Source organism: Agelaius tricolor, unplaced genomic scaffold (genome assembly GCF_023055355.1).
Source record: "Agelaius tricolor isolate 1412-34295 unplaced genomic scaffold, bAgeTri1.0.p SCAF_10, whole genome shotgun sequence".
In the NCBI taxonomy this organism is placed as follows: domain Eukaryota; kingdom Metazoa; phylum Chordata; class Aves; order Passeriformes; family Icteridae; genus Agelaius; species Agelaius tricolor.
In genome coordinates this window covers 18,615,001-19,099,547 of record NW_027269270.1, presented here as the reverse complement: position 1 = coordinate 19,099,547, position 484,547 = coordinate 18,615,001, and the positions used below count along the sequence as shown (strand labels likewise).

Sequence of the window (484,547 nt, the reverse complement as noted above, 5' to 3'; positions counted from 1 at the left end):
AATTCTTGTCACAACAATAAATTACAAGTTAAACAAGATGAGATTTCTGAACAAGATCCATGTTGGTCATGTAAGACATGCAGGACAAAAAGGCTGAGAAGGCTAAAATATATTCTTTATGTGTATATTTGTTTATACAATGTTTGTATATACATTTTTTGCATATACATTGTTCATGTATAATGTTTGTTATGCTAAAATACACTGTCTAATAAGGGCAGAACTCAGCTCAAAACCAGTGGTTTTCCTAACAAGATAAAACCGCAGTTACTCAAAATTTCCATAACAGAAAAGAATTGTGACAAACAAATTTTTCCCCTTGTAACTCGTGCTTCATATTCATATTTCCAAACTGCTACTTATTTCCTAGCATTCCATAATTAATGCTGTTTGTATTTTCAATAGCATGGTTTAGAGAAATACATTTTTTCCTACCAACATTGGTTATTTCTGACAACCAGAACATCACAAAATTGCAAATGGAGGTTTTTGATCAGGCTAGTTTTCCATTCCAAATATGCAGCTTCTTCTAATGAATGCATACTTAGAGAATGCTTCAAAGGAAATGATTCAATCTCACATGATCTAAAAGGCTTTACAAAATGACTTTATGCTGCATACCATGTATTTGTCTACTTCAGGAATCAAATTATTTAGGCATGAGTTTAAATAAGATTCACAATGGCTGCAGATTAGAAGAAAAAAATTACCTGTCAGAGAATGACATTTACAAGCTTTGAAGAACTGCTGTTAATTCCTGAACTCCCTTCTCTGGACTGTTTAGACCAGCACCAGTGAAGAAGCAAACAGCAATTCTTTCAATAGCCAAACTCTTCCTAACTTCTGCAACATAAGGAACCCATAATGTAAGAGAAATAAAAGTGTAAGAAGGGTAGAAAGAGGGTAAGTCACTTGGTGTAATGGACAAATTACGGAACAGAAAACACACTCAGTTTGGCCAGCAGCTATCCAACCAGTCATGCAACTACTCGAAGGTTACTGAAGTATTTGCTCTTCACGCATGAGGAAATGCAGATTTACAGATGTAGGTTGTGCATGACACCAGACCAAAAGGAGACACAGCAATGAACATACAACTGAGGTGGATCCAGTTCTTAAGCAGCCATACACACAGCTAGACAAATCCCCAATGACTTTCTTCTTTCTATGTTTGTGAACTAATAAAAACTGCAAGTAGTAAATACAATCAGGATTTATCACACTCCCTGGAGGACGTTGGGTCCCTAAAGGCAATAAAAGCAGAGCTAAGCAGAAGATAAAATACAGCAATTTAGCTTGTTTTTTATCAAATTCACACTCCCTGGATGGGCAATATAGGTGTGTTTTACAACCCCATTCAGAGAAAATAACTTGACTGGAAATTCATTACCCTACACACCAGCAGGATTGATTTGAGGTTCATAATGCATTATGCTGAAGTGAGATTGTGCAAACACTCTTTAGGCTCTAGTGACAATGTGGCAGAGTCACGTTAGGAACTGGGAGTGTAACAACAGCACCCAGGTGAACTACAAGAAGCCCAGGTATGTTTGTCACAAGGTCTGTAGCACGTGTGCAGAAGTTCATCTGCATCTACTTTCATTGCTTCAGTAAAGGGAAGTGTAAAAAGCTCAGATTTCAGAAAATCTACTCAGCATGGAAATTTATTTGATTGAAGACGCAGCAGAAATCTATGAAATGATGTAGTATTTTTACCAGTGTTTTACACTTATTTAAAAGTAGTGAATAAACTAATTGAGATACTTGAAAATGCTATGTACAGAGTATTATATTGCATTTATTTACCTGTAACAACTCATTAATAAAGAAATCCAGACATGACTCAGAGGATGAATGATATCTGGATGATTTCCCACGAGGCTATTCTAATAATTAATTCAGTTACTGTTGTAACAACAAATAAACCTTCCTTCCACTCTTCAATATCTTACTTGCAAAATGGGGGGAGAAATCTGTCCATGAGATAAATATGGAGAAACTTGCTATTTTTACAGTCAGAATACTACCATCCTTTTAAATTTCTAGGATGAAGCTATGGTATTATTACTGTCTAAATACTTCCAGTGGAAGAGAATTAACAGTCTCACAGTTGGTAATTGTTAGTTATAGCAATTTATTGAAAAAAATACACACCTCATTATGTAGCCAGGCTAACAATCCCATGAAACTGACACACAGAGAGTCACTTTGGCAATGTGCTTCTTGGACAGTAAAATAATCAATTTCAGGTTAAGGGCTTGATTTCTGGAAATGTCTTCTAAGGGAAACCTAATTTTAGTCTGTCAAATTGTATGAGCTTTCAGCTATATTTATGAAGGGAGGAATTCAGTCATGAAAACACTGACGTAGCAACAGTGATTCAGAAATAATGGGTGACATCTTCTTTACGTGGCTCCTCTTTTGAGATCCTTTATCTTCAAAATGGTAATAGCATGAAGAAAATAATGACCATGGTAAATCTTAAGACCAGACAACAGGTCATCTAACACACTTTTGACAGTGTTGTCATCCTGTAGTGAAAAGAGACAGGAGTTTGTTCCATAAATACACATGACTACAATGCATTTGCCATCTTTGTCCAGAAGTACAAATCTGAGAGCAGATAGCAGCTGTGTGACTTTGTCCTTCTCCCTTCTTGTTTCGCTTTTTGTCTTCAAGACAGTTTCCTTATATCCGGGAGCTTTCACAGTGCTTATGATGCAGCATGCTCTATAGGACACAGGAGCTTCTGATCAACAGAGAGAAGTTGAAAAGGGCTTTTATTTTCATTCCAAATCCTTAATCTTCATCACTTGAAGGACAATGAGCTGCATAATCAAAACTAGGAAACCTGATGGGCAGGTCTCCCCATTTCTTAAAAATATTGTTTGTTGTTTTCTTGTCTGCAAACACAACCACAAAATTTCTGATCTTTAGACAAGGCAGGTCAAGACCTCGGTGAACCATCATATTTCCCCAAGCCTGCAAGTAGAAGGAAATTGCATTTCAGATAAAAAAAGGCAAGATCATTAGACAGAAACAAATACAGACAAGAGTATGAAAGTAAGATGTTCCTCACTTGTCCACAGTCTTTGCATATAATTTCCCCATTTGTCTGGTAATCAGCATGCTTATCTTGCAGTGTTTTATTTTCTCTTGTATGATAAAGACTTCTGAAAAACAGACAGCAAACATCAGAATCCACTGGTTATTCCATGCTACATACAGACATATATGAACAGTGACTAAGACTGCTGAAATCAGGTATGAAACCCAAAAAGTCATAGACTCTGACTGTTTGAGAAAATGCAAGGTCATGCTTCATACTCCTAAGTAATGATGAAATACACATGTACTCCCTGTCCCTCTTCATTGCCTATCAGGAGCTGCATCCTTCCTCACACATCTTGAAGTGGGAGCTGCAGGCTCTTGTTCTAATAACAGACAAATCTAGCTTATTTTTTCAGGTGCCATGAAACTGTCAATGAAATAATACCTGAAAATAAAAGGATTTCTTTTTATTCCCTGTAGTTCAATCTTAACCCTTAACAGAATCATTTGGCTCTGACTACCCAGACCTGCAGAGTATGTGTACATTCTTGAATCATTTATTTAGGGAGTACTTGATCCTGAAGGTTACTATTAGTCTGTGCAGAATGGAATATATACCATACTACATAGTAAGTGACCTAGTTAATAGTACCATAGAAGCTGCATCTTTTTTTTGAAGTCTTAAACTCAATTCACCTTGAAATCAGGAATAAGAACAAACATTTTGTTCAAGCTCCTTAACTGTAAACTCCATAGAGCCTAGGACCCAACAATATTGGAATAATCTATTTTTTTTCTCACAGGGCCTAGAGGGTTACAGGCCCTGTTACAGCCTCGATGAAAGGAAAATCTGTTTCTGCCTGAGAGATAAAGTAGTTCATAAACACTTACTGGAAATCTTTTTTCACACTGACATGATGCATGTCTTCAATAACTTGTATGTCTTCTCCAGAACATATCGGCTTGGAGCAATTTTTGCATAAGAATTTTATTAGTGAAGGATTTTTCTTGTATGTCTTGTGCTGATCTCTCACCACCTTCATTTGTTTTTCCACTATACTTTGCAACTGGAAACTCTGAATCTAGAAACAAATCAGTAAGAGCACTGTAACATTCTGCTGGAATGACAGTTATAGTTTTCTTTCTCAGTTATTTTACTGAGTTCACTGTCAACATGACTTCTAGTCAATTTTCCCTTGCTCATGTGCTTTCCCCTTACCAATAGAAAACCAGACTTTTCTAAAGGACAAGAAAACAGATTATAAACCAAATATGGGCAAAAGAATTCAAAGCCATATGTAGTAACAAGTATTATTTCAAGTTTTCCCCCTCTAAGTAGATTTCAAATAGAAAGTATTCCACGGAATATAAATCAGTATTCTTTAAAGGGAAAGTGAAGAGTTGTAGTGAATACCTTATTTAAATACTCTTCCTGTGGCATCTTCTGGACACGCTGAATGGCCTTATACATCATTTTCTCACGAAAAATATTAACATTTTCACGTTCAACAGCCCCTGAGCCACTTGAAGCCACAAGAGCATAGGTGCTTTCATCAGCTCGAGCTCTACCACGAGCCTACAATTTGCAAGGAACACAAAAATAAACACCACAATACTCCCTATTACATCACACAACAATTTTTTTCTTGCACTATTCCACTTGCACTATCCCCAAAATGCAGTTTTTTCCATTTAACTCAGACAGATAAAGAATCAGTGAATAATGCATACTATTTCTGCAGTATCATCCATACCTGTGAGAACTGCTCAGGTGATTTAGGATTAGTCTGTTTTGCAATGCCAAAACTACATTTTGTTCCCAAAATATAAGCATGCATTTAAATATTAAATGTATAAATATTTGTGTTCACAAGTTAAAGGAAAGCATGTATCAAACTGGTATTCTGATATGTAATAATCTCTCTTTATCTGATGATGGTGTGGTGTCCATACACTGGTGGTACAAATGCCTCTTGTATCAACTGGTCTGATGACCATATTCTTGTATCTCTTCTATTAAAAGAGCTTAACATTTGTGTAGAACTTTGAACTGATGCTACACCATTACAGAGAGAGGCAAATTTTATATTGCATATGGACTGAGAATGGAAATTGGAAATGAACCTTGTTGCAAGAACATTTTCTTTTTTAGCATTCAAGTATTTAAAAATTATTTCCAAACGCCAGGTATATGATTCACCATTTGCCCACTGCAAAAAGAAAAGCATTATTAAACTAAGGTATGTATGCAGAAAACTCCTACCTGCACCATAGCAATTTCATTGGTGACGAGGCCATAGCGAATAACGATGTTACACTCTTTGATGTCCAGGCCTTCCTCAGCTACAGTAGTAGCAATTAGTAAATTTACATTTCCACATCGAAATTTATCAATAATTTCCCTTTGCTCATTCTGCAAATTAAAATCATCAAATTAACTTTCAGTACTAGTTTCTGCTACCAGTTTATTCTAATTAGCGAGTTTCAGGAAGTAAAGTCCCATCATTTCTGAGCTGAGTGCCAAACATCAAGTGGCCTCAACAACCACATTTAAGCATCCTGCAAAAGAAGGAGTTTCTATTGAACATAACATGAGTTCAGCACCGTATTTTGAGGGAGGAGGGAGCAGAAGCCAATCCTTTTATGGTAACTGGGCTTGGAACTTCATAGTCTATGTCATAGGTACTAGGAGATTCTATAATATAGTTGTTCTATTGTTTTCAAAATTTTAAAGTACTTACCCATAAGACAAGATTTTTATCACTTCAGTAATTTCTGATTAAAATACACACTTCCAGCTCTAGTTCTAAAGCACTAAATTCTCCATAATAAATGGAGACCATAACTCTGGTGATCACAGTAGCACCAAAAAGAACAACAATGATACACTTAAAAAGAAAATATCTAAATCACAGACTTCTGAATCAACTGGATGTTTGTCACCAGCTTGAGCAGAGGAACAGAAACTTGCTATTTGCTATATTCAGTTTCAAAATGCAGAAGATATTGGTTTTGTTTGTGTAATGTGCCACAGAAATTAAATTCCAAGTTTGATAGAACTCAAACAACTTTTGGAGAGAATTTTCTGAGAGAATTTTTCCTTGAAACTCAGGGCAGCAGAAGAAAATGGACTCTGCCCAGTTGCAAAACACACCATTTTTGCTTAAATGCTGATAAGGGGAGTAAGGACCAGGACAGAAGAGCTTTGATTTGAAAATGTTTTTAGTGCAAGTTTAGATCACCAGAGAGATGTGGTGTATGGAATCAATGTAATGTTACACAGATGGACACAACTGAGTGATCAATTGTGATATTTCCGGTATCAATTTTGGCAAGTTCTCTTTCAATGGTTATACATCAGTGTGAAGCATGCATATAAATTGGTGTAATTTGATTTAAGCAATGATAATACAAAACGACAGGAATAATCACCTTTGTAATCTTATTTGTCAATTCAGCAGCTAAAATATAACGTGAATTACTGTTGTCCTGATAAGCATAAACTCTTTTAATTGCATTTTTACTCTTTCCATTTTGTTTACTTTTGCTTCCCATGCCTGGCTATAACTTGGGTTCTTTTTGACTATACACTACTCCAGGCAACAGATGCTGGCTACTCCTATTGCCATAGAATCCAAAGCCAAAAAAGCTTGTTACTTGTGGAAATAAAATTATTCCAGAATTATTATTCACTTTTAATCAACATTATTATTCATTTATCTTTATGAAGATAAGTTGCTGGCAGGTATGAAACCAGAACTCTGGGCTCTGAACTTCAGTTCACTGGCCTAGTACTAAGACAAGCTGTTTTCCAAAATCATGTACAAGAGGTAATGTTGACATGCATCGTTCTATACCTGAGTCATGGGCTTCATTTCACTCTTATGTCCAGAGCCGATAAGATGATGGGCCTTAATTCCCACTTCTTCAAATTTTGGGTTGTCCTTAATCCACTGGTAAAGAGCAAAGGCACTTAGACGAGTCTTCGTGAAAATGATTCCTCTAGGTTCTTCAGTCTTCGTGAACTCCTCCATTAAAGTATTTCTCAACTTCGTTAGCTTCTCATTTTCATTTTCTGGATTTCTAGTCAACTCTTTCAGCTGTTTCTTTTTTGCTTTAAAAAGAACAGATGTAAATTAAGAAAATGTAGCTATGTAAAACAACAGCTTGAACCAAAATAAACCCCAAAACCCACAAAGCAAAGAGCAACTTTCTATATAATTCTCCCAGCATGGCTAATTCACATTCAGTTTGAAGAGATGGGGCATACCAATTACTTCTGAAGTGAGTTTATAGTCACTAAATACATACTAATCAACCAAAATAAATTACCATTATCATACACTTTGCCTATATTTCATGGTAAGAATAAGCCAAAGGAAAAAACCTGCCTATACACACAAAGTTGGTACAAAGTCAAATGCACTGTAATAAAGAGTTAAATCACAGCTTATAATATTTACAAAACTATTTTAAACCATAGAAAAAGGTCTTACAAGGAGAAACAGATTAATATGTACAGCCTTGGAGCTGGTAATGGTTTTATAAATTTAGACATAAATTGTCCATGGGACATGGATTAAAGTAGGAATCCCCACTAGAAACATGCAGTAAAGCAGACACCAGCATGGGCATGTTACTGATATTGCAACTCCAAGACATTTCAATGCACTCAGTGAACTGTCAAATGAATGATTCTCTTCACCTGGCTCTATTGACCAGAAGGAAGGAGGATTCCTCTGTGTTTTATATTTTTAAAAAACTTATCATATTTAAAAACCTATGTCAGTATCAGATGATTATGCAAACACAAGAAGACTTCAAGGTAGGGACTTGGTGTGTTAGAACACTGATGTCATGACCCTGTGCAGACTATTGCAGTGTACCTAATCCAAGGCAATCATACTCAATGTACCACAAACTGTTACTCTGCCTAGATAGACTTTATGACTAGTCTTATTCATATTTTTGAATTCAATCAAACATAGAAACACATACAAAAAGTAGATAAATGTAACAAACTCACACAGTTTTCCACCTTAGTTAAACCTACACTAAGTGCCCCAGGGCACTTATCACCCAAAGATGAATTCTGCTCTTAAACCTGAGAAATTTTAGACACTCTTCTATTAATTCTAGCACTTTCAGTGGTAAAATCCTAAAAAAATGTAATTTATTTTTCATTGACAGGTTCTTTGGACTTCATTTACCTGCAGAAATAAAAGCGACCAGAAATTACACTTATGAAACTGAGTTTCATTTTAAGTTGGTTTAAATTTTTGGTTCTCAGCAATAGCTCACTGAAAATCTAAACAAGGAAGGATAGACATGTATGAAAAGTCATTAAAACAATGCTGACATTATCTAACTTACAGTTTTCATTCTTTTTTTTTTTTTATTTCTCACCGATAGTGAGAAAAATTTGTAGTTCATTGGATACATGAAGCTGGGTCACATTCTGCAGTATAATCTATTTTTCTTTGTACCACCCAAGAGCCATGGGTGATGGAAGCAAACTTCTCTAGCTCTTTCTGCTTGCAAAGGCAGTAAAGGAAAAAATATGAGTAAAAAAGATTAATGAATAAAGCCTAGTTCCAAGGTGACTGATCTGAAAAAAAAACTTTGGTCTTTGCAGTTTGATCTTTTGTTTAATTCTCTAACTAAATGTTCTTTGCCTGAAACTAACTTAAAGTTAGCACTTTCCTTTCTTAGTACATAGACAAACGAACTTTGGCAGAAAGGGCTGGTTAAGAACTCAGTATTTCATTACTTTTGTATTCCATTTGCTCAACCTTTTACGCCCCCAGAGTGTCTACTGAAATACATATTTTATGTATCTGCTAAGAGTGTCCTCAGGGACACTTCACTGGATAAAAGCAGAAAACAGCTTTTACTTACTGGCAGCAAAAACAAAGGTGGCTTTATGTGGGAGGTGAAGAACCATTGTTACATATTATGACAGGATCTCACTATGGTGTTTAATGCATTCAAAAGTGTATGAACACAGGATATCAAGACACTGTGATAATAAACAACACAGCAGTTTCCAGGATGCAATAACTAATGGGCCCATGCAAACCATTTAGCACACAATTATGGATTTCAAATATTAAATATCACAATGTATTTCAAACTCACCATGGAATAAACCTATTAGAAATTCATCTGTTTCATCCTGTTTTGATACTGCTGGTTCATCATCATCATCATCATCATCACTCCTTACTGTCTTCTTACTTTTCTCCTCTTTATAAAAGTTATTTAGGTGATTGTAGGCATCCACCATTCGGATGGTGTCATTTATCTGCAGAGCATCATTGTATTTCTTCAAGTGCTCTGCACAGACACGTTCCCTGCGTTTTTCTTCTTTCGCAGCTAGAATTGAACAAAAATACAAAAAAAGTCTTAATATAGAACGACAGAAAGAAATCCAGAGCTGAGGTATATTTGCAATGCAGTTACCTCTTCTCTCTTCTCTGATCACCCACTGCTCATATGTCTGAGTTCCAAACTCAGACTTTGGATGCAGCTGGCAATAGCTCTGTATTTCTGTCATGATCTCAGTGATTCTCTCTTTAAATGGATCCTAGAAATACATTGATCAGGCAAAGTAAGTAAGCACATTCTGGCAAAAAAAACCACTGGCTAGTACCACACTGAGTAATTTTTTATAACTTAAACCTTAAATTAAAGAAGTAAGGCTGATAAGTGTGTTTAGTGATATGGAAATATACAGTTCAGAATATCACAAAAATTATACTGAGAAACAGCACTTTTTAAAAAAAACCTGAATATAATATCATCACTTCAATACAAATATTTCAGGTTTAGAAGGTCTTTTGACCAGATAACTCAAAATATAACTGACGTAAGTAAAAATTTAGTCCTATTTGACTTTACTGTTACTTTTTGAAACAGAGGAAAGCAACAACATTCAAATTAGCACTCTGGAGCATCTAAAGTCCATAGAAAAAGAGCATTAGGCAAAAGTTTTTGATACTGTACAAGACATTTTTAAAGGAGAATATAACTTTAATGCTGATTTTTTGTAAAAAACATACCCTTTTTTTGTCATCTGCAATCACAGTCTTCTTAGACGGCTCCTTCACCTGATTCTTTAGCTGGGAGGCATGCTCTTCAACAGTCATAATTCTACATGCATCAAGATTGGCACAGATCTGGGAGAAGACAAAATGCTGTTTCTTTAATATTGAATGAGATATTTCACATGAAAACTGAATTAATGCAACAGAGCTTCTTATTTAGATATTGAGGTTTATATAACTTGACTTTCTTTCCACAAAAATTGGATAAAGGCAGTATCAGCACAAGAAAGTCCAAGTCTTTGAAAAACATTTGAGATAAACTGCACAAGTTACTTTTTAGGCCAGAAGTGATTCTTGCATACAGGAAAAAAATTGTAGATCAGGATGCAAACCAAGTATTTTGAGAAGGAAAATACAGCATTGGTACTTTGGAAGAATAGATTTTGGAGCACAAAATAAATAAATATAATGGTGAAATAGAAAAAAATAGAAGATAAATATTAGGGATTAATTATAATAGTAAGAGCTGTTATGAGATTACAAAATAATTTGAGATAATCTTTCCTGGAATTAGAAGACATAGAGACAATTTCTGTGCTAAGTACACAACTGAACTGGACTTTTTTGCTTTTGACCTCTTCCAAGGAGAAAATATGTACATGTCATTAAGTAATAAGGGAAACTATAACACTATTCTGAGCAGAGAAAACAGTAAAGGAAGACTGACAGGTGAACTTTTTAATGTCGTCAGTGGTAGTTTTATATTTCAGCTTGTATATTCAGATTAATCTTCAGGTACAAAGCCCAGAATCCTATCACTAGGAATTCAGAGCTGATGAAAAGGAATTTTCTTTTTCTGCTAGCAAGTTTTTGTGTCAAAATTCTGTCTACTTCAATACAGCATAAAACATTCTTGCAGGCCTCACTAATTCAATATCACATTCTGTTCTGGTACAATTTACCAGTCAGAAGTTTTCACTGCCATACTGGGCTAAATTCTACTTTTCTATTACTAATGCAAAACCATTTAATTTCAAGTAAAATATAGTTTAAGTATAGAATTTAACAGACTATCTTTAGTCAGGTGTTCATGCAACCTCAATGAGTAACTCCAACTGAAAAAAACAGAACACATTTGTATGCTACCTGTATCTCACAAGTGGTTTCTGCTTTGTTTAAGTGAATGAAAAACAAACATTGTTTTTCATTTTTTTGGACACACAAAAATGCTCATCTTAGTCACTCTAGAAACACAGATACAAAAATACATTGTGTCTCTAGTATTTGGGAATACACAGTAAATTATAAGCCATCAATGGAATAATAAGACTTTCAGTAACCATAAAACCATACTACATTGGGGATTCCTTGCCTCTGATCTTGGGAATTTTTTTCAAACGAGGCAATTATTTAACTTCCCTTTTCAGTAACCTTACTCCTCCTGTAAAGTAACCTTTATTTGTGTATGGATTTCCATTATTTTTAATGGTTATAAGCTGGACTTCCATGTACACAAGAAAAAAAAAAATCAGATTGTCTATTTGGAGCCTAAAACTGACTTTAGAAGTTTTACTTGAAGAAGACAATATCCCTTTGATGGTTTGTAAGTGTTAGGGCTATTTACTTTCAGAATATGCTCTTCAGCTTTTGAGTAGGATGTTGCACCTCCTACACCAGGTGAGGCTGTAAGTCCCAGAATCTGAGGCTGTGGGATCAGTGGTTTGTTTTCTTTTGCCAGCTTCCTGTTCTTCATCTTTTCTTTTAAGTAACGTCTCATTATGTTATTGTAGACACCTTCCTTTTGAGTATGATGACACTCATCGATGATGATGAGGGAAAAATCTGGAAAAAAAAGACTCCTAAAGTGAATAATTATATTTCATATGCACAATTTGCATGACTACATCTTGTAACAGGTAAGGATGGTGTTGAAAAGAACCCATCAGTTTGTCTGAGAACTAATGTACTAGGAAATTGAAGTACTGGAGAAAAGCGTGGATGGATGCTGAATATATTTAATGGACTTTGAAACCTTTGCTACAGCCCTGATGTGTTTTACATTCCATGTAATGGAAAAAAAGACTTTATATTTTTGCAAAAACAATCTGATTATTGAATTTAAGAGAAATATTTTTCATATCTTACCAGTGGTAAGAACATATCATAGTTGAACTCAATACTACCTTTTATGTCCATAACTGTGTCTGACAAACTACATATTGTTTGCTTTTGAGAAAACACATAATATGTTAGAAGCCTTTCAGACATTCTTGAAAGGCTTGTTGTGGTCAAAATATGCTTCCATTTTGTAGCAACACAGAGATTTCCTCCCTATTAGTGTCCAGTTAAAAGATTTATATTACTTTATGGATGTGTTATTGGAAAGAACAAACAGATTAGTGGGAGCACTACCACTCATCTCTCTCTTGTAGCGGAGGAAACTGATGGAAATTCAGACAGGTATAATGTGCTTTTTGGTCACAGTATATTTACATGCAAACAATATACTGTACAATGAAGAAAAATAAAATTATTTTTTGTTTCAAATTTCTCAAAAGATATAGAAAACATATCTTTAATCTTTCTGCACATGCAGCCAGTGACATATATTTCAAGGTTCTGAGCTGAAAGAATCACAAATATTTTTCTGTTTTTCTAGCAGCAAAACTGGTTTATAGGAGCTCCCAGTCCTTCTGTAGCTGGCCAGTAACTCTCTAATTTTACATTGTTTCCAAAAATTTGAATTCAGTTTGTGGACATGACTGTAAAGAAGATCACTGAAATGATCAGGGTTAAACTCTTCTACATATTTTTTTTTAATGTGGACAATTTCCATGGTCTTGTTTACACATTGATATGTAAACATATTGATGTGCTCAAATTGTTGCACCACTAGAAGTCAGTTTACAACAACTGGCAGCAGGAGCTGGAAATTAACAGAGAGCTAAATCAGTCTCAGCTGGTATTGAAGAACCTAAAGAAGGATGGAGACTAAACAAAGGAAGTTATATTGGAAAGGCTACACCAAACACTTCTGCTAGCAAAGTAAGCCAACGCTCCATGTCACTGGGGAAAGCTGATTGCCTTCACAGTGGTTCAGGAAGCCAGTATGCACTGGAGTGACGTAGTTTCAAATCTAAATTCTTATTTATTTCCAAGATTTCTACACACTGCAAGATTTCAGAGGCAGTGCTGGCAGTTACTCAGTTCTTCTGCCATGAACTTACTGCCTCTGATTTTGACCATCATCTCCATCATGCATATTCTATAACTACTTGTGTAGAAACTAACCTACCAGAAAGGATGTGTTTCCTCTACTAAGGAAGTGATACATAGCTTTTAGAAAGTCCATACAGTGATTTCAGCCCTTGGTAAAGAGAGTAAACATTTGATAAAATGCAATTAAGAGAGTCCCCGTCATTTCACAGAGGCTGGAATTCCATATTACATGCAATGCAGACCTCTGTGGAAACTGATGAAAAAAGTATGCACAGAAATCTGGAAAAAAACTTTAAACTAATTAGGATGATTTATAAAGGCTGTGAGTTACCCAAGTCACAGCCACAGAAATGGAGCTGGCTGTGCTCATGCTTGCTTGGCTTTGGTCCAGCTGAACCTACGAGCACAGGTGTAATAGAACGGAAAAAAACCCCTGAGGTGCAGGGCAGCCTGAGTTCTGGAAAAAATGTAGCTCCTTATGAAGGAAACTTCACAAAGTGTGAAACCCATTCAACCCACTTCATTACACAATCTGGTTGGGACTCAGCCCAATTCTAAACAGGCCAGCAGTTCCAATAGAAATGTTCAGATGCCTCCATACAGCATTCCAAAATGATTCAGATGTAGGAAAGTTTATTAACTTAAGACGCAGTGGAGAGGAAATAAGTATAAGAAAATTGCTGGTACTTTGCCTAGGTTAATAACAAGGCATTCTGAAGGAGGGAATGCAATTCTGAGGTACCCAAGTGGCTCTGCAGGAGTTAGTTTGGATCAAGCAGTACCCAAGTCAGCACCAGGCACTGACAGACACAGACCAACCCCTCAGGTTTCTCTGCTGTCTCTGTGACATCCAGACCAATACTTTTATCTCAGGGCCATTATTTTGAATATCAAAGTTCTCCCCTACATCCTTCACCATCTGAAAAGGAGTTGATTGCAGGCAAATAGAAGGAGAAGATAACATCTCACAGAGGAAGGTCACTGTAGCCCAAGCCTGGGAGCTGATCTCATGGGCTGCTCTAATTGTACCTCCCTGACAGATAATATAATTTCCTTTCTGATCTTCCAGACCACCTGCCACTTCAGCATTCTGGGAAAACAATCTTGCCGTCTTTATCTTTTGCTTTCTTCAACTTCCTTCATGTGTTGTAGGAAGATTTTATATCTGCTGAGCTCAGAGAGACACAGTTATAAGCCATCATATCACTGTATTTTAGCAAAATCACCAGAGTTTAAAGAATATAACTTTTACGACAGATTGGCTTTTATCTTTTGTTCCATTGTACTTCTCAAACTACCAAGTGCATTTGAGTTTTGACAGTTTTTTTTCTCATCCTGTATATGGCTTCTATCTGATATGATTTAATGCTCTGCTGAGCTTGGAAAGTGGAACCAGTACAACTGCATGTGCACAAAGTTAAGAATAAGAATAAATAAGAATTTATTTAGATAAAATAGGAAGCATGACAAGTATTTAGTACAAATAAACTAGAGTCTAATTTTGGCCTGCATGCTTGTTAATTGAGATATGATTTTACTACAGCTTGTATTTATAAAAAGAGTAAATTGAAAAAACCCTACTGAATGTGGCACATTTTTACTCTGCAATTTTCCAGAATAGAGATATACTTTTATACCCTCTGTAAAATTTCAGAATAAAATACTTGCCTGATAAGTGGACACTTTCTTCATCTTCCTTGGACGCATTTAACAGTGAATTCTCAAGGATCTGTGCTGTACTGATGATGACATCATTTCTTCTGACAACTTCAGGAAATGAGATTTTCAGCTGAGAATCACCACTTAAGCCAATAACCTGATACCAACGCTTCAGGAATGGACCAAACTCTCTTTTTAAATGCTGTTCTACCAATGGAACCTGAGCAAAAGTTTTCAAAGAGTTTAAAACAGAATTAAAAATACATGCCCATTTGCCACAAATGTTGTTAGATGAACAAAAGAAAATTAGGCAGCAAAAATCCCCAAACCAATTTCCCCCTGCAACTTCTCCTGTGAAACCTTTTTGTCCCAAGAACTTTGGCTTAACTGAGCCTTTGAAGGAATGAACAAACCATCCATGCTCCGGCTATTTAACTGAGCTTATAAAGTGCTTTCACATTTATCTTATAAGAGAATATGGATATTGTTTATAATTTCAGTAAAATTCTTTAATGTATTTCTATATTTTAATATTACAATAGAAGATTAATTTATATGTGCTAAATTTAACTGAAAAAATTAAAACAACTATCAGAAAATCTGACAATACATTACTTTACTACTGTAAGACTCATCAGGTGCCTTCATTAATAAATTGAAACTCAGAATGTGAAAAATACTTTTATTTTTCAAAATTCATTACAAAATGAAATTGTACTTTTCCCAATAATGTGGTTATTACAGCACATCTAAATTTGCACTTACACTGGGGGACACTAACGTAATTTGTGCTTGCACAAGGCTGATGGTGCAATGGAGATGATAGTCCAGATCTGTATGTCTTTAAAACACAATATACCTGGAGAAGCTGAGAATTGTCTTTATATTCAACGTTGTCTTTATATTTACAATGTTTGTATTAACAATGCATGATGTTTGAAAAATATTGTTCTTTAAAAAATGGACCAACTTACCTTATTAACAAGTACTATGACTTTTCCAGGCTCTGATGCTCTTTTCTTCTTATCCAAGTGATCTTTGGTAATGTAAACAGCCACTCTGGTTTTACCACTGCCTGTAGGGAGACATATGATAATATTCTCCCCATTCAATGCTGGCTTTGCAACTTCCATCTGGTAATCTCTCAGGGTCAGATCTGGCTCAGGTGAGGCTCTCTTCTCCACTTCATCTTCATCTAAGGGTACAATGAAATATAAGTTTCAAACAGGAGGCACAGAACATGTATTAGAAGAGTGAAAAAATGTCAAAGGGAAAAATATTAATTCACTCAGAAGCATCTTATGAATAGAAACAGCACACTAGCATAGACAATGTTGCTCTGAGGACCTGTGCCACTCTGGATCAGAACTGCTTCCACCCAGTCAGCGCTCAGGGCAAGTGGAATAAGCCACAGTACAGTTTCACCCATCTATGTTGTAATGACTGCTATTAGGTATAAATTCAAATGATACAGTTCAGTAGCACTGGGACCAACAAAGGTTGTGTTTGGAGCTGTGGTATTTATAACCTAGCCAAGCTTCTGTGATGTTCTCCTTTATAAATACTGAAATTTATTTGGTTACAAGGGAGTTACCTTTATAAATACTTCCCAGAGAATGAAAAATGGAGCCATAGAAAGAAAAATAGATATGGAACACTTAAAAATGATCAAGGGAGTTATAAAGTATAGAGACCAAATAGATAAGAAAATTCAATTGCCCATACAAGATGGAGCTAACTGTAGAATGTGTCACACCCACTCATGGTAGATTGTGTTGCTTCTTAGCCTGACACATACATAATGCAATTGGAGATTCATTAAAAAGCCATATACATCTGCCACCTAAGGCCAAAGCCTTCCATCTCTTATTGGAAATGCAATGGCAGAGTTTAGATCTATGGCTTGTAGAAGAAACAAAGAATGTTCTAAATGTAAAAGTGAAAAAAAAATACTGCTGAATTATTTTGAGCAGTAAGAAAAGCATATCAAATCTCTTGAATTTACATATATTTAGGGAGTCAGAACTTATATATATGTATCTTAATATCAGAAGGATTTATTTAAATTGACCTTTCATGGGTTTTTTTTTTTGCTACAAATAAGTTTAGATCACTCTTCAAGTATTAACTGCCCTCAGTGAAGAAAATGCAAATTCATTCTACTAGATTAAAACTAAGGGAGAAAAACCCTAGTTTTGTTTCCTGATGATATCATTCAATGCAGAATCATGAGGATTTTATTATCACTGATACATTACACACAAAGTAAGTATATTTTCTAGTATTCCTGATTCCATTAAATAAAATTAAGCTAACAAAAAGTAATGAAGCTTGATAAAACACTGTTGATGGAAACATCTGAATGCCATTCTAAAGTGTTTTTTGCTTGTTTTGCCTTTTAGTGTGAGTGCAGTGCTACCTGGACACAGGGACATCTGCACCAGAGAGTAGGTGCTGTTACTTATCTGACTCTACTACTCTCTTTTGAGGAAGAACATTTGTTTGCTTTCTGGTTGGGTAAATTCAATAGCTCAATCATATTGAAACTAGCACTTTATCACCCATCTGTTTGGTTAAATTTCAGTTCCTTAAAATCCTCAATTAACAGTCCAGGCCTGAAAAATATTTAACTTAGCTCTCTCCTAGCTTCTTCAGCCCTTGTTTAGATAAAGGCTAATACAGGAATCTTTTCACAGATTAAAAAATTAAATACTTAAAGATTTTTCATCAAGCACAGTGTAGCATTAGGGAAGTTGTCTGCCCTCATACAAAGCTCATGTGAATTGCTGCTCTGGGCTAAAAGAAACATGGTAATTATTCTATTGTCCTAACTACACAATTTTATAAAACGTGAAATGAACCTTGCACATAAAAATGCAGCTGAATCCACATGATTCTTTGCATTAAAATCCAAATAATGTCAGTGTGTAATGAAACCATCCGAACATCTTTGTTAATACAACAGCCTTACTGTAACATTTCAAATTACAAAATCCATTAATAATGCATCTACATCTTCTTAGAAATTTTTTCTCATTATTGCTCTGAGTTTACTAGACATGATTAAAAAGCATGGATGTTTTAGAAAACTTTTAAACTACTTGTTTTTAAAAACCACATGAATATAGAACATATAGCAAGTAAACACTGAAAAAATCTGTTCTCCATTCTTCACAAAACTGCAGTGTTTGGGTTTTTTTTCTGGATTACTTGACACAGCAAATGCCCAATTTGCTTATTAAGAGGTACTTCAGGAATCTTAAAGGATGAGGCCATACATACGTGCTGCCAAATGTCATGAGCCTGGCTCAGCCTGAGTGACTGATACAGTGTGTCTGTCTGTCCACAGGACAGAGAAGTTCCCATGCCCAGACATTTCATGTGACAGAGTGAGCCAAGAAATACAATGTGACTGATGAATTTTCTCAGTTGCTAAAGAAGTTCAAAGTGAATTCTTTGGAGTTAGCAACACACAGGCCAAAATCTTAGCTGCAGTGTAGCAATTTAGATATGAGCTATCCTGAACTTTCTGTATGCTTACAAAATATGTGGATTTTAATACTTTAAAGCTTCAAAGTATTTAAAAAGTGTTTATAACAAACACTTTGCAGGTATAGGAAATATAACATTTACAGTGACCTTACTGATGTAATACTAGGTTTATTAGGCCCAGCTGGCTTGAAAGGCATTCAGAATTTTTTCTAGCCCTTGTACAAGACATAGTCCCAGCACAAATGTTATAAAGGCTAGATTCCAAAAAGTAGTTCTTGAATTCTGTATAAGTAAACAGGCTGATCACCATGGTGGACACCTCCCAGTTTGCTTTGCCTGAGGTTTGGAAAAAAAAAAAGGAAAAAAAGTACTGGGATGTCTTTTACAACAGCAATGTATAGTTTCACTCAGACTTCATACATAGCAAGATAATACTTTCTGCTAAGTGTCATTTAAACACAGTCCAATATCTAGTTTAAAACTGTATTTAGAACATGCACATGTGTTTAAATGTGAGGTTCACAAAGATCCTCAGATAGCAACCCCCACTGCTCAGGTTGCTTTTACAAATTGGGCTACTAAAGTACTTGGGCCCAAAGTGGACCTTCATTATTGTTCTGCAGGTACCCAAGAGATGCTTCTGCTCACCTTCACTGCCTCCAAAACATTCCTATTCCCACTCACCCTATGTAGGGGCCAGGCACAATCTAGCTCCTCTCTGAGAGCAAAAGAAACACGTCTGTGTGGCAGCATCACGAATATCTGTCCAGGTGACTGCACTGGGTGACTTCTAGTCCCTTCAGCCTATGTGATTTCATCATTCTGCCTCACTGACCAGTTCATACAATGATGATGTCTAGAGCCCTGCTCAGATGATCTCAGTAAATTGACTGTGCTGGGGCTAGGACTTAGGTCCAGACCATTACCAGATGGTCTGGACCTAAAATGCCCAAAATGGCATCTGTTTTCCAACAAAGTAAATTAATTTGAACAAACTGGCATCTAAATATGGTGAACTAGAGTTTAGAGTGAAAGGAAGCCCTTCACTGAGTTTCATTTTAGCCCACTCACAGAATACTTCCCCCGGAGCTTACTTTGCAATTAGTAAATAATAACAGAAGGGAAACGTACCTGAATCACTGGTTGTGCAGCTCTGTTCCAGGCTTCCATTCAAGTTACTGACACTTTCATCTCCTATGGAGACATCTGACTCTAAATGAAAAACACAAAGAAATGTATCATAATATATTTGCTGTACAAATATTAATGGCAAATGCATATTGTTTGCTCTCCCCCTAAGTTGTTAAAGTAGGTTAGATGAATGTCAGGCGGGGAGGGCTGAGATCTAAACCTTCTCTATTTTTGGTAGAGATTAAAAAAATGAACAATATAATTCATTTTCTTGTGGAAGAAAATATGGAGTGGAAGATTAATATCCAAATAATGGCAGAGGTAAGGCACTATTGGTCATGATTTATTGCCTAAAACCAGGGGTTCCAGACATCATCACCTGCATAATCCCCTTTAGTCCTATTTTACTGTATCTTTCCAGAAAGGTGAAAAGCCAAAAAAAAAAAAAAAAAAAAAGTTGCTGGCAAACTGAACTTTCTCTTTTACTCGCTGCAAGCCATGAGAGCTACACCTGTAGCAGAACAAAAACAAAACCAGAACTGTGATTTTTTTTTTTTTTTAAGTTTCTTGGTATTACATGAAAAGAGCGAAGCGTAGTTTCCGACTAATTGCAAGCAGCGATGGGGCCATGGAATGGCGCGGAGCAGCAGCGGCGGCTCCGCTCGGCGATGCCCGCGCTCCGCTCGCCCTCTGCCGGGCCGGGCACGCCTCACACGCGCCCGTCCGGGCCGCCAGCCCCACGCCGAAAGCCGCACTTCCCCGAAATTCCAGCAAACCCAGCTCCTCCCTGAGCTTCTAGCAAACCCAGCTCGTCCCTGAGCTTCTAGCAAACCCAGCTCCTCCCCGAACTTCTAGCAAACCCAGCTCTTCCCTGAGCTTCTAGCAAACCCAGCTCTTCCCCGAACTTCTAGCAAACCCAGCTCTTCCCTGAACTTCTAGCAAACCCAGCTCTTCCCTGAACTTCTAGCACACCCAGCTCTTCCCTAAACTTCTAGAAAACCCAGCTCTTCCCTAAACTTCTAGCAAACCCAGAAACCTGCCGCGAACAGCATCACCCTGAGCTGTCAGCCTGCCGACAGCACTCTGCAGCTGAGCCCACAGCGTGCAGACGGAGTCAGTCACAATAATAGTCTTGACCAATGTTTTGCTTAATTAGCTAGTGAGCTTGTGTTTCCATCAAGGTCTTTCCAGTGAACATCCTATTATAATATAGGATATCCTGTATCCTAATATACATATTTTTTGCAACTTACTGTCCCCCAAAAATTATTCATAAGGCAAAATAGATTCTGTGAATGAGAATTTAGCACTGAATGGAAGCTAGGGTGTCCTAGAAAGGAATGCCTGAAATATACATTATAAAGTGTTGGTGAGTGAGGTAGTGAGTGAAGTGTTGGTGAACCTAGTCTGCATTCAGTAAAGTTATGAAGCTATCTTAGCTACCACTAGGAATCAGGTATTAGTATGTTTTCTAACAAATGAATGCAATCAACAGAAAGGCACAAAAAAGAAGAAAACCTCACCAGTTACAAGCCATGTTCAAAGACCTATGACAAACTAATTAGTAGCATTAGTAGGAACTCCCAGCTATGAAGATGACACTGCTATCTCTTCCTTTTGCTATCCAGGAATCCACATAAAATAGGAAAGTGAGGACAAAATTAAAATTCTGTGTATCTATTCCATATGATCTCCCATCTAAACTGACCTTCTGAAAGTCATGAGAATATGAATCCATAAAGTGTTTTGCACACAATTATCTTAATTACAGTGTACAGCATACATTATACAACAATCTCTCAAACAGAAAACATCAGTGATGATGTGAAATGCAAAATACTCATCTTCCAAAGAAAGGTGAATAGAACAACGTTCTCCTTTTTCAACTGCAACTTACTTGAATTATGTTAAAAGAAAATAAATTTTAAAAAAGCCAAAGCAGTAAGCATTTTCAAAACAATGAAAATAAAAGAGTTATTATCCTAACAGCTGTTTTTACCACTTCTGCTAATCTTCCCTTAGAGTCCTGCTTGCACATTGTAATGTGGAATTTCACAGGAAGATTTTCACTTTACACTGAGTACTAAATAAGTAGAGAGACAATGGAATGGAATGCAACGACAAGCAAGCCTTGAAAAAGAGAGCTGCTATTATTTAAATTGGTGTTTATATAGGTAACTGCAGCAACTTAATCCGTGTTAACCTATAGAATTTACTTGCTTTTGTGTAATTTTGTGTGTGAAGTTTCTCATCTGTGTTTTTGCATGCTCAATTTTTCTCTAGTTATCTCTTAGGCTAAATGATCTATTTCTACTTGTTTTTATGGCCTTACTGCTCTCATACCTTCTGACTGTCTCTGTTTTGTCTACCTAACTAAAAAGGGTCAGAGGATGCTCCAGATACAATGCAAATGGCAGTAATTTCAAATTACCTGAAAAGCTTCTTTCTTCTTGAAATATGTCCTTTTCAAGACATAAAGGAATTGTGGGAGTGTACTGCAAAACTGACAACACTTGATAGCATCAAATTACAAACTAGGTGGGTTCCCAGCTCACTTGGAAGTAGAATCTGGGTTCCATTTATATTTTAATCTTCCTGGTCTAAAATTACTGTCTTATGAAATCATTAGAAAGGATGGAAATAGGAAATGAAAAAAGACCAGAGTGCTGTTAAGTCTGAGTGTACAAGTGCACTGATATCAAAGGTTACTGCACTCGAGGATGGCTGAATGTGAGGCAGTTCCTCTGCAGAAATCTCCAAGCAGCACTGCCTCCTGGCAGCCCTTGTTACCCTGCATCTACACTGCTGCTTTGGTTCATCTCGGAACTGCGTATTTTCAGTGAATCCATCCATTGTCTGCACTTACACTACTTTGGTTCATAGCAGAGCTGGTGTAGATCAGAAGAAATGAACTGTCAGCTGAAACCAAATGAGATTTGTTCTAATTACTTGCAGGCACACAGTCTACATGAGACTGAAGTCAATCTGAACCAAACTGATGAAATACATATACTCTGTATCCCCTTAGCCATTTCACTGCACAGATCTGCTCAAGTGCCCAAACTGCTAATACCCACTCTAATAATTTCAGTTCTGTGCTGAGACCATAGTTTTTTATCCACAATTAGCTTGTGGCACACTAGTTAATAACTGATAGGTCTCATTTTCTCTAATTCACAACCCAACAAGAGGCAAGTAAAAGATCAAGGCTAACAGCAATGAAAACCTACTCTTAGTAGGCCCAATAAGAGCCTTAGCTTTATCCAGAAAAAATAATCCAGTCTCATCTACTTTGAATTATCATTAAATATTTGGCACCTCTTCTTTATACTGACAAATTATGTTCTAACCCAGGAAAACCAAGTTGATAATTTTGCTCTACTTGCTACAAAGCAGTGAGATATCCTGTTAATATGCAAAAGGAGAAATAAGCTACTACTGTTGCACATTGAAAGGCTGCAGTTTTTCAGAGATATTTAAAAAAAATTATCCATGTTTGATAAAAAGAGAGCAGCCTTAGCTGTCTTAGTCCTTTGGCTGAGAAAGCCCACTGGTATAATTTCAGGCAGGATTCACCTTAGCTGTAACTATTGTTTGAGCTCCATGAGAGCCTGCAACACACATGGTTCCTCAATCATGCAGCGCATGTTTGAATCACTGGTTCGCAGCTGTGTTTGGGCATTGTTGCTGTAATTGCTGTCACTCATAATCAACTCCCAAGGCATGTTTTTAAGAGTGGTCTAAATGAACAAAGGCCACAGCCATTCCTAAACGTTTTTACTAAAAATGTATTTCTGAGTGTGTATGTGACATGAGAAAGGTTGTCTGATATTCTGTAAGTTAAAAAACCTTAAAATGAACAGAAGAAATTACTTGCTGGACAACACTGAAGGAGTTCTCAAAACAAAAATGCTTTTCAATATAGCATTTCCAGCCTTCTAGAAAGAAGTACTTTACAGCTGCAGTTTTTGTGGCATAAAAACACTCTTATCTTAAACTTAGTCGACACTGTATGGAGTTGATAATGTTAACCTAATGTTGTCATTGGGTAGTATAAGCCTATTATGGACAGGTGTGAAATAAAATATAACCTAATAATATTAATATTTTTATCAAAAGTATTAAATATATTTCAAAGCTACTCATTTATTCACACAGGTACCAGATCAAAATACCAGTCAGTGGACAAACCTGTCATCACAGAATTCTTTTCTATGGATGTTTCCAACAGACTGCTCTCACTGCTGAAACTATCATCCACATTTTCTTCCTGTTTCGAATTCTCCTGTATGACGTATCCTGGTTGGCTTGTAACTTCTGTTTCTTCATTCGTAGTCTGCTCCATCCCACTTTGTTTATTCTCTGTTCCCAGAAAATATAGAGAAATTCTAAGGCAGTTCTACAAAACATTTCATTTCTTTTAGTGTGGAGCCTAGAAAACACAGAACTAACCTGTATTTATCAGGCACATAACAGTATAACATATGGTCTTGGTCTTGACTCAAATGTTATAGTCTGGAATTTTGACCTTTATATAAATATTTACTAAGAATTTACTAATTTACAATTAGAAACTAAACTTAAAGAGGTTAATAGATTTATTTTTATGAAGTTCTCAATTTCTGTGCGTAGGTGTTTGCTAATAACAACATATCTTACTGTGAGAAATCACAGGGGGTCAAGCTGCAATGACAAAATGTAGCAGCAGTGTTCTTCATCCACAATGCCCAATGAAGCTGTTTCCTCTCTACGACCTTATGTCAGGGCATGCTCCTGCAACCATACACTTTACATATCTACCCACATACAGGACTGTGTACATGGAAAATTAACTTATCCTCTGGTAAGAGCAACACCATTCATGCTTTATACATCAGCCTGTACAGTTTGTTTTGGGGCCTACATCACCCAAGATTACAAAGAAATTGTGGAATAAATGTATTCATTCAGTAGTCCATCAAACAACTGGATTAAACTTCAGTTTTACCCTATATAGTCTGCACTATACTAAAAATTCAGAAATGCAAAATGTGAAAAGAATTGAAAAAAAAAGAAAATAATATTAATAATTTATATATTTGTTACTTTGTTTACCTTACTGACGGCGAAAGTAGTGAAAACAATAATTTAAACCTCACGCAGTTGCAATACAGAATGAAAATCAGGATCACAACAGCTGCTGAGCTATTCCCAGCACGCGAGTTCCACTCAAAATGATCTTCTGAGGCTCTGACTTGGTTGGTCTTGTCCTGCAGACTGCAACACTCAACCATCTTTGAACTGCATCCTCAATCTCACAGCTGCCTGTGTGTGTCTGGGAGAACACTGTCTGATTCCTGCCCAAAGCTGGAAGAGACAATTACATGCCCCTCTTACCTCAATCTTAATGCTCTGACCCATGTGCAGCAACTAAAAGCACAGAGACAGCTCTGGTGAGCTTCTCACGGGAGCAGGCTGAAGCTGCTAAATGGGAATCTGTTAAACTAATTTAGTCACTAAAATTTTATAAAACATATGGGGACCAAAAATAAGGGATAAATTATTTGGGGGCTGCTTCCTTGTTCATATTTAAGAATACAGGGGAGCACTGGGATAACTTTACAGTATTATAAACATTACACAGGAATGAAAAGGAGTAGCCACATTACTAGTTTATTGCATTAATTTTAGTAAATTTTATAATGTTTTGAGACTTTTGAATGTCTTAAAGTATGCAAAGTACCTTAAAATGCCAAAAATATTTGTAAACTGTTCTGTAAAGGAAACACTTTTATTGAAGAAGAAATTGAGGTATAGTCTGTTTTGTTTGTTCAAATTAATTTTCAGAGTAGGTTTTATGAATGATTATAAAAATCACACTGAAAACCAATGGGTTTTAAAAGTAAGGTTCAGTTTAATTGTAACTAAATCCATACTGTTGTAATTCTCATATTGCTAAATAAGGATTTTCAATATTTAAATGCTACATAACTTGATTTTGAAATCCCTGGAAAATCAAAAGCATTAATCCCAGTGTCTCAATAAAATAATATGGTGGGAATCCTGCATTGCTTCTTAAGTAACAGTACAAAAAAAAAGAAAAAAAGAAGAAAAAAAAAAAAAGAAGAGATATTAAAAATCCACACATCTGTACCAGTGAAATAAGATGATTACCTCCTGTATTTCCACTTAAATCATCTGCAAGGTCTTCATGTTGGGTTTCACGGAGAGCAATCAAAAAAGAAGAGAACCAGTCTTTCTTTTGGACTATTCTGCTCAGTAGCTCCCTTGCACCATCCCTGTTCCCATGATTGTCAGTAACAGTCTGGATCTGGCAAAAAAAAAATCAGAAACAACCCTCACACAGACTTTGGAAATGGTCTGAGGATGTTCATAAGAATATTACAGGTGTAAAAAGCATTCCCCTGTCATAATTAAAGCATACTGAATAATAAAGATATAAAGTAGACCTGCCTCTCATCAGAAGAGAATTATTGCAATTTTGTCCAACCTCAGGTTCATCCCATCTGGTTTTGGGTAGGATATATGAAACCTACGAGATCTGGAATTTAATTGGAGAGACTGGTAGTACTAGACAATGGTTACAAAAGTAACCACTATATAATAGTTATTAGTATTGTGGACTAACAACTAGTGTTTAGACTGGTTTAGGGAATAGGCAACCTTGATTAAGGAGAAATGGTGTCACACAGTTTATCAAAGCTCAGACTTAACCTGAAACATGACCTCATACATAAAATAGAACATTTTCCTGCTTAAACTCTGGCTTCATCATCTCAACTCCCACTTAAAAATACAATAGCTGAGCCTCTAGAAAGCGGCTACTGCCCTCAAAGAAGCTATGGAACTGTGTCCCAAGGCTGTCACAAGCAGAATTTGACATGTGATTGCATGAGGAACAAAACCACGACCCCAAGAGCAAAGCAGCTTGAGACAGGTGATCAGTCTCAAGGGCCATTTTCTCAAGGCTCAAGAATGACCCATTCTGATATGCAAGGAAATAGGCAGGCATAGCAGTGGGAACACCTGACTGAGATACATGACTAAAAGAAGTGTGTGGAAAGTGGGAGACATTAGGAAAGCCTGAACTCCACTGGGGTTTAAACTGGCAGGATTGTGAAGGGTATTAAATGGTTTGATGGAAATACCAGCAGCAAAAAGGTGACCCAGGGGAACATGAGAACCTATTACCAGGGAATGGAGCCAGTAGCTTCCTAAAAAGCCTCTGCATCTGCCTGCTGTGTTACAATGCTTGGCTCCCTGCTAATAAGGGTGCATCTGATCATTGCTGCCACCTGATGGTCACAAGACAAAATTATGTATCTTACAGCCATTTAACTGAGATGGAGCATGAAACGTCCTCAAAAGTGAATGCTATGGCAATTATTATTTTAATTTGTTCTAACACTGTTTCAGGATATCAGGATATCTTTTTTTTTTTTTTTTTTTTTTTTTTTTTTTTTTTTTTAGTTTCCAGTAGGTTTCACATTCCAGGCAAGTCATTCTTAGCCAAGTGGAATAAGCACTGGACAATATTCTCATCAAAGGTTAACACTTCATAGTTCTTGTCCAACTGGTATTTCTGCTCACGTCATTGTCTAGTGTGATAGTCCTTAGTGAACCTATAGCAAAAAAGGGGACAGAAAATCTTGCTTTATTTTAACTCAGTATTATTTAGGACTTTACAGACCATCACTACTTCCTGGTATGATTCAAGGGCCAAAAGACAATGATCTTCTGAGCCTAAGGTCGGTGGCAAAATGATAAGTAAAGTAAAGTCTGACATATTTCTTCACTTAGACACTCTCTTGGTCCAACCCTCTGTTCCTGGCATTTCTCTTTGCCAGGCTCTTGGCTGGCATGCCACCTGCTGGCCCATTGTCAAAAGTCTTCACTGGCTTACCTGGACCCATTATCTATTTCCCCCCAAGTCTGGGAACTCCCCTTTTATTTTTGCATTTACTATGCCGTTTGTAGTTGTGGCTCCCTACCTGCCCCACAGCCGCTGGGGCTGGCCAGTGGCTGCGGCACTGCCTGCGCCCGGACTCACCCGATCCACGTCCTCGTCCTGGAAGATTCCCATCTGCAGGCACTTCTCGGCCACCTGCCCGGCGCGCATCCTGTCCACCAGCGTGCCGTGCAGCAGCTGCACCAGGTGCACGCAGAGGTCATGCTCGGCCTCCTCTGCCGGCGAGGGCAGCTGGCTGAGGCTGGGGTTGGCGTAGCAGGCGGCCAGGCTGCAGCCGCCGTGCTCCAGCGCTTGCAGGAACTCGCGGATCCAGCCGCAGCCGCGGGGCCCCCGCTCCACGGCCCGCAGCAGCTCCTCGGCGCCCGCCGCCGCGCCCCGCTGCAGGGCGGCCGCACGCACCCTGTCCCGGTCCTCCGCGCTCAGCGAGGGCAGCCGGTCCAGCACGGGCTGCACCTGGATGAACTGCTTCAGCCGCGGCCTGAAGCAGGAGATCATGTAGAGGAACTGCTCGTCCCGGGTGCCCTCTGCCATGGCGGCGCCCGGCCCCCGGGGCTCCCGCAGGCCGCTGCTGAGGCTGCGCCTGGGTCCCGCGAGCAGCGCGGCCTCCGCCCCTCAGCGAACCCTCCGCGAACCCTCCGCGAACCCTCCGCTGGCCCGGCTCAGCCCGGTCCGGCTCGGCCCGCCCGGCACCGGCGCCGCTTTCGGTTTCGCGTGGGAGGGCGGTGCGTGAGGGCTCGGCTCGCCGGGACGGGGCTGGCGGGGCAGGGCAGCTCCACGCCGGGCGCTGCTCAGTGCCACTCCCCGTGTTGAAAACGAAACTTTTGCCAGTAACGAAACCTTTGACAGTAACCGTGGGTCGAAAAACACAGTCATAAACCGAAACATGTCTTTCGCTTTCCAGCTCGCTAGAGCTCACTTCCCGGGCTGCTCACATTCTGAGTTTTGGGCGCTGGCTGCTGCCCTGGCACGCAGGGGCAGCAATAGGAGGTGCTTGGTTGGTATTTGAGGCGTTGGAGGGTCTCTCCCTGAGATGAGGTTTCACCCATATCGTACATGTCACTGGGCTTCATTCAGAAGCAGTCTTGGTTTCCATCGTGGGGGTTTGGGGAACCTCAGTTTGATTCTGAGGTAAAGCAAAATGATAAACAGAGAGTGTCTGGAGTACTGTGTTCAGTTTTGCTCCGGGGCAGTTGAAGAGACTGAAAAATTGTAGAGGCCAGGGGCCAACAGGATTGGAGAGCCTGTCACACATTTGAAAGAACTACATTTACAAAGCCTGGAGAAAATAAGGGTCAGCGGAGATGCAACCGCAGCGATATTTGGGTGTTTTATTTATTGGTAAAATTGTCTTGTTAAGGTCTAGGACTTAGGCATGTTTCCATGATCTCAGACCCAGGGGGAGGTTAACAAAGCCTGGGAATAAGGATGTATCACTGATAGCAGAACCAAAGAACACAATTTATGAGCCTCAAGGACATTTGGCAGAACTCCCAAGGTAAGGAGAAAAATAATGAAGACGTTTCAGCAATTGTGCTGAGATTGGCTCTGACTGCGTAGAAGGTAATTCTGGCATGAAGAGGTGCTGACCACTGATTCATAGACCACCGATCCAGGAAACCACTGACTCCGAAGAAGAGAAAGACTGGGCGTGTGGACTAATCAGCATAAGAAGTGAGGGAATAGTTTAATCAATAGAAAAAAGAGTACTAATTAATGTGAAAAACTTTGTAACTTGTAGCCAATGAGTGTTAATGCATTTGTCTGATAAAATGTAAAAAAATGTTGACAGTCATGGTGCTGACTTTGTGAATTTGCCACCAAGCACCTCCTTCTGTGCAAGGCAGAACTGTAAATAAATAAAATACCTTGATTCTCTGTGTAGATCAGTCTCTTGCAAAGTGGGTGAAAGCACCTGTCTTGGGACACCAACAGTTCTTCAGCTCCTAAAAGTTGGATGATTCTTCACTGGAGTACATAGGACAAAGGGGAATTGGAATATGTTTCTCTAGAGGAAATTTTCTCTAGGTGTCAAAAGAACATATTATGCTCTCTAGAAACAATTAGACATTGCAATATATTGCTCAGAGAAGTAGCAGAAATTTCCTCAATAGAAGTATTCAACACTTCGCTTGACAGTGTCCTTGATTAAATGTCTTGCTTTTAAAGGAAAGCCAGCTATCTCCAGAGGTCGTTTCCCAGCCTAAAGTATTCTGAAGTTCAAATTGTACCCTCAGCTGCTTGTCACATTGAGATGTGCTGCAGTAGTCTGCTCTCAGAGGAGCTTCCTTTAGCTGGAGGCTTCTTTTGTAGAAGAACTTAATTTGCTTTTACTTTCATTTCATCATTCTTATGCCTATCTCTAGTTTCACTGTTACTTCATCACTACTTTTTCATTTCTACTTTATGCAACTTTCCCTTGAAAGATTTCCTTCCCCCTAGTACTTTTTCTTCCGTCTCCAGCACCTAAGCTGGAAGGCTCAGTTTTGGGAGCCCACTGTGTGCAGATGGGTTGTTTGTGTATTTGCTTTGTTGTGTACACTGTGGTGGTAAATCAGGCTGTATATTAATTCCAAAACAATCCTTTACTGGCTCTAAGAGTTTGCAGACATTAAAAGGACATTTGAGACTTCCAGAGATAAAGAATATTACTTGTTTATTCCAGCTAGTGTGAGGTTGCACAGATGATGGCTGATCTCCTGCTCTGACCACGAATAATGGAAATACCCTGACTATCGCTCTCCTGGACATTTACACCGAATTCTGAGACCTTTGTCCCTTTTAGATGCAATTGAAATTGGTGTCAGGGTTCATAGCAGTCGCTCAGGCAGTGTAGGGGAGGAGCACTCGGCTTTCCCCTCGGCTATTAGGAAGGCTGCGCAGTGCCACCGCCTGGCCCCGCTACAGACCCGACGCTGCCCTTCCGTGCTCGGCCGGAGCGCAGCGGGGAAGCCGGGACGTGGCCCAGCCGCCACGGCTGCAGCACCGCACCGCGCCTCACCGCGCATCAGCGCACAGCACCGCACCGCACCGCACTGCATATCAGCACGCAGCATTGCACCGCGCATCAGCACGCAGCATTGCACCGCGCATCAGCGCACTGCACGGCACGGCACCGCACTGCACATCAGCTCATAGCACTGCACTGCACCGCACTGCACTGGACAGTACCGCACCGCACAGCACATCAGCTCACAGCACTGCACCGCACAGCACCACACCGAACCGCACTGCACCGCACCGCACAGCACCACACCGCACAGCACCGCACAGCACCACACCGCACAGCACCGCACCGCACAGCACAGCACAGCACATCAGCACACAGCACCACACCGCACAGCACCGCACAGCACCGCACCGCACAGCACAGCACCGCACCGTACAGCACCGCACATCAGCACACAGCACCACACCGCACAGCACCGCACAGCACCGCACATCAGCACACAGCACCACACCGCACAGCACAGCACAGCACAGCACCGCACATCAGCTCACAGCACAGCACAGCACAGCACCGCACAGCACAGCACCGCACATCAGCACACAGCACAGCACCACACAGCACCGCACAGCACAGCACCGCACATCAGCTCACAGCACAGCACCACACAGCACCGCACAGCACAGCACCGCACATCAGCACACAGCACAGCACAGCACAGCACTGCACAGCACCGCACATCAGCACACAGCACTGCACAGCACAGCACCACACAGCACCGCACAGCACAGCACCGCACATCAGCACACAGCTCTGCACCGCACCACACAGCACAGCTCTGCACAGCACGTCACTGCACTGCGCCGTGCAGTGTACATTCTTACACGCTGCTCACAGTGTGTGAATATTTATAAAGATTAGTTAATGGAGAGGATGGAAGATTAAGGGTGCTGATCTGCAGGTGTGGTATTAAGTACACCAGTCATGGGAGAAATCATTCCTTCTGCTGCACTGGTATTGCAGTCTCCTGAGATTCTATTTGTGTTCAGCATTTTAGAGCTCAGCAGCTCCAATAAGAGGACTTACAATTTATCAGTGGGCAAGACTCCAGTTGCTTCCCCTCAGCAGGCAGCCAGAGGCTATGCCAAGCAGTGCATTTCAGCTTTTTGTATGTTACTTATGATGCTGGTGAATGAGACAGGAACTTTGATGAGTGCTCACCAGAGAGATGAAATTGCTAGGGCACAATTTACAGCAGGAAAATGGAAGAGAGGTCCATCTGTGGAGAGCCAGCAGCAAGGTGGGAGATAAGAAAATGCGTTTGCAAAGTGAACAGCAATGGAACATGGAAGAAAAGAGACCTGCAGCTGGGTGTGTGCTTCCAGGAAACAGCAGTCAGGCCAAGACACATGACTACTGTGTATTGCAGTAAATCTGTGCCTGTAGATGAATGTGCACATCCAAATAGTTCAGGTTGCTTCACAGCTTAACTATGAAAAGCATCACAACCTCTCCTTTGCTTTTAATGTTGAACTACACCTGTAGCTGGTAGGAGCCAATTAGCTTCATCAAGAGCTGTGCTGATCTGTACAGTCTCACCTCTCACATTTGAAGTGATTGTCCACAAGTAGCTTTTGTACTTCAACTACTTTAGCTATTCCTGAACTTTCAGGAGACTTCTCTATATTTACAGCTTATAATTTATATTTATTTTTAGCCACAGGTTTTTAATATACATAGCCAAATGTTCCTAAGCTCAAGCAAACCCAAAACTTGCTCCTAAAGTTCTGAAAGGTTCTTTTGATCTGTTACAGCTGTGTTGGGTATACAACCCTTAACATTATTATTCTTAGTTTGCTTTGGATAACACAGACCCATTTCTATCAACTGAAAACCAGACTGGACTTACAGGGAGGCCCACCCCTTCAAAAAACCCTCCCAAAAACCCCCAGCAAAATCACCTGCAAATAAAAGGGGCAATTTTTGCTGTTTAGAAAATTAATAGATTTCCATACTCACTGGTTTTTACCTGTTTCTGGAAGAAAAAATGTTGAAGCAGTGGGTCTTCATTGAACCTCAACAAGAAAAGAAGTTACCTGAGAAGTCAGATCTTTCGGTGGCAAGGAAGGGGTAGCTAGAGTGTTGCAACTACACTTTCATCTTTTCTGGATTCCTTGACAGGGAGCTTAGAATCTCCATAACTTTAGGAAGTCTCCCTTATTTGCACCTATTTGAGTGATTTTTTTCCTTTGGTACAAGGACAAAGAAAGAAACAAAGTCTCTTTGAGCCAAAAAATGGAATAAGTGTAGCTTTTCCTTCACTTTGACTGACTGCAGTAGTTGTCACTCTTCCTTTTCTGTCCCCAATGCTCCTTCCTCAGGCCACCTGTTTTGCTCAATCTCTTTGCAATAATGAGAAATACCAGGTGATAAAATTGGACATTTTTTTCATTTATTTTATTTTTATTTTATACCGACTTTTTAGAAAGTAGCATAACAAATGCCTTTTTAGAAAATGTGCTAACCTGTTTCTTGTAAACACATGAGTGTTAGTTACCAGGCTGAGATAGAGCAGAAGTCCTTAACACTTGCTATTTAAAAAAACCCAAACAACAAAACCTCCCAGAAGGTATTTGTTGTCCAACAATCCTGTTTCCACTGAAGTATATGCAGGCAGAGTTTCTGACTGATCCCTAGTGGGAGGAAAGATGTGTGCTAATGTCTTAACAAACAATTCCATGGATGAGGGTATGGCCATTAAGGTCTTTGAAATGGGTCTCAATGTCTTTACTAACCTCAAGCAGCAAGTTTGTTGCACAGCCCAGACAGCTTTGCTCCTGAAACAGGCAAGGGTCTACACGAGCCTGAATGTCAGGGTAAAATGACAGGTTCAAGGGGGGATGTGTGGTAGGCGGTTCGGAAAGGCTGTACCTTCCTAGTACCTCAGCTATGGGGTAAGGAAGAGGGCATCGTGCGGCCGGGAGTTCAGGATCAAAGGAGGCTGCGCACTACGAAACAGAGAGAAAACCCCACGGGTGTGTGCCCCAGGGGACCCTCCCTCCTTTTATTCTAATCAAGTTGTAGGAGTCCTGTGTCTCCTTTTTGGACATAAATCTCTGGCATTTGTGGATTAATTTTCCTGATACTAGGATCTGATCCTGCAAGGCACGGAGCAGTTCAGCCCTCCTGTCATCGCGGTAGAAGAACAGTCAGCCTGTTGTACCATTTGGACCTTTCAACAATCAAGAGTAGTATGAGGCAGTAGAAAATTTGATCTTGTATGGGAAGGGTTGGTTTATCTTTTGAGTGACAAAGATATTGACTTAATTTATTTTGGTATCCTTAAAAGCAAAGGTAAAGCAGAGTCATGCTCAGTAGCTTAACACTCACACTAATTTTAAATGAGGAAAGATTTACCCACCTTGGGTTTATCTACGGGCTGTGTATGATTGAAGTGTCACGTTTGATTCTAACCCCAACATACAAGGAATGTATCTATGTGAGGGACAGTCACTATTGTATCTCTCTGTAGCACTGATTTTGGACAGAGGGTTTAGCTTGGTTTTAGGTAAAATTTATGTGCTCCCCCTCTAACTGGATTACATGCTTTTCTGTAAACAGTACTCATGCTAGAGGAATTTCACATTAAAACTATAAGATTAGAAAATCATATGGATATTTAAAAATATTTGAAAGCAGTAAGAAAAACATAATTTCTCTCTAAAAGAAACACAACATTTGAAGCAGAATAATATTTTAATAAAATTAAATCTAAGTATTCACAAAGCATTATGCACATACAGTACATACTGTATTTAAAGCCTACAGACCTTAGATCATTTTATTCTAATGTAGTCAGCTTTGGACACAAGCTAAGCTTACTCATTTTGTAATAAGAAAGTTTACAATTGTTTCTGAAAGTGATTTTACATATATACATATATATATATATATAGCTCTATATCTATACTCCTACATGTAAGTGTAGGTATATACACGCACTTGTGTGTATGTGTGTATATAAATATATATACACATACACATACATACACACCTATGTACAGCTATAAAATACACACATGCACACGTCCACAGCACCTGTGGGGGGGTGTGTGTGTGTGAGCATTGTAGAGGGGCCAGTCAGTACAAAGAGGTAACTGCAAACAGCCACCCTAATAATTATATAACAAAAATGTGTAAAATATTTTTAAATTAAAACATTGTTAATAATTTGTATTGAACAAAAGGAACGCAGTCTTCTGCATTACATAGAAATTAGGTTTATTGCATTTGATTATGTTTGTGTGACAGATGAAGAGCACCTGTCTGCTCATCACAGCTGAATTCTATGATGCAATTAAAAAAATAACAGTACAAAAATCAAAACCCAAAATGTGATGGAAACAAATGATTCAATTTAATGCAGTTTGTGGATGTGACCTATGGTGATACTTTCCACCATATGGCAGTTTTTCTCTCTGTTAAAATACTACCCTACTTTAACTAGTTTGAAAGGAGGCTGTGTTCTCTGTCCTGATTGTTTCAAGCCCAGAAGATTTGGTTACCCTATTCTTTCTTTAGATTCAGACCCATTGCGATGTAGTAGAAAAAGCTCACTACAAGAAAGATAAATCAAGTTCCAAAAGTGAGCTAGAGGAGCATTTTTCTTGAATTTTAGCTTGGTCAGGTAGGAGTTTTTCTACGTGAATTATTGTTATTGGTCTCCTATTTGCTCTGAACACATATCCACAATAAAATACTATTTCCATGACAGCAGTAAATGGTAATCTCCATGCAACGTAAACTGTAATTTCAGAACATGCATGTTATTTAAAAAAAATAAAAATATAAGGTGCCTTGAGAATGCTGGCAGTTTTACATTTGGAACATACAGTTAGTGTGTGTGTATATATATATTTACATCAGAACTGCTCAACTTTACCTTACAAGCTTCAGATTTAGGAAAATATACAGTACTTTTGCATATAATGGTATATTCCTTGTAGCCCCTGAGTCAAGTATAGAGGATTTAAATACAAAAAAAAAAAAAAAAAAAAAAGGAGAAACAGCCATTAAAAGCACTTACATTTTTATGTGAAATAATAGTATAAAAGTACTATTTCCCAGGAAGACCAGGATCAGAAACATGCCTATGAAGACTCAAGATTCCTACAGTGCTTAGTGAAGATTCTGGCAAGGAAGGGTGCCTAATTGGAGGGAGACAAGTTTTACAAGGCTGTGGGGGTGGCTCTACAGACTGGTCACGTTCTTGGTCTAAAAAAGAAGCCAGGTTGTCTTCTGAGGCTGTGTTCAGATGCACTCCACTTGAGGATTCTTTGGATTTCAGTTTTGATTTTTCAACATCTGAAATTTCAGGACACTGTAAGGGAAGAGAAAAAACAAGATGGTAATAATTACATTGGTCTCTTCCAGGCCCTTGTTCTGTTCAAAATTAGCAGATTCAGATGGTTGATGGAAAATAATTTTTGAAAATTAAACAGTGTAGAAATATTTTTTTACATGGTACTGCATTTGATTTAATGTAATTGAATGCAATTCTGCTGATTAATTGTAGAAGTCTGGATATCTTTTCCTCCCCTCAGACTTGCTAATATGACATCAAGATACACATATTAGCAGCCCTTTCTGAAGGACTGATTACTCTTGAGACCCAGTCTAAGAGTATGGATATCAACATTCTGGAATAGGAAGTTCTGTTTTAGAGCGTAACTCCAGAATTGCATAATTCTGGACATTCTAACCACTTGGATTCCTTTTCTGCTAACTTTTATAAAAAAAATGACAATGAAGTAAATCTATCTGATTATAAGATCATTGTATGAATCTCTACAACCCTCATAGAAAATGTGGCCTCTGAAACTGTGGTGTTTAAGCCCACTGTGAAGGTACTAGGTCAAAATAATAATTTCATATTCCTTAAACTAGTGAACCAGCACCGGATTGGTGCATTTCTTCCTCATAAGATAAGAAGACTAGGAAACCTCTTTTGATCTTATGGACATGTACTTACCTGAGATGAAGGACTGAAACTTCTGTCTGTTTTAATTGATGCTGCAGGCTGAAGCTTTTGTATGACCCGGACTGCTGGCTCTTGATACTCTGCACTTGCAGTCACCATGCTATAGGCAGGTGGAATGAGTGTTGACTGCCTTTGCAGAAGCTGCAGGATGGTTTGGATATCAGCAGTCATTTGGGATTCAAGCCTAGAGAGGGAACATGAAATCAGTTAGCTCATGGCCAGAAACAGGTGTATTTTATGCACTGCTTACAGAGGTCCTCAAGAGGGCCCTGCAGTTTCCCAGTAAAACCATTGCTTGTTGCGGCTTGAACATGTCTTAAAAAGGAGAGAACAGTAGAGGGAGTACGGAGCCCTTCCAAAGCTTCTGGCTCTCCCTTTCCCTTGCAGAACATAACTGCGAGCTTTTCTCTGGTTTTTGCTACACTAAGAATGAGTTCATCACTCTGCCTTAGATTTGCAACAAGAAGCAACACAGGGGACTGGGTATCTGGTTGAAAATAACTGGAATAAATGTATTCTCTTCATTGTGACTAAATTGATTTGTTCTGGCTGGGCATGGGACATTATTTTGATGCATCTGACAAGGCATTCTGACATGCTGATACAATGCACTGAACTAAGCAGAAAGCGCATTTGTGTTTTTCCACAGTTAGAAAAAGAAAGATGCTTCCAAAACCATTAAAAATCCAACTGCCCAATTCTCATTAGTGTGAAAATTTATTCAAACTTATGCAGTCCTCAGAATTAATGTCAGCATTTCTAATGTTCAAATTTTGTACATTTAAAAATGTTTTTCACCTTTTTATAAATTTGTATATGACTTCTGAAACACTTGAGCTGATTATTTTGTTCATACTTACAACTCCATAGCACTGAAATGATTTTTAAATGGTCTTGCCAAAACCTGTGACAAACTCAGGAAAAGGTAATGCCTTTTGTACCTTCCCAGCTGCTGGAAGGCTACAGCACATGCTGACAGATGGTAATGCAGATAATACAGCCTTCTGTACAGCAACTGAGCTTCTGACAGAGTAAACAAATCTTTGTCAGCAGCCTTTAATGTTGTGAATGTTACTACTTGGGCTCCCTACAGTAGCAGAATTGATCCCGTGCTGTCAGATTTTTGCTTTTACCATGTGCTCACTGATGTTATTTTTTTATCCTGTTGTAGTTGTCCATTGCCTGTATAATTTATTTATAAAAGTATCTGTGAAATTAATCCAAAAGGTATGACTGAAGTGTATTTGGGATGCTGTTTCTTCCTTCATCAGAAAAAGATGATTTTGTGGCATCAGCTCCCAGAAAAAAAACAGCCCAAACCCAGACTTCTGACTGTTAGAGTCAGATGTGCCCTACTTGCCCTCTTGGTCAGCACCCTTGGGTTCTTTGCTTCTTGCCAATGTGCTGTTCTCACACAAGCACAGTGCTGATGCCACAGAGTGAAATGCTGCAGGAACATGCCACCATCCAGAGAACTTCCATCTGCTATACCTGGGTCTTAACCCCTCAGTGAATAAAAGGTCACATTGGAGGATATCCATTCAAGATTATTTTTGGCTTTGAATTAACTCTAAAATTGCTCCCCTCTTACTTTGTTAGTACTTGAATGTTTCCTTGTACTTCAAAGGAAAGAGTGTCTCTGGTAGTGTTTATTTATCATCATTGCATATAAAGGTTCACTTTCCATTCTCCAAAATTTAAAACAAATCCATGCTACCCAAACAAATAGGAGAACTGGCCTAAATGCTAGGCCCATAGTGTCCATGAAATTCCAATTGCTTAAAGAGAAGAAACAGAGAGAATTCTAGGGACATATACCTTGTACATAGAGGGCTGGAAAGCCCTCTGTGTCAATTTAATAATTGAGTGTTATGCCAAGCCTCTAACTTGGCATGGAAAAATTCAGGGAGAAGTGACCATGCTTTTTAAGCTAGCAAGTCAGAAGTGACAAAGGCAGGAAAGGATATTGTCTGTTATATTAGTAGAAAACCCAGCAAGGCCCCAAATACCAAAAGCATGAAAAGCTTTTAAATCATGAGAATAGTTTAAAGTGATATAATAAAATACATAAAAATTTAATTCTTAGTTTATCAGCAACAATTATATTTTCTGACAGAATACTGACAACTTGCATGATAAAACGATGGTAACTTTGAGGTATAACTTCAGTTTTGAGAGCTTAAGGTTTCAGGAAATGAAATGTTACCAAAAGACTATGTATTGTTGATGGGGATCCTGCAAGCATGTAGTTATGTGACATTTGCAGCTACTTAGATTACTTGATTTTAACTAGAAATTACAGCAGTTTAGGGTTAAGTGTTAAAAATGTTAAAAATTGTGTTAAAAGTGTTAAAAATTTTTAATGCATTATGCCATATTCAGGAATGTAAAATACTGTTGTTTGATTGGCTTTTGGTGGATGAAGGAATCAATATGCAGTTAACTTGGCTTTAAACCGATTGCTAAAATATACAGCGCAGAATGCCACTGAATAGCTACTAAAGTATGATTAGGACTGAGTGTGTTTCATAGTATTTGTCATGGAAAAATATTAAAAGTAATGAAAATATAGAGTGAAAATAATGAAAAAATCAATGGTCCTGAGGCTAGGTCAATTTAAGTGAAGTTACATGGTAAATTACAGTGCAGGATGGATCAAAATTTTGTAACCATATTTTTAAGATGCTGTAAGCTATGCTGCTTAGCTGCCAGTAAAGCAAGATATATTAAGCATAATATATATTAATACTAATTTCTATTAATAATATAATAATATCTAATAATATCTATTAATATATAATAATATAATATATATATTAAGCATAATATATATATTAGGCACCATATATTAAGCAAAAATGATATTGGATAATATATTGGAAAGTATAATTTTTCTGTTGTAACAGGTATAAGTATTGTGCTTTTGCATATTCCCATGTCTTACTTATTATAGAGTGCAAAAAGAGTTAACGCATCAAAAAGGGAATTCATCTGCAATACATTTTAAAAAGCAGGCAGCTGGTGTACTTTGAGTCTCCAGGAAAGAAAAAGTACTTCACATCTTGAAGATACTGAAAATTGCTGTTTTGTGTCCCTGCCCGTGGCAGGCGGTCGGAACTAGGTGATCTTTAATGTCCTTTCTAACCCAAATTGTTAGATGGTTCTGTGATCTAGGAACAGCACTCTTGATGAGGTGAGATTTAAATTTAACAATTCGAGGCCTCTCAGTACAACTTCTTGGTTAAAAAGATGGTCTAAAACAGTCAGCTGAGGAAAAGGGCTCTATTGCAAAGCCATTCAGAGTAGCTAATGTGCATATCTAGAGGCAAAAGACATGAATATTCTGGCAACGTTTAAAAACTGTGTATTCAGATTTCCCAGAATTGGTTTTTCCAAGATTCTGGAAAGCCTAACTTAGGTGATATACAGCCTCCGCAGAATACATACACACAAAAAAAGTGATATTCCCATTACGCATATTTTTGTATTTTTGAGCTTCTGAAGATCTGAATGCTTTTGGAAACTTCCTGCACAAACTCATTCCTTCTGTAGCATCTTCAATATCAGTTGTATTATGTACTCTTTCACACATAGGCTCTTTTCTCTTTGTTTTTACCTGTTAAGTTGTTCTTGAAGTAAATCTAATCGATTCTCCACTTCCCCGTATATAAAATCACTTTCAGTTTCACAGATTCCCCATGTAACATGGGATAATGCTGGTTGAACTGGGGAGTCCTGGTACTCCTGGATGTTCTCCTGCTCCCAGTTTCTTTTGTTGATGTCTGATAAAAAAAAACCAAAAAGAACATATAAAAGTATAGTTTTATATAAATAGATTTAGAGAGGTTGACACTTCTCAAGCATCCTACTTACTGAGTTTCTCAAAACATTGAAAGTTAAATTGGTACATTAGCCAGAGAGACTGAACATCTCTCTTTGTTCCTTAACACTCCTTAAGGAAAGATAAAAGTGGTCACATACATGCTAACATTTTGAAGCTGCAAATAAACAAGCAGCTTTTTCTAGTCAGCAGCATCAGAGTTCTGCCACTGAATGGCTTCTCTTTAGTTTTGTTTCAAGTATTTTACAAATGGATCCCAAATTTTCTCAGTGTATTTTTTAGCAATTTTTTTATTCAGTGAAAATAGAAATTCTTGTTCTAACCTAAAGACTTTAAATGATGTACTTGAATGTCTTTGATAGTGTGCTTCAGAGGCCTAAGATGCCTTCTCTTGCCCTTGAATATGCTATTGAAGTGTATTCACTGCTTAGCTCTTTGGTGTGAAAGAAGGATTCGCTGCATTAAAATTGCACCACTGGGCATGTGGTACAGTGCCTTGGAATGTCCCCTCTAGAGAAAGATGCCAGGCCTCAGGGAGATGCCTTTCTTACCCATAACTGCAACACTTCTTAGGTTGGTGAAGTGTAATATGTTTTCTCTGAGACAAGGGCCATTTAATGCAGCTCATGCTGCTAGCAAAAGGGTACTGCTTATTATTCTCATAAAGGAAACTGATTTTTATTGATGTTGCTTTTAGCATCACTACTCTCCCACCCAATCTGTTCACCCCTGTGTAAAGCACATCTCTGAAGCTCCTACGGTACTGTGGGGTGAAAGGTGCCTGTTCATTTTGTTTAAGGATTTCAGACTCCTAAAAGAATAAAATATTCAGCATTTCTGGGTCAGCCAGAGATCACTTTGATATTAAATGAAGCTTCATAGTAAAGTATCTAAAAATACTCCTTATATGAGTAATTTATATTTGTTTCTTTACATCCAGCCCCTTGTAAAAAAAAAGATGATGCTTATTCCAGGTCTTACCTTGTACCTGCTGCACCCAAATTTCATCCCTCTTGGTTCTCTGTGACCAAGCACTACACATGACTACCAAACAGAGCTCAGGGACACTCTTTCCTTTTGCCTGGATTTCTGGTTTGGCCTATTTCTCTTTCCTCTCTCAGTTTACTTAATTTATGCATCTGTGGATTTATTAATTAGTTACATTCTTGGCTTTATGCCATTTCTCCTGTTCACCAAGTTGTTGAAAGGTTACACCTCAATTATCATGGGAATATACTTGTTGCACTTATTGTATAGAATGAAGATCTTGCTGGGACCTTTGCAGAGCCTACAGGTGACGTAGTTGAGCAGTCCTTTTTCTACAGCAAACCCTGCTCCCCATAGCCTTTGTTTACTCTGAGTTAATCAGTCAATCAAACAGTAAAAACTGGTCAGAATCACTCATTCTTCTTTGATGTGATAAAAAAAAGTCTGTTTAAATTTTAACATCTGCTCAATACTATTCCCATTAGAGTTGTATTTGTAATTATTTAACTACAGGAAGTTATACAATAAATTAAACTTCTTGTTGCACCCAGGCTGCTGCTTCAGCATACAGCTGGGCAAAATCCTTGACTGCTTGTAAGACATCTGCAGTTGGATTTGAATCCCACATCAGTCCCTGAATGATTTGCTCAGAGCTTCTCCTTACACTTCACTTGGCACTGCACGCTGTTAACTCAGCATAGGTTACATTCATTTCACACTTGTGAAATTTTTCTAAGTAACCATAGCAGCTAGAGCCATGTTTCAAAGAGAAGAGAAAAAACCCCACACTGTGGGTAACATGTAAGAGCTTTGTCCAAATGCTAATAGCTAATCCTTTTCAAACGTGTCATTGAGCAGTGTTTCTCTAAGTAAAGAAAAAAAAAGTTCCCACTCAGATTTAGTATTTCAAGTAGATTTAGCCAGGAAGGGGAGCTCTCACTACATGATTCCAAGTGTAGGAGATTTTCTTCTCTCTCTGTATTTTTTTTTTGTTTGTTTGTTTGTTTTTATCAGCAAAAGGTCGTTATTGTATTATCTGATCTTTGGTTAGCAGGTGGTAGAAGGTTTCCTGGAGCTGTAGAGTGTTTGGATTTCATCTGACGACCAGTAACTGATTTTATGCACTGGGCAGAAGCAAGAGGAAAGAGATTTCATCTTGGCTACACAGAAATCTGTTCTGCTTCTCAGGAACTTAAGCCAATGGAAATAAAGAGATAAAGGGTGTCACAGAAGCATTTGGCAATTTGGTTTTAGGAGGCACATGTGGTACAATTTGCAGTGTCCAAGGAGAAGCTGGAAATCTCTCATCAAACTGAATGAAGCATACTATGAAAAATTGAGGGGTAAAGTTTCAAACTATGAGTTTAGGTGCAATGGGTTTTGTAGATCCAGCAGACTTATAAGCAGTGAATTTCAAAAGCATTTCACTGCTTTTAAATGTCCTGTAAAAACATCGATGTTGTAAAAAAAAGACGTTGGTTATTTTAAACAGTAAGTCATTCATTAAAATCACAGATTTTCAATTTCGTGGATTATCCTGGGGAAATCACAGCTGTTTTTTTCCCAGAATATGTATTTGGAGACTATTGTAATAGATGCTTAATTTGCAACAAAGCAAATGATTTGGCACTGAAACAACAAAATAAGTTCACACACCATAAGCAAGTTAATACTCTATAAAATATGGTGTAACTCATGTAAGTGTCTTTTCAGGTATTCCATATTTTTTAATAACCCCAAAAAACCCCATCAGCAGCTACAACTGTATAACCTACTCTGGTCTTCCAGGGCTTGAAGAATCTTAGACTGGAAACTAAGTCAATAAATGTATCACTAGGTTCACCAGAAGAATTGAAGAATCAGTCTTTTAGCCCAAATAATGACCAAGTGAAAATAGCATTTTTCTTTTACATAGAGCTAACAGCTACAGAAAAATTCTCAGATCTACACAAAAGAACCATATGTTCAAAAGTTAAAAGTTGCATTCTAAGATTATGAGTGAGACTTTTATACTGCTTCTGCCAAATTATACAATGCATTTTTAATTTTCTTTCCATTCATTGAAGTAATGACCAAGGCTTAAAACAAAACAAAAAATAATTAAATGCGTATCAGTCACAGTGGTAATGAATTAGACTAGCTTTATACAAGTGCATTTGTATCCAAGATTTATAAGACACTACAATATATGAGGATACATAAAAGCAGAGTGTTTTTTCACAAGTTTATTATGTTTGTAACTACTCTCATGGTAAGTTATAATCAATCTCTAATTCTAATAACAGAAGTAAAAATTCAGTTTAAAACATATATCAGGAAAAGCTAATCTTATTGACCTTGAAGGTTTTATAAATGTTGCAAGAAAGCTCATTACCTTGCATAACATTACTAGAAGGGCTAAATTACAAAGTGGGAAAAAGTGTGGTCTTAATCAAAATTTGTAACCTTTAGATATGCTAAATTTAGCTCAAATAAAATGTGCAATAGGTTGCCTTGGAAAATGTTGCCATAGCTGCAAGGACACATTTCTGGCTATTGGTAGGGGGAAGGAAAGGTTTCCAATTGGAGTATGTATGCAACAAGTTTATGTGGTGTGGATTTATAGGGCCTTAACTTGAAGAGATCACACTTCACATATTCATACCTTTAAGATGTTAAAATCATTGTTTGGTCTAATTAATCATTAGGCTTATTTCAAATGATAGCCTAGAAGCCTAAAGTTTATTAAATGATGGTTAAATGGTTAAAGTGTCTCAATGGAAACTGCTGAGGAAAACAGCATCAAACAATAACTATGTGATTCTTCCCTTCAGACTGAAAGAATTACAAATGAACTTGCAGCAATATTTAAATTGTATATTAATACAGGGTTTTCCATTAATTTCCTTTCACTTCACTGAGAAAATTAATATTTTAGTATATTAGATATAATTTTAATGATGTGATTTAAGTCTATGTAAAAGTATCTGAGATTGTTAAATAGTTCCTGATCATTTGTCATCTACAAAAGCTCAAGTCTTTATTCTTGTGTGTTACTTTTGGAAGTCATGATTTTCTTCTGTGTGGTGTAATGGCACTCCTTTAACCAACAGGTGCAGCAAGACAGGATAGCCTTCTTTCAAGCTATTATGATTTTTTTTCACTTAATTTTTGTTGTGCCTTGCCAATGCAGTGAATAAAATTAGTTATCTGAAAACATATTTTTGGTGCATGTGCAACTATCATTATGTTTAGCTAGTCTGACTCTCACTATCTATAATTTTATACCGTCATCAACCCTGGCACATCAAATGTCCTTTGGGAGATACTGTATTGCTTTGAGTGCAGCTATCATCAGTGGGCACACAGTGGAGTCCAACACTAGTGGACAATTTTGTAGTTTGTTTAAATTATTTATGTAGTTCAGTTACAAGATGACTTGTAGCAAAACCTATAATGACTTTTTGGAGGTTGTACAAGCCAGTCCAACAGAACTGGAATCCAGTTCCCACTGAATTAAACTATATTAATCCTCTCGAGAAATAATAATTTTTGATCTAAGATATTTTTTCTTAAGATTTTTGGAGTAAATATTATGTAAAGAATCAAGAGAACCATTCAGAAAGTTATTTTTGTTAATCAGACTAAAAAGATGTCTGCTCAAACTTTACTAAATAGAAACAGCTGGATTACCTTTGCAAGAACTGCTTCTTTTGTCAATAAGAATTTCTTCTGTGACATGATCCATTTCTTCAAAGTCCATCTCTGTGGTTTTCTCTGTTACAGATGGGTAATCAGCTATCCCAGAGAACAGGGGCTTTTGCTCATCTTCAATGGAGGACACAAAAGATGATGACCCGCTTTTTTTCTCCTCAAAATGTTTCTTAATAGATTGATAGTATCTGGTACTGTCTCCTGAGGGTTCAGGATCGCTCTGATCATTCTCTTTGAAATAATCTGTGAAAGAGAAATAATTGTATCCAAAAATAAGCAATTATTGAGAGTTTATTCTAGTTTATTATGATCTGAGGATGGACATGATTCTTATATCAAGTAGGAAGTTCACTGTCTAGTAGAAAAAAAACACTTTAAAGCCTTTTTTAGATTCTTCTGTCAGAGGAGTTTTATATTTCTTTTGAAGTCCTGGAAGACATTTGTATGTATGTATTCCTAGTCCATAAACCATAACTCCTCTTGCAAAACTTGTTTGTATCAAAACAACAAAGGCTTTATCCAACACAACTTTCCTGTGTACTCTTTTTTTTTTATAGTGAGGATGAAATTCGAGGAAGCCTTATATTCCAAAGTTTATAAAATATGAAATATTTCATCCTGTCTTCTAATTACTCTGATTATTGGGCATTTATTACAGTCTTGACAGGCTAACAGTAATGTATGTTAGACTTGGTATCAGAAATACTCATTTAAGTTATTCTCACATGAGAGAATATTTGTTGATTATTCTTTTCCCATAAGAGGCATTAATCAATTACCTCTAATTAATGCTAGAGGTATTAATCAAACACTCATCCCCAAAATATGCTCTCAGAGAGCATATTTCTCCAACTTTATTACAGGGCTGATATGATAGGGAAAATAAAAGGAGGGAGTTCCTAGTCTGACTTATGGGATCACTTCAAATAAACTTTGCAAAGTAGCCCAAATTCCTTACTCTTTAGAGCTGGAATTCTCTGAACATCCAATCTTTTGAATAACAAAAGTAAACAACATTCTGTGATATATATGGTAGCAGTATACCAGTCAAGTTGAGAATGAATCTTTCATTAATCATATTCAAGGTCTGTAGTGAGCAGAAGCAGGAGCAGATTTAGTCCTCTTAAGAAATGGCAAGTAAGCCTAGATTTAAAGCAGATATCTTTAAAAACATATCGTAAAAAAGAAATAGGAGTTAAACCCTAGAATAATTATTTATTAATATAAAGAAGTCTTGATCTCTTTTCAGCATAAACTTGAAGCTAATTTCCAATTCAATATTTGGTTTTACCTATTTTTAACTGAAATGTCAAGATAATTTCAGTTCTGCTATTTATTTAAAACACATTTTAGCAGGGTAGTCTCAACATCATATAAATACTGTAACTAGTTTGCATTAAGTTCCTGGGGAGACAGCATGATTTCCCATCTGCTTTGTGCTAATTACTAATCAACATAGTTCTAGAATATCTGCAGTCTTTATAGCCTACTGCAGTGGCTAATCCAACATTCTGTATATTCCCTAGGTTTCTTCTCTGTTTTCTGGTCACTATAAGGAAATGAAACTGTGGCTTCATCTAATTGTCTTTGTCTGCACATAAAAAGAATGCAGTATCTGTAAAAGAGCACCCTTCAAGTGTCCAGAAATCTGTGAGCAGTGAGGACAGGTAATGGTAAAGAAAATAAACCCAATAACAAAGCAAAATAAACCCAATAGCAAAGCAGGCCTTCTGTACCTGTACCCTCTAGAGTCTCCAAGGGCAATTAACACAACCCTGAGCAGAGGTGACATTACTGGGCTTTTGTTAAGCAGGACTACTGGCTCTAAGTGATATTGGTGATGCTCAGTTGCTGCAAAATTGTCAAAACAACTTCAAATGGACTGGCAGTGTAAAAGCTCTTGGGGGATGCTCAGACTCAAGTGCCATGTTCTCAGCAATTCCATCTCCAAAACAGTACAAAAGCAAAAGAAAGCTTCACAAGAAAATTTTATTGTAGATGTGTCCCATGGCATTTCTTGAGGGAGTATATTGAAAACATAGTCACGCTACAGTAAATTGCCTTAATTACTTAATGTTTGACTGACTTCAACCTGTGAAAAAGACCTTCTAATGAAAGCTTGAAATTACCAATTTTTAGGGTAATTTTATATGTTCATAGGATTTTGTGCTCTAACGACAACTGTAATGAGCACTCTGTGGAATACAAATCAAGCAGTGGACTAATTTTAAGAAGGGGTCATTGAGACTCTAGTGAAAAAAATCGTTTAGCAGCTGAAATATAGCAGACTGTCTTCTCTCTTATATTCATAAAATACTAAAATATTTAGAAACATGAAGCCAGATTCTGCTAATAATTACTCTGCTGTAAAACTAGGAAAATTCAGTTGATATCCCTCCATCTATATCAGAACAACAGAACACATTATTTTCCAATGCTGTCCAAGTATTATGAACTCACTGGCATGAGAAGGAAGGCAGAGATCTGTTGAATGTAGGCTCTTGCCTATTGAAATCAGATTTGTCCATCAGCTGATCTATTTCAAATGAACATCTTTGGCTTTACTGCCATTGCTTTATCTTAGAGGCATCTGGCTATACTCAGAGTCAAAAGTTGTTTTCTCTTTTAAAGGCTCCTATTTAATTCTAAAAATTATTCTCTCTGGAGGATAATCTTGTGACACTTTGCACCTAGGGTATGAATTAAAATAGAAACAGCTCTATTTTATTGACTCTTCAGGACCTGATAATGGTGCAAGTTCTGTACCTCTGCCCAACACCTTAGCAGTGCCTCTGTAGCTCAGTGGAAAGTAAGTTACAAATAATAGATAGGTAGGGCTTTTTTTCAGAATGTGAATTTCTCCAATTTCTCCTTCCTTTTTTTAATGAAATTTAGTCATTGGTTTCGAATAGATTTTCCAGAAAAGAAGACTTATCTAACTGTGTATGTATGGATATGTTCACTTTCTGCCACACAGAAAAGTGTTTTAAAAGCTTTATTTATCCCTTTCTGTTCTTCTTCCGCATATAATCATTAAACCCCATCTTCCTCTCCTCCCCCCGTACCAGTTCTAGTGTTTTCTCTTTCCTTTTCCAGTAAGAAAAATTGCACTTTCTGATTCTGAAAGAGCTAGAAACTGTTTTACTGAAGATGATTATTTTAGTAACTTCCTGCTTTACCAAAGTATATAAACATTATTTACACTCTGTGGGACTGTTTTGGCATGCTATGTGTTTTGGGTGCTTGACAAGTTTACAGATGGTGTCCTCTGACCTTTGCTGTCTGGAAATTCCAAAATCTTCAAAGTAATTATCAGAAGGTTTTGTGTCCTGCTTTTTGCACATGCACGGGCAAAGGAAGGGAAGAAGTAGGGTTGTCACAAGTCTGGGTCAGAGAGCTATGACAGTGACTCACAGACATACTGGCATTAAAATCCTACTTCTACTTCATGGGATGGTTACCAGACATCAGACAGGTTTCTTTTGTGTGGTATGGTTTGCATATGGAAATTTTGCGTTACTCAGGTAGGGCCAGTCTGCATGATCTAGAGGTATTTTCTCTTAATATATCAGTCTGCTGCAAACAGTATTGGTGAAAGTGTCAACAATACATTACCTGTGGAGCAGAATTGTTTAATACTTCTGTAATTTCATTAACTGGAATTTGTCATCATTAATCAAGCCAGCTATGTAGCCTAGTGTTTCAGAAGGTAGTAAATTTTTACTCCCATTTCAGCTAACCAATAATTTGCCAGAAGTTCCACCAGGCCCTTGAATTTGTGTTTCTAGATGTCCTGCTTCAGCACTATAAATTACATATTTGTTGACCTCTCAGTCCTCAAAATCTGAACAATGCCAAAGACTTACAGTGGCTTCTGAAACCTGAACAGTGAAAGTTCTTGGATTCTTTAGCACATGCTTGTTTTCTCCTTCTTCCTCACTTCTACTCATTATGGTTCTCTTCAAATATTCCACCTATCTTTAGGACCCCCTACTTAGAAATGTACTGTCAGATATGTGTGTGGTATTTGACTAACACCAAGGAAAAATGTTGTCTGTCTAGAAATTATGCAGGAAGATCCCTAATCCTAAGAAGAGTAGGTTGCTGGAAGTATTTTGGGAAAGCTTAAACATTTTGTCTTTCAGTAGTAAAAAGGTTTATATGTTTTTTTGTGATTATTTAATGATGAAAAATTTGTTTAATTCCAATTTCATTCTTAATTTGGGAGATTCTAAGTCTACTATGGGTCTATATAATAGATTAAGCTAGATACAAATATAGACGTAAACTAGTGAGATTCCATTGTTATAGAATTTCTGGCAATTTTGCTGAAAGTTTCCAGTAGATTCAATAGTGATGGTGGAGGAAATGAACTGTACTGCAGAGAGTTTGAATTACTGTTCTGCATCAGCACTGCTTGGGAGTGTTTGGTAAGTTAATCTGTCCTTTGCCGTGTTTTGTCTCTGACCCATGAAAGTTTAGATTATTTTGGAAATAGGGAACAGCAGAGGGTACTGAAACCTCCCCATCATGATGGACTGAAGTCCTTATTGACTTTTCCATAAGGATCCATGTCCCTATTTTTACAAGGGCTTAGAAAAGAGCTAGGTTTTGAATAACTGAATTTGAGACACATTTAAAAACCCAAGAATTTCAAAGGTCAAGGGAATATGAAGTCCTTAATTTATTCTTTTGTGCCATTTTCAGTACAATGAGATGTTAGGGATGGATGACAGCCCTCCATCTCCATTTTCTTTGTTTTGTCTGTTTTTGTGTCAATGGTAATCAGATAATGATGGGAAGACAATTATTAGTTTGTATTTCAGGAAATAATGCTATGGGGAAAAAAAATCGGAAACAAAGAATTATAGCAGTGCACCTCTCAGAATGGATTCAGGGCATAGATCAAAACAATTCTTTTATCAAATTTAGAATTCTCTTATCTTTTACAAGGGATTCAGTTTTCACCATAGTACTATTATTACTATTTTCTTCAAAGGATAGCTATGGATATGTGTGACTGCACACAACATTTTGCAGATTTGGCCTTTGGAAACAGCCTCTTTGGGAGTAACTGGAAACAAGACTCTTATGTGGAAGCTCCCTGAGGTGGCACCTAGCCAATGCAATAGCAGCAGAAACACTAATAGGAGCAGATGAATACTGCACTGTGGGGGCTCTCTGATGACTAGGTACTTTTTTGCTAGGGGTTTCATGATTAAGTAAAATTTTGGGGACATGAAGTCTTGTTTCCAGCCTGCCAACACATTAGTTGTTTCCTGAGTGTTTAATGACCTTACACTACAGGGGGAATATTAGAAACTCTTTGCTAATTAAGCCAAAGCCAACTTCATCAGCAAAATACTAACAGTTTAACACAGTTAAGTAAGAGCTTCAATTTTTCTCTACATTCTTACCTGACTTTCCTTCTGGGAACATGGCACAGTGCTTGTCTGAGCATCTATTAATAAAATAAGCATTTAGATAAGTAAGCTGAGGGAGGGGACAAGAACGGGAAAGAACAGGGCAGGGGGTGTTTCCCCATTCTCTTAGTACACCATAGTTTCAGGCAGGAGAATCAGTTCCTGAAACGTTTTCTTGTCTTCTCTATCTAAATCAAGAGCCATGGCCTCTAGATACTTTGTGTAATAAAGCTGTGTTAATATGGCTTGGCCTCTTAGCCTGAAAAACACCTACAAGCAGTGAACACTTAAGGTAGTAACATTAATCAAGATTCAGTTAGAAGTTTTTTAGAATTCTGGCTTTTGTGCTTACTTTGAGAATTGATGAGTAGACACTTTTTGAAAAGTCTGATCAGGAAACATAACTCTTCAAATTAAGCAATATATGAGTCTACTACTTAATAATATTTTAAGAATGAAACAAAATGTATTTTATATCCCACTTGATTGTTACAGTCTGTGTCGACACGGACAAGTGCAAGCCCCAGGGTAACAAGAATCTGGGAGAACTTTGCTTAGTGACAACTTAAAATCATATCCATGGAGCTAAAATTTTCTTGTTATAAGTTTCCTGGGCCAACTAGAACAGTCACTAGAACAGTCCCAAGAAGGTTAAGATTTTAGAGCCAAGATTAACAAAAAGTTAAAAAAGTTGCTAGCAAAAATGATAATGCTTGACCTTCAGCACAGTCTTTTCAAAGCCCCAAGTTTTCAGGCTTTCTGTGAGTCTCCTTACACTGTGCATTTTCATATATGGTGCAACCCGTATATTGGATTTTATATTGATGTAAACAACTTTAGAAATGCCCTATTTAGCATGGGATAATAGAACTGCACTCAGAACTAGCAGAGCTAAAGAAAGTTCTTGTCTGAATGTACTTCCCTTGAAATTAGCTAACTCACACAGAACTGCTAGAAGTAAATGAGAAATGAGCAAGAAAAAATTGTATTCTGCACTGCTAAAAATGACAACTGAGTATAGATGGCACAGCTCGTTGTCACAAAGTTTTCAGCAGGAGGCTAACTTGCCAACCCAGCTGAGAGCTTTGTTTGGAACTGCCAGGCTGGAATGCTGCTAATTTTAAGCAGTCTCAGAGACTTCCTTGGCTGACTGTCAAGGATCTATGGCAACTGGCTAAGTCTGCATCTGCACCTGTGCAAGAAGTACCATCCATTATTCTAAAAGACATGCAGTGAATTTCTTTAGGGTGGGAGCAAGTGCAAGTTGCTACATAGTGCGTACGTCCATTTTTGCAGGGGACCTCTTCTGAGACTGCAACCGATTCTAGAAGCCGGAGAACAAACTGGTCTCTCAAATAGTCTCATAGCCTCTAAAAACACACTATGACAGAGCCCTTATAAGCCTTCCTAGTTAAGATCACAGGATAGAAATGGTGGAATTATGTATATGTGGAGTGAGGTCTTGTGTGAAACTGGAGAACCAGGGGTACTAACTGCAGATGCATAAAAGAGAACTGTGTTGATTTTGTTTAACCCCTGATAAAACTTGTGCAGGAAGAGTTACCATGGAAACAAGGTCCAAATCAGGCTAGCATGAACTAAAGGCTGAGATAACACAATCCCATTTTTAGCACTCCAAAACAGAGAAAACATCATGCTCACACTAAAGCTGGAAAAAATGCAATTTCAAGCTGCATAATATGCTAGTAGGTTAACAGCTGAAAGTAAAGAATGCCAGCAAGAAGAGCATTTACTAAGCATGCCTCTAATAACTGCAAAATAAAATATCAAAATATAACAGTAAGAACTCTGGGAGTCCCTATCCTGTTCAAACTATAGTTCTGAAATCAAAATACGATTTTCATACAACAAGCATTTTTTTACCTTTTGGCACACTGTGGCCAGAAATACATTTTCCAACTGTTTGTTCAGAAACTGTGTCTTTTCTCCTCCAGTTCTGAAAAACTCTGCAGGATCATCTCCAAATATTTATCATTATAGACTGACTATGCTGGATCAAAATAAGATACCACTCCCTCCTACATATAAAGGGTTGAAATCAATAGAACATTACTTTAAAAACCAGCAGTACCCCTAGTAGAACCTACTTTACAACCTCAAAGAGGATGTGGGAAGGGACACAGAAAAGTAACACTGAAGATCTATGACTATGAGGTGTCTGCTGTGGCCATGGGAACACGAAGAGAATCTGAAAAGAGACCAGAGAGGGGCAGTAAGCCACTGGACCAAAAGTGTACTCAGTACTTGGCAAAGGACTCCTACTAGTTTTATCTTCTCCTCAGATGGACTTCTAATGTACCTCACTTCTGCCTAACCCAGTTATTACCAAGTGCTGTACAATCATTGCCAGGGCTAAGGAGCCTGCCAGTCTTGCCTCTTCTTCCCCAACAGTGGAAGTATTTTTTTCAAAGAGAAAACTGTGGGAAATTATATTCTTTCAAAAGTAATGCAAATAAATGTTTCAAAGAGGATGTTCACTGTAATTGACTGGGCAAGAACCATAAAGCCTAGGGATCTTGGAACCTCACTGACACCGGAGTAGCCTATTTGTAATTCTACTGCAGGCACAACAGGAAAGATCACTTCCATCTTGTCTAGGTAGCAGCATATGTTTTCTCATAAGAAATGTGAAGGTTAGTCAGGCAAAGTATCTCTGTCAACAGATTCTTTGTGAAGAGCAGATTGAATATTTCATGGGGACATTTTCCTGACAGATTTGTTGTCGGTCTTGGCTTCCTGCCCTAAAGATGCTTCTTTGATCGAACAGGGATGTCATTGTTCTGAATAGCCACACTCTGGATTAGAGTCTCTTCATTGAGCATTATACCTGCTATGGATATTTAAACTGTTCCCATTTATTATCAGCTACTCTGCTACTCCATAAATTGGTTATGCTGCATTTAGGACTGAGGTTTAACTGTGGAGTGTGAAAGACAGGCATAACAGAAACAGTAATTTGTCAGACAAACCATTCAACCATAAAAGTGCAATGGTATTCAAGGAATTGTGTTTTTCCTACATAAAAAATGAAAATCCATGAGTATCAGTTTAGCTGTTTTCATGACTGTTGCTGTCTACAGTTTCCAGTATTGAGCAGTACTTAATAGTGGTAAAAACGTTTAATGTTTCACTGAATTTTCCTTCATTAGGTCCCAAAAGCTGCTAATGTAAATGTAAGCACATAAAGTATTACATAAACTTTTGCCAGGACAACCTTTTACACATTCCCATATGGATCCAAATCAGACTATGGTGAATCTACAGTGTCCTGAAATATTTTAAATTTTTCATTTTTAAAATATTTCTATTCCAGGGAGAAACACTACCTAGCACCAAGTACAACAAAGCACTTTGCTGAGGAGATAAAATAATCCACAGACTAGGTTGTCCACACAGTTTAAAACATGGTGTCTCAGAAAATAGATATTAAGACATAATTTACATATATATATATATATATATATATATATGCATGCCTCAAAGGCAATAAGGTAGCTTAATGTTGGAACAGCTCTTCATAGACAGATGTGAAGTCATAAAAGTGTAAAACATATATATTATAGTTATACATAAGCATATAGGAGTTAATGCACAGAGAAGTTTTGCTGCCCAGCTGGATTCTCAAGGGCTGCTCCAGTAACAGCCAACATGGGCTCTAATGTACCCAGCTTTACCAAGTGAGATACCAATGAATAATGAGGCAGTGCTGTCTCATGTAAGAAATGAAGTTAATTACCTTTCTCTATTTCACTTTGGAAGGACAATTTCCGTCTCCGTATTTTGCAGTTATCTCCATCCGTATCATTGGTAGTTTGTGATCTTATTACGAGGTCAGACTTGATGAATGAAATATGAAACAAAATGACAGATTAGTCCCATCTAAGGAGGGCAGATTTGCAATAGGTGATTGACTGTTAATCATGTTCAAGCTTTAAAAAAGGCAATATTAAAGTCAGCCTGCATCAGCCTCTCCATCACCAGCTAATGAATGGAATTGTCCCAGGCTAACATGAAAAAAGTTTATGCAAATTGAGCAAAACCAACACTTTTATCACCTAATGGTGAAATAAAATTATACTGATAATAAGTTTACATGGAAATACATGTGTTCATGTGTTCTCAATTTCTCTGAACTTGCACAGACCTGGCTTATGTAACCTTAGACAAATTAATGAAAAAAATTAAATAACCTCTAACAGAGAATGCATACTATTTCAAGAAGTAAAGTGGTAATTGATTGCAATTATATTTATATTTAACTGATGGTAATGATTATAAAGGTTACAGTTTGCAATGATTATAAAGGTTATATTTTACAATAAATATAAGCCTGACAAGCATCAGGCACTTTACCTCATTATTTTATCCTTCTAGACCCTCCCTTCCTCTTTATCAGATTTAGATCATTCAGATACTTATTTCTGTACCAGAACACAATGTTGTTTTTTTCTATCCATCTTAAGATGATTGCAGTGCTTTTTTTTTTCAGTAGGTAAAAGATGCATTTAACTCTTGTTTTTTTACTTTAAGAAATTTACAAATTAGCAAATATAACACCAGTTTTGCTATTTGTGTACATACCCATGGCATTGGCTTCAACCTACTTCCATTCCCTGTGCTAGTGAGGTTTCCCATACCACTCAAGTAAGCAGATTTGCATGTGGGAGAAGGGCAGAGGGGAGCTGGGAAGCATTTACATCTTTCTCTATCCCTTCACTTTAAACCTGGTAAGTAATGTGCTTCTGTGGTGGCCCACTGGTGGAATAGCTGCAGGAAGAAAAAGGTACTTTCATACAAACAAGAGAGCAGGGGCAGAACTTGAGGCAGAAGCCCCTCTTATTCTGATAACAAATTAGATCTGACTGGTGTTTTGAAAATCAGAATGTGCTCAATGCTTCTTTTGGGGGGATGATTATCTGGATTGCAATAGAAAGTGGAAAGTAAGTGGAATTGTTAGAGAAAAACTGTGATGTTGCAAGCTCAGAAGCATGGTTGAGCTTCTCCTGCCTTTCTTGTCTCTGATCTAAAGAAAAAATGATAAAACATTGATGACAATGTAATTGCAAGAAATAATTTCTCAGACTTAAATCATTAATGTGAAATTATCCTCAAGAAATTTTTCAAATATATGGACATTCTGTTTTAACTTAAATTTATCACTAGACCATACATTCATTTTGTTGTGTTTTACATGGAATTAATAATTATGACCTTTTCAATGCACAAAAGGCATGACCGAAAAAAATAATAGAATTGGTCTTTTATTTTTGGAATGATATTTTATTAAAAAATGGTCATAATAGAAAGACATTCCTTGTTAGAAATTGTATTTATTATAATTTTTTTAAAACAAGGATCCACACTTGATCAGCAAAGATGTCCCTATGATTTGCAGCCCACAACTTAAGTGTTCTTTTTCTCATTTTTTCTTAGAAGGCCTTTGAGGCCAAATTATGTTAGTTCCTTCACACTGAACCTCTGTTTTTCTTTAAGGTAGTCAAAAAAATGGCATTATCTCAGAAATAATGAAATATAAACCAGTCATTCTGTGGGCAGTCTAGTCCCTGCCTGGTGGCCAGAGCTGGAGTTCCTGCAATCTTCTAGGGAAGCCTTTAGCCTCAGCAGCACAAACTGGGCAAGAGAATTTCCCCACTCCCCCTTTGGCCAAACACCCACTTACTTCCTTTCCCAAGTAGAGTAACCCTCAGTCTGAAATTGGGAAACATTGGTAATATTTTGACTTTTCCTGAAGATGTAATTTGTGCAAAAGGGGACACTTAGGACAGTCACTGTGGGAAAAAGAGACCAAGAAATGCCTGCAAATCTGAAGACTGAGTGAAAGTTGAAAAGTCTCTTGTAAGTTTTTAGTCCCCTAGGAAGTAGAGTGCATGCCAAGATAAGGGAATTAACAGTTCATATTTGAAAGGCAATTAAATATTTTCTATTGCTAGACACAGAAGGAATGTGGATAATCTGATTTATTCTTATTTTATGGATGTACAATTACATTTAGTGTCAAAAGTACCCCTTGTGGTGACCTAGGCTATAGTCATCTAATAAAACCCTATTTTCCATGGCTTTAACAAAATCCCCCTGGGTGAAGCCTTAATACTATTTAAATATAGAACCAAATCCTGTTAGATTAACATCATCTGAATAATTTCATTGACTTCTGCTGAGTTTAACTGACTTCAGTTGAAGCAATCAGGAGAGTATATTTTTTTAATATAGGATTTTAGCTTTTCATTTTGTTAGTTTTTCAAATGCTATGTTCAAGTATTGTTACTGTGGGACAGATTTGGCCCAATATTAAGAAAGAAAAATCACTTATTATATGTACCTTTGCAGTTTCATCTCTCAGATTAAAAGTTAGCTCCAGATTGGTGAGGAAGAGATCAGAAAATTCAGGGTACATATCCAAAACTTCAAGTAGATCTTCTCTCTGGATCTTATGTAAGTCACAGTAAGTTAAAGCTCTCACATCTGCATTTGACTTTCCTGGTTTTGCATAAAGATGTACCATCTCTCCAAAAATATCATTTTTCCCTGCAGAAAGAAAATTAAACAGAGATTATTATTTTAAACATGAATAAGACATTACATTGAATGATGTATTTCTTTATGACAGAGGAATACTTGGTTTTACATGAAGTGATACAGTCAGATTCCTATTGTACATATATTTAAAAAAAGCAGTATTATTAAGTATTAAAAGTGAAATTATTAAGATCAATGATAATTTATGAGCATATAACTGGACTAAGTGAGTGTTTCATCACAACTTTTCTTCAGTTTCACCAAAACAATATGATTTGAGCAGGTTCCTTTTTCCTTTCTTCTAAAAGCATTATTTGGTAATTTCAATCATATTACAATGGCAAAGATGTAATTTCTATTGCCAGTCCAGTACAGAACTTGTCTGGTCTGTAATATCATTTTGTTAAGAATTACATGAAGGAACTGACTGTACTTGAAATATATTTTAGTAGAAAATTACTTAATTTTTATATTTTTTGAGGGAATGCAAAGCTTCTAAGATGCAGGAGTTCTTTTGAACAAGCTCTTTAAACACGTCTGCCTCTGTTTTGATACCATTATGATTCTTCCAATCAGTGTTGATGCATTTGCAATAGGGGTTTGTTAAGATTTTCATCTCTATTTAATTGCTCATTTTTGCCAAATTGCACCTAAACTTCATCCATGCAAAGCAGTTTCAGCCATAAAAAAAGTGAAAATATGCTACACACTAAGGGTTTCAGGGTTACCTGCAAAATGGGGTTGGGGAGGCACTAAGAAAACACTTGTGGAAAAGAAGGGTGATCATGGCAAGGGAGAAACAGAGACTGGTAAAAAAGAATACAGTGGTGATTTTTTGGTCTCTGTTAAACAGTTGTGCCTTTCACATTGGGTTACTAAGAGCAGTTCTGGTTTTTCTATTTTCTAAAAAGGAAGTTTAAAACTGCAGCTAAAAAACCCAAAAGGTAATTTAAGTGCTGATTTATAGCGAGGATCTTGAACATGGGAAGATTAAGAGAAAACCTGATTATATTGCATCTATTCTTTAGAGAGAAAAAATTACTTGGTATTCAATGCCTCTAGAATATAAGAAGGAAAGCATAGGAAGAACCAATGGAAAGGAATTGAAGCAAGGTAATTTTATACTGGAAATAAAGCACACATTTTAAACAATAAAGATGATTAAATATGGAAATAAACTGCCATCAAAAGTGATCCTATTTTCATCTCTTCATATCTTCAGCGCAAAACCTATTGTTTTTATTTCCTAAAACACAGTTCATTAGATGTAATGGATAGTCAAAAATATGAAATGTAACAGGAATCAGTGACGAAACAAGGGTTTGCCAATATGCTCCTTCTGCCCTAAATGTTTATGAATTCAGAGGTCCCTATTCAAGGCATATAAAACCTTCTCTGCAATATTCTTCTTATTAATAAGAATATAAATAAGAATATTGTGGGCAGATATTGATGGGAAGAGATATAGTGGCATGGCCTTGCAAATAGCTGGTTTTCTGCTAAGGTGTGAGAGCACAGGGATCTCATGTGCATGATATGAAAAACTTGTCCAGTCTGCATCTTTGGCCCAGGAAAAAATTGATATCCATATAATTGAATCCATACAATTGCCAGTTTGTCTTGACTGGAAGTGCAATAGAAAAAAATACAGAAATGTACATGTTTTTGGTGTGAGAGATGAATTCTTTGATGAACCACACTGCTCATTATCAGGGCAAGACTATTACAGTTAAGTAAAAACCTCACAATGTCATACTTGCATGCTCCCTACTTTCTTTATGCCTAAAGCTGGCCCAGCTGATGAGCTGCAACAGCAGGAGATGATTAATTATCTTGATAACACTATCTAAACCTAGGGAAGGATTGCTTTACGCACACCTTGTGCCTGCTCACATATCCACCCTGCAAAGTATAAACAGAATAATCAGTCAAAGTATAGCAACATACTGCCCCCAGCCCACATGTTGCTTCAGCTGCTTTGCTGAGTGTAAGTTCCTACAGTGGCCAATTAACAGAAAGACAACATATGAAGGATATTACAGCTGGTATATTCTTCTGTACATCAAAATCCTTATCATCTACTCAACTATTCTTTGCATTCTTATTATCTAATATAAAATTGGGAAAATCTGTGGTCATGTTATGCAAGGTTTTAGTTATTTTACTTTCCATACTGCTATAGCTAACCAGCTCTAGGTGAGCTCCCAGCTGGACTGAGCCAACTTTTTTGGGAAAGAAAACAAGTAACTCATCATGCTATACAAAAAAGGATGTGTTAGTAAGACATATAGGGGAAACACTGGTGTCATTACTTCTAGATAAAATTAATCTGTTATTCTCTTCTTTTCCTTTATGCCTAGTGGGCAGAAACAGATATTTCTGAAACTCTCTAGAAGACATTTTGAATGCCCAGAGTAGATTGCTCCAGTAAGCAAAGAGAGGAGTCTATGTGTCTCAATACCTTCCTCACTGTTTAAGAACAGAGTGGCCTTGACTTTTGATCTTGCAGCATAATCAGAACTGGAATAATTATATATCTGCTTGCCTTAACTTGCAGCTTGTCTTTTACCTAGGGATTACTGTGACTAAAGATAAATCTTTAGAAATCCAAAGGTCTGGGCTCTGGTGCGTGTGAATTATTGCAGTAATGTAGATTTTTCTTCTTAAATTATTTCTTTGCTTGATTAAAAAAAAATAGTTAGTAAATATTTACAAATTTCCTGTCCCAGGAGCAACAATAAATATTTCTTTTGAAAATCTGACTCTTTTAATATGCCTTGTAATAATGTACTTACCAAGAATGGCTACAACAATGTCACTCTTAAGGATTTCAATGGAGCCTCTTGACACAAAATAAAGAGCAGTGAGAACATCTCCACAGTGTACTAAAGTGTCTCCAGGAGGTGCATGTGTTGTCTTAAATTTCATAGCCAAAGCTCGAAGACAGCCTTTACTGGCCCCCCGGAAAGCTTTGCAATTCTGAAGCAAATTTTGGTTGAGGTGCAGACAAATGTCAGCTTGTAAGCATTCTGGAAATCCCTTCAGGACCTGGAAAGACAAGCATAAGGATTTCATGCGAATGCTATGGATGTTCTTGATATAATTTTTGTTTTCTTCCTGGACAAAAAGAAAGAAGTGACCTACAAGCAGACATAAAAGGTGTAGGAGTATTAAAATTCAACAAATTCATAGTGTAATCTATATTGCAAAGCTTTTACAATGTGAGTACTCCTATAAATACTAACCTATTTAGTGGTTACAACATATGCTATTAATTGATTGCAAGAAATGGTCTCAGGGTACATGAATCACTATACTGCAGGAAAATAACAAATAAGACAGTGAAAGGGAAAGTCTTGACCGAATTTCCTTTTCCATTATATATTTCCATATATCTATTTCCCTTTTATCAATTGTCAAGGTACTACAGTTATTATATGAGAGGTTTTTGCTGAAACAACCATGACATTTGTAAAATGAGAACTATCTGAAGAAGATCAGATATTTTTCAGAATGAGGGCATTTTATTAGGATTTTCATGTTAAATATAACCCTCTTGCAAGTGTAGGACTTTGATTTTTATCAGAAAGAAAGCAACATGATCTATTGAAACAGCAATGTTTGCAGATTTACATAGACAGATGATTCGCTCAGCAAACAACAGGGCTACTTGCTGTGGTCCTTGTTCATCTTTTACTCAGAACAATGGGAGTTTGCCTGAAGTAGAATCATGGGATTCCTCTTGGGTACCATGGCAACATGTTAATTTTGTTTAGAAGGAAAGGAGTTGTTTACAAAATAGTCATTATCTGTGATCTTTTCTAAGTTCTCTAGGATAATACACCTTTGATTGTTTTAGAATCTATAAACGTTTCTGCTACTGACTTCATGGGAGTACTGCGAGTGATTCTGCACATGCTGACACAGTATGACACACCACCTTTCTTTGTTATATCCTGTTACCTGCTGTCAGTGATGTGGTTGGGTCATTGGCTTTCCCTAGGGACAGCTACTGCTGCATATTACTAAAGGCAAAATACGTACTGATGCTACAAGTCTTATGAATATGTGAACAGGATGTGTCTCTTTGTTATTAGATCAGTCTATTATTTCGTCCTTGTTTATCCTCTGCACTGCTTTTAAATAAATTTGTAAACATTTCTGCAGAGAAAAGATATATCCAAAATCCATTCACTTGTTGCTATATTAATTTCTACTTCAGCACAAAATATCCTGTGTAATCACTCTCATTGCAGAAATTATTCATAACTCATATCCCTTGCTGGTGAAAATGTCTTATGTCTGCACCAGCTGAGCTATGTAGTAAAAATGAGATATTAGAACCTTTAACAGTATTGAAATGTTTTTATGATTGTTAATGGGAATCAATGCTGTGAAATAACAAACAATGTTTTAACACACATATATAGAACAAGTTTTTGAGCCTTATGGCATTACCATATGAAATCTATACATCATCAGAAAAAGCCAGCATTCAATAACAGTAAGCAAAATAAAATATCATAAATGAAAAGCTTCTGTGGCATCACTCTGTTTTCAGTATCTATCACATCACTAGAAATAGCTTAGTACTCAATTATGCTTTTTAGTATAATGTAATTATATTGAAATAAAAAAGCTATAGGTTGTAGGAATTTATTTGCTCAATGATACTGAAAAACTGAGAAACAAATATGTACACCAGTGAAACAGGAGAAAAAGAATTGTGTTTATTTTGAAATTGTTCTCCAGTCATGTGAGTGCAAAAGACCTATTTTGAATTAATTTGTTTGTTATGTATGTATCTGAATACAATTTAGAAGAGCTCCATTTTTTATAGGATATGAAATAGGAAATGCATTTTGAATTCAGAAGTACTTACAAGAAAAGTGTATTTGAATTGTTAGGAACTCATGAGCAGTTAGATTACATTTAGAATAAATAGTTTTAATTTTTCACATCAGCTGTTTATCTGATTTTCAAGGGATTGTATTTTACCATTAAGCAAAACCAATGCAGACAATGTGTGTTGGTTTATATTTCTGAAGATACTTTGGATATTCCCTTATGGAAACAATTATTTTTATAATTAATTTATATTTGTCATGAAACTGTTCTAAAATCATTGCACATCAGTTGATAGTTATTTAAATGTCAATGACATCTGAAAGATACCAGCCTCTTTTCAAGCATCTGTGACTAAAAAGTCCCTGCTCCATGGAGCTTACACTCTAAAGTACTTTTATACATCAGAGACAAAAAACATCTACTCTTTAATATCACAGTTTTAAAATGCCTAAAAGGAAGACTAAATAACATTGGTTTCCAATGGAGATTATTCCATTAATACAAGCTTAGAAATTCAAGAAAGTAGCTGATTGGAAGATAAATTTGTTAAAACAATGGTAAAACCTACATTACCAAAAAGAGCTTATCATATTGCACACATTGTGCGTGGTGAGGTGTTTAATCTAAGTCCAATAGGTGACATAATACAGAATTTGATGTTTCCAGATGAAGTTTTATGCTGTGCGGTACAGACATTGTGCCAACCCAAACTCTCAAATATTTGTTACATTCACTCTCATATTCTGATTTCATTACTGAAATTCTATTGAAAATTATGTTATACTGTGAGAATCAACATCAACATCAAATTTGTACACACTCTGCCTATTCTAAATATTAGAAAACCATCCATGCAGTCTTCAAAATAAAAAATTGAAAATTATAAAATTAGAACTGCTGTTTAATAATATTATTATTAATGAAAACCCAAAATGAATAAATCATTTAAATACAGATTTGAGTTTCAATTGTTCCATTCTTTCCTAACATATTTCTATTGTTATACACAATATCTCCTCAGTTGTGATTCCACGGGGCTCTGGTGAGAAAAATCTTGGATTCTCATGGTTAGAATAATGTTTGGAATCAGATGTCATGCATAATTCCAGAAATACACACAGATATTTTTAAAAAGACATGTAATAAGACATAAAATTGGCTGTAGCCCTCCCCCTTGACAAAGAAAAAGTAAAGGAAATCAGTTAAGATGCTGTGACCACAGGCTTCAGTTGTCTGTCATTGATAGTTATCAAGTCCAAGTTCAGTTATCTCTTCCTGTTTGGAATGAAACTTACTCCACATCACATAATGCTAATTTATCTACGTGGCATGCTTACAGAGGAGGATAACGCCATCCAGAGAGATGTAAAACATTTTACACAGAATAAGTGATTGTTTGTGAGGATAGCAGGGACATGATTCATACTGCTTTGAAGAACATGATCTTTTTATGAGGAGAGGGAGTCCAGCTTCATTAATTTATTTTCTCAGGATGACAGCAAGATATCACACATTTATCAGGCACATTTGTGACAACAGATTTGGACATATCTTTGTGCCTTAATCTCAGGCAACAAGCAAATGTTTGGGGCAAAGATAACCTTGGGGTTTTTTGGATAAATTATAAAATTCATGACAATTTTTAGATTTTTAATTCTCAGTTCTTCAACAGGTATATATGACTCATAGAAAATATTTAGAAAGTATTTAACCTGAAGCAAACCAGGATATTAGCTAAATAGTTTTCATTAAACATGGAAATACCACATTCCATACCAACAAAACCACAGAATGATTGAGGATAGAAATGATCTTGTTGGAAAGATCATCTGGTCCATCCTCCCTGCTCAAGGAGGTCTACTTAGAGCTGGTAGCCAGGGTGATGCCAAGATGGCTTTCAAATACCTCCAAGGACAGAGATGCCACCACCTCTCTGGGCAACTTCTACCCGTGCTTAGTTATCCTCACAGTAAAAATGTCTTTCCTGGTGTTTGGTCAAATACTCCTGTTTCAGTGTGTGATCATTACCTCTGGTCCTGTCACTGGGCACCACTGAAATTAAACCTTTTTCCACATTTTTTACACCCTCCCCTCAGGTATTTGCTCACATTGATGTGATCCTCTGTGAACCTTCATTTCTCCTATCCGGCTGAGCAGTCACGGTTCTCTCAGCCTTTCCTAGTATGAGAGATTCTCCAGTGCTTGTTGCCTTACAATCAAAGATACTGTTTAATTCTGCATATAATCTTCTGTCACACATTTTCTCTGCTGAAATATAGGTGGGATCATTAAATACCAAACAGCAGCTGAAGAGAGCACAAGAGTGCTCTTGTGTGCTGTGTTTGGGATATGTTGAAACAAGTGACTAAGGCTTTCTTGTCCTAGAACCAGTTAGACTTGTTTATGAGTGGCAGGTGCCCAGCATATAGAGGGAAAGATAAAGGCATACTCCCAAGTTCCTCTGAGAATTTAAGATGGCATAAACGGAAGAGTATTCTGGTCCTTCTCCACTTTGTCTGATTATTCCTGCCTTGTCATGATCTCTCCTTGTGAAATGGTTTGAGAAACTGATCCATACAAAAAATTAACACAGCAAAAAATTTGAGCAGCTGAAGGTACAAAGAGGCAAGAGTAAATTCACTTTGTGTCATGACCACACATACTTAATATCTATTTGGTTCTCACCTTCATAAGAGAGATCTCAGGCTATGTTGACATTGGCATCACTAAATGCTGAATAAAGTTCTCAAAATATTTGAATAATAAAAGCTGAACTTTATATTAAAACCTTTTATTTTTATTAACCTTTTGTCTTTGTTCAGAAAGAATTAGTAAAATTAATTAATATTAATTCATATATTTGGTGAAATAACCTATGTATTTAATTTTTATCTTTTTGCCAGCCACCTAATTTTAAGGCTAACCTGATACTCTTTAGCTGCACAAATTGCACTGCTTAGATTTTGAATTAGGATTTCTGTCCTCCAGCAGCTGTTTCCTCTGATGGAGAATAGTGTGGGATTTAGTTCCATTGCAAACATTTGACACTTGTAATTGAATAACATCATCCAGGCTAAACATTTCTGCAATTCAGCAATTTTATTTCTAGAAAGAATTTAGAATTTACTATTTAATATTCCTCTGATAATTAATTACAGAAATTAATTATTTCTGTAAGTAGAAGTTTGAAACATTTCTAAGCATTTTCAGCATTTAGAAAAGAAAGAACAGGGTCACATCTGGCAATAATACTGCTCCAGAAGCTCTTGGGCTCCACATAGAAGAAAGAATATTTCTGAAAAATCCTCTTTGTAGAGGATGATTTTTTAAAATGTTCAGTATGTTTCCTTTCAACAGCTGAGACAGAGAAGCAGTATGTGATAATGAGCTAATTCACCTTTCAATGAGATTGAAGCCTCACAACCTTATCAAGAATAGGATCTTTTGTTTTCAGTCATCACCACAACACACATGTGGGACATCTTTATGCTGGAATTAGTGAAGCTGCAGTGGACCATTCTTCTACAGTCCTATTACAGTTTCTGAGTACATCTGAAAAGTGATCTCTGTGATATGATACATTGCTGAACAAGGCAGATGAAAAATTATTTCAGTTTGTTCAACTGTTGACTCCCCTACTAGAGAAAAGTTTTAAGTCTGTAGAAGTTGAAGATTGATCAGATCTGGATATTTCAAAAAATATGATAGTTGAAGAATTAATTGCTCTTCTTTTGATATTTTAGACCACAAAATATAATGCACTGAGAAACTGATAAAGGATCATTTAGAAATAGATGGACATCATTGAAAATATTTTTTTAATGAGGTCTTATTTTCTACAACTCAATTTGATGGAGGCGATCACATTTTTAAAATTGCCTCTTTTAGAAAATGAAAGAACAGGTTTATGGCTAATCATAAGGTACTTTGTGGCTGGTTTATATCTTGTGATTTCTGTTCTAACTTATAGGCAAGTAGCAGTGCCAAGTTCCAACATGATTACATATTCCCTTGGTTTAAGAATTTACTGCTAGATTTTGTTCCAAACACATCTAATTTGCACTAGTCTTTTGATGGTACAAAGAATTTCTCCTTGCTGTTTTTGAAATTCTAATTTACTTCTCTAATCCTCTGCTTTCAAATACATTAGTGGCACTGGTTCTATTGCTAAAACTGGTTTTGTTGTAAGAAGCGATCACAGTGGGAGGAAAAGCAAGAATGAAAAAATGTAGTGATGTAAGCCAGGTGTCAATAGCCAATTTCTTACAAAAGAAGCCTGTTCAAGGCAATGGTGAATCTGGCCTTTATTTGCTACTACAGAATTACTCGTTCAAGATAGGTGTGTGTTCTACTGTACTTGTACGATCACAGTGGCCAAGATCACAACAGTAAAATGAACCAATTGCTTGGATGCTTGCAGGAGAAATCATAAACTTAGTCATAAAAATTCTGGTTTGTGCTCCCCTTTCATGCTATTGGACAAAACCCAAACCAAAAAGACATCTGTCCCACACCCAAAATTTTAATTAATGTTTACACTGGGCTAAACACTTTTCAGCTTGTCCCACTTAGTTACTTCTTTGAACTCTTTTCAAATGTAAAATAAACCAATAAAGCTATTCAGATGCACAGAAGATCCATGGAAAGAAAGGATGGGACAGGATTGTAAAAAATACATGCATAACTTAAAAAAATATCTCAAACACTAAATAACTAATCTTTTTAGGGTAAGCATCATAGGCATGCCATTATCAGTGCTGGACTGATAACATAGGAATGAAAGAGGAAAAAGAAGGCAAAAAGAATTTAGAAAAACTAGACCAGGACAGTTAAAATTATTACAAGAATTGGATTCTTTGGGACTGGTGACATCTTTCATGAAACAATGTGCAATGTAAACTTTTTTTTTGTAATTTGACTTTGCCAGTGTATATCACAGGGACATGATTCAAATTATGCTTATTCTATAGACTCAAGATTTTTTATCCAGATTAAAACAAATCCCAAATCCTGTTTATCCAGTCCATGCATAATTATGTGAAACTGTTTTTAACCAAAATACATTATGTAATGAAATATAATCAAAAATATGTAAAAATGGAGCAGAAGGGAGCAAATGAACAAATAAACAAGGTCTCAGCATATTTAACTAGCAGGTCTTTAAAGCTAATTTTAAGTTTAACCATTTCAAGTAAGCATACAGTTCTGGTTGCAATCTAGGGTGTAGAGTTTTGTTTAAAAAATCAAGTTTAGTCTTAGTGCACAATTACTCCTGAGATTAAAAGGGTTTCTGTTTAATCTCTTTTTTTGTATTTTGCTTTCCACTTTACCTGGATTCTTAAATATATTACTGAGGATAATTTAAAACATCTTTTGAAATATATTCTCCATTATATATATATATATATATATATATATATATATATATATATATATATATATGAGTATGTGTGTGTATTTGTTGCATGTACATATATATATATATACAATGTAAATTATTATAATTATTATGCACTTCATATTTCAAAGGAGATTTCAAAGGAGATTTTTAATTTTTTTCAGCTTTCAGTCATGAAATGAAGAAAAAAATATTAGATGAAATTCTGCCTTCAGAATTCACAAAAACCTCCAAGTAAACATGGGCAGGAGTCAAACACAATTGTTTGAGGACAATATTAGTCCTTTATTCTGTAAATGCAAATATTTCATGCAAAATTAAGTAAAAAACCACATGCAAGTCCAACTCATATGCACATGGCTAATAGCCAAGAAAACTTCATAGGTGCGTGTGTTAACATGCAGATATGGTGTAAACCAAGAGCATTCACACAAAGGAAAATGCAGAATGATCAGCAGCATGACAACTTTGTCAGTGACATTCCTACAGAGCAACTATCTGATGCAAACCAATATGCACATGACCTTTTTTGGGCAAAGAAGCATGACTTGAGTTGTGGGGTAAAACAGTGATTAATAAACATGGTTAGATTAACATTTTTTAATGTCTAATTTTTAGTAACCATTTTGCCCCACATCTGATTCTGCTTGGATTATTTTCCTTTGCTATCTACCCCTTCATCATGCAAAAAGTTACAATTAAAATTAGAAAGCACTGAACAAGCTCTAAACCCAACAGATAACATGGATATTCTTCACACTTTATACTGGAATTAAATTTGATATAAATACCTCCTGCTCTTACCAGTGGGTGGTGTTATTCCATGTATTTAGGTGTGAAGCAGACAGGAAAGAGATAAATCTTTCATAAGTACAATGTAAATCACACAATTCTTATATTATCCTTGTACTAAGTGTAATACATTCAAACTCTTAAAGGAAATAAGGCGATTGACATAAAACTTGAGGGATCAAACTGTGAACAGAATAAGGAATAAAATACAATGAAACAAGATACTAAACTTGAGAGTTTTTCCACACTTTATTAAAAACAAATCCTCCATACTGCCTCACAATCATATTGCAGAATATGGGCTATTTAATCCATTTAATTGTTGTTTCACATTCATGACAAATCCAAGACTAATTTCTGTACACCAGTTTCCAAATTATGCAACTTTTCATGTGACAATATCCAGTTATAGTTACTATTTCATGTGAACCAGGTGGCTTTAGTACATCCATTAGTGGCAATGAATTACTTAAAGCATATATGATTTTGTAATATCTTCAGAAATAATTCAGTGAGCTGCTTTAGGCTTAGGTTGAACACAACTGCAGCTTAAGGGCCTGATCCTGCAAAGTGCTGAGTACCCTACAATTCCATTGCCATCAGAAGGAATTAGGGATATTCAGTGCCACACAGGATGAAGCTACCGATGCTACCTTCCACTGCAGTAATCCCCAGCAGAGGTTTATACAATTGTCCTTGTCCTGCCCTGGACATATTATTCCTTTGGAGGGGACACATGGAAGTGGCAGGTGAAGACAAATATATTAATTTTCTATTGTATTTTCAAGATTTGCTTTACTTAATGGTAACCATAAAGTCAAATTGTCAGTGATTCTCCTTTATAAAAGATTTTAATCGAGACCATTTTTTCTGTTTGCTGCATAAAAATGTTGTACTCTGACAGTCATTCAGAGATGTAGTTATAGATATCACATGAAAGCTGTTTGAATGTATGTCAAAATTTTGGAAGTTGATTTCTAGTTAAATTGTTACAAAAGTGTATACATTTTCTTGTTCTTGACAGCTTTCTGGAGAGTTCTGCAGTTTCTAATCTGCAGCTCTGAATACCTCTGGAAAGCATCCCTACAGAGACACAGATTCACAGGTCCTTAAGATGTACAATGCCCTCAGTGTCTTCAAACTGATGTTGACTTTTCAGAAAAAATGTTTCTATCTCCAGAAAATAAGAGATTGATACAGATGCTTACTTTTGCTCACTAACAGATTGTTATTCCTTTTTAGCTAGCCATGTATTTATAGAAGGAGAGATTGAAGGGGCTTTTTTTATCAAAACCAGAAAAAATGAGTGTTATTCCTTGTCAGAAATGAGTTTCTGTGGATGGCTAAATGGTTAGTAGTACTGTGTTGATTTTCTGTGCAGAATTACATGGTTGTGAATACAAGCAAATTATTCAGACTATCGTGTGATTCAAATGTGTCTCTTTGAAAAGAGCAGCAAAACCTGCCTGTTCCTCTCTTCAACCTGTTCCCAATATACCTGTTCTAGATTACATGGAAAGATTTGGAAAAAGAATTGATCTCCACAGGTTTGATAGAACAGTAGCTCTGTAGACATCAACAGAACACAGGTTCTCTTGTTTGATACTGGAAGTGGAAAATCAGGGCGAAGAACAAACAAAATTCTGGAACACCTATATCTGAAAGAAGAAACCTATATATTTTTTCCCTGTTTAAGTTTACAGAAGTAGCCTACAGTTCGCAAGCTTTCCTATACACAATGAGAATTCAGATTACTGATATACCTGGCAATAACCTAGGCAGTGAAATGTTTGTATGCTAAACATGTAGTGGCTTGATTGTAAACAACTGAGATATATATGCACCTTCTTAAACTTGTATTTTTACAGCTTATAAATACTAAAGACTTAAAGTCTCTTTCTAATTTCTCATGCATTTATGTATTGCTCACCCAACATCTCTGCCTGAAAAACAGAAGAACATACCATGTTCATGTCAATGCCATTGGTGTATGTCCACGCATGCTGGAAGTATTCCTCCAGTCGCTGCCGCAGAGGGTTTGGGATCTGATGAAAGCGGATGAACTCCTTCACTCGCAGCATCTGCATGTGGTACCGTGCAGTTCCCGAGTAGAGTCTTTGGATTATTGCGGATACGTTTCCAAAAATGCTAGCGTACATTAATGCTGGATTAAAGAGAAACAAAACTTGCTTAAATCATATCATTACTTAAGGGCATTGCAGATGAGTACAGCTAAGCAAAAGTTAAGAACAAAGGGAAGAGTTAAAAAGGTATGCATACATTTACGGGTTCAGTTTTAAATAGAAAAATAAAATATAATTATGATTATATAAATATTATGGGATAGAATTTCCTAAATCCACTCCAAACTCACCTTCTTACCTTATACAGGATTTGCTTACAGGCACTGATATACAACACAGATATTCTGACAGTTTGGATAACAGATTTTGAGTCGTCAAGCAACTTGATTACTTCCTGACACTGAATGAGTCACAACATATTTTTGCATACAACATTCCTTTCCCTAGGAATTTGCCCTTCCGGCTGCATGCTTATAATCTTATTAGTTTAGAATGTTAAGCCATTTGTTCAAACACAAAGAGAAAAAAAAGATTAAAATCCATGATAAAATTACTTACAGCCAATCAACATGACACAGATGGAAAAGATTTTCTCTGAGTTGGTGTTTGGAGACACATTTCCAAATCCTACACTTGTCAGACTGCTGAAGGTAAAATAAAGTGCTGTAACATATTTGTCCTTGATAGATGGTCCAGAGCTTGCATCACTCTTATTGTAATGCTTTCCTAGTTGTTCTCCTAAAGAATCCAACCAACCAATCTTGTGAGCCAAGTAAGGTCTTTCTACATTTCCAATGGCATACCAAATGCAAGCAAGCCAGTGTGCAATTAGTGCAAAAATGCACATGAGGAGCATCAGAACTGCAGCACCATATTCGGAGTATCTGTCCAGTTTCCGTGCTACCCTCACCAAACGCAGCAGTCTAGCTGTCTTCAGAAGGCCTATTAATGTAGTTGTCTGTAAAAATAAGATAGGAATTAATTTTCTCTGTTACCAAATGTATTTTCATGAATAGTAAGCATAAATAAACCACCACAAATTCCATTTTTTTGGGGAATCAACACAAAGAGTAGAAGAACCCATTTCAATGTAAATTTAATTTCATTATCTTTAAGCTATCAATTTCATTATAAAACCAGGGAAAAAAATAAAAAATGTACATTTAAAATCAAGATATATTGAAGTTGTCATTATGTGCTAAATACCCTCTCATGTTGAATATTTTACTTGATCTGGACTCTTGGGTTGACCATAATGGATTTAACGATCCGATATATCAATGATTTTTTTAACATGATAAAGTGTGTAAATTATTGGAACTACTCATAATTATATGACTACATAGGTAATAAGTCCACATGGGTAATAAGTACTCCTGAAGAAAGCTGTGTGACTGTATTTGATCCTGACTTAGAAGCTCCTTGCAATGGACACACATACTCTAGAAAAGTGAAGTATTAGGGCAGAAGTGTCTCAAAGAGTATATCTACAAGATTCCTCCTGTTTGTAATGATAAAAGCATTCATACAGGTGAAAGAGGATAAAGCACTGTGAACAGAACATCATGGAAAAGTTCCTTCAGATTAATATTTTTGCATCTTGTAGGTGTAGTGGCAAAAGCCAGTAATAAAAGTACTACACCATTATAAAAGTAAATTGGAGAATTTTAAAGAAGGAATTTATTTCAAGATTTTTAGTGCAGATGTGTGCTATTATCCATTGCAACCTCTTTGAGGCTTTGATCTTTTCATAGCAAAAAAAATAGGTGATTAGTATAAGTTTTCATATTTAAATTAGTAAATATGCTAATTCCTTGTAGAAGGAATAGACAGCATTGTTAAGAGGAACAGCTGGATTAAAAAAACCCCTCAGCTACCTTTTTTCCTTGCATTAAGTCTGAACATATATTAAAGTATTCAGTAAATGCCAAGACTGCATACATTTTAATGTTTTGTTTGTTTGTTTGTTTGGTTTGGGTTTTTGCTTTAGCATACATGTATATTACATGACACTTAACAGGAAAAGCTTTCCAAGCCTCACAAACCACTCTGACAGTAGTATGCATAACAATAAAGCTTTTTTTGCAACAAGTACAAGACTAGTTTTTATGTTTTATTAAATCCTTGTATTTACCATGTTTCTGAGTAAAACCCCAAAGCTCTTGGAAAAAAACAAGAGTCTTTCTTGGCTGCATTTCTCAGTGGACAACTCAATGAATTGTTCATATTTTCTGAGTAAATGAGCAAGAGGATAATGTATGGTAACATTCCTGAATTCAGTTTAATACCCCAAATAACAACTTTACATAAAGAAGATTAGTCACTCGAATAGTCTGAAAGACCACACCCTTCAAAATGTTATGCCTAGGCTGAGATTCAGAAACATGTAAATACTGTGATTAGGTTATTTTTTCTTTGTAGGTAGATCAGGTTTATATATTTATGATCCCTTAAGAAAAGCTAAGATTTGTTTTTAGTGGGGTGTTTGAAACATTCCCTACAGATGTAGTCATATCTCTACGTCATGCAAGAGACCACATATTCTTACAGTGCCTCTTAAATAGATGAGATGCTAGATTGTTAATCTACAATATGTCATCACTGTTCCACCACATTCTTAAGATAAAACTTGCTAATAATATTCATACTCAGTGTCAATCCTATACTTAGATACATCAGTTTGAGCTCTGGAGTATGTGGAAGGTATATAACATAAGAAAACTTCATCTCTTCAAGGGTAAAATCAGCATGAATGAGACTAGATATGCTTCAAGCATCAAAAAACTCATCCTCAGTTTTAATTTTCTTTAACACAGTGAAGAGGCTTTAACACTAAAACAGAGCTGGCAGCAGAAGTGAAAAGCATAGTCCACAAGTTTTGATGTGCCTTACATGCTGTCCACTTCTCAGCATAGATGTAGCCTTCACATAGTAACAGTACATCTCCCATGTGTCACTTGGCCAGGGACAGAAGTTCTTGGTTTCAGAACTGCATCTCATGGAACGTAATTTTGTTGGTGTGCTGGAACACTTTGATCAGCACAATGCCCGAGGAGGCAGGGTGCCTACTCTGTCAATTACCTTACTCCATCTGGTGTCAGCCATTAATACCTGCAAATAGCAACCTGATAGACGCTGCTCTCTTTTCTGGATTGCTTGCTTCTCTGTTTCCATCATACCTATCTGCTGGACTACAAGTTCAAGAGTGGTTGGATAATCACATCAGATTTTTTTTCTTTTCTCTTCTTTCCTCTCCATCTACTCATTATTTTTATCTTCCCAAATACCAGGGAAGCCACCTAACTTTCACAACACACACACACAAAAGAGAGAATTATTTACTACCAATCATCATCATTTTGAGTCTCATTAAGCAGAAAAAAAAATTAAAATTACATTATTTCCCTATTTTAGAAATTGGAAAGTTAACAGTCTAACTCTGTTGCTTTCTTATGGTTGAAAAAGTATGGCTCAAATAGAAGCATTTGGATAGTGCTGTATGTGGTATTTGGATTATTATCTCCTGCCCTTTCAAGACTCCACTTGATATCAAGGTGTTTTAAAGCTGCATGAGCACACGTGGTGCTCTCTTTAGAGCTCATGTTTTCTAATAAAAAGGCTATTCAATACAATTTTTCACTGGGGATCTTCTTTGAAGAATCTCTAGATAACAAAAAAGAGCTATTTTACAAAAAAAGATAGCTGTTATGACTTAAAAAATTCTATTAAATGAAAAATGCTCCATTCTGTCAATTTTATATTTGCCTCTTCTTGCTAAACTATGAAAAAGGGATCATTGGTGAAATATTATAGTTAGCAGTGTAGGAAGAAAAACTGCAGTAAGTAGCAGCTTAGAAAAGTGATTGACATATTCAATACCATGAATGAGAGAGAGAAGCTATGATGTCTCGGTGAATGGAACATAATCTATATAACATCATTACTGCTTAGATAAACAAAGCCATTTTTTCCAGCTAGAGAAACTGGTCAATTACTAGATTTTGAGGGAATAAAGATTCAATTTACTTATATCTGAAATAGTGAAAAAGTCATTACATGGTCCAATAATTTCTGTTTCAACTTCCACATTTTTATATTTGTCTACTCATCTGCAAGAATGCTCTTCTTTGTTACTCTAATCTGCAATGTTATTTTATGTTGAAATTATTCCTTTAGCAGGACTTTAGCACCTGGCACTTTGCTCTTAAGAACTTCTGTAACAGGAGAGGTGGGGAAGAATGATGTTCAGGGGCACTCCTTCAATGAACTTTGGAATTGATCCCTGTTGTAATCCTTTATGTTCCACACTTCTAATCATTGAAAATAATTTTTTGGCAATGACAAGTGATCAATGATCAGAAAGGAATGTAGACCGTGCTTGGAGGGCAACACTGTAGTCTGAGTTAGAAGTAATGCCATTATAAAAATGTTGGTCTTTCATGTATCTGTGCTTTCAAAACCACAGAAAAAGTTATCAGCAGAAAGTTGGACACCCGCCACAGATAATGAATGCAAAAGGTGATCAAATTTTCTCTTAAATCTCTGAGCTTTTTAATCACCTACTGAATAAAAAAGTAAAAAAGTTCTCTTCTGGTAAGAAAACTATTAATATGTTCCCTCTGTCCTCTATATTACTCTCTGTCTTCTTATAGCTTTCCTTGGTAACATTTATTTTTAGTCCATGGTTTTATCTCATGTTTCACTAGACTCCTCATTTACGTTTTGCTTAGTTTGCTGCTTTAAAAAAAGAAATTCTGTATTCTGTGTATCACAGAAAAGGCAAACCCAATTCTCTACTTTTCAGAGAAAATATTATGATTTTATCCCTTCTTAAATTAAATAAAATTTTTTGGATGAACTGGGTCAGGAATCCAGAATATAGCATATATTTTATATACCTTTAGGCCAGTTTTGGATGCATATATTGAGCAGTTTTTTACTCTGTTGTGTAGATAGATCATGCTTGTCAAGGTAATCTTTTTTTTGCTTCTTTTGATAGTCCATATTCTTGATAAAATTGACAACAGCCAAATCTCTTTGATAACTAGTATAGTTTATGCTACAATTAACCTGTTTTCTGCTAAGTAAACATCTGACCTAAACATTTTGAGCAGAGAAAAATTATTTTAATGATGCAATGCCAACACAGCACTTATATGCATCATAGAAAGTTTTTGAAAAGTGATAAATTAAAGCAGCAGTTCTTATATAAAACCATTTGACCAAGTCCTTCATACACAATATATTTATTATTTCTAAAGACAGTGTCAAATATAGTATATCTGAAAAATACTAGCTGAATCATTCAACGTCTTCTCAATGAAAGCTAACATTGTGCCTTATTCTACAAAGGAAGATGTAATTTTTGTTTAACTTTAAAAGATGGGATGGAAATACTAAGCAGCTATTAAATAACAAGCAAAAATACTTTAGGATACACAGAATACTATCATGAAGTAATAAATTAAGATTTAAGATTTCTTATTCATTTAAGCTTACCTCTTCAGAGCCAGAGCCAAAAATCAGCAGGTCAAAAGGTATTGCAGCAACCATGTCAATTAGGAACCAGCCTTTGAAGTAGTGAATTGCTATTTTTGCTGGATCACTTACCACTTCTTCATTCTGGTTTACATATGTTGTTCTGAAGTTTATTAGAATGTCAATGATAAACATAATATCCACAATTAAGTCTACAACATTCAGTGGGCTGCAGGAATATCCACACTCTCTCCTCTTGCGATCCTCACTGTCGTTCAGAAGGAAGGCAGCAGAGTAAGGGGTGAATATGGCAGTGTATATGACCAGCAACAAAATGAGCCAGTCCCAGACAGCTTTGAAAGGACTGTAGTGCAATATAGTAAACTTGTTGATGCGAGGTGTCTGGAGTTTATATTCTGGTAGAACATCAGCCCCTAAGGATAGAACCTAGAATAAGAAATATCCACATCAATAATCAGACAGTGTATCTACTTCCAGTAAACATAGCAAATACAGGACAAAAAGTACTTCATTATAGTTTTGAGAATTAAGCTTCAATTATTTAGTGTTTTGGCAAACTAGATTTCTGTGAAATCCATGGTGTCTGCCAGGTCCAATATATTCATTGACAATTTTGCACAGTCGGTTGATTCTTGTCCCCTGTAGCAAACATTAAGAAGCATATCTTATATCCATAAAATCTGCATTATTAAGCATGTCATGAAATTCATTTATCCACCATATTATAACCTTGCCAGCCTTCTCAGGGACAGACTTTTCTTGCAGTGATGTAGTGTTTTTCTCCCAAAGCAAACCAATTATCATTGGCTTTAATTCCCTACAAAAGAGTTTACACTCATTAGAAAGTGTACACAACCAAAAATTAAAAAAAGTTAGTGTCCTTGACATCTATCTACACCTTGAGTTTTGTGGTGTTAGAAACCTCCATGCAAATTACAAATTACAAATTACAATGAGGCTATAGTTCTAGTTCAGCTAAAGGTGTGACAAAGGATACCACAGGAGTATTGCCTTTTCCTCCACTTCTACTTTTGTCAATGCCTAAAGCTTATTATTCTTTTAAAAGTATGGATTTGTTATCTGCTGGTGTTATCTAAGTTGGATTTCAATTTTATTTGGAAGGATTATTTGTAAGCACTGTTTAATTTGCTGGCTCTGGAAGCTGAAATGTTTGCTTTGTTGCAAAGAGCAAGCATTGTGTGAACACCAGATAAAACAAATTTCCTTTGGCTGCTCTTTCAGTCTGAGGAACAAAGGAACAAAACCTTTAAGGATCAAAAGGTAAATTATATTTTGTCTCTATTCAGTGTTTGGGATTGTCAGCAATGATGCTAATTATTGCCTTCTGTGCTGCAAATGATCTCCAAATCCTATGAGACTCAGAACACCATTTCATTTTACACAGGCCAGTGAACAAACATCAGATGGTGACAACCTTCAGTTATTACTCAGTTGGGCAATATTCATGTTCATGAAATCTTATACCCTTTTTCCACCAGTTACTTCTGCTTATTCCTTATTCTCCTGCTATTTAAAAACAATTCTATTAAAAAAATAGGTTACTTCAAAAGCTATTAAAATGAATAATTCGGCTCAAATGAAATGGTGATTGGAAGGGGATATACCTTTTCAGTGATATTGCCTGCTTTTATTTGCTTTCTTTTTACATTTAGTATTCTGGGACTTGAGAATTCAGCTTGTTCAAGACTGAGGGAATCCATGCTCCTCAAACACAATCTTAGAAATTCTAAGGGTCAGCACAGTCTTTTCTGTTTAAAATTCCAACAGAAATAGTTGTATAAATCTTAGATCCTATCCTTAGTAATATAAGTGACACTAATCTTACCCAGTCAAATTCTACTCTGCAAATATTGTGTGAACATGAGGGTTAATAACCACTCTTCTTTGAACTTGAAGAAAGAAGTGATTAAGTCATCCAAAAGAATATGTGCTAGCTCCAAGCAGCCACCAAGCACTGGGCTGAGCACTCTGCTGAGGTAGAGGCGGTTCATCAATTTTTTGTATTGTAATTAAGACTTGCACTTAACTAATGGTGCTGGCTACTTTTTTTTATGCATTAAACACATTAGCTGACAGCAAGCTGAAGCATTGCTTAGTCTCTTAAGCAGTCTTAATATTTTTAGTCCCCCACCTGATGAGTTGACAAGGTTTTCTTAGTATTTGAGAACAATGAGTATATGTGCCAAGTAAACTGCTATTTATAAAATTTATATTACTGTTCCGCTGGATTTTCAGACAATGAAGAAAATGGATTAAGCAACAAGGACAATAAAGATTACTTCACATGTTTCTTTCTGTTGCTTGAAAATTCCAGACACTCTGCTTCATTTCAGAGCAATGCAGAATATAAATTGGACTAATTCCTCTGAAATCTGACTCAAAACCTAATTTTAGTTACATTTATTCCTAAATTGGTTTAAACTGAGTTAGGCAAAACTAGAGTTTAAAAATCCAAACAATTGGACAAAGTGAGGGAAGAGCAGTACTCCCTCATTTCACTGAGTATTCAAGGCCAGGCTGGATGGGGCCTGAACAACCTGGAGTAGTGGAAGGTAGCCCTGGCCCTGGCAGGGAGATTGGAAGGAGATAATCTTTAGGGTCTCTTCCAACCCACACCATTCTATCACTCTATGATTCTACTATTCAAACTTTAGTTTCAAGACAGTCTGAGAGACCCATACTGCTATCACATGTATATTCATAAATTTTGTTCTGAGGCATTCTCATTCTAAATTTATTAAAGAATGCAAATGCACACAGTAAAAACCAAAGACCTAGAAACAAAGAAGCATAATAGCATATGAATAAATCATAGCAGAAATAATAAATTATTAATGCCACCATGAATTGTTAAATAAATATTTCTGCCAAACCATTGCATGCATTAACAGTATGGTTTCCTGGTTATTCTACCAGTTGGTGAGAGCAAGTCTAGGACAGGGCTGCACCCAGGCTCTCTAAGTGACTATAGAGCTAAGTAAAGCACATGAACATGGAAAAGAACCAGGAACCATTCCCAATGCATTCAAGAAGCACTGCACTCATCCCTTGAACATACTGCAATTGCATTGACCAAATGCAAAATGCAAGTTATTCAGAAAATATTGGACCTTTTTCACCTCTGTTAAGAAGTCACAATATTTTTTGTGCTGTTTATTTCCAAACAAACAGAAGATAGGTGACTAATGTACACTCACAGAAAGAATATGTAACGTTCACAATCTAGGTAACACCTTTCATCTCAGACAGAAGTACTGCACATCCAGAAAATTTGAACAAAGAACAATGTTTTCAGGTGACAAAATATCAAAAAAGGTATAAGGGCTTGAGTGAAACTGAACAGATTTTAGGTAGATGGACACAGATATCTGTGTGAAAAGTAGATGTGGAAGTTTGATGGTTGCAATCATTAATAAATTAGATGGTACTTTGCTATATCTCATGACCAAGTGTGCCTCATATGAAGTGTATGTATATTTAAATGGTGTAGTTATATTCAGTACTAAATACTGTTTTGTCACTGCTGCTTTTGCAAAAGATTAATTAAAGTAAATCTTGTACTGACAAGGTTAGCTACTGCATAGCACCTTTAATGTTAAGAGAATTTCATAAACATTTAATAAAGTTCAAACTATAAATATAGTCCCAAATTACTTTGGGAACTTTAAAATAAACATTTATCTCATCCGTAAAACATCTTGTGTAAAACTATGGAAGATGGTACCCGTTCAAATACAATGTTGCAATATTTATTTCTAGGAAATACTTTATGACATGAAAAAATATTATTTTGCCAATGTGTTGCTGCACTCACTTAGCAGTAGTCCAAAGCTAGGCACACAGCCCTGAGAACCGAGTGGATGATCACTCCTGCATCCTTAAGCCAGGAAGGATGTAGCAAATCTAGAAACACTTCAGCTCCTCATCTGCTGAGAGACTCGAATATCTACTATGATTTAAGGAACTCATTGAATAAAGGATATTCAACATCAAAATATGAAATTACATGAAAATGTAAAGAAGAAACTGAACCATGATAATTGTATTGTAAACATTGTCGTAGCTAGTGGAAAAAAAAGGAAAGAATTTGGAACATCTGTCTCTTTAGATCTAATCCAAATACACAATACAATGTCTTCCTTTTTAAAGGTAGTTTTGAACTAATTTTCAGATCTTTATCAACAAGGCTAATAACAGTATTGAACAGGAAAAACTTGGAAAGGAAAAGAAATGAGAAACATGAATCAGACTTGTCAGCAAAGGCCATATTGTTGTAATTGACGGTTTTTTTCCTGACCTTAAATCAGAATGATAGAGGACTCAAAATGAGGCAGTATTGCTTCAGCTTTAAAATGATTTTAACAGATTTTATGGAAATTTCTTCTCTTGAAGTAACCTCTCCTGTCTCTCTTTTCTCCTGTGTATTAGTTCTATTGAAGCTGCCAAGCTATAACTAGCAAGTACATCTCTTTACTTTTCCTCTCTATTCATACCATTACCATGAGACATCTACAGACTGGACCTCCTAAGGAGATTTCTGAATCTAAAACCAACTAAAAATAAATATTACACGAGTATTTATGAACAAATGGAATTTAAATTAACATTGTCTTTCTGACAGTAGGCATTACCTAATTCCCCAAAAGACTTTAATGGATTTTCATATTTCAGTCATCTTGATGATTGTCTTCCTTATGCAGACATGAACAATTAAGAAGATTACACCAGTACTAAAAGAAAGCTGAAGTGCTCTTGATTTGGTGCAAACACAGCATTACATAAGGCTTTCACATAGCAGCTTTACAAGGTATTTTTACATGTAAAAGATATTTTTGCATGTCTTTCAAAGGACAGCTAAAAAGAACATCTCCTGAAATACTAATGGTAGGGAATGTTAATGATACTTGCCTTCTTGTCTTACTCTCTGTGTCTTTACTAAAGGTTTTTAAATCATGTAATGTGTCTGTTTGTATATAATGCTGAATGCTAAAACACTCTGTGAGACAGTTTGTAGTAAAGTAATGAAGTCTTATACAGAAGGTTTTTCTTTTTCTTTTTCCCCTACATCCTCATATTCACCAAATGTTATTTTAGGTAGGTATTGAAACAGAACTGCTAGTAGTGGTGGAACCTGAAAATTCAAAGATTATCTGAGTGTAATTTATTTTAATGTATTTTGTTCTAGATATCAATCTGTCTCACAGAAGCTTGTTTGAGAGAAATGGGACTTCCTCAGAGTGCTAAGTGCCTTGCTGAGGCCGTGAAGGGCTGAACTTTCATGAAGTTATCAAATAATTATATATCTTATTCAGCTAAACATATTTACATACACAGCAAACCAAAATCTTCAAATGGTTAAAGAAACATGCATGTCTCATGGTCAAAACAGTAGAACAGCCTTTTTCTCCTGTTTGTTAAGTAAAATTTTTTGGGTTTCAGGGAAATAATACTTATTGACTTACAAGACCCTTTCACCAAAATTGAATACATGTATATCTCTAACCCATAATTTATTTTTATTAAGCTAGATATTAAAAGAGAGGAGGCATTTTTATAGTTAATTTTCCATGAAAATTTTAAGAAATGGTATGTAATCTTAAACCTCAAGAGCCTCTTCCTGCCAGTCAGTATGTAATTACTTCAACATTGGTGGGTAATGCATTGTCAGAGCAACACTTAGAAGCACATAGATTTAAGTAGAGCACTTTACTGCTCTTTAAAACTGAAATTAGGGATATATAGATTATAAAGAAGATATTTACAAAGAAGATATTGACTTCTTTTAGCAAAAGCTAATGACAGACTATATATTAAAAGTTGTGTAACCCTCTTATTTAAAATTCACTATGAGATAATATTTCAGAAGACAGCAAATGCTATCCTTCAGCATTCTAGTGAGTTTGTGAGTTATTCATTGCTCTTCTGGCAACACTAAGCTGCTGACAAGCATTTATATGTCTGAAAACAAAATATCAAGGGTCAAATTTCTTATAAGGACTTAAATTATTGTGTGGCTTTTAGTAATCAAGAATATATTTTCTATCATCTGTTCATAGTCTGACAAGAAAAGAAGCAGATTTTGAGATTTTGTGCTTGTTGATGTTATCTCATCCTTCTTACAATATTTATGAAAAAAGCATTTTTCATTATTATACATTTTGACTGGTTTGCTGGCTGTCAAATACTTTGATTGGATAAAGAAAAGAATAAAAGCTATAAGAATTTCTGAAGTGCATGGAGAGATAATGAAGTAGCTGCATTCATTGTTTGGTTCTATGATTACAGTACTTACTGACATAACTGTCAGGAGTACAGGAGAAAGGAAGAAAAGATCCTTATGCATATCTTCATATTTAAGTTTCAGTTTCATGGTAAATATTTTTCCCATACTATGCAAAAAAAAGCTAACTTTAGTGTCTAGAAAATCTGCATTTTGCAATTAGACTCCATAGTGTTTAAAAATATATGAACTGCAATAGAAACTCTTCTGGTAGGGAGAAAAGCTTACTTTAAAAATTACCATCTTCCCTGTGGCTCTCCTTGTTTGTGCCTAATGAGCACATCCCAGCCTTGTTCACTTAAAGGAGATATTTAGTCTTAGCACTCTGCCCAGGTTGCCCAAGTACTGCTCTCAACAGCACTTTTAGGAAAGTTAAGTGCATTACCCAAACTTCTATACAATTTGGCCATCAATATTTTAACCAAAAAGCCATCTACCAAGGGTAGATGGAACAGATTGCATACATAGATACTGACAATCTAATGATACAAATTACATTTCATTAGTAAAACCAACCCATAAAAGCATGATCCAGATTTTTAGGGCCACCCATTCAATTAATGCTGGTTAGGCATAGAAAAAGGGTGGGTTTGTGACCATGGGGAAGTGAGCAGACAAACTTGCCCTTTGCTCAGCCAGTAGCTGCATCTTACATTTTTGCATTGTAAAACTTTTATTGTTTTACAATGCAAAAACTTATTTTAGTTTTGGAGAATTGTGGCAAGACATGGTATGATCTTCATGATGATTCTTCACTAAATACTCTGATATTCCAACAGAATCAATAACAAAATAAAAATAGCACAGAATCAGCGAGAAAAAAGTAAGTCCTTGGGAACCTCTACCTTGCCTGTGCTATGCTAAATGAAGCTCATGTTTTGCAGAGAACAAGAGGTTTTATTTATGGATTTAACCAGTGTCCTGATTCTGGCTATGAGAGAGTTAATTTTTGTTCTTAGTAGCTGACACACTGCTCTGTTTTGGATCTGGTATGGGAATAATGTTGAAAACACACTGATGCCTTGGTTGCTAAGTGATGTTTACCCTAAGTCACGGACTTTTCAGTTTCCCAGGCTCTCTCAGTGAGCAGGTGCACAAAAAGCTGGGAGGAAGCATGGGCAGGACAGCCGACCTGATCAGGCCAAATGCATAGTCCATAGCATAGAATGTCATGGCCAGACTAAAAACTGAGGGGGATCACCAGGAAGACAGACCTCTTACGGCTTGGGAATGGGTTTGGCATCAGTCAGCAGGCTGGGAGCAATTGTGCTGTATAAATTGCTTTTCTTGGGTCTTCTTCCCCTGTGTCTCTGTCTCTCCTTTTTTGTCTTCCTCCCTCCTTTTGTTTACACATTAGTACTAGTATCACTCCTGATTTTCCCCTCCATCCCACTGAGGGTGCAAGCAGGGCCTGAGCAGCTGCTGTACAGTACTTTGTCGCCAGCTGGGGTTAAACTGTAACAACCAGGGAGATACAAGAATCTTTTTGGTGCTACTGCAGGCCCTGAAAGCTCAGTCTAGTGGAAAAAAAGCCTAGAAGAGAAGCCTGTAAGCCTTAATGCTCATTGTTTTCTAGATATATTGACTAATTTATCACACAGTGCAAACTGCAGTTTCCTTTCCTCACTGGGTATTGTGGGTGTAAAGAAGTGAGAAAACAGACAACACAATATATCTGCAAATAACTATCCTGGATAAAACTTATTTTTCAAGCTTTTTTTGAAAATCTGTAAGGAGGCTAGAGTCTGCATCCTATCCTAACAAAATTTGTCAAAAATAAATTAGCTGGCCTCTAACAAGTTCTGCAGAATGGCCATGAGCCACAGGCTCTGATTTTTTTCTCAATTCCAAACCCAGCAACTAACATCATCAGAGACTAAGATATAGCAAAATGTGTTATTCTCCTTTGGTTATAGTCTTCCATTTGTAATTCATCTACAAACCCAGTGAAACTAAATTTCCTTGAACAGAACAAATTTGTACAAATATGAGCCCATATCATTCAGAAGTTATTTTGCTTTAAAAGAGAGGTTTCTTCATAATTGATAGAATTCATTTAGAAAGTAGAACATTTTCAAAGATGGATACTTAGAATAGAAAAAAAAAATGCAAAGCTGGGAAATGAAGAACTGTTCTTCCCATGTAATAAATGTTTCTCATTTATTAGTAGTAGTATACTCCACACTCTGTCTGAAGCTGAGCATACCATTTCATGCCAATTTCCAAGATATTGAGTAGTTACTGGAATTTCCATATTTAAAAAGATGCTACCTTAATGTAAAACTGGCAATTCTTTGAGTAAAAAAAGGAATTTTTATGCTTGTAAATAAACCTAAAGTATCTTAAGGACAATTTCACCATGTGCTGCAGTGCAAGATTTGTTCAATTGTCAAAGAAAACTAGACTTACCTAAGGTAAATAAAATATCAAAAAGAAACTTTGGGTTTTCTACATATCAATATCAGGTAAATGTTCATATAATTTCAGTACTTTATTTCAGATAGATTTTTATTTTATAGTATATTTTTACACTTTCAATGGTGTTGGAGATCGAATGTTATAATTTATGACTTAAACATCGTCATTAAGGACTTTTGCCTATTATAGTAAAACTATATTAGAAAAGCTGAAGAGAAGACCACCACACCCAGAACAGGCCTTCTGACTGAGGCCCAGAACTACTCCTTGAGGAAGACAGTGACTTGGGCCTGGGCTGGAAGAACACATTCACAGCTGGATCATCCTTAGCACTTTCAGGGTGGAGACCACGGCCTCAGGGCTATAAGCTGCCAGGCTGGAGCAGACCCTCCAACCGAAGGGTGGGGGGAAAGAGGTGTTGGGTGTGTGGTGAAAAAGCTTCTGGTCAGAGGTGGTGAACACCCATCCTCCACTGTGCAGAGCTCAGATGTGGGGCCGCTTCACCCTGGGAAATCTGCATCCACATGAAGGACAGCAGAAGGATGTCATGTCCCATCAAAGGCCTCCCCCAAAGGGGTCCCCAGACCCTGCACCAGAGCACTGCAACAAGATACAACATACCCGAAGTGTTGCAAGGGACAGTGTCAAACTGGCCCCCTTAGGGGAGGCACCTTGGGCGTTCCCACCTGGCCCAAACATACATCAATCCACTGCATTCTGTACTTTTTGGTGCAGTGCTGCGGGGCACGGAGAGGGGAGACTCTCTCACCGCCAAGAAGACCAGATGGAGGGGGACAACGAGACATGGTTGGGACCCCAGGAAGGGTGATGTGTTTCCACCCTGTCACTCTCTCCCTGTCCACCCACTCCCCCTGCACAACTCTTTATCTCTTTCTTTCTCTCTTCTCTCCCTCTCTCTCCCCCTTTGCCTCTTTTACTATTAAATGAAATATTCCGTTTTTTGGTGCCAACATCTAACCTCATCTGGTTTTAATCAGGTTATTTGGGTACCTCTCTGGGTCTGATCTGTGTTATTCACAGACGCTTCATTTCCCCGACTCTTCTGTGTTTAAACTGGTTCATAACAGATTGCTTGAACTAGCCACTTTTAATAAATACTTCCTAGAGATTTTTGTTGTGCTATGCTTATTGATTTTATGTTCAGTAACACCAACACCATCCATAAATATAATTTAAGGAGTGTTTCTCCTTTTTACTCCCTTCCTTTTCTTTTTTTTTTGGAAAAGCATTAACTCTGAACTATTCTGGGTTTGCCCTTCTCTATTGATCATGTTACCAGTTACAAGCTGAAAGCATTATCCAAGTTCTAACACATGACAGGGAATAGATGAGAAAAATGACCTTCTCATTCGGCTTATTAATTTTGAGGGCATTCAGAATTCATCAAACAACACACTATGCTGACTGGGGTTAATGGTCTTTGCTTTTTCTTACTATTTCTACTACTTTGAAAAAAATGCTAAACCTTATCAGGCCCTAAATAGAAAACATTTTTCTCAGTTGCCACTACATCAAAAACAACTAATCCACATGCTTTTTTCCTCCCCTCTGCCCAAGACAAAAGAATAATAACCTCATTGCTATTTCTTGTTACTATGCTTAAGGACCTCATTTATAATTAGTGTTAGAACATAACTGCTTTATAATAATCATCATACTACCTGGAAATTGAAGGAACTTTCTTTTTAAATTTAGTTTATTCATCAATTTCTTTCATTAGTGATGTGTGGGAGAGTAAAAATTTCCTTGAAAAAACTAATCAATCATTAGATTACCCACAAAAATTTTAGTTTGTATACTAGCTAGTATTACATGAAAAGAGAAAAGAATTTAAATTGTTAGCTGACCACACTTGCCTTTTTTTTTCCTGAGGAAAATCACTTTTAAGATGTGCGACTATATCATTTCAGGTAAATGCTAAACATTGCCTGTCCAGGTTATGGCATTTTGTGACTAGATCCAATATTGGTCCTACAGTATGTACATGTGAGTTGCCTGGCACTAGAGCAGAGTTCAGAATCCAGACCATTTGAGGGTAAGGGCATTGAGAGAGGGAGGGAGTCCTGAGTCTGAGTCCGTGGTGCCCAGGGTTATTTTTGTGCCTTTTTTAACAGATGGTCATTTATGTAAGATAAGTAACAGTCAAATTACTCTGGAAATACAATCCAGGATTGCCTCTTTCTAAGAGGTTGTCCTGAATGTTAGTTACACCAGCGGTGTTCTTGAAAAATAGCAGCTTTTTGTGACCCACGAGATCACTCTTCCTTTCCTCTTTCCCCATGTCAGCGGCTATTGCTGTCTATCTCTGGGAAATTATACACTGATGCTCTCCTAAAGATAGAAACTCTCCTGGGTTAACATAGTGACTACTGGACCCTGATCTAACTTTGCACTTGTGCTGTTTTGCATAGGAGGCTGGGTTAGATGGCCTCTAGAGGTCTCTTCCACACTACATTTTTGTACAGTTCTAAGGTTACGTGAAAGAGGGACCATGACTTTCACAGCTGTTTTAAGACAACTCTAACTGCATATGTGAAAGCTATTATTCCAGACTGCGCATGACAAATGTATCAGAGGATCTCACAGCTCTTTGGGTTTTAGTGGGGCTTGTCTTTCTGTTCATGGTGAGACCGTTCTGGTGAGCATCAAAACTGTTGGTTTCAGCAGAGTAACCTACCAAGTTTAGAAACTTCCAAGGTCAATCCACCATGAAGTGGGAGTTTGGGTATTTATAGCTCTAGACCAGAGAAATGAGACTTGCCTAAATGCTGCCAGCACCTTGGTTTCTATAAGCTTTGCTTGCTTTGTAGAGTATTAGTTCTTACACTCAACTTCTTATTATCAGAACAAATTACAACGCCATCTGAAAGTCTATTTTCTCCCAGTCCTTAGCATTAGAAGAGGAATGTTGCTTTGGCAAATGAACTAATATTAACAAAGGTCATATGCTTTTTTCCATGTTAGCATCATGGCAGTAAACACAGAGATCAAGCATTGATTACTCAAAACTGTAATTCATAGAAGATAGTGGATACTTTTCCCAACTCAGCAAAATCAGGTAATAGAAGAGCAGATCTTGGGGGAAGGACATGGACTAATTAAGGATGCATCCAGGTTACATACTGCAAAGCAGCTGGGCTTTCCGACTGCTCCATTTCTACCATATGTTGTGAAATCTTCTCAAAACACTGCAGCAGTTCAGCCGCCTGAACCTATTCAGCTGTCACAAAAAGAAGAGGCTCTACTGTAAGGAAGGAATATTTTATCTTTCATAATTGTTGTGAATCTTATTTTTATTACTTGGTGCAACAGCAAGTAATTATAATGAAGATACTATGCTCTCGTCTGAAACTGATCAAAACAGTGGGCTTTAATTTCTGCTTCCACACACTTGGAATAGCTGTTTGCTCTGGTGAAAAAGACACAACTTTCCAGTTGTGGTGACACCTTGGCACAGGTTTAAATGGCCACAGTGGGACTGAGGTATTTTTACTGGTTTTAACCATGGCCTTTTTGCTTTTCTTGGTTTCACAGTGTGTCACACTTTCTAAATTACAATGAAATTACTCACATTTATACTATTTCTATAATTACATCTATAGTAATTACAAAGCTTAATTATGTAATGACAATAAAAGATGAAAATTTATTGCATGAGGGTGCTAACTATTATTGTAAAGAAATGGAATACTCCTGTATAAGATGTGTCAATTCACAAATAACAGGAAAAAGAAGCATCTCATTTCAGAGTAAATTTAAACTTTCCATATATTAGGAAATGTTGGCCCTGCCTACCCCCTAATTTCATTATTATATGTATCTCTTGCTGTGTAATTGGAAGGCATCAAAATTGTTTCCCCTTTATTCAGAATTTTCTGCCTTATGCAGAATGCAAAATGAACAGCCTTGAAACATTGTGTGTATGTGAGTTATTGCAGGATGTAAACAGCACAGTGTGTCAGCTGAATCAGACTGCTGAAAATGTATAGATCAATAATTTGGTTTATTTTTAGGTTTTATATTGCCCCCCTCTGTCCTAGATGCTGGTAGTCTTCTTTTATCCTGAAAACCTGAAGGTCAGTTTGAAGTCATGATCATATAATAGTTCTTTTTATATCAACAGCTTTATTGGCCTTGGGAGGATATTGTTACTTATTTCTTAATCTTTTGGGGAACGAAATAAAGTCTGGCCAGATTACAAAAACATGCAGTGAAACTACAAGGTCTATCACTTCATACATGGTCCCCAGCCTCCCCCCCACCCCCCTCACCAGCAGCTCTATTTTCAGAAGATTTGTGGGTGTTCAGCATGTCTGCAAATCAGATCACAATATTCTGTGTAGCCTGTCAAGGTATATATTTATCATTTCATAAGCCATATGACCAGTTTGGATATATATATGTTTTCTAGAGGTGGGTGGATAATGAAACTGTTCTGAAATCTATTATTACAAGAAGTTAAAATATTACAGAGTTTTACTTTCCTGTAAGTCATTTATTGAGATAAATAATGAACAACAGATATATATTGGGCCTTTCAACCACATTCTGTATTCCTTCAGACTGATTAATTGCAAGGAGATAAATGTTCTCTGGACACTAGTGACAAAAGCAACAAAACAGTTTTTCTTAAACAACACAATAAAGAGACCAGTAATTTACAGTTTATTAACTGGGACAATATTTTGTAGACAGTATTAAGATATGGGAATTCAGGAATTCTCTCTTTTCTTTAAAAATAAAGCACAGACACTGACTATTCTAGTCTTCATGAGTCTGTTTACAATGGAGTTCACAACTTTGCAGCTGTACATCAGTGGAAACTGGATGTCTAAAAAGCTTTAAAATAAATCAGTATTTAAGCAAAAGATAAAATCAGTTCCTGTTGTGTCTTTGTACCTTGAAATTTTAAGGCCAGAAGTCCCCTTTATGAATTCATAAAAAATGTTAAGGGACAGATGTCAGACTTTTGCCCTACTGCTTTCTTTAATAAAAGTCTACTTTTGTGCCTCTAGGAAGACTTGTCTCTTTCTAACCATCAGTGTCAGGACCCCAACTGAACCTGTCAGTACAAAAGAGTGCAGAAATTGCACTGTCCTCCTGAACAGACTGTAAAAAAGAAATAATGGAAAAAAGTAAGTTGAGATTCTTCTAGAAGAGAGTGACATTAACACCTCCAGAAATTATAAGGAAAAACATTTTAAAAAACAATTTTTTCTTAAGTGGAATGGAAATGTAAATATAATTTAGTCACAAATATCTGCACTAGGATATAACAATGCCAATTTATCAATCAGGGTTATCTGGCAGCTACACCTGGACTAATTCTCTGACTAAAAGTCAGTTATGCAGAAAGTGTTCAGAGGATGTTATGCTTCTTGGCATTACACAAGGAGTTATGATCAGTGAAGCCCCAGGTGAAAATCCAGGCAAAGCAATCAGGAATCTACTTATTCAGGACCATCACATGTGCAGCACTTCACTGCAAGCTATATCTTAAGGCAATTTTCATCTCCACATAATGTCCTGAACCCCCCTGTTAAGCAGAAAAACAGTATTGGAAGGTTTCTTGCCGTAGAATGCATAACCTAGGTTTTTCTCTCAAGGTATAAACTACTGTCCCAGTGCATCTCCTCTTTCTTCTAAAATAATTTTCTAAACTTTATTCTACTTTCTATTTCTAACTTATTCCACTAAAATCTTTCTACTAAAGTATCTTACTCCTCTTTAAATGTTTTCTCAAAGCGCAACACTTCTTCTAAACACATTGGCCAACGATTCTTTTATTTACTTTATTCATTGTTCTTCCTCTTCCCTCTGAAGGTGACTATGTGCCATCCTTACCTTTTCACTCTCTTAAAGACCCAAATTACATCTCCAGCTTGTGGATATTAAAGAAGTTATACAGCTGTTGTCTTTGGAAAGAACTTGTTGCATCCTGTGATGCTGATACTTGATTTATTACTGTTGAGAGAGAATGAGAGAGAATCCAGGCTGCCTGATCCAACACAAAAGCTCACTGATATATTTTGTGTTGCACCATGAGGAGCTACAGTAGTAGAATTGTCAGATTTTAACACCAGGATTGCATTTCTCAGCAAAACTGAGGAAAGGGAGAAAGATAGAAAATAAGGACTACAAAGGGAGAGATGGATGGATGTATATTTGAATGGTACAATATGTGACCTTTCATGTCATCAAGTCCTGCAATCCCAGAAAATACAGTATCTTCTGTACCCCTTCACTACATCCTCAGGGTCTTTCTAGCAACACTTAGAATTGCTGCCCTAACTTTCATTAGAAGACTGTTTCAGAATGTCACAACTCTGATTAAGGGTGACCTTTAAACTTACCATGGCTGTTTTATACTCATTTGCTCTTTTACTGATATTGCCCCATAGATTAAATAGGTCATATTGCCCTCTGTGTATTTTGATGCTGTTTGACAGATTTCCTTAGACTGTGCCAGCATGAGCATATTGTTACTACCTCATTTAACATTTCCACCATATTATATTCTCAACACTCTGCTCAAATCTTCCAAGCCCACTTTTGCACTGTTCTGCAGATAGATTCCTGATGGATCTATGGCCCAAGAACAGATTTACAAATAAATTTATATTCAGACATGAAGCAGAAGCTTCAAAGAGCTGACTCTAACAAAATACATTAAAATCACTGGGAATAGAAACATAAACAGGACTAAAACTAGCCACTTAAATCTTCTAAATGTCTATTTCTAATCTAATTAATGAATCTCTAGTTAACTAGATCCTTGACCATGGTAATACTATAGACCTACATTTATTTATACCTCCTAAGAGCTTCTACCTGTACCTAATTCTAGCATTTAGGATGCAGCAGCAACTAAAAATATTGATAAGTGAATGTAATAACAGAAAAAGCAGCAGCTGCAGGGAACTATTTCCAATTATAATGAATGATATGGCATCAAAGTTTGGTATGCAAATTGTGCTCTGCACAGTGGTTGAGATTGTGCTAGAAAAGGACATAAACCAATGTCAAATTAAATTGGAAGGCTTTTTTGAAGTGTAAAGATTTTATAGAGCATTTCAAATTTAATTTTGAATTTGGTAGGTATCAATTTTCATTGAAAGATTAGCTGATCCATGCCATTTCCATTGGATTTTTTATAAAATCTAAATTATTTGGAGAATAAACATAGATTTAGAAAAAAAAACTTCTGCCCTCCCTTCCGCCCTCAGCAGCATCAGTAGTATGTAGAAGCTCAGCACCCTGGCACTAATTAGCCAGTCAGAATTCAAAAACCAAAAACCACAAAACCCAAAAAACAAAGAAAAAACACCCCTAAAAAAACCCACCTTATTTCATGCTTATATAACTTATAAAAATTAGTCTTTTTTATGTAACTTGACTTTTTCCTGTATTATCTATGAAAAGATTTCTATATATAACTACTAATGAATAATTTAAAACATATCAAAATGGATCCAGAAGAGATTATATCTTTCAAAACTGACCACAGAAGAAAGGGCAATGGTTGCAGATTCAAGCTAGCTATTAAAGACAAAATATATGAAAGATAAAAATCCAATTACTTTTTAGGCACTAACTGATCTCAAAATAGAAATGATAGAACTTTTATCTCTATTTCTTTAGGAGGGTGTACAATACATCCCTTTTTATATCTGTCAAAGGGAGTAGGAACGTGGACCCTGTCTGGCAAAGCACCAATGTAGAGAAGCTGCAGTCTGGTCAGCACTTGGGGACATGATTTAGTCGTGGACTTGTCCGTGCTGGGTTAATGGTTGGACATGCTGGTCTAAAATTCTATTATTCTATGAGTCTAAGCCCAAATATACTCTTGGCAAGATCTTCCTTATGGAATATCTAGCTGCATTCTACTGCAAAACGCTTTTTACCTCTTTCAGTCTGTCTAGGCATTTAAGGGCCAACCCTCTGCTTACTAACCTTATAAATGTTATTTGGGATACTGTCATCTCTTGGTATTTTTTTCAGTATGTTCCACATTCCTAGCCTGTTCCAGTCACTCTCCATATAAGATTGTAACACAAATGAAATAATATTGAAATTAGCTGAAAAGTTCTTTTGACTTCAGAGGGCACTGCATCTGTTTTGAGTGAAGAAACAGCTATTTAAAATTATTTTAAGGTTTGTTTCAATTATATGCCTTGTTCACAAGATATATTGTACATCCAGTCCAAAGGTATGTGCTTTTCATTTTGACAGCCTTATGGAAGCACAGATATGGAAAAAGATACCCATAAGAAAGAGCATTATGAAAAGCCAAAGAACTTGAACAGAAATTATGAGATATAATTATGATACAGTGGCACAATCATCTACCATTTGTTACCATGTTGTACCCTACACTAATCAGCAATTCATAATGCTGAGAAAAAATTATGAAGAATGAAACTAACATTTATGAATCACAGGAATCACTGAAATAAATGGTCTTATTTGGGACACGTGGTGCATACTAGATTTCTTTTCCATTAAAAAATAGGGAGCAGAAGAGTTTTGTTTGTTAGCAGTATCATCTGATGTTGTAGACTACCTCATAAACAACTGAATGGAAGATAAATTACATAATGTTTTAAAGCCTTCAAATTATTCTGGAGATAGCCAAGCCACTCATTAAAAGAGTAAGAATCTATTGAATACACTGGAAAAAAAAAAAAGAAAATGAGCTAAAATAACATGTATTACCTTACCTGTGTAACTTTCTCTGTTACATTGTGCGTTCGGTCTTTCACCTTAGGTGCAATAATTGCTTTCTCTGAAGAAGGAGGAGATGAAGATTTTTTTTCACTTTTGATATCTGAAAAGTTCAGTGTGAGCTGAGGAATTTTGTTGATTGTACTGTATTTATTGAGATTCGAATCTGATGTGGATCCCAACAGACTTGACTTGATATGATTAAAAGGCCCTGAAAAATCAGAACACATATTTAGTATCTGGGAAATTAAGGGAAATAAATTATCATTAATATTTAGGTGGAATATGTTAAAAGGGTGATTAAAAACTATTTTTCTGTATACTAGTTGTTAATAATAAAAATTATTTACATTTTAAAAATAACTCTTTTGTTAATTAGATTGAAATCTAATATTGGCTATGAATATGACATTTGCTTTACATATAACCCTCAATATTTTTTAGAAAGTTGATGGATTCCAAATTGCATAATGCATCTATCCTTACTTGTTTTCATTTTACTGGAAATTCTGGTGAGCTCTTATTATAGTTCTGGCTGAATATAAAGACTATATGCTCATTTGTTTATGAGAGCGGAAATAGGGCACATGATTATGTAAGAGTGCCTGGAATTAGCAAAGGCTCTATTATCACATCTCTACCTTGTTCATGCTCACATGATAGTTCAAAGAAACTGGAAAATTGAGTAGACTCTCAAAATATGTTTCTTCAATTGTCATTACTAACAAAATATTGGAAACTATAGGGATGCTGTATATACCTATATAACCTATATAACTATAGGTAGAATATCAACAGATTATATATAACCTTCTTATACTATTTTAGTGTATCATTAAAATATATATAGAAATTACATACTTCATGAGGTACATATTCTTTATAATTATTCTTTTCATTACAGACAGAGTTGTTTGAACAAGAAAGAAATATAAATGATCAGAATACCTGTTTTGTACTGTCATCATAAGGTCATTGGGAAGACAAAAGTATTCATTGCAAGGAAAAGTTGCTTTTCCTTGCAATGAATAATATTGGAAAAAGTACTAAAAAGATGTTTAGACAGTGAGAACTAAATCCTCTTAGGTATTAAAGAAAAAAAAATCCAGGTCTTGCAGTTGGTAGTAATGTACATAAAGTGTGAGATTGAAGGGTATTTATTAGATCTGCATGAGAACCTTATTTAAGGTTGCCTTAATTCTATTAAAGGCAACAGTGTGATGCTTTTCTCTTTTTCTTCTTTTTGAGGTTTTCTTTTGTCTTCCTGAGAGGAAAACAAGAATGTGTATGTTGATTCAGGGACAGTCAATAGATTGGATTAGGCCTATGGGGTAAATTGCAAAGTCAACAGTGGAAGAGTTGATTTTATTCGCAATGTGAGAATGAATGAAATTCAAAGCAACCAGCTGCTTGGGGATGGCTGTGGGGAAAGGCTTTATGCTGTGTTGAATTTTTCTTTTTTTTCAAAATTCTTTAAGTGAGGGCTGATTTTCCATCACACCTGGCTTCAAATGCTTGTTGAAGAAGAAGACATTTCATTTTCTTTTGAAGCTTATAAGGATCTATACATGTTTTCTTTCTCCTAAACTCATAATAATTGCATGCTAATCTGGAACACAGATAGAAAATCTCTATTAATCCATTTCAAATTTTGCCACTGTGCAGAAAGGAATTTAGAATGACAAGGGAGGACATGATGCTCTAGACTAAAATTTTGGGTACAAAAAAGAGTTTGTGCCTGACTTCTCTAACCAATAAACTGCAAAGCAGTCCTTCTTTTTCTCCTAGTATAGTTTTTGTGGAACAGATTCACAGGAAAAGGGAAGAAAGCATCACCTTTCACCTGCAAGGAATGGTAAAAAAGCTGCTACTGAGGGCACCACCAAGGGATTGTGGTACTATATTTAAATGCCTTTTTGCCCAGGTGGGACCTGAATCTATCACATCATCTATATGAGTCTACTAAAAATTAGTGCTCAAAGTATATCAGGGCACACAATCTCCTCACTAATCAGTGAAGTGACTAATCTGGCTGGTGTGTGCTAATGGACATGTGGTCAGACTGCAGTTTTCCAGCCCTGTTTTGCTTCCCTGTTAGTTTGAGCAATAGTTTCTGAGTATTGAATCAGTTTAGATGTAAGCAGGATTTCAAGTTAAAACCTTGAATCAGTTTGTCAGATTAAGAAGATTCTTTATACCTTAGGAATTCAAAGGTAAGAGGAAACTAAAATAGCTTAGGCAAATCTGTGATTAGATAGTAGGTAAGATTTTGTTTTATTAGTAACTTTGTAGATACTTAAATTGCATTGAAATTTTGGTTTCTGGGATTTACATCTTTTGTTGCTTCCATTCCAAAGGGGATTACTCTCTCTTTTGCTACCTAATACTCATGCCCTAGAGCATGATATTAGGCTTAAGCTCATTGCACAAGAGAATAGAACCTTGTTTCTTTTCCCCCACCTTCTTTTGCTTTAGAAAGTGGTGAAAGGTATAATGCACCTCATTGGCAATGGTAATTGATTGAAAGACAGTATTAGCTTAAGTACAGCCCAGGCTGGCAGAAATTGAGCTGGTACTTGACAGCCAGTGGACCATTGCTATACTGTCATAGCAGGGCACAGGAAAAGGGGGCCATAACAAATCACAATCACAATTGATACTAATTGGCACCCTGATTGACAGTTTCAACAGACAGGTGGAGAACTGAATAAGCAGGGAGAATGAGTTGCTTCTGCCTAGCCTAAAAAGGAGAATCAGCTTAAGTTTGAGCTCCCCATTTTGATGGTAGGATTGCACTGTCCTTGCTTACACAATGTGGATCCCAACAGACTTGCACAATGCATTGAGAAATAATTTCACTCTCCTGAGCTGCCAATTAATCATCTTTCACCAACAGTAAATACATTTATAAAAATTATTGCACAGCACAGAAACTGCATTTTTTTCCCCTAAGATTTTGCCAACATACACATGAAGCAAATGCAATGATTTTGTAGTCCACAAATTATTTTACAGAACCTATGTCATGCACTGCATGCAGTTTGGAGAGATTTTACCAGGTACACACACTTTTTGCATCATGCATGAAGTCACAAACCAGTTTTCCCACAAATACAAATACAGCAATTAAACTGAACACTTTAGTAAGTGATTTTCAGAAATTGAGGAAGTAATTCACAGATTATGTTCAAATTGCTTCTAAAACATATAGCTCAATGCTGGTGAAAAGAAACAGTTTTTAAATTGCACTAAATATTATTTAAACATGAAATTGGCAATGAAGTTCATGCATGCACATTTTGATGCTACAGGAAGCTTGAAACCATACCCCCTGCCATCCAGGAACGTGAAACTAGTTTTAAAGAGACAAAAGAGGAATAAGTGAAGATACTTCCACAAGGGTCCTGATTATCAGTTATTTAATTTTGAGAGAGTTAACCGAAAACTAAGGACCATGTAACTATGGATCATTTGCTAATGTCCTCATACAATCACACATCCTTTTACAGGTAAAGCTCCTGGTAGCTTCAACAGAAGTTTTGACTGCTTAAGGACAACAGCACTGAGTTAAGTAACTAAGATATGTTCTACCTCCCTCCCTTTCTTTTTTTAAATTAGCAGATAATGAAATTGAAAGGCTGTTTAAGTATGCATTCACTTTTTCCAGTGATTTGTAGTTAGTGTTTTGAGACAGGAGTTACATGAGTAACTATGTGTTTAACAAATATAATTTATGTAATAGACCTAGCGCTAGAGAGGTCACATGAGAGTGTTGCATTTGAACATTTCATACAGCAGGCAAAGTAACATGCCAAAAAGTGTGCCTGATTGAAACACTGGAAGGTACAGTCTAGATGTATACTTTACCTTTGACACTGCGACCATTGTCTGGTTTTCAGCATAATAAAAGTGGAGAAAAAGACAAAAAAAGACAACTAAAATCTACATCAGAAAAAGCAGAAAATACGGCTTCAATGTGTGCATGGTTTGAATTGAAATATTGTTGCACCTCCTTGACTGTATTATGAAGCCTTTCAGTGAACGTGAAATCACTCCAACGATTGAGATAATGTGTAAAAGTGTCTGGAGTAGATCATCAGGCAGTAGGACTGGCTTTATCTAACTTGCCTTAATAGAAACATGATAAAATTCTTTCTCCACAAGTCTGGCAGTGGGCTGCAGGAAAAAATTATTTCTTGGCAAAAGTGCCAAGAAGAAATAATTAGTCCCACATAATTGATAGAAGCTGAGGCAGAAGTAGCTGCATGGCATGGGGGGCTGGACAGGAGGCCCAGCACAGACCCCCAGGCCCCCCCCATGCCTGCCTATACTCATGTGAGGAAACGCTTTTACCATGGCAGCAGCCTAAGCCATGCCCTTCTGAGCAAGTGCTGGAGAAAGACGCACCTTAAACCTTTCTTCAGCTCTTAGGTGCCTTTCCACAAGGCTAAGCTTTCTGTCCTGACAGGCTCACCTGGCCCTGAATCCTCTCATGAGATGAAACCTTTTCAGGGAAAACATTATTATTGCTGCTGTTATCACTATTTTAAAGAAGCCACACAGGTGCAGAGGTAGATGCCACGCTGGTTCATGTGATAATAATGTGATCCACAAGGCACCATCCCCTTGTGCTGTGCCCTGCGGCTCTGAGGGTGTGAGGCGGGTCTGGCAGGGAGTGGAGCCTTCCTCCCGGTGCGGGTACCCGCTGTGCCCAGGTTACCAGCTCTCAGATGTGCTTTGGGCTCACACAGACATTCACCTCCTCTGCCTGGGCTGACAGGCCACCTCTGAGGCTGAGGCTGTGCCACAGCAGCCTGTGGAGAGTGGTCAGCCTTGCTCTGGACAGAGGCCGTGGCCTGCACGGGGGCATCGGACATGGCGCTAGGCCTTGCCAGACCTGCGCCCTCACTGGCTTCTCCTCAGCTTCCCGAGCACGGCACATCAGGGGAAGGGGGTTTAGTTCCTCCCAGCCCAGTGCCTTCCTGGGCCAGGCATCTGTAGCAGTACTGGAGAATAGGCTAAGCTGGGCTCTAAAGCCTGCTGCATTTTCAGAAGGCTGCAGTGATCTTGCTGAGTCCACTTTCTGAAGACAATAACATTTCTGAACTTGTACCTGACTGCAGAATCTGGGTTGCTGGTGTTTCAGATGAGGCTGGCTTGGCTGCATTTTGGATGGTGAGTGTAGGACACAGTTCCTGCCCTGTTGCTTTTGCTGTCATATAGGCAAATTGATAATGGAATTTGATCCAGTACACTCAAATGAATTTAAAATGCTAAGCTGTCATTTTTACTGTAATATCTTTTGGCATATAATGGGCACAGTGAAGATAATTTTAAAGTGATAGACAACAAGGCTGCATAAATTAATTTAACACATGAAATAATTTATATTCTCAATTGCATTATCTTAAAATTTGACTGCAAGTAAATTGCCCTAGTTAGTATTAAGCTAAGTAATGTTATTCTCTTCTTTCAGAATTCTGCTTTACTGATTCAATTAATATTTTTTGAACTGGAAAGGGTAGGAAAAATTTGAATCCTGACTTGCATTTTCAGATAAAGTAGTAGTTTTTGAATGATTTAGGAAAACTCAAAATAAAAATGGAATGGGAAAATATGTTAACCGTATGTTTCCTTTGGTAAGAATTGAGCCCTTTGGGACTGTAGTTTACTTTTACTTGTTGTATTTAGGGTTTTGCATTCTCCCTGCTCAGAAACTGCAAGCTTGGAGCAGATGATTTAAGCTGAATCTTGGTTGCCTAACTTGCATGAATAATTTTATAGCAATAAGAGGGTTTTATGGCTCACCGTTGAGTTAGGCAATTAGGACTTGCTGGATAAATTTAAACATCTTTTCAGCATAAGGTGTCCAATTCTAACATGATTGTAAGCAGATGGCATCAAGGATGGTTACAAATCCTAATGCCTTTCTGAGAGCCATCCTCTCTTCTGCTGAATTTTTCAAGAATGACTATATATGACATAAATTAGGGCCTGGTTCTCTACTATTTTGTAGTTTATGCACAGTGAAAACAGAGTGAGAGTGTTTGTCGATTTACACTCTAAATGATCACATTGCAGGAGAGGCCTTATTAGTTCAATTGGATTATTGACTCCTCATAGTAGAAATCATTTTCATTAGTACTTAACATTTGAAAAAAGTTTTTCCATAAAATGGAGATAGAAATTTTTGCTCCTTCATTTTCCAAGTATTAAAATTATGTGGTAATTTATGCATTAGCTTTCAACCACTGTAATCAAAGATATTTAATATTCAAACTGATTTTTACACATTTTCATAGATGTATAACTGGATGAAGAATGGCCATTTGGGAACTACTACAATGAAAAATTAATATAATAGCACAAGGAGAAAATCACACTTAAATGAAGTTTACACTGAGCATTTCACAATTTCACTAAGTATTTCACTATTCATTACACAAAGCATGGAGTTGCTGAAGATGTTTTCTTCAGCGTGAGAGAAAAAGCATGTCTCAGTGTTGGATCAGTGAATGTAAAATCTGCACATTACAGATTTAAGAGAAATAAACTTATCAGTCTCTGAAGTAGGATTTCATACAATCAAAGACAATCTAATATCTGTAAGTATAGGAGAGAACAGTACATGCAATTATAATTTGATCACCTGATTTTTTTCCCCCCAAACCCCAATATTAGCTTTAGGAATGCTGGCCCCAATATTTGCTATATCCCTATAGAGAAGATCAACACCATGATACCATTAGTCTCCTTGAAAATGGAAAACAATCTTTAGTGTACATAAGCCTGGCATATTTGGGCCCTTAATATTTTCAATGCACCATTGAGTCATTATATTTAGCTTTGTTTACAAAGTGATGATTATTACTATGAAATATTGAAAATAATCCTTTTTTAGTACATCAGAGAATAGTGATTGACTTTCTACCATACCTTCACTTGCGTGACGGTCCCTAAAAATGTTCTTGGGATGGACATTAAAGCCTTCTATGTCATGTACTGAAGAGGCTCTCCGTATACTACAAATACTTTCCTTTGATCTGGAATGGGTTAGTGGATTGCTTGTCTGTATCATGTCAGGGTAAAGTCTGTCCCACTGCTGCTTAGGTGATGAGTGGTCAAGAGGTCCAGATATATTAACCAAAGGTGAACATTTACTGTGTTGAATCAGTGCTTTTGTATCATCCACTTCTGAGGGACTACAGCTTTCTTTCGTAGGTGATTTAAAGTGCTTCATTGCCACTGAGTCGTCGCTGTGCTTGGATGAATCGATTATGACTGCATCGGGGTCTTCCTGGGGTAAGGACTGCTTTCTGTAGGTCAGAAGTCTCAATCCTGGTAGCCGGAACCCAAAAAGTCTGCCTATATGTAAATACACAGAAACAGAAGAAAATGTTACCCATTAGCGTCTGATCATTAAAATCAACTTTTTGTCACTTACAATGAATGATAGTAGCTATTCCTAATAAATTAAAATGATTAGTAATGAAATGTGGAAATATACAAATACAATATAACTCCAAGTTTGTTAGAGTTGGGATGTTAAAAGATTTCATAATTAAGTTAGACATAAGTTTTTGAGCTTAGAATGGGAATAGCAGCATTAATTCTACAGCCTATTTTAAAAGCTATGAGGTTCAGACGATCCTTTCTAAATTAAAAATCTATGTATCTATAACAGACTGCCAGAATATATCTAACACTTTGCTTGGTAGTTGTTATCCTGAAATAGATATTTGTGGATTCTAATACTAGTGGAACTTCGTGTGCTTATAAATGTACTGCTGATATATGCATTTATTTGCTACAGGTTAAACAGGAAGATACCAAGGCTAATTTCTTAGGATAGAGAAATAAGCTGTATATCAGTTTTGCTACAATCCTCTCCAATAATTACATCTGATGATTAGGTGAAACAGTTTTAACAAGTTTAAAATGAAAAGTAAAGGAGCAAAGCAAAGAGAAAAGAGTGACACAGCTTTCAAGCATCAGTTGCACCAATACAATGCAATTATTGCTTACATTTGCATGCGATGGGCTGAGTTAGGTTTGATGTATTGAATGGCAGGGGAGACTATTCTGAGTGTGTGGAAAATTAACACTTTGTGTAATGGTAAGAAATGTCAGTAGCTGAGAGGAAGAGTATAACATGGTGCATAGAAAGAAACTATAGTGGAAGAATTGCAGAATTTACAGAATACCCTTCTAAAAAACCAAACCTAAATAACAAATATTGTTAGGTTTGGTGTAATACAACTCACAGATGGAGGTATGGGGACTTCAGATGTACAGAAAGCATATTAAACAGTTTAGAAAAAACAATGCTAAAGAAAGTTTAACAAAATAAAATAATTAAAAATTTGAAGTGATCAGGTATGATTGTATAAACAGTTTGACTTATTTAATAACTTTTGTATCTCATTGCTTTGCTACATAAATGTTTTCAACAGTGAATCAATAGTGAAATGATTTCTTGGAGAAAATTTCTAAGTATATTCTTATTCTCTCTTTCTGGGATAAGAAGTTCAGTTTGGGATAAGATTTTTTTTCAGTCAGTTTAAATTGCCAGAATTTGTAGCTACCTAACATTTATTAATATTTACCACTGTAATCTATCATTTGATACTGACATGTTTTGAAATAGTCTTTCTTTTATGCCTATGGCAGACAGTAATTGGAGAAAAATAGATGACCCAGCTTAATCATTTAATGTTTTAAAATGGATGTCCTATATATTTAGTATTGAATATGGAATTGTATTTTGAATTCTAAATGAATGAAGGTGAGAGTACCCTGCTCAGGAAAACCTATCTAAGACCTGAAGCTGCTGTACTAGATGACACCAAAGGTCCATCTAGCACACTGTTGGACCTTGATACTTTCCAGTGGTGGATACATGAAGAAAAAAATTTAGAGTCACTACATTGTGTTATTTCTCTCAATAAATTTACTCAGTTTCTAGCTATCTGAATTTCAGAAAATTCCTGAGCTAGAGGTTGTTTGCTCAAACCACAAACTGAATGTTTGGTGTACCTTTCTTCTATGAATTTGTCTCAGTGTTTTTAAAAAATGGTTTTAGTTTGATCTGCAAAGCATTCTATACAATAAAACTCCATAATTTTAGCATATGTTTGTGAAAAATACTTCCCCTTACTTGCTATACATTTGATGCCTTTGGGTGTCATCCTGGTTTTTTAAGATTTTCTAAGCCTTCTGATGTTGTCATTTATGAACAACATGAACTTTCTCACACACTTTCTGTAAATGACATTGTTTCGCATTCCTTTATGGAGGAGGAGAAAGTTGATAGACTGTTGGTTGGACCAGTGTCACTGGAGAGGTGGCACTGTCACCCTCCAATCCGCTGTCACTTTTGGAAAACTATAAATGTTGAAGTCATAAAATAAACTGCCCTTTTTTCATCACCTTGAGAACAGCGGTGTGAGCTTGTGTTCTTTCATGTCCTATAGTGACATTTGGGAGGGTTCTAGTTCCTGTAGAAACCAGCTAATAATTATTCCCTTTTTATAGTCTCAATATAGTCTTAATATATTTACAGCTTTTCATGCATCTGCTGAATTGCTCTCTGTATACCTGTTCTGCAGGCTGAAGAACACCTGTGTAACTGTATTGTGTACCTCTGAACATACTTCTCACTCTTCTCAGTTACTTTTTATTTCTGATGTAATCCTTTTTGACAATGGATTACACTACTGAGCTACTCCCAGACTTAGGATCAATGCAGTGAAAGAATGGCTTTTTGTTTTGACCTTAGTTCACTTCCTTACAATTACCAATATTTAATTGCATTTTTGAATTATTTTTCTAACTGTGCTAATTTAAGATATTTTTGCAACAGAAGAGAATTTTTTTTGAAGTTTGGTAATAGATAATTTAGTCTCTAATATTGTGTCTGCAAAAAAATTGCTTTTGTTATTTTATCACTAGGCCACTCAGCATCCTTGGATAAGTCTTTGAATCTCATGTAATAGTCTGAATAATTTTTTTACCTTCTCACCTCATTGTTAGAACCCTTTTTATCAAAGTAATTGAAAATGTACTCTAAAATAAAAAACCTGTGAGTCTATTGATAATATCCAAGTGTTTAGAAATCTGGTGATTTATTTCCACCTTTTTCCCTACTTTAAAATATAAATCCATGTAATGATAGTACTTTTTTGTCCTTGACAATTTTTGAAAAAGTTTGTTGAATTCCAAATATTTAGCATTGAATTTATCACTCCAAGCATATACACACAACAGTAAAATAGACAGAAATCTCTGTTACATAAACCAGAGTCATGCATCTTTAAAACAGCAGTTAAAAGTGCCAATTTTCAGTCTACACAGTGATATTCACCAGCGTGAATCTTGGGAGTGTGTAGATGTCTTCTAACTTACTAAGCAAGCTTGAACACTACAACTGCTCACATTTAAAATTAGTGAAGAATGTTAAAAAAATATATTTTTTTAATCCACATAGAATTGAGCTGTAAAGGTGCTTATAAATAAATTTTGAAAGCTTATTGCATCCAAAGTGAAAAAAAATACTATAATTCTCTTTTTTATCAATTACGCTGAAATTCTTAAAAACACCATTCATAAGGATTTCTGGCATTAGACACTATTCAGGGCTTTTTGTTGGCACTCTATTTTAGTCATATTCATGGTGCTGCAGATGGTCTTTTCTGCCTCACCACGTTAATATGACCACGTTATACTGCATTACTGATTTAGCTGTCTAACTGCAGTTCAGCTGGAAAGAATACTCAGTGAGAGTTTTGCTTCTTGTTAAGAATTTTGGGCATAAAATAGAAAACTTAGATGAGCAGCTTTTTGCTTTTCTTCTATATACTGTAATAAATAGTCTCAAACCCTATTTCCTGCTTTTTAATTTGAGTATTCCTAAGAGAAGGAGTATTGCTATTATTCAGTGAGCAGGTAATGAGCTACATGGTGTGTTGAACATTCATCTCTCTCCTGTAGCTAAAGATATCAGAGGGCCCATTCAGAATTTGTGTAGTTTACTGATCTGAGCTGAGCAAGGAAGTGTAATAACACAATTTGTCACGAAGCAAAATTCATTCAGGCCTCAGGCCTGCTGTCTCAGTATAAAATAAAAGTGCCAGTGGAAGCTTTCCTGGCCTCCTGCCTATGGGGTGAAATCTTTTGTTTTGTAATCGACAGCCCCTGCTTGTCTAAGCATGATGTCAGAGCAGATGAATCTTGGGTTACAATTCTCAAACACGTTTCAGATGCAACTGGCTATTTACTATGAATTCAGAGATAATATTACATTAAAATCCTTATGTTTATTAAAGACTAGATTGCCAAATTCTTCTTAATGCTGAGTCAGAGATTTGTATGATTGTGTCTTCCTAAGATCAATTGAGGAAAGCAGTTGAGTCTGAATCACAATTCCAGGTGTACATTCCACCTCCTCCTTTATACCTCACTTTACTGAATAAGTTATTTGCAAATGAGTTAATCTGCTGGTTGCACTTATTCTCTGTGCCATCTCAGCTGTTAAAGTTTCTGAATAGTAGAACTCAGTCCAAAAATATCACTGTAGATGATATAGGACTCTTCTAAACTCTTTGCAGATAGAATTGTGTCCAAAGTCTCAAATGCAAATCAACTTTTTTTGTGTTTGGGAATCCTTTTTTAATTCTGTCTCATATTTTGGGAGATCAAAAGAGAAGACTTAGCGTTCATGGAAAGAAAATGTTTAGGTTAATAGTTTTAGGGAAAAAATGCAGGGAAAAATCCTATCTTGATAAGAAAAGTTAATATCCTTGTTTTTCCATATGTATTGCAATAAGAAGTGCTAACATTAATAGAAAATTGTTATTCTTAGACACTGAATACAACCATATGGAATTTTGTGTCAGAAAAAAAAGGAAAAATGAAAATTAATTCCCAAAAGACCTTATCAACAGCTACAATCATGATTGCAAATTTTCTGCCCCATCAATACAAGACGATTCCAGCAAAAATATCTGAACAAGGATTTCTTTCGTAACCCAATACACTTGCATGGCTAGCTATTCTTGTGTCTGTTCTGTGAAACTATTTCATAAAAAGAAAGGGAAATTATATTTGGCCCGATCGTTGCCTTGATATAGTGAATGTATTCCCCAAATTTCTAGTGATGAAAATGTATATTTACTTACAAGACACAGTGTTTAAGTCAGAGAAATGCCTGCAACTGAGAGAGTTTTACCTTCTCTGTAATTTCTTTAGTGGTCTCTGGGTAGTGGTAGATGCTGTGTTATGTCCCAAGGTTTGTTTAGCCCATGTCAATGGGATTCCTGCAATACTATCCCAAGCACTGAAGAAGGGTAATCCTAAGAGATGGCTGCTGAAAAATTGTGATGGCTCCTCAAAGAATTGCTCAGCTTTTGTAGTATTGTTATTTTCATGCTGATGCAAAGCAGTTATCCAAACCCCAGAATGTGAAAGCAAAAGGAAAAATATTGACTGGTCTAGCTGGCAGCTAGATTTAGTGTATTTGTCTCAACATTCTCTAGATTTAGACTTTCCAAAATCAAATCAAAGGAGCTCAAATATACAAAGAGTTTGCAGAAGGTTGTCTATGTGAGGTGTAGAAACTGTCAGAACTGTTTTCTGATGTGATATGCCACTTCTCCTGAGCTGAGAGATGAACAAAATTGAGCTGCTCATGTTTCTGTACAACCTGTTGTCTGTGCTAGAGTGTTGAAGAAAATCAGGTCTTGGATAGTTTTACAATATTGAATGACTGGTCTGGCTATAATATGAAACATATGTTGCTTTTTCAATATCTAAGATTAAAGAATAGAACATACATATCCGCAATGATCAACCTATCATAAACAGATTTCCTTCACAGGGGCAGGTAAGATAGGTCAATTATTACAGATTGTCCTCCAGAGCATGGGCTAATTCCATAATACTTTTATTCTGAAACCTTCCCCAAAGAAAAAGCAAAATTACTTTCACAATAGTAGCACAAGTCAGACCTTCGCTGAAATATTTTCTCATAAATGAATGTCACAGAATTCCAGGATTTAGGTTATCAGAAATATTTCACAGATAGTTATTGAATTGCTGCTCAAAGGCTTGGAAATACCATCTAGCAACTCATGTGATAATGCCTTATTTTCTGTCTGGGCACAGCAGGCCTTGGGACAAAGAATTAAGAAAGAGACAAATATGGGTTTTTTTCAGTTCTTTTGCCCAAAACGTATTGAAGCATACTTAAGTGGATAATTTTCTTGCTCTGCTCATTAAATAATTTATTTTCAGAAGGAAAAAACAAGGCATATGCTATTATTAACATTAGAAGCTAGAACTCATAATTCTCAGACACTGAATACCCTTATATTTTTTATCCTCTGGTGTGGTCTCCTTTAACTTTGCCACTTCTTTTAGTTTTCTGTAAAATTTAAGGTTGCATGTGTCTTCCACCAGTATAAGAAACCAGCAATCTTTATGTTCTCTTGTAAGTGAGAAAGATTTTACTTTGATATCTGCACATAGGAATCTGTCAGAATATGAAAGGAAGGGAATGAAGCCTCTGACTGCTTGTGAGGCTGCCCTGTGTGTGGTTGATGAGTGAATGTAGTCAGAACAATGTAAACAGGGTGTCCCTCAAAAGTCATAATCTTGATATCCTTGAATGTTAATACCAATTGGTACATTTACATGTTTTTCTTCCACTTGTCGATAGAAATGTCATTTGACTTTATCTTATTCATTAACTTACAGGAATTGAAGTGCTTTTGTAAAAAAGCTGTATGAAAAAATAATTTTTTGTCCACTCAGAAAGAGATTTTATTTCTTGCATTTTTATTTCTTAAATATGATTAGAAGTATGAAAGAAAAAAAGAAGTAAATGACTGCAATGAAAAAAAAGAGCAAGCATCACAGAAAATATTATATCTAAATTATTTATTACCTAGCACAATATTTAGCTGTCTTGGTATGACTATGGTGGTTTTTTTGGCAGCAGGGAAAAAGAATTTATTCTGTCTATTAAACCAGGCTCTCAAGAAGTTCTCAGCCCTTCATCACCTTGGCTGCCAGGCTTCATAGGATAAAAAATATTGCTTTTCTCTGAGACAGGAAGCCTGAAGATGTTTTCTATGTTTTAACACTGAATTCATAAACCACTATCCATTTCTGCAATGTGTTTTGTCTCATATATTGATTGAAGTTTTTTATGCTCTGCATACTGCAACTTTCAGTAATAATAGGATGAGAAGTATCATTAAATTTGGTTTTTATATGTCATATAATTATACTAAATTTAATAGTTTACCTTTTATATCTATATTTTTGCAGAAATAAATACTCAGACAGTGAGAGCAAGAGCCATATTATGACTTGCACTCTTCTAGAAATATATAAAGTGTAATGAGATCTTGAAATAATATAGCCAGAACAAAGCAATAAAAGGACTTTTGTAGACAGAATTTCAGAAGATAGATTTACCTGAAGAAGAGCCACTTGAAAGGTTGTTACCATCTGAAATACAATTAAACTAAATTTACAAAAAGCTTTTGCTTGAAACAGATTCATAAAAAAACCAGACTATTAAGAAAAGAAGGCAGAATATCAAATTTCCACATATTTTAGAAGCAAATTCAGGTAGCTTAAATTCAAAGACAATATATGTAATATGCAAAATAATTGTTCTGAAAGTCCATTGGCTTTTTATTTAGAAAATTTAAGAAGTATTCAATTAAGAAATATTTAATAATTACTAAATCAATATATGTTTCCAATTACCAAGTTTTGAAGTTGGCTAAGGTTCCAGACAGAAAACTAAAGTAGGTGTACTAATATGCTATTTCTCATGAAATGGAACTTCTAATTAATGGTAAATTTTTTGCTTGACAATGACAATTTTATTTGGATGAAATTTACTGAAAGTTGAAGAATTCATATTTTTCATCAGAAGAATAGACTTTATTCACTGACTCTTGTTCAGAATATGAGCTTAGTTTAATTTTCCTGATAGGCCTCACTTATTTCAGCTCTTCATGGCAAGAACTCTTCAGACTATGGGTCCTTGCCAGTTCCTCTCAGGTTTTGAAGTGCCCAACTTGCCTGGATGCTTAAAACAATCAAGTAATAATGACAGGATTCTATGCTTGAGAAGTAAGACATGGTGGAGGTAAACTCCCTTATTTTTATCTACAGATCTACTTTGTTTGCTTATTCTAAAGCAAGGCTTTTCAGGTTGAAGGCTATAAATAAAAAAACATATTTCTTGTAAACATCTATCTAAAATCTTCTCAAATCCTTTGGAAATTTTCCTGCTTTCTAGTACAGTCATTTTTGTCTAAGCTTGAGATACGTTGATAGTTCTGATTTTTTCCTCTTCAAGGTCAAAAACTATAATTCAATTTGGCAAGCGCACAGATGTGTTAAGTTCTCTGTGCTAATTCTTATTATGAATAATAGAGACGTGTCTCTTTCTTCCATCAGAGAATGAAGTAAAACTCACTACCTTTATACTTTCCTGAGGGTATGTATTATAATGTGGGATGACTTCAGAAAATCATTATCTTGGCCTTTAAATTACCTCACAGAACCCCCCTGTTTTCAATGTCCTGAAAGGAACAGCTGGATAGGAGACCTGTTAAAAATTAATAAAAATATATCATTGGAAGACCTGTGTGGTATGCATAAGTTGCCTCCACTGAAAGCTACTGAAAGCTGTGTCACTCTCTCATTTTCAATCTCTTTAAGCAGAGATTATTTTTTTTTACTGAATGTTTGTACAAGACATGGCAAAATAGCTCTGTGATTGTAGCTGGGTGAGGCTGTATTTTAAACAGCTAATTACAGTACATGGAATCCAGGGAGGCTTCCTTTCTGAGCTGAGCCCCAATAGCAGCCATCATGAGGAAACAGAGGTAGAGCTACCCCTCTCATAATTCTCTGCAAAAGAAGACTAAGAAAAATCATTTATCTCAGTGGCTGTTCTATTAATTTAGGCAGTTAGGCATTTGTGGAGCATTGAAGGTGGTAATAGCAGAGGTTCTTCTGTCTTTTACTGGTGATTGGCGTTTGGCCATATTCCTTTGCTAGGAGTTCAACACTGTTTCAGTTTGCCTAATATTTACTGTAACTTACCTTGGAGACAAATACACATAATTGGCACTGGGGTTTTCAGAATCATGTTGCTGGTTGGCTAAATAGAAACCTTTGTCCTCCTGAACACAATTTTTCTTGACTAGCCCTCACTGAATATGAATTTGTTTCCAGTGGTGCAGCTAAAATAAGATCCTGGACAAATTTCTCATTACATTTTGGGCAAAGTCAGAGGCTTACTCTTACTTATACATGCCATATTCTACAAGGCAAAATTGCATGCATCAAGCAGTATGCAGTATTTCATGACAACATGGCAGTCCTAATATTTCTAGGACTAAAAATATATGCTTGCCTTTCACTAAACTGCAGTATTTACTTATATAGCAAAGTGCTCTGCACAGAGGAAAGTAAATACTGTGTTTTTAAGCTAGCTCTTTTACTAGTAGGAAAATTTAAATTGCAATTGTTTTTGTTTACATCAGTGTATAGAGTGTTCTCTACTTCTCAGATGTAATTCCATGGCTAGGGCCAGGAAAAAGGAAAACTTGCAGAAGAGTAAGCACCTTGAAGAAGTTGTTTCAAAGGTTTTCTGATTATAGTTTCGGCTGTTTTAAGAATATTATTAGCCTCTTCATTTTATTTGAACCTTATCCAAAAAAGGTTATTTTCCATTTATTGGATGCATAACAGATCCTCTCATTTCCTTCACAGAAAGAAATCCAAGGAATTATTCTGGAGTGTCTTTATTAGGCTTACAGATTTTGAAATGATAAAATGATAAGACAATCCTGAAACATCTCTCTTTGGCAGAATGCAATTACATGTTTAATCAAATAACTTTTAGGACTTTCTCCCATGAGGTAATTAACATGGTGTTTGGGAACCAATATTTAGCTTATAAATTAGTACTTCTAGCTAGTCAAATTGTTTTGAAATTAAAAGAATAAAACTTGTGATAAAGTTACCTCATCTGACTAGCTGTTTTATCCTACTGATTAATAGAAGTTGTGATCTAGACAGGACTGGATTAAATGTTAGAAAAAGCATTATAGGTCAGTAAAAAGGTAGAATGCTCTAGGTGGAGCAGAAAATGAAGACAACCCAGAATTAATTTCTGAAAGGTTTTTCTCATTGCAATCCCACAAATGGTCTCTTTTGAGTAGAAAATTATAGCAACATTCTTCATATTGAATTCAGGATCCTCAAACTATGGATTTCTTCAGTTTGAGCTGGCTGTTGATTTTCTGAGTTCAGTGTATGTCATGGTTGATTTTGATATCTTGTAGTCATTAGTTTTACAGACAAGAAGTGTTTTACAGACAAGAAGTATTTCACAGCTTTGAGGAATAGAATCAGGTGCTGTGAGCAAATAGTAATTTATGCCACTACTTCCGTAAATTGCTGTAAAAACTCCTCATAAAATAATGGAGTGGATGGACATGCCACAGCGGAATGTTTGAGAGATTTGGGAATAAAATTAGACACTAAGGGTCCCTTTCCTCAATCATTCATATAAAAGACATATTTACACCCAGAAGTTATAGCTTAACAGTTTATAATAAGGATTTTAATGAAGTTTGTACCACACACTGAATGGGAATTCATATGTTATTTTGGTTAACAACTGTTACTTGCTGATAAATTTAAATTACAATTTGCTAGTGTTCAAAGAAAATTTTTGCAAAGGTGGTTTAAAATCACATCTCTTCTTAATTTAGTTCATTGTAGAAAATCTACTCAAAGCTCTGTGCTCATTTTTACAGTGAATCTAACAGAAAGGAGTTCTCTTTTACCATGAGTATCTTGCTAAATATACATTATTTATTCATTATTTCAGTTGGAGTTCAAAATTTTGTACAGCTTTGCAAACAGCTAGATTCATGAAAATTTATGAACTACATTTTTGGGAATAATTTTTTATCATTATAGTGACAATCAAGAAACTGTTAGTGTCTTAGAAGGTGTAAGAGAGAAAAGTCCATAAGAACAGTTAGAGATGAGTAAAATCCATTTTTAGGGCTTATGTAGCTCAAAAATATCACTCTTAACACTTCAATGCACTACACAAATATTGCTTCATTTACATAGCAGGTATTTATGTCTTCAAGTGTTCCACATGAAGTGGAGTAAAGTTATGAAATGCTTTTATCTTTTGGTATAGATGTTAATTTCGGAATTCTAAAATGTTTACATAATCTAAGAAAAAGCAACACAAAAGCCAAGCAAACTTATTAGAAAATAATTGAAGTAATAATAAGTAGAATTCTCAAATATGGAAATGAGACAAAGCTTAGAAAGATTGAATGATGAATGGGCATCTCTAGCAGAAATCAGTTTCTCCAAGTTTCTCTTTAATTGCACGTTGTACAAATATATTCTTACTGGACAAGAGGATGTAATCCAGTTGTGGGGTAAGTAAGAACAGAGGAAATTTCTGCATGACTCTGAATGCAAAGATGGAACAGGGGTAGTACTAAATTAAGTTTGATTAGAAGTTTAAAAGAAAAGATGTGGCAAAAGTTTTGGGCTATACCCTTTTTTCCTCAAAAAAGAGAAGAATTATACATGAACAAAGGCTTCCTTAGTTTTGCTAGGGAGCTGGCATACACTGGCAAATAGAATTGCTGCAAACTACAAAAACAACAAAACAGAAAAGAGTGAAAAATCAGTTGGCTGTGATTTTTTTTGTGATTTTTTTACAGAGGAAGTGCATGCTAGGATCTTCTGAAATTTCACTATTTGGGTATGCAAAAACTGTTCCAGCTGCCAGTGAGAACTGGTGATAAATTCTTGCCAGCAAATATAAGAGGAAGGAAAGGACCAACTGAAAGAACTTTTACACTGCTATTGTGAAGCCACTATCTTCACTTTTCACATTCCTGCCTATTCAGACATTTGCTGCATACAAGATAGGAACTCTCGAGCACCAGATGAGAAAGGATTCTATTTATACTCAAATGTGCTCATCAAACTCCTGCAATATACGTTTTCTTTTTAATCTATTATTATCATCATCTGCCAAGCCCAGTGCTGAATCAGAACCTAACTGTGTTAGCCATCATCCTGGCACATAACAAAAGACACGTTCCTTGTACTAGAGAGCTTACAAACACTGTTGGAAATATCCGTCAGTATTCAGCTGATAAATTTTTAAATTTTTGCCTATCCAGAGCTAAATGCTGTCATTGAACTAAACCTAAAAAATGCTACTTGTCTTCCATAGGTCTTAATTTTTTCAGAGGGTTCTCAGACCTTTAACAGATTAAAATCCCTCTTTCCTTCACAGCATGAAATGCTTTCTTATTACATTGCATTAGATTTTACAGAATCACAGAATGTTCTGAAATGGAAGTATCACTCTTAAGTGAATGACCCATACAGGGATCAACAACCATCCACAACCTCAATGTTATTAGCACTCTGTTGCAATCAACCGAGCTCACCTCAGTGGCAATTTCTGTCATGAGGAACTCTATGGTAAGTGGTAGTGTTCAAAACTGTTGGCTGCAGCTTGTAGAATAGATGCTTTTAGAAGAAAGGAAAGGCTTTTCAAAGTTACACTTGATAAATTTGATCAACTCTTGATAAATCCATTAGAGGAAGGATGAGAATATGAAAAGTTATCTTATTTTCTAGGGACTGGAAAATAGCTGCAATCTATTTGCTTCCTAATAACTTTTACTTCTCTCCTGCAACCTGACTCAGTCTTTTCTTTTTTCTTTTTTTTTTTTTTTTCTCCCGTCTCTTGTTGAAAAGGCATTCTAATTTGAGAAATCTCAATCTAAGGAGCTCTGGAAAGAAATCTCATGATATGTGTGCTTCTGGGTAGTAGATGTTAATGTAATCTGAAATCTTTTGTCTTTTGTCATTAGCTGTTGCTTTTCCTGGTTGTCAGAGATGCATTGCACTTGTTATGTGTCTGGTTCCCTCTCTATTTTTATTCTCTAAATTGGTTGCTGCATTCAAAGGGATTTTGTTGCTTTTCCCCCCCCACCCCGAAGCAGTACCTATTACCGTCCATTTTGTGTGTAATCCAGTGAAAAGAGATCATCTGGTTTACCTGTTCTAAATAGAGTATGATGATGAAAAACTATCTCCTGGAGAATCTGCTGTGTACCTTTCTTATGCTGGGAACATGACTTTAAAAATATGTTTTCACGGGTAAACAATCCACCTTTTTTGACTTTTTTTTTTCTGGCTTATTGGTCTCTCTCTGCCTTTTCTGTATTTCAAGACTTTTTTCTGTTTTAGTTTAAAACCGCTATTGAACTGTACACAATATCTTGCAGTTATTTCTGGATGTTTTGCATAGCTTGGCCTCTTTCTTGCCAAGAGGAATTTTTGGCTATGTAGCATATTTTGTATCCCCATCCATCCCATCCGGCCCACATAACAGTCTGCTCTGAAACCATAAGCAACTCAGGAGAAGACGAAGCAGCCATGTGCCTGCTCTAGTTTCTGCCAGTTTCTGGCATCTGGCTGTACCCACTAGCAGTAAAATGGTTCAAGCCACCTTTCCTTGCCTCCTTCTGCACCTTGATCTCTCTCTGAGAGAGATCAGTTATGTACTGAGCTTGGAGGTCCGCTTATTCATTTTTCAAGAACTCTCAGCAAGGAAATCCCCTGTGTACATCAGGTGTAAATACCACAAAACAAGAGAAGGATGTTTTGACGAAGTGAGGGTATTTTTTGCAGATTTCCTCTTTAGTGGCTTTTCACATTAAAATGTGTCAAGTGATAACACTTGAAAGGGTACAGTGATGTGTCACAGATATGAGAACAAAATGTTCTTTTTCAAGACATGAAGCTCTGTTTTTTCTACCCAATTGGTATTTTACCTTCTATTTTGTCCATAAAACCACAGTAAGCATGGCCAAGCCGAACAATTTTATCTATGTTATAAAATTGCCTTTTAAATGAAGGAAGGAAGATGTTTCAATCTCAAAAAACCATGGTATACTAAAACAAAACCAGAATATGGGTAGGGTTTCCCTGATGTACTTATAATAATTTTTTTCTGATGTAATTTTTAAATTTTTCTGATACTCCTAATAGGATTTTAACAGTATCATTTGCAGAAAAAAAGTGTTATTTTGGTATCCCAAAAAAATCCCAACAAAAGATGCTCTATTGGTTATTAAAAACCCTCCACCCAATGCAAAACAGAACAAACAAAGGAAGCATAAAAGCACAAGGTTTTAAATATGTACTGTAAAGAATATTTACAAGGACTTTTTAAAAAATCTAATATTTGGGGAACAGTAATTATTTGTAGACTGCAAGGTTCCAGTAATGGAAATTTCCTTTGCTACATTCTTATGTACCCTGTCATTGTAGGTTTCTATGGATGCTTCAGACACTATGTAGTGTTTGCATCAAGAAAGTTCTCTCCTTGCTTCTCACAGTGAGAATTGTACCAGTCTTTATTTCTTAAATAGAGAATTCTGAAGTGTTGATTTAACAATAAGAATACTTATGTTCCTTTATTGTACTAGTGTTAAAGATTATCTCACTGTGAAAAGGTATTTTCCAAGTGTTAATGCTCACTGTTAGAGCATGCTGTGCTTGACTAAGAGCTTGTACATGCTCTGTGTACAGATGTGTTCTCAGAACTCTTGTAGTAAGAGTAGATTACGTGAGTGGCGACGTAAAGCAGAAGGATTGTGTGCTGTTGCTGAACACAGTGAAGGTCAGCAAAAGAGCACACGTTCTGCAGATAGTGGGACAGAAAGATACGCAGTGCACTTGTATAAGAAGTGGACATTTGTGTTGAGTTGTCTGATTTTGACAATACTTATGCTCCAGAGTGGAATGAAAACAAAAGCATTTCCTGTGTATCCACCCATCTACCCTCCATCTTCCAAGTCAATCTAAATACTTCAATTTGATAAAATCAGGATATTTAATTATGTTTTAACTGATTGTTATATTTTCTAGTCTAATTTAATCACATTTCACCAACTATTAATCAAATTTTTTTAGAATAAAATATAATTATCCAATTTCAAATAAACTAAAATGAAATATCTGGGTTATATCACAATGCTTTTTTAAGGTTTCCATTTGTAATTGATTTTTGTCAAGGGTAATGCATTTATGTGAAAGATTCTAGTTTTTATGAAGTTATACGTCCTAGTACTATTCACAAGATCTAGGCTGTTAGTACTACCAAAGGTCTGATAGATTATTTTACTATTATCTTGCAGTAGGTTTGCTACATTTAGCTTCTTATGATTTCGGATTATTGAGTCAGTCAGTGGGATTGCATCCTTTGCTAACCTATTGCCCATGTTGATTATTTTGCCAGATAAAAGTAGAGGTAAGCAAAAAAATTTCATTGTGTAACTTACGATTTACAAGTTTAGATGGTAATATTGGCTTGGACTTCTCAGGAGATGTCACATTCTCTTCATCTGTTACATACTCAAAATTAATAATAAACATCATTGCTACTCCCTCTTGATTTTTCACTGGAATTATGTGGGTGTTGCAAATGAAGGTAGATCCTGCAGATGGATTAAAAAAAAAGAAAGAAATATATAAATGGAAGGAAACATAATTTTTTTCACTTCAGTAAGTCTAGTTACACCAACAGACAGCGAAGAGTATTTATTTGAATTCAATAATTGAGCATCAAACATATTATTCTTTGATTTAAACAGTAATGTTTTCATAGAAAGAAATGCCACTGTTCATAATTTCTTGGAGCCTTACCTTTACCAAAAAGCGTCTCCTTTGAAATGCCAATTTTACTTTTTGGTTTCTTTTGTTCACTGGAAGTGCCTATATAGATGGACTTGTAATATGGAGATATTTAACACCAAAAGTAGAAAACTGAACACTGTTCCAACCACAGTCCTTGAGAAGAAAGCAGATCCTGATTCTTCTAAATGTTGAACATTCTTCAAGCTTTTGGTTCTATTACACAGGATGAGTCATGCATTAAGTATTTATGGATGTAAATATACCAGTATTCTTATTTTAGCTCTCAGTCTTTTGGGGATGTTGGGGAAATGTTTAGATTTGTGTTAAAATTTTTTTTTGTTAGTTGATTTATACTTCATCACAATAATCTTCTAAACTGTGCTAATAATTTTCAATAATTTTCAGAAGGGTTTGAATTAAGTGTTATATACAATTTGAAGTAGGAATTCAAAAATACCTTAGCTTTCACATGTGTGAAGCATACTCTGCCTATACTAAAAGTAATAGAGAGTGTAAACTTTCATTACCTCTGGTGTCCAGAATGTTCTTGTTTAAAAACCTAATTACAGATTTAAGGAGTTCTTTGTGTTAATTCTTCCACTATGGCTTTAGAAGTTTCAGTTGACAAGGTCATTAGTTTTGATTTAATTCTTTCTCTTAATGTTACAGAACATAGTGGTTCCAAAAATAATGTGATTGCTGTAAGCAATACAATAATGTGCTAAAAATTTCATGCAGACACAACTGTGAGACGGGGTCTTTCTATGATAACTAGGGACTGGTTTAATGTACATCATCTGCAATTTAGGCACTCAAATGTAGTAATCACTGAAACTTAACAGCCTGTGCAGTTTGACAAAAACAGATCTTGATCTAGATTGTACACAAGTATTTTTTTTTTGTTTGTTTCCATTGAGGAGAGAGATAGTACAATTTGTATCATTACAACCAAGACCAGATTCTGGCCTCTAATATTTAATGCAGTACTTGCTATAATGTGGCATATATGGCAATTCGAGTTATGTATAAAATTGACATGCTGGCCTTTCAAGTTTTGCAGCTGTAACTTCCATCCATTTAATAAAACAGTTAAGCTGTGGCACTTGCCACAGTTTCCATGGTTACAAGCTCAATGTCTTTAGTAAACAGAAAATAAGCAATTTAAGACTGTTCCATTAGAGCTAAAAATAGAAATGCTGCAGGCCAACCATTGCAACATAGACTGGTTAAACAGAGGGGCTAGAGAGAATTCAGAATAATCTTTGTGGTTTTAGCTAACAAATAAAATACATACTGAGTTCAAAAAGTCAAAATTATATTTATTGATTTGCTTGGAAGGAAATGATATGTATGAAAATTTATAGGCTGAGCAGGTATCCCCCAATATCTGGAGGTGGGGCTTGGCTGAGGCATGCATGGCTTTGAATAACACTGCAGTGGATCAAAGGTTTGTCAGTATTTGCAAAGGATGATGATGAGGACACTTTAAAAACTTTCCTGCTTTTGAAGGCAAGGGTGTTTCAGCTTTTGAAATGCTTCCCACAGTGCTAACTAATGACACTATTTCCCATTTGTGTAGAACATTCCTCCCTAAAGAATTTACAAACCTCATTTGTACTGTATCTAGGGATTTGCATCTCTGGGGAGATGCAGGAGTTGTTTAACAGTCCACAGCTTAAGAACATGGCAAAAAGAGCAGATGATTGAAAGTTTAAGCTGTATGTAGATATATTTCAGGAACAAAAAATAGGAAAGTTTCATGTGTGGTTTTAATTAAGCATGGTTCCTTTGAAGACCAAATACACCAGACTAGTCAAGTCCACTGTAGTTCATTAGTCTAAATTTTTCCAAGAAACCCAGGCTATTTAAGAGGAAAGGAACATTTACGTTTTTTGTAATACTGAAAGTGGAATGTGGAAGTTAACCAAAATATAATGACAGTCGCAGTCACTGTTCCTGACATTGCTAGTGTTTTTCTTTAGTACAGACACTGCTATCTGCTATACACTTCTCAGTATCTAATTCTATTGAAGGGACAATAAGGAAATACAAAATTCAAAATAGCAAGGAATATTCTAATATGATTTAAAAAGAAGAGATGGGTACAAAGAAATAACATTGACAAACTCAAAAGATAAGCTTTGAGTTGTTAGAGTTGATAGCAATAAAGAAATAATAAGAAGAAGCTTGTTTACAAACAATCTTATTCAGTATTTGCACTCTGGCATCCCACTGCTCTTCATTGCACTCAGCATGTTTTTCCTGTTTGGTCTCTATGCTGAATATTTCAAAAGTAAGACATGCTTCCACTGAGCAATAAAAATGGTAATGTAGTTTTTGGAATTTGCATTTCTTATCTAACAGCACCGGGCAAGTGGATGATTTAATGAGAACAACTAGGAAAATAATACCTTCATAATTAATAAATTCAATAGCCAGCAATACATCTGAATTTTCTCATGATTACTCCTGAGGAGTAATCATGAAATATACCTGTTTTGCACTCTTGTTATCATCATTGGAGATGATAGAGGACAAGTTAGACATTTTCTTATCAGCTTGAATTCCATGGTTATAGGGACTTGTTTACTTTTATTTAAGACATTGTAAAGCCCACTGTTTCACCTAGTTAAATTAGTGGAAAAATAATCATATGGGAAGAACAGATTTCACTCCCCTATTTGCTGGGTGGATATGATTCCATTGTTATGTATTCAATAGTATGATTTCACAAGACCACACAGCCTTGTGTGAAACAAGTAACTGCTAAAATACATACACAAGTGACAATAAATATTTCAGAAATAACGATATAGGGTATAGTAGGGTTATACAAGGATCTATTGCACCATTTGAGCAATTCTGATGAAAGAAAACCTATATATCTATCTGTCTGCATAGTGTTTAAAGATGACTTGCTTCAAAAGATCAGTACAAGGCAGGTACATCAAGTAAATTAATCTGGTTCATAAATGTTTTTTACATTTTCAGTGATCATGTATGAAAGAATTTTGGGCAGATTTTTATCAGACTGCATCTTCTAGATATAACTGCATTCATTTATTAGAACTGTGGTAATTCCACTTACGAACAATTTGGAGAAGACAATGCAGCTAATACAACAGTGAAGACACTCCAAATTCTCATATGAAAAGCTCTGACAAGTAAACTTTGAAAAATGACAAACCCAAACAACTAATTTGATTCAGCCTTCCTGGGAACAAAATCTTCACAGGGCATTTTATATGCCAAGCTCAAAGGATCTCTGAAAAATGAGGCATTTAGGTAATTGTCCTAATTCTGCAGAATTGCCATGGTTCACACAACAAGAACCTTTCAAAATTCATCACGGTTCTACAGGATGGTTCTGGAATCCTCTTGCCCTGAATGGGTTTTACAGGTGCTATCTGCGTTTCACCATATAAAAATTTAGACTCCTGCACTCAGTACAAATTTGAGGACAGCCTCCAGAAGGCGGAGACTGGTTTCAATATATTTTGGAACCAATCTTGGCTCCGTGTGCCGAAGAATTTATGACTTCTCAGATATTTTTTGTTACTAGAACTGCTGTAGACAAGTGACTAGGGCTATAGAAAGAAAAATATTGAACATGTCCTCTGAATGCATGTAGAAATTTCTGGGCAGAGGGATCTCATACCCAAGTTTCCTGCGATTGTGATAATTTTTTACTTCTACAACCTACAGGTGTAGTAGTGTAGGTATCTCTACAATCCATAGCCACTTCTGCTCATTTAAAACTGAAGATAACAAAGAATAAATCAAAACATAACAAAGAAAGAGCCAACAGCAGCCTGCCTACTAGAACGAGACCAAACACAGTCAAAAAATAGAGGCAGAGATACTCTGCATTTCCAGATCTCGACCGTCCTGTTTGCTGTTTGCCAGACAGCTCTGAATGAAACATGTCTGCAGACCATAATTTTATGGTAATACAGGGACAAGAGAAAGATACTGGATATTCTTTGCACTTTTATAAAATAATCACTATTTTTATTTTGGAAATAAATACCCTCCAGTTCCCTCAATAGGATTCTCACTTTGTCATCAAAAGAAATGTTCAAAATGCCTTCTCTCAGAGGTATAAACTTAAAACTACCAATTATGGTAGAAATGCAATTAAATATATTTCATATTCGATTGTGTACTCAGCTTTGTCTTAATTCTATCACCATTTTACTGAAATGGGGCACAGGTTTTTGTTTTTTTTTTTTTTTTTTAGTAACAGGAACTAAAACAAAATAGTTCCTGTTTTGTTAGTAATGCAGCAAAATGTTGTTTTCATAGATTCTTTTTTGACTAGTTACTGTGAAATTATTAGAGTGTGATAGCTATTATAATACATAAAAACTTAATATTACTCCGTTAAGTAATAGTTGACTTCTGTAAATGCAAAGAATGCTATGCATTCCAAACCATAACCAATCTTATTTTGCTATTCTATGTCCATGTTTGGACATGGAATAGCCTTCTTTGACCTTTCATCATAGCATGGCTTTTGGGTTTTGCCCAATATTAATAAGAACTACGCTGGGGAAAGAAAAGAGAGATAATCTGAGGGTGAATTAATGTGGAAGATCAGAAAACCTTCTCTATCTCTACCTGTTCATAATGTAATCTTCATCTTTGGGATGAGGAGCCAAAGCATGGCTTTCTACTGACACCTAAACTTCACAAATTCAGTATCCTCTTCCTTCCTAATGGCCAAAACCCCCCATCACTTTCTACTTCTTTCAGCATGGAAATGGTCTTGGAAAGGTGTAATACTTTTCTAGGCAGGACATAAAGGGAATTTAATGAAATTAAATTAATGTGCTAGTCTTGGAAAAGGAGATACTGTCCTGCTTTGTGCAGACATTCAGGAAGGCTGAGATGGGGAGCTTTATCCGCCATGCTCAGCATACAAGTAGTAACAAGCTCCTTAGGGACCATATGAAATGCAGTTGATGAAAGTCTTGTTCTCTAGCCTAAACTGCTGTTTATAATCCATTTTGTCACTAAATGCTGGCAGATAAAGGACATAGACAAGCTTTTAATATGGAGTGAGGAAGAGTCACAGGAACTGTGAGGTAGAGGAATTACTTGGAAGGCAAGGTGGGAGGGGGGATACAATATCTTGTGAAATAAAGCTGATGCTTGCACAGAGCTGCTAAGATTTTCACATTCCTGAAATGCCCTAAGAATTGGGAGAATATTCATATTTTATACAGCTTTGTGTGAGATGTAATTCTGGCTTTATTTCCTGCTGTTCCATAGCTACTTTCAGCCAAACTTTAAAAAAATTAATAGAAGCCAAAACCTTTGTTTTTCCAATGCGTTGTCAAGGTTCTAGTAAAATTTCAAAAACTTGTTTTAGAAAATAAATACTGTGAATGGTGCAGAAGAATGCACCTGAAATTGACTGGTTGTAATTTACTAATGAGACCAGTATAGCAAAGCATTTTGTATTCATGAAAGATTGCAGACAAAGAAAAAGAAATGGAAAGAAAAACAGTGCCCAGGGAATATTTGCTCTGCTTTGTGTGGTTTTTGTGACTTATCTGTGAAGAAAGTCCTTTCTTTTATGCTTAAAATTCAGAAGCCTATTTACCCCCACTTTGAAGTCCACTCTAAGCAAACACTGTGTTAGGTGATGTTTAGTTGGCATTTAAGGACAATTGCACTGGGGATGTCTATTGAATATTCAGGCAAAGCCAGTTTGTCAAATAATGAGGCATGATGTGTGTTGTGATGTGGGGACTCAACATGACCAATCAAGGACTGAAAATCCAATTCTTTCTGTTTCTATTCAAGCATAAGCCAGGAACAATGCAGTATGTCATAAGGAATATTGTTTTAAACAATGCAAAGTTTTATGTTCTTTCTAAAATTATGCTAAGAAGTCTATTCCTGTAAAGCTGTGTTGGAAAGAGTCATGCAAAATTTCACATGGTTTTATGCTAAAGGGCTCCTTTAACAGCAAATACCTTTGCAAATCTATTTTTCTGTTAACTAAAACTAAGATTTATTAACAGATTTTCACAGCTTAGTCTTCTTGTTTATACAATACAAATGAGTGGAAGAAGGACTGAATCTGCCCTGAGAATATTTCCCAGCACTTTGTGATGTACAACTATGTCTCTGGAGACAGATACCACATAATTACTTGTTCAATTCAGTAACAAACCCACGAGAAAGATATTGGACAAATGCTTTTGTCTGTTTGTACCTGCAGCTTTTTGAATCTTTGCAATTGGTGTAATTTATTTAGACCTTTGGAGACATCTGATTTGTAAATACCCTATTTAAATTTTGTCACAACTGTGGCTTATAGGAATGAATTACCTTTCCTGCCCAGCATTTGTTATGTAGCTGCACACACAAGGAATAGGAGAAAACTTGATACTAAGACTAAAGATGATTATATTGGTAGGCACAAAAAACATCTATTCTGGGAATCCCAGTTTGCATTGCAATTGCTGCCTGCTGCTGCCCTTCAATTGGTAGTACTGGTGTAATGCTGGTGTAATGGTGTTACTGGTATATATATATATATATATACTGGTAATTGGTGGTACTGTGGTACTGGTATAATTTTACTTTCTTCTAAAGGTGTTAAGACTGAGACATGAAAAGGATTTTAATCAAACCAGCATTAAAAATGAATGAAGAAATTAAGGATAACTCAAAGAAACTCTTGATCCCATTTTCACAATTGAATTAGTAGATAGCAGCCCCATAATATTAAACTGTGTCTCATAAATTTCCATACAGAACTTTGGGCAATGGGTTATACAATTCTCTTTATCTTTCACCTGTATCTTCTGAGCTGTATGTCACCATTTTCCAATTCCATCTGACTGAAAATGAGCCACTGTGAGTGGCAAGGATGGGAAATTCACATCTTCCTATATCTGTGTGATTGTCTATTCTGAAAGACTCAGTGCAGAGAACAATTAAAAATAGATGTTAGATTGAAATGTATTATATCCCTTTTCAATTGACTACATATGTTTAAGGGGGATGGGTAGAGACAAGAAGAATGTATTTGGCTGACATTTATTAGGGACCTTACAGTGATTAAATGAGACCTACTTCCTCTGACATTTCACTCCACCCTCCTTAGCAAATATTCATTCTGTCACTGAAATTGTTGCTGATAATAAGATTTGATTTATAGGACCATTTAGATTTTGTAAGGTATTAACTTACACTGTTTAAAGGTGAGGGAAGAATTGTTAAAGTAACAAACTAAGAAAAAAATTGACCTCTGGAAACTGTGGACATGTTCATTACTGGACTGGCAAATATGAATATCTTATTTGCTTTCCTTTTAATTCCATTTGTAATATAATTGAATTGACAGATAAATACTGTTCAAATCCTCATTCCAGCATTTCTTAGGCTACTGGGTTGCTAAAATTGTTGCTAACATCCTAATTATAATATCTACACCTACACTAATAAGCTATGGTGATTAATTGAAATGTTGCAAACATTTTGTATGGGAGGAAAATTTCCTGCTTTGTTGTTTAAGCTTATATATAAACATGTATAGAAGATACAGAGCAGTTAACTATTTGGCAAGGAAAGAAAAAATGAAATTAGGTGAAAAATACACAAGCAGTGACATGTGCATAAAGAAAAGACCAACAAAAAAAGCATAGAGTGAAAAATGTTGAAAACTGTACATGGAAGGTAAAGATTTGTTGAGATTCCAGGCTGCCTGTAGAATAATTCTATTGAAACCACAGCTGGGCCAGAAATTGGAAGATAGGCTTTCTTCTTTCTGACTCTGCTCACCTTAAAAACTACATTTGAGTTTTGTCAGAGGGGTTTTGTCAGGAACCTAGAATGAAGTCAGGAGGCCTGGTTCTGACAGTCAGTCTTGAACACTCAAGCTGATCTTTCTCAGAGGTGCACTCTTTGTACATACATAATGGAGGGAAAGCTGGATCTGAAATAGTTTTCTGGATGAGTTCTCATTACTAGAGGTTTGGAAAGAGGGTATGCAAAAACATGAGCGTTACTTGGAATTTTCCAGCCCCTAAACCTAATCTAAAATCTCTTACATGTTGTCTTTTTCTTCCAAAAGTATGTAGCAAACAGTGTTACTTCTGAAAAGCAATGTCTCTGAGTTGTTAATGGGGATATTTCTGTCTCTGCATATGCAGTTGAACATTTTGGGCCCAGATCCCCGCACCTGTGTAAGGTTTCTGAGTGCATTGTACACTGTATTACCTGATACTAAGAAGTCAGACATGGAAGGTCAAGGCAGATTGCACAAAGGGGTACATCTATAAAAAGAACTTAATTATTAAGCCTGTAAACCCCTTTCAAATCAATTGTCAAATAACTGAGGAAGATTTTTCATTCTTTTGTGTTGTATATGTTGCAGACTGTGTAAAAGAAGCAAATCCAAGGCTTCGTGTCTTATTTGCTTAGTATAAATGCTTCTTTTGCAGACAATTTAATGAATTTCACAATTGAAGATTTTAACAGGGAAACATTGCAAACAGTGCTATTTTAGAAAGAAAGAAACTGAAATATTTCACTGAGAAATTTTCAAAATTAATATTTATTATTTTTAAGGGACAATATTAAAAAGTGATTTTTTTTCTACATCACACATGATTCCTGTGAGATAAAATTTTTTGAAATGTGTGTTTTACTGAAAATATATTAAGAAGTAATTTTCAGGATTAACAGTGAATAGTAAATCCCATTTTCTCAACTGTGTGATGCACTTGAACTGAGGTCTTTTTAAAAGAAGAGTTTTTTTTAGATACCACGGTGTGGATATACTTGACTAGTGTTTTCTGTCTATTAACAAAAGATAACTCAGAATGTAATATCTTAAAACATAAATCATCCCTATGTGGGACAGGAATAAAAAATTACCAAAGTCCAATGTCATTGGACTTTGGTCAGTACCAATTGAGAAGGGTCAGTGATGAAATATCAGATTCATCTCTAAAATTGAAAAGGTGCTTGAAAAAAACATAATAACTTGGCTCAAATAATAATAATGCAGCACTATGTTTTTAGTGGTACCAATAGGCATTTGTATTAGTTTAAGCAATTTTCAATAATTTTTCAGACTTTGTCAAGACAATTTTATTTAGAGAAGGAGGAATTACATTATTCAGCAGAATTTTGTGCAATTAGAATAGGTTTGAAAACAACTGGATTTCATTATGAAAATGCTTTGATTTTTTTTATTTACATTTTCAGTAAGCTTATTTAAATCATTGCACCAAACAAATACCAGAGGTATAGTTCAAGTTGAAAAACATTGGTAGGACACATTTTCTCTCACAGTTTTCAACAGAAAAATAAAGAATTGCAGAATCCCAATGCCTGTTTAAATACATTTTGTGAAAATTTCAAATTTAAATATACCTTAAACATAAATCTTTGCAAAAACAATGAGGTGAGAAATAATGGCTCTAATATCTTATTTTTAGTTAGTTGGCCAAGAGTTAGCAAATATTTAATTACATGTGCTAAAATTAAAGATGTCTTTTTTTTTTACTTTTCCCTCTCAATTTTTCTCTATTTCCACCTCTCTAGTTCTTTTTTTTCCTCCTAGATATTCTTTTCTAAACCCTCATTAAAAGCTATGCACCTCTGGGCATTCAACTGAGAAATGTCTTATTATGTTCATGAGAAAAGGGATCTCAGGTTTGTTGAATATTGCCCATCTTGCAGAAAATGTGCAGACTAAGAGTTTTTTTGTTAAAGTAACCTCATTTATTTTCCCAAATTAAACTACATAAACTATTTTAAGAACTAACTGGAAAATTTTGAAAAGCAGAATGGAACAGAAAAAAAAACCAAAAAAAAACCAACACCAAACCACAAAATGAAACCCACAAAATCCCTCCCAGAACTCCATTTTTGTAATATGTTTCATTTATTCAAGGTATTGGTCCAGAATACAAAATGAAGTAAAAGAGTGATCCAGATTCTGTCCTCACTGACACTCTGCCATTTCAGGGAGAGTATGGGGTTTTTTTGTGATACAGTTATTAAAATATATCAAAAAGAAGAAATCATTAAATGGCCATACAGTATGAAGGATGATACAGAAAAACAGATCAACAGCAGGTCCCCTGAGGCAAAAGGGAAATGCTGTCATTTCTGCAAATTTTCACAAGTGCAATGTACATTCAGTTCCATTGGCCAGGTGGAAGGAGTACCTAAATATAGGCGCTTTTCTTATTGAAATCATACCCCTGGAAAATCATACTCATGGAAACATATCTTTCCTGATATTTTCTAAGTGAATTGATCATGAGTAGCTTGAAATACACAACCCCAAGCTTGTAGAAAAAAAAAATTATGTCATTGTATACAGGGCTAGATTAAAAGTCATTGTGTGCCTTACAGTGCTTTACTGTAATCCAGAAAAATGTATCTAAAGGGGAAAAATGGCCAGACACAAAATGAGGGATTCTTCTTGCATGCAGTAGCTATTATAAGGTCATGATAACAGGGACAATGTAGAAACCCTCTTCAGTGGGAAAGTCAACCCGGAAATCTGGTGGAAGTAGTCAAGCTACTTGAATCATAAAACAAATGGACGTAACCTCCCAGGACAACAAAAGTAGTGGTATTTGGGAGTTCTTTTCAACACAAAATCATGGGATTTTGAATGCATATTAATAAATGTGGTGGGAGGTCTATGTACAGAAGGTTTGTGAAACACACTAGCAAAATATTAAACTTCTTGTAAAAAGAAAAAGAACTTGTTTCCTGGTGCAAAATTTCCAAGCCAAACATAATGTATTTTTAATTCAAGTTCTCATTAGAACTGATAAATATTAATAACTTACTGGACTAAAAATTCACGGCTGCCCTAGGGGTGGTTTTCATGACCTGATTGCAATCAGTTTTGACAAACAAAGAACAATCCCAAGCAGTAAAATAGTGGTCCTTCTAAACGGGTAATTTTCTATGGTCGAGAAAAATAGAAGCAGAAATAATTGGGAGAAGTCAGACAAATACATGAATGAAAAACTGCAATTCTTAATGAGAATGTTAAATAACTAAAGAGTACCAGTTCAAAAGTGCTGAAGATCTTAGCAAGTCCATCTGCACTGAGTGCAAAAGTAAGGGTAACAAATAGGGATTAAAAGCTATATAGTGAATGGAGAATAGAGGAAGTAAAGACACATCTCTGGAAACTGAGAGGTATGGAATGTCTCAAGTGGACAGAGGAATGTGACAACTAAGGAGACTAATGAAAGTAAGTGAATACTCTCATTAGTGAATACAAGAAGCAAAATAATAGCTCCAGTAATGGGAAGAAATTCTTTACTGTGAGTATACTGATGTTCCGTAACATGTTGCCCAGAGAAGCCATGGATGCCCCATCCCTGGGGTGTTCAAGGCCAGGCTGGATGGGGCTCTGGGTAACCTGTTCCAGTGGAAGGTGCCCCTGCCCATGTCAGGGGGATTAGAAGGAGAAGCTCTCTAAGGTCCTTTCCAACCCAAGCCTTTCTATGGATCTATGATTGTGCCAACATCCATAAAAGGGATACTGTGGCAATGAAATGACTGCATGGTAGTGAAACTGACATCAGTTGTAAGCAAAATAAGGAAGGCAACCTGTGATGTTAGATTAATTTAAGAAAGAATACCTGACAAGAATGTAATTAATGTCACCCTTTGTGGTAATGCAGACATTCTTAATGGACAAGAAATCTCTTTTTATATTTATATTCTTTGTATAAAAACTCCAACCAAGTAGTCATTACAGACATATGCATTTGTAAGGTAGTCTACTGATTTTTATGCAATGTTCTAATAAAGTAATAGAACTATAATTGCAAAAAAGCTCATTACATGGTTTACAAATTGTCTGAGAGCTTCTGAAAAGTCATTAATGGAGAATGACAATTCAGTGCCAGTTTCTAGTGGAAGTCCACAGAAATTACCACATAGCATTAATTTGCTTTGCAAAGATCTGAAGAAAATATAAAATCCTTCTATGAAATGCATGGATGCTTCATAAACCAGTTATACAGTGGCTAATGATGTGCTAATGAGTCAAAATAGAAGCATTTAAATTATTCTGTAAGTGGGACATAAAATGCAAAAAATGCAATATTAAATGGTAGATTTAGTCAGACAGTTAAAGAACCAGGGCATGTAGGCTGAAATGTAAAAAGATAGCTATAGCCTGGAATGTTCTATCTCACAAAAGAAATAATAGGACAATATGTAAGAATGGTGAACAGAGCCTGAATAAAGAAATAGAATAAGAAGTCAACCTTTCCCTATATATATGGCACTTAGGGGACTAAAACTGGATTGTTGCATACATTTTCTGGCTTCTGAATTCTAAAAGTCCATTGAAAAAATAGAAGGGGGCATAAAAATGACCAGAGGAATAGCATTCTTCAGAATGGTGCCACTGACATCTTTGAGATGTCAATCTTTGTTGTTTAGTGAAAAGTGGTTTGAGAAGTGACTTGCATTACAATCAGTGGCTTCATGGAAGGAGCGCTGAATACTAAAGAGATGTTGAGTCTAGCAGAAAGAACCTGAACGTCTAGAAGTTAAAGCAGATAGTTCAAGCTGTATCCTCTGGATACAGAGGGTCAGAGGAAGCAGTGGTTATCTCTCTCTTTTTGTTTTTAAATCAAGACTGGAAGAAACAGAAAAGTCCTTTTATTCAACAAAACCACCTATGTAACATTCATCTTCATAAAATTCTAATGTTTCTTCTCAACATCTCATTTCAATCAAGGAGGAATTTAATGCTTCCTGTCTCAATTTTGCTCTGAATATACAGTGCTCCACAAACGAAAATGCTGCTTCTGTCCGTCCTGTACTTGGAATTAAAATTTCATATGCTCTCATTATTCAATTGGTAAAATTTCAAAAGCTATTCATGATTTTTTCAGATTACAGTGTTCTGATCTAAGTAAGATGTGGAAACCCAGTGGAAGCAAGGCCAAGTGACATGGGAAGAATACAGAGAATACACTTGGCACTGTAGGGAGACATTTTGTGTGGGCAAACCTCAACTGGAGGTTTGACCAATCCTGATAGATCCCTTCCTACGCAGCATTCTATGATTCAATGATTCCATGGGATCCCATTTGAGCATGTTTTGGCACATCCATTTGTAATTGTAGTGTAGCAGTGGATTAAATTCACAAAGCATGATTCCTAATCTCTTCCTCTCTCCTGCTGATGGACATAGCAGCAGAGGGCTGTGGATGCACATGCCTGTATTTCACTCAGATACATCAGCAGTGCTAAGTCAGTACTCTCCAGGGCAATGTGTGTGGAGGTGCTGTGCCTGTTTTTCTCATTTTCTCCTCATCAGCAAAGGGCAGCAGCTCCCAACACTGACCCTCCCAATAATGGTTGCTGGAGAATGTGTTTCAGTGGGCTGCATTCATTGCTCAAATAGCAGTTTCCTGTATCCTTTAGGAAAAAGGCACAGGACAGATGGTGATGCAGGGTGAAAGCACTGCCAATGCAAAATCATTATCATTAAATGATAATGATTATCATCTTCCCACAAATAATACATATTTATCTGTGAAAATGAAATCTCCCTTGTGAAATGTTAGAATTCTCCTTTGCAATAATTCTTTTAGAATAAAAGCTCCTTTTATCTACTAGCAACTCCACCTGATTAACTATGAGCGTAACTGTTCCTGGACATGGCAGTGGAATTTATTCTTTATTTTTGAAAGTAAATCCAGCTTAACATCCCCTAACCTTCACAGAAAGCTCATGTTCTTAGGTTGGAATCGTGCCCTTAGTATCCATACTTGATGGCTTCACATGATGTCCTGACTACCCATATGTATGTCCATCTGTTAGGCTGGCATGGTGCCCTCCCACAAGTTGCTGGACTTTGGCCCTAGGACACGGCTGAGGACTCAATGCTTACTTAAATACTTATGTGACTTCCTGTCTGTGTGGGCGTGTGCGTGTGTGCGCTGTAACCCTCCTGCTTCTAATGGACAGGATGGAAGGTATTTGCCTAATTTGCTTCAGGCAAAACACTCTAAATGTAACCCAGAAGAACTTTAGATAGGGATGTTTTTGATAGAAAAATGGTAAGCAATTCCATGGAGTGAGTTGGATTTTCCAAGCTGGGTATGTAAATCTAAACAGTTTACTAGCAAAGCATTACTTTTTCTTAGGAAGAAATGGAAATCCTACAGAGGGGAAAAAAAAAGTCAGTGGTAAATAGTCAATTTGAGAGAGACCATTAACAGAAACAAGAATGAAGTTTTCATGTGCTAAACACTAAATGGAGGTGGGTTTAGAAAGGTATCCTTCCTGAAAGAGACAGAATTTTGAAAGTTTTCACATAGTGTTTCATCCTGCTTATCATGATTTTACTTTGCTAGCTTTGTTTTACAAGCTGAAAAATTGTGCTTTTCTTATCAACTGCTTCTGGGAGGCATCTAGTTCGTAGCACACATCCAGGCTCAATCCACATAAGGAAAATGTGCAATTCCAAAGTCCTGTCTCTGCAAACCCTAGAGCTATTGACTCAGGCTCTCCTCCAGGAGGTGTTCTGCCTGCTGTATTTCCTTTCTATCACACATGCATGCCTCCTCAGAGATCCTATTAGGCTGCAGATCCCTTAGCATCTCTTGTCAAATTTACTACACAGCACACACAGTTTTGACTTCTGATTTACCACTGAGGCAATAGAGGAAAGGAAAAATATAGATGCTGTAGAGGATTTTCTGGGGCAAAATCATTTAAAACCCAAATGAATATTTTTGCAAAGGAATACATTTTTTTCCTGAGATATATTTTCTAATGTTTCCTGGAAGATGAAACTTTGGTTACTGCTGACAGAAAGACTGTGCTCTGCCTCACAAACTCTCGTGGGAGGCTATGGCACATTCACCCCACACACAAACCTTTCTGTAGGAAAATGAATGAATAAGACTCTGAGTTTAAGGTCTTTTGTTTGTCATCTTGACTTTCAGTTTCCTGTAACAGCCCATCAGCTTTGCCTGGACATCTGTTTCAAATGCCTTACAGTAACTTGCTTAAGACATAACTTGCTTCAGGTACAGTGCAAAGTGGAATTCATAATACTAAATGATGCAGTGTTCACAGCCACAGCCCACTCTTGTCAAACTGCATGTTCCATGTGCTGGTTCTTAAGACAACTTTTAGTTTGTTTAGGTATCCGTGTGAGGAATGAATTCTGCTTATAATTTTGTTCTTTTTTTAATGGGCTAAATTGTAATGAAATCCTGGCTAATGATCAGGAATAAAAAAAGTTGATGCTAAGTCATCATGTATCCAGTCTTGAAAATAGCCTTTTAGCAGAAACCTGTCAAATATAAGTCAAAGCATATTTATCTCATAATATAATTTAAACCTTGTTGATTTGAAAGTTTAATAACTCTAGATATTGGTTATTTTTCAGCTTTTTGAAATGACGACCCTTAGCAACTGAGCAATGGTTACTAGTATTTTCCAAGCATCTCCACTTTAGATTTGTTGCTTCTATTGAACATCATAAAAAGTAGAGATGTGTGACTTACATGGGACTACTTAACTCATGTAAATTGGTGCCTGGCAATTTTAAGGACTTCAGTGTTTTACCTATAGAGTGCCCTTGAACTTACACATATTGAAATTTATGCACAGCACACATACTATACACAAAGCACTGTAAGTTCAAGATTATCTGATGCCTTTTATTGTGTAACTGTCCTGTTTTCAGCTGCATTGTTCAGCTCGAATTTTTTGATTGATTTTTTTTCTTCCAAAGATCCACTTTTGTGGGAGTGTTGTAGAATCAGTAAGTTATTAATCATAATAAGACAAGAGGGCATTTATGATGAGGAACTGGAAACAAAACTTAACTTCAGGTATTCTGAATTATCTTCTACAGGTTATGGATGTATCTCAGGGAAACTGGTCCTAATAGGCAATAATTAAATACCCTCTATGAATTATTGAATAATTTATACATGATATGCAAGACTGAGCAGTTAAAAAGAAAAGAACAGTAAAATAATAATAAGAAACATGAGTGCAGAAAATAACAGTCAAAACTTCACATTAGAGCTTCATCATAACATTCAAGTTTGGTAGATGAACTCCAGATTTATTTTCTTAAATGACTGAGATTATTTTTTTAAGATTTAATGAGTTGCACAGACTTTATGTCCTGATTGAGTCACCTTTACCACAAGAAATTAAAATGTGTAAATTACATTCTCTCCATGTAATTTCTGACAATTTTTAAATGGTCTATTTATTTAAAGGTAATAATTTTTTAATATACACAATATGCATTTTTCTGTGGGGTGAAACCATTACAGTCTATTGTAAGCTCATCCTTTTCAAATTGCAGTAGATAAATCTGTGGTAATCTCCTTTGCAAGTATGCCATAGAACATGTTATAAATACCACAAGAAGGGCAAAATTTACTGTGCAGTAAAGGTCATAGTGATAAAACCAATAAAGGGTATAATGAAGCCCATTGGCTGTGATTCAGCTGGACACTTAAGCAGATGACAATTTTTTAGCTTGTGAGAAGTCCCATTGATTTAAGTGTCCTGCTGAATATGTCAACAATTTGGACTTTGTGCAGTACTTTGTTTATCTTTATATTATTTAAATATTACAATTAAAATCTTAGCTTTGTGCAAATATCTGAAATGACAGTGGCAGAACTGAAGTATTTACTAAGCCCCTTGTGAATATGAGAAATTAATGAAGATTTAAAAAAAATATTTAGGAAATAAATCCATCCATATAAACATGTAATTGGAAGTCAAATTTGTATTCCTGTCCTGGCTTTTTTCTACTGTTGAAAAACTTGTAGTTAGGAGTTTGCTCCTCATATTTAATTTTTACTTTCATCAGGCGTTGACTTCAGGAAAGGCAGAGACAGGTGGGTGAAGCCCTCCCCGTTTTCAGCGCAGCCCCAGAGCCTGGTGAGGCTCAGTCTCTGAGGCAGGATCGTGGCCGTGCCCTCCCTGAATGCCGCTGTGCCATGTTGATCAGCAGAGTATCTGCGCTTCGGCACACAGCTCTCTGCGCTTACTCCAGTCTCTCTGCTTCTCTTTACAGCTCATTCCGTATGTCCCTATAAATCTGGATATGAGGAAACTGTAGTGACCCCTTAACTCAGAAGAAAGTCATGCTTTGTGCCCCAGGGCAAAGTGATATCAAATCAAGTCTACTGGTGTCCATGCAGCAGAAAATTTAATTCAGTTCAAGGTTTTTTGAAATCAATTTCAGTATCCGAATGATGAGCTTGATTTTCTTTTTGTTATAACAGATCTTGAATGAATTGCTCTTGGTCTATCAAATGTGAGACAGGATTTCATACCCATGCTGTGCATTTTCAAAACCAATGTCACAATTGCTTTGTGTCTCTCTCATGATTCTAAACTAGGCTAAAGACTGGCTGAAAGTTATTACAGAAATATTTTCATTTGAGAGAAATGAAATTTCATTCATCTTCATTTTTGATTAATGTAGAAATTTCATTACATTATCTAAGGAGAACTTCTTACTTTTTCTTGGAAATAGAACCAAATAAATGTAACAAATAATTTTTTTGGGGGGTAGACTCTTTTAAATGGGAATTCCTAAACTGCTACAGGGCCAGGTGTAAATTGTAATTTATTTATCCCTTCCTTGTATTTGCTGGATTCTTTGGTTGTGCTTCATCTTTCAGAATACCTTATAATGTAGTAATTCAGTGAATTGGCAAAGTACTGTACAAATGTTTCAAAAAACCCTAAACCATCCAAACTTACTATGGGTGAGGAAACTAAATAATTCTCTATGCATTGTTTTGATACAGATCTAAATAAATGTTTCCATTTCTTCTGAATGGGAAAGTATAAATTTGGACTGTCTTTATTAAACATTAAAATTTTTCCATTAATTTTCTCCTCTCCAAGAAATTTTACATTAGCTTCTTTTAGACAGGCTATATATATATAGTATACATGTATTTTGTATATACAGTATAAATGTATTTGTGTGTGATTGGGCTTCCTTCAGTTTTATTGTGTTTTTATACCTGAGACTAACAGCAAAATACTGATTTTAGTAGATTGTACCTGTGCTGTACAGTTATAAATAATGTCGAAATTTGCATCCCTCAATTAGGGTAAAAGTTCTGGTTGGGGTGAAAACTCAGGCTGTTTTCTTTTGTTGAGCAACTCTGATGTCAGAAGGCTCAAGTGCAGGATGACTCTAGAATAAGTATATAAACTCTTTTGAAGAAACATTATTTCACATCAGAAAATGCAAGTCTATGTACTTTTGGAGTAGCACATCATTACTCTTCCCATGTTCAAGTTTATTTGTGGTCTGGCTAATCTAGTGCTGCTACTGCAATGGACTTCTAAAATTCCCTTTCAACCCTGTGCTGCCATTCGACACCCAAGAAGAGCAGAGAGAATAATTTCACTAAATCATAACTAGTAAGGGAACCAAAGATGTGGATGAAAGTAGAAATCAATCTTACATGAGAAAAAAGATTAGGAACACAGCATGTTCTGCAAGCCAGCAGTTCTCAGGCTCAAAGGGAAGTCTAGCAAGCATTACAGATTGAGTTGTCTGGAAAAGTCAATGGAAAAGAAAAGAAAATCCTCTTTCCTCCTTGCCAAAGCTTATTGCCTAAACCGAGGTAAGCATTAATCAAAATTAAAGTGTGTCTGCAAAGTAAAAAGTCAGTTCAGATCCAACTCAAAATATATTCTGCTAATCCATCCATTACTCATGTTAGCACGCTAGCATGCCCAACTCAATTTTTATGCTTTGCTGGAATTTGCTATTACAGATTGATATTAATTTAACAAAAACACTTTGTAGGTTATTATTTTACCTTGTTTAAATTCCCATTAAATAAATATTTGAGGGGTGGTGCAACAGACCATAGAAACACTTTCATGGTAATTCCTCCCCAAAGAATCTAAAAATGATATTATTTGCCCATGAGGTTTCCTTTAAGTGGTAGTAAAATGCATGCAACAAAAACCCTATTTAGGCATTTGCTGGCATTCCCTTGTTGCTAAATTGTACTTTAAATAATAATTGTCATGGCAAGGTTTTAATCAGCAGTATTTTAGACTATGTTATATACATTTTAGTCTTAAAAATTTCTGTCATTGGATGACACCAGTGATAGTACAGAAAGTTTAGTTCATGAGTTTTGTTGCAATGTAAAATATGTGCCTTGTTTTAAGTTCTTACCACCACAAATGATATCTGAAGTGATATTCTGTGTCAAGTTTTGACAAAGACTGAAGTTCTGCTCCTTTCAGTGGTACTACAGATGTGGAATTACAATTGAATTTTGCCTGTAATGCTCTCCTGAAACAGGAGACTTTAAGCAGCAGAACTATGCAACTCCTTGAGTAGCATAAGCCCACAAACAGATACTGGCATGCAAGAAAGCTTCATTCTTTTCACCTTCTATCTGACTTTTTGATAATATGAAAATTCATATTCATTTGTTAATATAAAAATTCATAAAAGACATAAATATGTATTGTAATGACAGTGGTATATAACATTTAAAGTCAAAGTACATCAGAAGACCAAAAACAGTAAATGCTGCCTGAAGTGTAGACTAAGTTACTCTAATGAGGGAGGTGATGTGGATGGGTAGAGTGGATCTTTATTTCCATTTGTCGTCTGTATGAACTAAGCTTTTGGAATATGTTTGCAGTTGAAAAAATCTTTAAGTTGGTATAAAAGTTGGCAGAAGCTAAAGACTAGCACTAGAAACCTATACATTAGAAAATGAGAAGCTGGATTACTTGAACAGTCTAAATTAACATATGTAGTCTAAAGTAACATATGTGCATATATTGTTGGTGGAAATTTTGAAAATCTATTAAAATTTAAATAAAGGGAATATTTATAAATACCTTATAAAATATAATAGAGATAGCTTTATCTAATGGTTTGCTACACCAGAAATGCAAAGACTACTACTAGTCACTTGAGGACTAATTTTTTTACTAGACTGATCTTCAGACCTGTTCCTACAGAAATATCATGTGGGTTATATCTTGATGCAATACCTAGAAGGCAGGGAAATGAAGGTAGGAATACAATACTTTGCTAAGGGGTCTTTGTATTCTTTCTATTTCACTAATCCTATCCTTTTGCCTGACACAAAATTAATAAGTTTTTTTTTTTTTCTGTTTTGTTGTTGCCTGTATTTCCCATCCACATGAAGAGTAAACATCACTGTTTTATCAGCTGTAAATAAAGTGTTACTTTACAGCTCGAGTCCAGTCCAGTGTATGGGCTCTGTTCCAGTTTGCAGCTAGGATGCCCTGGACTAGTATCATCCAATGCGTATTTCTTTTCACATGGCAGAGGCAGAATTCTTCCCTGTTTCTTAGAATGCTGTGGGTGGGAAGTCAAAATGTGCCCTTCAAATGGCTTAGGCCTAATTTTATAAGCTGACATGGTATTTAATGCAGAGAAGGACAAATTTATATTTTTATAGTAAACATTCAATTATATCTAAGTCCTTCTAGTCCTGAACTCTTCATACTTTTGTGCCTGCATTGGAGCACAATATTGAACATCTGCAATTGTCATGCACTAAGGTACAAAATGTGAATAACTGTCTACATTGTTTTTCTGACTCACACAGGGTTGTTTTAAGTTGTCCAGCACTATTTAATACATCATTATTTATAATTTTCCCTTTACAACTTCATCTGCCAGAAATATTCAGCTTTATTCACGCCCTCAGGAAACACAAGGAGAATCTTCTATACAGTCAAGATATATTGAAATTTTGCCTCTACCACAGACAGAATATTCCCTAAGGGGCAGCATAACATCTGTGCTTTCTGCCAATGTGAGAAAACTGGTCATGCCACTGAAAAGCAACGGTGGTGGCACATGCGAGGTACCTTGTCCACCAACCTTTTTCTTTCCACTGAAATAAAGAAATGAAAATTATCTTGCAAATCATCTTTCACTAATAACGTTTCTCATCTGTTTGATGAGATGGAGTAAGAAATAATTTCCTTGATAATTTTCTAGGTGCCGGACTAAGTCCTGAAAAAAGAATCTTAAAATAAAAGCATATATTGGTTCTTCTCCTAGAAAAGTTGGGGCCATGTTAGGAAATAAAATATTCATATTAATAACAACACTTACACTCTCATAACCAATATATGCTGGTATGAAATATAAGGTACTAGCTAAAACTTTAAAATTACTTCCCTGTTACCTTTATAGATAGTTTTAAAAGTTAAAAATCAGTTCCTCAGAGTAAAGGACTCAGAGTACAGCGCCTAAAACTCAGATGTGCTTTTGAAGTGGTATTTTCACAAATGATGCAGATAGCTAAGAGTCTGCCTGAATATCTCATTACAATTAAATGACAGTTCAGTGAATGGAAGTTAACTGGTAAATTCACCCATCTGCTCTTGTACCCTTCTGTTGTCTCAGATTCCTAAATTTATTGTGGATTATTTTTTCTTTATCTGCTATAGAGCGTGGTCCTCTTCTAACAGGTTGATCTTGAACAGTCATTATCCTGCCCCCAAGAACTTCTGCTATGATGCAATATCATATTTACTAACTTCCACATATGAACAGCAGATGGTTGGAGCTGAATACACATAAACATGTGTGACTGTATGTTTCCAGCCTTTAGCTCTGTTTAACCCTTCAGCAGCTCTTCGCCTTTGCCATTTAACAGTCTTGTTTTGAAATGGGAAGGAATTCAGACTGTGAAAACACTAATATTTTCCTGCTTACACTAGTGGCTGAGGGGTTTTTCTTTATTATTGTGCTACCTAAGAATACTTTTTCGAACTGTTCAGTAGGTATGAAAGTGTGTTTTAATTCCAGCTGCTTACATTGTGACTGTGTTTAACATCACACAGATGGGAAAGCACGGTTTGGTAAAAGCAACAACACATAGCTTGCAAGACAGTGTTTCCAGACACTACTATCAACAATAATTTCATTAAATTTTAGGATTCTGCCCCACTTTACTTTGTTATTGTTTTCTCTTTTGGTTTTATGCAATAACAGAAAAGCCTACTGCTCTGGTTGTTGATAAACTAGCATTTTTTTTAATGCAGAGTCATTTTACATAGAAATATAGAAGTGCTCTACATTCTTCTTATCAAAAATACTTATGTTGGATGGTTTTGACATAGGTTCATGTCTCAGGCGATTATTTAAAATGTCAGAATCACACAGTCATGACTTATATGAGTATGAGCTATGCTGAGTGCTTAGCAACAGAAATCTGTGTATATATCCAAAAGACACTGGCATGGCCAAAAGAAGTTGCCTGGTAGACTTGTGGTGCTTCAGTGGCTGGGGTGCCAACAGCAGCATTCCCATGGAATATGGGACGTGGTGCAGGCTCACGACATCTCTGTAACTACAGTGTAAACTGGAATGTGCAGTTTGACTCCTCTTTTTGAACTCTACATGTCTAACCCACAGCAGAACTTGGCTTGAAAACATTTCGAAAATTTATTTGCTATTACTGCTGACTTTCTAGGCAGATACTTAACTTGACTGAAATTTTTTCCTGTATTTTGGGATGAGACACAGCTGTATAGTATCATGTTCTACCTCCGTACCAATGCTTTAGCTTCCACAGGTCAAGAAGGAGACCATGTTACTTTTGACCCATGACTGGTAGTGCCCTGACTGACTGCCTCAATTAGAGCCTAAATTTAAATAGCTACTGATGAAGTAAGAATAAAATAAAAGTGTAGTTTTTTGTGAAAAAATTTCCACTGTTAGTTGTTCTGTCTACACCTGCAACACCTCAGACTTGCAGTGACTCTGGAAGAGTTGCATTGCACTAAGACTTTGTATGGCATATGTAGCAATTTTGCATATGTTCATATTGGAATTGCCTCCCAATGTATGTTTTCCTGCAACTATATCTTTGCAATACCTTGTTTTGAGAAAGTAATAAGCACTTGCTAAATATTTGTTTGTAATATTGTTAAAATATACAAGAAGCTTTTACCAAAGCAATTGCCTTTAGTCCCTAATGCACAGATCATGGATGAAGTCTAGCTAAACAGCTATGTTTTTTTCAGCAGAAAAGATTTTTAATCATCATTAGGTGCTTGCATCTGGTAGCTGCTGCTTCAAAATAACACTTTGCACTTTTATGGACTATATCTGACTCAGTTTACATAGTTTATTTCTTTAAATGCCTGTAAAGAAAGACAACAACACTACAAGATTTTAAAAATCCATTCTAGCAGTGTTAGTACATTAAAAGGCATTTATAATCCTTTTAGGCTATCCATGTATCTACTCAGAAACCTTTGGATCTGCATGATGGAAAAAAATCTCATTTTGCATCTACCTGTCACTGTCACACCTTCACACCTAACCTGACACCTAAATACAACTCCAAAAGGATATTGAAGGAGGAATTAAATTTCAAAAATAGAAATTAGATGTCTGAACTTCAATTATTTTGCTAAAGAAGCTGAAAAAATTAGACACCAAACCACTATATATTTATAAATTTTCCTGCTGATTAGTATACTCAGTAAAAACACATGCTCAATCATGCTGACAAATTAAATGCCAGACTTCTTTTAATATATACTAGTGTTATTGAGCTATTGTAATATGGTATAATTAATCAAAAGATTACTTAATTCTATATACAGACTATTGGTTATAACATCTTCAAATAAAAATAAACATATTTTCAAAAGAAAGCAATTAGAGAGGTGCTTGGGGGAAGGAGGGTTACAAAATTCAGCACAACGCTGAACAAAAGAATTAAATTCTTGCCACGAGAAAATTAATGTAAATGGACTTTTTTTATTTCAGTGTTGTACAAAAACATGGTAAGAGCAATTATTTTCTCATCAAATGAAGGATAACAAAAAATAACTACACAATTAAAATATATTAATTTTTATCTCAAAATAAACACAGCAGATATTGTGCAAGAAAGAATAAAATCATTGAAAGTAGTTGTAATGTTGTTGTGATTCTAATATGAAGTTATGTAATAGTCTATCTGGAATGGAAATGAATGATTTTTCTTCCCAAACCTAAAAATAAGCCAAATCACATAGTTGGGAGAAAGATATTTCTTTAACATTTTTTCTAACTGTTTAACCTTTGCTCTAGTGCTGGAGCATCTCCATCAATGAGAGGCTACAGAAGAGCAGTAGTCTGCATCTTATCACTGTGATTTATCTCAGTGCTCAGAACTACTCTATATAGCAAATTGAGAAACCCCATGGCTACAATTGCAACACCAGCTAAAGCTGACAAGTTGCTAGGTTGGTGGGAATTTTCAGAGAAAAAATTATGATTGAGGGAGCCACTGATGAAGCTGATGCTGCAGGACTAAGAGGGAGAGAGGTGTCTGTAAGACAGATGTGCAGACATACACAAAAGGAGATTGTAAGCATTTTTTTTTAATCAAGATTTTGTTCCCTAGTTAACATTTTTATTTCATGCTGTTGCCTCCACATCTTAGCCTAGATGTGCATTTTTTTTCAATCCAGTGTAATTTGCGCTTTCTTTAACATATGTTTTCATCTCAGTTTTGAACTACAAGACATCAGGGCCACTCAGATATTCTGTTTGTCTCTACTACATTTGAAAGTGGAGGAAGGATTCTAAATACAGATGAATGAAACCAGTACCCAGCATCAGCTAGTACAAATTGCAGTCATTCAAGAGGAGGCAGATTGGAGACAGTGAAAGAAGGATGACAGAAGCTTCAGGTGGCTTGTATCCACAAGCTATTATTCTTTTATACTGACAGAGCATAGGAATATACCCAGTGGTCAAATTTACTCACAAATGTATACAATCATTATACATGAGTATGTGTTTAGAAATTACTGGTATGTAATCATTGCTCATCTTTAGAAGTATCTTCTTTATTATGGATTTTCCATAAATATTTTTTGGCATATGTTTACAGTGTTAGCAATTTCAAAGATTAGTCACTATCTACGTGAATAGAAGTTTTGGGCAGTGCAGCTAAAGGCTAAATTTTGCATAAGTTTTATATCAGTGTAAGCCAGTGTTTCTGCAAACAGAAGCAGTCCTGGCCAGTCTTGGGCTGCTCATTTTCACTTCATTCAGCTCCTTTCTTTATGCAAATACAGATGATTGTGTGACTGTGAAACCATAGTGAACTAAAATTAAACTGGGCTTTGGCTGGCTAGTATTTACTCAGATCTCCTCCCTATTCCAGACCACTAGAGAGATGTGCATCCCACTGAGTAAGTGGGAAACCTGGGGTCAAGAATAAGCACTTGAAGCAGACTGAGTACAAGGCTCTTTGTCTCAGTATGGCTGACAAACTGTTTATGGTTAAAGATACATTTTCAGAAACAGCTAGTCCTAATTACCTTATTAAATAGATTATGCAGAGTCAATTTCTTTTTCAGCACTGAGCATTTCTTTGGCAATATCAGAAACTCCAGCTTAAGTTTTGCCCCAGCTGTGTATCTGTTGCTCCTATAATGTGATTACCTTTTGTTTGTGAAGGCAGTGTGGATTATTCCTTAAATGATAATATTAACATGAGTTAGAACTCAACTGCTTTCTAGGCATATGTAAAACTTTCATTTTGTAACACAGTTGTTGACATCAGTCATATTCCACTAACAGCAGAAAAGCGTAAATTTTGAATTAGTCTTTGATTGCTTTCATTGATACCCACAGGGTTTATGCAGGTCTGGTTGTAAAACAATGCTGCCTACTGTAATACAACACAATTTTCAAACAGAACACTTACTTTAGACTTAAAAGCAGCTCACACTGTGACACTATTTCAAGATGATTGACTGTAATAGTTACAGATTAGTTGAAATGCATTACAGGATATGCATTATATATCAAGACATCATAAGTTATGAGAAACTACTGTCAAGGAAGCAATTATGATAGTTCATCTTGCAATGCTAATTACAAAATGTCTGGAAAATATGTTATCTACATTTATGAAGCTTCCTGCATTGATCAATGAAGCAGATATGACAGTGTAAAGAGGAGTACTATGATTGCTAAAACCTCAGTCAAGTAGGTATCTAAATGGCACCGGAGAACTATTCACAAATGCATACTGGTGCAATACTATTCTATGGAATAAGTGATGTTTGGAAATGATTTTGTAACCTTGGAACAACTTCTAGTTCCATAAAGTAGTTTTGTTCAAGTTGTCCAGTATGTGTAATATCCTCCAACATAACTAAAGATGGTGATATGCATATCTAGCAGCTAACTAGGAAACAAGCTGTATAATAGACAATGAGATCCTAAAATGTGTTTCACTTACAGAGCACTCCTGACACTTACTATGAAATGCTAAATACCATTCTGGACATTCTAGTTCAGGAAAATGAAACAGAAATCAGTATAGATGCAGAAAAAGGTAGGCAAGAGAATGAGAGGCTTATCTTGCTAAGAAAAGGTGTTATGTAGCCTTAGCCTGCATTAGTCCTATATGGAAGCACAATGGTCATGAGATAAGAAATATTTGAGCCAAAGTCATCATCAACAGCAAAAGGAATGGTTATTAACAGCTCAAATACACACGTCATCTGAAAATTAAATAAATGTACTTCGTGATAGCAACAATCAAATTCTGAAACAGCCTTTCAAACAGTTGATTCAAAACCCCTAATTTTGTTTAAACTGAAATTATGAAAGTTTAGTCAACACCTTATTTAATGTGATTCTCTGCAACAGAAGCAGGTTGGACTTCATAGAATCATAGAATCACAGAATAAGGAAGGGAGTTGGAAGGGGGCCATTAGGATCATGGAGTTCAACTCCTGGCCCTGCGCAGGATGCACCAAGACTCACACCATGTGCCCAAGAGCATTGTCCAAAGGCTTCTTGAACTCTGTCAGGCTTGGTGCTGTGACCACTTCCCTGGGAAGACTATTCCAGTGCCCAGCCACCCTCTGGGTGAGAAATCTTTTCCTGATACCCAACCTAAACCTCCCCTGACTCAGCTTCCTCCATTCCTTGAGTCCTGCCACTGGTGGTATCAAAGTTCTTTCAGCCTTAACATTCCTGTTGCAACTGAAATGCCTTTAAAATCCACTTTTGAGTTAGCTTTCCCATCCCTTCAAACACTTTTTATAAAGTAACAGGATTGCTTTTATCCTTTGCAATAGTATTAATGCCAAGTCAATGGTTATTTCCTTCTAACTCCTCATCACTGTCTCAATGATAGTTAATATAGCTGCATTACATTATATCTGTCATTACTCTTCAGACTGGAGTATTCTTTCCTGCTGCAACAATTTGACTAAAAATGAAAATAATTGTAGTAAGTTCTTTCCATGTCTACCATCTTTGGGAATATGATGGAAAGTCTGCTGTTATTTAGAAGCTTCAGGTTATACATTATTAGAAGAGCAGCCTCTCTAAGTCCATAAATTCCCTTTATATAAATAAAGGCATAAGAGTAGTTAAAACAGTGGAACCATTTAGAAGAGAATAAAGAGGTGCGAGTTGGTCCTGTCTCCACCTGTGGAACTGTAAGATAATATATTATGAGGGTCCTGATTAGTGGGATCACAGAATGATTATATATTGATTAGAAATTTTGAAATATGTAAAATTATTTAATGGTTTTAGATCTATTTTTCCTCGGAATAGATAATATTGAATTTCTAGTCACATCTTCACAAATTTGAAATGCCTTTTTTAGTTAAAAAATGGTTCCTTAGTCACATAATCATACCTATGGAATATGGAATAATTGTATAAAATAATCTTTGAAAAAGTGGATAATTGAGTACTTGAGAACTTCTGCAGTCAAAATTATTAACAAATCATTCACAAATAGTACTGTCAAATTTTTAAAAAAATCATGTTTCTGTAGAATTTTGCATTATGCATTAAGAATATTTGCTAGCAGAAGTTGCTAGTGGGCAAGAGATAGAGTCATCAACCATTAGCTGTGTCCTCTACTGAAAACTTGTCAAGAACTTTAAAATACTTATGTGTCATTTGAGTAATTCTGCCATATCCTAAATTTCCAGTAATGTTAAGTGAAGTCAGGAAGGTCATTCTGCAGAGAAATAGACTCATGCACCTGTATGCGTGTTATCTTGATGCTAGTTTGAATGTCTCTGATTGACACTTTCAGGTAAGCATTTGAACACAACTATTTTCCAGTATATACACATTTTGTTCTCTAATGTTAGGATACTAAAAAAAGATTTATTGATTTGAAGGAAAAATCACAGGTTCACAAGACATAAATGAGTATCATGATTGAAAATCTATTCTGTCACTTGGGGTTGGTTATATTTTTAGCTTTGGGAGGAAAGCCAGAAGGTAGTTCAAAGCCTGACCTTTACTCCTCAATAATCAGACCTATATATAGTGTTTTACTTGACATGCCTTCATAAAAGAGCTTCAGGTCCTTGGTCTCCCTATTCTGCTCATTAAACAAAAAGGTTGCAGCTATGGGAAAGGTTACTTTGCTATCAAGTAGATGTGGTAAATGTCTTTCTAAAAGGAATAGACTGCTCATCTCAGATTCCATACACTTCTTGGATTTAAGAAGAGGGCATTTTCACATAAGCACCTATTTTGCTGCTTCTCTCCAAATGATATTTGCCATTTGGGTGTATAATTTTTTGCATATTCTCTACAGCAAATGAATATCACTCTCCTTCAGCTATGCAGCATTGTTCTAATTGAGAAAGGCAAGAAGTATTAATCATCAAAAAGGCTCCAAACATATTTGCTTAGATTTTTGCTTAGATATTTGCTTAATAAGCAGCAACATATACTTGCCTCTAGGGCTGACTTGACCTATGTGCAAAGCTTGCTTGCTGTATATGTGTCATATTTCCATAACTGTTGAAAACTTTAGAAGGAAGAGAAATAAAGATCTATGGGAAGACTTGAATACAAATTATCACTTTCCTATCAGTAGCTTCATCACATGGTTATCATTTTGTGACAATCTTTAAAACTTTTAACTGTGAATCAGTACAGAATATATTTGCTTTAAAATTATTGCAAAATTTTCTAGGTAAAATCACCTATCTTAAATTGTAGCTCTTTCATTTAGCATTTTGACTGTAATTTGATAGAAAATAAGTTGAAGATAGTCCTGAGCCAGGTTCTGGATTCAGAGTTATAAATTTAGAAAAAATAAATTATAAGATTATTTAATTTATTACTAGGAGTAAAGTCTTGATGTCTTTCAAAGGCTCAAAACCAGATTAAAAATCTGAATTTTTTTGTGATTGGATATTTTATAAGAATAAAACCATTTTTGCAATACACAGAGTGGCTCACATATATTTATATGTGAAAAATATAAGGAAACAGAAAATGAAAATACAGGCTTGACTACTAAAAAGATTTGCTCTGTCTTCTGAAAATGCTTCTCTTGTCAAAGCAAAATATCTTTCATTGAAAAGATGTTACTTGAATGTAAGATAGGCAGACACTACACTTTCCTGACCCTGTACATAAAAGAATTTTGCATTTCCATTAAAAATATATGACTCGTGGGACTCAGCTGACAAGCATGGCCATCTTCAAAGCCTGAGGATTTGCCTCTATGGCCAACCTGGTTTGTGTGTTCTTTGGCAGCTCCTTCCTTTGTTAATAATTTACAGTAGTTCTCAAATAGTTTCAGTCAGCCTCAGTACAGAGTTCCAATTATACCTTAAGGAGAATCATGTAACAATTATGGCCAGATTCTAGCACAGTTTGAAATGAAAATGCTTAAGGGTGATTAAATATTTTCATGATCTAACCACATGCAGATTTTCTTGGAATGAAATTTCTGTCTAATCATCTTGAAAGTTCCATGGCAAATTAATATTAATATATATGAAAGCACTATTTAAACAATTGAATTAACATAAAGCATGCTTTGTGGTAGGATCCAGACCCCAGCTTCTCCAAGAGACAGTGATATCTTAATCAAAAATGTCCATTTCCTGAAGATCAGTAGAGATAAGTCATACTACTCTTCTAATTGATAATAAGAATAATCAGTTACACACTTCCCTAAAGAATCTTATTTTTAAAATGAGATTTGCATGTAAGTTTTCCCAAGATTCCTGAAGGATACATCAAGGACTAAACTGGATACTTTGTTTTAGTTACAGAATCTCCAGCGATGCTGTAGACAAGCTTGAGCAAATAATTCTGCCCAAATTTTTCATGATTCTGACTAACTTTATGCAAAATCAATACAAATTGTGAAGGAAATATTTATCCCAGAAAGGTTGAGTAAATTGTGTTCATTAAGAAATCAGGTGTTTAAGTTTTTTGGATATACAACTATCTGTTGTATTCCCATTTATATCTTGAAAAGACATTAATAGAGAACCAGTTATGCTTTATATGTATTTGACCAATAAGGTAAAAAATAGAGTACACAGGATAGAAAACACAAAATTATGGTTTCATTTGGGTAAGGAGAAATTTTGATGCTTCTATCAGACTTCTCTTTGCAATACTGCTAGGCTTTTTTTTTAAAAAAAATCATCTTGGTTTCTGATGTCATTCTCTTATTTTTGGCTAAAGTGGCAGAATTAAAAAAGACCCAGAACTAAATTCCTTCTGGTAGTCTTTGAAAAATTGATGTGTGTGTAAGAAACAAATATCTGGTGGTTTAGTATAGTAAAATATAATGAAATGTGAGTAAAATTAAATGAAAAGTAGAACGAAATGAAATTTTGAATTAAGGTTTTCTTCAATTAAAATTTTCATTCTAACAGTTATTAGGAAGTATCTGAGTAAAAGAAAGTCTTGTGTCTATTATCTGTGAAATCTGGTTCCGGTGAAGTGACTGATCCAAAATGAACTACAAGTCAGAAATTCAGAATTACTACAGAAATTCAAACAACATCCCAGCTCAAAAGATACATTCAGAACTAAATTTCTTCTTTAAACTTCAAAACAGCATTTATCATCTGTATTCTGTGGAAAACCAGCTGAGTGTTCAAAGTCAAATGTGCAATCAGTAATATTTGCTCTTGGAATAGTATTCATGTGTTTTATTTTGAATTCATGTAGGCTGAGTACTCACTTGGCTTTTATGATACTCAAAAATTCCTTGTACAAGAGGAAAGCTATAGCTTCCCTGCTAATCTGATTCATTTCCTTTCCTCAAAAATTCATTTTGTGGCTGAGGACTGCCCCCAAGAACTCATGATGTAATACTACCCCAGGATGGATACAAGAGAAATGCAGAAATAGAGAGCATGATGAAAATATTCTGAAATAGTGATGAAACAGCAGTCCACAGCTCAGTCTCTCCCGGTTTATGCATATCAAGAGTCATAGTCTTCAGGAATATAATAGTTTATAAGAATAATCATAATGAAGCAAAGCAAGGAGACCCCTTTGGTTCTGGAGACTGACACGAAAATATCAGAGGTACAATTTCTCCTGCAGGGTCCCTTTAGGAATGTAACATCAGTATGTTTTTGGCTGAAGATTATTTTGATGTCTCTTTATGAATACATTCCTACTCTGATCATCAGTCTTCATATGCAAGTCCGTCTTGAGTTAAATTTTCTTTTTCTACTTTTTCCATTGAAAAAAAGAATTATATTCTCAAATGCTCTAATCCCCTATAGACTTTTAATTTTTTTTGCAAATATATAAAACATAAGCCTTTCTCCTGCTATGTGATGTATCGATATTCTTGGTTCACTGTTTGTATGTAGTAAGCAGTCTAAATTCTTCATCTTAGAAAGACCTTTGCAATTGGATGCACTTTTTTAGTCCCAGAAAAAAAAAGCAAAAAAACTATGTGTCTTCCAGCTGCATTTTATCTAGATGGTAAAAAAAGACACCATTACACAGTAGTGACCTCTCTGACCACAAAAGAGAATAAAAAGGATTAGTCAAAAATGACAAATGCACATTCTAAAAATGGTTATAGGATACTATCCATAATTGTGCCTCAAGACTAAATGTAAAAGACAAGGCATTCAGACACTGGTACTATATCTTGTCACCTTAAAAAGACAACACTATGAGCAGGGCAACATTAAATTACAAAGATGATGCCCTCAGTTTCCAAGTTAACTCGTCAAACTAAAACTTCAATTCACTTTAGTCTTCTTAAACGGGGAAATTTGTGACTGAAGAAAAACAGAAGATACTTTTAAATCCCAGTGCTCTGATTTTATTTTTGAAGATATTTTTATAATTGCTATTTACATTATATTTGATTGTGACAGTTGCAGAGAATCAGCTCAATACTAATATCTATTTAGATATGTATGCAGCATTTTAGCACATTAAACACAGCTCATGTTTTTTAACTTTTCTTGTCATAGTTCAATACCTCTTTGACATGCATTAAAGACATCACCACAGATTTCAAAATGTTTTGACAAATCTTGTCTCTATATGCACTTTATGGTAACTTGAATGCAAAGCCATTTTGGCACTGTGTTCCAATTGAATATAGTGTAAATTCTTCAAAATTTTATTTCAGAAAAAAACCCTACTCCACCAAGGGCAATTGCAGTAACAAATACCAGAATTAGTTCATTTCTGTTCAGCTCTACTGCCCCAAATCTGGCAACCTGTTTTGTCCTTCAGAAAGACAAACCCCTTATGCCATTTTATTAAATGCGTGATAAATTAGATTATATTAAAAAAAAACTGCTCAAAATTAATGCTCAAAATGGATTTATCATATTTTTCGTATTAATAGTCAGCACTGGATGTATTTTTCAATCATAGCTCATTTGAGTTAGCTTAACATGATGGAATATGATTAATCAATATTCAGGCTGACAAATCTGGTGTTTTCTGTGTTTTCATCTAGGATGATCTTTAGCTTTTGTGTAGTTCTCTGCAATATTTTTTCTTTTTTGCAATATGTTCTTGGATGAATAATGACATTTAAATTTTCTCTGGCCTCTGCATCAGTACTTGCTGAAGTAATTGGGAGTAGTTTACTCTCTTGGCTATTACTTTATACTTCTCTGGATTTAGGAAGACAGTCACATAATTTACAGTCCAGAGGGTCAACCATTCTTTTCCATGCTACTCAACTGTATAGATCTCTGTTCTTCAAACCTTGGAATTGACATTGGATAAGAAAAAGTTTTCAAATTTTTTTTCATAGAGAAATTAGTTTCAAAGGGCTTATATAAAAATAAAAATTTTTCTAATTATTAAATCCCATTAATGATTTGTAAATGAGGGATCCATTCAACTGGGGCCATATCAGACAGTTTGTCAGAGTTCAACTAAAGGTGGGTTTGTGCTGAAAGTTAGGCAAAAGCAACTGATACTGATATGTGAGGGCATGTGCTGGCTTTGGATACTAAGAGACCTTCTGTCATTAGTTCTGTTTTACCTAAATCATAAGGATAATCCATAGCACCTATCCTGTCTGGAGCTGGAGATGATTAAATACAAATGTCAGAATAGATTAATCCATAGGCATAAAAGAAATTCAATGTGATAATATTCTGCAATAGGCACATATAACTTACCAGGCCCCTGTCGACCCTGTACCACTGGCACCAGCGCTTTATATGTGAAGGGTGGATATACCATATTCAAAGACAACAAAAGAAGTCTCCATTTTCTTTAACCAATGTGCAAATTAGAGCAAGAAGATAAAATATTTCATGTATTATATGTATATACACTAAAATTGATAACTACACATTAATAACTATTTTGAATGAAGTAAAGATAGCTTTATGCAATTAAGATATTTAAGATGAACACATTTAAGACAGATTTGGAAGGGCCTCTTGCATCATCATTGGTACTTTCTGGCTCTGCAGGAAGTCATGTGCTATGATTCTTTTTATTGCTTATGTTCACCTTTGCAAATGGGGTTCCAGACCTATTTAATAAAGTGGGTTGAAGTTTTATTTCTGCAACAAAAAAGTAGACTAATGATAATATTCTCTATGCCTACTCCCTCTTAAATTAGGAAAAAAAAGAATAAAAAGAGCATAAAATAATTAGCCCAATTAACTGTATTCTTGGCCAAAGTCTTCTATATGCAATTCCTTTGTGTCCATTATTTGAAAGATTTTGATTGCAATGTTGATTTCAGGAATGTGCTGTGTATTCAGGTATTTCATCACAGTGGAAGTTTGGATGATCATGAGAAATTCAGGCAAATCATTTAATTAGATAACATTTCAGAGCTTGCACTGCTTCAGAGCCAAGTCTGAGATGCTAAACAATTTTATTGACAGGAATATCATTGTGAATTAAAAGTGATGATCATTAATTAGAAATAAATCTGTAATTAATTGTTTTTATATTCCCTTGATACGCATTTAAAATTTGAATAAAATGTTTTCTTAAGATTACTGGGTTTTTTGAAAATTCAGCTTCAGGTCACCTTTCACCCACACATTAAATCATCAAATCCTCTAGATCAAGATGAGCTTATGTAAGTGTATCAACACTGGTTTATCAGTGTTAGTTGCCTGAATCACTGAGGTTACTGGTCTGCTAAAATTCTTGGCTAAAACCCAAGATATTTAATTTCAAGCTTAACAAGTTGTATTTTAACAAAGGCTTAGTTCAGCCTTGCAGTCCATGTGCAGCTGGAATATTGATAATGAGAAAGGAGTAACTTTAGGACACATTTTCTTTAGGCATAGGGACTGCAGTCATAGTTCATGGACCAGTGAATCACAGGGCTGGGACCTGTTGCATACTTAGAACAGAATGAGTTACATCTTCTAAAAGATTTTGTGCACAAAAGTCTTTTCTCTTTTTCTTTTTTTTTCCTCCAGCTACAGTAGTTGTTCTAATACATGGAATTTCCTTTCTTTGCAAACCATTATTTGCTTGTATCTTTAGGTGAAGTTTCTGTGACAGAAATTGTATTAGCTGTTCATGAAAAGTTTTTGCCCAACCTTTTTGCAAAAAATTCCTAGCACTTTACTTTCTGCTCTATTCATTCAGGGAGTCAACTGAACCAACATAAATTTCTTGCATGTAGAAAATAGTTTTGAAAATTCTCAACTAGACTAAATGGGAAAAGTTTTTGCACTAATTGCTTGAATTTCCCTCAGGGGAAATTCCACTGATTGAAGGGGCTTTGTAAGCCATCCCTAAGGTTAACTTGACTTCCTGTAAGTAGTGGTGCAGCTCCCTGAAATATTCTTTTACTCCAGCCATATGTTCAGGATTAGTAACTGAAAGGTTGCTGTCATGGGAACCACAAGAAGACTTTTTGTTGTCCAGAGTTATCCTAAATAAAATGGATAAAGTCTGAAATGTAGTTCTCATTAGAAGTCAGGAAGACCCTTGCTCCAGTGGGGAAATACCTGAAAGAAAAGATGTGCTGCAGTGTAAAACTCTCTCCAGTTATGTTGAAATGTTGAAGAAAAGAGTTTTTGCTAAGGATCTAGAGCTCACAAAAAACTCCTTATTAAAGTTGAACAATGAGAGATTGTGTTTGTATAGCAGAAGCTTCAGAGCTGATGAATATGGAGACAGGGCAAGTGGCCTGCAGAGCCAGTTGAATGCTCTGCTTTCAATGCAGGCTTCTGATTTGTTTGTCAAAGTTACAGCACTTTAGCTGGTGGAAATTGCTTTTTGCTTTTGGCTAAATAAACTGACCCAAACAGATGGAGCATGAGAAAAGCAAACCAATGTCATTGTCTAATTTATATTTGCTTATGGAATTCTTATGTACAGTCAGTCATGTCTCCACACAGGGAGTCTCTTTGCTGTTAATTCATAGGCAAAAGATCCATGGAGGCCAGTCAGCACTGGCTGAGTAACTTATGAATACCAGGGAAGGTAAGGTACAAATATTTCGTAGGAGTGGAGGGAGTAGCAGGGCTCAGAGAAGTTCTGAGTAGACAATTTATTTTTTGTGTTTGTTTCTTCTGGCTTCCAGTTTGGTTTGCTGAAAAGGACTTGGTATAGACAAATGTATGCATAAACTATAAAAGGATTGTTGAATGGGAAAATAATTTAAAAATATAAGTATTTAAAACACTTAAATGCTAGGTCTTGATCAACATCTGAAAATGAAGCCATCAAATTAAATAACCTGCCTTTTTTTCTCTAACTTTTTTTTAACCCATGTGGAATGTTTATTCAAAACCAATTCAAAAAATTATTGAACTTCTTACATTTATTTCTGTCTCAAAAGTTTACCTTTTTTTAAACACTTCCTCTTTATTCTTCTGCTATCTAGATTTTGGAATTTGAAGAGAAACCTCTTTCTCAGTTTGTCATCTCAGTTGATATCACAGCAGATCTAGGAAAAAGAATCAATTCCCTTTTTTTTAGTGCATGAACTTCTGATTTTACTTTTATTTCATTTTATTTTTTGGAAGATGCATGTTTAACTGTTTATTATTGACAGGTAAATTATGTCTAAATTAATAGATGATGAACTGCTTGTTTAACCTATTGAATAATTCTTATTTCTCACGAGTGAACAATGTTGTATAGTATTACATTTTCCCTTCCTGCTTAAATGAAAGTAATCAGCTTTAGAGAATAATGAATTCCAAACAGCAAATAAAGATTAATGAACAATGAATAATATTGTGTTCTTATCTGAAACCAAATATCAGTACTGGCTTATATTAGTGCAATTATTTGTAGAAAACATAAATTTTCCAAATGTTAGTTGAGAATAAAGCAACTTTGCTTATTATTAGGAAATAAAACCTACTCTTAAGACTCCCTGTATATTGGAAGGGAACTTCTGCTTAATCACTCCCTTTGAAGAATGATTATGATCATCCTTAAAGGATTATAATAAATAAATAAATAAACACAGCAGTGTTTCAGGTGCTTAGCTACTCAGCCAGATATTTGTACTTCTGTACAAATAGCAATTTTTTCTGAACTACATAGCATGAGAAATATATTCCCTCCGCCATACTATTTAAACAGATAAAGAGAATAAACTGACAAATTACTTTAAAAATAACTTCCAAATTGGAAAAACTGTCAATTTTGATTTTATTCTGTCATACTTCACCTTCTGTGAAGTATGACAAAATTCCAAGACTGGAATTTTGCACTTTATATTTAAACATTAAAAACCCCTATTTATATAATTCCATATAAAACATATTATTTTGAAATTTCAGAGAACTTGGTAAGGGAATTAATAAAAATATTTCTCATAGAGTTATTTTCAGAGAGGAATTTTGAGATTTCCACAATGTTTTCTGATTTCTTCTCCATATCTTGAATTTTAGGGGCTAAACTAACAAAACACTTTGAGTGCAAACCTATACTAAGAGTGCCATTGCTAACAAATCAGATGTTAAAACAGTGTTTATAAAGAGCTACCCATATTTTTTCTAGTACAGTTCTCTGTAAGAAGTGCTAGGAAACTATGGTTTTGGTGGTGAAATTAGTGTTTATTTACATAATCCGAGACCAGGAAATTATCCTTGCTCAAGATATAAACAGAGGATTAGGATTAGGGATGTATGATTGATCTGAGTGCTATATAGTAAAAATTATTGCATATAATTTAAACTATTAGTAGTTTTTTATCTATGTAAATTTTTTATAATTTTTGGCTAAATATAAAAAAATGTGGTTTTGGAAATTTGATTTAAATGATGTTATAGTATATAGTATATATAAGATTGTATATCCATTGTTACACCTTCTATAAGAATCATATAAAAAAGTAGATTGTTTTTAATCTTCATGCTGTTTTAACTAGCATTCTTAGCTGAAATTTCTGCCCTGGATAACATCAAATCTCTGTAGATTCTATTGCCATTTTTAGACTTTCATTTAACCTCAATCACTTAGTTTGGCAACTGTTAACTCCAATTCCTACCAGTCCATTCAAGCATCTGAATGTGATTCACACTTTCTTGGATATTAAGATACATCTATATCGAGCTGATATTTTATTTTTAGCATCACCTTTCCTGATCTAGTGAAATGCAACCAAATAGCTCCTGAATAGGTTCCTGGCTCTGCCTTTTTCTTTGTCATGATATCATCAGTGGGAGCTGTGAGTTAAGCCTAGGTTTGTTCTGCTTGTTTTTATGTGAGAAAAATGTATCTAATTTCTTTTCCTTCATTTTGGGGAGGGAATTGTTTCCTATTCATCCTCTCTGGCCTTTTAGCTGCTACTAAATATTGACAAACATATTCTGCTTGCCTATACATTTGGCCAAAAGGCTGTCTGGTTTTATCAGCTTATGAAAATTTGGTTAATTCCTGTTGTATTGCAGGTTCTGCCTTGTTTCTGAGGCTGCAGATCCTGTCCTGTGCCTAAATATTTCGGAAGTGTAGACTTCTGTGACTTTACCAACAAATTGAAAGTATTTGCAATGGTTTCCTTATACTCAGTAACACTCAGAGCTTGGCTGTCATGCTACGAGACAAAATCCAGCTACACAGAGGCAGTCAATGCCAAGTGGAGAGCCCTGGCTGGCAAAATCCACAATGAGTGTGCCTTACAGACTGTTCAGAAACTTAATCCCATTTCCATAAAAGCATGTCACAGCGTTCACCACTCTCTGTATGTATTCTTGACAGATAGCTGGCTTGTCAGCTGATTTGGTTATGATTTGAAAAGAGAAATAAATATAGTCCTGAAAATGGATATGCACCAACCAGAGGTATGTAACTACTACTTCTGTGTTCTTCACTGTTTAATTCCTCACTCCTGTTATACTGCACAGAGAATCTCAGAGCATCTGCAGACATACAGATAGTTTCACATGTGGGATCTGGAAGTCCTGGAACCACTCAGTCATGCTTATTTCCAAGGAAACAGATTATTTTTCTAGTATTTTCAAATGTTCAAAGCATCAGTGTCTTGATGAGTAAATCATTATAATGCCATTATTATCAGTGGAGGTAATCTGTCTTATACAGGCAGAACTCCTGATTAAATAAAGATTTCCAATTAGTAGTGACAATAAGGGATAGAACTTGTCTGTGCCTGAAGTCCTCTTATCTCGTACTTAGTGAAGATTCAGTGACTCCAAAATGTGTTTGCCTAGTGTGAAAATAAAATGTTTATGCTGCGCATTCTGAACTTCATTTGCCATTGACTAGAGAATAATTCTAAAATATTCACTGAAAATAAGTTTGTTAACACTTCTATTTATGCTTAAGTTTCCTGTATTTTAGTTCCCTTCTGGTTTTCTTCTTCTGTTTTGCTGAGAGCATTGCCTGAATTAAATGATCCATTGAAGTGTGGAAAATTTCACCTGGCTCATACTCTCAGCTTGTAGGATATCTGTTGCATCTGCTGCTGGGTGTCTGTCACTTGCAAATCCACTTGTATATTGAAGGCTGCTGTCTCCTCTGTCAATCAAACACTCTGTTTGCTCAATCTTCAGTTATTTTTCCTGATCTTCATGATACTATGCTTTGATGAGCCTTGCATTCCACCTTCATAATGTCTAGCTCACCTATGTTTGCTTTGTGTGCATCTTTGCCTTTCAGTATCATATCTAAATTATAGATCTTTCAAAGAGTAATAAAGTGTATCAGAGCTGTTGCATATATGACAAAAGTTTGTAATAATCTTGATATCCAGGATACTCCAAGGTTGAAGAGAAGTAGACAAAAATTTCTATAGGGCAAAGTTTCTCTTCACTTTAGAGAAAAAGCATAATACCCTTAGCGGAGTGCTCACTTTTTCATGTCCTCTCCCACTTTTACTCTGTGCAATCAGTGGTAATAGATTTCATAATTTTATTCCTTGTAGATCAGAATAATTGTTCTTATCACATTTTATTTGAAATTATTCAAAATTGGTATGTACAAGGAAAAAATGAGATATTTCTGTCTTCAGTCTGTAACATTTTTTAATAATTAGGCTTTTAAAGGAAGCCTTTAGGTTCCTTAAAGGCTTTTAAAGGAAGACAATCAGATCAACAACTATTTTTTTTAATATATAGAGATTATTAAATTCTTTTTGTTTTGACTGTAGTTCTATTTCTTTAATGCATTACTAAGTTTTTTACTTTTCTTTTGTGTTCATAATACTCAAATTTTCATTTTGCCCACTTTGCTTCTGAGCTCAAGGTGCTTGCTATCAATCCAAAATATTGCAGTGTATGCAAGGTGTATTTTTTGCATGGAATGCTCCTCTAGGGTTCCTAATTACAGTTTAAGAATTTTTTATATTCCCCAGAGCCTTCTGAACTTAGGAGCTCTTAAAAGTGCTTCCAAAGCATTATTTAAATAGACTGAATGATTAGATATTAATAAAAGTATAATTTTAGGAGTTTGTACATGCACATGTACAAGTTGCTGACATACAAAAGTATGCCAACAAGACATACAAAAGTTACAGTAATGAGCTGAGGTATTTGACAGTATAAATATTAGAGTAGACTATTGATTACTGAGTGTAATAGGTGAAGAAATATTTTAATAGCAACCTTGGGCAGTCGGCCATGGAAGAGCTTTGCTGTCATGGAAAATTAAACTAAGCCCTGAAACCTCTATGACTAAGGAGATGTATAAAGCTTGGATTGAACACCTGCTGGAAGAGAATAAAATATTCACCATAAATTAGGTATTTGTAGTCACAGATGCATGTTTTAAGCCTCATAAAATTACTTATTGTATGACAAAGCTGATACAAATTTATTGTTAGACAGTCTTTTGCAGGTATTTGATGTGACTGCTTTGTAAGACCTGGTTCTGGAGACACCTGGAGAAGTTTAGTTCTACTGAAACCAAAGAGGAAATTTGAGGCCTGAAATTAGATGAAAAATACTTTATAAGAAAACAATAGATTTGTTTTTCTACTTTGTACATTTTAGCTAAACTATTTATAATAAGATCGGACAGTCATGAAATGCTGAGATAAGAAATATTTGATCAAAAGAAAAACTAGTGGTAATAATTTTTTTATTATTATTTTAGCAAAATATTGTCTTTTGTGCAATTTTCATCTCTTTTAATTGTGGAAAGAATGGAAGTCTTAGAATTTTAAACATAGTCAAATAGGAAATTTAAGACCAGTGTTTCTTGTAAAATATGTTTCAGTAGGCAGCCATTAAGTTTCAGGTAGTATCATTGTCTCCAAATATTTTTGCTCTTTACAGTCAGAAGCATATATTTTTCATCTTTCTCATGGCATATATATAATACGTGCACTTTTATTCACTGGAAGTTATATACATATTAAAGCTATATGAAAATATAGCACTTAATACCTACACAGTGCTTGTTGGTGTCTTAAGTCACAGCAGCTACAGACTTTGCAACTGATACAAAAAGACTAAAGTATGGGTACTATGGAGAAATTGCTTTGCCATTGTAAGTTAGGAGTTTCTCAATATATCCGCTTTCCAGCCCACAAAACTTCCATGTGTAAATAATAGGGGCTAAAAGGACTTGAAATCTGGACTGGAAAAAGGACTGGGTTCAGTGTTTGTCTGGAGAGTCCTCTGTTAGCTCCAACCCGTAAAGTATTTACAAAGAAATAGGTAAATAAACTTTGAAACATTCAGGTTCATCTCTATAATGTGGCTTCTCTTGCAGCTTTGTGCTTCTGTGGGGGTGCAGAGCCTCTAAAGATACAGCCCTAAGAGTTCACTGGTTCCCTTGAGATTTGAAGAGCTTTATCATAGGAGAAGTGGGTTGGCTGTTTGTATCCAAGTAGGGAATTCAAGGGAGCTGCCAAGTCAGCTATTAGCCAACAAATGAATGACAGTATATATGAAGTAGAGTTCATGTTTCTGGATGATGGAAATTTCATTAGAGTCTATTTCCACTATCAATTATTAAATAAATTCACTGGAGTCTTTTCCTTTCTTGTCTTACTGAAGACAAATATACTCTGAGGAAGTGTATGCTAACCCTGGTTATGCATGAGCAGATTTGGAAATAAGAGGTATTATATCCCTTTTGTGCCAAGGGGATTTCCTGGAGTACCTCACTAAAATTCTGTGTCAGATGCTTATGCTTTTCAGGAATGAACTGATGTCAAAGAAATAAAAAACTGTATTAAACACATAAAAAAGAGTTGCAAAATGGATAGCAGGGAGTAGCAAATTCTTAAACCCTCAGGCAGACATCTGGAAAAATTGAAACTGAGTAAAGAGTGTAAAATGGTTGGTTTTAAAAATATATCAGCCTCTGGTAGTGGGTGTTCTAGCAATTTATCTGCCTAATTGAAAGGAAAATAAACATAAACACACAAACATAAAACTTTCAGATATTTTCTGTGTAATATGCAGAACCTACATCCTTTACTTTCTGTTTTTCTTTACCTGGGTCCATACACAAAGTCTGAGCCTTGTTCTGACTAAAAATCTATTCTCAACTGAAGCATATAAACTTACACATTTTTAGCTGGGATAACTCACTACTTTCAAAGACAGCTCACATTGTTTCAAGTTATTTTCTCATCAAAGATGGTCATTCTGTTTCTTAATTTTCAGGTTTTGGTTCTTTTTGTGGGTTTTTGTTGTAGTAAACTTGTTTGAATATAGAGAGAGATAACTGTATAACTGATATAACTATAAAGAAAAACAGCTATGAAAGAAAGAAGGGTTGCTTTAGTTACATTACTTACAGTGAGAACCTAATCTCAAGGCTGTGATTTGCACATGAACCATGCTCTTCTTTACAACACCATAAAGCTAAAAACATAGAAAGTTTTCTCATAAATAGTCTACAAAACAGCTTTGATTTCCCCATATTATTTGAGTTCCAGAATAATAAGAGAACTTTCAGACAGTACTCTAGGAAGAGTATTCTCTTGGGAAGCATCAGTGTGGGTCTTTAGAAGGCAATAGAACCATTCAGTTTTAGACCAACCTAATTTGTAATTACTGAGTAATAGTGTTGAGTAGGATTAAAATCAACTAGGCTGGATAGCTGCAGACTATCCTCCACAGGATATAGTTCAAAGCAATCCATTTCAATCCTTTAGTAAGCCAATACATTGCACAGAGTTTAAATAGGAATACAGTATAATTTCACTATGAGAATAAATCCATACAAGGATTCCAAACATTTACTGCTGAAAAGATTATTGTATTCTACAGGGAAATGGAATATGCATTAACCTTTACTAAAAAAAACCCCTGAAAAATATAAAGTATGTACCAGGCCCATTGTCTATACAATAAATCCCTAGGAATTGCAAGAAAACAAGAGAAGTTGAGAGGGTTCTCATAATTTCTGTTTTCTTAATGTGTTAATATCTTAATACACTATACAAGCACATAAACTTTTACCCACTTGGAATTTTGAAAACTGAAACTGAAGCCTTTGGGGCCTAGACACACTCTGGAAGACCAGCAAGCCAAGTACTGTCGGTGGCTACCAAGTACTTTGTGTGGCTAACAAACTAATCTTCAAAAAAACCCAGCCAATGCCACATCTGCCAGACACGGCTGTCAGTCCACTAGAGCAGTCTGAATCTAGAGTACTATCAATGCTTTTTTTCACTGCAGCCTGTGCCAGCTCATTTTCTAATTTGTTGTACTAAAAAATCCTCTCAAAGTCCCTTGCTGCTAGTGATACTGGCCACTTTGTAGATCTGGGTCAATAAGATGCCAAATTGCTATATGGAAGCCAGAGGAGGAAAAAAAAATTGATGTAGTCCCAAAAGACAGAAAGGCTGTTGCCAAAGGTCACTAATACTACTGAGACTGTTGCTATTTGGGAATAGAGTTTTAACAGGCAATCTAGAAAAAAAGCCATAGATGGGAAAAGAAATGTCCAGTTTGCTGCTCCTTCTCTGACAAACTGATCATATGCTTATGTCAATAGATAAATTTCCTTGGTGACCTATCTTTCCTCTCCCTCTCTCCTTAAAAATATGATTGACTGAAACTAGTAGAAACCAGTGGAACCAGCTACATCAACTAGAACTAGGCATAGATTGATTTGGGATGAGGAACTGAACTGTGCAGGTACACAGTTTGTGGTAATTGGGAGTGGGGCTGCAGCCAAGCCTCATCCCTAATGGGCTACAGCTGTGAAAAGCAGGTGACCAGTATGGAAGGTAATGAGCCAGGGAGTGCCAAGATGCACTGAACCAATCACAAAAAGGTAGAGAGGACACACAGGTGCAGTGCATGAACATGGGGGGTATAAAAAGGTTGGGCTAAAGCACAAGGTGCCTGAAACCTTCTGATGTGGTAGGGTGTTACTCTGTTTGGGTTGAAACTTTCTGAAATTGTTTGATGATACTCTGTAAGGAGGCTGTCTGAACTGAAACCTATGCTGTGAAAATTCTGCTTGTACGTTTGCTCTTGTCCTGCAGGATTCTACTTTGTTTGGACTTTGTGGGCTAAGGGGTTAAAAGTTCATATAAAAGAGTGGGAAATCCTGTAACTGTAAACCTTTTGAGTTATCTGTGCAGTTGCTAAAAAATGTGAGTGGTGACAGATGGAGAGCTACATTTGCAGAACCTCACTAGTCACATTGAGGATCTTTTCAGCTGGAAGTAACAGGGATGGGACTTCCATTTTAGGATTGCCCTCTATTGTAGCATTAATCAAATACTTCAGTTAGAACTGTCTCAGCTTTTCTCCATAGCAGCTAGTGCAGTGCTGTGTTTTGGATTTGTGCTGGAAACTGTGTTAACAGTGCAGGGATTTTTTTGTTATTACTGAGCAGGGTTTACAGAGCATCCAGGCCTTTTCTGTGCCTCAGGTGACCCTACCACTGAGGAGGCTGGGGGTGCCCAAGGAACTGGCAGGAGACATATCTGCTACAACTGATCCCAACTGATCATAGGGGTGTTTGAGACCACGTGGCAGCAGGCTCAGCAATAAAGGGGGCAGTTTTTCCAGGGGGCAACTGCTCAGGGACAGGCTGGGCAGCAGTTGGATGGTGGTGAGAAATTTTCATTTGCATGCCTTGCCTTTCCTGAGTTTTATTGCTCTTTCTTTGTTACTTTCCTTCTCATTTCCATTTATTATTGTGTTTACTATTATTTTATGTCAGATATTTATCTATTCATATCTTAACCCAATAGTTTTCTCCCTTTTACCCTTCAAGTTCTCTTCCCCCTATCCTGCTGCTGAGGAGAGAGAGTGAGCAGCTGTATGGTGCAAAGTTGTCAGCTGGGGTTAAACCATGACACTTTGTCTTTTTGAAGAACTCCAGTGTAATCTTTAGATAGCTTTCAATTTTATTATGAAATGAGGGGGGAACATGTTGAAGTTTTCTGATATGAGTGCTATAATGAATTGATAAAATGATCTTTAAGTTGTGATTAATAAATGTGGCAGAGATCTCTGGTCTTATATCTTTAACTGCAAAAATCAAATCCCTATTTGCCCAGCAGGTAAAGGCTTATATTTAGTAATACAATCCCACCCACCATTGATAAATTTACATCCACTATTCAATTTTCTCAATAACACTACTCATTGTAAGATTATTTTGGGGTGCTAGAAGGTTGTCTTTATCTCACATCTCTTCTATTGGCTGGAAAATGGTGAGCATCAGACATTTCATGACCATAGTCACATCTGAAGTCAATGGGAAAATTTTAGCTGATTTGGCTGGATGTGAATTATCCTGCTTCTTCTCCCATTTCATCACTGTATGTTATGCATTGTTAGTATGTTGATGTGACTTAGCAAAGCAAGGTAGTCATTCATCAAATGTGTTCTGTTCTGGATTTAGCCTCCATCCATGCTTCTCTGAGTCTGTCTTAGAAGAAATGTGTTGGTACTTTTCTGTACTTTTACTGAAGGAAAGTGAGGAGAATTGTGTTCTCAAGCCACTCTAGGAGAAAGATACTATCTCTGTTGAGTAAACAGAGTACTCATGTTAAAGAAAACATAGTAACTGCTCAAGGAACATGACTTATAATTGAGCTAGCCTGTATACTCTTTGTGGAAATTAGCATTTTTGCTTAAAAAATGGTTATTTTCAGCCTCTTGGTTAACCTTAACTGCTTATGGAAAAGCTGAATTCTGAGCTTAATAGCCTAAGTTACCTATTCAAGAAAAAAAGGTGATACAAACCAAAATAATGTTAAGTGTACTTTTAACGCAATTGACTTCAGTTTCAAAAGAAGGTGACTGCAGGAATGGTCTGCTCTGTTACATCAAACAATGTATGCACCAAGGGAAAACAGGAGTGTCTACTTAGCAGCTTCCTGAAGTACTTGGTGTTTGCAGTAATAAAGAAATATACTCAGTTTCTACTTTCATTTTTACTTCCCCGAGCACTTATGGATTAGAAAATTGTGATTGACTTATTTTCTCTTTGTAAAATGAGAAGTTTTCAAAAGAACTAGAAAATTAGACTGTAAGATTTCTGTCTCCTTTTAACAGCATGCCAGATGAAAAGTCTGGCAAAATTCTGTTTTGACAGGGACGATTGCTGATTATTTGGAAATGACGTATTGTTTCTAAATGATTCATTAAGCTGGAATTTAACTCTCATTTATTCTGCAATTCTTTATCCCCATGTCTCTGAATGCATATCACAATTTTAGTTGCTGATAACTTAAAGGCAGATTTGACTATCAAAAGTGATTCCTTTACAGGAGAACAATGAAAGATCAGTTGCTGCACTTCCAGCGTTAAGTGGCAAATTATTGGCACAGCTTGGAAAATCTTGAAGGCTATTAAAAGATCAATTTCCAGAATATAAATTTGAAGAAAATGAACATTATGATCCATATCTGTCATAGAACCCACTGAACAAAGGAAGACATGTAGAAACAGGAATATTTTCTGTGTTAAAGAAAATCAAAACAGATGCTAGGGACCAGAAAATAATGTCAAATCAATGCTCAAGCAAATAAAGTGAAATAAGCCCAAGAAATTTTCTGTTCTGCAGTTAAACAGAAAATTGTCAATGAAACAACTGACAATTTTCCTATAGTTATGCAAACATATGCAGGAGGAAAAGACCAGAGAAATGGAAAGATCTGAAAAAAATGAGAGTACTTCAGCTGCTAAAGCCAAGCTAAATTAAAAAAAAATCCTCAGTCATCCCAATACTTTCCTGTGTTATTCAAGATTTAGAATTCCTGATTCTCTATATTCTTAATGATATTTAATAACCACTGGATAGTGGTTTGTATATGCATACAAAAAAACTGATTTGAGAAGAAAAGAATGAGCCTTCACACCCAAACATCTGATTTTTACTGGGGAATGCTTTATAATTTATCACTTAACATTTATAAACAACTAATTCTTATAAGCACATGCAATTATGAGCACCTCAGCAAAGGATTTTCCTGAGATAAGTACTTATTACTGTGGGAATCCATGAGCCCCTGAGTTTCTAAAGTTGGACATTAAAAAAATGGAAGATCCCAAGCTGCTAGCTCGTTTAGAAAACATCCTAAACTGGCAAGTGTTTGGCCTTGAGTTTGTAAATATATGAAGAGGGTTCTCCTTTCAACACTTCCTACATAAGCCCATAGAGGTTTACTATTTTATGTAATTTTCCTGGTAAACCCCTCATTGAATGGTAAATTTTCATAAAAAAATACTGATTACCTATGAATGCTACTTCTTTCCCAAAGGGAAGATGGAAGCTTTTAGGCTTCCATACTATGTGCAATTTTTCTGAGGTAAACAAAACCAGTTTATAATGAAGTTTAGCAAACAATGCTTGAATTGCACTGTCTGCTCTATTTTTTTGTTTGTATGCATCCAAAAATCTCATGTCTGTTGGGTGTAATGTGACTAAATGTCATACATAAAAAGAAAAAGACACAGAATTTGTAATTAAATCAGAAGTTTACTTCTTGCTTTACAGTAAGGTTTTTAGAAAGAAATTGAAAACAGGTCCAGAACTATTTTTGTATGCAGCCTAATGCTACTTTTCAGTCACATGTATTTTTGAAGTTTCCCAATGAAATGCAATATATCAATATTTCCCTCTTTAATATCTAGCTTTTCTAATTCTAGTGCAGACTGTTTTTTTGCAAAACTACCAAAGTCCAGTTATACGGAATTTACCTCATAATTTAAAGAAGGAAATTAATTAGATAACTCTGTGCTGATAAGATTGAAAATTACAGTTACTTTTTTGTCTTTTGTTTTATTTTTAAAGAAGACCACTCTATTCATGCCAGGAAGTCAGCTATAGCTTTTGATTTAGTTTAAATTACATTTTATTTTGATGGGAATTGTCAATTTATTGTTTTGCATGATGTCTCAATTTTTCTATATCCTATTAAATTATTCAGACAGGAGTTATTGCCTCATATAGCAGACATGAGCATGTCTTCTTTAAACCACTGATTAGACAGAATAGGCAGTAAATGTTTTCCATGCATGGTGAGAACAATTAAGCTCTCTCTTTATGACCAGAAAGTACATTTTAAATTGAAAGTCAGCATCACTGACCAGAGACAGTCATATTTCACTGACATGACTTGTTTTGTTGTTTTTTTTTTTTTTTTGATATGGGGTTGTCTTGCTGAATATATGGTGACAACAACTAAAATCTTGGGCAAATGAAAATTTATTTTTTCAACCCAGAAGATAGTATTTAAGGTTAGGAAGTATTTAATAAGGTTAGCAACATAGATGTTTTTAAAAAAAACCCCGAAAAGGTAGGTTTGCAGACAGCAAACCAAATAGCTTTTAAGAATCCTTTTAGGATTTTATGGATAAATCCTGACTCTTTGTAAAAATTTTGAGAAAAAGGGGAAGCCAATCACAACAAATATTGAAGATTCAAAAAGAAAAAAGATTGCCTTAATGATAAAACATAAATTGTTTTGAATCTAAGAAAGTATTTTGGGGTTATTTCATGTGGTAAAGTTAAAACAATGTGAAATTTGAAATGAAATGCTGTTGCTGACTGGAGGAACCAAACATTTGGCTTCAAAGATGAACTGAGACTTTCAGATTTGGAGGAACATGGAAGAATCTTCCTCTCCTTTCTCAAATGAAGAATTTCTGCAAATTGATTTGTGAATCCTTCATAGCTGAACTCAAAATATACTACTGAAAAAGTATTTTTTGTGAAAAATTAGCTACCTTCATGAAGCATCTTTTAAGGCTGAAAAGGATCACATCAGGCTATTTATTTCCTGATTTATTAAACTGAAGGCTCAATATCTCAGAAACCAAGGCCTTAATAGAAAATGGAGGACTGAGTAGACATGTCTGGTTTTTTTTCTTATGTTCTTTCTCTAATTTTGGTGGAAAAAAGGAAAATACTGCTTTTAGGCTTACATGCTCTTTTCTGCCTTGGGTGAAATGAGACAAAGGTTTCTATAACCATATTAAAATAGGCCTTATAAAAAAATGTAAGTTCAATGGTAAGGGTAGAGTTTCAAATCAAACACAATAATCATCAAATTGTCATCACTTCAGGACATATCATACCCTTCATCTGCATCCTTTGTAATTGAATAGAGCTGCCCACATACTCTGAGGGCAGAATACAGCTGTGAAATACTGAAAAACTTGCATATTATTCTCTGGAGATTTATAGGCAATTCAAGAATTGATTGTCCCTTAGTGCAACTAATGGTTATATTATTAGAAATTTTTTTTTAAAAAGTTCCTCTGCTCATTTGTGTCAATCCTTCTTTGGATCTAACACCAAACAGGACACCATTACTGAATTTGTTTACTCTGGGAGGTACCTACTTGCTCCCTGTTTTCACCAGCTACACTAATGCACATTGAATATGTTAAGCAGATGATCTGCAATATCTTGAAGCTGATATTCTCCTGTCCCTTTACTGCTAGACAGAAAAAAAGGCTACCTGAGGAAACCAAGTGAATAGAGCTGCCTGGAGAAGAGTGGCATCAACATAATCCACTGTAAGAAGTAAGGAAGACATAGCCAGCAGTTATATGTAAGGACAGTATGCTTTCCAGAGGCTGGGCAAAACTTTCTTCAAATAGTAATTATGGACACTGAAACTAGGTAAGTGAACAAGAGCTCTTACTCTCCATATCAATTTTACTTAAAGGAATGAAATCAAGAGGGATAGTGGCACTATATATGGGAATAATTATGGTTAGGCAGGTTGAAAGAAACACTTCTGGTTCACCCACCCTTCTTTCACTGTAGATGTACCAGTTGAAACTGCAGAGTTCATCTGTAATTTGGGTGGCCTTAAAGATTAGCTGTGTTTAGCATCCAAGCTGTACCTTGACACTGTGAACAAAGAAACCAAAAACTCTCCTTTTTAAACCATCAGGAGTAATATCAGTGTGAGGTCCTACCTGCACAGTACAAATACTAGGCCATGACTACTGTCTAAAATGCTTTGAAGCTTTCTAGTTAAGAATTAACGTTTAAAGAATATAAGTTTTATGATGTATGGTGACATCAGCAGCTTGACTATTAGGAGTTAAGGAGAACTGCAGTGCGGTGATGCAGTATTTCACTTGCAGATCTTCTTGACATTTATCTTGATCCAAAGAGAAGGATATCCCACTTCCATCAACATTAAAAGATTTGCAGTTCATAATTTTTTTTCTGATGATAGAATTTACAAATAAATAATGTTTTTGTGATATAAGCAACTGTTTTTCTAGATTAATTTTGGATCAGATTATTTTCAAGGTTGTCTGGAAATAAAACATTTAAATGAACATCATTCTTAGCAGTAATTAGTGCTGTGGTTTATTTCTGTGGCAGGTTGACCTCTCTGGCTAAGATTTCTTTTGGTATTGATTAGGATTGTTTACACAGTGGCAAGTCCAGGACAGGAAATAGTTTTAACCTAGAGGAGAATTGATATTAAGGCAGGATGACACTCACTGTCAAGAAGATTTTATTCTGAATTACATCCTTATAGTTAATTGATGTATACTCATGAGATAATAGAGGCACTTTAGTAAGAAGAAATAAGAATGGTAAAGTCTTCATTAACACTAAAAGGCATATATAGCTTTAGCTAAGGTTTTAATTTATCAAATTTTTGCAGTTGATTCTTCAGCAGCAGAAATAACAATGTTAGCGTTCCAGACAAAGTTATGTAGGTTATGCTCATCTGATTCATTGCTATGTTCTTATTTAATCAGATTGTTTTAAACTAGGTTGTCAATAAATGCAAATTTGCTAGAGTGGGGGGAAAAAAGGCTTTAATTTTGAGTGTTTGTCTTTAGTTTTGAGTGTTTTGCCCCACCACTTTATCGATTTATGTTCAATTTCTACTTTGTGAAGCTCAGTTTCCCTGCTGGAAAGTCTTGAGTTGTGAGATACAGACAAAGCTGGAGTCCAGAAACTGATTTGCCTTATGATAGGCAAATCCATCAAAAACAAAATAAAAACAAACAAAAACAACAAAAAGAAAACACCCAAAAAAACAAAGGAAAAGCCTTTAAAACCATCCTAGCAGCAAAAAAGCAAGGTTGTTGCCAAAAGAAATTTGAGAAGGGATGGGAGGTGGCTTTGTATTTTTCTACTTTGATACACTTTTCTCAGAGAATTTCTCTTTTTGCTTCCTTTTAAATCAGTGCTGTTTTCCTCCTACAGGAGTCAAGTTAAAAATTGGGGAACTGAGCTGTTTAGATAGGTAACTTAAATTTTTTTTTTTTTTGGAGCTAGATCAACCAATAGAAAAATCTTTTATCAGACAATCTTGGTTACAACTACTTTCACATGCTGTAGGTGGTACGTGATATCTGTGGTCTCTTGTTTACATTTTGAATCAGAATTTCTTCTTAAATTGATGCAATATTTTTTCTCTTCACTTTGAAGATAATAATATCCTAAGTTCCCCATACAACTGCTTTTTTTCCTAGCAAATTTATTTTCACAGTTTGGGTGAGCTAAATTGAAAAAAAACATTGCTTGATTGTCAAGTGGATTGCTGATCTTCTCTTTTGTCATTTTCCAAGTGGAGCCTTAGAAATAACCAAGCTTCTTACTAGTAACATTGTACCACCACATATATATAAATGCTTGCCATATAAAAGAACATTAATACATTTCTCTCACAGAAACTTTGGCAGCATTAAAGATATACTTCAGTTTGGGATTATTGCTACATATCAAACCATGAAGACAACTTTACTCTTCAAATAATACAAGAATAAGATGTGTTTGCATTTTTGTCTTCTTGATCCCAGGAAAGTGACACATAACTGATGGCGTGGAAGTCTCCAGCAGAACTTAGCCTTTCTCTTAGCAATATAATTGAGATAAAAGACACATTATTTACATTGGAGAGGGAACAGATTGCCCCTTTTTCTCACTTTCTACTACAAATTGACTTAGTGCTCGAAGATGAATGTAGTTCTTATTATTTCTCATGGTTTGAGTAATTTAGCATTTCACTTTGCTGGAAAACAGCAGTCTTGAGAAATAAAGAATCTGACATAGTAATGGCAGCAAATGAACGAAAGAGGAAACTGCTGTGTCTGCTCTTTTCCTCTTTTCTTTACTTGTTAATCTGTTTTCTAAACTGAGAAAAGGTTACAAAGTGTATGGCTGTTCTTTTACCTATGCACTGCCATTGTGTATATTGCAGGGTTGGGGAACTATAAGCACAATTCTGATGCATGGTTTTGTAACAAATCTTTAAAGAGCTTAAAAGTATTTTCTCTAAGTCTATGTCAATAGCATTATACAGCATAAAGAAAAAAGAAGAAAAAAGGAGGAGTCATATTGTGACTCAGTGCATCAATTTAGTTTCAAATACAGCACAGTCAACACTTTGTATCTGAAACTAAGTTGACGCACTGGACAAAGGAATTGAAGTATGATTTTCATTCTGACTGAGAATTCTCTTTGCATCATAGGCAAAATGCAATCATATCTTATTTTTGTTGAATTAATTATGTTTAGGTATATGGACCCTATACCTTGCTTCTGAATTTGTTGCTCAAGCTGACTGTAGAAACAAATATAGAGCTGGAGGGAAAAGTAAACTGCATATGTGATTTGAGGACAACAGATGGTCCAGAATGGGGAAGTCAGTACAAAGATTTTTTTAGATCTTTAAACTATTGATATGTTAACACATACCACACAGGATAACACCAGGAAGCTTGAGAGAATTCACTGGAATAGAGGTCTGCAATCCTGGCATTATGTGGAGTCCTGGATTCATTCCAGAAGTAGCTCTATTAAATTCATTTCCTATGACCAAGGTTATCAATTAAAAATGAAACAGATCAACTAATTATATTTGATGTCCTCTCTCCAGCAATGCTACATTATAAAGAATGTTTATGTAATCTATGAAATTTCATGTGTTAAATTTATACTATATTCATATTATTTATAGATTTATTGTTCATGTCAAGAAAAGCTGGAGTTTTTTAATTATGGAGATGTTTCTTTGTCTTTTATATCATGTTATGAAGTTAGGAGACAGTTAACTATGGTCATTGGAAAGAAAATATCAGCAAAAAAACCAAAATAAAGCTCATTACATTGTCTGAAACAAGCCTAAAAGAAATCCTAAAACAGACATGGAGTCATGGAAATGTAAGAAAAAATTATACATTTGTTATGAAAAGGCCACATATTCTGTATAGACACTATTACCAAAATACTGGAATTAGAGGCTGTGAGTCAGGTGAGGCCAATGTGTTTTCCTGCAAGGAAATCTTGCCATAAACACACATTCACACTCAATCAAATCTACATCAACTTGACTTTCAAATGGACCTGTTGTGTGTTCCTGCAGTGGTGCAATGTATTTGAAACCAGAGAAACACAATGTAGAGCCTTCCCAGCAGATGGTAAACTTACTGTGTAATTTCACTTGCATCACTGAGAAAATGATCCAAGTGATGATTTCTTCTAATCTGTTTGCCATAATGGTCAATTCTAAGTCCTTTCTAGAAAAGCCTGAAATTCCATTGTCATCACAGCAGAAAGGATGACAGAGTCTGTACCAGCTCATTTAAATACCCTTCAATTGAAATATTCTAGTTTTTAGAGTCCACTGAGCTTTTGGCTGATCATCATATGCCACAACTCACATACAGCATAAATAGGCCCACCCTTTGCTCTGACAGGCTTTCCTGGTTTGATACGTACAGTTTGTCATGTATAAAACAGGGAGGCATGGACATCCTTTTTAACTTTGTCAGAGGGAAATACAATGTCTAGTTTTTCTGTTTCATTAAAGTGCTCAAATGTTGACTTTTGCAAAATAATCTTCTAGATCTATACGCTCATAAAAAAAAATAGAAGCACTTTTAATATTGCAGTAAATGCCCAAAACCTTTATCAAACCTTTATCAAACGCTCATGCATCTAAAATCCTCTGTTAGATGCTTCATTAAAAAATTTAAATTAAGACAGTGGCTTGCTAAATGCTTTGGAGATGTTCTGATAACATGGAAATAATTGCTAATAACATGACACTTTGCCATTGGCAAATCTATCAGACAGCTGTAGGGAAAACAGTTTGCTTTACTCTGCTAAAGTACTTGCATAAAATATCTGATCAGCCTGCCAAGCAAGCAAAGCATTTCAGAGGTGTTAAGCAGTAGGAAAATACATGCCCAAATAGACATTTAAAGGAGCTGCAAATAAGAGTAACAGAAAATGAATCTCCTTGACTATAACTTTGGGAGAGGAGATTTTCAAATATTCTTCCTAGGCTCTGTTACACAAGTCCCCAAAGGATTGCTGTAGGCTAGCCAATGAAAATAGGCTCAAATCCTGTCAAGCATCCTTAAGAAATCAGAGAAAGTAAAAAAAAAAGTGTTTAATTATGCATTATAACTATATTTAAAATGACCATTTTTTCTCTTTAAGTCTAGACACAGTGTAGATTTCTTTTGTTATCTGGTGGGGCTGAACTACAGTTTCTTAAAATTTTACCTGCTTCCAGCCGACACATGCTTATTTTATTTTTTGGAAAGTTTTTACAGGGTGTAATTGTTCTTCAGTTCTAAGAGAGGATTAATGTTGTCATCCTCTTTAATTTTCCAAGTTACTACTATTCTGGATCAATAGACTAATTTCAGCATTTCTATGTAATTAGCCACCTTTTCTATTATAATGTTCTGGTGGAAGGACACATTACTTTGAACATTTTATACCTCTAAACTACCATTTTTTTAGATATAATTTTCCACATATGCTTTCATTTTTCTTTTTCTGATTCAATCAGTAATAATTAGGTCTTAATTTATCAATAAAACTGTTCAACTCACTTTTATTGCCAGATTAATTGATCAGCTTTCAAAAATATTCAGCTCCCAGACAGAGTGAGCCTTTTTGAAAACCTGAACGAGATTTATGTGCCCAAGTAGGAAGATTTGAAACTGACTCTAAAGTTTGAGCAGTTAATTGCTTAATTCTTTTTTTTGTGATGAAATATATTAAAATACAGCATGACCAAACAGATCAAAGGGTCATTGAATCTTAGAGAGCCAAGGTACATTGAATTATCTCTCTAGTATTATTCAACACACAGAAGCTGTGAATATGGCCTCCTGTTGCTGAACCTTCAGCAATCTCAGTATAATATCCTCTTTGCTTATTCTCACAAAACACTTGGTGTAATTTAGGTCATTGCAGTGGCCATCTAAGCTACGTAGGCCAATTTAAGAACCATATGTGTACTTCTGTGTTAGATACATACTTCTGGCTTTTTTCATGATTGTCCCTATGCAAATGTTTTATAAGCACCATTCACTGGGGTCTGTGTAGCACATTTAGATCCTCACACAGGGAATGAGGGCTAAAAATAGCATTTCATGCTCTCAGCCCTAGCCTCCTGGTTCAAGTCAGCATTTGGAGAACAGAACAAGATTTATCAAAACATAGATGGAACTTCCATACCTGCATACCAGAATTCATTAGGCAGCCTCAGTGGTTTTGAGCTCTAATTATCAGCTGCACAGCAGCTAACCTTTATTTTATTAAGGAGTAAATATTTCCAAGTTGTAAATATCCTCAGCCAAAATATTTTTCTTACCCAGAAACTGTCCATCTTTTACTGCTATTTTGGGCTTTGGAGAGCTCACAAATGGAATTGAATGTGATCTATTATGAAACATGCTGTTAAAAATAAAACGTTAGAAATAGCACGTTTCTCTCTAGCAGGGAATGATTGATTATTGCAGAATATAAAACCCAGGATGGTAGCAAAATACAGTAAAGAACCATGTTAGAGTTGCTGCATATAAAGCCAGAATATTTTGCTTAAAACAGCGTATAATTTTCAAGGCAAGGAGATAGCTGCCTAGAAAATATTTTAAGATGTAAGGAAAGAAATGATGATATTTCTTATGATACATTGGATTCACTTGTCTTTTCTCAGATATATTTACAGCCATCAGTTTTTAAATGAATTATGCTGAAGAATATCTGTTGCTTATCATCTGCTGTTGTGAAACTGTCATCTTTGAAGTGTCTAATGGCAAAATGTTCAGAAAATGATTTTTAAAAAGATGATTTCTTACCCTGATATTATACTAAACCTATCTGTTTTCCTTTCCTGAACACAAAAGAAGAGAAATAGTACCAAAAATGAGGCAGCATGTTTTATTTTGGCTGGTTTAGGTAATACCTACCTTTGAATTTATGGGGGTAATTTTACTCTTGATTTCAACTTGCTTGCTCTAACTCTATTCTTGGCATCATAACCACATTCTCAGGGCAAAAAATCAAAACTGGAACACACACCTTGTCAATCCTAGTACCACTGAAAGCTGAGTTAGGGTACCCTGCCGTGCTGTTCTTGCAGTGGCATTACAAAGAACTAGAGAAATGTAAACAAGATTCATCATAGAACTGGAAAACACATCACCAGACTTGAAAGCATGTTACAATTTCTGCCATAAGGCCATCCTGTCTTGTCTGTGGAACTCTGTTGCCTGGCTAAACACGCTGTTGTTGAATATACCTCTCATAAATATCTGTGGGGTACTGGAAGAACAACATGAAAACTGCAGAAACTACAAACCCTGAGTTTCAGAGCATCTGTTTTTTTTCTATTATGTGGAAGTGCATGAAGTGAGAGTTTAGTTTTACCACTATTATAGGTGACCATAATCTATTGATCTCAGTTAAGTTTTTGCTCCAATGTCACAGGTGAATCTGACCTTGCATTCAGTGTGTGACTTTGCATAGCCAAACAAATAATCATGAAATGCATCTAGACAGCCATGCTGAGTTTTTGTTAGACAGTTTTCAGAACTTGGTTTGTTTTTTTTTTTTTTTTTTTGAATGGAAGTTGTTTTATTTGTATAGTTTTTTTACTCAAATTTTGAAAGCTGCCTAACAAAGAAAGTGATGCTTATGGGGAAATATTCACCTATACTATGGGATTAACATGATATCTGATTCTGTGAAGGGAAATTCTTCACATTCCTGCATTTACAAACATATTTTGAAGGTGACATTTCTTTCCAGTCTCTCACAGGCTTTGTATTATATTGTACCTCTCTTTGAAGCTGAAAAGCAGGCATACAAACCTAGACAGTCTCAATCTTTTAGTTCAGGGGCTTTATCAAGGAATTAGAGTTCAAAATACTGAAGATTCTGCTATTGCTCTTTCTGAACTCAAATCTGCACCATGTTGGGAGCCTATAATTTCATGACTGATTTCTGTGAGCAAGCATATAAAATTAAAGGGAAGAGGAAATGAGAACTCTATGAGTTTGATGCTCTCAAGAAATGTAGATGGTCTTCACTAATATATTTATCCTTCATGGTAATTATTAATGAGTGTAATTTTAAGGGCAATGTTTTCACCCATCACTTTCTCCTAGTGTGTTTTCTACCATATGTGTATCTTCTGAATACTTTTTCCAAATTTGATTACTTTTCATTGCAAACTCTTAATGGTTTGTAATTAGCCAAATTGTTTATCTATTGATTTCCACTGATTTCCAATTTGCAGATTTTGTGGACATTTGGCCACAATAACAGTAGAAAGAGTTTTTCTTTTCTTAATTTCAAAAGTGTTCCCAGACTGGGAAAATTATTTCCCACCTGGTTCTAATAATAGCATGTTTGAGTGGGTTGTGCTTTCAAACCTACTGCGTCTGAGTGCTTTGCCAACAGTAAAATCAGGGTAACCTACCTTAAGTTCCCAAAATGCCTGGCTCTTGTATAAGTGCACCAGAAAACTATGTGAATAAGAATAAATTCCCAGCTGGTAAACCCCCTTGGCCAGAGAGGACTGAAGTTTCCTTTGTCCCTTGGGTTGAGTTGGGTGCTTTCTAAAATGATAAAGCAAGCAGACCCCTAGCCTAGCTCCTCTCTGAAGCTTCTGGAATTGCCTTCACACAGTGGCAAGAAGGCACAGAATCACTTCACTGGTGAATTGAAGATGTTGCTGAGCATCTTCAGTCAGGGCTGTATGGTTGAGAAACAATGGAGCTCTTATACTGCAGTAGCTGTTCTGGGTTTTGTGGCTGTAGTTGGGGGTACTGAGAGATTAAAAAGAGCATGTATGAAATAGATTTTACGCTTGTACCTCCATCAGTCCAGTCAGATTCAGCATCACTTTCTGCTTCAGAGAGTTAGGAGGTATTTACTTGTAGCAGAATTAAGAAATTAAAAAATTGGTTAGCGAATGTAAAACATTAAACACAAACTCTGGCTCTTTTAAATGTTGGTGTGTCTTTGTGTATCTGAGTGACAGAGTAAGCAAATCTTTCCAGCTTCTCTTTTTAAGCTAGAGAAATCTGTTTCCTGGTTGTATCTGAAATATTTAAGCATAAAAAAAGATAACTGTTGCTTTCAATTTTTTCCTAACATTTGAAAGTCTGCTTCTTTTTTAATTCTGTCAAAGACTTTGGGGAAGAAAATAAAATTAAACTTCTGCTCATCTAAGCAGGTTTCATTTTTTATGGGTTGTATAAATTCAAACAAATCTGTTCCTCTCTTTCAGGATGATGGGTTTCCTTGTCAAAATGCTCAAAGATCTGTTGCTCTCTTTAAGCTGAGAAAACTGCTTAAGAGATTTAGAACTTTGTGTGATCATCTATTAGTACATTTTTTTTTCTAAGATACATGAAGCCTATCATTTGTGTACTGAGGCATTATAACTACTTTCACTGAACAAAGCCACTGAAAGAAAATCTCATCAAAATATTTGCATCTCTGATAATCACTCATGTACATTCAGAGTTTGAACAAAGTTTAATTTTTGGCATACAAATCACTCAGTGAATTTCTGTAAATAATAATCCAGTGCAGTAGCTTTAATATAAAATTTGCTTTTAAATGCCATGAAGTTATTTTTAATAGGATTTGGGATTTCTGTTTACTCAGCAGAAACCCCATCTATTTCATAAATATATTAAAACCATCTATAAAAATACTCAACTTACTAGCTAGTGCACATGGTAATATTATTTTGAGGCTCAAAATTCCTCTCTTTGTAAAGAATACAGTGTTCAAAATTACACTTTGAATTATCTAAAAAGCTTGTACTGGAAGAAAAACCTTGAAGATAGTTGGCAAATAAAACCATATATACCCATACGAAAACCAAGTGAAACGCTGGTTATCAAACTCACACACTTCATGTGACAGCACTTTCTTTTTCCAATATTTGTTTCTAATTTCTATTTTTAAATATGCTGACTTTCTTTACATGTGTAAGAAACTGCAATACGCCAGGGAAACCTAGATCAGATGAATAAAACCTGTTCTTTCAGAATATGCTTGGTCAGGCTTGTCTCACTTAGCTAAGCTGATCATTCAAGAATGAATGTCAAGAATCTTTTTCAAGTCAAGCATCTTTGACTTCCAGGCAGTAAGCTGGATGTGTCTCTCTTCCATTTTTTACTGAGACATAATCAAAGATGGGCTCCAGGAGGGGTGCAGACCACAGTGTACCACCAGCAAGTTCCTTCTTACTGCCTGCCATGTCTCTTAACTGGAACAGTTTTCTCGTTATGAGAAACACTGATATCAAATGAAGAGTACAATCAAGAAGAAGGATTTAGGGAGCAACATTTCAAGGTCAGTCATGCTGAAATCTTTGGGAGTTTTGACACTGCTATACTCTAGAAGTATATAGGAGACTGGATTTCCTTCTTAGTATTGCACTAGTTAGTTGTTAAAATTTTTAGAAACACTCTAATGAATGGGTCTTCAGTCTTAATTAGAAGCTTTATCTATTATTGAGCGAGTCATTATGGCAAAAGCCCATGTCAGAAGAACTTCAAATATTTGTAGGCTCAGATAAGCACTTAAGGCCCCCCTGTGACACTAAATCTTCAGTACCCTAGATTAATAGCCTACTATGAGAAATAAACCTCATTCTTTTAATTTTAAAGTGAACTTACATACTCTCCCCCTTCCTCCTCCCCACCCCTGATGAGTCCCTGTCTGCTAATTACTGAGTAGGAATTTAGCATAGTTTGGAGTTCAGTGTCATTTTTCTAATTAATTCAATTTGGTTTTGGAAGCTGATAATTTCTGATTTGTTCCTCCACTGACATGACAGTGACTTGCTTCAAACCATGAAAGCCCCGAGATTTCCCCTGTAATTATTTAAGACACATTGCTGGGAACCATACCCTATGAAATTAAAATCACTTATGCTACCCTTATAAGCAGTGCTAAGATCCTGTTAGGTTTAAGCTTCGTGTTGGTAAGGATTAATGCTGGAAATTGAATCACCCTCCATTGAAATGGACTTTGTGTCTAGTAATCGTATTTTTCAAGGTCTCAAGTCCAATAAATTGGCTTCAGATTTTCAGAAGGTTCATTGCTCATCCCGTATTCTACCAAATTCCAGCTGTCTCTAGTAGGAGAAAAAGTATTTTTAAAAACTTGCCTTATTTGTATGTGGGCCTATTCACTAAACCAGCAGACATTATGTACGTATTTTTGTTTGTCCCTGTTTTCATATGTTATTCAGAAAAGTACAGTCTAAGGGTATGTAAGAGCTTATCCAGTCAAAGTCCCTGATGAGGGCAGAATCACATGTATCAAATGATTCCTGACAATTGTTTGTATACTTGTTTTTGAGATGCACCAGTGATGAAGGATTTACAGTCTCACAAGGCGTTTCTTTCACAGAGTAATCTATCATTAACTGTGTTGCTAGAGGTTTGGGTATTTTTTTCTGGTTGGTGGGTTTTTGTTGGTTTTTTGGTTTGTTTTTTTTTTTTTTTTTAATGTGTAACTTAATTCTTCCTTGCTACTATTGTATCTTCTACTATTACATAGTAGACTACTTCTGTATTTCTCTTTGTAACAGCCTTTTATGTATCTGAAGAGTGTGATAATAGATTTTGAGTCAGGGAGAAGAATCAGCCCTCTTTCTCATGGAGGGTGTCAGGCTGTTATAATTTAATGGTTTAATTTCTGTGTTTGTTTTTCCTGCTGATTTCATTTTTACATTCACTGAAGTTTCACCACTGAAACATTGATAACGTGTGCAGAGTTTTGAGGTTTAAATAGCTCTGAATCTTGAGATTGTATTGTGGTGTTTCCTAGGAATTTTCTGTTTCCGGTGACAGTTATGAACATTTGCTATGGGGTCAATAGATCATCACCATAGATGTGTGATCTATTCTGCAATTTTGAAATAAAAATCCAAGTTGTATTAAAATGCTTTCAAATGATGATTTTTTAATTTTTTTTTTTTCCCCAGCAGTCATACAAATGACAAGCTGTGGAAAGACAGACTGATACATCTATTTATGGGTCTGTGGTCCTGAGTACAGACAATTGTCATTGGTAAGAAATCTTTAGACCAAAAGAAGATATTGAAGTTTGTCTTAGAATCTGTCAAAACACCAAATAGTGGTTTTGGACAGGGATTGCTGGAATAATGAATTATTTGCGTATCATTTGCCCAGGACTAGCTAAAAGAGATCACTTTGTTCTCTGTTTGACTAGAATTGATGACAGTGTATTTCCACTTATTGTGGCTTATAGAGAAAAGATATTTTAAACTATGGTATCTTATTCTTCAGGCCACTGTGTTGATTTTTGACTTGTAGAAGTGAAAATAAAAAAATTAACACTGTTGTAATCAGTTAAAATACCCTGGTGTAGACACTGCAAATAATAATCAGTTCTGATTTCTTATTTATCCTCTTAATTTGTTCCTAATCTATGCCTCTACTTTCCAAAACATTTCTTTAATTGCATTTTTATCTACTTCAGAATGCATGTTATCTGCTTGGATATAAGTATTATTTCTTTTAATCTCTATTAGAAAATGGAATGACTAATGGGAAAATTTCAACAGCTACATAGGGAGAAAAAACAATTTCCGTGTTCTAGTAAAGTTCACCTTTCAATTTTTGAAGAAATTATCTTTGTTTTTCTCTAGCACAGCATTTATTTAAAATTAAAATTTCTATATTTAAAATACTTAGAAGAGATAAAAATAATATTTTCATTGACACTTGAGTAAAGTAGGTGTTTCTAATCCAACAAGTGGAGCCATAAATTAGATAACAGTATTTTAGGTAAAGTCTTGGTGACGAGTCAAACACTTGCCAAAGCAACAGATGACAATTACATGTCTCAAGAGGTCTTCATCCATCACCTATGGATCATGCTTAGCCTTCTTATCAAGTCTGGAGTCATACTGGAGCTAGGTGGAACAAATAGAGCCTCGTGAGAGCTCCCTGAAGCTCACACTGCCTTTTCAATTCTGGTACAAATAGAATTACCCAGTGACACATGCCTTGGAAGAGAACTCATGTGCTTTGCTGAGCCACGGAATTGTTGAGGTTGGAAGGAAACTCATGAGGGCATTTAATCCAAGTCCTCTGCTCCAGCTGGGTCAGCTAAAGCAGGTTTCCAGTGACTGTGTCCAGGTACATTTTCAGTATCTCCAAGGATCTGAGTGTCTTGGGTAACTTTACCACCTCTCTAAGACACACCCAAGCCTTCTCTCTTGCAGGCTAAGCAGTCAACTTTCTCAGCCCATCCTTGTACGTTAGTTACTGCAGTCCCTTAATTAGCTCTGAGCCATTGCTGGACTGGCTCCAGTAAGCTGCTATCTTCCTTTTACTGGGGAGCCCAGAACTTAGAGACAGCACTCCATATTTGTCCCACCAACACTGAGTGGAGGGAAAGGATCACCCACCTTGACCTGTCAGCAAATGTTTTTCCTAATGCAGTTGGGCTTTTTTGCTGTGAGGATGCATTACTGACTCATGTTCAGCTTGTTCTTCCCCAGGGTCCTTCTCCACAGGGCCATTTTCAAGCTGGTCAGACCCCAGTATGTACTGGTGCCTGGGATTAGTCATCCCAAAGTTCTTCATGGTGTGCTCATTGTTTTGAGTACAAGGGCATGAATAGATCACATATTCCTGGTAGAGCTGGACAGATGTTTTTACCAAAACTTTTCTAACATTTACAGCATATTGACAAAGACAAAATATCTTTCAATACAACCTTCCCACAGATCAGATAAAACATTATCCAAGCGTTAGGGCTTGTTTGTTGACTTTGGCACATGTTCAAACTTTTAAAAAAACTAGATGAAAGGGAAGGAGGGTTACTCTTTTGCCACTCTGTTCTCCCCTTGTAAATTTCTTTAGTTTCTCCCACACTCTGAGTCCAGGTTTCTGCTGAGTAAAGACCAGTGTTGACTTACTGCACAGCTTCCTTTAGAAATGGAAAATAAGAGGTTTTGTGATGACAATGGTATCTACCACTTGTAAGACAGTCGTGTCTGGAAAAAATCAAATCCTACTTGCTAGTCTGCAAAATATTCCTTAGAGATACCATCAGTATCTTGAAATGTGTCAATCCAGCTTTTCTTGGCTGAGACTGCTGAGGACTTTGACAGCTGCCAAATAAGTACAGCTCAGCCAGAAAAAAGAGGGAAAGGCAAGAGCCAAGGTCTGGGCCCTAACAAGAAGTCTGTACCTACACACTGGTTGCAGGGCTGATCTCTTTGGCATTGCATGAAACAACGTGAGTAGAGAGAGATTAAGGGTTTAATGGTAGGACTGATAGCATTGCAGCTACAGACTGGATTCAGTCTGCTGTGAAAGAAAAAAAATACACAGAGGCAGAGTAATTATTGACTTAGTTTCTTATATTTGAGAACAGGAAGAACATACTGAACAATCCCAAACCTGTGATGCCCTATTTGTTAGCTGGCGATAGGTAGACAGGTTGGGTATGTGATTCACTTCACGCCCTGGAATAGATACTGTTCAAATGCAAAATAGGTTTTTTGTCCTTTTTTTTTGTTCCTCAACCTTTAAGATGTGTTCAGTTTCTCAGATCTTATATAATAAGTTTGGGATTTGCTTATTATTTCTCTTTTTCTAATTAACCCTGCAAATCTCCAGTGTATCTAATAGCCCACTGACTCTTTAGGATCTGACTCCTCAAGGGAAATTTTGTAGGATGCTTTTAAGAATTCATATTAGCTGTTGCTGTTGCCAAAGTCCATTTTTACTGACTTAGGATCTTTGCTTTATCCTACAACTGAGAATTTTCCCTTCTTTTTACAAGTACGTTGACAAAGGAAACACAGACAACATGTCCCATGAACCTCATCTGACTGAGTCTTGTTCAAGTTATGGAGTGTAGCTCCATGAGTTTAACTTTTCTAGTGTTCTTGGCAGCACAAAAGTAGATAGTACAGGAACATAGGCAAATGTCTTCTACATGTTATGGTGAGAGTGATTCAGGTGCAGGTGATTTAACATTCAGGCAGACTCAGAAAGAACACTGCAGAGACCATAGAAAGATGAAGCAATTAGAGCTGCTTCAGCCTTTTGTTCTCTTTGGTGCAACCTTATAATTGAATAGCACATATTACCAGAAATGAATCCAAGCTGAAGAAAATAACCTGAGAGAATGAATGGAAGAGATAAATACTCCCAAGAAACTCTAAATGTAGGAGATCACATTTGAACTCTAGATATGGGAAACCAATGTAAAGAGATTCAGACAGTGCTGTCATTCTTTATTTGCAGACTGAGTGTACCAGAAAAACTGAAGGTAGTCTAAGCTTGAAATAGAGTTTAATGAGTTTCATGTTTTTCAGTTAGACTTGGCAAGGAAGATGACTGTAAACTTATATTGTTATAAAAACACAGTCTGCATGAAATGATAATACACAAGAGACACCTAGCTCATTATCCTAATTTCCTGGGCATACAAAGTGAAAATGAGTTTATACAAACACTCTAGTGAAAAATCTAAGGACGTCTGGTAAGATTTCAGTCTGGGGCTGGGACAGGAGTGAGAAACTGGCAGATAACTGGAAGATTCTGACTTGAAGCTTTATAATAAAACAACAATTTCGAATTTTCAGTTTGAAATAAAATGTTATTAATTTTTAAAAGATTCTGAAAATAGCAATAGCTACTGATGTCTTCAGAATCTGAAAGACATTGACAGAATAAATTTATGCACAAATAGGAAAATAGCAAATATAGTAACTAGTAAAAAAAATTGTTGAAGTATGGAAATTAGGGTACAAATTAAATTGTAGTAAGGGTAAACATATATCCAGCTGTGATTTTATTAGGGATATGCACTAATTTGCTCATTCAGCAAGGTAAATAAGTGTGGGCAGAGAACCACACTAAAACAGTGACCCTGTTCCTAATTACAGAAGTGCCTCATTCAGTGATAATGTGTGCATCTTTGAATATTATATTGACTGAACAGGAATACCAAAGATGCTTACTAGAGAAAAAGGTGACAGAATCTTCAGGTATTTGTGGAAAATAATTAAATAAGTATGTTATAAAAAATAGTATTTTCTGCTGCTTCAAAACAGAAGTTTTGAATCCTAAAGGGTGGTACATATTTGAAATGCTTCTCTTTCCATAAAGTCTATTCTAAAAGTAAAACAAACATTTTGATAGTGACTTGACTGAAAAAAGCAGTAATGTTACCAGTTTAAATAGAATGCTGTGTTCCTCCTATGTTTTCTATTTTCAAAGCAACAATTAGAGAAAGCTCCCAACCTTCATTTCTCAAACTTTATACTGGTATTACCTTAAAAAAACCAAATGCACAAAATGGTCCTTAATGTCAAGTTACAGCTTAGGCTATAAACCCGTATTTAGGTACAGTATCATTAAGATATTTCTGTCTTATACTGCTCCTGTACTTTTAATCTTTCTTGATGTAAGATGCATCGTTTCATCAATAACTGGTCATGTAACAGCTTAGCCAGAAGAAAGATCTAGTTGAATTGAAACAGTAGCTTGACAAATAGAATTCTTATTGTAAAATTATGTAGATTAGAGCTCTCTCTTACCATGAACTATCATGGTCAGATGATAGCAGGGCACACTAGCCCTGCTTACAATAATATTAAGAATGTGCATGATGATGAATAACTTGAAGTTTTTTACTGTACTTCATTCTTCTCTGTAAAAGTAATATTTTATAGCATTAAAAATCTATGCTATCTATATTGCTCTGTTTTCCTCCTGGCAGGTTCTTTAGGTAGTGATGAGAAGGGCCAGTATTTTATTGCATAAGTCATATTGACAGCAGAAAGTAGTTTTCTCTCTGGCTCTAAGTTATTATAGAAAATTAGGCAGATTATCTTGTGGTTAAATTTCTGCAATCAGTGATGGGAGCTTCTTATCACTGCAGTGGGTTCCTTTCATGAGATTGGATCAATTGCTGAAATCAAACCTCCCACAGTGTCTTGAACAGTGTCCAGAGTAAAACCAGGCTTCTTATAAAACTCTTAGCTCATTTTATCACCTGACAAGAGCTAGATGTTCAGAGCTGTTCAAAAGCCAGAGACATAGATTTTTATGAAGGAACATAAAAAATGCTTGGGATGAAATGCAGTGCTAGTCCTTTTAATATATGAGGTCTTTAACTATGTGCATATTCACCCTTTAGTCTTATTTCCTCACCTTTCATATGGGCACAATATTGAATATGTCTGCATGGAGGATGAAAGGAGTGAAGATGAAGTGATTTGACTTTAATGTAATTCTTAAGTGTTATGCTGGTAAAAAACTATTAAAATCCCATGTGGAGAATAAATTGAAAAACAAAGAAAATAGACATTTTTTCCAAATATCTCCTTATTCTTTATTTTACAGAAAATTTTTATTGTCAATTGCCCTTTACTGTTTGCCTTTTCTGGGAGACTGCAACAGGAAGAGTTTTTGACTGCATTTTGCCCCCACATTCTCAGATTTTGTACTATGCCAATACCAGGGATGAATTTTACATAGTTTGCTCTTGATTGCATTATATACAGCAATATTGCTATTTTAGTCTTCTCAAGCTTCAGGAATATAAATTAGGTGTGTATCTTTCTTGTCCTAATTGCAAACTCCTGGGATCCCTTTGTGTATGAGATATTGTAATCTAAGACTAGTTTCAGAAAGCAAAATGTTAACCAAGGTATGAAACTCACTGTGGATACTGGGAACCTTTTCTTGTTTCCTTGTAAAATCTTCAAATGAGGTGAATATGAGTATGCTTTCTTTCTGATTTATATGAAAGCCTAAACTCTCCCTAATTAAGAGAATGTAGAATTGCAGGGAAATTTTTTAAAATAAATCTTTCCTGACAATTAGAGCTAAGCATACACTGTAAAGAGACAAGCAGAATTGTCCAGAGAACAGCTATTAACCAAATGTTTGTAGGTTTTATTTTTAAATAGGAAACTGTGGGTTTTTTACTTAATTAGAAAACATTAAGGCAGCCGGCTATTTTTAATCATTTGCTTATTGATAACTGAGTTTGCAGATATATCTTTCCTAAATTTGCTTTCAGTGCTTCCCCTCTATACCTGCTGGTGATAAATAATGTTGCCTTATGTGGTCTATTGCAAGGCCATTTATATCATTCTCTGAATTGGTGGATATTTTTAGTCATGTTTAAAATACTAAGAGCTGTTGGCTACTGCCAAGATAAGTAAGCAGAGAATACTGTCACTGTGGGGTTTGCTTTGTCTGTTGCTGCTTAGGAAACAGTCACAAATCATGCACTGATTGACAGGGCCTCACTGCTGCTCTTGACAACTATCAGGAAGGTTGTCATGTAGTTTAAATTACTTGCGTAAGAATGGGAAACAAAAAAAAAAGGAGATTCATTATTCACAGTACTTTCACAGTAATCATAACCCCTGGGCTTTTTAGAAAAACTGATATATAAGCTATGAAATCTTTTCTGTGCTTATCCAAACATATCCAGAGTATACCAATCTACAGAGCAATGAACAGGTAACTACTCTAGAAAAAGTACTACTGTTCTTAGGAAAGGGGATCAATAATGGAAGTAATAAGAGCATGATCATAGGCACTGGACCAAATAATTGAAAGATTATCCTGCCCAATTTTGTGCTTACCCCAATTTCCAAATTAAAATCATATCTAGCCTAGAGCATTTGAAGCTATTGTTTACTCAAGAGTTATGCCTGTATAGAATATTTCCCTTTGTCTTATAGGGGAGACACTCTTTAGTGTTCAAAAATAAAACCTAACACTCAGCAGCTTCCTTGGCCATGAGATCTATCCAATCCCACAACTGGCAGCACAAGCTTGCCAGAGGCATGTGCTGCTCATTTTTGGAAGGATATAACAGCATAGCCCATAATGTCTCCAGTGATTCCCCATGGAGCCCAGTTCAGTCTGACAATTTCTGTACAAGAAGAAAGTTTTCCTAGTCTCCATGGAAGAAAATAATCTGAAAGGGATGGCGTGCAGGTGATTCCCTTGATTTGAAGGCTGTTAGTACAGATTTTGTAATAGGAAACAGATGTATACCAGCAAATAGAACATAAAGAAATAGACCTGGAGCTTAAATTTCAAGCTCATAAAGTGCCTAGAAAGGGTAAGATTTTTTTTCTTGCTGTAGTTCATAAAATGACATTAGAAAGGTGAGCTGCAAACTGACAATTCTCTGTAATGCACAGAATTGTTGTATTGGAATGATATACTGTGAATGAAACAAAACCCAGCAGAGTTGCGCCAATTTTACTTTGGTAGACCAGTAGACCCAAGATAGACCTTAGAAAGAAATAAAAAAGTAATTTAATCAAAATTTTGGCATACTAGCATTTCACTACTCTTGACATACTGATAAAAGCTTCTCTTATGAGTATTTTAAAGCAGATATGTTCTGACAAGCCTTTATTCCACACTGAGAATCTATGGAAACCATCTGAAAGCAGTTGGCTTCCAGATCATCCTATATACATAAAATGTCTGGAAGCCAACTAGCCGATTTCAAATCAGTTAACTAGTTAATTCTCATTAAGAAGCATGATTATATTCTGCAAAGTTAGATCTGAAAGCAAATGCCTTCTGATCTTAATAGCAAAAAATGCGGTTCCAGTACCAAAATAGAACTAAAGACATGGAAAACAGAATATTATAAAGTGTCTCTTCCAGTGTCCCAGAAACCACCTTTTTTTCCCATATTTCTTAAAATATCTGAACATCAAACCCTTCAATGCTCTATGTATTTGTAAATTAATTTTCACTTCTATTTTGGTCTATACACTGACAGGAAAATGCAAAGCAGTTCTGTCAAGAAGCAAAGTCTTTTTAGCTCATTTTCTTATTGAAATCACTAGTATCATTGTCTCACCATCTCTCACACACCTCATCATTCCCAATATCCCATTTTATGAGACCCTTAATCCCACCTCAAATACTTAATAGGCATTGGCAGTTGCAGTGAGTTTAAGGTTACTAAGTTAGGTTACATAATAAATTTAGTATCTAAACAAAGCATTCTTACATTAGAGAACTAGTAATATTTATAGGCACTGAATTTATAGGCTTTATGTCTTTCTTTTTGGCAGCTTCTCTTTAGTTGTTACCTCTCATCTTCATTATTCTAGAGGCAGTGAAAATCAACAGATTATGAGATCAGTAGGTTAATGTATGATTAAACTATTTGGGTGTCATAGGAAATGACAGTGTTTTAGGCCAACAGAAGATACTGCATTTTAATAGGTGTATTTCATTTTTTCTTCTACTTCATGCACCTTACTCTACCAATGTACTTATTTAAAAGCACTTTTATTATTTTCATAATTACACCATATATGTCAGGGAGCAACCCTTGAAATAGAAGTAGTGCAATGATTACAAAGTCTGCTTTGCAGAGAGCTTGAAGAATTTCTCATTCTCTTAACACTTTCTCTGACCATGTATGGTAGTCATTTGTATGCTTTTAAAAGATCTTTCTTATTTCTGAAGAAAAACTTGCTGGATTCAAATCAAAAGAAAATTATTTCAATGGATCAGTGACTTTTTTGCCAGTCAGACTAAGGCAATTAAAAGTTTGGTTCAAAATGGATTACTAAAATGCCTTTGAATCCTTTGGAAAACAGGTGCTTTTGTTTGAAGCTATATTTGAGTTGCATGTGAGATGCTTATAATTATTATATATTATCCTATGAACATGAATGTTGTTTTGGTTAGATAGAGTGTTTTTACTTAGATTTCACATAAGTGCATAGGTATGACAAGAAAAGAGAAGACATTGGAATAAATTCATTAACATGAATTTCCAATAGCTCACTGCTTTTCTTGTTGCTGTAATCACAGGAGTCCACAAGCTTATCTCACACACAAGAGTCTCTGGTGCTCCAGTGGATGATCCAGTAGCATGACTTGAAATGGCAGCAGAAACAATGCCAGCACTGTGAAGAACTAGATAATGTGTACATGCTTAGTCACTGAGTGAAAAGTGATTATATTTAGAAGAAAAACTTGGAAGGGCTACAAACCCTCCACAGCCTCTCATTGTTTGGTCATACGTGATCAGAGAGTGACAAAGCCACAGAATCACAGAACAATTAAGGCTGGAAGGGAGCACATGAGATCATCTAGTCCCACTCCTCTGTTTGAGCAGGGTCACTAAGAGCAGGTTACTCAGGACACTGCCCAGTTCTCCAAAGCAGAAGAAAACTCCACAGCCTCCCTGGGTTGCTGTGTTTGATGACCTTTACTCCATCTGTCAGGTACACATTCATGTGTATACACATTAATAAACATTAACATATGTTTTATGAAAATGAAATAATTGTCATGCTATAATGGCCTAATTAAAAAAAAAGTTGTATCGTGCACTGTGTGCAAACTGACAAGTTGAGATCACTAGGGGATCACTAATTTTTACTGCTTTACTACATCATTCCTTCTCTACTTCTTTCCTGCCTCTCATTTTTAGGGAGCCAATAGTGTTTCTAAATAGCAACTTCAGTAGTAAGATGAATAAATCTCCACTTAAAACAAGAGAATACAAGGAACCAAAAGACTTATAAGTCTTGACAAGTGCACCTGGGTCTCTGCCAGTAATTTGATTATTGGGATGACATAGAAAAGACTTAGGCTTTTCTTTAAAATACCACAAAAGGCTCCTATTTGACTTTTGAGCAGGCAGAAGTTTTAGTGAGACCTTCCTGGAGACAACAACGTGTAAGGGAGTGAGCTTTGTTGCTCTTGCACAGTGTCAGCAAGTTTGGGAAATATTCAAGATGAAAGTGAAAGTCATATAGGCAAGAGGTTAAAATTTATTGAGTACATAGAAATTTCTTTGGATGTGTATCACTGGAAGATCCATTGGCAAGTGCTTTCAGGGAGAGGCCCCCACAGATAATGGGAGATTTCAAGGGAAAAAGGATTTAAGAAGAGGGGGGAAGTCTGTATTAAATATTTTGGCTCGATAGTCACTATAATATTTATTTGTTTCTCAGTTTTGTGGGCAGAAAACTCTGAATGCTGCACAATGCTTACTCATAGGGCAACATTATGTCTACTGCATTTAAATTTCTAGAGCTACTTATTGTTAACCATACTTTACTGCAGTTGTTCATTTTATTGTTTAGAAATCAATTGAAATATGAATTTAATTTCTGTGTTGTGTCTGTAGCCCACTAATGAAGTCTTAGAGCGGCAGTTTTTCATATGCTTTTGTAAATCTCCAGGAAATGTCTTTCTTAATGCTCTTGGCTCATACTTGTCTCTTTCAATCAAGATTGAAAGATTAAATGTTAAAAAAAGGGAAAGCTCAAACCATAAATACTGTGAGTGCCTTAGTTCCCTGACTCATCAATTGATTTTCATATGGAAAGTCTGAGATGTGAAGTGTGATGCTATTACATATTTGTCCCTGAAGAATTAAGCAGCTTACAGAAACGCCTTCATCAAGGTGACCTCCCATTCTGAGCTAACAGAAGCAAAAGCACTTGCTTAATGTCACTAAACTCTCATTCTTTTCTGTCTTCTCCATAATGATGACGAACACTATGTAATAAGAACGTATTTTAGGTTCAGTGTGTGAACTATGCTTGTGTTGCAATATTTAAAGAGAATTCTGATTATTGTGATGGTGGCAATTCAAGGAAAATGAGCTCAAATTAGTCATACAAGTAGAAATAAAGAATAATGCAAGTTGTCTTAGCACTGTGATAATAACACTTTATGAATTCTCCATAATCAAACAATGCTTCATTACCTGACCCTGTGAACACCTTGCTGCATGACGGTCTCCTACATAACAAACATAATCAAACATCTGTATGCCCTGAATTAACCAGACCTGCAGCTGGTCAGCCATCTGCAGTGGCTGTCCTCATGTCTCCCTGTTCACTTATTTGTTTTTCTGTTAAACTCTGTTTGTGGTGGATTTTTCATGTCTACCTCTAAGTCAATATTCTGTTTAATCTTTTTTTGGTGGTGATATGTATGGGCTTTCTATCAAAGTGGTAGAAATCCCTAATGGTGCTGGGGATTGATGATTGGACTTCATGATTTTGAAGGTCTCTTGAACCTGGACAATTCTATGATTCTATAACTGAAATCCTGAAATGAGGATGGGAAGGATGATGAACTTAAAGCCTTATCTTCAAGGTGAATTTTGTGATTCAAAAATACTATATGCAGCCTATGTTTTGTGCAAGTATTGTGACCAGATTTATAGACAGATTTCTAATTGGGAAGTTAATGGAATACTGATGAATATTTGGACACTGTTATATCACAAATATCTTTAACATTACACTAGTTAGTATAAATCTAATTTCCATTTACCCTACCACATTTGTGACAGTTACAGAATATTACAGGTCATGTTTCAATGCTTTCAGTTCTTGAAAGGAAGTGAACAAACATTTTAATTACCTGTAGCCTTCATCACTGGCAATGGAATAAAATCAGATAGGACTTCCAGAGGGCCATGCTTTGCAAGTCATCAAAATCAATTCCAACACCCATGAACTGAGAGTTAGCACTGCTTTTCATTTTACAGTTGGCTTCCATTCTAGTATATAAAGCATCATCTCAAGACAGTAACTGCCTGGGGTTTCTGTTCTCTTTTTTGTGGACAAGAAACTTTGGAGTCAAAGAAAATTATCTTCTAACCTTTAGAACAGGTTAGAAGAAAAATCCCATAGAGAACAGTGGTAGCATTACAGTTACAAACAGCTGCTTTCTCTAATATTTACATGGGGGGGAAGTTTCTTCTTGTGCCCATTTTCTCATACTTTGTAGTTAAGCTCTTCCTAGGTCACCAGTGCTCTCTTATGAGTCACTTATTCTGAATTTCACATATTCATTATATTTTTTCTTTTGGAAGTTCTTCCTTCTACACCTAACATGCATTTGAATTTTAAGAATTTTCACTCTTTTCCAACTCCCACTATGGTTTTATTATTTACACATTATGTTGTAAGTACTGTGAACATAAGTCTTAAGACTTTCTTTTGAATCAACTCTGATTTATTTTAGATGTGTTCAATATAACTTCAGCACATCTAAGATTTATTCTTAGTCTCAATGACTTTTGTTGGCTCTTTACATAAATTTTTCTGCATTTCCTAATTCTGCAGTTCCCTTAGGCAAATGTATGAATTTTGCATTTTTTCAGATTTCCTAATATACCAATACTGACCTGCATTTTTATCTTCATTTCTTGACAGATCTACATTTTACATTTGGGGGCAGGGAGAAAAATGGTTTAGACCACCTTGCCAATCTAAAATCCTACATGTAGGACACATGAATGTTAATCTAAATAACTCGATATAAACCTGAGACTAGTGGATGCTAATATTATGTTGGCAATATAGATTTTTCAAACTATCATTCATAGACTAGCAAAGAGAAGCTGATAAAGCAGCCCTAGCTAACCCAGCATCAAAATCAAGTTCCCAGCCAAGTGACAATTCTTAGCCCTGTGTTTCTGAGCCTGTATGGAAGGACTAAGGGTTAAATATGTACTGTCTGGATTGTTGTGCAATTTCCTCAGTAAGTAAATACCTAAGGACTCAACTAGAAATATCATCTGCCCATTTCTCCTCTGCATGCCAAGAACTGGCAAAAGTGGTGGTGGAGGCAGTGAATGACAGCTTAGGTCTCCTACATGCTTTCCCCCATTCTGATCACAGCTCAGTAGTCCAAGCTGGGGCTGATCAGCTTATTCATCTCATGCATGTTTGAAGGAATATACTGTAATGTACCAGACTGAGATCCTGGGACTCAGTTTATTGGAATCTTATATTCCCATTTATAGAAAATTTAAAGCATTCTGCCTCCTTTCTTGAGAACAGGAACTTGATGTTTTTCTTAGTTCAAACCTGTGTTTGATTTCTTTTACTATGAGAATTTTGATTGCATAATTCTGTACTGGCAGAAGATCTTGTGTAACTGTACCTACAGGGCTCAAAAGAGTTTTGCTGTGTTAACTTTTGTTTATTTGTGACACTGGCTATAACTACTTTGTGGGAAACAGTCTTTGTTAGGAGAAAGGGTATCTGCACTTCAGGATATAAAGCTACAGTTGTAGGTATCTTCTACTGTGTAGCAGGATTGTCTGGTATGGTACCTGGAGTAGAAGAGGCCTGCTGCACAAGCAAGTGTATCAAAAGCTTGAATACCTCTGTAAGTAGAGTGAGTACATAAAAAATGAGTTCACTTGAGTAAATCCACAGTGACTTGCTGACTAAGAGCTGCAGACTGAGATAATTCATTTATCACTAGCTCTATTGCTGATATGTCAGCATATATATGGTGATAAGAACCCAAAGGACTTGTAGGCTCTATGTAATTCATGTAGGCAAAATTTGACTTCTACCAATACTACTACTAATGGCTGTAACTTCTTTTGTTTTCCCTGTTTTGAGCAACATTATAGTTTGATTATATGTTTTCAAATGCTGACACATTTAAGAGTTATGTGGAAATTTGAAAAAAATAAATTCTAGTAAGCTTTCTTTTCTTACAAATGCGGATTGTAAAGCCTGTCTTTTTTACATTTTGTGATTTAGTATCAGGAACCAATGGTTCAGACTGACCTTCTGCAACTTTTAATAAAGCCATTGAAAAGCCTTGTAAGTAAGGAAGCTGTTGAAAAGCCAAGTGATTTATTACAAAAACAGTAGGACCCAGTAAGCTGGAAAGGTCAGTCTGACAAAAATCTAGACTCAGAAATGCTGCTACAATATAAGAAGGCATTATCAGGAGGAAAGCAAAAACCAAATGAGAGTATTCCTGGGAAAAAACATAGATCTGTTAGCTAAGGAAGCAATGTATTTGTCCTGCAATGTTCTCATTTTGAAAAGCTCCCTGTGGAGGCACTTTTCTATAGAGTAGGAACTTGAACGCAGTTGATGCTTCTGAAAGAAAATATGGGGGAAGGCTTGAAACAAGGGAAACCCACTGCAGAAAAAACTAATAACAGTATTTAAGATATTCAGTATCATAGAATACCATATTTAAGATTTTCTTCTAGGCTAGGCATGGTAGAAATTAGGAACCTTCTATAACCAGGTATAAGGGGTGCATTTTTGCTGATGAAGAAAGAGGGAACTGGGAGAGTGGGAAACTTGTAAATTACCCTTGTTAGATCCTTAAATGATCAATAATGGTCCTGGTCAGATGACTATCAAATATTTCACTGAACATATTGATATTTCTGATGATTTTTTTGTGTGTTTATTTTACTCATGTCAATCGTCCTGGAATTCATCCTGGATGAATTGGTGGGATAACGCAAGCCAAGAAGAAAAGGAGTGTCAGAGTATGTTGTAGTTTTATGGCAATTGTAGATAGGGCAAGAAGTTAGGTGGTATGAATGGCTACTGCATCTGTTTCCATTTTAGTAACTTTACATGCAGAATATTTGAGAATTTCCAGATAAAACTTTTCTTTGTGAATGAGTTTTCTGGTTTTAAATGTAATATACTTTACTTAAGATAAACTCTTTCTTTTGCATTTCAGTCAAAGTTTACCACAAATAACTTTCAGTTTGGTTAAACAATGCCATACATCTCCTGATCTTTACAGGAGTTAAAAAGTGAAGATGGGACTTGGAAGTCATCATCCTTAAGTTTTTTACAATAAACAATGGACTGTAATTTGACAAATGTGTGCAGAATCAAGGTGATTCTCTTAAGAGGAATCTATCCTGTCTTGCCAAACTGAAGTGTATCACATGACAGACCATGTTCCAGAAGACATTATATATTACTGCAAGAATGAGCAAAATATTCCTTTTTATGATGGAAAAGATGATTGTCAAAAATAGATGAAAAAAACTGCATTTATGTCACTAGTATTTGCACTCAAAGCCCCCAGTGGAAACTTCAGCCTTCTGTAATATCGTCATCGATAGATTTGCCTTAATTTCTTTTCTGTGTTTTTTTTTTTTTTTTTTTTTTGTATTCTCTGCTTGATTTTAAAATTTTGTTATTTCATATTGCTATATGGACCGTAATTTAAAAATATATGTTGAATACGGGGGGAAATGACTTCATTCTTTAAGCACACAAGGATTCTAGAATATATTGTTTCACTAGAACAGAATCTTTGCCTTATTATCATGTAAGGAAAAGTACTATGTGCTCAGCTGCTTAGAGTATGTGCTTAGATTTGAGATCTGAACAAGTTACCCTATTACTTAAGAAAATGCACCAGAAAGTCTGGGGTAATTGTGTAAATCAGGAAAATATATGAGGAACTAGGCTGTACATCTTCCTTGGTTATTTAAACACAAAGGCTTGTCCTTGCATTTGCACTAATGCTAATGATCCAGTCAAATATTTGAGTCAAACACACCAAATCTTGCTGAAACAAACTATGCTTTGTGGATTGTCCTCTAACTACATCTGACCTTTCAGGGTGGCTGTGTACTCAATTAGGTGAGCATCTGAACAGCATTCCATTGTTTTAGGCTGTTTTACAGATAGTTACTTTTCACACATTCATGTTATTATTCAGTTTTAACTTAAAAAAATGCTCCAAGTGGATAAATAGTATCATGGGTTTTAACCACAAAATGCTGTGCTTTTATTGAATGAAAATATTCATGCAGGCCTTTACAGTGCTGAAGTTAGTTAAGTATGAGTTTGAACATGTCCTGTAAACTTGTACATGCAATTGCAGTACATTATTTAGCTAGCAGCAGTTTTCAGTGCCTACTGTGTCTCACTAACAATATTTTGCTCCTTCCGAGATCAGTGGGAACTGTGCTAAGGATATAATGAACTGTTGTGGCTCATTCTGTGAAAATGTGAAAATGAAAATATTCACTTTGTTTCAATATATGGATAGAATTTTCATTTTAAAAATAAGCTAAGTCTGTGTTGATAGTTGGAGAAACTATGTGATATTCTAGATTTTCACTTTTGTTTCTCTGAGGAAAATAATGATCCTCCACCAATGACTGATGGAGATCTGGTACTAGACCTGTTCAGGGACAGACAGTCTTTCTATGTTAAAAAGATTAAGTGATGCATGAGTGCTATGTACCTAAGAGTATCAAATCACCTCTTTAATTTTGTCATATCATTTTAAGGGAATGGGGAGGTTCATAATCCTCATTGATCTTTTGTCCTTGTTCAGAGACAAGCTACAAATTCTTAATACAGAGAGTAATATTTTTTTTTTCTTGGTTGCAGTCCACTGGATAATTATGTCACATTAACCAGCAGAATAATCCAGACTGTTAGACAAGCACAGCTTTTTCATCACCAGCTACTAAAAGCTATTTGAACTAATGACTGATCTTTAAGCCAACCTTCCTGCTGCCCCATGACACTCTCATAATCCCACTTGAATCTCATTTCTGGTCCATTCCCAAAAGTAGCTAAAATTACACTGCCACAGATGTCTTCTAAGATTTTGGAGTTTTTATTTTTTTCTCTTTTTTTTTGTTATTATTTGTTTTGTTGGGAGTTTTGTTATTATTCCATTCAGGATGTCATGTACCTTGATCTAAATACCTTGGCTTTCTTTTACAAATCCAGTTCTCTAACAGAGCCCTGTTAAAATGGATTAAGGATGCCTTTATAGCTCTGTAATAACTAAACACTGTGCAGTGAAAGTACTATTTTGGCATATATTACTACAATAATTAAATATATTATTCCTGAAAATGTATTCCTTAAGCTGAGAAATATATTATCCATGAAAGTGTTTTACTTAAACCAAACCCATGCATTCTTTTTGTGTTCCAATTAACATAGTTGCATCTTGCTCTGCTGCCTTTTACAGACACTGTATTTTTAGATCTGTTTTCAATGGAATAAACATACCATAAAAATAATGTGCAGGCATAGAGCTGAATTCTTGCTGTGTTTGATGGGAAAATGTAGTCATGAAGTCTGTTTTGTATTTAAAACATTATTTCACACATTACTAAAACTTAAAATTTTAAAAAATTGTATCAGTTTGCACTGAATATCATGAAGTACCCAACTGTGGAGACAGCTTTTTTGTTTAGCAAAAGTTTTAAAGACTCCACTTCTCCGATAATCAGCCTCATGATAAGGAATCCCAAACTACTATTTGCTGGCAAATAGCAATTACTTTCTTCTTTGCATTGGATCATCTCTTCTGAATTTGCAAAGGACTGAAATTATACAGCAAAAAGGATGATGACAACTCTTCATACTTGAAGCAAAGAGAAATCAGAGGAACTCTGAGTTTACTTTTTTCACCCCACTCTGACTGTGTTGCCTGGAGCATGCTATAAATTCTCTATCTAAATAGACAGGCAATGTTGCAAAAAATTATATGCTTTGGTATTCATGAATGCCTGGAATTCTCTATTGAATTTCACCTTCAACAAAGATTTCATAAAATAAGAACAGCTTTCTTGTTTCCCATGCATAAGTTCTCCCTTATGGGATTTTAAAGTTTATGCAGACTGTTTGTTTATGGGAACATTTCATTAATTTTTATTTTTCCTGGTATGTGTTTCTATTTTTAACATCCAGTATATTTTATCATTTATCTTTTTCACTAAAATCTGCTTTTCTCAAATCTCATGCTCTGGGATGTTCTTTTCCCATCACTTTATTCCAACAGTGGATCAATCTAGAAGTGTTCATTGACATCTGATAGACCACAATATAAGTTTTAGGCAATCTGAAATTCCCATTACATGAGAAATCTAGAACAATTCAAAGCAAACAACCAGTGTGTATGCAGCAGCACCTGTATCAGCAAGGTCTCGACCTGACAACTTTTAACATTTTTTTTAAACCCTGACCTCATTTGGCTAATTTTTGAATGACTGACTTACCCCCTGGAGCACACACAAACACACATATATATATATATATATTCTTTTTATAATAATTATTTTTTTTTCTTTCTGGTTATAAAACTAGAAGGTAAGCCTAACTATTTTTCAAAATAGCTTTGAAGCTTCGCTTAGTACACTTCTGTCCTTAGATGTGACTTATTGTCTGTCTGCCAGCAAAGATTAAAACACAAAAATGTTTAGCTCCCCTGTATTGTACAGGGTATGAAATAAAGAAGCTTATCATGAGACAAAAATTACAACTTAATCCCCAGCCAAAAATCACTGTGTCTGATACTTATTCAATGTATGCCTCGGAGTACTCCGAGAGTGGTGAGTTTTGTGGAATTTGTACTGGTATTTTTTCTCTTTCCTCTAGTTGGTCTGAGTGACATTTGCAAAAAAAAGTGGGTCTGTTCCTGTACCTGTAAAACTTAACAAGAGTTTTGTCACCCTCACTAAAGTGAGTAGATGCAAGCAAAGGTGTAGGAGAAAAAAAAAAAGTGAAATCCATTATTATACTTGTCTGGAATGCTAGAATATTCATTTTAACCTTATTTCCTATGAGTAATGGGAAGAGTATACTTAGAATTTAGGTCTTCTTGCTGGAACACTACCTTTATGTTTTTTTCATACTGGCTCCTTATTCCCAAAAAAGTATTATACGCATACCTAGCTAGTAAATATTCATGGCAATCTTTGAGTTGTTCAAACTTAAAGAACCAGATTTTGATTGTGATAGCTAGATTGGTATTTGAACTATCATCAGAAACTCAGAAGGCTGGGAGTAGTATGCTTCAGTTGCTTTCTTGATGAATTTTTCTAAATTTTAATTTAGAAAATAAAAATTGTTTATTTACCTATGCATTTCTAATTACCTACTTGTTCACTTACTAAAGCACCTGCAATACTTTTTAAAACCTGAAGTTTTTTTAATATTCATAGCCCAGGTGTTAGGTCTTAGAGCTAGGGAAAGCTGGTTGAAGGTTACTACTTGCAGGTATAAATTCGAAATCCAACTGGCTGGATGGCTCAGTCATGACATTTTACCTCTGGGTTTGTATTTTTTTCATTTAGTCACCAAAAGATATTTGTGGCAATACTACAAAAATAGCTAGCCCTTAGGAATTCCCATATTAGTTTCAAATGCATCATATTTATGAAATAATTCAGCAGGTCCTCATTCATCAGCATTCCCTACTGGTTATTCATTACTTGCCTTTTTTCAAAGTTGATGTCATGTGGCTAATGGGAGAAATTACTTGCATGAAGACTGAATAACCAATAAAGAAAGAAAATTAACTAAAATACACAAATAGTTAATAAATCTTTACATAAACTAGTATGCTTATAGAAGAATACTTTAAATATGTCTGATTCTTTAGCTGTCATTGGGAGAATCGTCATTTGATTAATAACACATTATTGCCTCAGAGAGGCAAGTATATACATATATCACATGGGAACTCAAAAGTGAATATGTGTTTAAATACAGAGGAAAATTACCAAATCCTACAAAATTTGAAACTCAGCTAAGATGTCATTTGTACATAAATTTATATTGTCATTCAAGAGCTGAAAAATGGGGAAAAAGATCTCATTGTGGTAGATGTTTTTCACATGAAGCTTTTTAACCTGCAACAGAATATTAGAATTTGCACAATCTCAAGGTCATTGAAAATGATAAAAAATTTCAAATTAATTACAGAGGAAAATTTTGGTTGTATGCATTATGACTTGTTATCTAGTCAGATGAGAAGTTAACATGCCTTATCATTAATAATATATGAATAATCTATTTAATTTAGTTCATTAATGGTTTGAAAAGTCCACTTCAATTTGCAGATGACAGCAGGCTGGTAAGGGCTGCAGAATGTGGATGAGCTGAAGATAGTTGAGATGAGACAGGTTAAAGATAATTAGAGGTAGAGAAGCATGACTTCTGAAGATATAGCTGAGTTTGTTAATCTAGAGCAATAAAAGGAAACCAAATTGCTAACATATGTGACATTCGATGGAACAAAGGAAATGAATAAACCCATCCTTATGTCCAAAAAGACAAGATCTGCAGCTTGAAAGATTCAGCTTAGCTGTGGTAGGAAAAACTTTTGAAGATGAGGATAATTATATAATGGAAGAACTGCACAGGGGAACACATGTAATCACTATTTTTCATTTGAATCACATTCTGCTGTATTTGTTCACCGAAAAGGCAAATGGAGATGATAATGAAAATAAAACATAAATGTAGAAAACTAACATCTATTTGGAATCAAAATATTGGACTACAGAAATGATTCAAAGAAAAGTAAATAAGATCGTTCTGAGAAAAGTCAGCCACCTCCTTGGAAGAGCAGCCTGAGGGTGCTCTAACTTCTCAGGATTGTCTATACTCTGTACATACAAAACTGAACCCTAGAATGAAGGCTATTGACTGGAAGGCAGTTCAGAAAGCATCTGCTGGAATCAGTAAGACTTAAATTGAAATCAGTGATACTTGTGGATTGAGAAACGGAGCAAACAGAAACCTGCCAATGGCCAAGGAATGCAATCTTTGAAGGAAATTCTTAGGATGCTTTGACTATGCTTGGGTAATAATAGACAGAATATCATTCCTACACATGTTTGAGTGTCAGCATAAAGAGATTTTCTGAGAGTTTGTTGGCTGCTACTTGACTTGTATACTATAAGGATTTTTGTATTATATAAAATATTCTGTGTTAATTTCTAAATTCTCTGCTATTACATTGAGAGTTTGAGTTGTGTATATTTAGGGGTTTCTTGCTAGGCTCAGTCAAGCGTTAGGATTCCCTTGAGACAGCATTTTAAAAGATTATACTCTTTTTCAATACAATGGAAAAAAAAAAGATCAGTCATGTAAAAGAAATTATTTGAGATCAAAACTTGTGTAGATCATGACTCATAAAAAGGAATAAACCTGATTTTCCTTTTACTTTTAAGTTTTTCTCAAAGTAACAATAACTGCAATATGACCTGAGTACTCAGATAATAAACACAATTGAAACCAAGAAAAAGACAGTAAAGAAGTGCATTATTATCCAGCAAAACTACTAGCAATTTAACAAGAGGATAGGCCTTATTTCTCTTCCCATGTCTTAAAAGAAAACTAAAATCCTAAACTAGTGAGTTCACTGAGTGTAAGTAAAAGATGGACTAATTCTTAAGCTGTGTAGGATCTGCACAATTGGAGAGGAACAGTTTCAGACAAAATAATAAAGTCAGTCTCTGCAATATGGATTGATACATATTTCTGCCATGGATAGCAAAGACCCCTACAGAATATATAAGCTAAGAATCTGGTTCTTTTAGTGCCAGAATGGTTGTCTTCTGCTCCTTTGGAAAAAAAGAAGAGTACGAGCATGCTATATTGGACTGAAAACAGCATCAGATATTGAAGGATATGGTACCTAATTATCTGCTAAAAATGGAGTGTGTTGATGTGAACCTATAATGAAACAAAGACCCCTTTCCATAGAGACAGTATAAAATAGTATAAAGTATTTAAGGACTTTTCACTGGCAATCTAGCAACCACCTTAATTTTGTTTTTACAAAGGCAAAGTAATGTTAGTATTTGAACTGACCAGAAATATTTTGTTTAGTTAGAGGCAGCTTTATTTTTTATGATAGATCCTACAAATTAATAACTTGAGCTGTTGATAGAGTTGTGGTGGAGGACAAAAATGCAATAGTATAAACCTCTAAGAAGAGGGTATCCACCACCTCGAATAAGGATGAGCTTATAATGCTCTTTATAGGAGTTATTCTATAGATAACTAGAGTTTGGCTTTGAGATTTAAATTAGTGTCCTGTAGAGTATGAGTATGTCTTCTCCCTGCTCTTCTGTGATTTTGTTCCAATACTGTCGTGTCATCTTTCAGGAACATGTTGAGGAATGGTGGCCATTTGGCTAAAGTCTACTCTTTCATATTCATGTGCAGGCTCACAGAACTGAAGGGTCGTGTGAGAAATGTATCTTGATGAAACTGGAAAGAATAATTTATTCTCTTTAATACAGCCATATATTTTTCCCATGGAGTAATGGTGCTTCACACTTTTTCTATATATAAACTGTATGTTAAATGCACTGTCCAGCTTTAAATTATGGAATATAGCTCCCTCATCTGTCCAACTCAGTGCATAAAAATATGCCAAATATTCAAAAGGCAAATAAGTTCATGCTCAGTAGTGTATCTTCCCTTTTTTAACCAATGGTTTTGCCTGCTTTTGGACCTATTTTCAATGTACACAGGTAGAATAATTTAATTTCTATGTTTCTTATTGGATATTCTCAATTTTTCTGCAAGATATTCATAATGATAAGGTTAAAGGTGAGCATCACAGAAATCAGACTGACGTGAAAGTTTCTACAATGTGTTTCACGGTTTAAAAAACAAAGAAATTTGGCACACATAGTGCTTAACTTGTCCTGTTTCCTATATGTTCTCTGGTTACACCTTATTTACTTTATTTTTTTATTTACTTCTGAGTACTACCAGCTGAACTAATGAGCTTGGCAGCCTTGACTCTCTGTAGAGGAATTTCAGTGGAAATAACTGAAGTACAAACTTACATGTCAGTGTCATTATAGCTTAGTCCTTGTCCTTCAGTATTTATCCACAGTACCCATTTCATCATTTGGTATGTAATTGAAAAGGGTCAATAATTGTCCTAAAAGGTATCTCCTGTGAAGATATTCTCATCTGTGAATTGCTGACTTGGATATACACTATCAAAATAATTTCATGGGCCAATAAAAGTCATTTTGCTGTCATCTATGTTGCTACTGTAGTATTTATGACTTTTTATTAGAAATAAAAATGACTTTAATATGACTCTTTTGTTGGAATGTAAATACTGAGAATGTCTTTTTCTAGCCGTTATTCTTTCTATTTCATACATTGTAAAATAGAGCACATATATTTTCTATATTATATATGTTCTTTTTTTATCTTCCTGTCAAATTTAACACAATTGTCTCAGTTTTTGTCAGTGCTGCTTCTGGACAAATAGTCCTGTGAAAAATTTTAACTATATGCCACTCAACAAAACTAAACCATCAGGTAGCATCATGCTAAAGCATGTAAAATTAATTTACTTACACAGCACTGACATCTAAAGAGAGGAAATTAATCTCGTGTTTTATGATGCACTATAGCAATACCACAAGTGACTTCCATTCTGAAAAGCCAGAAAGATGTTTTGGTAGAGAAGCTGAGACTTTCTTAAATAATGAATAGAGGACCCATGATCCAAACTGTTTACATTGTTCATGTATTAGAACTATGTATTCTAAAGATGTCCTCATGTCGAGTTGAAGTAGTACAGGAGAGGTAATGAGATGTATTGATATGCCAAATAATGACTTTTGGATGACCCAGTGTTCTCAAAACTGTTTACTCAGTTATCATCAGTTCTGTGATCTTTGAGTGCTGACAGTCCTTGCCGTCCTTGCCACTGTAAAGACTCTTGCAATATAACTATGACTTAAATGTTAAGTGTCAGTTTGGCCCTTTGTACTTCACCTGTGGGCAAATCAAAAACAGAAACACCAGATTTTTGTCTTTGTTTAGATTACTAAAAAAATAAAGCATCGGCTGCCTATACAGCTAGGGTGTGACAAATGATAACAGAATAATAAAAACAATCTCCTTATCCTTTATCTCATCAATGAAAAAAAGGCCATTCAAAGGTCCAGGAAAGGGGATAGGAAGTTTAGAGCAGGTTCTCTGACCTAAATATGAGCTACATGGTTCTACATAGTTTACAGTGATCAATCTAGTATGTTGATTTGTGTTAATGTTTAACAGTTTTTCTCCATTGTGTAAACATGAGACTCACTCTGAGCTGGTAGTGGCTGTGTGGGTCTTTCTGTCTCAGGTATTCTGGATTCAGTGAACCCTACATGTTATTTTCACTTCTCCTGTCGCTGAAGTGATACCTGTGTGGCTGCAGCTCTGCAAAATCTTGCTGATGTTATCCATGGGGTTTGTTTTGGGGCAAACACTTCTTTTCACCTTGTTTTTTCTTCATTCTTCCCTTACCCCAAAATAGTCTCAACAAGATCACAGAAGATCTTGGAATTTGGATATTTACATGCTGTGACCATTGACCATCTGAGTGCTCTTGATCACAAATACAGGAAAACTGGATTTTGTTGGTTGTTTGGTTAGTTGGTTAGTAGTGTGGCTTTTTTTTTTTGTTTGTTTGTTTGTTGTTGGGTTGTTTTGTTTTGCTTTTAGCTAGCCATTACCAATAAGTGTGTCCAGAATATCTGAAAAATGACTGATTGATGAAATTCAGAAATTTACAATTTATATTAAAGTCTAACAAGGAATTTACCTTCTTTTCAGGCTTTGGAGTCTAATGGGTCATTTCTGTCTCCAAGAGTGAAGGGTCCAAGAGCCTTTCATGCAGTATGAGATATAACATTAGATTATCTGAGCATATTAGTGACATGTTAGCATTTTGCATTTAATTCATGTGTACCTTAAATTCCAACAGCAGAGTCCCCACTGCCCTGCAGGCCATGCTAGCTGAATGAATGTAATTGATTATTCTAGTTATATTGAAAAAAAGTATAGTTGCATGACATTTAACATAGGTGGAATGTTGGTGTGTGCCGTTGAATAATAAGTCTAAATATAGTTTGCTGAACCAGCATTTGGAGTAGCTTTTAAAAGCTGTCATTGACCAGCAAAAATAAAATGTCAATTACTACATTCTTAATGCTTTCATAATGTGGCACAGGGGTGTAAAGAGGCATGCATATTTTATCCTTTTATTCTCTCATTCTGTTCTTTTAAATTCTAGTTATGTGATAAATGTTCACGCTCTAGTTTGCATAAAACAAAGCTTGGTTTCAATCTTTTAGCCAATTGCAACATCTGCCCTACAAGGTTTTTCCATTTTGTATACAGGCTTCCCTGAAGATATAAATATGGTCTTCCTAATAAACACATTTCAAATGTCTCCAGAGAGAGAAGCTTTCATAGAGGGATTAGGATGTGGTATTACGAGACTCACTAAAAATGTTTGATTTACCTTAGCATGAGAGATGGAGCTCACCATGACTTTGATATAAACCTAGCACCAAAAAGGAGTATAAATAAGAGCAGAATGTGGTTCCTTGTCTTTTCATAGTAATAGTGCCTTAAGACTAGAAATGCAAGAGATTCTCCTCAATGTAATGAAGCATACTTGTGAGCAATGCTTCCATGGACCCAGGGAGTGGGTGCACAGACAAGCCATTCTGTCTCTTGGTATAACAAGGGGACATCCCATCTTTTCAGCTGAACTGATCCTTTATGACACTTACTGTGGAAGTAAAATATGTGAAAGTAAACTGTAAAAAGTACTAGGTCTCTTGATTTTTAAAAATAAATGTATCCTTGGTAGTGCAGACTGCTATAGTGTGTCAGGGCAAGTGTTAGGAAGCTCTTTAGAAACTCAGTTAACCCATCTAAGAATCCTTACTACCTTTAGTTTAGAATGATAGAAATGCCTTAGTGTTTTGGATCTGTTTCACACTTGACTTCAAGTGAATACTTGGCCACAGTCAAACTTCCTGACCCAGCCAAAGCACTGTAAGAGCATCTGCGACCTGTTTGGTTTGCCAGTTACAGGGTGTGAATGGGAGGGTAACTCTAGTCTCCTGTACACCGTAAGTTTTGCTGTAGGAAGCTGTTGTGTATTTTGTAAGTTTGGACAAGAAGGTATTAGAATAATAAATAAGAATAAATGACATATTAGTCTTTTGGTGGGAAAGTACAGTCTTGGGGCCATAAGACACCTAAATTTGGTAAAGTTTACAGCAAGGCTTAAGATTTTTACTTTATGATTATGTTACTTTTCTGTATGCACTTTACACTTCTTTATTCATACTCTGTGCGTTTGAAATATGTCATATTTTTAGAGAACTTGCTGATATAGATTCTAAAGTTAGAAATGTATCTCACCGAAAAGCAAGAGATGCCACCGCTGATGTCATGCTCAAAAGAGGTGACTGGTGGTTGTGTATTCACAGATCCCAAAGCTGAGGCCACACATTGAATCTGGGAAGTGTTTTTGAGGTGTGTCGCCCAGGAGGCTTCAGAACGTTAGTGTTCTCTAAAATTACATTTCCATAATTTAGAACAGATTCAGATCTGTTCTAAATTCAAGGCAGTGACAGAGAATGTAATATTCTGTAGTTAATAGGATCATTAAAATAATGGTCTCTCTCTATTTTATTTTTTTCTATATAGGTACATACGTTACTTATGTATCAGCCATAGTTTGGTGCAAAGTCAATGTTTATCACTATTTCTAGGTGAAACTACTGTTTGATAGTATTTGACCTGAATGCAAATGCTATATCTAATTCCACTTTGCCATTGAATCCTATTCTAACTGAAATTTGGAAGAGTTTTTCAGCCAACAAAGATTTCTCTGAAAAGCAACTATTGGAAAGCCTGAGAATGAAATTAATTTCATCAGGTCCTTGCAGTTCTATACATTAATAATGTGGTCACTTAATTCAGAAGAAGAGTAATAATGGAAAATTAGTGCATTCACTTCTAGTTCATTGGTTTACATCTGGTCAGGATGGTAATACACTTTTTCTGTATAATTTGGTGATTATTTGATAATCTATGTTAAAGATTTCTTTGGTCCTGAATATCTGTTTCATTCAGGTCTTCAAATGCACTGAATGGATTTGAACTCAGTGTCATTTTCCATAAGCACTGTAAAATTTTTTTAAAGGAAATAGGTCAATGACCCCTTAGATTAAATGTACTGATGCATACTAATACTAATCTAAAAATAATAATGAATCTTCTATGGTGTCTCATTTTTTTGGGGGGGCAGAAAGGCTGTGTGTTATATATCTTGATTTTAAGAACAAACTCTTCAATGTAAGGCATTAGTAGAGCTGAATGCTTTCTAGTGATGCAGAGAGACAGGCTAGGATATTGTTTGTTTCACAATTGAGAACATTTTGGTTACAGGGGCTCAAATTGCTGAAACTGATCCTGATGGTAAGGATACTCAATTATCTAAATTTTATCTTACTGTTTGTTGAGAAGAAATGTCAAAGGGTTGATGGAAATTCTTGATGAGAAATTCATGTTAAGAATTTAACTGTGGAAGCATTTGCTGTTGAACGGAGTGCTATTTAAATAAATTGGAACTAATTACATTTGAGGATGTATTTTATAAGTCCCAGCAAAGGCTGGTACTTAAAAGTCCATCTACTGTTGCCTTTCATTAGAGATTAGGCATCTAATTTCTAGCTCAAGATATCAGAGACAATGAATGTCTAAAAAAATAATGACTGAATATATGAGAACTTTTTGAAAAATGTTGGTGTCACTAGAGAAGGTCTCACCAGGCAATTGAAAATAGCCATCTTTATTTTGGGCCTTTCTGATAAGCAGAGCCAGCTATCAGAACCAGTCCAAATAAGCATAATGAAAATTAGTACATTTTCCAGAGTATCAGTTTTCCTGTATTCCAAGTTTTAATGTGGTATTAGCATTCTTCCTACCAATAGCTGTCTCATGACAGGCTGTACAAACTTTCAAATATCAGTGAAAGTGTTGCTACTTTTTTTTATTTTCTTTTTTTTTTTAGTCAGTGCAGTGTTTCTATCTTGATATGTTGTGAAAAAAATGGATCCGTAAAAGCTGTAATTCCTCCCATTATAATGAACTAACATAGGGTGACCATGGATTCTGAACATTTTTATATGAGTTTGTCGCTGATAGGAGCCATCAACTGAAAGAAGACCATAAATTAAAATTCTTCTTGTCAGAGACATGAAAAGATTATCTGTTCACAATGAACTAAAAGTATAATGTGATATTTCCATGCAGCTGTGAGTATCCAATTCAGCACATGAAATCTCTCTTGATCATCTTCCTTATAGCATCATGTTCCAAGCTCATCAAAATGAGGGACATTTTAGCATGATTCACACAAACATACATTTTATGTTTGAAATACCTAATCCTAATTATAATAGCAATCTAAGTAATGCCATTGTAATAAGTCTAGTGATTTTTTTTAAAATTTGGTGAGTTATTTAGGTCCTATATATTTGTCAAAGAGAAAACAAAAAAAAGTATGTTTCTTTATTCTGGATTCTTGTTTCTTGCAGAAGCTGACACAAATGTTAGGTATTGTGGATCTAGGAATGCTGTCTTGATAACTGAGGAATGAAACAAGCTTGGTGACAGAACCTAATTTATAGATGCTGAATTTTAGAAAGAAAGCATTAAAATTCACATCATGCTGTTGTATATAGTCCATCTCTTTTTTCAAAGGCTATGTATTTTTTAAAATTCAGTTTCACCAAATGGATTACCATTTACCTTACCAATGTACCCGCACAATATATGTATTTAAGCACGTCCTATTGGAAGGTATTGCAGAGCTGGGCCCGTGACGAGCCCGCAGAGCCGTGCGCATTTATCATCTGCCAGAGCTGAAGCGCGTCCGGCGCCGTTCACCTTAGCGGGCTGGATCAGCGCAGATCGCGGAGCGTGTTGTCCAAAAGGGGATGAAGCGTGCGAGGAGCCCCGCGGGCGGCGCGGGGGAGGATGCTGGGCCGTGCCGCGCCGGGGAGCTCGCTCCGGGCTGCCGGGTTGCTACAGCAACCGGGGCTTTGTTTGTACATAGCGGGAGCAGCTGCCTCCCCCCGCCCGGCTCGGCTGCGGCACGGCCGGCCCGGCCGCTCCCTCGGCCCGGGGCTGCTGCGGCCGCCGATCTCTGCATGGGAGATCTGACCGTAGGGACATGAAAGGTGCTTGGAGACATCAAGTCCTACCGAAAGAAAAAGGCTGCCATCTGAAAAACAGTAGCGCTCTCTCTGGTGTTGTGCTATCTGTGTATTTGTCTTTTGTATCATTAATTTGTTTGGGTCTTTGTGAACCAGAAGGTTTGGGTTAGGAGCTCTCTGAATTCAAGGCAGAAGAATGTAACTAGAACTTGTGCTTGAGGACCAGTAGCATTACAGGTTAACAGCAGAATATAATAGGAAATTTCTTTGTTCTATAAACATCTTTGAAGACAGTGTCCTTAATTCAGTCCTTTTTTGCCTTACCATCCACATAATTTAAGAACAGATAAATAGGAAGCAAAATCCACTAATATTTGTTCAAGAAAGATGAATATTCATCACATTTATATTAGTGTAGGCCTTGGAGAGCTGTTCTTCGAAGCAGATTTGCAGATGGCCATCACAAAGCTGAGTGCCCTTTCATAGCATGCAAACCTGCATCAGCGGCCAGAACATTCTCTTCAGAAAATGTGACTAGATAAACATAGATTAGAAGGAGCAAATTAGTTCTCAGACAACACTGTCTTTTTCATGTAACAATTGTTGTATGTCAAAGCCAGTAGGGTTAGCTCAGCAGTCCTCAGAGGGCTGATAGTAATTGAATAACCAGATTGAAAATTTGTTGACTATTTGCATGCACAACATTTGCATGTACAAAAATTGCATAACATTTGCATGTACAGCATTTGCACAACTTTAACAAGAGTTTCCCTAGAGACATAACCTCCATGTGACCTTCAGATATTTTTACCTTTTCTTCACTGTATGAAGCACCAAAAAAAGGAGAAATTTTGTTGATGTTTTTCAGGTTTAAGAGCTGGAGACAGCAATAGGAAATTATGAGGAAATGACACCAAGAGAAATACAGATTATGAATGTTTCTGTAAATAAAAGGCTTTCAAAACAATAGTAATTCAGCAGTAAACAAAAAGCCTAACTGATAATTCCTGGGATTCTGATAATTTTCAAAAAAAACCTAAACCAGGTTAAAATTACATTGAATGTTCCTGATTATGATTTCATTACAATTATGTATGGAGAGGATAGTGTACTTTTCTACCGAAGTGATACTGTTCCAGATATAAAAATGCTTGAGATCTTACAAATATGAAGGTAACAGCACAGCAAAAGATGATAATTTAGCTGACGTTTCACTTGAAAATCCCAACTTTTATGAGTAACACATTGACTCAGATGCCTAGTCTACTCACAGATGAGATCATTTGAGCCTTAAATTCTAGCCAGCTGAGACTAGTTGAGAATGATGCTTAAAATGTATTGAGGATCTCATAGTGAACTCTGTCTCAAGGGGAGGAATTGAGACTGTGAAAGTTAAAACTAGTAAGCTACCACTCAGATGTATTTGGCTTCTGTCCCGCTCTCAGTTCTTTGATGGTGCTTGCTGCCTTTGAGATAACTGGTTTCCCTGAATCTGACCAATCTCTGCTTTTGTTTTGGTTTTTTTTGCATAGAAGATGCTGGACTTCAATAGTGCAAGATTTATATCTATTTACCCTCACAAGAAGTAAAATATTATATATTTTTAAACGGAAGTGTTGAAAATGGTCTGATTATACTCAGTTCACTTGCTTCATCAACCTGCTCTTACCATATTTGTGATATACCTCCTACAGTGATTTCCTGATATCTAAAGGTGACATTGTCCCAAATTTTTGTTTCTGTTGAAAGCCCTTAAAGTATAAGAACTGTATAGCTGGGGTTTTGTGTCAATAGTGGTGCTTTATCTATGAGAATAGAAACCCATGTCAACTAATCTGAGCAGAAAGTGGATAGAACCAACAGGCTTGTAATTTTACTTGTACAAGAATTTGCTCCTAAGAGACAGTATTTTCCTATAAACATTTAGAGTGAAATATTAATGATATTTTTAGTAATATAACAGCCATGCCTAAAGAAAGCAATAGTGAACAGTCATTCAGGAGAAGATTGGTTTGAGGAATGAAGGCTGTCTTTTCCTGCAGATATTCTATGGGGTTTAAATAGTTTCCCCGTATTTCTTATTTTATTTTAATTATTACTATACTTGGCTTCGTGTTTTAGAAATTTACATTTAAAATTTTCTGACTGTGCCCTGGATGTTGAAAACCAGTTAGGGAAAAAAAAAAGAGCATTTCATTTAAAACCAGAGAAAATACATTCTTCATTAGAAGTTCAGCCTCAGGACAAAAATTACAGTGAGGTTTCAGATTAATATTACCTCATTATTTTTTAGCAAAGGTATCATAGAACAACTCCATCTATGATCTGCGATATTCTAAATTATTAAAACCCAACAACAAGTACTATAGTAAATGAACAAAGTTCACATCATCATCCATTATTCTTTAGTTTTAATCACACAGGTGAAACTCATTACCCTGTGAAGAGAAACACAAAGCTCGCTTCAGTAGTGTACAGCTGAAATGGAACCTAATCTGTACATTAGTGGTGGTTTCTCTGGGCCATCATCCTACATCAAACTGAACTTGAAATAATTTGTTAGTTCATGGTATTCTGTAATTCCTGAGGGAGTGGGGGGACAGATTATTTTAGTTCCAGTGAGAATAACTAAATTCTTGCATTAGAAGCTGTAGTTGGGGCGTGCTTTAGACTGGAGGAGAAGCCCCTTTAATAAAATATGGATTCTGGTGTTCAGCCTTGTTTTTAAACCCCATTCCCTGTATTAATTATTAATTAGCCATACTGAAGTGGATGCAGTTATATTTAGATCACAGCTGCCAGTAACTAAATTTCAAGTGGTCTTCTGGTTTCATATTTTTATAGGATAAAATGCTGCACTCAGAGGGGTAAAAAAAAGTAAAAAAAACCCACCGCACATAAAATTAATTATCATACTGAAATATTAAAGCAGAAAACAGGTACAGCAATTGTCTGAATCCCTCTTCACTTCTGAGAGAGAAATGATAGGAAAACAGGAAGATCTCCACCCTTTAATGGGGAAAGGGGAAATAAAGAAGAAAAAAAACCCAAACCACTGCTCTTAAAAGGAGAAAAGAATCGTCATCATGAGTAAGAATAGCAAAGGGATTCCCTCCCTGCTCAGAGAGGGGACAGAAGGGAAAGGGAATTCCCTCTCTCCATTGGGAAAGAACAGAAGGGAAGGGAATTCCCTTTGTTGCATTTATGCTTTGAGCTCTAATTAATCTTGAATGTTTTGTACTCCTGCTAACATCAAAGCAGTTCTGTATATGAGGCAAAACTTGCTTTCTTTGAGCTGAAGAAAGTCAGTCTTGAAATTCTCATGGAACGTATGGATTTATGTCATTGCTGTCATGTGGCCAGATGCAGTCCCTAACTTTTAAATACAATCTAAAAGGGATCTTGGTTGCTTTAGCCTCAGGCTTGGAGAGATTTTGGTTACAGCTTAAGATTTGTTTTTCTATGATTTAATTGTCGCTTCAGTTAAAGGGCAAGCAGCAGAGGTGCCAGTAGAGCAGCAAAAAGCGCCAGGAGCAACATATGGGACTGAAATTCCTTATAAAGTAAGGATCCCATGAACATAGTTGCCTGCAGGGGGAAGGTTGCATAAACAAATATTTAACAAGGAAAAACAGTGAAGTCTTTGCAGTAATCATACAAATACCCAAAAATAGATAATGAAGACATATAAAGCCCACAATTTCCCTGGCGTGTACCAGCCCATGCGCACATGCTTGAAATAGTGTTGATAATGCCTCTGTTGTAAAGAAGTTTCAAGCTTTGTAATTCCAGTTTAGGGTGAGGAGGGGGCCGTGCTGGCTGCTGTGACCTACTAGAAATCCACTTGGCATCTCCACTTCTAAGCAAGGTTAGCTCTCACTAATTTTCTGAATGGTTTGATGACTGGAAAAAGTAGGAACTGATCAGATGCCATTGTGATCATGTCGCAAGGGAAAGGTTACAATGTTCAAAGACTGTTTTATACATATTTCATTGGTTAAAAGGTTGAATTTCTTATCCTGAAGGAACATCAGGACTTGGTTATTTCTCTTGCCTTTATCTCCTTACTGTATGTGCAAAGGTAATGCTAATTAATGCCTGGATGGAAAAATCAGATAGTATATCACCAGAGAGAAAACAAAACTTGCATTGGTAATTTCTCAAATTTCTGCCCAATTTTGATTTAAGTATGTGCATACCACAATCACCAGTTGATTTGGGACTTGTTACAGTGAGCTGGGGACACAAGCAATTTCAGATGTACATAATTTGCTGTACAGTTCCCAGAAGATAAGGGTGTTATCTCCACCCAGAGTGGACAACATCTTAAATAACACTTATCATAGGCAGAAGAGCTTGTTTTACACAGCTGGCTGCATCTAGGCTGTGGTTCTAGCAATCCTTATAAAAGGACAGTAGGAGGTGAAGACTAAGTGTTTGCTTGGAAAAAACAAGTTTCAAGTATAGGTAGATGTGAACAGTATAAGTATTTTGACCTATTTTAATTTGTTTCACCTGTGTTTGAAGAAATGTGGGGAAACCACCTGCCCACATTGCCTTTCCTCAAAGTGAAGACTTGAGATAAATATATCACCCAAGTATATCACCCTTCTATAATTTATCAAAATGCTTTTTTTTCCCTCCTGCTTCTGCCTGCAGAGCAACCTCTGTCTGAAAAGCTCTTCCCAGGGTAAATAAGGAAATGCATGAAAAAAATCTGGGGGAGTTACCAAGTCTGATCTTATCTTTGTGTCGCTATGTTTTAAGGCGCTGAAGTTGTAGAGAAGGAAGCACTTGAAAATTAAATTGTAACATTGTTTTTGTCCCCTTGACATATAACAAACATAGTTGTGTTTGGGGTTTTTTACATGACAATTTACAGGGTGTTTATACCCAATCCTAGTTGTTGAGTGTGACAAGATCACTGAAAGGACTCTTTTTTTGTAATTTATCAATCATAAACTCAAATATATGAGAAAGAGCTTTCAAGAGTTTCATTAAACATTTACAAGTGCCGCAGCATTTGCCTGCATTAAATTTATTTTTACTCAAGGAAGTATATTTCACCGCTGTATTTGTAAAATAAACTAGTGGCCCGTTGAAAAGATCATATCTTACATATTTTAAACAGTACTCCTCCTACTCTCCTAACTTCCACTTGGCTCAAAACAAACGTAAAAAATTGAGCTAAAACAGGGAAATGGCTGACAGTGTTACAGCAGGTTCAGGGAAAAATAGATGAGTGAGGAAAAGAGAAAATAACCTCTGTGACCAAAAATAACATCCAATAATGCTGAAGCTGGGGATAAGTAAGTATTTCAAAATTTTCTAAATGTCACCAAAGTGACCCTTACTAGGTAGTTTAACTGTTACTATGATCAGTCAAGAATTTAAATTTAGCAATTAAGGCAAGATAATATTGAGACCATGGGATGAATACCTATAATTCTGCTAGGGAAAAAGAAACAGTAATACTGGAGCAACAAACATATAGAGGAAATTTTAGGAAGAGCAACACAGTTTCAAAGTGCAATGTGTTCACCTTCAACAGGAAGGCAATGACAGGCAGAGGGATAGCTCTTCTGCCACTTCATTTATGGAAAGTCACTTGCTGTGAAGTAGTTGGGATCTGAAAGGTGAAGTTTGCTACATGTAGATACCAAAAAGCTGTTTGCAAAGAAACAGTATGGCACAACAGCCTGGAACCAATCTTCTCACGCCCACCCCAAAATGCTATTTACAAGCAATTCACCCACTGCAATATGGTTATTTGAATGCAACAGAGGACATGGGAAATGTGTATTTTGCTAGAGAAAAGTGACATTGCCAGGTCCCATTAAAAATCTGTTAATGGTACAGAAGGCAGGTCAGAGCAGCCCTCTGAATTTGAGTGAAAATAGTCCAAACTCTGAGAACAATCCAGCTGGCTGGCCCTACATTGTTCCAAGAAGTTGTAGTAACCATTGGTGCTGGCACAGCTCAAATCATTCATTAACACTTGTGGTATCTCAGTTGACTGTGTCATAGACCAAGTTCTTGGGAAGCTGGACTGTGACACAAGACAGCTGTTACTCAGGATAAAGGCGGTACATGGGCTGAATTCATCAGTGTTAAACTATTATGGGAAAAGGCAAACTGTCTCATGGAATGATACACAGATGAGAGGGGAAAACACTGCAGACACAGTTTACGGTTCCCCAAAATCATCAGCTGTTACTGAGAAAATGCATTTGGTTAACTTACTCTGCACAAACTTTTGGAAATAAAGTTATATTTTGCATTCCTGAGTTTCACTGTGTTTATACAGCCACAAATTGTGGCTTCCCACCCAGGGTCTCTGTCTTGAGCTGATTATTATTGATGCTGGTGTTGAAAAAGAAAATTATCATGCCTGTTCATTAAAATGTTCTCAGTGGCACTAGCAAAGACCACAGGCTGTTATGCCAGTTGTTAAATGTAGAATTATTCACCCATTTTCCAATAATTTATTAGAGCTCCAAAATAAAGAGAAGAGAGAGGAAAAAAGAGAGAGTAAATTTTTGAAAGCACACAGATTTAAGGAATAATCCTGACTTCATATTGCTAGAAAGAGAAGTTTTATGCGTGCAAAGCTACTGCTAGATAATCAGGGAATATCATTAATACTTGGTTAAGACAGTTAATACCATTAATATTTTGGTAAGGGAGAAGACTTTTTGAGAGTAAGAATACTTTGGCTATATTTTTCCATCTGGTTAAGGCTAGTCAGGCAATATTAAAAAGTCAGGGTAATATAAAAAATTAACTGAGATTCTTGGATGGCAGGTATCAAGCAGTTTAATACATGTTCTACAGTTAATAGTATTTATGCTTCTGGATGCTTTTAACAAGTTTGTCCTGAGGCCCTTTCCACATGAGTTCAAATGTGCTAAAAGGTGTCAGACTTTTCCTTACAATTTTGTCTGTGCAACTCCACCATCACATAGAGGACCGAGGAGCTGAGCAATGTACTGCTGTTATCCCATCCTACAATTTTTGCATTGTTCTTTGATTTTAAGAGCCAACCTCCCAAAATATCAGGAAAATAGAAAAATGCTTTATTTCTAATTTCTTCTCAGCTAATCCTTGTGCTTGGCTATGCCCAACCATATCCTGAAGCAAAAGCTGAGAAAAGCATTCCTGTGCTACAGAAACCATGTTCCTTGACACAGACATAAATGATTTGTAAGAATAATTTAGATACCTCTTAAATACCCAGGCACAGAAATACTGGCAACATTGCCATATTATGAAACCTAACTGTATTTAGGTAGTAATCTGCTTTTCATATGATTTTTTATGTGGCACAGAAACAGTAATCCTCTGGCTGTAACAGAGTATTTGGTGTCTGTTGTGCTTGATGTTGCATAATGTGAAAGGGAAAACATAAAAGATAAGAATATGGCCAAGATTAAGGTGTGTGTGAGAATAATGTTTCAGATCCTAGACCTCAAAAAGAATGAAAATGAACTGGTGTAGTTAAGCTGGCAAATGAGAAAAAACATCCTTAAAAGTAAGCCTTATTTATAATTTGACTGAACGAAATACTGCTTGAGAGTTAGAGGAATATTTTTTTTAAATAAATTATTTAAAGAATATTCTCCTCATTCTCTGACTCAAATGTTTTCAGTCCTTTCCAAATGGATTAATGAAGACTGCCAGGGAGAAATAGAAATTGCCATTAAAATTTAACAGCGAAGGTTCACCCCCATTATTTAGTCCACTTCAAGTGGTTTCATAGTAAACAATAAAAAAATTATAATAATTAATGTAATTTTAGACAGATTTGATAGAAAGTTTGATAGAAAGTTTGATACTGCAGTGCATAGATTTTAGCCAAAGTTAAATTTCATAGCTATGGAAATGTCTTTCTAATGTACCTTGGGATTAAAAAAAAAAAAAATTAGGACCACTGAAACTAAAAAAGTAAAAAACATTATCCAAAAGCAAGTTATAGTTTAAAAAATATAAATAGAATCCACATATATTAACGTGATTTTTAGTCAAAGACTTAAAAAGACCCTGTTTATTATATTCCCCTCATGTTAGTGCTGTTTCTGATGATGGTAGCACAGATGAGAAGTTATGTGGCAATATCCTTATGACATGACAGAGAACCCTCAGAACATGCCTATCGTGATACATCAATAATTCAGTAACATCAAATTTCTAACTTGCCACTTTTCCAGACATGATGTTTTATTTCAAATCGGTCTGCTTATTTGTTTTGGTTTTTGTTTTTGATGTTGGGTTTTGTTGGTTTGCTGTTTTTCATTTGGTTGGGGTTTTTTCCATTCCAGATACCTGACATTTTGACTAAATTTTAGAAAAGTCAATGTCATAAGTAACATCTGGATGGGGATTATCTGGCACTCCAGTCAGCAAGGAGACGCAAAGAAGTGACTAAGCAAATAGCTGCTCTTTTAATCTTGTGTGCGCCCTGCTGCTTGCGGCTGAGTGGCTGCACCCCATTTCCCCGTGTCATTATAATTCACCATCAGCCGTCCTTAACTTATCCTGCGCTGCACACCAGTAATGGCAGCTGATAGCAGCTCTGTCTGGGACTCCAGTTGTGTTCAATTGCTTTGCTGCATTTGTTTTACTAATGGATTTCTTTCCTGCTAAATTTGTCTGTGGCTTTAAATGTGGAAGTTCCAGAGAAACTGTGTATTGAAAAGGCTTTTATTGTGGTTTTGCTTGCTGGTCAGTAATCTGTGCATTCCCTGAAACAGATCCTCACCAGTGCCTTCCTCTCTGGCTGTTTTTTCAGATAGACTCAATTTCATATCTGAGTTTCCTCATTGTATTTATTTTACTTTTGATACTTAAAATTATCTAAAGTTAAACAGAGCACAAATTAGGAGAACAGAATCACATTTGAAGTCATAACATTGTAGAAAAGTGTACTTTACTTGCACATTCCTATTAAAGCCAAGGACACTACACAAACAGAAGACAGTTCAGAACAGGCTTTGATCCATAAGTACTGCTATTGTGCAAGGGGATTTATAACTTTTTTAGCTGCTTGGTGTAAGGACACACGACACTTGCTTCAGTGGGAGATATCTGGTTCATTAAACTTAACAATTAGCCTCAAGAAAATCTATACATTGGATTAGTTAAATCATCTTTTGCAGATACAGAAGTGCTCATTAATTAGTAGCAGGAATAATTTGAGCTTTACTGAAATATCAATCAGGATTAAATGTGTTATATAATTTATTCATTAGGCAACACAATTATGCTGCAGTTTAAAAAAAAAAAGAAAAATTCTCTGGCTGAGCAACATAAAGGAAAATCTACAGCTATGCTTTATACAACAGCAAAATAAATTATTACAAATGATACAACTAGGAACTTGTGCCATTAAAAGGGAAGGTGCATTAGGGCTTTCTTGCTACAATTTTGTTGAATTGAAACTGTCTTGAATATTTGAGTATCTCCATCAACATTTTTATTTTCTTTCATATTTGCAGAGGCTAAAAGATTACTAAGGCAATTTATTTTCTTTGTCCCACAAATCCCCAACTGCAAAGTAAAGCAGAATTGTTTTAAGAAACAGAATATGGGGTAAATATTTCAACAGTGCACTGTACTGGAAACTTATACAAGGATACAAGTAATGACTGCTCTAGTTCAGGATCATCCACAACATCAGGAAAGTAAAGCAGCATAAGACAGTCAAGTACATTTTGATTTTAACTAATAAACAAAAGCAAATAGGCTAATTTCCAAAGCAAAGCAACTCTTTCATTTTTCTAATCCTAAAGTTACAAGCAAGGAAGAAATGCATCAGTCTTGGTTCTGATAAACCCTCTCCTGGCCTGTCTTTTTGACTTTTAAATACCACTCCAAGTTAGCTTAATATGTTCTTGCATGCAGTTTTTAACCCCAGTTCTAATTTCAGTTAAACTAATGCACACATCTGGGACAATTTTATTGAAGTGGAGTTGGTGCAAACATACATTCAAATCAGAGAATTGCTGACTGAAAAAGGACAAAATACATTTGGGTATCTTTAGTTTTGGGGTTAGATTTCAGAATAATATTTTAAAATCCTTTATACTATTTGCAATAAAGAGATCAGAACTTTACAGGCTTTGATTGGAGCTGCTAGAAAGTGCTTTTGAGCTCTTGCCTAACAGCTTGAAAGGCATTAAGTTTTAGTCTCAGTTTATCCTGTCACAGTAAAAGGCCTAAGTGACTTCAATCCATGCTGTATGAGACTAATCCTTTCATCGGGTCTCAGCCGCATGTTTCCGCACCTAACAAAGTCTAGTATGAAACAGTTTTTCTAGGAAATTGAAAGAAGAAATGTGAATAGATTTCTTCAAAACAAGTAATTTCAATCACAGTTGTAGTTAATTAGTAAGGAACCAAACTTCTCTATCAATGTGGGTTTTGCTGTCTGTTATTCCTCTGATCTTCCTGACTGCCTGCTGGCATAACATCCTGAACACTTTGCATTTACAATCCTCATATCCAAAGACCGACTTAAGAAGTATTGATATGGATTAGCAAGAAAACAAAGACATTTAAGCCAGGAATTGAACTACGTGTTTTTGAGCATGTGTACAAATGCGTTATACCCACAGACCTTTGAAGTACAGCTTTAGTCTTATATCAGGGCTATATCAGAGACCGCTTGACACTCAGAGATGCCAGAAACCTGGTATCCAGCTGTAAACTGTAACTCTTTACACCTCCCCTTTTGGCCAGCACTTTCTGCATGATACAAGGTCCTTATAGAGAATCTAGCCAGTTGTGTTGTCGTAAGGGATCCTGTCAATTATAACAGCACTATAAATGGTTTTATAATTTTATTTTTACCAAATACATTGGAGGAGAAGGCTACTGCATTGATCTTTGTTGCACACAGGCCTTCAAAAGCAGGAATATTATCGAGCTGATAAGGCATTTTGGGGCTAGCAAGATTCCTTTTGACAACTTTCCCACCTTGTAGTACTGAATTTTTTTTTCTCATTGACTTTATCTTTCTTTATCACTCACTATCTCTTTTCCCCAGCTCAACTCTGGTCTTTTGTTTGACTTGGAGCAGTTTTTTTTTCCTCTCCAGTTTTCAGTTCACCAAATAAAAGGACCACCAAATTGTGGTTCACATCAATCTCACATTTGTTCATACTATGAGTAGTTCACACTGGTTCATTCCCAACCTGAGTGATTAAAACTTATCTGGAATGCTGAGGTGCTATGGTGTTTCTCTCTAATAATGCTGTATTTGTCAGTGAGCTTTTGTCTGTGGCTTCTGCTTCTGGGGCAGCTTTCAAAAAAGGATGATGATGAGAGTTGCCAGTGGTAGCTTTTGATAGAAACTGCACTAATTTTGGCTGCTCCCTGTATATTCAAACACTATGGTGAAATAAACCATTATGGTATCTGTAGCCTTAGTCAAAATTTCATTCCTCAGTTGTCTTCTCTTACTTTAATTTGGATGCTGGGATGCAGAGCTAAATTGTACCTCTGGATTAAAGTAGCTGTTAGCAGTCATAATGATCTCTGTAGAATTCAAACCAGTCACCTTTACTACAAATAGAGAGCCGCAGTTTAGCCACATGCTACAAGTGAAGTCCTAAGATAACATACTGTGCCATCCACATGAATATTTAGCTCTTGAAGGAGGGCTGCTATATTTTAAAAGAAGCATTAAATTAAATATTAGTAATGCAGTTTCAGTAAGATGATTAAATTAATAGGTCTAGTCCTATTTCTGCAATAGGCTGGAAGAAATTGCTCAAGTGATGTAACAACACTGTGCACTGTAATTTAGTATCTATTTATCTTGCTGTAGCAATACAACAAATATTCTTAAGAGAAATAAAAGTACTTAATGCAGTATATGTTAGTCTTTAAACTCTTTCTGCAATATTTAGGGCCTTGTTTATTTTTATATTTTATGATTATTTCTATAAAATGTCAATTATTTGTATCACACTCCTACTATTTGTGCAACAACAGTAAGTATTTTGCTGCGTAATTCAAAGTAAGGTGAATGCCTTTATGGTTGAGATCACAGTAGGTTTTTAAACTCACCAGAAAACCGTGAGTTCAAGCCCCACATCAAGACTTGGACAGAAACCCAGAAGTGATACTGCAATGCAGTATTAGAGATAATACTGCATTTGATGTTCAGTCTTTAGGATGAAATGATAAGTTTGTGTTTGCTTCATTAACCTTGAGTAGTGGTTTTGTGGAAATGGTTCAGAATGATGCTTTTAAAAAAGAACATATAATAACCCTATTTCCTGGTCAGCTGTCATTTCTCCTCCTACTCAGTATTCAAAAATTCTCCTACAAGCTGTTAGTGAGCACACAGTAGTTGTTCTTTTACACATCCGATAGGTATGTCCCTATTTTGGGAAGTACTCAGAGATGAGGATAAATGTATCAGGTCACATTCTTGTTTTTCACTTCCAACACTCTCTTTGGGCTGTAGAGGTTTTAAGAAAAAAATGTGCACTGAAGTGACTGTTCAAAGAGTTCTGGTGATCTAGGGCATGGCAGTAAAAGTCCTGCCATCTTTGAAATTGGTAAAACATGTAGCACTGTGTTGATAAATAGGAAAGCTTGTAATACCATCCACCAACTCTTGCATAAGGGTACAAAGGATAAAGATTCTTGAATTTTCCATCTACTCATTTTACATGAGTAGAAGACTGGAAAATCAATTAACATACATATGGGTACCTAGTTAGATTTTGCCCTCGTTCCTAAAGTATCTGGATGCTTTATACAGATCTTGTTCTTAAGCTGCTGTCTGCTCAACTTCCACCACCTGCTTGTTTGCCTAAGTATGGCATGAAATGCTTCTATTCAATTAAATAATTTAAGGCATAATGGATAGATAATTTCTAAGGAAATTTATATCTGGAACAGTTTGTCTTATAGTAGTTAGTGAAAAACATATTTTCTGAAATTTTCTGAAATTTAGTATTAGGAAGGACATGTACAAATATTGGCTGTTATATGTTTTCCAAAAAATGACTGTTCTTGTAAATTCTAATGAGAAACTTCTCCATAGGAATATGTGCTCAATCTTTGGTTTCTGTATATAACCTTGAAACAAGTACTACTGCTGATCGTGACTTAATTGTTGGTCTTGACCTGTTTTGTGCTCATTCATACAGCTCTGCAATGACCAATTGATGTTTTCAGTATTTATTAAAAGGTCAGAGATTTGTCCTGAGATGATGTTTTGCTCGTAGACCAATGTGTTTTGTGCCTGGGAGCATAGAGTTCAGGGGCAACATTTCCAGTTCAAAATTATTATAAGTTTTAGACTTGAGACTTTTTAAGAATGTTTTGTTAAAGAAACTCTATGCCCATGTTTTTTTGATTATAGGATGTTTGGGATTAGTGTTTGAGCTATTTATACTCCTCTTTGCACATTTCATAAAACCTCATTAATTGTTGATATTAATGACACTTATACAACAGGACTAGTCACATTTTTTCATTAATAGTTAATGAAATTAAAGTGATATTTTAATTATATATACGTCTGTCTTTCTCCCTTGTTTGTTTGATTGTTTTTTTCCTGCCCAGAAGATCAAAGTTTAAGTAAAAGCTTTCATCCTAAATTTTTAAAATTTTAATCATATTAAATTCTTGTTTTGGCAGTTTGAAGCCAAGTGTTTGGGCTTAGTAGATATTGCAACCTTCTCTGTGTGGTGCAATTATACTCACTTAAGCTCTCAAGCTTTCACAGAGAAATTTAGCATTTACAAAAATGACTGAGTTGAATCATGACCTGAGAAGTTATTAGGGTGGAGCTTGAAAAAAAATATTTCTGTTGTGTTTATTCCTCAGTTTGGCCAAGAACCAAATTATTTCATGCACTCTTGTACAGTAATTTATGCATAAGTTTTCTTATTGTGATTATGTATTTCTTAGAGAACCTAAATTTGATTTCTTTCTTTTTGGAGTGGTCTGTAATAAACATCTTCTCCAGAGGATCCCCACTCCTGAAGTCTGACCAGGGTTCCAATTCAATGGGTACATCAAGCTTTCTGTTTGACTTTTTCACTTTAATACAGAGCCAAACCAATTTCATGTGTAATATTGACTATATCTTTGGTAAACAGTGTTAGGCATCCAATTATATAATTATGAGTGATTACAACCACCACAGTAAATATATCTGAAGCTATTTACTATACTTCACATAAACTGCATTAAAGTTAAAAATCAACATTGCTACCAAAACCAATGAATATTCAGTGCTAGATTTTGCTAGCTGCTCTGAAGAAAAAAGTTGTGGAAAAGCAGTGAGTTTGTAATTTGCCCCTTCTGTGTTTCACCATACTCTGATATTTATTCTAGAGGTAAAAAAAGTGCAAATAAGCATAAGTAGAAGCAATGAAAAAGATATCTATAGTACTTTTATATTATTATTCTATATTTATATATATATATTTATATTATTATTCTATATTATTTTTGAAGATATTACTGGATGCAGTATATTATTGCTAAATTTTACAATTACAGAAGATAGATCCTCTATGATATAATAAGAAAAGCATCAGTGAGCTATTCAACAAATCAGAGTTATCACATTCCTAAATTTGTAGCTCACACTATATTTTTCTTATATTGGGACAGAATGCAAGCCATTCTTTTCATACCAAATAAATAATCAAAATCCTCACAAAGAGCTAAATCATTAAAATTTTCTTGAAAATCTGAAGGAAAGGTGAAAATATCTAATAATTTGAAAAAAATTACAGGGCTAAAATTGTGGGCACTCTTGTAAAGAAAGACAATGTGATTCTTGGTACTGGCAAAGATTACCACAGAACTGAGGAAACAGCTACTTGCTAGGTGTGCTCATCCCATTCATGTCCAGTGTGTGACTATGCCAGATGCTTTACTTGAGCTGATAATTTGAATAGAAGAAAAAATGTAATTCTAGGTATTCTTGAGAATTCACATTTCCCTTCTTCTCCCCACTGAAAGGTATAGTAATGTTAAAGGTGAAATGAACTTTATGCATGGAAATAACTGGAGAATTCTTTGTCAGGTTTTTGCATGCTTTTCTCTCCCTTGCTTAAACTTCTCAATAACTCTAGGACTGTAGCCCTGAGAGCCTAAAATTTATCAAAATAGTTTTGATTTGACCACCACTGATTGAAGGCTGATACACTTGGCAAAACTAAAACAGATTTTAACTTGATTCAATCCTAGCAAAATTTTCCTTTCTACACTGCTGTTACATAATAACATTATCAATTTGCTGAAAGTATTGGTAGCACAGAACAAACAGACTTAAAAACCTTTCATTTTGTTTTTGATTTTTTTTTTTGCTTGTTTGTTTTTTTCTTTAGTAATTTTCTTTTCTTCTGCAATATATAGATGATATGTCCATGGCAGGTAATAATGAACTTTCTTTACAATTCTTCAATCTGTTTTGGAAAGTTTCCTTTACAGATAATATCTCAGAGGTAAAATGTTAACTTTGATTCCTGATCTCATTCCAGCACCACAGTTCTGGTGTTTTATTCCCATAAAATGTAAAAAAAAATCAAACTCCAACAAAGATATGCGTGAAGGTCTCTATATCCCCTAAAATACCAAAAGGAAACCTGAATTTACCATTGCAGACTTTGGAAAAAGCATTTTGAGGTGATGCAAGGTACCTACTTAGCCAGAGGTTCTGCTTACCCTTTTTGTTGTACTTCAGAAAGGCTGGTTAGGTAGACTTAATGGAACTGTCAATCCTGTACTCAAAAAAGGTTTCTATTTAGCACTTACACTTTAAAATAAGACCCCATTTTTTCCCAGAAAATAGATCCTGGCTGAATGGTCCAACTCACTACCCTGATCTCTAAAATTTGTTATGATTATCCTGGGTACCAGGATAAGAAAATGTAACTTCAAAGAACAAATATGCCATAATTCTAAAGATTAGGGCTGAAGTTAGTAGGAAAATACTTCAGTTTTAAAATACCCGTCTGTCATTTTGCTCTCATAATTGCTTGCAAACTGTACATTATAATATATTGTGTATCTAAAAACAATGACTTGCTGATCATTAAAATGGTGATGTGTTCAACTGAATCACAAAAATGCATGTATTTGTAAAGCCTTTATCAAATACGTAACTATTGAGTAATTTCAAGCATTTCAAATCCATATAAAAACATAAAAGCTTTTCAGTTATTCAAAAACCTTAGAAATGAAACTTAATTTCTTTGGGACATTTGGTTTACAACTCTTTTGCTTTAGATAAAGACCATAAAAAAAAAGGGATGTAAACACAATTTTGAAAGTTATGTTAATCAAGGGAAAGTTGTTTTGTAATAACTGTGTGTAAAGATAACTGTGTTTCTCTGCAACGCACAGTATCAGAAACAAGGCTAGAAAAGCCATCTTTTTGGCTCTTGTTCACATTCTGACTTTACTCAAGCCTTGTAGGGCCAACTATCTTTAACTGTTCTTGACAAAAACAAGTCCACATTTGCAATCAGCTTGTCACGGGCAATCTCACGGGGAATACTTGGTCCAGTCCAAGAATGAGAAATGATTTGTACAATCTCATTCCTTTAAATTAAAAATAAGACACATGTCCAGTACTATGCACACTAAATTAATCCTATGTAGAAATAAAGCACATAGAAGCTGCTATCCTTAGCACTGTACTATATCTGTTGCTTGCAGAAATGGGTACATTTGAAACCTCAGTGTGTGAATCTCTCACTGACTACCTTTGATGTAGGAATGGCTTTGCATCTGAACTGAAATGAAAATACAATTAAATAAAAAGTTACAAATTGAAAAATCCTTGCATAATACTATATTTAATGCAAATGTGTTCTCTTCTGCATCACCAAATTAACTGATGTAGGAGCAACCAGCATTTGTAATGTAATGCCAGGAACTGCTGCAGTACACCCTCAAGATACTTTTACCTGTCACACGGGCAGAGAGCAATTCCTTTCAGGCAGTCAATAAAGCAGGTTTTATCTACAAACTTTCCAACATCACATTAGGATGATTAAAAATAAAATCCAGCATGAAACAGAGAGATCTGTAAGTGTTAAACATGCATGCAATATGGAGAGAAATTATTTTAATAATACCATTAAAATATTGTCAGTGCTGCTTTAGTCAGTGGAATTATATTCGATTAAGCATATCAACACCTTCAAGCAGCAGTTGAACTCATCACTAATAATATTCATTAAATATGCTTTGTCATATTGTGCTTTAACAGTCCTTGTCTACAGGTAAAGAACAGACAGAAAACATGAAATGAGTTGGAAATTGGAATAGGCTGTCAGGCCCCCCCAGCTGGGGTGTCTTAAATCAGCAGGATTATGCCTCAGCTTTCTTTTTTAATATCCTCACATGGAATCACACCCCTAAATGATGGGTATTTGAAGAGGTACTGCTTAAACCCATGGGTCTGATATCACTGCAGTGGCACACAAGGTGCAGAATCCCTGATGCTCTGCTGCTGAGGTCTGTGTTAGGGGCCAGCTCCAGCAGGATGCTGAAGCCATCAATGCCAGCAGGCAGATGTTGGGAGGTAGCACACTTCCATACTGATTGTGGTGTTCCACAGGATAGGGGAAAGGGAGTTGATATTGTCCTAAAGGAAAAAGCTGGTATTAACCCTTGAAGAAAAGAGACTTCTATCTCTCCTAGTCACTAACCTGGAAAAAAGCATATAGGACAAATCTATAATTTTTAGAGGAAATATGAAATTAAAAATGGCAGAAGAGAAATGGAGAGGAAAATGCTGTCTTTTGCATGACCTGGCTAAGGAAATGTTAGCAATAAACTTTTTCTTTTGAGATGAGACAGATTTTCAGTAATGTTACCTTGCTACTGAAAGTCACTGAAAGAATTTGACAGTGTAAAAAAATATTTCTCTCTTAGAAGATCTGATTTTTTCATATCTTTAGTGACGAGAATGAAGTGCTCAATAATTTGTACCAGGGATGCTCTGGTTAGTTGCCAGTGCAGTTATATTTATCTTCTAGTGTAAGACAATTGATTAGCTGTTCTAAAACTAAGTAGTCCATTGCAACTTTCTTTAGCATTAAGTTGGTTTGGATGACTGTAATCCACAGCAAAATAAGCATTAGGGTTTTTTTCTTCTAAACTCAAACACTTTTGTATGAAAAATATACCAAAAAAAACAGGCAGCTGCCTAACAGCCAGGTGAATTGACCATTATTACAGGAAAACACTGATTTCTTCGTACTAAAATATGTACCAACAGAGAATTTATACCATGTACCACATCAGTAATGATATTTGGAAAAGGTATTCCATCAAAAAACATCTAGGTTGCAATTTCAGCCTTCTTGTATGTGTAATATAAAATGTTTTCCTAATGAATAAGTGTATCTAAATTATGTAAAATACAAGGTCTAAAACTTGACATCATACTGAAACACTGAAGAAAGAGTAAGAATAATACATAAAAGTAGCATAGGTGCCACTTAGTATAATCAAAAATATGTAAAATACCCCCAATATCGGTTACTGAATAGAGAGGAAAAATAAAACAAGTATGGTATCTATCTCATTAGCTCTTCAAACATTGCAGAGGGTATTGCTCAAATGCTTTCTCAAGCATCATATCAGTCCATTCAAATACTCCGAAAAATGAATAAATGTATTCAAATAGCAGTTGGTTCCACAGAGAACCAACCAAGCTCATGACTGAGCTTCAGTGGGAAAAAAAAAAACAAACAAAAAACCAAACAAAAAACAGCAAAACAACCCCAACAAAAATGGTATTTAAAAGAGGTGGGAGCAAGGACAGGCTACAAGAGAGAAATACCAAAACACTGCCCAGGCATGCTGGGATGGTTTTGGAAAAGGAAAAGCTGAGCTAGATTTGAAATTCTTGGGATATCAAGGGCAACAAGAAGAGTTTGTGTTGCTAGTATGTTAGCAGCAAAAGAATGAACAAGTATACAACTCAATTTGTATACTTGTACACAAATAGTGTACAAGCTGTATAGTCAAGTATACAACTTGAGTCTGCTAATGAGTGGGGAGAGTGATTTAGTGACAGTGGATGCAGATAAAGTTGAGGTACTTTAAACATTCACTGCCTCAGTCTGGGAAAGGTTTGAATCTCGAGGTTGTGAAAAAGGACTCAGATGGTGATCTGTTGAGAAATTTGAGTCCAGCTGTGTGCAGGATAAAACACACTGGGTTGTATCATCAGAAGCTTTGCCAGTAGATTGAGGAAGTGATACTTCCCCTTTACTCCGTGCTCAGTTGATCACACCTGGAATAGTGAATCCAACTTTGGAACCCTAATACAAGAGAAATTCTGATAAACTTGAATGAGGTTAGCAGAGGCCACCAAGATGGATGTGGATTTGGTGCACATGTCCTTTGTGGAGTGGTTGAGGAAATTGGCCTTGGCTGTGAGCCTAGAGTAGAGAGAGCTCCAAGTGACTTAATAAAAGTCTTTCAATAGGTGTGAGGGAATTACCAGGAGATGGAGGCAGGTCTTCAATTGAGGTGCGTGGCAAAAGAATGATAGACAATGCTTTAAATTGGTGTAAAGAAAAACCAGTTTCAATATGATGGTACTGGAAGAGGTTGCCCAGAGAGGCTCCATCCTGGAATCCAATTGGACAAATCCTAAGCAACCTACTCTGAATTCTGTGTTGCTCTTGCTTTTGGCAGAAGACTGGACGGGCTGACCTCCCAATTTTTCTCCTGACCTAAATGCTTCTGGATTCTATGAAAACACAATGGTTATAAAAGAGCAATCTAAGAAAAGGGTTCTTTGCTATACCAGAATGGTGAAACGCTATATACTAGAGTATGTGCCATGCTAACAGAATGCTTTCTGAAAGCAAATAAAGCCCCATTTGTTGCATAATACATGTAGCACCAGTTAAACACAAATAATACTCAGTTAAGTTTTGCTTTTTTTTTGAAGTATTGATGCACAGGCCCTTTGTGACTGATTAGTGGTAGCACCTGAATAAGTGCTACAAATATCACAACAAAGTTCAATGTGAGACTGGCAAATGATTATTTTTTTCTGTTTGAAAAAAGCATGAGTTTAGCAGCCACTGAAATTTCTCAATCATGCCTCCTGTATTTTTACTTGCCATTTATTTGGCAGTTCTATTTTCTATATCAAATTTGGAAAGGATGAGGGCTGAAGACACAGGAGTTGATTCTAACTTTGTGCTCTTTTAACATTATGTCAAGAGAAGGAAACAGTTTGGAGACTTTTGCCATTCAGTTTGGACACTTTTGCCCCAGCTATCTCTAACCCATTCTGGCACTTCAGGGTCATTTGTGATCTCTGTAAGACAATAATGCATTTCTGTGGAAATTATTGTTTATTGTGACAGGAGAGAGACATGTACACAACTGCATTACCTAGGGTGTCGTCTTGGACTTGACCTGTGGTCTGAGATGCTCATATTACAATAATCCCTATTAAGTACAATTCCTATTAAAGGTATTTTGACAGAGAATAGAAAATATCATTTTCTATTCTCACTCTGTTATCCCTTTTTTAGACTTGATCATGTTGGGGACTTTTTGTGGCATTTATATAGATATGTACACTGGGAAATGTTACAATGCAACTTTGGTGTACTGCATTCGAAAAGAGCAGAGGATAGTGCAAAAATGCAGTAGAGAAGGATGTTTTGGAACTGTGAGCTTTTTCAGAATAATACATCTTTTGAGGTAAAAGACTCACTGCATTAGCCAATCAGTTCATTAGGAGCCCCTCTAATTTGCTGTTCAGTTCAAACTTCCTGTGATTTAATATATTTAATAAGAAAAGTGCTTTATTAGCAAAAGTGTTGTGAACTATAGAATATCAGTTTGCATTCTATGATGGGGTAGGAAGTAATTTTGGCATCTCCTCAAAGTGGTTCTTAAACCTTCTGAGAAGAAGAAATGCACTTTTATAATATACACATATAATTGGAAATTAACTCCTTAATTTGATTTTACACATAGAACTTCAGGTCAGTAATTTCTCTTACAGTAACTCAACCTCAGCATGCTCTTTATAGTTATAATAACTTAGTTAAATCTGATCTTTTAGTGCCTGTGGGATCTATGGGGTAACAGCCTCCCCCTCCCCCCCCAGCATTATCTACTTTCCAGGTAATAATCGAGATTAAATGTGTAGACTTGTTTCTCCATCATTTCAAAAAGAAAATATCTTTCTTCAGATATTCCTCAGAAAGTGGAAATAAAGTCCTTTATAATTTATTTTTATTTCCCAAAAAATTATCCCAAGGTGAAAAGGGATTCAGAATAAAATTTTATTTAAAAGGGAAACAATTTGATTAATTACCATGAAGCAGGGACAAATGCTCTTGCACATTTAAATGTTAAAGAGATTATGTTTGAAATTCAAGCAGCCACACACAATGTATTTGTCAGGCTAATAATTATGTTTTGCATATGTTGAGTTCTGCAGAGACAATGATGCTACTGGTAATTCTGCTACTGCAGGATCTGCTTTTTTTACAAATGAGGTCAAAAGACAATCAAAAATGAGTGTAAATAGGCGTGGTAGCCTTGCCTACCCATCAGCTAGGAAGAAGAGTGGTCTGTGAACCATGCATTCCTTCCTCTTTTCTGCTTTTAAATAACCGTGAGCACAGGAGGGGGAAGCCACCCACACCCAGCTCCTGATCTACAAACATCACACAAATCAGACACTAATTCTGCTTGTGGCTGCAGCAGAAGTGAGTAGTTTTTAATTGACTTTTTAGGCATTTGGGAGTAGGTCCTTACATCCAATTTCTAATCCTGACATGAGAAGAGATTTGCAAGTTGCAGGATAAGGAGGAACAAGGTTTTATTACAATTTTGTGGTCATCCACAACAGTACTCAAACTCTGCTTTATCGCAAAAACTACAAAACTTTTCTTTAAAACCCTGTGGGTAAAACACTAAATATGCTTCTGTGCATTAGGTGCTCACATTTTTGTTGCAATAAACAATCAGTGTAGCTTATAGAAAGGCTAAGGATGTTCTGCAAAGGATGCTCTGAACTGCGACCCAGCATGGACTGGTTCAGGATTGACATTATACATGAGCTTTCACACCAGTTACTGAGTTGCTCCGTTAATCCACAGAGAAGGCTCACATGTTGATTTATAGATACCTGGTTTTGTACTCCAAGGCTGTTGCCACTCTATCACGTAATATGGTTATGTTGTCCATGACCCTAGAAATAGTCCTTCTGGGAAGAGTTGTTCTTTCAGTTGAATAGATTTTGGTGTTAAATTGATTCCTGGTATATTTTATCAAGCAAAAATAACACTGGGCACTTAAAATGGAAAAATGGAACATATTTTTCTTTCTTTTATTGTCATTATTTAAAATGGCATGGACTTTAGGTTCTTTCTTTCTTTCTTTACACTTCTAAAGCAAGTAGACAGAATTGCAACATTATTTTAACTTAACTGCCATGACAATAGGATTTATGGACTACTGAGTTTCATGTCCTTTTGAAAGTATAAAAAGAAATGCCATAAACACGCAAAATACTAATGAGATTATCTGGCAATTTTTTCCAGAGAGGAAGGAGTAAAGCAGATTGACATATATGAGTTTTGAAAGGAGGAAATTTGCAAGCTATTTTCAGAGATCCACTTGCATTGATTTGAATGAAAATCAGCAAAGAATGCTCTAAGAAATAATCTCAAAAGGGTACAGACTCCAAAGTCTGACAACAGCTGGGAGTAAGTGCTTTAGCACATGGATGTTAGTGATGAAACACATTTACATGATGATTAACAGCTTTTCAAGTAGCCTAGGTATAAGACAAAGACAAAACCCCCTAATATGTCCTTGTTCTGAAGTTGTCTCTGCCTGTCTATCCTGTGGATAAAAAAGTAGGAAAGTTTTGTCTGTGATTTGCACATTTCTTTCATAATTTGCTGTCTCTTTATGCAGCAATAGAGATTCAGCTAATACTAGTTAGCAAAGTTATACTGTATGAGCAGTGCTCCAATGCCTAAAGATCAGGATTTCTTAGTCTTACAAAAATTAAACTTTGCAATTTAATTCTATGAAAGCTATTGACGTGCAAGCTAATTCCTGTGTCAGTAGGCATTGATATCTTGCTCTCAGGCCTTTATGAGTTGCCAAATAGTCCCATGCATTTGCTCAGAAAAGGCCAAGACAAGCTGTCAAGGATCAGTATTCAGATGTTGTGACAAATCCTAATTTCCAAGTATTTAAAGTAAATTCTTGTTGTATTTCTCTGAGCTGGCTGTTGAGGCAAGACCTTCTGGTTTCCACTACAGTCTCATTTGGCAAATCAGAGGTTTAAATGAGGTAATGTGTTATTATGGAGGAACAAGGACAGGAAAGCAAGAAATTTCACCATGTAGTCAAGTACTAAATGCAGCTGTGATTTCTGTCCTAAGCTTTCTTCTGGTCATTTCCACTCGCTATCTGTAATGAAATAGTTAATAATGCAGATACTTAAATACCATCTGTAGATTTTGAATATATGATGGCTCTTTGTTAATAAATAAGCTAGAATATATACTTTGTGTGGATAACACTTCAATGCTATAATTGAAGGCAGTATCAAAACTAGGTATAATAAGATCTATAATTGGAATCCAGTTAATGAAACAAAGAAAACATAAGACCTTCCCTTTACACTGTTTACTCTGACATTTTCTCAGATTGAATTTTGGTATTCTTTGTGGTGATCTTTCCTGATGAGATTTCACTGTGATTTCAGTATTAAAGAATTAACAAAATGAGAAATGCAAAGGCTATACTGAGAAAATTGGTGAGGAAGCTTAAAATTGTATATCTGTGGAAATTCTGGAGGTCAAAAAGCATTTTGTGACTAGTTATGGCTATAATTCTGCTTTCAAAATGAAATTTTAGTTTAATTTCCAAGAAATTATTCAAACATGCATGTTATTGCCTTTTAAAAAAACCCAGTATACTAGAATAAAAAGTTCAAGCTGTACAAAATCATAAGGCAAATAGTTCCCACCTCAGAGATGTGAACTTTCAGAGTTGCAGACAATGTGAAACGAGCAAGTAACTATAGAGCCACAATACCCTGCTGTCATTGTCATTTATCTGCTCTGCCTGGACTGAGGTTCACAGCTACAGTTCTGATTGCTTTTGAGATATGCAGTTTCCAGAGTCAATTAGCAATTTCCATAGTCAGCTTTGTCTTCCAACTCTGAATCCTATAGTGCCTGATTAAGCTTTTTCCATACTTAGCTTGGAAGAGCATGGACTGCCTAGTACACAGACTGAGTCATACACTAAGTCAAGCATGTAGGAAACACTTTAAAGCTGGACTTGAAAGCACTAACATAAAATCTAACCCACACCACTGTCCTCTTCCCATTGCTTGGAACAAGAGGGAACAGCACTCATGTCAACACACTGGTGTTACTCGAAGTGCCATGTTTTGAAGTTTGTTTCATATCAAATATGCAAAAGGGTGCTATTAGAAAAGCAGTGGCTCTTCCCCTGTGTCTATTGCAAGGTATGATGTCTGATTTGCTCTCAGCATCTCTTTTTGATATATGGGCCAAGTCGGTGGAGAAGGGAAAGAACTAATCAATAACACGAATTAGGAGTACGCAATGACTCTCTTATCATAATGTAACATTAGAAAGGATGCACGATAAAGATGGAAAGAGGACACAATAAATCATGTGAAATGACACCAAAAATAGACTGACAGCATCTGTTCTTTTTGTCTCATAACCCAAAACCAAAATAGCTTTCACTACAACTAATGAGCATATTCAAAGCAGATAAAAAATGTTGTCAGCAATGTCTAATTAAAAAATGAAGCTCTTTTGAGGATGTGTATCACATCGTAACCTTACAGTACCAGTTCACTCTACAATGTGTCACCTTTCTTACTGCTACGGCATACTTTTTAAAAGTCAGCAATCATTTTTTCTTTTTAGCTTAGAATAGAGAAATTTGGGCCCCTTGATTGGTGCAAATTGGCCCTGTGACATTCTGAATCCTGACATAAAATTATCCTATGGAAGTCCAGTGTAAGAAGAGTTCTGTCTTAACACTGTACTGAAATGAAAGACTCCTGAACCAGTAGCCTGCAGGTTTTTTATTTGTGCCATAGAGGAACTCAAAACTGTCAGAATGGATTTTTCTAAATTAAGACTTTTTTTCCTGTTAAAGATGCAGTACCTAAAATATTGGCAATTTTATACTTAATTACTTATTAAAATTATATATATATATTCATACCTTTCTGACCCTAAACACTGAAAAAGAGAATAATTTAGAAGTCAATTTAATTGTTGTTCTATTTATTCAGATCTTATCTCTTCCTATAAAAGTTCCCTCCTTATTTAAAATCAATTCATCTTTACCTGGAAAGAAAAAGAATATATTGGAAAGTCAAGCAGTTGAAAAATAAGGTTGAAATTGACCTTATAAGCTTTCTTAGGCTTTCTAAGAGGTGCTTTATCATAATCATTAGATATTCTACATGAAATGTGAATCAGAAGAGACCTACAGTTCTGAGCAGACATAGGAGAAGTATCTGAATGGGGATGGGTAAATGAGATATTTGGACAATGGATATTTTGGATCACTGAGGTATTCTCACTGCTGGTGGTTCTCCTTGCTGTAAAATCAGCAATACTGAATGGGGCAAGGGATGTTTTTTTCTTGACAAGTATTAAAGCTTAAGGTAGAAAGACAGCACTACAGACACAAGAATGGATATGCTCATTTGTTTCCAAAAGTCCGACACTTTCAGTAACAGTTTGGATTTCATCCAAGCGGTATTTTAAGAATGCCTGGAAAAAAAAGCCCGGATTAAGAAAGGGGTTTTGGCAGGTTTTTTTGGGGGGAAACACTTCCTTTATCAAAATGCAGTCAGATAGTATTTCTTCTGTCAAGGAGTCCTACACCAGCAGGGTAGCAGAGAGATTGGATTCATTGGCCTATCTTAACAGCTCTGGATAAGGCACTGAAACTATGGTCAAGACTATAGTTACTTACCCTCATGCTAAAACAAATCTAAGGGGACTTGACACACATGTAAGCAGCTTTCTTTTCAGTTGTGTTTTTTATTGATTGGTAGGTTCACACAAATAGGTAGTAAAACACCTATGCTGGCTGAAGTCTAGATGATGAGTTTCTAAATGAAGTCCTTATCTTTCTTCTTAAGAACTCTTAATACCATTTTCACTTTATTTCATTACCATGTTTGCACAACTTTTATTCTCCTATCCTCAAAAAAAGAGCAGAAAAGGCCTTAAGATATTAGTTTGTAAATGTGCTTTGAAAATGCAAGTATGTTTAATTTGTAGTCAGTTGTGGCAAATTGTTTTTTTGAAACTGGTAAATAGCAAGTAGTTTATGAGGTTTGTACACAGTCTGCAAATTGCTTGATCTTATCTTTGCTCAAACCTATACTCTACCTTAGTTCTTCTCAACACTAGAATATATGATGGCTAAGCTTAAATTTAAACTGAGCTTAAATCATCCTACCTTCCTTTAATAGATATCATCTGCAAGCTTAGACAAATCTCATTATTACCTACAAAGCATACAGTAAAAAGTAAAAATCTATTCTGTGTGGTACAGTATTTTCTGATTATTATATATATCCATTCTCAATCCCAAAATAATTATACTTTTTATCTCAAAAGTTTTACAGCTTTACCACCTCAAGCAATATTTTACATCTGTCAAGAATGATTTATGCAATAATGACTTAAACTGCAAAATGGAGTCCTCAAAGGAAGAGCTGTCAAATATTTTCACCATAAATAACTTTATTAAAATAAGAACTGATATCCTGTATAAACAATATCTTGCCTTCAAGTATAATTCAGATCATATAGCTATAAGATTAGTGAAAAAAAATTTTGAGATAGTAAGGAATTTATGATATTGCTGCTTTGATATCAAAGTATAATTTTTAAATTAAGCAGATGCTAGTGCCTAATGGGCAACCTTGGAAAAAAAAATCTGTTTCAAAATAATACTTCTTGTGACTTGTATTTATCTACTGCTCTTTTTAAAAAGGGATATTTACATTAATAAAGAAACTTTATGTGTCTTTAATCCCAGGAGTACATCCAGCGACAACTGTGGAGCTACTTGTGCTATTAGAATCTGTAAATTTGGACCTTTAGTTTTGGCACTGTCTGTTCCCATTAATGATTTTTCTCAGTAATAACTCTTTCGGTAGCTATGTAATTGCCTATTGTGGCACTACTTGAAGAGGACAGAGGACTAGAACTTTGCTTAGATTGTGTTAATACCTTTCTAAAAGGAAAAAGAGAGAGGAGAAATTCAAACCAAAAGCAAGCTACACTCTGATAGAAGTACTCTGAGAAAAGCTAGTAAGGATTTTAGCTGCAAATGTCAAAAACTGCTGTGAAGGCAGCACTGGTGTGGCTGGGACAGGGTCTGCTGGGTGCCCAGATCATGCTGGGCACCCAAGTCTGGGCCACCCAAACAATTACACAAAGCCATCACAAGCATTTGATGCTTCTCTGCACCCTCCCCACACTGCACAGTGAAAAGGGAAACAGGGTCCATCCAGGTTACTCATTTATAAAACCATCATGCATAAAATTTTTTTCTCCTTTGACCACTCTATCTTTTGTCTGTCATGTTTAAGGCAGTGTAGATTCAAGTAATTGCCATTTTTTTAATATGAACTTACAATATTTTTCCCATCCTTCTGTCCCATCTTCTTTGAGTGAGTAATTTGGCCAAAAATTAAAGCAGTGAACAAACAGCAGCTTTCAGTCTTGCATCATCACGATGTTTAAAACTCGAGATCCTGCACTTTCATCTAGAAAAGTGGACTATAGACCAGTAGAGAAAATCAGAATCCTAATTCATGTGTGTGTGTGTGCAATACCATTTTTCTATAGCAAGAATTTTCTTTTAAGCTAAGCTTCAAAGCTGTGACATTTTAAAATTATATGAGGTGGTATTTAGAATCAAAAAGAAAAAGCATTATTTATAGAGTGATTCCCTTTCTGATATCTGCATTGCTGGAATTCTGATGACAGATTAGCTTTAAAAGTGATCCCATTGACATTTGCTTTACTTCAAAATATTAGAATAATTTTTAATATAATCAGTGGCTTATGGAGAGTAAATGATAGTGTGATGTGGAATAAGGTTTTATTTGCAATTCACTGGGCTTTTAGTCAGGAGTGTAATATGTAATATGGTCTTCAGAACCTCTGGTCAGTGGAAGCTCCAGCAATTCACAGCTACTTGAGGTGCCTTCCTCCTCCATATGTTTAGTATTACGTTAAATATTATACAGTGGCTTGCCATGAAATAATACATCAAATTAAACTTTTAAGCAGTGGATAGTTCATTGGAGGAACTCACATGTAGAAAGTTACATTTCTGACCTCTGAAAATTGAAAATTGAAAATTGAAAATTGCTGAAATGGACCTCAAGTCTCCTACTCAGAGCACAAGTGCAAAATAAGCCACTAACCAGGCACTAAACACTCACATTTTTAGAAAACTCTTGAAATTTACTTTGTTTCACAACCTGGAGGAAGTCCTTGTTAGGTATCACTATTCTGTATATTGTTACAATATACAGACTATGTTATATATAGGTGTATGTGTATATGCTATATATTGAAAAATCAAATTTGAAAATTTGAAAAAGGTGAAGATGAAAAGTGAGGTGTTATCTTTTTGAGTTATTTAGAAGAACTATAGGATATGTTTACTAACATTCATTACATTCATCATACAGGTAATTTCAATTTCATGACACCACATAGACTTAAGGCTTTCTATCACATTTTGAAAAGAAATTGAACATTATGTGGATCAAAACCAAAAAAACCTCTTTATATACAGACAATCAAGCTGACAGATAGCCATGCATTTGGGTGTCAGACCTATCTTGTATTTTGAAAATTTTTGCCTGATTCACCTGCTTAAATTTAGCAGATCATAGTCCACATGCTTAAATTTAGACAAGTAAAATATAGAGGCAATTAAAGTAACTATTCATAGAAGTGATATTACTGAAAACCCTTATGCATAAGATTGTTTACAATGAATAATCTCTAACTCTGCGTTCAAAACTATTTATGAAAGATATGGCAACTTTTATGGACTGTATTTCTTTGGTATGTCTCAAACAGATTATGGTGTGTTGCATGATTTCAGAATTCAGCATTTTGGAAAAGGATCTATTCTATCTATCATCTATCTATCTATCTATCTATCTATCTATCTATCTATCTATCTATCTTCCTCTGGTAATTGACAGATAAGCAGTACTTTTAAAGGCCTTTTCCTCCCTCCTAATGTTTTGGGAGACTTTAGGACTTTTAAACTACCACATCTCCAAACAGTGCTCCAGGCTGATGGCTGTGAAAGTTAGCAATAACATTCTCCTTTTGCAATATTATTTTTAACACATGCCAAGTTAACACAAACACAGGGTAGATGTGTAAAAGACACACAGTGTCAGTTCTCCTGGGAAATCTACGTCCAAGGCACAGCTACAAAAAATCTTAACTGAAATCTGCTCCCGATCACCAAACCAGATCTAAGAATAAAGGGCTCTACTGAGAATCTGCTACCAGGAGTATGCTTAAATATTGGTAGCGTGGGTAGAATGGTTGGCCTGAGTCCTATCTGAATTATACCAGCCTAAGCTAAAAATAATATTCCTTAAGTCTCTCCAAGATAACAACAGAATTATTGAGAACAGGATTTAACTCTGTGACTTTAAAATGAGAGAGCACATTGCATGTGATTCTAAAATTGATGTAAACAACACACTGGCACTTCTCCAGAACTAATTTAAGCTCAGCATTTGAATATGAATTTCCTTTTCCTTCTCCCAAGAGTGTACACAGCAAGAGACAAAATAAGGTACACCACAATTATCAATTATTTGAATTCATTTGAAAGATGGGTGTTTCTGTAAATAACTCTGGGTAATTAAAAAAAAAAAAAAAAACAACAACAAAACTCTACATATAACTATTATGTATCATAATTACTTCTCATGTGTGTGCATTTTAAAATCTGCAAATACATTTATTAATTTTTTGCTCTTAACAGGAAAAAAATATCAGCAGATTCAGCCATTCTGCATGTATTGACTTCTTACTGAATAGCAGGGAATAGTTCATAGTCTAGGCAAACCCAAGTTTTTACTCTGGCCATACTAGGACAATATCGGTAGTTCAATTGCAGGTTCTTCACAATATCTCAGCTCTGAAAAAGGCTTGTCCCTTTCTTTATAAACTAATGCTTTCTTTATGATGGGCTGTTTTTTTCTACTTTTAACTTTGTGGTAAAATATTGAATTTAAATCAAGGTACGTTTCCTCTATGCTGATTACTTAAAGTGATTTACATCTTCTTTAAACCAACTGAGAGAAGAACTTCTGTTCCAGAGTTGCAAACACTGTGCTGGCTTCATTCAGCTGCTAGGGTGAGTGTGCAGTGACATACTCCATACACCCACTACTCTCAGGGCAGATTTCCTTACTGACACACACAAATGTATTTCACTGGACTTCAGAGAAATTACAACAAAGCAAAGGGGCTGACCAGTACAACATACACACTTCTTTTACTGATCAACTGCTAACCAAACATGCAAAAAGTTTTGAAAATAAAACCAGACTTTACCATCTTTGTGATAATAGGTGACTTCTACTTTCCTTTCCTCTGACCCCAGCAGGGCTTGAGCAATTTGGGCAATATGATGTCTTTTGGTCTCTGGCCCATGAAGAAAATCACAGGTGCAAGGTTTCTGCATGACATCTGGCCTGGAGAACCCAGTCATCTCACAGAACCCATCATTGCAGTAGATGATAGCACAATTCTGCACTCTAGCATTAGCAATGATGAATTTTTTATCTGCAATAAAAGAAAGTGATGCATTTTTTAGTGCTCTTTCAACATTTCTTATAGGGTCGATTGCAGAGATGAATGCTGAACAACCCTTCTTTTCACAGAATGCCTGAAATACAGAGATTTTCAGTAATTTAATGAAGATCAATTTGATCCATAACTTTTAAAGAAACTTCAATTAATTTAGAATACATTAAAGATAAATATAATTCCTTTTATAAGGAAATAAAACCACACTATGTAAGTCTCTGTAAATCTCCTTTTGACTTCAAAATTTTGTCTGTTTCAGGCTTCACTGAAGCCCAAGCGATGAGTGCCGGCCCATCAGTCACAACTCCAGGAAAGTCCTTGAAAAGTTAGCAGCTTCCTTTGGGGAAAAGTAGAGCCTTGGGAAGGGGGTTCTACTTTAGGGAAGGGCTTCCTGATGTAAGGTCCATCTCAATCTACTCTATAGGGGTTTTTATTGAGGTGAATGACAATAAATTTATAGTATTTTAATAAATCTATCTGGAATGTAACAGAAGAAAAGTTCCTAAAAACAAAAAACATGAAACGATTGTTATGTTGGAAACATTTTGCAAATTTCACAGAAGTTCTCTGTTTCCATCCATCCTCCTTTCCCAAACTCTCATCTCAAAGACATGTTCAAAAGTTTTCAACTCTTATTAGTTTGTTTCTGTTTACCTTTTAAACACACTATTCCCATTGTAATTATAAACGTGACTATGATACACTTACTGCTAATAACATTAATTTTTAGCTACTCAAATTCACAAGGGGATTGCTCGCTTTATAAAATATTTTTACATGACACCAAGTAAACAGTGCAAGTCTTCAAAATTTTAAATATGTCTGTCTTTGAACACAGCGACATATCTGGAGATTTCATTCTTACTTTTTCTGCTATCTTTCAATCATGTTGAACTTTCACTATCACTTACCTATTTAGCAGCTAGTGCATTATTACTGTCAAAAAATCTACACTTCACTACACAAAAACTTGGAGTAGCAACACCAACTTAATATAGATATATTAGGAGTAGCACTGTCTTTATTTTTTTCTCAAAAAATATAAATATTACACATGCTATTATGGGTTTAAGTATATGGAAGTATATGAACTGGAATTACCTGTAAGGGCTCACACCAGGCTGATACTAAAATTATGCTAAATATTTAAATCAATGTACATATATCAAACTACTGTTTCTAAATTAAATTCATTTTAAGTATCAAGTGATCTTTCTTACAGCTAATAGGAAACCAGAATTCTGGCCAGGAAAAAAAGCACTTCAGCTTCAGCCTCCTCGACAGGTAGTAAACTGCTGCATTGGAAAAGATCTCACAGACTCTCCATGAGGATGCATTTGCACTGGTTTGATAGATATTTTAGACTTACATAAAGAAAAGAGAGAAATTTGACAGCTATATCTAAAGGCAGTCATGACAACAAGGTAAGAGAGTATTTCCTCTTTAATAACTCTTCTGCATATTTTCTATTTCCTCTAAATCAAAGTCTGAAGTTCTGCTTTATTTTGAAAATGCAATTATTATTAACAGCATTAACAATCATAATAATAAATCTAGCCTATTTTTTAGACATTGCAAAGACAACAGGATTCTACATTCTGCTTTTAGAGCCATCTCACTGCTTCAGAAGAAGGTAAGAGATATAACTTCTATAGCTGTACAATATGGATACAATCAACGATAAAAACTATTCCTTGAAATAGGATGGGAAAATAGCCCCAACCCCCCTCTCAAAAATCCCAAACCCAAACAAGCCCGCTAGCCAATAATTCAAGTTAGTAATCTGTATTCTAGATCAAAAACATTGCTACTTCTGCCAGGGATCCCCTCCTTACCTCCGGGGTTTTCTTTGCAAGCTACAAACTTAAAAATAGTCTGGAGCTGCTGTCCATTTAGTCGCAAGCAGAATAAAACTACTATAGCAAAATAGATAGAAAGCGAGAACTTACTTTGCCCTTCAAATTTTCGTATGATTGTACCCAAAAATGTATTTTGTGGTGCCACATGACCTCTGCGAACAGGCATGTTTGTACAGGTCTTCGGTTTTCTGTGCACAATGACTTCTCCAAGGATCTCCTACACGGCTCCAGCCCAAAGCACCGAGCCAGCTACCCTTTGTGACAAATCATCGTCCTCTGGAGCTCGGAAATCTCTTCCCATTAGCACCACTTCTAGAGACACGCTTTTCCTATTGGAGTCAGATTCATCCCCCAGTTTCTTTCTTTTTCTTTCTTTCTCTCCTTGCTTTCTTTTCTATTTTTTTCCTGGAGGAGCTCGGACGCTATTGTCTGGGGCGGGTAGGGGTGGGGTAAGCAGGAGGAGGTAGCGGGTGGGGAAAGATTACAAGGGTAATCGATCTCTAGCACCAAACATCGCCAATTTTCCAAAGCAAATGGCTGTGACCCGGCAGTTTCCGACGCTGTAGTGGTGGTTTGAGGGCTGGAAGACTAATGTTTCTCCGCTGCCAGAGGGAGTGACGTTCCCCCCCTCCGGGCTTCACCACGGCGCGCAGCAGCTCGGATTACTCAAGCGTGGTTTAGCAAGAGCCAGCCAATAAATCTCTTCAAAACTCGGCGACAAACAGCGGCATCAGGAATAAGCTACACCCCAGCAGCACCGCGACGTGCCACATCCCCCACCGCGGCGGCTGCAGGGGTCAGCGGGGACCGAGGGCGATGGCAGCAGGGGGGCCCCGCCACCTCCGGTAGCCCCGGCGTCCCCGCCCTCCCGGCACCGCCGGCCCCTTCGCGGCCCCTGAGCGTGGCCCGCCGGGGAGCCCCAGGCGCTGGCAGGGCCGGGGGAGGGAGGGAAGCTGGTACACGCCCCGTCTGGGGCGGGGGGCGGCGCGAGTAGGGGTCGATGTTGAGCGATGGGGGAGCGGGGGAAGGGACCACCGGAGCCCTCGGCATCCTTCCTCTCCCCGGTGGAAGGGATTGCCGCCTCCTACGCAGCGTGACCCAGGCGAGGGCTTCCCCTCGCCACACGACCCCCTCTTGGGAGGAAGGGGGATTCCCCCGGCGCCGAACGCCGCTCCCGGGCTGCCGAGCAGGTGCCAGACCCCGTTCGGGGCCGAGCGAGCGGCGAGGAGGGCGCGCCGGGTCCCGCGGGTGCGGGCGCTGAGCTCGGCACGGAGCCCTCGCCCGGCCCGCGGCGGCACCGAGCGGGTGCCGAGGCCGCCCCGCCGCTGAGCGGCTGCCCGGGACCGCGCTCCGCCCCGGGGCCGGGGCCGCGTCGGGGCGCGGCGGCCGCTCGGAGCTGGCCGTGGTGCTGGGGCCGCCTCGCCGGCGCGCACGGAGGCGCCGCTGCCCGCGCTCAGGCCTGGGGAGCGCCAGCCTCCCCCCACCTGGCTCCTCTCAGCTTCTCCCATCCCACAGGAATAGCTAGGGAGGCTCCCGGGGGAAGCGGGTATTATTTTCAGGCTGTAATTAAGGCTTCCTGCCCTACCCAGCAGGCAAAACGGTGTGCGTTCGGCACGGCTCGGCGAGGTGACACGGGGAGGGAGATGGGGGCAGCCATGCGATGCTGGAAAGGCATCTCTAGGGTAGTGCAAAGCACCGACGGCTTCTTAATAAACTCATAGGGCAAAAAGAGAGAGGCACCTGAGCACCGTTCTTTGTAATCTCAAGCACAGGATATTGAGCCGGCAAACCACCGCTTCCCACCTGTTCTTCCGCAGCACAAACAGGTGTTTCCCTATTCCTGTGAGCTTTTCAGAGGTGTGGCCCTTTGTGTCACTGTTACCGTGTGTCATCCTCTATATTTCTCAGAGGTGGGGCACAGTCTCTTGAGTATGAGGGTGCATTTCAGGACTAATTTAATTTAATCTCAGCGGAATCATCCTGGATTTACACAAGTGTGAATGGTGTCTGAAAATAAAATTTATATATACATAAACTGTATTAAGATGGCTTCATATTAATTGACTGTATACTAATTACAAAGCCTAGGCTACATTAAGGGATATATAATCAGATATGTAATCAATTTTAGGAAGTGAGCATTGCTTATTTGCAGAAACAAATGTTAAAATCTCTATATACAAAGGTATGAATCAAAAGAAAAACATCCATATACGTTTTTGTAATAATATTTGGAGAACTCATTTTTTTGACTCTGATAAACATTAGAAAAAAAAATCTCTTAAAGTATTTTTGAATATTTTTCTTTGGATAGTGGATGAGCCTTCAAGTTCAATTTTTCTCTTATTGCTCTTTGTCTTTATGAAAAACATATATTTCTCTGAAAATGTATTAATGTTCCCAAACACAGTAGTAGAAAGAGTGAAGAGGAACATACTTATTTTAACACTTTCTATAATACCTAACATCTTGTTAAGTCATAATGGCCAGCAGTGACATAATTCTCATTTTTACATTAAAAACATCACTTTGATATATCTGTAACAGCAACAGAAAATAATCACAATAAAACTTTATGGAACAATCACAATAAAACTTTATGGAACAATCAGCGTTTGCTTCTAGTATTGAACAATTAGTAGCAAACAAGATCAACTACAGGCTAGTAGGGTCCAGAGTCCAGTGCTTTAGATGCCTGTCTGGAAAGAAAACAAGAAAAAAAAATACATTTAAGAATTCAAATTTCACTGAAGCCCCAGCTTTATGTTAAATTTGAGAGTGGCACTATGCTTGCCTGAAAACTGAAGGCACCAGAACTCCATGATTCTGGGAAAATTTTTTTGTTCTGTCTCCCAGTGGTAGCTTGAACTTTGATGTTGATTATAATATTATGAATGTATATTATAGTCCTCTTTTCCCCCCCTTTTTATCCACCTTGGTTGTTTGGTTAAGAACTGATCAAGATAACTCCAGTGAAAGAGAGATAACTGCTGCTGAAAGACAAGATCTGAGATGTGGTTTTTAGAAGGGAATGAATTCACAAGAATGATGGGTTGTAATAACTACAGGAGCAATAGGTGACATCAGAAAATCTTTTGTTGTGGTGATTTGCACTCCTGCAGTCTTGTAGATGATCTATTGCTCCTGGAGTGCTTAATGCTCGTTGTGCTTATTGCTTGATAATTTTCTGTAGCAAGAAAGCAAAGAAGTGTGAGAGGAAAATATATTAAAATTGGACAGCTAACATCAAGCAAGCACAAAGAATGTGGAAGAATTTGCATTTGATTGGGAAAACATGCATGCAAGTGGGAAAGTTTGAATTCATTATAAATATGCGTCTCTACTGTGATTAGAGAAATGGAGTATGCCATAGAGATATGTGTTTTATCTATAAAGCTGTACAGTTTCTAACTTTGCAAGGACCGAAATACGGAGGGAGGGTGTCTCCGGAGCTGAAGCCCATCCTGCATGGCCGATGCCGTGTCCTCTGCCCTCTTGTGGCGCTGGTCCTTGCAGTGCCACCCTCGCCGCAGCCCAAGGACAGCTCTCCTGAGCACGGCTGCTCCTCAGCAGAACCGTATTTGGCATTTCCTGGCCTCAAGGAGAGCAGCTGATTTTGAAACGATGGTTACAAAATTTTCACTGGAATTTTCAATACTTCTCAAGTTCCTTAAGTAAATTTTGAGGACTATATGCCTAAAGATGTATTACTAATGTGTTGCCACACCTTGGCAGTTAGCAGTTAAACCTGGTATTGTCAGGAAAAGATGGCTCTGGGGAAATGGCTCTAATCATATTTCCATCATATGCCATCATATATTTGCCCATTTTTGATGGGAAAAAAACCCCCAAATAACAGGACTCAGATTTAGTCCAGCATTCCTATCATATTTGACTTTTCAAAGTCTTATGTTTGCCCTCCTGTACACAGAAGTTTAAGTGCATTCCTATTTGAATAAACACTTTTTGTACTGGAGCAAAATATGGTTAGTTCTTGATAGTTTCTTTCTTTCTTTCTTTCTTTCTTTCTTTCTTTCTTTCTTTCTTTCTTTCTTTCTTCATCCACTTATGTTACATATGCTTACAATTTTAAATAAGGCTGGAATTGTCTTCAGAGCTGTCAAAAGCAATATTGAGACTTTATCTTTAATCCCATTTTAGGCTAAGATAGAATTTGTGATTCTCTGACAGGTGGATGTCTTTTATTATCACCTTAAGTTTATATCAGTCTTGTTTTCTCATCTCTTTACTCATTTATGTCTTTCCAGAACTTCAAGTTATAGCTCTAGATTTTGTTTTGGTCCTTCACAATAGTAATGATCATCATTTAGATTATGACTCTCTGCGCTTGAGGCTCAGGCAAAGTATGCAGTTGCTGGGGACAGCAGACTGCCAAATTACTTCTGTTGGAGAAGATAGAAATCAACTACTTGAACATCATGAGCGTCGAAAGAGCAAATCTCTGCTGATGCTACTGAGAAAGGCACTAGGTGAGTGTGGTAGCAATTGCTGCTGCCAGAGCTGGCTTCTTCAAGCAATACTTTGTATTTTCTTGCACTGTGCTGATGCCTTGGACACCAGGTCATTCTTAATCCTAAAGCCACATGGTCTACACAGAAAAATGGGAATGCTTCATTATTGGTGTTACAAAATTCATCTTGAATTAGATCTGATTATGGTTATTTTGTGTTTCACTTTTTCCGTCTAAAATAAAGGCTCCTATTCCTGGCAAGACCACTAAAGCCAATGGGATTACACAGAGGCAATTATTATATTTGGCCTTAAGGTGTTCGTCATCATTGTGTCTGCATATGGGTCTTATTAGTATTCAGGACTTCAGATATATACATGGGAGGAAAGACTATCAGGTTTTTAGGATGACAAAAGAAGTGTCTGCATGAAATTACAGTCTAAAAAGTGATTAAAAATTTCTATTTAATTTTACAGCTAGTTTAATCAGTAATAAAAAAAAGTTATATTTTGGATTTCATTCAATGTATATTTTACATGTAATTCACTCTGAGACTGTAATTTGATGACAAGAATTTGAATTATAAATGCAAAATCCATAAGGCAGAACTTACGTGTGCTAAATTTCCTAGTCTATTAAAGGTAACGTCACATGGGAAAAGAGTAAGACAGCAAGCAACTTTACTTTTTCTGTAAGGATTCACAAAAAGTTGTTAGTTATCCTACAGTATCCATTGTTATTATTATGTGCTACATTAGAATGCTTAGGTATTCAGAACCTCATGAGTTAGGATCATTTTGGAATTAGCAGGTACAGGTATGAAAACAGAATTACAAAAACCATCAATATATCCATTTACTCAAGGCCCTGCCAGTGGATAGTTCCCTTTAGTATATTTGCATTTGTATTATTCATTTAGGATTTAAATTATTCAAGCAATGAGGCTTGCACTTCTTCCTCTGAGAGACTCTTTCAATATCTCTCTGTCTCACCACAGGGCTTCATTCCCTCATATTAAGCCACAGTTTTGGTGTGGTCTCTTGCCTTGGGGGTTACAGCATTTAGATGCATGCTGTGTTTCCCTAGGTTCTTGGCCTGGAACAGGCACTTCAGGCTATTCTGTGCTGACCTTCTCTGGCCAATTTAGAGCATCAGGAATGATCCCAGCACGTGCTGTTCCTCTGCAAGATTTTCTAGCTAGATTACAGTGCTATGACTCTATGATTCTGACAGCTGTCAGTCCATAAAGAATGATGATTGTAATTAGGAAAGACATGGAACATATTTCTATTAATTTATTTGTTTCCTTTTACCATATATGGAAGAATTTTAATGGTGTACAAATCTAGTACCTTGCTCCATATAATTGTGAGCAATTCTGTACCACAGGGAAATGTAATTGAAGATAAATATATGCATTCTCCATAATTTGTCTTCCATTATAACATATACCAGGTATGATCTTTTTTAATATTAGTTTGTGCAAATTCATGTAAGAATGGCTATGCTTATTATATGAAAAATCTTAAGTTTTAATCTCTTTAGAAGTATATGCCTAGAAAATATCATATAAGCTAGGAAAGGGAAAAAATTCATTGCTAAAGCATGAAAAATTAAATTATTGTCTGTAAGTTACTAACTGAACTAGATCCATACATTTCTAAAATTAATTATCTTTGTACCAAATTCCAGTTGCCTTCTCCACAGTGCATTCTCATATTAAGTGTTAGGACTGCCATCTGTCAGGTGAGGCACATTCCTTTTCTTAGCTTCTCCCTTGAATAAACTGTGGTTAGAATTCCTTCTTCTACATCTGCATATTCTGAATGTATTTTTATCAATAATAATGAGAGAGTGCACCTTGCATTTGGATCAGATTTTTAGCGAATTCCAGCTCTCACCCTAAAGCCAATGAAAAGTACAGCAATGGCCTAGACCTTCCTGAGGTTACAAGGTTGCTGGTTTTGCCTGAAGTTCCTCCTAGTTTAGCTGCAGCAGGGTTCTGTGTTGTGTGTCCTCAGGGGAAGGCAGCCTCAGCTAGGACCCACATTCTGTGCTTGCACAATTTCTTTTCATATTTTTAAAATGGTTTCATTTCCAAACAATAATAATAAAAATGGGCCATATCAAATACTTTCACAAAACGAAATTACTGTTCTGAACCAGTTTTGTAGATAACCCTCTCTGCTGGTGGAGTTAACTTCAGAGAGGTCACAAGATGAAGAAGATTGTTTCTACTCTTCAGCCTTTTACCTTAGATCAGGGTATAGGAGCTGAATTCCTGCTTGGATGATATTTCCATAGCTAGTTTAGCAAGCAGTAAATAGCCAGAACTCCTCTTTTCCTTTCCTCTGCCCTGCAGCAAATGGCAGTGTGGCAATGCTGAGCAGCTGTAGGGGAGAAAAAGGACAGCAGCTGCTCTGAACTTGGTTCATGGTAACATTTTTCTTGAGAGTGGCCAGGAGGCAGTGAGACCTTTTTTCTGCTTTGGACAGTATCAGATTGGATGTGCTCTCAAAGAGTCCATATACATATACAAATCATATACAAATATCTTTCCAGCACAGATAAATATTAAGATGAATAAAATATAGTTTTGAAGCGTGTAAGTGGTTCTTTTTGGACGCTGGTATCCTGGTAGTACAAAAAATATAAGATTTTTTTTAATTATCTCAATAGATAAATATAGGGTTTGTTTTGTTCCCTTTCCTTGGGCTGATCTGATACGTTATGATTTTGGATAAATTTTGTTCCCTTTTTCCCTTTATGTCATGTTTCCTATTGTTTTCAAATTTCTGTCTTCCCTGTTTGACTACTGTCAATACTACTACTATATCTACTAGGTATAGTCAGTTTGTGCTTTTCAGCCTCAGAGGCAGAGGAATAGAAGGAACAGGGAGATGGAAGTACAAATGGATCAGAAACTGACCTGAAACTGGCCAGAAATTATAACATGCACTGAACTTTAGAGCCAAAATTAAATATAAATTGAAACATTTTAGGGGGAAAAATAATTTCCATCAACTTTAAATACAATTTCAAATGTGTATTCCAGCTTGAGAATGTTTTTGCTGTTCCTAAGAATGTATGTTATATATCCCCAAAGACCTTGTAGACCTCAGTCAGACTGCAGTAAACTTGAGAAATTTGTATATATGTCCCAGAACACAGTAAAGCTAATAAATTCCTATTTCACTCATAAGAAATAAACCCTACCAAAAACAGTATGAGGCTTTAGTGTCAATGGCTCCATACGATCTTGATCAAGGTGAATTTAATTTTCCTAAATATCTCAATAGTAGTACATTGTGTTTCTATGTTAATTTTTTAGTGTTTCATACTTTCTTTGCTCTTTCTGCATTCTGTTAACATATTTTACACAGTCACTTCATCTAAATAAAGTAACTGCAGTTTCTACACTGTGCTCACTTAGTCATTAACGATTTTATTATTAGCATATTCTAACACTCAGTTCTGTAGGCGAAGCTTTCTCCACCTGCCATGTATATTTTCTCCCTACAACTGTATTTTTCCACATTTATTTTTCAGTATTATTCTCACAGTAATAATATTTCTCTGTAACTGTGTAGAGTCCAGAAGTGTATAGACTTATTCTTCCTGACAGTGTACTTATCAGTGCTTTTGTTCACATTGCTGTCAAAAATAATCTGCAAATATCCAGTTCACACATTTCTTTTTCAATAATTTCCACTCTTCTTTCCTAATACCATAGCATGAGGTCATGTCTAATTATATGACAAAAATTGGCATTTGTCTATATTCATTTGAAGACGTGCTCATATCCTGAAACAGCATTTTCCTTCTCAAAAGTAGTGTGAGCTGTCTGTGCAGGTAGAATACATGCATTATAGGCTAAATATACAAACCCAGGTGCCTGTCTGGAGCTAACATCTCCAGAGTTGTATCAATACAGCTGCAAATGAATGGGGAGATTTTTCATCAGTGCTAAGTACTGTATTCAATAACCCTGCTGAAGCCAATATGAAATATGAACGGCAGGTATTTTACAAGTGAGAGTTTTGCTCATTATCTGTGATGACAGAGAGAGATAATCAAATGACATATGTTGTTTTGTGAAAGTCTTCTGCTGCCTAAGATAGAATTTATTTAAATAATCTTTCCTGTATTTCCGATCTCTACCATTATGTCTATTTGGTTGCAATACGAATAAGATATATTTTCAGTTTACTTTTCCAGCACTTGTCTTCCATATAGTTCAATTTATTTGGCAGGATGAATAATAACTTCAGGTTAAAGTCAACTTTTCTGCCAGTAAAGAGTAATAAAACCACTGCTATGCTAAAATACATATTCAGAAGTAGCAAGATTATCTCATCATAACACATTCATTTATTTTGCATTTTTCTTTTTATCATCCTTTGTTCAGTTATTTAAGATAGGTGCATATTAGATCACAGTAGAAATACTAATTTGGTTGATGATTATAATTTAAACTATTTTTATACTTTATATTTATTTTCACAATATTATAGCCAAACTATCCAGATATGCTTTTTCAAAGAAGACTTCCTCTGTACATGCTGTAGCACCCAAAGCAATCACTCAGAAACTGTGCTTTAGCTCAGTATTCAGGCTGCTCACAGGTGATTTTGAAAGCCTGATTTCACAAGTCTTGAAAAAAAATCAATATAGACATACATTAATTTTTATGCTGTTTGAGCTAGATAAATATTCATTTACTGATTTTCCTCATATGCTGTGTCAGCAGCTTGAAAGAAAGCACATCTAAGATTTTAAATCCGCCATGTTTTTGTGTTAGGTTAGGGACAATAACGCACAACTTAGATGACTGCCTATCCAATCTTGCCTCCAGACTTTCACATCCTGACAGATGCATGGGCAGATTCAGACACAGAACTGTACTGCTGAAAACATAGGCCTTCTTTTTATTCCAATTTAACATGAAAAAAATGAACTGATAAAGTCATATTGAGTATGAGTAAAAATATTTCCTAAAGACATTTCTAATTTTTCTTAGGATTTTTTTTTCCCAGGAAATACTGACATTTTGGGAAGTGAACATTCCAAATCAGAGGACTGTACTGAGGGAGAATTTGTGATAATCTCAAATAGAGATTTCATCATACTGGCACCCAAAAACTCAAGACTGCTGTGATTCACCTGACAGTAAATATGAATTTTCAGACCTTGTCAACTAACCCAATTTAGGGCTATACATCCCTTGAGGGTAAGGGGTACAAAATAAATCTTCAGTTTAAGACAAAACTATAATCCTGTTTAGTGCTTCAGTAGTCCTTTCTCTGCTAAACTCACCTAGCCACGATGATTGCCCAAAGCCATGCATTCCCCTTCCCTAGGGGAATGGACATTCTCAAGACTGAGCTACATAATGCCCTAAACCACCTGGTCTCACAATTTCTCTGACACTGTTTTAGGCAGGACATCGCACCTTCTGAGGTTGCTCACAATCATATTATCATATGATTCCATGATGGTATGTTTGATAATTTCAGATATACTGAGACTTGGTTTCTGATTATCCAGAATATGCAGATGAGGTTTTAATTATGCCACTTCTTTCCCTCTATAATATCTATGTGCTGGCCTCATAGGGCTCCCTGAAGCATGTGGTTCCATTTCTACCATTAGCTGAAATCATCAGTGGTATGAATAGGATTCCCTAGACTTGAGATGTTCCATAAGTGATACATAATTGATTTACGTTTTAAAAGACATCACACATACACGTGTATACTTGCAGGATACTTGTCTGTGATATCTGAAACCTTTTCAGATGGAACATTAAATATAAATACACAGTATTTGCTTGTACCCTTTGTTCTTCTTTCTTAACTATCTGAACAGAAGCGGCATTTACCCTGACTCTCAGAGCTACTTTGCATCAGTGCTGCTTTTCTCTCATGAGAGTTCAATGTCTTCTAGTAATATTTGTTAATCTGCCATAAAGTACTTCCAGTTCTATAATTATTTCTTTAAGTTCAGGGATAAGACTTTAATTTCTTCCACTGCTCCCTTGTGCTGGCATAGAGCAGGAACTTTGCTGATCTTTCTCACAGATGCAAGCTCATGACTACATTGCTTGGTTACCAGATTTCCCTCTTCCTCTTTATTGTATCTCTCTATCCTCAGCACTGACATGTTTGCCTTTTCAGTAGTCAGGTGAACAGGATAATTTGAATAACTGCTATAGAAGTAAAGACTCAAGGGGTTTGATTTAATTTTGTTTAAATATTAGTATATGAAATGTGATCTGTTAGGGAGTAGTAGAATCACCGTGCAGATGACAAGCGTCAGGCAGATCTTATTACCTGGAATAATTGAAAACTGTCTGCTTTCTATAGTTTTACTTGGCCTTCCTCATCTAAGAGTTTAAAAAATTATGTACTGCTCTTGATGAATTCTAAAAAAGGACCATAAACTAACTTAGTTCTGGTTCAGTTTCCATGAGAAGTAGTGAAGGCAGGTGCACCAGCCAATGCTCAAAGGAGACAGGTGTGTGGATGAACATTAGCCAAAGTGTGCATGTGAGAATAATTTGGATTGGAATAATCATGTTCAAAAGAATAAATAGTCATAAGAGAACAATTTAATTATCTCAGTTCTCATAAACTAACTTGGGATCCATGTTTTGTCATCCAGAAGATTCTGAGATTGGTGTCCCATTTGTGTCATTTGCTTTAGACATGAATAACCTCAGGATTCTGTTTTGTATGTTTTAGTCTCTCCTGTTGATCTTCTAAGTGAACATTTTACTGCCAGAAAGAATTCCTGAAAGTCAAAAAGGAAAAGGAAAAGAAAAACAGGAATTATCAATATTCTGTTTAATATAAATATAATTACATTTGCTGCTTGAACACATTTATGGGTGGTCACTCACATTTATGGGTGAATTTCAGATAAGCCAGTAGGTATCAGTAGGTAGTACATACATGATAAGCCAAAAATATTGCATGTATTTTTAACCCACAAGAATGTGAATAGCTGTGGGTCTTGGAACACTTTATCAATTTATGAATCTAAGAAACTATAGAGCGTTGAAATCCTTCCAAAATAGTTCACAATTGAGACAGATCATGGCATAGGATAATCTGGTAGCAGTGCCCTGGCTATAATGCCATCTGCTTTTCTTACGTGAAAATACCTCAGGAAGGTTGGGAGCATGATAGTGATATGTGACAATCACTACCTAAAAGCACATCTAGTTCAAGCCAAGAGAAAGTTAGATTAGGGGGGGAAATAATAGTTATTTTTGCCTAAAATATGTATAGAATTAAAAATCTCTAGCATTATATATAACCAATTCTGTCAATAATTGTATTTTACACCTTATTTAGTTTTAAAAATTTTACATTTTTGGATAAATAACAACTTGTCAATCACTTCTGTGTTTAGTGATTAAAAGACTTTCTTGACATCTGCTATCTTTAACAACTGCTAGCTAATTTTACCTATAATTTGCTCTCTATGCTATATAATGTCTCTGTAGAGTTGCTATGTTTCCTATTTTTTTGGATAGCTGGGATTCAGATATGTATACTTAGGATATTCTTCAATAGCAGTAAATTTCTGAAAGGTAGCAAGTGATTCAGTTTTTAAGAAAGATTTTTTCCTTTGTTCAATTAGGCAAATTACTGTGGGAGTGATCCAGTAAAACAGAAGAAAATTATAGGATTTGGACTTTTATAAAAGAAGAGGAAAGAGATACTTTTTTTAGGGGGTCTTAGTCTATTACAGATCTCTCCAGAACTCTTAACTTTCCATGGACAAGTGTCCCTCCTCTTCCTCTCTTCCCATTGGTTGCTGTATCAGTCAGATTCTAACAGGCACCATTCCAGCCTGTGTTCATGAAACATTTTGCAGACTGTGTTTTAGATAGGAGGTATTTACATTATTTTCTTGATAGGAATTTTTTCTCATTCTTTTTATTAAACACTAGCCTGTTTTTTATAGTTATATATATATATATTTAGTAACTTATACTTCCCTAGTAACAACATCCCCAGCAAATATGCATTTTTAGCAGAATCATGGCCTAAAACATAGGCTGCAAATGACAATAGACTTCCCTGCAATCTACTGCTACTAAAGCGTTTCGATATGGAAACACACCTACTTTAAGGCTTGTTTTACTCTCTCACTTCTAATAATTTTAAGGTATCTAATTATACTCTTTCTCTCCAGAGAGTTCACTGAATGAAGGGTTATTCCACTGAAGTCAGTACTGCCATATAGTACAGAATTAGAGTCAAAAGTCCTGATCCTCTGGTGAAAAAAAAAAAAAGGTGCCATGGGATTAGAAGTTAACTGGTTTATACATATGCATACCCAAGTTAATAAAAAGATAGCAAAAACGTTTTCCTTCAGTCTACAGCTGTAATTAGGCAGCTAAGTTTACACAAAGCAAGATTTCTGATATCCAGCCCAGCTCCTAAAACTTTGCCTTTTAAAGGTAAAGCACCAGACTGTTTTATCCAGGGTCTTTGTAGCTGGGTTTAGATACCTGTTTGTTAGGTGTTGAGCAAATGAAGCAAAATCCATTTGAATTCTATTTCTATCTTTAAAATAAAACTTCCAAGGGAATTCTATTTCTGTCTTTAAAAGGAGATGGAAGAAAAAGTGAAAGAATCCAGTAAGTGGCTCATTAAAATTTGTAATAGGACTTGAATTTTAATTTTTTTCTTATAAATTAGGTGTAAGTTCCACTTGCTGCTATTGGGATATTTTCTTTTACAAATACTTTAAACAAATAAGTAGATTATTAGAAGCAGGGGTGGTCTCCTACCTTCATAACTCAAACCACTAACCTTATAATTAGATACAGATGTCTGCCTCAATGACAGTATTTTTTGGTGAAAATACTGCCAACTTTTGGTCATAGAATCACATGACTCTTCAATGTCCCTGTGCTCACAATGTCACTTTCATATTTGTATTTGCTTCCAAGCTAACTATGTTATGAAAGCAAAAAATCTGCAAGTTACACAGTAGCTAATCCTTGAAAGAGAGTGTACCTGTAATTATGATCACAGGAACAGGCAATCTACAAGAGTGTGTTTACTCTGGGCTGCATTCATCAGAAATCATCCATGAAAGCCTGTGGCAGGTACTGAAGGCCATGGATCATGGCTCTGCCAGGCTATTCATTTAAGCTTAACTCGTAAAATAGTGTGAAGGCTGCATTGTTTTAATCAATCAGTCAAGAATGTCAGGAAGCAGAATATGAAGTCTTATCAGGGAAATTGAGTTGCACTCCAGCATATTTATGTTAGTTATTAAACTTTATATGTGTTTTATGGTAAGTCTCTGTTTCACAAGTTAGCAACTGTAGCAGGTTTCTGTATTCTCACATTGAGAAGCAGCAGAAAACTGCATAATAGCATTAGCCAGGTGTGATGGTAGCTTTTTGAGATTTATATACTCATTCTTCAATTTCATTGGATGATTGGATAAAAATTTACTTTCTCATAAAAGTTTCCTTCATTTTCTGAGTTTGATACCAGCTCATGCTTGATTAATTTGCTGTCATACTGTTATCTATGTGGCCATACCTGTTAACCAGTTTAACTGAGTTTTTTGTTTTTTTTTTTTTAATCAGAGAACACAAGGACAAAGTGGGAGAATAAGAAAGTGGAATGTAATGGAATATCCTTGTATTCTCAAGGTACAGTAGGGATGACTCTCTCCTTGGATACCAATTAAACCAACAGTGTTGGTGCCCACAGCATTCCTGTAGACATGTAATATGGTCAGAGAATAAAGCTGGCTTTAGTTGAAGATATGAACTCTCACCTGCAGAGCATTTAAAGAAAAGACTTAGTGCCAGGTTTTCCCTGATTTTTAAGCTCGGCCTTACTAAACTAACAGAAGTGATGAATTATGTACAGGTACACTGACTCCCTTTAGAAAAGAGAGCATGTACCTTTAGTACTGATTTTGAATCCTCTTCTTTAAATAGAAATGCTATTGATGGAGGGAAAAGCTGCTGTCAGATTGCTATGTTCTGTCTATAATCTATTTGCTGTAAAATGGAAAATGACCCAGGGAAATAAATGTGTTATGCAAGTCTGGGTAAGAAATCTCTAATAGAAAATGTTTATTTAAAGAGAAACATAGTTTTCCTGCGTATGTGTTACAGATTTTAAAAGATCTAAACACCTGGGGCTGGTAGTTGTCTGTGCTGTCCTTGCTAATGTGAGAGGAATCCAACCAGTGTGTTGACTAAAATCTTTGCATGTTTACATCATGTCTGCTGGGTGTTTACATTTTTAAATGGCACATACCCAGGAATCTGAAAAGAAACCAAGCAGAGATAATTTAGCGCTTCGAAATGAAGTACCTAATATCTACACTTTAAAGCAAGGCTATTGCCAATTCAGTCAGTCACCAACCAAAGGCATTAGAAAGAAATAGGAATGAATAAATAGCATATGTGAAGAATTTGATTTTAAATTAATCTTAAAATCATAGAATCATTTAGTTTGGAAAAAACCCCTTTAAGATCATGGAATCCAGCTGTTAACCTGCCAAGTTCACCATTAAATCATGTCTGTAAGTGGTACAACCACATGTCCTTTAAATGCCTCCAGGGATGGTGACTCAACCCCATCCTTTGCCAGCCCATTCCAATGCCTGACAATTTCTTCAGTGCAGAAAGTTTTCACAATATCGAACATTAAACTCTTCTGGAGCAACTTGCTGCCTTTTTATGGACAAGCTCCAGAATCTCAGTGTCTTTCTAGAAGAGAGGGGCCTAAAACTGACGGAGTTCAGGAAGTGTTTGGGCAATGCTCTTGGGCACATGGTGTGACACTTGGCAATGGTGCTGGGCAGGGCAGGGAGTACAAATCAATGATCCATGTGGGTCCCGTCCGACTCAGCATATTTTGTGATTCTGTGAAATGGCAGCATGAAAAAGGGTGTGGCTCTGTAGGATGTGTACATTTTAGATTTAATGTCATTATTTTCATTATGTAAACTGCCAATGGAAAAAAAAAAAAGCCCAGAAAGCTGATAGGGATAGCCAGGTTATTTCTACTATTTACTTGGATGAACATAAATTAAATTTTCAGGTATTTGTTGCTGTATATTTATGTATGACCCAAATTTCTTCTCTTTATGTTAGTACTGCTTTGGTTCTTGATTCACATTATCATACGGCAAATGAGAAAATAGTTATTTTTCTAAAATTTATTTCTGAATAAAGAAATAATTTGGTATTTAAATAGGCAAGAATTTGGAAAGGTATTGTTACACATTTCTAGATAAAGAGTAGCATTACATGTATGAAAATATTCTGTGACATCAATCATGCTTCATTTTTAAAGAAATGGATAAAATACTCAATTTCAGTTAGATAACTGTGAGTTCACAAAGAGCTGCCAGTTAAATCATGCCAACCATTATGAAAATACTATGGTAAATTGCAAAGCGGACTATAAATATGACACACCTTGTAAATGCCTGTTCCCTAATTATCATCTGAACTTTGTCATAGTGAGAGAACATTAAACAGGATAGTTTTACCCGACCTGTAGAGTTAAATATTAGCTAACTTTAGGTTAAAAATATAAGCAAAATAAAGACTTCAACTTTGATCAAAATGGGGCAATTGAATAAGTGAAATCTAAACTGTGCAATTTGACTGTTTCACACAGAGGAAGTGTAGAAACAATGGATAACAATTAACAAAATGGTAATTCCCTGGATACATGCAAAGACTATGGAGAAAAAAAAGAATAAAAATTGCCAGAACGAACCTCATGTACATAGTCAGGTAAGCAAATTAATGACACTTTGTATCTGCTTGGCATAAGTTCTGAGCAATTCACTGTTATTCAGTCGTGTCAGATATCACTGAAACATCCAAGAATAAAAACAGTAATTGAAAATTGTGGCCAATTAAGGATATGAAGGGATTATAAGCATTATTCATGCTTTTTTCACTTCTATGGCCCCTCAATTTGATGGCAAATCTATTTCTTTCTATATTAAATCCCTAAGTGTCACAGGAGATTTAAAGAATGTTTTTATAAAGTGCATCTGTCTCTGGAATAAAAGATCAGAAATGTGCTGATTTCATCAGGTCAGGGCTGTACCATTTTGTGTTATTCAGATATCTGGCTAAATTCTTTAAATTTTATTGAAAAATAAAACTTGGGAAATATGACCACATGAAAGCTCATATTGACCTTAAGAAAGGCACTAAAACAAGTTGGTGGACTAAAACACATAAGAATACACCCCCTATATAAAGCATCAGAAGATAGAAATCTGTGACTGTATTGACACTGAAACACAGCAGTTTCCATGTTGTTTGGACTCAATGACCTTACAGGTATTTTCAGCCTTAATGATTATATGATTCTATAAGTGATTCCACTTAGATCATTAGAACAGTCCCATCATAATATCCAGTTTTTGATTAAGGCAAAACAAGTTTAGACTTTTTGCATGGCCATCAGATTTTGGAATTATCTAACAGGACTTCAGTGCCTCATTCTTCATAAATCAGCAGAAGTGTTTCCTTATTGTGATAGCTAAAAAACTCAGTTATTGAGTTTGTTGACATCTTATCTAGTAGTTTTAAGAGATGATTCCACTGCATTAGGGTGCTGACTTTAACATCACAGCTTCAGAAGCTGGCACTAATGATATATGTTTCCAAAAAGTCCACCCTTTCCCATCTCTGTCTTCTTGTTTTGCTCCTGTGCCGCCTACTCCCGTATGCCAGAGCAAGTGTTCATGTACTCACAGCTCAGGTTGAAATCAACCCAGAAAAAGAATTGGTAGAGGACAAAACTTTCTCTTTTAGCAGGAACCCAAATTATGTACGCTTAAAATAATGATGCTACTTAAGAAATCTGAGTAAAGCACTGGGGGAACCCTGCCATTACCAGCCCAACAGAGGGTCACCTCTGCCGCACTTCAAGAACAGGAAATGTCATCACCTGTCCTCCTGTTTCTCTGAGTCCCTGAGTTGCTGTAGCTGTTTAGGGTAAGTGTTGAAACTAGAAACACTTATTTCTTCTGCCAATTACTTAAAAAAGAAGGTTTCATATTCTTTTAGAAGGAATAAAAATACCTATGTATTTATGGGAAATGATGAAGACTTTCTGCCTGTATAGGCACTCCAATAGGGCAAAGAGATGCTGCCAAGGTTAGGAGTTGGAAATATCCTGAGCTAACTCAACCCAGCTCTGATTGTCTTAGGCTTGAAAATAGATTTTAGGATATTCTCTTTAAAGATCAGCATATAAGATACCCATACTCTGGTTAGAAAACACATTTAAACACTTTTGAGCAGAGAAAGTGTATAATTCATCAGACAGAAATTAATTAAACAGATTAGGCATTTTCTGGTTTTTTTGTTTTTTTTTGTTTTGTTTGGTTTTGTTTTTTTTTTTTACCTTACAAGGCATAATACAGAGTATTTTTAATCTGAATGAAGCTGGCAGAGAACTAAGGAAAGAAAAAATATATACTTTGGTCATGGTTGGAGAAACTTTATTTGGATGATAGTAAAGACTTGTGACTGGACATCATTTACTCTGAACTGATACCTGACCACAGGTAAGAAAGTGAGGTTAAAATCATATTACTGTGGCACACACAAAAAAAAGTGTGTAACCAGATATTAATTTACTTAGGAAAGGAGTTAGGGGAATACTTAACATCTGCTGGGAGACATGACAGGTAATAGAGTTGGTTAATAAAACAAATATTTATGGATAATTTATCTGAGGTTTTCAGAAACAGATCTTGATTCTGTTTTTGTTTGGTGACTATTATGTACAGAAAATTTATGGAACAGGGACAAATGTTTAGTAGTTTGCTTGGTGATTGATGTGGAATATAATAACTGATTACAGTAATGGACATTTTTTATTTGACTAGTTCTTACAGATAATAAGTAATAATTCAGTGGTCTTGGTTATCCATAACATAGAATTAACCGCTTGTAGCCTTGAAAACAAAAATAAAAGCATTCATACAGGTGTAAACCACAAATGTTTGAGTTTTAATCTAAAGAAGTCTGTGACTGACTCTTTCTCCATAGAACATTAGTTCAAATAATGTATGTTTTAGGCAGAATAATATATGTCATGAGATGCATGATGATTAAGTGAACAGAAAGCCCTAAGATTTGCTAGAGTTCGGGTATATTTGTGCAATACATGCAAAACTGATTAGAAATCACATTTACCCAGTAATGAAGTTGAATATGTCATGTGCTTTTGATGATGACAGTCCTCTAGAAGACATAAATTGTTCTCCTGGTGGAAGTTTATTTTTTTATTGCCTGGAACTGTTCTAACTCCAACTGCCCTGGGCCTCTGAGCACAGAAGCACCTGAGCAGAGGTTCTGTAGCCATGCATGTTCTGATAGTTCATAAGAAGCTTGCTCTGTTTTCTTGTATTTCAAGAATGAAGGAGGGATAATATAAAGTTAACTTTTTTAGATGGACTTTGCCATCTAATATTTTGTTGGGAAATTGTTATTTCTGAATAACATGGCAGAACAGAAAGCAACACTGTAGGCATAGATCTCAGTCCTCCTCGTGTAATTACTGATAAAGAAGTGTTATGAATACAAGAAACAGGCTGAGCTAATTCCTTTGTATGGTAACTTGTGTGGTTACTGTGAGGTCTGCCTGTCACCTTTGTGCCAAAAGCTCTTCTGCCTCTGTGGAGCAGGACACTGCTTAGGATAACCACTGCCTTTAGAAGGAGAAAGATGGTGTGGCATGGACGAAGAAGATGCAGCCCCTCATATCTAAAGTTTACCAACAGAGCACACAATGCAGAATGTGGGGAGAGGGGTTGTGTTGCTGTGCATCCTCATTCTTGCATTGCAGATTTTTCCTGGCCTTTTAAGATGTTGACTTGGATTTGACAGAAGTGCACTTGGCAGTCTGCAGCCAATGAAGCCAAAAGCCACTTATGTTTCTGTGAGGCTCTATTTCCTCTTAGTAAAATAGAAGTATTTAAAAATAAGAAGGCGTCCAGGTATCCTTGTTAAAAAGGCTGTGTGAACCCTGGAGATTATTTGAATATTTTTTCCTAAAGGCTTGGTAATTACTAGGAAAATTATTAAAGTATCTTTTAAGGGAAATATTCCCTGTTTGAAAGTAAATGTGTATTGCTTTCAGGAAGTTATTCTGATGTGTTTGAGTGGTCTTTAAGAAAGAAAATACCTTCCTTTACACTGCTTAGTAAACCATTAATAGAATAGATATAGAAGAACAGAGAATCAACATTTCGACACAAAAGCCTTTGCTGAGAATGAATAGAGACTTTAAAATGCTCTTGTGTAGGTTTATATTCACCAGATTCCTAAGATCTCCTGTAAATGGAAGCAATTTTCCTTTAAATAATTTATTATCAGATTCACAGTGCACTCTACAATTTAAATGCAAACTGACTACAGCTTGCCCATCTCTAAGCATTCAAAACTACTTCAGATGCAAGAAAAGGTAAGTTTGGCTTAAAAAAAAAAAGAAATTAAGAGGAACAAAAGGGTTATTGTTTCTTTTGTTTGCTAATCTTGGAAGTCTATACAGTGAACTTTCCATTAATGGTATGTTGATATTTACATGTCAAAATGCATGTGGTCTGAAATTTTAAAGCTCTTTCCATTTAATAGAGTTCAAGATTGACCCATTTCCCATTTTTTGTTTCCATTTTATAATTTATCAATATAGATTTCACATTTTTCATTTTATAAAAATCTATGTATTTCAGTAAAAAGCTAATGCTTTAATAAATAAAAATTTTATAGGTAGTGTGTTGAAGAAAATGTAGGAAAAAGAGGTCAATTGGAAAAAATGTTAATAACAGGAATAACTTCTAAAACTGGTTTGGTTTTGTTGGTTTTTTTAGTATTATTTGTTAGGGAGTATATTTTGGGTCAAATAGCTTATCCAAGTTTGTGTATAATGACTGCCAATTATGTGGGTTTTAATTTTTTTTTTTTTTTTTTTTACTATTTGTACTGAAATATATGAATAAATTTTTTGAAAAGTTGTGTGTTTTGCTGGAAAAAACTGGCCAGTGGATACCTCCCTTAATCAAAGATACCCTGAAGGAAAGATTATGCATCTCCAGAGGTCAGTGACTTTCTCTATTTGCGTGATAGTTTTTCTGTCCTTTTTTTTTCATAGAATCATAGAAAGTTTTGGGTAGGAAGGCACCTTAAAAATTATCCAGTTCCAGTTCCTCTTCCATGGACAGGGACATCTTCTACCAGGCCAGGTTACTCAGAGCCCCATCCAACCTGGCTTTGAACACTTCCAGGGATGGGGCATCCATGGCTTCTCTGGACTCAGAGGCACTTATCACCCTGTGAATAAAGAATTCCTTCCCAATGCCTAGCAGAAACCCTCCTTCAGCTTAAACTCATTCTCCCTTGTCCTATTATCACATGTCCTTGACAAAAGTCCCTCTCCATCTTTCTTGTAGGCTCTCTTCAAGTATTGGAAGGTGAATGAGATCTGCCCAGAGCTTTTTCTTCTCCAGGCTGAAAAATCCCAACTCTCTCAGCCTGTCTTCACAGGAGAGGTGTTCTAGAGCCCTGCCCATCATCATGACCTCCTCTGGACTTGCTCCAACAGCAACACATAATATTAACTGTTGTAATAAATACAACAGTTCTGTGTATTTATGTTGGGGACCCCACAGAGCAGGATGCAGTGATACAGGTGGGGTCTCACCAGAGCAGATTAGAAGAGCAAAATCACTTCCTTGTCCTACTGCCCATGCTGATTTGGATGGAACCCAGAAATGGTTGGCTTTTTGGGGCCAACTCAATCATCTTACAGAGAAATAAGGAAGATGAGATTCCACAGTGGACCAGAATTCAATGATTTGCTTTTCATGAGGTGTGGCTCTGATCCTTACCTTCTGAGCAAAGATCAGTGCTCAGAGTTTAGTGCTTGTTGGTCAACCTTCTGTATTGTAAAATGTTCCCAAAATGTTCCTCTCCCTTGGATCTTAGGAGAGGATAATGGATATTCACTTTTAAAGCATTTGTGCTATTGATTTTGTGGCTTTATCACTTTTACGAAAAGTGTTACCTCACCTAGTTCTATGTTCATTACTTTATTTACTTCTGAGAAAAATATTATCTTCAGAAAGTCCCAGGCAGGGATTTACCATCCTGGATTAAATGAGTAAAACCTGATAATTTTGAAGTTGTTGGCATGAAAATTGCAGCCCCATGACAGGTCACGTTCCCATAGGTTTCTCTGATAATCACTAATTGCTTAAAAATCTCATATTCAAAATGGAAAAGAGAGCTGATTCCATCAGGTCACATCATTAAGAGGAAGAGATGACACACAACATCAGCTGCTTAGCAATATCATGTTCCTTCTACTTATTAGTGATACGTTTATTCTCTTTTTAAAATAACAGAAATGAAGAAGTTTCTGCTATTTTTATAAGTCCATAGGAGTTCCTCATCTGAACACAAGAAATTCTCAGTAGTTACTACATACATGAATTTTCTTCTGATTTTCATACTCTTTTACAAAACAAAATAATTACGTTTTCCTCCTTGTTAAGGCCCTCCAATATCTTTAAGCATTTATAATGTGTCCAATTAGTTGTATAATGGCAAGCTATACAAATGCTGGGGGAGGATCTTCTAAATGAAAATATGGTAGATTGGCATTGATTTTCTGTAAAAGCAGAGCACTTAACAGCACAATGGTGAGCTCTCTCCTGGTCCAGTTCCAGGAAAGGATTTAGGCACCTAAGACAACAGCTGAGTAGATACAAATTATCTAAATCAATTCAGTCACTATTTAACGTTTGTGGAGCCTAAATTCAATAAGGAGCTCCCTGTTCTGCCTTCAAATCCCTAAGCGCATAGGCTTGTGCTTCTGCAGATGCACAAAGCAGATGATGTCTATGTAGCCATCTTATTACTTATTTTTCTTGTAAATATGGCTGGAACCCCAGAAGCAGACATTCCTTCACTTTAATTGACTCTGAGACTTAACCTGAGAAGTTTCTTTGCAGTGCGCCAAAAGCATATCTGCAGAAACATGCTGCATTTTTCTGTATCTCCCTTTCTTTAAGTTAATGGAGAAAATGACAGTGCTGTTCACCTTTTCTGCCTTATTCTAGGGTTTACCAGCTCAAAAATTAGGATCTGAGTTCAGTTTCTTCCTCAGAAAGCATTAAACGCACAGACTCTGTCTCAAAGGAAAGTGCTTTCATCACTCTTCATGCCTTCAGGTGCATTTTTGAGAAAGAGGGGGGAAAACCTTTGGTTGCACCGGTGCTGCCCCCGTGGCAGGGAGTGCCAGGGTCTCTGGCCACCAAGGCTCTGCTGTGCTGTAGCCTGCAGTGTTTCAGATGAAGCACCCTACAAATCATCCTGACCTGATTAAGTGCAGAAGTTAAGGGATGTAATATTGGATTTGGGGGTCCGTTATTAGTTTCAGGTATTCAAAATGTATATTTGATACCCATGTGGTCAGTCTCTGCACTCATGTTAGTCTATCTCCTTACCCATATTTATTTTCCTTTTCCTCTGGAAATATTTCAGATTTTAAGAACTTATCTGTAATGCTGGGGGAAAATTCATATGAGAAACAGTCTTGTTCTTTTCTTTTTAATTCCTTCTCTGCATTTATTTCTTTCCCTGATCATTTCCGTTACATATTTGTTATTTCTTTTTGAGCCTTTGTTCACGGTGTAGATCTTTTTCTGGGGCAGTTCTTGTTTTGTACATCTATCTAGTATTGAGTTTTAACATTGCTTGAGAAATTGAGCAACACACACCCATTTAATTTGCCCTTATATTAGTCTAAATATTTATGTTTGAATTGTTATTCAGTTTTGTCAAAAATATCTGTCCTCAAGGATTTCTGCCTTTTCTTATGTATGTGTATATATGAAACTATTTTTCTTGAAGCTATGATCTTTATATTTTTTAATTTCACCATAAATGTTTTATTATTGATTCCTCTTTCTAGCTAGCCTCTTACTCTATTCTGATGCATTTACATGTATTGATACCCCTCAGTTATGATTTTAATCTGTCAAAATCCTTTCATACAAGCCACTCTTTAAAGATTAATTTTAAAATTTAAATAGAAATACATTATAAATTTAAATATATTGCATCTATTGTCTAACTTTTGCCTATTGATTTTTTAATTCTATCAAGAAAATAATCAATGTTGATAAAAGCTGTTATTTGCAAACCCATGATTAATACTGCTTATAACATAGATCCTTGTTAAGCTAATGTGTTTTGAAAGAAATGTATTGAATATGATGTTAGACTTATGCACTGGGGCTCTGCTGGATAGAGCAGAATATTAGCTAACTTACAAGGCTGAATTCTGATTTTACAATACTGTGTTTGTCCCAGAAAATGTGTCAGGGCTAGTTAAAAAAAAATATTGAAAAAAAATCTTGAATAAAATAGGATGTCCGGGATATTTCCAGAAATAAGTTTGACTATCTGTCAACTCATGATTATATCTGTCAACTGATATTGTAACTCATGATAATGCTCATTTATATAAGCAGGAGGCATTTTTTCCTCACGTAGAAAATTTCAGAAGTTAAGCTCAATACCAGCAGATACCACCGTTACAGTATGATGTCAATTCCTTAGGAATACCTTATGCACTACATTCTAGAAAGGGAATTTTGCAGGAGCTGAGGATCCTCTTTCAGACCCCAGATAATATGCTGAAGATTAAGAAATGTTATTATTGTGAGAATGAGTTTTTGAAGGTTTTGTTCTTTATGGCAAAAATCCCCTGTGGTGTCTTCTTGCTAAATTATTATTTTTTAGTAGATAGCATAAAATTGAAATCTCCATTCCTACAGAGGCATAAATTATGCTTATATGCTTATAATTTGTTGTATTTTTTCACACTGAATCCTTTCACTACTTGTTCTGCTTTTTGTCCTTTCTCAGCCATTTTTGTTCTCATCTTAAGAGCCCTGATTTGACTTCAGCAGAGGTCAATGAAATCTTGCCATTAACCATGAAGAAAATGAAAAACCATCCTCTCAGAAATCATTACAGACTATTCTTTTTTTTTTCTCTGCTGCTTCAGTCTTAGGCTTTTATCTTTCATAACTCTTCTCTTCATTGTTTCAGTTTGCAATTGTTCCCTCATGTTTTGGCTCATTGATTTTGTTTCCTTGGTTCTCACAGCAGCTTTACTACTCAAACACTCTGTTTTCCTTCCTACAAAGGAAATAGGTAATTTGCTGTACAAACAGATTGGTTGTTGGATTTGGTTCCAAAGCAATAGTCAGCCCTCTATTCAGAAAGGTTAATGTCCTGTGAACCCCAGCTTTAGTCTGCTGTCATTCTCTCTGATGTTTGTGGTTTATGAGGGGATCACTTTTTATTTGCTGGACTTATCGGTGTTTTTTCTTCTTGTGATAATTGCCTGACCCTCTATGATTGTTGTTTGCAGTATTTACTGACTCACAGATCTTTCTGTCCACTTTATCTCAGCTTGTTCTTTTCAGTAGAGGCTCATTGACATTTTATTTGGTCAGACTGCTCAGTAAAAGTTCCCCTATTCTAATGATGTGCACTTTGAGATCTGAAATATTTGTACAGCATTCAGGGGAATAAACCCTCTAAAATTAATGGTTTGTTTTATGTGATAGTGTACTAGTTTTTACTACATATTTGAAACAGAAAACATTTACTTTCTTTTATACCCCATAACAATCATATGTTTTTGCTACTGAAATCCCAAAACAACCAAACAAAATTCCCACTCCCCCTGCAACTGAAATAATTTTTAAAAATAAAGAATTTTAAAAAATTGCTTGGAATGACTTCTCCCTGCAACTTGGAATTTTGTTTCAGATTATATTTTTGTTTATCCTTGTACTGCAAAATGCAAAGTAAATGCCATAAATGCCTTTGCACCCTGTGCTCTGTGCAATTTATGCTGAGCAGCAACAGACTCCAGCAGTAAGTGGCCACATAGTGAGATGAGCAGTTACATAACCACAGACAGTAATTGGATGCTATTAATGAGAATTTGGGATAGCACAATTTTTTAGTCCCAGATGCAGTTAGCTTTTTATAATCTCGATTAATGTCATGTACACTCTTTTTTTGCTGTGAATAATTATTTTCCTAATCTCCAGTTGTGCTCTGCAGAGTCACTGAAACAAGGAACTCTGCATTAGCCTGATTTGTCCAAGTGCCTGAGATTATGTAGCACAAGTATGGATTTATAGAAGGTGCCTCTGCATATGGAGAGGTGGAAAGCTGTGTCACCTTGTTGGCAGCTCTAAGAAATTGTACTTTTCAGAGTCCTAATTCTTTTACCTTTTCATCTCAGTTCTCTTGTTCCTGTGAATAAATATCTGTACCTTTAGAAAGCAGCAGCTGCTTGTATTACACCTTTTCAGATAGTCTGTCTGGCCAGAATCCAGAGCAGGGCAGAAGCAAGCATCTGTTCATAATTTATTTTTCCTTGTCATTGGCATACAGAACAGAATAAGTAGGGAGCTGGGTCTAGGCCCTGCAAAAGACCCCTATTTTTAAGGTACTTTCCAGCATGACAATTCTTGCTCTTTAAATAGATGAGCTTGGAAGCAGAATCTGGGATGTTGGCAGCTTAAAAGGACAGGGCTCCAGCATCTGCTGTGGAAAAATAGACACTTCTTATTTGAAGGTGTAGCAAAATAAAAAATGCCCTAGTCTTCAAAATGCATAGTTTTCCACTGCAAACTGGGGCCATGCCACGTGAGTACAAGTGTGCTCTGAACTGATTTCCTGGGTAACTGTGGGTACTGTGAGAATGAAGTCACTGGGAGCTGCAGGTGCTCAGAATTTTGGAAAATCAGGTGTCAAGTAACAAAGCTGAACATGCAAAGAATATTTTTTAAGAAGAATACTGGTTGATCAATATTCAGTTAAGCACTTAAAATTTAGCTGTATGGGATATTTAAATGAAGTAATACCTAAAGCAGTCTAATAGAACACGGAAATTGAAAGAAGCAAATTCAAGCTATTATTTTTTTACTGGTCTTTATTTCTCATTTTCTGCTTACAGTCACTGAAATCTACCCAATTGACTGACCTTTTATCTTTAACCAGAGTCTGGGGTCATAGAAATTAGTTTTTACAGGTAGGTTATTACTAGGTTGAAATGCCTAGGATTTTGCATAAAATGCTTTGTATTCAGACCTTGTGGAAAGTGATGATGTTGATCCTGTGAGGACTCTGAAAGAATCTGGTTTTACTTCATTCAATATTACTCAAGCTTTTTAGCCCAGGACATCTTCAGTAAGTAAGCATCCTCACTTTTCCTGTGATTCGGCACATTTCAAAAAGGTTGACAAGTTCACTAGCACCCCACCTCCATGAGCACTTTAAATGAAGTGTGAATTTGAACAAAGCAATTAAAAATATGCCTAAAAGCCTGTCTTTGGAGATGATTTTGTGCAGTTGCCATCCTTGGAGAGTATCAAAACCAGACTGCATAAAGCCCAGCCCTGAGCACGATTATTGCTTTTAAAAGTCTTCATGCATCTGGAATGACAGCAGGATTTGGTGGGAAGTGCTTCTCTTGCTGGGTTCTTCCTCTTCCTGCCAAAGAGGTCCTGATTCAGAAGTTCCAGCTTTACAAGAATTGTTGTGCTTTTGAACTTATTAATCAAGGGAAGATGCTGGGGAAGATGCAAGATCTAAACTATTAGAAGTTACATAAGACCTTCAGTATGCTAATTACTATATTATTTTCCTAGAATTTCATCTTACTTCAGCTGTCTGTAACATATTTCAACAGCCCATGTTAACACTATATATATTTTTCAAGAAAAATATCTCATACCATTATCCTTGAAATCAGAAAGAACTTAAAAGTGTACAATTCAGCTTATGGTAGAATTGGCATTTCAGAAGAAAACACAAGAATATTACACTGCATTTTTTTAAAACTCTGGTCACTAAGACTCTCAGAATTAAGATGACTGAATGCTTCTCTATGTTAAAAGTTACCATAAAGAAAAAAAATTGAAGTGTGAATTCAAGCTCATAAACTACTCCACACTAGCTCCTTTTGCAAATTCTCTTAGCCAGCAATGTGTGAAGTAATTTACTCCACTTCTGAAAAGCATCAGTAAGTTCACACCTTATCTTTGACAAGGAGGAGGTTATCTCATATTCACTGTGCATTGCATGCCTTACATGAGTAACTTGTGCATTGCAAATCCAAAAACTCTGATGAGAGTTGCTGCATGAAAACCCCCTCATGTGCATTTTTGAATATTCAGCTATGATCGTGGCCAAGTTAAAGGAATGACCAAACATCTCAAATATATTCCAGTTGTTGTTCCTGAGACATGAAGAAAGTCTTCTTGACATTCATTGTTGCTCCTGCTTCAAGACACCAGCGAACCTAAAACAACTTGTACAGAGAAACAACAGAAAATTGGGACATTTTGGTCATTTGACATCTAACCCTGGTCCTCCACTGCTTCTAGTACGTGCTTTTCTTCCACCCCATGGGTCTATAGAGGAAGTGTTCTGGTATTACAGGTTGCTTCTTTGCAACCTGGCCTAGAATGCAGATGCCTACAGCAGACAGAGTGAAGCCTGGCACTCTGGCAGCCTCTGCCCCCTCAAGAGCTAAAGACAGAACCTGACTTGTGTGGAAAATATCTCAAATTGTTGGCACTCTCCTGTGCAATTCTAGGAGCTTCTTAATAAGATAAAAAATGAAGAGCTAACCTGAACAATGGCAAGAATCAGTCATCAACATACACATTCTCTGTATTTTCATATTTACCCAACAGCAGTGGTCAGGTTTAGCCAGGTTTAGGCTTTAGGCTATCTCTTTTAAAATATTTATGAGGCCCACCTGAATATTAAAAGTGATCACATGTAAGACAATATTCAGTATGTTTACCAAGTTGATCAGCAAAATTCTGATTATTTATGACATCAATTCTGTTTGAAAATCTTCCCAAAACCTCCAGTGCTTAATCAGCCTTTTTGATCAAAAAGCTGAGTGGTAATTCTCATTATGGTTTCTCTTTTTATAAAATTTCCAGCACTTTCTGTCTCTCACTAACCTGAAAGTATTGAGGAAATAATCTTTCTTTGTGGCATTTTGGCACTTGTAGTTGGGACCGCAGTGTGCATAAAGCTTAAAATCTCTAGCAAAAAGCTAGCTGTATTTTAAGAATTTCTAAAAATAGCCTTTTTTCAGGTGAAATGATGATTGACTTCATAAATCAGCTTGTCCTTTCCAATTACAAATTGTGTGATGGCTTGGCTTGAAGAAAATAGAAGAAGCTATAACATTTCTTGAGAATTTAATATTGATAGACTTTTTTAATTTATGCATATGTCAGAATGTGTGAAAAAGTGTGATCTTTGTCATAAGCTTACAAATTAAAAATTCAGTCTTCACAATGAAGTGTTTTAGTATAGCTAATTCCAATTGCAAATAATCTAGAACAGAATATGCCAAAATTGTTAGAATGGCTGAAAAATCAGGAAAAAGTTAAAAACAAGGAAAGGTGATTTCCTCTCTCTATGAATTCAGATTTTTTGAACATACTTCTTTAAATTTTAAAGAGTGTTTCTTCAAATGAAAACTGGGACTGTCACATAATCCCACCACTTCAGGATTAAGAGCTTTCAAACACACAACCATAGTAAAATTAGAAGAGATAAGACATTGTATATACTTTATAGCCAGGTAAATGCATACCTAAGACTACACAGGAGGGAGATCTGCCTCAGAATAACTATGGCTGTCTGTACTGCACCAGTGAAGGAGTGGAGGCAACAAGTTGTGAGTGGTCGTTGGTCTGGAAAGGGAAACAATCTGTCCAAGCTCATATGAAGCTGAGACACAGGACTTATGAGCTGAGGTGTAGCAGATGGGGGGACTCCCTCTGCAAAAGCACTGTATTATGAGATCTTTCTAATCTGTTATCCAGACAGTTCTATGTACCACATCGTGGTCATGTATACATGCTCTGTATTACTCAAATATTGGTTCTTCTCCAACACTGGACACCTTTTCCAGCACTGGGCACTTCTAAGATTCAGCTGAACAGAATGCAGAGCCATCTTGTCTTGACTAAGCTTTTGCCAAGAAAGGTTGGACCAGTTTATCCTTAAGATCCCCTCCAACCTCCTACTTAATGAGTCTGTGACAGTCAAATATCAGATGTAGTGCCTGAAATGTTTTCTGGGTTTAATTCTGAAATATTTTGCCTTTGAATATAATTTTTCTGTTCCATCTAGCACAGAGGGCTTCCTGCGAAACAACATCAGTGGAGCGAGATTGCAGTTTCAGGTCTGAGAATCAGCATAAAAAGAAGACATGAAAATGAGAATGGAAGAAGGATAAGTGAGGAAGGTGCTCTAAATACGGAAATGGAGATGAAGGTACTGGGACCTGAGTGCCTATATAGATTTAAAAGTCCAGAATCAAGAAGAGGGGAAATTTAAAAAGTATCTATTTGATCTTGTCAACAACTACTGAAAACAAAAACTCAATTAATCTATATAACAAAAGTCGTGACACAAATCAGAAATGCTGGACTAACTATAACAGCAATATAAATGGTATCAAGAGTCTCACTATTAAATACAGTAGTTAACATTACTGCTATTTATTGTACTTACTGTATTACAACTATACCAAAGAATTTAATATTTATGTGTGAAGATAAGAGCCATTCAGTCAACAGATGGGAAAGGCACAAGCAAACAGTAAATGTTGATCAGTATGGCAGGCACCACTCAAATGGGCTACTTCACTTTTGTGACTAATTTTACCTGTGTCACAAGAGAAAATTTTGCAGGTGATTAACCAGTGAATTTTGCAGGTATTTATGGGTGAGTTACAGGGCAAGTGAGAGCAGGATTCTTGGCTGTGCCAGATGGACAGTTTCTGTGAGAGGATGGCTGCAGGAAGGGCTGCAGAAGGCACTATGCATCTTGAGAGGAGAGTGGCAGACAGCTTTTCACTGGCACTTTTGAAGACTTACAATCCCCAGTCAATGCAGCCAATGCATCTCAAATGTACAGCAGCACCAGGAGAACTTCTCAGTTAAGCCCATGTGATTAATGCTCAGCCTGAAAGCCCCTGTTAACCACACTGACAGCTCCTTGCTGATAAACAGCCCTTACATCATCACATCACCACTAATTTTGCAGTCACACAGGGTTATCTCTGTGAACATCACTTTATGTTTTTATTGCACTGCTGTTCCTTGTCCCTCCCCATGAGCTGCACTTGCAGGAGAGTTGCTGTGTCCCTCTGGGAGTGTAGGGAGACAGAGGTTTCATAGGAATCACTAGAGCAGATAGATATTTCTGTTTCTTCAATCCAGGTGGATTGCAATTGCTTCCAATAGCAACATCAATATATCATGAAGAATTTTGCATGGGGGCTATCAAAAGGCTTGGGCTAAAACCAAGAGAAGAGCCTGACTTTTCCTTATATTCCCCTGCTGGTTGGTAGCCTTTTGCATATTTCCCTAGTCTTTCAAGCTAAATCCTTTCCTTCTTGATGTTCCTTTAAGGTTTTTTTTTCTCTCCAGGAACCTCTTAAGTCTTCCCATTCCCTCCAGCAAGGCAGCAGCCTCAATTTCCTTCCTGCCACCTCTGCTGACAGTGTCCCCTCTCTGTCCCTCTATGCTGCCTGCTCTGGGAAGTGTCTGGCTGTTAGCCTCTCACCATAACCTACATTCCCATGGGATTTCACCCTGCAGGGCAGCTTGGGAGCCTGTAAGCACCAGTTAGTGATATTTGGACAGGCTGGAAGATGTCGAGTGTGAAGAATGTTAAGTACAGTGCAAGACTGTATGAACAGTATGGATGCACAGCTCTCAAAAAGGAAGTCTCCCAACAGATTTTTGTAAATTTACTTTCAACATTAAAAAGAAGTCATAGTGAAAGGGGGCTAAGTTGTGGTCAGTGAAGATAATATAACTGTCGTATTGTTTGATTCAAAAGCAATTGAACTTCTAATGAAATTAGAAAATTATTTCAGCTGAAAGCTCACTTTATCTGTGATTTTTGTAGGGACACATTGCACACTTCAGGTTTTTTCCATTCATTTGCTCTCAGATAAGCAGTATGCTATTACTCTCTAGTGGTGCTGTCTTCAGGGACTATTTCTGTCCGGCACTTGGGAGAATGCATTATGAGATGTCAGCATGTGTGAGCAGAGATAGTATGGCTTGCCATGTACTGATAGGCCATACTCTGCTATAAAATGATGGCTTTGTCTTTTATCACTGTCACAGTCTTACTTAACAAACTGTGACTCTGTGGTTCATCACAAAGAAAACTGTCATCCCTTGATACGTGCTTTGAATGTCCTTTCATCTTCCATGCAGGTAGGATCTGCCGTGTGACATCAAGCAGAACAGTAACTCCAGATGGACTCTGGTAGGGCAGCAGTATATTAACAAAGGGGCTCACTGGCACAAGTCCAGGTTTTGCACCTTAGATTAGATTATAGGGATAAGGAAAACATATGCAAGCTTTTAAAAGAAGGAAGACATGGTAATATGTCACAAATATAATTAGAAAAGGAAATGTTAGTAATCCATTGTGTTTAAGTGATAATTTATTTATCATGGTGTTATTCCAAGTAACAGATAAATCAATTAGCTTTCCTTTAGAAAGCAAATAAATAGTGTTGGTTCAATGGGGTGATGACAGATGAAGTGTTTTGAGGAACCCGTAAGTTCTGTAGATAGATTTCTCTACATAATTATGTTTAGGATGAAATTTGGAGGATCACTGGCCTTCACTAATGACTGTGATGCTGCTAGCAATTTATCTGGCTCTTAGTACTTCTATTCATAAGGTCACTGAACAAAGAAACAGTGTCCGTTGCTAGGATCAGAGACAGACACCTAAGGAGAAAAGCCTTCAGCATTTCCAGAGGGCACATATATTAAATAGCTATACAGGGTGTTTAGTGAGTGCTTTGTACCAGAGCCTGCAGGTCAGAATTTTTCTGGCCGAGGAAAATGGGAGCATTCTGCTCACTTCAGCATTTTGTACGGCCATGGGACATATTATACTGCCTGTGTTGTGATTCTGCAGATCAGATTAAACTACTTTGTGGACATTAAAGTATGAATATTTCATGTGAGCTTTTACAGGGCTGAATTTAAACTAAGATGCTGAAGTACTTCTCCATATTTGTCTTTCCTGGGATTTTGTATTTTAAAACCCGACCTGCCTTGCACAAACTTGTTCTTCCATGTGACTGCTTTTTAATTGTATAAGGAAAGTCAGGAATATTAACTGTTATGAGGCACAGGCTTCCAATCCCAGTGCAGCAATAGGAAGAAGAAGGTGATGTCTGTCAGTCAATAGAAGTGTCTTCTGAGGGTGTAAAATTACAGGGAGTGGAAACAGAGTAGTTTCTCCACTGATGGAAAATTGCAGCATTCACATATAATAGTGCTGTGAGGATTTGAGGGATGCCAAGGAAACCTGTGTGGATGTGTTACCAGGAAAAGTGCCTGCCTGCCTGGTGCTTGAAAATAGAAAAGAGGGTGTTGAGTACACAGAAATTGATGTTGAAGAATTTCTAACCCCTTTTTTTGAAAGAGTGTCATCTCACTCTGCCTGACTCTGGGTGTTCTCACTCTTATCAGTATTCAAAGATTTGAAACAAATTATAACTCTGTGGAAATGAGGTTACAGATAATCTCTACTTGGACAGTGTTTCTCCATTGATTCTGGATGCAAACTTTCATCCAGTGTTAACTTTTAGCTATACTGAAAATTGGTACCACTTACACACGAACACAGACCATGCAGATCATTTGGACCTCTTACCTGTGTGGAAGAGAAATTGAATCACTGGTTTTGTTTCACCTTATAATCTATGCTTAGGTGAGTGTGAATGGGCAGCAAATTAATCTTTCCTGTGGCTGGTGTTTTACCAGAGGGATAACCAGTTCCAAGAGTCCCATTAAAGTTGCTTTGTGATAAATTTAAACCCCTCTGTAAATTCTGGATAACTTCTCTGCATCTCCCTGTCTCAAAAGCCAGTGTTATGCATGTGCACTAACAAACTCTTAGACTGAGCCCAAAATCATCTCTAGGCAAACACATATATGCTAAGATTAGGCAGCATTAAGAATAAGTTTTTTCACTTGCCTCATGATAAGGTTAATTTGTCATGGCAGTTCCATCCTCTTGGGCCTTTCTACTAACTAATGGTTCTAGCTCTTGGACTTACCTCTTATCAAAAATGGATTTGGTTTTCATTCTGAATGCAATATGACTCCCGTGGACATTACAGTGATGAAAGTATATGGTGGTGAAGTCCCATTGCAATGACCAAAGGAGGCTGAAATCTCTTGTGTCCTCCCAATGAAAGGCTGAAGTAATGCTCACTAAAGATTTTGTTTTCATCTTTTCTGGTTTTACCTCTGCCTTTTCCTAAGTAGCAGCAAAGCTTTTACAAACCAGCTGGTGGTACTGCAGCCCATTTCTTTAGTAACTCAGTGAGATTCTAATCATTGGGGCACTAGCCATGTCTCCTAATTGTTGTATTTCCTTTTTCCACCTCAGAGTAGATTGCATTTCTGTGTGCACAAGTATATGATGGACAAAACGTTAGTGCTGTTGCAGTAAATCTTGCACGTGTGTGCATGCACACTCATTTATTTTATCTGATTCAATATTGCAAACACTTTGTATCATTCACTGGATATTTTTTAGTAAAAAATGGTGTGCAACATATCAGTTACCATTTTTTCTTCTCTCCTTTTCCTGTGTTACAGTAAGTCGGTGTATATAACGTCTTTAGACCATAATTCAGGCAGAAGAATGTTGATTTCGATCTGTCATAAGTTATGACTCCAACATGATGAAGATATGTCTTCGTAATTTAAGAATACTTTCTGAAAGTGATGGTCTATGATGTTATTTGCCATATCTTTCCTTTTTTTTTCTATTTGATGTAAAGGTCTGCTTTATTATGTGAGTATGAACTAAAATTATAAACTGCTTGGTCTCTAGAAAACAAACTGTTATACCTCTATATGCCAATTTTTCATCTCAACACATTATGTAATAGTTCAAATGGGAGCACACAACAACACAAAAACAGCTGGTGGGAAACTTTCTTCAACATTAGGCACTTTCAAGCCTGAACCGCTGTTCAGTGTAATGTGCATGGCTTAATGCATCAGATGTCTTTATTAATTTAAGCTGACTGTGCAAAAAGGTCTTTGTAGGGACACAAGTGGACAGCTTCAGTTATGGAGTCATGCTGAAGCTAAAGGTGTAGCTAAATGTAGCTAAAGCTACATTTGCTGCACAATGTAGGCAAGGTTATTTGTACTTTCCATTTTGTTTTAAAAAATAATGCTAAAAAACATAGACATGGAAAAATTGGAAAACTGGTTTATATTCACAAAATGTCTGTGTAAGTAAAAGCATAGGAAAAGAGTATTCTCTTGGTTAGCATTCTGAATGTAGATACTAGCATCAGCTTTTGAGTGTTTGGACTTTTGGTGTTTGAATGGACAAGCCTCAAGAGATTTGGAGTTGCAAGTAGATTTTTTTTCTGTACAGTGCCTTTTGTGAGACCATTCATTTCTCTGCTAATGCCTTTATGATCCTTTTGCAATTTAAGGATTACCGAATAGGGAATTGCTGACAATATTGGCAAAGATACCTTTAAATATTGGATAAATGATCAAGAAAACACCCTGATGTTAATACTTAATAATATTAATTTCATGATGCATTTACTAGAATTCCAGGACAACTAGAACTAAACATAAATACAGTAATGCATAAACTACAGTTTAGAAAGGAAAATATGGATTTCATTCAAAAGGTAAGGCCTTGAATGGAATAATATGTAACAAATGTATAATTAAAAGTACTGTTAAGTATATAAAAGGATATGTGTTTATTTGAGATGAGAAAGGTAATTTCAGGAACATAAAGTCATCAGAGGTAATTTACTTCCTCAAAATGCCTGCAGGACAACAACTTATGTATTATAAATTACATGAGTAAACATGACTTCTGTGAGAAATTTGATCTCCATTGGAGGTGCAACTATTGCAGCATCCTCCACACTTTAATCTGGCCATAGATCCAGCTGGGTCCCAGACACAGGTCCTGAACAAGGGACATGGGACCGATATGCAGAGACATTGCAGTTATAATTGCAAGTTGACTGGTTGCTACAAGTTTTTGTTGGGTGGGTGTTTTGCAGAAATGTACCCCATGGTATACTGGGTGTGTTTTGAGGACTCATGCTACTTTTTAGCTGAATTTATAGCTACTCTTCATATGCTGGAAAGGCATGAGAGTGCACTAGGCATCTCTGCTCTGCACTTGATGTGTTTTCTCAGACTCCAGCGTTCCTGAGAGACCATCTTTTTCTATGTTTATTCATTCCCCAGGGTAATAAAATCCCCATGACTCAGCTGGGGTTTGTAGACACAAGTACACAAGTAAATAAAACCTGTCATATACAAATGCTGAACACAAAATAATGACATTCTCAGGATACTGATCCATTTAGTTGAGTGAATATTAATGATTAAAATTCATTTATAATTTATCTGTTTACTGCCATTTTGTTTTATATAACTATTATATAAATATCTATTAAAATATCATTCTTTTTAAATAGAAGACAGTTTGGGGTCAGTGCAAAGAAAATAAACTGTGCTGCATATTCCTTAAAACCAACAGGTAAAGGTAAGCAGTAAAGTTCTTGCTTCTAAAAATAACTTTTTGTTACAGCGCAGCAGTGATAATTCATTTCACATAAAGGTAAGGAGTAAAAATCTGGCTTCCAAAAATAACTTTTTGTTACAGCTCAACAGTGAAAAACCAATACAAAGTGCTGACGGACCAATCCTCTTCTGGTTGCTCTACTCTTTAGCAGGCTGCCCATTATCTGAATAATAGATAAGACTGCTGCTTCCAGACTGGGAGCAGCTCCTGCAGAGCAATCTCTGAGCCACGTTCCCCTGCTTATCCCAGCACAGAGAGCCCTACCAGCAGTGGGGTGAAGCACAGAACTGGCTTGGGAGGGCCAGTGTTACCCACCAGACTCCAAGCTCTGGGAAGCCCATGCTGCCAGGCCTGCCCACCTCTGCATTCAAGTTCTCTTCTTGTCCTTGATCATGAACTGAGGAACTTATTTGGTACTGATTGGACTGATTTATTTGGTTTCCAGAAAATTATTCCATAGGACTTGTGAGAGCTTGGAAAAACTTATGGCTTTTATAAAATATGTGGGAGAGATTAACCAGATTAACCTGCTATGCACATAATGAGGAAAAAGCAATTTCTGAGGCATGGCTTTGGTGTGTTTTATTTTCCATTTTTATTCACCCACACAGTGATATTGGTTTATTTACTTGTTCTCTACTTTCTATAATCATAAGGAGTTTATTCCAACAAAGAAAATAACTTCATTCAACCTCCAAACCTGTATCTTAATAGTAAGACCATATAAATAATTTTTAACATTTTCCATTCCTGTATATGAAACTCCTTGTTGTAAAGCCTACATGAGCTATGCCTTTCCCTCTGTTCTTCACATGATTTTCAAACAACCTTAGCTGCCCTGGAAAATAGGTCAAGGCTGTGCTCAGTGCTGTGCCTCTGCTCAGGTGTTAGTCTTTGCAGGGTGAAGAAAAGCTGATCTGCAGAGCCAGTCTGGTTTAAACAGGAGGTGAAGGACATGGGCCTCATTATCTGTAACCCCAGTGTCAAAGTATTTCTGTGTGTGTCTTGGGCAGAGGCAAGGCAGTCTCAGAAAAAGCATGGACAAGAGTTTCTGGTTTGCCATGTAAGTAATCAGTGAATGGCCCAGCCATGCTGCATAGCTAGACCTCCTGGTATCTATAGATCTTCTCCTGTGAGTATTTAATGTACAAATTCAGTTTTTGGCAACTGATTTCTTAATGAAGTTTCTATTGAATATCTTGAGAAGTTAAAATTTCTTTTCCAATTTTTCCTTCTTGTTCCTTATTTAAGCTCCAGATCATAGAAGATATTTATATGATTTTATACCTTGCTTGGATTGAAATGCTTTAATATTTCTAAAAGTGGCAAAACTGTATTTTCTTTCCTTTCAAGGCATTCTAATATACTCAAGGTTTGTGTAAAAGAAAGTGAAAAAATCTCTTGAAATAAAACAAAAATAAATGTTTCATTTTCAAAACAATGAAGCAATCTCTCTCCTTTTGTAGAGATGGATTTTTTTATTTTTTCCTTTTATGGTTGCAATTTTGTTCTGCTCTAAGGAAAGGCTGAAGTGCTGCTGGAGAGCACCTGCTCTATGGCCAAGAGCAGCCTGGGGCTGAGGGCTCCCTTTGCAGGCAGCACATGGGAAAGATGAAGTCAAAGTCCCAGGTGTGGGGGAGAGGAAGCCACCTGGAGCCTTGGGAAGATTTGCTGAGATCCCAGCAGTCACTGGAGCTGGGCTAAACTTGGTTGAGAGGCCGGGACAGCCTGGGAGGGAGTGCCAGAGAGGTGTTCCTTGTTAGCTTGTCATTGCTCAATAGCTCCTTTATCCAATGATGAAGAAATTAAGGCTCCTACTCTGATTTCTTGGTTTCTTTTTTTGATTTTCAACTTCTTGATCTTATTGGGGGGCTCCTTAAAAAGTAGGTCAAGATAGATGTTTTGCAATACTACTGATAAATTTTTGATCCTCTCATCTGTCTTTAAAATTGTATGGGAGTAAGTTTGGGTTTTTTATACCTTTTTAGATAGAAATAAGTACTATCTTTTTAGTTTTAAAAACTGGGAAAATTTCAAAATCCTGTTTTACTGATTTTTCAGGTGAAACAGTCCAATGAATGCCTCAGAATACTGCCTGACAGACCTTCATGGGGTAAGTCAAGGATTAAATCTATGCTTGAGGCAAACTTTTTTGATTTCTGTCTCACATCAAGATGACTGTGAGCAAAAGAAAAACAGTGTGTGTGTCTTCTTAGTATAATCAACTTAATAATGAATACTCTATATGATCTGTAGCAAGTTCTTCCAGATTTTTTTTCAGTTTCTGCAACTGTGGAGAGTGCATAATGAATGCTTCAAACACTGAGTGCAAATTTGTTGATGCTATTTTGACTTCAGATCGTTGTTTTAGCAGAGTTCTGTGGGTTTATAGAATAAGAAGAAAATTGGCTCAGGGAAGTAAAAAATAGGAAAGAAAGTAAGGGAAAAATAAAAATCACAGATGGATGATACTATAAATGGATGAAACTGTAAGTAATGAAGAACACAATTGCTATCTATTTACAGACTTAGTTAAAATCAATAGAGGACAATGACACTTCAATACAGACAAATATAGAACAAGGTTGGCTTTTCAGAGATATGCACTTGGCAGTGATTGTTGGGGATGGGGCATAAAAGGCCTAAGTGTAGTGGGACAGATACAGAACTGGTGTAGGTGGGCAAGGTACAGCTTTTCCTGGTTATTCAGCTTCATTGCAGTAAACACACTTCAAAAAAAATGTGTTCAGAGTCAGCTACCTGGTACAAACCACTAGACATCTATTAAAGAAGCACTGTCTGGAAAAAACAGCAGTTGAACTTATTTCTGCTTGGACTTTTTGATGGAGGCTGTTTTCCCTGGAATGCGAACTGCTGTTTGCACTTGTCTAAACCTGGCCTAATCTCAGTCTTAGATTGTAGGTCTCTGGCTTTGGTGGAGGAAAAGAGAGACTGAAAATCTGTTTTACTGATCTTGTTATGGATTTTGGCAATAGGAATTATCCTGATGGTGCAGGCTTTCAGAGATGCATCGCAGAAGCAAGAATAAAGTGTTCTATGTAATACCTCTCCCACCTGACAGCCCCAAAGCCTTGGCTTTCCTCATAAACTCATGACATGCTGGAGTAACAGGAGTTTTACTGTCTTTTCAGTTTTGCATCTTGCTGTGTTCCTGCTTTAAAACATGATAAAAATCTTCATTTGTCTCTCTCTTTTCTCTGGTACCCAACAAAAAGGACTGATAGGTGCTGCCAATCTCACGGAACAGTGTTTTACACTCAGTCTACACAAGTGAGAACGATCACAAAGATCATGGTTACTGGAGGGAAGGTCAATAACTGAAAGGATTATAAAAGGAAAACTTGAAGGAGCAACAAGTAATGCATTTAGGAGGCAGAAACAATAAATTATGAGTGCACATTCTGTCTAGAACAACTTTCTGCTGTTGCAGCAGCTGAGCTCAGCAGGATGGAAGCTGCTTTTTATCTCCAAGTCCAAATTCACAGAGCAGGGAGACTGCTTTCCCCTTCCTTCCCACCAACACACTGCAGCAGGACACAGTCTCTGCAATATTCTGGGCTGCATTCTTAGGTGATGACCAAGTGATTAATTAAAAACATATATTTTATCCCATGTTTACATTTATAGATGAGAATTCCAGTAATTGTCTTGTTTCTATTTCATCTGCCATCATGATTTAGTGGAGTTCTGGCAATGAACAGTGGGGTTTTTTGCCCTTTTATCTCTACTTTGCAATCAGGCCTAGCTATTTCGTGACTGGAGTTACTGGGTTTGGGGAAAAGGAGCCCATGATTTGTGCAGAGCTCTGTTCCCTTGAACTCTGCTTCTTGAAAGAAAGGGTGCTCAGCCATTCACTGAAGATTTGTTATTTTGTTGTTATTATTATTATTAGTCTCAGAAGCCTTCAAACATTAAGAATATGTCACTCTCATTATATTAAGAGAATTTTTGAAAACTTTGACTTTGCAGTAGATTTAGGCTATTCATTACCAGTATCTGAACAGCACTGGGGAATCCAATTCCTAAAGCATTGTTGAGCATCTTCTTAACTGCCACTGAAATTCCATCCTGCAAAAGTATGAAAGAGTTTCTGACATTTCCTGGTGGATTTGAAAGCAAATCTATACAGGAAATATTAGTTTAAAGTTATCATGAGTGTATGTCAGACTTCATTCTTATAAGAGATCTGCAAATCTGTCCCCATGGGTCAGTTGTATTTTTATAATACCAAGGTCCAAGGACTGAGCATTGTAAGTCCCCATGATATAAACTTGACTATATGTGGATATCAAATTGTATCAAGGGCATCTGGCAAGCAAATATCTCTACAGAAAGCCCATGTTTGTACAGATAAAAATATCTTTCCAGGAGAACCCCTGGAAAAGAACTCAGGGATCAGTTGGATCACATATACTCCCTTGAGAAGTCTAAACTATAGAGGGAATTTGGATTCAGTGATGTGTCCTTGAGGTTTCTCTGGTGATTTCTCCCAAAGCACTGCTGTTATGTGGCCCCTATGCCAAAAATAATGTATCAGGATGTAAGAGAGCTTGTCTCATGACAGTCATCAGGACAAACCCTTTTAGAGAATAAGGGGACAAGCCCTATTGTAACCAGCAGCCCATGCAAGCAGTAAATCATGACTTAGAAGAAGTAAGCAAAAGTGTGCCACAAGACCCAGAGGCTGTCCGTGTGGGACTAGTAGCAAAAAAAAAAAATCAAAAAAAAAATCACAGACTTGATTGAGGGTAATCAACAGAGAGTAAAAAGAAAACTTGTTTCAGCTGACTGAAATTTCTGCCAGCCTTCAGTGTCCATTAGCAGTATAAATAGTGCACAGACTGATAGGAGCCATCACAAATATTCTCTCCCACTGGGAGGCTTAATAAGTATTGGAAGTAGTATTGGAATAAGTATTTAGTAGCTCCTAAAAATGGCTATAATGTTTATTGATTTAAGACTTTGAGATTCTACTGAGGAATAATCTGACTTTCACAATGTAAATTATATGGCTGTCTATATATAGTTTTAGAACTTAAAGTCACTGCTGCAAATCTAGATGCATTATTTGTACGTATATCTTTGAGGTGGATTTTAATAACTGCACTTAGGATTGTTTAGGTTTTGTTTATTTTTTGTGGGATAAAACTACTGTTCACTTTTAAGTTTATTTCCTTTCAAGTTTGTCTATAACCCACCACCTGCAAATAAAAAAAAAATGAATAAGTCTCAGGTTTAAAATTTAAGATTATCTTTCTAACATGATCTTTAACCACACAAAGCAATAATATTGGGTTTTGTGGGGCTTTTTTGTTTGTATTTTGAGAATAAGCCTAGAAATGTAACTTTTGTCTGATCTAGTCTCTTCTCTCAGGGACTATGTCTCCTGTGGAAAGCCAGGAGAAACTTCCACATTTTTTAGCCCACCTGGCATTTGGGTAGTATGCAATGAGTGACGCTCAGCCTAGAGTGGAACTGAAAGAAATGGTGAACAGTGATGACCTGAATAAAGTACTTTGTACTGTTAAACTGTTGTAAAACCAGCATGCACTCAGTTAGAGACTGTATCATAAAGAGAAGCACAAGAATTAAGGTTATGTTGGTAACTTCAGGTTTGCCAATCTCTCCTTTGGGGCACAGCATCTCAATATACCTCAGCTTCATTAGTCTTTATTCTGTGTTTCAATAAATGAATGTGTAGTTATAAATTCACCTATATTGATATGGAAATCTACAGCAAGGTTATTATAGTATGTAATTATTATTACAATGAAATTGTTGGGGTTTTTTTAGTATGCAAAAGGCTGAAAAATATGAAAACTACTACAGTTCTTATAGCTGCTAGGAAAAAATTCAGTTCCAGTGTGAACAAATGAGTTATACTACTGTGTCACCCAATGTGGCCACACATGCTGGGTAGCTGATGAGAGGACTGATAAAGAGCTCAGCTCTCTACTCTTATGTCTCAGCAAATTTTTACAAGGTAATCTTAGGCTTTTTGTTTTGTTCACATGACCTGCTTTTATCTTCAGCTACACCCAATGGCCTTCACTAAAATGCATAATAGCACTGCAGATTTCTCTGAGCACAGACTGTATGGGCTAAGAGACCTAATTAGACACCTAAGTTTGCATTCTCTTGGTTACTCCACAAAAAATGATACTGATGGAAAACATATTTAGCCTCAAAATAGGAATAAAATCAGTTTTTTAGAATAAAAGAGTGGTAATTCTAAAAGGCAGAAAACATATATGTTACAATAAGCTGCACAAAATACCCTAATGTAGTGTAATGGGAGAAATTCCTCAGAGCTGCATCTGTGCTTTTGTGGCAGTTCTTATCCAGGAGGTGGAATGATCTGTCTTCATCAGAACTTTGAAACTTTTCTCAAATGCTTCTATTCTTTTCTGTCTTACTCTGTTGTGAGGTGGCAAACAGCAATGCTGTTCACCTCTGCTCAGTTACAAACCTCCTGCAAACCTGTAGCAGTGCACTAACTTTCTAGAGTTTTGGGTTTTTTTTTTTTCTCTCTTTTCCTCATCAGAGTTTAAATGTGCTACAGAGTGCACACGTGGCCCTTTGCTGCAGCCAGGAGCAGGGATGTGGCTGCCTCTGCCACCCTCCCAGAAGAGTCCCACGGGCAGCTCAGGCTGACTGCAAAGGGAGGACATAGAGGAGAATGTCACAGTTAAAAACACAAGGGCTACTTTCCCCCTCTCATAAATACAACAGCTAAATGCTGTGACTGGCTGAAAGTGATGCTTGAGTTGATTAAATTTGGATTAGAAATAGTTTAACTGCTTCTAGACCTTCTTTGCCTGCTTCATTTTCTCAATTGTGTGATTTGCAAAAATGTTTGCTAAGCTTCATTATATCTCTCTTCTCAGGACACACATCCTTTCAAACAGAGAATCCTGGCCCTAATATTAGTCAGAGACAATCAAGTGCTTGGCATTATACTGGAACTAGTTAGTGTCTAGGCAAAATTAAATTACTTTTGCTTTCTGATTTGATAAACCCTTAAAGTACTTTGTCTTTTAAAATACTTAAGCAACATGGTAAACTTGTTGAGTCGTAACGCTGCAAAGGTCACACATAATATCTTGACAAATGGAACAGTAAGTAGCAGAAGTACTGTTGAATTGTAATAATCAGTAGCTAATTGAAGTGTGTGTCTGATTATAGAACAATTGAATAATTGCACCTCTTAGCTTTACCAAGAAGTTGCCATCTGGGGTAGGAGCAGTGATGTGCTGGCAGATGGTCTTCACATGAAGAAGCAACCTGCTTTTCATTAATAGCATGACTGCACTGCTAATTAGAGAAGAGTGAAGAAGGCATAAGTTGAGAAGGAATTTCCAAATCTAGATTAAGTTTGAGAGATCCATTAAGATAATTTCAGGGCCTGGATTTGAAATCATATTTATTGATGCCAAAAACGTAAGTACTTTTAAATGATTTCATAGTCTGAAAAGGACATAGGCCGTTAAAACAAGATACAAATGGAGTTTAGGTGGTTAATTCAAAACTATGAGAATTCTTGATCCATATTGTCTTCTGCATGCTGGAATCTCTCTAAATTAATGATTTTCAGATCCCCATTCACCCTCACATAACTCAAAAATCTAGAAATGCTGCCTGGAAAGGGACTGGGTGCCTCTCTGCTAATAGTATTAGACAAATGCTAATACTCCCAAAACACTACTAGCAAAGAGGATGCCTGCACACTGGGCCTATTGATTGCAAAATTCAACCCTGTCCCAACTCTATTCCTGTTTACCTCAAAAGGGAGAAGAGGAAAAAAAATAACCTACCTAAAACCCCAAACCCAGGCAACTAAGCAAAAAAATCACCATGGGCGAAATAAGGGATGAATTTGCTTAGTAAATAGTCATGTATGAGTAGTTCTGCAAGTCTCCTCCTGAGTGAAGGTATTCTGGTGGATTGTCCTCCTGGTGGGTTATCAATCTAATTGAGACCTCTTTCTACCAGAAGCTTTCTCCAAACAGAAAATAGAGGACTTTGTTTGTTTGGTACCTCCAAAATTTTGAGCACAAGGGCAAATGACTGTTTCTACACATCAGTGGTTTGTGCTGCATGGTCTGGATTCACTGTCCTTGTGTAATACAGTGTTTGGAGTCGCCCTTCTAATGCAGGTGGTTGTCTCAGAGATCTTGAACAGAAATGCATTATTCTCTCCATTAAGTCTAGAAGGCAAGAAGCTAAATACAAAGATTTCAATACCTTATGAACATGCCTCTCTAACTAGTTTGGTTGGTTGGTTAACTTTTTGGTTTTTTTTTTTTTTTTTTTAACTTTATTTTATGGCATTCAAACCCTTCAAGGTTGTAGAAGAAATCACAAAGAACTAGGTATCTTTCCAAGTAAAGTCCTCAAACACACTGTCCTTAAAATCTCAAAGGTGCAGACAAGAATATCCATTTAATTTCTGAAAGACATTGGATTTTTTGTAGTGGAGATTTGTGGTCCAGATAAGCTGATATTCTTCTCGTATATGTGCCTTATCTTTTTACAGATCTTTAGGAAAAGAAACAAATTAAATAGCACTTTAACTCTCCAAAAACTGGACTGGCAGTTATCTGATAATTTCCTTCTGACAAAGTTTCACTGGTTTTATAATGTAACTTTGTGCTAGTTGCTCTCATAGAGTTATCTCAAAGTAGCTCTTATTTTTCTTCTGATATTAGAAACCAGTCTCTACTTCAAAAACTAAAGGTTGATATCCTTTAGGAATCTTTCATTTGTCTATGAGCTATAAATTCCTTGCTTATTTCAACACCTATCCATTGTTTGATTCTAAACCCCATAGATTATGGATTCTTTTGGAAATTAGCTCCATGTATTTCCTTTAGTTATTGATAAATAATGTAATGTTTGAAATGTGATAAATACCAATTTTCTGCAACATTAACTAACAACAGTACTCATTTAATATAAGAAAACTAAACCTCGGTGCTGTATTTTGTTACTTGATTCAAATGCTATTGCTATTTTATTTGAGTGCACTTTTCCTAAATTGCATTGTAGTGGTCAAACCTCATAAGCTCCAGAACACATGTAACTGAGTCTCACCCTTACCTTCTTGCCCCTGGGACAGAAAGTTAAAGGAAAAACCAAGGTTAAAATACCAAATGTGGAATGTGATCTCAGCTAAGAAATGAGAAGCAAAATACTGACAGTAACTAAGGGCTTTCTTTTTATTCACTTTTGGTTATACGGAAGCTAGTAGAATATAAATCCCGGTCTGTGCGTACTGACTTGCAGAATTGATGCAGTGTGGATGGTGTGTACAAAGCCTCTAAGGATAACCTGTGGTTTCTTTAACTGTGTCAGTCTCTTTTGTCCACTTTGACACAGCAGTCTGTGAGTTTCGTGTATGATGGGCTATGGATAACAGTAATACTCCTAAGGTTAAAAGGGTGTATTTTCATTTTTTATCAGAGAGTAGACAGAGAAGGGAAAACAATGAAAGAAAAATTTAAAATTTCTCCTTCCTATTGCCATATCTCAGTAATGGAACAGCTTTGAAACAAGATGCTTTTAACTTATTGTGAAAGCAAATATGGACGTCATTTATCAGTGGTATTTACTGAGCTGCTGTATAACTAGGGTCTATACCACCTGAGACATAAATTGATGTCTGTCTTTCTCCATATTCTTGACCAAACCCCAAAAGAGGTTGCACAGTAAAGTAATCTCAGATGTTTTCCATCTTTATGTTCTGAAAAGTGAGTGGCATTAATATAATGGGTTGGGAAGGGTTCTTGAATCAGCAACATGGACTGAAAGTTTTGCCAGATTGATTTGGGTTTTTTTTTTTTTTTTTGTTTCTGATGTTTCAAGTGAGGTTTCAAGAATGTTGTGGAAGAAAATAACTTTCTATCAGAAAGAAAATTATTATGGGGTTTATTTAACTCCCTTTGTAAGAGAGAAAAAAGCCTATTCTGAAGTGGGTGCATCTAACAGCATACATACATGTGCACTCACATAAGTTCTAATCAAAGAACAATCATAAGAATGCAAAACTATCTCTGGGAGCATCCTGTGCTGTTTTGTTCTGGCCTCTAATTTTATGGGTATCTGACATCAGCCAGGCCACAGGCAGGATGGTGCCTGTGAAAGCAGCTGCTAAATGGTATTTTGTTTCCTCCCACACTGTCCACCCTGTGTCGGCATTCTTTGTGAACTCAAACCCTGCTCTGATGACTGGGTCATTCAATACATTTTAAATTATAGCTCCAAATCACAACTGATTCCTCAGTTAAAGTGGCCTGAGGGTCCTCCTGCAGCCCCTGGAACTCTGGTCCTTTCTCCGGTACCATTTTTTTTTGCCCCAGTAACTTTCAGTTCTTTTGCACATGAGTGTCTTATCTGATATATCTCTTCTAATGCCTCCTGCTTTTTGCATTTTTGGTCTTTTCCTCCTCTTCTCCCAGGGCTAGCCCCAGTCTGTATACTGCACATCAATCTCAATTTTCTTTTTAAGGGATTCTTATCCCATTTCTCTGTAGTCTCATCTTCTTTCCCCTTTCTCTTGTCTTTTCTGTGTCTGATTAAAGCAATAGCTCTCTGAGATCCATGGAGACACAGGGCATGTGCTCTTAAATTCCTACATCTGGCACGTAGTGTTGTAGGAGGCATCTTCCATGGACAACTTCTACTAAAACTGAAGAAATCTCTACTGAACAGGAGCAGAATTTATCAAGCCTGTTCTTAGGAAATTTCAAGTCACTCTTCAAAATCTTGGAGACACCAGAACATTTCTTAGACAAGTACATCAAGTAGGGGGATGGTGAGTTAATTTTTTTAAACATAGGCAGAAGGGTTTACCTTGCTTTTTGAGGTAGGGAAATGATTATGATATTTCTGCAGAGTACTTAGGATGGAAAATTCCAGTTCAGTCTACAGAAAACTTCCAGAGTTATAAGCAACTAAAACATTAAAGACAGGATCTTAAAATAGGAACTGTTAAGCAATCTTACTAATAGCTGATATTACCAGCCCCACCTATATAAAATATAAGTATTGCTGTTCTAATAGCCTAAATGCACTAAATACCACTAATATAATCTTAGTAATTGCTACCAGAAAGATGTGGCTGCTGTTTTCTTGACTTTATTGATCTGCCAAAATTATAAAGTGGCAGTACTTTATGTAAGCCTTATTTAAAAGCTTAAAAGGAGAGTGATGACAGAATAGTTTTATATATTAATGTGGTAAATATAGCTAGAGCTCTATTCAGCATGCCAAGGACAGAACAAGCCCCTGAAAGTGCTATTTATTTGCTAGAAATAAAGAAAAGTTTGAGGGTTTGGAGGGTAGTTTGTTCTGGTTTTAAATGGTGTCCCTTAAAGAAGAAATCTATATTTTAGGCCCAGAAATGTGAATAAAATAGCTGACTGATCTACAGTGAGTTTTGAACATATTCAGCTTAGCCTATGGTGCAGGAAAAGCAGGCCAAGAAATAATACTTCCTTTTACTTTTTTGAGGGGTACAAGCAGGCACTTGAACATTTTCTAATTTTACTAACTTGCTATCCTTAGTCTTTTTTTTTTTTTCCTAACATATAGTTAGAACTAAGACTCCAACCACAGCGTTAAAACACTCAGACTTAAGGCTACAAGAGAAACATATCTGTGAGTACTAGGTCAACCAGTTCTGTTGATCTTGTATGGATGAATTTCTTTGTAATAAAATGAATAACCTTGAGAAAGATGTATTTCCATACTGCCTCTCTGAGTTCATCTTTATATCAAAATTCCCCACCCCCATTTTGCACAGAAGATTTTTAGCTGCTGCTGTTACACAAACATTGAAAAAAAAATTGGGTCACCGTTCAGCTGGAGTTCAAAACTTTATGCTGTTTATTTGTTGCTTTTGTTTTGTAGAGGGTGTTGTTCACAGCATAGATCTTTTTTCATAGTAATTGTATTTTTGCTTTCCTTTGTATTTTGAATAATGGGTATTTTCTAAGATTTGCTATCAAAGTAAGAGTTTAGACTATGTAAAAAGAGAATTTGAGTGATGAGGAATCTTGATATAGGGCAAAATATTCATGGATATATTAGGAAGTCCACTAAAAATATCAATATGTTAAGCAACACCTTATGCCATCAGTACTTAGGTGTATGCTTATGCTTCTTTTCATTCTTCTGTCAAAAATGTGGTTCGGGGATTCGTAAGTTATTGGAGAGCTGAACAAAAATAAGTGTGTTGAAGAATGCAGTGCACACCTAATTTGAGTGTGGAGGACAGTGAAGCTCCATTTACACTTGCATCAGTCATTGACAGTGGTGGTTGAGCTATCAGGCACAGAGCTGAGCTATGTTCTTTTCCATTCACAGCAGAAGCATGCCAAGAAGTTTTTCAGATATTGCCCATGAGAGTTAGACTCCTAGCACATGCCTAACAAGCCTATAATGAGAGTGTTAATGAGTGAAAGCCCTGCTGCTTTTTCTCCCATTCCAGTTATCTGTGTAGCTCCTGTTGATGCCAATGAACCTTTCTTAGTGTTCCTGATAGCACAACATTGATGAAGAATTTTAGTTCAAAACAAAATCTATATAATTCTTGGCAATTAAATTATGGGATTTTTGTGTGAAATGAGTTCCTTTTAGTGTCCTAATCAATTGTCTTGTGGATCATCTCCTTAAAATCTCACATGCAGAGATTTTACACATGGTTCAAAAAAACCAGGATTTTCAGGCATTTAAAGAGTCATAGAATAAAAAGAAAGATCATTTTGTGGATTTATTCCCAGATAAAAGCTATAAAATAGAAGGTGGGAATAAATGGTTGGCTTTTTATAAAAGAGAGATTATCTAGGTGATCCCATTGAAAATTATGTTGTGTGTTCAGTGTTTTCATACAGTCCATTTACAATATAAAAAGAATAAGCAGAAGTCTGATTGGAGAGTCTAACTCTAAAGTATTGCAGAAAACTCTCATAATTGATGATAAGCTGGGGGGAGAGATCAATTTTGGTAAATGTAAAGTAAGACCATGGAAAATAACATTTATGAATGATGGGCTCTAACCTGACATTGCAGGAAATATTTTAGTGTTAATGTGGCTGCTTCTCAATAAAAATTAGGTCATTGTTCACAGCAGAAAATAAAAATTGAATGCCAAGAATTATTAGAAAAGGGGTTGATAACAAAATATAGAAGGACCATTATGCAACAGAACAAATCTATGGTGCTCCCACATCTTGATAACTACAAACAATTCTGATGTCCTTATCTGAAAAGGCTAAACAGAGCTGAATTGTAAAAAACCCCAAACATTGTTGATAAAAGATGTGGAATGAAGCCTGTGTAAGTAAAGGCTAAATAAGTATTTCACCTTTAAAAAGAGATGATTGAAGGAGGAGAGTGGTGTATAAAACTGTGAATGTCCTAGAGAAGATGGGGCATTGGGGATGGAGGAAGGAAATGGTCACTTTTTTTTTTTTTTGACAGAAACAAAGTATCCAGCAACAACTTTAAAACTAATTTCAGTACTAGTCACGGAACACAGAATCAAATTGGAATATCCTTTTACAGGAAGCTGTGATAGCCAAGAGCATTAGTGGGTTGAAAAAGAATTTGGATGAATTCACAAAGGATACACATATTAGTGGCTGCTAAAATTATGGTTTAGTTGTGATTCTTGCATTCAATGTACTGAAGCACTAATTGATTATTTTTACACTCCTTGAGCATCTGCTCATAGCCAGTAGGAGCAATTAAATTCTGGGCTAGATGGACTTTAGGACTGACACAGCTTGATCATGGTCATGAGACTTATGGTCTTCCTCTGGGGATGGTAAATCTTGAGGGACAGAGCTCTTTGATGAAGACAGTTTGTAAAGACTTTGTGCATCACTTTAATTTCACTGTCCTTTGATAATTGGAGAGATAAAACATTATGCAAATCATTAGCTAATAAATAATTACTGACTATAATGAGAGAGTGAGAAATGAACCTATTTTGGTGTTTCTGCTGCAGTTGATCAGTTTTATCAGTTTTTTATTCTAACAAGTGCAGATACACACTGTCCTGCACTTTGAAAATTTCTTCTTATGAAGTATTGTGTCTTCATGGGAAGCATTCATTCTTTTAGGTGCAATTGCTATCTTTATTTCACAGTCAAGAATCCTCAGGAAGCTGTTTTGCAGTAGCATTCTACCAGCTCTGTAGTCTCATTTCTATCTGCAGTGAGGAGAAATAGATATTTACTTTTCTTGTGTTCATGTGCTGTGATGATAAACTGAGTACTTTCACCCAAAATCACCCCCTGTGTGATAGGTATTTGAAACTGCACCTAGACATTGACCAGGTGCTGGAAAGACTTCAGCAGCTGTAAATTTTGGGAGAAAGGAGCAGAAAAGTTTGCACTAAGGAGTCCCTTGTACTTTCAAGAAAAATATTTTCAGGCTTTATATTTCTCTAATTTGGGATGTCTGGAACATCTTTCAGCACATATAGAAGGGTATTACTGTAAATGTTACTGCTATGTTGGGATTTTTGGCCCACCAGCAGCATTCTCCGGGTGGAATTAATTTATTTAACGTATAATCTTCTTCTCTTTGCTTGTACTTTTTACTCAGATGGACAAAGTAATCTGTGCCTGATTAGACACTGAATTTAAACACTTCTAAAAGTCACTGGTGTGAGCATTTCTATAAAAAACTGTTATTCAGGACACATTAGTGGAAAAATTTTTTAGGCATGTAGAAAGAGATGTAAGGAAAGATTTAAACATCTAGGTTACATGGTGCAGCAAACTTCACACAGTATGTGGGGAGAAGCAAAATATACAGTCTAGCCAGGCAGAACTCCCCTCCTAAGCTTGGTTTAGGAGAGAACATTGCCTGTGTCTGAGCTATTGCCACATGGCTGCTGCCAGGTTACATTATCTCAAGCACAGACCACAACAGCTGCCTTGCATCCAGCACAGCAGTTAGCAAGGACAGGGGATTTCAGATAACCTCCTGTCCGTGTGAGGTAATAGTGCTTACCTAGAAATGAAGCCTGAAAATCTTCAGCATGGGAGACAGGGAGCTCTTAGTGCTAGCCAGTATAAAGATTTGGGCATCCTGGGAATCCTGCTCTGCTCTCCAGCAGAGGGTTACCTTACCCAGGGTCAGTGTGAAGGATCCTACAAGTATGAAATTTATCTACATTTCTGGAAAGAGTCTCCTGCAACTTCTTACCCAGGACACAGGGTGGAGGTAGGGGCAGCAGCAACTTCTGTCAGTTATTAAAGACCCCAAATTGGGATGAACAACCCTAGTCCATGCAGTTTGGCTCAGGCCAAACTGAGCACAGCATTAAGTCTTGTGAGCAGTGCTTGTGGTGCCAAAAGCTAAGTCAAGATTGTTGGATGCTTAACCAAGTCTGAAAGGCTTAACTGGAAGGCATAAAGGCAGCAAATCTGATGCCTCTGAATGTCACAGACTGTGGCCATAGGAACCCACCTCAGGTTTGCAGATAAATACACTGTATGCAGCAGTTCATAAGGTATGGACTGAAGTTTTCATGCATTCAGGAAATTCATTGCTGGATCTTTCTAAAACACTTTTCAAATGAGGAAGTGCCAATAACCTCAAGTATAACATTAGAAGATCTTAATTTCTAGGCATGTAGAAAATGAATTCTTTATCTAGAAAGCTTAAAATGTGGTTAATTTAGTAGAAGAGAACCCCTTGGGATATCCATAATAAATGCATTAAGCCCCTTAATGAAGATCTCTGAACTACTTAATGTAGCAATGCTTCCATCTGGGAAGTACAGGACTCTGCCTCATATTGAAAAAAATACTCCTCATATTTACACCACCCTTTTAATTGCAAGTTCTTAATGCACTTTTACAAACTGCACCTATGCTCTAGGAGAGTACAGAAACCACCAGAGAATAATGCAACAGCTGCTTCATATAATCCCTATGGACTGGAGTTTGCTTCATTTTAGTTCAGGTTTCTACAGCTATTTGTCTATGACTTGGTTGTTGAAACCATGGTGCCTCACAGCATTAGCCACTGTTGTTGCATCTGCTGAACTTGCAATTCAAGAGCTTAGGAAAAGATCCAGAGACATTCAGGTCTGTGTAACTTGAGGATTGGGCAAGGTTTAAGCTCCTAAATTATGGGGAGCTCTGTAACTGAGCCCCAAGCATGGCCTTCCACTGACACTAGAGGTTGCATGTACATTCCTACTTAGGAAGGAGAGTGAGAGCATCTAGGCTCTTTTGCAAATAGAGATGAAACAGATACTTCTAAGTTCTAGAAGCATCAACCAAATCCCCTATTTATACCTGTGCCTATTGGTGGCCTTAGCAATAAGCATGGGAGAATGGAAAGAAATTTGCTTCAACCTTTGTCATAGCCCAGTGCCATTCAGAGAATGAGCTGAGAAAAAAGAAAGCCTGCTTTAATTTGTCCTGAACTCTGGGCAAGAAAAATGGAGGAATTTGCAAAAATTGAAAAACAGTCAAAGTGCAGCAAGGAAGAGAGGGAGAGTGAGATAAAGTGAACAGACACATGGCCTACTACCCTATTGCTTAAAGTATTTCACAGGCAGAAAACACCCTCTTCCAAAGTCATCTTCTGGATTTTAGCTGACAGTTTACTGCAAAATACATGTACAATTTAACATTTCCCAAGGATTATGATTGTTCCTTGAATCAGATATAAGTACATATCAATGCAGGGTTCAGCCAATCTCAATGGCAGAAGAAAATTAACAGGATACTGCTGCTCTAGGATTCATTGCAATCCAAAAGAAAATACATGTAATCTATGTATTTCAAAGTTAGTTCTTGGAAGACTTCTGAAGAAAGAGGAAAAGTAAATTGTGTTCTGCAAATCACAAGAGATCTGTAGACTTTGCAAAAGTTGGTAGCAGAAATTTTTAGTTTTAAAAAATTTGGAATAAACTGCAGAAAATGGCCATGCATTAACTGAATTTACAGCCCATGTTGTATGTGTCTTCAGATGTGTTTAGAAAGGATTTGAAGCAGACAGAGAAATATAGCCCTACTCCAACTCCACACAGGCTGGAAAGGTATCCATTGTTCCTGTGCATTGTAACCATTGATTTGCATAAAGTAATCTGCCAGAATCTCTCCAAATCAGTAAGGTGTTTTCCAAGCTGAGCTGTGGCAGCTCTGTTTTGAGGGGTCAAATTACCATGGGAATGTCTCTTGTTGTGACATATCTCAGGTAGTTGTGTGGTTTTGTTTGTTTTGTCCTTGGAAGATGTGTGCCAGTAATTTTGAACATGAAAATGATGTATTTCTGTCCCTGTTTACGTGGAAATGCACTCAGCTCTAAGGACTTCCTGGATCAGATGGCCAAGGCTTTCCATTTGACACTGGGCTGACACATCTTTGTTTTTTCCATTAATGCAACAAATTCTTAGTGCTGAAGAACACTTTTTCTAATGATCCTTGGGCTCTCCTACACCAACACACAGTCGCTATCACTGTGATTTGAATAATATTGGAAAATAGCTTTGAGTGTCTAAGATTGACTTGCAGCTGGTAAAAGGAAACATAATTACAACTCTTGCTCTACTTAATCTGTGTCTCCAAACAGTTAACATCTTTAGAATATTTGACTGTCAATTCCTTGATGCTCCAGCATTTGTTGGCTCATCTGTTGGTTGATTTGAGGACTACTGTTCCCACTTGCAGGTCTATTGTTTATATATAAATTGATAAATCAAAACAAAATTAATTGCACTCATAATAAAACCAAGTGGGAGATATTTGCATTCATTCTTAGGTGGTAGAATTTTGTATTCAGGAAAAAGTCCACTTCCTGTGAAATCAGAACCATCATCAGTAAGGGCATAATAAGCATGTAAAAGTGAAAATAACCAGCTGGAAATTTGCTTCAGTGAATCTGTAGAAATAGAGTGGAAAAAGATCTAACTTTAGAGATGAGACTAGGGAAGTCTTGAATTAGTTTTCTCTCCTCAAGGCAATGTACAGACCTTGAACTGCTGCCTGCAGTAAGTTAAGGCTTCCATCAACAAACAGACCAGCCTCCTGCCTTTTGTGATGGAATTCTGCCTTTAGTATCTTTCTACTCCTATCAGGTTTGTGTAAAGAATAAATAATTTTTTGTGAGAAGTATGACTGATTCTGGCCTAAAGTATGACACTTCTGACTCCTGTTTTGCACACATCAAATAGCATAAATTGTGTGCAGTATATACTGGTGATAATTATAAATTACTGCATCTAAGAACTGCAGATCCCATTGCAAATCAAGTTTTGGAAAGAGTGGGCTATCATGCAATGTGTTTTAAATTTATAGCATGGCTGCTCTGTGCAATAAAATACAGATTATTAATTATAAATTAATAATGGGGTTATACATTCAGTTAAAGGGGTTTTTTCCTAATTATCTGCAACTTGTCATCCAAGAAGTCTATGATAGCTCATCTGAGCACGACAGCAATGTTTCTGCTGCTCAGCACTGAAAAAAAGCTGACCCTTCCCCTTCATTTTAATGTGTTATGACTTAAGTGTTCCTGTCTCTTTTCCACTGACTGAAGGACAAAAAAAAAATTCTTGAGATTTTTAGACCTGGTTTTACCCCTGGTATGAAAATAGCTCCTGAAGATCCTGTACCTGAAAATAGGCTGAAATAGACTGTCCCCATTGTTTAGTTCAACTCCTCAACCAAGAGGAAGGGAAATGAGTTCTGCATTATGTTCCCAGTTCTTATGCTGACTCTATTTCTGTCTGACTCTTATTCTGTCTCTGTGCATCTACAAAATGGCACCCTACAAGCTGAAAGAAAGAGAGCAATTTTAATTATGGTTTTGAGAAACACTGATATTCAGTACTTCTGCTTATTTCATCATTTCAAGTGACCATCTCTGGGGATAAAACTGAAAAAAATGGGGAAGAGTAGAGATGGTAAAAGGATTGGTGGTTGTCTTATCTCCAGGGACATATTTTGGAGGTCTCAAAGAATACCAATGGGTGAAGATAAACAGCTGATAAAAATCATTTGTTAAAATAAACTTGCAGATGCAGCAGAAATACCAAAGAGAGGATGAGAAGGGAAAGTTGAGTGTCAGGAATAATTTTTGTCACTGCATGTCATGGTCTTAGATGTTAGACATGGGCCAATAGCTAAGTTCCTGGTTGGTAGTGGGAGAACCCAAGTATTTTCCCAAGCTTTTTCTTAGGAAAAAGACTATGTGATAGTTACTGGGTTCAAAAGGTGGGATTCTTTTTTGAGAAGGGTTAAGGTCAGGGTTCTGGGAAGGTTTTTTATTTTGACCATTGGTTTAGCTGGAATTTTTTGTGTAATTTTAAATGATCTGTATATTTTCCCTAGACCTTTGGAGATGCACATTTTAAAATCTAAAGAAATAAATAGAATAAGTAGAATATATGTTAAATTCTTCAACTGAAGACTTTTTTAGAGAAACCACTTAACATATTTTGGTCTGGAAACAGTGATTAAAGGTTAAACTCTGTTGTAATATTGCTTTTGTGTTTGTTTGGGTATTTTTAAGATACTAATTCTCTTGCTGTCTGTTATGGGTGTCTTGTGCCTACACAGCTTGTGACTGAAATTTTTGGTTGATAGTTGGTTTCTTATAGGCATTCCTATTGATATGCCACTCCTGGCTATTTGCCAAGAGCTATTTGTCCACTTTGAAACATGCCATTTTGTTCCCATTGATCCACTCCTTTGTGCTTCTGTGTGTCCCCTGTGTCACCCCTGTGATGTGGGTGCATCCATCAGTTTTGTGTCATGTGGAATTCATGACGTTGCTTCCTCACAGATAAGATTTTCCATGCTGGACTCCCGAATATGACATCTAGGTATTCACATACCAAAGCTGTGTTCACAACATTGGGACTCAAACAAAACAAAGTAAACCTGGTTTTGATGACAGTTACAAATGATGAATTTGTATGAATTTGTGTCTTTGATGTATTTTTTCCACAACTTCTCAAAATCTTTCAGGTGCTGTTAGCAGTACTTTTATCCCAGTTAAGCACACATTTTTCTCTGATATTTGTTCTCCCCAACTACCTTGTAGCTGTGTTTTTGCAATGCTTCAGAAGTGCCGCTGCAAATGCAGGCAGACATCATGCTGAGAGTCACAAAACAAGATTTTAACCAGGACTCTGAGTAAGAGCATCCTTAGTTGTGTGTCTAAGGTGCCTTTGCTTCAGATATTATGACATTGTGAGCCTGTCCCTGGGAAAGTCATTTGGGTGGACAGTTTTAAGGATTGCACGTGAGGACTTTGAGACAGATCTGAATTGTTTGCGGCTGAGATGGGGCAGTTAAGTGCTCCTCATTGCTCTCCAGGCTGCATGCAGCTATCTTTAAACCTATAACTGATGAAGGAGAGATGCAAACCTGGCATAATCTTTTCCTGAATAAGCTGGCTCAGGAAGCTTTTTGTGGGCTATTGTGGGTTTTGTTTTGTGCGTGTGTTTGGTGTCTTTTTTCAAAAAAAGACTAATGCATCTTTGTCTAAATCCATCACATTAAGAGATTTCAAGGGCAAATAACTCTGTGTGCTTTCCTTCTACTTCTCTCTTCACTTTTGACAAGCCAGAACAATGTTTGTCACCTCAGTACTCTGTTTTTTCTCTTCTCTAAAAATTACCTTGTTTTCTAGAGAATCAGCAAGGACGAGCATGGCAATATTTGAGAGAGGTACAAGGTAGTATATCATCAGTCAACCAAGCAAAATCCACAAAAAAATCACAAATGTGCCTATTAAAAAACTTTGCTGAAAGAAAGGTCAAATTTTTAAAACATGGGGCTGTGATTTCTTTTTAAATTTTGTTATTTTGTTGTTGTTGATTGGGGGGTTTTTTTGTTTGTTTTTGGGGTTTTTTTACACCTGTAACTTACTGGCACAGCTGATGTCATTTAGGCTCTGATTCAGCAAAGCACTTAACCATGTTACTTAGTCCCGTTGACTTTAATGGGAAGTAATTACATGTTCCAACAATGCACATACAGAAGTGCTTGGCTGAATCAAGGTTTTAGACGACATAATGAGAACCTGATTGGGAAGGAGGGGAAAACTGAATAAATGCTGTGCTCAAAATCAAGCCCATGCTCTCCAAAAATATACGGTAAGAACCCATTTGTAGCAGTGCTTTCCCTATGTTGTGGCACACATTGATCTCATTGCTATACAAAAAGGAAAAATATTCTAATCACTGTATCCATGTTATTGCCCATGAAGTCCAGATTTGGATTGTCAGACTGTAGCTGTGCATAGTGATTCAACTCCAAATGATACTGGTTCTTTCTTCCTTTAGCATTTTTCCTCTTTTCAGTGTTCCATCTCTTTGCTTTATTTTTCATTTTTAAATGAGGACAGTATTCCTATCTTTTACTTGTATGTACTGCCATTTTGATTATGGTTGTCAGTGCTACTGTTGATGTGAGCTGTATTAAAATAGCAATTTGAAGTAGCACTGGCACCAGACAGTCACTGCTCATTATCATCATCTCCAGAAAAATTGTACAACAGATCTACTACCTGCTTTATAGTCCTCGAAGAGTAGTGTGGTACAGACTGTCCACACAGTGCCACTGTGGCTTCCAGTCACTCCTGTTACATTACACTGAGTCTGATTTCATCTCCTTGAGAAGGCTTTATTACTGAGCATGGAGCCAATCCTCCTCACTTTGAATCCCTGCTGACGTTAATGGTCCTTCTCACATAACAGATTTGGCTCAAGGGATGTAAGGGTATTTTCTCTAAATTCTTATGGAAAGATGCTGCTTGAGATACTGTGGCAGAATTTGCACAGGTGATATTTTGGTGGGGCAAGAGCTTGGTTTTTGTTTGGTTTTGTATTTGTTTTATTTGGGGGGGGGGGGTTGGGGGGAGGTTTTTGTTTTGTTTTGCTTTTTCTAGATGCAACTAAATCTGTTGCTAATAAATCACAAGGCAAAACTATTTCTTTGGTGTGTGTCTGTCTGTTTAGATGGTGCAGCATAGTGTGAGCTAGTAGCCAAGCTGACTTTTCTACTGTGAACTTAAGCACAGTTATTTGGGCCGATGGGCTTATTAGAGTCTTGAAATGTCACCAAAGTTCAGTGGAAGAATTCAGTCCAATCCCCATATACCCATTTACTAGGGTGGACCTGATGATAAGGTGAACTGGATAAGTAGGGCTACTGTGTGTATTTATGTAGGTTTGAAATTATAAAATATTGTTGAGGGAGTAATTCCTAATCAGTGATGTTGTCTGTTAGACCACCCTGTTGAGATAGACACAGCCTTCCCACAAGCCTAAAGAGAAAACCAGCTCACATGCTACTCCTGTCCGTTAGCACAGAAGTAATTTATGTCACCCAGAAATAATTTATGTCACCCTGCTGTCCCTCGTGGGGAGCTGTGTGGGGGCTGCTCTCAGTGGCACTGCTGCTGGTGAGAGGTGCCAGGGGCAGCAGAAGGTGTTGGAAGCTGTCACACATCCCTCGTCCCTGCCAGGTGCCTGAGCTCAGAGGGAGCTTGGCCCTGTAATGAGCTCTGGGTGTGGCACCTCCAGCACTGCTGACTGCTCCCAGAGTGAGGGCCAAGTCTGGACTGTTCTTTGTTTCTCCTGTCAATCTATAGTTCTGTTAACATCTTGCATGTGTTTTGTAGTCCCCTGCAATATCTTTTGAAGTCTTCCAGTATTTACTTTTTTTTTTTTTTCATTTTATGGGGGCGTGACAGCCACCAGCAATCCTTTTCTGTTAGTGCAGCAAGGACATCTTCATCTCACTGTGACCAGGACGGGTGTAGTGCTGCAGTCATTTTTCTCAGTGGAAAAGTCCTTGCTTGGTTTTTCAGGGTATACCATGCTCACCTGTGGAGAGCTGGAGGCACTGGAGGGGAGTTTGATTTTCCTTGAGGAAAATTATAAGGGAGAAAATGTGGGATTCATTGATTTAATTGGTGGAATGGGAAAAAAAACCCAACTCTCCGCTTTTGTTTTTAGAAGGGTGTTTGTTTGTTTTTTAAGGATAAAACACCTTGGGAGAAAGAAATAACTAACTTCAAAGGTATTTTAGGGAATCTGAGGCTTGGCTGCCTTCCTTACAAGCCTCCAGGATTAAGCTATGTCCTGCTTTCTCAGCTGGGCTGGAATTTGTGGGAAGCTGTGGGCAACTTCATGAAACTGAGGGTATTTTTCAGCAGAGATTTAAGACAGAGAGATAAATCTCAGTGACATTGAAATAATGACTCTATCAGTGTATTCAGACAATCACGCAGGGCCATCTGTGCTGGGCTTTGCATCCTTAGGCAATGCCAGCATGATGGGGGAGCACAGGGATTGGGCACAGAGGCTGCCCTTATGCAGTTATGATCTCTTTATGCTCTCTTCATAAAGTTACCAGGTTCTTGTATCACTTCCAACAAGAGAGTGAACAAACAACGCTGCAAGTTATTTTACTTCATTCCACCAGAAAACATTTTGTTTAATGAAGGGTGCTGTGCTCAGCTTCTGCATGATGCTGAGGATGCAGACACTGGCTGCTTTGCTAAATGGACACTGGCTTGCATTTCTTCCTTTCTTCCCTGGTACTTATGGCTCTGCATAGGTAAACATTGCTGAGGGCTTGCTATAGACGTAAGCTTCTTGAAAGAAGGATGGTGGCTCTTGATTATATTTTCAAAGCTGTTAAACACATTATGCCTTAGCTATTAAGTGACATGAAAATAAAAGAGTAACATGTTAGCAAGTGTGTGTGAAGCATCAGTATTCTGATTACAATGCTATTCTTTGGTTTTTTTATAATTGGTGCAAAGCCTGAGTCTTTATCTTGATGGATGTTTGCCGTGGTGTGTGAGAGTTTGGGGCTTTCCCTTTCCGTCAGATACTGTTGCCTTGCTGCTGCAATAGATCAGAATGAGAGGACAGGCAGCTGGTGCCCTTCCCTGACTGCTCTGGCTGACATTCCTGAAAGTTGAATTAGGGACAGTGTTATTTACTCTATCTTTTGCTGCACTGAGAGAATAAATTCCAGAGTCTCTACCATATGTGTTGTCTTCACACACTGGAAAAAGAGGCTGTGTCCTTCTGAGACAGATTCTTTACCATTGATGGGAAATTAATGACAGCAAGTAAACTATTGCTTGTTAGGATTAACTAAACTGATCAAAGCCTGAATGTTGTTTGGTCCCATATTTCTAGTCTGTTGTGAGCCTCTGGATAAGCAAATAATTTCTTTTTACTTCAAGAGATCATTTTACAAGGGGAGAATGGTATCATATTCCACTACAAAGTACTGTTATCTATTGATAAAAACTACTATTTCAGAATCTGTTTGTTTTTGCTTACAGTTCTGTATTTGTAGAATCAATTAAGCTCTAAGATTTGTAGAGAAAATAAAAAACAAGCTCTATCTTTTTACACCATTATTTCCCCAGCAATTTAGAAAAAAGATCTTTTAATGCCAAATGGTAAAATCTGCCCTTGCTGTGTTTTTAGCCCTGACATGCAAACTTCCCACTTAGTTAAATGAAGTTTTGTGTAACTACTGAGCATGACAAGGTCTGATGTTTTTTAAAATGCTCATATGAGAGCTGAAGCTGCTGCAGTGCCCATCAGCAGGAGCAGAATCACATCTACTAACAAGGCAAAAATAAACCTCAGTTTAATGAGTTGCAAAAGGCCTGGTCTCTTCGCCCTCTGAAGTAGTCTATTTTAGAATGGCTGTTGGCATTGTCAGGAGGGTACAGCACAGGAGACTTATATGGTTAAATTTTATAGTAATCTAATAATGAAAAAAACATGTGTAAGGCCTCTTGGCAAACAGTCCATAGACGTGGCAGTATTCCTACAAATAAAGCTGCAAAAGTGGAGAGAGAGATATAATTAATGGGGATCTGCTTTATTTGCCAGGAGAGATTATTCTTATGTGGGGAGCAAAGGGTATGTGCCTGAGAAAAATGTAGAGAAAGTAGACTTGTTTTGTGGTGCCCTAAAATGCAGTTTAATGAAAATGAGAAAATAATGGGAGGAAAGTCACTTGTGTAGTCTCTGGCCAGCTGCCCAAATATGAGTGGAGATGCACTGGCCCTGGGCTGTGCTTCCAGCACAACTCACAGAAAGCTCATTGTTCTTGCACACATTTGCTCTATTTTCAGACACATGCTATTTGAAACCACGTTTTCTCTTTTGCTCTTTGCTCCTTTCTTGCTCTCAGCTGGTGGTGAATTTCCACCTCAGAATGTTACTTCTTGAAATGTTTTCTCTTTGCAGAGCTGTATCTGCTGTTTTCCATTCTCCCTGGGGGGACAGTAGGAGTCTGATGAAGCTTGAAGGTACCTGGAGTTATCTCTGATTTCCTGCTCCTCAGGCGAACCTTGGCAGGGCTTGCCTGAGCTGCAGAGATCCAGCTCTCAGCTGTGTCTCAAGCAACCAAATCATGCCAAGCCTCATTTTATTTATCCATAGCTTGAAAATATTTCATTTCTTGATCTGGTGTATTAAACTCAGGTTGTCTGTGTGACCACCCCTTCTATTTTTTCCCTTTTTCATTTGTCCCTCCTGGACATTTGCACAAAGGGGAAGGGGCAGTATAATTAGATATTGTACATCAGCTCTCTGACCCCTCTTCCCTCCATACTATGTGAAGTCATTATCCAAGAGTTTGCTCAGTGAATGTTTTTATTTTTCACTGGACATTGCTTTCTGGAAACCTATTTCTGGTGATTCCTAGCTTTTTCTCTTTCAGAATTTGATCTACCCACGTCTTTCCCAAAGAATGACTGCTGTCTGGAATCTAATTTATGTTATTATTAAGCACATTTCAGAGCATTAATGTTGGAAATAGTGCAAATCTGTTTGGCTTTCCCTGTTCCATGGTTAACTGTACTTTAATATCAAGGCTTTCAAGAGATTTTTTACTGAGACTTCAAATTCACTTTATATCTCCTTTGCATGTATTGTTCAAGACAAAACTTATTCATCTTTTGCTTTAGCAATAGAGAAATACCTCCTAATGTTATTACCTGAATAATGGTACTGCATTAATGGCTATTGGTTCAAGGAGAAATCACTGTAAAAATATTATGAAGTACCATTGATAAATGTAATAAGTAACATTTTGCCTGGCATTTCACTTGCTGAGCTTCTACTCAAATTTCTTAATTTTTAATAAATGCTTATAAAGAAAAGATGCAAAATTTTGATGCAAATAATAATAATAAAAAAGAAGTAAAGCTGATGGAAGCTATAGGAAAGAATTATGTAAAAAATATCCTCTTAGATGTTTTTTGTTTGTGTGGGGTGAACTGTGTTGTTGCTAAATAAATGGGCTCTTCAAATGGCAGAGCCAAAGAAGACACATCTATGATAGCTCATACTTCTTGCTCTATCCCCACATGAAACTTCCATGACAGGTAAAGTGTTAAATATGAGCTAAAATAGTCTTAAAATATACATATGTAACTATTTTGTACTATAAAATCTGGGATGTGGAAGACCTGTTCAGTCACTTCAACAACCCAACTAGCATCAAAGGGTTGTTTCCTTGAGATTTGATATCAGAAAGTTATCTGGCCCTGTTTCCTGGGGAATGTGGTCTCACTCCCAATTACTGAGGCAGCATGACTCTACTTAATGTGGATGAATGTAGTAAAAATCTGATTTTACTGAGTATATGCTTGCACATGTAGGGATTTTCTAATTTAGTTTCTTCTGACTGAGATATGTATGTTCCCATGTGTGTGAATCACTTTGCAAATATCACACAACACTTACAGGATGGCCAGGGTATCAGACCCAGCCAGCAGGGGTTTAGGAGGGGCAGGTTGTGTTTGACCATCCTGGTCTCCTTTTACGACCAGGTGACCCACCTGGTGGATGCAGGAAAGGCTGTGGATGTTGTCTATTTGAACTTCAGCAAGGCTTTGGCACTGTCTCCCACAGCACACTCCTGGAGAAGCTGCAGCCCACGGCTTGGACAGCAGCGCTCTGTGCTGGGTTAGGAACTGGCTGGATGGCCAGGCCCAGAGAGTGGTGGTGAACAGTGCTGCATCCAGCTGGTGGCCTGTCACCAGGGGTGTCCCTCAGGGGTCTGTGCTGGGGCCAGTTCTGTTCAATATTTTTATTGACCACATGGATGAGGGTATTGAGTCTTTCATTAGTAAGTTTGTGGACGACACTAAGCTGGGAGCATGTGTTGGTCTGTTGGAAGGTGGGAGGGCTCTGCAAAGAGACCTGGAATGGTTGGATGGATGCGTAGAGTCCAATAAGATGAAGTTTAGTAAATCCAAGTCCTGCATTTTGGCCACACTAACCACCTGCAGTGCTATAGGCTGGGGATGGTGTGGCTGGACAGTGCCCAGGCAGAAAGGGACCTGGGGGCACTGGTGACAGATGACTCAACATGAGCCCACAGTGTGCCCTGGTGGCCAAGAGGGCAAATAGAATCCTGGCCTGTATCAGGAATAGTGTGGCCAGCAGGAGCAGGGAGGTCATCCTTCCCCTGTACTTGGCACTAGTGAGGCCACACCTTGAGTGCTGTGTCCAGTTCTGGGCCCTCAGTTCAGGAAGGACATTGAGACTCTTGATCACATCCAGAGGAGGGCAAAGAGGCTGGTGAGGGGCTGGGAACACAAACCCTGTGAGAAACAACTGAGGGAGCTGAGGGTGTTTAGCCTGGAGAAAAGATGACTCAGAGGTGACTTTATCACTCTCTACAACTCCTGAAAGGTGGTTGTAGTCAGGTGGGGGTTGGTCTCTTCCTCCAGGCAGCAGCTGACAGAACATGAGGACACAGTCTCAAGCTGCATCAAGGGAAATATAGGTTGGATATTAGGAGAAAGTTTTTATGGAAAGAGGGATATAGTACTAGAATGATCTGCCTGGAAGATGGTGGAGTTACCATCCCTGGATGTGTTTAAAGAAAGACTGGATGTGGCACTTGGTCTTGGGGCATATGGGTTGGACTTGATGATCTTGAAGGCCTCTTCCAAGCCAGTGATTCTGTGAAATGAAGCTCTCCTGGATTTTATGTATATTTCTTTGTAAGAGATTTCTGTTAGTTCTTTGAAGGATCAAATAGATCGTCTGATTCCCTGGGTGCAGTCTGATTCCAGAAAAGGTATTCTAGGAATCAAGATCAGAAGGCTAATGGAAGATATCCAAGAATTGTGTAGCTGAGGGCTGAGAAAGCTTTTATTTAGGGCAATTTATATGATTTATATTAAGAACATAACTTGACCCAAAAGTGGTTTTATCAAGATATCTGGAACTTTGACTTTAAAAACAGTTACAGCAGACTTCAGCCTAAATGTGGAGCCATTCTCACTTTATTCTATTTCTGTACACGTTAACAGAGATGTGGAAAGGTTGTTTGGTATTGCCGCTGTTTTGTTTAGGTTTTTTTCATGGTTTTCTGCATTGTGCCATATCGACCTGCTGTTCAAAATTGTCAACTTAAGTTTTGGTCTGATATAGTTATGCCAAGGTGCAATCTGCACAAGACCAAATTTTCTTTTTATATCCTCTATCTGGGTCATTACACTTACTTGTTCTAGATGTTCCTAGAAGGGCTTACAGTTTACCATACTTTGTCTTTTTTATGTATTCAAACCTACTGAAAATTAATATATTGTCTAGAGAGGACTGGGTTTCATGCCTGTGAGAAGGCATTCAGTCTGAATGTCACCCTTAACCATAAAATGGAGTTATAATGGTTCCCAACCTAAAAGTAAAACAAAATTTCCAAATATTTGCAGTCTGTATGAGCACTAAGGTAACAAAGGACATAAATGCTTCAATGAATAGATGCAAATTCAATGAGAACATTTACTTCTACCTTGTTTTATATTTGTTAAATTAAAAGTCCAAAGGAATTTCAAAGTCTGTGAGGCAGTAAGTGGTTCTCTTGGTGATTCTATTGTCAAAATCACCGGGATCTTTTCAGGCCACCTGCTGAATAATCTGATGTAGAAATTAAAGTGCTCTTTCCCAAGAGCTTCTTTTTTGGTTTTATTTTGAAGGTTCTGCATCTTTACTTCACTGTGGTAATGGCTCTGTGTTTTGTCATAGCAATGAAGTATTACTGAACTAAATGCTGCACTTCATGGTATTCTCAGCAGAGATTCTGTAAGAAATGTCTTAGGTGAGTTGCATGAATTTCAATTAATTTGCTTTCTGCTTGTGCACACACCAATGAAAAAAAATAGGACCCTATTTCCTATGCTTTGATATTTGATAGTCATTGTACTGGACACTTCAGAGAGCTGATTTAATAAGCCATGTTAAGCAGTCACATCATAGCATATGAGTCATTTGAATTCCTACTGTACATAAGCTTGCTATCTTAGGGAAATGCAAGACATATGTTTGGCAAACGTCATTAATTTTTCAAAATATTTGAATGACAAAGTGAATAATTAATTGTCTCTTTCTGAGTTAGCATTTACTGTTCTTTGGTATGTTCCCCCAATTTGGCTAGTGTGTTTTGTGGGATGTCTTTGTTCTTGGTCATATGCTAACATTGCTATAGCTACTATTATTATTTCAACTGCAGGCCACAGCTGAGATCATCAGTGTACTTGGTGCTCTACTCGTGACAGCAAATGTCAGCAAGTCTTTAGTTCATTGAAGGCAGCAGTTATACTTGAAAAGATGAGAGGAAATAGTGTGTGTTTCACTGGTAGAGCTGAAACTGAAGCAAAGAGCATAAAATGATGCAGAAAGGCTGGATTTTCTGGGTCCTCTCAAGGAGGAGGAGGAGGCTTCATATTAATATTTTAATTATCAGGCGTTTTGAATAGATGACAAAGATCCTTAGTCCTTGCATTCTCAAGGATATATAAAGGAGACTTTTCACAAAAAGAAAACCAAAACACAACAACCTAATACTGGTGGGACATGCATTTTTGTGGCTCAACATTCCTGGATTTTAGTCAAAACTATGAAATGAAGAGCAAGATCAAAGTGTAAAAAAAAAAAAACCAAACAAAACAAAAACATCAAACATCATCTTGGTTTTGAATTTGGCTCTTTATAGGAAGAAGGTAAAATTCAGTTGGAGCTCCAAGCTGTTTCTACATTCAGTGCTACACAGAGAAAAGATGCTGGTGAAACAAGGTCTAATTTAACCTTAACTTCTTTACTCATACCTGCTTTTTAGGTGCAGTTCTGTGACTTGTGATATAGTTTTCCTCTGGCACTTTTCTATGATTGCTTTGGTTTTGTGTGTGTTCATGCTGTGTGTAGATTTCAAGCAAGCAGTCAAACAAAGTCATTTGTAACTGAAAGATAAAAGATGCCAGAACAGCCTACTCAGGACTTAAGGCAGGCAATGATAGATATTTGGAAAAAAACATACAAGGGAAATGGGTAAAAAAATCTGAAATCCAGACTGCAAAACACAGAACTTAAAGGTACTTTCAGATGATGAAAGAAAATGCAAAAGTAAATAAATTAATGAGGCCAAGCAGAAACTATAAATTCTGCAAACGGAGCAGGATACTAAGTGCAAGTCAGCTGAACCAGAACTATGGTAGAATCAGTGGAGGTCAGGAGAGGGAAGACACATTTTCTTAAGTACCAGGTACTTGAAAGAGTGATAAGATTTTAAGGGTGAAAGTGAGTGTTTCCAGGCCACGTACTCATCATATACATTGGCTGAAATAAGGCAATTAAAAAAAAGGTGTTTGTACATCTATATATAGCATTATCTTGACAACCTTTTTTCTGGACAATAAGCCAGAGAATGAAATTGGTCAGTTAGTTCTGATAAGTATTCTAAAGCTCAAAAGGAAGACAATATTTTTTATTTCCCTATTCCAGAAATATCACTTTCTTCCCCAGTGACTGGAAGAAAGGTGTTACCTTTTAAACTGGTGAATAATGGTAGAAAAGACTTAAACATGGTGCTAGATATCTTCAGATCCACTGACTTTTCAATTTGCTTTAGTATATTTCTTTTACTGTGAAAACAGTCTGAGGAGAGTGGCAGTATCAGTTTGATATGCTACTGTGCAAAACACTTTCAGGATAACATAGAAACAGGTGGTTACTAAAGGTTTTCCAAGCTGCAATAAATTGTAACAACTAAGAGAGGAATGGTTTAAGAGTAAACTCAGGGGAAGCATTTCCTTTAATAGTGGGATGATAAAAGGTAGCACAAGAGCAATTGTTACATAGGCACGCTTTGTTATTAGGAGACTTTGAGGAAATGTCCTGTGGCATTTCTATTTGGTCCCAATCCTGAATTTGCCCATTTTGAAGGGAATAGGAAAAAGGAATAAGAGAAGTGATTCTTCTCACCTTCTGAATTCCTGATTCCTGCTCCTGTTTGAGACTTAATTTGTAAAGGGCAAAACTCTCTTGACTTAGTCACTTGAAAGTGGCTTCAAATCAGTTAATTCTCTCAATTAATTATGGAACTTCAAATCAGTCAATTCTCTCAATTAATACCTAATAGGTAGAGTATGTAGTAGAATCAAACTTTATAAAGTAGTTAAGCTATTTATTTCATAACTACATAAGAAGAAGATAGAGAAAATATTTTTCTTGGCAAGTGTTTATGGGTATACTTCAGTATTTGCATCTCCCCAGATTAAATAGAGACGGGAAGGGAAAAATTATCAAAATAATCAGGGTAAGAATTTGTGTTCAGATGGAGTCAATGTTACATGATAAATGGGCAAAGTTTCCAGGCTTGATGCTGCAGAATGGATTAACCCTGCCAAGGTGCAGGGTTTCCTTCACGTGGCCTGCACAGCCTCACTCAGGTCATCTGTGCTCAGCTGTTTGCAACAATGGCTCCTCTCCAGACAGATGCAGGTGTGTTCACACAGTGTTCTCTGGAGCTCTGAGCCCTCCTGCAGCCTGGATAGCACTGCAGGTCTCAAGCTGTCTCTGCCACTGCTCTCTGATCTTTGGAGAATACAGCTTTGTTCAAACTTACCAATTTTCAAGATTAATTAACTCCATCGGTTATACAAGTGGTTAAAGTCACCAGTTTCTCTAGAAATCCTTTGCACCAACTCCTCCAGTGTATCTACTACAGAGATTCCCAAAAGGTGTAGTGCCCTGTTTCAAACAAGCTAACTCTGAAGCCACAAGCCTAAAGGCTGTGTTAGCAGAGATATTGGCTTTGGAGACTCATGCTTGATGGCACAGTGGTGGTGCTCTGCTTCTTACAAACTAGAGTGTTCAAAGGGAGCTTGGGTTATCCTTAGCACATAGGCATGGAGTCATAGAATAAATTGGGAAGGGACATTTAAAGGTCCATTTCTCGGTGTGGGTATATCCTTCTTCCTAATGACAGAAATTAATAGTTTCAAAAGAATATTGCTATATTTTAAATTAAATATATTCAGTTAATATTTTTTCCACACATTTGTGCTTAATATTTTTATTATAAGTTCCCACACTTCTAGTGATTTATTGACTATGGTAGGATTTGGGGGTTTTTTTTGTTTGTTTTGTTGAGGGGTTTTGGGTTTTTTTATTTTGTTGGTACCCTCTTTCCCCACCCAGATATGCCATAGGAAAATTGGCATGGTTTAAGTGCACCTATTTTTTTAAATGCGGTTGATCAAATGCATAAATACATAGTGGAGAAAGCAGACACTTTAAAGACAGTTTATTTTAGGGAACTTGACATTTTCATTATGGAGGAGGTGTATCCTGAAACAGTTACAGAATTAAACACCAGGGTAAATGTAGAGTAATTTTTTTCAGTGCAGTGGTATTCAGTATAAGTAGTGGGGATCTGTTTCTCTTTTAAAGGCTCCATAATTCTCAAAATATTTATGAATTCAAAAGCAGCCACTCTGGGGACAAAAGTTCATAAAATACAAGGGTATCTGAAGCATAACTGAATCTTTTTTCCCACTTACAAGGTAATATTTTAACCAACAGGAGAAAATGGTATCATAAAATCAATTAGCTAGAAACAAAAATCTAAGCCCATCGCTATGGCCAAAAGAACGCTATGGCCAGAAGAGCGTTGCCCACGAGGTGTAAACAGCCCTTGCACAAAATAAAGGATATTTAATGCCATCTAGTGGCATTGCGGGAAGGCGGCAGCCGCTTCGGAGCAGCCAGAACCTGTTACTTGCCAGGGTACATTGCGTCCTTAACCCTCCAGCCCATCGCTAACGCGGATGAGGAATTCCAACTATAGCAGCATTATTTAGAAACTCCGCAGTTTAATTTCCTAAATGCTCTGATTGAATATACACGGGTTTTTTCAGTGTTTTTGCCTTCTTGACCACTTTGCCCCAGGCCTGCCACAAGTAGTAATGATTCTAATTTAGGTTGTGGTTTAGACTCCTAGAAAGCCTGCAAAATTTCTAGGTTTAAGAATTGCATAAAATATCAGAAGGTGAAAATAGCAAGCAATTTGAAGGCAGGGAATGACTCTGGTAAGCCTAACCACACTTGCTGAAAGATTAAATCTATTACATTTAAATTAATTAGATGAATTAAGTATTAATAATATACAATTGCCTTTTTCAGGATAAAATACTAATATAATAGTCAAAGAAGGTGACATTTCCAATTTTATCTATGTGATAGAATGTTGTGAGCCTATTGATCATTTCTGTTCATAAATCATGTACGTTCCTTGGAAAAAAGGTAACATCCAATTTTGCAATTTCTAGAGCAAATTAAGTAGTAAGCTCTCCTGCAGCCAAGTGTGAAGACACCACGTACAAGCCACCAACCACTGCCTATGTCAAACCTCGTGTGTATGTGTGTGAATGGCAGGGAGAGAGTGCTAAAGAATTATTGCACTTTACTATGTGCTGTTTTAAGGTCTTTATATGGAACTATCTTTCTAGAGTTCCACAGCCCGATTTCAAAGGAGTTTTAATTCATTCTTGCCTGCAAAATCACCCCAAAGACCTCCAGACACTGCATTGTTAAAGGGAATAGTGCTAAATCAAGCAGCATCTTCCAAGAGGGACTGCCTCTCCCCTTGCTGAAATATGCCAAATTCCAATTATTCTTGTCTGACCAGCTAAAAGTCAAATAAAAAGAAAACGAAAGAAACAAAAAAATCCAAGAACCAAATTTTAAAAACCCAAAACTAACTTCATGGGGTTTTTTAACCAGAGATTTTGGTTTTCATTTTTAAAATACAAAGTATATGAATATCTTCTAGAGCAACAAGTGAATTAAAGTCTTTTCTTTTTGAGGCCGATAGGCTTGAATATGACTCTTTGCTTTGTAGTTCTCTGTGTGAAAGTTGTCCAAAATAGCAAATGGAAGTCACTATTAAATCTAGAAACTGGCCTGCAATTTGAGACTATGGATTGAGAACATCCAGCATAAATGGATGTATTTATTCAGTCATATAGATATTTCTCACTTATTTATGATCACTTCATCTAACAACTGCAGCAATTCACTGCTGCTCCTGCTATTTGACATCAGGATTTTAGTCACTTTGCAGCTTGGATAAATTGTGTATCTCTGTACATGTTCCAGGGAGTAAGGATGGATGTGGAACATACACTCAACGGAGAAACTAGAAGATGAATTTAACTGGAAGAGAATATGAAGTCAAAATGCAGTTGGAAGCTGTGCATTTTCTGTAGTGGGAACAAAACAGAAAATGGTTTTCAAATGAAGGTCAATAACCTTCCAAAGGTCATTACATGGTATTGTGGCCTGCAGTAGCAATGCCTTGATTTAATGGACAGGATATCCTAAATTGCTAGATAAAACACTAGATGATGATGTGGTAGAGTACCCAGATTTCATTACATGTGTCAGGAGAGGCCTCTTACTTCCGAATGGCAAATCTCATCTCAAAGCCTCACTGTACACTGCATAGTTTAATTTGATGACCCATGCATTTTTAGGGGGAAACTGTTCTATAAATTTTTGAGATAGCATAAATTCAAGCTTTCATTTCTTTATGAAGTCAGTTGATTCAGAGGAAGAAAATGCTGCTAAACCTAAAGGCCTTAAAAGTCATCCAAGCAGATCCTTGCTCTTTCTGGAAGCAGCTCATAGAATAACATCTTACTGCTCATTTTTAAGACTTTCAGTGCTCAAGGTTTTTTGTTTGTTTATTTGTTTTCTTCAATGGTACTAGAAATTCCCTGAGGTGTTGTTTTTTCTATTAATTGAAAGAGAAGCTAAAAACAGCTCCTATCAGTGCCAATTACCTTGGATATATCAAGCAATTTATTAGTTTTTCAGGCAGACAGCCTTCTTCCACTTGATACATGTTAGAGGACACTAAACCTTTTTCTCACATACTCCAGATTCCAGGTCAGCTCTGTAGTGGAAAAAAGTAAGAATAGTGGAAAAAGAAGTTCCAACATATACACACATGCACACAGACCAAAAAAAAAAAAAAAAAAAAAGCTGATGCATAAGTGCAAAGGTAAATGCTACTGATTTACATGAGAAGTGACTTGAGGGTAAATTTTTATTGATTTCTACAGGGCAGCAAACGTGCCACACTTTCCTTGGCTCCAAACCTAAGTCACTAGAAAGGAACTCATGATTTACTAATTTTTTGGGTGTGATTTTAGATTATTCAAACCCCTCAAATTTGGTTAAACGACTAGGATCAGGTCAGCTATGGTTCATCTATGTGGGTATGAGAACATAATGTGTGTTCTTATTTTTCTTGTATATACTTTTCCTGCTGATTTCTGAGAAACTAGTCCTTTAACCTTTTATCTGTCAGGCATGAAATCTCTCTTTATCTCCTATTTTTATTCATGAAGCTGAGTACTAGCTTACAGAAATCAACACTTTCCTGCCAACTTCCAAATGCATCCTAGCCTTCAGACTCATTTTCTCCTATCCAAGCCTACTTTTATTGCAGGAGAATTTGAGTGGGCTTCACTGAGCATATGTCTGTTAGATCTAGCTGAGACACAAGTCCTAGTAAACCAAGTTACTTAACCACCCAGCGAGTTTCTTGTGGTATTGCCTGTGGCTGTGAGAAAGACTGAAAAGATCTGACTCCCCACTGTGAAAAACAGTTCTTTCTAAAAGAGGAAATTGAAAAACTTCCTAGCTTTCACATCTGCCTATAAGATACCCTTCTGAGTACTAGGAAGAGCAAGTAAAAAAGCCAAGGGTTAAGGGACTATTCTCTGTGCAACTTCTGTGGGAGTTTACACCACCAGTTGCAGAAGTCTGTCAGCAATTGCTCAGTTACTAGACCAGCAGCTGCAGAGGGTACCTGCTTTTTGACCTAGAGATTCCTTATATCCCCTCTGATGCATCTCAGGGAAACACTACTGGTACAGAAAAGGACTAGGAAGCAGATCCTTAATAACATCATCTAAGTGCAATGAGAAACAGAGCTGTGAGTTGAACCTGAAGATCCTATAGGAAACTCATTACAGACTTAATTCCCTTCTCATTTCAGTTCATCTGTCAATAACTGAGCATTACACCTGCAACTCTAAGCAATATAGCATTACACTGAGACCAGTTGAAGTGTTGGACACATTACAGAATCAGGCTAGGCAATGAGATACAGGGTGCAGATGGGCTCAGGTCTAATAGGAAGCCAGTCTGACAGGAGTTCTGTAAGTAGTTAGATGTGCCTGTTCAGTGCCCAGCATGGCTGCACTCTGAAGTGTGAGATGTTGTAACTGGAGCTGCCTGAAGATGGAAACTGGTGCATGCAGTACTAGTCACTGGAGCTAGCACTGTTTCCCAGACCTCTCTTCACCTGCATGGTTCTGTTTCTGGTTTTGATAATACCCTGAAACACATGGGCATTGCACAGACTTATCCTGGAGGTGGTGGAGAATGGTGCAGAAATTAAGCTAGCTGGGTCCCAGTTCATCAGGGCAAGGAGTTTTCAACTTTTCTTACAGTATGAAAAGCCATTTGCTGCCAAAAGTTGGCAGTGTAGGACAGGGATACAGATCCAGGTCTGCACAGAGACACACAGATATAGGGCTACTGGTTTTGTTCACATTCTGAAAGAAGAGACATATGAGCTAAAATAATGAGTAATTCCAACTAATGTGCTGAGAATCCTTTCTGAAAATGGGGTGAGAAATATGCATTCTCAGTCTTGGGCATAGAGATGGAGATGTAGCAGATGAAGCAAGCCAACATATATAAGCATGGGCAAAAATTGTCCTTTCCTGCACCCCAAAGTGGGGCAGACATTCTCTGCAGCAAGTATACTCTCTTCCAAAAACTTCAAATCCAAATCAAAGCAAAATGCTTTATGAAATTAAGTGAAGAGGCTTTGACATGCAGATAATATACAGGACCTACTGACTGTACTTTCATGTGATGTTTATTTTAAATCCCATATATAGGACACATAGCTTATTCATCCATTTAAAAATAGTTAAGCTGTGTTTGGGAAGCAGGATGCTGAGACTGGCTTGAACAGTACATGCTTGAAGCTAGGTTGTATGTTACCTCTCATTTTTAGTGGCTTTAAAGCTTTTTGCAGTTAAAGAGATTTTTCTTCATTATGTTTCTGTGGAATAACAATGACATCCAGTGGCTGGTTACTTTAATAATACATATGTATCTTCTGCAGGTATGATAGGCAATGATAAAATTTCTGTGAGGTCTTTTCTTTGGGGTGGTGGAGAGTTTTTTCTTGCCAGACTTGTCAGCAAGGGATTTGGGGTGGGGAACCTAAGGGATTGGGGCTGGCTATGAAGTGCTTTAATAAGGTCCTACAATGAGAAAGTCAATTCCACTTTACTGGTGCCTAAATGCCAGTTTAACTTCAGGGAAGAACAAGATAATGAAATTTTTCATTTTCAAACTCTTTAAAAGAGATTTAAACCCAAATTTCTTTTGTAATAATTGGAACCCACAGTGGCCTAGGCAGCTGTTCTATCCTATACCCCCTTCTCTTATTTTAAAGTGTAAATCTAAAATGTGCATGTCCTGATATCATCATTTTTCACTTGTTTTCAATTTTTAAATACTTTTTTGCTGGCCCATAGATGTTCTTTAGGCTGCCCTGAGGCACCCTTAACTTACATACCAACGAAGTGTATTTCTTTTAGGTTTTTTTCGACTTAATAGGTTACCATGGCAACTACCACTCACATGGTCCTTATTGCCATGGGATTTAGTTGCATTTCCTTTTAATAACAAGAGCCTTAAAACTGTTTCACATTGTGCAATTTTCTTTTATTTTGTAGCACAAAATTGTATACCTTTATATCTTTCTTGCAGTGACTGTTTCATTTGTGTATCAAGATGCAATTTTTCTTTTTCCTTTTAAATAAAGTTTACATAAAGTCTTCAGCAAGAACTTCAGCAGGGTAAAGATATGGGGTGGAAAATAATAGACAAAAAGGCTTAGGTGCACAATGTGAAAAAGAAAATTGGATATCTGAGGAGTGGGAACTTATTTGAATATCAAACACGGGGACTGTAGTTGGTATAAGGCATGATCACTCCACTCCCACCTGCTTCCTTTGGCTTCCCTGGGGTAAAGCCATGACTCCAGTAAAGCAAGAACTAAAATGCCCCCTTTTTGTGATAGTCTGGGTAGACTAGTTTTATGAACAGTTCCAGAGTTTGAATATGGATGAAGGCTGAAAGAGGGTAAATGATCTCCAATACATTATTTTGCATACCCTTTAGACAATGCAAAAAGAACAAGTCTATGTAGCCTAACAATGCATTTTCATACAAATACTAAGATGAGATCTTCTTTGGAGCAAAAATGCTTTTGTCTGTTATTAATTCATTTCTTGTCTCTAATGGAGTTAGTTTTGCCTGAGTACATATTCTAAAAGAACATAAAATCAACCTGGTGTAGACTTATGGCCAGAACCTTCAGCTCTTGCTCATTTAACAAACTTGAAACTTATTTCAGTCAGGAGAGCTGATGATGGAGCTTTTTTTGTTGAACAGGTCTATCTGCACAGTGAGATACAGTTATACAGAGATTACTGCTTCTTTTGCTACACAAATGCAATTCATTGTATACAATATGACGTGCAATAACCAGTAGCAGTGTAGTGTGCTGAAAATATTTACAGAAATCAAAGGAATTTTGTTGAGAGTAAACAGGAGACATTAGCTGATCTAACTCACTTCTTGAGATGAACTAGGATACTTGAGGGTCATTGCTCACAGATAATTTTATAGCATTCTTGTATAGCTCCCATAACAAGGATGTAAAATCAGTTTTCTCATCTCTGTAAGTATAATTTAATGGTGCATGCTAACTAAAATATCTGCAACTTAATCTCATTAAGCCATCATCCTCAACACTACTTTGTTTACCTGGAGATGGCTGTTACCAGCCCTTCTATCACACCTTGGTTATCAAAGCTAATCCTTTCAGTCATTCCTCTAAACAACCTCTTGTTACAGTTTCCTTGTGGATTATCTCTACCCTCTTTAACATTTTCCTTCAAGTGTAGTGTCCAAAACTGGACACAGGATTCCAGCTGTGATCTCCCAGTGGTGAATAGATTTGAATAATCACCCACTCAGTCTTGTTTCTAGCAGTCTGACTAATCTTTCTCCTAATTACATTTTCTTTCTGGGTTTCCATAAATTTTGTGGCCTGCTGCAGTCATTCAATTTATTTTTCTTCAGTGCACCATTTTGCATCAATCTTTACTAAATTATCTCATGCATTTCAAATAATTTCTTCAATTTCTCAAAATGATCTTTCATTCTAGTTACATCCTCCAAGTACTGACAGCCCATCCTGTTGGTGTTACCTTCAGTGAGTATTTGCTGAGTGTAATTCACAAGGATTCCTTGCAGTGCTAGAGACAGGGTAGATGCAGGATGATAACATTTTGATTGAAGCTTTTCCAACCAGCTGAGGACCCACGTGACAGTAATTTCAGTGAGACAGCATTTCCCTGGTGTGTCAAGGTGTATTGCAGGAGATTCTTCTGTCAGAGCACACTGACTTGATTAAATCAAACTCTTGTCAGCTTACTTGGAACCTCTGGTAGGAAGTAAGCAGCAGGCACTCAGAATCTACTCAGTCACCGCTGGAAGTTCCAATCCTCATAGTGTCTTTTTTTTCAATTTAGCTGTCAACTAAGGAAACATTGAAACCTGGAGTGTTGGGTTGGATTCTTGAAAAAAGAAATTAAAAGTAAAAAAGTTTTCAAATGAACTGAAATGAATTTTTTAGAGAAAAAAGCCTACCAAAATTTTGGGTTTGTGAAATCTGCTAGTCCAGTGAAGGAACAAGTGCCCTCATCAAAAGGAAATATCCCTGAGATTCTCCATTATGTCTGTCTTTCTCATCATTTTTTCTCTCTTCTTTTTGAACAATAATTATGTTTATCTTCTCTGTTGCTTCACGCACCCCTGTTATATTTAGCACTGACCTCTGAGGGTGCAAGAGTTTAAGAGATGCCACAATATGACAGAAATGACAGTGATGTGCCCCCAATATGAGGTGTGTTTGGAGGGGAGTTACAGTAGACATGCAGTTTGCAGAGGTCTAAAGGATGTCTTTGCTATTTTATGTATCAGACAATGGAGGATGGATCTGGGGCTTAGAACAATCATTTGAGTAGAGATTTAGGAAGCTCCAAAATGAAAAGGAGTGTAGAAAATTGGTGGAAATATGACTAGGGCTTCATTTGAGTAGGATGAACTGAAATAAAATTATTCATGTTTGTAGTAGTGAGACCACAATTAAGTACCTTACTGCAACCTGCTTTGAGATAGATGGATGCCAAATACCGAAAGATGTGGGGTTCCTACTTTTAAAGGAATAAGCTGTGGTCCCAATTCCACTCTGGCAAGATTGTGTTGGATGAAACTGTCAGACCAGGAGAGTTTTTTTGCCTAGATTTTTTTTTTTTTTTTTTTTTTTTTTTGCCAGGGCTTAACCATATTTTGGGTACGCTTTTTTTACCACTGTTTATTTTTTAAGAAATCTGAAAACTGTTATATTTCTATGGTGAAAGGTCTTTACATAGTACTTAAAAAACTTTGTCAGGGGTTTACTTTTTATATTAAGATTAATTTTGGCTGTCAGAACCAAGCATTTGTATGGAATACTTCTACAGTAATTTAGAGCTATTTGGAACCAGTCCACCGAAATTTGAAAAATTGAAAGACATTAATAAGAGATTAAATATAACCAGAAACAAAAGTATTTCACAGGGATAAAAATTATCTAAGCAGAACAGAAGTATCTTTATTTTTCTCCTGAAATGAAAAAGGATCTGCAATATTTTCTGTATTCAATTACACAAGTGAAAGTCCAGAAAAAGTTTATTGACCATTGAATGAAATATCCTTGAGGCTGTCACCAAGTGCAAGAGTCTTGCTAGCTTAAGGAGGCCCTCAAGGCCATTCAGCTGGTGTTTGGAGGAGCATTATTGTACAATTGCATCAGCCAGGGTCTCCCAGTTACTTGTCCTGATCCATGAGGTTTGAGGGTCACATTACTTTTCATGTTTCCAACAAGACTGTTTCTGGGAAGGGGAACATTTGGGACATTCTCTCCTTTGGCTTTTGATGCTTTGTTTGCTGCAGTGGGACATTATTGGATCATGCATTGCACATATAGGAAGGAGCAGTGTGTTGTCTCTGTGTGAGATTCTGTCATAATTTGCTGTGCTTTGTTTTATGTGTATGATTTTCTTATTTACTAGAGTAAACAATGTTTGATACAGAAGTTTCAGTGATGATTTCAAAATTCATTTACTATTACAAATTTGGTCCCATGCTCTTGTTCTCACTGTCTTCCTACTTTCTATGATTTTTTTAATCCCATAGCATGGTTACCATAGCAATTGTTCCTGCTCCTTTCAGCTTTCACAGCTGCATTTGAGAGCATTTATTTTACAGAATGCATTTTATTTCTTTTTAACTCTCTGGAGAGACAGCAGCTAAGTTAAAATCTTGATAATTAATTTACTGTCTGATATTTCATACAAATTATCACAACGATCTCTGAGGTGTGTGTATATATAATACACGCACACACAAACAGAGGATAGCATGGAAAGGCAGCTTAAATGTAGAGACTTGGAACCTCCTATAGATGTCACCATACTCCATGCATTTAATTGAGGAAAAATTACAACTTGCTGTAAAATGTGAAAGTAGTTTTTCTGACAGTCGTGATAACTAGTATGTCTCCTAGAGCAAACTGTCTTGCTGAAAACAAGATTTCACCCTTGAGCAAACTGATCCTCATAATGAATGAGGGAACCAGAAGTAGATATCTAGGAGTAGGTCACTGATAGTATCAAAAGAACCTGAAATTTATTAATAGAAAGGGTAGTTTGTGGCCTTGCTTTTATAGACCAAAAAACCTGAGAATTTCAGTAGGTTTTTTGCTTGGCTTAAGGAACATGGAATTGAATCCTATATTAATAATTTGCATTGTTCCTTTGACCTCCAATCTAAAATCCTGAAAAAATAAGCTGTTCATTAGAGGAGAAAGGTGTAGCTTTGCTAAATATATACTATTAGCAAATAAATTTGCTAAATAAAAGAGATTTAAAGTACCTGGAGCTTAGTCCTCTATTTCATCTTGGAAAAAAATGTATTTTAGGAGAATTAATTTTTTTACTTAGTTCTGTGAAAGTATTTCAGTATAAGAAAAGAAGATATCAAGTTGACACTTTCAGAATGCTTTTCTTTCTCTCTTTTTTCCCCACCCATTTTTATTTATTTTTTAACAGATAGGAAGAATTGAATAGCAACAATTAAAGCCCAGGCTTTTCAAAACAGATCCACACTGATGTTGCTAGTAAATCTGAGTTTTGTTCTGCTATTAGGAATAATAATTCTCCATCTTTGTTCAACACAAAGAATTGGTTTTTTGGTTGTCTAGTCTGACTGTCATCAATTAAATGCTATTGGTTCCACACTTCTGCTGCATCAAAAGCATGCTTCTGAATCGTCTATTTTAGCTGCAACAGTCCTTTATTCTTCTTTTGATTTCTTTTTAATTCAGATTTTTTTTTTTCCATGCAAATACCATGAGATCTAAACCATCTGTAATACAATAATGAACAATTTTAAGAAGTTACAGTATACAAAATTTCCAAAAGATGATCTTGTCTCCTCTTCAGGTTCTTTTAGAAACCATTACAGCCAAGAGTAACTTTTCCTTTTGGTTAGGGAACACCTGAATCCCTTTTCAGAATGGAATAGCCTATACCGCACCAAACTTTCTTGGAAGCCAAGCCAGTCACAATAGACTTCCTTTTGTTTCACTGTCCCCACACCAGCTTTAATTTCCAAAACTTACACCAAATCTGAGACATGAATACAGGTTAGGTAATTCCTAAGGAAAAAGAGCACTGGCCAAGGCTTTTCTGTATCTTGTTTTGGATATAAAAATCCAGCACCATGTGTATTAACCAGGGTCTTGTAGTACAAACATGCTTTCTTAGTTTGACCATTTAAATTTGAGCCTTTATATTTTGAGTGCTTAAAGGATGGAAAAAGGAGGTCAATGGTATCACAGTATAAGAGAGCATTGTTATTTGTTATGTGAATATTTTCATTAATATTTCTGTCACATTTCCCAAGGTGATCACAATTAAGGATTCAAAGATTTTGTGTTTGCTTCTATAGCCGAAAATGGCCATGATCTGCTGTGACGCTGTGGACATAGCTGCTGAACTGATTTTTCATCTCCTTTGCAAAAAAGGCCATTTTCCTCATGAGCTGCTAATGTGCTGCAGTTGCATATGGCCATAACCTTTCCCTGGACCCCAGCCCTGTGCAGCAGGTTGCAGAGGCCCAGAGTGGCCAGGTGACATACAGTGCCATCTGCACTGCTATACTGGTCATCTGGCCAGAGCTCTGACCTTTCTGAACATGATACAGCGAAATCTAACTCCTGAAAGCAGCTCGGAGGCAAAATCTGTTCTTCTCCGTCAGTTGCGCTACTCAGTCACTTAATTGTCCACTGCAACTGATAAAGTAACCATTAGACTCAGGTCATGAACTACAGTTTATCATTCACATGCAATAATACACCCTGGCTAAATCATAGCAACACAGGCTTACTCAATAAAAGAGATTTAAAGTACCTGGAGCTTAGTCCTGAGCCACAAAGCAACAGCTGAAAATAGATTGTTTTGTGCAGGGAGAAGCTGCTGTGATCGATGCATTCTATGGTTTGCACTCTGTGCCAGATAAAGACTGATACCACTAAACAAAACTGTAAAAAATGTTTTAGATGGACAATAAGGCCTGATTCTACTTGCAGTCTCACTGCTGTCACTCAGGGTAGCTCTGTGGTGATGCTGAGCTGTGTGGGCAGAGGGGTGATGGTGAGAGCAGCCTGAGAATGGGACTTTGGAGAAGGGACATGCTCCTGCCAAAATACATTTTTCTGTTTAGTTGTGAATGGGAAATGAAGTTATTCTAGGATCAACTTCTGACCTCTGGTTTTAGAGTTGGTATTACAGAAATGCAAGCTTCTATCACTCTGTGAGTTATACAAATCCCTTGTCATTTTGAAAAGCCTTTCATCTGAAGATCATTGCTTCATAAACATTAATTAAGACTTAAGTTGAGGCTACTGTCCCCGTCATATAGACAGTCAATTTGAATTTAACAGAAGTACAAAACACCTGAATTCCTCCTATATCTATTCTTTGTCCCTCTGCTCTCCTCCCTTCCTTCTTCCAGCCTCAACCTGCCTGGCCTTCCCAGCACAGGAGCCACATCATCCTTCAGGGCTGTGGGGCTGGGAATGCTGAAGAGGCTGCTGTGCAGTTAACAGGCAGCCTGGGATCCCACAAAGGGCCCAGTAGTACCAGCTATTTATCTACAGCAGGAAGAATCCTCTCCCTGTTAAAGTTAATCAGAGCTTTCCAATCATTTCTGTGAGAAAAAAAGGTCTCATCTACAATTCTGGGAGATTGAGGTGTACAAGATGTTTCTGACATAGCTTTAAAAGATAAAAGATATATTTTATTGCTACAGTGAGTATCACACAGTCTATGGAGAGCCACAACAGTGTTATTTTTTTCCCAAAAGTCTTGTATTTAGCAGCACTGGAGTTCCTCCTTCTTTGCAGACTTTCAAAGAAAAGGAATTATATTCATAGGATGTGTCATCACTTCCTTTGTAAATTCTTTCTTGTATTAGAAATTTGCCATGAAATAAAGAATTTCAGCTAAAATAAAGAGCAATATAAAAATATAGGTAAAGAAGGATTATTTAGTTCAACTTAAATTCTTCAGAATTACCTAAGGAAAAGAGGTTAAATTAATAATTTCTGTAGAAGTGACAGGAAAATTGCAATAGCAGGAAAAGAAAGCACTATTTCTAGGGAATAAAAAAAATCTCATTAAATAAGAGTAACTAAGATTCAAAAACTTGAACTCTGAGGGTGGTTCATACCTCATTTTCTGCTCTCCAAGGGAGAGACCTCCCATCTCTGGTATCTGCTGTGTTGAGCAATAGAAACCTTTATAAATAAATGTGTCAAATGTAAGTTCTTTTGAAGATGTTTGTGAAGTCTTCCCCTGTATGATGCTTTTGGCAAATTATTCATGCTTTTGCATGTTAAACCTTCAAAGGAATCAGTTAGATATGGCTGAAAATTCTCATAATTTGGGATCCTCATTAATTGCTCCATTACTAAAAATAAAAAAGGTTTCTTCTGTTTTAGTCTGGAATTTCTATCACTAATCTTCTATCACTTGTATCTCTTTTGAAAAATGTATATCTAAGAGTTACTGTTGAACTGCTACCTGAATCTAAGAGAAGCCAAAGTGAGTTTTTGCACCCCCTGAGCGACCTGGCCAGGAGTTTAATGTTGTGATCCTCTTCTGTAAAGGCTGTGCTGTGTAAAGACAACAGATCATAGAAACCCACAAGCCTACATTTAACTTCATGAACTGTTGCTTTGCAACCCTGGACACTGATTGGAAATGCACTGTAAAAGTCAGTGAAATACAAGACTTTTTAAGGCATTTTCAGAGATCATTTGCATGTCCTTCAGATTAAACTTTTTGTAAGTATTTTTCACATGAATATTTGGCAGCATCAGATTTTTATTTGTAAATTATTTCCAGATTTTTTTTCTGAACATTTCTGTTGTCTCATTATTCTGTTAATCTAATCTGTAATCATATTACTCTATATGGTCACAGGGAATTTAAGATTTTTTAAGTCGGTATGAAGGGGATAGTTTGATCTCCCACAGCAAACTGAGATTTTTAAGGAAAAAAACCCACCAAACCAAAACCCAAAAAAACGCAGAGGCAAATCTTAAAAAACAATCTCAGACATGGTGAACTTCTTAACTTCCTTAAAAGTGAACATGCCTTCCAAATTACTGATCATTTCATGATCTTCTAAATCACTGATTATTTCTTTTATATGTGGAATTGAGCAAGATGGAACAAGTTTCTTAGTGAAGTGTCAAGAGACCTTGCTAATAAGTTTCTCTTCATGATGCAGAGTTATCATCAAACATTTTGCATTTTGAAATTTTACTAAATTCAGCAAGTAATATACCTGAGAATAAAGTATAGGTACTTTCACCTTTTTAAGACAGTAGATGAGAAGATGTAAGTGATTGAAATGTGGCCAAAAAGCAAAGTAGATTCAGCAGAGAGACCTTACCAAATATAAAGCAGACAGAAATTTAAATTTGTATTTTACCTCGCATCAAAGCAGTAACATAGTTTAAAATGTTTTGTTTTTCTACAAAATCAGATTCATTTCTCTACATCTTTTTATCCGTGCTTGAGGAACAGCATGTAATTGTTTGTATTTCATCTGTGTGCTCTTTAAAGTATGGCCTTATGTCCACGTATTCATCAGTGCAGCACAAATAATGCAGGAACTTCATCTTCTCTACGTGAGCTGTAGTTAGAAAACAAGACAATGTGCTAGAACAAATAGCCAAGTCTATGTCCTCAGATTCGTGCAAGAGTGATTTATTTGTAGTCTCTCTTTAAAATACCTAACTACTTAAACTTTTGACCGTAGGCATTTTATTCACTGTATAGAAGTCTGTATCAACCCAGAAGATTATTTTTTTGTTCAACAGCCTCTCTGGAAGTTGCTCAATTTTGTTTCTGTGTCAAGCATCTCTGGGTAAAATCATTACCCTTCATTGTGTAAATTAAGCTGTGACTCACACAGACAGAACCTCCAACATGATGGGGCTGTGCCCAGGCTGGGTAATTCATGGAGAGGGTTAAAAAATCAGAATCAAATGCTGGCTGTGAGTTAAAGAGAATAGGGGATAAGAGCTTAGGCTTAACCTATAGGGGGACCTAAGGAATAAAGCAAACCAGAGTCCAGTGTGAGGAAGAAAGGAAAAAAAGCAAAAAGGCTAAAGGAGATCAGGCCTAATGAGCCTTTCGAGGAAAATGGGAGACTGGAGCCTCAGAACGAAACAGTGGCCCAGCAAAGCAAGGATAAAATGGATCAGCCACAATGTCACCAAATTGATCCAGAGTTCAAAAACCATCAAATCAACGTATACAATAAAATAAATTAAAAAAGAAGTTCAAACAGTGTCAGGTTCCTTAAAGCTCACTTGCTGACATCAAACATAATAAGATAAAGACCTGTTTGTAACATAATGTGACTCTTTTCTAAACAGAGCCTTTGAAATGTATGTACTGGTCTGTCATTTTTGTTGTATAGTTCTTGCATCATATATGTCTGCCAGAATTTTTATAAGATATGAAAAAAGAGAAATAATCATGGAAGAATTAGAGAAATATATTTAGACTACAGGGGTTTTATCCTGCTGTGTTAAGGTGCCATGCTACCATCTAGACTGATGGCTTGAGAAATGAGCCAGAGAGTGAACAGAGGGAAATTCTGGAGTGCAAATTAAACCAAATAAATTCTGTATATAAAAACACAGTAAATAGCTATAACAAATGCACACTAAAGGAGCAGAAGGTTTTAATTCCTATCAAGAACATTTCTAATGTACCTATTACTCTAATGTGTAAGTGACAAACAAGACAAAGAAAAGACCCTGTGTGTCAAAGCCTATATATCTCTTCATGACGTAAAGAGGTGGTGCTACCCATATTTAGCAGGTTTTATTTAGCCACCTACGCACCTCTGACTTGGTAGACTTATTTTTGATAAGTGGTGCTTAAAAGTGTTGGTATGAAGCATAAGTAGCTAATGCAAATATGTTACCGACCCCTACCAGAGCCAGCAATTATGTAAATTTTCAAAGCCTTCATCTTTTATAATTAGATGTGGCTGGCTTAGAGTGAAGGACTTCCATTGCTGGCCAGCTCAGTCTGTATTCCAGTATTTCACCAGAAATCATATATTTGAAATCAGAGCAATGTCATATTCTTTACTATGATTCAGGATATAGCTTGGAATAGTTGAAAGACCTTTAGTAATTAATTTCCTGTTTGCTATGCTTGAAAGATGAATAAAAGCATGGAGACACTTGGTGAATAACATCTTGTAACTGATTATAATTAAACGTACTTTCAGTTTCTTCTAAGTGTATGAAATGCTAATTACTTTTCACAAAATGCAGAATGCAAGCTTTCTTAGCTTAGTTAAATGAAAAAAGCACAGGTTTATGTGCAAGGCTAGAAATCTCTCTATATGTAAATCCTAGTGATATTCCTCCTTAGAAAGATGCTTTCCCTATAGGTCAGTTATTGTTGGACAGCTTCAGGGGCTGATCCAAAGTACACTGAAGCAAGCAGAGAGATTATGGTGATTTCAGTTTGGTTTGAATCGGGCCCTAAAGGGCTCCTCAGGCTACAGGGGCAAAAGCAGAGTCTGTATCACCTCACACAAATTTCATTGTCTTAAACATGATGGATTTTTCTCAGAACTTTATATCTAGGAGTAGCGTTAAGGTCCCCCTGTGTCTTTGTGTATGTCTTTGCATACTCATGATTTGCTGTGAGAATCAGAGGCTCTGGTGGATCTGATGTTGTCTCTTGGTGGCATAAGTATTGATGCCAGCTCCAGTATAGAAATACTGCGTGTGGCTGAATGCCACGTATCAGTTGCTAAACTATTTCCAGCAATGTAGTGTTGGAGTTCTCAGACCCCTCTGGATAAACTCAAACTTGGGGCAGAGTGGCAGCACCTCACTGCAACGCTGCACTCCTGGACTTAGAGCTGTCCCCCAGGGCTGCCCTAGGCCTCTCTTCTCACCTGACCACCCACAGGGTTAGGGTGTATTTTATGAGACCAGAGAAATTCCCCTGAATTAGTCACTCAAATGGCAGGAACAGAAGGGGGAGAAAATCCTCTCTGATACTTCCACTGCTATACCCTTTCATCTAGTCATTATTGCCTTTGCAGAGTGTGAAATCCTGCCATTCAGGCTCAGTCGTGATTTATGCCCATTTTGTAGTGGTTTAAATAACTCCTGCAGGTGCAAGACAGTGAAGAATCAGGCCACTGGGATGCACTAGGCACAAGGGTGTACTTACTGCCTTCTGCAGCAATGGGATTGTGAAGAACACCATAATGACTCTCTACATTCAATCCCAGCTGCACTTAAGTGTGTACGTGTATGTAACAGCTTCAGAAGTGTATAGCAAAGAGCTTGGAAAGATAAAGAATAATTCAGAAAACTTCTCTAGGTTAATATGCCAAAACTTGCTAGATATACCCTCACATAAAGGAAGTGCTTATTAGAAAACCTCAGGGAAATTCAGGGTAGATGTGGTATAAAGTTGTTCACCTCAGACACTGCAGCTGAGGTGAATGGATACAGGCTTATAGTCACAGCAAAGTAGGCAGGTAGCACATCCTACCTGGGAGCACATCTTTTCTGCCAGCCTTAGGGGAGAAGTCAATATACTAAATCCTGGGGTTGATGCACAGGCCGTTAGGATCTGAATAATTTTTGTTATATTCCTAGGCAGCAGGTGTATTTTCACTGTATTATTTGACACTGATTTTCCTATACCAAAGGCACCTATGTCTGAACAGGTACAATCTCTGGTTTGCACTAAGCTCACTGCAGGTGAGGTAGTTTAGAGAATCACTTATTCCGTTGATGCATGTATTGCACTTGTCCTTTAATAAAGGGAGGACTTTAGTTTCCTGCCCCATCAACGTAACACCATGACCAGCAAATGGAATTAAAAACAATGCAATGCAACAAAATTAGAGGTGAACCACAATCAGAAGTTACCTTGGTCTATTTGATTGAGAATTCATGCTGTAATTTCCAAAAATTGGGTTTCCTTGCGAGATCTTTAGCAGTTTCTCGTCTGGGTCAGATTAAAGACAAGAAGAACAGCTCTGCTGGTACTACAGTGTTTCTGCTTGCTAGCCTAGTTAAAACTAGGAGGTACACAGATATTAGAAACACATAGACATAAAATACCCAAAGGCACATTTTTTAAGCTTTAGAACAGTGCTGCATACAGTATAATCACTTCAAGTACACAAAGAAAATCCAGACACACTCTTTTATCACTTTGCTTGCTCCTAACTGGGTCAGGCAGAGGCCCATTTTCATGGAAAGCTCCATGCCTTAAAAAGCATGTGGCCAAAGTTAGGTATCTAAATTCATAAAACCTAAATAAGTTCTGGTATTTTTATATACGTATGCTGGGAGGTTTTTTTAGTATCATGGCACTCAGAATGCTCCCAGGAAACACTCAGCACCTTTGCAAGCAAGCAAATTAAATAACTGGTTTTAAATACATCAAATTTCAAGTGATTGGCAGGTGTGTGGCATTGATTTTTTTCCTGGTGGGTGTTTTTGTTACAGAAAGGATATCTATTTCTCAGTTGTGACCTGTATTATATAGTAGTTGGCTCTTAAACCTTGTCCTCTAAACAGCCTCAAAGGACAATGATAAGAATTCAACTGACCATTGACTGAGACATTGAAAGGAATTCCACAAATTCAGACTTGTCACTTTAGCCAATAACACTTTGATGATATTACCAGAGTAATTTAAGGAAAGAGAATATTCACATTGCCTATCATTTAATTTAAAATTTTTTAAAAAGCTAATTTTTATCACCTTGATGAACCTTGAGTTCAACGATAGGTCTTGCGGGACAGTGGCAGCAGAGATACATCCTGGATCAACCAACCAGTCAGTATTAACCCTTGAAGACATGGAGATATTTTGGGGTTAGAGAGGAGGAGATGCAGCTGCAGTGGAGCCACAGCTTTGCCACCAGCCTCTCACGGCTGGGGATAGATACGGTCTCGACACAAGATGGCACCAGGGACCAGCCTCTCAGGGAAGCCGACCAAACCTTTTGCCTCACGGCCTGCAGCAAGCACAGGTGTTACAAATCTGTTCTTTTCTTCAAGCTACCAAAAATAGTTAGTGAAACATATTTTCAGATGAACAAGATTTCTGTCTCAGCGATACTGCCAGCCCTGGTTGTGCTTGTGAGCACACTCCAATGAGAAGGGCTCCTTGTTTTGCACCATGATGCTGGCTCTTCTCCTAAAGAAATGCTCTCAGAGGAAGTCCTGCATCTTAGAGCCTCTTTAAACACCAATGTGAGAGCCTTTCCTTTTGCTCTAAACCACAAATCCTTAAGATATCCTTTTGTAATCTTACAGACTTCCTAGCAAAACAGTGACATTATTTAGCTTTTTGTGTCTAAAATTGAGGCTAGGGTGTCTGATTTCCAGTGCAGAGGCCTGGAGTGTATTTTACTTAAATATATGCTGTAATGATTGTAATACAAATGTGAGAGTACACAATAGTGTATAATAGGACCTCACTGAAAAAATAATTTCTCTTTCTCTTACTGCCTTTTAGAAATTAAATTAGTTTAAAATGGAAATTTGGATGTTACAGCATGAAGAGCACACAGGTTTTTTAGAAGCTTTGTTCATAATCACTGCTCTGTGGAAAAAAATCATGCACTGGAAAAAAAATGGACAAGGTTCAACTGCTTAGCTGTTAAAATTCACTTCAGAAAGGGTACTAAAAATCCATAGTTTCCCTAAGTAATTTCTTCTATGTGAATAACTGTTGGAAACACTGACAAGGGAGTGTAAACAAGAAGGATCACAGTTTAAAAATGATCCCTTCATTAGTCCCTGGCCTGCAGTCCAGGTGTGTTTGGGATCCCCACTTAGCTGTCTGGCAGTGTAACCTTGCTGCTGGGCTGTGCGTTCCACAGCAATCACACAATTAAGTAGCAATGACTGGCAACACTATTGCTCAATTAGTCTCATATAGTATGTCAAGCTAGAAGATATTTCACAAATAGATCTTTCAGAGATACTTGCCTTGGCAAATTCACTTGAAGGCGAGGCAGTGTAAAGAGTGCTTTTATCTGAAGCTCATTATACCATAGCATCCAATTTTGTTTTTCTGGTGGCTAAAAGCAATGGGTCAAAATCTGCGAGTTACACTGATAAAGACCATAGAAGTCGGTACATTTGGACAGATAAGACTGAGAGAAGCACTGAGCCCTGTCTCACAGTCAGTGTTTATAATAATCTGCAGACGCGGACCATGCAAGAAGGACTATCACCCTACTAGCAGCTTGTCATGAATTGTCATTTGAAATGATAACATAATTGTGCGCATGTACCATCATGAGGTGGCCTGGAGCCAGAGCCTGAAGCAGCCAGATGAGCTGTTAAAGGGAGGTGATGTCTTCCAAGTCTGAGCAGGTGGAAACAAGATACACATCTCACTCTCCCTAGTCCATAAACATGCTACTGCTTTTCTAGGTGCCCTTTAAGGGTCAACACTTGGGATGAAAAAAGACTTGGCTGTTCTGTCCTGAGTGTCAGACTGCTGGGAGATCACAGGTTGCCATGATCTGAGCAACCACATGGCAAATTCACAAGGCATTCATGCAGCTCTGCTGGTAGACCAAAGATGTCCTGTGGCAGCGAAACAGAGCTGGGTTGGTGCAGTGACCTTTATTGGGACCAGGTTCCTCTCTGTCCTAGTGTGCTGGCTCACTGCAGTTCTTTATTTCAATATCTTTGATATCATTTTCATTTTTGCTCAAAATCTGGAGAGATTGCAAGAGCAGATTGGGAACCTAGCACATCTTTTTTTTTTTTTTTAGGTAAAATGAGAGATGATAGTGCCAGTCTTCTGAGAAGGTATAGGAAGTACATTTAGGACACTGTTTTCTGGGAAACAAGAGCAAGCATTGCCCAGTTCTGTCATTCAACATCCTACTGAGATGTTACAACTTTGCCATAATACCATAGCAGGCTCAAACTCGTGCCCTCCTGCCACCAGCTATTGTCTTTCATCCCCTCTGTCCTTTCTTCTGTTACCATTGTGTGTACTTCATTCCTGAGGGCTGAAAGTGGATTTCTTTCTGTGAATGCCTCCTCTAATCTGTGTTGGAAACAACACAAGAGCTCTCTGTGCAGTGGTCTGTGGCTCAAGAACTACCCGGGCAAGTTCTGAGCCATGCCTGTCCATGGCTGTGCATTTGGCTTTATCTTTAGGTAAGCCCACCAAGATGACTGTTGTGCACTGAAACTAGTCCTGTGCGTGGCATCTTGCTGCATTTTGGACTTTGTATTACTAGGGAAGAGCTGATCAGGACTAGTTGCTCCATTTTAAGAGAAACAGGATTTTGGAGAGTCATCATGAGTACAGAGAGACAGCTAGTTGGAAGGCTGCAGTTGAGAAAAGGCTGTGCCAGAATATATAGAAAAAAGACAAAAGGGAAATTTATCACAGAAAAAGAAAAAACAGAAGTTATAAATTAGCAGTTGAGAGGACACATTCAAGAAGAAAAAAAACTGTGTTTATTATAGCCAGTGAGAGGGAAAATCTAATCAGGATGGATTACTTGATGAGAGAACTTCAGATAAATACAGCATTTGGGAAAGCTAATTAGATAATAAATTAAGAGATTATATAATACAAATCAGGGCAAATATTCCTGTCATCAGAATTTCTGATAAATAATATCCTAATAGAGATTTTAAATCTTTCCTCAGCATACACATTTTCTAGCACATATTTTCTAAATATACAGTCATATGACATCTAATTTTCTAATGTCTGTAAATTATGCCTTCATAGATTTAAAGATCCTTTGTTAATCTAACAGGACTGAGTTTAACGTGCAGTGGAGTCTGAACTCCAATTTGCTAACTTTAGTGACACCAGCATTTCAGCTATGTTTTTAACCTGCTTTTATACATATAGTGTAAAGAAACTTTCTATACTTGGGAAAAGAGAGGTATCATAACTTGCTCATTGGATCCACCTAAATCTTCCTCATTCACTCCTCAACTGTTTTGCATGTTCTGTGCTCTGCAAATATAAAATCTGCACTTATATGAAGGCGAAGAATATCTAAGTAGAAACTACTTAAAGTATGAGCCAGCTCTATTTAAAACACATTTACATTGATCTTGTGTGTTCACCAAATGACAGAAAAGTGGGGTCCAGAGCATGTCATTTACCCATTTTGTTACTTTTACCAGTCTGACCTAATGCTCTTTTCAAAACCAAAGCACTTTAATTTGGTTTCTGGTAATCTAACTTTTCTGGACTCATTGAACGGTAGTTCACATACCAGTCATTGCTTACCCATTAGGTTTGCCAGTCTTTATCAATGTTATCTCATGCCTTTGGGTAGGACCTAATAATGGCCTGTGCCATATTAGTAACACTATACAGTTTAATCTTACACTTCAGACCTACAAGGAATTAAATATATACAGGAGACAGTGTTATATGTCAAGTCAAAAGTCATATGCCAAGTTCACCTGTGTTTTTGTCCTGAGTGGCATTTAAATCTATTCACAAACACAAGGCAGACTACATAACTCAGCCATGCTGAGGGATCTAAAGGCTGGCTGAGTCAGTAGCCAAATAAGGGAGGGAGGCTTATGTCATGTATGTTTTTACACAATCAATTGAGCTCTGAGAACTTGACTAATCACTTTGACTTCTAAACTGCAGACAAGGGAAAGTCACATGAGTTAGAAATAAATGCCACTACACCCCAAGACACCATGCAGCAGCCCTGTCTAGCTGAGAAACTGTCCCAAAGGAGGTCAGAGTCCCTTGAAAAGCCCTTAGGAATGTCTAAAAATATAATGCCTAAGAACACTCTTTTCTCACTAAGAAAATAGAGAATGACTTTTGGGTACAAGTACTCTTGTACCTAGTAGAAACCTGCAGCCCTTTTTCTGTAAGAGGTGTGTTTCTAGCCTTACAGCTGTGAGGAGGTACATCTGTGGTAGGACTTATTCATAGTTCATCCATTTAAATTTTTTCTTTTCAGCTTCAACTTTGCTCCCTTTGTTTCCTCACCACAACATTTGATCAGAGATTTATAGATAAATTAACACTACTGACAGCCATTCCCCATCAGCCTTGCTGTCATTAAGTGGTGGCTACGTGTTAAGAGTTCAGGAACAGAGACAACAATGTGGTGGGACAGAGGGAAAAATAAAGTCAGTTCAGTGTTACCCTGCTGAAGTAGACCATCTGAGGTTCTAATGTGGTAGGGAGTGGAAAGTAGTGCATGGAACTGGTCTTAGAGAAATCATTACATCAAGGGTTTGTCTGAAGAGCTTCTTATAGTTCATTTGAGCTTCCTCTTTGCCTGGCGTCTCACTGTGTGAAGAGGCCCAAGTGAGACCCAGAGATAGAACAGACCCACACAAGACAGTGCAATTCTGGATCCTGTCAGAATATGGATGTTCCTTACAATATCTGCTCAGTACTTTGTCCAGATTCAGAAATCAATTATCTCAAAATTACCTCCTTCTTCTGGTGTTTACTCCGTTTGATTTCAGTTTGTTACTTTAACCAACCAGCACGCATTAACCTGCCTGTTGTGCGCATACCAAATATGACCTGGGTCCCTCTGGGTTCGGATAGAAAGACCTAAGATATTTTTAATCTTAACTTAACTCAGAGGGAAGCTTGAGTTCGGCTCCTACCATCTCCTCCTTTCACCGCACCATAACAATGCCTGAAAAGTTTGAGTTATTTCATGGAAGTTAGAAATGTGAATGTGTTACGAGTCAGCTTTGAATATGGCCTCGATTCCAAAAGGTGTTATCATCAAATCAAAATTATTCACACATGTCAAGTTAACATTTTATTTTTATTCCTTACTCAATTTTTGGCAAGCTTACAGGAGCTGTCAGTGTTTCAGTATTTTGAGAAGAATATTTTAATAAAACAGTGATGTGCTGAAAGGGGTTCACAAGAACTCACTAGAGGCCCTTGTTAAAATTCTGCCACCCTTCAAAAAATTATTCCCTTGCCTCTCAAGGAGTTCACCCCCTCTCTGGATACTGCTAAATCATTTCTGCCAGGGATGAGTTTCATCCCTTGGGGCTCATAAAGATACTTCTGAAGAGCAAATTGTTTGCCTTTGAAATAGACCAGATTGCATGAAATAGCAGACACTTTAAAAATAAATTCCTGGGGTAGCAACACTTCCCCGCTCCCCCCGCCCAAGCATCCGATCCGATCTCCACCACCCGTACCTCTCATTGTGTTATACTATCAAGTACTCAATCTATTTCTCAGGAACAAAGTATAAACAGTTCCAGCAAGTGCACTTAATATAACTTTTTTTTGCCAAGAGGCTTTTCCTCCCCGCTAGGCTGTGGTTATAGGAAAGCATTTATATTTAAAGGTAAAAAAACAAAAAAAGCCAGGTTCTTCCTGTGAGAATACAGGGCTTGAATTTATTTCAGTTTAAAAGAGGAAATTTTTGTAGGACTCTTTTCAAAAGTGTTTTAACATATGACTGTAATAAAATGAAAGACCTGTTAGGTGCTATTTAAAAGATGCAGTACTTAAAAATGTAAATTCTGGTAGTCTTGCTAAAATGGGCTAATTCTTTATTTCTATTGCTTAATTGATGTGATTGAATGTTTAAATTATGACTGTTTAGACCTAGATGAGTTTGCCCTGAAAAATGGAAGAATTGGTCTGCTGGATATGCCAGATCTTTTTTAAATGCTGAATGGAGATAAGATACCTGAGTAAAATCTTTCTACTGAATGCAATCTTGCCAATCACTGAAAAGTAGGGTCTTATCTGTATAGGATATGCATGATTCACATTTTATTACCATTAAAAAAATTTTCTAAGAGGATGCTCTTTGTTTTAAAACAGACATAAAACCTTGCTTATGTGTTCCAAGTGTAAATTAACACTGTTGCATTTCATTAGCCAAACAAAACCTGGAAACTCTGGATGGCCCTTTTTTTCCTCATTGGCTTGTAAATTATAAAACTCACAGATGATTACTGAAATGGGAATATTATTAATTTCTTTCACAGCAAAAATTTAAATGACCCATCTGACATATGGTCTAGCTTTGTTTGGATTGTTTCTTTCAATTCAATGCTTGTGGAAGAAGAATATAGATCATCATTTAAAATGAATGGGCCATAAGACCCTGCTATATTCGTATAAGAGCTAACAAGTATAGCAGCTGTTTCCACTGCTGCATTCTTTGGTTTTACATCTAAAATATTCAATAAAATACCTTTTATTTTTCCTAAGCTGTTGTAAAACTAAGCTTGCTGCTGACTTGAAAGGGTAAAATCCTATTTAGTGGAACATTGCTCCTGAGCTACTGATGTTCACTGCTTTACTGATGTTTGTTCTGCTTTTAGGGCCAGTGCTAGAAAATAGTACCAATGGGTGCTTGTGTGCTTTAGGTGATGTGTTATCACTGTATGAAAAATGAGCCAACCAAGCAAGATGTTAGGAACTAGTACTTAAAACCTGTCTCAAGAAAGTGTTGATTGCCTCTGCAGATCTGATGGTATTATAGTTTTATTGGTTTCTTAGCAGGGAGTAAGGCACGAATATCATCGTGTGGCATTATTTGGGCAGACCACCAAGAAAGCTAGGCTGCACTGCTGCTGCTCATCCACTGCAAGACTTTAGGGAAAATACTCAGCTTCCTTATATCTTCATTTTTCTCTCTCTCTTAAATGTGGTAAAACATTTACCTCCTCTGTGAAGCGTTCACACATGAGTTTTGATGAAAAAGGTTATGGGAAAGATAGATACTAACAACATTTCAATGGCCTTGCAAAAAAAGTGCCTGAACTAAGAAAATGAACATGCTCCTGAGTAGTTGACAGTCATAATCACAGCAACTTTTGCTGACTGGCAAATGACTAAAGCCCAGAATTTCTGGCTTATTCTGAAGATTTGAATTGTGTAATTCTCCCTTAGAAGAGTTAAAGTTGAAGGGAAATGTATGATGTATAAACACATATCAGAAGATGCAGCTTCATATGCAGTTTAGAGTAAGAAGGAAAAACTTTTCCAAAGGAAAGTAATTGAATGTGCTGATACTCATAAACCCATAGGTCATGTAATTTAGTGGAGCAAAAACATAGAAAGATAATCCCTGCTGGTTTTGTACAAACCTTTTTTGGGTTTGTTGTTGTTAAGATTATCTTTGGAACTGTAGCTGAAAGCCTGTGTCTAGCACTTCTTGAATATAGAAGTCTGCAGTTGTATGCACAGCAGGATCCAGAGGGTGCACATTGCCTTGTAGGGGAGACAGCGGGCTGGTGGTCCAGCACCACATTAGGAAAAAAATGTATTGGGCAGAAATACCTGCAAACTTTCTTTTCAGTGGAACATTTACTTTTTTTGTCTTCCACTATGATGGCTAAAGCAACATGTGGTTTTTGCAAACAATTTTTTCAAGTACTAGTTGTGATCTTCAATTAATCAACAGTTGCACTGATCTAGCAATGGTAATAGTAGATCTTGAAGTGTGAAAATTATTAGTACAACATCCAAGGAGACACCCAAAATTCTTATGTGTATTTTATTGTTTAGATAATGTGTTCAAAAAGTATTGCTTTATACTAGCAAATTGAAGAAACACATTTTGATAAAAAAGAAACGTACTTGACTAGATTTCTTTTTATGTTTTAATTGTTGCTATCCTGCATAAGGCTCTGCTATTAGAGTCCATTAGCAGAGTGACTCTACAACTTGGTGAGGGATTTATGGGTCAGTTTGACTCTGCTAACATGGTGGTTGAGGTGTGAAGTAGACATAGGAAATTCAGTCTTAAACAACAATTTGTACTGCCAAAACCCAGGAAGGGACTACAGCAGCCTTCAGCAGAGGTTGTTACAATAGTTCCTTCTTGAAGCAGAGAAAGAAACTGTAAGGAAAGTGTCAAATCATGACTGATTATTGTTTGCAAATTCTGGCCATCCAAGAGAGTATAGTCGAATAACTTAGATATAAACAATTACTTTATAATTGAAAGGATGCATAGGTATCCTGGATTTATAAGCCTTTAACTACAGTACAAGAAGAGCATGCAGAAGAGATTGAGATGACATGTGAAAGAATCACAGCTAAAATACCTGTCTTACTCTGCTGCAAGGGGAAGGTCCTTAGGCAAAGATGTTGTTTTCTTATCTGTACTGTGTGATGCTTTACTCCCTTCTGCGTTCTTTTTATACCTTGAAACACTTTCCTTTACAGGTTTGAAGTAATTGATTTCTTGTAACTGTAGTCTCTTCTAAACCTAGTGCTTTTTTGAAAGAGGCTGCTGATTCTCAAAAAAAGTTAAAAAAAAAAAAAGGAGAGAGACAGAAAGATTAAGAAATCTGCAGTACTATGGATTATGTTGCTACCTATGGCCCAACATTTCCAGTCACACTTTATTCCAAGAAGAAGCAGTCTGTGTCTATGCTTTACCTGTGCTAACTGAAGCAGAGGCCAGGAGTGGGAGAGACTGTTGGTTACCCTGCATAATTCCCAGCCCACTTATGGACTATGCTGATTTAACTTTCCAAGAAAATATCTGAGCAATGTTTGAGGGATTTGATGTGCCATAAATCATTCCCAATGGGAAGTGTGGGGAACAATGATCAGAGTAGCCTCTCTTCTCTGTGCACCATCCTGCAGCCCAAGTGGCTAGACAGAGAGAGTGAGCAGACATGAAGTTACTTTTCCAGTAGTGCGGGCTGTCAAGGAGAATTTTTTTAAACACTGATGAGGCATGCTCCTGTAGAGCCATAATTATATATGGCTGAAGAAAGAAATTACAAATAGCAGGTAAAGAGATATTGCAGATGTGACTGGGAGGCTGCGTTGATGGGAATACTTAGGGGTCAGCAACTGGAATCAGCATTATTCGATATATTCATTAGTGACCTTGAGGACAAAATGAATTCCATACTAATTAAAATTTTTAGACAACATGCCTTAAAGGAAGAGTAAATAGAGAAGATGGCAAATTAAAAATCCAAAAGGGTCTGAATGCTTTGAGGGTGGATCAAAAAGAGATGAAGATTATGTTAAGAAATCAAGGCAAAACATCAGAAGAAATATTTGAAGGTTCTTTTTTGTTGTAAGCACAGAGAGTTTTGGTGAATTTTTGCACCATCTGTTCTTTCATTTTTTTGACATGAAACCACTCTTTGCCCTTGAGTCCCCTGAAGTCACACATACAGAACAACAGGACATGAGGGTGCAATGGCATAATTTAAAGGTCTGAGTAGCCTAGATACCTTAGGGGTGTCTAGGGATTTTTAGTCCCAGATCCCACCAGACTCCAAGAATTTAACTGAAGTACCCAGATTAGGTGTCCCATTATAAAGTTAGGTAGGAATTATCCAAGCCTCAAAGATGACCATTAGAACAGCACAGACAAGGTGACTTTCATCATCATCTTCTCTCTAAGTAGCACTCTTGTCCCATCAGCTGTCTTGGAAGAACATGTTTGATAAGTAGGGAAAAATAAAAAAGGAAGGGTTCACAGAGAAAACTGCTAGGCATGGGAGCGCTGCTCCCATTTCATAATAAGAAATAAATGCAATAGCACCAATTTCTTTTGTGATCCAAGTGTCCAAATGAATTGGATCATCAAAGGTTATACTGCGTAAGCGTTAAGCAGAATATGGTTTGAAAGAAATCAGTGTCTTGTAATAACTGTAAGGATAAAAGAGTCTAAAATATCCAACTATATATAATATCTATGAAATTAAGCTGCATAATGTAATGACATGTTATGCTACCATTAACACATTATAACTATGTAATTTGGAAGGCTAATTTTTTTTTTTGTAAAACCACTTAACTACATAAAATTGAAAATAATGATTATTGTAACTACTTCCATTCTTTTGTCTTTGGAAGTTCAAAATTAAATATGCCATATACAGTTATTTTATGGTGATGTGTAATTTTATGAAATGGTCGTATAACATGTACAGTAATTATTGACATAAAAATCCTAAATACATAAATCATCACATATAAAATCTGTTATAACACATTAACTTTACCAGCAGCCAAGGTAAGTCATTCAGCATCTCATTGACTTAACACCCAGAGTTGACCAAGGAACCCAGATAAGATGACAGGAAATTGCAAATCTCAGCTAAGATATAAAATAATAATATCAAGGCAGCCTTGGATCTGAAACTTCTCAGTTCTGTTTTCTTCTGACTTTCTAGTACTTCAGTTCTTTGAAGACCAGCATGGAAAAATGTTAAACCTGGCAGGTCACCTCAGTGGCCCTCTTAGTCTGGTTGTAATGTATCTTGCAGTTGGGTTCCCATCAGTCCTTTGGAGACTATTCAACTGCCTAATTCAGCTCATTTTCAGGAATTTTTTTTTAATATTCAGTCTAATTTTTTCTCTATCGCTCTTGCTAATATGCTTTAAAAATTTAGACTGTTATCATTCTCCCCATATGTCTTACTTATGACTCTGTGAAATTATATGTATACATGTCTTCCAGCCTCATAACCATTTCTATTAGTCTTCTCGGAACACTCTGTAAATTGTTGCTATCTTTTACAGAGGTCTCCTGCTCTGACTCATAAATCCATATATATTTCAGCTACTTTGGGGAAACCAACCTTTCCTGCTAATGAATCAAAATTATTAAAAGCAGTATTTATTTCATGCCAGGATTATGTGAGAGGGAAAACTCAATTGTCAAACCACCAGCAAAAGTGTGAGCTTTTGATAAATCAGAGTTTATCAAACAATATCAATTCTTGAATTTTAAAATTTTCTTTCATTCTGAAGAATTAAGAAATTATTTTTTAAAAAGTCTTCCCTGTAGCTAAAAACTTAGAGAGATAAAAGAAATATTTTGAAAGATAATATTTTCTGATAACCTACTTTGTTCTGAGTTTGTAATGTTATCATATTTTTTATTCAAATAAATCAAATAATAAAAAATATTTACCACAGTACAGTAATAGATTTTTATCACCACACTTTGAAGTTTTCCATTTGAAATTCTGAAAAATCTGGGTATTCAGAGGGAAAAAATTTCACAGAAATTTTTGATAAACTAATTTTTGAGGAGATAGAGCTAGAAAAGCTCCATTCTTTCACGTCTCCTTCACTGCACAGATTGAAAGATGATTGGCAATTTCAAAGCACTTTTAATTCTATTATACAGTATATCCTCAGAGAATAGGGCTGATGCACTAATAGGCACAGAACACTTTACAGAAAAATACAGCAAAAGAGTTTATATGAGTTATCTCACGTAAGAGCTAGGCTTTGCAGTTTCACAAGAGGGGTAGATTTTACATGTTCTTTGTAACCTAATGTTCCTAGGAAATGAAATGAGTTGTGTTAGATACGGGCAACTTTGTTCATCCTGGGAGTTTGGAAGACCAGAATAGGATAGAAGAAGAACAGAGGAGTAGGAATGTTCCTCCCTTCCCAGGACCTTGTCTGAAGGTGTGTGTTACCAGAAACTGCACCTAATTTCCTTTACGTGCCTGATTTCCTTCCACTGAGTTGTTCTGGTCTGTAAGCTGTACCTCAGCACAGAGCAGATCTGTCTCAGGCTCATTCAGTGTGCAAAGCTGAATGATACCAAGTGTTAAAGAGCTCCCCAACGAGAGGGTGATAGTACCAAGCCAACGTTGCCAGTTCAGCATAACAAGGTCACTTTTCTCACTGATCTGAGAGGAGTTTGCAGTATGGTAGAAGCATCAAGGATGAGAGTTCCATGCTGAAAAATTTCTTTAGCAGCCACAGAGTGTTTACAGAAGCACTGGAGGCCCCAGCATTTCCCCCTAGAAGATGGGTTTTTGCTGCTCAGGAGCCTCTTTCAGTACTTTTTTCTTCCATAAATCTGGTGACTCTCCAGCATCTTTAAAGGATGGCTTTACCAGGCGCCATTTAGGTATTTATTAAGGCCTAATATAAGATTAGTGAAGCATTTATATGAGATTTTTCATTAAACGCATTACACATATTCAGAAAAATCTGACCCAAGCAAGTTTACTGGAATTCTCAGACTTCTATGCACCTGAATAATTTATTTCTTCATGCATGAAATTTACTCCCAACATTTCTTTTTTCAAGACTTCATATTCAACATGTCCCTGTAAATTCAGCTGAAATGGTGGAAATCAGGAAAGTTTTAAAAATTGTTAAGTTCTTTTTCAGCAAAGAAGTAGCAATCTTCTAAGAATGGAAAGCTGAGGTGTCAGGGGAAAAAGATATAAAAAAAAAAAAATATTTCTAAAATATTGTCAGAAAGAGAACTCACTGAGTTGAAAATTAATGCTCCTACTCAGAATGATTAGCCTACAAGTGTGGAGGTGAGTGTGCTTACAGTACTACTGTATTACTATTTTAATACTAGATTTTCCAAGTATTAGTCCTGAACATCAGTAGTATGTTTTCTTTTCCCTATGCAGTGTGCACACTCAAATCCCATTAATGTCAGTGAGAATTTGTATCAACAGGAGACTATAGATCCCTAAGATACTTTTTCATAATGGTGAAGATTTATTTGAAGAAACTATGGGAGATCAATAATGCGCTGAGGACACATTTTTTTTCCTAGGTGTCACATACTAGAGGTTTTCTAATGTCAAAACTCAGACAGGAAGCAGAGGCAAACAAGAAGTGGAAATAGCAAATCATTTGGCTGGCTTGAATAGCTTTTCCCATTGACAATCTGGAGCATAATGCAGGAAATTTATCACTGATTCCCATTGCTACATTTTTGTATTTCTTTCAGAGTAATTGTGACATCCTACTGCTAACTGGCAATGTTAACTAGTGTCTGTTCTGCAAACCTGTCTCTTTGGCTAACAAAATATTAAATGGCAGAGTAACTTCAAGAAAAGCCCAAAGGGAGCTAGGTATGGTCATGTGTTATGCGAGCAGCTTGGAGTTGAAAGGTATCCTGTGGTAACTATTCCATTCATACAGAATTTCTGCAAACAGAGTTAAGTAAATGTTTCATACCAGTATCCTGCTGGCTTTTGACTGTAGATAAAGATGTTGAGTGTGGTGCCTTTGAAATGTGGGCTCTAATTTATGCAATTTGCACTATTTTTAGTGTCTGGCAGCTGTTATATCTTTTTTGTTTTTTCCTCTTCAAATATAGGATATTTGGGGGATTTTTACAAGTTGTTAATATTGGATTACCATTTTTGTAATATCAAGCTAAGGATGCATGATTATGTTACAGGAGGAATAAACTTGAAATTCTGGAGAGCAATATGTGCTATAACAGCACTGTTTTCCTTAGATGAAATAAAATATTAGTTATGGAGGGAAAACCTGAATTTGAAACTTGCTACTTTCTTCCTAAGACAGTGAGAGTTGCTACGGAGAGCAAGGTCAATGCAAAAAAAATAAGCCAAACCAAACCAAAACAATAAGAAAAAAGCCCCAAAATAAAAATGTGAAGAAAATCAATAAATACCTAAATTATTTAAGGAAAAAATACAACGGGGTGTCTCACTGTCATGCACCATACCCTGCATTGGAGAGCAGACAGGTGGATTGTCTCTAGCCGGAGCTGGGCTGGACACTCTCTCCAGCATGCTCATTAGTAGCTCCGCGCCTGGGCTCCCTGTTAGTAGAAAGGCAGGGATCACAGCAGGGAAGTTAGATCTCAGGCTTCTCACATTCCTGCTCTATCTTAGCAAAGCTTTGCAAAGCCTTTTCTGGCAGCTCATTAGTAGGTGCACTGATGCATAAGAGAAAGTCATTAGAAGTGTTTTTCAACATTGGCTTTTGATCAGGTGACTAGTAGCTTCGTAGAGACATTTACTTACATTGTTTTCTATATGAGATTCTGTTGCTATATTGAGAATGACACACATATAAAATGTGGAAAACTAGCTTGACCTTTCTATGACAAAAGGAAAAAAGCTCCATTAGTTCCCTGAATCTTGTCTTTATATTGTCAACTATGACGTAATAGAAGCACGGAATACTCTTTTAGCTTTAATAATCTATGCCAAGTTCAACTATAGTGTTTGATTTAAGGTTATGACAAAAAGGATACTACTATGAAATAATACAGCTGGCGTGCCTTAAACTTTATGATTTACTTTTAGCAATAAGAATTAGATACTTTCTTTTTCCATGCAGACTGGCATTTTTAGCATTTTAAGACTAAATTTATCTGTAGGGTGAAGTAAAATGCACAGTAAAATTTTATTGGATTGTCTAGGGTGGACTGCTTAAGTGCTCTGAGTAGTATCTCTGCTGGAAGGATTCCTTGTTGCATGGGAATCATTTTACTAAACCCCAAGAAAACTATGCAAGTTTAATTGGAAATAGTTCTAACAAAACTTTAACTAGCATCTTGTTTTCTCAAACCTGCTTAAATAGGCTGTAGAAAATGAAGTTGTGAACAGAAACCAAAGAAGTTTGGTGGAAGAGTTATGCTTCAATAATGAACTTGCTTCTTTAGTTACTGGCTCTTTCTAGAGGCTCGATTGTTATGTAATATTACACATTCCAGTATGATAATACTTCTCCAATCCAAAATGCCTGTGGTGACTGTCTAGTCCCTTTGCTCTGCAGAAAAATGTCATGTTAAGTATATGCTATGACGTGCAACCAAACAAGAGGAGGTAAAGTGGCTTTTGTAAAAGTTTACTGAAACAAAATACATCAGCTTAATCAGGCCTGCTTCTGGCTATGTACGGACATGACATGCCAATTACATAAAGTTCCAGCTCAGCTAAGGCTCCTGCTGACTAATTCAGTGTTGATTGTTTTCCGCTACATGGCTTTGAGTGCTTGTTAAGGCTGAGGAAAAAAACAGAGAGGGGCAACAATTGTAGGAATTCTTTGCTTCCATCAAACTGTCTTATGATTGCCAGCAATTAGTTAAGCTCCTTGGCAGTAAAATGACAAGATGGGACTTGACCAAATACAATGTGTGGAGCGCATAGGCATCTGCCCCAGCTGAAAGACATTACAATGTTTGTTAACCTTAAGGGTCATTCCTGATTCACTTCTGCAGACAGAAAACAAGATTTATATAACACAGATCAATACAGCCCTAAGACTTTCGCCATTGAGGATGCTAGATTGAGGCACTTCTCTTTATCAGTTTACCATGACACTAATGTATTTTGCCTGTTTTGCCTGGGCAGTGATGAATCTGTTGGCAAGAGAAAACAAATAAGTTCTGTTGTTGAGAGACATGTTGTCTATGATTTGTCTCAGCAGACATGCCAACTTGCTGGCCAATTCATTTCCTATTTAATTTAAGTGGCATATCTGTCTTCCCCTTTCTGGTATGTCTTTTGTCTGCTGCACACCCATACTGGCATGGCAAGAGGCGCCTGTAGTAGATCTTTTCAGGTAAGACTGATATATCTGAGGCAGAAGCAAAGTAAAGAATCAGAATCCCTGACTTTTAGTATGGGATTTTTTGTAAATTATATTTTTCTCTCTATTTGCACTCTGAGGAAATCACTTTAATCATCTATTTCAGGCAGATCATAGGGATTTATTTTGCATACACTCATAACCCAGTACCCTTTGAAAATATGCCCTGTAATGTGCTGTACCGATGGGGGGGGGAGGGGTATATGATGCAGCAAAAGTTAACAATATTTTTTATTTGCAAGAGCAACTTTTTAAAGATGTTATTTGCTTGGAAAATGAAATACGCATTTAGGGTAGTCTTTACTGGGCAGAGAGAAGCTGGGTGCCTAAGGACCGCAAAATGAGTTTTGCTGATTGTGAGACCAAATATTATCTGCAGCAGAAAATCCTTTCTCTTGCTTCAGAATGACAAATGCAATTCTGCCTGTCCCAGGTTTGTCATTCCTTCTTCAAAGCAATTAATTACACAGGAAGCTCGTTGTTTCTAGAAATAGGACAATATATAAATTATATGTAAAAAGAATATATCTTCTTAAAAAACCCTCTAAAGTGAATGTATGTTGAATGAGCATTTCCCTTAAGAGGCCCTACATCTGGAGGGGTAGGAGCTTGTATCAGAGAGGGCCTTCTCAGCTGAATCCCCTTCAGCCCTGGAATTTTCTTACCCAGTTTGTTAACCTCTAGGGCAGGGTGCAGAGCCCATGTGCTCATTCAGGGCCGGATCCTGCCAGTCTTATTTATTTTGAGTGGTAGCATACTCCAAAGGCAGTTAGATCAACTCCAATGGGACCATATGGTTCTACTCAATGCAAGGAACAGTGGCAGAATCAGGGCCTTGGGCTTTTTCCAAAAATGCGTTAAATGTAACAGGCATTTTGTTTTGAGAACAATAATCTTCTTATAACTCTATCCTTGTTATTGTTGTGGTAATAGATTTTAGTAATTTTCATACCATGGGTAAGATAACCTTCTATGATTCAAGAGACTATGGCTGTGGGCACAAGTCTTCATAATCTGAATGATTAGATAAATAGAATATTTGAAATGCTAAAAAAGGAAGGGAGAGGAAAGGCAATCTTCAAGTGGTTCAAGCCTGACAACTTTTGCTATCAGGTTTAACACATATTGCCAAGTACATCTACATCAGCACGTCTATTGTCCACCTACCACTGCCATACTGCAAGCTTCTGTTTTACAGGATCATATGCTAGATGAAGAAAAACTTTACTGAAGACAGGAAAGCATCGTAACTTAAAACTGTCAAACAGTACCATCATTTAGCAAGGACAGAATTCAAGCAGTGGAATAGTTAACATAAACCACACTTCTCAAATGTGTCAGCTAAATATCTGTGGCAGAACACATTAATTATAGCAGTCAGTTTACCTTTATCCTTCACAACATTTCTGATTAAAATTTCACACATTACAATGATATGTGTCTTTTCTACAAGCTATGAAATCTACTCAACGTCAATAAGTTCTTATTTTGTTATTGAAAGAGTTGATGTATGCATAAAAAAAAAGACTTTTGATCCCTGACAGCGAAATCAAAAACTTAACTTCTGTTTTGGATATAGTCATGCTACCTGCATGTATTATATGCCTGTGCAAAGCAATCATTAGTAGCATTGGATAAAAAGGAATAAAAAAAGTCCCTAACTTTGCTGCCAATAGAGGCTATGTGGTTTCAAATTTTATATTTGCTGAGCTTAATTAACCCATAGATTATGTTTTGAAAGGTATGTTCAATTAACTGAATCCCTCATGAGGAATTATATACAGGAAGAGATAATCACAACATTTATCTGGTTTACAAATGTATATGCTTAGGTTAAAAATGTTCTGGTTTTTTATTCCATAGAGATATAAAGATTGATAGAAAAATAATGTAAACCAATAATTGCAAATACTTACACAGTAATGTGCATAAAAAATTCCAATTATATTCATTATTAAGCATATAAAACTATTTTTATTGGTAGATAATTACTGATGAAAATCTCTTATTTAACATTTTATTTGCATCTAATTCAGGAATTCATACTTTAAATAAAGTTGCATGTTTACAATAAGGCGATTCACTGAGGCACATAAAGTATCTAAATCACTCTACAGAAATGTATCTCAGTGAAAAGAGGAGATGCAGAGTGAAGGTCCAGTGTAAACCTTTGTAATTAAAGCATAAGCACTGCTTGAATTTGGTTCATGTGTATTCTCCAAGCCAGCTGGATAAGCCTAGAAATACATCAAGCCAATCCAAAGGCAAATACATGCTGTGATGTCCTGGTAATCTCCTGCATCGTCATGTACTTGTTGAAAATGAGTGTGTGGTTCCATGTGTAATAAGAGAAGTTTGACAAGGGAGCAAAATCATACACTGTCAAAACAAGTGTCTGGACTTTGCCTACACATATATTTTTTGTTAATATACTTGCTTCCAAAGTGACATTTATTTGGTAGGGCACCACCACTCTTTCCTGACAATGCATTGACTATTTTGATTTCACTGAGAATAGTTTTGACTGCGAACATTTTCTTTTACTGAGACCGTTTCTCACTGACATAAATGAAATCTGATAGCCAAGGCAGGCTCTTGGCTTGGCAACAAGCCACTGGCTTGATTGTTGGAAGGATAGAGCAAAATGTTACAGAAGTAGTCCCATAGGGAGAAATCACTCCTCTCTCAATGGCACTCTCTGAGGAGCGACTGTGAGTGCCCCTCTCTGGCACGTCCCTCCCTTGATGGATGGGCAGTGAAGGGAAACTCTGTGCTTGGGCTGTGCCCCTCTCTGGAGGACACAGCCACAGGACACAGCACTGCTGGAAGGGGAGATGGCACCTACCACCCAAAGAAAAATGCAGAGGTTGGGGAGCACTCGCTTTGTGGAGTTTTTAGGTTGCAGAGCCTCATTGGGGTTAGAGTGTCTAAGATGGCATATGAACATATTTCAGCATGGATGTCTACATCACTGCATTATAGGCAAGGCTGAACCTGGACAGCAGACTAATTCAGTGCTGTACTTACGCTACTCTAATACAAAATTTATGTGTTACAAAACAAAAGAAGCAACGTAAAACAAGCTCTAACATCGTGTAAAGGCAGCTCTAAAGGAGATGCAACAGGATCATGTCCCAGTCAGAGACTGATTATTACTCTATTTTACATTGAGTTTCATGGTCTGCAAAGTGAGGAAATAAAGGCCAAACCTTTGCCAGAAGAGCTGGAGAATGCCCTGGTCTAGTAATTACCAATATAGTGACTCCATCTCAGTCTCAAGGGCAGCCAAAGTGCTATTCAGCTGATAAATAAGCAAGGTAGTTCTTAATCTTGCTGAAAGATAAAATGTTGCTTTCCTTTGTTCTACTATTGTCCCACTGATTGCTTCCAAGAAAATGCAAAGGTTTTTGAAAGCACTTTAAGACTTTCATTTATAATGAGCTGAAGAAGGCCAGTGAGATAAACTCTCTTGTACAAATGATTCTTAAATGAAAATAGTTTAGGTAGAGTTCTTCATTCAGATCTCCTGGGAGTAATGTGTCCAAAGTCAATACCCTAAAGGCCCACCTTTTAACAAGTTCACAGTCTGTATTATCATCTCTCTATAAGGCATTGGTGTTCTAAATGCTTCTGAGTTTCAAATTAGGAATTTCATAGTGCAAATAATAAAGATTTTAGGTATAGAGTGATCCTCTGTTTCCCTATCTAATCAAGCCCAACCAGCTGAAGGAGTTGATTTTAAGTTTTGCTGCATAAACCAATGTATGTTAAACCTCTGCTTGTGTGATCTTATAAATAACAGTACTAGAGAAAAACTTGATGAAACCTGGTGGTATCAGCATACAAAACTAAAATAAGCACTTCTTTTTTGTCTCATCACAATAGAAGGCATTTTCTGACAGGCAAATGAAGTTATAGCATCCCAAGTCTACCCCACTGATAATGTGTAAGAGCTGCTTCCTAAAGAGATTAAAATTTCATGCAGAAAGATGAGCATTTTATTATGATAATATTTTTTCCACAATAAGTGTCTCTGTACATTCCTGACACACACCCTGTGAGTCCACAAAAGTTGGAGATAATCTGAACTCATTTTAAAGAAGAATATGGTTTCATCTCCCTGCAAGTACTACCCTTCCCAAATTATTCAAATGCTTTACATAACCCAATAGCAATAGGAGCCATAAGTACTAGGTGCTCTTGTACATCAGCATGACATCATCCAAACTTTCAACTTGGCAAGAATTCCATACATTTTCAACATTCAAAACACATTGGTCGGGGATTTTAAAAGTCATTGTATTTGTGAAATTATAAGGCTCTGAGGGCATTTTTGGAGCACCAGTAGGGTGGGCTGTTTTGGGGACTCCCCTTCTTGTCTCCCTTCAGGGAGGATCCCCCTCCTAAAACCCCTGATCCCTCCAGTGTCTCTGCCACATACCAGGGAGTCAGAGTAGAGTTCAAAACTGGACCTGCTATGTTCATGTTTTGAACACCATTTATGTTTACCTCATTTCATAGTGCATGTGTTTATTTTTACAAGAGAAGATGATCATGAAATAGAGGTGTGAAAATTTAGATAGCAGCTGATTAGTTTTAGTCAGACTGTTACAGAGCATAATGGATTTTCAGCTTTCTCTATTCTTTATCCTCTGACTTCAGGCAATTATTTAGTGCTGGAAGAACGAGTTCTTGGTCACAATTTCACAACGTAGAATGCACATGTAGGACCACACCAATTAATTGAATTTATATAAAAATGTTTATTCAATTTTAATTAGATTGAGCTATGTTGTGGCCATATTGAATTAACTTAAGCAGTGGCTTTCACTTTCCTTGTTTTATTACAGTGTATACATTGCTGCATACTTGCCCCAATTCTTATGAAAAAGGAAAATATGCCTCATGCTCCAGATAGCTTATAATAAACTCAAAAGGCCAGGTTGATTTTGGCTTAATGTGTGTGATGTCAAAGGGAAATGTGGAAGTGAAATTCGGTATCCTGACCACTGGGTTAAGCTGGAAAATGGAGGAACAGCCCCTAAATTCTCCATCCCACTGAAAAATTACTCTTTCTGCATCTTAGTGACTACAGCTGCAGCAATGTCCCTTTTCTATTTATGCTGAGCAGTGGAACTACATAAAAGCTTCCCCCCAGGTTTTCCCTGTGTCTCTCCTACTTTCTGCCTCCCAGCCCAGGATTCCTCTGGCAATGCTACCTAAAGTGTACTTACAGCAACTGCCTAAATGTTATGTAAAGTTTTACTCTAATCTGGGAAAACCTGGGCTGGAACAGAGTTTTTGCAGATCTAATATGCAGGTTTCTTGTCCTGCAGGTGCCAGGGTGGATCATGGCACAGGGAATAATAGGAGTCCAATTTGAAAGTGATTCTCTCCAAAGAATGACATACCCTAACACATTTGTGTGTTCTGTGAAACAGTTTTTTACTCTTCATTTAAATTTGGAATATTGCTGTATGCACTATTAGTCTTCAGCCAGTAAAAAAATTATTGTCTACCTTTCTCAACTCTTACTCAGAACTCTCATTTTAATGGGAAAAAGATCCATTGCAATCTGTTATGTTGATTAGATTTACTGTCAAGGCAACTAAAGTGCACAATTGTTTATTTGTTTGTTCTTTCAGTGTAAACATTGACTGGGTTGTTAGCTCTGTTTCTTATTAAGGTTTCCCAGCAAGTCCCTTTCTAAAACTCTGTTTCCCAAGTGTTTGCCAAATTTGAACCATCTGAGGTGCATTTAGCTATGACAACATCTCAGAAGATTTGGATGTTTCAAGAATATTGTTAGGAAAAAAAAAAAAAAAAGAACAAAAATGCTGGTGAAATCTGGCAAGTTCCTTTCCTTGCAGATCCATCCACCTCATATTTCAGAATAGCGACTTGAAATTTGGCAGGGAGGCAGCCTTCCCTATCCCTGTGAAAATCTGGCCGCGCTGTAAGCCTCGAGGAGTTACAGCGGCACATGGCGGGGACTCCTTCCATGCTAGCGGCGGGCTCCTGGCGGGCGCTGTCGCGGGCCGGTGCCCGCAGCTGGGGCCGGGCTGGGCCCGGGGCTGGCAGCCACGAGCCTGTCGGGGCTGCGCTCACGCACCGCGGCTTGCGGCGCTCAGCGGCACCCGGGCAGCGCGGAGGAGCTGTCTGATTAACATTCAAAGGTAACAAAGCCAAACCAAAGAGGGAAATAAAGAATGGGACTGGTACGGGGAAGCTGGTGAAACTGGAAGGGACTGGACAAGGAAATTATGTTCACTGTTGGTGATTTAGATTTAATTAGCTGATTTCCCCCCCTCCAATTCCAATTCCCAGCACCTCCTGTCACTTATAAAAACAAGTCCATTTGGTTCATTAAAAATGTGTGTTTCTGTACATTGAGGCATTTGGGAGTTAGAATAAAAGATCATGGAGAATATATTTTGAATTTTTAATAATGAGATCCCTTTCAACATGTTCAGTGATGGACTGAAATCATTCTAAAGTTGAAATTAAATGTGAAGGCGGGGGCTACAAATTGTATCCTACTTGGCTACCATTGCACTTCTGGTTGGGTATTCACTTCAAGAAACATCTTTCAGTACTACAGTGTTTCAGAAATATGGAATTCTATTTACCAATTTGGTGCAAGGCATGAATTCTCTTTATTTCTGAGAGGAATTTCTGTTTCTTTGATGAACACAGACTTTCCTGCCTTTCAGATATATGAAAAATAGGCTTTAATTTTCCATGGGTTGCTCTGCAAAACACCTGGGGTTTGTTTCTCAAACAAAAAGAAAGCACCATAAATGCCACATATTTAGTTATTTAAAATCATGCTACAGCATGTCATTCAGATTCACTAACTTCAGCCTGATTTAACAGTGCTTGAATAACATGAATTTCACTTCAACTTAATTAAACAGAGGCATAAGCATTTCAGGAATGATTTTGATGCAGTCTGGACACTTGAAGCCTCATTGTAATCTTACACACAAAATGAGCATGCAAAATGTCACTTGAAAGGCAGAGATTTAGATACCTAAGTTGTAGAGGCAATTATCCATTTGTGTACATCAGTGCTATGTTTAAGAATACAAAATATTTGTGTGTATTCACTGAAGACCCATTGGGAGAAAAGAGCTCTTCAAAGTAATTTTCAAGCCTTTATTTAAAATGCAGAGCAATTAATATGAAACTCAGGATTTTGAAATGCTGATAGCAGAAGATCAACATTTTCTATTAGTTAAATAGGTCAATAGGAATCAGAAAATCAGAGTGCAGCATTGTGTGTATGTTTGCATGATTAACTTATTTATTCAGTTTGAAATAAAGAAGGGAGAAGGGTGTCAGATAATAGGCCAAATTTCATTGTAAAGAAGTTTTTATCATATGATTTTCTAAGCTCTTGATGGCTCTTTGGATTCATTTTCCTGCTGCCATTAATACAGCTAGAGGAGATAAAAATGAAAGATGTTCCTATTATAAATAAAGCTATTTTGCAAACACAGTCCCCCCAGCCACACTTCCAGCCACACCTGGGGAAGATGCAACATGATAGCGCTGGGACAAACTCAGTTACGTTACAGACATTTGAAAATTACACTGGCTTTTGCAACTTATTACCACGTAGCTCTGCCTCTGTTACCTGGACCAGAAATATTTTCTTTCACTAGATCCCAATCTTGTAAGACAGCCCTGTCATTTTAATTTGTCACTCTTTGTATACTGCATCGCACAGGAGTCTCGTTGCCCCAGCCGAATGCCATAGGCCACTGCTCGGAAGAGAAACCTGTCATGAGGGATAGCAAAGGTAAACACCACAAAACAGAAAGTTTATGGCTGAAATCACTGCCCAGGGCTCCATGCCCACAAGCTTCACAGGTGGTGTAATCACCTATGGCTGAGTTGGAAAGACCCATGATTTCAGCTAAGAGGTAGGCACATGTCCCTCCCACTGTCCTCTGCCTCCACCACGGTCACTGTGCAGCCGTGTCACTCAAGGGAGGTAGCAGGAGGGGACTGAAAATGGAATTAAAATATTGGTGGTAGGAAGAGAAGTTGTGATTGACATGATGCCTGAAAATAGCTCCAGGATCTCTGAAGTAGAGTTGACAGCAAAAGAAAAGGTCTGGGAGAAAAAAACCAAACAGACTAGGGATGATCACACATCTCTGAAACAACCAAGTGATCACAGATCACTGGTGACAGAAGTTTCAAGCCTTTCTCTAAAGCAGGAGCCAGCACAAAACTAACACGACCATGGTTCTTTCAGGTTTCTTCTGTTACTCTTAACAGTAAATTGTGGAAGTTAAAGGGAGTCAAGAAAGCAAAATTTCATAGCATGTTTACTTCTTAAAAACTGAGAGGGTGAAACACAGATCTTCTTTCCCTGATGTGGATTTTTGGTTTACCCTTTGGTCACCCCCACTGAAGCAATTAATCAAAATAAATGAGACGGTAAACGTCTGATATTAGCTGACATCAGACTGCAGCATACTAACTGTCTTCAGGAATTCCATTTACCACACTGTGCAGGCCACACTGTGGGTTGTACTCCCATATCTTCAGGAGTCTAAACAGTATTTTGAAGTTTGTCTTATTGGTAAACTACTGATTAGAAAAAGAGAATAGCTTATCTTTGGTTTTATTGGTTAGGATTTGTGGAATCTCTATGTGGCTATGCAGATGTAATGAGATTCAAGGTGGTGTTATCAATTACCATCTGTACCAAGCCTTTCCTTACATTTTGTGAGAGGAGGGCCATCCTGTAAATCAGAGTGAAAACACCTCAAACCTAGGGATTAGTAAGTCCTTGATTGTAAAAATTGTGAATTTACTGTGAATCATAAGCAAACCAGATATATTCCAATAGATAAGCCAAAGCACCTTATAAAAGGCAATGTCTAACACATATTTGGAATGATGAAACTTAGAGGGAAAAAAGGTTCTATTTAGGAGACATTCCAAAAAACTGGAGACAGGATTTTCTGTGAATAATATAAAAGAGCTATGCTAGTTAGGTGTGGTCATGTAATTTTGAGATTATTTAGCTAGATTTGACTAAAATTCTTCATTGCTAAAATGTGCAGGAGGGATTTCTGCCTGCCTGTCCTCAAATCATCTTTTGTATGTCAGATGGTACTCTCAGAGCAATGTAAGCAGGAGATGGCTACAAAGTACCTACAATGGCTTCAGCTGACAGAGAGCTGATCTCAGCCTTCTGAGAAAGCCCACAGCATGAGCACAGGCTATTTTCTCCTTCCAGATTCAAGGGTGGTTTGGCTTTATTAGATACTCATCCCAGAAAAGAAAAGGGGAAAAAAAAAAAAGAGGCATCAAACAAACAAGATTTTTTCTTTATTTCTTCTCCAAAATTGATCCCTGGACTTTTGCTATAAGCTTTGTCCTCCAGAAGAGTCTTCAAATCTGTGGAGCATTTAATAAGATCTCCCTGCTAATATGACTTCAAAGTTATTAAAGAGCATTTCTGTGCAAGGTTTAAGAGCCTGGTATAAGGATGACTCAGCAGTGTCCTTATGCAAATTCCTAGGATCACTGTCCTTTTATAGCAACTAATTATGGAAAAGTTTCTGAGATTTACTGAGTGTTTAGGAGTTTTCAGTATCCATTCAAAGGGGTAATTTGGCAAATCAAAGAATTAGGAAAGGCATGAAAATTAGTGAAGAACTGGTGAACAGCAAGTTTGGAAATGGATGAAGTAGATGTTGAAATGAGAACTTCAACTCCTATTTTACAAATAGGGGAAAAGAAGCAAATAATTTTAGTGATTTCACTGAGGTGACAAATGAAGTTGATGAATAAGATCAAGATGAATATTCGTAGACAGGGGGAATTTGACGTGAAATGATATTTCATTTCAATAGGAATTAGCTAATCAATTAACACACCCCATGGCCCTTGTGGCACACTGTGGCCATGGACACCATGGCCATGGCAGCTTGTCTGCTGCTGCCAGCCCACTGCAGCATCTGCCAGCTTGTGTCCCAGGGAAATGTGCTGTGCTGGGTGCCATTGTAAAGCATTACCTTAACAGGAAAGGCACTGTGCTATGTGACATCCCAGTAAAGCCAGGTCTCTCGTGTCAGGATACAGGGAGCCTGTGTGACCAGCTAGCCCACCTGCACAGGGATGGTGTGGGTCACTCCATTGGAAACAAGGGGCTCCAAGAAGAGACTGAGTGAAGCTCAGGGACTCAGTAGCTCATCCATCTTTCAAGTGTGTGCCATGGTGTCCATGGGTGCCCTGGTAGGCTACAGACCACACACTGCTCTGTGCACCTTTCAGAGCCAGCACCCAGCCTGGATCCATTGCTTCTCCTCCAGGATCTCCCTGCACATCCCAGCTCTCTGGCTCCTTTGTAATTCCATCACTGATGAAACCATTCTGTGCTGCACCATTCCTCTGCCCCGAGTGCAGCACGTGCTGCCAACACCAGCTCTCATTTCACTCATTTGCAGATGTCCTCCCAGTGCTTGGAGGATTTTCGTCATCTGGCTTAGTTTGATTTTTAACTCTGAGAGCAAGATATAAATACCTTCTTTCAAAAAGGTTGAGTGTATCCTACCTCCCTTTGCCACAGATCCAGGCCCCTCTCCCGTGCTGCCGTGTGGCCAGAGGGGTGCTCTGCTCCCTGCATCTGGCTCTCAGCAGCAGCTTGAGCAGGGCTGGCTGCGACTGACACAGCCCTCCTGGGTCATGTCCCTTCAGACCCTGGATATAAATATCCCTACCAGAGGTTTAATAACTTCTCTACTGTAGAAAAAGCAAAAGAAATACCCAATCTTCATATCCATCCTCCTTACCCAAAGATTTTTGAAAAGCAGAAGGTGTCCTGAACACCTTCTGGGTTTCCATCTCCATTTGCCTCTCTTACATTTCTTGATCTATAATTATTAGGCATTGAGGCTGCTTTTTGCCTTTTTTTTTTTTTTTTGCAATTGAGAACTATATTATATAAATGTAATGAGCATGGCAAAATATTAAATGATTAACTGTTTGTTTGTACACCTATGAAACACTCTGTAATGGAATTAGGCTGAATCCCTAAAGAGTCATTAACTTGCATTATATTGAAGTATTTATTATGGTGGCATATGTAATGGATAATATTTGTTTACATTTTTAATTACTCACATTTTCAGCCAAGAAAATCTCCAAGGATAATATCTCATTTACAAGTGTCCTGGCAAAAGACAGCATAATGTAGTCACACATTACCAACAATTCCATGACAACTACACATTGGTTTAAATATGAATTTCAAGTACAGACATAATTATGGTAAACAATAAAAAAAAATGATGACACCATCTATCTGTATAAAAAAATTTAAAAAAAAAACAGAAAAACTTTAATTAAGCAAACTTTTCTATAGCTGCTGTGGATATTGAGCTTGTTCCATGGCCCAGTGAAGTCAAAAGAAAAAAATTCCATTTTCATCCACAGTGTCCAAGCTGAGACTACAAATAATGTAACAAGTATGCGGCAATTTGTACCTTCAAAATTTCAGAATGCATTGAGTTCTATGATTAGGGTGGGGAAAATATTTTTTTCACAGAAAGTGAATAACTAAATAAAAAGAAAGAAAATTTAATTGAAAACCTTCAATTTTTCAAAGTTTCTTCGGGAGCTTGCAGTAAAGTCTGCTTGGATGATAACCTCTCCTTATCAGAATCAGCCAAGGGATGAGCTATATTAGCTCTGGCACTTGGATCAGCCATGATGTATTTTTGGTGAGATTCTCAAAAATATTCTTCACAGAGCTTAATGTCAGTTAGAAAATTGATCCAGCAGTAGTGAATGACCCATTGTCTCAATCCTTGTTCACTGCAATTCCAATTTGTATAATTTCAATATTCTTCAAGCAGACTTTATGCAATAATCTGTAGAAAAAAAACCCTTTGGGTTCTTATATAGAAGATAATTATTTCTGGTTTTTATGGGGACCCATCGAGAATGAAACAGCGAATTTCATCCTAAAACCAGTAAGAATATATGCATTTCAGTAGAAGCATCATGAGGATTAGAATTTTGGAACACATCCTGAAAGCGAGCTGAGCAATAGCTTCACTTCTTCTTGGCAGTTCTTTCTAGGCTTTGTAGAAGATTCAGTCCCATTTATATTATTCTGCCTGAGGGGTGTTGCCATATGACAATAAGACAATATTTTATTCTTAGCACTGTGTTAAATATACACCAAAAACAAGAAGGTAAAGTATATTTTTGACCTTTACAAAGCTCTATTTAGGCAGTAGAAGCCCTTAAATCCTTCTCATAGCATCATCAGAACTTAGAAAAATTCAGCCTACTAAGCAAAAAATTGGTAGCTGTTTACAATCTTCTCAATTCTTCTTGCAATAGAGATTTTCTGATTTCTCACAATGGCTTTCTTTGCAGCTAAACCTCATAATATTTGATTGAAAATGTTGTTGCTGTCCTTTAAACCTTTCATAGATTGGCAACCTTCTTTGAAAGTCCCATTTCAGTTATTGGAACAGGCTTCCCAGGGAAGTGATTGAGTCACCATCCCATTTTTTCTTCTGGTGACAAAACGTGCTTTATTTATCTGGGCTACCAAACCATTTTTATAATGTAATTTTGGTCTTTACATAGAGAAGTAAACCTGTGTAACTGAAATATCTTTGCAGGAAACCCTTTCTTCATTAAGTAGTCGCTGTTTTTGAAATAAAATAGCCGGGCAGAACAAAACACAAAACATTCCTATCATGGTTTGAATAAAAAAATCTGTGCACATAAAAAAATCATAGTGACTGTAGTGGAAGGAGTATATGCCATGCTACTTAATATCTTTGAAACCATACTCATGTCTTTAAAAGAATGTGTAAATCTCTCTCTAATTAATTGTAACGGAGTTTAGTTTGCCCATTGAGAGGAGCATAAACCCTTTAATTGCTACATTCTAGAAGTCTCTGAGTCCCCAGCCAGCAGTAACCATTTGATGTGTATCATGTCAAATGTGATGCTTCAAAATTAGTTTGATTAAAAATACGTAAAGTTAATGAATTGTCAAAAACCTAATGTTCTTTAGAAGGCACAGTTTTAAAAAGATGTCTATTTTAATCTTCATAATATAACTGTCTCTGGTATTTCTGTAATTTGGTAATGCTTCCAGACACATTCAGGTTGGTCATCTTTGATCATATAAATTCAAGAGATTCCAAGGCTTTTTCAATTTGCATAAAAAACAAAGAAAGCATTGTCAGAAATCCCCAAATATGCATTTTGAATCAAGTTTCACCTAAGTGCTATACAAAGACTCAGTGTCTTGATGCTAATTTATTGAAAATGCCTTGGCCTTTAGGAATTTCCCATTGGCACTTAGTAGAGCTGAGCTCAAAGTGGCAATGGCAAAAAACAGCCATCAAAACTGTGTTCATGCTGACATCTAAGCTCTAGTGCTCAAATTATGAGTGCCTTGAAACAAAATACTGTAGAAGGAAAAATAAAGCATAAATGCTTTAGGTGCCAAGATTTTGCTTGAAAAGGGGAGAGGGGAAAATAAGTTTGGGTTTTTTTAGTGAAATCAAATGTACTAAAGACTTAGCACCAATAAAGGATTTAACGATAGATATAAAAGTTTTGATGTTTTATGCACAGCTCTAAAGTCAGTGTTTTATATCTATAATTTTTGCATATACATAACCATATTTAGATTTGGACATATGGTCTGTAAATAACATATGTAAGCTGGATCGTTGAGTGAGATGATTTTTTTCCTGCTGAATGTACGTGTTTATTTTATGAGCAGAGACGTGAAAAGTTCATTCATGTCAAAATGTGTTGCTAAGTATAAACATGCTGCTTCACTTTAGGCAGGATCAGGAAAGACCCTGGGTGTGTAATCTCTGAATTGACTCTATGCTGATGTTGCCCAGGTTTTGTATTACTAAACTATGGCTCACAACAACAACAAAAATTTAACCTTTAAATAGAGGCACCAAAATAATTTAAAACAGATTGGAGGGTTTAAAGGGCTCCAAGAATAAGCAGCTCATATTTCAGTTCCTCCCCTCTAGGGCCTACCTATTTGGTGTTCAGAGTTCATCTCATATTGCAGCTGCTTATGTTCACATTTTCTGCACTGTGTAGATGAAATTTCCAAGGAAAAGAAATAAAAACAACAAAAAACCTAAAATATACAACATTAAAAATATCTTCCCTAAAACAATGGTTTGGCTGTTATTGGGCAGGGAATAGGACAAATCACCCAGAGGCTTTTAAGTAAGAGCAGGGGAAAGAAAAAACCCAGAAAAGGGTGAGAAAGTGTGGAGATTTTAAAGGGACTTTTGGTTTCAGGGGACATTTTTTATTCAAAGTTCTTCCAGGTTATGGAGCCCATTACTTTTTTTTTTTCTTTTATTAAAAATTTCTTTGTAATTCATTTAGACTTTCTTGCCACTGGGCACAGACAGATAACAACAACAAACAATGGCACTCTGTATTTATCACTTTATTCTGTTTTATAGTGTATCTCTGATTATGGAAACAATACATTTTTTGCACCTTCCTTTGGTTACTATTTGTCAAGAGTACCCTTTATAAACAATATATTTTCCCATTTTAATAAAAGGCTAGAGCTGCACTAAATGCATAAGATGGGATTTGTAACAAAAACCCATCAGACTGCTAAAATAAGGTTACAAGGCCTTCATTTCTACCACACCATCTTATGAGTTAAAAAGCCTTCCATCCACTACATTTTCCAGCCCTGCTATTCAAATGTAAAAGCCATATATCTATTTAATTAATGAACGAATTTCACTCCTTTACTAGAATGTCTTGCCATGTAGTCCTGCAACCAAAGTGATTGTTGTTGCAAACATCCCACTCACACCAAACAATTTGTACTAAATAACCAGGCTCTGAGGACATTTTCTTCCTTGCGTATAATCTATTCCATTTTTCTTTAGCCATACTTATGCATATGTAAAGGTATTATTATGAAGGACCCAACATCCTTTGATGACTGAGGAAAATCTGCCCCCTTTGAAGTCTATGTGAATTTTCTTTTTCAGCTGCAGCAGGGGGAACCTCACCCCATCTATCTAAGTCTCCCTAAGTAATTCACATGGCTTGGCTCCAAAAAGAGGTGAGCACTGTGAGCATTCAACAGTGAATGGTAACCTCACTGGTTGCTATAACTGGATCCAGCTGTAAATCCCAAAAGGTCAATATGGTCGTAGCTTCTCATATGGTCCTTTCCTCGAGCCTGCCTAGAGACCTCTGTATTTCTCTTCTGCTGTACCTCCTACACTCTTCTTGAAGTAGGGAAGAATTTTCATTATTTGAGGAAGCAATCCTTTTGACTCTTTTCAAGGCTAGCCCAACCAGGCATGGCTGCCATTACTGAGGTACCCAGAACCTGCCCTGTGGATTTAACAGTGATAACACCAAGGACTTGCTTTCCTTTTCAACTCTTCTACTAATTTCTTCAGAAATGTCTTCCTTCTGACTTGCATTACTAGAGTGAAACATACAGAGCAGGAAAACTAATCTACTGTAATAATGTTTTAATTATTAATTAGATACAGCTTGTTCTCTCAAGATAAAAATATTTCCATTATGACTAAATCTTTATTCTAGAGAAGGACTAAAATATCATGATTTGGGTTCTGAACCATCAAGAGAGTACAAAAATCAGGTGTTTAACAGAGTAAGTCTTCCAACAAAGCAAAAGTGTACTTCTGCAGTGTGTCAGTGGAAAGGGAGTACAAATTCTCATGAACCACAATAAGGCCAATTCAGTTGTTCCAGCTCTTCTTACAGGGCCAGATATCTCCAGACATCAAAACTGGCTTGCTTACATATTCCCCTGAAACTTGTATGTAGTAGTGTCTAATATTTCCTAGATCGTGTCTATGCTATGTCAGCTCTTAGCAACTGACTTCAAATATGATTTGCTATTATATGAAACTGGGATTTGCATCTGGCTTTAAATTCAGCACTAGTTTCAGAGGAGTATCATCCGAGAGTCAGCTAATCTCATTTCACTTTCAGTGTTTCTAGATGTCTGTCTGAAGATTAAAACACTCATGAAAGCAGCTGCAGAACTAAGCAATCACAATAGCACTAAACAAGTTCATTCTTGATCTGCAATATCATTAGAAAATTTGGGGGATTAGTGTTCATTACATATGGTATATATTTGTCTTTATTTTCTACGTACTTATCTGAAAGGTTAATGAAAATGCAGATGCAATGGTTCCTTTATATGGGTTTACCTTCCACGAGTGCCAGTTTTCAGACTAATTGATTATGTCAGAAGCTCTATAAATATCAATAGCATATGGAAAGGTTAAGCCGAGGTCTCCACATAACTGGATTCATACTCTTTATTGATGGTACAACCATTATCCAACCATAATGGAAGTGCTTTGAGTGTGAAATAGAGTAGAACATTGGATAATTTTCACCAACGACTGACTGGAGGAATCAAACTGAATGACTGACTTCTGCAAACTAATGAACAAATGTATGATGTACAATGTGTAAACTAAAACTAGAATTTAAAAAAATCAAGAATAATGTAAAATTAAATGTATGTAATCATCGTTTTGTTGTAGTTTAATACTATTTAGTATGCTCTTCAATCTCCTCTGAGATAAACAGTAGGAGGCTGTATTAGAATGAAATCTTGCAAAAAGAGAAAGTAGTTGACAACACGTTAGTTTTCCCTAACAGACCTAAAGATCCTTTCTAGCTTGGAAGAATATTAGGAGTCTAAATCTAGTTCTAAATCAGAATTTGATTGTGATATCTTTTTTAGGATGTTAACAGCAATTTTTCTGAATGGCTTTATTGTTCTCTGTTAGTTTTTCTCCTTTACTACCTCTGGTGGGGTTTTTTTGGTACAATATAGAGGATTCAATCCAATCCCTAAGTGTCATTTCCCTGATAGCTCTGGATAGCAAAGAAAGCCTGAAAGCAGTGTGGCATTGTGGCATTCCCACTGCCATCACTCCACGTGGTGGTAGTGCAGGAGGGGTATTGTAGGTTCACCAGTTGTTACCAAGAAAGCTGGATTGGTTTATTAGAAGTTTGAGTAGTTACTGATGTATGTTCTACATGCTGTGGAACAACTGGGGAGTCATATTCAGTCTGCCACGTGGAGTCACAACCCCATTTTCACACTCAAGGCTAGATTGCACTTGGACTGTTCACCCTCCACTCTGTTCTTTCCTCTTCAGAAATGATCTCTGTGTCCAACAGGTTTTCCAGGAAGTGCCAAGATTGTGCTTCATTGCAGATAATAATTTAAAAACTACAGGTTAGTGCTTTGAAAATAAAATCACTGTAAACATGCCAAAGTTTTTTAACCAGCTGAAAAATGCAGCCAAAAATCCTGTACATTTCCACATCTGGACTGCTTATTTCAGTAAGAGGTATGGGAAGTTGTTCAGCTGTTTGCATTAGAAACGAAAAGATATGCTCTTTTCTCAGTAGTCAATACATTTCTTTTCATTGAAAAAATATACAACAGAAATTGCAATTCATTTTACTGTGTTTTTCTCTGATAATGAGTGTGCTTAGACCTCAGATTGTATCCCTTTGCCATATAAATTTCCCTTAAATTTAGCATATAGTAGCATTAAGAAATGCTGCCTTCTTTTGGTTTTGAAATATTGCTAGAGAGAATTTAGGGGAAAACTAGGTATAATCAATTCCATCTTTAACATCTGTTTCTAACTGCATGAAGCTTCGTGTGCGAGTAAAATTCCCATGCTGGTGAAAGCAACAGTAAAATTCCTTTTGAGTTTATCCCAATTGATCAGGCTATTCCTGTAGGACTAGACTTCTCCACCTTCACTTGATCATGATCCACACTCCACGTGATCTGACCCAAATGAACGCGCAGGAAGATATACTTCACTCTGACCCCCGATTCTCAAAAATCTACTGTGCCATCCAATTGATACAGAGTCTATCTCTATCTTGGAGAGATTGGTTTCTCCTACAGTTGAGAAGTCATGAGTGACTTTACGCCAGATTTACTCTTATCATTTGCTAAGCATGTCTACATCAGCCTTTGAGCTTTATCAGCTAAGCACCAATGAGGTGACCCTGGTTAGACTATTTGCATGAGCAGGACAAACTGCTGCCAGCTGTGATATGTGCAGCCCGTTATCCTGTCTGGGCGGGAGGTGACCCACATCAGCTGGGAGCAGCTTTGGGCACACTGTTAAGTAGAAGCAGCAACTCATGGGCCGCTTCCAGTAGGGAAAATGCAGGAAAATCTCCATGAAAAGCATGGCTACAGGTGCTTCCACATTCCTTGTGTCCAAATTTTCACTGGCTCTTTACAACCGTTAAGGTGAGAATTTACAGTGAACACATAGCAGAAAAATAAAGAGAGCTGTCTTTCCTACTGCTAAGAGTGAGGTGGGGGGAATATCTTTTAGCTTTTGACATGAATATAATATGATATTCTTGATGATTGTCATCCAGACCAGTCAAAAATGAAAGGTCAAATCCAATTCATTTTAGTCATGTAAAGAACCCTACAAAGTCAGTTTGACTAATGTTCTTCAGGGAGAGAAATTTAGCTTTGAGCATTATCTGGAGCAAAAGGAAGTGTAAAGCCATTGCTTTCTCAGAATTGCTGTTAAGGACACTAAAAAAAGCTTTAAAAATGACTTTGAATTGCTTCAGTTAAAAAAGTGCTAGAGTTTGACTGAAGTAGCTGAAGAGTACATTAAGACCCAGATTTTCCTGAGGTCCAGCAAAGACTTAATCCCAGTAGAACACCATGCACTCTCAAGGCAAATAGTATGGTCCTGTGTAGACTGGTGCTTCGTCCACCCTCTAAATGGAAGAAAGCTGCTGAAAATTACCTCTGTCTAAGTCACCAAACTGCACAAATTATCTCTAAGAACCCTAGCATAAATAAAATGCTGTTTTGTTAAATGCACTGCTTTTTTCCATTGAGAAATGTGAAGATCATGGGAATAGTTGTTTCTTTTTCAAATTTTGAAAATAACATAAAGCTATTGCTATGACACGAGTCACTTGATTTCTGGAAGCACCTCCAAATCCTCATAAATAGATAATACAGTGCCTATGTTGTTGTGAGAATGTCTCTGCTTATGAACTGTGCTTAAATTACCTTGTACTACCCCAATTAGATTCACAACACACCTATATTGCAAAAGGCTGTTTTCTCTCTCAATTAGTTGAAAAGGATTAGACACACTGATAGATAGTACTAAATGCTAATGGGTCAGATCCTAAAGCCATTACATTGTTTTCATGCTGCATTCTGCTGGCATTGATTTCACTGGAGTGCTGAGGAAAACCCGAATATGAACATCAGTATGCAGCTCAATATTTTATGGGTTTTCTTGTCTTGGCTTTTAAAAATATTCTCCCTCTGCTATTCTTTAGCCAGAAGAGCAAAAAGAGCTAGTTCCAGCCCTGACTTCAAAAAAAAGGCTGAGTGACAGTACAGAGGCTGGAGGAAATCACAAGTTTATATGTGGGCTTTTTTATCGTATCTAATGGCAAAATTAAAATTAGTTCCCAATTAAAAGAGAAAAGTACAAGTACAATCTGAGAACAGAAGATAAAGGGTGCCATGAAGAGAAGATTATTAAGCAGCATAGTATAACAGGACCCCAGGTGCAGAAGGGCCTCATTATACTCACATTCTTGTGCTGCAACATACGGATGTACAGTAAACCAAGGAAAAAAAAAAATATTCCAAAGGACAGTTTTGCACAGTGGCTACATTTGAGATGAGTGCATGTTTTTGAAGACAGACCATAACAACTTGGTTTTTACTTCCAAAATACAGTGGCACATTAATTGCTTGATCAGCCAAATGAAACTAAATGTAATTAAGACTAGTGTGGGGTTAATTTGGTCCATAATTATGTTATATAAAGTAAATGAAAATTGTTTCCTTCCTAAATTGCAATTCATTACAATTACAGATATTAAAATAAGATACTATAAAATTACATGAAGCATGTACACATTAATAGCCATTAGTAATAGCTTGATATTTCTATCCAAGCAACAGTTTATTAGAATGCCAAAAGGTTATATTTGACAACTCACACGACTGATTTTTTACTCATGCTTTCTCCTCCTCTAAGAAATTCAGTCTTCTTACACACAAAACATATGCCATGTCATATTTGTGCATGTTAGGCATATTAGTTTTAGTCTAAGATTTGTTTTAACAATATTGCTTACTGTTCATTAAAATATTCAGCTTTGACAGCTGTCTCTCTGGAACAAGCCACACCAGTCCTGGTGGAGAGGAGCTGCCTCTCCCAGCACAATACAGTGCTTTGTTTCAGGCACAAGAACTTCTAGGTAGTAGGCAAATGCAGACTTAGATCCTTTTGCCTCCCATTTAACTTAAGCATAAATTTAAAGCTAAGCCCATGCTTAATGGTTTTGCTATGCTTTAGTAGCTTTTTACAAGGACTTGAGTATTCTGTAGAATTGGAGCCACTGGCTCTATATGCTGAAATCAATGGCAATGGTCATGGTGTGCAGGGTCAGACCTGTACCTCTTATGAGACGAAATATCCCTAGGTATTTCTACAAAGAATTGTAAACTTCAGGGTATCACATTTTGACCACTCTTGTGAATTGATTTCCCACTGTTTCTTTTTCTGAAATTTTTCCTTTCAGGGACAGAAAATGTCTAGCAACAACATTTTAATATCAGACAAAAAGAGTGACAGAGCAGTGCTTTTAAAATCATAACATCTATGAGATTTTTGAGCTGGTGCTGAATGATGGACACTAGAAATATATGTGGTATTTTAAGTTCTTGTGTACAGATAAAAAGCTACAGGCACAATAATAATTTTTATGCACCTAGGACACTGACTGAAATGAGGGGACAAATAGGAAATGCAGGATGAATCTTGTTGTTAAGGTCCTTCAACTCCAACATGACCACATTTAGTGTCAAAGACATGAAATCTCTAACTGCATTGCACAGCTGGGTATCACATTTAACCAAAAGGATTAGGATGTAATCCTGTGATTTCTGAACATCCTGAATTTCTGAAGTACTTCATACTTGCAGACTCAGGATTTTATGTTCCTTGAAAATCGGTGAGCAGGTAAGTTTTATTCAAATGATCTACAATTGTTTTTGTCCTTACATGAAATAGTAAGACATCCTTTGTTAAAGGAAGAGACCACGATGATTGAAGTGCCTTGATTTCTTTCACCATTGTTTTGTACATACTGCTCCTAGATTTACTAGCTTGAAGTAAAATGTATTTTAAAAGTAAGCTCACTGTCTCTCTTCTCTTTATAGCAACTCAGACTCAGGATATTAGTTGCTAGAATCAGGTTATTCCCACTGACAGTAAATATATTTGTCTCTTAACCATTAATTCTGCTAATTAAGCATTTCATAAAAGTGGTTTATAAACTGATGATAAGAGATCAGCACCCTACAGTGTTGGTTATACCTGTACATAACATTAATACTCATTTAATAAGATGACCAATAAAAACATTAGGTAGAATATCTTAATGATGATATCTTACTTTCAACAAACTGAGAGATATGTTTTGCAATATTTAATTGAGCAAAACTCCCAGTGGCTTCAGTGAAAGGTGTTCTTGATTAAGGACTACAGAATTTCACCTTAATAATATTTATCATTTATGCATGGAAATGTAGGTGATAACAGTTATTAGCATCCCAGGTAAAGTAGCTCATGCAAATTATTCTGCTATTAAGTAGTCAGTCACATTGTATTTAATACCCCCAAATAGTTATGTATATTTAACAGGAAAATGACAATAGGAAAAAACAGATTTAGTTCAGATGTGGAGCTGCTATGTAAACCAATTATCTATCCTGAGGGAAACAGCTCTGTCTACAACTACTTAGGCTCTAGGGCCTATTACAAATCCTGGAGTGGGCTGTTGTTTCAGTTCTCAAGGGAATCTACCACGTCATACTGGAAATGGTTGACAATAATTAGAAAGCCTGCTCCTGCCAGTACTGAGCACATTTTTAATACCTTTCTAAGTGTTATGGGAGATAATATATAAGGCTTTTAGAATTCCAGTCAGGCTAAGGTGAACCATGGAAAGGACAACTACACAATAGCCCCAAACTGGACTGTGACAGGCTAATTATTGTGGCTTCATTATAAAACCTCTTTTTGCATAGGTCACCTGGGAAGTGTAATTAAAAATGCATTATTGGTGTATATTTTTATTGAAGCAATTAAATTAAAAAGCAAAAAAAAAAATTATTTGACGAGCAAATAATAATGTTGGTCAACAGCATTTATCCAAGAAAGAAGGAACAAGTTAGTGGTTCATTAGCAGTAAATGTGTTAACTGGAATGCCGTTTGAAAAATGAGCCATAGAACAGCATTTAAGTACTCAGATTAAAGGATTTATAATGTCAAGTTTAACACAGAAATTATAGATAGTATTACATTGCCATGAGTAACAGCACCTTTAATCTGACTTAGCAAAAGGATTTACTGCACATGGTATGATTTTCACTATTAGACAACTATAAATCTATCTGGTATCAAATGTCTCTATCGGCCACGTAGGGGTGTCAACACACACGTGTGCTGTGCGAGCACTCCTAGCTGGACGTGCTCACATACATGTGGGAAGATGTAGAATTGGATTCTGTAAAACTGGACAGCATCTGCTGCAGAAAAGCCTTTTAGCAATTCCTGCCTTGAGCAAACAGATCTTAGGGGGTCCACTGCAGCCACTGTTTAAATTTTCCTGACATGGAGCCGTAAGGATGTCCTGGAAGCATGAGGAGATGCAAGGGAATCCCCCTAGGAACTTGGCAGGATCACCATGCTGACAGCATAATTTTCCTGGGCAGAAGTGTGTAGTTACACACTGCTCAACAAAGCATAGCTCTGCTTACACAAACCACCCATACAACACGCACATAGTAAAGGCAGCTCTTCCCAGAAAGGATTAGTTGATAGAGCACACGCTTGATGGTTATTCCTCATGGGAACAGATACATCATGAGCATATCATGTTGGCTGTGCTGCTCAGAATCTCTACAGGAAGTATAAGATGGGTGGCTTTACAACAGGCTCAGTTTGCAGGCTGTGGAGTTATCAGCAGTTGCACAAAAGACATATTTGAGACTCTCAAAGTTATGTTAGTCTTTCTCTCTCAGAAACCATTTGGTGTTCCTTAATGGTGTTCACCCCAGCTGCACATGGAGCTCTGGTTATGCATGTACCAGAGACTTATACACAAGCACAATTATATTTTCTTTCTTTTCTTCTTCTTCTGGTAGCTCCTAACTCTCTCCTTGCCTTTTGTTGCCTATAGCATTGTTCAGGCACTGCCAATAGTCTCACGCTCATCTAAAATCTCCTGAGATGAGAATATATACTCTTGTATATATTAAGGCTGTCTACCTCCAAGTTTTTACCCTTTATTCCATCTGTTATTTTTATTGTTGAGTCATTTCCATAACACTTTGCATCATAGATTTATTCCTGAGCATTCTCATAAACTGTAAAGTGATAACTTGCTACTTAACATTTTCCAGATAATTTATGAATACATTGAACAGCAGAGTCCCAAGTGAGCTCTCCAGTGGAATTTTGTCAGTAACTGTCCTTCTCTGTGAAAACTGACCACTTACTGTTTCCCTTTGTTTCCCTCCTTTTCACCAGTTGCTAATCCTGAGGAATACCTTCCATTTAGCCCATGACTAATCTTCAAGTTTTTGTTTCTCTAAGAGTCTTTGGTGAGGGATTTTGTTGAAAGTCTGTTGAAAATCCAGTCACACTGTATCAACTGGCTGTGTTATCCATACACATATTGATGTGATCTAACAACTATAAAAGATTTTGGGGCATGACTGCTGTACAAAAGTTAATCTTGATCTTCTTCTTATATGATACTGATGTTTTGTTACAGTCTCAACTTTATTACCTGACACAAAAATAAATTTCCAAGCCTGCAATAACTAGCTCTGCAGGAACTTTAGTGAAGATCTATGTTTCATTAATCACACTTTGTTTCTCTGGCTCTGTGGATGCTTTAAACCAAAGCACCATTACTGTGCTTCACATATCAGTTCTCAGATAACTTGGTTAAATATCATCTCACCTTTGAAATTTTTTCTCATCTCCATCTGCTAAAATGTCCTAACATTTTGTCTGTTATACTGATACCATAATTTGCAAAAAACTTACCAGTTCCTTGCCTTTCCAGACTGGCACTGGTGCAAGCCTTCTGATGTGTTCTTTTGAGTAAAAATCAAAGTAGGGTTATTTTGGTTTTTGTTTTAAATTAATGTTTGTCTCTGAGGTCTCTTTTTAAATTATCTCTGCCCTTTCTATCTCTCTCCCTCAATTTTGCTTTCAGATTTGGTACAGCACCCATTTTCCCTTGGCCTGGCAAAACTTTGATAATTCAGGGGTTACTGTAGCTTTGGGAATTAATTCAGCATTCCAGAAGGAGGTTGGTTATTACTGATCCATGCACAGACCTAAGAAAGCCAAGTTCCTTACTGAAAATATCCTTCCTTATGACCACATTAATTTCTTTCTTCAGGTATATTTTACCCCACCCTAAATATTGTCATATTTTCACAATAAAAAACTTACAGGAAAGCAAAACATCTACGAAAAAGGCCATTCTGTGCTCAGTACTGTAAGTATGAATGTATTATGCAGTGACCTTCAAACCAGCAAGGCCTGATCCTGCTCCCAGTGCCGCTGAGGGAGTTTGCTGCAGGCTCTCTCCCTCAGAACAGGACCCTCTTACAGCTGGGCACAGGAGCATCCTCATCAATAAACAACAAGTGAATGTTTTGTTACTGCATTGATTTCAAGACTTTTTCAACAATAAGGAAGGATGTCTAATGGTTATATACCTCTAAAAATAATATCTTCCAGACGTTCCTTCCTTTCTTTCTCTCTACATGTTACATATGGATGTATGCATGGATGCATGACTGTACTAAAACCAAATATAAGTTTCTGCCTTTTTTTTATTATTTTCATTCCTCACATGAGAGCAGAATTTATGCCCCAATTTTAAAAAATGCCTAAACCTAAAAATGAATTAAACACACATAAAGTTCTCTTACTGGTCAGACCAAAACCATAAGGGTTGCATTCTGTATTCAATTACACAAGTGTTACTCCCATTGGAGTCAGCACTGGAGGGCAGAATTCAGCCTGAAATTGTAAACAAGAAAAATTTGAACTGAATCTGGTCTTCCCTTAATATGCACCAGTATGAACCAAGATACTGTTGAATATAAGGTCTCTTATTTGGGAAAAAAGGGCAAGAAGAAAAAAAAAAAAATCAGTGAGAAGTTGGAGAAAGACTTCTTCAGGATAAAATTTGCTGTCTAGGTGCTCTGGCACAAAAAGATTTGTTGAAGTGAGGAAACCTCAGTTTTTAGACTCCCAAATGAGCTTGTTTTGACTTATTTTTTTCTGCGTAGATATCTTAGTAATTCATCTCTGCAGCCACATCTCCTGTACTGGTCTGCAGTTTTCTCACCCTTCTCTGGGTGAGGAACCCAGACCAGCTCCATCCTTGACACCCGAAATAAGTGGGACAGCAACTGACAGTGATTTTCTTGCACTTTTTTCAAGGTTTGAGAGTTGCTTGTGCTTTCCTCATGGAAGCTGTGGCTTTCCTTTTCTTTCTTAGTGCTTTTTTCTCAGATGGCATCCTCTCTATGCCATAACCCAAGCTTGTAATCTCACAAACTGCTTTACTTTTTGGTGAAGACCTTATCACATTGTTGAATACAGCAGGAATTTGAACAAAGGGTGCACAAAAAATATAGATGTGCCAGGAAGATTTGCAGGGCACCAAGTTGTGCTCTGTTCTCTGCACAGCTCTACAGCTTGGGAAGCTTCCTTGGTTAAATTGACTCACAAGCTGAGCAAGTCTACATGAGAAATCCACTGCATGGCTCCAGAAAGAGGGTGCAAAACCAGAATTAGAATGTGGTGTTTCAAAGAGTTATGTACATGTAGCTAAGGTACAATTATAATAAAACAGAAATTATATGAGAAGCATAGCCCAAGACAAGGCTGACATTCACTGAGTTGCCTCAGAGGATGCTGTACAGACAGTTGCCATTTCAGTGTGTGAGTGGCCTTCCTGTGTCATAGAATGGAGCCATTGTTGGCAGTGGCTGAAAAAAGTGCAGTGTGTGGGCATGAGTCCCCGAAAGACAGAGCTGGGAAAAACAGGGACTTGCTAGAGAAGGCTCTTCAAAGAACCTACTCCAAACTGCTGATGAAGTCAGTGGTTCAGGAAAACCCTCTTGTGAGATGTGGCAAAATGTATTTTTCCATTTTTGCCATTTCACATGTGAACAGATGTAACTGATAGAGTATTTTCCAAACAGAATGTTATCTGAAGCTTAGTAAGGATGTTAATAACACTTGAGGGTCTTGATGAAATTTGTTATTTCAGCTTGGAGCTGCAGTACAATTTAATATTTCTGTTTTTAAAAACCAGCTCTGTTAGAACCAGAATTTCTGATGGTCACCTCTGTCTCTCATGAAAAACATTTGGGAGACTTTGCCATGTTATATACTGCCTGGTTTACTTGGGTTTAGGATCCCTAACAGACAGTACCATCCTCTTTCCCAGTGAAACTTGACCTTCTGGCCCAAATAACTCATCTGATCTCAGCTGCTACAATATCTTAGAAATAAATAGGACTGTACTAGCCATGCAGTGATCCTAATCTGTGAAATCTTTATATACCCAGCTTCATTCTGACATTAGAGAGGGTCTAGCAACCATGCAAAAAAATCTTAGCTATCTCTAACATGTGATAAAAAATGTAATAAATGTAGAAATTGATGAAATGAGGAGCAAATGACTATGGGCATTGTTAGGCAATGCACAGGTTCAGGGAAGATGAACTTTTCTTTTTCAGAAGTTCTAAAACTACCCCTAAAAGTTTAACTGGCAACAAGAGAGCAGGCTCTAATACTGGGATCTTATTCCTGGAAATACTGAAAGAAAAAATGCTTCAAATAAGAGGCGACTGTAGAACTGCAAGTCAAGGGTTAATTTTTCTTTTCTTAGGGAAGCAGTAAAAGCTGACTTTTTCCATTCTGTGTTATCTGTGGCATTATATGCGGCAGCTGCAACCTATTTCTATTCCTAAATTCTGATCGTTTATTGCCATTGTGGGAGATGAAGGATTTGGTCCTTGGTCAAGAGTTCCAGGTGTCTGAGAGATTTGCAAGAGCTGTGAAAAAGGGGAAAATGACACAAAAAATATGACATTTCTGGAAATATCATTTAGATTTTGGTCAACAGGGAATAGGAATGGGTGGTTCAGGTCATCTGCTGAACTGGCATTTCAGTACTTGGGCAAGCAGAGAATAGAGCAGACAGACTTGTCAGAGTCATGGGTTAAATTATTGCCTTGAAGTGTGGAGCCATCCACAACTTCAGCTTACAGGTCTAAGTAGATGTTTAGTTCTCTCCCATCTAACTAAGCTAGCTGTTTTCATTCTCAGTTATTTTGTGTTTTATTGCTAGCCCTGGAGAACACAGACAGTTTTTCACACTTGAAACTTTGTGCAGTCACTCAGGGAAGTGCAGTGTATCCACAGTGGAAGTGGAGCTGAGGTATTATCTTCCAGCTCCTGAATAAATCTGGTCAGTACGGGTGCAAGTCTGCTCAGATATACTGGGTGGAGTCTCAGCTGCACAAAAGAGAGAGAAGTGCACACAGAGATTAGAATTTCTCACTATGTCTACTTAATTGAACTATCTTTTCCACAAATCTTTTGCATTTTCTCTTCTCTTTTCAAACTCACAATTATCCACATTTTAAGGCAAAATGCCCTACTATGATTATCTATTCTATTATCCTCCTTTTTCCACATAAGTCAAAGAACATCCTTGAATTAATTCCTTTTTCTAGTCTTACAGCTATGGTTGAGCTGAATACACCTTTTAGAGAAATACCCAATCTTAGCATTTTCTCATGATGAAAAATACACTGCAGTCCTGACTTTCTAATTCCCAATGCCTAATTACCCACAATGTTAAAAATACAAGCCTTATGTCTAGTCTGAATGATTCTTACTTCTGTTTCCAGGTGTTGGATCTTATCATATCTTTCTGCTAGACTGAACAACTGCACATTCTTCAAAGTATGCTTCCCCATGTAGATAACTACAGATTTGAGAAAATCTGCTCTTTTGACCTTCTTTCTGATGAGTTCAAAGGCTTACCTCTGCTGCTTGGTAGCAATGCCCAGATTCACATTTGAGCAAGTAGCTCAAGCCAAGCTGGTAGTGCTGCACAAGGCCTTTCCTTGCCTCTGCCTCTCATCTCTCAGCTCCATTCTTCATTGTGGCAGAGGCAAGCACAAGCCTGCAGCTCTCCAGCCATCCTTTCCCACACCAGGGATGTTTGCACAGGGACAGACTTGTGTGTGGACATGCTTCTGAAGGCAAGGAGGAAATAGCTGTGCTGTTCATTGCTCAACATGTGCATAAAACACAGCAAATTCCAGGCTCTAATTGTGTAGATGGCTTTATTAGCTAAGGAGACATGTCACAACTTTTTATCTCCACCTAGACTTTGGGCCTACCCTTTTGCAATGTTTTTTACAGGAATATTAAGAGGGGAAAAGTTGCAGTTATACAGTCAGTAGCAGTGAAGCTCAAAAATTTTAGATCTTCTAAACCACCACAAGAAGAAGTTATTGCATTAGAGTAAGTAGTAGATTTAACCCAAATTAACCACAGAAACTTAGTCAAAATATGGCATCCAAGCTATAGATGATCAAGACTCCATATTCAGATGTGAACCGATCAAGTGAATAACACAACTTTACCACCATTTATAATATTTACAGTCATTTTTGCAGCTTTTCTCTTTGTTTTCTACCTCTTTTCTGAACCCTCTAGGATTTTTTGTAATATCTTCCTTAAGGTGTGGACAGCAGTGTTGGACTCTAAAAGCAGATGGTCCAATATCAAGACATTATTACCCTCAAGTGTTTTGTTATTTATTTCATTAAATCATACCTTTACTCACAGAAGCCACGATGGCTACTCAGAAGCAACATATATTCAGGTGTGCTGAATGACTGCTACTTCTTCTTTTATTTGAAATACTGCTGATAATCTTACAATCTGGAATTTCTTTCTTTTTAAAATGACATGTATTTTCTTTTAGATAAAGAACCTTTTCTCATTGGTATTGAAGCATGTGTTTGACTGTTCTAGCTCTCTATGCAGTGCAGATGTTTGTATATTAGTGATCTGCTTTTATTCTTATTTACCACTTTTCAGTCTTTCTTTTATATGACAACTTCATCAGAAGGTGATTAGGTGATTTCTATGTGTAGCAATTTAAAATATGACAAAGTTGGAAAAAATTATAGTGCAATCCTACTCAGTGAAAATTTCCCACTTATAGACTTCAAGAGCCATGAACTGATGGTTAACTTACATAATATGTAAAACATTTATTTTATACAGTTCAAATCTTCTAAAAGCACATTGAATGATTTATTACATCAACAGTACTGTTGCAAAGCAAAATTTTATGTTCATCAGGTAGTTTGATAATATCTTTCTGTCAATAACTACAGTTGATCAATACTCATTAAATTATCGTGTTTAATTCTTCAAAATAAGAGAGGGTTCACCCCAATACTGCTTTATACAAGCAGAACTGTCACTAGTAGTATTTTGTATATGATTTTTCATTATAGTAATGTTAAGGTTTACTAGTACTTATTTAAGTCTGAGCTAGGAATTATTGAGATCTTCTGCAACCAGGCTGAGAAGAAGCTTCTAAATACTTAGCTTATTAAACAATTTTAATAATCTGACTTTAAAGTTTTTATGGCTCACTCCAATATAGTGAAAGTAGTGTATCTTTTAAATAAAATTGCTTCATTCCTTTTCCTTTGCTGAGATTTTCTTAGTGGCTTGAAGGTTGAGATCTTAAGTGGAAGGGAGAGAGGTGCAAGGGAATATTAGCAATAGCTATGTATTTGCATGTACAGAGTATTTATGAGTGCAATAGTACTCAAAGGAATGGATATTACTGGAATGCATATGACTTACCATATGTATCCATAGCATGGTGACACACATGGGGAGAGAGTGTGTGCATGTGTATGAGCAAGACCCAGCATGAGAGCAGGGCATGAGCCAAAGAGGGAGGCAAAGCACAGTATTGTCCTCAGCCAGGACAGAGGAGCTGGGCCACTCTCTGCTAGAGAGGCTGCATCTCTGGGAAGTGCTGGTCACTGGCATAGAGGATTAGGGAATGTGGTGTCTTTGATTCAAACAGCTGGAGCCTATAAAACTTCACAATCTTCCAGGAGAGAGCTGCCATAAACAGCATGTGCACTGTGCCCCTTTTTTACTGGGGAGCTGTAAAGGTGGGAGCTCCCACGTGAGGGTGCTGAGCCAGCCAAGGAAAAGGCAAGTGATGAGAAGGGATCTCTGACCATTCATCCTTATCTTCTGAATCCTTTGCTGTGAATGCTTGACCTGAGCAGCTGAGAAACATTGAGACAATAGCTCAGGAGTACCAGTCTTTGATGCTTTTCCACTCCACTCATAGTGCTAGATGTATGCTAGATGTATGTTCTCGTTCTACTTTTTAGCAGTGGCCTCAGTCTACTGCTGACTAGTTTGTCCAGTCCTGGATTCCTTCAGCCACCTGTGGTGGTTGGGCCAGCACTCTAGGACAGGAGCTGTTCCATTCTTGGCAAATCAAACTCCATCACTGGATAATGACCTGCTTAAACAACCAAAATTCAAGATGAAGTAAATTTCTTGCAGTCACTTTTGTATCTCATTATACATACCTTTCATATCTAGTCCCTGAATCAAATCTCACACAGCCAATGTGAGAAGCCAATGTCATTAATATCTAGTGCATCTACATGTGCAAGCATTCATGGAGCTCTGGCTAGAGGGGTCTGCTGAATATCACCAGTTCTGATCTTTTGCCATTGGTCAGAGTAGTCCAGCATACTATAGGGACATCAGAAGCCACCACATTCTACCCAGTTACCTCTGTAGTAAACCAAATAATTTCTGCTTGACTAGAGTGTAATTTCCTTAAAAGTATCAAGTTTTTATCTGAAGATACTAGGAATTTGTATAACTTGGAGAAGAGCTATGGGTTTTGGTTTTATACATAGTTTCTTGCTTAGCTGACTTTGTCCACTTCCACCTGAAATCCCAGTTTTTTGTTCAGTCCGCCTTCACTATGTTAAAGAGCTCTTTAGTACCTGGCTTTCTTCCTCTAGTAAAATTTGTCACCTCAAACTATTGCATCCAAAACAAAATCCATCAACAGAGGCAGGAAATTATCAACACCTTTGTCTTCACTCTCAGCAGAGGACAAAAGACAAATTGAGCATGGACATTCAAACAATAAAATCTGTTGAGCAATTGGACTTCTGCACTGGGATGAGGGCTGATGTCCTGCCCTTGGAAATATTGAAGGATCACTGTCATGCTGAAAGTTACTCTCACTGAAGCAAAGTGCCTCACTTTCAAGTGCGGCTGGCCTCAGAAGTCTTACATGCACAGAAGCATCATATAAATATACATATATGTATATATATTATATATATAGTGGAAGATAATTCAGCTCTATCTCATATGGCTGGTATAATTTTAATTGCATGGTAAAACATGAGAGTATTTCTAGAAGCAAAAGATTCTTGAGAACACCTGCCTCCTTATGTTCAGTGTATAAATTTGTTCACTTTCAATATGAGCTGCTTATTAAGGAATCTCAGCTAGGAAGTCTAAGAACTGACTTCACAATCTGATGAATCTATAGACTTACTTGACTTTAATTTTTTTTTGTTTGTTTTTCAGAATTCTGCTAAGTCCTAGCAAAAATCATTAAAAAGTGCTGCCCCGTATTTTACAGGGGAAACTGGTTTCAAAGCCTTTCCCAAAAGTAGCAAACTCATTCCTGTAGGTTGCCTTATTTAAACCAGGTTGGACATGGCACTTCAGAATATCCTGTAAAAAATAATCCCATACGTTCATGAGGAAGAGCAGAGAATACAGCTGAGCTCTTGCTTTTAAAGTTTTTCAATATCACCCTGAGGTCACAGAGGTCTATGGAATGTCTTTCATATTGTAAATCAGAAAAGGAGGAAAAAAGCAACAAAAATGTAATTTCTCAAATGCTTCTTTATAATGAAACACTGGTTGTTGCAGCACCGGGAACTCCCAACAGCTTCAATAGTCCCCGCATTGGGGGATGGAGCTGCACCCACAGCATCGGTCACTCAGTAACCAGCAAGGCCTCCACAGCACCTGCAAATGGCCATAATTCCCACTTTTCAAGGATTCCTGTATCTTTCAAAATGCCAGGACTGTACCTGAACTCATAATGACCTCTGCAGGAGACAGGAACTGTCAGGGAATTTCGGTGCACTGCCAGGTGTGCTGGGAGATGAAGGGTTAATCTGATCAGAGACCAGGGACTTCAGTATTACGGTTTATGTTTGTTCACAGCTTGGCCAGAACGACTGGACTATCCATCACCACAAATACACAGTAAATACAGACACACACATATATATATTTGTATTCATGTACATACACACATACATGCACTAATATGTGTGCATGTTCTTACACTATGCACAATACAGATTTTTAAATGTACTAAGACTATCTAGTATACATAAACATCCACTTCTAACTTATAAAGGGCCAAAGTTGAGTCATAGGTGAGTCTTTTCCCCACTGCTTTCAGAACTGATTTTCACAATCAGATCTGCAGCTCCACATAGTGCAGACCTGCATTTTCTCTGACTGCTTTACATGGAAATAACACTCAGAAACTCCTAGGTCACTTTTGGTCTCTGTTGAACAATGTAAGCTTGCTAAAAAAATGAAAGTCTTTCTGCTGAGAAATGCAGTGCAAACGGCAAATAAGGAATGCACAGCAGCTCAATAAGGGCTGGGCTGGGCATGGCAAGCGGCTCCAACTCGGAAGGAGGAGGAGAGCTCCTTCCCAGGGGAGCCAGTCCTGGCTCAGACATCTCCCTGTGCCCCAGAAAGAATTTTCTCTGCGGTGAGAGTGCATGTGTTGATTACATTTCTCCAACTTCCCCAGCCACTGCACCCCATCAGCTCCATAGGGAGGGGCTTCTTCCCTCCCTCCTCTCCCTGACTGGGCTTTGTACTTGGGCACAAGTGTAAAACTTCTTTAGGCACAGCCACAGCTGCGCTTGAGAAATATTTCTCTCAAATGCCGAAATAGACATCACAAATAGGTAGAGAAATCAATGGAGGACAGCAAGCTGCAGAAAGGAACAATTCACATTGCCAGGAAAAATAAATTATTACATATCTCCATTCATCACTGGGTGACTTTCTTCTTATAAAAAACGCAACATCTTATTGCTGATCGCTTTCAAGTCCAGCTACATACAGCCTGAAAAGCAGTACCGGGAAGTATCAAATTCTTCCTTTTCAACAGTCCCTGGGTGGGTTCCTACTCGCTCTCGCAGACTTTCTCTGTAGTACGGCTCCTCTGGCAGTAGAGGGCACTTAGAATATGGACAAAGCATAAAGAAATGCCTTCTGAAACTTCCTTCAGAAAGCTTTTGTTTAGCTGTGTGAAACCTTCAATGCTGTCAAATGCTCCCCAGTTTAAAATAAGATTTTTAGCAGTGTTTGACTTTGGAGATTATTCAATATCTCTGCTTTAAACAAAATTAAAAAGTTAATTTTGCTTTCTGTTCGAGTCAATTTTTAGCATTGCAAAAAGTCTATTTAGCTTTATGGGTTTTGTCTGCTGTACTATCAGCAAAGCAACAATATTTTATTATTTGCTGACACTAGGAGTAAAGGAAATAATTTTTTCCTTAGAAAATGGTGAAAATAATTTAGTAATATTTTAGGTTATTCTGGGGTCAAGTGAACCCATTCCAAAATAGGGAAACTCAATTATACAAGCGGTACAGAAGAAAGACACTGCAATGAAAACTTAAGAAGTGGAAAAATATGCCCCATTACTACACTTTAATTCTTCTAGGACAAATATGAAGCTTACATGAGAGCTCATAGTAGGACTATTTCTTCAGGCTGTTAATCTCTCTTATCTCCCCTGAAGCACTTAGAAAGATTTGGACCTTCAGGGGACATGTGACATCATCAATATTTGGATGTGAATGTTACAGCTCTGCTCATAGGCAAAAGATACATTTCAATTACTCCCATTAATAAATTGTACTGTTGAAGTGAAACAGACTGTATTGCACCACCGTACAAACTTCAGCAATAATCCTATAAACTTAAACTCAAGAGAATTGTCCTTAAAAGTCAGTAACATTTACTGATTTGAGGTGCTTATTTTGGAATCATACTTGCATGACATATTTTCCGCAACTTATGGTAGTTGTAACAGTAATTGGTGGGAAAATTATGTCATATCTGTTATATGAGAAAACATAGGGACCAGATCCTATAAAGCAGGACAAAATAGGCAGAAATCTTCTCCTCCTGTAGCTATTTGAAGGTGTTGGATCAGGTCCATAAGTAGAATAAACTGATGTAGCTCCAGTGACTGAAATGAAACTGCAGATTTAGAGCAACTGAGGAACTGGTAAATTGTCTGTCAAAACACAGGAATCAAACAGTGTGGGTGGGTTCTGGTTATATTAAATTACTGTCAGTGTTCACAGAGAACACACTTTAAGAACAGGACAAGGAGCGGACCTTGTTTTCTAAATCTTCTTTCATATATAGTAACACAACATTTAAGTGGCTCATTATTTTTGTTTGGCCTAATTTGTGGTATCACTGGCAGTACTCCTACAACTTGTACAAAACCAACAGATTAATATTTTTGCAAGCATAAACTGGTGTAGATGTATTCATTTATATGTGACAATAATATCAGCAGAGAAATTGATTTAGCAAGGCCAGATATAGAGCAACCAGCTTACTTTTTAGACTCAGTTAATTAAATTCTCCTAATGACACATTTTTAGGGAGTTTCAGCAGGGATGGGGTCTCTGCTTACCAAAATCCCATCTTTGTGGTCCTTTGGCTCAGCTACCAATAGATAGTGCAGAAATAGTGCTTAGCAGATCTTCCTCAGTTCACAGCACAGCTACATCTAATGTATCCATCCTACAATAGGATATTCCCAATGCCATCTACCTGGATGCAGGATTCCTGCACTCCTACCATGTAGCTAGCAAGAAAACAGACTAAGATGAGAAGTAGGGTTGCCCACCACCAGGAAAAGGATCTGCCAAGAGGACAAAAGTTTATCCTATCTTATTTGTGTAAGAGGTTCTGGAAAATCTGCTACACCTGTCCTTGGAGCAGCTGCTGCTGTTACCCCTTCACACAGTGTTTGCAGTTCCTGCCCACGGTGTTTTTGTATCTAAGGGGAGCATCTTTCTTCTTACATGTTGATTCTGTGAAAAAGATAGCACCAGCACCTTTTGTGTATCTTGGGAATCAAAGGCACTCTGTGAAGCGGAAGTAACTGCCATGCATACAGCAGAAACCAAGCACTTATTTTCCTCTCCATTTCCAAAGGCTGAAGGAACATGTTAATTACCTAAGAACACTCCATTTGACGACTAGAACAAAAAGAGAAAGCAACCAGAGGAAAGCAAGAACCCAGCTTTTGTCAGCAAGGTATCAAACTGCGACAGTGGTTTGTGAATGTTCCCCCAGATAAGTAAAACTCCTTACTCCATTTTGCCCAGACTCTGAATGCTGCTTATCACATGGTTAAGATTCAACTCATAAAAACATGTCTCAGCAATTGGAATTTACCCTTTGACCTTCGTTCCCCTCCCCTTTGTCCCCCTGCTGTGATGAACAAGCTTTGTCTTCACTAAACACCACTGTAACACTGGTGAAAACTGCTTTTTGCACAAGTTCAAAAACTCAGCAAACAGCAGGAACAAAAGGATATATAGATATAAATATATGTAGTTGTTGTGTTGTATCTTTACTGCACCCAGAGAAACATCAGAATTTAATGGGTTTTGCCATATATTTGGCAAATGTTTCTGTGCAATGATGCATCCTGCAAAAGCAGGACAGAGGAGCAGTGAAGTATTCAGTAGGGTGAAATATTTCTTTTAATTTAAAAACTTTCTTGAACTGTGCATAGGTATGTGCATGACTGTGTGGGGCTAGAAATAGGTATCATCCTGCTCCTGGTCTCTAAACTTCTAGATGGGGTCACTGTAGAGGAACAACACAGCTGCTTGTGCTGGTTATTTGATGACATATGGTAATAGCTACAATGTTCAGAGCTGAATGTGACACACCACAGCATCTTAAGCAAAATAAACCTGCTAGCCTTTCCCCCCACCACTGCATTTAAAAAAAGTGTTTTTCTTTTTTGTGGTGAAGAGCCATTATTAGCTGTGGAAAAAAAAAAAAAAAATTACAGTTGAGTGTTTCAAGTGCTTGGTTTCTCAATATCTGTGTGCATGTGAATAAAAACTAACCAGATAGGCGGGTCTGTTTTAGGAAATAGGGTACTTCATACACATGAACCAACATATGAGTACACACATGTTCAATATTAAACCAGCTTTTATGTAAAAATAATACCCTCAGACTAGTAGCTGAGCCAAGTGTTATTCTATCAGGCATACAAGAATGGTTTGTGGTGCAATCTGAGGATAACTCTGCTGCACAATTATGAGATTATATCCTCTTTAGAGGGTATAATTATGCTTTCTCTATATATCTTATTTAGAAGGCATAATGCTTCTCCCCTAATAGCAGACAAGCTAGTACATAGAGATGCAGTGTTTTTTGCTTCCAGCACACAAAATGCTATAGACATAGAGAAAGCTTTTGAATGCAGGATCTTTGGGCTGCAAAACACAAGGCTGGACTCCTGATACATACCTGAAAAAATTCCTAAAAATAAAAAAAGCTACACCCTCTGTGGCCTTTGGTGACGTGAAGCTATGTCTTGCAAGAGTTAATCCAAATTTTTCACAGACATCTTAGTAATGACTTCAGGACAACTTAAATTAAACATGTCAGTCAGTGGCATCAGAATTTTTCTTAACCATAATAAAATCGATGGCATCTTTTTAAGCAAAATCTATTTTGTATTTAGGGCAATTACCTACCAATATAATGGATACAGATTGAGGGGCTATAGATGAGGTGGTAATAAGGCAGTGGTATGTTTTATCCAGAAGGTGATCCATAGTTTAGTTTTTTCTTTCCAGTTTCATTGCACTATTTAATCTTTCCAAGCTTAGATCAAATGATTGCTCATTTTGGATGATAAAGTTTATTGCTACTGTCTGGTATGTGTAATGACTACTTAATAATATGCACCATGATAAGGCAGTAGCTCTTTTTAGTTTGTTTTCAAAGGTGGTAAGGAGTCTCACTGCTACATGCTTTTTCACAGAGCTGAGGTTGCTATAAACCTAAAGATAAATCTGCAAATCTATGTGACTATTCTTTATCATTGTCACTAGCTTGGTGGTGGTCTGCCATTTTTCTTGAAAGCTGGGCACCAACTGCTGGCCAGAAGTATTTTTCACTGAATTTTTTGTACTTTAAATAAACTACTGCTTCAAGAACTGCCAAGTGTTCCTCATTCATCTTCAGGACACAGAGCTTCATGTATATCTTCGCAAACCTTGACTCTGTGAAATGTTTGTCTCATCTCTCTGCCATTTATAGCAGTCTTTGAACTCACTTCTGGTTTATTGATGGCCTTGACTAAATTAATGCAGATGTAATTTTTTTTAAAGGTTTATACTCTGACTAATTTTATGCAAAATGAATCCTCATTTAGAGAAGCTCCTCCTCTTGTTGTAAAAGGTCTTTCTGGTTTCATAGAGTAAACATTGCTGAAAGCATGCGAGGGGGGTATTGTTGTTTCCTTTGGCATGTCTCTTCTTATAGTGGTAGAAGAATATGCATCTGCTTTTCCCTGTGGAGGGGGAGATAATATGATAACCTTCTGATTATATACATAAGCGGGAACTGATCAGCTTCTCTCGTGGTTCGTTTTTAAGGGCAAGTTCCAGTTGGATTGTGCTAATGCACATATTCATGAATCTCTCCAAACAGGATTCACTGCTCTCCAGGGAACTGTTGAAGTATGCATCATTGTTTCAATGAAGTATCTTCATTATAAAACATAGGGACTATAAAAGGTGAATACCATTTGCCTGAGCCTAATATAATCTCTAGTTTGACTTTCTCCCACTATAGTGATTTTTTAACAGAATCAGAGAGAATAATATGAGACAATTTGAAGTGAAATATTATATGAAATTAGATACACGTTCCTTGATGAACAGAATATTTTATTTTCTATTGTTTTATTGAAATAAGGAGAAATTAATAGCAGTGGAATAAAAATGATCATTAGGATCCCACAGCCAACTCAAAGCACCTCAGTGGGGATTGTTGGCCTATAGAAGTACAGAATTTCCTACTTTACTGCATTAAAACAAGTAAGTATAATAGGCTGCAATGCTTAATAAAATCAAATGTTTCAATTTTGGAAAAGAAAGCAAATGCTGGAATCTACTGAAATCAATCACAAAAATGATTTTTCTCATTGCAAAGAACAGGATGACATAAATGTCTCTATAGGTTTAAATTAGTTGTTACTTCTTTTTTTTTTATTGTATAGTTATTTTAAAGTGTCCTCAACTTTTGCTTATTATAAAAGGCACATTAAAAATAGCAGTTACCTCTACGTTTAAATATTGGGAAGGAAAAAAAGAATGTAGTATTAAATGAAGAGGCTGCTTAAGTCAGGAAGCATTACAGTGAAGTAGCACAATCACTTTCCTATAAGCAAATATATATATATATCAGTTTATATACATATATATTTCTATATTTATATATTTATATATATACACACTATATATTGAGATAATATGAGGGTTATATAATATATGAGGGGTTTTGAGTTCAACAAATGTCTTACAATAGAAAAGTTTTTTTGTAGCCTGCAACAGTCTAGGCAACACATAAACAAGGAGACAAGCATGATCTCTGCTCAAAGAGCTTGTGGTCTGAGAAGGTTACAGACAGCTCTGTTCAGCTAGATCTAATACAGTATGTAGGTTGAAAGTCTAATATTAAAATAATACTGGAAAGTTTTATTGTTTAGGTTCATATTCTACAAAAATTAACATGGCATTCAAGGTAAAATACTGGCAAAGATATTTAGGTCTAAATGGTCTTGTGGCTTCAGATAGCTTCGTGTTTACATTAGAAAATACATTGTATTTTAATGTATTTTCACGTTGTAAAATTCATGCCTGTGTATAGGAGCAAAAACATGGCCTATGGTCCACTTAAATTCCACTCAAGCTGCATTTGGAAAGCTTAAGTGGGGCTTATATTGTGAATAGGACTTTTCCTGGCACTTTGATCTGTGATGGATTTCTCTTGTTGTAGCAGTGGTGACACAAGTCATGTGTTCCATAATGACACCAGATTTATGAAAACCTGTCATGGTCAAAAGCAGTCACATGCACATGGAAAAAAAAATCTGGTGCTACATCATCAGCAATATTTGAAGAATTACACATATTTCACAGTTTGGTTCAACGTCACCAGGTCTCTGACAGCAGATAGCTGACATTTGTAGTATGACTGGGAGTTTCCAGCCATCCCCTCCTCCTTCTCCTCCTCCTCCAAATTCTGCTTAATTGAGTATGTTGGCAACCAGACCTTGAATTATGCTTTGCTGTCATCCACTTCCTTTGGAAAGGCAAAACATCAATATGAGTTTCTATACCACTTTCTTCTGTGATTGGTATCTTCAGTGACAAACTGGTGCCTGCAGAATGTATCCATACTTGAATAATGTGATAATATCCTAGAAATCCTGTCCAGGAGAGGGAATCATTCATCACGGAGTGTGGGAATATAATATATAAATTAATATACCATATTCATATATATTACCATAGTTAATAACTTATTTCTAGTTTAAATAACATACTCTTTAAAATATATATAAATGGATATTAAATATTTTCTATATATTACTCTTATTGTATAGTATAGAATAGAAAAACATGTAAATTAATATATTGTATATTGTATTATTACAATGCAATGCATTATGATATATGTAGTGTATATGTTTATATACCTGGTATCAATAATAATAAATTATAGAATATTATATTTCTTTTTTTTTCAAGACCAATTGTAAGTTTTCTACTATTTCAAACTGACTATTTAAATTTGAAATTGCTCTCTTTCTTCCAGCAGATGTTAGATTGTATTTCTTTCTGCTTCTGGGCAGATAGGAAAAAATCATATGTGAAGAAGCCTCTCTGGTTTTGCATGTCACAAATAGGAATTGGCTTTGGGGGAGTATCCTGTCTGTGAATGTCCACACTTTATGTCGTGCTTGGAGCACCATGTTTGTATAAAATTCAGTAACAAAGTTATACATGGGACAGGCCAATGCTTTGTCTTCTATAATTTTATTGAGTATTATTCTGTGACTTTTAGAAGTTTATATCTATACATGTCCTAGTACTCTGCAGTAGCCCATCCTCAAAGTCTTGAGTAGGTACATAGGTGAGAGTAGTTAAAATTGTTTACAGACTGTCTCCTAAGCAAATTACATCATTAGAATCAATCAGAATAAGTAAAATATATTTTTAACATGGGCGTAAAAATCTTGTTACTTAATACTTGATGTATACTGAGTTAACTGCATATCAGTGCTTCACCTACATGACTGAGAGAGGTCTTGTTTTTCAGCAGTTTTTGGAAAGAATCCAACTTGCTTGGATCAAGATATAGGTAGAAAACTCTCCCTAGAGACAAAACAGGGAGTTGCAAAGGCAGCTGGTTCATCTGCCTCCGAAAATGGCAGGTTATGGAAATGATCTTTGAAGGAACTTTAAGAGAGGAAAACAATTGATTAAAGTTACTAAGAAGTAGTTATGGAGATCCATGGAAATGTTGGTAATTATCACAAATGTCTAATGTTAATTTTGCATTTTTCCCCCTATGTATTCCTCATGTTCAGTAAAAAATAACATACAAATAAGTGAAGACTTTCATTACCAAAGGAATGACAGAACAATATAATTATCATATCAGGTGACACAGCATTTTGTAGTAAACCAGTATATCATTTATGCCATTACAGTACTCTTTTTTTTTCAATAAAATCTCCTGTTTTTAAATGAATATATCAGAGTAGCTTGTGAGATACCTTTTACATAATATGATGGGCACCATAGAAAGATTCACATGCCTTCAGACATAGATAGGACCCAAACACTGTTGGTTTGGTTTTCTGGGTGAAATTCCAGTTACTCTGAAAGTAATCCTCCCTTTGACTTCAGTAAGGTGTGACTTTCATCCCTAGTTTTCATGTTGGGACTTGGGACATTGCTAACATAAGGCATCAAATAATTACTTCTGGTCAATCAGGGTTTTAATACAGATCTGATGGTTTGAAGGATAAAGTAAATCAGTGTGGATCAAACCTGTTCTGAAGGGATCTCAAAGGTCAAGTTGATAGTTAAGTCATCCTGATTGCTTAACTCTTCTGCTCTGTGTAGAGACTTGCTGATTACAGTGCTGGGTGTGGAGAGGTGAGTGGTGCTGGACTGGGCCCACCAGATCAATCCACAGAGGTGACTCTCCCATACTCAGATATTAACTTCTCATGCAGAATCTGAATTCTATGGAAGAGTCCTTATATGCCACTCTTAAACTCAGTCTTTCATCGGTTATAAATTTTATTGGAAAATCACATATCATATGAAGTGCACTGATATATTAAATCTATTTACAGCATCAAGTATGAAAACCTCTCCTTACAATTCTTTCAGCTCATTACCATGAAATTCTACTCCCATTCCACACAGTAAGACAAAATTCAGATCTTGTTCAAAAGTTTTGTCTAGGAAATCAAAATGGAAAAATTCTTGTTTCTGTGTTCCAACTTCTTTATATTCAGAAGGACAAAGGAAGGGCTCCAATCTATGCCTGCAGCCTCATGTAAGTGGGGCAGAAAGTCTCCAAAGTTATAGAAGTGCAGGGAAATTATTGAAAGGGAGTTGTACAGTACAGGGAAGGAATGTGTAGGACTGTTTGTTCTCTATAAACATGAGAACATTTGGCAAACAGAATTTTTTCTGTCTCAGTAACAAAAATACATCCTAGGCCACAAACAGATATTTTTCTTCTCTTAGGAGAACACATCTGAATAAAGAGAAGAGGAAATTACACACAAGGCTGAATAACTTTCAGAGAAGCAACAAAATTTTTCATACAATAGTCTTCATACATTAAAATGCTAAAAGAAACTTGGGGGGGTATTATTTTGGTTTATCTATCTTCACTTAGCAGAAGAGACAGGGATTACCACTTAAAAAAAAGGAGACAAAAATGATGCATTTGGAAAAAAAAATCAAAACAAAAGCAATTAAATAAGGGTTTCTTTTTTCTTTATATATGTATTCCCTATGTCTCTCCATGTCTCTAGAAGGCGAAAGTGAGTCACTGGTATAGGGCTTTTTTATGCCATGCCTCATACAAAAAAGGTGACACGTATTGGTTGCCTATCAAACTCCTTACTTTTGTCTCTTTCATACTACAGGCAGAATGTAATATAATATATACAAAGACATATATAAAAGCAATATAATATAGACACAAGCAAAGCTATGTATTCAATAAAATTATATATGTTCTTGGAAAGAGACAAAAAAAATGTGCTAGAATAGCAATGTAACCAACAATAATTAAGGAGTAATATGTGCACAGATAAATAAAATTTCTCTGAAATTTTTCATAGTATAGGAGGATGAAATAATCATTCATGCCACCCTCTGCTCCTGTAGAAAGCATCAAATGAATCTCTTCCACTTGGAGTTGGGTATTGTACTTTGACTTTTTCCCATCATCTATTTGTGCCGTCAGGTCAAATAATAAGGTGAGAGCTTCTAATAGCTCTCTTTATTCTCTGGGAGCAGATCTTTTTTCTTACCTTATCCTGTTAAAAGGTGCATGGATAACAAATAAGCCACAGATATCAATAATAAATGCAGTTTGTTGATTGAAAGCTCCATCTGGTTTATTTGGCACCAGCTCCATTTGATGATTATGACACAATCTCAGTAACATCGAAGTCATGTGTCTTTCAACTCCCTGAAAAAGAAAACATTATTTATGTATTATATAGAGAGCCATATAATGCCTCTTATTTTTCCATATGAGTAAATTTGTTATAATAACAAATCAGACTGCAATAACTACAAAGTCAAAAAAGTATTGAGTAAGGATTTAATTGGACTTTGTTTGCAGGTATTGGTGGACAGTATTCTGAGGCCTTGCATCATGTTTTCAGAAGCATAATTTATTCTGCAGAAATGGATGATAATTGGTTAAAAAATCCAAACACCTCTCTTAGAGGGTCCTTTCAAGTGCAGTGACTTACTTGACTATGGAAGCCCAGACATTAAGAAAATAATTGGGGGAAAATAATAAACTATACATTTCAAAATCACAGGCAAGCTTAATTTCAAGTTTTATTCTCCTTACAGAAAATTTACACATGAAGAAGAAAGTCTCCTTTTTCTTTTCTTCTGTTTTTCCCAGCTGCTGCCTTCATCCTGTAAAAAGGAGATATCATTAAGTGGTAGGTCAGATTGATTTACCTCCAAGTAAAAGAGAAAAGGAGTCTTTGGTTACCTTCTTTCACTGCCAGATACTTTTGGGAGGGGAGTGGAAGGGAGGGGAAGAAAGGCAAAGCATGTTAACATGCAATCCTTTATCCAGATATGGGTGAGAAGCCCTGCTTATCCTTCCAGTCCTCACGTAGCAGAGTGCGCCCTGCAACCTCAGCTGGAGAAGCTGCTTTCTGCTCTGCATTGCCACAGTTCAAAGAGATGCAGCTCTCAGGTCTGTAAAGCACACTGAGGATGAAAATGGACAGGAAAAAAGTTTTCTATACCAATATAGGTCATTATTTCTGTGACTCCTAGAGCCACTTCAAAACACTCTGGACTCCTGTGTATTTCTGCCCCACCGTATCATCATGAATACCTGTAACCAAGAACTAAGCAGTGACATTATTAAGGCAAAATGAAGAGAAGAATCCTGCACTGCTGACTGCACTTTTGAGAAATGGGCTGGATATGGATTTTGTTATTCAACCAAATCACAACTATTACTTCAGTGAACTTGGTAAGTGTTTCAAAACAGGGAGTCCAAGGTAAACTGCATTGCTTGTCTCCACTTGCCCTTGCTCTCTGCCTTTGCTTTCTCCTGGAATCCTTGTGGGAAGGAGGAATTTTGTCTGCATTAGACAGAGACTGCACAAAATAGGGAGAACTTAGCCCTCACCGCAGGGAGTGTGACACACGCTGCAGAATAAGCACGGCCAGTGCAGAGATTCAGCTTTCGCAGAATCCCTTGTAGCCTGAATGGGAATGTAAAGCTACTTCCCACAGGATAAAGCCAAAGAGAAGAGAAAGGGCTGACAGAAGGATCGTACGCTCAGCTCAGTGCAGTTCCCACTGCAAGTCCTTGTAAGCAGACTACTCTCACACTCAGCTTCTGACAGAAGCTTGGCATCTCATCTGAGGGCTTCATAATTAAAAAGATCCTGTGCTGAAATTTGAAAGCTTTGCAGACTTTGTTTCATGTTGTTAACAGGATGGTTATTAACAAGGATGTGGAGCTCTTTGTTACAGATGGAAGGCTGGGAATGGGATGAAATTGTCTTTATATGGTTTTATACAATCAGGTTTTCCAGATTGAAGGATTTTAGACTGGATTAATGTCCTGAATATTTGTCTAGATTCCTCTTTTCTATTCTGAGCTAAATTATCCAAAGCAGAAGCTCATTAAATAATGTTGAGAGACCAAATGTACCAGCGCTAGATGTGTTTCAGCCTCACCATGGGCTCCACTTCAGTCTGGTTAGAGGAGTGGATGAAGGTTCAAACCAGCTCTCATCTCATTCATGCTAGCTGGCCCATCTCTAATCATAATGCAACAAACTACCGTGGCAGCTCCCACAACCAAGCTATCAACATGACCTTGTCATTTCAATTTTTCGCACATATTCTTTGCTTTCCCCCCCATGCCTGTGTAGCATATCACACTAAAATCTCATCTTTCTCCAGCCTACTGCCAAGGGCTACTAATCTGAAATACAACTTACTCTGAGAAATGTCAAGCAGGATGAAAACAGTAACACTACAGAGGAGAAGCTTGAGTTGGACATCCCCTCTTCCATGAAAGTCTCTCACTTGCTCTTTGCTTTGCACTGTGCTACAGTCCAGGGCAGCAGTGTTTGTCTTTGCCTTACCTGAGTGACCCAAAGAGAATAATAGATCCTTACAGGGGTTCTGAACGTGACAGAAATAAATGTACCACAATCAAAAAAATCTATTTTTTTCTGTCATGAAAACCAACAGCAATACACAGGTTTATATTTCTAAAATCCCCTAATCTTCATTTTCTCTTCCTTGTCCCTAATCTGTTCCCATTGTCTGAAAATACAAAAGCCTCAGAGATTTCTCATCTTCTTATCTTCACAATGACAGCAAAGCTCATTGAAGCAGGGACAGACATTTAATGCAAATAACTCAACAAATAATTTCCAATCACTCCATTCTAAGTAATAAAAATTTCACTTAGAATATGTGGAGTATGTTCAAACAATTAGTGAACTAATGGAACTCATTACTTGCTCACAGGTTTTCTACTTGCAGAAAATAAATAAGAAAATTAATTTATCTGAAAAATAATTTTGAATTACTTGCTCAGTTTCAGGTATATGTACTCCAAGTCAGTGGTTAGAGACACTTACCAGGCTTCGAGCTCTGCCTGATCCAGCTTCTCCAAAGAAAATATGCCAGAAAATTGATGACAAGTATAGTAAATATTTTTCTAAATCTTACACTGTGATCCATTTTGAGAACTGAGAGTCTGGTTTATGCCCAGAGTCTCTGGTTTTCTGACCAATCCAATTTCAGTGGAGGGTAGAGTTTTAAGGCTGATAATTCTGTGTACAGAGCAGGTTTTATACACAAAATAATCTTTAACAGTGACTTTCTACATTGCAGAAAGGGACTTCTGATTTACTTCTGTCCGTTTTTTTGAAAAGCCAGAAATCTTCTCCTGTGGGTGTAAGAAAATAAAGCTTGCCAAAGTGTTAGATCAGACACGAGTTTTCATCTCTGTCCATTTTCTCTCACATGAAAGACTTCTGGAGCTAGCAAAGCATGCTTTTGTTGACCAGCAAAGATCAAAAAGGCAGCTTATTTTTGTCCTTCAGCCACTAGACTGATACTCTCAGTTCTGTTAACATTCTGCCCCCATTTGAACTGGACACTTTGGAAGTATCAATAATGCAAGTTGCAGGGCTGCACTAACACTCATCCTGTATTTGCCTCTCCTTCTACAAAATTAAATCAAGCTGAAATCAAAGAAGACACAATCTCAGTCATATAGGCAGAAAATCTCCTGTAGCTTTGCAGCAATTCTCAGTGAAATATTTGAAATTATTTATGTTGGCAGCAGTGACTGATCCACATTGAGAGTGCAGAGTTAACAAAATGCTTCCACCCCGTGGAGACATAAACAAAGTGTTGGAAGCCACTCATCATGTCATCCACCTTTTCCCTGCTTCCTTGACAGGCACATCTCCTGAAAGAGAATGTTGTTTTACAGGAACATCAGAAAGTGCAAAAGTAACTAATAAAACAGTGACAATCCCACTGTGACCACAAGGAGTAGGACCAGCAAGCAGTGCACCTCTATTACTTATGAGTGAAGAGAATATATGCAGCTATCAGAGCCCTTTCTTAACATTGCAGATTGGGTCAAGAATATATTCTGCAGGAGAGCTCAGACTACTTCTCTGTTTCAGACTATTTCCATTATGAGTGTTCTTACAGGATTCAGGTGACCCAGTGGATCAAGAACCAAGATATCAGCTGTGACCGGCTGGGTCAAAATTTGTTGTTGTCTACTACAGCTGGCTGCTCTATACTCAGAGTTCAACTACAGCCCTCCTAGTAGCTTTGTAATTGGCAGAATTATCCTCAATGCATCTGTTGTTGAGTGTGTAGGAATGTTTGCGGGTGAGATGTACATACACATAAAAGGATTGTGTTGAAAACAGTAAAAAGCACTAAGTATTTAGCCACAGCTGAGTTCTCTCCAATTTGCACTAAAACAGAGAAAAGTAACGGCATCTTGCCATACTGAAATACATTTGATTACAGGATTTCTAAGCCCATAAGCAGCCACATTGCACAACAGATGCCACACTGAATAGTAGCTGCTGCCCTACCTTGATGTCCCAGGCGGCTGTCTGTAATGAGGGAAGCCTTCCTCCACAGCAAACCTGGGGTGCTGTGCAAGATTCTGTCAACTTGTGGGTCAGTGTGGTTCTGGGGACCTGTTTCCTATGCAGACCCCCTAAAAGAGCTAAGATCACAGTTCCTGAGGACAGTCTGCAATTGGATCTAGTTGTCAAACTCAAAACATAGAAAGGGGAGGAGATTGCTCTCCTCTCTCCTTCAAAGGCTGGCAAAAGTCAAAATTTCAGAAGCTTCCTTGGCCCGGTTGTTCAGGTCAAATTGCCAGTAACTGTGGAGAAAGGACATGGGATTTTCGAGATCCTTGAGCAAAACTTTTGCCTGATTTTAATCCAAAGAGTGAAACATAAGCTTGAAATTTAACTGAATTTCCAGCATTTATGCACTTCTAAAAAAATTAGGTTTTGTTTCTGCCAGCACCATCATCCCCTCAGTCTTTCTTTTCCTGCAATAAGAATGGATCTAAGAATGATGAGATGTTTCGTGATATTTTTATGCCAATAATAAAAACTTGCCCCACTCTTGCACAGTTCTCAGGGATGCTCACATGCATTTCACTATCTTATCACCACTTGCAGTTAGTTTCAGCTCTCCTTTGGCTGGATCATGTGTGGTCTTCCTTACCCGACATTTTTTCCAATATTCAGTGGCACTGCATGCCTCCATTTGTTTGCTTTCCCTTCTAAATCAGTGGATAGTTCTCTTAGAGAAGACTTTATAGACAAGCGAAGTGAGTAGCTCAGATGTACATTAAGTATTTGAAAGAATAATATAATTTAACCAAGGTACACTGCTCAGTGACCTAAATCCCCTGCTTTCATAGACGGTTGACATTATTTACATTCAGGCTTTTTTGTAGAGAGGCATTTGAATGACCCTTCAGAATGGATGTGCTCAGTAGGAACACTCTACCCGCTGTCTTTGCACCTCCCGCTTACGCCGTGTCTGCTTACCCTGGGTTTTTCAGTCAGGTGTCTACAGCTCTCAAGGAAAAAGATGTCTTTTGTTTTTTATCAGTGAAATCACTGACTTTAAGACATGCTCTGTACACACACAGAACTTGATTCCTCTCAGTGATGAAACATATCTAGTGTACCCTAAACCTGTCAGCTTCCGTATGGGGAGCCAGCCCTTGACAAGGGTGAAGCCAACACTGAGTAATTTCAAGACATAAGCCTCCTTTTTTTTTCATGATATCTGATGGGGCTGTAGACATAAAACATTCAGAGACTTAGTCGGTATTTTTTCAGTGAAAATATTTAAAAATGAAGCTGTAGTTCAGACAGCTGAGCTGACAACAGCTTACAGAAAGAGAACAAGTAAACAATTGCAGAAGTCTCCAGACACTGCAAGACAAGATGAGCAAATATTTTCTTCCTCTGAAATGCAACTTGTTTTACTAATTTTTATTTGACTGTATTCCAATGATATGAAATTATAGAGAAAAAAAATACACTAAGACTATGGAAGGGTATCAGTGGGATTTAAAATTGTAATATCACTGTAACATCATAACTTCCAAAATTATTATGATTTTAATGGTCTTCTCATTGAACCTTACAAATTTGGTTTGCTTGATTATTGTTAGATTATTTTCTCTTGCCTGTATAGAGTTGTGAATATTATTCTATGTAATAGCATACTATGACACAAAATATATATGATCCAAAATATACATCATCTGAGCTCCACTATTTACCAGTACATTGCTTCTAGAACTCTATTGTCTCCAAGTGTTGACTGTGTGGCTTCCCAAACAGTTAAATGTGAGTCACTCACCCAATAAAAATTCTTCAATTAATTAAGCCACAGCTAAGGTGATAAAACCCAGAAATGAAAGGGGTTTGCAGGCACTGAGTGCCAAAGCTGTGATTTGTTGGGGCACCTCCACCTCAGAATGCCAACTTCAAATCTGACAGATAAAGTACTAGCCTTAACCACCAGCAGCAGAAAGTGCTCTGTTGCCATGGGCAGCTTTGGACTTTGGAGCTGATGGTGTGGAAGGATCCATAAGGATATGATAAAGGTTTACAAGCAACTTTATACATCCAGATTTTGTGTAATGTATCATCTTTGGTCTTTCCTACCTCCTTCTTTAAGTTATATTACCTGACCATAGCGGGTATTGCATGACTTCTCTTTGGTGCTCAAAGTTGTAAGTGCAGGAATTATTTAGCATTTTATTTAGCAATTTATATATTGTTACATTCTGAGAAGGGATAACCTTTGTCTTTGTGAATAGCCCCCAAAAATATAACAACTGTCAAAATAAGACATTCCAAGCCTGCAATTTTGGTAGCTTGTTTATGTTTCCTATCCAAATATAGGTAACATGGAGAATTTCAATTCTAATTGACTTGCCTTCAAAAACCTCGTACTGACTCCTGTGTGGGGGGTGAAAATCTCCCTTGAGGAGGGAGTTTAGAATTGAGGGGTGGGGAAAAAATTCTTTTAGTCCTTAAATCTACCTTAAGCAAAGATTTGCAAAACTCAACCTGATGCTGCCTGTCTTCTTAAGAGATGCATCTCCCAAGAAACCTCAACTTTAAGATCTCAGAAGAATGTGAAAATATGATAGTCTGTATCTCTGTGGGGACCAATTATTGCTAGATGTGGTTTTTGCACAAATAAAAATGGCTCAGTTTCAGCATGTGGAAAACCTAGGAAACTAATCTGTGTGGTGCACCAATTCTGCTCTCAGGCACAAGAACACACACAGTTTCTGTATGCATTCTGTAATGACCTCCAGTATGATGCAGAAATGTAGGGGTGGCTTTTACAAGATATCCAGCAATGCAAGGCTGCTACGTGTCGGGTAAGATCCAAGCCCTTGCTGTGTAACTTCCACAGCCTTAATGATGTTCTTAGTGGCTATGTGGGCTGAAATTTATAGTTTCAATGTGAGAGCTGAAAGTTTTAGTGTTTCTTAATTTTTTTTTTCATTAGATAAAGAAAGAAATAATATGCTGGAGTGATTCCAGAGACAGCAGCTACAGGTTTTTTTCTTTTTTGCAGCACTCAGGTAGTCTACCATGTTTTCTCTTACAGCCTCCCATTAAAGCTGTAAGCCAGACTCTGAACCCCAAATAAACTCACCTTCTTTCAGATGTAAGGGGAAGGGAAGGCAGAGATTGCAGAAATTATATATACCTTGCCTTGAACTTGAGAATCTCATCTGAAAATGGAGATAATCTTTACTCTGCAAGTCTTAATGTACTACATGCAAGTACTTTTCAGGAAAAGCCTGAGTTGTATTGTCTTTTTAAAAGTATATATTAACATCCCTTACCTTAAAGTTGCTGGATACATATAAAAATATGGTGGATTTAATCTGAGAATGAGACTAAAGGAGAAAAAAAAAAAATTTTAAGATTAATTTATAAACGGCCCTTGACTCTTTCTTCTTGCCATACACTCCGAACAAATGTGTATGTAAAGTGTATTTCCACCTCAATTTATCACGACTTTATTATTAAGGGTAAATATTGATTCAAAATTAAAATATTGTTACAAACTTCTAAAAACAAGTTAAAAAATATTAACAAATTAAAATAACTCCCTCTATCCTTTCAGAAAAATACTTTTTCAGTTTTTTAGAAGATCATCATGGCATCTATTTGTAGTGGCTTTGGGAATTAGATATTTACTGTCAGAAAACAAACCAGAGCATAGATATGGCCACACAAAAGGAAATATTTTCACTGACAGTGCTAGAACAATCTTGTCACCAAGAACTCCATCAGGTATCAGGTTACAACTTCATTCATAAGTTTCAGGTGTTTAAATTTTTAAACTTTAATTAGTTTCAGGTGTTTTAATTTTTTCAGCTTCACCTTCTTAAAGTATTTTACATCATTTTATTCTAATGATAGGGTTTTTTTTTTTAAACTACTGGATACATCAATTTCACCACAGTTTTTCTTCTTTTTTATTTTAACAACTTGAGGACTCATATCACAACTCAAATGTCTCTTTGTTCTTTCAGCCTGATTTAAAGGAAATTGCCCTATGTACTACAGTAGTTTTGAATGTATTAAAAGTTTTAAAAATTGTTAATTATATGAAATATTCTAACAGTTTAAGCTTAAATGATGCAATTAGCCAGTTACAACTGGAACTACCAGGCCTTATTTAAAATAATGAGGTCTGACAGTTATGGAGCCTGAATTATTCATTGATAACTAGCTTTTCCTCTTTTGCAAACCATGGCTAACATTAATAACAGAGGTGTAAGTGTGAGAACAAAAGAGTTTGACTTTAGGAATACAAATATAAAAGTTCTAAATTATTCCTTAATTACAATTACTGTATGAGCAATATTTTCCAAGAAAAATAATTAGGACTAATATTTTCTCATACATTTCAACATTTGTTTCTGCAGGGAGTCACTGGTTAAAGTAACAGTGCTTGATGATTCATCATCCAAGAGAATATCTTTAAAACAGAGTTAATTTCTGCAACAACATTCTTTTAAAGATACTATTTTAAAAACAAAATGCAGCACTTTCTATTGTGATTCCTGCAGTTACCACACTTACAAAAATACATCCTAATGGCACAGACCCCTTCCTAGTGTCAGAAATGTTCTATTTCCCACTGCCCTTTATCTAGCCATGCCTCATGTTGCTTTCTCCATGATTACTCCATCAGCCTCAAAGATTGTTGCTTTATTTAGCACACCTGAACACAAATGAAATATTATTATTTTAACGTGAATACTGAGATTTACACCTAATGGCTAATTTCACAAAAGGCTGAATTTCCATGAGCTAATTACTTGCTCTAAGCCTGGATGTTTTTCATTACAATTGCTAAGACCAAAACAGAATCTCTACATAAGCTAATCTAACAATAGTGAACATATCTGTCTTCTAATTGCTCAAGTGTTCATGTGGGTCTGGATGTCTTTTACGATTGAAAACTAGAGCTTATGCAATTGAAGTAGAAACTGTTATACATCCTCGTTCTCCCTCAAACCAAAGCAAACCAAAGCAAAAAAAGATGAAATTCTGGAAGTAGGACATGCTGAAAGAGTGACTCATCTGCAAGTAGGAGTGACTGATCTTTGTCTACGACTCTGGCACCACAACAGATAGAATTAAATCACCTATGATATCTAAAATAGGGATCTTAAACAAGAAGAAGCGTAGACTCATTTTGGGATGAATTGTTGAGTTACTGCAATCACACAACTCATTAGTGGTGCTGTTTGGAAGACAATTATGCAGCAGACCTTCAGAGTGCCATTCCTGTGAGGCTTAAAGAGGCTGAACCTCCAAATGGATGCAATGGTTCCTGTACACCTAACTTGGGACATTCTGAAGACTGCAGTCTAAACGTGTATTTTAATAAAGTATGCTTCTATTTTATTGTATTGCTGTACAGTTCCCCAGTGCAGGAAGATCAGAGAGGTGAAGGTCAGAATAAATACTATATAGATATTGAAGTCTGTTCAGTGAGACTTTGAAAAGAAGGATTTGAAAGATGACTATTTTTATTAGTGCAGATGCATACAATATAACCTGATTTTTTTTTGTGCAAATGTCAATTGCAGTATACATATTGTTCACTGAAGATTATGTCATTGGTCAAGAGGGAGGAGAGTCCCCAGATGAATGATTAATAATCAATGTGTCTGGGTTCTTATTTTATTCTTCAGAAAGAAAGAATGAATTAATTGTGTCTCTCCCAAAAATGGGAAAAAGGTCCCAGAAATAGGTCACACCAACTACATCTGTACACAGAGGGGTCCTCTCTGTAAGTGGATTTCCCTAGTTTGGGCAGGGAGCCTCAGCCTCTCCTCTTATATCATTGCTTCACCTTCCTATTGTGATGCAATTAGGGAGAAAAGGCAATATGGATCAGAGTCCTATTAATTTTTTATACAATCATGAAAAACTGAGAGAAAGGGTGGAGAAATACCTAGGGAGAAGGGTTTTGAAGGAGGCCCAAGGTAATGCCTAGGTGTGTGCTCTCTCTACAGGTGATCCAAAGTCTTCCACCAAGTCTGAGCAAACAGCAGCCTTACGTCCCTGGATGAAGGCAAATCAGACTGTGATCCCAGGGGAGTAAGGGGGACAGTGAGCAGCTTCTGAAGAAATCTGTGTTCTCTGACATTCTGTGATAAGGTCTCTCCAAGCAGGTGCAAGATGCATTAAATGTTTGCATGTGTCATTATATATTTATGTGTGTTATCCTGGGGCATTGTTCTTTTTTGGAAAAATAACATTACTTTGCATTAATAAACATTAGGTAGAATCAGTCGAAATATTTGTCAGGACCATATGGTAGTCCAGGATTTTGGTCCCCCAAAGGAAGAAGTCATTTTATAGAAAGAATGTGTTTGTAATTATTCAATCTCTGTTAGTAGCAGAGTAGGGAATTACTTTAGATCACTACCAGGTTATGCTCTAGGTGCCAGTTAGATCTGCCTCCAGGCAAGCTTGTGGACTTTCCTTTTTTGTCAAATTCTGTGTTTCTTTTCTTAAGGACCTTCCTGCTAATTTTAACAGCTATGTCTTCCTTCCTTCCTTCCTTCCTTCCTTCCTTCCTTCCTTCCTTCCTTCCTTCCTTCCTTCCTTCCTTCCCTCCTTCCCTCCTTCCCTCCTTCCCTCCTTCCTTCCTTCCGCCCCTTCCGCCCCTTCCTTCCGCCCCTTCCTTCCGCCCCTTCCTTCCGCCCCTTCCTTCCTTCCGCCCCTTTCCTCTTTCTTTTCCTCTGTATTTCTTTCTCTGTCTCTCTCTTCTTTATCCCTTTACTGATGCTGCTGCTTCCTAGATGCAATCACAAAAAACCCAAACCTGAGATATTGAAGTGCAGATATTCAAAAGCCCTGATTATTTTATGCTAATGAATGAATCATCTAGTGATACAGTATTTCACTTTTTGTGCCCTCCTGGTGGTAGCACAGATCCAATGGTGTGTTTAATTAACTAAAGGAAGCAGAAACAAATCTCCGTGGGTTAATAATATTTATGGCCTAAAAATGAACAAACTAAAGAAAGTGAGTAAATTATTTGGTACAATTCAGAGAAAAATGTAATTGAAATAAAATTTTAATGTATTCCAGAAAGTGCATCTATAAAGATATGTACAAGCAAGGCACATACCTGTGTGAAACAAAGCACTAAAATTGAGGTAATCACTGAGGAGTTAGCAAAAATATTTTTCTAATTATAAAAAAGAATGAAGTCAAACTTCTCAGGAAGAAATATTAGATCTTTTTGTCTACATGGGAATTAGGTCTTTTTTAAATCCATAAAATGCATGGTATCATGTGGTGACTGAACCTTAATTCAAGTAGCTCAACAACATGAATAAGAAAATGCCAGGTCCATTTAACTGTGTCCTTTGTCAAATGCCAATAGAGATGGTGACTTTTTACAAATATCCAGTAGTTAAAAAGATAAAATACTGTAAGTAAATAAGGCTACATGGGTTGTATTAACATGTGGTCCTTTCACTCATTTATGATTCCTATTCTTTGGCTGGAGACTCACATTTTGTTCTATCCCTTAAAATAGTCTGTGGGTCTGGAAATTTCTTAGAAAGAAATTGGCACAATCTTCATCAAAGGAGTTCCCAGAAAAAGCATCAGACCTTCATATCACTCTGCTACCTCCAAGGGAGCCTCAGGAATTTAACTCTATGGGGTATAGAGGTGTACTCTCACTAGCTCAACCAAGCTGTGGCCTGTTTCATGGCTTTCTCACTGAAATGTGCATTTTGGAGTGCTTCTGAGTCCAAAGTCATGTACAGCTCTGAGCCTCAGCCGTGCACCCTTCGGTGGAAAAGACTTCTCCAACAATGAGTAGCTGAGGCTGTTTTTACTGAGACCTTTACTTTCACTTGTGGGACTTGTTCTTTGATCAAATTACTTCAATTTAATTGAGAAATCTATATTTACACAGGGGGCATTAGCATGTTGGGATTAAAATGATGAGTGTTTCCACAGGCCTATCTGTATTATGGACTGAAGATTGAATTTTCACTTTTACTTGTGCAAGTAAATATTGAAGGATGACAATACATCATATTTGAAATTTGCCTTGACCACACATGCACATTCTGTGAAGTACTAAACAGTTCTGACTCTTAGTAGCTTGTCCCCTTCCTGCTCTTGAATTTTTTATGCCACCTTTAGATTTCTGGGTCTTGATATTACTGCAGTGTTGTCTGATTTAGGATTTACAACATTTATTGACAGCAAGAAAACATACTCCACCTCATATCTCAATAACTCTTCAGATCCTAATGGTGACCATGATCTCATTAGCCATTGCTCAATGTCCAAACCTTGCTGTTTAAGTCGAATGGACATTTCAGGAGGATATGTAAAAAGATTTGTTAACATTATGAGATCGATTCACTGCAATGAATTTAAAACAGAGAATACTTACTGGTGTGTGTCACTACATCACATACACACTGTTATTTATAAAACCTACAAGGTTTTGCAAGGTCTATAATAAGATAACCTCTTGAACAGAAAAGCAATGATTTGTGCCTATTCAGTAAAAACCCCCAGTACCCATGAAAACACACAATGAATTATGAGAAATACTTTAACAGTCATGAGTACAGTTTAAATTTTTCTGAACAATTTCACTAGTGTGCCTTATCTTGTGATCACCAACCTCAGGGGTGAGAGGCCTGGTGTTGTATGGAGGCACATTGCTGAGGGCTGGGGGCAGGGGGTTCCTCTCTGCAGGTTGAATGCCTGGGCAAGTAGGGGGTGAGCAGGACCTGTCTGGAGGGGCAGAAATGTGCAGAGATGTCTCCATTAGAAAAATTACTGAGGAAGCTGCTTGGCAGCTCCCCCTGTCCCTTCTGCAATGGGCACAGCAGAGCTGCCCCAGAACTGCACATCACCATCATTTCTTCCTGAGTATAGAACATCACCATCCCCAGATTGACAGCCAAGTGCTTGGAGGATGCTTTCCTTGCCTGCCTTTAATTTTTAAATGCCATTGCTGTGACTTGCAGGTAGGTCCTCAGCCACTTCCATGATCCTTTTTTGCTTCTCTTTTCTCACTGACCAAGAGGCTGTATAAGAAGGGAGCAGAAAAATGGGTGAAGAGTTTATAGAAATGGGCAGACCACTCTGTCTGCTCTGGTAGTCTAATAATGCCCATTCCTTTCACCCATAAATGTAAAAAGACCCAGAACCATCAGATTCCCTCTAGCTTGGTAATGCAAATCGTGGGGTTTTTTTATTTAAAAAATAATTAACTGCAGGTAAGTCATCATTTGTCTACATGCAAGGCATGGATGAGACAGCACTCTAGTTTTGCTTAAATTACTGCTTATGTACCTAGAAAACACAGACAAATGCATGTATAGAGAAGCAGTAAATGTAGAAGCTCCTCTGCTTTAAATGCCTCTTTGAATTTTCCACTGCTCATGCAAAATTATTTATGTCAATATTTTAATTTCAGTCAGGAGGGGTTGAATCAGAGAAAGAGTGACATCCAGGAAAATTGTTGTCAGCAAACTGATGACTGCATACCATAATTAAGAAATAATGTAAGGAGAGAAGCAGCTTGATCTAAATACTGTTGTATTTTCTGAGTTCAGTGCTAAAGAATCAAGGATGAGAAGATATATTAAGATAGATATTACAATATTCATAATTGTATAGTATTGTAAGATGCATTATAAACATAAATGATCATTTCTGTAATCATAAGAATATTAATGCAGCAGCTAATAAATAAAATAAGCACCAAAGGACAAGAATATGACCTTAAAATCCTTACTCAGCTGCCCTATTAACTTTCTGAACACCACTGAAAGTGTGTGTCAGCTGCTTAAATTAAAGAGAGAGTAATTAAAATTACACAAATAATAGGTGACTGGGGTCAGTCTCCATCACCCTATCTCCTATATTTTAGAGTATTTTACATTTTTTCCATCAATATGCAATCTTAATTTTCCTTACACATCTCTCAGGTACTGTTGGTTTAAAAACAACTTACCATAAGAATCAGAGCTTTTGACTGATGATCAGAGCACAGGTTTTGGGGCCATACCCTAAATTCCTTCCCACAGCATATAAGATGAGTCGATTTCTCAGAATCTTTGAGTATGAATGCACTTAATCATCCTTCTTTTTTGAAAAGCACTTTTAGGAGGAAAAAAAAAGAAAAAAAAAAGAAAAATTAGATCTATATTTCAGATCTATACCTAAGATCCCCTTTCCCATTAAGATGGCTTGCATTCAGCAAATGAGCAAAAGCTATGCTCTTATACTCTGGAACTTTAAAAGTAGTGGGAAGAAGAGATAGTGTCTCAAAAATAATCCAGACTTTTTGCTGTGTTTTTACTGTGATAAAAAGTAATAATTATAATAATAAAAGACAAAAAGTGTGACAGGAATTGAACGAAGCAAGACAAGAGAAAACCAAAAGGCAGCAGTATCTCCCCATAGGGTCCTAACCAGAAATAGTTCTTTCTTCTGCCAACATTGAGTGTTCTCTTAACACCAAAGTATTTTACTGTCTTTGCTGGAAGTCATAGCACAGGTACAAATGATTTAATAATAACTGCGCTGAAAATTTATTGGCATTTTAGCATTGTCCAGAAAGGAATTTGAGGGCATGATCTAAGCACACTATCCAATGCATATCTTCAGCATTTCTTAGAATGAAAGAAAAAAGTGGAGCTATTTTGTGCTGTTAACATTAGGCATTGGTAAGGTAAAGAGGAGAAGGTGTGCAAGTAAATATTGCAGGTGCCTGTCTCCTTGACAGGGGCATTCTGCGGCCTGCAGAGCCAAGAGGAGAGGAGAAGGGGCTTGTAGCTTTAGGGACCCCAGTGCATAGAGGCGTTTCTCAAACCAGTTCTGTGCTTTTTGCATAGCAAGGTCAGTACTACCCAAAGCCCCGGTGTGGGTCCAACCCCATGCAGCAACTGCATGGGTTCACAGAAAACATAAGTAGGGAAGGAAAAAACACTGAGTTATGAAGCTCTTATTATTGGTTTGGGTGTAAATAAAGATTTAAAGTTTTTGCAGTGTTATATACTGACTTGTACAGGCTAAGAATGCATAACCCTAAGCCTGATCAATCACTTTATTATACTACACTTATTAAGAAACCCATTGCTTTTATAGACAGTTGTGATACACGTGGACATAATTGGTCCTCCGGTCCAAACATTATCACCATTGGCTAATTAAGAAACAACCCTTTGGTAAACGAATCTCCGTAACACATTCCACATGTTCACAATAACAGGTGCAGAAAGTGAAGATAAGAATTGTTTCTCATTCTTTTCTCTGATCTTCTCAGAGCCTTTCCCAGGACAATGCCTGGGAAAGTTATGTGTTGCTCTCGGTGGACAGAGAGATGCTGCCACGCCTAACCTTAATCCTGAACGCTAACCCAGAACCCTAACCCTAAACCTTACCCTGACCCTAAAACCTAGCCCTAACCCTTCTTACAGTTAGGTGGAGAATAATAGAAATTATATGAATAGTGTAACTCTTATTGGTATCTCTAATTAGGGGGATATAAATAAAAATAGGAAAAATAATAGACTCTTGGGTGGTATTAGGATTATGTATGCACCAGACTTGCTCCTATATAAGATATTTGGTACCAGGGCATGGATAGAAATGCAGCTTTAAACCCTCAAAATGCTAAAAAAGGGAGAGCTTCCTTCAAGTGAACCCCCTTAAAATGATGAAATGGGGAAGTTACCTCCACTTAAACTGATACCATCGCAAATTAATGGCTTCTGCCCTTTAATTTAGTCCCCCAAAATATTGGAAAAAGAGGGGCCAAAGAAGACCTTTGGTTAGTTCTTTGCTCCTCAGGTAAACATTGAGACTTCTCTGGGTGTTTAATTTCTTTCTTCAGGTGGTTGAGGAGATATCGTCAATGTATTCTTCAAATATTGTACATGGATGCTAAGGGAGCTAATCCAAGAAAATATCTATTTTTCTTTCTATCTAATCTATCTATCTATCTATCTATCTATCTATCTATCTATGTCTCCTGACTTTTCCTCTTCTCCTTTTATTTTTGTCATTTCTCAGTAAAACTGAAGACAGGTGGGAAATGTAGTTTCTTGCAAAGTCATTGCAGGTTAGAATGTCATTGAACTTGAAAAGACTTTATTGAAGTCCTCCTAGAAATTGTCTCTCTTCAATGTTTTCCTACCCACCACCTTTTTGTGATGACTGAATTTAGGAGGAAATTCTCATTTTAAGCAGTCTATTTTTACAGTAACTTATCAAACAGTGGCCTTTAGCTGTTGTTCTGTGACAGCCACTCTATTAAAATCCTGATGTAAACAAGTGGAGAAGGTGAACTAGAAGTGCAGGTATTTGCACAGCATTACTGTCAGGTAAAATTTTAAAGATAGGTTTTATGAACCCATTATTTGCAGTCAAGGCTTTTGACTACAGCTTGTGAAATCATTTAAGTAGACAAAGTGTTTTGTCAAAACATACTGCTGGGAGTCAGTATGTAGCTTCTTTTTATGTAATTCAATTTGGTTCTGTTGTTTGCACGAAAGTGGGATATCTAGCTGGGCAGCAATAGTGGTGCTGTGTGTGATCACAATATGGTGACTTTCTAGAGTAATTAACGTTAAATGCCTTTTGTTTTCATTTAGTGCTTAATGCATGCATGCATAATTGCAGTGTACATACAGACCTATCAAGGAAGATGCTTGAGGGCTTTTAAACAAAAATAACAATATCCAAAGATTTTATGGAGTGGGATATGCATGATAATGTATGCCCATTTTAAAATCACAGACCCCTGTGTCCTGTAAGGCTGTGCTTGACATGACTCTGAAAGAGATGGGCACTTTAAAGAGGCAGAGCTGTTTCTGGCCTTTCAGCTCTAAGCCTCCTGCCTGAGGTGATGCTGGACCAGACTGCCCTGAGACAAGCTGGCTTCCTCTGCTCCCCCAAGGAGTTGTGGAAAGGCAGCATTGTTACAGCATGGTGTGTGTTAGACAAGCTTCCTCAAGCCCAGAACACGCTGTGTGTGCTGAGATTGGCTGCACACGAGGCACCTTTTGAAAAACACACTATAAATGTTCCATTCACTTAAGAGACTTTCTGGACTGTACATTTCTAGCTCCCCTACTTCACTTGGAGAAACAGCAGACAGAGAATGTGACCTGATCCTCTTGGCTGGGGTTTTCCTGAGGTACCAAGCAGTACCATTGGGGTTGGTGTGGTCTGGCATAACTTCATGTAAGAATTTCATAAGAGCATTTTGGCCAAGCCATACCTTACAGCATTTTGAATTGAACCACCATTTCCCAAATGTACTTTGAGAAAGTTGGGAAAAGTTGGAACTGTAACAGTTCCAAATGTAATTTCCAAACATATTTAAATTAGTTACTACTGTCAATAGAAATGGTGACGACAGGAGGAGAAGACATCTCCTCACATAGTTTTAACATATCACTTTGATGTATCTTTTGTACAAATATGGATATATTATATTTTGGGAAGCTCTAGCCAAATAAAACACATAGTGAACAGCAAGCTGTAATAGAAAAGTTGCAGGACATGGGGACCAGATCTTCTGCATTAGCACATTGTCCAAAAATAAATAGATAGATGGAGAAATATGGAGAGATACAAGAAGAAGAAGAAAGCATTTTTTAGGCAGTAGCAATTGTGAGCATAAATAGAGTAGTAAAAAAGTTGTCAGATAAAAAACCAATAACTTGTTGCAGTAAGATTATGTCTTTAAGTAGGTACATTCTATACAGCTGTTCCTTTCATAAGTTAGCTTTGATCTGCTATACACCAAAACCATATCAATTGTGAAAAATGCTCAGGCATCCTTTGCCCAGACATAATCCTACATCTCTGGACATAATTCAGGTCATTAAATTAGTTATTGCATAGGATAGGAATTGAGAAAGCTAACAAACAAAATAAAGCCACAATCACTATTGTAGATCCCTATGAGCTTGCCTACACAGCTATGTAATATTAGAGCAGCTACAGCAGTTAAGAAAGTGATTAGAATAATCTTCTACTGTGTATACCATTTATTTGGAGATAACTCTAACCTTGGAGTGGCATGTCCCTGCAAAACTGATACGTTTATAACAATATTCCAGACTAATATTGCGATAGGACTCCAAAAACCCCTTCCACGCATCTCTTGAGCCACACAGCTTTAATGTTTATGTATCGGGAGCTCCACATCAGTCCAGTGTTCTCTTCTTTTCAGAATTAGTCCTGGTTGCAGCATTTAATCTGCACCATTTTGTAAGCCAATTACTTGGAGCAGCGTGACCGCTGGTACCACACTGGCCTCAAGTCGTGTTCTGCCACAGCTGCAAAAGGGGCACAGAAATGGCACAATACCAGCTCTGTTTGGCCCTGATCCAGCAAAGCACTTAAACACCTGTTCAGCTCAAGGTATATGAGTAATCCCATAGAAGACAAGATGATAAATTCTCTGAGCTAGTATCTGCTTAGATTCATAGACTGTGAAAACAGAAGGGAACATCTAAACACCTTGTCTGACCTCCTGTATACCACAGGAGTTCTTCAAATACAACTTTGCTCAATCTTTCCTTTCTCTCAGAAGAAAACAGCCAGCTCTAATGTCTACATATTCAGTGATGAAAAAATTACCACTATTTTGCATAAATTGTTCTAATGATTAAAGGTCCTCAACAGGACAAATATATACATTTTTTCAATCAAGACCCTATGAGGTCCTTTGGCTTCACTAAATATTGTTGGTTTTAATTAACTGGAATGAGGAGCCACATACTAACTCATTTCTCTTTTTGTATACATGCTTATAGACTGCAAATAAATCAGCAGTCTATAAGATATATAAGATATATTATATATATATCTTATATATATATATACCTTAAATTTTAGGTTGATGAATTGACAGGCAGTGATTTCCAGGTTTCTCGATAGACAGCAGATTATTTGGCCTTTAAGGAGATTCCTGCCTCTTCTCAGACTCCTCTGTTATTATTCTACATCTCTGCAAGTATGATTTCTGGAATAACACACAGTATTTCAGGAGACATTCCTACTTATAGTTCATTTTTTTTTCTCACCAGGCTAAGGCAGGATCTTTTGGCTTCATGGTCACACTGAAATTTTACACAAAACCATTCTTCACTGCCTGTCCTTTCAGTATAATTGTTTCCCATGATAAGTTCAATCACCTTTAAGTGCCCCCCACCCCCCACTTCGTTTTTCCTGAGTATATGGTCTTACATTCATTGAAATGCATAGTTTGATTGTGCCCAACTTAATTGCAACCAAAGTACCCCATAACAGTTTTCATTATTCTTTCATCTCTTATTTATATGCTCTATTCACAGCCTCAGTGTTTTCTAGAACTTATTGTGACTCTTTTCTCCCATGTCATGAATTAAGAGATCAAATACAGTAACATAACACACTGGAAGTGTTTGTACTCAGTGGATGATCCAGCATTTCCAACTACATTTTCCAACTACATCCAACATCATGTTTAACCAATTTAATACATTGATTTTGTAATATTCACATTTTCTAATAAACTGTTGGGTGAAATCAAATCAGAACACTGCACATAAAAAATATAATTTCTCCCTATATATGTATAACATCCTAAGGTTTTCATCAAAAGATATCAAGTTTTTCTGATGAGATCCAGCTTTCATTAACCCTTATTGATTGGCTTGAATTATGCATATATATATTGCATAATGTTGCAATCTCAATATCACCATTATTTGCCTGTAATTTCTGCATGAAGTCATCCACATGGAGTTCCAAATACAACCAAATATTTTTGTAAATATATTTAAAGTTTTTGGTAGAAATCTGAAGAGCAAAGAAGGGGATCCGATGTTGTGAAGAGAAAGCCCATAAACTAAAGATCTATTAGCTTACCCAGAGGTAAGCAAAAGTTTAAAAGGAAAAAATACAGAAGGAAAAAACAAAACAAAAAAGCACTGTTTGTAAGGCAGAAAATGAAGGATTATAAAGACTGTTTTAATAAGGATTTAAAAAGTAAAAGAGAGAGGGAACAAGTTTTTCAGAGATGCTTCAAAAGAAAGCCAATAGTGCAAAGCAGGGAGGAATTGCTAAGGATGACGGTTATATTCCAGGTGCTCCTAAGCTAAGTAAAAGATTCCACACTGAGGCACAACTGACAGAAAGCAGCATGCCAGAGCTAAGTACTGGCCTTGTGCAAGCACTGTTTCTGTGTAACTGTATAGCAATGATAGTTAATCATGGGTTTACACAGGAAGAGAAGAAGCCTTAGCACATACAGAGTCTGATCTCACAAAATCTGTCCATGCACACAGATCATTTCATCTGGCATTTCAGCAGCCTTTCATGCACCCTACCAGAGACAAATAGGAGGCAATGCCACGACTGCCTGGTGCCACTGCCCAGCACAGAAAAATACTGGAAGCTGACATGGTGAGGACATATTCAGCTAAACTTAATTTCACTTTCCCCACAGAAGAGTACGTAAAAAGAAGTAAAAAAAAAAAAAAGAAAAAAAAAGAAAAAAAGGTAGTCTTTGGAGAAGGACAGTTTTAACAAGATCTTTTCTGTTTGCTCCATCCCCCTGTGAGGGTTCAGAGCACTGGAATTTCTGCAGGCCTCTGTTTGAAAATAAGGGGCTAATGAAAAGGTACATGCATGGCTTGCTAGCCTAAACTAGTCCTAGAATATCCTGGGATTTGCCAAAGCACTAAATGACGTTGACATAGAACACTTTAAGGGAAAAGTCACCTTTTATTCTTTGCTTTTCAGTATTTAGAAATGTAGCTTCAGTTTCCTTTGTGGTTTTTGTATAAAGGAAATTCATTTTGAATAGAGATGGGTCCATTTCTTTAGGTTTGATCTCAATGGATACTGAAGCTGGACCGCTGCGCCTTCCAATTCTTGCAATTTCTGGGGAAAGAGAGGGCAGACAGGTTTAGATGAAGAGGACAGAGGAATAGTAAAAAAGAAATATTTAACATGGAGAAGAATCTCAATCACTGAGAGGAACAGATTTAATGTAAGGCCTAACTACTTCTCTGGGAACTATGTACAATTAGAACTTTTCCTAACATGCCACACTGACTAATTTATTTTCAAGTCCACCAGATTCCATGGTGCAGTGAAGTCTCCTCATGGCCATTTTAATCCATCAATCTATTGTGTGCTCCATGAAGGTCAGCCTGTTTAGATGCCCTGATGTAGGCAGGACTTTGCAGACATAGGGTTCAAGGGAATGATGCTGCTTAGTGGAGAGCTGGGTCCTCGGAGGTCACAGGTAAGACTCATTTTGCTTATATCAGCTCTGCCTTTAGATGATTTTTTTAGTGATAATAGTTTTTCTAATACATGGTAGAAGCACAAAAAGCCACTGCTGTTCAGGGAAGTTCTGCATGTGCTCAGACAGCTTTTCTTTCTCTGCTTTGGATCTCTTCCTTCCCCAGTGGTAAAGCCTGGTGGGAAGTCCTATGATGATAGAAGCAGTCGATACCTTTGTAAGAACAGAGAGCTGTCTTTACACATGTGTGCCTTAAGTTCAATAAACAACCTAGGTTTGCACCTAATTTTCCACTGAATGATCTAATACCAGCAGAGAACATTTGCAGTATGGGGACAATGCTAGTCTTTTTAGCTAGACATTTCCTTGACTACAGTGAGGTTTTTTCTTCCTTCTAGTGTGGAAGGCAGGGGGATTCTATCATCTGTGATTTAAATTAAGTGATGGCTCTTTTAATGTAAATAATTTTCTACCAGGCTCAACTATTTGATATCTAGATAAAGAAAGTAATTTACCCCACATTAAAAAGAAGAGGGGAGAGAAAGGAAAGGGAAAGGGAAAGGGAAAGGGAAAGGAAAGGAAAGGAAAGGAAAGGAAAGGAAAGGAAAGGAAAGGAAAGGAAAGGAAAGGAAAGGAAAGGAAAGGAAAGGAAAGGAAAGGAAAGGAAAGGAAAGGAAAGGAGACTTGGAATCAAATTTCTGGCATTATTATATCAGTATAACCATTTTGGCACCACAGTTGGCAGGAATAGGTTGATTTTTTCTGGATACCCTCAGTCTAGTAGGTAACTTGCTGAGAAATTGCAATTCAAATTCTGATTTTGTCAGAATGTTCTGAAGTTATGCCCAGAATTCTTTAAAATTGAGAGTTCATTTCTGGCTTGGTGCAGTTGTAAAATTTCAGGAGAGAGCTGTTCTTTTGTACTTAATGCTGAAATTTTTTCTAAATAATTTGTATCATTATTACTTATTGACTGTGGTGAAGGAAAACCCATTTAAGAAAATACGTTTCAATGACAGAAGCAAAATAAACAGTGGTACATATAACTGATAACTCATTAAATAAGAAGTCCATGCTTTTATCTGGCTCTTCAAACACATTTTAGGCACTTCAACAAGATTAGAAAAACACTTTTATGCCAAAAAAAAACCTCCTTTAATCACTTCTCTTCTAAGAAGATACCTTCATGAAAAGAGGAGAATTAACCTCTTTGCTGCCACTACTCCTTTTACCGCAAAAAAAAGAGCATTTGTAACATTTCTAATCCATTTGGTTCTGTCAGAAGGAAACAGCTATTTTTCAGAAGCATTAATCATATGGGAAGATATTTTCAAGCACATATCTTGCTGGGAAATTATTAGTATGCACTAGACCATCATTAGTCTACTCGAATGGAACAGCAAGAGCCCCAGATTTTCCAAGTGCCAGAGACAAGACTAGTCCATCATGTTCTTTATGGTCCAAGATGACTTTTTTTTTGTAGGTTTATTTGCCATAATGCATTTAAGAGATGGGGGAAAAAAAGACTCAAAAACTTCTAGTTGTAACAATTTAGAAGGTAAATGAAAACGAACAAGGAGAGAAGGGGTGAATAAAAGAGTCACCAACCAATGAGTGAATCCCACTGAACCAGATACAAAATAGCTGCTGCAGTGTAAGATGACAAAATAATGAAATCATGTGCTCAAAAAAAGGGAAGCAAAACTATATATATATATATATGTATGTATGTATGTATGTATATACACAAACATATAGCGTGATTGAACACAAATCCTAAGACAGAATCTTCTCCATGAATCCTTCTGTAAATACATCCTACAATATAGCAAAGTAACGAGATGCTACAGCTATTGGGTGGTTCTGGTGGGACTCTCTGCAGGACCAGTGGAAAGCCTGAAAGTCAAAGAGAGGGAAAACCCTCTCACAGTCTGGATCACACTGCCTCATTCCCCAGCCTAAAGCCTGGCCAAGGCCAACCTCTTGCAGAAAGAAAATTCAGCTGTTGTTGGAAAATTCAGCCTCTTCACATCCCTCAGTGGAAAAAGAGGTGGTACTGAGGGGGAAGATGACTTCCTATTTCGACATAGAGAATCTTGCTACCACCTCTACTGCTTCCACCAGGCAGTCTTAATCTGTTCTTAGAAGATTAAGTACTTGTGTCTCTTATATCTTATTTTTTGATGTCTTGTTTGTGGAAACTGGTATAGCTAAAATAGATAGTGACCTCAGGACTATATCACATCTTTTCTAAAAGGCAAAAGCTATTTCAAATTTTTTCATCTTTTCCAAACTACTCTTGCTTTTCTTGCTCCCAAAATGCAGTGAAGTGAAACTCTGTTTTAGTCTGTTCAGCCCTATCAGCACTGCCTTCACATCCCAGCAGGTATCCTGCTCATTTTTGGGTTTCTCCAGACAGCAGGTAAACTTCTGGATACCTGTCTGACTTAACAAAGGTGTTCTTTTGATGTTTGCCTTTAGGAACCTTAAACTTTGGGTCCTTCTATTATTTTGTCCAACAAGTCAAGGCATTGCTGTCAAGGGAGATGTTATTGTGGAAATGACAGAATATGTTCAAGGGCAGTGAATAAGTTCCCTTTCAATAAAAGCACACATTATGTCCAAGAACAGTCAAAAGGGTTAAAATACAATCTTTCCAGATAAATTTCTAGCCATATGAGGCTCAAAAAGTCAAAAGATTTGAAAGCTATTAGTACTTCTGTAGATCATCCTCTTCCAGACACTCTTTTTTCTCTCTCTCTTTTTTTTTTCTCCTTTAACTGACAGGTTGCAGTTAAAAATTAAAGTAAAAAGAGACCCTCTCTTTCCTACATACTTTTAATGGAACTCAAGCCAAAATAAGTCAGACTAAATTATGGGAGTAAATGACCTCCTGGGAAGTATAATACCAAATTCTGAAGAACTGTAAAGAGTTTCCTTTGATCTTTTTAGCTTCGCAGCCTGAAATTCAAAATCTGTATTTAATTTTAGATTGCATATGCCAGCTTTTAAGTTTCCTCTCTAACATGATATATCATTTTAAATGATAGGACACCTTTAACTTGTATTTCTTGAAAATGCTGACTATCCTTTCTTTATTCTTTTACACTATAAAAACAGATATAAATATTACTAATTGCAAAAATAATTTGAGGTTGGGTGCTATAATGGAGAAACCATTGACCTTCACTTAAGAGACTGTGCCTTCAAGCTCAACCTGAATTTCTAAGTGAAATGACTTTGATCTGAGACACAAGTAACTTCAGTTCAATGCCCTACAGGATATACATCTAGAAAAAAGGACAAGCTGAGCACTTAACTATATATCCATGTTACAATTTAGGAGCTAGACAAAGGATGCTATGTTTCAAATGTGGTAGAATAGGCCTATTTCTTTCTTTGGCCACACAGTCACATTGCAAGAAGTGTATTCCTAAACCAGAAATCTCAGAAGGCACAACAAGCTGTATTAGCTCTTGGCTGGAGAATTTTCTGACCTCTGCACTTGAGCACAGACTTTAGATATAGGCAGCTGGAATAATCTCCCTCTTGAGTCCAGAAGAGAGCCACAAAAGTCTTTATGCCTTATGCATTATGAAAGAAGCCACCTTTTTGAGGAAAGTAAGTTGTATCAGGTTGGCTGGAAACAACATGAAAGAGCAGCTGCTAACCATTGGACTTACACAGACAAAGCTCTAGGAAATGTGCTGACACACAGTGCTTTGTTATGTGTCTGTCTCGTGATCAGCCAAACAAAGATATAAATACAGTCCAGAATTTTGAAATATAATAGCGTTCTGAATTGAGTCCTGGGGGAATAATTTGTAATGAATAATTTATCTGCTGAATTTAGTTTCTCCTACTAACAAAATATCCATAAACTAGTCATGGTTGCCTTACATGTTATTTTGAAGAGAAGCAACTGAAAAAAGTTGTCTCCAAATATTTGGAGCTATTTGAGCTACATAAAGATAGTTCTGACTGACTGGCTAATTTAAATAGCTTTGTTTCACTATCCTGATTATGAAAACCAACCAGTCAACCAAGATACCTGTGCCCCAAAGCATTTCCTATATGGAAATACCTGGCATGAGTACACAACACAACTAAAAGCTCTGCATTTTTCAGCTGTTTTGAACGGGTGGTGTCATTTTGACTGTGTAAAAGAAATGGTCTTGAAGCGAGAGGCTGAACTTTCTGGGGTCAATCACTGCAGAATTTAATCCAACCCTTGCCTCTTATCACAGCCTACCCCAGAGAGCAGTTACTGTTACCTTCCTTCTACCTAGTGAATTGCTGACAAATCACCTGGCTGTTCTATGGAAAATAGAAGAGATCAAATGTATACAAAATAATTTTGAAATTGTATAACCTCAGAGAAAAATAGAAATGGCAACACTGGAACAGAACAATGGACTTAGTCAATGTAAAATTGGGTTGTGCATAAGCCCTTTCGCTCACTGACAAGGTAAAACAGATTGACATGCTTTGAGGCTGTAGTTGCTGATAAGAAATGTCATTTGTAAGCCTTTTACTCCCAGCCAAAGTGAAGCAATTAAAATATTTAGAAGTAGCCTTCTCCTCCCCATCCAACATGAGGCTCATCTGGGCTTTCTTAGCAGTAATCCCAGCTGCCACATTTCTGGAGACACAGAGAGACAGACCAGAACCAGCACAATCCTGGAAAACCTCAAGTTGGAGAAGTACAGTTAATAAGTGTGGTATCCTCTGTGCTATTGCTGGCTGCCCAACAGTTTCAGAAAGGAATATTGTTGCTTTTGGTTTACCTATTTTCATAGATTTGATAGTGTTTTTCTTCATTTCTGCTTGCTACAACACCTTACTTTTCTCAAAGTTATAACAATAGAAACAAGGTTTATGGAAGAATTAAGTAAGGAAGACATCTGAAAGCAATATTCCCAATTCAAAAACTAACTATTCTCAAAAGGCCAGGCTTGTCTAGTACCAATATTCACCTGAATCCTTCTAGACTATCAAAAAAGTTTAAACTTTCTTAAAGTTTGGGATATTCAGATCTCAGTTTTACATTACCTTGCCTCTGAAATAAGTACCAAAATGTGTTCATGTAAGATTCCTTACTTCTGCTGTTGCAATATTAGTCATCATTTACATAAAACTTAATATTTACTCCAGCAGAAGCCAATTTACGATTGTTAATATTCCATCCATGACTATAAATGTTCTTCCTAAAAAGCAAACAAACAAAAAACTGTCTGATTTTGACCAGATAACAGAAAGTAACTGAGCTGAAGATTGGAGAAGATTCCCAGTGAAAACACTGGTGGTCATTTACAACTTGAGAAACCAAAGCATTCCAGAAAACACAGCAGCTCTTAAATGAAAGTAGAGGAGACGACAGAAAGAGAAAATCACCTTTACATTGTCTGAACCAGCCTGCTGCTGAAAGAAAGGTAAAGAGATATTACAGATATATAAACATGTTTATAAATATTAGCAAATCAGCAGATTTGACAGTATCACATATCAGTTCCATCAGTTCCCTACTTTATATACAATTGTCATATACCTGGTGCTCAGGTGAGTACCAGATGGCCTCAGGTGGCCTCACTCAGGTGAGGCCTTTTCTCCCAGAGCCATCAAGCTCCAAAACTGACAGAGACATCATGATTTTTCATCATTTTTATCTACATTCTTAAATAAATAGCCACTGTGTTTTTAACAACAATAGGAAAACAAGAGCAATAATGTTCTGCCCTACAAGTCAGTGAATGTCTTATCTAAAATATTGTCTTTATTATTTTTACACATTATTCACATATTTCACATAATTACTTTTTGAGCTGTAAAGGATTTTTGGCAAATTGGTCGGTGACAACTCTACAGAGCTACATAATCTTAGGATCTTAGTGGCAACAAAGGACGACTATTTAACCATTATTTTCACTCAACTATTATTCTACATTCTTCCAGTATTTTAAGTTAAAGATTGGTAAATTCCTTCACCAAGAAGCATGTAGAATTTTACAGTTACATAAGCTGATGCAGTGTCAATCCGTGACATTTTCATTATTCTATTTGCTTCTGACCTTGTTCTTACCTACATGTATGTAAATGAAGAGAAAGTTTTCAAGTTGTCTTGGTTCTCCTCAGAGTGGGACTGCCTGTGTTTGTACACACACTGGAATGATGGGGCTCCTGCCTTGGTTGTGAGAGCTTTTAGGTACTGAGATAACCCAAATACTAGAAAAAATCAGACTTGGTTTATGCCCTTGTATGTGAGAGTGTCTAATTAGTATTCAAAAGGCATTACTCACAGCTGGATGCAGGAATATGTATTGTATGCCAAATCTGTGATTCATACTGACTAATACAATATAAGTGATAGGCTCATTTATTTATTTGCATGTAATTTAAAAGAAAGAGTTGTGATCATACTTCTTCAAGATTACATCAGATCATTGTCCCAGAAAAAACTCAAACAAGAGTTTGTTGAAATGAGTTAAAAGGTAGGGTTTGATAAGTCGGAGGGCCATTCTCTCCTTGTGCACTGCATGTATCTCCCATTCCTATTATATGGTGTTATATGTGCATATTCAGGGAAGAATATCAGTGATTAATAAGGACCCACATTTTCCAGTGTGCTGAACTCTTAAGATAGGAACACCAGTGAGATCTGCCTAGTTTGGCTCAGCTGTACCTTAAATGAATATCTGTTTTGTAGCAGATCTTTAAATAAACCAAATGGATGTGGTGACCATTTCAAAGGCAGTCTGGTGTTAACTTTTGACATACAGCAATGTAGCTAAGTATGCTCAGGAGTAAGAAAGGGTATTTATTTCAATGCTGGCAAATAGTGGTGGTTGGTCTGTCTGCAGCTCCAAATTAGGCCATTTTGCACTCAAAAGCACTGTGGATTTTTCCCCTCTACTGGTTAATGATCTTAACTAGTCATTTGTTCCTAAGAAAAGAAGGAAAAAGGATGTGTCTTAGGCTCATAGTAACTTCAATTAGTTGTTAGCAAAAGATTTTATCCTGGTAGCAAAACCAGAAAAAAAAATCTTTTAAATTAATTTGAAGATGCCTACATTTAGAGAATGGCATTGCTTTAACAGGGCTATGCAAATGAGTCCAATTTAGCATCTTGTATTCAGCTGGAAACCATTGCTAAATGATCGGGATAGCCAGTCACAGATATTAAAATGAATTATATCTAATCTGAATTTTAGTCACGCTACATTAACTAATAGAAAGTTATTAACATTTCAAGAGAAAAAAAGCTTTTGCCTGCAAAATTAACAGTGGCTGAGATGTGACCTGTGAGCCATGCAGCCTGATCACTGTAATGACAGTGTAATGGCATATTTACATTAAAATCTCTGCAGCTAATATGTGATTCAGAATTGGACGTTAAGTCGAGGATTATTTAGTCTGGCCTGTTGGCCTTTCTCTAAGTAGTTTTTTTTTACTTCAATACAAATCTGAAACTTTTCATTTCATGACTATTTATGTGACTAGTTTCTATGGCTATGTCTCTCCATCTTTACATCAGCTGCTTCGTGTGGCCAGCTTGCTCTTTCATTTTCCCTTCCTTTTTCCAATATATTTATTGTTTGCTGCGGGCATGTACAACTTCAAGAAATCCACATTAGTTGCAAGCTAGTCAGGAAAAGGGAAATGTTTTTCTACTTCATTTTTACTGCTAATTTGCTTCAAAAGGCACAATGTTTTCATGTTTTAATTCCTATACTTTTTAAATATACAGCACCCTGGAAAAATGGATAATTCAAAGCCATCTTTATCTGGAGAGAAGAAAATGTGTAATTATAAAGCTGTTCTTATCCTTAGCAGGCATTGACAACCCGCTGCAATTTCTCCTGCTACCAGTTAATTTCTACCAAAGCAAAGGCTTGAAATTTATGTGGCAATATCTATATCATTTGTGAAATTTGTAAAACACTTCCACATATGAAATTGTTTCCTTCATTATTTAAAAGACACAGCAGCATTTTAAAAATTGAGAAAATTCAATGAAATTAGGAAGCTGACTAGATAAAAATATCACTTTCATTTTATAATTACTGTATTATTCATGGAAGTCCAGTTTAAAAATGGGCTTGAGTGGGCTTGTTTTGGTTTGTTGTACAAAACCAGAACATTTTCAAAAAGTCTCAGATTCCAGATAGACCTTCAATGCTGAGAAAAAAAGCTGGATACAATTTATTAATGCACCTCCTTTTTGTAAGTTCAACAATTGATTTAGTTTTTGCATTTAATATGTGTTTCTTTGCCATTTTCTATTAATCTATATACAGATATTCATTTGCTGTGGAAGATACTTTCTTTATGTAATGAAATTTTAAATAAAATGCTAAAGCTAAAAGCAGTAAATAAAGACTGAAAGCATATACCTTATATATTCCAGACCCGTGTATGTATTTGCATACAACAACAGGCCAGTATAAAATTTTGTTCTTGATGTTCTTTAAACTTTAAAAGAACAAGCGGAGCCTCATGTGACTCAACTTTTTAACTGGTTTATTCTCTATTTTCAAAAGGTGTGTGTTGTGCTCCCTCTTCAACCTAGACATATGTCAGCCACATAGCAGTCGTGATATAAATGCCATCTCACCTCCATTCCCCAATTAGAAAAAGAGAATTAATACAGAGACATTCGTCTGACTGACGAGTATCCATGCAGATAGAACTCACTAAACAGATTTGTGATAAACACAGGTGCTTAGTTTACTCTAAATGTACAGCTTCATCATATTTCTGAAATCTTCACTATGATGCATTCATATAATAAATGCTGATTGAAGAAATAACTAGAAATTTGATGTAACATTGCAGTAATCTTAACTTCATTTGATATTTCTGAACCATCTCCTAATATCTGAGTTTTCTGTTCAAAATGCACAGATAATACTGAGCTCAGAGCCAAGACTCCCTCCTTTGTGGTGCCAAGTGTACCACAAGTGCTGTAGACCCCATGGCTGGGAGATTCTGACGGCAGTGGGACCAAAGCTGTTTCCTTGATCTTATGGGGCAGCCACTGAGACCCTTCCAAAGCATCTGTAATTTTCCTCTTCTCATACTTTGGAAGTAGCAAAGTACATGAGAAAGCTGCACCTATCTGCAGGAGTTTCTGTCCCCTTTTTTAAGCAGATCCCAATGCTGAAAATTAGACAAGCCCTCTAAAAATAATACTAGGGAATTAATCTTTGTTATAGCTACAGGATTCAGTTGTCCCTTTTACCCAAAACCCAGCATGAAAGCCACCAGACCCATGCCCCTCAACCCACTAGGGATGAGAAATTCTCTCTTAATATTGCATTTGGCTTTGAAAATTATATTCTCTAGTTTAGTTTGGGTTCTTTTTTGTTTGTAGATTTCCTGTAACAATTGCTGTAATTAATATTACAAATCTGAACATTTTCTGTGCAAGAGCCAAGACCACATTTTACACGACCTCTAGTTACATCAGTCATATATAATTAAATGGTTAATAATGTGTCCAGGTGCTTTCCTTATCCTACACTAATCCTACAATTTGGTCTTCTCTTGGTTGCTCTCTAATTCTAGTGCTGGCAGTCAAGGGCTAGGCAAGGATATCACAGATTGCTTGAGACACATCATAGGGAAACTTTTCTCCTGAATCATGAAGTTCAGCAGATGCAAGTATCATAAGCATATGGAAAAATAATTAAAAATTTAAATAGTAAAAAATGCTTTATGACCACTTTGGACTAGCCTTATGGAAAAGAGAGGGAAACACTGATTAAAGAACTTGGAACTAAATGTCAGCAAGCTACCCACTTAACAAAGAGCATCCTAATTCCTTTGCTTTCTATGCTGTCACTGTAGCCACATAAGGCACAGCTTCTGCCCCCAAGTTATAATTTCTGCAGAAAACAGGAGAATTCAAGTAAGTAAAGAGAAAACTGAAAATATTTGGGGAAAAAAGCAGACTCTTATGCACATTCTGCTCATCCCAGAATTATTGCTGGGTTCTCCTATTTCTTAGATATGGAAGAAGAGTCAGAGAACTTGCAGGCAAAGTAAGGACTGGCATCTTTTGCTCCTGGGTCTCAGTGAGGAAGCATCCATTACAGCCAAGAGCTTGACCTCATAGAGCCAGAGGAGGTAAGGGAGATGAATGAGCCATAAAGTCATCACTGCCACCTCTGAAACACTCCTCAGCTGTGAGGGGTCCACAGAAACTGCCCAAGCCATCAGGAACCATGTCCAACAAGCTGAAGGCTTAAAAGGTAAAATCTCAACAGACAGGTTAAAATACGTACCAGAAGATGGAAAAGACAGGAAAGACAATGTAAAAATTTATTTGCTGTCCTAAAGTGTCCTGCCATGTTTCTGAGGAGGAAAGCCTTACACTGAAACCTGAGTATAAGTTCAGAAAAAAACCCAACCCAAACCATTGCTTATAAAAACAAAGAACATCCATGGATATCTCCCTGCAATACTCATTCTTCTCTAAAATCATTACATCAATGCTCATTACCTCTATAAACGCTTTTTTCAAGCCAAACTTCTGAAGACAAATTCTCAAAACAGTCTCTGATTCAGCATCTGGGTCATGCATCATTTCCCCTCTGCCCATACATGTAAACCATAGCTATATCAACATCTTGGCTATTCAATAAACACAGCCAGTTCTTTTAATCAGTTTTTCCTTCTGAAGAGGCACGTGGAAGTGACCAAAATTCACTTAGGACATGCTGTGTGCTTGAATGTTAAAATCAGCACGATTGCTGCTACTGGTAAGTAACATAGGGATTCCAGTGGTCTGTTGGCATAATCATCATACACCTGGCTCAAAATACCTGTGACTTGGAAGCACAAAATAAAAAATTAGATTATAATTCCTCCCCTAATTCCAGAATAAATTTCTGGAAGTACTACACAGTTTAGATAAGCACTTCCAAGTTGTATTGATCAACTATGTATCTCGCACCACACTTATTTTTTTCTAGTATTAAATTTAGACCATTCCTAGTGTTACTGGATAGACAATGTCAGCAAATACAAACTTTTGAGCTAAAGTTTCTTTTAAAATACAGTTTGACTTTGACCTTTACAAGGACACTTCATGTAAAACTAACTCACTTACAAACATCTAAAATGCTAATGCACTACAAGGTTAACTGCTCTTATTAATCCATTAAACAAGAACTGTATGCCCTTTCTTATATTAACCATTATTTACTTATTTCATTCTTATGTCCAAAGTCCAAAAGCTCTTATCTTTGTTACAAAAACTAACAAAGAGTTAGCTAGATCTTACAAAACTTCAACTGGTTTCTATTTTTGTGCTTTCATTAGTACTAAAAGTCTTGGCATAAAAAAATCCAATGTGGCAAGCAGGGTGGTCAGCAATTTTTTGAGATCACTTGCTGGAGTAGTGCAAGTCAAAGAAGCGAACATATCTCTTTTTTTTAGTTAAAAAAATATTTCTTTTTTTCCCTTGCCTGTGATTTGAGAAGAAGAGAGGAGATTTTTATGTGCATATGTAGCAATGGCAAGCAGCTGTAAAAACCTTCCACCCTAAAGATTGATGAATTTGTTTCATTAACACCAGCACATCTGAAAGACATTTGACACTTTGGAAAACCAACTATAGTTCTTTAAAATGCCCCAGATGAAATGCCTCATAATATGATTATTAATGGCCATCCTAGGAGCCTCTGGTGCCTTCTCTATTTAAAAAGTTATAAAACCTTAACTTCTGATTATACCTGACCCCAGTCTAAATGTTTATTTTGCTAGGAAATCTGGAACTCTACTTGCATGAGGAGCTGTGAGATCTGCACCAGCAAGATTTTAAAAGCCTTTCTGAAATTCCCCTTTTATATTCTTTTCTATTTATGACATTAAAGACTCACCACATCCTTTGAATATCAAACAATAGAAAACCACAAAGCAAATACTTTGTGGCCATCCCATGCCATATTCATTGAATGTCTGTTAAGAATGAACACATCTATGTGGTTCAACATCTGTTTTTAAGTGTAGTGCGAAGAAATTCAACCTGAACCAAGTGGGCATCTGTTTTCTACATTTTCTGAGTGCTCCTAAATCTGAGGCAGCTCTGGATGGAGGCCATGCACCCAGTGCTTGTGAAGGAAGAGTTCTCCTACATGTATCAGTGGTCTGGGAGGAGGGCCCTACGGGATGCCTGTCTCACACCCCTGGAGAAAAGACTGGCCTCCACTAATACACACAGCAGCAACTGAGGACAGCCAGGCAGACTCAGGTAAGCTCAAAGGCTTTTGTCCATTCAGAATGAAAAGTACATTGTACTTGACAATAAACCTGCCATTTGAAACCTCGGGGGTTTTAATCTTATAAATAATAGAGTTCAGAGAAGAAGGGGTTTGCAAGTCTGCATTGCGCTGCCAGAATTCAGATTTATGTAATAGGGACCTGGTGCAGAAATGCATGCAAGTGTTAGGGCATTTGAGATTCAAAGCCAATATTGCCCAAAAATATGCAATGCAACACTAATATTTCTCTCTGTTATGCTGTTTTCCCCAGCTGCTGTGAGAACATCCATCACTCAATGGCAGGTCAGAGCTATCCAGTCCACTGCATGCACTAGTACAGCTTTTTGTTTTTTGTTGAAGATGCTGTTAGCTAGCATGATGTCCACACCAGAGGAAACCAGGCAAAATGAGCCAAAGAAGGTGCACATTACTAAGCACACTGAAACAGTTTTTATCCATTAGGGCTGATAGCAATTTCTTCTTTGTAAGAAGAATACCAGCCTACATATCATTTGAGAAAACTAGAAAAGTAGGGTTACTAACTCTCCTGTATTGAACAAGCATTTGAAAAGATTGGTTTATAAAATATATAGAAAGAGCTATGGTTTAGAAATGTAATAACAAAGGGTATGAAACTTCAATTATTCTTCTTTGATCATCAAGAGAAAAGTTGCATCAGTTCTACTGCAAAATTAATTAGTCCCTCAAATGCTTTCAGGCATCAAAATAATTCCTACTGTTTTAGGATGTGAAAAATTGTTTTGAAAAATTCAGCAGTATAAAAAAAGAATCTGTTAAGCACATTAAAGGCTGTCTTTTTCTGCAAGTGCATTCAGAAAAGAGGGATCATTTCTTTAGCTCCCTATTGCACTTTAAAAATGCAGAATACTGAAATGGCAAGCATGAAGCTAACTGTCAGGCCATGCAGTTTCCCTGTGGGGAGGTTATCACATGCAGCTTTGCTGCACTCATTGCTTGCAGCTCTTCCAATCAGATAACCTTAACAAACATGGTGCTATCAATTGCCAGATGTGGTACATGCCATGCAGCATCTAGTTTTTGACAGACTAAAATGGAACAGACAATTGTTCCCTTTATGTAATCAACCATCAGTCGCACTATGAGATTCACAAGGAGTATCTGGAAGTGCTGTCAAGTGCCAATTAGTGATGTTGCTAACCCAAAAGGTAAAGAAGATTGTAGAAGAAGCAGCCCAGTATAATTCTCCACTCCAGTGTCCTTAAAGTGGACTATCATTTATGAATGTACTCCTACAGATGAAAGAGAAATGGGAGGTCAGTGGTTCCTGTCTTCAACAATCTTCTGCAATCTTGTCATAATGAATTGTAAATAGTATCACCATCAACCTCCTCTTCCTGCACTGGAAACCAGTGCAAATGGCTCAGCAGAGCCAAACACTGACAATGCTGCTCCTCAGGACACAAAGCTGAAGGCTGCCCTCTGTCCTCTGCCTGCCCTGCTGTGTGCGGGTCTGCAGGGCTGGGGCTCACCCTTTCTGCCTTGCCACATCTCCCCACTCTCCCATGGTTCTGGGGTATGCTCACACCACCGATATGCAGGGCTGAAATCCTGAGCTGTTTATCATTTGAAGATAATCTGAAGATTGATGAACAATCAATGGAAACGTCTTCCTCCCTCTCAGAGCAATTCTCAGCACAATCTGGCAAAATGTCATTATCACCTAATATGGTTTTATCATGAGGTGTTCCTGCTTTCAGAAGAGCAAATGATTTTTACAAGGTCAGAAGCAGAATATCAGGCCTGGGTGTTGGCCATCTTGAACTGCATAATGAAGACACGTTCTTCAAAAGGCAGCATTACCCTGGTGCACAGAGAATACCTGACGAGCTTGGATTTGAAGTGACCAGCCTATGTGCATCCTTTCCTTTTAAGGGTTACAGTATCCAGTAGTCAGTGTAGATACAATGCATTATTAATTAGCATATACAAATCCTATTTATATTAAAAAAGCTTGCCTAGTGAAGGAGACATAATTCCTGTTATTACCATTCCAAATAGCAAAAAACAAATATTTTCTACAGAGTAATAAAAACACAAGATGAGAGCAACAAACTTGGAATATATTTGTACTCTACACACTTCTTTTTTATGTGGGACCACTATTTTTCATGGTAAATAATATATGCTAACAGAATTTTTCTGAGTGTACCTATGCTCCTGAATGACAATGTTCTGAAAGAGCAGTGCTGAAGAGACTTATCATATGGATGTATAATATTAATACTACACAGCTATTGTGTATGCAATAGACTTGTGACTTCTTAAAATACATGTGCATGGAAGGGGTGCCAAATCACTTCAGAGCTCCCTGGGCAATCATAAGTTGGTGCAGAAAACTCCACACCACGGATCCCTGAAACAGTTTGTATCAAACCAGCAACATATATGGAGAGTCCAATGAATCTGGGGCATCTCTCCACTACCACTAAAAACAGATGTTGTATAAACATTAAAAAAAGTTGAGCAAACTTTGAGCTTTTTCATGTATTGGATTCTATGGGAATGCAATGAAAAAGTCTTCTCAATGCAGAAAAGACCAGATCAAGCTGGCAAATCATCTCCCTGTGTCATAATTTAGCAAACGAGGAGAGCTATTCCCTGGAAGGTGCCACACAATTAGAAGACAAGTCACAGCAACAAAGGCGTTCCTACCCAGTGTGAACACTTTGTCAAGGAATGGAAACAATTTACAGTGTTTTCAGAACTGTAGTTCAGGTCAGTTCATTTTTATACTCTCCCATATGGTTCTGCTCCTTCTATTTCCAGAGTGAACCCTATTTACCTGGACGGGTACAGCAGAAAATATATTGTTTGCAGAGAAAGTGAGAGTCATCAATAAAGAAAACTTCTCAAGATAGGTATATTGAGTATGTGTATTAGCTTGATCTGACAAGGGAAGAAAATGGCAAACAACTTGTTTTCTCCTTGAGAGGCATCTGAGAGCAGGGAACCACTCAGGTGCTGCATTGTGCCTTCCAGAGGCTCAGTAATAAAAGTACAGTTTGGGTGGAGAGAGCAAATAAAAGTGGCTTCCAGCCACATTTTTGTCTTTATGAATCTGAGCCTGGCAAAAGACCAAACATCATTTGCACCAGGTTTTCACTTGCCCCAGGCATGTAAAGAGAAAAAATCCATTCAACTCTTCCATGCATTTATGCATGGACCATATCAAGTGGTCATAGCTCTGCTGTCCCCTAACATGGGAGCAGAAAGGACATATGCAATTAACAGAAAAATCTCTATGCCATGCCACTCCTTATGGATCCGGGCTTTCCTCACCACAAATGAGGTGGTGAGCCACCTTTCACAGTGGCTTTCACCCACTGAACCACAACAAAGCAATGCTTCTCTTGTTCCTGAGCACAGACCTCCCACCCAAAATACTATAGCTCTTATAGTCACACTTGAAAAAATTCTTTCCATAGTGAAGTTCCTAAACACAGTATAGTGATTGCGCCAGGTCTACACTAGATCAACACAGAGCGTCCAAAATGCTTAGGAAATAGGATGTTTTTTCCCTTAACAAATTGTTCAGTATGTTGTCCGTACTGAAGTGACACATTAGGTTGGAGTTTCAAGCTTTTGGAAGGCAGCCATGGAAGACAGAAACCATATGATGCCAGAGTGGATTTATACTCGTTAACTTACATGACACTGGCACAAGCCTCCAAATATTAGCCTATGATTTTTGCAAGAAAAAAGAAGCAAGACTTTGGGGTGTTAGCAGAGCCTTCATTACTAGCAGCTGCAATGGATTAATCTTAGACAGGGAACTACAGTATTTAGTTAACGATGGAAAGGAATAGTGGCTTAGCACCTCTTTCAGAAAAGGCGAAGTTAAATGCAAAAGCAGAATGTCTTCTCCATGAAGCAGCACTGAAAAATACTTTTGCATTCATGTGACATTGAGAAACAAATGACAAAGAATTTTCCATTAATAATTTAATTTGGGGGCCAAAGGGCCCTCAATAACATCATAAGCATATAACATGGAGACAAGTTTATCCCTGAGATAAGCAATCACTGTAGAGTTCCTACAGCATGTTTGAATTTGACTCTATGGAATGCAAAATTTAAAAAAAAAAAACATAAATAACTGATAGGGACAGCTGCCAACCCACCTCAGACCATCATGATTTTATGCTGAACACTAGAAGTGCAAAAATGAAGCTGTGGAAAGTAGCATATTTCCAGGAGGTTCTGAGCATCTCCATCTCCCATGTCTATAAAAGATGACACAGAAACAACACAGTCATCATCTGGCAGGATCATTAGAGCATTAAAATTCAGCCCTGATGTCTAAAACAATACATACAAATATGCGATTTCTGAGGAAAATTTGGGCATCCGAGTTGAAGATCCAGATTCCTTTTGTGGTACATTCTTACTACTGGAAACAAGGATTTTTATCAGAAAGTATGTGGAGTTGAGGTGATGTACAAATCTTCTAGGGAGTTATGAAGAGAGGCTAATAATCCAAAATCATATTTCCTATAGAACTAACCTGTGCACACAGCGCCTCCAGTTAAGCATTAAGATGTAACCCTCATTCACATTCAGCAAAACTCTCTGACTCATAGGAGCTTTGTTCCTTGAGGGCTGGACAACTGGATTACTCTTTATTTTTAAAGATGGATGGTGGTGATGCTGCTGCTCATCTTTTATAGCAGTGGTTAAAGCACTCACCCAGAAACTGGTGAGCTGACTACGGTTCAGTGACCTCCTCAGTGTGAGGGGGTTCAAATCTACAGCTCCAGCCTAGGCTCTGACAACCAAGTTAAGCCACAATTGCTGGAGATTTGGGGAATGAGGGCAAAGAAGGGAAAAGAGGGGGGCAGTCTGCTTCCTGCTGAAGCTGCATGACTGTTCAGCAAAGAATGCAAGATTTTTTGGGTCAGAAAGAAAGAGAAATGGAAAAAAAAAAAAAAGAGCTTTAGACTAAACATGAAGGCTTCCTCTGGGAAGAAAAAAAAGTCATCCTCTTCAATGTTTTTATTGTTGTTAATTAATTTAGTTTTAAACAAGATTTTACAGTGACATTTCCAAATTTGTGAGATGGAAACACTTTTATACAATCATAAAATTTAATGAAAATTTCCATTTGCAGTAAACACGTGATGAGAGGCAGTGGTGGGATGCAGAGCCACATGCCACTCTGTGTCACACTGCCCAACACAGTCACCCCAAGAGCTGCCTTACGTGCCTGGGGAGTGAGTGTTTGTGACATGTGGGGAAGTGGCCATGGGCTACAGTCCCTAATAGGCTCTCTGCTCTCTTCCTGCCAGCTGAAGGACACCTGGGAAACAGGATGCCCCAAGACTGGGGGCATGTAACTACACCAGTACCACGTGCTGGCCCAGATTACCGAGATTCATCACTAAAGGGGGTGTAGTAGTAGCTGGTACAATAGAAATCCAGCATTGGAGCATGGACAAAGGGAATGAAATTGTAGGTGGAGCACTAAAATCAGCAGCTTGCTGAAGGCAGTGTTTGCTGGGAAGAGGAGCTGGACTCCTTGGAGTCTCTCACACGCTGCTGCCTCCGCAAGCTCGGCAGCGGACAGCAACGGGGGAAGAAGTGTAAATGAGAGGAAATCTGAAACAGACCAATTAAAGGATTGTCTACTTTCTTAAAGCAGCCTAAAGCCTAGTGAGACTGGTGTCTTGTACACTTTTCAGTGCATTAAAATACTGTTTTGTTTTGCTTCCAGATTCATTCACAAGCCAGGTCACAACCATCACTGCCTTCCTAATTTCTCACTATTATTCAGTCAGGCACTTCAGTTAGTCACTATGTGGGACAAAACATTTAGTGAGGTCACAGGTTTACTGATTTTCTTTTTAATTCCATCTCTATTTTATTTAATCCTCAAAAGTTTGGAGATCAGGAGCTATGCAAAGAATTGTCTCTTTGTGAAAAGCTTACTTTGGTTGGCTGTCAGTGAATTTGTAGCCACAGCAAAGGCTCTGATACACCAGGGAGAAAATCATGCTTTTACCTAATCTAACCAAACCAACCTTGGTCAGATTGATTCAGTTTCCAGCCTTGGCTCTGACCTCACCCTTACCCTCAATCCTGCCTCACTTTCACACTGAGTATTTTATACAGCTTCTATTTTCTCCCTGCATTGCTTCTACCAGCCCCCCGCTGCCCCCCCCCCACCACCCCCCCCAATTTCTATGTTCTACTCATCAACCATTGCTTTAGAATCTTCAGGCTGGATGGGCAGGCATGCGGTGCTGGCAGGTGGTGTAGCTGTTAGGCAGCCTTGTGTATCACAAGAGATCTAATGCTATCAAATTTCTTTTCCCCCAAAGACTAAAGAGAGCAAGCCTTTGTAAGCATGCAGGAGGGGGATGAAAACACTTTGTCTCCTGAGCAGCCAGCCTTTGTCATTTTACAAATGAAATCACTTTGGAAATTTAGAGAATTAATATCATAATGAAGACGGGAGTACCCATTAGGGTGGTCTAATGTTGCTCTGGAGATATATGATGGATGTCCAGTTGCTGTAAGCCCTTATTTGCAGAGAGTCACCTCTGTAGTTGCCATTATTAGGAAGATGTCTGAAGCAGAGGATCAGACACAACCATTGCAAGATGAGATAGTGTTTGACTGGTTTCCAGGGAACCGAAGGATACAGCCTTAGTTGTACCTGTCACTATGGCTCCCAGCTTTTTTCCCCCTTAATGTCTTTTTTAGCTGTAGGAAGTTTCTCTTTAAAGATTCACTGCTTCTCTAATAGCACGAAAAAGCAGGAATAGGAACATAAAAAAATGCTACCTGGATTGCAAAAAAGCTTCCACTTATTGCAAAACAATTGGTATAGTTCATCATCAAAGGACTGCAATATACTGCACTAGCCAGCTTTTGCAAATAAAGATAACCAGAGGATCTAACCTGTAGTGTATTACTTGTAGTAACTGGAAATATTCACCTGCTGTGTCCACTTCTGGAGATACCTAAAGCACTGTCAGAGCAGTGATGCCATGATTGCCATTCCTGGAAATACAGCCTCAAGAAAGTAGTACTTCCTGGAATTATCTTAATGGGCAATTGAATCATCATTTCTAGCACTCCAGCATCTTTCCCAGAAGGACAGTTTTCCACAGGCAATGATTCCAGTTAGAAACAAATGTGAATTTCCAAACTTCAGTTCTTTTCCCTTTCTGACTGGTTTTTCAGAGAACAGAAGCTTTAAGCAGATGTTAAAATTAGGGAGAAAGGCACCTAGGACATGAGGCTGGAAGGTGTCCAGTATAGTGATTTACCTGCACTTCATTTTATAGTAGCTCTTCTACCCAGGTCATTTATTTTCTTCCAATTATCTGTGTTCCTTTAATAATTCTCTACTGGTCACTAACACTGCTGCTTTGTTGTGTTATTTCCAGGGAAGCTCGGGTGCTGGTGTAAGTTGTCATAGCTGCAATGTCTTCCATGAGGATTTACACCAGTGAAGTGCCTGTGTTTTAAGAAAATCAGGTTAAATTCAGTAATGTCTAGATTCTTTTTTTTTTCAGCTGTGGAGGTATGCAAGGCAGCATGTTGTTACTAACCTTTTCAAATAAATGTGACATGACGAGTCCACACTTTGCTCTATATATAATCAGTACTGATTTTGGGGAATAATCAGTAGTAAATAAATTGAGTGCTGTTGAAATACCCTTTGCGTGTGTTCTCATGAATTACTCATGAAACAGGGGTTGCAAATTTGTGCCTCTGATACCCAGTATTGGATATGTACTGCTTTTTTTTTTTTTTTTTTTTTTTTTTTTTTTGCAATATATGGAGATAGAAGGTGTTCGGATTTTTTTTTTTTATATGTTGGGTTGTTTTGTTTTGGGATTTAGGGTTTTCTACAAAATTCTATTTGTTTCCCCTAAATCTTCAGTTCAGTGGCCAAATTCACCTTGGTGGGAGCAAATGCAACTCTATCAATAGCACTGGAATTTTCTCTGCATATGTCAGCGATGAATTTGTCCCCATATTTATTGGAAATACATGAGCTGCTGTGATATGATGTGGTAAATCATGCTGAGAGCAAATCAAACAGACAGGCTGTGGCTGCATCACTATTTCATACAACTCAGGTCATAATGGACAGGACAATGCTGTAGTGTGAAATTCAGTGCTAAGGAAAGTACATTCTTTCTAACCTTTTATGAAAATACTCCTCATCCATTAAAGGACCATTTAGGCAATGTGACCACTGCTGGAACCAGTGCAGCAGCATTTAGAAGTCAAAGAGAAAAACACCATTGCCCAAGAGGAGAACAAGTTGCCTGTAGATATTCCCACGCTTTTGCTATTCCAAAATTCCCATCAACTGTTGCATACAGCTTCCAGAAATAAAGCTATTCAGTCTTACTACAGTAAATGAAAGCAATGCAACATGCCAGTCTTCAAGCCCAGCAAACTATAAATGTAATATCAGACGGGGAAGAGCTAATGAAAACAATCACATTAAACATAGCTCTTCAGTGCTTGGTGCTCAATAAGTGAGCAGCAGGCTTTCTCTGTCTAGCTTACAGAAAACAGGAGGTAGCAGTTTGCAAGGAGCAGCGTTTTAATGTGATTGGACTATAACAGACAATCTATTTACAGCATGCTCTGGGGAGCTTATAAACAAATGTTGAGTAATTTCAGCCAGCAGTAATTACCCTTGCAGCTGACAAGGATAGCATGATACTTTCTCCTTCACCTTCAGCCCAGTCCAGAAGGCACTGTACACAATGGCACTTCTAATTATTTCTGCATTTCTATGGCTAAAGACCAAAGTGTGTTATTAGAGAACATTTTAGAAGCTTTTTAAAAGCTTGTTTATTGGGACAATTAAAAGTCATCACTATGACAGCAAATAAAAGGTTCCATTCCCAGGCACGCGGTTGCAGCTGGGGGTCTGCCTGCTTACCTTGTAAGCCTTGTCTGCATGAGGCAAAATTTACAGCCACCCCTCACTGCTGCTACCAGTTCAATGGCATCGATGCTGCCAAGGTGGGCAACCTTCAAGGGTGCAGAGAATGGGGCTTTGTAAATATCATATTATCTAACACTGGTTAGAGAGCATTGAATAAACACGGTACATAAAATGCTGTCCACTCACCTGTGCTCGAGCTCCCAACACAGTCAAACATAGTGGGGGTGAAGCCCTTGTAGCTGTAAGAAGATATTTTTGCAGAGTGCCTGTGGTGCAGTCAGAGCTTCAGACAACATGGCATTTTGTCTTCTGTTGAAAGAAAATTAAAAGCATGCTCTAAGACATCCATTAGCACTTAATTACTGATGAAATACAATGGTTTGGGGTTTTTTTCCCAGGCACTGGACACACAAATAGGGGCTGGAATTCTGGGCTGGAATCAGCTGCCACAGTGAGTCAATAGGAAGGCAGGGGGAGAGGCAAAGAGAGACCTCAGCTATGCTGGAAGAAAGCCAGGGGACTGGGGTGCTCCCCTCTGCATTCCTCCCACTGCTGGTGATAAGCCCTTTTCCCTATCCATGGCCATGTGAAGGCAAATCTAGATCTTTTAATTTCCCCAAATCATCAGTGACCTATGCAATACTTCAAAAGCCATCTCCCCACTGTTACAGAACACCCCAGAGCATGCAGGCTACATTCACCGACATTTCAAATGCCCACTCTCCATGGCACAGCCCTCTGGCTCCTCAGGCACCCATGGGCACAGTCTGCCCTGCTCTGTGCCCAAGCCTGCTCCTCCAGAGCTGGCAGAAAGCCCTGGTGAGCTGCCACTGTGATAAAAGGGTGCAGAGCCTGTCCAATCCTAAAATGTAGGTGCTTTTTGATCAGTAACTTACAGAGAGATACAGCTGTGCCAACAAAGGAAGGAAGGTCTCCAGCCTCAGGGAGACCTCAGGAGGTTACGCTGTCCTGAGCAGTCTCTTATTTGGCCCAAAGCACTGTTTTTCCTCCCCAGTTATGTCCTATTTACGACATGATTTTCTGTTCACACTGTGTGTTTTGCTGTGAAAAACACCACAGCTATTTCCAACAAGTATATTAGAAAATGTACAAACAGCTACTCATGGCAAGTCATCATTGGAGTGATTGCTGTCGGCAGGGATAATTAACAGAATTATTGAGTCACAAGACTGTACACCACAAGAACTTCTATTTAACATCGTAATACAGTCATATAAGAGCCAAACTACCCAAAAGCAATTGGGAGAGGCAGTGAACTGTGATGTGTGCTGGTTTGCAAACACCACTGCACAGTTTGGTGTTTGCTGAGCTCCCATCCGCCTCAATAAATTCAGTTCAGGTTCCTGCTATAGGAATTGACAGCAGATATCTAATCCCCAAAAGTGGATTATTTACATTTTTTTATATGTTACATTGCATTACATCCTGTCACGTTGCATCTCATCACAAGCAGATATAATATTGCATAACATGATGTGACATGATGACAGACATCAGAAATGTTTTTTGTTGTTTTGGGTTTTTTTGAGGTTTTATACCTACTATCCAAAATATTTCAGAGTGATTTCTAGGAAGATGGAGGGGATAAGGTGAGTGCCTGGCTTACATGTTTGTCTGGCAGCTGCTGCACCGTCTCTCCCAAGCATTGTTTAAAATGAGCCACCTTGTTTTGCAGCTTCATGAAACCTCAGCAATGCAATTTTACACGTATTTTGCAAATATTTTTAAAAGATTCATTAGGAGGGAAATCAGCAGAACACATGTTCAATAACAGCACAAACCGACAACAGCTGCTGCAAATTACCTTGTCTGAAAGGAACCCCCAGCAATGCATTGCAAACTTTAACAATGTACTCGAGCTGTTGATTGCTTGCGCTGCCGCTCGCCACTCGTTTCTGAGACACAGTTGGTGGAGGAACATTAATTTGTCCTTGTTCTTGAGACTGGCAGGTGTCACTTTGCCCAGTGTGGGACATGAGTGACAGATATTTTGCAGCTGATGAAATGAGAATGCAGAAATTCAAGAGTGCCTCTGGGATTTCACTGGTCATTTGTGGCCAGCGCAAGGGCAGGGCCTGCTGCCTCGCTGGCGCAGCACTGGCTGAAGCTGCTGTTGCTGCAGGCTGCCGCAGATCCACACCATTTTAAATAATATTGGTATTATGAAGCCCTTCCCACACATACACACACACACTTGAGGGTATTGTGTGTGCTTTGCTTCTTTCTAGGCTGATACTGGCTGGGAGATTGTTTTAATTGCTTTTTGTTTTGGTTTGGGTTTTTTTTTCCTTCTGTCCTATGCTCAAGCCTTCTTGAAAAGGATTTTACCTGCATCTGCTATCTTTATTTCTTTGGATAACATAAATAGAATTTGCTAAAAGTGATACATAAGCTAACCTAGAGGAAACTGATTAAAAACAAGAGCAGCATTAAAAAATGCAATTAATAAAATCCTCTTGTGATACAGCGGTTAGGAAGAGAGTGGGTAGAATTATATCAATTGAAATGTTTCTTTCATCTAATTTAAAAAACAGAAAAATGTTCAAATTCCAAGCACAAATGCACAAAGCTTGGTGAAAATAAAAAAAAAATACAAGGAAATGAGCAGCACTGCAGTGTTAAGGAATTAAGAATGAGATTTGTTGAATTTTAACACTATCCTGCAGTTCACCTTTATCTTTCCTTTAAGTCTTAGAGCATTTTCTTTGCAAGCAATATAGTGGCCGGGATTAGTAACACCATCCTCCTCCTCCTTCCCCCAAGACCCACCCCCCCTCCCCAAAAAAAAAAGATTTAATTATAACTACAAGGAAAAGAAATTGTCCACTGTTGAAGCCTCTAGATATTTTCAACCTCAGTTTAAATAATGTTGGGTTTTTTTCCATTCAGCAATTTTATGTGAAAACAAAAGGGGAAGGGATTAAAATATTCTGTATTTTCTAAAATACTTTTTATACAAACAAGAGTGCATACCACAAAGAAAACAATTCTTTAAATTATTTAGCCTTTTATTTAAACTATATATTTTTTTAGAGGGGGTGATTTTTGAGTTTCAGGACTCATTTTGCTAACTGTGTTAAATGTAGTGTATTTAGAACAGGGTATTCCATAGAACCACTAACAGCATTTTCAATTGTGCTAAAACCATATTAACATATTTGCCTCTTTAATGATTAACTGTCTTTGAATATTAAGAGATTGCTAAAACATCTTATTCACACGGAGGAGACTGCAAAAGCCCGGGTTTTTTCTCTATTTTATAAGTGAGGCTTCGTTTGATATGCATTCTGATTTTAAAAGAACCATAATATTTTAATCGATCTCTCTGTAAAGATCATGATTATTATAAATGAGATACAGTCATGCACATCAAGCCTGACTGGTAGATAGGAGGTCATGAGTCAGGAATTATATGAAGAGGGGAAGCAAAAACTAGAAAATTTTCCAACATGATTGTTTAAAGGAACAATTACGTACATTGGTACATGAATTCAAGACTTCAGTTACATGCAGAGTTATTAGCCTTCATTTTCTATTAATTTCCTTTAAACTAACCTTGAAAAAGTATCATTTGCAAAAAAATAAAATTAAATCCATACATTTATTATGACAAACATGTAATTTCATAGTGAACTCTTCACATTTATGAAACAGCTGGCATTAAAAATCATGGCAGAGAAATATATCTGATGAGAACATTGATACAAACCTAGGCTGTAAAAACACTGGTTAATGTCATTTGACAAATGTCATTTTATTGGAGATAATTACTTATGTTAAATAATTTGAAACACACATAAAGATATCATCTGATATGATGCAATATAGCCCTTTAAATATAATTTCATTATCAGAACTGGAAAAATTCTTTTGAATAGATTTATTTTTTCTACCAAACATCTAGTCTCTCTAAAACAATACTGTTTTGTTTATACCTACGTGCAAACACACACAGAACACAATCAAATACATCTGTACATTTTTCACTTGATATTTCCACCGCCTACTTACAAGTGCAAAGATATACTGTTATCCTTTGGAAAACAAATATTTTTTTCTAGGTGACATGCTTCTTTAATTAAACTGTATTATTTATAATGATCAAATATAATTAGCAGTAACAAGTATTTAATGAAAACAAACTGCTTTCCTTTCAAATCTTTCCAACCCATTGTACTTTAAGGCCATAGCTTCCCTCAGAAGATCACTGTATCACAACAACTAAAAACAAGTATATGATTAAAAGATTGTCAGGTGCTGCTTCATTTCAGACAGACAGAAATAGGGAAGGTAAACACTGGAGATCCCAATTCATATCGTGAATTCATGTCATGTACTAATCCTATCATTTAAGGTATCACTTCCAATGAAACAATACTGTTAGTGGTTCAATGTGCTTTAGAGGTGTCTTTTAACTACCCCATTTGATAGTGTTATGCACTAAGACATTACCTGAGTATCTTTGATTATTACTGAGCGAGATGAGAGGAATGTGCTCTTTCACTGGACTCATTGACAGCGAGGTGCTATAACAACTCTCCTGTAATTAATTGTGAGTGAAAGGGGGTTTGGTTTTTGCAGCCTCGTAAAACTTTTCCCACATGGCTGAACCCATGGTCAGGAGACGTTAGGCAACATTAACTGCCTGCACATTTCTGCAAGGCTCTGGAGGAAGCGGCTCGGCACTGGGGCTCCAATTCTGAAAACCCCGGGACACAAGACATCAGCGTCTACCTTTCATCTTAGCTGAGATTTGGAGAGGGTTCAGACCACAGAGGCTCCTTAATTCTCACTAATTCATTTGCTTTCCTGATTCACTTGGCTTGGGATAACCTGCGAATGATAATGAACCTGTAAGGGGAGCGCTTAGTCCCTTGCCTTTGAATGTGCTCGGCATGGATTGAGGGCTTTCTGTGAATCTTGCAAGAGGAAAAGAATCTTATTAGCACTGATTGCCAGTCATGAGGTTGCCTCTAAAAATTGCTCTTGTATTTTTAACTCTTGCTTGCTTATACCAACCCCAGCTAAGGAGAGAGATGTGTTGTTTACACATTGAACACAACATTGTTCTCAACATTTACTCATTTCTCTTTGCAATTTGATCTAATCATAACACATTTGCTTTATGTATGTCATTACTATACCACTATGAACACTTCATCATTTTTCCCATGATTATTCTACAAGTTCATAACTGGCCAAGTCCTCATCTCTTCACCCCCAGCTAAACACCCTCTTTGCATAAATGCATGCTCTCTAGAATAAAGGGTCTAATTTCCTTTTCTTATTAACCATTTCAGCAGATCACAGCTGTACTGCTCTATGTGTTACTAAGGGATTTCTAGTAGAGTTGTTGTTGTTGCCTCATGTTGGTTCTTTTCTTTTAATAAACATATTGTGGATCTCAATACAAAAAAAAAATCAAACTCTGGTGAGATTATCTGAAAATAAACTTGGAAATAATGGCTTATTTTTGCTTCTCTTTTATAAATAAACATTCATACTAAGATTTTTTTTTCTTTTCATTTATGTGAATTTAGGTGACTGTACAGAAGAAATGAATGAAACCCAATCTGTGTCAGAGTGATTCAGGTTAGACAAATTCCTTCTCAGGTCAACAACTGCTAATGACTGAGGATTTGGGGTCCAGTTTCACATAGGTCCTTCTTATTACTAGAACCAAATTCTAACTCCTTCCCCAATCCTGGGAGACCCCAGTATTAAGCAGCAAGTTCTACTCTCTTCACATCCTTAAAGGTATAGATTGCTTTATTATCCAACCCTACCCAGGAAGATTTACAAATGGGCAACCCATCCTTTCTGCAAAAATGTGGTGCTTTTCTGTTGTTTATAGCTGTTTAATATGACCTGTGTGCAGTTCTAGAAAACCAGCGCTTCAGCTTTGGCATTTAGTAACAAGAGAGCCTTATACATCTTCCACGTCTGGGACACCTACCCACCAGCCAGAAATGAATGCTGCTGTGCTGAGACAAAGATAAAATCCTTTTGTGATGATTTATTTACCTCTTGTCTAGGTGGGAGCAGTATAGTGTTTGACTAAATAAAGACAATTACTTCCATTTTCAGCTAATGAAATAATCTCCTAAAATCCTCTTGAAATATGATTTTTATGCTTTTCTGCTCTGATTTGCTGTTGCCTCAAAAAATCTCAAAGTGACAAAACATTACACCCACTCTTTTTCAACAGAATTTACCAAAAAGGATAATTATGTGAGACTGCTAGAATTCAAATTTGAACTGAAAGTTCTTGTGTGGAAATACAGATTTCTATTATGTTGATAGGCTCAGCTCTTCCTCAAAGGGCATGAACAAGAGTTGATCAGCCAATGGAATTCATGTTACATGGGAATTCTGAAAGTTTGACATTTGCTTGTTGAATCATAAAACATTTCTGCAGGACAGTTACCAAAAAAATCCCAACTTGCTTTGGAAATGTCACACAAAAATATCTACTTTTTGCATCAAAATGTCAAAACAAAACAATGATTTAGGCTTCTATGTTTCAAAATGTCAACTTGGTGCTTTTATCAGTATTTTGGCTGTCTATGACATGTAAATTTTTCTCAGAATTTCTTTTAGAAAATTTTATTGAATTTTACTTTTCTACAGTATATCACAACTTTTTGTTGGAATATTAAAATAATTTTTTGTAAAAAGTTCCTCACAGATAGGCTTTTTTGTGTATACACTTTATAAATATATAAAATAAAGCATATTTCACTAAAATTATTTAAAAACCCAAACACTATGTATTCACTACAAGTGTAGCCAACACCACAAAAAAGAATCCCCAACCCAGTCCTGTACTCTCACCAAAATATCCCACTCCCTTTTTTATTAGTAGTTAAACCTAGCTAAATAATGACATTTCCTGTCTGAACAACATGTCTCAAAACTCATACTCACCTTAAGAAGAGAAGGTCCTTAAGAAGAGTCCTACCATGAGTTGGAAGAGACCAAACAAGGATTATCAGAGCCCTGCTCCTGGTTCTGCCCAGGACAGCTCCAGGAATCCCCCACGTGCCTGAGGGAGCTGTTAAAGCCTGGCTGCACCTCTCACAGGGCGCCTCTGCAGGCTCTGGGAAACACAGGAGCATTCCTGCCTCTCACCAGCGTCTCCCTGTCCAGCATTTTGTTTATTTATCCGGCTGGGGATTTTTTTCCCCCCACTGGAGCTCTCTGTTTATTAAGCCTTCTCTGCTAGGATAATCTTCATTTGTAGCCCTCCAGGTTAATTTTAAGCCCCTGCAAAACCCTGGAAATTTTGGAACAGATTTGGCTGGGTCCTGCTCCTCTATTAATCAGCAATTTCTGCATTTTCCTCACCACTAACTTTCACTCATAGCACTTTCAAAAATTTTGCAGAATGTTGAGCAGTTTTACAGCAATAAAACACAACTCTTAACTAATCTATTATCCCTCCATGTCTGAAAATGTGAGTGAAATTGGAAAGTGGAACTCACAGGCATTTTTCAGCTCAACTTGCAAATGTGCTGGAGAAGAAATTATTTTCTCCTCTTACACTCTAGTCAAAAAGCATCATTTGGCAAGTTACACTCATTTACATACATTTTCTATTAAACTTTTCTATCATAAAATATTGCCTTTATGATCCAGACACATAATTTATTATGCAATGCACCACCACCATCATCACAGTGAATTGCATTTTACGTGTTTATACTAACAGGGAAGTTGATCAGCTTCAGCCTCCTTTTCATTATATGCATCATTCATCCTCCACCACCAAGATCTCTGGGTTCTGCAGCATATCCATCATTATCTAACTGCCAACTGTTTTCAGAGGTTCCACTGCTTTAAGCCCATTATTTCTTTAGATTGGTGAATCTACAGAGGATCTTTCCAAAACATACAGCAGTCAGCATGGCACATGTGTACAAATGAATGGTGGGGGCTTGTCCATCACAGTCTCTTTGTACCTCTTTTTTGCTCCAGAACTGCAGCATGTAATGAGCAGAAAATGCATACTTACATATCTAAAAAGAATAAAAATTTAAATGGCCTTAAAAATAATAACAAAATAGCTTTTTGTGGAAAGGCTGCTGTGAAAAAATCTAGTATACAGATTGCCCAGTAGTTTGGGCTTACCATCTCCTTATAATGCAGACTAAAGCACATAGACAAAGAGCTCTGCTAAGATAAGGAATTTCTTTCCTGTCCCCATTTACCTTGCTGCATTTAATTTAATCAATAGCTGAATGGGGAAGAGGAGGAGAATTTGATGGTTCAAGAGACTGATAATAGGATATCGAACCTTTCATCTCGGTATCATTGATTCAACATAGGAATTGACACACTGGATCAGAGCAGTGGTCCATCTCCTCTGAGATGCTCTCTGACAGGGGCCTGTACCAGGTGTGTTTCAGGGGGAGGTGTCAGAAACCCTGCAGTAAGCATTTATGAAATAACCTGCCCACAGGAAAGGTTTCTTCTTAACTCTCTTTATAATTTGGCTAATGTTCACCCTCAAGGTAGTCTGTAACTCAAAAAAACTTTCAGATCTTATGGACTGCAGCATAGGTGATATATTATTTAAATGCATATCCAACTGAAGTCTGCATTCAGCTGAAGTTTTGGCCACCAAGTTGCACTGAGTTCCAGAGAAAAATGAAGAATTACTTAATAATTTCAACAACTAATAACTTCATTGCACTTCTTCTTAACTTGTTGTCTTATTAAATAAACAACCTCTTCTATATACTGTGTACCCGTTGTTATTATTAGTGACCCATACAGTTCATCTTCCCTCTCATTTAAAAAAAAAATTAAACTTTTTAATTTTTCTTGAAATGAAGGGCTTTTCATACTTCTAATCAATTACACTGCTCATCTCTATACTTCATCTATTTATGATACATTTTCTTCAAGGCAGGATAACCACAACTGAATATAGTACTCCAGGTCAGGGCGTACCTCTGATTTATTTAATGACATTATAAGATTTTGGGCATTATTTCTCTCCCAATCCTCTTGTATCCTAACAGTTTGCTTGCTTCTTTGACCCTTACTCTATACAGAGCAGAGACTTTCATTGAACCATCCAGTAGAAGGCACAGGTCTCCCCTTGAGTGACAATAATGATGTATTTGGATGGCTTAAATTATTCCTTCTTATGTTACATTTGTCAACACTGAACTATTATCTTCACTATTCAGCTAAATTTGTTAAATTTTGCCAGTTTTCTTACTCTTTTTTTTTATCTTGAATTTTCTGAAATATTTGAGTTCTCTTTACTGTCTTTTGGTTTTTTTTTTTTTGGAGCTTACAAGTATCACAGGCATTTTCCTTAACTAAAGTACAGGAAAAGTAAACCAATTTCTGCTATGAAATCTGAAAATCCACCCACATGAATATACATGCATACATTAACCCTCTAAAGGTTCACAATGTTTTTCCTTTTTATTATTCTCCTTTACCTAAACAGCTTCTAGTCCCTTCTTATGTCTTTCTCTCATGGCTATATCCTGGCATTATTTTCCAAGGAGATTTTTTTTCCCAGAAATTTAGTTAAAATACATTTGTTTTGGTTGACTTAACACATTCTGGTAGATTAGGAAAAAAAATGGGCTTTCTTTATGTGTCTATGTCACTTTCTGTCACACTGTTATGTCACTATTATATAACCGGAAAATTACGATATTATCATTCCGGTCCTAATTTTAGGTTAGAAAGAGACATACTGAATTGGCTTTTCTAGAAACATTCCTGAAGCAAACAAAATCAAATTCTGCATTTGCAATTTCATCAACAAAGGCTGTGTTTAATGGGATATCATCTCAAATAGTTTTTTCTTAAATACTGCTCCAAGTCTTGTATGTTTTAACAATCAGTACAATTATGAAGGCAGTTGTCCTTGCTGGCCTGAGTAAAGTAAGTTAGTGGTCTTGATTCAGGTCTTAATAAAATGCAAGCCAAAACTCAAAGAGATTACCTTGTTGCTAGCCTGGGCAAATATATTCTGCCCAAGCAAATATTCTGCACAACCAAATAAACAACTCTTTCACTGAAGGGGGTATCTGGTCCTTTGATCTTAGAATTAAGGAGTTTTTACCTCATAGTAAACAAAATATTTTGCCATTTTTCTTCTGAGTGCTTTCCTATGTGAGGAAGCAGAAGTGCTGAGTCCTCCAGGCTTTTAAATATTCTTAGCAAGAAGCATAATAGTGTGACACTAAGTATGTTAAATAGACTGCGGGTGGAGAGCTTTTTAATGTCACTCTGTGTCTAACACAATCTAAAATGCTTTGTGTTTGTTTCTCTTGTAAAACAAAACTCTGTAATCCAGGACCTACCATGAATGTGCTGTTCTGGCTCTGTGGACCCAAAGGCCACTTGGAGACAGCAGCTTCAGGCAAGCACCAGTCCCTGCCTTCATTCTCTCTGGATTCGTTCAGACCAAACCCATCAGCTGGAAGAAAAACAAAACAGCTTAGTTACACTCCAGATTTGCATCACTTCAAAGATGTTGAGGATAAAGGGAGTGTCTGTTGTCTCCACCCTTCACCCAGCTGAGGGGAGATGAAGAGACAAAACCTGGGATAATCCATGAGAGCATGTGCCCGCTCTCCTGGCACCAAGGCTTTGCAGTGCACACAGGTACCAGGCTGGGAGCTGTGGGTGCCAGGCATTTCTGCTTTACCTCTGCACACACAGCCCTCACAGGCACAGTTGGCAGGATGGAAGATTTAGCCCATAGCAAGGGAAGCGTACATCATTCTCAACATTACTCATGCCAGAAGTGTTTTCAGGTTAATTTGTAAAAAAAATGCGACCCAAAAACCTGAGTTTCAAATGAGACAGTTATTTTAAGGCTTGGTTTACTAAACCTAATTTATTATGTGAGATAACAGACTTCTGCAATCCACTGCATGGCTTCATGGCTGAAGTTAGTAATTCATGTGAATAATGCTGCTAAAAAAGAGATGCTATGTGGTCAGTCCATGGCAGTCAGTCATGGTGCCTAGACAGCAGCTATCTTGACTGTTTTTCCTGCAGCACAGAATAGCTGAGAGGACTAGTTATCTCAGCTGCAAATATCTGAGTTACAGGAGCACAGCTGGAACATCACAGCTCCCTACCCCTGCACAGCCTATCCTATAGCTAGAGCAGCATGCCACTATTGAGGGCTAAAGATGAAAAAGTTTTTTAACTTGCTACTGTCGTGCTTACAATAAAGCATACTCTCATCTTTAGCATTTCGAAGTCTTTTGTTGTTTAAAGCACGAATGTAGCATTCCTGGATGCCACCCTTGGTAGATAAAAGCAAACAACATTTTCATAAACAAGGTAAAGTGCTGCAATTACACAGAATGCACTGAGAGTGCCATAGCTGAGGCCAGCTAAAGTACACCCTTGAATTGTTGGGCACTCCAGAAAATACTTAATTCCAATTGAGTAAAGTAGAAGATTGGAAGGAAAAAAATTATTTCTTTAAGCAAAGAGCAGTAGAGTTTTCTCATGCATTAGGGCAGAAAATGATACTCTGTGGGAGTCAGAAGGTAATTTTTCTCCTTCAGATAAGATGTTGCACAACTGGCCAAGCATAACTCTGAATGATTTACCTACAGTGCATAAAGTATAAGATATTGCATTTAAATCACAAGCACTGGTCATCTCTTCCTGTATGGCAGCTTCTCTGTCTCCTGCCTTGACAACTTACATTAATGTGGGTTAAAGGTAGTTAGCTTTTTTGGAAGTACACTGAAAAATCAGCATTAAAAACACTTTCAAACATGGTCTGATGTCCTAGTCCAAATAAGTACTAGGATACTAGGATGAATGCATGAAGACTTTAAGAAGGGGTACGAATACTGTGTTTGCATTTCAGCTTCAGTAAACATCAGGCCCAGCTACAAAGGGAAAGAGTGAACTGCTTCAATAGTAATTATTTACAGAAGAAAATAGTTCACAAATGGAGCAAAAAAAGTAAGCAACTTACTTTTGTACTCTGTCCCTCGAGGGAATGCATTGTATCTGTATCTCACAACATGCAACTCCTGCAATTGGTGGCCTAGAGTAAGAAGTACAAAATTAGATAAGGAAATGTAAACAGAGAAAGATAGATTTGGCAGTGTATGGGGTCCAGTAAATATCTAGCTCTTCTAGTACTTTATCAAGGATATTTATAAGTGCAGAGAGAAGAGTCAGAGGGTAAAAATATTTCAGGAACCTTTCCCAAAGCTGAATATTGGCAATGGCTGCATTGTGGCACCATCTAAAAAAAAAAAAAAAAAAAAAAAAAAGCTGAAAAAGCTAAGAAGGCTTTCCTGCAAAATCTTGTAAATCTCTGGCTAAAGAAATCACCTTATCCAACCTGTGGAGGGTCTGCCAATAGCATCTTCATTATAAACATAGGCAAGTGCACACCTGTCAAACTCACAGTCAGGGCTGTCTGCAGCACTTGGAGGAAAGAGTCCCTGCAGCACAGGGTGTCTGATGAGAAACTCAGCAGCATCCTGGACCTCGTGGACAGAGCCTGCTGGCACTGCTGCCCCACGGTACCCCGGGCAGATGGAGGCACCAAGCTGGAGGTGGCAGCAGGAGCAGGGATGCTGCAGGGAAGGTGGCTTCTCAATAACATTTCTGCTTCAAGCAACTTGTTGTCAGCAGTCAAAGTTTCAGGTTCAGGGAGCTGTGGCCTCCTGAAAACAGCTGCAGGACTGATGCAACTGTTAGTTTATTTGGCAAGCTCTAATATATGGATAAGGTATTCCTTGATAAGGAATTCTGGCTTTCTGCATGCACAGCAGAATGGCTGGTTTAGTGGATTTTCACTAATTTCCACTGCTTCAGCACAATATAAGGATCCTGGAAAAATCTATCAGACAATAAGCAGCCTCCTCCTCTCCATTTTAAAAGCCTCTCATTTCTGATGTGTTAATAGTTTTCATTCCAAACATTTGCTAATATTTAAACATCTGAAGAAATCACAGTAATTTCTCCCTATTTCATTTGTAGCTGGACATGAAAAATGGATTGGATATTCTCAAGACTGAGCAGCACAGAAGACAAGGACTTTTTGGCACATTCACTGACAGTAAATCTTTGTGTTTTATCCTTCCAGGTAGAGAAGTATTTGCACCTTTTTTCACACTTTTAATCAAATTGCAGACGTCTCAGCTGACAGAAACTCCTCCTTTCATGAGCCTCTTTCAACAGAGGTACAGCTTAAAGATGATATAACCTCTTAATAACCTTAATCAGGCTATTTTTCATTATGTTTTAATTCATTATAATCCTAATAAGTCTGTGGAAATCTAGAATTAAAATTTGTTTCTTTAATGACTTATCTTTAAAACATTAGCTACACATGGAATTAAAATATTATTTACCAAGAAAGAAACAGATGCATTGGTAAGACAAAACATTACTCTGTTGGATCTAGAGGTTTTATTTAGGGAGAACAAAACAAAATCCATAAGGAGCTGCCCTTTCTCCTCAGCCTAAGCCCAGAAGGTAATACTGATTTGTTACTAACCCTTCAAGTCACTATTTCATAGCTACTCCAACATCTTTTGGCAGCACATGAGATGTCCTGCTGCGTACAATTAACCAGTGTGCTGCTCGGGCAAGTGGTACTACAGCTCCCAGTGTGTGCACCATGGTCTCTTTGTTCTTTGTTAAACTACTGATCAATGAGGTCTCAATGCAAACACAGGGGCAGTTCTTCCATATGCTTTGGGTCAAATGCTGGCTATAGGAGCCTACAATAAAAAAAAAACAACTTTCTGCACCCAGCTCATAAAACCCAAAATACCCCAAAGAAAAGGGTCTCGAAGAGTTCCCAAAAGTGAGAACATTTTTGTGCATCTTAAGCTACAGTCTGTTTCACTTGGGTTTCCTACTGAAGAAAAATAATTTTGACAAAAAACACAAAAACTATCTTTAGTTCCCTGGGGAGGAGGTATGCCTGGAGCTGTGGGAGCAATGGAAGTTTTGGTTACCAGCATAACTTGTGGTCCAAAGTTGAGGCAAGCAGATCTTTGCATTGCAAGCAGTATCTGCAGCAGATTTCTGGCCTCCTCACTGGCACCTCACACTGATTAGTTTACGACCATCAGTCACTACCAAACAACAGGGCCCAGATACAAAAGGGACTTTGAGAGAAGTTTTGAGATATGGGTTATCAGGTAGCGTTAGATGCTGTTCAGGAAATGTGTTCAGCATTATTTATCTGTCCTGGATTTAGTTCAATGTAAGATTATTGACTTTTTAAATGTAGAGGAATTTTTAGTGGGATTTTATTAGTTACCAGCCTACAGAGCCAAAAGACTAATACTACATCGTACTGATATTGTAGCCACAGCAGCACTCCAAGTGAGTAGACAAAGCTCAAGCCTCAAAAATGCACTCGGCCAAGTTTTTATACTCAGATACCATTTAACCAGTGTCATATGACTCAGAGATAGTTCAAATACTCAATAATTTTCCCAATAAACTCCAAAATGCATCACACTTCAGGAGACAAAGGGCCAAAGAGGAAAGTGAAAGGATGAAGCATAGAGCAGGAGAAAGACAGGATGATTTTACAGTCAGATTCTATACATTTAGACTGAAAAATTATGTACATTTAATACTCTATTTGTGCCACCCTCCTCTGAAGTACTGGCTATTGTCAGAGACAGGAAATTGAGCCAGATGAACCCTAATCTAATATGGTTTCTCCTGTAATCCTATTTCCATGGAGATCTGATATTTTACTGAAGGCAGCAGAACTAACAGATTCTGTTATTTGATAATTGTGAATCTGTTTTTGAGGATCTAACCACAATAAATTGTCTACTTTCACTTCCAGATAACAAATTCTGCCTAGGGATCTTTTGAGTCAATGTGAGACACACGTACAGGGCAGGCCTTCAGGCTGATGGCCTGTTACTCCCTACAAGTAAGTCTGGTTTGTGCATTTCTGTTTATCCAGCTGAAAGTGAGTGAATAGAATCTTGAGGACTCGTAACTTTCAAATTCGTTACTGTCTGTGTTTAAAATAATGCATTTTAATATCACACCGGTAGTTTAGTTCTTTTTCTAAATTCCTACTGTTTTCAGAAACATGATAGAGACCTATCTGAAAGTAAAGAGTTTTGAAGAAAAAAAAAACCCAGAAATCTTCATGGACGTTTACTCGCAACACAATTATCTACTGTTGTTACAAAAATTAAAAAAAAATAAAAGAAAAAGAAAAAAAAAAAGAAAAAGAGTTTGTATGCTCAACACTGCTTTAAATCGTCACTGCTCCTGTTTCAGAAGACCAGGGTTCTGCTGCATCTGCCACGAAGGAGGGCTCCTGTAACAAAGCCCAGGGCTGCGGCTCACACACAGGCAGGGCATGGCGCGGCTGCTCCGGGGAAAATGGAGCTCTGCTCTGCACTCTCCTCTGCCTCTCAGGGCTTGGGGCATGCAGTTCCCATTTGCTCATGCTCGCTCACGGAGGCTGTTATGAGGCAGTTAAAAAAATAATGAATACTGTTAAATATGTATTAGTAACTTGTTGTTAACAATAAGAGCTAATGGGAGGACATTTCCAAGCAGTTAATGATTGGCCAGAGGAGACGACTGGGGTCCTTAACGCAGTCAGTCATTAAATGTGAAGCAATATCCACGCTTTCACCCACTATTGCTATTTGCATCTTCCCTTCTCTCTTTACATCTCCAGTTTTCTGCTCGCCATTGATGGGAATTTTATTTTCTTTTCTTATGTGCCTGCCGCATTCCCAGCCCTTAGTAACTAGCACAGAAAATCTCCACTCACAATAGTCTATGAGATTTCCAATAAATTATACTTGTATTGCTGATTAAATGAAGATTATTGCTATTAAATATTAAAATGAAGACTTTATCCACATTTTAGCAATCAGAGATGAAAAAACTACAGAGATCAGTGTAATCCATTTATTGGTTTACAATGAAAAAGTCCTATAGGGAGAGTCACAATTCCCTGTGCTGTCCCTGAGTGCATTTTGCATTAAGACCTGTGATTCAGCTGAAAGATATAAAAAAATCACACACAGTCAGACAGATCCCTCCTGGCTACACATCTGAGAAGGCTCAGGAGCATAAGGTCGACACACAGCAACTTATGCTCACAAAATGAGCCCAGGACCACCTGTTTCAGATGTTAGTATGCAAAGATTTTCAAGGTCTGGAGGTTTTGACCAAACCACACCACTCTTGGGGGATCCGTTCTCTCTCTCCCTTCCCTTCCCTCCTTTTTTCCTCCTACTAACCATGCCCACAAAAGTAGTGAAAGTTAAAGGAGAGCAAATTACTTAATGGAAGTATGTTTTAAGTAAAGCTGTTTATCTCGTTCCAGGTGTTTGATCCTGAAGTTGTTCAGCCATGAAAAGCAGTTCTTTGACACCAGAGTAATCTCTGGTGTTACTATAGACTGACTTGTCACTAATAGTTACCTCTTTTGAGTAATATCTTTTTCCTTTTTTTCATCCATTGTTTCTGAGCTCTGCAGTTGAGTTCTAACTTGAAGACAGTCACAGTGCATTTTCTTAATTACATTAACTCTATTTGCATAACAAAAATGTTTTATCACATTTCATACAAACTCTGCTGCTTACTTTTGGATTTCTTTTTATGCTTATAAAAACGATCATTTTGAATAATGAGAACACTGCTCTTATTTTCTTTTTTAGGTTCTTTGCTATGCATTTTTAACTATGACCTAGAACTATCCTAGAATGTCTGCAAAGAGATAAATCAGTATGTTAGTTATGGATGTATTTATACTCTTCCATAATACAAGCCATTCTTATTTTTAACGTCCATTCCTTTGGAAATCCATCTCAAAAACAGTTTGGATGGTAGACTGCAGTTTGTCAAAACTGCATAAAGAAACCAAAGGAAGCAAGTAATGGTATTCCAGGTAAACATATTTTCTTAAGAATGTAGATGAAACATGAACACAAAGAGTTTGGGAAAGAGCAATCTAGTGTTTCATTTAGTAATTTAAAAATACTTTTTTCTTTAGATAATAAAGCACTGGAAGTAGACAGAGTATTCAACTACTGATGCCTTTCACTCTTGCTTTAGTTCAGAGCAATAGTAATTACTAACACAGTAATCACTGAATTTCACAGCTTTCTGTGTTTTGAAAGATTTCCATTAAAAATTAAATTTACAAATTTGTATTATTCAAAGAGATTTAATGAAGGTTTTGACTAAAAACTGCTTCTTCATAGCCCGTATTCCTGTCGTTAACTATTGCCATTACTGATGTAAGAGGCTCCTCACTTTTCCCCTAATTGGACAAAACCAAAGGTAGTAAAGAAGAAGAAAATGAAGTTGTTAAAGTCTTGTAAGGGAATCTTTAAGTCCCATTTGAAGGGGAACAATTTATAGACCAGGAAGAGCAAGGACAAGGGAGAGTGACCAGAACATTAGAACTTCTAAATACTCCTGCAGTTCCTTGGCTCAGAGATTGCCCATGTCTGCTTTAGGTCATGGAATACTTTTTGGCTAGCATAACTTAAAAAGTAAATTTCCTTGATGACACGAAAGAACTATTTGTGGTGATTGCATACGCAGTTTGGAAAACCTGATGGTGCGCCTGTCACTCATGGAGACAGCCAGCACTCTGCTGCTCAGGAGCCCTCACTGTCAAGTGTCCGACACATCAGTAACTTCACTCTGCCTGCTTTCATTTTGAGACTGAGTATCTCTGTTTGAGTCATATCTGTAAGGCACAGCAGAGTCAGGACTTCCTTGCGGTAGGTGCTTTTCAGAGAGATCGCTCCCCGCTGCCTCAGAGAAAGGAGCTTACGTGTGGGATGAGTGGCTACACCTCCAACTCACGGCCTCTGTCCTTCCGCTGACCCCTGGCTCTGCTGCTCCTTCTTCCCTATTCTGTTCTCGACCTCTTTTCACAATTGCCCATCTTCCTCTGCAGATGGTCTCTCTGCTGTTCTCTCACCTAATATGGGTTTTGATTTGTCACAGGGAAAAAAAAAAGACAACCAAGAGAAAGAAGGTTGGTTGCGAACTCCACATTTATGCTCCCTGAACAGAAACTCTACCTGCATGATAATCAAACAGGGAAGGGAATAAAACATGGTGATTTTGAGACCAGATTTTCTACGATTCCCTGAGAAGCCCAGAAGTCAGGAAGTCACTGTCAGCTCCCTGTTTCTGTGTTTCAGCCTTATTTTCAGCACAGGTTAGAATTTTTTGCCACCACTTTTGGCTCTTATTCGCCTTTCCTGGAGAGGGAAGCATATGGGAATGCTTGACAGAGCTTAAGATTCTGCAGTCCTGAGGTAGTGAATACTATTACAACGTCAAGCAGCCCTGAAAGTGCTCCAGCTTCCTCCCAAGGACAGCCCCAAATCTCCTTACAATGTGCCCGGGCTGTTCTCAGCAAAGCTCTGCAAGACCCCAGGTTTTCCCCCCAGAGATTCACGGGGTGTTAAAAAAGAGCAGCACTCTGTGTGGCTGAGCAGTGTTGAAGTGAGACCATCCAACGACAAACAACATGAGCTGAAGTCGGAGGCAGGAGCAGCCCTCCCTCCCCCTCAAACCCTGCCGGTGCTTCTGTATCACTACAGATACATTATCTTATTTACAGAATTACATACTAACGATAGGGTGTGGAAATGCAAAGCTCTGTGCTTACTTGGAACCTCTCAGTTTCCTCCTTTGGTACATTTGTCTCGTAATAAGAGGGATATTTTTTGTCTGTGAATAATAAACACTTTGAGCTTGAATTAATTCAAATATTTCTCTGCTATCTCACTTGGTAAAATAATGGGGATATTCCAGGCTATCTCCTATTGCCCATTAATGTTGTGTATATAAATAAGCCAGGTTATCTTTTTCTTGTGAGAAATATTTTATCTAACAGGCTCTTGTCTGGTGGTTCCAGTACTCTACCACTCTAAATTAGGACACTTTATCTTAAGGCTTCATAATCTTACGAGACTATAATTGGAAAGTTTATAAAAAAAATCCTGCTTTGTAAGCTTGGCAGCTGAGATAGAAAGAGGGAATGAGAAGGGCTACAGCAGAATTACACCATCACTGCTAGCCTGACTCCGCTTGACAGAGCCGTTTAATATTTTGACAAGACAAAATATAAAGCAGCATTTTATTCTGTAGAGACTTCACTAGACACAAGCATGGAAGTGCTTGTGATCAATAAAGTTTGCGGTGGAGAGTGATTTATTTACAGCAGGGTATTATGTAGAGAAAGAGCTGTGATATTTCCACAGGCTTTGACGGCATAATGGGCCCCTCTCAATCCTTACATGGAAGGGTTAGATTGTCATGGTTGCTCAGGCAGTATTCAAAACGTTATCTGATCAGCCTTAAAGACTTCAGAACGAGACAGATGATTAGTTACCCTAAACGATTCTCATCATGCAGAAATTGATGATTTAATATAGTCAATGACAGACGATTCCATTTGTACTAGATAAAGTGTCTGCGGTTTGTATCAATCATAATAGAGTTATTATTGAGCATAAAAGAAAAGCATGTTTAATATCATTAATTCCAGATATGTCGCTTTCCACATCTGGCATTCATCCATAGAGCAGAACCACTCCAGGCTATCATTCCTGCCTGTGTGCTGGTGACTCCAGTGTTTTTTGTAATTTCAAAATGTTTTTCAGCACCTCCAGCTAGGTGCAATAACAGTTTACAGATTACCTATGTCATCACATTTTGACAAACTTCTCAATCTGATGTGACCTTCATCTTTAGCCATCTGCTTGCCTTTGTTTCTGCCCTTTTTTTTTTTTTTTTTCTATAAACCTCTGCAGCTTAAAGCTGTAGTGGTTTGTTCCATATTCTTCTAGGTCAACATTTCACCTATGTAAATCCAGAAACACAGACTGAAATGTACAGACAGTAACCTGGGTTCAAGTCTCAAAGTAGCTGACACTGGGCAAACCTCCCAGGTAGATGTTTTCGTCACTTATATCAAATGCTTTTTAATTGTCAATTGTTATCAACAATCTCTGCATATACATCAGCATTCAAAAAATAACCTCTGTGCAGCCAGTACTTGTGCAGGACCTTTCTGGTTTTAAATTTCTAGAACATGTGGGGCAGAGTCTGGATGTTTCTAACACCAAATCATAAATACCTATAAGTGACTGAGCAGAAACCATGCTGAAAATGCAGCTCAGTCCACTGCCTGTGCAATTCATGCATTCAGCCATGGAACCCCAACGCATCCGCCAGAGAATCCAAACACCTCTGCCACTGCTGCCCAGGAGGGAGACTAACATCCCAGGAAACTGCTGCATCTATGTACAGACATTTTTTTCTCCCTATTTTCTTGAATCCTAGCTAAAACATCAAAGAGGAATGGGTTTTGTATATGTATTCACTCAGATGAACAATTGCATGGTTTTAGGTGATAAATGTTCAAAAAAACAAAATTAGAGTTACAAAAGAGTGTGAGTAAGCTTGTTTTTAAACACTGAGTCCAAGATTTTCTGTTATATTGTTCAAATAAGAAAATTAGCAAGGCGTTCTTTCATATGCCATCATAGGGGCCTCCTCAGCTTTTTTTCCCTCCTTGCATGGGTGTTTTATACCAGTGGGGAGAACAGTCCAAATGAGTTGGCCAGCTGCCAGTTCAAACAGAGGGAAGTTTACTGATACTGGAAGCTTTATTGATTTTGTGTTTTATTTTGGAAGGCAGAGTAAAGAAGGCTGGTAGCATTTCGGGGGCAAAGAGTTGTCCTGCATCTCAGGCTCTGCCATCAACCAAGCATTGTAACATCTCCTATCCTGCAGAGTTCAATTTAAAGATCAAATCCACTATTTACCTCCTCCTCTCTGCTGTCTCTCTTCCAATAGAAACAACAATAAAACTAAATTATCTAAGAAACTACTACTGTATATTCAAGTATTGTAACCAGGGGAGGGAAGAAATGGTAACTACTGTGTAGGTAGTGCAAATTAGTTGGTAATTCTGTGCAAAACAAGAGGCAGAAAGTTGGGCATACCCCTAAACTGACCTCAAGGCACAGATAAGGTAGTTACCAAGATCAATTAATATAAATTAATAAAGGTCTCGACCTTCCTACTTTATTTTTATGCTCTCTGTAGTTACTGATGTTTCCTTCAGTGGTGAAGCCATTTTTTCCAGGAGGGAAGAGCTTGTGTGCTAATCCCCAGTCCTCCCCATTCTGTTTCTGCAGATCATGGCCCATGAAACCAGACAGGTGAAGGGATGCTGTGTTACCACCAGAGCTCTCAGCTCCTCTGCCTGGCTCATTTTGGTGATCTGGTTTGTAGAACCACCCTGACACTGTTACTCCAGAGCAGCCAAGAAAGACAGGAGCTGCCCTGATCAGGTGAGAATAAGCAGCCAAGGGAAGTGGGCAATGTCCTAGGAAGGCATTGCTGGCAGAGGACATGCTCCAGCGGTTCCATCATCAGGAACACCACTTCTCAGGGTCTTTAGGTAAAGACCTTCAGCCTCAGCCAAGATTGTTTACACATCTAAGACGGAAGTCATCCCTAGGAAACTACCAACAGTTGCTGACCTTAACATTATTCACCCCTGTGACCCAAATTTCTGAATACAGATGAAATGGGCACAAGTTTGGTACCACTTGAAAAAAAAGGTAACAGGTACCAAGGATGAGACAAGGAGTAATCATTACCTAATTTTAGTTAGTGCTTTTCACATTAAAAATTCTTTCATTGTGAAAATAAGATGAAAATTTAAGTATTCAATACAGGAAGCTATAAATATAAAATATAGGTGCAGAATATAGCATATGGCTTAAAGCACTTATGATAAATCACTACAATAACTCAAGTTCACTAGACAGCTGAAACTGCCAGAGCAGAGTAACAGGTGACTGCTTCCTCAGTATCATTAAAGTTTTTAGTACAGTTATTTCTTGCTGCAAGTAAGTGTGTGTTTGTATGTATGAGTAAATTAGAAGAACTGCTACCAGTGAGCTATAAAAATAAAAAGAGCATGTTTTCAGTTCTTCAGGAAAGCCTTGAAAGAAGAAAAAAAAAAAAGTATTTTCCTCTAAATCTGCTTACTGGAAATTACCACCATCTCATAGGACACCTACCTTTGGGCTTCAATTTCTAGCACGAGACATGGGGGAAGATGGCTGGTTTGATAGGTGTCAGATGATGTTAGCATGCTCTCACATATTCTCTAGGAATCATCTCATAGCAAATCTATCCACTGTCTTTTGAAGGAAAAACAAAATTTTCCTGAAAGGAAAAAAAAATCATTCAGATTATTCTCCAGCATACAAAAACTTCCTATTGAAGCAAATTACTATTGGCAAAACTAAAAATAAATGAACTCTAAAGGAAGATTTAGGAAGAAATGGAAGAATGAGATATCCTGGATCACAGCAGTGAATATATAGGTAGAGGTTTTTAAAGATGACTGAATTACTATCTGAATAAGATTTCTAGTCTTGAGAATTAAAAGGTTCAGAAAAAGCTCTTGAAATCAAAAATATTAGAGGGTACTGACAGAGCCATATAAAATGCAGAAGGTGAAATTTTCTGTATTGTTAGGAGATTAAAAAAGAGTAATGACTACTTTAAGTGGGCAAGGCGCAGAAAAAGAGCTGTAATATAAAGTGAAGAGTGAGCCAAGAGGAGGCACAGGCACTGGGCACTCTGTCCTCTGGTGAGTATATCTGGTGTACTCCACACTCCTCCACTCTGCTGGCCATGTCTTGGCCACAGTAGGATGCAGCTTTTGACTCCTGCAGAGGGCACGGAGACCCAGCCTCCTCCTCCACTGGTTCCCGGGTGGAAATGGGATCTGTGAGGACAGCACTCTGATGCTGGCTGTCACAGCTGGTCCCCAGGCCTGTGACCTACATTTCCCCTTGCTTTGCCCCTGCTTCACCTTGCCTGGTACCCTGTATTCCCTGACTCTCTGGAAGAGCTGTCTTCCACATCCCTCTGATTCTTCTCTTGAGCACTAGGTTTCTACACCACTTTAGTATTCCCAACTCTCTCCCAGAGAGTTTAGTACCCAACTCCCTAAATATAAACCGGTAACTCCATTCACAGGGTCAGTCTCTGGAGCCACTGAAACAAAGGGAAATGGCAGGCAGGCAGCCACGTGGGCAGTTCCATTTCTGCACATGGGTCCTGGTGGGATCAGCCCTTGTCAGTGACCACAGCTCAGCATTAGCCCTCTTACAAGATGTGCAGAATGGCTTCCTTGCTGCACACAGGGAAATTCCTCCAATGGAAAACTATTTAGAAGCTTAAAATAAGCAATGATAAGAATGATGAGAGTTGTTGTACAATACTGGTGAGAACTGAGGGATCTCAAAGACACCTTGGGAAGATGCTTGTGAGAAAGAAGCACATGACAGTTTTAGTGTTGAATGGGTACTAGCAGTAGGGTTTCTCCCAGATGCATTCAGGTGAGCAGTGGAGCCCAGGCCCTGGAAAAGCTGGATTCCTTAGCCTTACAGAGCCTAGCCTCCCCCCTTTGCCAATTTAGCAAAAAAAAAAAAAAAGAAAAAAAAATCTGTTTTCTCACTTGTTTTGTAAGCCAGCTGTGATTTACATCTCCTTGTCCAACGACAGGATTTTCCCATGAGAATCAATCTCTTTTCAGTTTCAGACCTGTCTCCAAAATCTCAAGATGTTTGGTTAAAGCGACATTTCAGCCACTTTCCTTCAGCAAAAGTGACACTGAGCACAATAGCAGAGGAACTGAGTGAGGGCTGTATGTAGACAGGTAAGAAAATCAAACACAAGAATCAGTGCTGTGTGGAGCCACTTAAAGTCCAGACATATATTTTATTTCTCACCTTTCAAGCAAATATAGTCTTTTGTGTCCACTCTTTAGGGCTGCATGGAAAAGCAAAACCTTGGAGACAGAAAAGAAAGAGACAACAGGTTATTACAGACCTCACTGCTGTCCTGAGTGATTCTTCCTTTTCTCCATATAGTGAATTAGCTCTTTGTAGAAGAATTGAGTAGAAGTCTTAAGAAATTGAGTAGAAGTCTTAAGAAATTGTGAATTACTATTCTAATTTGCCAGTGTCAGCTCTGTTTCAAACCACTGTTAATCATTTAGCTTTGTGTGTTTTACAAAGTTGAGACAGATATTTCTAAATGTATTGTGAGGCACATGGGGGTACATCTTACATACTTACACATATGTATTTCAATAAATTCATAGTTATTAAAATTCATCTATAAGAAATTGTGTTTGAGTTCCAATCCATCTTGTGGTCAACACCATCAAGTAATTTTGTCCTTTTTCTTTTCTTTTTTTATGCAGGTCATCCATTCAGTTAAAATTCTATCAAAACAGTGCAGTTGATCTAATTCCTTTGAGTTTTAGTTTGCTATAATTGTACTGCTACAGACTTTAAACACTCTAAAATGTGGAGGGGTGGGGGTGTGGTGTTGCAGCTCAGCAAACATCACCACAGGTCTCTGTGGCCTCTCTATAGCTTCCCTGTGCCTGTCATATTATCATCTTTCCACTTGATCTTATAAAGAGTTTATATTTTCCCCCTGCCAGTTTGATACTATTTTTCTTTTTCTGAACCTGGTGTTTGATGCCTCAGCATAAGTGAAGGCAAATCCACCCACAGTATCATGCAAAGCAGAAGTGCTCCTTCCCCACCACTTGGTTCTGCACAGCTTCCCTAAGCCCTGGGTTTTCTCCTGAAGATTTCACTCTTAGCAGTCTGTTTTCTGTTCCCTCCAGGAGGGATTGTGCTGTGCATTTTCCACAACTGGATATCCTATTCTGCCCTTAAAATATGCACATTTCTAACATTTCCTTTAGGAGCTAAAAGCATAGGATCATCTTCCCCTGGCTCTCTCTTGCTGGCTGTCAACAAGGAAGGAGAGGGCTCAGAAGGATTATCACAGGAAATAAACCTGCAAATGGACAGGGCAGAGATGAAAACAAATCAATGTGTAAGTGCATAAGATGGACCTGAGTGATGCTGCTGGTAGGATATCTTTGGAAGTGTGGGTTTGTACTGCAGTGAATTTCAGAAATGCTTTCTGGCTTGGTCTGTCATTACCAACATGAGGAATAACACCCATAACTAAAATAATTTGCAGAGAAATCTACTCATATTAATAAAAATGTAAACAAAGTTGATTGATTCAGAGCTCAGATGCTCATCTGGAGATACTGCAACAGGCAAATGATCTCTCTGAGAATATAGATCCAATCCCCAGTTTGTTCCAGTCTGCAGGGTCTTCTTTACAGGGATCACTTAAAGCAAATCTCACTAGAAGGGCTCATTTCCCATTCCTGCACGGTCCTAGATTCACAATGTGCTCCATGTTCCTGGGGCCTAGCATGTGGGAGAAGAGTTTTTGGCACATTTTTGGATTCTATCTCCATTCTCCTAAAATCACAACCTAGAACTCAGACCTCACATTCTAGCATGACCTTTAGCCAACATGATATGCATATATTCATGTCCATAGAACAAGAGCTCAGTAAAAATATATGGAGATGTCTAATTAGTATTGGTATGTCAGGATATTAGTGGTCCCTTCCCTTCACCTGAGTAGGTCTTTTTCATAAAAATGCACTAGAATACCTATAAAGGGCAAGGCTGTGAAAAATCAAAACACCTTTGATCAAACTTGTTGGAAATGAAACCAAAGAATGGGGAATCTTACAGCCCACGTTATATAAACAGATAACAAAGTAAAAATGAGTGTATTTGCTGCCACCCTCCTTTGCAGCATATTCAGTGTACACCTACCACACAATAACATACATTACTGAATAATAAATCACACTTTGATCCAAATAACCCAAAGCATTTTACAAACACTAATTAAAATTGAAATATCTCTCTGAGGTACTTAAATAACAATGTACATAATTTGTAGGTGGGAAAAGTGAGCCAAGGGAAGGTTAAATTAACTCGCTCAGGGTGAGAAGGGGAATCAGGGAAAAACCAGGAAGATTATATGTCTCTCTATCCCACTCCTCCATACAAACTAACGGCACCTGTCCTCAAATCTGAAGAGTGAGTGCTGTAGTAACTTTAAAAAGGTTGTCCAGAAGATTACTTGTCAGAGTACATTTAATTACTATGAATTCTAAGTATCTGGTTTCAAACTACTATGTAGGCTCTATCATATTGCTGTTTCCCAGTATTGCAAGAATGGGAAAAGCAATCCCTGCTCATCACATAAACCACTTCTGGATCTGGCTCAGTGACAACTGGATACAACCACGTGAGTCCTCCTGAGATGACCACTAATTGGTCCTTCATGGCAAGTATTGCTGCCTCCAGGAATTTGCATTGCATCACACAGAAACATAAAAAACTGTGAAATAATTACAGAAGAGCTACAAGGAGAGAGTGTTGCCACAAGCAATGCTCTGGCCTCTCCTCCTGGGCTGTGTCGTGCTCTTCTCAAGCAGCAGCAGGGCCAGCAGGGCCAACTGCCCTGCCAGCAGGAACTCCCAGTCCCTTCCACTGCACAGGGGCATCACTGATGAGTTCCCCCATCCTCCCCCATTCCCCTTCTGGGGATTAACGTTTTGCCTAATTGTAACTGTACCTGCCCCCCTGAAACTATCTGAATTGCAAAATAACCAAGTAAAAGCAAAAAATTACCATACTTATTTTCTAGATTTATTTTTCCCCCTGTTAGCAGGGGTCATTCCTCAGCACCAAGCAGGAGGGTAGGAGAGAAGCAGGAGGCAGAACTCTGTGTGTGAATTGGCCCCTTTGACAGATGGTTTTCCACCAGAATTGTTCACAAAACTTGCACGGCACTGGAGGCAGCTTTGTGACATTCCAGGGGTATTTAACATTATTGATCTTTTTTGACAAATGAGTAATGTAACACGTTCATTACCATTAATCATCCTTTTTCTAATTCAAGTAAACAAGGGGTAGTTTTGTTCATGCTCAGCTAATATCTATTTTCGTAATTATTTTTACAAGGACCATGTGTGATGAAATTCAAATATATATTTATTTGGAAGAAAAATATTGATGTTCTTTTCATTTTAGCAAAGTATTCCACAAAGGATCAACTTTCCTAGCTGTGCTATTAAAGAAACTAAAACCAAACATGCTATTGTGCCCTAGAACTACATTTTAAAGCTGGGTCTGCTGGTTTTGGCTCTATTAGCATGGAAGTCGACAGTTAGTTTCACAACAATGCTGGGTGGAGAAGAATCAGATTCCCATCCCTTGCTTGCCTTTGGCAGCTGGGTTGTTATTAGATGTGATTAAAACCCCCACATGTTCCCATCATACAAGCAATCAGCTCATGAGTTGCCCAGTGCAAACGCTGCTCGCAGAAGGTCCCGCGTTTCTCAGCAGGTGTTTGGTTGGGCTGTGAGCTGAGAGCATCACACGGGCTGGCTGTGGCACTGCTTTTGCCTGCTTTTGCACCAAGAAGGAACATTTGTGATCCCCCACCCTTTCCCCAGCTCATCAGCATCCTTTATCCCCTGGATGTCAACCACCCCACAGGCGACAAAGAAGCATGGAGAGTCAGATTTCTCCCAAAATACCTTTCCTGTTGTGATATATTTCAATAATATTAAAAATACCTCCTTGTTATCTGCTCCAAATCTCTCTAGTTAGAACTGTCAAGAGTTGGTAAATGTACTTCTCAGTTCGCTTTAGCTGGCTCCTTCAGAAACCTTTCATCTGCTCATGCTGACTTTGCTGCCTTTTCACACTTTTTTCAGTGCTGATACTGGACTTGTTCTCACTGGTTTTTAAACACAGACTTTTCAAACCAGATTTTGAGCTGGGCTATTTCTTTTACCAGGTAACTGTGGGCAGGAGCACTGCCAGCCTGAGCCCAGTGTTTCCAGCCCTGCTGTTGCTCTGCTCTCCCAGGAGCTCTGGGGCCCCTCTCCTAAGAGCTGTGATGCTGCAGCACGAGCAGTATTTCCCATGCCCTGCCTTTCTAACGTTTGTGGCAGCACTTCTTTTAGAAGGGATAAAGGTGATACTGCTATTTCCTCTTATTATTACTATTTCAGTGCTCTGATGCTATTCTAAGTGTACAGTAGTGACAGGCTGATCAAAGAATAATTTATAAATACAGATGTAAAGCACATTTTTTTTCTCCTAATGAGCATACCAATAATGCTCTCACAGTGATAACTCTGTTTCCTGAAACCAACAAACCCTGAAATAATATTGACAGGACCAATTGTTTGAAACTTGGTAGAAACAGTTTATATTGAAGATACAAGAAGTCACAATAGGAATCCTGTAAGGCAAATGACTTCACAGTCATTTGTGAAGGTATGAAAGGTATGAAAAAAATCTCATATTTTAAAAACACAGCTTCAATAATTTATCATGTCATTTAAAAGACTGAATAGAGGTAAATATTGAGATTTTTATGGAATAAAAAGGAATTATTCCTAAAATATGCCATTAGCTAATACAAAACTGTCATGTCATTTTTAACAGCCTCAGTTTCCAATAATTGCAATACCAAGCCCTAGGAATGTTTTTTATTAGAGTTCAACAAAATTCTCTCTTATGCCTTTGAATGCAAAAGAAAAGATGGGATCAGCATTGAAAAAATCCTGATCATGGTGGAATCATTGTAAAGCATCCACTTTTAACATAAATTCAGTTATTCAAGGTGTCAATAAATATGTGCTGCAGTCTCATACCGTTTTCTGGTGTAAAGATTTTTAGGGCACATGATGAAGGTCTCCTCCACTGCCTCACCCCTTTTTACTATCTGATTTTACACCATACAGATAGTGGTATAAGAATGAGAAAAAGCAGCTTACTGCTACTTCTTGGGCTCTCGAGTGTCTGATGGCTGATTCAGAGGAAAGAAGTTTGTAAGTGAATCATTTCGAGGGGGGAAAAAGCTAGTGGATGATAGCTCTGAACTGGATCAGCTAGGCAAGAAATAAAACTGGAGCTTCACCAAGTTTCAGATACCTCCAAGAAGACAATGTCAGAGGAGTTGCAGACATATTGCCTTGAAATGAAGTTAGAAAGAGAATGACTGAGTAGTAAATCACAGAAAAGGTGGAAACTGAGGCAGTGTAAAAAGGAACCTGACATCTCAAATAGTCAGGGCACTAATAAAGATTGATACAGAGAGCCTGTCCCTGACAGCTGAGCTGGTCCACATGGGTAGACTGGAAGAAATGGAGGCCACTCAACTCCTGTCCTTTTCCTGCCTGTTGTATTTGGAAAATCACATTTTTCTGGTCTGATTCAGTTAAGGTGGAGACCAGAAATAAGGAACCCCACATCACGAAACTGCGCTTAGAAGGTGTTTTTGGTCTTGTGTCCCTTAATCCACAGCACTAAGGTTCATTTTGGTCTTCAGGCCAAATGTGTAGCTTTACAACAGAATTCATCTAAGAAGATCAGGTGTCTGGACAATATTTTACTTGTCCTACTTTTAAAACATGGCAAAATAAGGAAGAAAGGAACACCTCTGCTAATTGACAGACAACTGAGTGATTCCAGTCAAGTATTTTAATACTTATGCTGATATACTTTCTTCAACTGATGTTATCATTGACTGCTTTTTCTGTTGTCATTAATACCTGCCTATGATTGTAGACAGGTAAATAAATGCTGCAGAGCATAATCACTGTCTTACATGATTATCCTCTAGAGACCTCAGTTTTATTTGCAGCAGCTCTCTGTTTTTTCCACAAAGCAAAGGAATGTATAGATAGTATAAAGCTATAGAAGTTATTCAGATATATGATATTGTCTCCTAAAACATTTCCTGACTGTCTTATACTACCTGCTGGCTCCATTACAGTCTTTCAAAAATAAGAAATCAAAGACTAGTGAAATGTTCTGAGCTTTGTAGTGCTCATAGTGGGCTTCTCTGCAGCTTCACAGAAACTGCAACATGTTAGCAGTTCCTATCGCTGACCTTCTCTATATTTTTTGCAGAGTCAGCTTGAAGTTTGCTTGCTTTGATATAAATCATTGCAACACTGCATCACCATGGAGCAAAATCACACTGCACTGGGTAACAGGGGAAGCTGATAACTGGACTTGGGCTGATTATGATTCTTTGCCTTAATAGAGAGGAGCACCTTGAAACTTAAAACTCACCGGTATAGGACCATCAGATTTGAATTGCTTATCAAGTTATCACTTTTATAACAACTGGTAGTGTGCTGGTTACCATGATAGGCTAGCAATAATACAAACAAATTTTGTTTGGAAAAAAATTACCTGAAAATTGTACATATTGATGTGTTCTCCTATTCTTCTTAAGCTTTCTGTCTTTAATGGAGCTGATCCAAATGTCTCAGGGTTGTTTAGAAAGTAACTTTAGAGACTGCTGGGGTCACGTATATCTCCTTCACTGCTTGTTTTGCATATAGGTGCTGCCCAACAGTTTACAGTCTATTTATTTATTTCTGAAGAAAGAAACTTTAAATGAAGAACAGGATTACATGCCTGACATGTTACCTCCACAGGCTACAACTCACTTTGTTTGGTATTATTCCAGCTAGTAATACCAATTCTGCAGTCTGCAGAAGCCAGAATTCCAAACCCCAAATATAATGTAATAATGTATATTATATACCTTACATCATATATTACATATATATTGTAATAATGATATGCAGTCTATGACAGTCTCTTTTTCAGATTTGCTTTTCCAAGCAGCCCTGCTGAAATTAAAATTGCAACCCAGATCAATTTCTGCAGGGAAATTGAAACAAAAAGAAAATAATGAATAAAGGAAGATTTCTTATACATAATCATTTATACTCCTAAAACTTACACCATTTATTGCTGACCTCTGAAAGGTGGAGAAAGTACCTGTCCCCTGAGTAGATACTCAGAGTGCAGATTTTGTCTACTGTGACTTGGTATTCAAATAGCAGATTTTTTTTCTTCCCACACAATAATTCTCACATGTGTTAACCAGTGAAGAGAGAAAATTGGATGTATTGTGTATCATGGAAAAAAAGACCTAGTGTAGACTGAAGAGAAGGCATAAGTATTCAAGGGAATAAAAAGATTTTTAAAATCATTTCCTGATTTCTCTTTTGCTAGTTTATATTTGTGAAGCCAAACTTTGCACTAGTTTCTGAGATGATAAAACTTCTACATGGTGTAAGGAAGTTCCGTTTGAACAATAATGAGCAGTCACCAGCTCTTTCCAGTGGGTTGAGAATTATTTTAGATACTTACAATCACCAGAAAAGCTTAACAATCAGTAGCAGAAAACTTCCGAATTTTTAGCCAGGATCTCTGTCTAGTAGGGAAAGTGTACCTGAAGGTTGCTGTTACCCAAAATTTCATTTGGACACATAGGCAGATGTCATTGTCACTGAAAACAGTGAAATAAGCCCTCCAACCAGCTTGCTGGGTTAGAAAGTTGACATTACTTTATTAGCAGCACTGGATGCATGGAGAATTCTCCTTAAAGCATGCATGCCCAGTAGCCTAAAAGACCAGGTTATATTCCTCAAACTAATACATATTCATCACAATTCCTATTTATGCTAATTGTTTCCATGGGTTTATTCTGGAATGGTTCTGGATCTTCTGATGAATCTTTTCTCCTTGAGAGAACCTCAAGTATGTGGTCAGATCATAATGATAAGATCATCTCTTATCATTCTTTGTTCTGATACACAATTTTCATTCTCAAAACAAAAGATATCTGCTAGTACATATTAATCACTAAAATAAGTAAATAAGGAAGTATTAGCTGACACAAAATTTATTAGTCTTAGATGTAGGGAGTTAAAACAAGGCCACATAAATCTCAGGTTTGTTTGTAATAAACACTCTATGGTATAAAACTAAGAATTGACTGTGACTTTAGGGATCATACACTATTGAGCTAAAGTTAAAAGAATTTTTCCAACATCTTCCCTTGCTGCTGCTCAGACCTCTTCTTAAAAAATTTAACTTGCTTGGTAACACCATTAGACAGGGGTTCTGTAGCTTGAGCACAGAATCTCGACTGACCTTAGAAATTCTTGCAAGCAACTAGGCTTTTACCTTCTACAGGCTATTGACAAAAGCTTCCACACAAGGTTCTGTGGGCTGTGATAAGGCTGGTTCACTGGATGTCGTACAGTAATTTCCTCCAGATCACATGCATCTGGTTGCAACTCTGAATAAATTTCAGAACAGGATTGTGTACTTATTAGTCTTCATATTCCTGTCACACATGTGGGTCCATGTCAGACAGGTGAGCCACTGGGCTTGGCATCATATGAGTTAAGGGAAAAGAAAACAAATCTTATGAAAGGAAGATCATTCAGTGGCCCCCTCTGGTTAATATTTTCAGCAGAAAAGTCATAGTGGTCCAAATGCACAAAGGACAAGAAAATAAAGGCAGGTTTTGAGTCAAATTCCAAATTCCATGCTCATGAATTCTCCTCCCCTGACGCCCCCCCAAAACACTTAGACACAAACAAAGCTTGGCAGGGGAAAACACCTTCAGCAATCATCTAGGGAGACCAAATTCAAATGAGAAGAAGGAAACTTAGTTTAGATGAGTACAGATTCCCACCTAGTGACAAATGCAACCACCCAGATAGGTGAAAACCTCAGGTGTCCAAGCAGACACAGTCAGCATCAAAAGCCCAAGTTTTGTTTGCTCCCAGGCCTGAGCTGTAGGGGACACCTATTCATTGCAGAATTGTTTTGATTTCCTCCTTCCTTTTCCCACTCCTCTGTAAGAGCACTTTGCTCATTCAGGCCAGATCTGATCGCATTTTCTCCTATTCTCCATCCTCTTTTGGCTTCTGGGCATCTTTAATATGCACAACAAAGTGTCAGTTTCATTACCAGCAATCTGTATTCAAGGATATAAAATTTGTGTAAATTCCACAGCATTGCACAGTGTTTCCATTTAACCTGAATGAAATTCAAGTGCAAATGAGGTGTTAGTCATTCATGAATAGAACCCATAATGTGTAGACATGGTTTTTTAAGGTGAATTTAGTACCAAGCAAAAGGTGCCAAAACTAAAGTCCTCTATGGATTCTTGTAAAAGGGATGATGAGGGAAAGCAAGCCACACTACTGCTTATAAGTGCTGACAACTAGCACTAGGGATGGAAAGATAATTCAAACATAATGTCCCTTCAAGGCTTCACTCTCTGTAGTGGGAGTATTAGTCCCTACACAAATCTAGTGGGTTTTATGACACAAAAATTTCAGGGTATTGAAGACTGAGAAATTCAAAGCTCCAAACCATTTCACTTAAGGCACTCTGTAATGAGATCTAATCAACTTTGAACACTGAGGGGTGAAATTCCCCCTTTTCCATAGATTTGTTGTACTCCCAGGATGGTCTCCAATTTGTTATTGTTAAACAAGTAACTAAAATGACTGGAAATGCTAGAAATAAGTATCAGAGAAAAGGCTGAAACAGTACTTTCATCTTGAAAGTACCCAAGATTTGCTTTTAAAACAAACACATAATCCTGCAATGTAAATGCCAGATGACACCCGGCCTATGCATAGCTACTGACTGACCACAGAAAGATCTTTCACTCAATAAATAATTGAATATGGCAAATCCCATCCTGCAGTTTCTCACTTGTAAAGTGCAGGCTGTAACTACCCTAGTTGAACGTGATTTGACATCTAGGAAGAAGGGGTTGTAGACAAGAGCAACAGATTTTCTTTATCTTCTATACTACCTACATCAAGGCAAAACCCAGTTCTGCATTTACAAAATATAGTGTATTGAGGACAATGACTGACTGCCAGGAATTGCAGGGAGGGACCCTAAAAGGCTGCATGCCTGGTCAATGTCATGGCAGATTAATTTCCCTATGAATAAAGGAATGCTACACACACTGGAAAAACTCTAAACTTCAAATATGTGCAAATAGGTTCTGAACTGACAATTGTGATTCAACAGTAGAAAATACTATAGGTCCAAGAAAGAATTAGGTCAGTGCTCATTATCAGTCAAAGCAGCAAATAAACTGTTAAGAATTTCTAGGAATGAATAGAAATAAAACAGAAGTAAACACTGCCTTTGAATAAACCTATGACTCACTTGCATTTTTAATATTTCTGCAGTTCTGGTCTCTTTTCAGGAGGATATGGTTAAATGAAAAAAGGCCGGTAAGGATATTGTATATCAGTGCAAAGGACTGGGTATGCAAGAACTCCTCAGCTTGAAAAAGCAAACTAAGAATGAATGCTCAAGTCCCTCCATGAGCAGTCAGGAAAGAGTGAAAGGGTTTCCCATAGCATCAGTTCACCAATTCTCAGAAATGTAGGCAGCAACAAATAAAACCCAGTTCAAGAATGAAAGTTTGAGCATGAGTGAGCAAATTAGTGGAACTCACTGCAGAGGTCACAAGGGAGGGCTGGGACAGCACACACAGAAGAATTCTGTTGAGTTTACTGCAAGAAACATCCAGCTCAGGAAATACCCTGAGCTGAAAACTGTTGGAAGTGTAGAGTAGAAGAGGTAGCAACATGCTGCCTTTGTCTGTATGGACATTCACCGTCAGAAGAAGGATGCTGGACTGGATGAACCTCAACCAAAAGCAGTAGGACCATTCCTATGTTCCTATGTTGCTGGCTTTACCTCACAGCATGCAGCTATAAATTTCCAATAACTGAGCTCAGATAACATAAAGCAATAAACCAGGTAGCTCTGCTGTGATATCTGTCCATTCAACCCTGTGATGCTTCCTAAGTAAGCCTCAACAAGCTCCCACACTGGGTGGGCCACAGAAATAGAAGCAGGTACATGTGAGCTTGTGTATGGATTGGGGTGAGTAGAAGAGGGGTAACCCAGAACTTCAGCCCCGTGCAGCTGGTGACAAGTGACCTGACTCATTCCCATTTGCTCTTGTTGCTGTGGATTAGCATGAACAGAGGCAGGAAAAGGTTTCAGCACAGACTGGAGCAAGGCCAAACAAGAACAGGAGACCATGAAGAAGAGAAAGTGTTCAGCAGCCCAGGGTGGCATGTCTCAGTAAAAGCCACAGAACCACTGGGACAGTCTCTTCCGAATGTGAATTTGCCATTGCCACAGTTTGTCAAAAAAGCAGCACTGCTGGCTTGGAGCAAACACACAGGTACAGTGCTCCAAGCCTCACTTCCAAAGGACAAAACCAACAGCTACCTAGAAAACCAAGTTTCAAGCTTCCCTTACTTATCAAACCATGCACTGCAAGAGTGTCATGTTACTCCAAGGATTATTTTTTGTAAGATATACATTTTTTTTAAATAAAAATCTCCCTTAAACATTCATTTATTTCCCTGGCTTTTCCTCTTCCTAAGCACTCCCTCCCTTGCATGGATCTAAGGGCTGTTGAGTGATAGAGCAATTGCCATTTTAAAATTAACATACCTTGACACACATGTTCACAGATGCCATGGAGTACCTCATGAATTCACACATCATCTTTGCACATGTGCTGTGATTCTCCACAAGGATAAACGTGGCAAAAAACTGCCCAGGACTGCCTGGAACTTCTTCTGCTCCTGTGGACTGTGGAATGAGATAGGGAAGAATTATCACTGCTTTCCAAAGTGGCCAAAAATGTAACTTTTATACAGTGATTAACAAACCCCTGCAATTGCAGCTGAATGACACTGCTGGTAACTGTCACCACTGTCCCAAGGTGACAAGCACTGCAGGACTGCACCCCATATTTGCATCGTCTCCGATTCCTACTATTTTCTTTGGAGGTAGTTCAGTAAAACTGAACTTCACAGAAACCTTAAGTCATATGCATGTTAAAGTACAGTAAGGTATATCCATGGTAAAATGTTACTATGAAAACACCTTTGATCAGCTTACAGTATTTCAGTTCCTCTGGTTTGACAATATGACTGAATCGTTATGTGCAGCATAACTAAGCATTAAAGTTTGGTTGTCCAAAAATTTTGAGCCTCCAAATTTGCTTTAAAATCATGTGATTTTGAAGCATTGAGGTTATTTTGTCATTTCTACCTGTTGAGCAAAACCTGAGAGAGAGTAAATACACATGCCTGGTCTGCCCAGCCACTGGAGTTTGTCCTCTCTGCAGCACCAGCTAATTCCTTTGGGGACTGAAGGCTTTATAGTGTTGCCAAAAATTTTAGCCACAATAAAAGCTGTGTGTCAGAGTAAGCTTTCAAATGTTCTAAAAAAACCCTTACACTTCCCAAACATCAGGGGATACCAGATCCATAGGTAGCCTTTGTTACTGCAGTATGCCTTTTCTCAGTTCAGAAAGGACAGGACTTTGCTTACACTTATTATTTCAATACCTTGTCACCCATAACTCACTTCACTTTCTCATACTCTACAAGTTTTCCATATCCAGCACAGACTCACTCTGGATCCTTTTTTAATGCTTTGAATTAATTTTTAAATTAGTTCTTCCCTGTCTCTTGTTTAAATTTTAGGTGAGGAAGGAGAGTTGATTGTGGCTAGTACTAAAGGCAAGAATAAAAACTTTGTGTGACCATTTGGAACTCTCACCCAATTATCATAATCATACTTTCTAATTTTTTTAATAAAACTAAAAATCCATATCTAAACAAAAGCTTTATTCTTCTATCAGAAATGAAACTTTATTCATAGTTATTAACCATTATAGCAGACATACCCCTTATATAAATATCTATAAAGTAATGAGTCTTTCCTGGAATAAGATGCATATTAATTAGATCCTACAGCACTTGAGAGACTTTGGTTCAATTCCCACCAGTAAGGTCAGGAAATGCATCCACAGTAGTTAGCAGCTAGTTTCAAAATCTCAATGCACCGAGCATGATGGGGTCATTCAGTGGAGCAGATACCCCAAGGGAAGGGTAAAACAAGAGCCAGGGATTATTTCACAGCACTGAACTGGTACACTGTGGGAGTGATGGACTTTCCTTTCAGAACAGAAAAGCTTACCAGCATACTGTCCTTGTGGCCCACTCTCATTATGAAGAATGTAGCATGTGAAGCAATTAATTGGATCTTATGGGCTGGAAAAAGCTAAGGAAATGGTGTGCACATGTGTGTCTGTGTGGTGGGAGACACTAACCCGGGGACAACGCTACCACACCCTCACTGACCCTGCACAGCCCTGCTCAGGATAAGGCAAAGCCCCTTGCTGGGTAGAAGGAGCCACCTGCATCCACTCCCACTACCTGTTCAACAGTAAATGTGACAAGATATCCTCACACCCCTGGAAGTGTGCAAAAGGAATGTGGATGTGGCCCTGGGGATGTGGCTTAGCAGTGAACATGGAGGTGGGTGGGCTAATGTTTGGCATTGACAACCTTAGGGATCTTTTCCAGCCCTAATGCTTCTGTGATCTCCATAAGACATTGAAGCTCCAGTGCTGAGCAGGGTAAAATAATGCAAAAAGATTTCTCTTTCTTCAGGATATAAGTTATTTGCAGCACAGAAGCACAGAACTTCTTCCATACTTTCACCTCTATCACAGACATCCCATGTTATTTTCAGGGTGATCCCCTTTACCTGAGCATATTTCCCCTGCTACAGAGTTAAAGAGGAAAGTTACTCCAGCTTGTGCTTATGCACAAGAATGTAAGAGCCCTTGATTACACTGAGTCTCAGGCCGTGAATCACAAGGAAGATTTTCAATGTCCAACAGTTAAATGTGTTAACTATGACATTTCTGAAGTTGTATTTTTATATATACAACAGAAAAACAAATAAAACAAAACACTTCTTTATAACTGCTCTTTATGATAGTATTTGTTCAACTACAGCTTTGATGATACCACTACATGCTCCAGCATCTTCTTAGAGTTTCAGTTTTATAAGCTACACGTATTAAGTTTTCAGAAGTAGACTTCTTTATCAGGATTTTTATTCCTAATGAGAAAATAATCTACAAGCAGCATAACCTCTTTGCCGTTGAAAGGTTTGTTTAAAATTTACTTCACAGAACAAAACACAATTCATATCTGGTTATTGTCCTAATGAAATCTATTTCTCCTCCTTACAGAGCTCTTCACTGAGATGCTAAAATTTAACTCACTTGAGTTATAAATACTGCGTGAATTAATAGTCAGCATTGTTTGGAAGGTTTTTTAATTGGCCTGCAGGGAGGCCTTCTGTATATATTAAACAGATCATGTGTCTGCCTTGCAACTAAACTACCTTTACATTTCCTTTGCACACATTAAACTCAAAGCTGTTTAATGTTTTCTTAGGAATATTTGGGTTTATTGTTCACACTAGGAAATGACTGCTACATTAATCAGTGCAAACCAAAGTTAGTGATTGGTCCTTAGTAATGTCATTCTAGAGTCGTAATGCCTCACAAATAAATAGGTTTGGCTGTTCTTCTTATTTTTATTTATAAATTCTGTTTCATAACAGCAGTAAGATGCTCCAGGCCATGCACTTCTTGGGGATTATTGCACTTGTCAGGTGTTTAAAATCACTCAGTCCTCTGCCTGTACCTTATAATACCACTGGAGGTATATAATCAGCCAGAAATACACTGCCTGGAGTGTCTTAATGCTTTATTATGACATATCTAACTTTCAAAATAAATTATTTATTTGGAAGCTTGGAAGTGTCATAATGATATCCAATCAATAGCTGAGAAATAAATATGAAATCAGGAGAACACATCAGAAAGACAGAGGGTAGAAAAAAATGCCAGCTCATCAGTCATCCCAGACCAAAACAATGTGTGTGTTTATGCCTGTAGACACAGAGATGTGTGCACACCACCAGTGGATTTCTATTTGTGCATAGACCTGTATCTGGTGAGAATCACACAATATGGGCACTTATATGTCCCTGTCTGATTGCTGATATAAACCATGGAGTAACTGCATCGAATTAATATCACAAATTGAAAACATAAGTGGGCTAAACAGATGTTAATAACCAGACCTCTTATTAAATAAAAATTTAGAACATTCTGTGCTTAGTCAGTTAAGTCATTCCATATTTAAGAACCAGCTTCTGTGTTCCATGGAAAGGAAGCCTAGCTACATCAGTTGGCATTACAAATTGCATATCACATCATTATCATTACAATCACTAAACTACACACATTATTCAAAACTGAAGGTTAAAAGCAAAACAGAATAAAACTATGTCATTTTCTAAAAAAACCCCAGAATAAACAAAACCCCAAACAAACTAACAAATCAATTGTACAACAACTAGAGAAATTTAATACTCTGGAGTTTAAATTTTTAAATTAAATTCCAATTTGTAAATTATTATGTGGAAATAAGGAACTCTACTTAGGCAATTGTGCTAAATAACAGTGCAAACCCTGCAGGGGACCAAATTATCTTTCAGTGAGGGAATATGAAAAGTTTTTCTGGAAAAGGGCCAGTTTTAGGTAGGGGGTGTTTAAAGCCTTGGGAGTTACTGTAGCAATAGAAAAGATTAATAATTTGCACATGTGAGACTCCTGGCAAGCAGGACGCAGCTGTAAAGAATTAACCCCTCCTGAGAGACTTAAAAACATGGAGCAGCTGAGGAGAAAAGGGTGAGGGGAGAATGCAAAAGTATGCAGAGTACAGATGTCCTAGAAGAGGAAAATATGTAAAGTAGGGTTGAACAATGTACTGAGATTTTATTATTATTTGGGAGGGAAAGGGAATCTTCTTGGCAAATTGTGAGTATATGGGAAAAAATGAAATGCCAGCAGAAGACAAAACTAATTCTCTTATTACTGCCTGCAAATGCAAATAATCCAAATAAAAGTCTGAAAGCTTGCAAGTCGTTATTGAAAGGATACTCTCCAAGTGATCTGGCCTGAAGCTAGACCAAGCTGGCTTTGTTTTGGTGTTCATGCATGCCTGCCTCCATCCCTCCCGTGTGCAGGCGGGCGCTGGGATACGGGAGGTGCTGGAGGCATCGGAGGCCAGGCTCTCACACGCGGGCACTGAGCGAGCAGAGCTGAGGCTGAAGCATTGTGTGACTGTGGGTCTGGAGCTGCAGCTCCCAATATTTGTTCTTCCTGGCTGCCTACCAGAATAATTTCTCTTGTGAGGGCCCAATTTTGCAGCTGCTCAGCATGGCAGAACCGCCCCCTCCCCCAGCCAAATTCAGTGCATGGGCAGCAGCATGGGCGCACTCGAGCTCAGATGATAACTCTTTCAGAGGCTGGTAGAAGGCCAAAGCAATCCAATTTTTAGGTTGTATTAGAAATCTGAGACTATTACCTTTCAAAAGGAGAAATTAGGCTTAAAAGAGGTGAAATAGGTAATCGCTCTGCTGATTTTGGTTGCTAAGTACTTTTTATTTTTCTCTTTGGAAAAACAAATTGGTTACGAAAATGTTGGAAGTGATCATTAACTGACAGAAACAATGGAGATGTTTATTCAGATTAAGTCACAAAAAGCACCATCCTTTTCCATTAAACAAAAGGATGGTCTTGAAAGTAATGTATCTTTAAATGTTACATGGATTATCTAAAATCCAGATGATGGACTTTTTTTCTTTTTTTCCCCATTTTATAAGGATATACATAAACAGATTAATTAGGTTTATTGCATTTAGAGTTTAAAACAAGGCCCAAATTCTTATATGAGCTAAAGTAGACTCTATCTTAAAAAGAGAAAACTAGGAAAAAAACCACTTTTAACATAGTAACTGTTTCAGCCCAGTACTTTTCAAGTAAGTACATTCAAAGGGTTCTTTGGAGGCCCCAGGAGATATAGAACCAATAGGTTGAGGAGATGAATATACCCCCTTGCTTGCCATACTTGTTCTCCAGCAGACAGAGTACATTACTGTACAGCTGCTCAGGTGTGTACTGTCCCTCTGATTTCAGGACTGCCCTCTCCCTCTTCTCCTCCCACAACTCCAGCCTTGCTAGCTAGGCACAGGAAGGGCTTTGGAAGTGGTGTCAAGCAGGCATGGAACTGCAGCCTGATGCAGACCTACATGGTAAATTCTAACCTGCTCCCATAAATAATCTATTTTTCCTCAGATGTTCCAGTTCACAGGGTTATCTGCCACTCACACCAATTAGGTGGGCACCAGCTCACACCAACACTTCTGTACTGAAGCTTCAATGAGGTCTGGCAGGTTCCTTTTATGTCTTGCATCTTTCCTATGGTCCTTTATCCCCATATATGTAGCAATGCATGTAAAACTTCACCTTACTCCCTGTGCCTGGTAGAGGCACGTGTCACCTACCCTGCTTCTTTTCATTAAAAAGGATGTTGCAGATGTCCTAATCCCTCACATCACTTATTTTTTTCCTCCTTCCATTAACTTCTCCTTCTCTAGCACAGAAAGCAACAAAAACTTGATGGGCTCTCCTTCACCTTTGTTAAGGCTCAGTTTTCCACAAGTCCACCTCCAATATACCAATCCCTCTTTAAATGCAACTTCTGTCATAGATCACAGTCTGGACTAAGTTATTGGGGCTGCTGTAGATGAAATCTATGCAATGCAGGTACAGAAAATTGTAAGTTGACTGTATTATAACTGGAGAAATATTTTTGTGACAGAATACATGCACAGCTGAACCCTATACTCATTTTTGCTTTGTACCCACCCTTGCTATGAGACTATATTAGGCTTCAAACAGACGTCCACAAATTATCCTAAATAACAAAATTGTTTTGGGCTCATTTACCTTAAACTCAGAAATCACCCAGGATGCTTCCATCAGCTTCTGCCTGCAGGATAAAAAAAGAATCATATACAGGTTTTGAAATTGAATCATTTGCTTAACTATGTAAGTCAATATCATTGTTCCACCACCTCTATAAACTAAAACCCAGACTTATTCCACAAAAAATAATTCAGACCTTGGTTTTACTGTACATCTATTTAAAACATGCTGAATGTTTTTATATCCTTTGAGTTGACTACAGATTTATCAACCAAAGCATACAGTGCATCCTCTAAAATACACACACACAAACACACATACATGTCAGCAAAACTGAGAGTCAGACATTACTACAAGTGAAATCGGTGCTTTATTGTAAGCCCCTGGTTAAATTTATTCTTAATTCACTAGGCCTCTACCAAATGATCCGAAGTTTTTCAAGCCTGTTGAACAGGCTTGAAAGCACTAACATTTTACTCCCATATTTTAGAAACTGTCAGCTGAAAAAAATTGTTTTCTAGGAAGAAGTATCTCTGTTTGAATAAAATTTTCCAAATATCACATTTGAACATAATGATTTAAACAAATAAATACAAACCAAATTCTTCATTTAGTAAATATAGAGAGAAAATTCAGAACTAACAACTGCAGAGACCCAATGGTTTAGTTTGCTCAGCAAGCTGGCATATCTTTCCAGCCCCCAACAACCATTCAAAGGCTTGCTAAACCAAAAATCCCAGAAATATTTCTAACAACTTCTGAGATTTTGTCTTCTATGAATTCATGTAATTTTCTTTAAATCCCTTGTAATTTTTGGCCTCTGTACATTCCACAGCAGTGAGTTGTGATAACATGCCTTATGGAAAGGTAATCTTCTGTTCTTCACTTGCTGAACTGTTTGCTTGTGTGCATCCTTATTCCTGTACTGTGAACAAACCCTGGTTTATGCCTCTTCCCAGACTTATATATAGCAGCTGCTATATATATATATATGTGTGTGTGTTTCTATCTGTGTACAAACTGTGTATCCTCTATTAGTGTACCAACATCCAGGGTACCATTGCAGATACACAGCTCCATCCATTAGCACCAAAATCTCTTCAAAATGTGAATACTGTGCATATTTCAGACTTATGGGAGAAAAAAGCAATTCAGATAACCATTAATTTCAAATAATTTGTCCCAAAAGATACAATGACAGGATAGCCACTATGACCATAGGGGGGAAAAAAGTGACCTTTTTCAGCTCAGAATTCAGCAAACCATTCAGATCTTGTAAAATGCTACACCAAAACTCTACATTAAGATATGTGTTTAGGAATACTTTCTTCCAGATATTGACTGCAACACTCCAAAATCTGTGTGCGTGCTTATGCCAAAAGATTGATGTGATTTTCACATCAATCTTATCCATTTACAGACTTGGGACCCAAAACACAAAAACATATTTCATTATCAAACTGTCTAAGAGAAAACTGCAAATTAAGTATCTTTAAAACTGCTCAGTCAGGTAGTACAAAGGTGCTATGCTTGCAAAGGCTTTCACATAAACATTTTAATTGCATTAAATTGTGGCTGAGAAATGAGGCTGGTCCTGCAGTGCATATATTATGTAAATACAAAGCATTTAAACATAAAATTATAAAAAATAATGAAAATAAAGGAAATTTTTATTTGCACCTAGGAGTGGCTCTTTTTTCAATTATGTAACAAAAGATTCATTTTAAAAAAATTAAAAATAACAAAACCACTTTGGAAACAAGTAAAAAAAGTGTAAGGAACAATTTAACACCCTCTGAAAGAAGAAACCAGGCCATACACTAAAGATAAGTAAGTGAAGATATACTGTCTTAGCAAAGATGAAAATAAGCATATGCTAAAATATTTCCTGGAACAGGGTCTGGTCACATCTCTGCTTGCAATTCTGATATTTTTAAAGTCATTTCTGAATAAAATCTGCCTGGATATTTCAAGAAAAAAAAAAAAGAAAAAAAGAAGCTAATGTCAGTTTCTGTGAATGCAAAAAAGTAATTAATAGCAATACAACCAGAGTGTAATTTAATGGACAATAATTAGTTTCTATTGATATGCATTTTTTAATAAAAGCTGTAGTAGTTGTTTGTTGAAAGAGAAGTATTTTATGCTTTGTATCTGAAATCCATTTCCTGCCAGTGCATTTTTTCTCTGTAATATTGCAGGAGATGTTCTGTGAAACACCTTCTCTCTTTAAACCTTGATAAAATTCTTGACTGTGTCAAATGTAATAAGTTTTAGACAAATGACTGTCATCTCCTTGAGCCAGAGAGTTTGAAGAGAGCACAGCAAGTGTGTTTATTTGCATTAAGCACATGCATCAGTGTGGTGTGTGTGAGGAGCTCTGGTACAGCTATTTTACAGCCAGTGTGAAGAGATTTTTTTCTATGTCATGCTAAAAGACTATAAACCTTGGTGATGTCTGTCTTATGCAATTTAACTCATTCTAATTGTTCTACAAAGAGTTCTTTTGACTTAGTAACTTCTTCAAGTCACTCTTTTCAAAAGACATATGGAAAACCCCACTCTCATGATTATTAATAATGCAGCTACTATGAGGAACTCTCAGAGTAGCAAGGAAAAAAAGCCCATAGAGACAGAACTTAATTTTATAGTGGTTGGTAGTGCTTAGTTTCATTTTCTTAAATGTTCCAGCCATTGAATAAAGAAATAATTTGAAAAGGAAATAGCATCTACAGTATTTGAACTTGCCTTTAGCATAAAATGTTTTAATGTTGTGAGTCTATCTTTGACAACTGAAACAGACTTTACTGAATACTGGTAAGAGTTCACTTTGTAATAGAAAAGTAGTCACTCCCTGTGATCACTGTGTCTTTTTAGTATGCAGCCCAGAGGATTCAGAAAAAGATTACATTTACAATAATTAACATATATGTAAATGGAGATCATGGCTATGAATGATAAATTTTCATAGCAATTTAAACCTTGTTCAAATTAATCAACCATACAGACACTTGATTAATGAAAGGCAGCGTCACTTTAAAATGCAACATGTTAATACATATTACTGTTATCGCTGATCAAAGAATCTTTAAACATAAACCAATTAAAACAAAGTTCAATCTACATTTTTTACTGGTTTAATTCCTACAGAATTATAAGAGTATTATAAAAATTTACGTATTTTATTCTCCTTCATATCTATTTACTAAATTGACTGTAGTACGGAATCACACAAGTAATTCTGCTACTTCATTAATATGATTGGATGTGAAAACTACCAGATTAGTTTTTCAATCTAAGCATATACATAATGGCTGATTGCAAAGTGGGCAAAATGCATCCAATTTCATTCTTCATTTGTAAAACCAGTAACTTGCATCTCATCTCTCCTCAATTCAATCGTCAACAGACCACGCAGGAGCTCTGAGTGACTGATGGGAAGGGAGCTGCTTGGGAAGGCTGCCTTTGTGGCACCTTCCCAACACCACCCATTCTCCAGGAACAAGCAAGGCTAGAGGGTTTTATGGCAATGGCAGATTTTTGCAGAGGTCACCCAAGTGTCTAAGCAAGTTTTTCTAATTTAAATTCTTTTCTTATATAATGATATGTGCTTTGTCATGCAACCCTGCTTCACTTCACTGGAAAATTTTATGTGTGTTTTTCATAAATATATTTAGATAGTTGCAGTTTCTTTATTGCTACTAATGAAAAGGCTCACTAACTTCTAAGGTGTACAACGTTGCTCCCTTCTCCTCATGATCAGGAAAACCTAGTAAAAATATATAGCACATTTCAAATTGTTGCCTTAATGAAGACTTAGATGCTGTGGTCATGAGAAGAGAATACATGTCATGAGGAGACTTAAAATTATTAGCTGATCTCTTTTTCTTTTATCAAAATGTGTCTTCAACACACATTACATATCAGAATTTGTATGTCCAAATACCGAGCTTTACTGTAAATGTAGTATTGGTACAGGGGTAAGAGACAGTAAAATCAAAGTAAAAACATTACTTTTACAAAAGAAATAAAGATGACATAGAGTTGAATTTGGGAAATGGATCCAGTGGGGCATATATGTAAAGTATCCTTGTCTTTATGGGAGCTCCCACACATGTTAGCACTACTCAGATTTCAATATTAGGAATCAAAAATGAAACAAAATCTGTTTACTTACCACAGGGAGTATAATAATTGACCTGTTCCCTTCTTCTGTGGCAAAATGAGTTTCTGGTGCTAAATACAATCCTTGGGAGAAGAAATACCTGTTAATGTTTTCCAGACACAACAATATGATAATAAAATAGTGCATTCCTGCATCCAAGCTTGCACAGATGCAGCCCACACTAGTGATCATCGTAATATTCAGTGTGCAGAGTCCCAAAGGAGTTACATTTTTCTTGCACATGTACATTTTGCCAGAAACCTGCCCAAAATTCCATCATTCTGTTGGAGCCTTTCAAACCAGTGAAAAACTTCAAACACAGCAGTCTCTTGAAAGAATCTCTGTAGATACTCAGACTGTCCCAGCTACAGAGAACCTCACAAAACCTGAAGCAGCTCATGGTTTAGGCCACCTCTGGGTCGAGTTTGGACCATGAAACTTATCCAGTCTGTTGAATTCCATAGAAGATTGAGACTACGTTTGCTTTACTGCTGTCTGGGCCACATCTCAGTGGCCTTGAGACCAGCCCTGAGGTCAGTTTTGCCATTTCCTGATTTGCTGACATGTGCCCTGAATTGGTGCTGTGGCCCAGCTTTGGCTTTTACAAGGAAATGCTCATCTGAGTCCTGCACACAGCAAGGGCTTTACCCGCTGTGCACTCAGACCCCAAACCCCAATCCTCACCCATAACTCTCTACCTCTCCCCTCTGGCTTTTCTTGGGAAGCCTCCTTGCAGCAGCAGCTGTTGCCATTGGTGGTCAAGCTGCCTACAAGCAAAAGGATGATGGGAACAGGAGATCTAATCTCTAAAATAAATGCAGAAAAAAGCAGATTCAAAAAATTTCTGTGCCTATATGAAACAAAAGCTCCATTGCCTTCAGGTGCTCTATGATTGGTGAAGAAAAATCACCATGTTAGCAGGTGCCTTGGGATAAATTATTCACGTGCAATAATTTATTTGTCCACATTTTCAATAAATTTTTTGCTTTACTTTATATGTATTTTTTAATATTGTGGTTTTCTACTATCCAGGTGTTTGACAGGTTGGAGGAAAGCTTGTAAATGCTTTGCAAAGCTGACCTTCTGAGTCTGAAGTGACTGAGAGAGAACCCACAACTATTTCATCTGACTTCTGTTGGTCAACACACTCCTCTGAAAGTGTTGCAGAAGATATAGCTAAGGACAACTATTAGACCCTGGAAAAGTACCAGAGCTGCTCCTTTTCACCTCCTTGCTAGGGTGAATAGTAAGGATGATTATACTTCAGCTGGACTACTCTTTAAGAATTCTCTTAAATAAATATTATAAAAAAGATGGCAATATTCCAGATATCTTATAATTGCTTTTGATTTCCTCTCCTAGTTATATCCTGGCATTATAGTCTCTCAATCACTTCATCCTCGATGTATTTGTAACCCCTCTCACCAATCTTATTTAGACATTTGATTTGGAAAGGGAGCACTTGGCTGGCAGCTGGGTTGGGTTATCTTACACTTGGGGATTAGGTTAAATATCTATGTTCTTGCAACCTATGACTGATTTTGTACAAACTTTTTTCCCCTCACAAGGGCCAATAGAGGCTGCTGAAGGAGGAGAAAATGTTTGTTTCTTTGGGGCTGTTGGGACAAGAAGCAGGAGGAATTTTTATTCTGTTCACAGCACAAATTATGCTCAGCTTTTAAGGAAGTGTGTGTATTTGTTGGCTTGCAATTTTCAAGCATGTGTTTTAGCAGGAAGCAGAAGTGGAGACACAGCAGTAGTCTAACAAAGAAGGATCCATTAACTTGACTCTCTTTCTTTTCTACCAGATTACAATTGCTCACTAATTGAGGAGTTCTTGGTAGCTGGAAAACAGAGCTACAACCTGGCATCAATCTTCTCTTGATGGAGGTCAGTGGTGGCTATGGGCTATTTTGACATTTGACTACCTGTCACCCAGCATTGGCATCCAGCCTTACTAACCCCTGCCAGAGCTGCAACTACTTTCAGTGAAGGAGATTTTGAAGCAGAAATATTGACAAGTCATACAAGACTGGCCTAAGCCATGAAATGATGGCATTGACAACATCCTGGTTGAGTGCTACAGAAGTGCTTGGAACATACATTTTTAATATCTCCTTAAGAGTAAAGTATAGGGTACAGAAATTGTTTTCGACAAATTTGGGAATATGTGCTGATATCTCAGGATCAATTTTTAGTGTGTATGGAGAGGTAAGGTCATTGGTCAAGCAGATATATTTCCCCTGCACACCTACATTTGAAAGTCAGCAGGAGATTTCTCAACCCTGTTTTATCATTTCTTTTCTTAAGCTGAGAAAGACATTTGAAACTCAGCTCTTACCATTGCATTTCTGTATCCAAATACCAAAAAATTGGACATGTATTTTCCCAGCTGGCTTCTTATTGCATTAGACAATGCTGTGCTACTGTGCTCAATTAAATACTGATAGTTTTTACTGCACTTATATTCACCAATTTTGTGAACATTTGGTGATGTTACTCTCCAGGTGTTGAGTTCTGCTACCTGAAGACCCAAATTCAGTATCTCTCTATTAAAGTTCAATCTTTACAATCAACTTTAAAGGATGTTTTCATTAGATTTCAGGGGGAAACCACATGAAGAAAGAGAGATACAAATTTAATAGATGTAAGTCTTGTTTCTCACAAGCTGAAACTGTAAATACACTGGTTGCTAACTGGATTCTGCCAGAAGGAAAACAGATTCTGCTTTCAAAATATCTACATAAGGAAAAAGCAGCTATACAAGCTACCTAGCTTGAGGACATAACTGGCTGTGCAAAACAGGTCCCTCTAACTCAGGCTTCTCCAGCTTTGTTTGAATTAATTTTATACTCCAAAAAGGCTAAGATTGTGACTGGAAGAGAATTATACCATGTGAGTAGCTTTAATTTTGAGTGCTGAATGAAACACATACTTAAAGTCCTGCATTACATCACAAGCCCTGAACTGTTAAAAAAAAGTTCTAGGGGCATAAAAATAAACCTTTCTCTGCAAAACCAGTGCTAGCTATTAAAGTAACCGGTGAATGTCACCCACAGACAAAGGTACCCTGGCACACCAACATGAGTGCACACGGGCTACCTGAGCTCCAGGCCTTCACCTCAGCCTTCTGGAGTGGGTTCTGCACCTTTGTTGTCTGTGTGTTGGCAGAGAATTTCCCACTGTCCCCAAAGCCAAGTCCGGGAGTGGATGGTATTGGCATGAAGGACACTTCCTGAAATCTGAAATCTGCCTGGCAAGGAGTTCGGAGTCAAACACAAAACCAACAGCCACTATTCTGCCTGCAGCAGAAATGTAGAGTTCAAACAGATTTGTTGAAATGTATTTAAGAATTGTGGTAAGATATTTTAGAACATTGTAGCACACATGTGTTAGTACAAACCCAGCCAATTAGGGCAAAACATTCTGGATGTTTTATTCCCGTTAACCCAAACATCAACAAGCAATCTCTTCTGGGTTACTGCTAAGATGTCAGTGTTCTAGATTTCCATTTAAAGTGCTGAATGAAAAAAATAATTTTGCCTAAAAATTTAGATTGCAGAATGACCCTGACTAAAGTTTATTAAAATTGCAAAATTGCAGTTGAAAATATTTTAAGAATTTGTTTTCTATTAAATATGTTAGTAGGAAATTCATGTAAATCTATCTCTTTTTTTCTGACTTTTTAATATAAAAACAGTAATCCAAATGTTAAATTCTTAAGCTGTGTTTTTTATATTTAAGATAAAAATCTGGAATTTAGTAAAACTTAAATTCAGTTAGGTATGAAGATTCCAAATGATTTTACTGAAGTAAGAATTCATAAGTGAAAGAAATGATGTCACTGACAACAAGTGGCAGCAGACAAAACCTTCCAGGTGTGTTAGCTAGGGTATTTTACAAAGGAGGCTGACACAGAGGTAGGGACAGCAATGAGCTCCTTAGGAGGGCCAAGACAAGGGGAGCAAGGGGAGTTCTGTACACCAGATAGGGAGACAGAGAGGTACACATTCACAACACAATCATATTAGTTTAAGACCAGGATTAAGTTTTTGATTCCAACAGAAAGGTTGGGGGATTATTAAAAATGCTGTTTAATTGCTGTTACTACCAGCTCTGTTAAAGTGTTAAACCTCTTGTTTCTCATTCATTATGGAGGAAAAGACCAAGCATTTAAAATACTCCTTTGTCACCAAGACCTATAAGACAAACTGCTGCCCTACTCCTTTCCTATTAGGGCAAAAGAAAATAAAATATTCTCATCCAATTACACTAGAAAGGTGATCTTGTTGAAATAGCTAGGAGCTATAATTTGGGAGCATCTATGCTCAATATTCATTCTTCTTTGCCAGAATTTATTTTTTTTTAAAGTCTGCACAATCAGGAGTGTAAAATCCATGGTTCCCACGTGAAGGCCTTTTACCAGTTTCTCTCTACAGCTGCATCCACAGGCCTAAGGAAGGAGCTGGGATTTCTGGTACCATGTTATCCCAGCCTCCACCAAGAGGCTCTTACCACAAAGGTACTTTCATGATTACTGTTGCTAGTGGAACTGCAAAGTGTCAGAAACTGTAAAAAGGGGGTGGGTTTGTTTTTTTTTCATTCGTTTGTTTGTTTTGAGGAAGAAAAAGAAAAAAGCTAACAAAAACCCACCACTTATGAAAACTTACTCCAGGCAAATCTTTAGTTATTCTTACAATGTATAACAGGGCCCAGTCTGAACTCATATCTCAATAGATTACAATCCACATCATCTCACATTTGGCAAAAGTGCCAATTCCTCAGAGCTACAAAGGACAATATATATACTTAAGTCCATACTCACCTCAATCAGTCTGTGTCTGCGCATTCTGTGGGGGATTTAGAGGATGCACAGGTCATTGTATCAGAGAATTGAAGAGACATATTACAGTACATTATGCTGGGCTTCACCTGGACTGGACACACATGAAAGAGAATTCAGCTGCCACAGCTCCCTTTGTATCTCCCTTTTTCAAATTCTGAAAACAAGCTGAAAAGGAGAAAAGAGACTCAACTTTTTTAAACCCACAGAACTACTGAATAAAGATATAATCACAGGTCTGAATGAAGGTAAACAATGTTATCATCAAATTACAGGCAGTTTTAAACTAAATATTCTGAACATGGTATTTCCATGTTCATGGAAAATTTGTTTCCATCTACATTAATTGCATTACAGAGATTTAATGGAATGCCTAGTTAAATTGTTAGAAGAATAGGTAATATCCATATAAAAAGAAAAGAATAAAATATGGCACCTGGCGAGGTTTTAAGTTAAAAGCTTACTGTTACTTATTTTGTATTGAATTTGTACAAATGACTCAAGAAGATGTAAAATACAAATGAGAAAAAAAAAATCCTGTAACAAAGGAAAAATTACAGAGTAGGATTTACCAGTCATTCAGGTTTGCATTTCAACAAAACAACTTATATCTTGGATTTGTGTGGAGCTGGTTTTGAATTTAGAAATAATATCTGCACTAGATGTATATTAGATGCAATACTAAAAGCCATTATTCTTATTCTTCCAGAGGTTTAGGGAAACCTGATTCTTCCACACCAGATCATTGTCCTTTGTGGGCACATACATGCCTCAGCCAAAACTTACAACTTGTAGATATGGTCTTGGGACTGGAGGGTGATTCTGGGAAGCACTGAGAGCCATCAGCCCAAATTACTTCTATGAGAATTGCAGACAAAAGGCTCCTCATGCACTCAGGGAGCAGAGAAAAGATGAAGTTGTTCATAGTAAACTCCAGCTTATTATAAGTATGAAAATGTCTACAGATAAATTTCTGAACGCAATTTGGTGCCTTCTCTCTGAATTTAAAATGTCTCCTTCTTCAGGAAAGCTGACTTTGCAGATGAGTCATGTGCCTTTTCATAGATATAAACAAACAATTTCAATTTTCATTTTTTCAAGGTGATAAACTGGAAAGCTGATGAGTTTAGCTGGAATACCATAAGTATATTCATGAAAGTAAAGAGCCAGACTCTGACATTGAGGAAATGTGTTTGTGAGAAAGTGATCAGCCATGGAGGAAGAACTCAGTAAATTCTGGTTTAAATCTTTCATCTCTTTATTTTACTAGTTCAAGAGAAAAGATATCACTCCTATACATATATTTAACAGCTGGTAATTCAACAGAGTAAGCTTTGATTCACAGGACTATGTTCACTAGTGACTGGAGCTACACCATTAGCCACGTGGTGAAAGGGTTTCCACCAGACAGCAGTAGCTACAGCAAAGGCTATTAATCTCATTTATCTTCTGTAAAAGACCTCACCATCCTTAATATGTTTAATACTTTTCTAAAATTTTACTTACTGCCTTGTTGCCTTCCCCAACTCAGTTTAGTTTGTCTTTTTGTTGTGAAGCAGTTTTGTGTGAGAATTAATTTTGACATTTTTGTAGGTTATCTACCACTAAGCCACAGGAAAGCCTAAGTTGTTCTCTTGCTTTGTGGTCTCCAGATGGTGGAGGGTGAAAAGTTATATGAATTGAGGAATTCTGGAGAATGAAGTAACACTGCCTTGCCATAAAATATTACTTTTCCATCTTTTAAATTACCCCAAATGGTGTGGTTCATGTAGCTCAGTGGTGACACTGCCCAAAGTAGACGTAATTAACTTCAGAGTGAGAGCACCTTGCTTTGAGCAGTTTGGTGGTGCCAGAGCCTGCAGCTGGCAGGCAGTGCAGAGGTGCAGAGCAGGGCTCCTGGTGCAGAGGGACAGTCCCTCACTACCCTGGAGCATTGCTGTGACCTGCCCTGCTGTGGACAGCTGCTGTGCAACACTCTTGGTGGGTGCTGGCAAATCCTGGCTCACCTCAAGCCGCGAAGGACTGGTCAGTTCAAACAGGCAGCAGAACACCCACCCGTGCTCCAGGCAGACTGGGACCAGCCTGTCCCCACACAGCCACAGTTCCAGCCTCCAGACAAAGCAAAGATTGCCCAAGGGCAGCCAGCAACCTCTGCAGGTGGCATGGACAGGCCCAGAAGGCAGCCTTTGTCCATGGCCTTACCCTGTGTCATGGAGAACACTTTGCCCACTGCCCGTCTTCTCAACTGCTGCTGTTTGCAATTTCAGGTGCCTACAATTCAGGCCAGGAAGGTGGAGGGAAACCTTGCTAATATCATCAGAACCTGCCAGGTTTTCTTTTCCATATTCATTTATGTACAATGATTAGCTCGTTCTTCTCAAATGCCAGGGATGTATTGCTCACTGGAGGAACTTCAGTACCCAGCAGTCTTTAATGTAAAAGGCAAACCTTTCCACTAATGAGCAGTTTGTCTGGTGTTCTTAACCTTATCAGCAGCTCCTGAAGTGATAAAGGCTTAGCTATTATGCACTGAAAGGTGTTGATAATTCTCAATCTTCATGCAGAAAAAGGCTCTTTTTTTGTCACTTCTTAGACTCTACTGTTAAACTTCCCAGACTGCTTACAAATTACCTTGCCCGTTCTGTAAAGCAGACAGCTGGATGCGTTGGTGGGCAGTCGGCAGGTGGAGCCTCCTCTTGTCAGGACAAAAATGATACCTGCTGTTAACAGAAAAAGAACACTGTGCAGTTTAATGATTTAGACCTGTTCTAGAAAACGATGAGAACTCTGAGTAGCTGGCACAAAAAAAAAAAAAAAAAAAAAGGCTGAAAATAGAAACAAACAGGGGTGGCAAAGCCAATGCGAATCCCTACCCATGGCACAGTAGCCAAAGCAGGATATGAGAGCTGCACTGTACTCCCTGTGTGTCTGACAGGGAAAACAGGAGGGGGAAAAAAAAAGGAGCACGGCTAGTTTAGGCTTAGCTTTGCAGGGTTATGGAGTGAAGAACACAGGACATCATTGTGTCTGTGTAGCTGCAAGAGAAACAATAAAAGCTTGATCAGCTGAATGCTTAAATATGGCTGAATGTTTGATGAGATGAAGATGTAATTTTGTCTATGCTCCCCAAGGGTCTGGATTAAATATGACTACAGGGCCTAATCAAATAGCTAGTCACTGAACAACAGTCCCAACTGCATTTTTCATTCCAGGCATGCTGGGCTGCCCCCCCCCCTCATCCAAGTACATTACTTATTCACTGGTTTGTCAGCACTGTGCATTATTAGCGCTTGAGAGATAAAACTTTAAGTGTTGCTCCCAATTAGCACAACAGTGACCACGCACCATGCTCTGTGCTTAATGCCTGCTCTCAGAGAGGAGCTGGTTTTGAAGGTCTGAGGTGGAGGAGAAAAAAAAATGAAACAGCTTAAGCATTCATTTTGAGTGGAGAGACAGCTCCTATTAACATTTAACAGCATTTGTGCAACTTGGTGCGGAGGTTATGATGCAAATGAGGAGGAATTAAAAGTGGCCAGGGGTTTGTCATTGATGGATTGCAGTCTGGTGGTGTTCACACTTCTGCCGTGTCCATCAGAAGCGATTACTGTGTAATTAAACCTTATTTCTCGACTCTTCAGTGCATAATTACTTTGTGAATGTAACCATCATCTAAAAAAGCTACCAAAATGCTTTAGCATTTAGTCTAGCAGTCATTTCCCTAGCTTGTGTCAGATATAACCATCAGACAGTGCAAAAGAACTGTCACTTTTAATAAGAGGCAAAAAATTAAATGAAACAGTATGCTTATTACAGGAAAATTAGGCGTTCAAGTGGTAGAGTCCTTTTCTGCTATTTGCATAATTTATTCTTTTTTGTCCCTCACACCAGAAGCTTCAGGCAATTTTCTTCACATTTAAATAGATCGCACATTTAAGGCTACTTAAGGAAAATTATCACTTTGCATATTTTAATTGTTGTGAAGAAAGTGAATAGAAGAGGTCTGCAGCTTGGGCTCTTGAGTCAGTCAGATGCTCAACTCTCTGATTCTGGAGCTCCCCACTGCTCCACTAGAGATAACCCTACAGTTCACAGCCATCCACTTGCATTTCATCAGCATGCAAATGCAGCTCCAAGCACTACAATAAGTGGGTCTTTGATATTTACAAACTAGCCACTAATAACTAAAATGTAATTTGTTTGACATAACTTTAGATTCTCTTATCTGACTGCCTTTAAAAAAAACAGATAAGTCTTTTAGCTTTACAAAACCTAAGATATCATCCATTCAAACTGCAGCCTGCCCTATAAAGTCTGAAAGCATTATTCGTGGTGAAATCATGTCAGGTTCTCTTGTCAGTGGAGTTTCAGCAACACATCTTTCTAATTTCATTTTCAATTCTTTTGTTTAATTTGCACTCCTCCCCACCTTAATCAAATGAAATGAAAATTCAAATAAGACTTGGAGCAGGAAACCCATTTTCCTTTTACCTAAGGAAATACATCTATTAGTCTGATGTTATAGAGAAATGGATGTCCCAGTCACCAAGACAAGGATGCTCGCTTTACCCTATTCTGTGTGATAATCTGGAAAACAAAGACAGAGTCGGGGTTAGGGTACAGCCCTTTACAAAGCAAGAGGCTGTAAACAGACTGATGACTGTACAAATTCAGTTAATTATAAAGCTAATGAAAAATTTAAAGGGAGTTCTAATGAAAAATTTGATCAAATGTTACTCAGATTATCTTTTCAAGTAATTAAGTGGTCTGGAAAAAAAAAGGTTCCCCAAGGTACATTTTAGCTTGTGATCTTTTTCACTCAGAAAAAGTTAGAAAAGAGTGAAACTAAGTTTTCCATAAGCCATGGTCTTTCAACATGGCAAAATATAGATTTCATTAGATCAGCATCACTTTTGTTTAATTCTCAGTGTCCATTCCCTTTGGCTGCTGGTCATTTTAATACTTAACTGACTATAAATGCCACACTCATGGCATTATTAATGTCCCCATAATTTCCATTTTCACATGTTTGCAGATTCCCAAAAATCACACAGATTAATTTGCAAAAAACAAAAAACCAAAACTTCAGAGTGAGATCATGTCCTGTCATCTGTGAAACAAACAAACAAACAATTTTCCCCCACGCCCAACCATCATTGCAGTAAAATGCATATTTTGGACATGGAAGGGAATATGTATAAGCAGGTTCATCCTTTTTGGGTTCTAGAAAGATGTCATGGAAATTACAATCTTTTCAGGGAAATCTGATAACTTAGAGGTACTGGAAGAAAAAAGAGTCCAGTATTTAAAGCTCGCATGAACGAACCCATGCATCCATAAACTTTCTTGTGCATATCCAAAACACTAACAAAAATAACATGCACAGTATAATGAGGAATGGGCCCTACACCCCTGTAGATTAAGTACAGACTAAGTTCAATTTCCAATTACACAGAATGACAACTGAGGTAACTTTTATCACTGTGCATTACTCTGATTAAGGTTCACACCTATATGGAAATTCAAGACATGCAGATATAAGAAATACTTATGTACAAACAGAGGTAGAACTTCCTTTATTCTAAACAAAACCATTCTTTGGAAACTACCTCTCTTCTACTTGGCTCTCTGCCTTTCCAAATTCCTCAAGATTTGTTGCTTTAGAAGGAAAGTGGCACAATAAATTACAGCACAGCCAAGTCCCATAACAGACTCCTTCACTCCTACATGTGATGAAGAAAGGACATAAGCTTCCTCAGAATTTCACCATAATTTCAGCAGCTATTCCCTCTTAGGATTGCAATACATGCACAAATGTAGTGGCCTGGTGGATCTCTACTGAGCTACCAAGACAGCACTCAGCAATATGTATGAATAAGCATTTTAATTAGCACTGCTACAGTGGCTGCAGTGCTTAGGAGGAGGAATGAAAATCTTATCATTTATTTGCATGTCCTCTTTTTTAGTAAACATATATCATTAGAGTTTTAATTCACAGATATAACAATAAAATTAAAGTTTTTAGACTCAGCAAGAAAAACAGTAATTGCAAGAAAACTTCTCTATTATTATTATTATTATTACTTAGAATTTTAAAAATATAATATTAAAATATCATTAGAGCATGCTTGTACCATGATATGGGCTTCATAATAGGATCAAACTGAAATACTACTAAAAGCTTGAGGGGCTTTCATCTGTCCTAGCCCCTACTCACAGACCCCTGCCCGTAGCTGGGTTATTCAGGCAGAGGCAGAATCGAGCTCCCCGGTACACACAGCTCATCCAAGAGAAGCTGCAACTGTAAATGCAAATCCACTGGAAAAGCTGCCTTAAGCAGTCAGGCTGGCTCTGTTTATGTACCCCACGAGTGGGGGAAGCTGTTGATACAGCTGCATCCACTCTCCATGCTCTTTGCAGCAGAGTGTGTTACCTTGCTGTCCCAGTCAACAGCTTAACGTGGCTCCAGCCCCTGAACAGCACTTCTTTCATTCCCCAGGCAGTTCTTTTCCAAGTGTTGCCACA

The 484,547-nt window shown here is 37.0% G+C and overlaps 2 protein-coding genes and 1 long non-coding RNA gene across 5 annotated transcripts; all 3 read right to left on the bottom strand.

The window, feature by feature from the left end:
• Positions 1-2,114: 2,114 nt before the first annotated feature.
• Positions 2,115-28,534, bottom strand: IFIH1 (interferon induced with helicase C domain 1). The gene is made up of 16 exons (XM_071435035.1): positions 27,649-28,534; positions 25,752-25,908; positions 23,790-23,960; positions 19,599-19,679; positions 15,950-16,170; positions 14,985-15,195; positions 11,722-11,939; positions 10,113-10,229; positions 9,514-9,637; positions 9,190-9,426; positions 6,909-7,165; positions 5,315-5,464; positions 4,466-4,627; positions 3,943-4,133; positions 3,080-3,173; positions 2,115-2,982 (listed from the first exon to the last, which is right to left on the bottom strand). The coding sequence occupies exons 1-16, from the start codon at positions 28,096-28,098 to the stop codon at positions 2,800-2,802; spliced, it is 3,024 nt and encodes a 1,007-aa protein (XP_071291136.1). The 5' UTR covers positions 28,099-28,534; the 3' UTR covers positions 2,115-2,799.
• Positions 28,535-32,953: 4,419 nt separating this feature from the next.
• KCNH7 (potassium voltage-gated channel subfamily H member 7) lies at positions 32,954-239,746 on the bottom strand. 3 transcript variants are annotated; one of them, XM_071435032.1, is made up of 16 exons: positions 238,893-239,746; positions 236,689-236,919; positions 115,578-115,733; positions 100,075-100,503; positions 96,467-96,490; positions 93,135-93,349; positions 75,675-76,100; positions 70,734-71,133; positions 70,056-70,255; positions 59,849-60,101; positions 56,857-57,062; positions 54,253-54,352; positions 45,052-45,315; positions 40,168-40,333; positions 36,543-36,735; positions 32,954-35,891 (listed from the first exon to the last, which is right to left on the bottom strand). In XM_071435032.1, exons 1-16 carry the CDS (start codon positions 238,966-238,968, stop codon positions 35,628-35,630), a joined length of 3,603 nt encoding a protein of 1,200 aa, XP_071291133.1. In that variant the 5' UTR covers positions 238,969-239,746; the 3' UTR covers positions 32,954-35,627. The 3 variants fall into 3 exon arrangements, with proteins under 3 accessions (XP_071291133.1, XP_071291135.1, XP_071291134.1); XM_071435034.1 differs by having other exon boundaries at positions 59,849-60,103; positions 70,055-70,255; positions 75,786-76,100; XM_071435033.1 differs by lacking the exon at positions 96,467-96,490 and having other exon boundaries at positions 59,849-60,103; positions 70,055-70,255.
• Positions 239,747-382,578: 142,832 nt separating this feature from the next.
• LOC139593433 (uncharacterized) lies at positions 382,579-399,248 on the bottom strand. The gene is made up of 3 exons (XR_011680297.1): positions 398,950-399,248; positions 385,181-385,251; positions 382,579-384,787 (listed from the first exon to the last, which is right to left on the bottom strand). It is a non-coding gene; the product is annotated as an uncharacterized lncRNA (long non-coding RNA).
• Positions 399,249-484,547: the final 85,299 nt, after the last annotated feature.

Excerpts from the sequence above, each read along its gene's own strand:
- IFIH1 (XM_071435035.1), bottom strand. The coding sequence starts at position 28,098 with ATGGCAGAGGGCACCCGGGACGAGCAGTTCCTCTACATGATCTCCTGC. Across the intron at positions 9,427-9,513 it reads GATCAGAGAAGAGAGAAGAG|CTGCGAAAGAAGAAAAACGC; the intron begins GTAACTGCATTG and ends GTTCAATTCTAG. Across the intron at positions 7,166-9,189 it reads TCTAATAGGTTTATTCCATG|CAAAAAAGAAACAGCTGAAA; the intron begins GTGAGTTTGAAA and ends TTCTTTTTAAAG.
- KCNH7 (XM_071435032.1), bottom strand. The coding sequence starts at position 238,968 with ATGCCTGTTCGCAGAGGTCATGTGGCACCACAAAATACATTTTTGGGT. Across the intron at positions 70,256-70,733 it reads CTGTGTCATGTTGATTGGCT|CATTAATGTACGCTAGCATT; the intron begins GTAAGTAATTTT and ends TCTTTAATCCAG. Across the intron at positions 36,736-40,167 it reads CTTCAAGAACAACTTAACAG|GCTTGAATCCCAAATGACTG; the intron begins GTAAAAACAAAG and ends TTCCCTCTCTAG.